General features: G+C 38.1%; 20 protein-coding genes and 4 long non-coding RNA genes across 38 annotated transcripts; 13 read left to right on the top strand and 11 right to left on the bottom strand.

Annotated features, from left to right (window-relative positions):
- Window positions 1-23899: 23899 nt before the first annotated feature.
- Window positions 23900-38981, bottom strand: LOC134673499 (nose resistant to fluoxetine protein 6-like). The gene is made up of 13 exons (XM_063531490.1): window positions 38640-38981; window positions 33703-33926; window positions 32983-33194; window positions 32564-32649; window positions 32089-32270; window positions 31453-31604; window positions 30546-30714; window positions 29951-30144; window positions 28777-28921; window positions 27981-28164; window positions 27101-27243; window positions 26072-26181; window positions 23900-25646 (listed from the first exon to the last, which is right to left on the bottom strand). The coding sequence occupies exons 1-13, from the start codon at window positions 38938-38940 to the stop codon at window positions 25505-25507; spliced, it is 2244 nt and encodes a 747-aa protein (XP_063387560.1). The 5' UTR covers window positions 38941-38981; the 3' UTR covers window positions 23900-25504.
- A 7319-nt stretch (window positions 38982-46300) lies between these two features.
- Window positions 46301-60689, bottom strand: LOC134673140 (MDS1 and EVI1 complex locus protein EVI1-A-like). 2 transcript variants are annotated; one of them, XM_063531081.1, is made up of 5 exons: window positions 60347-60689; window positions 50919-51638; window positions 50035-50229; window positions 47989-48234; window positions 46301-47287 (listed from the first exon to the last, which is right to left on the bottom strand). In XM_063531081.1, exons 2-5 carry the CDS (start codon window positions 51576-51578, stop codon window positions 47123-47125), a joined length of 1266 nt encoding a protein of 421 aa, XP_063387151.1. In that variant the 5' UTR covers window positions 51579-51638; window positions 60347-60689; the 3' UTR covers window positions 46301-47122. The 2 variants fall into 2 exon arrangements, with proteins under 2 accessions (XP_063387151.1, XP_063387152.1); XM_063531082.1 differs by having other exon boundaries at window positions 46301-47284.
- A 58968-nt stretch (window positions 60690-119657) lies between these two features.
- On the top strand, window positions 119658-130618 carry LOC134673139 (senecionine N-oxygenase-like). Of its 2 annotated transcripts, none has more exons than XM_063531079.1 (8): window positions 119658-119746; window positions 123879-124081; window positions 124983-125121; window positions 127024-127195; window positions 127756-128034; window positions 128173-128336; window positions 129332-129475; window positions 130382-130618. In XM_063531079.1, exons 1-8 carry the CDS (start codon window positions 119681-119683, stop codon window positions 130583-130585), a joined length of 1371 nt encoding a protein of 456 aa, XP_063387149.1. In that variant the 5' UTR covers window positions 119658-119680; the 3' UTR covers window positions 130586-130618. The 2 variants fall into 2 exon arrangements, with proteins under 2 accessions (XP_063387149.1, XP_063387150.1); XM_063531080.1 differs by lacking the exon at window positions 119658-119746 and adding an exon at window positions 121519-121659.
- A 1994-nt stretch (window positions 130619-132612) lies between these two features.
- On the top strand, window positions 132613-139263 carry LOC134673129 (uncharacterized). The gene is made up of 2 exons (XM_063531068.1): window positions 132613-132693; window positions 135323-139263. The coding sequence occupies exon 2, from the start codon at window positions 135331-135333 to the stop codon at window positions 138829-138831; it is 3501 nt and encodes a 1166-aa protein (XP_063387138.1). The 5' UTR covers window positions 132613-132693; window positions 135323-135330; the 3' UTR covers window positions 138832-139263.
- A 115-nt stretch (window positions 139264-139378) lies between these two features.
- LOC134673493 (senecionine N-oxygenase-like) lies at window positions 139379-166316 on the bottom strand. The gene is made up of 8 exons (XM_063531485.1): window positions 166126-166316; window positions 148487-148674; window positions 145009-145147; window positions 143091-143262; window positions 142080-142352; window positions 141351-141511; window positions 140992-141135; window positions 139379-140065 (listed from the first exon to the last, which is right to left on the bottom strand). The coding sequence occupies exons 1-8, from the start codon at window positions 166201-166203 to the stop codon at window positions 139865-139867; spliced, it is 1356 nt and encodes a 451-aa protein (XP_063387555.1). The 5' UTR covers window positions 166204-166316; the 3' UTR covers window positions 139379-139864.
- A 2668-nt stretch (window positions 166317-168984) lies between these two features.
- On the top strand, window positions 168985-188151 carry LOC134673471 (superkiller complex protein 2). Its single transcript, XM_063531465.1, has 22 exons — window positions 168985-169118; window positions 169211-169384; window positions 169872-170127; window positions 170664-170843; window positions 171372-171664; window positions 172543-172655; window positions 173163-173394; window positions 174179-174362; window positions 175007-175144; window positions 175546-175660; window positions 176357-176483; window positions 179150-179254; window positions 179865-180021; window positions 180424-180568; window positions 181765-182087; window positions 182453-182581; window positions 183077-183209; window positions 183698-183872; window positions 184930-185146; window positions 185719-185945; window positions 186658-186810; window positions 187945-188151. The coding sequence occupies exons 1-22, from the start codon at window positions 169080-169082 to the stop codon at window positions 188083-188085; spliced, it is 3756 nt and encodes a 1251-aa protein (XP_063387535.1). The 5' UTR covers window positions 168985-169079; the 3' UTR covers window positions 188086-188151.
- A 443-nt stretch (window positions 188152-188594) lies between these two features.
- Window positions 188595-254515, top strand: LOC134673127 (proteasome activator complex subunit 4B-like). Of its 3 annotated transcripts, XM_063531064.1 has the most exons (30): window positions 188595-189046; window positions 193427-193567; window positions 194800-194916; window positions 196746-196865; window positions 197925-197969; window positions 198387-198597; window positions 200296-200449; window positions 203826-204003; window positions 204533-205804; window positions 206272-206424; window positions 207021-207195; window positions 207783-207925; window positions 208461-208593; window positions 211139-211274; window positions 214162-214288; window positions 216014-216259; window positions 217001-217245; window positions 217933-218063; window positions 218686-218874; window positions 223344-223539; window positions 224457-224653; window positions 225564-225682; window positions 226479-226600; window positions 226955-227097; window positions 235265-235433; window positions 248565-248793; window positions 249144-249285; window positions 249591-249760; window positions 252332-252482; window positions 253101-254515. In XM_063531064.1, the coding sequence occupies exons 1-30, from the start codon at window positions 188817-188819 to the stop codon at window positions 253152-253154; spliced, it is 5838 nt and encodes a 1945-aa protein (XP_063387134.1). In that variant the 5' UTR covers window positions 188595-188816; the 3' UTR covers window positions 253155-254515. The 3 variants fall into 3 exon arrangements, with proteins under 3 accessions (XP_063387134.1, XP_063387135.1, XP_063387136.1); XM_063531065.1 differs by lacking the exon at window positions 196746-196865 and having other exon boundaries at window positions 188596-189046; XM_063531066.1 differs by lacking the exons at window positions 188595-189046; window positions 193427-193567; window positions 194800-194916; ... (1 more) ...; window positions 197925-197969; window positions 198387-198597 and adding an exon at window positions 198654-198787.
- A 1222-nt stretch (window positions 254516-255737) lies between these two features.
- On the bottom strand, window positions 255738-257729 carry LOC134673172 (transcription initiation factor IIA subunit 2-like). Its single transcript, XM_063531127.1, has 4 exons — window positions 257520-257729; window positions 257313-257440; window positions 257044-257150; window positions 255738-256202 (listed from the first exon to the last, which is right to left on the bottom strand). The coding sequence occupies exons 1-4, from the start codon at window positions 257589-257591 to the stop codon at window positions 256183-256185; spliced, it is 327 nt and encodes a 108-aa protein (XP_063387197.1). The 5' UTR covers window positions 257592-257729; the 3' UTR covers window positions 255738-256182.
- Window positions 257730-258438: 709 nt separating this feature from the next.
- LOC134673230 (transcription initiation factor IIA subunit 2) lies at window positions 258439-260850 on the bottom strand. The gene is made up of 4 exons (XM_063531182.1): window positions 260234-260850; window positions 260007-260134; window positions 259637-259743; window positions 258439-258875 (listed from the first exon to the last, which is right to left on the bottom strand). The coding sequence occupies exons 1-4, from the start codon at window positions 260303-260305 to the stop codon at window positions 258856-258858; spliced, it is 327 nt and encodes a 108-aa protein (XP_063387252.1). The 5' UTR covers window positions 260306-260850; the 3' UTR covers window positions 258439-258855.
- A 5878-nt stretch (window positions 260851-266728) lies between these two features.
- LOC134673622 (trichohyalin-like) lies at window positions 266729-269606 on the bottom strand. Its single transcript, XM_063531621.1, has 3 exons — window positions 269417-269606; window positions 267493-269375; window positions 266729-266881 (listed from the first exon to the last, which is right to left on the bottom strand). Exons 1-2 carry the CDS (start codon window positions 269604-269606, stop codon window positions 268150-268152), a joined length of 1416 nt encoding a protein of 471 aa, XP_063387691.1. The 3' UTR covers window positions 266729-266881; window positions 267493-268149.
- Window positions 269607-271931, top strand: LOC134673445 (uncharacterized). The gene is made up of 2 exons (XR_010099483.1): window positions 269607-270165; window positions 270208-271931. It is a non-coding gene; the product is annotated as an uncharacterized LOC134673445 (long non-coding RNA).
- Window positions 271932-278585: 6654 nt separating this feature from the next.
- On the bottom strand, window positions 278586-289505 carry LOC134673443 (uncharacterized). 4 transcript variants are annotated; one of them, XR_010099482.1, is made up of 6 exons: window positions 289340-289505; window positions 287347-288847; window positions 283551-286830; window positions 282924-283486; window positions 281688-282688; window positions 278589-278603 (listed from the first exon to the last, which is right to left on the bottom strand). It is a non-coding gene; the product is annotated as an uncharacterized LOC134673443 (long non-coding RNA). The 4 variants fall into 4 exon arrangements; XR_010099481.1 differs by having other exon boundaries at window positions 278586-278603; window positions 282591-282688; window positions 282924-286830; window positions 289340-289501; XR_010099479.1 differs by having other exon boundaries at window positions 282924-286830; window positions 289340-289504.
- Window positions 289506-303107: 13602 nt separating this feature from the next.
- Window positions 303108-336476, bottom strand: LOC134673621 (ubiquinone biosynthesis monooxygenase COQ6, mitochondrial). Its single transcript, XM_063531620.1, has 10 exons — window positions 336118-336476; window positions 335047-335237; window positions 334124-334372; window positions 315154-315261; window positions 308208-308378; window positions 307412-307614; window positions 304378-304493; window positions 303542-303763; window positions 303335-303462; window positions 303108-303299 (listed from the first exon to the last, which is right to left on the bottom strand). Exons 1-10 carry the CDS (start codon window positions 336302-336304, stop codon window positions 303108-303110), a joined length of 1767 nt encoding a protein of 588 aa, XP_063387690.1. The 5' UTR covers window positions 336305-336476.
- LOC134673436 (transient receptor potential channel pyrexia-like) lies at window positions 317065-333431 on the top strand. Its single transcript, XM_063531425.1, is given in 15 exon segments — window positions 317065-317359; window positions 322507-322669; window positions 323058-323271; window positions 323762-323918; window positions 324168-324302; window positions 324425-324653; window positions 324944-325189; window positions 325463-325692; window positions 328285-328423; window positions 328840-329033; window positions 331112-331268; window positions 331688-331983; window positions 332408-332608; window positions 333016-333279; window positions 333281-333431. Coding segments are annotated over 15 exon segments (2808 nt in total). The 5' UTR covers window positions 317065-317323; the 3' UTR covers window positions 333428-333431.
- Window positions 336477-337556: 1080 nt separating the features above from the next.
- On the top strand, window positions 337557-338169 carry LOC134673226 (uncharacterized). Its single transcript, XR_010099439.1, has 2 exons — window positions 337557-337614; window positions 337752-338169. It is a non-coding gene; the product is annotated as an uncharacterized LOC134673226 (long non-coding RNA).
- Window positions 338170-344995: 6826 nt separating this feature from the next.
- LOC134673391 (protein FAM161B) lies at window positions 344996-349369 on the top strand. Its single transcript, XM_063531362.1, has 6 exons — window positions 344996-345977; window positions 346275-346439; window positions 347366-347593; window positions 347915-348194; window positions 348431-348711; window positions 348961-349369. Exons 1-6 carry the CDS (start codon window positions 345091-345093, stop codon window positions 349328-349330), a joined length of 2211 nt encoding a protein of 736 aa, XP_063387432.1. The 5' UTR covers window positions 344996-345090; the 3' UTR covers window positions 349331-349369.
- On the bottom strand, window positions 349366-374746 carry LOC134673620 (uncharacterized). The gene is made up of 14 exons (XM_063531619.1): window positions 374594-374746; window positions 371499-371633; window positions 366409-366517; window positions 364223-364404; window positions 363688-363827; window positions 360875-361006; window positions 359670-359813; window positions 354504-354660; window positions 354109-354266; window positions 352935-353568; window positions 352562-352649; window positions 351652-351833; window positions 350684-350788; window positions 349366-350323 (listed from the first exon to the last, which is right to left on the bottom strand). The coding sequence occupies exons 1-14, from the start codon at window positions 374658-374660 to the stop codon at window positions 350007-350009; spliced, it is 2550 nt and encodes an 849-aa protein (XP_063387689.1). The 5' UTR covers window positions 374661-374746; the 3' UTR covers window positions 349366-350006.
- A 3611-nt stretch (window positions 374747-378357) lies between these two features.
- LOC134673137 (phenoloxidase-activating factor 3-like) lies at window positions 378358-390055 on the top strand. The gene is made up of 7 exons (XM_063531078.1): window positions 378358-378685; window positions 380370-380539; window positions 382323-382770; window positions 383721-383911; window positions 385079-385184; window positions 386315-386492; window positions 386991-390055. The coding sequence occupies exons 1-7, from the start codon at window positions 378628-378630 to the stop codon at window positions 387229-387231; spliced, it is 1392 nt and encodes a 463-aa protein (XP_063387148.1). The 5' UTR covers window positions 378358-378627; the 3' UTR covers window positions 387232-390055.
- A 3516-nt stretch (window positions 390056-393571) lies between these two features.
- On the top strand, window positions 393572-395661 carry LOC134673189 (uncharacterized). The gene is made up of 2 exons (XR_010099426.1): window positions 393572-393675; window positions 395467-395661. It is a non-coding gene; the product is annotated as an uncharacterized LOC134673189 (long non-coding RNA).
- Window positions 395662-397362: 1701 nt separating this feature from the next.
- Window positions 397363-409872, top strand: LOC134673145 (CLIP domain-containing serine protease HP8-like). The gene is made up of 8 exons (XM_063531088.1): window positions 397363-397667; window positions 398651-398790; window positions 400002-400173; window positions 400548-400607; window positions 401521-401626; window positions 401884-402071; window positions 407886-407987; window positions 409146-409872. Exons 1-8 carry the CDS (start codon window positions 397610-397612, stop codon window positions 409454-409456), a joined length of 1137 nt encoding a protein of 378 aa, XP_063387158.1. The 5' UTR covers window positions 397363-397609; the 3' UTR covers window positions 409457-409872.
- Window positions 409873-409922: 50 nt separating this feature from the next.
- On the bottom strand, window positions 409923-413765 carry LOC134673166 (uncharacterized protein C14orf119). Of its 4 annotated transcripts, none has more exons than XM_063531121.1 (4): window positions 413619-413765; window positions 412845-413065; window positions 410819-412403; window positions 409923-410650 (listed from the first exon to the last, which is right to left on the bottom strand). In XM_063531121.1, the coding sequence occupies exons 2-3, from the start codon at window positions 413037-413039 to the stop codon at window positions 412110-412112; spliced, it is 489 nt and encodes a 162-aa protein (XP_063387191.1). In that variant the 5' UTR covers window positions 413040-413065; window positions 413619-413765; the 3' UTR covers window positions 409923-410650; window positions 410819-412109. The 4 variants fall into 4 exon arrangements, with proteins under 4 accessions (XP_063387191.1, XP_063387190.1, XP_063387189.1 ...); XM_063531120.1 differs by having other exon boundaries at window positions 413626-413765; XM_063531119.1 differs by lacking the exon at window positions 413619-413765 and adding an exon at window positions 413322-413494.
- Window positions 413766-420381: 6616 nt separating this feature from the next.
- LOC134673146 (zinc transporter ZIP1-like) lies at window positions 420382-473074 on the bottom strand. Its single transcript, XM_063531089.1, has 6 exons — window positions 472639-473074; window positions 425668-425798; window positions 425293-425406; window positions 423946-424133; window positions 423106-423440; window positions 420382-422485 (listed from the first exon to the last, which is right to left on the bottom strand). Exons 1-6 carry the CDS (start codon window positions 472913-472915, stop codon window positions 422433-422435), a joined length of 1098 nt encoding a protein of 365 aa, XP_063387159.1. The 5' UTR covers window positions 472916-473074; the 3' UTR covers window positions 420382-422432.
- A 29140-nt stretch (window positions 473075-502214) lies between these two features.
- Window positions 502215-513736, top strand: LOC134673514 (synaptosomal-associated protein 25-like). Its single transcript, XM_063531506.1, has 8 exons — window positions 502215-502406; window positions 503180-503258; window positions 504588-504629; window positions 505393-505441; window positions 507228-507345; window positions 508191-508325; window positions 510849-510993; window positions 512308-513736. The coding sequence occupies exons 2-8, from the start codon at window positions 503181-503183 to the stop codon at window positions 512371-512373; spliced, it is 633 nt and encodes a 210-aa protein (XP_063387576.1). The 5' UTR covers window positions 502215-502406; window position 503180; the 3' UTR covers window positions 512374-513736.
- Window positions 513737-514700: 964 nt separating this feature from the next.
- LOC134673163 (synaptosomal-associated protein 25-like) lies at window positions 514701-568556 on the top strand. Of its 5 annotated transcripts, XM_063531113.1 has the most exons (9): window positions 514701-514832; window positions 514951-515115; window positions 543754-543847; window positions 552275-552316; window positions 557946-557994; window positions 558757-558874; window positions 561918-562046; window positions 564434-564578; window positions 568446-568556. In XM_063531113.1, the coding sequence occupies exons 3-9, from the start codon at window positions 543755-543757 to the stop codon at window positions 568506-568508; spliced, it is 639 nt and encodes a 212-aa protein (XP_063387183.1). In that variant the 5' UTR covers window positions 514701-514832; window positions 514951-515115; window position 543754; the 3' UTR covers window positions 568509-568556. The 5 variants fall into 5 exon arrangements, with proteins under 5 accessions (XP_063387183.1, XP_063387184.1, XP_063387180.1 ...); XM_063531114.1 differs by having other exon boundaries at window positions 514738-515115; XM_063531110.1 differs by lacking the exons at window positions 514701-514832; window positions 514951-515115 and adding an exon at window positions 516374-516408.
- Window positions 568557-576716: the final 8160 nt, after the last annotated feature.

Here is a 576716-nt window from a genome sequence, read left to right as displayed (position 1 = left end):
AATGGAATTCCTTCCCCATATTAATTATTTCTCACATTTTACTGTAATATCATTTCTTTAATAGTATAAGTACTCGTATTTTCATTTTATATAAATTGTATATGTTAGGACCTTATGACATCACACGATATAGATATTTTTTTTTTTTTTTCAATAACTAATATTTTGTATTGTTTGCAAGTTTGATTGTGATATTTGTAAGAATATTATTAATGTCCAAGTATGCACGCAGCATGTTATTATTTAGGTTAGGCATTACATTAAATTTGTACATCCGCATTTGTGGATAAACATAGTGATCGAAATGTATAAAAAGTACCACCTGTATTTATTACCTATGTTATACAAATAAATTTCTGATTCTGATTCTGATTCTGACACACATTGATTTAAAAGAGTTAATGCCGCGTGTATGAACATAATATGTTCTATATTATAGATGTGTTGATACCACATGCTGGATACCACTAAATATGTGATCAATCCGAACATAAGTTTTTCCTTTGCGATTTTTCATCATAACTTCGGCAACATAGTTAATCTGCATTGGACGTTTCGGTCGAAATACGAATTACGGTAGGTTTTGCTGTAGGTTGTCCGAAGGTTCAGGGATAATCCCAATATTGATAGATTATTATAAATCTTAACAACTGGCGAGAAGTGACCGTAACCGTGACAGGTAAAACTTTTAATATTATCGACCAATTGAGCTGGCAGACCCTGAGGCGCCTTTTAATAAAAAAAGTAACGAATTAACTACATACCCTGAAATCACTGAAATAATGTGATTGGCCCTTGCCCGTATTTATGTAGCGTTGGCGGATAATGCAGAACCGGTTCCGCTAAAGACTACGTTGACAAGAGCCTTGTATCTTCAGATATATCTTTGAAATCTCCGGACCAACATTTCTTTGGAAATGTTAAACGTCGTTTCCTATGGGAAGAACCTCGAAGAGCCATGATGTTATAAGTACAGCCTTAGGGAAACGTACAGACAAACGTACCCATTTAACAATGATTAGGTATAATGAATTCTTAAGGATTTAAATTCTACGGAACTACAACTTAAATATGGCGAAAAATACCTAGAAAGCGAAGCTGAAGAAATATGAACAATTTTGATCGCAATGTTTGGCAAAATCTCGGCAGTAACTACAACTAGCGATTAAGAAGCGGTACACGAAAGCGTCGGCTGGGATCACCCGATCACCTTGAACTGAGCGCTCGACATTTTTTGCCACTGCTCGATACAACAGGATACAGAGTGGGCCCTTAGTCGCTTTGTTGATGCCCTTGGCTTAGAAATTTGGGATGCCATCTCAGAATTCCTCAGTTTTAGGCCTTGAGAACTCTTTATGGCCTCGTCAAGTTGAAAAGGTAGGCGTGATAAAATTGTATCCACACTTTGCAAAGATGAAGCGATAAAGATCTTGTTAAGTAGATAGAACTAGAGCTATGTATATGAGAGAAGAAGAAAGATAAAGAGAGATTGACGACATTTACTTTATTAAGAAGATATCAAATACAATAAAAACTGAATTAATCAATAACTTTGAAATCTTTCTACAACAAGAATGGCAATGAAGTGGATAATTTGACATTTAAAGATGGAAAAGTTTTTTCAAATAAGCAGCATGCTATTTTTATAAAGTTTAAGTATGCGATCAATTGTCCGTGAATTGAATCGTAATGAGCTATTTACCCTACAACTCTGAAAGAAGTTATTCTTAGCTCACAGCCGTTTCTGTGAGCTGTTACTTATGGAATTGAGTTTCCTATTTGTTTCGTATCTATTAGCAATGATAAGAGAGCCTTGAGCTGAGTCACTTAGAGGACGGACACACACATAGGTATTGACTGTCTAATGTAAAATACAAATATGGCCGCAATAAACGTAGGTATAACATATAAGAAGGCCGATTTTTTTCCTTGATTCGTTAGATTAAATGAAAATGCAATTTTAACTAAAACACCTCGGTGTTATCTTATTACTGTACTGTTTATTGAACAAAATTGACCAGATAACCCCCCACATTGCAGAATAAATTACTAAGCTTCATTGGTAAGTGCGAAACGTTTAAAGAAATCACCCGAAAGGAATCAAACAGTTGTTGCTTACTTACCAAGACGGATGTTTGATATGAGGAAGTATTGCATAACAGCTGAAGCGTGGCTTGGCGCGGCGTCGCGGCAACGCACATACTGAACCGACATGTCAAATTCCAAACACACTGAACCAAGTTTTCGGGGTTTTAACAGGTGAGTTAGGGGAAAAGTGCGGCGTACGACGCGGTTCGTGAGGAACTGACGGCCGGTCGCGCCGAACGCCGGCCGCTCCTGCATTGCGGCCGTGCGGCGCGCAGCCGCAGTCGCGCGCGCATGACCTTGGCATTGAACTTGGCAATGGGCCGGCGCGGGGGCCGGGGGCCCGTTGCACCAGCTGCACCGCCCCTCTCCTTCCGCCAGCACGCGAGCGCCCCAAACCTGATCCCTACGAATTTTGCCGCTCGCCCAATGAGAAACGCTCTATGACTTCCCTTTTGGTGCTGACGGATTAACTTGATTTGCTTTGTGAGCCTTGCTTTTTCCTTTGTACAGTGGATTTGTTTTATGAGATTCAGTTTTGCTTTCCTGAGGCCTGAATCGGCCTGATAAGATTGATAAGTTTGTTGTATAAAGAAAAGATTTGGTTCACTAAGGCTTGTTTTCTTTCCTTATCCAAAATTAATCCAATCTTACTCTACTATACAATAGACATTTAGCAATAAGGCTGCTTAATATTTTTAGTGTTCCGTACAAAACTTTGTTCACGAAACACTTATTATTATTGTAGTTGGATAAGACTTATAACTTCTTAGTAATAAAATGGAGGCAGTCACATGTTACCGTTCGCGTGGCTGAGCTGATGTAACATTTGCGCACAAAAACTAGTCACCACATATACCTAGACTAGACTTAGGTCACTCAGCCATTTTGTTAAATTCCTGAACAAAACCGTAGCTGAAATTGATGGAATACCTAATCATATTCATGCCGTTACAAAATGAGTTATCCCGGTGATGTGACGTACACGTGTCGGGGATGAAGTGGGAGACGTAGGGGGGGATGACGAGGGCGGGGGGATGATTCGGAGATCGATGAGGCGCGCGCAGGCGGCCCCCAGTGCTTGCGTCGCTACGACTACTGATGCTATTCTCACGTCTTTCCAAGGTTTTAACTCAGGTTATCCAGTTTATCTGCGACCTAGAAATCTGTGCCTAATAGCAGAGCGCTTATACTGGTTTTCCCTGAAGCAAACGCTAGCCAACAGTCGGTATGTGCTGAAAATATATCGCGGGCCTGGGAGCGTTTCCGCCGAAATACAAGTAGGTACCTACTTACTTCGCGTGTACAGATTCCACCTTCACAGCTAGGTATAGATAGCCTTGTTTGTTATTTATTCCAGGCAGTCGTCAGGTGAAATAAACGAGGTAATTTTTCTGATAGCCAGAACAGTGAGCAACAATAATATCACGCTCAATACTCAAGCCTTATTACCATTGGAATAGAGTCACGTGCGGTGTGAATTACTTTCAGCGACTACTTATTACCTCCGCCGTTCGCTGTACATCAGTAACTGTGAATTTCGCCGAGATGAAAACGCGTGACTGGTCGGACCGGTTTTTTGTTAATCTCAGGTATTGTATCAGAGGTTACACTTTAACTTTATTGCGCAACTTCTGTATGAAAGTCTCGGGGATTGCGAGAGTTGGGGCATAAAATGACGGAAAAGTTTTGGGCGTTGAGTCGCCGTATATCAAAGGTCGGGGGTAATTGGCACAGGCCAAATTGGATTTGCCTCGAGGCCTAAGTTTCCGGGGAACTTTGGTAGTACGTTCGCTCAGATTAGGAAAACAACCGGATATTATCTAATGACGAATTACAATGGTTACCTGTTATGGCGTTCTTTGTATGTACATACATAATTAGTGCGGTCCTAACCTAACCTAACCTAACTTGACTAAGTAGATATATAGGTACATAATAAAAAATGTATCATTAAGTAAGTATTTATATATATTTTCAGTTGTTTAGTTTATACTAAGTAAATAAAATATTTTATTAAATTGACTTCTGAAGGATACAATAGATATAGCTAACTGTTGTATTTTTGTACTACCTATTTATTTTTATCTTAAGATTCTCCTTTTTTCTTACGTAACCTATACCGGGTGTGGCCTGTAACACGAGCAAATAATTAAAACATAGATTGTACTCCTCAAACGGTGACACTTTTGTTCAACAACTTTAAAAAATTATGAAGTATTTAGACTCTCTATTTTTCATACAAAATAAATATTATTTTCAATGGACGCCATCGCGACGCCATATCATTGTGATTGACGTTGCTTGTCACGCCTTAAACATAACAAAATTCGCAAAACATTGCGTCTTAGAATAAACTTTAAAGTGTATTAAAAATCAATTCACAAGTTATTTTTAAAAGTCGCTGAATAAATGATGGTCAGTATGAGGTGTACAGCCTACAGTTTAATTTTTTGCTCATATTACAGGCCACACCCGGTATACAAACTTACCACTTTGCAATCCTGACAATTTGTCTCCCCTGTATTTTCCTTTCCGGATTGTCACGTTATTGGATGATTTTATTGATTGTTAAGTAGTGACACATCAGCACGTCACAAACCAAATTTTCCATACGAAATTGATTACTTGAGAAAACACTAGCCCCCTTATTCATAAACGTTTACTGAAGTTGACAAGCCGATAATAATCGCTTGTCCTTTTCCATCATACCAATACGTCGGAAAGGGACAAACGATTATTATCGGCTTGTCAACTTTAGTAAACGTTTATGAATACGGGGGTAAAACTATTAAAGATGTTCTAAGTCAAAACGTGTTTTGGTACAAATAAAAATGCAAATCAGAAATTGGATATCCTAAAACAAGGTATTGTGTATTATTTAGATCAAGTACCGACATATCCATGTTTTGTAAGGTCAGGGTCAGGTTCACATTTATTTAACCCCGTCAGGTGGGACTGGGTCAAATGTCGGTCAACAGTTGTAAGAAAGGGCATTTAGAGGTGTAAAGTGTCATTCTATGGAACTTCCTAACATGTAAACAAAACGCCATATTGAAATTGTCAACGAATGATGAATTGTAGTTTCAATGTAGAGGCCCTAGCCCGATTCGGATTTTGATATAGACTTCTTTTAGACATCACCAAGATACGATAACAATATGTTTATGATCTAACCTGTCAAATTTGACATTTGCGCGATTCTGGGGATACTCTTGAACGATTTTCAAAGGATATGACTTAGAGATCCAATTCACATCTAATAGATATCTTACTCTATCTAACGTAAAAGTGACATTGGTTGCCCGAATTGCGCTGCAAAAGAGAACTAGTTGATATTTAAACTATAACGTATCTAACGTATCTAGTACGTGTCGTTTCTTGTGAATATCTTGAAGTTCGAATGCGGCAGGTAGTTTCAATTTTGACATTATATTTTAAATAGGTAGGTAGGTATTTCTCTGATAATAAATCAATTCCCAGTAGCACTTAGCAGCCTTTTGTAAGAAGCGCCTTCGGTAATAACATTCGGCAAATAGATACAGTCACCTGCAATAATATGTTACACAACGAAGGCCGCAAAAAATCTGACACGATCTTATTTGTAGAGCAATAAGAGCGTGTTACATATTTTTGCGGCCTTCGAAGAGTAACATATTATTGCAGGTGACTGTACCTATTATTAGTCTGCGAAAGAAAATGTTTTTCTCACATTTACCTAAACCTACAGTGTCGAATTGGTTTTTCTAAATTTAGCATAGGTACTCAGATTCCCACCAACCATCTCGGATTCCGTAATTGAGCATTTCACGAAATCGAAGATATTAAAGACAATATATGTTATACTTAGTTATATTTATTGATAAAAACAAAGAAAGAAATAAACAAACATAATAAAACTTACAAAACTATAGATTAAAAGATTAAAAAATTTGCCCCAGATCGCCGTCAACGGGCAAGGTGCCCAGAAGGCTGGCCGTATTTCCCCGCTGTATAGCGATGCTAAGTAATATGCTGGGCGAAATAGTGGCCAGCCCTCTGGTCACCAGAAGCCTCTATTAAGCGCGCCGGCATTCCGACAAGTCATATTTATATGTCTTATTTAGTGCTCTAGTATAGGTACCTATACAATGTATAAAATAATTACCTACCTACGTCATTTGATTATACTCGTACGTATTACGCATTCTAATGATAATACATACATATTACATAACAGCAAACTTCTCCAAAGGGCCTCTACGTGTTGGATCTGTATCCCTACGCACGCCTATCAAATGACCGGGAACCCGTGACTTTATAAGAGATACATACCTACCTATAGTTATTAATACTTAGCTATTAATTAATCTGTTGAAAACTTAATTGCTAACATAAATGTGAAAAAAGTGAGAAAATTCGCGTCGGAATGTATGTTTTATGTTATGCTATCACCTATCTCTTATTTTGCGAATTATATTTTATAATAAATGACTATACTTACCCAATCTAAGTATTCATAAATGATGTACGGCGCGATTCGGGAAATGAATTAGATATTAACTAGAAACGATATAGTAAAGATATGTGACGTCCCACGGATAAAGGTACCTTATGGCGGTTGGCGCTTACGCTATCTTTAACGCCGCTCCAATATTATTGCGGCGCTATGCGACGTAAGCGCCGGCCGCCATAGGGTACCTTTTTCTGTAGAACGTCACATATCTTCACTATTTCATATCTAGTGAATATCTTAATCATTTCCCGAATCGCGGCGCCAGTCGCCATAAGGTACCTTTTGCAGTGGAACGTCACATATCTTTACTGTTTCATATCTAGTGAGTCTCTAATTCATTTCCCGAATCGAGCCGATAATAACTTTCTATCAAATGCCATGAAAAATTAATTTCAGTTTCAGCCAAGGGCGGCACAAGGCCTTGCCGCGTAGACTGTCATGTCATGTAGGTACCTACACGTTTACGCTCCGTCGAGCAAATAGTGTGCTATACTTGGCTATTTACGTGAATCATATATTATTAGGTACCTACATGTTTAAAAAAACCGGGCAATTGCGAGTCGGACTCGCGCACGAAGGGTGCAAAAAAAGGCAAAAAAAAAAAAACGGTCATCACCCATCCAAGTACTGACCCCGCCCGACGTTGCTTAACTTCGGTCAAAAATCACGTTTGTTGTATGGGAGCCCCACTTAAAACTTTTTTTTTCTGTTTTTAGTATTAGTTGTTACAGCGGCAACAGAAATACATCATCTGTGAAAATTTCAACTGTCTAGCTATCACGGTTCGTGAGATACAGCCTGGTGACAGACGGACGGACGGACGGACGGACGGACGGATGGACGGACAGCAGAGTCTTAGTAATAGGGTCCCGGTTTACCCTTTGGGTACGGAACCCTAAAAACAAATAATCCATGAAGAATAATTAAGAATTTGCGGCACTTGTGGTTGAGGCGTTTGGGTCTTCGGAAATAAAAGAAAATGAAGAAATACCTATCCGTAAAAGTAGTTGGTGTGTCTGGCGTCAGAAGCGTACTACGCCTACGGCTGGGCAGCCAGGGGCCATACATGGACTCAAAACCTTTAAAGGGGCCCACTGATTAACAGTCCGCCGGACAGTATCGGCCTGTCAGTTGTTCGGAATTGTCAAAATGTTGTTAAACTGACAGGCCGATACCGTCCGGCGGACTGTTAATCAGTAGGCCCCTTTATATCAGCCTCCCTGTCAAACAGCCGTTTCTATAAAAAAAAACTGCTACACCATGTGTACTTATACAACAACCTACCCTAACGCATAACATTAGAAGATAAGATAAGATAATAATGCTATCATATCATATGTACACAGATTTTAAGATAAAAGCTGTCTGGCATGTGGACAATGGGGCGCTCTTCTCTTATTATGTTTTCCAAGACAATTATTAGGGTTCCGTACCTCAAAAGTAAAAAACGGAACCCTTATAGGATCACTCGTGCGTCATGGCTGTCCGTCTGTCAAAGCCTATTTTCTCCGAAACTACTGAACCATCAATTAAATTGAAATTTGGTATATGTAAGTCTGTGACGTGTGCGTGAGTCGGACTTAATTACATAATTTTAAATCCGACCCCGACTTTCACTCTCGTTTCATATAAAAAATACATTATTAAAATTGTGTAATGTACGGAACCCTAACCCTTGGAACGCGAGTCCGACTCGCGCTTGGCCGGTTTTTACATTTCCCACCAACTAAGTACCTCACTTGATTTTTGACAACCCTAAATAGCCGAAAGGGATAGTGCCATGTATTAGAAAGAGATATCATGATTCGACCCTGAACCGCTGTCAAACTTCGGGTTTTTAGGAAGTGTCGTTTCTGTACGTACTATTATTTCTTCTGTGCTTTTAGTTAATTAGTAACTCATAAAACTTAAGATATAATTTTGTTATTAAATATAGGTACTAAGTACTCACACCTGTAGGGCTGTCAAGTATTTTAATAAAAAATAAAGGTCAAAGCATCGGAATTACAAGACGGAGGGTACTTTGTATAATTATGTAGATGAGCTCGGTTTAGTCGGGTATTAATAAAAGGGCAAAATGTACAAAAAACTGTACAAATGTACGTTTCGTACGTGTCTATCTTATGGTATGTGTTTGAGAAGTCACATGAGAAGCTTTATTTATTTCTTAGGTATATGTATCCTCTAGCCGCCCAGAGACGTATAAAAAGGTCTCCTGTTCCATTCTGATTTGAACTTTGTGTTGACAAAATAAAATTTAATTTTGCTTGGCAAGGTTTGGCGTATGGGCGGCTAGAGGGCATACATAAGTACACTAGACTTCGCTTATAAATATAAGCACGTTACAAATATTATTCGTAGGTATGACAATTGTAAGCATTTCTAAATTTCAACGAGAACGTAAAATTTTCTAGAAAAAGAGGCCATAAACCATTTTCCTACATAACAATAACCAATACGAGTGTATATATATTGGTACCGTCAAAGAACCCACCTGTCTTATAATATAGGACAGTATGTCCTATCCAGTATAACTATGGTCCAAGATTTCAATATATATACATATACTTACATAGATATAAAATATATCAATATCAATGTTCTTTTTGTTTTCGCCAAGTTATTTTTTTTTTTAATATTAACCGTTTATAACGGTTAAAAATATATGACTACATTCAAATAATAGTCACACCTGAACAAAGATTTAGTTTTGGTATTACGTTATATACTTACTTCTACATATAATTAATTTTTTCAGTGTTCCACACCTACCAAACTATTGATACTCGGAAAATCATGGGATCAGGATCACTTCGTCGTTTGTTCGCCTGTTAGGTTTCTATTCTGACTAATGAATTTTATCTTTCAGGTCTTTTAATACCTAATTATTATTCCTATTTATTGCAATGCCAACATCTATAACTTTTCCGAGATAAATGAAAATGTGAGAATAGACGCTGGATAGTACCCCCCTCCTATGACGTCGACAAGAAACCAAACCTCCCCAGTCATATGATCACCCTCGCTAACACGTCCCTTAATCCACGCGAACCGTCCCTTTTCCCCCGCACTTGAAAGAGAGGGAGGCAGTTTCGGTTTTCCGATGACGTCCGCCCGGGCGTGGGTGGCCTTGGGCGGTGTTCTAAACGCTTACCGAGGCGCTGATTCAAGCGAACCAGTATATGTGGTACTTAGAGTTTTTATAGGGCTGGAGGTCAGAGGTTAGGTTGGTTGGTGGTTCTCTAGAGTTTTGTAGACTTTAGTAATGCTTGGCCTTGTGTGGTAGAATCGATAGGCGCGCGCTCAGCTGGGCCCGGCGGCGGCGAAGTACGCGTGGTAATGAATCGGTACTTTGTTTTGGAATTCCGATACCCGGGCAAGCGTGGGAGGTGCTATTTGTCTTGTTTCGGTGTGTTTTTACCCGACTATGGCAGAGTGGTGTCGCTTACGTATTTTATTGACAAAAACGATCTTTAAATGAGGTTTTTATTAGATAAAACGTAGTTGGGTTAAAGTAGAAGACATAATAGTGGCTGAAAAGCCAAAATCATCTTACACAATTTATTAAAAACAAAGTCCTTCAATGGTGGTCGGATTCGAATGCCTTCTTCAGATATTGCAGCTAACCCTGGCTCTGGACCTAGGCTACCCCGTCACACCGGTACCCGTCCCAAATTCTCGACTATATGCCATCTTAGAAAGATCAGGCGTCTTTAACCAACTCTAAGGGCGTACATGCAAGTACAAATTCAATTCGAGTTTAGAACTCACATAGAAAAAAAAAGTTCCAAATTCAAAAGCGCCAAAATTTCCCTAGGTCTTAAGAGGATAGGTACTAATCCACGTTATGAATTTATTCATTTTCTCCTTGTAACCAGCAGATTGTGATTGAAATTTCCCGAAATTTCTCCGTAACCACGTACGTTCTAAGACCAAGCATGTATTTGAAGCCGAGGATCTCTCGAGGACAAGACATGTCTATATTTAGACGGTTTTTATAGGCTGTTATAAAACAGAGCGACGCGACGTGTTGTAAAAAATGATGATAAAAAAGTAGGTATCTAAACCTTTGGATGCTAATTGAGATATACTTTGACAAATCAGAAATTGTTACTTATGAAACTTTACTGTCATATTTGGTAGATACATATCTATGATAAGGGACCTTATTGTCGAGGGCACTTACGCGCTTGTATTTATATCGGAGCATCGTGTAAGCGCCATCGACGATAAGGTCCCTTTTCATAGATAACGTCACATATAGTTTAGGTACTAGCTTCTGCACATGACTGAATTGCTCCGCGAATAAACTACCCCATATATCTCCCCGAGCCTGAAACTATCTCTATATCCATACCAAATTTCATCTAAATCAGTTAAGAAAAGATTAGTAGGTAGTATTTTTTCCATACAAACGTTCTCGGCATTTTCCGCTCTGGATTTTGGCCCTAGCTAGATGAATATTTTTTAATACCAGTACCTACCGAAATTTTTAAACTGAAACATACGCTGTTTAACTACTTGATAAGATGGCGTTTTAGGAAATGGACATGAAATATAATTAAAAAAACAATGATTAGCGGGTTTTTCCACGACATCAACATCCTATAGGTACGTATAATAGGTACCCAGCAAACATTTTAAGTATTTTTTCCTAGGCTCGAAGAAGATTTTTCTAATTTAAGTGAAAATGACGTCCCAAGTCACCAATTATTTTACGTATTGTACACTTTTACTTCCAAGTCAAAATATAGGGATAATAAAACGTAAATTTCACTTCATAAATACACCATGAAGTCAGGGACTTAGGGGTTGAAAATAAGGCAAAATATTAGGTAAAATTAACCTTAAACCCTGACCAATAGGTCAAATCTACTAATAAGGTATTTTAGGTGTATTTGCGACGTAATTATTACTTATACGGGGACTATGAAGTCACGGACTTAATGGTTGAAAATAAGTCCTATTACTAGGTAAAATTAACTTCATACCCTGACCAATAGGTCAAATATACTAATAAGGCCTTTTAGGTGTATATGCGACGTAATTATTTCTTATACGGAGACCATGAAGTCAGGGACTTTATGGTTGAAAATCTGTCGAAATATTAGGTAATATTAACTTCGAACCCTGACCAATAGGTCAAATGTACTAATAAGACATTTTAGGTGTATTTGCGACGTAATTATTTCTTATACGGAGACCTTTAGGTCGTCGATTTTATGTCGATTTAGCTACTAATTTTAGGTAAATGTTACTTAAAATAGATACCAAATTGCGACCATATAGTTAAAATCACTTGTAAAGTACTATCAATACCATAAGGTTGTGCCGCCATTTTCTTTCATTATAACGAGATGCTAAATATGAAATTGCATAACTTAAGTTGTTATATCTTGAATGGTGCCATCGCACGGTACTTCATTGTGCTAATATTCAAAATAAAACAATATTTTTGATCAAGTCAATACACTCACACACACAAATATTCAATTACAACACTCAATTACAAGCAAATATATGCATTTTGATTTTATAAAATGTTGAAAACTTAAATATTTCAAAAGCCCATCGATAGTTTTGTATGTAAACCTAACATACTGCACGAAAAATTTTTCTGTGCACTAGATTTCATCGTTCTTCATCAGCGTAATCGGCCTAAATTATTTTACATGACTTAGTGGCCGCCATTATCATTGCACAACTTAAAGTTGTTTTCTTGTTAGACATTTTGTTTCTGAGTGAAAAGAATATATAAGCGTAAAATGTTTGTGTCTCTTTTTCTCTTCATCGCGTCTCATCTAAATATTGCCTCGCAGAGTAATTATATGGATAAAAATATGTCGCCATCACGTCTAAAGGTGGTAAAGAATACCAAATTAGTACATTTTCACTACGCGGCACGTCGTGGCGACGTCGAATCCACATCGGAAACATGACCTAGTGTTGACCTAATGGTTGTAATCACTAATTTACCGTCAATAAATACGTCGCCGGCACGTGCGTTTTTTCCCCATTTATGTCGCCGGCACGTGCCCACGACGTCGATTCGACGTGCCTCATTTTGGTCTCCTAAATTGTGCGACCTAAAATAGGTGCCTTTTTCGGAATATCGACCAAAAATGTTTGCTGGGTATAGCATATCAATATCGCTAATATACCTATTAACATGTTACAATATAGTAACATAAGTAGGTAGTATGATGCCCAAATGAGCAAAGGTAAAAACATAATTTTTAAGAAAAAAAAACCGACTTCCATGGGGGCCGATGAAAGATTATTGTAGATGGTACACTATGTAGAAAAGGAGGTAAAACCACCCACTTTTCTACTAGCATTTCGCTTCTGTATAATGGCTCCTCTACAGGATGGGCCAACGCCGCCCACTCCAAAGGACGCAGCCATGCGGTAGAATGAGATAGCAATATCACTTGCTCCCTCTAACGCATAAATGCGTCCCTTGGAGTGGCCGGCGTTGGCCCATCGTGAAGAGGAGCCATGAGAGTCGTAGTTCTAGCCTAACCTAACCCACTCCTCAGATAGCAGTTCGGTTCTGTGCGGATCGCAGTTCGAACCTAATCAAACCCACTTTTCAAGTAGCATTTCATTTCTGTAAGGCTCGCAGTTCTAACCTAACCTAATCCTTGTTCGGTTCTGTGAGGATCGCAGTTCAAACCTAACCTAACCCACTTAATGGCGCATGCCGTGCGGTGTACGGGGATTTAAGCGGGAGGGGCTAGTAAGATTGGCATCATCGTACTTTATACCTACATTAATTTTATGGTAGGTAATCATAGTTGTTTATTTAGTTAAGGTATCATAGTGGTTTTCTGGGTCAAGGTCCGGGTCCGAGTCCGGGTCCGAGTCCGGGTCCGTGTCCGGGTCCGAGACCGGGTCCGAGTCCGGATCCGAGTTCGGGTCCGAGTCCGGATCCGAGTCCGGGTCCGAGTCCGGATCCGAGTCCGGGTCCAGATCCGGATCCGGATGCGAGTCCAGGTCCGGGTCCGAACCGGATCCGGGTATGAGTCCGAGTCCGGGTCCCAGTCCAAGTCAAAATCAAAATTCGTAATCACCAAACGTGTACCATGCTTCATTGAAGTTTTCTGTTCTGGTCATCATCAGCAGTTCCACTTCATTAAATGTGACAGTTTTTAATGTAAATGCTTGATTTTATGATGAAAATACAAAAAAATCTATACGTATGCCTTTAATATTTGAGGAGTTCCCTCGATTCCTTATGGATCCCATCATCAGAACTCGAGCTTGACAAAAATGTGGCTTAAAAACTTAACTTGCTTAGCGAACATAACGAAAAGGAAAAATCGCCAAACGTGAACTATGCGTCGTTTAAGAGTTCTGTTCTGATCATCATCAGCAGTTCCACTTCATCAAATGCAACAGTTTTTAATAAAAATGCTTGATTTTCTGATGTAAATACAAAAATCTCTATACGCATGCCTTTAAGATTTGAGGAGTTCCCTTGATTCCTCATGGATCCCATCATCAGAACTCGAGCTTGACAAAAATGTGGCTTAAAAACTTAACTTGCTTAACAAACATAACGAAGAGGACAAATCGCCAACCGTGAACTATGCGTCGTTAAAGAGTTCCGTTCTGATCATCATCAGCAGTTCCACTTCATCAAATGTCACTTTTTTGGATGTATATGCTTGATTTGTTGATAAAAACCCAAAAATCACTATATGTATGCCTTTAAGATTTGAAGAGTTCCCTCGATTCCTCATGGATCCCATCATCAGAACTGGGTTTTGACAAAAACGGGACCAATCTGTATGCAAAGCCAAGCTGTTGCGTCCGATTCGCACGTCGGAGCGAGGTCTGCAATAAAGATTTATTGGTTTTTATTTATTTATTCAGGGATAATTTTACAGCATTACAGCTAGGGGCGCCAATGGAGGCGCCAACGGCGCTCTGTAACATAAGTAAAATATGTAATAGTAAAAGCTATAGTAATAAAGTTATAATTAAGCTATAGTGATGATGTATTGTTATCAGTCCTAAGCAAGCAAGCAAGTAGTGACGTATTTAGCCTAAACGTGACGTCAGACTTGCGTCTTCACTTGACGCTTATTATGCAACCTGATAAAGGAATTTTAATCAAGTTGTTTAAAACGGTTGAATTTTTCTGGGTTATAACTTTTAAACTAATTGTCGGTCAAATTTACGAGATGTAGGCCCATATTTGTAATTTTATTGTATGTATTTTATTAATATTTTATCTGAATTATGTAGGTACCTATATATGTTTTTATTTAATTGTTTTTAATTATGTAATTAGTTTTAATCTGTTATGGAAATGCTTTTCTGGATTTTCATGATTCATTCATTCAAATTTAATCCAAATTAGATTCGACTTTTTTGCTTAAGTAAAAGAACAACCAGTTCCTTTAGAACAGCGAGCGGTCGGCATCGGCAATCTTATAGCAGCCAAGGGCCACATAGTAGTTAAAAAGTTGACGCGGGCCACACTTTGTTAATATTTATGACTTTGTCAGACATTGTCGTTTGTCAATATTACATACAAAATAGCCAGGGAGGCTCGCACTACTACTAGCTGCACTAGCGCCATCTTTTTGTTGTTGCTCATTCTGTATTTTTTTTTTTACATTTCTGATGAATAAATTCTTGTAGATGTGATATGTGGATGTTTACGGAAAAGGTACCACATTGTCGGTTGTCGATAAGGGAGAATATTTACGACGGTACGGACGGAGTCACGGATCGAGAATATTATGCTACGTAAACTTTGACCTCCAATCCGCATTGGGCTAGCGTGGGGACTATAGCCCAAGCCCTCTCGCGCATGAGAGGAGGCCTGTGCTCAGCAGTGGGACGTATATAGGCTGAAATGATGATGATGAAACTTTGACCTATAAAATACAAAGGGTGACTTATCGGTGTTAAATACAGCGTCATACGCACTATACGCAGGTTGCCTAAAGTCAAGGCGCTATGATATGAATATTGAATATAGAGTCTTAATAAGTTTGTTTCTATTATTATTATTTTTTCTTTATTGCAATCATGGTATTCATATCACAAATTGCTTATTAAAGTTACAGTATCTCATGGATTTTAAACGTGAAACTTCTATGAATTTATAACGTATAAATAAAACTTGCACTGCCTGGGCTATCAAATCCGCTGCAGACTTTTCTTGGTCCGACTCTAGTAGATTAGAAAAGGATTCAATTAAAAAAATATACGATATTATCAGGATCGAATTGACCTTGCTAGCTGCTATAAAAAATGCATGATGACATATATGATATACAGAACTTGCTAAAATATGTAATTTGCTATGTCCTAATCAGGGTCCATGAGATACTGTAACTTTAATAAACAATTTGTGATATCAATATCATGGTTGCAATAAAGAAAAAATAATAATAATAGAAACGAACTTATTAACAAACTAAAAAAAAATATTAGCAAACCGGAATCAAAGTACACAAGCTACGATACTATCTTCTATTATTTACATAAATAGCAACTAACTACGCCTATGTCAACAAAAAACGCAGGTAGGAAGCCATCATTACAACCCCTAACAAACAAATTTGTTCACTATCAAAAAACACCGTAAAACCCCCCGAAATAGTTCACACTTACGCCTATTTAATTTAACGTTTAGATTTTATCCGCCATTCTAATTTCAAAACGCCAACGTTCCTTTACGTTGCAACACAGTTACGCCCTTTTACAATACACAGTTTGTATGTGTGAGTGGGCGGTCGGTCGATAATGATAACACCCCTCGCAGATACCCCCACCCTCTCAGCATCCCATGACCTACATAGGGGGGCACACGCACATATAACGCGCACATAGAACTGTGTGTTTTGTGTGTGACATTACGTGCAATATGTTGCATAAATAAGTGCGTAAAATATTTTAGCCACAGGCTCTATAATTGCAGGTACACTGCCGTATTCGAACTTTAAGATATGTCAATTAATAGATCTAGAAACGATATGGATTAGATGTGTCAGTGTCAAAAGTGACGTATTTGTTTGAAGAAACGTCACATTTGACACTGACATATCTAATCCATATCGTTTCTAGATCTATTAATTGACTTATCTTAAAGTTAGAATCGGGCCGACAGTCTCAAACAATTCCGTCCATCCATCCGTCTGTCTGTCTGTCTGTATGTCACAGCCATCTTACTCGGAATCTTGGATACTATACGATTCCTATATTTTAACGATTTTTTTCTCTACAGTACAGTGCCTACATCATTTCATAGGTTAGGTAAGTATTGAACAAAACCTATTATTAACTTAAACTCTAAAAAACTCAACAATTAAAGACCGTGACCTCTATAAATTATTAAAGAAATTTGTTTTCTCGGGGTCCCGTACTAAAATTACTTTTCTTTATCTGAAGCCCAAAATAGTAGGGTAAAACACCCGTTGATTGGCATATTGATCTATTCTCTTTTTTTTTTGTAGAAAAAAGCGTAAAAGGGTTTTAGTCAAAAATTATCAGTAGAAACACGTAGAAGTGAGAATAAGTGCCTAATAGCCGAAATCGTTTAATTTTTTAATTAATTGTGTGAATTCATTTCTTAATTGAGGGATAATCCATATTAGATTTCTTGTTTTACACGCCACATTTAGACTCAGTGCGTAGGTATACCTACCTACTTAAGCCTACACATTCAATAGAAGTAGACTTCACCAAACTATTTTTTTTCCTGAATTTTACAAAAGGTATGCTCAACCTGAACGAAATATAGTATGTGTATTATGTCTGGGGATGTACTTAGGTACGATTCCAATTAGATATGAGTCACGATAGAGGGGACTGGTGTTTGTTTTTGTTCACTAATTATCAGCAGAAGCAGAAAAATGTCGTCGTTTGTGCGCAATTTTTTTTCACGGCATATTAAAACTATATGAATCTTATGCCCTGATACACAAGTACATTCATACAATATACAATAAAATTACTGGTCTGCCGAGTGTTGCAAAAAATGGTGGATTGCTCCGACGATCACCGTCCGCTTGACGCGATGACGCACACCATACACAGACACAGCTACGGCTCAAAGACGCCAAAATTATGTGCGTGGTGGACAGCCATTATAAAAAGAACTAAAAATGCTGTGTTTAAAGTACCAATGTTGGAAATAAACAAACAAAAGCGCATGTAAATAACGATCCATAAACTGCGTCTGCTAAATCTGACTCACATGACCTAAGTAAAGGTTAGACCTCCATTTTGACTAAAGCTGAGATGCCAATAATTTACCTGGGTAGGTACTAAACAGACTGGCCTGCAGATCAAACAAATGACGCTCTCAGCGCGCACATACAGAATGTTTAGCTAGCAAAACAGTCATCTGACGCAAAAAGATACACCTAGGTAGCTACGGACTGATTACAAACATTATACAACATCGATCGGACACAAATCGGCTTGAGTTTCTAAATTTGGCGGTATTAAAGTAAGATTACCTTTCTGCGTCCATAGTTAGTGGTTAAAGGTGCACTCGCGACGTTTTTTCGTGTTTTAGCCCTTTTGAAATTTCAAAATGGCGTTAGCTATACACCGGCCGGCGCGGCGGCGCGCGGCGGAATCGCGGCCTCGACCTTGGCCGCCAAACGCGCGCATGCGTCCCGCCGCGGCCCCCTCGCTCGCTCCCCGCCAATTATGTCATTATGTTAGGTTGTGATGAGAGCGCAGGCGCTGGCGTCTTTCGATTCACCAGGAAAACTTTGATCTTAGAGTACCTATTCTGGAGTGTCTAGATTAAGTAAAGATGAAACCTCATCCTTACGCAACCGTGACGGTCGTCAGGTAGGAGACACCGCTGTCTGTCAAAATTATAGTCATTTAAAGGTACCTAATGCGAGCTGCGGTTTTCGTAAAGATGAGTGCTTACGCCAAACCTTGACTCAGACTTCCTTTAGAATAAATTCATCCAAAAAAAACGCCATATGTACTTACGTTAAAAATCACTAAGAGTTAGGTATAAACAAAAGTCATTTACTGACCTTGAAAAGATTACCACCAGCTGACTGGTTGTGAATAGGTATAACAGGCTTAATGGCATCATGGTTTATAAGGGTTCATGTTGTCACTGTATTGCCAATCCCGCTGGGATACCTACTACTTTAGTTTTATCACGGTCCGTTTGTTGACTTTGCTGATTTAAGCGAGATAAGCCTAGATAAAAGCAATTATATATGACGATGCGGCTTTGGTCAAACGTTATTGTAGGCACCTATCCAAACAACAGTACTATAATGGTTTTCTGGAACTGAAATACTTATACCGTTACACGTGGGTATTATTTCTTCACGTGTGTAAGCACTAAGTGGACCGAGGAGGTCGATTTAAAAGAGTGCGTTCATTGGAACCTTGGCTCGTAGTTGAAATCGTGGATCTGAACTTGACAGGCTGACAAATGCTTTCTAGATCTCTCTTCTAAGTCGGTCCCTCACTGCTGAGGATCGTGACTCCGCTTGCTAATTTTTCCTATGGCAGCTCTCCACTTCTCCTTGTCGGTTGCTTTGTGGAAAGCGTTGCTTAGTGTGATGTCCACCTGGGCGGATTTGGTCCCACCATCTCGTTCGACTTGGAAATTTTCGGCACAAGTTTTTATCGCTGATGGAAATTTTCTTTCCACAGGCAACTAATACTCATCGAGACAATTCTAAAAACCAAATCAATTAGTTTGAGTTCCCATGGCCACCTCCTGTCTCCATTATCACATCAGCTCCATGTCATCATGAAAAAATGTATCACAAAGAACATTGGTGGTATTCATTTTCAATTAGGTAGGTATAAGTAGGTACATATTGAACTTGTGGAACATACTTAGTTATACAACTGGTTTGAAAACTGGATTATACATGCTCAGTGATTTGGCAGCAGTTGCAACTGGAGAAACTTTGTATTGGTGATAGAAACCACATGGCAACGAATTAATCGTCAAGTATGCAGCATAATACAGCCGTTAACTATTTTGGGCAGGATTTTGATTGAATCGCTCAGCGCTACTTGCAGCATTTACTAACCCTTGATGATGATGAAATATTGATGACAATCGTGCAAAAAATTAAGTGTCCATCAACGGGTCTTTTACCTTTGTCAAAAATTTGGATAGTATAATATGGGAAAAAAATACTGGTACAATTGTAGTATAGGTACTAATTTTTAGGGTTCCGTACCTCAAATGGAAAAAACGGAACCCTTATAGGATCAGTCGTGCGTCTGTCTGTCTGTCCGTCTGTCACAGCCTATTTTCTCGGAAACTACTGAACCAATTAAGTTGAAATTTGGTACACATATGTAAATTAGTGACCCAAAGGTGGACATGTTTTTTTTATAATTTTAAAATACATAGGCTTGAAGTTAATTAAGAAAATAGCCAAAAAATGACCATCCCCCCCCCTTCTTTATCTTCGAAACTACTGGGCCTAAAATTTAGAAAAAAATACACAAAATAGTTCTTTGCCTGTAGATGACAGGAAAACCTATAAGAAATGTGCAGTCAAGCGTGAGTCGGACTTACGTACTTACTTACGTTATGTACGGAACCCTAGAAACGCGAGACCGACTCGCACTTGGCCGGTATTTTTGTAGAATGTCTAGATTCTAAAATTCTTCAAAACGACGGGGGGCCGATTCGGAAAAATAGGTATTTATAAATTGTTTCTAAGTGTTTAGATACGATGATATTGGGATCCTAGAGAAGCTCTTCAAATATATGGCCACACCCTATAGTAAGTTGGATATTTTTGCTACATTTGTATGTAATACTTGTAGTAACTCATCTAGTACTTAGTACAACGCAAGACTCATTTAGCGTAAGTGCCTACTATACATATACTACATACAGCCGTATTCGAACAATGAGATACGTCAAATACTAGATATTGAAACGATATGGAATAGATATGTCAGTGTCAAACAAGTGTCAAAATTGACTTTTCTTCAAACAAAGACGTCACTTTTGACACTTGTTTGACACTGACATATCTATTCCATATCGTTTCAATATCTAGTATTTGACGTATCTCATTGTTCGAATATGGCTGATAGTTTCATTTGCAAGTGTGTCCGGCCGGCGCGGCGTAAGTAGGTATTAATAATAAGTATGTTGAAGATTATACGTTTTGTTTAATATATTTAATTACATTTTGTAAAAGACGTGTACTTAAAAAAGAATCCTTAATATTATTTGTGAACGTATTTCTGGTTTAAATTCGTTTATTTTTGGTTTGTTTAGTATTTTGGTAATAGTGTTACGTTTCTGGAAACGAGGCGCTATCAGTATACATACTTACCTACTACCTACACGTTGTCAGGCGTGTAATAATAGATTATTTGACTACTAGTCAAATCAATTTCTTTTTTCGAACTGTCAAAACGATTTTGCTTCTATGGAGTTTATATGAAACACTAACATGTGACGTCACAATCAAATTACCTATAGTTTTATACGGGTTTTAAAATAGAAATTGTGTCTAAAATAACTGCTGTCTACGTTTCTCTTTTAATCTTCTGATGCTTTATTTCATGCATGGTGTAAAATAATTTATTTTAAATACCGTCAAATAGCCTACTGTGCTTTTGTGAAGGTATAATTTACTTTTAAACCATCTAGTAATATCAAAGTGTAATGAATCGCATACCTTAGGTACATGAATGAGGTGGTTAGGTAACGTTATAAATATCATTTGCATGCCGAGTGCAGTGAGCTAAGCGCATCCTTTGTGCATCGGACGCTATAGAAGAGATAATAGCATTTTATATGAATGGCATTGCATTGTTGGTCTAGTATGGTACTTAGGCTACCTGTCTTGTCGTACGAATTCTAGATAGGTTCCTTGAATTGACAACATTTCAAAATGTAAAGTGGGTTAAATCGAAAACCATTTCGGTAAATACATATGCTTCCTGTATGTAATAAGTATTTTTTTTCTATTAATTTCTTAGAAAATCGAGAAAAAGTGTACTGGAAGTGTGATGTCATTACTATGGCTATATATAACATAAAATCTTTTAAATAATTTTAGGGTTTAGACTCACGACGCACAGTTTAAATTCGATAGAATATTTTAATTACAAAAAATTTATTGGTTGTTATTTTCAAAATATTATTAGTTTTTCAGCCGTAGTAATGATATCATACTACACTTGGGACCCTTTGGAATTCGCTACATTTAATTTAAATTTAAATTTTATATTTTTAATTAAAACTTGTTTTTTACGTGAATAAAAATGTACCTACACGGCACACCTACCTATTTACCTCAGAATTTAACCCCTTAACTGCATCTAATAAAAAAATATTTGTTTTAAAGGGTTACCTCAAAAGGAAAAAACGGAACCTATTTTCTCGGAAACTACTGAACCAATTAACTTGAAATTTGGTACACTTATGTAAATTAGTGACCCAAAGATGGACACATTTTTTTATAATTTGAAAATACATAGTTTCGAAGTTATTTATGAAAATAGCCAAAAAATTACCACTCCTCCCTCTTTATCTCCGAAACTACTGGGTCTAAAATTTTAAAGAAAATACACAATAAAGTTCTTTACCTATAGATGACAAGAAAACCTATTACAAATGTGCAGTCAAGCGTGAGTCGGACTTATGTACGGAACCCCAGAAACGCGAGTCCGACTCGCACTTGCCGGTTTTTTTTAATTAACACTTGTTTTTCACGTGAATAAAAACGTATATACACGGCACACCTACCTATTTACCTCAGAATTTAACCCCTTAACTGCATCTAATAAAAAATATTTGTTTTTTGAACTTTAATAACTATCAATAGAGTTCGTATCGTATAGAAATGGGTTAATTTTCTTTCGATAGATAATAAATAGCCCAATTATTGTGAATTGTTTGCTTTAAGCCTTATTTTCTCTTTAATTTGAGTTTGTATGTTTATTGTAATATATTTCCCATATGTCGCATATTGAGTGCCGTAGGCATGACTTTAAAATATAAGTAAGGTAATTATAGCGGTACTGATTAGGGTTTCTGGTTTCTCGACCTTTTTAATTTCTCGAGGCACGGGAATTCTCGACCAAGATTTCTCGAGTTTCTCGAGTATCTCGAGAAATTTTGAAAGCTCCGAAAAACACCATGTTATTTAATTTTTTTTGCTTTTTTACAAATCAGACTCGTAGGAATCGTAGGTGAGATCAATAATCATTAATCAAACATATGGTACATTTTTAGTCACCATAAATTGCACTTAATAATCAAAAATACAACAACAAAAAAAAAACTATAGGTGCAGGCGTGCGCACCGGCAATGTGTTATGCTATAGTGTATTTCTTTAGGTATTCAACAAAATGTAAACAAACTACAATATGGTATTTTATTAGGCAGCAATATTGAAGTCAATAAATTTAACTCGATGTGACAAAACTTACATAAGTATTACTACATAATATTAATTACTCGTACTTACTCAACGTAACAATAAAGCTGCTAAAATTGTAATATTTTGCTAATAGGAATATATTGGGATGATTTATCAATTAGTAATTTAGTTCGGTAATATTTGTTATTAAACTTATTACAAGGTTCTATAATTCGTTACAATTTTTTTTAAACCGTTTTTCAATAAAAAGACTCTACATGAATGTCATAAATCATGATAGTTCAAAAGTTTCAAAACATGATAATGGGTTAAAGCTTTCTAGGTAGGGATAGGGGACGGATCAAGGTAGTTTTTATTTGGTTGGTAATAAAGGTTTTAAGTAGGTTCCTACCTGAAATCCTAAAAAAAACATTGTTTATATTTATTTAACTACCTAAGGAAATACGTTATAGACACATCATGTGTTATACGCGTGTTATCTTTTTACTTATCACAAGAGATTTATTTCTCGAGTTCTCGAGGCATTGAATTTTTTTTTCCCGTCTCGACTTAGGACAAATTTCTCGAGATTTCTCGCCTCGGGAATTCTCGAGCAAAAACCCTAGTACTGATATTTCCGCTACCCGATGCTAGAGATGTCGACTGCAAAAATAATAGTCGTTTTGGTATCAAATTGATGTATGGAGTGCTATTCTTACTATATTTCTCTATGTTAATATGTAGAGTCTACGCAGAAAGAGTCGTGGAATGTAAGGGAACCCATACATTTTACGAGTGTTCTCTTTCCGCACAGACTCTATGTAGATAGATATTTTCCTATAAGCTCTATTTTTTTGTTCTAAAATTTTAAATAGATCTTTAGTTTGAAGACTAGAACCCATACTACCAATTATACCATAAGATTGGTATAAATAATGCTGCTGTATAAATAAGTAGGTATTCTCATATTACACAATTTATTTTCATGAGGCAGCCTAAGACTCATACAGTTTTAAGTTAGGTACTTAGTAGAATGGGCAGGTAGTGTTAAATCACATCTTGCCGTAGTTATTAGAAAAGGAGGTTAGTAGTGCCACCTAGTGTATAAGTCCCATACTATTGTATGTACAGGTGTATGGTCTTGCTGCAGTACGAGAAAAGGCACCGAGCGCTCGTAGTTTGCAGGGTTACTGACAGATGGCGTTATTCTCAGTTGTGCTTTTATTTATAATAAATATATATTTTTTTAATTTTTGTTATAGATGAATAATCTAAGATGATTATAGGCAGTTTGTTGGTTTGCGTCTTTTTCTATAAGTTGCATACATACGTTTCAAAAAAGTTATTAATTTGAAAATCACCTCAAAGGGTTAATAAAATCATTTTTCTAGATTTAACTTTATTTTAATTTTTGCACTATTTATATCCTACTTAATTTTACTGGTTTACGTATACTAAGCTTTAACATCATTGCCTTAAACATAAAAATATACGTTCAGATATAATGTCTGAAAGAGTAAAGGTAGGTATTAATGAGTGCTGTAGGTACGATTTGGTAGGCACGGTCACAAACTTTGGCCACCTCCTGTATCCATCATTAGATCACCTCGATGATAACATAATATTGCATTGTCGTCCAATTTACATATGAACTTATAGATCTTCAAGTAAAAACTGCACGGTAGTAGGCAGGTTGTCCCGAACTACTGCCAGGTGTAATGTTGGTGTTAGTACTGGTTTGTTGGGTGGCCGACTTTTCTTCTGCTTTAGGTTCTCTTGGGTGTTTTATTAGCTTGAAATTTACACTTTAGAGGAAAACTGCACGGTAGTAGGTAGGTTGTCCTGTAGATGTCCCGAACTACTGCCAGGTGTAATGTTGGTGTTGGTACTGGTTTGGGTGGCCGACTTTTCTTCTACTTTACGTTCTCTTAGGTGTTTTATTAGCTTGAAATTTACACTTTAGAGGAAAACTGCACGGTAGTAGGCAGGTTGTCCTGTAGATGTCCCGAACTACTGCCAAGTGTACTAGTTGTTGGTACTCGTTTGTTGGGTGACCGACGTTTCTTCTGCTCTACGTTCTCTTGTGTATTTCATTAGCTTGAAATTTACACTTTAGAGGAAAACTGCACGGTAGTAGGCAGGTTGTCTTACTGTAGATGTCCCGAACTACTGCCAGGTGTAATGTTGGTGTTGGTACTAGTTTGGGTGGCCGACTTTTCTTTTACTTTACGTTCTCTTGGGTGTTTTATTAGCTTGAAATTTACACTTTAGAGGAAAACTGCACGGTAGTAGGCCGGTTGTCCTGTAGATGTCCCGAACTACTGCCGGGTGTACTGTTGGTAGGTACTCGTTTGTTGGGTGACCGACGTTTCTTCTGCTCTACGTTCTCTTGGGTGTTTCATTGACTTGATATTTACACTTTAGAGGAAAACTGCACGGTAGTAGGCAGGTTGTCTTGTAGATGTCCCGAACTACTGCCAGGTGTAATGTTGGTGTTGGTACTAGTTTGGGTGGCCGACTTTTCTTCTACTTTATGTTCTCTTGGGTGTTTTATTAGCTTGAAATTTACACTTTAGAGGAAAACTGCACGGTAGTAGGCAGGTTGTCCTGTAGATGTCCCGAACTACTGCCAGGTGTACTGTCGGTACTCGTTTGTTGGGTGGCGGACTTTTCTTCTACTTTACGTTCTCTTGTGTGTTTCATTAGCCTGAAATTTAAAATGGAAATGTCTTTAATTTAATATGTTTTTATTAAGTGGTATGGGCAATAATATGGCACCGCCATCAATTGAAAATAAACATTTATCATCTGAAATTTCGTGAGCAGGGTCGATAATTTTATGAAATTTCTTGTCGATCTGGAATTTTTTTTTATTTAGGTTTGCGAGGTCTACAGTTTACGAAGCCACTAGTTCAGATGTTTATAATATCTTCTGATATGCCGTCAGAAAGTTCCGAAATTGCGAAATTTTCATATGGTGAAATTTCTGAAACCTCTAAAATTTTTGTATGGGTTATTTCTTTATTTCCTGTGATATTATCCTACAATTTCCTAGAATTGTCCCATATTTTAAGAAATTTTTCACAACTTGCACATTTGTGCTTATATCTCAAGAACAATAAATATACTTACACCCGTTTGACAAAGATGTCAAACAACCGGATGGCAGGCGCCTCAGCAATCAGCCAGATCAGAAAAGCTGCTATACAGCCCCAGAATATTACACCCGCTGCGGCAGTGAACTGAAAGTTACCGAAGTATTAAGTAAGATTATGTCCAGGCAGAAAACGAACTAAAGGACGTCAAACTCAAAGATGTCCTTTTGTTCTGCAGGAAAACAAGAAGATTTGAGGCGAATAGTGCGGGAATGCCGCTGAGATAGTAACCTGCAGCTCCAACTACAGGGAACTGGGATGAACGTGACACGTAATCGACAGCCCGCCTGCTTCCGGCCGGCGGCCGTCCCTACACTACATCTACATGTCCAGGCATGTATTATTATTTATAGAATTTATAGAAGTAAGTAGTATTTGGTTACATTTATCCAATCTTAATAGGTATATTAATTTAACAAAATATTATAAGTGCCTAATAATATTGAATCTACAATAAAATATCCGCCTCGCACGCTCAGTCAGATATAAAAATCAAATTTAATGAGCCACAATACAAGTTTTGTACGATATGAATACAAGTACCTATTAAGTAATACTTAAAAAATATACGTTGTACACATATTTTATTGCAGTTAGAATTTGTCTCTTTACCAACCACGGTTGGGCAAATCTTAATGCATTTTAACAGCTCGAGTCAATCCTCATTATGGTGATGGTTATGACGTTTTAATCCGAGCGATCGCGAATCGCGACCGTGTTCGTGACGATTATTAGTGCAATTAAAAACAATAGAAACAGTTTTACATTTACGTAAAACAAAGTTTAGTCTGCAACAACACAAGCTAAGACTATAAATAAATGACAAAAAACGTCACGAAAACGCCGAATATTCGCCTAGTTACTGCAGTATTAACTTTATATGTTGCATTTTATACTTCCCAACGGTATCTACCGCTAAAATTGATTTCTTCTTTTCTGCAGAGCCTATATCTGTCCAAGTCTTATTTCCTCAATAAATAAATCAGATAAAATAAAATAAACTTACTATGTCACCATAATCGTAGTGCTGAGAGTTTCGAGCGACGAAAACACTTCTCATGTAGATAAGGGTGTGGGTCAAATACAGGCCATACGACAACCTGCTCAGCGGCACCCAGACGTACCAACTTAAACCGGCTTTTATAAGAGCTGGAAGTAATCATAAATAAAAAAATAAATAAATATTATAGGACAATTTTACACAGATCAACCTAGTCCCACAGTAAGCTCAATAAGGCATGTGTACTTGTGTTGTGGGTACTAGACGACGATATATATAATATACACATATACATATAATACTTATATACATAGAAAACATCCATAACTCAGGAACAAATATTTGTGATAAACACACAAATAAATGCCCCTACCAGGATTTGAACCCGGGACCTCCTGCTTTGTAGGCAGGGTCACTACCGACTAGGCTAGGAGGCCGTTAAATCATAAATCATTGACTGCTGATAACATTAATTAATAATGTCAATAAACTTAAAATTAAGAACAAAATGATGTCAAAAAAGGTAAAACAATGGCCAGACATATGTATTAATGTCTTTAAACAATCTGCATAAACAGATATGCGTTAATATGATTTCAAAGTACCTATAGAAAGCACCTCTGTAGAGTTAAGTAACCCCCCCTGCATAGAAATTTGTTTGAAGAGAGAGGGGGGGGGAGTATCTTTATCTCTGCAGTACTTAATATTAACAATTGTAAATTATATTCCGTTGGGCGACAGTTCTGAGGAAGACATCTCTGTACCTAATTCAACCGACCGACGGTCCAAAGGGATCGATTGATCGCCTCGCACACAGCGCCCTCTATGAGGTGGTGCGCACGCAAATAGTAAATATTATTGTACGCTAGATGCAGGATTTACTTACGGACGTGTCCTAACGAGCAGCACAACACCAACATAGCAACGCCGACGGTCCAGAGGGGTCGATTGATGGCGGCATACACAGCGCCCTCTATGGGGTGGTACGAGCGCCATAGGAAAGTAGTCCCGCTTATGAGCACCGCTAGCATGATGACGATGCCTGATATAGAACCGAGGACGGCCCATTTCTGAAACCAAATATACATCTTCAGCTTCGTAGGTACTGGTAGTGAAGTACACACAAAGAACCTACCTAAGGGAAGTACACACAAAGAACCTACATACAACACAAAGAACCTACCTAAGGGAGGGATTCTATCCAATTGTCCAATATCTTTTTCCCATGTGTATTTGCGTCTCACATTTTGCTTAGTGAGAAAGACGTAATGCATATTAGACTAAGATATTGGACAGGTGAAATACCAACCGTAATAAATTCGTGGCCTAAGCGTCCAATAATTTTATTTATGCGAGAGTCACGGGTATCTCGATAATTTTATAAATCTATATATAATGGGCAATAACGTATAATTTTTCGGAATACTAGGCGGTCTATTGCCGCCGCTATCTGACTTTTCGTAGTTTCCGTACACTCCGATGCAAATAAAGCATAGGTACTTACCATCACGCTCCGCCTTTGTTACGTCATTTAGGATCCTAGCTAAATTGGTTGTTCAATACTTACGCTATTAGAATTTCCAATTTAGAAAGAACCCTAAATGGCATAACAATCCCGTTTAGCGACGGGATGTCCCGTGTATAACATTAACATTAACATTAGGATTATAACATTAAGTTACCCGTGATATCCTCATCGCATTTTCTCTCTTGTTCTTGATGAAAATGAACCCGCTGAAGAAGCCGACGATGTAGGAGGCTGCGCGGTGGTGGCTCTTGATATACATGTGGTGGAAGTCTGAGCTGCCCCGCGGGTTTGACACAAATCTGGATCAAATATAATAAGTTAGTGCATTTTTACAGGAGACACTTTTTGGTTCATAACCACCCAAAAGGAACACAACTACACACCCAGAAACAACGCGAATACCGATGGCGCCGAGTTTCTGACAACAAAACACATTACAGGGTGGAGGGGTTTATTCCGTAGGCGGCTGGGAGGAAAATGCATGCTGCCCGATACCGGACCGGCAGCATCCAATGAGGGTTAGCTCTACCTCTGACAAAAAAAAAACCAAAAGGAAGTGTCTGAGAATGATTACAATTATATATCAAAGACTTTTTGAAGAGACTCAAGAGACGCCATAGGACACCGAAGAGCTGGCAGCTTCCTCGCAACGTATCAGCCTAACAATCCAGCGAAAATATGCTGCCAGCATCTTCGGTTTTATGCTGCAGAGTCCAGTTTAGGATTTTTCAGTGGAAATACATATACAAGAATTGCTCGTTTAAAGGTAAATAGGCTTCGTTTAAAGTACGTGTCCAGTACATACTGTAACAGTTAAACGGCAATGAAAAAAAAAACAATGGAACCGGAAAATTACGCAATTTCACGATGCTGACCATCACTGACGCATGTACGGTAGAAGTCAATAAACAAGAATTTTCCACAGGGTTACTGAATGGATTAATTTGCGTGAGAAATAGCTTGAACAGCAAAGTAGGTTTGATAGATTAAGTAATTAGGGCTAATTATTCTATAATAATTCTGTAAGAGTACAACGGGTTGAAAATGTTCAGGCATTGAAGTTTTGATTCAAGATCCATATCTATGACTTTGTCCTGCCACAGGCTTATTTAGCCATCGCCAAAATACTATGAAAGCCGTTTTAAAATTTCCTTCTTGCCAATTTCATATTTTAGTATTCAGTAAAGTCTGAAATCGGTAAAGGTTTTTTTTAAGATATAAAACCAGACTAATCGAATAAAACGTTAGTAAAGTGTTCTTCAGTGAAATGTAGCCGATGAAATGAAAACTACGAAACACTAGCAGATAATAGAGAACATGTAACTTACTCGAAGGTAAACAGTTGTATGGGATTCCAGTTGTACTTGTAAGTCAGCACTCCAGGCAACAAAATCGAGGCGACTATGATGGCCCCTGCGCAGACCAGGCCGAGCTTTGGTTGGCGCGTGTACAGCCAGTACAGGAGAATGGCTACGCAGGAGAAATGGAAGTCGCAGGGAATGTACCAGGAGACCACGAGACACTGGAAATTAGATCACATTATATACTCCAGGGCAATAGTTTATGTGGGCAAAATATTTAGAATCAGGTAGCTGATGTTTGTATGTGAATGTGGAGATATGGCCTGTGTCAGATATTATATGAAAAGAAAGCTGGTGAAAGTGAGATGATGGGTGACGGACAAATATGGAAAATAAAACATACTGCGCTGACCCCAAGTGATGAGACACGGGCAAGCGATTGACGAGGCAGCTAAGCGCTTTCACCACTTAAACGCTACTTGCACTATCCCAATAACCCGGGGTTAACCGGTTAAACCTGAAGTTACCATGGTTATTGTACAATTCGACACTGTGTTAACGGTTAAACCGGTTAACTCCGGGTTAGTGGGTTGGTGCAAGTGGCGCTAAGCTATTTACTTACTATATGCTCACTGTCGATGTAGTTATTCAGCATGAGCAGACTGAGCCACCAATTCTTGCGACATGTGCCGGTTTCCGTCTCAACGAGCTTCGGCCACATCGGTCCGGAGCCAGTGTAGGGGTACACTGCGCTGATGAAGAATACCACTATTGCAAACGCTGGCACTAGCCTGGAATTGGAAAATAAACATGTTGTACTACTGCCCACACTGTTAACTGTCCATCGGTAAACCTTATTACAAAAGGCATAAGGTCCACCAATGGACAGTTAAAACTGTTGCTGTTTGGACGTTTTTAGTGGTCCGTATAAAACTTTGTTCACGGAATACTTAAGGGATAACTTTGGTCTTGCAAATCAGTTTAAGCCCGACTGTTTTTATAGAGTTAAGGCTGATTTAGACGGTGCGAGAACTCGCATGCGAGTTTCATTACATCGTGGTATGTGATTGGTCGGCTGAATTGGATGCAACCAATAGTCCTCAATGTAACTAAAATCGCACACGAGTTCACGCGCCGTCTAAATCAGCCCTTATAACTTAACAGAAACATCAGTAATGGACAAGAGGCAAATAATAAACAAAAATGAAATGTGATATGTACCTAGATGTTTTATATTTGTACACTTACTAATACATAATGAAAAAGAATGAGAAGATAATGAAAAATATCTATGTGAAGAGTTGTTGCAATGAAAATTAGTAATGAGCTAAAGAGGTCAGTGGATCTTGGCCTCCGATACTAGATTGCGCCATTCGTTCCTTTCCTGTGCGATCTGACGCCATTCAGCCACTCGCTGAATCGCTGCTGCCTCGCTGGGTCGCTGAGCCAGCGAGGTAGGTAGGTAGGTAAAGAGGTCAGTAGAAAATGGCACAATAATCGGATCAAAAATTATGAATAGTTAAACATACCTGATATATCTTTTTAAAATGGCGAATAGCGGGTTAGGGAACCTCTTCATCTGACTGAAGGCGGTCGCAGTCAGGAACCCGGAGAGGAGGAAAAACGTGTCGACGAACAGGTCGTCGTGGAGGGTGATCCAGCCGCCGGGACCGGGCATTGACTACGAACATTTCCAGTTGATTTTTTGATTTAGTTTTAATATTAGTATTCTTATACATAAAATTTTTTTTATACCTTAAATTAACACTAACAGACAGGCTATACATGTTAATTTTTTTTAATACGTACGCAATATCAATTGATATTTCGTACATAAGTTTCGAAAAACTCCAATGAGTTTTTCGAAATGATTTGATGAAAATCCGTTCAGTTATTTTTAAGTTTATCGCGAACATACGTACACACAAACAGAGCTAGACGCGGCGGGGAACTTTGTTTTATAAGGTGTAGTGATTCTATATAACATATGTATATTATAACCATATTATCGTAAAGTACCCTAGCATAGCCTCTAGCCGGCCACAAATGAAAACTTGCCAATATAAATGCAATTCTGAATTGTCAAAATTAAGATTAAAAATACAACAGAAAGGAAGGCCTTTTTATAGGTATCTGGGCGGCTAGCGGATAGAATAATAACTCACCTGATCGACTTGTTTTCCATTGCTCACGGCCCCTGCATTAAGTATGCCTAGTTGGTGCACAACGACAATGCCGCACAGACCCAGAAACCGAATCCCGTAGAACACTTCAATGCCGTCTTTATGCATTTTCAGCAGGTTGTTCGCGTTCTCTCTAATGCAGAATGCTTCTATGATGTCATCTTCTGTAAAGAGTTTAAGATTTTGTAATTAATTACCAACCAGTAATAGACGCAGGGCTAGTGGTCTAGTGGTAAAAGAACCGTAATTTTGTTTAATATTTTTTTCTTGAATTCTGCAATAATACCTACTTTGCGGGATGAAGTGTGCATAGATATTTATCTACCTCTACCATACAACACTTCACTAGCCCTTGTCTACCCATTTAATTAAAGCAGATAAATCATTGAAATAATAAAAACTACTGTTTGTGATTAATACTCATTTCAAATGTTATTTCTTACCAATGAGAACTTACTTAGTGTTGTCGGCTCACACTTGAATCTTCCGCTGTTAAGATAGGTGCAGACCAATGACGTAATAACTAGGACAGCCATAACAATTCTGAAAGGATAAATGACCTAATTTTGGTAAAAAAGATATAATTATATATGATCGATGTCTTGATATCTGTTCCACAAAAATGTGATGATGTGAAGGTTATTTTTGTAAGTCAAAGAAATTTTTAAAATTTTCTCGTACTAAATATTGTATTAGACATAAGTTTGGCGCACTTATAATATGTTTTTAACAAAAAACACGTCTTACGACGACGATTCTAAAACTATTGTTTCAATGAAATAAATTTTGATCTTAACAAACTTACAACTAACTAAGACAAATGTAGAAAGTGATGTATTTGCTAAGCCGTGACGTTAAAAACATTCGCAAACTCACATGAACGCCCAAAAGGCAGCATCGTACGGTCTCTCCTCTCCCTGCTTCTGGCAGCCCCCGGTGGTGATCCTCGGTCGTATGCCCGCTATTCCAAGATGGCTGCGCGCTAGCATGGTTCTCATCAGTCGCTCCACGGAGCCGGGACCGCAGGAGGCCGGGACGCAGACTCCCCAGGTCAACTCATTTAGGGGTCTCGTGTGAGGTGGGTGAACCTTATAGATGATGTTTAATGTACAGTCGCCATCAGATACATCGGAGTGGCTTAGGCACTCACAAATATCTGAACACGACTATTGTCACGGCATTAGAGTGAGTTCCTATTCCAGCATTACAACGGAATGTTGGAATAGGAACTATAGAAAATGCAAAAGACGTAAACCATGACTAGATACCTACGCCACACGCGTAACTCTTGTAAGGTTAATGTTAAAACATCATACATAATTCTGTAAGCATCAGGGGTGCAACATGGTTGAAAGGGCGTGAAATTAAATTACTGATCTGAAAAAATACTGTCAAGAGTGTCAAGTGTCCTCAAAATTTGTAGAGCTAAATAAACTTAGCCGTCTTAACCCATAATTAGGTATGTAGGTAAGTATTTTCATGATATTCATGATATTCAACAGTTGCTAAAGTATAGGGAAAGGAGACTAGTATCCGTTTCGTAGACATTCGTGTATGACCATTTTATAAAACATAATGTACGTAATCCTTGTTTACCTCTAGGTAGTCCAGTACTGACTGATCCGGATCCACTCCCATAATATACCGTTTCTTGACAGCATTATCCGTTCTTTCCAGTACTATATCTGCCAAGCAATACTGCGTTTTCAATTCTGGGCGGGACGGGATCCAAGGCGGGTTCAGGCATTCGTCAAAATTCCCTAGCTGGTAGCGGTTTCCGAAGAGCAGGCCTTGCGGCTCTGATGCTATAGAATCCCAATCTAAAAAGAAAATGTTAAGTTCACTGTAGGGAAGACCGTCCATAAGGAAAGACCGTCTAGAAGCTCTTTGTCATTTTTGACATTTGCGTTTATACCAATACTCCACTTACAGAAGGTAGGTGTGTTTGGTAGGTAAGGTTTGTATGTTTGTTCAAAACACAATGATATTCTATCAAGTATCAGTCCAATATTTTGGTCTAATGTCACTGCGTCTCACTTGCAAATTAAGCAAAATAAGTGTTCCGTGAACAAAGTTTTGTACGGAACACTAAAAATTGAACAGGTGGAATACCACCCTAGTATATGTTAGTTTTTCAGGGATATTTTTGCAAAGAAGCATTTAGTGTAATCTCATAGATATTTAAAGAAGAATAATTTTTAAGAAAAAAAAAACCGACTTCTTTGGGGCCCGGTGAAAGATTATGGTAGATGGTGCACTATGTAGAAAAGGAGGTAAAACCAGTACTTTCTAGTAGCATTTCGTTTCCGTAAGGGTCGTAGTTCTAGCCTAACTTAACCCACTTCTCTGATAGCAGTTCGGTTCTGTGAGGATCGCAGTTCGAACCTAATCAAACCCACTTTTCTAGTAGCATTTCGTTTCTGCAAGGCTCGCAGTTCTAACCAAACCTAACCCACTTTTGTTTGGTTCTGTGAGGATCGCAGTTCAAACCTAACCTAACCCACTTAACGGCGCACGCAGTGCGGTGTACGGGGGTTTGAGCGGGAGGAGTTTGGCATCATCACACTTTATATCTACATTTTATGGTAGGTAATCATAGCGGTTTATTTAGTTTAGGTATCATAGCGGTTCTCCGGGTCAAGGTCCAGGTCTCTAAGTCCGAGTCCGGGTCCGAGTCCCGGTCCGAGTCCGGGTCCGGGTCCGAGTCCGGGTCCAAGTCCGGGTCCGAGTCCGGATCCGAGTCCGGGTCCGGGTCCGAGTCCGAGTCCAGGTCCGGGTCCGAACCGGATCCGGGTACGAGTCCGGGTCCCAGTCCAAGTCAAAACCGAAATTCGAAATCACCAAACGTGTACTATGCGTCGTTGAAGAGTTCTGTTCTGATCTGATCATCATCAGCAGTTCCACTTCATCAAATGCGACAGTTTTTAATGTAAATGCTTGATTTTATGATGAAAATACAGAAAATTCTATACGTATGCCTTTAAGATTTGAGGAGTTCCCTCGATTCCTTATGGATCCCATCCCATCATCAGAACTCGAGCTTGACAGAAATGTGGCTTAAAAACTAAACTTGCTTAACAAACATAACGATGAGGACAAATCGCCAAACGTTAACTATGCGTCGTTGAAGAGTTCCGTTCTGATCATCATCAGCAGTTCCACATCATCAAATGCGACAGTTTTGAATGAAAATGCTTGATTTTCTGATGAAAATACAAAAATCTCTATACGCATGCCTTTAAAATTTGAGGAGTTCCCTCGATTTCTCATGGATCCCATCATCAGAACTCAAGCTTGACAAAAATGTGGCTTAAAAACTTAACTTGCTTAACAAACATAACGAAGAGGTCAAATCGCCAAGGGTGAACTATGCGTCGTTGAAGAGTTCCGTTCTGATAATCATCAGCAGTCCCACTTCATCAAATGTCACGTTTTTGAATGTATATGCTTGATTTGTTGATAAAAACACAAAAATCACTATATGTATGCCTTTAAGATTTGAGGAGTTCCGTCGATTCCTCATGGATCCCATCATCAGAACTGGATTTTGACAAAAACGGGACCAATCTGTATGCATATACATACAATCAAAAAATGAATTTTCAAAATCGGTCCAGTAATGACGGAGATATGGAGTAACAAACATAAAAAAAAAAACATACAACCGAATTGATAACCTCCTCCTTTGGGATTTGGAAGTCGGTTAAAAAGCACACGCAATCGACACTATCAAACTTAGTTATAAAACATTTTGAGATAAGTTCTCTCTACCTAGTACAATATTTATAATGAGTAGTACAGGGTGGACCATAAATCTTTTTACATTTCAAACTAAAATAAAATGAAAACTAATTAATTATATCAGATGAAAACCGTTTATTAATTATGAAAACACATGATTTTTTTTTAATTTTTAGGGTTCCGTACCCAAAGGGTAAAACGGGACCCTATTACTAAGACTTCGCTGTCCGTCCGTCCGTCCGTCCGTCCGTCCGTCCGTCCGTCTGTCACCAGGCTGTATCTCACGAACCGTGATAGCTAGACAGTTGAAACTTTCACAGATGATGTATTTCTGTTGCCGCTATAACAACAAATACTAAAAACAGAATAAAATAAAGATTTAAATGGGTCTCCCATACAACAAACGTGATTTTTGACCAAAGTTAAGCAACGTCCGGAGTGGTCAGTACTTGGATGGGTGACCGTTTTCTTTTTGTTTTTTTTTTGTTTTTTTTTTTGCATTATGGTACGGAACCCTTCGTGCGCGAGAGAGTTTATTTTTATTACATCATCCATATGTGATCCTTCATTATTTTGGCATTGCCGTAACCTGGAGCGAAAATGAGTGCAGTTCGAGAAATTTTAGGCCAAAAAGTCATATCCAAAAGAGGTGACATTAACTGCCTTAACTGGCCTCCTCGCAGCCCGGACCTGTCCCCAATGGATTTTTTTCTTTGGGGATACCTTAACAGTAAAGTTTTGGAGACCAACCCAGTGTCTGTTGAGGAATTGAAGCAACGTATTCGCGAGGAAATGCAAAACATTTCTCGGAACACTTGTCAGGCCGTCACTGAAAATTTTCGCTCCAGGTTACGGCAATGCCAAAATAATGAAGGATCACATATGGATGATGTAATTTTTAAATAATAAAATCCCTATTCACGTGTTTTCATAATTAATAAACGGTTTTCATCTGATATAATTAGTTTTCATTTTATTTTAGTTTGAAATATAAAAAGACTTATGGTCCACCCCGTACTTTGGGTTTAAGTACCTTACAGGAAATAAATATTCAAATATTCGTAATTCTTATTATGTTTGGCAGTTCATAACACGAGTTTTGTTTTACTTTAAAAAAAAACAATCTCTCTGAGATGAGATGACCAATAATACTACAACTTATTGCTCAATGAGGAGTAGATGGTAATAGTATCTAATTACGGCTTAATTTAATTACAGATCTGTAGTCATTAATAAACAAAAGCGTGACAGCAGACGATTCGGGTCAATGTGATTGATTGACATTTTACAGTTTTACATAATTACTGGACTTAAACCATAAGTACCTATTAGGTTAGGTAGGTAGATTCTTGCAAAATTAAAAAGATTCTTTTTATTATCGAAATGCCCCGAGTTGGTTGGCTTTCTACTGAATATACCAACGTGGGTTTTTTTTTTTTTTGATTTAATGCTTTTTGGTGAGGGTCAATCGGTCCTCGCTAGGAGTACGGGCGGCCGATTGCCTTTAAGTTCGTATTATTTATTAAATGATTTTAAATTATCTATTATGTATTTAGTATACCTTAAAAAAGAGTTGAGGGCTTCTTCTTTTTCCGTAAGTTTGTTTATATTCAGTGGGTCTATGTTGTACTTGGTGCATATGGTATCGTGGATGGTTGGTTCTTGCGTAAAGGAACCTTGGGCAAGTTTTAATAAGGTGATCAATTGTTTGCTGTGTGACGTCGTCACAGGGACACGCGTCATTGTCAATTTTGTGAAAACGTTTTAGATAGAATTTGGTATATCCGTGACCGGTTAGAATTTGTGTCAACTGAAATGTGATAGTTGTATGTTTGCGTAACAAGTATATATCGTCCAATGTGGGTAGCCAGTTTTTTACGTGTTTACCTGTTCTGCTCTCTATATATGTTTTATTATGGAGTGTGTGCAAATTTTTCTTCATTTGGGCTTTATGGTGCGAGAGTGGGAAATGAACATAATCCGGTTGCTTATGGAGTGCGGCCGCATGCTTGGCTGCGATATCCGCTCTCTCATTGCCAACCAACGTGGGGTTATTTAAGCAACGACACTATTTATCTCGGGGTACACATGAATTTATTATATTTGACAAATCTTATGACCGATTATCGCTAGGTCAACTTCCTAAATCTTATAGAAAGTTTTATTTGTAATTCAAACAAAATTCAAGTAAAACATAACAATACATTTTTAACAGAGCAAAATGAAGAACGGATAGATCTGTTTGTAATAACTATAATAAGCTATATAACGTATACCTACCCACTGATATAAAATTTCACTTTTTGAGTTCAACCGTCCAAGGGGCCGATTTTTTAATTTCGATTCTATTTTGTGTTTCGTTCAATAATATCTCCACTACGAGGCATATAATTTCTACTAATTAGAATTAAATTCGAGTGGTCAATATTCACTATACAACAATCACTAGTTTCCCAATTTCTGTCGCTCGTATTTCAAAAATTAGTATTGCGCCGTTTCCACCGATTTTCGAGTGACGAAATCGAGCGATCGAAATTCATTACTTTAAAAATACCTATAAGAAGTTGAGAGCTAAAGCCAATATAGACTAATTATACCATGGGTGAACTCTCTTTCACGAGTTGCGAAATGAATACAAGGAGCACTAGATTTTTTTTTTCAATTCTTATGTGCAAGTTGCAATTGCCCTGACTGATCTTACTACATATATTTGTCAATAGTTATTATTTTCAGTAAAAATAATCATTTATGTAAACGCGTGTCAAATTTTACAAATTTCCCTACTCACTTACCCCAAACTGCCCATAGCGTGAAATTCCGCAAATTCCGAATCAGCATCAAAGTCTGATTCAAACAAGCCTCTTCCTGTTTATTCCAATCTTGATTTTGCAACGCGAAAACCACATCTTCTAAATAAATATCCTTATCAAGTTTTTCAGAGAAATTCTTTTTCTTGTCTTTGAGTTCAATATTCTCCGTATCATTTTCAAGAATATCTGTTGTCACTTCCACGGTTTTTGGACGTGTTGTGACAAGACAAGTGGTGTTGCACAGTAGAGCTAGTCCAACGATAACTAGAAGAAAACACTTCATGATGTTTCAAAAGATCGCAAGAGACTGAATCATAGGGCAGGCAGCCTCATTGTAATACAATTACAAATACCAAGGCAATTATGTTAGATAATTAATCCTTATGGAAGGTTTATTGAGAAAAAAATTGTCCTATCATACATATAATTTCAATACAGTTTAGTTTATAAAGCTTGATTTATTTATGTATTTAGGTACCTCTTTTATTTCACGCTCTGTACCAGGGATGTTGCGGATATTCGCATTCGCATCCGCATTATTTTCAACATCCGCATCTGCATCCACATCCGCATAAAATCGATGCGAAGCATCCGCATGATGCGGATGACGACCAAGTCGGTACCTAACAGGAACGTATTAGCGGCGGCGCCGGCGGCGTAAGTGGTAGGTAATTTCGTCATTGTATATAACGAAATCGTCTAGATCCCGAAAAGTCGACCAAGTTACTGTTTATTAAATAAAACGCACCTGCATTCTTGCTTAAATATTAAACGTTTCGTTTTTTTTAAATAAAAAATGCTAAAAATATTTGACGTATTTTAAGTACCTACCAAATCTAACAACAACAAATCTGACATCCGCATCCGCATCCGCGGATGTGAGGCTTTAAATATCCGCATCCGCATCCGAGGATGTAAAAAAATCTGCATCCGCAACATCCCTGCTCTGTACAAGGAAAAATTAACTCATAATATAATGGCATACTCGTATCAGGGAATAACTATAAAATCATCATCATCATCATCATCATCATCATGAATAAAATATTACTTAGGTAATAATACATTTTTTACGATATTTTCAACCGCGATTATTGGCCATACGTGTCACTAAAAAAAGAAAGCCAAAACATTATGTTTAAAATTGTGTTTATTTCAACGAAGCCTCAAAATTTCCCTGCGTGGCGGGTAATAAAATTATAAATTTATACTTAGTATGATATTTTGTAACATTCTGGACCTTCGGGCGCGGCATCTAACACAACCTCATAAGGTTTACTCGGGTAATTCCGAATGTCGAAAACTGTCGGATAATTCCGAAAAGAGACTTTTATTATGATGGAATTAAGGGTGATTTTCATCTGAATTTCGGAATAATCAGACATTCGGTAATACCCGAATACACCTTACTTGATTTAGACGTAGCCATTTATTTTATTACCATCATGCCACCTATTTTTTTTTTATTTATATCCGAAATAAATTATCAATAAGTACGGTAATTAATTAATTATTCTTTTATTAAAATCATAGATAGAGAAACGAATGAATATATACTTGCTCAGTTTATTGGTCTTTATTTTCCTTTAGCGCCATCTATGTAAGTAGTACGGGTTTATCACGAGGGGTAACATTTTCACCCCTTGCTCTTTCCACCAACTACGTACCCTTGCAACTTTAGCAGTAAGTTACCTAGATGACGCCACTATTCACTTTTTGACATGAAACTAACTAGTATAACTACCATCTACCATCTATGCTTTTTGAGTTACATATGAATTAATCAGAACTAGAATTAAGTAGCAACGGACAGTTTTATTGCTCAAAAGCGATATCTTCAAGATAGCCTTTATAATATGTATCGTAGACATTTTATAGTTCTTGTTATTAGGGTTCCGTAGCCAAATGGCAAAAAACGGAACCCTTATAGATTCGTCATGTCTGTCTGTCTGTCTGTCCGCCCGTATGTCACAGCCACTTTTTTCCGAAACTATAAGAACTATACTGTTGAAACTTGGTAAGTAGATATATTTTGTGAACCGCATTAAGATTTTCACACAAAAATAGAAAAAACAATAAATTTTTGGGGGTATCCCATACTTAGAACTGAAACTTTAAAAATTTTTTTTCAATAAACCCATACGTGTGGAGTATCTATGGATAGGTCTTCAAAAATGATATTGAGGTTTCTAATATAATTTTTTTCTAAACTGAATAGTTTGCGCGAGAGACACTTCCAGGTGGTAAAATGTGTGTGTCCCCCCCCCCCCCCCCCGTAACTTCTAAAAAGAGAATGATAAAACTAAAAAAAACAAACATATGATGTACATTACCATGCAAACTTCCACCGAAAATTGGTTTGAACGAATTCTAGTAAGTAGTTTCTTTTTAATCGTCATAAATCGTAAACCGCAATTTTATTATGTTACTTGCTGCTACGGAACCCTTCATGGGCGAGTCCGACTCGCACTTGGCCGCTTTTCTTCATTACCTATATATTTACTTCACTATAGTTTACGCACATTTTTAATATTCATGACTTTATTAATATCCAGTGTTAGTCATGTTCTATGACAAATCAGTAGTTAGATAGGTACCTATATACAATTATCTATGTTAATGAGTGTGACTTGGCGTGTCAGTAGATTTTATAATCATTCAAATCCGGATTCATCCTGACGGTCGCGAAGTCTCGACACAGTGTGAATTATAATTATTTTGTGCTGAGCGTTCCGACTGAACATCTAGCGAAGAGTGTCAAGTTTCGGCGGTTCCGCGGCCGGCCGGCTCCCTGACACTGTGGGGCATAGACTAGGAATCCTCTAGACCGAGCTTAGAGCAATTATTTCATGCAACCGATGATGCCAAAAATGCGGGGGTGCGCGGAACGAGGTGAGCGAGATCCCGTGCCGTGATGGGTCCGTTCAAAGAAACGGACGTCACACAAAGACACTTTCGACTCGAACATGGAGTAAAATTACCGTATGCGTGGCAGAGGGGGTAGCGCGAGTATGCTCGAGGATTCCTAGTCTATGCTGTGGGGTTGCGTTGCCAAACGAACTGCATCGCTGCCAAAATTGTGTGTTTTTAGTTTTAAGAAATATTTTATAATAATATGTATGCTAGTTTTAAGATATTTATCTATGGGCCAATAGTTGTCTGAAAATAAATATTTTCATTTCATTTCATGGTGCCTACTCGTAAAGGCATCAAGCCAATTTTTTACCCATGTATAGAGGAGGGATATTGAAACAAACATTTTTCTAAGTACATGTAATTATTAATGTTTATTAGATTATTACATTGCAATAATACAGTAATCTAATAAATGTTTCCAAACATGTATTGTAATGTAACTGCGACTTACATAAACAAATTAATTTATTTTAAACCTAACAGTGCAAACTACTACTTAATGTGTGAATTAGTATAGATATGTTTTAACAATTATTAAATTGCAACATTGTATGTACAAATTAAATCTAAATAATGTAATGTATCTAATATTAGTTAAGTAATATTCTAGCTTTTGATAAATATTGGTAATTTATGCTACTTCCTATATATATGTATATAACTATATGTAACTTAAGTATCTTAATTACACTATGTAAAAACTAAAATAATAGGGGATCAGACTGTTATAAAGAATAGCTAAATATCAAATGAAAATCACAGATAAAAATAAATATGAGAAAATTAAACACATTAATACACACTCTAAAAAAAATCATTTAAGTATAAAAAAAGAAAAAGTGGCTAACTCAGTTCAATTTTCATAAAAATAAAAACTCACTTCGACCCTTACAAAAACGATAACATAATTTGGTAACCAGTCTAATCCCTTATTATTTTATTAAGTATTGCAATTTTTTACTTGCTCATTACTATTTAAAAGCTAAAAAAAAACTCACAAAAAAAACGGAAACTAAATTAAAACATACTATACTCACCATACTTAAGATAAGGCTTAGCGCAGATTGAACGAAATAAGGACCCCTATTCGACAAGCGACGTTTGACGTATCGTGTTGATCTCCCGTTGATGTGGGAAAAATCATAAGTTCTCGAATACGTACAATGTCAAAATTTGACATTAACAATCCACAGTTAGGGTGACAAGCAAACCAAACCGAACCACCCTTAGTGGAGTTTTGGTTGTACCAAATGATATTATCCACCGTTGATGGAATCATAACTCAGTATGCGATAAAATCAACTGTTGATTTGACGTGGATGCGAAATCTGACAGTTGTACGTTTCGAATTTGGCCCCAGATCGGAATGTCCACGGTCACAGAAAACCGTAAGTTTTTTTTTTATTTGATTGAAAGTGATCAGAGAGGACCATATCATTCCCATTTCAATTCCTTTGCATCTACACTGAGCTTACAGAAAATAAATTAGAGAGCTTGTAAATAATGCGGTTTACATTAAAATGTATTATTTATTTTCGAAAACGTTGTAAGTTTATCGGGACTACGTAAAAATTATTCAAATCGTGCTTTAATAATAATTGACATTTAAGTACTTTTGTATGTAATTTTTTACTGTGTTGTTTATTCAAAACAGATGAGACGAGAGAGACAGAGATGAGATCGGTTTGAAATCTTACTCAACTAAAAATTGGTAAAAATAAAAGTTATATAATATCACTCATATGTTACAAAGTATAAATAAATATAAAAGTAAATAGCGTTTTCTTATGTACAATCTTTGGAACGCGTTACACAAACAGAACACACTGACTAGAGCTTCACTCTTTAGAGATTTTTTTATAAATATTTATAAGCGTATATCTCTACCATGTAAATACTATATTTATTATTAAATAATATCTATATACTTTTTTTCTGAATTACGATAGTTTTTATATGTAGCCTAAATACATTTCATTATTTTTGCTTATATTAAAAGACTTAATGATACACAACTAAAATAAAAATACTGTATTTAAATTACGTTTTGGACACACGGACGCTAATCCGCGCGCCGCGGCGGTGTGCAAACGGGACTTCGCTATACATATAATATTCATAGCGCTATCTCGCTCACACAGCGGATCCATGTTCGGATCCGCGTCGGTGTGACTGAAGGCTTAGAGTGAAGTCGCTGAATTCGATCAAATGTTTGGCAATGATGACTTCAAATGCATATAGCTCTAGCCCCAAGAAAAAAAATTGGTTTAAATATATGTTATAGTAAAGCACATACTAGAAATTCATAACGTTTGAGTTATTTAATGAGGAATATGAAATAACTTTCTCCTTAGCAGCTCCGTCAATTGCTTTTGGATCATATTTACAATATTTTGTCACTTGAATTGACAATTCTATTTTCATTAGATGTATTCAATGTATGACTGGTTTTCGGTTATTTATTTAGACTTGAATTATATAATTTATGACTAGATTTATTTTTAAAAACATGAACGTAACTTGTTTTTATGCGTAAGGTGACTGACTAGACTAATATATTCCTCGGATTGATTAAATCTTCCAAAGAGACTAGAAATTATTACTTCATGCGACTTCCGATTATTTTTCACTAAGACAAATAAAATAAAATAAAAAAACACCCCCCTACTTAAAAATTAGGCTTTAAATACTAACATTGACTAGCAAAATTATTGAGAATAAATAATTAAGGTTTTATAATAAAGTTTTATTAATAAATCTGGAGATCTTTAAATGACTAGAATTCATAATACATTGAGATCTTTGTAATAAATCATAATTAAGTATGTTCTAAATTATAATAGACTAGACTGGCTACTTTGGTGTTCACTATACTATTATGTAATAATTAGAACAAAAAGGTTACTCACATATTCTTGACTTAGATTTTTGACTAGGTGTATACTTAGAATAATTAAATGACTAGAATTTAGTTTTTTGGTGATTTAACTTTTTAAAACATACACAAATGACTAGTTTGAATTTGGTTATATTTATTATATCAAAAACTATACTATACCGAATGTTGACTAGATTTTATATTTGGCTGAGATCGGTTTTGTGGGTAGGTACGGTTACATTTTTTTTGTGACCGTAGCAAATAATAACTAAATAAAACTAATTAAATTAAAATGACTAGTATGATTCTGCACTTGAGATCAATTATACAATATTTATTTTACGTATAAATAAAAGACTAGAATTGGTTTCAAAGTCATGTTTTTAGACTAGAATTAAACTGGTATTAATTATTCATTCATTTAATGGACAATAAAATGTTTATATTATTAAGGAGCTGCCAAGAAAAATGTAAGCTTATTTTTGGATCGCTAGAAATTCCGTATTTTTTTTTAATTGATCCATGCATTAAAAACTAGGTAAGGTAGAAGTACTAGTACTCGACGCTGCACTAGTATTCGACATGAGCACTTTATGTCAAAGTGACAAAGATTAATTTTCAATACAGAAAAATCTTCGCCGTTCAAATTTAACCTATATTACTTTGACATAAAGTGCCCATGTCGAATACTAGTGCAGCGTCGAGCACTAGAACTTCTACCTTACTGTTTTCTGTAAATTACATTATGCACACTTTTGTCGATTAAACCAGAAAGAATTGTAAACTAAACAAAGTGTAAACTACCTCAAAAAAAAAATGAAAAATGTACTTCCACTTATTTTTCAATAGCTAGAAGTTCCGTATTTTTTTTTAAGTTGAACCATGCACTTAAATAAAAACTGTACTATTCTGTGTAAATTATAATTATGCACACTTTTTTCGATCAAACCAAAAGGAATTGTATACTAAACAAAGTGACTCAATATTGTGACCCAGTTGCAAATAGACTCAATTCCGATGAACGTGAGCCGCTGAAAAAATTATTAGTTAGTAACGGGGTGCATCTAAAAATATGCCTACACGATCGATTGCGGCGACTTCCCTCTATGTAATTGGAAAACAATGCCAATTTACCTTTCATTGAACAAAGCAGTTGGAATGATTTTTTCAATGAAAATATACTCAAACACTTGGTATTTACGTTTGGTACAATACATAGTTATATTTTGAAAGTTATCGATTTCTCTCTTTACGGCCATCTTAAAAATTTAATACTTAATATGGATAACTTCTAAATAAAGCTATTAAAGCCTAAACTTGTAAATAAAAAAAAGGAAAACAGTAGGTTTGTGTCTAAGATACTAAAAGTGGATACATCTTACGTTATTTTCTAGAGTTAGTCTAACTAACGACACATAAAGAACGATACAAAACATATAGGTACTTAAATAAAAAAAATATTGTTGTTCAAATGCAAACGAAGAAGTATCCACTTCATATACAGGTGCTTCCTGTAACAGGAGCAATAAATTAAACTAAGCGTAAACTTTAAAGTGTAATAAAAATCAAAACATGAGTTATTTTCAAAAGTTGCTGAACAAATGTTGGTCAGTTTGAGGAGTACAGCCTCCAGTTTAATTTATTGATCCTGTTACAGAAAACACACTGTATAGTATATTTCGTTCAAAAAATTAAGAAAAAGCAAATCAATATGGAAATATGAATAGGTATTCTTTATTTCTGGATATATTACTATCATTATTCGTAATTTTAATTACGTGAGATCTATGGTTTATTAAATTATTGTTTGCAAATGCAATATTAATTATTAAAAAAGTACCTGATTTATCGTTCGGCGGCCTCGTTCGTATACTATTTGTTTGCTTAAGTTGTTCTATATTTTATCAATTCTTCTTAAGTCTAAAGATATGTATAATTCACGTGAATTGTTTAACATTTCACGCCATAATAATTTGGAATGTTGCTGTAGGAGATCTTAAATATTTACAATTAAACTATTTTTTTATGTATTAGACTAAAGTTACCTAAATCACACCGAACTACTATTTATGTACACCTAAAATACAAACTATATATTAGAGAATTTATTGTTATTAATATAAAAAATAAATAATTTTATAAAGTAATACTTATACCTATTTAAGCGTGCGAATACATTATAACGATCAATTAAGGACTGGTGAAATTTATGCAAAACTTAGTAAATGTTGAATGACATTTCCATATTGTGATGACTAATGATTTTGACTATAGGCTGTTGAATTAGAATAATTAGTATCTATACACATTGCATTTTTGAAATATATTTTTTTAGTTTAATATGGAACTAAGAACTAAGTACCACTTACTGGATGTATTTTTTATTCCGAGGCTTGTGAAGGAGTTTTCAAGTTTTAAAATGTCATCAACGCAATTTTCCAGAACCCATACGTACGTTGAAGTTGAAGCGATTGCCATCCACATTCATAATCACCGTTTGTTTACCGCAGAAACGCTTAACCGCGTGATGCCGCTCGGCATCATATAGGTATACTTGAACTTTCTCAAGTCCTTAAGAAAAGTACATCTGCGGATTATCATGCACATACTGATACGGGTACATGTTCGCAGTGTAGACGGGGAACCGCGGCACGGGCCGCAGCACTCGTCGTCAGCCGTCCCCGCCGCCGTCCTCATCCTCGGACCCCGTCACGTCCAGGCTTCGCGAGTCCTCGGACGAGCAGGAGGACGCGCAGCGACGCTCCCAATTGAAGTCCTGCGCTGGTGCGGGGATCTTGTTCCAGAAGGTGTTGAAGTTGTTATCGCGGGCTTCCTGCTGTGTGGAAAAAAGGTGATTAGGCGTCACATGATGACATTTGGAAGAATTTAGATAATTTCCTTCGACATATTAAATACGTAAGATCAATGTGGAGAAGACCATGGTTCAGGGAAGGCAATCTGTGGACGTTTGTACACATACTCCACTTTCAGTAGATCGGTAGAGCAGAAGAAGTATGGATTGTGTGAAAGAGGATATGAGAAAGAAAGGAGTGAGTGCTGAGGTAACGAAAGAGGAGAATGGAAGAGAAAAACATGTTGTGCCGACCCCACATAACGTGGGATAAGGACAGGGAAAAGAAGAGGTATATAGAGCAGAAGCAGCGAAGCTCTTTATTTCTGACTGTATCTGTGCGAAGTACGTATTCAAATACGAGTCCTTATCCTATGATGGACTTAAACATTGCGAGGAAACCGGATCAATCCCAATAAATCTTAGTTAGCTCTCTGGGTTGGAAGGTCAGATGGCAGTCGCTTTCGTAAAAACTATAGTGCCGACGCCAATTCCTGGGATTAGTTGCCAGCGGACCCCAGGCTTCCATGAGCCGCGGCAAAATGCCGGGACCAACGCGAGGAAGATGATGACGATGGTGCTATGATGGTCTTCTCAATCAATAATTTTATATTCTCCACATTAACCTTACTGGAAAAGAGGCCTATGCTCAGCTGAATAAGGTTCAAATTTAAAGTTAAACTTACCGGTTGATACGCCGCCGGGAACTCGGAGCGCACTTGCTTGAACGCCGACGGTTCTTTCTCCTCAGGCTGGTCATGCGCCAGCATATGCTTCCTGAGATACGCCTGTCGTCTGAACAGCTTGCCGCACTGTTGGCACGGGAACCGCCCAGGTTCTGACGTCGGCGGCTCGCGGCGTTTTGCCGCGCCGGGCACGCGCGGCTTGTGCCAGCGGCGGTGAGACGCCAGGTTTGCGGGGCAGTTGAACACCTAGACGAGGAATAGAGAAATATTTAAAATTTTGTTATTTATTTTTATGTTTATGAAAATGAGAAGTTGCTCATTGCTCACTTAGATTGAAAAATGGGTAGGTAAGTAACTAAATACTAAAACAGAACACATGATGAAATGTGGGGAAGTTCTACCGTAACGTAATTTTTAACGTATTTTATAAAGCTTGTACTTAAGAGAAACAATATTTATAAGTTAGTCTTCAATATTATATAAGTTAATTGTATAATTAACTTATAAAAAATTGTGCTGCTTTGGACGGCTTCGACGACCGGTCTGGCCTAGTGGCTAGTGACCCTGCCTATGAAGCCGATGGTCCCGGGTTCGAATCCTGGTAAGGGCATTTATTTGTATGATGATACAGATATTTGTTCCTGAGTCATGGCTGTATTCTATGTATTTAAGTATTTATACATTATATATATCGTTGTCTGGGTACCCACAACACAAGCCTTCTTGAGCTTACCGTGGGGCTTAGTCAATTTGTGTAAAAAAGTCCTGTAATATTTATTTATTTATTTATTTGGACAGAAATTTTATGGCTAAAGATGGGAAAGTTGCCTTTAGTTTCTATACATTGATAGGCCTAACAAAATAAATGTACACCTACTCTACAGACCAAACCCCCATATTACAAACCCAATATTATCATTTTTAACAGTTATTTGGTTTCAAAACACAAACAACGCCGCCATATAATTGCGTAGATACTTAATTAGGGTCAAAACGCAAAACGTTTCGCCATCTCCCCTTACACGAGCACAAACATAAATACTCTATGAATGGAAATTAAATAGCATCCCTATCGCAGGGATGCTCGATATTCTTCGGTCACGCATCACGAAACATATCAATTAGAGCACAAACATCCCCACATCCCTCCGAAGGGTCGTAACTTAGAACGACTGACTGCTAAAATACGCTCTTTTGTTTAAACGGGGCTAAAGTGCTCACCGCTTCCCATGGAAAAGTGCCAAGTGTTTACAATAGCCCCGGCACCTGAAACGTGTGGGATAATTTGTTCCCACGCAAAAGAGCGAATTTCTAGTTTAGATGAAATTGATGGAGCATGATGATGCATCGCGATGAGTTATCTGATTATAGTAATTGAAAAGGGGTAGTTGAATGGTAGACGGATAGTTTTTTAATTGATATGGAATGGTGAGAACAAATTGTTTTGGATGTTTTGAGTTTCCCACAGTTTAGTAGTAAAGCGCAATGGACGCAGTTTGTATTGATGGGTAAACATGTCAAAAATGTATTGTTACTTATGTTTATATCATAATAAATACTGACACTAATTCTGTGAATTTCACTGATTCTACTGATTCACAAAATTTTAAATATATTTAAAATGTTAAATAAGAAATCAATTTCAATACGTGCTATTATACCATAAAGCGGCAACTTGGTGTACCTACTTTTGAATCCACGTGATAATGAATTATTATGATTATGAAACCCTTTATCTTTCAACTATATTGCTTATCAGTTACACCTGACACGGTGAAACCCCATGGGCAGTATAAAGCTCGCAAACGGTATAGAAATAATAAACTAACCCAGGCGTGGCGTGGCTCACTCCACGATTTCGCGTCGCTTTGCTACAGGTAGCTGCAAGTACATCTGTTCCACACCAATTTTGGTGGCTAGCCGTAAGCCGCGCGTGGCGCTGTCGCCACCTAGCGGCCATATCTGTCCTGATCGTAACAGACGCGTTTTTTTAGAGAGTGAGTCTTTTGTTCCTAATACTATTATTTATTCTGTGACTAAACTAACCTTATCACACTCAGGGCACCGGTACTCGATATGCACGATCCTCGAGCATCGGTGCTGCGCCAACGCAAACGCATCCCCATACAGCCGTCGGCATAACCGGCAGATGTACCGGCCCAGGCGGTTGTCTATGCTCGCTATCAGCGCCTTGGCCTCATCCGTCACCTCCACCACGTTGAATGCGGGGTCTATGTCGCCCTGGAATGGTAATCTGTGGTTACAGGGTTCTTTCTACGCGGAGAAAGTTGCAGGTTGCAGCGCTAAACGAACTTTTAAACAAAAAATTTCGTTGAAGTTTAAATTAATTACGTACCTAATTATATAGCACAATTTAAATTACGTCCCTATCCCTAATAAGGTTTGCGAATTATCATATAACTTTACAGTATCGTAGTCGCTAGGTATGGGAACTATGGCCAACGCGTGTTAAATTTGCGACCAGTTTTTTTGTAGAAGGGCATTTTTATAACTGTATTTAACACCCCAATGTTTATTCTAATTGGCGTAAATACCCCTGACAGTTTATCGTGAACACCATTAACTATTATTTTTATTGCGTCAAAATTAAACGTTCGAGCGCACTATCTCAATTCAAAGAAAATGTATGAGTTGGAACAACGATTTATTCCGGATTTAATACCTCGCGACCCTCCCCCGGCCGCGGCTCGCGAGCTTAAGGCTGTTATTATCGCACAAACATAGAACAATATGCGATTTCATACCCCGCTTAATTGCTGGGGCGATAAGAAACTCGCTGCGACCCACGGTAATGCTACGGTGAGAACAGCTAATTAATAGTTCTTGACCAACACACCCTGTCTTCAATACAAAATTCCATTAAATCTAATTTGTTTCCAAACACGCACACATTTCACACCTTTATTTACCTTGCGGACGACTAAAGTCTCATCTTCGGCTAGATCTCTTATAATAGTTCCGGAGACGGGAGATGTCTTGTCTTCATCGAACATCAACCTTCGCACTGCTTTGCTCTTTTTTAATGGTTGCGTTGGTTTCCCGGATTTTTTCGGACGCTCTTCAACATCTTTGACTTCAACAACTTCCGGAGAACTTCTTTCGCTTTTTGTTGGTGTTTCGTTTTCAACCGGCAAACAAGTTTTAAGTTCTTCGAAAAATTGTTTGGTAAATTTAAGCTTTTTCGCCTCCGGACTATCGCTGTCGTTGGAGTTTTCTTCGAGAACTTTTCTTTTCTCTGATTTAGAATCAGTTTCCTCTTTGGTGTCATTGTCCTCAAAATGTCTGAATATTTTAGGTGATTTTGGGTGTTTGGTTTCATCTGGAGATTTTCTTTTTTGCGGTGGCGGAGGTGTGCAAGGAGGTGTAATAGGGATAGTAGATTTAAGGGATAGATCAAGCGGGACGAGAGGTTCATTGTAATAGGCTAAATATTGCTGTAGGAGGGTCGGATGCTGTTGTGGGATCAGGTCATGGAGATAGTTGGTGGATATACGGACTGGTGGCGCAGCATACTGTTGGTAAAATCTTGATGTCGACAACCGGTGAAAATTTGGTAACGTGGCTTCCATATTACTCAGAGGAAGTCTTTGCAAAAGCAGGAAACATTTTCCTCCATTTATATATTTTATCTGTAACAAAACAAAATAATGTTGTGACAATTTGACAAAGCAGCTAAATAAAGTGAAGTGCAATAATGTGAGAGGCAGCGAGGGTTGAACGCTGACGTTGATTCAACGACACTACAACGTTCATTTGTGTGATTGCGCCACACTTTTTTCTGGATTGGATTGGACTGATTTTATTGGATTGATAGTTGAACTAAAATGTCAGACTAAACCTTTTATTGCAGAGGAATTGAAGCATTATAAGTATTTCAGTTACTTAGCAAATCAGTAGTATCAGTACATTTAGCCTTATACTAGTACCTCGATTTTAATACGTCTTTTTGAGATAGTCTTGATATTACTATTAAACTATGTACCTATTACTCAAATCCTTCGAAATGATAACCTGTCCAAAAACATCGCCTTGGCGGCGAACTGTTTGTCTGGTTAATTAGTAAGTTTTGATTAGTTATTTTATTAAATAACTTAGTTCAGAATTAGCTTATTTAAGTTTTTTGGTTGGGGACTGAAAATCAGCGGGCTCGATGAGTTTCATCCATTTTACAACACACATATTTCTGAATTCTACCTGACTTTTGATTATTCATGCAATTCATTGTTTTTTTTGTAAAATGTAAAATAAATATCTTTTTTTTATAGAATGCAAACATTTTATCACAGTACCATTTCCGATTTGCGCAATAAGAACTACCTACCATTTGCGTTATTATGATTATTTTTTTAAAAGATTATAAAATTACTAACTAAAATTTTAAGTTTGCTATCCTAATACATATATTTCCTTTTGTTTCATTGTAAAAGAAAGGCAGCGTAAATCAAATCAAATCCGAAGCGGCAAACCGCAGCAGCATTCGGTCGACAAATCCGCATCACCGACAATGCGGGGGTAAATAGTTTACCCACGTACCTAATTACTGTCGTCGAGTCCCACGCTCTCCCTTCGAGGGAAGGAACCCTCTATTGTGTAATGAAATAGCATGAATTTTTATGAGACAAGATTTTGGTGTTTGCGAAATTTATTAAGTGTCTGGGGTATGGTTTTTGCTTGTTGAATTTACATTTAAGTTAGGTAGGTTATTTGATCTATTTTTCCATTCATATAGGAAAGCAGGAAAGTGACATTAGTGCTGAGAAGAGAGGGCCAAAACGGCAGTAAAGTTATAGATAAACGTATTTCGGCATAGCTATTTTTTTTCGAATGTATATAATCATTTATTTACCTATATAACAAATATAAAAAGTAATATTATAGAAATTTACAGATTAAGGTGGATAGGTACCCGGGTAAATGTGCCTAGCACGCTGCTGGCCTTGCCTCTTTGAACAGCCAGCGAAATATGCTGGAGCTGGACTAAATATGCGCCGGACCTGAGGTCGACGCATTTTTCTCGGAGGCGTTGACCTAACTTTATTAATTAATTAAAAACTTTCATATTGTTTGCTCAGAGCAAAAAAAGGTCAACCACGGCGTTGCATGAACAAGAGATTTCCTTTAGCAGGATTGGTCCTTAGGACCCAAGGATGGATTTAAGAAGTGGAGCCACCCAGATTTTTGATGCAGGTGGGGGGGGGGGTTAAGCATCTGCGACGTTTGAGGTTAATAATTCTTTAAGTTTAGGTTCTAAGTCAAGTTTAGTATCATTTTCAACTAAATCAAAGATGTAGAGATAGATTTCATCGAAATCGGTTCAGCGTTTATTGATTTCCCATACAATCCTACACCTTACCTTTCATTTTTAAGGTATTTTTTTGGAATAAAAACTATCCTATGTTCTTCCCTGGGACTCAAACGATCTCTATTCCAAATTTTATCTAAATCGGTTCAGCGGTTATTGAATCCCCATACAAATTTCCTCCTCCCTTTTCACACCCTTAAGGGATGATTATTGAGATTAAAAGTATGATATGTTATTACCTGGGACTCAAACTATCTCTGTACCAAATTTTAACTAAATTGGTTCAGCAGTTTAAGTATGAAGAGGAATTTTAAAAAAAAGTATGTTTTTCATATTTTATAATACTTCGGAATGGTGTCATTATGATATCAGAAATGAATTCGGCACCCCCGAACCAAACTTGACCTAGTAGCTTAAATGATACAGATATCAAGATCAAGTTGAGAGCCTAGCCCCCCCTAAAAATTTACATCAAAAATCTCGGTGGCTCCACTTCTTGAATCCATCCCTGGGTCCTAAGGACCAATTCTGCCAAAGGAAATCTCTTAGCTCCAGCTATATTAGCTCCAGCGCCATCCGCTAATAACAAACTGTGGAAACAAGGAATTCCTTGTCGAGCCCCAGGAAAAAAATATCTTGTCCGTCACAGCTAATTCTGTATCTACTTGGCAATGTATGGTCGCACCATACTTGACTTCGCACTAACGTAGTTTTATTGTATACTCCTATAACGTTATGAACTTATGATAACCGGTAGAGTTTACCAATAACATTTATTTTTTATGTACAAATACATTCAAAAGATTTAAAAAAAAAACGATAAATTATTTTTTTGGCAAAATTACCTAACCTCATATTACATTTTTTTACTTCTTTTGACCTCAGAAATGCGTGGTTAAAATTATTCCACCGTGTATAACGTAGATTAAATATTACTTAGTAGATACCTAATACATATAAATGTAACAAGCGTCTTGCGTCAAGCAGTCTTCAGCGGTAATATAAAATAAAAATAGCATTATTCATATTCAGTTTGAAATATCAAAATCAGTTTGGAGTGTTCCGAGGGCGGGACCGCTGGTCGAGGCGGAGCCAATTCGGTAGGTATAATTACAGGGGTAAGGCGCTATGCCCAAATTATACAGTCACGGCTATTTACTCAAATCCTGAGTGTCTTTGGTGTTTTGTCGCCTTTGGTCAGTGGGAGGCGTGAGTAAAAAAAAATAAGACGTTTTAAGGGTAGATTTTTTTTTCAGATGTTGATAAAATTTGGTAAGTTTGAAGAGCTCTTCATTCTGGGCGGATTAAACATGAAATATCAATAAGGAACAAAAAAAGTAGGGACATCTCGTGAAATTGTGCTAATATTGCATAGAAAAAGGAACAATCTATTCACCAAATTTTATCGAAATATGACCAAAAAAACGGCAAACAAATACTTTAATTTTTAAGCTCAAATGAAAAGTTTTAAAATCGGTGTAACGTGAGTTACGTGAGCAATGAACAGTTCGGCAGCTTTTTTTAAGCGGGCTGTTGAGTTACGATTCTTCTCACGTTTATATATGTCGGCGGCCGATCGTAAGATCAGGCAGATCGTAATGTTCCTGTGTAATGTTTTGACGATAGTCACATGAAACCAATATATAGGTAGGATAGGTTCGTTAGGTTGCTTCAGATGCCCGAAGGGCAAACTGCCCAGAAATAGGAGCCCCGCGTAGCGGGGCTCCGTCGACTTAGGGAATAGACATGTGTAAGTAATGCTCGTTATATCACAAATGAGATATCTCTCGAACACGTAATATGGCATTACGTATCTCTCCGCGAAATCAACCAGTACTCACACACACACACACAGTATCGCATCACGCGTGCCGCACCGAGCGCGCGAGCGCCAACGACCGGCCGAAGCGCGCGAAATGGATTCAATTCCAAATACATTGTCTCGCCGATATGAACGGTCAGTTCAAGTCTACGCACGGAGCGCGTAATGTGTAATGTCACTTGTGATAGTGTCATGTTTGTTCGCCATGCCATGCCATCATTGCTTTGTTATCTCGCTCGCACTCGCACTCAGTGCTCGCTCGCTCTCGCTCTGCGATGCTTTCGGCTATCTTCGGAACCATTCGGATAGGTCCGCTCGGCCGATCGCCGCGGTTTAAGTTGTCACTCACTAATATTTTTACGAATATGATTCTCTGCAATAGATTTAGAAATAGCTGAGATACGCGTCATACTCGTGAACGGGTGCTGTTTGTGGAGACTGGTCTGTTAAGCTAACACGAGCTATTATACTTAGTAACTTTTATTAATTAATTACAGTGAGACGCCTCATTCTGTTCTCGTATGTTTCTTTTCTTTTAATGAATGTATTAATTATACAGGATATTGACTCTTGGAGACCTTATACATCTCTAAGGATAACTTGATAAACTATATAATCTTATAGTTCTGACACCTAGAGACATTTACACCTCTAAATATTATAGATTTTTTTTTGTGTGTTTTTTTATCTGTATTTTGTATGTAATTCGACATTAAGAGACCATATACATCTCTTAGTAATTGTAATACGTTAGATTGAATTGTTAGTTTTATTTTATAAAATTGTTGATGTTATTATTTTTGCTTTTATGTAAATTCAATGTTGACGTGTAAAAGTGCCCTTGTGGCCTATTTGCTGAATAAATGTTGATGTTTGATGATGTTTGATGTTTAAAACTCGAATGCGTCCGCGTAGAGCTTAAAATGTTTTCTTATAATACAAGAAGGACGCGGTCAAATGGAGTAATTTATTTGCGATTTTGAATTTGACGAAAACCGTTTATTATCATTGTTGTGAAATGTTTGATAGTTTGCTTGACTTTCGCGGTTCGCGGCAAACTAAGTACGAGTTAATACTTGTTTATCCTTTAATTTAATTGTGAATTAGTGCATATCGAGACTGACTGTAGAAATTCGAGTTGTTTATAAACACTGATTGAACTAAATTGCAAATACGAGTATAGTTAAATTAAATTGTGAAAAGTATAAATAATAGTTTCGTTTGGCAATATTCTGATAATGTATTAGTGCTGATGAGTAATCGCTTTTTTACGGACTATTGGTGACTTTAACTTGATTGACCTATTTAAAAAAATGGCTATAAACGAACTACATACTTTACGGATACCGAACCAAAGCGAGCAAAATGTACGCATTGTTATAGAATACTCGCCATATCGGGAAGCTCCATAGGCAATTATCTACCTCCGAAACTTACATACATATTACATAATTACATTATTTTATAATTTATAAGAACTAACAAAAAATCTTTCACATAAAGGTGACAAAACGCAACGCGTAATAAATAGATCGATCGCCGATACGGATACGAGACGCCCTAGAATCACTAGAGTGCTGTATGCGCTGTAAGAGATAGCTGTAATGTGGCCGTCTCGCGCGCGCCCGAGCGCTGTTTCACGTTCGGGTCATGTTTCGAGTGATGAATGATGTGATATCTCAGTGTACCATTACTTGTTCGGAAAAGTGATGTGATATAGCATCACTTTTCGAAGCACTGTTTCGCGCATGTCTATTAGGGAACGAGTTAAAGATTTTCACGTTTCACGATATGCCTGATCTTACGATCGGCCGCTGACATATATAAAAATAAAAAATTAGCTACCTATATCGTAAGTGAAACTTGTCTCTATATTATTTTTGTACACCACGATCTACCTATAAATGTTTATGATATTTGAATTTAGATAAGCATGAAGTCATATTAGAAACGTATTTACCAAAAATATCTACAATATCGTCAAGTAATAACCACAACTCTCTAATTGCAACAACCAAATATAAAAAGATAAAGATCGCTTCATTATGGCTTTGAACTTGTAGTTAATATAGTAATTAGTGAATTTTTGTAGTCACCTGACGAAATTATCTTCCTAACATTGTATGATATTCTAGTCATTCTTATTTTAAATTAAATTCAGGGCAGAAATGTTATATAAACCAGTATTCTAACCAATTATTTAATTTTCTCGATACTACACTAACAATCATTTATTCAATAACGTCCACTTACATAACACTACCCGTTAACTAATAGAAAATTCAAAATCTATTGCGTAATACACTGTAATTGCCGCTGTTACCTATCCTTATGAATACTTTATGTAAATACCCTTAAAGTAGTATTTACTTTGTGCCAAGACCCTCAATTATGAAGAAGCAAGTGTTAAATGCGTTACCACGGGGCGTGCATTTTAAAATTCTTGGGCGTATTATTCTTAATCTTTTTAACACCAGTATAAAGTTGAGCTCCAATTATGCATAGGTATTATGGAATTTGGGATTACCCTTATACTGGTTTTCCTAAAGCGATATCCTCAGCAAGTGGTGAAAATATTTCTGATTGCGCTACTTTGCCGTCATTATGACCAGATTGAGGTGTGAATAATTTATTAAATGCTACGATTATCTATTATAATATTTGTAATTAGTAGACAATTTTGTTGGAGTGAAATGTGTTGTTAATTAAATTGTTATTTTTACTAAGCACACTAATAAAACTAAACTGCCACAGGATATTAATATTGACTTTTCTTATATGTATTCGACAGATTACTACTAAGACCTTCTGTGAAACCTTAGGTACACCTTTTTTAAAAGAAAATAGCCTCCGTTGGACATTTTTTTTTTAATACTAAAACCATATTATCGTCTAAGAACACATTCTTATCAATAGGTATAGTCTGTCCGCTTTTCTAAGTGCAAGTACTTACGCCACAGTAAAACTTAATCTTAAAAATCGGAAAGGAAAATATTTGTTTCATTAGTGTGTGTTTGTTAGCTCGTATGTTGAACTAACAAACGCGCGCTATTGCGACCTAGTTTTTAGTTAGTAGATTCTAAATAATCGACGATGTCACAACTCTCCTCTGTCACGACTCACCTCGGTCTCCCCTACAAAAATTAAGTGTTTTAATTAAGCTTGTTTTTTAAATAAAAAATATTTTGCTAAGAAAATAGCCTTCTAATTTTCTTACGAGTTGTCTGCCATGCCTGCATATCAAAAATAGTACTAAGAAACTCTGCAAGTAAAACTTCACAGTTCGTAAGGGATATCGTCGGATGCTGTGTGGGTAACGCGAGACAGCGGGCATCGTCCGGCTTCGAACTTGGTCCGACGGACTGAAGCATCACAAGTGACGTATGAGATGAGATAGACAAGCTAGACGTAGCTGCTACGTGGTACAGACAAACACGCGTATTCGGGAAACGAGATAATCACAAGATCTAGAGACGATATAGAGATCAACTAGATTTACATTAGATATCGACTAGATGTGACTTGGATATCTAAGTCATAACTTGTCGAAATCGTTCAAGAGGACCTCCAGAATCGCGGAAACGTCAAATTTGACATATCTATCTTACAAATATCTTTAAATTATCCATATCGTAAATTGTTGAGGTCTAGTAGAGATCTAATTCATTTCCCGAATCGAGCCGAGTAGGTATCATATGTAGCGGATCAGACTATGGATAGAATAGAATAGAATATAAGGTGCTTTATTCAAAAACGCTTAATTTAAAGTTAACTAATAACACTGACATAGATTGGTTATAAAGCGTTCCTGAAATGGTCTCCACTCAGATTCATGACAAGGAACCTTTGAGGTCTCCGACGCTGGTCGTCCGTGGAAACCCTTTCGAGAGAGCGCAGCTATAAGCTACCAATACCAATACAAATTAAATATAATTTTAGTTAAATTATTAAAACTATGACTACTAACTATAGAAATTACTTTAACTACGCGTCAAAAGTATAGTCTACAATTCTCCAATTCTGTAAATAGCTTAGTAATACGGTTGCGATTGCGCAGATCATTAATTTATAATAGCCATTTTTTTAAATATCATTCTAATAATATACCTACAGATAATATAGACAGGAATCCTAGTAACATTTTACTCGAAAGTAGTTTAATAGGTAACAAATAGCTCGTTTTTTTTCAATGTTTTAGTATTACCTATTATTTCAAACATAACAACATAAAGCGCGAATCAGTAAAAAGCGATTTTTTTTTTAAAGCTAATAAGTAGAAATCAGTCAGGTTATTTTAACAAACTAAGTAAGAAAATTTAGAACTGCCACAGTGGAGATTTATTTGAAATGCTAGACAGCGGAGTCACTCGCCTGTAATCTCAAACTTATGATAAATACATTGCGATGAGTATATTTTATAGAATTTGCGTTAAAAATGACTGCCGTTTACGATTTAACGAATTTTTTAAAGAATATTCATTTGTGTAATTATGATTTATAAACACACAGGCTTCCGAGGATAGGGTTACGTGGAAGAATAAGAGGGAGGCCCTTGCCCAACAGTGGGACAATATGGGCTCATAATAATAATAATAACTAGGTACCTAAGAGATTCTAAGGAACTTGATTCCCACCGGCTTCTCTATTTAAGAGTAATTTTCGGTGAACAAGCAAGTTAAAACAGCTATGTATTTATGCGCAATTATTTATATTATTATTGTGTGTTATGAATGTTATGATATCAAAACTTTTGACTATAACAACACATATATTATTCGTTTTGGTACCAGCAATAACCATTTAATATATTCTAATAAGAAATAAAATGTATTTATTATTTTCACTGTGTTGGTAGGTATACTAAAATATTGTTAATTAATTTAATTACTAACAAATTATCAAACAGAGGTACATGAGAAGTCAGGATATCTAAGTATGTACCTAATGGTAACATTCCATTTCTGACCGCAGCTGCACTACTGGTACTGAACGCGTCGGTGTTATTGTCAATTTCCATAGTAAAATCAACAGTAATGCAGCTGTCGTTGGAAATGGACTGTCACCTTAATTTATCTATCTCGAAAACCAATCGAATCAGGTCAAATGAATTATGATTATCCGTCGTTCTTAAATACTAAATTTAAAAACAAATCACGTCAGGGATGCGAATAATCCGCTTGCCGCTGGGGCGTTACTATGACAAACTGACTCACCTGTATCGCTCCTCGCTGACTCAGCCGGCGACACCCCTACACTTTTAAAAAGTTTATCAACTTTTTTAAATTTAAAGATTGAATTTAGAAAAGAATGTAGCTGGCTGTTTAAAATTTTTATCGACACTTTTTTAAATTATTTTTATTTTTAAAATAGGGTTGTGAAAAGTTTAGTTTCGTATTTTTTGGGCTAGGGGTGCGCGGTCCGCGCTGCAGGGCGGTCGGGAGTGGACTGACGGAGGGTGTGCGCCCTGGCTCGTGCCAAGCCGGCTGCCTCAACCCTCGTACAGGGTGTTCGTTTACTTTGAATAATAATAATAAAGGTGGATATGATTTTTGAGGCTTTTGTGTTTTTATTTTGATTAGTGTAGAGTAGTAATAGTTTTAAAACCGCCAGTAACATTTTATACATACTGTTTTCTCTCGTAGCGAAGTTGGTGACGAAGTCTTGTGGCGATATCAGCCTGTCGGTTAAACTCAAAATTTGACAGCACCGAACAACTGACAGGCTGATATCGTCCGGCGGACTGGTCGTGGGCCCCTGATACGCAAACGAAACAGAAATTATTTTGTGTTTATTTTAATTACTGCGTGGAATTCGGTTTGTGTCAGTAAGCTGCTAAATATAAATATAACTTCCTGCATGATAATATCTGATAAGAATTCTATCTTATTGTTTCATACTTTTTAAAGCGCGATTTGTAGTAGTCCGACTACACCCGACTCTTTTAGTATGAGAAAGTCGAAGTCACCTGACTTTGGACCGCATGCAGTGTGCCACGTACGTCGGGCTACGCCAGATTCTTTTAGTATGAGGGCGCCGAAGGCACCCGTCTTTGGAACGCGTACAGCGCGCACGTACGCCGGGTTAAGTCCGAAGGTTTGACTATGAGGGCGCCTCTTTGGTAAGCGTACATCGTGTTACGTACGTCGGGTTACGCCCGATGCTTTGAGTATGATCGCGCCGGAGGCGCCCGGCTTTGGAACGCGTACAGCGTGTCACGTATGTCGGTCTACGCCCGACACTTTTAGTATGAGCGCGCCGAAGGCGCCCGGCTTTGGAATGCGTCCAGCGCGCCACATACTCCCGACGCTTTGAGTATGAGGGTGCCTTCGGTGCGCCCGACTCCTTTAGTATGAGGGCGCCGAAGACGCCCAGCTTTGGAACGCGTACAGCACGCTACGTACGTTGGGATACGCCCGACACTTTGAGTATTAGGGCGCCGGAGGCGCCCGGCTTTGAAACGCGTACAGCGTGTCACGTACGTCGGTTTACGCCTGACTCTTAGTATAGGGCGCCGAAGCTTTGGAACGCGTACGCGCCACGTACGTCGGGCTACTCCCGACGCTTTGAGTACTCTTTGAGTATGAGGGCACCGGAGGCGTCCGGCTTTAAAACCCGTACAGCGTGTCACGTACGTCGGTCTACACCTGACTCTTTGAGTATTAGGGCGCCGAAGGCGCCCGGCTTTGGTAACCATACAGCGTGTCACGTACGTCTCTTTTAGTATGAGAAAGTCGAAGTCGCCTGGCTTTGGAACGCGTACAGCGCGCCACGTGCGTCGGGTTACGTCCGAAGGTATGACTATGAGGGCGCCTTCGGCGCCCGGTTTTGGTAAGCGTACAGCGTGTCACGTACGTCGGGCTACGCCCGACAGTTTTGTATGGGAAAGTCGAAGTCGCCTGTCTTTGGACCTCGTGCAGCGCGCCACATACGTACATACGTACGTCGAGCTACGCCTGACTCTTTTAGTATGAGGGCGCCGAAGGCGCCCGGCTTTGGAACGCGTACAGCGAGCCACGTACGTCGGTCTACGCCCGACTCTTTGAGTTTGGTATGAGGGCGACGAAGGCGCCCGGCTTTGGTAACCATACAGCGTGTCACTTACATCTCTTTTAGTATGAGAAAGTCGAAGTCGCCTGGCTTTGGACCGCGTGCAGCGCGTCACGTACATCGGGTCGGGTCTTCTTTGTATTTTAATAAGTATCCCATTCAATAATAATATTTGATTTAATGAGATTAGCTAGCTTCTCTTAACATTTTTTGTCAATTCGTACTTTCTCAAACTCAAATTTAAACCCACATGTTGGATAAATATATACATTATTTAATCGGCTTTCACAACCCTTCATTTTAGTACCCTACTCGATAGGTTTGCACGATATTTTTTCTAAAGGTTGCGTAATATGGCGTATTAAGTCCGTCATATTGGTTTGATAATGACGTCACATAGCCTATGTCACCCGGGATGACGTAAGGATTCTAATGATGTATCGTACGTCTAAATCGGTTAAGGCATTCAGAAGTTAAGATGGAATAAAGAAACTCACATAAATAAATATATACCTACATACAAACACGAACGCTGAAAACACAATACACTCTTTCTCGCTCTCTTTTTTTTTGGGCAGTTGTGAAAAAGATGGCACTGTGCAATGAGAGACAATTCATTTACTGTCGTTTAATTTTGTTGTATTATTAAATCAGCATGATTATTCAATTAAATTTGTTGATATCCGTACCCACTCATCTAAACCTAGAGTTGCCTAATTTGGCAAAATCCTTCCTCGGTGGCTTATTCATGTCACTACGTATTAAATTCAGCGCCATCTGTTAGTTTACCAGGGTACTCAATAGTGGTAGCACATATTTGAAAAAAGTTTGCCCCTCCTTCCTATGTAGCGCCATAAGATTCAGGGGCAAACTTAAATCAAGCGAGTGTTGTGGCTACCCCCCCCCCCCCTTTTAGGGGTTGAATTTTTATAGCCTATAACCTGGCCGGAAATTTTCTCGACAGATTACTAAAGTTTGCATCAAAATCCGTTCAGCCGTTTTCACGTGATGCGCGTCCAAATAAACAGACAAACAGATAAACAGATAAACAGACAAACAGACAAAAATTCTAAAAACTGTTGGAACGTGTTCTGTTATCGATTCTAAGTATCCCCAGCCAACTTTTTTTCAAATATCTTCCATGTACAGACTTTCGAGCCTCTACAGCTTTATTATATGTATAGATAGATATAGATAGATAGAAGATAGATAGATTCTTACCACGTACCACTCCTTCGGCTACAGAACGAAAGCTGTGTATAGTTTAAGACTCCCAGGGGTTTACTGTGATAGGCTTTATGCGTATTTATTATTATTGAAACTATTACTAAAAAGCCTAAAATTTTGAAAAATAAAGATTGTTTACCGATAGGGTTGATTGGTAGGTACATTATTTTTTTCGTTAGACCCAACTCAGACGTAGTCTTTTTATAATTGCAGGAAAACCTATCTAGAAGTCTAAGGTGATTGTGATTCAAACTTAACGAGGAAAAGAAAATCAATTGTTCAAAAATATGCGCAGTACGGAACCCTTAGGGCGCGGGTCCGATTCTGACTTGGCCGGTTTCTTTTTGTCACCTGTTTCACCATTACAATATACCTATAATCGGTAACCTTTAACAGTAAAGACTTATTTGCCATGATCACAGCAGCATCACCGGGATCCCGCCATTTTTTTTAATTGATTGTTTTCGTTAGATTTGAATTAAATTTGGATGGTTAGAAAAAGTAGTACGAATTTCCAATTTTTAAACCCAATAAGAAATTTTTATACAATAAATTATACCTCTACCTCAGAGAAAGATTTTTTAGAATGAAATCGACAGCCAAATTGAAATTCGGCCCATCAATTTTAAGATCAGCCTGTGCAAAATCCCGCCAAGCCGCGCGGTCTGCCTGCGTACAGTCCTACAATTTATAGCAGAGCCCCCATGCGCTACAAGTGTTCACTTTTTCAACCACACTCCCTGCAACCTTATCGCATTAACATCTTCGGTGAACACTTAAGGTGGTTCGCTTTCCATACAAAAAATAATTGCGTTATATTAAGTTTATACGCAGTATTACTACATAAATATGTCACTAAATCAAGCAAAAAAACGTTTTCTTTTTTATCAATGCAACACCAAAATAACGTTTTTTGCGTGATTTCTGTATAAAACAAAGTTTTACTATCAATTTAGCGCAAATAAACATTCGAAAGTAGACAGATGCCCACATATTTATGTAGTAATAGTGAGTAACTACATAATATAACGCAATTGTTTTTTGTATGGGAAGCGAACCACCTTAAACAACTCGACACACCACTCAATTCGACAAGGTACTTCAAGCTTCGCGCTACAGTTTCTGATAAGAGATAGAGCCCGCATCTTACTGGAATGTTAATGTAGTCACTTGTTTTTAGCTTTTTTTGTCCTTTTTGTTTTGTACGGGTTAGAGAGACGGGAGAATAGTAATGAACTTGTGAATTTCAAGGTTCAGGATGTTGTGTAATGATGTTTAGGTATTCTTTTTTATCTTTTAGTGTGGAAGTATTTTCAGTTTGATGTTTTAATTTATTTGTTCTTAAAATAGTCCGACCGCTGTTGTTTTGAAGTGCAATTTTTTTAACTTAGAATCTATGTAAAGTTGCAGAAAAATAAGTTGTATATTGTATCGGTTCACTAGGATTTAAATTAGTAATCAAATATGACGTTAACAAATTGTTAAATTAAATTATCGTTTTCGTTGTTTACATTAGGTACTTACCTATATCTTTACATGCATAAAACTATTTTATTTTGTCCTTTTTGATATTTTATCTCTATACATTAGCTACTTACTCCCTAATTTAGGTACAATTTACAAAAAAACTACTTACTACAGTACTATTTTGAGATATTTTAGCTCAGTGTTACATTATCATATACTTTTTCAAATTAATGTTTAAGCATGTTTAAAAAGCAATTTTAAGCTGTGTTGTGTGTTATTTGTTTAGACTGAATTAATTTTTGTTTCAATTGCTATCATCTCATAGCTCTCTATTAAAACATTACTAGTGTTAATTTCCAAAGTATTCCAATAATAAAACTCTGTGAAACTCCGTAGAGGTCTAAAGGAGACGGCGGCTGGGCGGGCCCGCGCCGCCCGCCCACCGGCCCGCCCAGCTGGCCCCGCCCTCCCAGCATCACAGTAATTGGGGTTAATTGCATCTCTATGTATTCAATTAGCGTAGATTCAGGCTATTGTTTCGTTTTATTTGCGCTGTTTCATTTTGACTATTGTTTGGGATAATACGACAAATTGTTATAAGATTTTGCTTGTCGAAGAAATTGGGATGCTTGTCTATCTATTCTTCTAGGTTTATACATACTAAAATACACTGGCGGCTACCTCGCACAACGTATCAGTATTGCGATACAGCGGGGAAATGCCGCCAGCATCCTTGGTACAATGCCTCAGGGGCCTATTTTAGATTTAAGCTAGTTATTCATTTCGTTTAGTTGTACCACTGTATATATATTGTATGTAAATAAATGATTTAAAAATCTTTAAAAAAAATACACTTATAGTATTTTTCAGTTTCGATGGTACGCTGACAAGGAGTCATTTCAATACAAGTTTGCGAGATTTAAATTGGCTTTTTAGGGTACGAATCATACCCTAAATGCTGTAACCCTCTATACAATTTACAGGGTTAGTTACAGCATTATTGCTTTCCAGCTACGAAATGGAGATGATACCTGTAACCCTATCCATCGAGTTAAAAGAATCATCGAGTTAATAATATCTACATTATTGTACTTATGGACCCCAACGACATTGTACCTACCCATGACAACAGGGATGGTGTTTAGCAAAAATGAGTCATCCCACATCCATTTTGCAATAAAATGTCAAGTTTAAGCGTAAATTTTTTGAGTTGAATTCTTATTGAAAAAATCATGTGGGTTGACACATTATTGCTTAACAGCATCCGGTTATGTTCTGACAAAATAAATAAAATAAAATTGTAACATCAAACGGGTTTCTAGAAAATATTACTTACACCTACGTAGGTGTTTGTTCACTAACGAGAACTATGATATTATATGTACCTAACTACATTATAATGTATCTTAAAATTGTACTTACCTATGATGAAACCGTAGGTAGTTATTAGATAATTTTCAAACTTTCTGACTAACGTTTACGTTACAGCAATTAACATTATAAAAATTATGTTTACTATATTGAATTACTATTGAGAAATCATTGCGCGAAACTCATATTTAAAGCCAAATGAAAATTTTAGGAAGGTATTTGTGTGATTGATACACATACCTACATATATTAAAATTGAGCTTTTACGAAAAGTATGAAATACCGCTTCAATACTGCCTAACATGAGTGTAATTATTGAAGTGAAAACTTCTTTAGCGGCGCTGTGCACTTTTTGTGATGGGAAAAAAATGTTAAACTCGCGAGAGCGTAAGACGTAAGACGCTTCGTAAGACGGACACGAGACCTGATCGAACTGTTACAATGTCATTGAGTTTTCACTTCTGCCGGCACTCCCGGAGTTCAACCCGTTGTTTTTTATCACTAGCTCTTGTGTTAATTAATTCACCTATTAAACAATGGTTCCAAGTGTTCCAACGCCCTGTCAAGGCTCGAGCCTACTTAAGTTAAATCCTGCTCGTCCGGCGCCCGCGCACCCGGTGACCCGACATGCCTGCGGCTTAGAGTCTACAGAGAACAGTGGTTTCATTTTAGTGTGATTTTTTTTATTTGTGCGTAGGTGTGGGTGACATAGTTACGTAAGGGCCCCACACTGATTAACAGTCCGCTGGATGCCAATCTGCCTGTCAGTTGTTCGGAACTGTCAACTTTTTGTTCTAACTGACAGGCCGCTTCCGTCCGGCGGACTGTTAATCAGTGGGCCCCTTTAGTAACATATTTTTTCTCACATGAAATGCCCAATGCCCTACTTTTTTATTACATCCCAAATAGGTATATTAGAGTCTCAAAAAGTCAGTTTTCGTCTTTAGTATTTTTGCACTCATTAAAACCGATAAGTATAGATAACAAAATCATGTAGGTATTATTGAAGGGAATGTGAAAAAATTACCGCGCCGGGCGAGACTCGCAACTGTGGAAGCCAACTGCTAATAGAGCGTGTAGGTATAACAGTGGAAGATATAGAGGAAATTGACGCAGTGAGTGAGGTAAATAGTAGTAGTATAGTATAGTATAGTATAGTATAGTATAGTATAGTATAGTATAGTATAGTATAGTATAGTATAGTATAGTATAGTATAGGTCTATTATATTTAGTGTGGCTTAAAAAGCCGCATGTGGCTGGCGACCCGCGATTGGCCGACCCATGGTAGGATCGAGTTCACAATCATCTTTAAAGTAACACTTGAGAGTTCTGAAAGAACTGTAAACCTCACCTGCGGCTCTTTGTGCTTCATAATTATTGCAGATTCATGCTGCGTTTGGGTCTTATTCTTAAAAGTTTGCCGACCCCCTAGAGTAAGCAATATAGGCATAGGCAGTGAGCCACTGTGTGGGTATGTGCGCTGCGCAGCGGAACCTGGAAGCCCCACTCGCGCACGCGCCGGAACTCCCGCGCACCCGGCGTTTCCCTGTAATTAGACCTACGGTATCGATTACCCAGTGCGAGTACAAGTAGGTGCAAGGCGGATATTGATTTAGGTATGTCGCAAGTACGATCCATTCTTTAACTGATTATTCGTAAGCCTTTACTTTACAAGTACAGTAAGTTGCAGAGAATTAACTGACCCCCCCTGCAAACGAGTTGTTATGTAGGTTAGGTACATACCTAAGGTCCACCAATAGTCTGAGGGCCTACCGGGACACACGAAAATTGAAATTTCCTCTCTATTGTTCGAATATGCAAGAGCGATGAGGCAGATACGAGTAACAATACTTCGATTTTCGTATTTCGCGGTCATCATTGGCCACAGCATCTTGACAGATGATTGTTGCAGCGACAGTTTATTAAGAAGGGGTCTGTGCGCCGTCGGAGATCGGAGGTGCGGCACACCTTTTCCTATGGCTGTAAAGTCCAATCGCAGCACGACACTTCCTGCCACAAAGATCGCAGGTGAAACGCGAATCCTTTGATGAAGTCTGTTTCGCGGTAGGCCCTCAGTTACTAGCCACGCAAACCTAGTCGCCGCCATACAATCGAAGTTTCGCTCTCAGTTTAAAACGACGTTTTAGTATGAGGCGAGTGCTTGTACAGTCAGCAACAAAGTAGCTAAGCAGATGAGATAATTGAAATAGTCACTATACGATTTTATTTTTAAGACAACAATATTGTGCTTGGATTATTTTTAACACATTGCCGCGCTGCCTCCCACTATGTCTTAACGACATATAGTTGTACGTCATGGCCTGTATATTAAAATGGAGGTATTCACATATAGGACACGTTACGATAGTGGCAACGCGGCTTTAGTTACTGCTGACTGTATCTAGTAGATACTAATCTGCAAAACGTAATTCAAGACCAAAAAAAGTGAGACAATGTTGCCATTGCAATAATTTGTTTCTAAAATTGTAAATTCCTTTTGATAAATAATCACGCTAAGATAATTTATTCATTAGTAATTTTACTCCTGCTACTTAAAAAGTACTTTTATTTATTTATTTGTACATAAATACAAGACGCGCTAGTTAAAAAGTGGCAACATTTCTTACTTTTTTTGGTCTTGAATTACGTTTTGCAGTATAGATACTATCTACGAGTATGTAACGTTGTTACAGGTTTCCTTCCTAGTAAACCTGTCGACATGTCCTTGTAGAAAAACAATAAACAGACTATACGTAAGCGATTTGCTAACGATTAGCGGCCAGATAATTGTTAATGAGCCATTGTGCTTCTTTTCCACGTTTTTATAGCTCGAGGTGCTGAGGTCAACACAGTTTAATCATTACAAATAGGTACCCTACATTGATTATATAGATACTGTGTTGAAACTAGTGTTATTTGATTAAAACAGATAATATAAGACACCGACTTTAACCATTTAGCTGATGTTGAATTTAGCCCATGCAGAAAGCTGAATAACAAAACAGTTATTTTATTTATACCCCCCTAAAAAAACAGCAACTACTAAAGTACATTTTCAAAATAGAAAAACCAGAGAAATAGCTAAAGATGATCTGACCAAAAACCTAATAACCACTTACTTAACATGTCTGCACCCTGTATATGTGAAGGCTGAAGACTGACACAAATATTGTGATCCCAATTATCATTTTAGTCTCACTCGTCGTTACAGGGCTTTAGCCTATATTACTTTACTATTGGTTACCTATAATAACATAAGGCAGATCCATCAAGCTGAATACCAAACAAGATATCGCGTAGGTAGTGCAAAAGCAACTGTTGACTTTCAAACCCGCGAGCTCCGTATTAAAATCATTTGTAAGTAGGTACCTACTTAAAGATTAGAAGAACATACCTACATAATATGGGTAAAACAGACAGCCCCTTTAGCCTTGTGCAGAGCGTGGAAGAAGAGAAGAAATGGAAGAAGAGGAAACAGCAAAACATATTCTCCTACACTGTAAACAGGTAGAAGTATACAGGACAGGAACACACATTCCGTGCACACTGAAGGAGGCAGTTAGCAAGAAGCCTGAAGACACTGCTAGGTTTCATGGAGGAGCTGGGGTGGCCAGAGTAGTGCTACCTCGTTTTTCACGCAAAATAGTCACAATGTTTGTCGATTTGCGGAAAATGCCCAGTATAACTAACTAACATACAGCTCTATAAAATACCATGGATGCAATGATTATGATTATAATTATGATTACGTACTTAACAACGCACCTATAGTTAAAGTAGCCAGCATCGTGGGAACGCCTAGCCATCGGAAGTGTCCTCGCACCTTTCCGACCGTTTCCCTTTTGTTTCCCTTTTGTCCCGCTCCTGATTGCATCCCTTTTGTTTCGTTAGTGTAACGAGCTCCCGATGAGTGCCGGTGTGTCGAGTGGCTTGTGGGAACGGGCAGTTTGTACAGCGTATAAAAAAAAAAAGTTTGATGTGTGGAAAATTTTACCTTCATTCTAGGTATCGACGTTTGCTTGATAAAGGAAATTTGTAAATTACCTCATAAAAGGATGAAATTAACTGTGTAAAAATGTTCAGTAAATACCTATGCATGAGTTTGTATCTATACTCGATTACTCGTACATAAAACTGCATTAAAATTAGCAAAAAAGAGTACGACATTTGCTAGACTACTTAGGTACTTGTAATAACTATTACAATATTTCCTGTTAGGTACCGCCACGGACTTTAATTGTTAAAACAAATGTCAGATATAGGTACCTATAGAGGTTTCCCCACGATGCTATGTTTCGTACACAAGTTCGGAGAAACTCATTGGTGTGAAGTCGGTTTGAAAGCCTCGTAGCCTTGCTATATACCTACTTAGAACAAAATAGAAAATAACGGAATGTTGGAACATTACTACAGGCTACTACCATCACACATTTCTCTACAAACAATAACGGCATTCGATATCGATCGGACAATACCGTGTAAATCAGTACGTTGGGGTGCGCGAGCGCCGCCCAATCACAAACGCGGATCAGGCAGATGCGCGGCCATTGTTGTGCTGCGTCAAATGATAAAGTCGTATCTACACACGGATTTAATAGTGACATACGCCCTTTTGAATGATAGTGTACTGGGACGGGGGTGAAGGCATAGCTCTAGGGAAATTGTAGTGGATCGGTATGATGTTGCTGACATATTTAAATGGACATACTACACTTGTGCAGGATCATACGACCAATTGACCATGCTAAAGTTTAAGTGGAAGGCGAGATGATAATGATGATGGACACAAATGCATAGAATATTTTTATACCGGGTGTGGCCTATAACACGAGCAAATAATTATAACATAGATTGTACTCCTCAAACGGTGACACTTTTGTTCAACAACTTTTAATAATTATGAATTATTTAGACTCCCTATTTTTCATACAAAATAAATATTATTTTCAATGGATGCCATCGCCACACCATATCATTGTGATTGACGTTGCTTGTCACGCCTTAAACATAACAAAATTCGCACAACATTGCGTCTTAGAATAAACTTTAAAGTGTATTAAAAATCAAACCACAAGTTATTTTTAAAAGTCGCTGAATAAATGTTGGTCAGTATGAGGAGTACAACCTACAGTTTATTTTTTTGCTCATATTACAGGCCACACCCGGTATAGGTAGTATTTTTTCAATTCTAAACCATATAACGTGTTTATACTTTACCCATGGACGTCTAAGGCAACATCACGTTTTACCGTCACGATAGTCCCTGCTTTGCCCTGCAATGCAACCTAATATTTAAGTTACATACTTCTTGTGAAGTTAGGTATATGTATATGCAGAAATTATATTTCGTTACTGTCCACGGTAAAGTATTAAAGTAAGTACTAAGTACAAGGGTAGATCACACTAAAGTACTTTTACTCTGGACCCCACCTTAAAATCGCAAAATACATATAAAAAAGTAGCTCATAATAGTCGTAATTAAACATTACTTCAGCATTGTCATTTGTAATAAAGTCATCAACTTCCCGACCTCGCTGAATATTCAATACTTAGATGACAATGTCAATCAATTGATGGACTGCTTAAACGCAAAGGGCTCTCTATTTATTTAATCTGTTTGTCTTCCATCGAATGCCTGTCCAATAGAGAATACTTAATGTCTGTTGACATGCTAATTTTACTAAGAAATCAATAGAATAACGTACCAGAATATAGAGCAAACTAAAAGATACCATTACTTGCTCGACATTGCACACTATCACAGATTATATATAATACTAGAGACCCGCCCCGAATCGCACGGGTTTAAATTATCCTAAAAAAGGACGACTCACGTTATACCGGGCCGTGCCCGGGCCGGAGCTTCCGGCGCATCATTTTCTATGGAAAGCATCATGTGGTCGCCTGTCATGTCATAGAAAAGTAAGCGATGGAAGCTCCGGCCCGGACACTCTAGGAGTATTGATAGGTGAAAAACGCATGAAAATCCGTTCAGTAGTTTTGGAGTTTATCGCGGACATACAAACACACAAACAGACAGACGCGGCGGTGGACTTTGTTTTATACGGTGTACCTAGTGATAGTTTCACACAATCAACATGCATGTTTGCATTGTTTACACAAAAAGTTGAAGACAAAAAAAACTGCTTACAAAAGTAAAATAGTTAATACTGGAGACTAATTTATGTTCGATTCCTAATCTTATTGCAACCAAAATCTATGTATATACTTACCTAAGTATATTTTGGGTTGATTAATATCCATATGCGGAAATCCATGGATTTCCGCAAAGTAACGCCTGATTTTACATAAGTATTTGATTATTTAAGTTTTTTTTTGCTTATTAAACAAGTATAAATTGTAGATAAATGAGACAATTAAACCCAGCGAGAAAGTCAGTGATGCAGTAAATACATCAAAATTAGAAAACTAAAGTAGAAAGAAGCATGTCGAGACGAGATATCACGTCGAAGTTTCAAGACCTGCAATGTCACTAGCGCCCATGAAAACAATGTTGGTCACCCCTGAATTCGCACGTTAAATTCAAAAATTGTTTATCAGAAAGCGTTGCCGGGCAACGCACCCTATTGCAGGTGTGCTTGGATTTAATCTGCTGATTGTGACTGACAGACGCACCTATACTGTAATAATAATGGGCAGGGGTCGATACGGGGGTTGAAAGTTGAGGTCGGTTTTGGACGATTTTTTTAAAGATGTGTCGGATAATAAGTAAACTGTGTTGTAAGAGTGTGAGGTAACGTACCTACCTATTTATGTACTATAAGAACTTAAGATTTTTTTAAACAGTGAATTAAAATTATAATCACTAGTGATAAGACTATAACATTTTATCTATATTTTTTGTCAGCTTCAAATAACCGTTATTTCTCTTAATTTACCGATTTTCAATAACTACCTATCAGATTTTTTAAATGTATTCTTATTTCTTATCTAACAGACAGAACGTTTTCCCAACATTTTTGTCTAAATATTAAGCATTGTGTTTCCTGATTGATATGATAACCAGTTATCGAACTTTGTTTTACGACGAGGAAAAATAAAACTAGTACCTAGATTTTATACATACCCGAATTACGGAATTACACGATGTACCTAACTGTAACTAAACCAAAGAAATATTTTATTTTGATGGGAAAATATATATATTTCATACATACCATACTCGTATTGCTAAAAACGAGATCGCAAACGATTTCTCATCATATTACGTAATATGCGCATAAAAAATCGCATAATGCACGAAATCCCCCCTCGACGCAACAATAGTGAAGTAATTTACGAGACATAGCCGCTTGGTCCAAAAAGAATAGGAATAAAAGCTTTCGTTGTAAAGGCTCGTTCAGCGTGACGCGGCGCGCGCGCCGCACGAGCAGGGCACGCGCCGCGCACCTTGCCACCGTTGGCAAAAAAATTAGAATAAATAGCTGTAATCTAAAATGTTAATAGACTCTGGTCACTTGACAGTTGAATTCATACTTCTTCTTCTTCTTCTTCCTCGCGGTATCCCCGCATTTTGCCACGGCTCGTGGGAGCCGTAGGGTCCGCATGACAACAAACCCATGATTTGACGTAGGCACTAGTTTTTACGAAAGCGACTGCCATCTAACCTTCCAACCCAGAGGGTAAACTAGGCCTTATTGGGATTAGTACGGTTTCCTCACGATGTTTTCCTTCACCGAAAAGCGACTGGTAAATATCAAATGATAATTCGTACAATAAGATCCGAAAAACTCATTGGTACGAGCCAGGGTTTGAACCCGCGACCTCCAGATTGCAAGTCGCACGCTCTTACCGCTAGGCCACCAGCGCTTTTCATACTTAACCTCGTAAAACTCACCATATAAAGTTTTTTTTTTTTTAATTTGTACCTTATTCTATAAGTAATTAGAACAAAATTCAAAAGCAATGAAACAAAAGAAATGCTACTTTATTAGGTTCATGCAAGGTTCAAATAAGATTGCACGAATACGTACATTGTAATGTACATTAACTCTCAGGACTCTCAGGAGGATAACATATCCCTATATTATATGCTCCACACTTCTCGTAGCACTTGGGAGGAAAACTTTCTGCCGTATTCGAACTTCAAGATATTCACAAGAGACGACACGTACTAGATCCATTCTAGATACGTTATAGTTTAGATATCAACTAGTTCTCTTTTGCAGCGCAATTCGGGCAACCAATGTCACTTTTACGTTAGATAGAGTATATCTATTAGATGTGAATTGGATCTCTAAGTCATATCCTGTGGAAATCGTTCAAGAGTATCTCCAGAATCGCGCAAATGTCAAATTTGACAGGTTAGATCTTAAACATATCATTATCGTATCTTGGTGATGTCTAAAAGATATCTAATAGATGTCTATTTCAAAATCCGAATCGGGTCCTTAGCGTCCGAAATATAGAGTAGAGAAATATCCCCCAGGGGTTGGCAAGAGTAGTGTCGTATACAACGAAATATGACGGCGATTACTGGAAAGCTGAAATAGATTATATTGAAACAAAGATTTGTTACATAAACTAAGATAATCACCTAAGTACCAGTGGCGGCGCGTCAAACATATCCATAGGCAAGACGGGGCTACTTTGGCTTGCATATTTCCTTTACAACTCTGCCCAGTCATTCAAAAACAGGCAAGCCGGTGGGAGTCGAGTTTGGACGCGCCGCCACTGCTAAGTACACTTAATAACAACGACAACAGTTGACTTTGAATGGAAATTTACATCATCATTAGCCTGTTTTGTTTGAGTAAGTATTTAATTATTGTTTTTTTTACAATCTCTTGTTTGTATCATGCAGACCGTACTGGTACTTGCATATCAACTGCATTATTTTATCGTTTTTTCGGCACACTCTCTTTAAAGGGGTGGATTCAGTCACCTATGCGAGCATATACCACTCACTGATTTAATTTACTTGCTTTATTTATTCTAGATATTTGAACCAACTAATAAAGATAAAATAAAACGAAATTGCCACTATAATGTACCATGTTAAATGACTATTTCCCAATTTTCACACCAGTTGGAAAAGGCTCTCTTTCTATCTTTATTCTATGGGCCCGATTCGGATTTTGAAATAGACATCTATTGACATCACCAAGATACGATAACGATATGTTTAAGATCTAACCTGTCAAATTTGACATTTGCGCGATTCTGGAGATACTCTTGATAGATTTCCACAGGATATGACTTACAGATCCAATTCACATCTAAAAAATATCTTACTCTATCTAACATAAAAGTGACATTACTTACCCGAATTGCGCTGCAAAAGAGAACTAGTTGATATCTAAACTATAAGGTATCTAGAATGGATCTAGTACGTGTCGTCTCTTGTGAATATCTTGAAGTTCGAATACGGCAGTATAACTCATGACTATTGAGCGGGTATCAGTAGTTTGTGTTGACTAACTTGACTTAATATCCTATGTCCCCTAGATGGGGCAGGGGGCATCCACAGTGCTACGCCATCCCGTTCAGTTTTGAGCTACGCGCTTCATTTCACTCCACGTCTTGCCAATGGTCGCCGCCTCTGCGATGATCGTCCGTCGCCAGGATTGCTTAGGACGGCCACGTTTCCGCTTTCCTTGGGGATTCCAGTCGACGTCTTGCCTCGGGATGTAATCGAAATCCCTTCGCAACGTGTGGCCGATCCAGTTCTACTTGCGGCGTTTGATCTGCTGGTCGATCGGAGTCTCACCACAGCGTTCCCACAGATCTACGTCGGAGATTTTCTCGGGCCAGTATACACCGAGAATACGGCGAAGACAGCGGTTGACGAAGACTTGGAGCCGACGTGAGATGTCGTTTGTGACCTTCCACGTCTCACATCCGTAGCAATACGGTTTTCACGTTGGACTGGAATATCTTGAGCTTAACTCTCCTAGTCAGTTTCCGCGATTACCATACAGGACGGAGCTGTGCGAAGGTCGCTTTTCCCTTGGCGATTCTCGAAGCGATATCCTCGTCGGTCCCTCCGGTTTCCGACACTACGCTACCGAGGTAGGTGGTAAACTTGTGGACCCTCTCCACACCCTTTGTGCCGATGAGCAACGGCAACGAGCTCGTCGCTCCGCACCTCATCTCCTGGGTCTTCCGGGTGTTAATTTTTAGTCCCGCCTCCAAAGCTTCTCGCCGTAGGTCGTCCAGTTTGGCTTGCATGTCTGTAGTTTGTGTTACAAGGGATCAAAGTGATAATATATACATATTTCCGTCAAGCGATGGATTCTAAAGTAGAAGAGCGAAATGAGGGATTCCAGTGCTAACGCCCAATACGAAATAATTTTGATACCGTGTGACACATACTGCTTTTCACATCAACTATGAGGAAATTGTTATGTTCCAAAAGATGTATTATTTGACCCAAAAAAAAAATAGTGTGCAAGAAAGAAAAAATCGTGTCCTAGAGCAGAAAAGTACAACTTTGATCCCTCCTAGCAGGGAAGAAAAGTGCCGCTTTGATCCGTCCTAGCGGGGAAGAAAAAGCCCTTTAATAGGTGATGTGAAAAGAAAGTCACGTTACCGGTTCCATAAGCACCCTCAGTCCGCATTCTAGATGTACTTACCTCATTGGCATTCACCCCTATGCAGAACTGGCCGGAGATAATGCTCGTTTGAGCAGCTGCGCGCGCGCCGTGATACGGGCAGGTGGACGCGTGCGCCGACTCGAGAGGTTGTATGCTCTACTTCATGAATGTCATTGTCATTGATGTCATTGGAAATTTTAGAAATTTTAGAAATTTTAGAAAGTATAAAAGTATAAAATAGTCTAAAGCTTGGACAGGAAAGAAACTAATTACCCAAAATCTACCAGTTCCTTATTTTAAAAATAGATAAATACCTAATTGCTGCTCTATTTAATTTTGTTTTGATATCATTATTGATATCAATTCGATAACAATAATAAAGCAAACGAGTTTATATAAAAATCATTCAGATACTTACTCGGTTTAATTAATTCAGTTTTAACTGTTTTGTTAAACTTATGCGAGCGTCATATGTGTGGTTAGACATGTTGTGAATAAAAACTTCATGACAACGGTCAATCCCTCCTCATATTCTGAAGTCTGCAAATTTCACATCATTTTCTTATACATTTATTGCGTCTTACCACCAACCAAACTCGTAAGCAGCGTTAAACAAATTATATTCGCCAGTAATCTAAAAATTTTCACGCCTCCTCGCCCTGTCAAAGGCAGTAATATATTCAATGTAGAGTATCTCACCATTCAAACGTAACCCATAGAACACGGGTCTAGCTACCAGTAGGTACTCAGACCCACTAGACCGAGCGAAATGCGGGCCCTTGCCATTATTCCCGCACCTTTTCATACCATTCATACTAAAGAAGCCAATACAGTTTTAATCAGATGCTCTTTTGATGTGAGCGCCTAGAATACGATGTAGAAATGTGGGTTAGTTGATATTGTCAAGGGTGCTTCAGAATATTTTAAATTGTAGGTACTTGGAAAGTAAGTAACCTTCGTAGGTCACATTGCTCCCCTCAAATAAAGTAGACTATCGCAACGGTCTTGTATTGTATGTATTATACAAATAAAATGAATTGGCTAAATAGTTGGTCCATTAATACTCAGTCAGCAATGACGCATGCGCATGCAATTTGGAAACTCGCATTTTTTAATCCCTATATTCTGTGTTCTCTGGCTTTTTTTAGGATCTTAGTCTTCAGATCGCAACTCTATATACTTACAAATACTACGTATTACTGCAGTACCTACACCTACTTACTGTTTTAGTTGATGCAACATTATTATAGTACACAATAGTCCTAGTATTTTCTCTGCGACAACTAAATGCCTTCATACACCCCTATACCGAGTGACATCATGTGGCCAGCCATTAGTATTTGGCATAATCCGTAACGGTATATCCTAGCCTTAATAACTTCAGTCACTCAAATTTGAACTTTATCATCTTTGGACTTTGTTAGAAAATGAAAATTGTTCACGAGACATTGTACCCCAGTAAAATTTTGACCGCTGTACTTTTAAAATGACTTAAAATACTTCAGGATTAATAGGCATTAAATGCATTCCTTTTTATATTTCGCGGTATAGTATTCCGTTGAAGAAACTTGATACTGCAGTGCATTCCCTACGATCATTACTGTCAAATTCAGAAAGTCCTTTCTTCTGATGCATTAATTCCCTTTTGTAAATAGCTATTGTTTAGGTTTGTGGTAGGACTCTGTTTGCACGAATGCTTTGCAAAAAAAAATAGTTAAAATTGTTTCTAAATAAATTACAGAAAAAATAAGTTTATTCGCTTTCGATGGCTTTTTTGATATAAAAGTACCTACCTATCTAATCTACAGTTGACCGGTCCCTCCTTGTTGATTATTTCATCTTCTACAAAACTAAATACCTACTAGACAAGAGTAACAGGTTTTATTTGAACGTGGCTCCAGCCTTTAGTACTTTTACTTAGGTAATCTAGTCTTTTCATTCTAAGTAGGCAGTACTTTAGTAAATAGTGTAACGATGGTGTAACGTGCTTTAAATTCCCTACGGTAAGTTTTTCTAGAACAGTTGAAAAAATTTTTTATAGTTACGGTAATTTTTTCTGCGCTACTTCGTACTTACCATGCTACCAGCCTCTGTACGCTACATCTCTTTAGCATTAGAAAGAACTCCACAGAAGCAAGCATGCAGTTTTTGTCAGGCTCTTTAATTGTTAATAATTATTGAATTATCTAATGTAGTATGGTGAATACATATAATTTACTTCAAATTATTACCGCTAAAAGTGCCGGATTTGGAACCACAAGCTTACTTCTGCGAATTTCTTTCTAATGCTAAAAGGAACGGACTATAGTTACCAGCTTTTATATTTATTGACAATCAGCCAAACTCCACAAATGTACATATACCTCTATATATTTTGAAACTAAGTAAGTACATCCAGTTCTTGAGCTACTTTCTACACGCAAAACAAAAAAGAAAGAAAACCATCCATAAAAACCTTTTAAAAAAGTCATTGAAATATTAACATAGCTATTAACAATCAAACAACAAGTTAAACATCTTGCCGGTGGCTCCCCTAATTCTTAAGGGTGTAGGCAACAGGTCTTGACCTGTTCTTGAGGGGTGCGTCTTGCCACTTGCTGTGCACCGTCGGAAAGGGGAGAACTCATTAACAGGTGGAAAAGATAATATTGTAAATTATGTTTGCGGCCATGCAAATTTACAGCTCGCTTTAACATGGGTTATTGTTTATTTTTCATATTAAATATTAAACATATTATTAACAACGCAATATTTTGTTAAATTTAATTTTTCAGTTTATCTGTAATCAAATCATAAAAGTTAAATTGTATTTGCTTTAACTTTCCGAAATAAGTAATTGAATATTATTAAAGACACCTACAATCTGGTCTAGTATTGGTCTTTAGGAACGATGTAAAATAAATCAAAGAAAAGTATTTACTTTTGTTTGTATTACCTAAAATGAATTCCTTGACAAAAATTAGGTAAGGTTTACTCGGGTAATTCCGAATGTCGAAAACTGTCGGATAATTCAGAAAAAAAACTTTTATTATGATGGATGGAATTAAGGGTGAATTTCATCTGAATTTCGGAATTATCCGACATTCGGTATTACCCGAATACACCTTAGTTTCAATAGTGATACATATTGTATCAAATTATTGTAATTTGCGTGGTCAACTGTTGAAAATAACACGCGTTTAGAAATCACGGATATTATTACAAGGCACATAATCCTGTCATAATATCTATACTTATCTAATTATTAATCATCATCATTCATCATCATCATTTCAGCCTTTATACGTCCCACTGCTGAGCACAGGCCTCCTCTCGAGCGCGAGAGGGCTTGGGCTATAGTCCCCACGCTAGCCCAATGCGGATTGGGGACTTCACATACACCTTTGAATTTGTTCGCAGATGTATGCAGGTTTCCTCACGATGTTTTCCTTCACCGAAAAGCGACTGGTAAATATCAAATGCTATTTCGTACATAAGTTCCGAAAAACTCATTGGTACGAGCCGGGGTTTGAACCCGCGACCTCCGGATTGCAAGTCGCACGCTCTTACCGCTAGGCCACCAGCGCCATTTAATCTATCTCTAATCATCTAATTATTAATACAATTATTTAATTTGAGCTTGTGCACTTTATAATTGTAAGCTTTTTGCGATACATTTCATATTTAATTGACACATGATGGTTAATGGTTCTTTCTCTACGACTAGAGGTTTAATTACCTATAAATAGGGACTAGTTAAAATGAATAAATTTACACCGTGCACTAGAAAATTATTAGAAAATCGTAAATGGATTAAAGTAATAAGTAAACTTACAACTTACGTAGTTTGTTCGAAAAATGGTTTTGGATTTACATAATATTTCAAAAATCAAACAAAACTAGTAATCTAGTGCTTTTGACAAATCGAACTTAATAAGCTGATTTTATTACTATTATTTGACCCTTGCATTTGCAGAGCAGTTGGTATGAAGATACCACAACTTATCTTATCACTATTTAGCGTTGTCAGCTCAACATTACCCTATTAGCCCATTACCATAATTTGGAACCAGCTGCCGTGCCCCACATGGCCCTTCTCTGTGAAATAAACTTTAATTTCCTTGTTATAAGACTCAATATTGTATAACAGATGCTTGTGCTATATTGTGTTAGTAGTAAATATGGTTTTACTCGTATAATGCGATTCGTAATGTTTTATGTTATGGCTTAGTATTTAGATGTTTTTATGAATTAAGTTATGGGTCTATCGGTTAACTGAGCCAGTTGATAGGAACTTATTATGGCCATGGAACATCTACTAACTATCTACATATAGCGCCATATCTTTTGTGATAGCTTGATCGTGAAACATGTAATATGTAGGTTACTGGGGGCAGTAACCTAAGTACAGTAATATTGTATACTCGTACCTAATAGTTTTCTTGTGGTCATGAGTTACATATACATGTAGGTAACATCATAATTCTCAAAATACCGGTAGTTAAAAAAATACAACAAAAAGAAACGTATAAATGTACTCAATATAAACGTCTATGCCAGATGTCAAATCATAATGGTAGCAAAAAAAACTCAAATAAAATTCGAGATTAACACAACATTTGTTCCGCTTTTATATCACTAAATCAAACTTATAAAAAAGCACTTTCTCGCAAAAAGTTACTTCCGACCCTAGTTGCCCCATTGAACATCTGACGAGGTGAATGAATCCGTATTTAAAAACGTGCGCGGACAAGGACGGGTTTATGTGGTTCCTATAGTTGTGTCCTTTTCTCTCGTTGAACTTTTGGGTCAAAATTTTAGGGGTGTCTCCGATTGGAAATGTTGGTGGGTTGCAAGCAAACAATTACATTCCGGCACATCTGTCGGCGTTTAGACAATCACGATACGTCACGCGATTTCGGACGGAGGGTGCACTGGTTTTGATACTTTTAATCGGTTACCCCATTTGGCCAAGTTTCATTTTTAGTAAAATAAAGATTAGGAATAAATTATATTATACCTACAAAAAGTATGTTTAAAATATGCAGTGGTTACTACTGTTACGTGTTTATTAAAGTAATAATAAACTAAAAATACTTTATGCTTATCGATTGCATGAAATGTATTGAGATTTTAAACAGTTAAAACTACAAGTAAAACAGCACGAATGCGCTTCTGCAGAGAACAAAATTGTTAAGTCAAAAGGGATGTACTTCAGCATATTACAAGAAATTTTAAAAACCCTACCCATTCATTTAAAATTTTGCATAAAATTTTATGTATTAATTAGTGTGCGTAAAGCCTTTTTGGTTTAATGGGTAATTTTTTCATGTATCAACCTCTCCATTGTTAAAAAATATTCCTGAAGCTATTTCCACCTATACTATTTTATTCATCCATCCATCCATCCATCCACAAAGGATGTTAAAGGGTGTTATGTTACAAAGGATAAAAAATGGTCTGATAATAATCATCGACATAAAAAATATGGTTGTCTATAAAGTTGGTTTACGGACGATAATTTTGCGTGGTAACGTCATACGAAAACATTACCATTACATTACGTGACGTTACCATGGAGATTTGTCCACAACTTTACCATGGAGATCCGTCCACTACGTGACACTTTGTCGTGCATGCTACCGGTGAACCGTCGTTCATCGATTTATAAGACGTTATCACGTCAAAACAGTGACATAAATTCTGATATACGTAACAAAATGCGTAACAGGGCAGCCGGTAAACGACCAAGAATACCAAGATCGTTTGTTCGGCGTATCCCCGCGACAGCTGCGGCGCGCACGCACCGCGCTGAGCCCGCCGTTTCATTACGCTGATAAATCTGCGCGCGCGCTACGCTCGTGCGCGCGCCTTATGGTTGGCCACAGTGTAAGAGTTGCAGGACACAGTATTTTAACCGGCCCGCTGTGACATTCCTTTATTGCTATACACATAGTTAGATTTAGAGTCTGGCTACTGAAATATTACCCAAAGTTTTGGCGGGAAATTCAAAAAATCTTGGGCTGGTCACACTGTGTGTAGTAGGAATTATAGTTTTGATACTAGAAAATATTTTTGATTTTCTGTGCACACGTAAGGTACCTAAGGAAATAAGTGAAATATACGTTGACGTGCACTCAAAGTCAGCTCACACAATTTCTACCACTATTTAAAGTACAGTCAACGACAAACACATAAGTTTACGTTCCAATATTTTGATTTTATTGATATTTTCCAGAACTTCTAGTTCATCCGTTTTTTTACACACTGGTCCTGTTTATGAGATTCAGGTATTAATAAATTCACGTACTTAAAATCAAAGTTATAGGGAAATGGTAGAACTATTACTTAAAGTATCAAAATATGAATAGAGCACCAACCTACTAAATTGTTTACGACTTGTAAACATTGCAGTTTTTCGTTATAAAACGCTTCACGTCGACTTCGCACATTGTCGTAATTATTTACGAGCCTAAATAATAGTTTGCGGACCACACTCGGTATAGTCATTGTTGATATAATTTAAGTATTATTTAAAATAAACGCCTTATAAACCGTGAACAATTTGAATGAATGACATAAATTGACAACAGACTTAACTTTTTCTAAAAGCATAGACAATTGGTGATACAACAAGGAAATATTTGTCAACAAAATTTGGCTAGCCAGACTCTAGTAGGTAAACTGATTTATGAAAAATCGATTTTTGTACTTTAAATTTTTAATTGTCCTCCTAGTCCTCAATAAAAGAACAACAATATAGAAATGTTACTTTTCTTGTTTTGTTTTGATTTTTGTACAATAACTACTACACTACAACAGAGAGAAAACAATTTCACGCACGCCTAAGTTTTAAAATCATAAAAAAAGAAATCATTATAATAATGTTATATTTTTATATAGAGCTAAATAAAATAAATATATATATATATATATATATATATATAAATATATTGATAACAATGCTAATCCATGTTTCAACTTCGAACATCCACTTTGAGTGTGTTGTTTCTTATGAACTTTAAAATACTGAGCGTAAGTTGCACTGTGGTGGATTATTTAGTAATTAATTACCTTTTTTAATGAAGCAATGTTTAGAGGTAAAGGCATGTGTTAATTAATGAAATTACCATACATATGGTATGATGACATTCCTTTTTTTAATAGGGTAAAAACTCCATACCTTCATTACATGAATTTACACACAAATTCCCAAGTGAGTTTCCAAACGCACTGAATTCAGTGATAAATCATGAAATACCAAAGCATTGCATGATAAAAATCAGGAAATTTTAATTACGAGCGTTTCATAACTCTCCAAACTCAACCCTCGCAAAAACATGTAATTACATCACAATTACACGCGATACAAAATACAAAATTAAATTGTTAGAAGCGGACCTAATTGCCTATAATGAGGGTAAATCAAAGCTGGCATTTCGGACCCGCAGTGCGACAGGGTACTATCTACATTCACTGCTATATGACGAGGAACTTTGTGAAATTAACTCTGGTATTTCATCAGATACTTTGAAAACGTCGTATGTTGCGTGGGATGTCCAGTCATATAAGACTTTGTGATAGTGAGTGGGTTCATTGAGGGTCCATTTCGGACACGTGCGCTAATTTCTGTGACATTCCAGTCTGCCACATAGCACCAGGTGATATTGTGGGAGGTATTCGTGAGATAGGTACGCTTTGTCAGATAGTTGGGCTTATTATTTGGTTTACTGTGTGATAGTAATATGCTTGTTAACAACTACATACTCGTATGTGCGTTGTGAAAATGGAATAAAAATAAGAGTGGTGCAAATGTGCACCATCCCTCCGACTCGATTCTGTACAGCTTCAAGTCCCATCGGTTTTATTACATTCAGGAACAATGTAAACGGGTGACCTTGTATCGATATTAAAATTTCTCCATAGTAATTAAAGCATCATTTTTTGATAGCGACAATCTTAATTGCCTCTCTGTTACCATTTATGTAAGTACCTATACGTTTTTTCTAAAATAAAAGGCGACCCCACAGACCACCTCAAGACCTCTTGACGATTTCCGTAATATGTGCGTAGTTTTGTGTGTAGAGTTAGACCAAGAAAAGTTTGCAGCGATTTTGATGATTGATGTTCCATGAAATTACGACGTACTAATAAAACTTGAACTGCGTGTGCTATCAAAATCGCTGCAGACTTTTTTTGGTCTGACTCTATTCAAAATTATGTCATGTCATTGAGATATAAAATTATCTGTTACATATTACCACTAATTAAAAAAAAAATCTGTATCATTGATATTTAAATAAACGTTCATTATAAACCTACAACAAAATATGTTACGTCCGCTACCCTTTCCAATAAAAGCACAAAAAGCTTATTCAACGAATTAATTCCTCCAAATGATATCAGCATAATTCCATAGACACAATTTCCCATTAATAACCGAAGCATCTGTTCGTAATGGACCTATCAAAATATTCGATTCCATCAATAGAGGGTGTAATGTTGATCAACTGATTGTTAAAACGCAGCTACTTTTTAATGCAGTTTTGTTCGTGCTTTTTAGGGTTCCGTACCTCAATAGAAAAAAACTGAACTATACGGTCACTTCCTTCACATTCGAACTTTAAGTTAAGATACGTCAATTAATAGATCTAGAAACGATATGGATTAGAAGTGACAGTGTCAAAAGTGACGTTTTTGTTTGAAGAACCGTCACATTTGACACTGATATATCTAATCCATATCTTTTCTAGATCTATTAATTGACGTATTTTAAAGTTCGAATCGGGCTGTCTGTTTATAGCCTGTCTGTCCCAACCAATTTGCATCGAAACTACTGGTACTGGTTTTTGTTGAGAGAAATTCTAACACAAAAAAATAAAAGTTATTATGGAAGTTAAAATTATCTAGTTTAACATCAAATACCGGATGTGGCCTGTAACACGAACAAATAATTAAAACATAGATTGTACTCCTCAAACGGTGACACTTTTATTCAACAACTTTTAAAAATTATGATGTACCATAAACCTTTGATCAATTTTAGAGTTTGGCACTATTTTTTGACAATCCTAATATACGTAAAAATATGAAATAAAAATATAATAATCGGTTTTTTCTCTTCTATCCGCCTGCCAAATAAATAAATAAATTATCAGACAGAGACTTATAATTTATCAGAAAAAAATAAAAACAACGCGATCAAAGTTATATTGAGAATGGGGTTACTTTGAAACCACTTATTTTTTTTGCTGACAATCTAAAGTAGACCCGCTAAAAAGCCCGTAAAAAATAAAAAAATAAAAATCGGTTAAGTACTTTGTAAGTTATTTATATTTTTAAGGTGTGGGGTTACTTTGATATCATACGAAATGATACAAATTAGAAAAATTAAGCGCTTATTTACTATAAATAACGAAGGAATTTAACTTATCATCGCAATTAACAATAGATTTTTGAATTGCAAACTTTTCCGTTTCAGTAAATTTGGTCTGTGCACCCGGATTTTTGATATGTTACCTTTATACTTATTGTATAAAGTTCTATAAAAAATATTGTGTGCTTTCGATGCGGCACGAATAGATTTTGTGCCAATGTTTGCGAATGCATCATCAAGTTGTTCTTCTTGGTATTTTTTGTAGTCTCGTTACCCGATATTTTTTTGTAATCTATGGCATTATTTCTATAAAAAACAATGCAAATTTATTTATTATTAAATTAATTCCATACGACAACGGTATGGAAGAAACGGGTAAAAGAATATTTATAATCAGATAAGCAGTTCCAGAGATCAACTCCTAGATACAAATTTATAATTCTACAACCTCTAACTCTTCCACTGACTCAAACGATGCCTATTTATTACATTACTATTGAAAAATATACATAAAAAAATCGTAAGCTGCCAAAATAATTCTTTAATCTTTTGATCAATTTCACCACGTATAAGTGATCAAAGACACCCCGACCCATGGATTCCCCGGCTACGTGCGCATATGGAGGTTGTCGAATTCAGGTATTTTTTTATAAACTCGCGAATCAACATTGATTAACGTAAGACACTATAAAATTACATGTATTAATTATTGACACAAATACAGACAAAGTTTTTCAACCATTAAAATCAGGAAGAAAAGCGTACCCGTCATTAATATTTTTTTTCTAGACGAAATAATAATATTACACTCGCATCCGCTTACTACGCGGTGAAACAACTATCAGTGTTGCCAATAAAGAAAAAAATGCTGCGAAATTTTTGTTCAACTCGTTAAAACAAGGACTTTAGTAGCGGAGAGAAGTTGCTATGAAAGTCGACCCGCAAATCAAAGTAACCCCGGTTTACGGTATTTAGATTCCTTATTTTTCATACAAAATAAATATTATCTTCAATGGACGCCATCGCCACGCCATATCATTGTGATTGACGTTGCTTGTCACGCCTTAAACATAACAAAATTCGCAATACATTGCGTCTTAGAATAAACTTTAAAGTGTATTAAAAATCAAACCACAAGTTATTTTTAAAAGTCGCTGAACAAATGTTGGTCAGTATGAGGAGTACAGCCTACAGTTTAATTATTTGCTTATGTTACAGGCCACACCCGGTATATCCAAAACATAACAATAGACTTTCCACTACAAAATCCATTAGGCTCCTACTTACCGGTCAAACGATTCCACCAAATCAAAACCAATAAGTACGTCTACGCCCACACAAAAATGCATGTCCAAACCTCGCGTGCACTCACGATCAAAGGTCCCATTCTTTAAATAAATATCATCAAAGCACTAAGATAAAACGACATGTCAAAAGCAACAAATGGATTTTAAGCTTTGCAAATTTAACAAAGCGTTTTTGTCACCGCAAAATGTGACTTAATCCTTAGCCATAAGATATATACAAAATGTAGAAATTGTTGTAAATCTGAGAGGCCCGATGACCGGCCAAGGAAACTATTAGAGTCCCTGGAGGATTCGATGGTGACTAAGATTTATTTTCATGAAAACCGTTTCTGCTCGCTTATGGAAACTTAAATGGTTCTTGCCAAGACGGCTCGGACGCAGGTACGATTGAGGTTACTGCAGTATAATAGGTTTATATGTCGGTACCCTGTATACTTCGTTTTTTTTAGCATTAGAAATAAGGTAAACAATCTTGATGTGTCTTTAAATTGAAAAACACATTTTAAAAATAAGTTACGGCAAATATGTAACAATTATTAATCTAATACTATCATTTATATTCTTCTGCTTTCATAAGTAATAGTTACTGATTTTTAAAAAGCGTGTTTCAATTAAAAGACATGTCAAGATCGCTTATCTTCTTTCAAGTTCTTTCTAATGCTAAAAAAATAACTATACAGTATAGAACATTACCTTAAAAAATACAAATTCTTTACATTGCAAGTATTCTAATTAGGTGTTTTTATTGCCATATTCGTATTTAAGTGTATTTTATGAAGACGTCTTCTTATAAATCACTAACGACCCGCCCATTCTTCGCACGGGTTAACAATTAATAATACCCCTAAACTTTCCTCGAGAATTCTTACTCTATTAACAGGTGAAAACCGCGTGAAAATCCGTTCAGTAGTTTTTGAGTTTATCGCGTACATACACACAAACAGACAGAAGCGGCGGGGGACTTTGTTTTATAAGGTGTAGTGATAAACTGAATCCAAATGTCTAACATTAAGGCTCATTAAATAAGAAATATTTTTAAACGTTATTAGAAAAAGAAAAGCGAGCTAGGTACTTGTATTAAATCTGAGCCGCGAGCAGAACAATTTAAAATTTTCTAGGTATTCAAATGAAATGAAATGAAAACATTTATTTTCAGGCAACTAATTGGCCCATAGATAATAAATACCTTAAAACTAGCACGCATATTATTACAAAATACAGGGTGGAAAGATAAGTCGGGCCCTGGGGGGAAACTACCTTAAATCCTTAAGTTGGCTCATTTTACTTAAAGGAGACATTCCTTTATTTTTTAAAAGAAACAAAACTGCATTCACAGTATTTTTATTTTTTTCTTCAATTTGGCTTGTCTAAAAAAATCTTAAGTACTAAATATTAGATTTTATGGATATTTTGTACGACAGACGAGTGTAAGACCTAATGTTTCTTGGAGAAATATTATCATTAACATTAACTGTATCGATTAGTAGAATAAAATTGCGAGTTTTTATTTTTTGGAATTTTTAGACGGTTCGAGTCCCGGGCGAGGCAAGCGAGTTTTTGAAAATCTTTGAATGCAGTTTTGTTTCTTTTTAAAAATAAAGGAATGTCTCCTTTAAGTAAAATGAGCCAGCTTAAGGATTTAAGGTAGTTTCCCTCCAGGGCCGGACTTATCTTTCCACCCTGAATATCTTAAAACTAAAAACACAATTATGGCTGCGATGCACTTCGCAACCCCGCAGTGTCAGTCAAATGGTTACCTATTAATTTATTTATCATACTAAATTACGATATTAAAACAAAAGTTTTTTTTTTCAAAATTATGTCAGAATCTATTTCACGGTTTTTGTCACGTTCCGCTTTTAAATAAAACCTCCCACCTCCAATCAGCGAGTTGCATGTCTACAATGTGTTCCTTGCACTTCACTGTATCATTAACAACACTATGGTTACCCTACAGCGGAAGTATGACTGCATCCGGTGTCCACTCGTGCCGACGTGTTGTCATCGCAGGCGTTTTGAGTTCTTGCGTCAACCAGCGGCTCTTAGGGCCACCCCACATCTAGCGTCTTTCGAGCGTCGGCGTCTACAACTCTATGGCCGCTGCTCGACGCAACGTCGAAGCAACTGCGCAGCGACGTCATTTTCCATAGCGCTGACCAGACGCCGACGCTCGAAAGACGCTAGATGTGGGGTGGCCCTTAACCTCGATACCTGTAAAGCCAGGAAAGAAGAAAACAAAAGATTAGGCGCGCCGCACGAAGCTTGCGACGGAAGATATGGCACTGGCGTGGGTTTTTATTTTACTTACCTTTTATGTCAATAACTCTGTTCCAAGTACTTAGTTTAACGTTTTGCTTGTCAGATTCCTCGGCTAGACTGCCGTATTCGAAGTTCAAGATATTCACAAGAAACGACACGTACTAGATCCATTCTAGATACGTTATAGTTTAGATATCAACTAGTTCTCTTTTGCAGCGCAATTCGGGCAATGTCACTTTTACGTTAGATAGAGTAAGATATCTATTAGATATGAATTGGATCTCTAAGTCATAGCCTGAGGAAATCGTTCAAGAGAATCTCCAGAATCGCGCAAATGTCGAATTTGACAGGTTAGATCTTAAACATATCGTTATCGTATATTGGTGATGTCTAAAAGATATCTAATAGATGTCTATTTCAAAATCCGAATCGGGCCCAGAGTCTGTGCGGAAAGAGAATAGTCGAGAAATGTATGGGGCCCAATACATTCCACGACTCTTCTCTTTCCGAAAAGACTATGTCTAACTATTTTATGGATACTAAAATGTAGATATTTGTTTCGTTTTTTTTTCTATCTATAGCCAACTATAACCATAAGGTTTTGGTTGGAGTGTGCTCTTGCAAATATAGTATATGTTGCGTGATTTTTTCTAGGCATGCCCTTGATTAAAACATATAAAAATTCAATATAAAAACTACAATTTCGTGGTAACCCCCTCTTAAAAGTTGTAGGTGCTTGAAGAGTTATTTTATACTGGTTGGATCAAGCAATCAATACCCTGTTCTCGGCAAGTGACTACAATGATACTCTAGTGCAGCGCTTATGACAACACCACAAAGTGTACTTGAACACGGATATTGACTCAAATGAAAAAGACAATAACTGAAGAGGTACAATGTTGGTATAGACGCAAAATTGAATTTGAGGGGCATTTCTCTCATTCCTATTAGTTAACTCTCCGGACAAGGAGAGTTAACTAATAGGAACTAATTGACTTTTGCGATTTCTATTAGTTCTTGCAATTTCTATTATCTGTTTGTTGAAATTATATTTGGGATTACTGAGCTGTTTGTAGAAATAAATAAACTTTACAGAAATAGTGAAACGTCCATAATTATTACTAAAACTTCATTTTTTCCCCCAGTACAGAACTGTTTTTTAATTCCTGGTGATGATTTTTCTCTCAGTGAATGCTCACAACATAGTCTGTCTCTGCGCCTCTTGCACTATCCCACTATCCCGGGGTTAAGCGGTTAAACCGTTAACCCTGTGTCAAACGGTACAGGTAACCATGGTAGCTCCAGGTTTAACCGGTTAACCTCGGGTTAGGGGAATGGTGAAAGTGGCGCTAAGGTTAGGAGCCGTAGATTAGAGAATTATGGGCTACTTTTAGCAGTTATTGGACCAGGGTTTTCAAGACCAACGCATATTGCGGTTAGTTTCATGACAGTAAGTTACATATTACACAGTTTATTTTGGTTCTTAACCGGTTAACTTCTGGTTGGTTAACCAAACGCCGTCTATAACCAAACTTTCAAACGCCTGACAATTTAAATATAAACTCATAGACTATCTGCTGTATTCGAACTTCAAGATATTCACATGAGACGACACGTACTAGAATCCATTCTAGATACGTTATAGTTTAGATATCAACTAGTTCTCTTTTGCAGCGCAATTCGGGCAACCAATGTCATATCCTGAGGAAATCGTCAAATTTGACACGTCAGATCTTAAACATATCGTTATCGTATATTGTTGATGTCTAAAAGATATCTAATAGAGGTCTATTTCAAAATCCGAATCGGGCCCTATAAGTCGATTAACTGCCGTGCTATCGGCATTCTACCAATGATTGGCACCACACTTCCCTATGTAACGTTGACATAATATTGCAGCGAACATCCCACGTTACCATCACCCAATACCTGGGAACCCTCAGGTGCCATAACGGACCGTTAATTTCCCTACAAACAAGTAAACACGCAAGGTGACAGTTCACACACTCCCGGAAGAGCAAGCTGCAAGCCTATAATGTACCATAATGTACCATCCGCTACCGTTACATCAATTAAAACAAGCCATTTTAACCCCTATATTAAAGTCATTAAGGATGAGGCGAAGTGTAAAATGGGTTGGTCTGATTTTGTCTACTGTAACATCATCTGAAATGAGTCATTTCAATCCATATGTGAACGTATTAAGGGTTAGGGAGGGTGTAAAATGCGTTGGTCTGGTTTCGTCTAGGGTGTCAGGGTGATGTCAGCGTTTTGGGAGTTCCGTTTTGTTACAATGTCTGGGAAATGTTTGACTGTTTGCATTGTTTTATGTGAGGAATATGTATGATGTTGCCAACCCTATAGATAGGTAACACATTTGATACATCTTGCTAAACTGCACGCTAGCAGCACATTATTCGTGCATATGTTGAGTAATCAAGTTTTAGACTGCACCTACGAGTAGTGCGTCTACGCCGTCTGTTTCGGATAAGACAGTGAGTTATAATATAAAACGCCAACTAGTGATTACAAATACATACGTAATTTCTACATAGCAACGGACTTTATTTTAAATTTTAATGGCGTAATATTAGTCTAACGTAAATACTAGACATTAGACTAATAATTGGCCGGTAGTTTGACTCATGTGGATCTCCTTTCTTGTATAGTTAGGGATATAGGGATATATAGGAATATATGTAGGATTCTAGTATTCCTTTGAAACATCAACAACATGGCTTATGTCCATGGGAAACGGTAACCGCTTCTTATTGAGTGGCTCGCTTGCTTGTTTGCTGACTATCACATAAAAAAACCGCTTCTCACGTGTAAAACGATACACGTGTTTTACGGCTCTCAATCTAATTGGAAACCGTTGCATTGGGGTGCCAGGGGTACTTTTCCAGCTCCACTAAACGCTGTAAGTGTGTATTGAATACTATGGCACTTACGTCCTTTTATGACAGAGCGAGTAACGGATTTATCGATCATGCGCGCGAGCATCTGCCGACGACGCCTACGTAATGAAGCCGTACATACCGTGTAAGTGCTTTTTAAATTATTCGTTTTAATGTTTTTATGGTCTAAGGTTCAATAGGATTTCAGAGTACGAATTTTTACAACTCACTAAACTGCTGTTGTTTAGAATTTATCAAGGATTTACACAATGATCGGTCGTTCGAGCCCACACTCTACATATAGGTACCTACATAGTTTTCTTTCGCACGAGGATACCTCTACAAAATACTTCAGCCAGTTCACATCCGACGGTGTGGCTTGGCCTTTAATTTGGCAATTCTCTGCTATGAGGACAACCTAAGTATCATGCAGATCTTCTTTTCCATCTTGACGTTTGAGAAAAACTCCGTTATGTAGTACCTATTGTCTAATGAATCATTTTTAAAGGGGCCCACTGATTAAAAGTCAGATAACATCCGGCGGCGGACTGTTAATCAGTGGGCCCCTTAAGAGCCATGCGAACCTACTAGGGAGTGCTCCCGGTACTGGTTTTCTATACAAATACAGTACCGGAACCGGGAATTCCCGGTTCTCGCCATATGAACTTAGTACCGGAAGCATTCCCTAGAACCTACATAGCCGTCGCTTTAAAATGAGAGCGTCAGTTCAATTGTATGGGAGCGGCTTTCTGACGGCGGGTTCATGTGACTCTTAACACGTTCGCGGACGCGGATTGCATAGCATCCGTTTTTGTACTCCTCCTGGTGACGCGCCTGCTATTGCATCCGTTATTCTTTTTAAATTTCTTCGTTGAAATGCTTATCAATCCGCTTAACCACAGTATAATATTATTCATCAACTTTTCCTCTACCAGTCACCAGAGTCAAATAATGCGTACTGCCATATTACATAGTTTTATCGAAGTTAAAAATTATCCTGTGACGTCTCCAAATTGGCCCCCCTTTCTGTGACGCGGATGCTATAGCATTCGTCTTTGTATGGCAGCTGCCTTAGTAGCCCGGCAGGTGCGTCTGGGAGTGGACACATGTAATTTGGGTCAATTTCGTGCGCGATAGCTATTTTGACGTATTTTTATAAAATCGTAATTAATGTTTTTCTTACAATTTCTTTAAGTTTTTCATTGTGTTTTAATAAACAAACGTGTTTACTTGCTGTTAATTACACTACAGTAAAATTTTGATAACGATTAATGTGAAAAAGTGAGGCATGAATGTGTATACCTATTATTGAAATAATTACGTTACTAGTCATAGTTTTGGTCATATAATTGTGAATTATAGCCTGTTGGCGCTCGATGATCACCTCCCACAAGGTAAGCACCTTATGACACGCATTTGTGGTATCATTCTGTGTATATTTCATGCCTTGTATTTGGTGCAGATGCATCCGAAAAAGAATATGAAGTTGGGTGAATCATCGCTTGGCAGGAAAAGTGGTGGACGCTTTACGTCCAGAACTTAACGCGGCGGTGCGTTACAGGGAACTGAAAAAGTGTAATGCGGTACATATTGACACTTTTGAGAAGTAGTGTTGGCGTAAAATGCTGCGTATACCTTGGACAGCTAGAAGAACAAACCTCTCATTTTAAGAGAGCTCAACATTGCAACTCGGCTCTCTACAACATGCTATGAGACCCATGGCTGGGCCTTTAGATTAGAGCCGGTCTCCAACGCATAATTTGTAGGTAGTATCACATAATTTGAGGTCGAATGAACAGCGAACGTGCTTGGCATGGGGCATGTATGACATGGACTCAATATTACAATGATAAGCAAAGAGGGAACAAAATTGTTTGAAGAGGTCAGCAAATGAGTCTTTAGAGCAAAAATCGCGCCGTTAGGAAGTCAGAAGTCTCAGCCATCAAGTCCATCGAGCACGATGTATGAATGCTATAACATGTGATGTCATATAAAATCCCATCTTGACTACGTCATGTGACAGACATGCTTATGCATCCGAATTGTATAGCATTTGTTGTCACATAGCGTATAAAAAAATATACTTCATATTGACGCGGATTGCATAGCATTCGCCTTGCATAGCATTACGCGTCATATACAAACCTAAAAGATATATTTGTAGTGACAGGAATGCTATAACAGTCCCAATATTTCCATACAAAATTTAGGTGTCCAACTGGTGTGACTGAGCGTCCGCGAACGTGTTAAGAAATTAGCACTGGAAATTAGCTAAAAAACACACAAATATGTCACTTTGATAACCTGGCACTTCCTTGTATGACCAACAGTTTTTGTAGCCATACGATTTAATAAATAAATACTTGTGTACCTATTACTTATTAATATTTCTATCTTAGTCCTCTTTATGTTATTAGTTAATTAGTATCTTAGTTACTTTCAAATTATACATATTAAGTAGATATAATTTGTGTTGGCTTTCTTCACATATGTATGTGGTTGTGATAGTGCGTAACCTTAGTATAAGCAAAAAGAATAGATAGTATAGAGGGGTCCTGTAATTGTAAATTTTGTAGTCTCAGTATATTTACTGCCATCTATCGACACACGACTAAAACTCAAAATGAAAACGTATAAAATTATCAAAAAAATGTATATATATGGATAAATGATTTTATTATTTTTATATCATTTTAATCCATGTTCATTCACTGATATCCATGTGTTAAAATTGTTAAATATGAAACGGTGTCGTCACGCCATCTAGGCGAGATAGGCTAAAGGTGTGTGCGGCATCTATCCGAGAATGACTTTTTCTTGATTTCCGAGGCACCTTTTTCCTTGGACTTTATTCATCTTCAGGGGTCGTACAAAAAGTGCGGATGACGTCAAACCACTTATAGGATAATTTCAAATAGTATTTTTGATTTTCATAAACAATTATCACTTATCATTTATCAACCTCTTTATTAAACGATATCGCCACTTGAAATGAGTAAGTACGTTTTTGACTGACACATTGTCAATCAGATGAACAATAAATTGACTTCGTTATTGTACAATAGCTATATTGTATCTTCACGATTATATTTAGCTAAAATTTATATTTACTAATGTATAAGAAAACGCTCTAAATATCATCTTTACTCGAATATTGTGGCAATTTTCCGTTTTTGGAGGTACGTGACACGGAAGTTTAAATACAAACTCAAACATCACCTGTGTGCAAGATTACGTCATTTTTACGTCATCCGCACTTTTTGTCCGACCCCTGTTCATCTTATACGAAGTTACATATGTATTTGGTATAAGTAGTACCTACCTGTTAGTTTGGTATTATGTCACTACTTGTAAATTCCTATAATTGGCTTCCTGTATCTAGTATCTATTACAATTTCTATGTTAGTGTCGTAGCTGTTGGATCTCCAAATGAATAAAAAAAAAACAATAAATCACAGATACCCTTTAAAATCTCACTAATCCTATACCATAAGGTTCACAAAATTATGTAAACCATTCTAACCCAATAAGTGCAAGGGAGCCCCGGGCCTGCATTATAGTGTCAAGTTTCATGCGTATAGATGCACCCGCCGCCGGCACTCGCTTCCCCACATTAAATATTACCTTATTTAGTTAGTTGTGTAATGGTCTTGGATTTCTTTATGATTCAATATGTTTTTTTTTTCGTAAATGGGCTTGAAATTTTTGTGGAAAAATCTCTTTTGAACACTTGATTGTTTTGCCAAACATTTAATGCGACTAATTAACAGATAACGTTAAATACCACATTTTGGTATAAAGTGTTCCGAGGCCTTGAGGGTATTTAAAAACATTTTAAAACGTATTTTTAAATTTTCTATTCTAAAATGTATTGATTCGTATTTCGTTTCAGTTGTTTTTAACATGTATATGAAACAAATATTATTAATTGTTGGTATTTCCTTCAATATTGTTTTCCTGTGTACGTAAATATATTTCCTTCCCGTAAAATAAAATGAAAATACCCACCTCCAACCTTCAACGTGCCAACAATGGAGCGGAGTGCGACGAATTCACAATAATATGCTGTATTATTTTTTATTTTCTATATTATGAAGTTAAGCAGATAGGCAATTTGTAAATATATGTTTACCTACCTATTTCACAAGTATTATTTTAGGCTATGTATAGAACTGAATGATATACATTGATGTTTAAATTTATTAACAACACTAATATGCTTTAAAGTAAACATAAAATAAATAAAGTAATTAATAATATAAGCTTTCTTAACTTAAACCAATGCCAATTAAAATGTTTCACAGACACAGATACGCTAAAGATTAGAAACATTGTTCGTCAGATTATCTTCAAGTACACTCGTAAAAGATTTACCATCAATAAATCTCTTAAACTTTCCAAAACAACCTACGAGTAAGGCTACTGAAGCGGTTTCAGGCACAATGTGAAAAATGCTCGAGTTAATTGCTCGAGTTTATTGGTTCCGCGTAATTGGCTCGATTATGCTCGGGCTCGTGCCGGCTCGTGCTCGTAATTATGACCGGCAAACTTCGACATTATCACCTTGGAGGAAAAATAGGGGAGGGAGCAGCATCGATATCGATAAACGTTTTTTATGGATTCAGATAGGTTCGTTAATTGTCGAGGTAAAAACAAAGGTACGGTAAGGTAGGTAGGTAGTTAAAAAATACTTATACAAATACCTACATAAAACTGGCGCATTATTACTGAAATGTCAAATTTTCATAGAAAACACGCGCCACTTCTCGTCGACCTACCTATCATAAATACAGCTTTATTTAATGTTCAATTTCAATGATTATACAATTATTATTCCATTCGGCAATCCGAATGGCCATTTCTTAGAGAAAAAAATCTATTTTGGAAACAGAAGTTCAAGCCAAATATTGTGAGTGTAGATATACAACTTTAAACAGTAGGTACGTTTAAGTAATCATTGCATTGTAAGGTAGGTAGTGATAAAAATAAAAATAATCTAGAAACCTAATTTTCTTTAGAAAAATCATATATACCTACTTCGATTTTCCGCGCGTGGACACTCTAGGGTGCGCATGGTATTTCTTTTTTCAGTCGTATTCATGAATCCTGTTACATAATTTTTATCGACAATCGACATCTTACTTACCCCATCCTTAAACAAAGCTTAATAAAAATATTAGCAGAGAGGGCGTCAAAAAAAAAGTTAATTTAATTACTTCGCCTTTAATATACCGGCCGAGATAGTCCAAATCAGCGTGCTTGTTACTTTATTACGACATTCTTTACTTTTTAATTGAAATATTTATTAATTTTGTTTCGTATTTGCAAGCGTGAACGCGCTGAGCTTGCGTGTCGTCGGTACAGCTAGGACTATATGTAGACTACACGCTTCGGTTTATTTTCCATTCGAAAAATTTCACTCTCATAATGGCGTATTTTGAAAAAAAAAATATTGAAGTGAAAACTTCTTTAGCGGCGCTGAGCACTTTTTGAGGTGGGGAAAAAAATGATGAACTCGATTCAGCGTAACGCTGACGTCATGTGTCACGGACAATGTTATTCACCAACTAAAGAACTTTAGTCATATCATGACGTATCATAATCATGTCAATTATTTAAAACTGGACTTTTATATTAAGCAATAAAGCTCAATGTTCTAATCTTGTACGGGCTGAAATACAAGGATCTCACAGTTACATTCTAACTTTATATCATCATCATCATCATCATCATCATCTCAGCCATAAGACGTCCACTGCTGAACATAGGCCTCCCCAACTTTATATCACTAAAATATAATTCATTAAAGCTACATCTTGATGAAATCGCTAATAAAAGTGAACTCTAGTACTGGTGAATAAAACTCAAAATATCATGACCAAATATATTTAGATGCGAGGTCTGCAAGGTAACTTTACAATTTCTATTAAAATTTTAAACAATTAACGCTACAAATTGAAGCTCACTGGCCAGCAATTTCGGAACTAAAGTTTTTCAATAGAAAGGAGGATGGGTCAATTAGACATAGTGCTGCAGACATTTTGGACTAGTCATTGAGTTTTCACTTCTGTCGGCACTCCCGGAGTGCAACCCGTTGTTTTTTTTTTTATTAATTTAAGTGGATGTCAGTTACAATATACGTGCTTTGACTCAATATAGTATGTACTTACGTACCTACTTATTTCGTTTGTTTTAGTTATGAAACCTTTTTGTATGCTGAAAATAAGGAATAATAGAAGATCAAGTGACAAAAATACTAACTAGAAAATATGCTTACACAAATAAAACCGATCATTTACTATTTAAAACCGACCGTTTAGAATAAAGGATGACTCACGTTAGACCGGGCCGTGTCCGGGCCGGAGCTTCCGGGGCATCGTTTTCTATGGAAAGCATCACGTGATCGCCTGTCATGTCATAGAAAAGTAAGCGTCGGAAGCTCCGGCCCGGACACGGCCCGGTCTAACGTGAGTTATCCTTAACGCGCCAAGCTCGAAATTTGTTCCAAAGTGGCAGATCTGTATAATGCCGGCTATCTACGTAACGATAAATCGTTGCGATAAAACTGTGCAGTCCGAACTGTGCAGTTTTTTCTGCCGTGTGTATGACAAATCGTTGTCGATTATCGTAACGATTTGTCATACACACGGCAGAAAAAACTGCGCAGTTCGGACTGCAGAGTTTTATCGCTACGATTTATCGTTACGTGTGTAGCCGGGGTAATAAATACGAATTTAGTTGCAAAGTTTCCTTACCGAGCAACCTTAAAAATAAACGCTCATATCAATAACGTTGCGGCAAAAACTAGCGTGTAGATCTAAATAACTAGGTCTTATAATGCGGTGAGTAATTATAAGTAGCACGAAAGTTTTCCATGTGGCGGCACTCACGCCATCTGTCGCAATCTGCCGGAAACACTGCTGTGTCGCCATCTATGAGTAACTACTGTAATTAATGGTAATTTGCTCAACAACGTACGCGCATGCAGGTAGTTGCAGTAGGTTTATTATGTTACAGTTTTTAAATTCAGTTTTATGTAATAGTAATAGCCTTACCGTGTAAAATAAATATGATGAGATTGTAAAGCTTGGTTGGGTCAAACAAAGAAAGGGTTGCCATACTCCAGGATTTCCCATAACATGTCAGGTTTTTAATCTTTTGTCAGGGTGGGGACTTCGCGGGTGTCAGGGTTTTTAGAAACCTCGACTAACATCCTTCTGACTGGAGTTGTAGCTACAGCATATGATGGATTATAGCTATAGCAGATTAAAAAAAAGTTCAAGATAGGAAGGCCCACAAAACAAAGAAGTAATAGAAGTGAAACGTATGTTTAGAGCGTGTGGCAAGATTATGGTTAGCTGCATACACTTTCAGTACAGACTATTGACAGTTCAGCATGGCGCTTTTGACATGTCAGATGTGAAAACGATTCCAGTAAAAATTAGAAATAATTACGAATATGCCGTGCTGCTCCATTTTGGAGTGTAAAAACACTAGCGGGACAAAAAATATTAGATATGGAGGCATTTCATATCATCGGTAAGTATTATTTTATGTAATAGTTCAATATTTTTTACATTTTCGGTTTCCGCAAGGATTTTTGGATTGTTTAGTACAAAAATCAGATTTATGTAAATGAGATAAGGTTGATATCTACTTAGCGTAAAAGTCATGTACGGGTACGCTATTCGCCCACAGTGCGAGGACCATATCAAAAAAGTTATCGATGTCGATGTTCGTATAAATATACACAGTTCGGTTTGTTTATATTCATACATGTTCTTAATAATTTATTTTTGTTTTGCCTCTGGATGATCATATCAAAAAAGTCGCCGCTTATGCACATTTTATATTATGTAGGTACAAAATATGTTCTTACTTATTTATTCCAATTCAATGGATTATTTGATTTTAAGTTTTTCTTATAGTATAGTATCTTGTATACATACATATTTGTCAATTTTCTCTATTAAATACGAGTAGGTAAGGTGTCAGTTTTAACCCTTATCTTGGCAAGGCTCAAAATATCTTAAATATAAACATTTTTTTAGTTTTTTGTCACCTATTGAGCATACTAGACTATTAAAAAATATGAAAAAAAATCCAGAATTTTCCAGTTTCGGAAAATCATATGTATCATATTTGATACAATGCCAATAACTCGACAAAATAGTTACCTACTTTTTAGAAGAAAAATGAAGATTTTAATAAAAATAAAACATTTAATGCAACAGGAATTAGCATTTACTGCTAATTAAACGCAGTCTAAAGCATAAGATGACTATTAAACCTGTAAAAATAAATTATATCTACGAATACCTGATCACATGGGCGGAAAATTAGATCCCGTAAAGTTTAAAAAAAGTCGTCAGCAAAAAGTTGAGTTAAATATGAAAAGTAAACAAATAATGAAAAGTAAAAAAATTATTTTTTTTTACTTTGGGTCCATTTTTTGCCATACACATATTTTTCCGTGCTACGGGCTACGGCGTAGCAATAATGCTACAGCGTACGAATATAGATTTAAATAACATCTAGTACTTAAAAAAATCAAAGTTTAATAACTAAATAATACGACAACTAATATTAAATAATTGAAGCATGTTTTGTAACCCCACAAAAATAAAAAAAATCATAAATCATGTGAAAATATTTTGACGATAACTTGGCAATGTATTAAATGTAATACAATCCTTTCGATATGTACATTTCTGAGTTCTTGGCAGTGTATCAAATATAATACATAACAGTTTCATGTAAGGTTCTGTGTATTAAATGATTTTAAATTCGAAGGCATTGTAAATATGTATGCACTAAGAGACAGTAAAGATATCAAAATGTAGATTATGGAAAATATATACTAACATAAGAAATAAATGCAAAACTTCCAATACGAACCGAAATCTATTGTTTCCGCGGCGCCATGTTGATTATTACTAATTAATTTACAATGACACTCGTGTCAATTATTTTTTTCTATAAGTAAGGAGGGTAGCTCGACATATTGATGGCAGAATTATTGTGTTAGGTAATAAAGTGAACCTGCTAAATTTTTTTAAGTTCCATGTATCACGGGTGTTACGATGCCAAGATAAGGGTTAAGCTGTCACATAATTTTACTGCCGGGTATTTGCTGGCCAGTCTAAAGCCCGCTCCACAAGCTTGCACAAATCTTGAAGCGTTCTTCACATTGGATGCGAGTACACACCATGCTCCGGTAAAAACGTGCATAGTGCTATCTCGCTCGTACATCAGAGCGGCATTTCTATCCGCATTATTGTGATAAGTTGATAACCATCTAAGTGCAAAAAATATTGTTAATATTTCCATTGTTTATAATTAGCATTTTTTAATAATTTTGCATACGAGCTTATATCGGAGATTCATATTGATGTATGACACAACATTATTGCTTTGTTTTGCCTTAAAATAATAACGTGCTAGCTAATTAGTATTGTGAACACTTATTAACTACACTTACACTTACTTGCGTATTTTTTACGCACGCATCTAGTGAGAATATTAATTGCAGGTAAAAATACGCATCTCGCATACGCACGCACACACGCATCGCGGTGGGAGGGTAAGAAATTTGATTTAATTAAAAAAAACTATAAGTACACAACGGGTTAGCACTAATTGGCTAGCAGGTTATTATTTCGCGTCATTACAAAGCAATATTGTTCTGGGGTGTGCTAAAGAGTAACAGTTTTTATTATATACCTACTCGCTTACAGTTATATGCGTGGTTGGTGGCGTGATTACTTTCAATACGAGATTTTTTTTATTAAAAAGTAAGTAGGTAAGTATCTAATCGTCGAAAATAAAGTAATACATATGTATAAAAAAACTGAATAGTTTACGTGTACATTGATAATTAATAAGCGTTTATCGATATCACACCGAATCATGCACATCCCTATCGCATGTGTCAACCTCATAGTCGAATATTTTATCCTATCGCATTCACTCTTGGAAAAACCATGCAAGTGTAAAAGGGATAGAGCATAAATGACAATTTGTCAATGATTTGTGTATTTTTACAAAAAATAAAAATCGTAGTGCAATTTTGACATAATTTTCTTGACTGTAAAGTTCAAATTACTGTAATAGGCAAGGGCTCATAATTCCTTTCGAAATAAGAAAATATGGCCAATTTTTGTGACAGCGTTTTGGCGACATAGGTTCTTATACTAATCCAGGCACATGCCGTTTCCCGTCAGAGCGCGGCGCGCTCATTCTTTCTTCCGTGGGAAGGCCTAATTAAAGAGACCCCAGTCGCGAGTTTCGAGAAATTAGCCCTCCAGGGTTTTGAGCTAATATGCCAATAGTTAACGCTCCGTACCATAGACTCTACGCTACGCCGTAGCGTAAGTAGGTAGTCATCTTTCTCTATCACTCAAGTTTTCATTTACAATGCACTTACCTACCTAAATAATGCATATTCAATTCAGTTGGTACACTTTATTGCACACCTCACACAATTTACTATGTACACACTCGTACATATACACGTTACACGGAAAGAAACATCATAAAGACACAAAGTAGGTACACAACAGATGATTTTATCAAACGGCGATTTCTCCCAGACAACTCTTTTAATATACTTTCTCCTAACATTAAAAAACCAAAGTGACTCGAGACGAGTCGAGGCAAAACACGGTCGCCAAATTGGAAGCTAAATGTGTGAATAAAGCTATTTGCCATGAATGCCTCCGGGCACAAATTTCAATTATTGACGCATCCGAATAGTTTTGTAGGGGCTGCAGTACGCTTCTGCGTGAAAACGAATGCCTCCTATTTTTTACCAGGCTACACTTTAGAGCAATAAAAACAGTATATTTGTAAGAAATTTGCGTATTAAAAGCAACACTGAAAGCTCTTAAAAGGCCACTTAGAGATAAAAAGTTTACATCGTAGGTACCTACCTACGATGTAAACTTTTTATCTCTAAGGTAGTTGTGCGGTTAATATACGCTAGCAAGCCAACTTTGTCAGTAGAAAAGGGCGCGCAATTCAGAATTTGTATGGAGATCGATCGCCTATTTTAAAAATTTGCTGCCTTTTTCTTCTAACAAAGCTGGATTGCCAATGCCAGAGTATAATAAAATTAAGTTAAAAAAGTTTTAAGTTAAACGGTTTTATCGGTTAACTAGAAGTGGCCGAAAAATCGATTGCAAGATTTGATGGTCTATATATATACAAAGATAGGTACCTATATACGGGGTCAAGCTAAATAAAACCCTTTAAAAACATATCAGACTGACAGAAACATATCAGCAGATTCTGACATCCCTCAGTAACAGAAAGAGTTAAAGCACGCATTAAAATAAATAGCAACGCCCTTTTCTATTCTAAAAGCTATCCGTTGACTCCTCATACACAGCAGGTTTATAGATACGTATATAGGTACATGAAATTTCACAGTTTTGTCCCAAAAGCAGTTTGGATGATAGACGATTTATGAAATAACGATCTACAAAATATATATAGTTCCGACTAGGAAGTATCTTAATTCTAATTATAATATCACTACACCTTTTAAAACAAACTCCCCGCCGTGTCTGTCTGTTTGTGTATTTGTATGTTTGTTCGCGATAAACTCAAAAACTATTGAACTGATTTTCATACGGTTTTCACCTATCGATAGAGTTGAAGGAAGCTTGGGGAACGTTTAGGTGTATAATTTGTTAACCCGTGCGAAGTCAAGGGTCGCTAGTACATGACAATGACGATAAGTTTACGATTTTAATAACTCTGTTATTTCTACTAAAATCTATTTGATTAAAAAAATATGACTTGAAAAAGTGAAATAGAACTCAATTACCGACTGAGGTATCGAAAATTATACATTTCTATTCGTTCAAGTGATTTTCCTTTTTTCTCCTATTCTAAATCTCACTTTACCCACCAATGACTTCGTCTGTACCTCAAAGTGGGCGTGTTAAAGTCATAAAGGGGTCATAATATTTTATTAGCCTTGCGATTTTAACTCCATAGCACCCTCGAAACGAGATTATAGCCCGAGGCGGCAGCGACAAATCACGTCTAGCGTTTAAACAGTCTCGCACTTGGCCGTTTTACTGGGGGATGTTATTCCATTTGGCTAAAGAACTGGCAAACTCAACAGGGTAAAAATTTGACTTTTGTGGAACTACATTTCCAATGTTTCCATACTATTGTACAGACAAGTGTAAAAATATGGGTGCACAAATCATCTCAAAAATATGTCCCATGGCTCTTATGTCAGCGAATGAAGAACTATGTGACATATTTTTGAGTAAGTTGTCCACACCCGTATTATTATACTTGAACGTACTAATGTAAATTGTTATTTCATTCATTTGACAATTAATATACCTGCTTATTTCAATACCGTAAACTGTCTAGGAAACCTACTTTCCTCCAATTGCATATAATAATTATGCTCCAACAGTTTTTATATATCAACACGTACCTTCCAGAATATAATAATTTTATAATTAAATTAAATATCGAATTTTGGAGCAAAGGAGGCACATTTTACGGTAACTATACTATAGCTGTGTAGTGTGTCCTCAAAACCGTTAGCACCTAAAGTGTCATTCTATGGAACTTGCTAACTATACTATAAACAAAAGTTACTAGTAAATTCATCATTCAGAGACATAGTCACATGTAACATTAAAATTTAATGTAAGTCTGATACATACGTCCATAACTTTCCATTTTTAAAATCCCTCTCGCCCCGCATTGTCCCTAAAAATATAAAATTCAAAAATATTGTAAACCAAATGTCAAGTACAAATCAATAATTACAGAGAGGTACAATCGCGTCGCGAACACGCGCTCTAATGACTACGGGTGTCGCTCCGCACAACAATGCTGCCACGAACAGCTTTTGCTAATGACTGTTGTTAGCCAGGATTCTATTTTAAACTGTGATTTTTACACTCGTTTAGTTCTGTTTGGTTAATTTTTAGGGTTCCGTACCCAAAGGGTAAAACGGGACCCTATTACTAAGACTTCGCTGTCCGTCCGTCCGTCCGTCCGTCCGTCCGTCTGTTGAAATTTTCACAGATGATGTATTTCTGTTGCCGCTATAACAACAAATACTAAAAACAGAATAAAATAAAGATTTAAGTGGGGCTCCCATACAGCAAATGTGATTTTTGACCAAAGTTAAGCAACGTCGGGCGTGGTCAGTACTTGGATGGGTGACCGTTTTCTTTTTGCATTTTTTCCGTTTTTTTTTTTGCTTTATGGTACGGAACCCTTCGTGCGGGAGTCCGACTCGCACTTGCCCGGTTTTTTTTTAATAAGATGGAAGCAAACGAGCTATGGATGCTATACATACCTACGAGTTGCAGATTTTTTTTTTAAACTTGTACTTAAATCTAAATATGTACACTCCTTTTTTAAAGAACCCCATACTGTAAGCTGAATTACTACAAATAACGATAGTAAAATTGAACTAAAAATATGCCTTATGCTGTTATGTGCTTTTATGAGTTTTAAGTTTCGTCACAAGTTTGGTACGGTCGAATTAAAGTCACTGTGCGTCATGGTCGAAGGCATCATGGTAACACCTAACCAGTGGCGTAACTAGGGGGGGGGTTGGAGGGGGCACGTGCCCCGGGCGCCGTCCAAGGGGGGGCGCCAAAATGGGCAAAAGACTACCTCTCCGCCTTGCCAAAAGGCAGCAGGGAAACTTTTGTCAGTCGTATTTACCACCACTGTGAAGTGTGAAATGCGGATGGTATTCTGGCCCACAGCGCAAAAGAGAAAGCCGATCTTTTAGGTACTCTTTTTGCCTCGAACTCGACCTTGAAAAACGACGGTAGCGCCCTACTGCCCACCATCCCGCAATGCGAATACTCTATGCCAAAAGCTTCTCTCATGCAGAGGGATATTCGGCGGGAGTTGCTATGCTTTCGTTCATAAGTTAAAATAAAGTTTTACTGAATATAGACTTCGATGTATTTAGTGATAGCATATCGGTAATAAGAAATAAATTAATTGCATTTTTTATGGGTGATACTTCTAGCGCGGGTTCGGGCTTGGCTTACTGAAGTTATACAAGTACTACATGGGTACACTTGTATTTATATATATATTTGTATTTTCTGTATTTCGGTTTTTTCTTGAAGTTTTGTGCAGTCGGCGGTGGAAGTGCATGGCCACTTTATGAATGTTTTCCATTCCTAATGTGCCTATGCAGTTTTGCAGCTAGTTGTACACAGGAACCTTGGCTTGTGCTGTTGCTTAACTTGTGTGTGTAACTGATTTGTGATTATATTTGTTCTTTATTTACCTACTTAATTTTTATAAGTGAGAACCTGTAATTGGCTCTGTGATACTATTTTAGTTTTTAGAAATGTTTATAGCTGTTGGTTTTCCATGTATGTAATAAAAATAAATAAATAAAATAAATAAATAAGGCGAGCGGGCCGAGTGCTTCAGTGTTGTGTCCCGTGTTAGCGCGTCTTTTCCGTTAGGGGTCCAAGAGACTACCTAATATGCAAATGGATCGTTAGCCCTTTATCCGGCAGGCGCATATGAGCCGTAGTAGATGGAACCTGGCCGCGTAGCCAAGATGCCAATCGCTTACGCTCTGTAGCGATCGAAACGCAATTGTCGCTGTCCTACTATAAGGAAGAGTGATAGAGAGACATAATGCTTTTCATTGTCGAAGCGATAGCGATTGTAACCTTGGCTAGGCCGGCTGCTCCAATAGCTGCTGCTGCTGCATATCTGTGACATGTTGTCTATCGACGATATTCATCGATATGCGGACGACAGTACTATACAGGGATGGCAAAAAAATAACTACATTCCCGTTGCCAGGGAGGTTTTGGGATTATACTGAGCAACTTTTACTACGGGACCAACCAAAAAAATAACCCTTTCGTTTCGTTAGTTCATTTCGTTGGGGGGGGGGGGGGCGCAAATTTGGTCTGCCCCGGGCGCCATATCCTCTAGCTACGCCACTGCACCTAACTACCTACTACTTTATGCATAATTTCGAAAATTTTGCAGCTACTATAATTAATTGAAATAGAACTTCACTGACCGATAAGTTCGTTTAATTTCCAATAATAAAACGAAAACCGGCCTTAGTATATCAAATGTTAGCTTTTTAAAGTCTTTCGCAAGCCTACATAGTTTTCTAGTCAGTAAACTAATCTCTAACGTACTTTTAAAGGAAATGTAAACATGTAACCGATAGCAACGCCTGTGTAGAATATTCTTGAATGGTATCGAATAAGCTCGACAGCGGAGAGGATTGCGCTGAGAGTATCAGCGGGCGCTCCGACGCACCTTGGGGATTCCACGTGATTCCGCCACACTACGCATAGCCAACAGTAGGCAGTTTTAAATCATGTGCCGATTCAAAAAATCTCATATCTGGCACTGCTACTCAAAGTTGATTGTCAAAAATCCCAGGTTTGTATTAGGGCTCCCGATATACGTGCTACACGCCAGCCCGTGCGTCCGTGTTCTTAGTCCCGGCGGTGCTAACCGTCCGAACTACACGAACCGTCCAAGTTCGTGCCCGTATAGTGCGTTAGGCTCCAGATTTACGTTTTGGTCCGGACCTAGTTGTTGTTGTTCTATTTTTTTTTTAGTTTTGCTTGTTATTGGTAATGTGTTATTCTTCGTTATAAGCTTTTCATTCTTCGCTCTTATAAAGAACGCGTCCGATCGTCACTATGCGTCGAGAACGGGCCGGATCTTTGTAAAATTTCCACACTTGTTAATAAATACGCCTTGCTTTTTCAGATCTATCGTTACTCTGTTCTCGTACTACCTTCTGATATACATAGAGCCTTCGAGCCGTACTTAAAACAAAGCTAGCTAGGTAGGGTAGTTTTATGCAGCCAAAACGCGGCCGATAAGAAATCAACCTACTGCATTGTTTCCACTACGATCGAATCTCATACTTGAAAAATCCAATGTGCCCAAAAGGCGGGACATTGAAATGACTGAGCGTATTATGGCAGGAAATGTGTGAGAACGACACAATGTTATACTGTCTGGAGATACTGTAATGGTTCTTCAGGCCTATCAATGTATGTATCGACTACAGCAAGCAATAATCAACCTAAAGTCAACGTGATAAAGTCTTTAATGTGTCGCAGATGAAATGGCGGCTCAGTAAATCAGGAGGACTTGACAAATGAGTAAAGACATTGCCGCCACACAAGAATTCAATGATGCACGTACCATGAGCATTTTTGTTTGGTATAGCTTTCTAAGCACTCAGACCAATTTTTACGCTTTTGAATTTGGAAATTTCTTTATTTCTAGAAGAGTTCAAAACTCGAACACAGGTTTTCAGCTCAGGCATCAAACTTTTAATAATGACGCAGACGTTGCTGCCGCATACCGTAAAACGGGGTGAGTAGGTTTCGCGGGGAGAGTTGGGTTATGAATGGGGAGAGAAGGTTTGAGAGGGGGGTGAGAAGAGATTTTAAGGCTACAAAAATAATGTATTCAAATTTAAAACGGGGCTATAGTAATACGCATAATAAAAAAAAATCGATCCAACAATCTTCCAAAATCACCTTTGTATGAAAAACCCTCTCACCCCAAATACGAGGCACTACGGGGTGAGGTGGGTTTTCCTCTTTATCGTCAAAGTTATGAAATGGAACTACCCAAAATAAAATACCAACTAAAATACAAACGTCCGAACCACTTATTATATACACCATTCAGTTTTCACATGTAAAAATAAAATTTTATCGAGGTTTGAAATTCAAATTTCACCCAACTCACCCCATTTTACGGTACCCAGATAAAAAGGGACATATGATTTTTCTATGCCCAGAAGAAACCGAAATTTGTGGTCGTATGTGGTATATCTGTACAAAAAATGCTTCTCAAATATAAGTAACTCCCGTTTTCGGCAGTCGGTTAAAAAATAAAGCAGCTAATAAAACCTATTACCCGCGCATATAAGAAAAACAATGGGGCCATGCAGAGAAGGGGCAATCTCTCGCAACCACATTTGCATAATACGCCAGAAAACAGCTTTTGAAAAACCTATAATGGCTTTATAAATAGATTTCGCAAAGTATTTTTCTATTAAATAAACTTCCGTTTCACGCCGAGCGTTTGTATGAATAAATCAGATCAAATAACTATCAGGGGATGAGTTCCCTGACGTCACAAGGGTTGCATTACCCGGCTTTTTGGATTATGATTTCTTAATAGTTGTGTATGAATTTGTTATGTCCTGGAAGATGTTAACGGGGTCGCGACAGGGATATTAATAAATGTACTTAGTGTTTTTTTTAAATGTCGGAGCATTTTTTTTCACTAAATATGTAGAATAAGTGTCTATTTCTATGTTAAAGTCGTAAAATGCAAAATTATATATAATAAATAAATAAATAATTTCTTTATTCTGACAAATACAGTCCACATTTGTTAATCTGCTAACTACTTATAAACTAGGTTAATTGTACATACATAGATATACTAAAATTATACAGGTATTTTATTTTATATAACGTCACAGCTAGGCATAGCCTAGTTGGCCACAGGACATCGATAATTGTTAATAAGTTTTTTCTTCTAAATAAATATTATTCTTATTCTTCTTCTAAGCTTTTACAGTTGAATCTAAGTCAAAGATGTAGGTACCTAAAGGCTTCAGTTAATCCGTGTGGGTGGAAATATCGAAACAAAGGACATACACATAATAATCTATTCACAGACTACCCACCAATCTGTTACTTTCGCTGTTAGGCCCGCTACACTCCAAAACCTGAAAAAATTATAAAATCTATCGCAGTGTCTTACGTACAACAAATATACTTTACACCTACTGTGCCGTAGAAAACATTCCAAAATTTCCACATGGCAAATTATCGGAAAATTTATATTAGTTTGTGGACCGAAATTTTCCATATCCAAAATGGAAACTTCCTTTATTTCCTATAAAATTTTCCTAAAATTTCCAAGAATTTTTACAACTTTTTGAAACATCCTGCATCATGCACATCTCGCCGGACGATATCAGCTTGTCAGTTAAACGCAAAATTTGACAGCTCCGAACAACTGACAGGCTGATATCGTCCGGCGAACTGGTAATCTTCGGTCAGATTTTTTGTGCGCTTTTATTACAGGTAGCTATATACCTCAATACTTCATGTGGGTAGTCCTTATACAGTAAAATAATACCTAAAGTCTTTTAATCCTCGCGGGAGCAGAGGTCGGATGGAACAAAGGACAGTGATCAAGTATTCACAGACCGCCCAGTAATCTGGGAGTGGAGGATCGCCGCCCCGCCCACCACCGCAAGCCGATTTGCTTCCATTCGGGGGTAATTATATATTTACCAGCCTTTTTGGCTTTACACGCCGCGGAATGGGTTTTGGGTGCGTTTATTTTAAATTCAGATATGTATGTTAATGCCCGCCATAGCTTAACGCATACGGTTGTTGCGCTTTGGTGTTTCCGTAGGTACCTAGTAGCTTTTTTCACTTGGGACTAAAAGATATAAGAAGGTTTTTCTTACCTACTCAATACAAAACCTTCATAGCCACCGTGGTTAAACTGGATAATTTATAACCAACTATTTGAGTTAAGGCTGCTTTTCACCGGAGGTTAACGGCAATGCTAATATGATTAGTACTTAAAAATCTGTCAAGTTAAAGCTACGAAGCTAAGTGTCTTGCACTTACTTATATGCAAACGTAGGGCCCAACTTAGTTATGATGAAATCAGCTTTAACGTTGCAACTTTATATGTACTTAGGTATTCGTTTTATTAGAAACACACTTTTATCCAACAAGTAATTTTTATTCGAAGCAATTATTTATGACGTTATCTGTCAAGTCGTAAATCCTTCAGCAGGAATAACATTCTCCTTTGGCATTTAATTTCTAAAACAAATAAGTTTTTCACTCTTTGTTGTTAGATGGTAAGTTGTTTATCTTTTCTGTGACAAATAATTAATCTTGGTGGCCAAAATTCCCAAGGTGGCCAAGACCAATTCTACAAGGCTACCCTACTAGTGAAAGAATCTTAGAACACATACTTACCTACTAACAACAACAATTAATTAAATATTAGTACGACGGCGCATATATTTAGTTTAATACTCCATCATGCTCTGACATTTCATATTAAATAATGTAAAATAAATGGCAACACATGTAAGCATAGCGTCAGCCACGGCAAACAACCGGCAAAGGCAGTGCTACCATTTAGTGGCATAGACAATCCGCTTACCGCCCCGAGCATTAAGCAAACATGAATTATGTAGCGCACTCAGCCTCCCTATTCGCTTTACAAGCCCTAGGTAAAACCAATCTAACTTCATCTCTGGATCCTTATAAGGTTGCCCGATTCGAGAGCATGCTTATACTGGTTGGCGGTAGCATTCGATTTGCATACGCTCGGCAGGCTAACTGAAGAACACCAGCATACGCTCCTCCCTACAACCTCATGTACCAAACGATATTAAATAGCACAACTCCCAAAACATACCCAGTGCTCTAACTGAAAGAAATAAGAGCGAATTTCAACTGTTTTCTTGTTATGAAACGTAAGAGTTAACGTTGTGCAAACATAAGTTGCCAGTATTCAGACTGAAAATTATTATTTCATGGTCTGAAGCATAGCGGTGGACGGTATTTTTGAATTTGTATATTTCATTTTTAAATTCTGTTTGTTCTTCCACTAAGTGCATGTCATACGTTTTAGCATTGTTCTACGGTTTCTCTATTTACCAAATGCAAGAAAAAATGTTCCTATATTTGTTTTCACATTATGCTAAAGAAAAACGTAGTCAGAATCAATCTAAATAGATTGTAAACCAATAATTATTAATTTAGAATCGACAACGCGTATTAAATTTAAATCCAATTTTACTTTCAATTTTCACGCTGGTTGTTAGACTCAAAATAAAAGACAGCTCCATGACATCAGACGTATTTTCCCATAAATAATAATTTCTGCAAATTGGCCGATACCTCCAAAGAATGCTCGTCTTTATTAGATTCCATAAGCTCTATTCACCGCTCCCCCGTATTAGGGAAACGCGATCGATTCGATCTCTCATAGGTATTAGCGTAATGTGCCCACTTATAATAGACATCGAGTATTAGCGATTATGCTGAATGCGATAGTCAAACTTTTTGCGAAGCGTAATTACTACATATTAATCCTACAGTCCGACGGAATACTTCTTCTCAGCGACACTTGCACCATCCCACTAACTCGGGGTTAAGCGCTTAAACTCAATATCAAATTGTACTGGTAAACTTAGTAACTCCATGTTTAACCGGTTAACCCTGGATTAGTGGAATGGTGCAGGTGGCGCTAAGACATTTTATTATTTATCGTCAATCATCATCGTCATTAAGTCAAGAAATGTTAAATAGGTTTTTGGTGAAAATGGTTTTGCATGTTTGTGCTTCAACTTGAATTTCTTCAGCTTTTTGAACACCTTCTCTAGACTATCTAGGTGCTGTACGAACGTTTCTGATAGGACGAGAATATCGCTGAGGTTTGCCTGTACCCTAAGGGTACTACCCTTATGAGCACAGTCTCACTTTGACTCGTGGCTGGTGCATGGTGCACTGCGTAGTACAAATGGCATCTTTTTGAGTTTAAATGGGTAATGGAGTAGTTTTTTCTTACCTATCTTATTATATCCTATTCTTTTCACTGTGTCATATGAGGGTATACACTATTTTAGAAATATCTTTCTTACTACCTATTTTTTCGGACATTAGGTATTGTTGCAAGTTTGAGAACATCATAATATCATAAAAATGTTTGCGCGCCCACCTGAATGATTCCATTAAGAATTACGCAGGACGGCAGGATTACATCTCAGTAATACCGCAAATTCTGTTATACTAGTTTGCCGAAAATCCGTTATTATCGATACGACTATTAGCTACAGGAATATGTCCTTTATGCCACCTAGCACTGGTGTCATTATTCGTATTTTACATGTAGAAATACTTCAAAATTCAATGTAAGCGCCTGTTAATTTAAAGTTTATTTTTGCATGGCTACATTTGCGTAAACCACGTTTCTGAAGTATCCCTAAATAAAAATACGGAGTAACCTTTTATGGCTAATCTGTTGGAAACCTCAAAGGGTGTATTACTCTAAATATAAGAACGTTGAAGTTGGAGTATGCAACAGATGAAGGGACGTGCCTTCGGTAATCTGTATTTCATTTTATTTTATTTAGTGATCCGAATTTTTACTTATTTTAACAACGACTACCTACTTAGCGTCACTGGCTCCATCCCACTAACCCGGGATTTACCTGTTAAACCGTTAACTCAATGTCAAATTGTACTGGTAACCATGGTAACTCCAGGTTTAACCGGTTAACCCCGGGTTAGTGAATGGTGCAATGCAAGTGTGGCCCTTAAAGATATAAATATTGTGTTGTGAAATGGTAAGGTGCAGCCGGTGCAGGTAAAGTATAGTGAATAGATTGTTGCATAGTTAGATCACGTCGGTACAACATGAGGTTATCAGAGGAGATAATTAATAGACTTTTCTATATTTGTAACATTATTTAACTGCAAATAACAAATAAATAATATAGTCCATGTTGTGACAAAGATGAAAATTTTATGTGATATTATTTACCTACTTACATTAATCATTATTATGAAACATATACTATATGTAAACCCAAGGCTTTGAGATGGTTGAATTATGTTTAGTGTTTGGTTTAATGAAGAAAAAGATACAAAAACGATGATATTTCCAATAGCTTATAATCAAATTATGTTATCTTTACGCCACCATACCTAAAAAAACATCAAACGCAACTTGTCAATCCACCCTTAAATAATTAGTCCCCTATTCCGAAGTCGTGGCGCAAAGTTAAGCCCTAAATATTGTAGTTCCTCCTAAGCCAGCCTTTGTGTCCGTAATCTTATAAGGAGGGGCTCATTCTGTCCTGACCACGACAGATTCGGTTTAGAGGGCTTTGTATGGGCATCTGTAATACCTCCATTGTCGTGAAAGTCGTGGAAATGTCGGATTTTTATTTATTTCCAAGTATTTTCAGTGCGCTGTCTGTTCTCGTACAAAGAAGAAGCAATAGTCGCTAGTTCCCCATAGTTTAGGATTTCGAAGACTTCGCTTTGTCAGGTAAGTTATTTACTTTTTAAAGGCCAAATAAAACCTTTATTTTCAAAATATCAGCATATCACTATCTAGTGTAAAATAAAATACCAATTACAGTGGTATTACTAAAAGAAATTAATACTTGAGGCATTGTACCAAGGAGGCTGGCGGCATTTCCTCGCTGTATCGCAATACTGATACCAATTTAGTTTCAATATTAGTTGCACTTGCACTCACAATCATACCAATATATTTCATATGTATCTCTCAGTTACTTAAAGGTTAGCTGAAAGAGATCCCTTAACGGGATAAGTTCGCCTTTGTACACATTTAATGTATTCTCTCTGTGTTAGGTACTTGTTTTGTGCAATAAAGTGTTTACTAACTAACTACTACCAATCATTTTCAGAGACAACATCCAATAGTAAGTATAGTATGCAAGCACCTTAAACAGAAGCCAATATTTTCACTCCAGGCTAAAACTTCTCCAATATTAGTTTGTGAATATCCGGAGCCGGCAGGGCCGACCGATTTCCATGGAATTTTTCCATTAGCTCAACAAATTGCTCCCGCCGACGCGCTCTCCAACACTTCGTATTTTGTCATTATTTATTACCTATGTACCGTTAGGTGTATGTAGTGTCTTTGTTTAGTACAATATTTATAATTTATGACAATATTGTGTTGGTACAATAGGTTTTAATTTAAGTTAATAATTTATTGTTCTGTTGTATTTGCTGTTATTTATGCGATTGCAGTCCGTTATAACAAAATATAGATCAGATAGGTAGACGTATGAGACTGATATTATAAATTATGAATGGGTTGAACCCATTGATTACATCGTTAATGACTATCATATCATCATCATTTCGAAACACATTAAATCTTTTAAGTGTATAAATATGATATGATATGACACATTTCGTTACTAATAATAAAAAAAACAACAAATCGCGGCCGTTCAAATATAATGTGGAACTAACTCAAACAAATCAAGCAAGTTTTCAGTAAAACCACAAACCAAACCTCATTTTCATATGCACTGCAATATTGCCAGCACCCTTTTACCAAAAACTTATTCGACCCGCAAACACAATTGTTTCAAAAGGCATTCTCATTCACACGTGAACAGTTCACATTTCACATTACACAAAGACCTACCCGTGTACGAGACTCGTAGTGACTTGAGCCCTTGTCTTACCAAAGGAGGAAGTTCTTCAATAACTGGGCAGTCCTTTGTACTCGTCCGCGTGGTCAGCCGAAGCAGTAACGAGGTGGTTTCCTTGCTGGCTCACGCTTGAATGTCATCATTTTAATGGTTTTGTTTTGCGTGAATTTCTCGGGGTGTCGGGTGGTGTCTGAAAATGTACTATGCAATTCGTTTTTATTGTGAGAAGACAAATGTTCATTAAAAAACACAGGACTGTAGAGTCAGACCGTGAAAAGTCTGCAGCGACTTTTCTGCAGACTTTTCTTGGTGCGACTCTGACTAGACCTGAGTACGAGTATATGGTTTTAATTACAACTCGATACCTCCACGTGTTCCCGATATAAAGGGTCTTGACAGACGGATGGACGAAGGGAGGGACAGCAAAGTAATTATACATATAAAGGTTCAGTTTTTTTTTTCATTTTGAGAACCCTAAAAACAATACTCGACTTTATAAAACTTTAAGTTATTATTTTAGATACAAGTCTAAACCGACAACACTGCCACTTATTATCATGGTTGGTCTCAATCTCTACCGTAAAAGTATACTTATACGTAACTTTGCCCTTTAACATAACTTTGCCCACCGCGTCACAGTTCGGTAAATGTGAAATAACTCAAAAGTAGTTACAAATTCACTTTCTGAAGAAAGGTACTTGTAAAATTTTAACTTGTAGCTTTATAAAATCGGCCATTGACATCGAGTCATGTTAACTTCATAAGTATAAACCTCGGGCGTTTTATTCATATTTTATTTCAGTTATTTAGATTACAATATTGATATAAGGCTAGCATGATAACATTGTTAAGATAACATGGGTACCTACTAGTATATAGTTATATATGTAATTAATTTAATCTCCATTATCTATATCGTCTGTTCCAATCGTCTATGTTTACTTATCTGCTGTAAGAATGTCATCCTATCAGTGTGGTTAACTGATAACGTTTTTGCAGAGTCATACTCTAAGATACTTACGTATGTATAAAACGAACGAGTAGGTACCAGAGCAGGTCATAGGCTATCAATTTAACTCAATGTGTGTTTATTAAAAATATAGGATATTCATAACTCACTAATTATATATCTTTCAAATTACTTACATAAAAATCGCTGAACACATAAACAGCTTATGAACGCGAATTTCTCTTCAACCCGGTTTATGGAATACCCGGTTTTTTTTTGCTAATAGTACAATAATATTAAGATAAACGCTCTAGAACTAACTAAACATTAATTTTAATTGTTTAACATGCTATGACAATAGTACCTATGTAATTTACTCAGCAGTTCTTTTTCGCAAATGATACTTGTCATCATCTCATTCATTCACAATGTGTTTTATTGTGCATACAACTGACGTAAACTTCATTATTACTCACTTAGTTTATTTATATTTAACAGAAAAGTTAAATATGTATAAGTAATATAGGTACGCTAAAATAACTTTAACACAATCCAAATCCAAAGACCGAACAATTCATATCTTCAGCGCCTAGTACTATTATTTATTCTGTGTCTTCAGTCCATATTAGCGTTGCCCCACGCCTGAACTGACGCGTGAAGCCAGTATGAACATTCAATTACACACGCCGCTGGTCAAGTATTTCTCAATTAATGAAAATTTAATACATGGTCACACTGTGTCTGGCATAATTTTCGCCTCAGTAAACCAGTATAATTATGACCTCTAGGTTCGTAGCAACTACATGTAATCGCAGATCTACTTTCTTCCGGAAAGCGGAGGCTCGGGGAGTAATTTAAACATGGTAGCGCGTCCACCCCGTATTTAATATGGGCATTCCGTACAAAGTAGGGCGTGAGTGGCCAACTTACCAAGTATAGACTGAAATACGTAAGTCCTTGTGTTTCTGTGTTACAGGCGTCATTTCGTCTACAGTCCTTGATTGTAGCTACACGGTGAGAAATTTACCTAACCTATTATGTATTTCGTAGAAATAGATGGGTCTGTATAAAATATACCTACATGATATGAAGCATTTTCTTATTTTAGCGACAAATTGCATTTAGCAGAATTTTGAAGATATAAAAAAAGTAGAGTAAATACAACATAATTACAAAATTGCAATGAGATTATTACAGAAAGTAAATAATTAAAATAAATATTTTTACTCTCCATTAGGAATACCTAGATAAACAACACAAGTAACTCAACTCTTTCTCTCTCATCCGCTTAAGTTGAGTTACAAGTTACAACCTAAGTAACTCAACTGAGCATGGTATAAAATGATTAAAAAACTAAACGTTGCTAGCATGAAGTTTCAATCTGGATGATTGAATAGGCGGTGATTCGTGTGACCCTTTAAATTCGTCGGGCTAATCTACTCGGAGGAGGGTAGTCCTCTACAGACAACGCACAATACGCAGATAATCTTACCTACATTTTATTTAATATAGACTGTCGGGTAATACCGACTTCTTCAAAATGTCGGCTACTTACAAAAAAACACTTATAATTCAGTCGTTTATTTTTGGAATTATCCGACATTGTGATCTTATCGGAATTACCCGACTCCATACATTTTTTTTTACTTTTATGTGAAAACATTATTTTGGCCCCAGTATCGTTGGAATTTTCAATCCTGACAGTTTTAACTAGTGTATATCGAAAAAATACACTAACTAAACATGTTACACATATATGACATTACACATAAGAATCCGAATCTGAATTGTTTTATTCAGTTGACATCTTAGTTTAAGATAGGTAACAGTAAACTGTAAAAATATGGGTGCACAAATCATCTCAAAAATATGTCCCCATTCAGGAACATAAAATATATTAAGTAGCAATTTTATGATGTTATGGAGCGTATTTACACGTGCGTGGCAACGCAATGACATTGATATCATACTCGCATTTAATAACGTTTCTAAATACGCAGTTTTGTGACGTAGGTAAGTAAGATTTATCTCAACAAAATCATACTATTTTCGGTGATATACTGTATCGGAGGACCGCGTCCTCTCACAAATTCTTTTCATGGTCAATTTAAAATATAATACAGTTGTCGGCGAATGGGCCCTGGCGAATCTAATTTTCGCCCGGAGGGCTTGCGCCCTGCGGCTTTCCCGGTGCACAATGCAATGAATTGCCGTGAAATTACACTTTTTTGCATAAAAGTGCTGTGAAACCCTCGACTTTGACAAGTGGGAAAATGTTAATAAACACTTGGAAGCTAATTCTAAATACACATAATTTACGCAATAGGTAGACGATTTTTAGGGTTTCGTATCCAAAGGGTAAAAACGGGACCCTACTAATGGTACGGAACCATTCGTGCGCGAGTCCACCTCCCACTTGGCCGGTTTTAAATTTTCTTTAAATATGCATGCAGGCGATGCTTAATGCGCGTTACAGTGCTGGGTTCGATGGTCCTGGGTTCGAATCCCGGTAAGGGCATTTATTTGTGTGATGAACACAAATATTTGTCATGTATTTATCTATATAAGTATGTATATCGTCGCCTAGCACCCATAGGTTTTGCTTAGTTTGGGCTAGGTAGAGTTCGGCACAGATCGTATATATAATTAATAATACTCTAGTGTAGCGGCAAGCAAGTTAACCATTCAGTTGTTTAATAGGTACTCGATTTAATTTGTTTGATGACTAGATAAATCATTATCAGCAAATAAAAGGTCAAAGTTACGTATAAGTGACACAGAACAAGAATAACTTTAGTATTTCTCCGGCGCGCGGCGGTTCAATAAGCATAGCGTGAAGATGTATAAACGTTTAGTGTTTTGTGGATTGTGTGTAGTTAACTATATTATGTGTCAAAACATTCAGGTAAGATGGACGGCAATCAATATTATGCTAGAGGTGTAGGTAGGTACTTAAATGTGACACCAAATGCGGTTATGTTGATAACGGACACACATTCATTATTATTATTTATGATTAAAATTATGTAATAAACAAGATACTTGAAAATTGTACATAATACATCACTTTTTGAACAATGCGCAGTAAATAATTGTGTTGCTTGTCTTTCATTAGTATATTTATTATTTAGTACCTATAGTAAAACGAAAGAGATGAAAAGCCGTATTAGCGAAAATAAGGCAAAACGACTAAGCCCGTTTACGTTATTAGGTTGATTATAAGTTATAAGTAACGTCAAAAACACTCAATCATTTATGTATCAAATAGGCCACAAGGGCACTTTTATACCTTAAGATGCAATTGACATATGTAATCGGGTACAAGATATAGAAATAAATAACCAACAATTATAAAACACCATTTCAAATTACAAAGCCTGTAAGTACCTATTTAATACAGGATGTTTTTCAACCTCTACCAATATTTTGACAGTCTGACCTATATACAGGGTGATTCAAGAGACGTGAGCAGGACTAACACTGCGCATTTCGGAAATTATAAGCAACTGTTTCCTATCAGTATTTAGTGAGGTTAACGTTAATTTTCTAGTGTTGAAAAAAAAGTTATTAATTTATTTACGACATGAATTGTCACCCTAACATTAGAATATACTAAACTACCGATATTCTGTGTCAAATTGAATGTCATCACTGTCATCACGGTCTGGTTACTTTTGAAAACTCGTATCTCACTCAGGTTTGAGCTTTTATTTTCTTCGTAAAAGAGGTTTTATGTTTATTAATTAGGTCTTATAGGATGACAATGATTGTAGAGAATTAAATTTGCCCTCACCAAAAAGTTGAAAAATAGGAAAAAGTGTGGTTGTTTCACCTAAATACGACGGTGATCGATCAATTATCAGTTACTGAGTGTGCAGAATTAGTCCTGCTCACGTCTCATGAATCACCCTGTATAGGTCATCCTGAGCAACTTCTACTATGGGACCAACCCCGAAATAACGAAAAATAAATTGGCTTCTTCATACATTTTGGATGGTCATATGTTGATGTTCTATAAGGGGGAGTGAATAATTCCGGGATTTCGAGGTTTAATAGGTACCTATAGGTACATAACACAAATCCAGGACACATCCAGCCGAAAAATACTAGGTAGGTACCTATTTATTCGTTGCTGGATACACGTGCCAGGCATCCATCTAAAACGCTTTAACAATAGCCAATTCATTTCGTATACGAAATACTTCCAAGCATCAATCGAGTGACAATAGGGATGTTGACATTTTTTTAGAATCGTTTTCATTTTATAGATAGACACGTAAGAATTACAAAAAAAATATGTAGAATTTGTATTCAATCATTTTAAATAAAAAAATAGAGTTTAATTAGAATAATTAGTTTAGTGTTTAAAGTTCGAGCCTAAACGCTCCAAGCTGTCACGTGATCTTGATGACGTCACGAAGTGATAAATAAACAAACTGCTGCCAAACTGTCAGTCCTAGCGTAGATCAAAAACTGCAGTATTTAATTTATCTCTCTTTCTAAAAGATAAATATTACGTAAATATATAAGCTAAGACCATAAAACAAGTATATGTTACATTCATGTCATATACTTGTTCGTACCGTCCTATCTCGTGTTTGGTACAACACTATTTACTTGTTGACATAATCTCGCCCCGATTCGTGACATGACTACTTCATAACATTTAGTCACCGACTCTCAGTGGTGGTGTACGCAAGCGCGGGCATTGTATAGTATTTTTTATCAGTCATGCATTGTGTGGTGATAACATGATAACAAATTGATAAATTTAAATGCAGTCGACATTATTGTATTACGTCACAAGGTTAAGTTATGGTGAGTTCCCTAGTTCCAGTAAACAAATACATAGAAACAATGTATGTTGCTATAAATAATTATTTTATTATTCATAATACTTACCTACGCAAATTTATAACTACGATTTTTTTGTGAATTGATTAAATCAAAGAAGAAAAGGTACTAGAAATCTACATCCATTCTACTGAAGATGACAAAGTAACTTCATTGTTTTTGTGTCCATTTCGTTAAGACGTTTTAACTACTTTTGAGGTAAGTAAAAAAAGTAAATTGTGACTAGGTATTTTACCAGTAGTAGCAGGTATTTATTTAAGTAGGTATACCTACCTAATTAAGGCACACATTGTTGTAAGTATATGTTTAACAGTTTATATGTATTAATAATTAACGTGTCGCACAGGGTGAATAAATATAAAATCATAATTTAAATTATTTTTTCACAAGCGTGTTTGTGTTATAAAAATGAGGAACGCCTTAGTCACCACATTCACGAAGTACGGAATCGGGTACATATAACTATTATATGTAGATACATATGAGCTATGTACCGTAAAATGGGTTTTTTATGTTGTCCGTATGTTAGGTGAAATTTGACATTCAAACCTCGATAAAATTTTATTTTTACATGTGAAAACTGAATGGTGTATACAGGGTGGAAAGATAAGTCGGGCCCTGGAGGGAAACTACCTTAAATCCTTAAGCTGGCTCATTTTACTTAAAGGAGACATTCTTTTATTTTTAAAAAGAAACAAAACTGCATTCTAAAACTAAATGATTAAATAGGATCAAAACTGAAAAGAGTTACAAGGAATACCATTCAAAATTTCTATAATCGTTAAAACACATATATAGTAACAGCACCCTGCACCAGTCATGGGACATTTAAGAGGAAATTTGGAGTATTTATGATATTTCCCGTATACATGTAAATGGTCTACCGCTTAGCGTGTTAAAAGATGAAAGTCCTATCCGTCTTTCATGTTTTAGGCGTGTTGTATCAAAGATACAGCAATTAGTTTCCTCATATTTAACAAATTAAAACTATGCTTTTTTTCTCCAGTCATGGACACCAAAGCTCCAGTAATGGGCCCCCGGTAATGGACGTGGATCCAGTAATGGGCCCCCTATAATGGTCATTGCTCTATCAGTATAAAATATTGAAATGGGGAATAAGTTACGGAAAAAAAATCAATTTTTGGTATAAGCTTTATTGCTGAATGTATTTTTCTTTCCACAGCCAATTATTATTGTGTTAAATCCATCGAGACAATTCTAATATACCCAAACACAATTAGTTAGGGTTTATTGCGATAAAGTTCCCATGGTCGCCTCCTGTCTCCATCATCAGATTAGGTCCATGTTATCATAATATTGCATTATCATCCGATTTACATACTTAATTACGTAGGTACTTACACAAAATTTCAACTGAATCGGAAATCGAAAAGTGGCTCAAATTCAGCTAGCAAGATTGGACCCAAACTAACTAACAGGGCAAGTTAAATAAAAGTTTGGAAAAACGATATTAATTTATCCGAAGTCCGAGAATACCTCCTGATTGACATATTTCGTAACTACATTTTACTTCTGTATTGTTTAAATATGATATTATGGCATGGTAAGCATCATTCTGTCAATTGTCAGCTCCTATAATGGGATTGGGCCAAATACCACTATTTTTTTACATCTGTGGAGTCACAACATAGTGTGTTGTATACCTTATCTCATGGTAAATGCAATTAACAAAACACATTCTAGTTTTCATCAAGTATTAATTAATTGAAATTTAATAAATTAACTCACCTCTCTTAGCGAAGTTGTTATATAAGAATTCGTAGTGGTATTTTTTTTCAGTGACACGACAACTTTTGGGTTGACGCCAATTTCTTAAAAAGCAACCAAATTTAATGAAACTTCGAACTAAAACAGCTCTAGGACTCTTATTTATGATAATATACAGCCAGTGTTTATAAACTACTTTTAGATACTTATTTTAGAGGAATTATGTATTTTTGTCCCATTACTGGTTCCACGTCCATTATAGGGTATACTTATACATATCTTTTACTAAGTAACTTTTAGTATGTTATTTAAGTTATGCGACAAAAGCTCGCGTATTTTTTTTCTTTTTTTTACCAATTGTTGAATTGCATAATATGATTTCAATCAGTTGTTTATTTATCCTACTTATCCTTGCGTGTGCGGCCAGGGTTAAACTTTTTTATTTTATTTTTCAGGAGAAAATAAGCAATCCACGAGTGTGCGTAATCGGAGCAGGTGTCGCCGGGTTATCTTCAGCCAGATATTTGAAGGAGGAAGGCATCAATTTCACCGTCCTAGAATGTACGAGATACGTCGGGGGTACCTGGCGGTTTGACCCCAGAGTGGGGACAGACGAGAATGGCCTGCCTCTGCATACGAGCATGTATAAGCATTTAAGGTAAATTAAAGTTTAGGGTTGATTTAGACGGCGCGCGAACTCGCATTCGAGTTTAGTTACATTGCGGACTGTTGGTTACGGTTACGTCCAATTCAACCGGCTGATCAAAAATCGCAATGTAATGAAACTCGCATGCGAGTTCTCGCATCGTCTAAAGGCGTATTGTAGTTTGCAGTCGTGCAGATTCCGGATGACAATGTTGTAATACGGAATACGTTTCATTTTGATGCAGTGTGTTTAATACAATTCTGCAATATTCGTAGTTGCTTTCATTTTGTCTGAAAAAAAGAATAGGCAACAAAGAATTATCCTGAATTCACGTAAAATTGGTTGGAAAACATCACGTGTTTTTAGGAATAATTTTACTTTCAACTGTGCGACTTTTTGGATAAAAGTATCTTTGTGGTATTCATGAAATACGAGACAGTCAAACTGATGTACCTAGGTAGATATGTTATCTAACCAAATAGATTTTTTAATTAAAGATATACAAACATAGACTAGGAATCCTCTAGACCGAGTTTAAAGCAATTATTTCATGCAACCGATGATGCCAAAAAAGCGGGGGTGCTCGGGACGAGGTGAGCGAAATCCCGTGCCGTGATTGGTCCGTTCAAAGACACGGACGTCACACAAAGACACTTTCGACTCGAACATGGAGTAAAACTACCGTATGCATGGCAGAGGGGGTAGCGCGACTATGCTCGGTTTGGAGGATGTTTTGTCTGTGTATACATACAATTTGGTTCTCCGTCTGACCACTGGCAATTACGTAGATGAGATATAATTATCTAGCTAGGTATTCTACGAACAATGGGACATTACTGAAAGAGGTTTCAATTTATGAACTCAATAGATGACAAACTAACATAAATAAATCATAAATGATCTCACGTTCCAGAACAAATCTGCCAAAGCCCACGATGGAACTAAACGGGTATCGGTTACCCGATGACACGCCTTCCTTTCCCGGATGGGAGCGCTACTACAAGTACCTGAGAGACATCGCCAAACATTTTGATATAGAAAAGCATATACAGGTAAGAACCAATACCGCGCTTCAAAGTACCTAATAAAATGAAATATCTCTATTTCAGACAACTAGTGGCATATAGATACATAAATAGCTTAAAACTAGCATATAAAATCTACAATAGGTACATGTTATGGCTGCGATGTAATACGCAAACTTTGGCTTAAAAGTCCTCCTTGGTGAAGGTCGCTAGTCGTTCAGTCGGAACGCTCACCAGAAGACAATTGAAATTCACACTGTGTCGAGATTCCAACTTTGCGACCCTCAGGACCATAGACTTAATAATATATAAAGCCGGTGTCTCAGCGAGCTGTCACTGTTGCCACTTTTGTTTAGTGTACGATTAACAATGAGGCCCACGTTGCTGTAGCCATGTCGATAAAGTCATATCGATAAACTATCGACATTTCTTGCAATTTTAATTTTACTTCAAAGGCTTAACGATACCTAAAATGACCAAAAACGCTTTTATTCTTTATTGTGGTTATCAGATTACAATTTTATAGTCACGCCCCAGCAGGGAACCAAGGGAAAGTTCAGATATTTAATTAAAATACATAAATACCTCCTAAAATAGGTGTTCCGCAATAATTGAATTATATTATTATATTATAATATATTAATTATCCATTAGCATTTCAATTATGTTTATATTTAACGAAGATATTGAAGCTTCAATTAATCGCTATTTCGTTCCGCTGTGTAGCGTTTATCGATATATAACATGATTAAAATCGACGTTTCACATCCCTAAAAGAGCACACATATACGCTTTTACGCACACATACACAGCCTGGGCGCATCAAGAAAGGCAACACTTGATTTGAAGTCCACCTTGTCAACAGTATGGTTGTCCTTTTTTGACAAACGGCATTTTAAAAGAGCGAGGAGAGAGAAATGATACTAGTTGCTGCGTCGTGAAAGAGAACAGAAAACGTTGGGCCCTTGCTCAGGACGAACCCGGACTTCACTCGTTGCAGTCGTAGCTCGTAGGTACTTACTTTACGATGGCGAACCATACTAGATGAGTATGCGCATTGAAGACACGAGTGTGTACACGTCAATTGTAAACTCATATAATTTTTTTTTTCTGAAAATGATTTCATTTGTTCGAATATATATACAGGGCGTCCCACGGCTATGCCACATGGAGGGAAAGTACCCTAAATATTGTAGATGGAACATTTTACTAAAAGAAGACATTATTTTAATTTAAAAAACAATTTAAACTGCATACATAGATTTTTAAATAATTACATGGTTGAACCGGGAATCGAACCCGCCACACGAGAAAAAAAAATCATCTGTAGCTTTATCATACCGATCGAAAGGCTTGATCATAAGGATTATTTTTTGCTAAAGAACATAGTGTCAGAAACAAAAGGAAGACCATGAATTTTAACATTTGATGTGAAATTTAGCGAAATAATCAAAAGAGTGCGGCTTTGTATTCAACAGAATGAGACTACATTTTGAGCATTTGATAAATTAAATTGATTAATTTTGAATTAAAAATGTTAAAATTCATGGGCTTCCTTTTATTTCCGACACTATGTTATTTAGCAAAAAATAATCCTTATGATCAAGCCTTTCGATCGGTATGATAAAGCTACAGAATGATTTTTTTTCTCGTGCGGCGGGTTCGATTCCCGGTTCAATCATGTAATTATTTAGAAATCTATGAATGCAGTTTAAATTGTTTTTTAAATTAAAATAATGTCTTCTTTCAGTAAAATATTCCATCTACAATATTTAGGGTACTTTCCCTCCATGTGGCATAGCCGTGGGACGCCCTGTATAGTACGAGTACGTCAATTGTAATTACAGAATTCAATGCAGCTGTTGATTTATATGACAGCAAATACGACACAGGTACTTTCGTAAATGATATAAGTTGTTCTGATTCCAGTTCCTACATCTAGTAGAATCAGTAAAGAGGACAGATAATGTGTGGAAAGTTAAACACAAACACGTAGTCACTGGAGAAGAGTTTGTAGAAGATTATGATTTCGTGATAATAGGAACAGGACATCACAGTAAACCCAACAGACCTATTTTAAATGGGGAAGAGAAATTTAAAGGTATACAAAACTTTACATTAAACACACAATATAAAATAAATTAAAATATAACTTAGTATTTGCTTTAAACATCGCTTAGTGATTCTTCTCTTTTACACTTTCTAAATGGATGTCTACCGATGTCGGTTCTAATGATCACAAGGTCGGGCTAAACAATTATATAAGTTACTTTAAAAAAAAGTGACATAATTTTACTGCTGACGTAATTCTTCTCATTTGCATGTGTATCAAGTACTACTCTAGACCTTTCTAATGAGCCTAAACTCGATGCGTTTGTATTTTTCCACCGAGATTTTCCGTTTGCTACCTTCTAACAGCATCATTAGATCAGCTCCATGTTAGCATTTTAGCATATTATTGCATTGTCATCGGAGTTAAAGAGGTACAGTACCTCAGGTACTCCAAATTTTTATTAAATCAGATACCAGGAAGTGGTTCAATCATATAATACATATGTATGTACATACAATGTAACCTAAATAGGTAAAAGTGTGTAAAAAATGGTCAGGCTGAAACTAAATAGGCTTCTTCAACAAATAAAAAAGTATCACTACTTCCAGGAACCGTCATCCACAGTCATGACTACAGAACACCGGAGCCCTACGCCCATCGCCGAGTCCTCATCATCGGCGCCGGGCCTTCGGGCATGGAGATCAGCTTAATCGTAGCTGAAGTCGCCAGCCGGCTAATTCATAGCCACCACTCACCTGCCAAGTTCGATACCACCCACTTCCCAAGCCATTATGTGAAGAGACCTGATGTGAAGGAATTGAATGAGACGGGAGTGGTTTTCGTTGATGGCAGTTTTGAAGAAGTTGATGATGTCATTTTGTGCACAGGTAAGAACCTATAACCTAATATAAATCACTGACATGTGTAGAACAATATGCCTGTAAAACCCTCGCTACCTTCTAATCAGTACCAACATCCATTTGTATTAAAAATATCTTCTTAAAATCTCGCGTCACTTCTTCCAGGTTACGAATACGACTACCCCTTCCTCGACATCAGTAGCGGCCTGACGTTGACGCCGAGGAGCGTGGTCCCTCTCTACAAGTACATGGTCAACATACATGAGCCTTCCATGGTCTTCATGGGGCTTGTGGTCCGCGCGTGTCTTGTTGTGGCTATTGACGCTCAAGTAAGTGTAAACTGAGCGGCTACCGCGAAACCCGAAATTCGTAAATTGCGGGGATCTTTCTCTTTTACTCCAATGAAGGCGTAATTAGAGTGACAGAGAAAAATCCCCGCAATTTGCGAACTTCAATTTTTGCGATTATAGCCCTGCCCGTGTTACCTATGGCGATTTTTATAGCACGTGATCGTCCATACAGAATGAGAAAACGTTTTTCCACTTCTAAATATTTGTTTTTTTTTTAAACTAGGTTCATAAGTTTTCCTTTTTAGGGTTCCGTACCTCAAAAGGAAAAAACGGAACCCTTATAGGATCACTCGTGCGTCTGTCTGTCTGTCTGTTACAGCCTATTTTCTTTGCTTAAAGCCTCCCCTTGCAAATTTAATCTAGATTACGCATAAACTTTTTTATTGGATTTGCCTTTCTAGAAACGTGTTACAATTCAAAATAATACGCACTGTGTCCCATTTCTTGAAGAAAATAGATCATTGAGGACAATCGTAGGAGATGTCGCAATGCTTTCCGTTTTATATAAGTGCCTAATTATATTTGTACCGTAAAACGGGGTGAGTAGGTTCCGCGGTGAGAGTTGGGTTATGAATGGGGAGAGAAGGTTTGAGAGGGGGGTGAGAAGGGATTTTAAGGCTACTGCTACAAAAATAATGTATTCCAATTTAAAATGGGGCTATAGTAATACGCATAATAAAAAAAATCAATCCAACAATCTTCCAAAATCACCTTTGTATGAAAAACCCTCTCACCCCAAATACGAGGCACTGGCACTACGAGGTGAGGTGGGTTTTCCTCTTTATCGTCAAAGTTATGAAATGGAACTACCCAAAATAAAATACTAACTAAATTACAAACGTCCGAACCACTTATTATATACTTACACCATTCAGTTTTCACATGTAAAAATAAAATTTTATCGAGGTTTGAAAGTCAAATTTCACCCAACTCACCACATTTTACGGTAGTGAAAACGCTTTTTTCGACTTCAGGCACGTTACACCACAGCGCTAATAAAGGGAAACTTCACTCTGCCATCTAAGAAAGCAATGATGGCGGAATGGCAAGCACGTTCAGATCTACTTCACGCCAAGGGTCGTCCGCTAAGCGACATACATCTGTTAGCAGATAAAGAGGTATTCAGTTAAGCAACATGAAATTTACCTCACTTCTTTTAACTTTTCTCATAGACCTCAGTACATGGCGCTGTTCTTTTACACATAAATACATACATATTATCACGCCTATTTCGCGGAGGGGTAGGCAGAGATCACGGATTTCTACTTGCTACGATCCTGACATACCTCTTTCGCTTCCTTCACTTTCATAACATTCCTCATACACGCTCGCCGGTTTAGGGTGCTCTTGACCTGGCCTTTCTTCAGTATTTCCCCAATCTGATCAGAGGAAGTCCGCCGAGGTCTACCCCTTACAACTCCCACTTCCACTTCTCCCATATACTCTCTTTGTTAGCCTTCTTTCACTCATTCTTCATTGCTGTTCTTTCATTTCGCCTATTTCAAACAGTGTTGCCAACTTGGCATAAATGATGCCAGATCTGGCATATTTTCACTCGCTTTGGCACCAATATTTTCCATTTAGCATCTGGCATATTTTTTAGCATAATTTAGTCCAAGCCAAGTTTGCACCAACTTGGCAGCAATAATATGCGCGATCGCCTTATGTGGTTCATATTTTCATATGAAGTTTGGCTTTTGTGGACGGATGGACGTCGACGGTCTATATAAAGTTGGTCAAGCAGATCTTGTCAGTAGAAAAAGGCGGCAATTTTGAAAAATGTATGTGGTTTAAGTGTCTAATTTCAAGTGACATTTTACATCAAAAATCTTTGGCATAATTTTGGCATAATCTAGACATTAGTCTAGCATTTTTTCAAAATCCGAGTTGGCAACACTGATTTCAAAAACGTCCTATTTTAAACCCCGTACCTCTCCTACTCTAGTAGGTAGTCTTTATTAGCTTCTATTATTATTCTTCCATTTTCTTTCTTATTTTTTAATTGCATACTTTCATATACCCAGGACGCCTACTACGAAGAGCTGACAAGAGAATCCGGTATCGCTCGAGTACCGCCAGTCCTGTACAAGATCCGTGACATGGACACGAAGGCCAAACTGCAAAACTTGTACACATACCGAAATTACGTATACACTGTGCTTGACAATGAAACGTTCACGCGACGCCTGGAGGACGAATCTACCACATCAAATAACACTGTTATGTAAACTCGAGTGAAGCATTAAAATAATCTTTATAATGTAAATAATTGTTAATAAAATTAATTTTATTATATTGTTGTATACCTATAGAAAACAACATCCAAAATTGCGTGCTTTATATGTAAAGGCTCCAGTACACAGTGGTCAAGGATGGTCCATGCCAAGCCATGCTTTGCAATGCGCAACAGTACTTATAGGCCTATATCACGTAGGTGTTCACACAATGGTGCAACAAAAAAAAAACAAAATTGCAGACTCTGATTGATATAAATCTATAATAAACTGATAAGTCTCTTCATTGCTCCACAATAATGACATTTTGGGCTATTAACATTTAATCAAGCGGTCAAAAATTCAAGAAACTAAACAAACAATGGCGACTGTGTGAACACCACAAGCCACGGTACGCCACGATTCCTTTGAAGTGTGCCAAAAAACCGACAACTCCCCGATTGCTCACCACGGCCACAGAATAAATAATAGTACTACCGTACAGAAAGGAAACTTCCTACAAAACCGAAGTTTGACAGCGGTTCAGGGTCGAATCATGCTATCCCTTTCTAATATATGACACTATCCCTTTCGGCTATTTAGGGTTGACAAAATTCAAGTGATTATCTTATCTGTGGTCGTGCACGCAGAAGGAAGTCAAGTGGTGCCAACCCTAATAATTGCTCGGAGCAATGCTGAGCCGAGCGGAGCCGAGTTTGACCGATCCATAGACATAATATATATATAGACGGTGTCTCAGCGAGCTGTCACTGTTGCCACTTTTGTTTAGTGTACGATTAACAATGTGGCCCACGTTGCTGTAGCCATGTCGATAAAGTCATATCGATAACCTATCGACATTTCTTGCAATTTTAATTTTACTTCAAAGGCTTAACGATACCTAAAATGACCAAAAACGCTTTTATTCTTTATTGTGGTTATCAGATCACAATTTTATAGTCACGCCCCAGCAGGGAACCAAGGGAAAGTTCAGATATTTAATTAAAATACATAAATACCTCCTAAAATAGGTGTTCCGCAATAATTGAATTATATTATTATATTATAATATATTCATTATCCATTAGCATTTCAATTATGTTTATGTTTAACGAAGATATTGAAGCTTCAATTAATCGCTATTTCGTTCCGCTGTGTAGCGTTTATCGATATATAACATGATTAAAATCGACTTTTCACATCCCTAAAAGAGCACACATATACGCTTTTACGCACACATACACAGCCTGGGCGCATCAAGAAAGGCAACACTTGATTTGAAGTCCACCTTGTCAACAGTATGGTTGTCCTTTTTTGACAAACGGCATTTTAAAAGAGCGAGGAGAGAGAAATGATACTAGTTGCTGCGTCGTGAAAGAGAACAGAAAAGGTTGGGCCCTTGGACCGATCTCAGGAGTTTCGCACCCCTGCCACGGCTGACAACTGACGGCAGTCGTCCGCCATTGCATACCATAGCCCCCTGTACACAATGGCCAGGGCGTACCATGGCCCATCCTTCACCACCGTGTACTGGGGCCTTTATAAATATAATAATTTAGCAAAATGATGACCAGTACCAAACCAGTACGCAGTACTTAACCGACAGGGCTACCCCAAACCACAACTCATAATCGCGCCATCAACTAGTCGTCAACCATATAGCACGTATAAAATAAATAAATATTATAGGCTATTATTACACTTTTGCGTGCTAGTGCTAATACTAGCATAAGATAAAGACAGCATGATTGTTTGTCTATGTTTGATTGAAATGAGACAGTTCTGGTTTGGTTCTGGACCTAATTATAGTATTAAAGGTAGAGTTACTTCTATACTTCATGAACTATATAGGCCAAGATGAACCCAAGTTTTTTCGTAGAGTTGGAAGCATTAAAAAAGTCGATATTAGGTAATTACCGGTTTTAGTCCATCCTTAACCCAGAATAATTTCTGAACGAACGATTCGCCTTCGTGTCACTTCTAGCGCAGTCTGTGGCCTTTGTACGTATACATTTTATTTATTTTCTTTTTATTCCATTAGTCAGCCAGTGAGCCGGAGGCCGGGTAACTTTAGCGTTTTCTCGATTATTGCGTATTAGTACGAGTTCAGCAGTAATATTTCTGTAAGTACATTTCTTTACATCTTTTAGGTTTTTAGTAATATAAATATGTATTTATATTGTAACAAGTAGGGTAAGCAAGCCTAAAAAGTAGATCTATGTACAATACAAGTATAATATGTAGGTAATAGGAGTGACTAACAAATAATTTCTACTAATGGTGCAAGAATTTGTCATCTGTTTTTCCTGTTACACGAAAATAGCTTCCCTGAACACGAATTCTAAAATTCTGACCTGGTAACTAATTGATACATACATACATTATACAAATCCGGTTAAACTACACTATGTATTACAAAAACATAGTGTAGTTTCAAAAACAATCTGTATATAATAATTATAATATTTTATGTTTAATCGATTAGGAGTCCACATATTGTAAAAATTATACATACATACTTACCTATAATGTACCTATACCTTGTGAGTACCTACATATGTTAATACAAAATTATTTAGGTATTAATAAATCTGCACTCTATAGACTTCATTTCAGAAAAAAATTTACTTAATTAATTTTCACTGGTTACACTATAGGCATGATTTTCTGTGTAGCTCACATCCTGTAAATAACAATCGTATACATTATATAACATAGGTACAATGCCTAACAAATAATATGACATATCTAAAAGTATACTTACACCTGTGGCCACGGTGTTATGATCATCTCAGCCCAGCCATAAGACGTCCATTGCTGAACATAGGCCTCCCCCATACCTACCTACCTATTTAAAAAACTTGTTTTGGATTATTGGTCCTAATTATTGGCCGTATTTTAATGAGATAGCTCATCACCATCAGGTAGGTAAGTAGTTAAAAACTTTCTACGGCACTGAGCAGATTAGATAAGATATATTTTAATGAAATTTGTAACATAGGTGTTTTTGTGAGCCCACTACTTATTTTGAGGTTCATCTCACACTGAGCGTAATCGTGAGTGAGATGGCTGTGCGTACCAGAGATCGCGAATATCATGTTTTAGAATATTAATTTTAAGTTTTAACAAAAGAAACACCAACAATTATCAAAAATAATACCGCATTTTTAGAAGCAGTTTTCATATTTTTAGCATTTGTGCAAAAATTTCATCAAATTTTTTAAGCGTTTTAGACCTATTCGTGATTTTTTTTTAAAGTCAATAAATCTGGTTTCAAATTGATGAAGTTACTAGTTACTTTTTATTTTTAGCAACCGTATTTGTGATCTTAAAAAAGTGCTACGATTTTTCAAAAGCTGCTGGCTGAACCTACTAGTTGCACCTTTAAGGGTTTTTTCAATGTTTTTTAATACCACGATGAAGGTATAAGCGCCCAGCCCGTTTGCCGGCGTATTATGGATGGCTTTATCCATCTTTATCCACGTGATAAAATAACTGTCTCCTTTTAACACCGTGGGATAGAAAGTGACTGACACCGTTTTATCAAATAGTGAATAGAACCGCTGTAACGTAGACAAGAACGACCATCATATCGTACGATGTTAAGGATGACTCACATTAGACCGGGCCGTGTCGCCCGTGTCCGACCCGGGGCTTCCGGCGCATCGTTTTCTACGGAAAGTATCACGTGATCGCCTGTCACGTCATAGAAAAGTAAGCACCGGAAGCTCCGGCCCGGACACGGCCCGGTCTTGAGTCATCCTTTTAAGCAGCTACCGGAACCTGTAAGCGATTGCACGCGTTGGTACTGACATACTATTAAAACATTTTGCTTTAAGTATTTTGTCGAATGACAAGGCCAATATAATCATTCTTCAAGTATTATATTTTCAATAACTTAGTAATTCTACTTACACTTCAATTATGGAACGCTATTGATTAGATAAAATAACAATGTAAAGTTTTACAGATATCAGTATCAATTAATTGGAGACTTATTGGGTTAAAATCCAAACCTTGTTCATCTACCTGTAGTTGCTTTTATACATTATTACTTTTTATCTTGTTGTAATAATTTATTTGGTCTTGATTATACCAAAAACAGTTTAACGAGTGTAGGTAGGGGTTATTGTTGAAATGTTGAGTGTGGGGGCGTAAAAAAATGAGCTCATCCTTGACGAGGGTCAACCCGGCCAATCACATCGTGCTTTGGCAAAATATTAACGAATAACGACAGATTATAACAGTATGTAGGTATAGGAAAGATTCAGAAACTTCTCACGTTTTTGTATGGGGATTGAAAGATTCCGAAACATAAAATGGGAATTTCTAATATTAATGTGAAATATACAAGAAATTTATGAGAATATTTCCAACTTTTTGGAAACTTTCCGTAACTTACACATCTGTAGATAGGTAGTTTACTCGTAAATCTAGTTTAGTTTAAGTCTAATATCTTATCAATGGTTTTCAATTAATTAATTAAATTAATTTATCCAATTGTTAATACCAATTGATTTCTTTAAGCTGCATCTTTTACTGAGGTGTGCCAATAAAGTTTTCTATTCTATACCATTTTCAAAAACTTATTCCAAGACGAGAACCATGTATTGTTCTTAATAATTGATAAACTTTGAAATATGCCGTGTAACTGTAAAATACAGGGTGACTGCTCAACTGCTCACATCTTCTGAATAACTCTGTATAATAAACACGACTTTATTATAATCAGAAATCTTTTATCATTTACAGAATCCATCATGGCGCCGTTAGTGCTTGAAGGCGCCACATTGGGTAAGCGACATCAGCATTACAATCAACTTTTGAAGGATGTCGCTCCCACCAATGATAAACCAGCTAAAATCGACTACAACAAGACTGACATCGAAAATCTGTTCAACATTGATCTTGCCAGCAAAATACGGGATTTGGAGTACATCCTCGACGTCCTAAAAGGCGAAGATATGCTGTACGTGTCAAGAGCCATAAAACGGTCGAACTGGTTATATACTGATGCTCAGTACGCGCATATAATCGATCCTGAGTACCTGCATTCTGAACTGTTCCCTCAGATGATGCCGAAAGCAAGTAGTAAATTCCTACTTCACATTAGGCTTACCTTAAAAAACGAAACGATGGTTGAAAAGTTTTTCCAATATTTCAAAGAAAAAAATCTAAAAACCGCCATCAAATGGTTACCAAACTGTCCAATGAACACAGTAGAAGAAGCTGTAAAAAAACACAACGTGGAAATATCGCCTGATATATTTGGACGACTGTGCAGACGGTCGCCTACAATACTTGAAATATTTTTCAAGTCTACAGATAACCATCACTACAGAACTGATCATCTAAAAGCTGTGATGTTCCTTTTGACTACCCATACAAATTTATATCTAGATGCTTTAGAAAAAAATGACACATATAATATGCCCACTATGACAAAAAAGCATACCGAAATCGTTATGAAAAAATGTTATCAAAGAATTATTGACAATTTTGCAAAATACCTTTACTGTATCAACATCGATACTTTTGCGAAAAGTCTGAAGAAAGAAGATATAAAACCTTTCATACGTACTCAACTTCAAAACAAAGAATTAAAGCGGTGGTTTGATCAAGACAGACTTGGCAACTTCATCAAATACATGCCGAAAGAGGAGAAATCTGAATTTATGAAGCAATGCATTGACAGGACAGTGGCTGAGATCAGTGATGATGAGTGTATAATACGATATAATTGTACAGAAGTGGAAATGAGTTGCCGTGGCGGTGGTGGTATTGGTGGCGCCAGCACGTATCGCTGGTACAAATATGCTCCATTTGATGTCGCATTCCCCGAATTGAAAAAGCTGATACGCGCTGAATCTAACCCTGATGAGAGAAACGCCATGTTGATGATTTTGGTAGAAAATGCTAGGAAAAATTTAACGCACATTCAAAATTTACTACAGTACTATCGGGAGAGGCACATTAACGAGCCCTTCCGGTTCAAAGTCCAGTTCGTCAATGAATTACTGCATAAAACACATCCTCACCTTTACAATGAAAACATTTGGAGCATCCTTGATGAACTCTTTCGCAGTATGGAAGTATACATTGAGTCTGAAAATAATGTCCAAACGTGCATTAAGGCCATAATAGCATACAAAGTCACTCACGATCAGGAAGTACCTGCAATTATAGAACAAAAATTCACCTTCGACCTATTAAGAAGTTACGAAAATAAATTAAAAGGTGTTCTGAGAGAGAAAGTCTTCAATTACCTGTTTAATTTGTTTTTAACTAAATTAGACAAACATGTGATTTCCCACCAAACAGAGTTTGGAGAGTATGTCAACTTATTAAAACAAGGTCTTGATCTATTAAATGCATGGAAAAAAGACCTCAGTGATTACCCATTACTGATAAACAAAATTAAAGATTGTGTTAAGATTAAGAAAGAAAAAGGATGGACTACATCCTTGATGCCTTTGTATGATATTAAAAAGTCTTGGAAGAGGTACATCTTTGAGTACTCCCTTGCTATATCTCCATCTGAAGTTGTATGCATTAACGCATTAAAACATGATCCCGAAATGTTTATAAGACACAAGGATGAACTAGACAAGCTGCGTTATAATGATTCCACTTCTATAGAAAAAGTGTTACGGAAATTACGGATCTACTGGCCGCAGACCATGGCCAGTGAATGGACGGCAGCTTACCGCGACCGACTTGACAAACCCGGAGGACACAAAGCGCTTATTCGTGGCCTCTACTGCTTGCTTAATCAGCAGCAAGTATTGGAATTTCTGAAAAAATACGAACCTCAGGAAACTAAAATAAATTGGGCTGATGCAGACGAGCTCCAGATGAGTTTGCGCAAGAACATCGCACAAAGTATGCATATTGCTCGGCCTCAGGTCTCACCTGATGCGATTTTGTGGTATGCAAAAGGTGACTATGTGCAATTCACTCAGCCTGCTTTAAGTTCCATCCTGTACAACTTGCGATCCAGTCACAGCCGCGATGTCGTGCTGAAGCTTCTAAATGGTATAGTAACATTACAGAAACATGGTATACGTCTGGCGTTTGCTAAATTATCAACACCTGAAATGAAAAAGATATTTGAAGACGTTTGGAAAACAACAAAAAATACTTCTGTTCGCGCAGTTCTCTTCCAAACTACCAATGAGATGTTATGTAAGGAACATGACGTAACATTGATTGCAGAAGTGTGGGAACTGATGCAAACCTTTATCGATAGCTTGTCAGCAGAGGAAGACAAGACTACATATAACTCTTTCGGCAAAGTAGCTAATATACATAGTAGCATTAAAGCTGCCTATTGCAAGAAAAGTTACAAGGTCCTGAAATCTCTTCCATCCAAAATTGATTGTCAAAGCACATTGCAAAAAATAAAAGAAGAGATAAGTAATATTATTGAAGAACTAGATTCTGAATTCATAGCGAATATATTAGAAGAATTCGCAAATAATATTCTTACTAAGAGAAGTTATGGATATCAACACAGGCATGACATGAACGTATTGACAAAATATTTATTATGTGCTGTCGATGAAAGCGATCAAACTGCGAGATTTAATAAGGTGGTTGTACCTTTAATAGAAAAGTCACTGGCTTCATGGAATAAAGTTGACGATCGTCAATTAATTGTGAAACTAAACTTTGAGCAAATAGTTGTACATTTACTTCGATCGATAGACTATCCATTCTTGAAGAGCAAAGCAAACCCGAGTCCATTGTGTCGTAATATACTGAAAAAACTAGAGAGCACACTACCAGCTACTCAGAACATCATCTTATTCCGGGAGTTGAAATTATCGGCGGCATTTCTAGATATATTATATAAAAACAAGCCTGATTCAATGACTGAGAAATCCCAACTATATGATCTATATTCAGCAAGCACAGATGATATTACAAAAATAATAATTGAATATCTGAAGGAAGATGTTGCTAAATATGATACATTAATCTACCGCCCATTCGCTAAAGCCTTAGGATATGTGTTTGACTTTTTCGAAGTAAATGTATTGACAAAGCTAAAAATCTTAATACGCATGATGGCTGAAAAGGATTTTGTTCCGGTTTATTTGATAACTATCAAGATGCTTCCGACTTACTTCGAGGATGACGAGAAAGCGCTTTTGAAAGAAATTCGAGACTTATTTACTTCGCATCCATCTCCACTAGTACAAATAAATTACTTCATGAAATTTAGCACGTATCCGTTGCCTGTGCCTGAAGAAAAATAATTTCACAAGTTTTCACTGCGCATTTAGTGTTAGTACACAAGTGTAGTTAGCACTGGTAATAGCATTTTACTGCGCATTTTTCTTTTCTTGTTTTTTAGAGCAAGTGCCTACATTTTGACTCTTACATCAAAAATTTGCATCAAATGTGGGTTTGATACTGCCATTCAATACTCACGGCTTGTTATATTTACGCATGCACGGTAAAAATGTTTATAATATATATACGAGGTTAAACCTAACGTCTATCACAAATAATTAACTTGTTATTTTACTGTTCCTTTAATTTAAAACTAAGTCATCGTGCCTCATATATATAGGTTTCAGATACAGTATTTTTTTTTTATCTACTTCTTTTATAACTTTAACTAGTCTCTAAGTATATGTACCTATATTTTAAGCTTGAAGCTTGCAAATAAAGTTTTTATTCACTTACAGGTTGTTTTTGTAAGAATTATCTACCTGCTACATGATGTCAGTTATAATAGAGTTATACTTGGATAGCTACGTTTTATTTGCTCATCTTTATGGAAAAAAATTAAACGCAAAGTCAATGTTACATCTTATATATTTGTACTTATACAAAACTATCTACAATAGGTAACTATCGTTATAATCCAAATTAAAGCGTAATGCACATATTAGTGCATAATTCTAGTTTTTGTTCTTTAGCATGGATAATGGATAATTATTATAAACTGCCAATCACCACAGGTCGCCTGATGCCTGGGAATTATTACAGGTGCTAGGAAATAAGGCGGTCTTCACATGAAGCCCCAGTCAGTCCCGCTCGCGACAACTTCAGATCAGGGTACGTAGCCAAGATGACAATTGTAAGATCGAAGTTTGTCTAACTCCATCTACATCACGAAATTTTGCTGTAGGTAGTTGTGATATGCAATTCAAGATACATATCAAGGCACTACTTGCAATCCTAGAGCAAACAGCAGCCGTGTTAGAAAGTGACTAACTGCCACAGGGCTTCAGAGAGCTGATCTATTCCTATTCTATTTTACCTACTATACAAAATTACTAATCAGGCTAAAATATTACAGGTCTCATTCCTCGGGTTGTAGAATCTGTCGTAGTTGTGATCATCTAGTACTTTGTAGTCATAGTCCCTGTAGTTGAGTAAGTCTTCGAGGCGGTTTTTGGCGTTGAAGTCCCTTATTGTGGTTAGTACAGGGGCCACTCGCGTGATGCCGGCTTCAGCGGTGAGGTTGGCGAAGTACTGGTCCTAGAAAATGGAATGAAATCGGATGTAGGCATAATATTTTGATACAGTCGAGTCGTCAGTTTTTGGGAGAAAGCATTGGGGTTTTGATAAATACTTTAGATAAAATACTAGGGTTAAAGGTGCGTGGTCAGTGTAAACTAAAGGATGGCCGAATCTGAAATTAATTCTGTGGGCTTTGAGTATGATGCTATTGATGCTGGCTATACGTTTTCATTTTACTGCTCTCTCCTCCAGAAAGCATAAATGCAAACTTATGATTTGGTGTGTAAGCTGCACTATTTCGTTTTATTATTTATTGCCTGAGACCGGAGAAAGATTTTTCAATCGGGCGCAAACCAAAGGTATCTACAAGAGAAGGCTCCTAAAAGAAGGTGATCCGACAATATGGTCAAGATCACTGGTATCCGTTGCATCCGATGAACATCAGTAGAGGTTCAGAAAGGTGGTGGACAGAGTTATTGATTGTAATAGAGAGGAAAATTCTAAGAGGTAAACGTGCCCTCTAGTTTTTAGGGTTCCGTACCCAAAGGGTAAAACGGGACCCTATTACTAAGACTTCGCTGTCCGTCCGTCCGTCCGTCCGTCTGTCACCAGGCTGTATCTCACGAACCGTGATAGCTAGACAGTTTAAATTTTCACAGATGATGTATTTCTGTTGCCGCTATAACAACAAATACTAAAAACAGAATAAAATAAAGACTTAATTGGGGCTCCCTTACAACAAACGTGATATGTGACCAAAGTTAAGCAACGTCAGGAGTCGTCAGTACTTGGATGGGTGACCGTTTTTTTTGCTTTTTTTTTTGTTTTTTTTTTGCATTATGGTACGGAACCCTTCGTGCGCGAGCCCGACTCTCACTTGCCCGGTTTTTGTTATAAAGGGATCTCGCAATTTCAAGTTTGAATGCAATCAGAAGCTGTCTTACCTGCTGGTCGGCCAAGAAGTTAACATCGACAATCTTCTTGCCCCTGGTCTGTAGAGAATACACGTGTTGCAGCCATGACTTGAGCATTGTCTCTTGTGAGGGCAGCTCGAATTTACCCGCTGCCAACGACGCTGCGTAATCCGCCTGCAATTAGAAAAAGAACAATGTTAGCTGGCGTGAGGATCAGGTTATTTTTGACAGGAATTATGTACATATTTCCATGAAATAGTGCAAAGTTTGGTACCTACTATGATTCAGATTTTGATCAAATTATCTTGAAAATGAAAAGTTTGCAAAAAATTTAACACGGGAACGCCCCTAGATCTCATTGAAGCCGTAGTTAATCAAAGAAGTGTGACCTGAACATCAATAGCCCGGGTGATGATCGGCTTAGGCAGCGCCAGCAGCACCATGCTGGGTCTCCGGATGTTCACCATGTGCTGGTAGACCGGCAGCACGAACTTGCTGGAGACTGTCAGCCCGCAGCTCTCGTGTAGAATGCTGAAGTCGAACTCGTATCCTGGAATTAACGTGGATTTATTTAACCAAAGAATCACTTTTAATAAGACGACTGATTCTTACAAATTTTCCGGCCGGCTAAAGTTGGAAAATTTGTTTTGGTTGGAAAAGCTTTTTATCGGTTCAAAAACATGCATGCAATATTCAATACATTGCTCACTACAGAGTACAATTAACAGTCGATCGACCAAATACCGCAATGTAACAAAAATCGCATGCAAATTCTTTAACCATCTAAATGAGGCTCTTTAGATCCAAAGTCCAAATATTTAAGCCATACTTTAAAGTCCTAATGAGGTTAAGAACGGTCTGGGTTGAAAGGTCAGGCAGCAGTCGCTTTCGTAAACCTAGTCCTTGATTCAATTCTTGCTATTAGGTTGCTAACCAGACCTCAACAGGCTATTGGCAGACAAATGCCAGCTGGCAGACCGTATAGGTAGTAGTCACTCTCGTAAGCTGAACTTGAAATCTCAAATGATTTTTGATCTAGGAACCATTAGGGAATAGAGAATCAGAAGGAGCAAAGTATAAGGAAAATTAAAAATGGTTAATGAAAAAAGGGACATTACCTGTGCAAAGTATCACATCGTCAATCTCTTCAAAGCTGTCATCCTCAAACACCACACCATTACTCGTGAACATCTTCACATCAGGTTTCTTTACATAATTTTCCCCGAAATACGGCTGGTTGTACTTCAAATGATGGCTGTGGACCAACCGAGCGCTCTGATTGGTCAAATGCGTAGCTAAGTCCAGACCTGAAGGGCCGGCGCCGATCAGGAGGATTCGTCGGTTTCTGAAGGGCTCGGGGTCTTTGTACTTTTGGACGTGGATTATTTTGCCTATAAAGAAAAACTGTAAATTAGACAATTAAAAGTTTGGCATTTGAATGTAATACAATTTATTGTCATTGTATCTAATTTTATGTTTAGTGATAATCACAAATCTAGCCTCCTCACTTGCATCAAGAACTACTCGTTTTAATGTCATAGTGCAAAATCCCTTAGGTTAGGTATGAGGCGGTATCTTACCTACCAATGTGGTGTCACTCACAACATCTATGTATACAAGGACAACTATCTAACAATCTTCACAATTACTTATAAAAATGGAATATGTATCTGACAATCAGTCTGATCTATATGTATCTCAGCGTCGGTCTACTGCACTATTTATACATTATACTACCCCAATTTCGCGTTAGACCATGTGCAAAGATCTCACGAGGTCAGTCGGGGTGGTACCCACATGGGGTCGCTACGTAGGCCCAATTAAAAAAAAGTGTAGTTGACTACACAAAGTAGACGAGCATCTAACCCTTACTTATACAGACACTTACACTTACATCGCTTCTAGTGTTGCGGGTGTCCATTGGCGACGGTAGTGGCTTACTATCAGGCGATTCGTCTGCTCGTTTATCATAAAAAAATACAAGTACGGTGTATAGTCTTTCGATCTGTAACTGGCCCCGAGCCGAGCCGCTAATCATTTGTCTATTGTTAAGTAAAACCGGGGTCAGCTACAACTCGACAGACTATTAAAGTACTGTTAACGATATGAATGAAGACCCCAAATCTAACCTTTAAAACTATCCTGGCCTTCAAACTTAGGTATCTTTGGCTTCCCCAGATGTCCGGTGGCGAGGATCACGAAACCACACGTCGCCGTTGCGTTCTCTTTGGTGTCTGTCTTCGTGTATGAGATCTCCCATTGGGTGCCCGCCCATTTCACTGACGTCACTAAAGAGCGGAACTGAAAATAGGGTTTTAATTGTTATTTAGGTTTAGTTCATCATACGTAATATAAAGATTTTAATAGGATGTATTAACTGTAAGAATTTTGCCGGAAATAGTATTAAAAATAAATCAGATGAGAGAAATAGTCTTATAGGTATATGAGCTACGAAAGCTGTGTAATGTAGTTTCCAAGATTCTTATCACTTTTACCATTGAGAATTTACTGCCTAGGTCAAAAGTCGGCAAACCGCAGCTCACGAGCCGTATGCGGCTCATTGGACCTACAATTTCAGCTCTTCAAGACATCAAAAAAAATTTCATTTAACTTGTTTTTAATACTTAGTTGTAAGTTTGCATGCACTATGTACTTATCTGATTTTTCAAGCCGTTGTTACTTGGTTAATTTCCGCATGTAGCTAACTTTCACGACACAGGCATAGCCTAGTGTGGAAGTCGTCTATAATTGCATATTATATTTAAAAACAATTCTTCTTGGTTAATATATAATTTTACTTTTAATTTTTTTTACTTCGACTAGTCAAACTAAACATTTTGGTACTTTTTGTTTGACTGTTTTAAAAAGTTTGTCGACTAAACAGACATTGTATCTATATGTGTTGTTTCGTTTAGTAAGTCATATTGCTTCTATAGGTAACCAACTAAAATAAGTTAAGTTAGTTAATTAAGTTATCACTGGCTTGACTGTTTATACTTTTAAATATAAAAGGAAGTTGCTCGTTTTTTGTTTATGTAAACAAAAACACAATACAACTGTATAAAAACCTACCTACCTTTTATTTATACAAAAAACTCCTATTCGAAGAACCAGCGTGTAGGTAAGTATATAAGTTTTTTGTAGCAGAAAACATGTCATACCTAACTGAAGGAGAATACTGCATAGCAATAAACAGGTTTCCTTTACGTACAAGAGTAATGTGATTAACTAGAATCATAGCAATTACGTCTTTGTATCGATCGTTATTTACATCGATTTTATGGCATTAAAAACAGGATCTATTGTGAGATGATGACAACAACTCACATTAAGACACGACAAGAAAATATAGATGGTATTAATTATGTACAAAAATACCTACGTATACCTACCTACTTACCTATCGTTACGCGTGATATACCCACTTATGAGATTCAGAATATGTGTTAAAAATAATAATGAATGAATGTATTAATAACCAGATTTTAGAGATAATTGACTTATCTTACTTTGATCATATGGTTTTCCAGCTACACTCGCAAAAAAGAATAAAGAAAACCTAGATGATTCTAATTTCAATTTGTCGGGAATCCCACCCAACGTCATATGATGACTAATCCTTACCTAGACGTTTTGACTAACAATAAGTTGTTACCTACCAGTCAACTAAAAATATGACACAGTAGGTACAACCCCATTTATTCCAACTGACTAATTGGTGAAATTGGCGGCTATAATAGTTTTACTTACTTACACCTTTTAGTAGTCTTTCTACTTTTTTGCACTACTTGGGGGTTGTGCACAAATCACGCGAGGTGTTTTCGGCTACTTTTTGACCCCTCCCTCCTGCTTGGTGATATTTGGTAAGGTTTTTGGGTACCCCCATAACCTCTCCACATAACCTCACGTGTATTTTTTTGATTTTTTTCTATCCGACCGGTCAAGGCCACGCGCTCCAAAATTTCGTACCTCGCATGATTTGTGCACAAGCCCTTCCATGAACTGTAGCGGTATGTCCGTCGTAAAACGTTTAAAGTTTCAACGTACCTCTATATGTTTCTCGAGATCGAACTCTTTGGTGAAGTTTTTCAGGTATTTGTAGAAGCAGGGACCACTGGGATACGTCGGTGTGGAGTCAGGGAAGTACCAGTTGGCGAACTCCATGGTCTGCCGCGGTGTATTTGTTCTGGAACAACGTATTTGACATTAATGGCCTGTGCACACTGGCTGTGTGTGCGTGACGTGCACGGCGTTTTAGTATATAGATCCTTATGAGAGACGGCACACCGCTTGCGTGACGTGTGCGTGTGCGGCTCCAACATTTTAGCACACGTCACGCACACGCAAGCCGGTGTGCACAGGCCTTAATAACTCCGTTTAAGCACAGAATAAATAATAGTACTACCGTACAGAAAGGAAACTTCCTACAAAACCGAAGTTTGACAGCGGTTCAGGGTCGAATCATGATATCCCTTTCTAATATATGGCACTATCCCTTTCGGCTATTTAGGGTTGTCAAAATTCAAGTGATTATCTTATCTGTGGTCGTGCATGCCAAAGGAAGTCAAGTGGTGCCAACCCTAATAATTGCTCGGAGCAATGCTGAGCCGAGCGGAGCCGAGTTTGGCCGATCTCAGGAGTTTCGCACCCCTGGTTTAAGCACACATGTAAACAGGCACACGTCTGTACGGATTTGATAGTCGTTTTTGTTTACGTGATAGCGTGATAAAACGGTGTCCGTCACATTCTATCTCGCGGAGTTAAAAAGTGACAGTTATTTTATGTAAACATTGAAAACTTGATGGACTCGGTCGGTTGGGTCTTGATCCCACAACGATATTCCTAATTGGGACTACGATCGACCTATGTAAAATATAAAAAAATATGGAAAAACCATGTCATGTTTTCACTGTTAGTTTCACTATATAATTTCACTAGACTTAATCCATACCATCCATTATGTCTTTATCCATTATGTAACTGCGTCGATATATCGGGAGCTCGAAAATAAAACCATGTCGGAATTAAATTGACAAAATCTTGAATGAGAAAAATCTAGTTGCATTCGAATTTGTCTAAGCATTTGAAAATTAAGTCCGCCTTTTATACCTGTCTATGTGCAATAAAGTTTTTAAAAAAACTAGAATTTCAGGTAGATACTTAGTCTCAAACATGAATGACTCTAATGTATTACCAAATATCAATATTTCTAATTAATTTACAAAATTTATTAACAGTAAGCAGCTTAGATTAAACCAACTGGACTAGTCCCCGTGGTCTCGTTCCAACCGGTTGGATTACCTAACATCCGTGGTTTCTCCAGTAATGTACTTTACATTTGGTATTGTTAATGCGGACTCATTTCTTGCTCAATGGAGAGATACGAGGAAAACCGGCGAGAACTTTAATCTTAAAACAGAGATATTTATGTAGATCACCCAAAAGTAGGTCTTGTTACTGATCTTCATTTGTTGCATCCAAAAAAGACAGACTGGAATGCAGTACCTACACCCAGCCGCAACACAACAAATGCATGCGTGGGAATCCTAAAAGATTGCTGAATTAGATATAGGTACCTAGATCAATCATATTTATGCAAAATTACATGGGCACATTCATTCGTAAGTATCCATGCATTTTGCAGCTAGGTGTACGCTCGTTATAAAATGCGGCCTCTCCCTATCGGATAAGTCTATCACTAACAGTTTTGAATGATTCATTGTTAGTTTCACTATATAATTAGTTAGTACTTACTCCATACCATCCATTATGTAACTGCGTCGATATATCGGGAGCTCGAAAACAATACAAAAGGTAATCAATCACGGTTCATATCCCGGTCGATATAAGTCTAATGAAGTCTGTCACTAAAAAAACCATTGAACAAGAAGCGGTTTGGGTCTATGACGTACTTAATTAATTATCGGTGACAAAACAAATACACGTTCTGCCGGTACTACGCTTGGTTGCACTTGCCAAATATTTGGGATGCGGCCTTTACTTTGTTCCACACGACGAAGAAACGAAGAACTTTGTCTTTTCTACTTCTATGTTAGATTTTTGTCTTCTGTAAAAGGTAAAACCATACTACCTACATGCGCTCTCTACATATGTTGTATATGTCTGTTACATTAAGCCAGTTGAGCAAGAAGCGGTTCGGGTCTCTGACGTAAGTACCTAATTGATTATCGGCGACAAAATACATACTCGTTCACAGGTACTACGCCTGGCTGCACTTGCCAAATATTTGTGATGTGCCTATTAGAGTCTAATAAATAAATATTTGTGATACGGCTCTTTACTTTGAAGCCAATATTTGTGATGTGTCTCTTTTCTTCGAAGTTCAAGCCGTATGAAAAAACGATGGATGAATCGTAAGATTGTCTAGTCTACTTCAACGTTTAATTGTTTTTTCTGTATCTTTCATTAAGGTGTGCATTAATTAACCTATCAATCCAATATGACACCTGAGGGGCCTTCCGCGAACCACGTTCGACTTTTTGCCTCCCCGTCACACTTACGTACGAATTTACAACTTTACAAGTGCGACAAAGAGGCAACGCGGCGAACGTGGTTCGCGGTAGGCCTTCAGGGACACCACACCATAAGTATAGGTCCGCTGTACGAAGTAGGTACATGTACCCATTGTCAATATAACTGCAATCATGCTAAAACAATATCGCGATACTGGGTTATTCACGCAGCCAATAGTGAATGACCCTCCGTTCATGTGGTCACTGCAGCTGATGCAACTGACCTTATTTTGGCCGGCTTACGAGATGCATCTCGTAAACAAACTGGAAACTACAAGGTCATGACACAGTGAAAAACTTAAGATGTACCTTACGACGTAAAGAGAAATGTTAAAAGGCAAACGAAGTCTGAAATCAGAAATCAGAAATCGTTTATTGCGAACCATGGTACAATATTGTTACAGTAAAATCATAGAATCACATCACATATGGCTATAAAAAGGTAGAACTAATTTGTATAGTAGGTACATAGTATAATATAATATACCTACCCATTGTATTGAAGTTATCTTAACACACCTGAACACTGTATCTAAAGTTTTCACCAGTACTTACTTACTTACTTGGTTGGCGCGGTGACCCAAAATGAGTCTTGGCCTCCAACACAAGAGCACGCCACTTTGCTCGGTCCTGAGTGGTATCCCGCCAGCTTTCGCCGACGCCGAGCTCACGGAGATCTGCCTCCACTCTATCTGCCCAATGGTATTTAGGACGACCAACAGGACGGTGCCCAGCAGAACGTAAGGTGTTAGGGAAGATTCTGGGACCCGTCAAAAGAGACGATGGCAGTTGGAGGATCGAAAAGAATGCCGAAATAGAACACCTGATAGCCGAGCCGAATATAATAGGTGAGACCAAAGCGCATCGTCTCCGCTGGCTTGGCCATCTCGAAAGGATGGGTGAAGATCGGGCAGCCAAAAGGGCCTACTTGAGTCGACCAACTAGGCACCGTCCTGTTTACCAGTAGACCAGGTATTCTAAAGTTAACTTACCTTAGTTGTTTATAAATCCCCGTGAACTCTGGCAGACCATCCTCCTCTAAATCAGTCTGGAATCTCCAGTTCCCGCCAAGGCTCCGTTGCGCCTCAAACACGGTGAATTCGACGCCATACTGTTTGAGGTACCGCGCAGACGCAAGTCCGCCGTACCCAGCGCCAATCACGCACGTTCGTCGGGATGGCTGAAAAAACATTAACGGAATTATTTTAGGTTAAATATTGGGTTTAGTTAAAAATATTGTTTACCCAAAACCTTCTATTTTAAATTTTATAAGTACGCCTTAGCCCTAATACGCCATCAAATCCTATACCTACGGGTCATCTACATCGACAAAATTCAGAGACGTGCCATCGACTCGAACTGTAACATTAATGAATTAGCAAACGAGATTTGACTTAAGTAGCTTAAAATGCACACAAAACTAGAGGTTAGGATTGTGTGTTTTAGAACAATACATTTTTTGTAGACATAAAATAAACCACATCCTTCCTGCATCCTTTCCGAACGTAGGTAACGAAATGAAACGAAACGCACTGTCTGCTATAAGTAATTAATAAATCCCCGCTGTAATTAGAGCACTCCTAAGCAATAAAATGAGGTAACCTTACATTAACTTACATTGGGATTCTATATTTCTTAGTAAATGTGTGGTAAATGTGAATGATCCCCCATTTGCATGGATAATATATACCTATTAATATTTCTGGAGATTGCCAACCATAACTCCCGTAGATAATCATCGGACGCCGGACACCATACGTAGTAGATCACTTTATATTCTATTGATACGAGTCATTGATGATAAATATTTATTAGCTAAGCTTAGTTAACACGTGCTTTGGCAACCGCATCACACCTAGTGAGGTAATTTATGAGAAAGTGTAAGTTAATCCCTCATTTTTCAATCAGTGAAAGGAATTCAGATAGGTTCAGGTTGACCAATGACTAATAGATTAAATTTATAGTAGGAGTATATCTGAGTTGGCTCAAAAAAACCTTATATTGATAACGCTTGATGACTTCCAAAGAAATGCTAACAACTTAAACTTACCAGGACAATTCGAGTTGTAGATGTAGTTATTCGATCTGTTCCAATTTGATATTGATCTGTTAGTGTCAAAAGTGACGTTTTTGATTCAAAATGTTACTTTTGACTCTGACAGATCAGTAATCAGTATCATATTAGAAACGGATCGGATTAACTAAAACTCGAACTGTAGGTACCTAAAAATTCACTGTCAAATTCATAATAAAATAATTCGGTACTAAGTTTTCCGAAACAGCTTTATTTATTAAATTATATATTTAACAACATTAAGTAAACAACTTACAAAACAAACAATTAGACTTGATTAGACTTAAGTAGAATTAATTCTCGTAAAGTTACTTTTCTAATTTGTTCGATCTAGATATATTTTATTTAAAATATGTGTTTCTATTGAGCATTGTGTGTTATCTTTTAACCGATTTATTTAATTACAATATAGAAATCCGGTTAAGTATGAATATACACAGCTTAAATAAGTTTAATTGTTTAAGCAATTAATACATACCTAATAGATATCGTAAATCAATCAATCAAATAAGGTCAAGGGGTCTATTTAATTATTTTTTACACATCCTAATTTAAATTATTATTTTTCTTTATTCATCATTTTTCTTAGGCTAGGGTTTTTATAATATGAATATAAAAGTAAAATATAAAAACACTTACAAAACAATAAAAAATACATATAAACACATTATAAAAAACCTAACCTAGGGTGCCGCCAGCAGCGGGGCACGGCCCAAGCTACACGGTCAGGGCTGCAGAGAGAGGAACCGACGTACTATCCGCGCCGTGTCCAAGATCACCGCCTTCTGCATCTGTCCCTTGATCCAACCACCTAGCGAGAGTCTCTCGAGATGTTAATCGAGACTCTTCGCTATTAAACCGTTCACTGAAACGACTATCGGGACAATGATCGTCGAATCAACATCCCACATGGCGGTTATCTCGTGAGCCAAGTCTAGGTACTTACTTAATTATTATTATTATTTTAATTATTTAATTATAGTCCGCAACATTCATCGTAACAGGGTTAAAGTTAATTCATAGAACTTATAAATAATAACGATGATGATATGATTCTATAGAATAGATAATATGTAAAAATATTTCCGAAATCATTCTACTTAAGTATATAATTAACGAAATTAAATTGCGTCACCAAATGACAAAACATGACATTTAATTTAACAACCCATGCGCCGTAACGTAAAACAACATGTTTCTTCACACTCATTAATTCCCGCTCAAGTACGGATAATACCTTAATCGTTTAATTTACTTTTTAACAATGCATGCTGGCCACTGGCCATTAACTGGCCGTGTCATGGACAAGTAATTATATGGTGGGGACATTTTGGGGATCTGCAAAAACGATGTGTCCGGTTGTTTATAAAAAAAAAATTAAGATACATACCCAGGGCCGGATTTCCGCCTAGGCCCACAAGGCCCGGGCCCTGTAATGTAACACAAATACTTAACCTAGCAATCAATAGTTTTGAGATGGAGAAGGGGGCTCCCCTAAATTGTAAGTGCCATACCGAGTGCCAAGGGACCCTAGGCTTAAAACAAAATATCGGTAATTATTTACAAAACAGCTGTCTATATATACCTTCTTATTATAAAATAATGGAAGAATCGCGCCCATCATATCGATCGTAAGTTACTGTAGGCCAAGCACATGACTGGCGCGACAGTATCTCGCCGCGAGATAGACTACCCGTATTTTTTTTACTGTATAGTGTATTAATTAAAGAGGGACGGGTAGTCTATCTCGCGGCGAGATACTGTCGCGCCAATCATGTGCTAGCCCGGCTGGAATGTCTTTAGACAACGTAGGTATAGGTACATACCTACTTACCTATATACCTAAGTACATACGAGTATTAACTTATAACTTTTATAAGTGACACAGGTTACACAACATTTAAAACCCGGTTGGGCATATTCGCTATCGTCAAACAATCATTGTTTCTGCTGAACCCGTTTTGTGGATATGTTTTAGCCTCGAAAACTGGTCATTAAGGTCACATGTCGCGCATCAGGTCATACGCATACCCTTGACTGCATTATGTATTGTCTAGAGGAAAAACCATTATCATATCCACTATACTTGAGGCCTGTGCAAACCGGATGCGTGTGCGTAGACATTCACGTTGTAATATACAGTTCTTTATGAGAGACGACACACCGCTTGCGTGACGTGTGCGTGCGCGGCTTTAACATTTTAGCGCACGCGCACGTGCACATCTACGCACACGCGGCCGGTGTGAACTGGCCTTTAACAACAACCTGCGAAAAAGACGCGCTCACTGTGCCGTCAGATCAAAATAGGCGTTAATAGCGATTACATGTATTTTATTTATACATCGAGCCATAGTCGTTGCAGTCTGATTTAAATATAAGTCATCAATAAAGTGCATGAGCTGTACCCTCCCGTACTTTGTTCAATTCGATACAAAGTTAGCTTATACGGAATCTAGGTATGTGTAGGTTACCTAGTTTAGTCGTGAAATGCAAATATCTCGGAAACAAGAAACAAATCACTGCACAAGGCTAACAACTCTGGAGATGCAGAACAAGATTTAAATAATGTAGATATAGTTGGTATTTATAATACATCCGAGACTAGGCATAGGCAGGCGCCTATGCCTAGTCTCGGATGTATTATAAATACCAAAATTTTATTTTAAACATGACAGACATATGCATATTGAACAATTTATGAATACTGCCCTGGGTTTTACATAAAACTGGACTGTACTTAGGTAGGTATAGAATCTACTTCCCATCCTAATAAAATATGGGTAACGAAATCTGTACGTCGCATGAATGGTACAGGCTGCGTTTTTCCAATAAAGCGGAGATGAACGGAGATTTCATTGATTCCGTATTTGTGATTGTTTTTTGTCATTTTGATTACTAAGTAAGCAATAAATGCTTGTAAAAATTATACATGTAAAAGTGCCCCTGTGCGTGGTCTATTTGCTCAATAAATGTCTGATTGATTGATTGACGAGATCAACCAATAGCATTGGTTGTAATCCACATTACTTCTCCGCCCTGCTGGATTACGTCCGTGGATAGGCATAAGGCAGCTTTAACAACAGATATACAGGGTGATTTCTGGGTCGTGATCCAGAACCACTTTTTCTGACTCAGTAAATGATCCACATTATCATATGGTAGTATTTGATTAAAAGATAATTACTTTAATTATTCTTATTTTTCAAGTAAAATTTATGTTATACTAAGTAAGTATGGTCACCCTCTGACTTTTGACATACGCTGTATGGAAAGCGACAAGACGTCACATTGAGTAGGGTCACCAAATTGTATGCAAAAATGTTTTTTCCTACTTGTCATCTGGAAAATAATCATCATTATTGGTGTTAAACAATAATTAACAACATCATTAGGCTCATCTTTGGATTCTGTATGATGTCTAGCTCTCTTGCTCCACGACCCCGAAATCACCCTGTATATTCAATACGTTTAGATTAGTGCATCATTAGCACTGATACATTATATATAAGCACGCGAATTCGTTCCAAATTATAAATTACGATTTAATAACACGTAATAATAAATACCCTAGCCTAAGAAAAATGATGAATAAAAAATACCTAAAAACTCTATATCGGCATACATCAGTAAAGCGACCTACTGTATTAGTTTATTATGTATTTTATTCTAAGCATGTAACAAATACGAGTAGTTAGTTTGAGTATCTCATTATTCAGGATTTCCAATACTTGAGCGTCAATAAATTAAAATTAGCTGTATACTTAATTATTCACCCTGCATGTAACTAATACCGCATAACATAAGGCAAAAATCGTATCGTCCGTGACACACTGCATATGATTATCCAATAGTAGCTACATACGAAAAATTACAGCACCGATTATCTAATATTACGTGATACGGTAATCATCCGAGCGGATTTGAATTATTTATGCTGTTTCTGGCACATTGTGCATGATGATTCGATGATGATATAGTGCAATTTTCAATGAATAGAATTACCGGAAAGTGTATAGAATGAATTAATGTTACGCGGCCTACATACGAGGTTATATTTAATTTTTAATTCCTATATACAGGTTATTATCTACTGAAGAAACAGCCGAAGAAATCTACATCTCTTATCGGGAAAATAAAGAGAGTTGTAGATTCAATATTTAAGGTGGAAAGTTCGCGCTTCGATCGCACTTGGTAGGTCGCTCATAATGTAGCAATTTAAATATCTTTGACGGGTCTCTATTGTTTCCCAAATAGTTTTAAGTCATAATGTATTGTTTGTCCGAATTTTCGTTAGTCATAATTGATTTTTCTCAGAAACGCGTAACTTTTCAGGATTTCCATAATACAACCTATAACCTAACCTAACCTATCTATAGAATATCCTTACGAAAATCCTGAAAAGTTAACGGTTTCAGTTTTATGACTAACGATAATATGACAAACAATACATTATGATTTATGACTTAAAACTTTATGGGAAACAAAGGGACCTCATCTTTGACACGTAAACGGCTTTAGTAATTTAATATCCATCTTGCCTGGTACCAATACAGACCACAAACTACCAACAATCATATCAGATTCCAGCAAAGGTCGATGACCTATTTTACATGTAATGAATTTGCCTTAAAAATAAACTACGTCCGGCATCAGTAAAAAACCGGATCTTAGGTGTAGTGCCTTATGTCCAAAATACTCGATGTATTAAAAAAAACAATATGTATTTTTCATCACACTTGCGCAGTAAGCGTGCTATTTCACGCAAGTGCAACGGAAGCTGAAGTCTATTTTACCAAAATAATATAAAATAAATAAATAATAACTTTTAATCAATAACTTTTAATAGCTTTTTAATATATTATAAAGTACCTAGCTATTTTTGCATTTCAGCATTAGACACCTATTATTTAATAGTATTGTTGTAGATACTATAAACAGAGGAATGAATTATAGGCTCTACAAACCACATAGATATCTCATGCGTTTTTAATTGCATTGTGGCATTTAATCGATCAATTGAATTCTTTGCACCTCTGTCGTGAAAATAGTGTCGCAAATCGCATCCAATTATCGGTGACGTCTGCAGAGCCAATTAAATAAGAGTAAGAATAAAAACGTAGAGAGCCGGTTGCAAAATACTTCCCGTTTTACGTGCATTTTCTGACCAAAGTGCGAGTACTTAATGTAACCTATTCAACATTCACCGTTCTCAGCCTATCAACGAGTCCTTGGACTTATTGTGAAGCTTGCTTACTTGAAGTTAATCCTAGATAACATGTTTAAACTGAATGCAAGAGGAACGGCGCCACCTACACTACATTTGATTATCACTTTATTTAGACACAAAAAAATACAGTCGGTCTTTTTTGCAATTCAGTACCTACATAAGGAGGGAAAGACGCATATTTAGATTTGAAGGATATGATAACAATTTTTGAACAATCTCAATACGTCGTGCTTGCATGCACTGATGCATCTGTAGAAGTGAAAATGAAAAGTTTGAATATGCCATAATAGGATTGGCAAATTATTATAGGTACGTATTTCACATAGGTAGGTATTAGATGCTTCGGTACCCTAAACAGGTAGGTATTTAATTTTCTCTAATTTTTGCAAAAAGTCCCGATCGCTACACCTTATAAAACAATTAGATCCCCCGTCGCGCCTGACTGTATAGGTATATATGTATTGTTCGCTATAAACTCAAACTGAACTTTCATACGGTTTTCACCTACCTAAGCTACCAATAGAGTGATTCTTGAGGAAGGTTTATGTGTATAATTTGTTAAGGTTTTGTGTAACCCGTGGAAAGCCGGGGCGGGTCGCTAGTTTTTTTACAAACCACACAAATGTCGTCTATGATCTTACTATGCGGTTTCCGCAGTATTGTACACTAGCAGCAACTCTACCGAAATGGGGAAAGTTAACAAAAACAAAAGACGATTGTTTAGTGTTAACATTAAATACTGCATGTCTATCCGTATGTCACGACCAATTACCTATTGTTTAACGACGAAAGCGCATTAGGTAATTAGTTATTTACTTTACTTCTTGCCCACGCGTGCGTGTTTGTGTAGTTAATTAGTTACTTTTTAGTTACATTTTAATTTAAAGTTCATTAAAGAGTGTTTACTGTTCTGTTAAGGCCTCTACTCACCTGGCAACAAATCGCATGTGATTTACATACATTGCCGGCTAAGTAGGTTCAACGAATTCAATTGATCGAACAAAAGCTGCAATGTATCAAAAATTCCATATGATTATCGGTACGGTAAGTAGAGGCCCTGCTGAAAATTAAAAATTATAACGTTTTTGCAAAAACACCAACAGCCATTTTAAGACGCTATACCTAATATTATTAATATTATAGTAAAAATTAATTAACATGCGTATCTTAACGATAAATATGTTTAACTTGCATCTCTAAACGATAAATTTAAGCTTAAGTCTTGTAACTTGTTAGGGAATTTGTAGACCAGCGGTGGAACAAAAATGGGTTTTGATAACATTAAAGTTTTTTCTTTTTTGATATGTTATTGTAAGCATGTTAAATAACATTCATGTAAAAAGTTAGAAAATTTTAGGTGGAGCGTTCGGCCATATTTAAATTTTCAATTTTTGCTAAATAACTATGTAAATATAAAATTAAAGTTACAAAAAACTTTCACATATTCAATAACACTTTAATTTATTCACAATATTCGGTTTTTAGAAATCTGGAACAGCTGCTTTCTGGTGAACGTAAAAACAGGAATTATTATGTAAATACAGAATTAGAATAGCTGATATTGCAAAATTACGATATTATCTATCAACTTAGTATACATGTAAAAAGTTAGAAATGTAGACAATGTGCTTGTCTAGATATTGATTTCTCGTTAAGCAGTATAGCCAATATTGAATTAAAGTTTGTAGAGTTAATATTACACGGTCATAATAAAGATCTTACTTCTCACACAAAAGATTAGAAATATAAAATCACGGCGACACTAAATACTGATACGTAAGTATGCATTCCGAGCTTATATTAAGTTACATTTCAAACGCGCGGCGTTTGCGCGCGCCGCGCTGTGCGCCGTGGCAGGAGGCAGCGATCGACGGTCGCGGGCTAGCGGTTAGCGCGGTGCCCTTAAAAATACGCAAAGCGTTTATAAAATTATTATCAATGGTAAATAGTTATTTTACACAGTACATTAATGGAAACTTACCTTCCCTTATTTATTTCTATATGTACTAGGGATTGCCGGCGGTTTCGTTTACGTAGAATTCGTTATCGTGTTAAGTATAGAAATAATAGATACATTTGAAAATTATTTTAGGTGCATTGTCATACAGATAACTACCCTTGTTAAAGTATTCTTCAAATTCAATACACAGGTGTCATTTTAATATAATTTTGCGTAATTTGGCGCTTTTAGGTTATAAATGACTAGCGACATACATTTTATAAGAGCGATCATCTCCGATAATATTTACTTTATCATAAAATCAATTTCAAACTAACGTTATTCAATATTTATCATTTTAAAGTCAATATTACCAACCAACTGATCCAATTTACCTACGGTAACAACTCAAAATTTGCATCAAATTAAATGCCACTTTTCTTATCCGTTTCGATAAATCAAGAGGGCCTTTACGAGCTGATGTGGTGAAAATTTTATTTAACCTTCGTCCCTTGAAACCTTCACTACGCTCAAGGTTCAACTTTACGAACCACTCGCTCCGCTCGTGGTTCAATTTTAGAATGTTTGAATTTGTGAATGTGCTTTCTGCCTCGCACAGCCAAACTGTGGAATGAACTGTCCGATACGACCTTCAAACCTTCAAAGACCCCCATCTTAAAGGTCGGCAACGTGCTTGCAACCCTTCTGGTGTTGCGGGTGTCCATGGGCGGCGGTAATCGCTAACCACCAGGTGATCCGTCTGCTCGTTTGCCTCCTATTTAATAAAAAAAATTGTTTCGCTTGTTTGGGTATCAATATTAGCACGAGCGGTTAATCAACAATTTTTCCCCTTGTAAAACAAATAAATAAGGTAGGTGAGGTGCAGGCATATGAGGCCCGGCGGGTAACAAGGCCCAGCATTCAAAAATAGCAGTTGCTCCCTATTATTCCCAATTATTCTGAATTTGTACTTGTTGCTAAGAAGGCCCACTGTCAGTGCAGGTAAAAAGGTCTAGTCCCGGGCCTTATTGAACGTATGAGATGAAATATTAGATTAAAATATTTTAAGATAATTTTCAATATTTTTAATCTCTTATTAATAAGGTCGATTTGAAGAAACTTCTATGAAATTATGACTTATAAATAACACTTGCACTGTGTGGGCTGTCAAAATTGCTGCAGACTTTTCTTGGTCTAACTCTAATATTTTTTCACTTGCTTTATTGACCTAAAGACGTTTTAAAGAATCAAAAAGTCTAATAACATTGAGGCACTTATACTTTTTAAAGGCAGTAACTAATTACAAGTGACTTTTTTTTGTTAATACATAGGTCGGTGGAATTTCCATGTTTGGCGGTCCTCCGCCTTCTCTTTGACAGCCCGATACGACACGACGTTGATCTTTTCCTTTATTTGAGCCATGTACGCTCTCCTTGGTCTTCCCCTCTTCCTGTTTGCTTCAACTTTCCCTTCTATGATATTTTTGATAAATTCGTTGTGTCGTATCAGGTGCCCAAGCATCCTTCCTCTTCTATTGTCTATAGTTCTTAACAAACTCCCCCTCTCTCCTACTACATAGGCCACACTGAATGTTTTGCACTATTGGCCACTGGTAAACATTTAAATTATGAATTGTATATTTTAAAAAAATAAAGGCTTTTGATTATGGAATGTGACAAATGTTGGCGACAAATCGATCGTCTTTTGTTTTTAATGGCTTGTCAAAGTAAGTCAGTGCGTTGAACGTGGCTTTAACGCGAAAATATTTTTAGAGCTATGATTTTGTTATGATTTTAAAAGTTCGCTTACTCCGCAAGAGTGTAGTGCTTGCCTTCAAAATGCTTTTGGGATTGAAGCACCACATCTAAGCATCGTGAGGCGTTGGTATGGTGAATTTAGTAGAGACAGTATTATTCTAGGTAATGATTTTCGTGATGGTCGACCGTCCACGGCGATCATTCAAGGAAACGTGGCTACTGTGAGATGACTCATTGAAGAAAACCCACGAATCACCTATGACGAAATTTGAGGACAATTAGGGATAGGTTCAGACAAATACAAAAGATTTTACAAGAATATTTAAAAGTCAGGAAGCCTTGTTGTCTTTGGATTCCTCACGAATTAACTTCAGTCCAAAAACAGGTACTTTTTGACTGGTGCCGAGAAATGCTGCGTAAGTATATGCAAGGAAGTTCAAATGCTGTATATAACATCGTTACAGGAGATGAAACCTGGATTTACTGCTACGATCCGGAAAAAAGGCATTAGTCCAGTCAATGGGTCTTTCGAAGGTGACAGGAGGCCCATACAAGTTCAACAAGCCAAAAGCGTTGCCAAACATTTTGATCGTCTGTTTTTTTAAACGCGACATTTTTGTACCGTACTTTTAAATAATAAAAGAACGTTAAATACTGAGCAGTACACTACCATTTGTGTGCTCGCAGTCATTGAAAAAGACCGCGAGAGACGACCGAGAAGCCGCATCCTCCTGCGTCATAATAATGCGTCCACCGATACCGCAATAAAGGCAAAAACATTTTTTAATTACGAAAACGTGGAAAATGTCTCTTATACGGATTATAATCCAGACATTGCACCCTGTGACTTCTATCTATTTCCCAAAATTAAGGATTTAATTTGGGGTTTGACATTTAAGACCCCGGATAAGGCAGTTACTACGTTTCATCACCACGTCGAAAAATTGCAGTAAAGTGATTGGGCCTCATGCTTCCAAAAATGGTCCGAGCGAGTGAATATATGTGCATAGAATGTAAAGGGAAACATTTTGAGAAGCAATAAATGTATTATTATGGTTATAAATGGTTTTATTCAAATGTTACGCAAAACTTTCAGTATGCGTAAAACCTCTTCGTTAGTTTTCTTTTCTTTTACGATAGAATTGCGAAAAATCGATATTTTGCAACAAGTGACGAATTTTAAAACACGGTCAAAGGGAGTGTTTTAACGTGCTTATTACAGCACCGGTGTCGTAATGTAGCACCAGATGTACTGTAAAAATTATGTTAAAAGATAATACTTACTGTTACGAATAAATATTTATACTGTAAAAAAATATCCCACCAAACACATTTTCATGTAAATTTTGTTGCCAAGACGAAACCATAAGACTAGCACTGTCAAAAAGTTGTCAGATCTCTTGTCGAGCCAAGCTTCAAACTCTACAAGCCCTAACTTCACTAACTCTACACCTTAGTCAAAATATGTGGCTTGACTGTTTCGCTACCGCCACATGGGCATAAGGTGAAAAATTTATTAAATTCATTATTTTTAGGGTTCCGTACCTCAAAAGGAAAAATACTGAACCCTTATAGGATCACTCGTGTGTCTGGCTGTCCGTCAGTCACAGCCTATTTGCTCCGCAACTACTGCACCAATAAGTTGAAATTTGGTATACACATGTAAGTCTATAGCCCAAGGACATACATGTAAAGTAAATAATAGAAATTCAAAAATATATATATATATATCAAATGAAGGGGCTCATTGTAAGAATGTCAGATATATTTATTCATAATTTTAAAATAAATAGTTTAGAAGTTATTTAAGATAATTTTTAAGAAAAAAAAACCGACTTCCATGGGGGCCGATGAAAGATTATTGTAGATGGTACACTATGTAGAAAAGGAGGTAAAACCACCCACTTTTTTACTAGCATTTCGCTTGTGTATAATTGCTCTACAGGATGGGCCAACGCCGGCCACTCCAAGGGACGCAGCCATGCACTATCACTTGCTCCCTCTAACTCGAACTCGAGCTTGACAAAAATGTGGCTTAAAAACTTAACTTGCTTAACGAACATAACGAAAAGGAAAAATCGCCAAACGTGAACTATGCGTCGTTTAAGAGTTCTGTACTGATCATCATCAGCAGTTCCACTTCATCAAATGCAACAGTTTTTAATGAAAATGCTTGATTTTCTGATGTAAATACAAAAATCTCTATGCGCATGCCTTTAAGATTTGAGGAGTTCCCTTGATTCCTCATGGATCCCATCATCAGAACTCAAGCTTGACAAAAATGTGGCTTAAAAACTTATCTTGCTTAACAAACATAACGACGACGACAAATCGCCAACCGTGAACTATGCGTCGTTGAAGAGTTCTGTTCTGATCATCATCAGCAGTTCCACTTCATCAAATGCAACAGTTTTTAATGAAAATGCTTGATTTTCTGATGTAAATACAAAAATCTCTATACGCATGCCTTTAAGATTTGAGGAGTTCCCTTGATTCCTCGTGGATCCCATCATCAGAACTCGAGCTTGACAAAAATGTGGCTTAAAAATTTAACTTGCTTAACAAACATAACGAAGAGGACAAATCGCCTACCGTGAACTATGCGTCGTTGAAGAGTTCCGTTCTGATCATCATCAGCAGTTCCACTTCATCAAATGTCACTTTTTTGGATGTATATGCTTTATTCGTTGATAAAAAACCAAAAATCACTATGTGTATGCCTTTAAGATTTGAGGAGTTCCCTCGATTCCTCATGGATCCCATCATCAGAACTGGATTTTGACAAAAACGGGACCAATCTGTACGCATATACATTCAATCAAAAAAAGAATTTTCAAAATCGGTCCAGTAATGACGGAGTTATGGAGTAACAAACATAAAAAAAAATAAAAAAAAAATAAAAAAAATAAAAAAAAACATACAACCGAATTGATAACCTCCTTCTTTGAGATTTGGAAGTCGGTTAAAAATACGCAAAAAATGACAATTCCGCCCCCCCCCCCTTATCTCCGAATCTACTGGGTCTAAAATTATGAAAAAAATACACATATTAGCTCTTTTCCTATAGATGACAGGAAAACCTATTAGAAATGTGCAGTCAAGCGTGAGTCGGACTTAAGTACCTAGTTTTCCGATCCCTACGGGTTTTTTAAAGACATTTTACTCACTTTTCTCTAAAAAAAATATATTGTTAAAAATTGTGTAATGTACAGAACCCTTGGAACGCGAGTGCGACTCGCATTTGGGCGGTTTTTGTATTATACTTACATACAATAGTTCTTGTAGAAACGAAACGGCCAAACCACTCACTTTTGGTGTAGAGCTAGTAAAGTTAGAGGGCTTGTAGAGTTAGAAGCTTAGCAAGAGATCTGATAACTTTTTGACAGTGCGAGCCTTATGGTTTCGTTTGGGCAACATTTTACATCAAAATGTTTTTGATGGGATTTCACTTCTTTTTGTAAGTTGTTTATGACAATCTTCCATCCCCTAATTTAAAGGGTTGGGGGTGATTTAATATTAAAAATCCTGAAATAAGTATCTGGGGGCATCTGTTACACAATGTACTTCTTACTGATTCCCCATATAAACCCTTCACCCCGTAAGGGTAAACTTTGGGGTTGAAATCTGCCTTCACCCCGTAATGGTAAACTTTGAGGTTGAAATCTATTCTATATCCTTCCCCATAACAATACCTATCTACATACCAAATTTCAACTAAATCGGTTCAGTGATTATTGATTTCCCATACAAAATTAAACCCCATCTTCATCCCCTTAGGGATAAATTTTTTTTGAATTTATTTGTTGTTTGTGTACTAAAACTATCTTACATACCAAATTTCAGCTTCTTAGAGGACTTCAGGAAGTACCCGGTATTGATGATCATCAAGTGAGTGAGTCAGTGACGAAATCGAAGTTTTTAGATATGAATAAAATCTAAAGTATAAGAGCTATGCAATTGATATGCTTAATAAGTCCGAGAACTTTGTTTATCTGGTATAATCCAACCCCAAGTTATGAGGGTTCCAAAAAACGACAAAGCGCTTCGAGAAAAGGTAGATAGTGCCCTTGCGCTTTTCTCGTCTTGGCGGGGGCACTGCCGTGCCCCCAGATGTTAAAGGATGAGACTACTGTAACTAATAAAGATTTATGTTTAGTTACCTACTATTTTCGCGTAAAATAGACAATTTTTATATCTTTAGTTATTAAGACCCAAAATAATTATTTTCACTTATTATAAATAAATCCTCCTGTTATGAAGTATCAAATATTGTTATTTGTATATGTATAACTCTTAAGTTAAAAACAATAAAATCTGTTATTACCTACTGTCAAAATGATTATTTTTTGCGGGATTAAGTAATACTCTGGTAGTGTTCAATAAGGCCCATAATAGGACTTTTATAAAAGGTATATTTTCCAAGAGTATCGTAATATTTTTATAACTATTTTGGTATAATGAAGAAACTTAAATAAATGAGAAACCTATTTGAGTGAGTTTTTCATACTTCATGTCCTGTTTATTAAAAAAAAAACCATTTTAATTTAAGGTGAGGCATACGTATTCCGTGTGGGCCGTATAGGCATATACGGCCCACACGGAATATACAATAAGGTAAGTGATCACTTACCTTATTGTATATTCAGGATGTATACCGTGTAATATTGAGCAGTTGGTTTATAATATACATATTATGATATTGACGTTGAATAGGACAGGACATGACAATAGGAACCAGAAATAGGAAATAGGTATATAGTAACAGCACCAGTCATGGGACATTTAAGAGGGAATTTGGAGTATTTGTGATATTTCCCTAACACATGTGAATGGTCTACCGCTTAGCGTATTGAAAGATGAAAGTCCTACCCGTCTTTCATGTTTCAGGCGTGTTGTATCAAAGATACTGCAATGAGTTTCCACATACTTAACAAATTAAAACTATGCTATTTTTCTCCAGTCATGGACACCAAAGCTCCAGTAATGGGCCCCCCAGTAATGGACACTGCTCTATCAGTATAAAATAGTGAAATAGGTCATCAGATCTGGTCCATGTTATCATAATATTACATTATCATCCGATTTGCATATTTAATTACGAATACAAAATTTCAATTCAATCGGAAAACGGGAAAGTGGCTCAAACTCGGCTACCAAGATTTGACCCACACTAAAAAACGATATTAATTTATCCGAAGTCCGAGCATACCTCCTGGTTGACATATTTCGTAACTAAATTTACTTCTGTATTGTTTAAACATGAAATGATGGCATGGCAAGCATCATTATGTAAATTGTCCCATTATAGGAGGCATGCAGTTTTACAGCTCCTATAATGGGATTGGGGCAAATACCACAATTTTTTTTACATCTGTGGAGTCACAACATAGTATGTTGTATACCTTATCTCATGGTAAATGCAATTAACAAAAGACATTCTAGTTTTCATCAAGTATTAATTAATTAAAATTTAATAAATTAACTCACCTCTCTTAGCGAAGTTGTTAAGAATTCGTAGTGGTATTTTTTTTCAGTGACACGACAACTTTTGGGTTGACGCCAATTTCTTAAAAAACAACCAAATTTAATAAAAATTCAAACTGAAACAGCTCTAGGACTCTTATTTATGATAATATACAGGCAATGTTTATAAACTACTTTTAGACACTTATTTTACAGGATTTGTGGTTTTTTATCCCATTACTGGTTCCACGCCCATCATAGGGTACACTACTATAGTTGGTCAAACCAATTTGTCAGTAAATAAAAACAAAAAACTATATTCATCCTTTTCTTTTGGGTGCTAGTACTAGTGTAAGTCAAAGATAGTATGATGATTCTCCCTGTCTATGTTTGAAATGAGACAGTCCTTTGACAAACTATGTATAGTTTTATCATTTATCAAACATTACGCAGATACCACAGACTAATAGCCCCTACAATCACATTTGGCAACAAACGCATAGCTCACTACCCCGTACCTCGCTGTAATAGTGCATGGTCTAAAAGGCATTTTTCATTTTTGGCACCATACTTATATAACAAAGCACACAAAACCCTTAATATAAACAACATTAGTAATTTTCAATTAAAAAACAAAATTAAGATTTGGTTAAAATCATTAAGTTATACTGAAGCAGAAGAGCTATTACGATGCGTGTTCTAGTACATACATTCTAAAATAACCAGACACACACGCGCGTAAACACACAGAAACACACACATATTCTAAAAATCAGACACAGAATACTCACACACGCGCGCGTACACACACATCACAGTTTCATCTTTCTTTAAAATTAATTTTAATATTGTTAATATGTCATATAAAATGTCTAACATTGTAACATTACCTACGCTTGTAATTGGGAAGGAACTGGCTCTTGAGACACAGGGAAACCTACTTTGAGAGCCAGGAACCAATGTTATGTAACAACTCAAAGTTGCAATAAAGATTATTTTATTTTATTTTATAGTAAAAAATAGTTGTAAATATCTTGTACATTTTTATTACAATATTAGTCAAGATAATGAAATATAGCTGGTCAAGCAAATCTTGTCACTAAAAAAAGGCGCGAAATTCAAATTTTCTATGGAACGATATCCCTTCGCGCCTACATTTTTAAATTTGCCGCATCTTTCTACTGACAAGATCCGATTGACCAGCTGTAGGTATTTTTACTTAATAAGATATTTTAATTTCACGTAATGTCCGCATATAATTTATATATGTGCACGGTAAACAAACAAATGAATGATAAGAAAAGACAGACAGTGTTACTGAGCGGGAGGTGGGGCGAGGGGCGAGGTATAGGTAGGCTATGATAGGCTCTCGAGCGCCGCGCCGGCGACGGACGGACCAGCGCGGCGTATCTATGAATTTCGCGCCTTTTTAACTAGATTTTACTATTACAATGCAAGCTACACACAGAAATTTCTTACTTTCCATATATACGCTGCATATATTATTTTATAGTAATAGACTTATTTTTACAGACTCTAATTCAATATTAGATCTTATAGAACAAAAAACGCATATTAATTCTAAAGCATATATCTTATTCTTCTAGCTTTTTAGCTTGCCTATTAACTTATAAATTTAGATATGTTGTTGTGGATTTATTAAACTTTAATTCAATATCGACAAAATAATAAGCTAATTGTAGTTTGACAAAGAAGCACGTTAAAAAAATTTCTAATAATTTTACATTATAAAGCGTCATACATATTATAAACAATGGAACTTAAACATTGCACTTTAATTCAATATTAAAAAATCATTACTAAAAATATATAAATACCTAATTTATATCTAACGCTCGTTCTAACTTTTCATCATATATAGCATATATGCTTAAAAATATGTCCTATATCAGATAAGTATCACTTTTTCAACTTTAGAATTATCAAAACTTTTCGTGCAAAAATCCGGTCCCACTATTGAGCTAACCTAGTAGAAGATATGACCACCATCGCTTGAAATATTCGTAAATAAATTAACAAAATATAAGTCATACAAATTCGTTAACGTTACCAATCCGAATTTCGCTCATAAGAACACGTCATATTTTTTGCCATGACAAATGAAATATCTCCTGAAAATGGTCGTTAAATTTAAAAATTTGAACACGTACCACCGCAAGCCCATCCGTTGCTTCCAAAATCAAATTAACAAAACACAAAACAGTCACATGTAGCATAAAACTAGCCATTTTCACTAATTATTTGTTTAAACACTTTTTAATTTATAACTCATTTACGCGCATGCGTCGGCCCGGTTGCGCGCGAGTCACAAACAAAAGACTGGTGTAGGTTGACTGACTACTTGGTGGTGGGATCTCAGGCCTTGACCGTCAAGCCAAACATTCTTTAATAATAAAATCGATTAGTGATTTGATAATGTTGTCATAAAAAGCGAAGCGCGATATCTGGCGCTATGTTGTCGCCCTTAGGTAGCCCAAAAAAGTTACATTGTTGTAGAAACATCGTGTGTGTAATCTAATAATAAACCAGTATAATTTTATTTTAGTTATACTTATTAGGTAAGCTTTTATTTAGTTTCACTTGTCTGTTGTCTATCTATTGTCTGTAAAAACGTTAGTGAACTAAACCCATTTCCAAAACTAATTTTTGCAACGCTGGTTTCAAAATATGGCAAAAAATAAATAAAGCTTCCTCAAATAAGGCTTAATTGTTTTGGACCATTACATAGACCTATCCTATCATAAGAAGGAAAGCTCAACCAATCATGTCCAATAATATAATAGGACATGATTGGTTGAGCTTCTAAGCGCCGCAAAAATTAAAGCTTTTTAGATTACGGTATTTTGTTGGTTGTTTTTCTAGTGTCGTATGAAGACATGGAACTCTGGTGAGGCTGGTGACCACTACCAGACAGTGGTCTAGTTCATTATACACTTTTTAAGTCACGGCGCGAGCAAGAAATCCATACTATCCATACTAATATTATAAATACGAAAGTGTGTATGTCTGCCTGCATGTCTGTCTGTTACCGCTTCACGTTTAAGCCGCTGAACTCAGTTTTTAATTCAAATTTGGTATAGAGATAGATTTAGTCCCGGGCAAGGACATAGGATAGTTTTTATTTCGGAAATAATCCCTTAAGAGCGGGATGGAAGTGAGATAATTCATGCATGAGATAATATATATTTCTGATTACAATAAATATTTCTGATTTCTGATATGTCCACAAATTAAATCATTGCCATTATTTTTATCTAGGCGTTGTAATCGTCACTCAAATCAATAAAAACGGAATAAAAAAAAAGCTACCCAATTACGACGAAGTCGCGGGCAGAAGCTAGTATGATTCCATCGCATGCTAGCATACCGAAGTCTTGAGAACATAAATAATTATACAATTAGCACTTTTTGTGGCAAACTACACAATTGTGTTTAGGTTCAAGCTCATTATTCCGGTGATATTTTTAGCTTTGGAACTAATTGGGTTGCACGGAGATTTGTAGTATTTACAAACAAAGGTCCCTGCCTGCCACAAACAATTATAGGTACCTACTAAAAAGATACTAGTCCCTGAAGATTACATGCGATCCACCTTGTTGAGGACCTTCCCATGTTGCACCTTGCGCTGCTCAGTGATCAGTATGTAAACGAAAAATACTGACAATCTAAGTAATATCCAGTTCTCGTATTAATGTTGTGTAGCTCGTTCAACACAAGATCAACTCAACTTCTCAACGTTTAATATATTTGCATTTTAACTTCATCAGTAACCGAAAATTTATTTAAAATATTTTATTCGCTGTACATTTAAATAACAATTTTTTAAAACGATAATCGATTTTATTCGTTTAATTTTCGTTCCTAAGCAGTTTTAGGTTATAAAATTACTAATATTTATATCGTCAAAAATATTTTGATAAAATATTAATAATACTTAGGTAGGTACTTACTTAATTCGATTTGGCGATTTCGTAGAAAAAATGTGACGTCACACTAGGGGGGAGGGGTTTGCCAAATGTGACCAAGTGTGACAAGGAGGGGGGAGGGGTCAAAAAACCTAGAAATTCGTGTGACGTAATTAATGGATGACCCCTTATTTGTAATTTACAATTTAATAAATTTAAGTCTACATACATAATTCAAATCTTTTAAATTTTGTGACTCCCGCCCAAATTTCCCGCCATTTTTGTATTTTTTTTTTCTCTGACTCGTTTAGTACACTTTGACAGTTAGGGTTTGTCAAAGCTCAAAGAACTGTCTCATTTCAAACATAGACAGAGAGACTTATATATACTATCTTTGTCTTACACTAGTACTAGCACCCAAAAGAAAAGGATCAGTATAGTTTTTTTGTCCTTATTTACTAACAAATTTTGGTTTGACCAACCATAGTATTATATTCATAATACTACAGTTCTTCTATTGTATATAAGATATATAGATGGTCAAGCAGATGATCTTGTCAGTAGAAAAAGGCGGCAGATTTGCAAAAAAATATAGGCGCGCAGGCATATCATGTCATAGAAAATTTGAATTTCGCGCCTTTTTCTACTGACAAGATCTGCTTGACCGAGTATACCATTGTAATAATTTAATAATTTAAAAAAAACTTATTCAATAACTTTGGACAACATAAATAATTCAATGCATTATAATTTGCAATATACGTTTATTACCGGTTACGTACAACACTAAGCGTCACGTTGACAGTTTGATGGTTTGTCGCATGTTTGTCGATGGTTTGTCGTTTGCATGACAGATGTAAAAAAACGTTCAGATATGGTTCAGATAGAGAAAAATTCTGCCTAAAGAGGTAGAATAATAAAATTAGTTTATTACTTATCGATTTTGCAAGTTGGAAAGTAAAAATAAATAAGATTTTAATAATTATAGTAAAGTTTTACAGGTCATGAATATAAAATACTTGTTTTAAAATGGGTGTCGAATTAACACCAAACTCCTTCATGACTAAATTTCTGTAATAAGAGAGTATTTAAACGTTACCCAATTCGTCTTCTACCGTGTGTGGACAAAAATATTTTTATGCCGAATATCTCATTTTTAAACTTTGTTTTTCACTGCGATTATTCCACTCTAAAGGAAAATGCCGTCAGATACGGAAGAGGAGTTTTCAGACCTCAAGGTATAATATTTTTGTGTATAGTCTACTTTCAAAAATTTCTAACACTATCCTACTTTAGTGTACTAGCTTTCTTTACTTTCAATATGTTTCAGCCTCCGCCGATTTTCGAGGATCTGAACGAACGTGTTAAAGACTATTTATTGAAACCGGAAAGATTGTCAATCCATCAATGGGAGAAGTCACAGACTCACTGGCACCGAGCAACAGATATAGATTCATTATTTAAAATAGATGATGAAGAGATAGACCCTTACACCACATTAGAGGTAATGTTTATTATTTAATACACGCGCTATTAATTCGTATCACACCCTATACCTATGTGTAAAAGTATGTGTTACTAGAAACAATTAAGTATACAAGGTGAGAAAAGTACTGATTCAAACATTAAATTCAAGATTTGTTTAGGACAAAAAAATGAAGCCGCTGTTTGCTCGAGGTGAATGCTTAGCTCAATAATCGGCATATGAAAAAGTGCACATTGAATAATTAGGTTGTGCAGTAACCATCGTAACTGGGCTCATTGCTTGCTCTTCACATACATGTGCAAAGCATCAGCTTGTAAAATAAAACTTTGTACCTAACATTGTTATTTTTCTTTTTTAATTAATTCCTGGGATATATAACAGTTCTCTATTTTGACTGGGAAACAGATTTTCAATTCTCAAATCATTTAGCTAAAGTGAACATGTTTTACTTTCAATAATTGCAATGCTCATAAAACTGCATACCCATCTTTCCTTTTTCATTCAGGTAGTCCGAGACCCTATAACTGGCGAAATAACAGGCATTGAAGAAGTAAGCCTACCAATCGAGGATGATGAAGAACTTCAGTCGATGTCCCGAGCACCGCTGCCTCCGAGCTTGTCTACCCGCGGGGCCACAACCCAAAGCCCGTTCTTGCCAGCCGGCTTTGAAGACGAACTGGCCAAGATGCTGGAGGCAGCGCAGCATGGGGATGTTAATGTAGATATAGAGAATGAGGAAGTGGGGAAGTTTTTGGGGGAAGGTAAGTTAATCAAATTTATACCTACATGTAACTCCGCCATTTAATAAATAAAAATAAAAATTAAATTAAACTGGTCCAATAATTATTCCAAGAATTAAGTTATAAGAATCCTGTTATCAAGGGAATAAATCCTATCTGTCTGTTTAACTGAGGTCTAAAAAATTGGCTCTTAGTATACCTTATTGTAAACCATAGACTAAAGAACTACAATAGACTAGTGACCCGTCCTGGCTTCGCATGTAATTTACATAAAACCTTCCTCAAGAATCACTATTGATATATGAAAACCGTATGAAAATTCGTTCAGTAGTTTTTGAGTTTATCTCGAACATACAGACTGACAGTATAGATAAGAATTAGAATTTATAGTGATCCATGCAGTACCATCTGCTTGAGATAACAATTATACCAAGGTGCAAGGTGCCTTAAGTTGCCAGGAATTATGCAAAATTGAACCCTACCACTTTGAAATAAAGTTCAAAATCAGGTGGAAAATATATTCCCTTATAAAGGCTTAAGATATAATCTCTTTTCAGAACTCTTAACCATACCGCCCGGGTGCAAGGAAGGAGTACTATTTGCCGAAGATGGCTTCACCATGCTAAATGGTCCGGAACAGGTTAAGACAGAAGGTGAAAAGGTGGAGAACAATGATATTGATATTAAGGCTAATATTGATTTGGAAGAAGTTATTGATAGCAATACACATTTAGTGGGTAAGTCTTTTACAATAAATATCACAAGATACGAAACATGCTTTTGAATGTTCATTTTGGATAGCCCTGAGTATAAGTGTTATTTTGAACGTCAAACTTCTGTGAAAGTAATATGACGTATAAATAACACTTGCACAGTCTGTGCTGTCAAAATCGTTGCAGAGTTATCTTGGTCTAACTCTAACATATGAACATTTAAAAGCATTTTGCGTATCTTGGTTTAACTCTAACCAACTAATCTAATTTTGAGCTTAAAAAAAAATCTAATTTTGAGAATAGGAAAAGTATCAGACCACAGTATTAAAATAATTTTTAATTCTGACACATTTACTTAATAAGAATATAATCAAAAAAAGACTGAAAAGACTAAGAAAGAGCCATTTAAATAAAAGTAATTTTAAGTCATAAAAACTATAAGATGTATACCCATACTTAACTGTTTAAGTTTGGGCTGAAATCACCCAATCTTAAATGAAACTCACTCAAAATAGATATCTCGTTGAAATTCATGTATTAATATTATTACAGGTCTTTGGAAAGACGAGGACGAACCTCGACCCAAAACAAAACAGAATCAACAACAGCCAGAGACTGATTCAACGGACAATGACAACTTCTTAGAAAGCACCATAATACAACCACCGGTAGAACTACCAGAGATACCAATATTGAACATCACTAGTTCCTCAGTAAGGACCGGGGTGACTAGTACAGAATGGGCAGAGATGATAGACGTGTCCTTACCAGTGCCAGATTTTAGAGAGAAAATTAAAGATATGGCACACTCTTATCCGTTTGAGTTGGATAACTTTCAGAAACAGGTATGTGGCTGAACTAGTACAGGTGTATAACACTTTAAACTCTCGCGTTTTGTACAAATATTTAATATTTGTGGTCTTTCCGTGACCACAGCTGGTGCAACTCAGCTGAAACGTCGGAATTAAAGGTAAAAACAATGAAATTACATCGCGGTAGACCTGTTTGTGTAATTAAGTATGTGTAAGGTGTAGTGCATAATAATTTTCCTTCGTATTTTTACCGAAACGTACGAACGCGTCTTGCTATTACAGTCAGTCACGGTACAAAAAGTTCAGAGGTTGACTGAAGCAGCGTGACAAATACGAACTTTTCCGAGAAAATACGATGAAACACATAATTGCACTACATCTGTATGTGTTGGTGTAGTTCAGAAGTAACCGTTACGCATTAGCATTTAGTATGAGTGTGAACTATGCCTATGGTATAGAGATAATCAGTGGTGAAACCAGGGGTGCGAAACTCCTGACTTCGGTCAAACTCGGCTCCGCTCGGCTCAGCATTGCTCTGAGCAATTATTAGGGTTGGCACCACTTGACTTCCTTTTACGTGCACGACCACAGATAAGATAATCACTTGATTTTTGACAACCCTAAATAGCCGAAAGGGATAGTGCCATATATTGGAAAGAGACAGCATGATTCGACCCTGAACCGCTGTCAAACTTCGGTTTTGTAGGAAGTTTCCTTTCTGTACGTCAGTACTATTAATTATTCTGTGGTGAAACTAGGCGTGGGCGAATGGCCTTCGCCCACGGTTTCGCCAAGCCTTTCTTTTTATTACCTTGGGACATTGTAAAGGGCCTCGCAGATCACGCTACGCCACTGGATCTCAAAGTTAAATGCAGTGAGCCTATACCTGCATATGTTGTATTTGATTGCAGGCTATTTTAAAGCTAGAAGAGGGTCACCACGTCTTCGTCGCTGCGCACACGTCAGCCGGCAAGACAGTTGTCGCCGAATACGCCATAGCTATGTCTAGGAGAAATTGTACTAGGTAACTTTACTTGATTACATCCTAGAGCCTAAAGTTAGCTTTTTGGCGGCCTCTGCACCTTTGCAAAAGAGCAACTGGATCATTAATTATGTTCGATACAAAAAAGTCTGCGAACGATTGTTATTATTATTGTTTGTTTAAGAAGTTTAACACTGTTACGCTAGATGTCGTTAGGGCCTCCCTAAGGCCAAAGAGAATTTGAAATAGAGGAATATTGTCAAAGTAAATTATGTAGTCAATACATTTACTGCCATTTTTCGACAGAAATGATTACAATTTTTAGAACGCCATTTCACTTTGCTCCTTATTCTTTCACTTAACTTACTTCACTTAGTTAAATTTGTTAAATGTCAAAAAGTATCGCCATCTACTCAACAGTAGGCCAAAGGTACGGCGCCATCGCTCAAAAAGACTTATCGAGAACATACATACATACATACATACATATATATAGACAGATGAACGGGGGACTTTATTTTATAACTTGTATACAATTAATATTTTCAGAGCAATATACACATCACCAATCAAAGCTTTATCCAACCAGAAGTACAACGACTTCAACAAGATGTTCGGTGAAGTGGGACTTCTCACCGGGGACCTTCAAATCAATGCCACGGCGCCCTGCCTGGTTATGACCACGGAGATTCTAAGGTCTATGCTGTATTGTGGGTCTGATGTTACTAGGGACTTGGAGTTTGTGATATTTGATGAGGTGCATTATATCAATAATGCTGAGGTATGTATTCTAATTGAGCCTTATTATCTAGGCGATAAGGTTCAGAGTATTATCAGAAATGGATTTGGCCGCTATAAGCTTCGCTGTAAAAATATGGGAGTAGCGAACTTATTCAAAAATATGTCCCATAGTTCTTAATCCGCTGACATAAGAGCTATGGGACATATTTTTGAGAAGATTTGTGCACCCATATTTTTACAGTTGACTGTATGAAACCGAAAAGTATAAATTGTGCGAGTCTGGAGCTACGATCAATATTCTTCTGTATAATCCCTCGCTACGCTTAGAATACTATTCTGCAAATTCTTGACAACGGTAAGCAGATGTATGATTATGATATTAGTGGGGGGCATTTCCACACAATATAATTGACAGACCTCCATAAGTCACCACTAACGGCCTGGCCACAACATTGCGCGACTGGCTTCGGCTAGGGCGAAAACCATAGTTGGGAAGTCCGATTGCTGTCTCGCTACAACCTATGGTTGTCGTCTTAGCGAGCCTAAATATCGTGGCCAGACCGAAAGTATTCATTTTTAGGGTTCCGTACCCAAAAGGTAAAACGGGACCCTATTACTAAGACTCTACTGTCCGTCCGTCCCTCTTGTCACCAGGCTGTATCTCACGAACCGTGATAGCTAGACAGCTGAAATTTTCACAGATGAAGTATTTCTGTTGCCGCTATAACAACAAATACTAAAAAGTACGGAATCCTCGGTGGGCGAGTCCGACTTGCACTTGTCCGGTTTTTAGTGTAAAATTCAAGATTTTGTAATTGTTTTAGCGCGGACACGTATGGGAGGAGGTGCTAATTTTGCTCCCAGCTCACGTGAGCATAGTTATGTTGAGTGCAACTGTACCGAACACACTACAGTTCGCCGATTGGGTCGGACGGACCAAGAAACGGCGGGTCTATGTCGTCTCTACACCGAAGCGACCCGTCCCTCTGTGCCACTATCTGTACACAGGTACGTGAAAGTTTAACTGGCCGTTATTTTAAGTAACAGAATAAACTATACTTGACTAATCGAATTTAAACTGTTGTGAGACATACTAACATACCTACCTACCTACATACTGACCTAGGCTCTCCGAAACATGTCGCGCGAGTGACTAAAAACAAGTGAGTCTGAACCGTAAAATTATTCAATATACTTGACTATATGTATAGATTCTGGCAGCATTCAAAACATTTAATAATCCTTGTAACTTTAAAAGAAGCATCTTTGTAATAAAATAAGTTTTAAAAAAATAAATTGCTTGTATTAAAAGTTACAAACTTTCACAAATCAGCCCTAGCATTGCAAAAATGCGCGTAGCTACTCCTCAAATTCCACAACTTCAAATAAGTTTACTTCGATAACTATTCTCATAAATAGGCATATTCTTATACTTTTAAACGAGCAATTCTTGTGTATTTATTATTTATATGTACATATATATATTATCTAACGATTTCGATGAAATTTGCTATATGAGGGTTTTCGGGGGCGATAAATCGATCTAGTTTTTATATTTTTTCCGAGCAAAGCTCGGTCTCCCAGATATTGATTATTAAGGCAAGAAATATACCTCTACTATTAAATATTTGACCACATGTATGTTATTGTAGGTTCTGGTGGCAAATCGAAGAATGAAAGGTTCATGGTACTAGACCAGGAGGGTAACTTCAGACTCCGAGGATACAATGATGCAGTGGCAGCTAAAAAGGCCAGGGAGAACGACTTTAAGAAAAACTTTGGCCCTAAGGGTAATGCGATTTTTTAATGATTTATTGTAGGTATTATTTAGTAGTAATTATCGTTTCTTACATTTATTTTAATTCTATTATTTATCTTATTTGGAAGAAACTCGAAGAGACAGCGCAGGATCGACAACAGTGGAGAACCCTTCTGAGAGCCCTATGTCCCTGATGAGGGATAACAGGATACCATCATCATCATCATTTATCTTATCTCTTATGTACATCAAATAAATGTTTTCCTAAAAGTACCTAGTAAGCCACACTTATTTATCAAGCCTTTGATAATGATGGTGGCATGTGAGTGAAATTTTAGGATATAAATACGTTGTCGATGAAAACTTTTTTGCACGAAGTGGAATCCGATTAAAATTAAACGATAAATAAATTATTGATTATGTTGTGTTCAGGTGGAAAACAATTCATGAATCCTAAAGCGGAACAGACCATGTGGGTGGCGTTTATCGACCATTTGAGACAGAACGACAAGCTACCGGTTGTCGCCTTCACTTTATCTCGAAACAGGTTAGTTTTTTTTGCATTTTTGTCATAATCATAATCATAATTCTTTATTTGTCAGAATACAGTAACATAAGGTCTTAAATTATTATAAACAATCCTTGTATTCAGCATGCAAGCAAACATACAAATTTTAATTAAATTTAACCGAAAACAATAAATAACCTAATTACTAATAGAAATATGTTACATGTCAAAATAATCGCATAAAATTATCAGGCCATCGGTTCCTTAAAATTTAAATAATCCTTTACGGTATAAAAACATTAGGTTGGTTAAGATGGGGGATCTATTTGACTCTTCAGGACAGGATGCGTAGCCAACATACCATTGTAAACGCTCCGTAGCGAACGAAACGCAACTGTCAGTGTCGCACTAATATAAATAGTTAGAGAGACACAAAGCGTTTCGTTATCGTAGCGCAAGCAAGCGACCTTGGCTAGGCACCCAGCAAACAGGGGGTCCTATGCTGCCTCATACAGGCTCCGTTACGCATTGGACTGTCTGCCACCTTGGGGCCTAGATCGGAATAAATAAACCTAACATTGATACTTTACAGTTTACAACTTTACACTAATTAAACCAAAGGTCTTCTGTGCCCCTTTACTGTTAAAGCAAGCACATTGATATAATTAATGAATACGAATCACTAATATCTTTTGCATTCAAAATATTAAATTATATATATTTTGTATGTTACAGATGCGATCAGAACGCGGAAAATCTGATGTCAGTAGACCTAACGACGGCACATGAGAAGGGACACATACGGAACTTCTTTCAAAGGTGTCTGCAGAGACTTAAGGAACCTGATAGAAGGCTGCCCCAGGTTTGTATGTCGGAAATAAATAAATAATTAAATTCAATTATTCATTTATATCGACAAATCTCAATGGTTTGCATAGATGGCGCCATCATAGCTTGCCCCTTTTTCTATGAGATTTGGCTTAAAGAGCTGACATTCAAAGCATTAAAAAAAAATTGACACAATTCTAGGGATTGACGGGGCAAACTATGATGGCGCCATCTGCTTAATACTTTGACCGGCCAATCCCATTGACACATGACACAATTGACACATTATAATTTTTAAGAAAAAAAAACCGACTTCTATGGGGCCCGGTGAAAGATTATGGTAGATGGTGCACTATGTAGAAAAGGAGGTAAAAACAGTACTTTCTAGTAGCATTTCGTGTCCGTAAGGGTCGTAGTTCTAGCCTAACCTAACCCACTTCTCTGATAGCAGTTCGGTTCTGTGAGGATCGCAGTTCGAGCCTAATCAAACCCATTTTTCTAGTAGCATTTCGTTTCTGTAAGGCTCGCAGTTCTAACCAAACCTAACCCACTTTTGTTCGGTTCTGTGAGGATCGCAGTTCAAACCTAACCTAACCCACTTAACGGCGCATGCGGTGCGGTGTACGGGGGTTTGAGCGGGAGGGGTTTGGCATCATCATACTTTATACCTACATTTTATGGTAGGTAATCATAGCGGTTTATTTAGTTTAGGTATCATAGGGGTTTTCCGGGTCAAGGTCCGGGTCTCTGAGTCAGAGTCCGGGTCCGAGTCCCGGTCCAAGTCCGGGTCCGGGTCCGAGTCCGGGTCCGAGTCCGGGTCCGAGTCCGGGTCCGAGTCCGGGTCCGAGTCCGAGTCCGAGTCCGGGTCCGAACCGGATCCGGGTATGAGTCCGGGTCCCAGTCCAAGTCAAAATCGAAATTCGAAATCACCAAACATGTACTATGCGTCGTTGAAGAGTTCAGTTCTGATCATCATCAGCAGTTCCACTTCATCAAATGCGACAGTTTTTAATGTAAATGCTTGATTTTATGATGAAAATACAAAAAATTCTATACGTATGCCTTTAAGATTTGAGGAGTTCCCTCGATTCCTTATGGATCCCATCATCAGAACTCGAGCTTGACAGAAATGTGGCTTAAAAACTAAACTTGCTTAACAAACATAACGAAGAGGACAAATCGCCAAACGTGAACTATGCGTCGTTGAAGAGTTCCGTTCTGATCATCATCAGCAGTTCCACTTCATCAAATGCGACAGTTTTTAATGAAAATGCTTGATTTTCTGATGAAAATACAAAAATCTCTATACGCATGCCTTTAAAATTTGAGGAGTTCCCTCGATTTCTCATGGATCCCATCATCAGAACTCAAGCTTGATAAAATTGTGGCTTAAAAACTTAACTTGCTTAACAAACATAACGAAGAGGACAAATCGCCAAAGGTGAACTATGCGTCGTTGAAGAGTTCCGTTCTGATCATCATCAGCAGTTCCACTTCATCAAATGTCACGTTTTTGAATGTATATGCTTGATTTGTTGATAAAAACACAAAAATCACCATATGTATGCCTTTAAGATTTGAGGAGTTCCGTCGATTCCTCATGGATCCCATCATCAGAACTGGATTTTGACAAAAACGGGACCAATCTGTATGCATATACATACAATCAAAAAAATAATTTTCAAAATCGGTCTAGTAATGACGGAGATATGGAGTAACAAACATAAAAAAAAAAAAAAAAAAAAAACATACAACCGAATTGATAACCTCCTCCTTTGGGATTTGGAAGTCGGTTAAAAAATAGAAAATAACACAACACAAGTCTGTGCGGAAAGAGAAGAGTCGTGGAATGTAAGGGGCCAAATACATTCTTCTCTTTCCGCACAGGCTACAATAAATAATAAAATAAATAAATCTAAATTATCTAGATGCATCATTTCTCAACATCTTTTGCTGCCACATGTAGACCGTTCCAGTGCTTGAGTAATGGTGCATCCATATTACCTGCCAATAACACCCATTTTCCCAGATTATAGCATTACCTACGTACCTATTCTAGGTGTGTAGTTTAGTTATACTAAAATAAAACATTACATACTAAAGTGTCATTCTATGGAACTTGCTAACTATGTAAACAAAAGTCACTAGTGTGATATTTCATAAGATTTCAAGAATAAATTATAATTATTTTATGTGAGTTATGTTAAACTTATGGCATTCAGTGGGTAGTGATTAGAAATGTGATTTGTGTTTACCCGAATATTTGTTAATTAATCTGTTGGTAGTCGCGAAAATGACCCTTCTCTCCTACCCGCCAATTCAAATGATGAAAAAGTATAATTGTAACTTACCATGGGATGGAAGGGGCATTCTCGCTTTGGCGCTTGAACCGGTAACATTGAGTAGGAAGGCTTACTGCGTGTTAAGTTAAGAATGTCGAAAGTGTTGAAGTAAGAACTTGGAGCAGAATAAATGTAATTAATTGTACCCAGGACTTTGATTCATCACACTAGTAAATTAATCATTCAGAGACAATTTGAATATGGTGGTTTGTTTACATAGCTAGCAAGTTCCATAGAATGACACTTTAATGTCATGAGGGTCATGAAACCTGGCCGCTGAGCTGGTTCTAGGACCACAGAAGATATTTTTGTAAACTCAACTCTTGATTTTAATAAAATTTTATCAATAAAATTACAGGTTCTACGCTTGCAAAGGGTACTAGTAAATGGCATTGGGGTGCATCACAGCGGGATCCTACCGCTTCTCAAAGAAATCGTTGAGATGTTGTTCCAATCAGGGCATGTAAGTGATTTCGTGTTTTATATTGATTTTTGTAATATGTTTATCCCAATACAAATGTGAAGAAAACATTTTGATGAATATGGGCATATACCCTAAGAAAGCTCCCTGAGACAAAAAAGACAGTCCTAATTAGGGTCGGACTAAGATAATTCTTTTTTTTAATTAAATTTATTTATCATAAAGTTTACAACAGTTTTGTAACAAATGATATTACTCGCCAAACTGCGATTGCAGTTTGTTGGCGAGATCGCGCTCATTTTTACGTTTTAAACCACACAACAAAGCCATAAATCTGCATACAAAATTGTGGTCATGTCATCTTTCTAAATCTTTTCTAGGTCTTTTGTCAAAATATGGCATGATGACAAAATAGGACACTCCCTGACTTTATTCTGTTCAAGTCAATGTCGATACAAACTTACAAAGTTACCTATGATGGGGTTTACTAACTATTCTACCCTGTCATTCTAGTATATAGTCACACCAATTTTGTAGTATTTTTTTTTTCATTTCACTGACCTTTTTTTTAGTATCTTAGATATAAAAACTGTTTTTATAATATAGCTCTCTACTTTAAATAATATATTTCATTACCTGTATCTGTAAACAGGTTAAGATCCTATTCGCAACGGAGACATTCGCTATGGGAGTGAACATGCCTGCGCGCACAGTGGTGTTCGATGAAATCACCAAATTCGACGGCTTAGAGCGCAGAATCTTGGCGCCCGCCGAATATATACAGATGGCGGGTCGCGCGGGCCGTCGAGGTTAGTAGATCGTCGAAAATAATAGTAGTAATTTAGTAAACTCATTATTATTAGTATTAAACATCAAGCGGAGTAAACTCCACTTATATCCTAAAAAAATTTAATTTTTGGATATGAATGGAGTGCATAGCGTGGGGTAGAAATCAGGTATAGTCAGCAATCAGGTATCAGGGAAACTCAAAACATTGACAACGTGCATGTACTCGTACTATCTTACGCAAATAAATAAATTATGAACGATCAGTCTGTCATACTTGACTTCCGTTTTTTCTAGTGCGTTTGTATCGTATAGACATTTGATTCTCAAAACCATGAAAATATTGTCAGATTATCACAAAGCCAATTCGTTCAGAGCGTTGCAACAGCTGCTGTGTAGCGTAAAATGTATAATTTGTTCTCCAGGCCTCGATGACACGGGAACAGTCATCATCCTCTGCAAAGACGGTGTTCCCGACCAGGTGAAGCTGAAGGGCATGATGATGGGAATACCTCAGAAGCTGTCATCACAATTCAGACTGACATACGCTATGATACTTAGCCTGTTGAGGTAAATATGATAGATCTTCTTCTCTGTCGCATCGCTCTTGACAGAGCGGTCATGGTCACGTTGAGGCGTCCGCATCGGTAGTAGAGGAGGACACAGCTCTTCGCCGGATCTCCCGCCATCTCTCCTTGTTGGCAGACTGTCTGGCACAGTCAGATACGCGGTTTCCCACTGAGGATTTTATCTGGTCAGTCCAGCGCATAGGTAGATAATAATATGATATATAGCTAAATGCAAATTAATTTTTGTCAGGTCAGTTATCTCTGCTTAATATTACCGTCACAGAACTTACAAACATGTCAAACGCCTATGTTTCGGCGTAAAACTCAGTGGCGTAGCTAGAGGATATGGCGCCCGGGGCAGGCACCAAATTTGCCGGAGGGCCAGATTACCATCCGCATTTCACACTTCACAGTGGTGGTAAATACGACTGACGAAAGTATCCCTGCTGTGCCTTTGGCAAGGCGGAGAGGTAGTCTTTTGCCCATTTTGGCGCCCCCCCTTGGACGGCGCCCGGGGCACGTGCCCCCTCCAACCCCCCCCCCCCCCCTAGTTACGCCACGTAAAACTGACAGTTACGTGTAGTTGAAATGAAATGAAATAAATATAATAATAATTCAGCCTATATACGTACCACTGCTGGGCACAGGCCTCCTCTCATGCGCGAGAGGGCTTGGGCTATAGTCCCCACGCTAGCCCAATGCGAATTGGGGACTTCACATATACTTACCTTAGAATTTCTTCCCAGATGTATGCAGGTTTCCTCGCGATGTTTTCCTTCACCGAAAAGCTAGTGCTAAATATCAAATTATATTTCGTACATAAGTTCCGAAATACTCATTGGTACGAGCCAGGATTTGAACCCGCGTCCTCCGGATTGAAGTCGGACGTCATATCCACTCGGCTACCACCGCTCTTCTGAAATGAAATAAAAATCTTAAATAAACTTGTGTTATCACAACTTAAGATTTGTCTCGCTATTTGTTATCAGCATGTATGTAAGAAATAAAAGAGAAGGATAAGTACTAAAAAGTTGGCATCTTGTGCTGGTTTTAAAATAATCTTGTATCTAAGTTGTAAAATATATGTATATAATTATCAATGACAGGAAATAATAATTAAAAAACCAAAACCGCTTTTAGTAAAGTGTCATAACACGTAACTTTGCCTCGTTCCAAAATATGTCCTTTATTTTTCAGAGTAGCAACAGTCTCCGTCGAAGGCATGATGCAACGTTCCTTCCGCGAGTTCGACCAAATCCTCCAATCAGACAACAATAAGAAACAACTGCAAATCGCCGAAAAGGAATACTCAGAGAAATGCAGTACACCGCTGCCTCCCCACTTAGCCCCGCTGGCTACCTTCTATGATACAGCGGCAATGTACATCGATGTGTTGAATGATATCATGCCGATTTTGTTGAACCAGCCTAAGGTTTTGAAGGAATTTGTGCCGGGGAAGATTTTGATATTTTCAGCGGGGCCTTATATTAATCAGCTTGGGATTTATTTGAATACGACAGGTAATTTTCAGGGTCATTTTGCTGCTATTTTATATTTAAAATCTTGTACCATCCTTGTACCCACTGTCCTGTAATTAGCTTCTAAAGAGTTAGTAACGAATTCGGGCCAATCGTGCAGTCTAACGCCTAAAACGCGATTGGTTGATGAGTTCACATCACGCGCGCGATTGGTCGCAACTAGTTGCGTTAGACTGCACGATTGGCCCGAATTCGTGAGTGACACCGCTGCATTAACACCATCCTTAGTGCCCGCAAAGAGAATTTAGACTAGAGGAATATTGTCAAAGTAAATTATGTAGTCAGTACATTTACTGCCATCTTTAAATGATTAAATGGAAATAAAGGTCTATTTTTATACTTTTCAGGACCTCGACAAACCCCGTACAAGATTTTAGCACTGAACACGGCAGTCCAAGACACGGCTAGGTATAACTTCGATATCGATGAAAGTTGGTATAGAATGCTGAGCTTCTCCGCTCTCTACAATGGAATAGGTAATTAAAATTTACATAATTATAATAATAATTCAGCCTATATACTTCCCACTGACGGGCACAGGCCTCCTCTCATGAAAGAGAGGGCTTGGGCTATAATCACCACGCTAGCCTAGCCCAATGCGGATTGGGGACTTCATATACACCTTTGAATTTACATACTTTTACACAATGTATAAATGACGTAATACATTGGATACCAAGTGACAAGATCTCTTTCTCTTTTATTTAAATGATCTACACCGAAAACAGGTAAAAATACGAAATCAATTCAAAATTTCAATATCGTAATTATATTTAATTTCTACCTAAGTATACCTACCTTCTAGGGGACGGACTGAAGTGACTGCGTAGGCAATTTGTAATTAAATGACCGACGCAGCGTATGCTAAGCCCGTTCTTTTTTGCCGCCAATTTTTTTTTAATTTTGTTATATTTTTTAACCCGTCTGTTTTTTGTGTGGCAATCAATGGTTTCTTATTCTTATTCGTCTAGGTACTGAGGAAAGTACGATGGATCACACAATACTCTGCATAGCACCAAAAAACGTTATGGCCGTAACTAAAATGACCCTGAAAATTGATGCCTCCATCATTATACAAGATTGGGAGAAACGGCAAATGCCAAGGTCAGTTGTGACACCTATAATTTTATACCTATTGCTGGTTATTTATTAATTTACAAATTGAAAATTATTTTATATAGTGCTTCTTGGAGCTAAGAAAAAAAAAACCGACCAAGTGCGACTCGGACTCGCGCACGAAGGATTCCGTACCCAAAAAACGGCAAAAAAGTCACGTTTGGTTGTATGGGCCCCTTTTAAATATTTATTTTATCCTGTTTTTAGTATTTGTTGTTATAGCAGCAACAGAAATATATCATCTGTGAAAATTTCAACTGTCTAACTATCACGGTTCATGAGATACAGCCTGGTGGCAGACAGACGGACAGAGGAGTCTTAGTAATAGGGTCCCGTTTCTACCCTTCGGGTACGGAACCCCAAAAAGCATTCCGATTGTCACCATACACCCTAACAAACCCCTAGAAATAGTGCTCAATACTATTAAAATATGAAAGTAAACTTTATTATCTAAAACATAAAACACAAAATTGCAGGTTCAAAGACGCCCCAGTAGGCTCAAGCTGCGCCACAGCCATACAGGAGCTATCTAGAATATCACACGCGGTCAAAACTGGGGCAACCAAACTGGAGCAAATCAATCTGACGCAGTCGCTGGCTGTGTCTACAGGGGAGATATTAGATCTGCTTGATAGTATGGCTAGATTGCAGGTATGGCAATTTTGATATATTACGTTTTTGACCGAAGCGTTAGCGAAGGTCTCCGTTTCAGATTAAGCAGAACTGCTTTGGTATGTATCATAGAGTAATATAAGTAAAGAAAGAGTGGTACTTAACTCCATATATCAGTTTTCTTATTAAAACGTGTGTTATTTCGTAGTAGACATCTAACGTCAAGTAGTGGAACTATCAGTGCCGCTACTTGACACCAGATGGCACAAGTGTCGCTACTGACGAAAAATGTACTACTAAAACAATTTACAACTAATATTAGAAGCAGATGGAGTTTTAAATAGAGTTTCGAGTAATCCGGTTATAATATTAGCTGAAAATGGTTGTGCATTAGAGTTTTTGTTCGCCGCGACATCTATTGTCGAGTAGCAGTACTGATATATTCCGCTACTTGACGCTAGATGTCGACTACAAAATAACGCGCGTTTTGGTAAGAAAACCGATTTATGGAGTTACCACTTTTTCTTTACTTATATGTCTATACTCTATGGTATGTACTCGTATCGTTGTTCGACTCTACAGGTCGTAATTCTCAACCGATTCTCGAAAAATTTTGTGAGCCGGTCCGATGAATGTTTTTTTTTTGTTGATTCAGTTTTTTGGAATTCATGACAAAATGGCGAAGCCATGGGGCTTCGCGAGGTCTACAGCTCACAGAGCCACTAGTCGTAAGTGGGTTCGAAAGAGATGACGCTATAAAGTAGAGTGAGAGTGTTTGTTCACTTACCCTAAAATATTAAGTTCTTTAGAATTATAGGTAGGTGCCCATTTTGAATATCAATGTGGCTGCAGAAAAGTTTCTAAAAGGTAGGCGCGAAATTTCGATCTCACAAAGAAATTTCGTATTTCGCGCCTAACTTTACTGAATATTTTATTTGTGTATTGAAAGCAGCGCGTTTTGACAGTATTTATTCAGAATTATTCAGACATCAGACATCAAATGAAAACAAAACTGCGTTTATTATAAAAGTGACTATATCATGTTAATGTTAAATACCTCTTTTTGACGGCTAATCAATATTTAACCTCATTTCAGAAAGAACTAGGAGACCTAGAAAAATCTACAGACATAGCGAACTTCAAGTCCGAATTCGCTATAGTATACGAACGCAAGCAAACGGAACGCAAACGTGACAAATACAGGCGGTTGCTGTCGTTCGAAAACCTCGCTCTGTACCCGGACTACCAACGGCGGCTTATGGTGTTGAGAGAACTGAATTATATAGATGAACATGACAGTGTTATATTAAAAGGTAATTTTAAACCGCGAATAGTATAAAAACCGGCCAAGTGTGAGTTGGACTCGCGCACCAGGAGCTCCGTACCATTACGCAAAAAAAAAGCGAAAACCACGTTTGTTGTATGGGAGCCCCACTTAAATATTTATTATATTCTGTTTTTAGTATTTGTTGTTATAACGGCAACAGAAATACACATCATCTGTGAAAATTTCAACTGCCTAGCTATTCGGTTCATGAGATACAGCCTGGTGACAGACAGACAGACAGACGGACTGACAGCGGAGTCTTAGTAATAGGGTCCCGTTTTTACCCTTTAGTATGGAGTGAAGACAAAAGTTCGTTCCCTAATAATTTCTAAGCGTACTCAAGACCGTTTCTTCGCCGGCTCTTGCGATCAACTCGCCATAAACTTAAAATCGCACTACGCGTTCTGAGATTAATTATTGTAGGACAACATGAGCATAACACTATTTTCAATTCATAGTGAACGTTTGAAATGTCAATTTAAGAGTCTAATACATTCTACGACTCTTCTCTTTCCGCACAGACTACAGTAACAGATTTCAATTTTCCTTTTTTCACAGGCCGCGTCGCTTGCGGAATGGGCACCAACGAGCTAATCATAGCGGAACTAGTGTTCCGCAACGTATTCACGGATAAAACGCCGGCAGAGATCGCGGCGTTACTCAGCTGTTTCGTGTTCCAAGCGCGAACTGCCGTCGAGCCAGTTCTAACGGATAGGCTGGCTGAAGCCGTGAAAGTTATCGATCAGATCGATCAGGAGTTGTCTTCCGTTGAGTCGAAATACTTGGTGAGTTTTAATACTTGGAGAGTTAATTAGATAAAATGGGGCATTAGCTATGAAAAGGGACCTTATTGTCGATGGCGCTTACGCTGCACAGCGTCGCGCGGCATTGTAGTTATATCGGAGCATCGTTAATAATGGCGCGAGCGCCATCGACAATAAGGTCCCTTTCCATAGATAACGTCCGTCCGACCAAATAAATTCGTCATTTATGGTTATCGGTAGCGGCGAAAAGTGACCATAGGTGAAAGCTAACAACTATTTACGCTCCAGCTTTTGTCCGATGTCGTAACTGATCAACGTAGAGTTTTCGAGTCAGGATAGCCGTGTCGGACATATAAACGAACCTCCTTTACCGGCTCGGCTTGAAAGCAATCAATCAGAAATACGAAATACGCTTCAGCTTTTCGCTCCTATCTATAATAAGATAAGAGTACAGATGTAGTGCATAATCCTTTACCATCGTATTTTATCGGAAACGTTCGTATTTGTCATGCTACTTCAGTCAACCTGATGAACAATGAGACTGACACGTGCACTAACTACATCTGTAGTAGTAGAAGTAAAACACCTTTATTGCACAAAACAAGAATAAAGAGAGAATACAATGAATGATTACAAAGGAGAACTTATCCCTTTAAGATAATTAGGTCTGTCTCTCGAATCAGGATGGCCGTGTTGGACATATAATATAACTTGCAACGTTTCATTTTCTCAGGTGGGTCAATTCGAAGGCCAACAAGAGAGGCTGAACTTCGGTCTAGTCAAGGTGGTGTACGAATGGGCGCTGGAGAAGCCTTTCGCCGAGATCATGGACCTCACGGATGTACAGGAAGGCATCATTGTGAGGTGCATCCAGCAATTGCATGAGGTATTATATCGATGAATGTTCTTGTTGTTTAGAGTCAGACCAGCGAGTCGTGTCACAAAAAAAACGCGGGAATTTCAATAAAAACCGCGCCTGGCAATAAAATTATTCATCATCATCATCTCAGCCCACGTACGTCCCACTGCTGGGCACAGGCCTCCTCTCGAGCGCGAGAGGGCTTGGGCTATAGTCCCCACGCTAGCCCAATGCGGATTGGGGACTTCAATAAAATTATTATGAAATTAAATGACAGCTTGAAACTGACAGCTTAATTATTTGATAGGAAAAAAAGTTGCCATATAAAGAAAGAATTTAAAATAAATAGCTTGTGACACGACTCGCTGGTTAGACTCCAGTTATTAGTTTTGTTAGTTCTATTTTCGTCTCTCTGCCCGTATCTCATAACGAATCATATGATTATTTCTTTTTATTGTGGCTATTTAAACATTTTCTTTATTGCCAAATCGAAATTAGTCCAGGACAGAATGAAAAAAAGAAGGTAAATTGCAACCATCTTCATGTTTGGCATGGTTGTAGAATTTCTCAGGCCTTTACTAGAACCACTAGCACACTATCCCACCGTACCGCGACCTTGGTGCGTCGCACCCATAGGTGAGAGCGAGAAACAGATATCTCTTTCTCGCTCTCTATAGGTAGGTTCCTCGGTCTCTATAGACTTCGTATGCTGTAGCAAAGACATATATAACTTCGTATAAGATGAATAAAGTGTAAGAAAAAAACGTGCCTCGGAAATCAAGAAAAAGTCATTCTCGGATAGATGGCGCACACACCTTTGGCCTATGCTCGGCTAGATGCCGTGAGGACACCGTTTCATATTTAACAATTTTAACACATAGATATCAGGGAATGAACATGGGTCAAAATTATATAAAAATAATAAAATAATTTATCCACATATACAGATTTTTTTGATAATTTTATACGTCTATATTTTGAGTTTTAGTCGTGTGTCGATAGATGGCAGTAATTTTACAGTGACTACAAAATTTACTATGACAGGACCCCTCTATATCTATTCTCTTTGGCTGTAGTGATAATCATCACATTTGCCCCAAGCCAAAACCTATTTGCGAAACGACTTATGTTATTTGTATCACATATTAATTTTATTTACAGCTCCTAATAGACGTGAAAGACGCCGCCGTGGTCATCGGAGACCCCAAGCTGCAAGCTAAGATGGTGGAGGCTTCTTCAGCCATCAAGCGAGACATCGTATTCGCGGCCAGTCTCTACACCACGCAGAAGGAAACTGTCTAGATAGTTGTTTAAATTGTATTACTTATTATATTTTATACGAGAATAAAATAATAAAAATCTTGAAAATATGTTTTTCTGTTATTTAACCATCAGATTCTGCTTGCTACTTGGTGTGCATAGAATAATGCTTTCCTCAAAAACTACCCTATAACCTTTCCGGGACTATCTTTGATGTTTAAGCGTGACGTAACAGACACATAAGGATTTATTATTATCATTAGTAGAGAACGTGTTTCTTTTTTATCAAAATAAATATTGTTGAAAACCAAGTGACCAAGCAGTGGTTAGCATTCTTTCTTTCTCTTCCGATGTTGTACACCGTTGTATTAGGATAGCGTTATATATTATAACATATTTAATTAATTTTTCGTTTTCACAATACAAAATTTTCAATAAAATTAAAAACTGAGAAGACCAACCAACCATTTAGCAGCCTCAATTTGAAATTTCTGAACGATTGCTTTTACTTGCGTGGAACGAAACGTAATAAAAACGTCATCAATATTTGTCAAATTTTAGTGAAAAGGAACGTCTCATTGGACTGGTTTTCTCATAAATATCTCTCTTCAATGACTTGTGTAAATTCATTGTTGTTGAATTTTTAATGACGGAACTACGGTGGTGATTGCGCGGAAACGTAGTGCATAAACGTGTGCGTGATAGCTCGTGTCGGTCGGAGTAGAAGGACATACGCTGATGACACGCTAACTTTAAAGTGATTATAAATCAAAATGATTCAAGACGAAGAGTATGAGCTGCTGGTGACGACCCCAGAGCGTATAGCGGCTCTGGGGTTCAAGCCGCAGAAGGAGGTTCTGACGAACCATGTGTTGCCTTATGCGGGAGAGCTGGATGAGGAGTCTACGCGGTTTCTGCAGCAGGTGAAAACGAATCTGGCGAAGGCTGTGATGTTGCGAGAGATGAAACCGGCCTGCGGGGTCTGGTCGTCCAGGCTAATGAAGTAAGCTTACTATTTTATTCATTTGATCAAGCAACAACAATTTTTACATTTTTAATAGAACAAAATTAAATCATCTCTATTTACTATTAGGTACCAACACCAACTTTATAAATACATATTTTTTAGTACTCTTAAAGTTTTAAAGGCAAAATGTTAATGTCCTTGATTTGATAATTAATATTTTATTATCATTTTCCTGTTAGTTTTAACCAAAAAATGTATATTTCCTAGAAAAAAAGTTATAAATGTCTAAAGAGTCATGAAATGTATTAGGCTACATACATTCCACAACTCTTCTCTTTCCGCACAGACTCTAGTGTAAATAAACAAAAAAAATGGTACAAATGAAGAATAATACTTTATGTGCATACCTATACTTTATTTTTTAATGGTAATAGCCTGGACATGCCTCATTAGAGATATAGCTAAATGCCAAGGAATGGCGCAAAATACCCCAATAAAAAATCTCATAAGTTATCATCGGAGCCTCTGCTGAGTGAAATAAAAAGGTTGCAAACCCCTGATTAATTTCAACACTACCATTGAAAACTATTCTTCCTACTACTAAAATTAATTTGTAGTTATTCATTATTTCATTCAACCTTTGGCAGTGTCTATGTCTGAAATGTTCTGGCGGGTGCCCAAGCTTCCTGAACTGAACAATACACCTGTTTACAGCATAGACTATATGAAATAATAATGCTGCAATTATGTATTATGCAGTTATCCTGACAGGGCCTGTAACTATTTTGCATTTGACGCAACTTGTGACCCTACATGCAATTTAGACAATGCCTTTTTTAATTGTTATGTTATTGAATGCAACTATTTATGTATAAGTGTGTGCGAGATGCACTGAGCATAATGTTAAATCTACCTATATCCAATCATGATTTTAAAGTTTGTATGCTTCTTATGGGTACTTATATATGAGACTTGCTATTCAAAATCTCATTCCTTCAAGTTAACACATGGGATATTAATTTGTATGGAAGTGAAATAAAGATCGGTGCAGAGAAAGCTGCAGGCATAAACTGTTAATTTTACACATGCTATCTTTTGATTGATGGTTTGTTAAATCCTTTTAATTTTCTTAAAATCTAATTTTGGCCTTAGTTAAAAAATTACTTTTTTTGACCAACATAAATACTAACAAATATTGATATTGTAAAAAAAATATGATGCACTCATAACTTTTCGTTATGAGATTTTTTTCCTACATTGCAACACCTACATATCTGTTTTCCTTATATATCATGATCACATATATCCCACAATGTATGAGTTTGTTCATTTTGTGTACAAATCTGGAATCTATAAATATGACTTTAATGAACAAAGACTCGCATGTGTGCGGTTTGGCAACACATCCTTTTGTTTCACAAGCATCTTTGTTACAAATACCTAAGGACTTGTTTGAGTGGAAACTTGAAACTTTCAAAACATAATGCAATATGATAGTAACTTTATTTGTTTATTTTAAACTTTATTGCTCATAACAATACTTAGTAATACTTAAGTCTCTAGGCAATCTCTACTACCACGCTGTTCTACAATATTGACTTGAACAGAACAATATAGTAGACTAATCTTTGTCTGTTTCTAGGCTCAACAAATAAGCTATTTGTCCATATATTTAAATTAATTGTTTGTTCGTTGTGTGGGATTGTGTTGTACTATAATAATGAGGTTGAATAATAGTGACAGAAAAAATTATCATCATCTTCCTAGCATTGCCATGGCTCATGGAAGGCTGGGGTTGGGGTCAGCTTGACAACAATTCGCAAGAATTGGTGAAGGCACTAGTTTTTACGAAATTAATTTATTTAGATTAGGGGTCATCCATTAATTACGTCACACCAATTTCTAGGTTTTTTGACCCCTCCCCCCCCTTGTCACAGTTGGTCACATTTGGCAAACCCCTCCCCCCCTAGTGTGACGTCACATTTTTTCTACGAAATCGCCAAATCGAATTAAGTAAGTACCTAAGTACAGTGAAACCTGGATAAGTGAGATCTCAAGGGACGAGCAAATTTGTCTCACTTAAAGAGGTTTTCCACTTACCCAGGCTCCCAGTTAGCCAGGTACAGATAAATTTCTGTCTCATTTACAGAGGTTTCCATTAATAGAGGTGAGAATAGAGTATATTTCAGTTATAGAGGTGGTTAATAAGGTATTTAGTAATTAATATATTTAAAACTAAATAAGGTAAAATAATCCTTGTCCCAAAATATATTTCTTTGAATTTATTTTGAATGATTCTCCAATGGATAGATATATCAAAATTAAATTAAATTTGATACGGACTTCAGTGCGTATTAGAAATTTAATAAATGAAAATTAATTCTTTCTTGTTACTTATCAAAATTTCAGCTTTCGTTTCGGTAGTTTTAGCTACTTAGATAAATTAACTAAATCAAAGTTTGAAGTTGTTTAGACACAATTAGGCAAATGCGGAATTTGTGGATAGACTAAAAGTTAGTAAGAATACGGAAATCGTTCAATGAAGTGCAAGTTAGAGAGGTCATAGATTGACGTTACCTCAGATACAGAAGTCAATTCCCTATAAAATTCTAAAAAATAATTAGGAAAATGTAATCTTATAAATATAGTCTCAGTAAAAGAGGTAAAATACACTCTCCGTCTCACTTATAGAGGTAAATGTGACTATAAAATCACAACAACGAATCCCAGTTATAGAGGTTCGTTTTTTCTCAGTAACAGAGGTAATTCAGTGATAAAGTGTCGGGACCGCACCACGAGTCCCAGCTATAGAGGTTTCTCACTTATCCAGGTCCCACTTAACCAGGTTTCACTGTATTATTAATATTTTATCAAAATATTTTTGACGATATAAATATTAGTAATTTTATAACCCAAAACTGCTTAGGAAAGAAAATTAAACGATTAAAAACTATTTTCGTTTTAAAAACTTCTTATTTAAATGTACAGCGAACTAAATAATTTAAATAAATTTTCGGTTACTGATGAAGTTAAAGTGACGTCACAAAGTTTGTGTCTCCCCCCTCCCCCATGTCACAATATGTCACATTTTCTTGACCCCCTCCCTCCCCCTAAACGTGTGACGTAATTAATGGATGACCCCTTAGTCTGGTTACCTCAAGATGTTTTCATTCACCAAAAATCGACTGGTAAATGTCAAATGATGATATTCATAAGTTCCGAAAAATTCAAGTTGGTATGTGTCAGGGTTTGTATCCGCAACCTACGGGTTGAAAGTCACACTCCCTTACCACTAGGCCAGCGGTCGGCAACCTTTTAGCAGCCAAGGGCCACATAGTATATAGTTACCGAAGTTGACGCGGGCCGCACTTTGTTGATATTTATGAGTCAATGATTTACATTGTCGTTTGTCATTACATACACAATAGCCAGGGAGGCTTGCGGGTCGCAAGTGAGAGGTTCACGGACCACATGCGTCCCGCGGGCCGCCTGTTGCCGACCGCTGCACCAGGGCAGGCCTATGGAACTCTCCGCGCGAGCTCGGATTTATGCCTACGAATCTGCTCCCGTTCACGGTAGAAAAGCAAGCCAGTTGGTTGGCACACGCGCTCACGTACGCACGTCACCGCGCGCCGCACTGTCAATTTTTACGATAGCTACAAGCTACGTAGTAGGTACCTACCTACTTTTTTTTTGTCTATTCAAATTTTTACTGAATACCTACTATTGAATCTTTAATTGAACATGTAAGTAATGTTTATTATGTATGACAAATATATAATTATAGATATCTATCTATTTGAAATAGGTAGCAAATTTTAAATTTATTTTGGTATATGAATATTTTAACGACAGTAAGTTAACTTTACACCGGAAAGTGCCTACTCATTTTTGCTTTGGTTAACTTATAATTAATTACCTGTATTCATGGGGTTTCTATTATTTTTCTTTATTGTGTAACATTAATCTCTATCTGGTTTTAAATTACACGAAGTTTTAAAACTAATTCTTGCTGGGATTATTGCGCGGTTTATAAAACGGCGTAAACACTGCGGTTACTGCAGAGACATATGACCTTTTAAAATGACTATTTCGCAAACACTAACGCATAACTGGAATATTAGGTATAATTTAAGATTTAGCTTTCCTTTTATTTCACTCCGCTGTTTAAGTAGGTATTTATTTATCATTTCTAAGCGTCAGCAACCCTAGCGTTGTGCCGGTGCGCGCGGTGCGGGGAGCGGCGCGTTGAAGGTCACTCCATTGTATTTTTGTGTAGGTATCAAAACGGTAGGTATTTGCGTTTTGTTTGAGAGATAAGTATCTGTTCGTAAGAACTATTATATAATCTGTGACCAGGGTATCAATACTTTTAATACTAAAATGACATGAACCCATATAATTTTCTACTTTCAGATACCTAAGGATCTATGGCCTCAAATTCGGGAAGGAAGACCACATTGCTCTCATAAAATTGGCATATGAGTTGGTGCTTATACCTGATTTGGAGCCCTGCAAAATACACAAGTTTGCCACCCTGTTCATCATGCTTACAAAGTAAGGATATAATATTTAAAACTTTCGCGTTTTGAACACATATTAACTCACATTTATAGACGGGTCTAACGCGAAAAGTAAGGAACGCGGAAAGGAATACCTAATGGCTCCTCTACACGATGGGCCAGCCGGCCACTCCAAGGACGCATTTATGCGTTAGAGGGAGCAAGTGATATTGCTATCTCATTCTACCGCATGGCTGCGTCCCTTGGAGTGGCCGGCGTTGGCCCATCGTGTAGAGGAGCCATAATAGGTACTACATCTGTAATAATTACAGATGTAGTGCATAATTATTTTCCATCGTATTTTCACGGAAACGTACGAACGTGTCTTGCTATTTCAGTCAGTCTCGGTACAAAAAGTACTAAGCTTGACTGAAGTAGCATGACAAATACGAATGTTTCCGAGAAAATACAATGGAAAACAATTATGCACTACATCTGTACATAGAATTATTAAACATGTTTTATCTATTAAATACTACAGCAAGGTCTAATTATCAAAAAATTGTTTTAAACTACGTAAATATAGAAATATAAAAGTTCAATAACGTAAAAATCGCCCTTGGTCTTTCGAGGTTGTACCAACTTGGTGGCAAACAAGCTTTAAGCCAGCCTGAAGGAAGATACATAGGAGCATTCCATGAAATAGTCTACCGTTTGTCCCGTACAAACGCGTATTTTCTGAAGATTTTCAGGTATAAGAGTTTCCTTTTCAATGACAAATGGTCAAAAATATGGGCAGAAAAATAATCGCCTGCTTTAAATGCCCAAAAAAAGTCGCAACACAGGAAATAGAATGCGTTTGTACGGGACAGTCCGTGGAATGCTCCCATAGCTTATAGACGCTTCCTAATCCAGTTCCAAACTTCCATAATCGAACACATCATGTTGCTTTCAGTCTGCTACAAACATTTTATAAACAGTAGCCAAGTTTAAGTATCTATGGGATATCCAGGGTATCCAATTGTATCTATGGGCCTTAGTTGCCTGAAAATAAATGCTTTCATTTGATTTTATTTAAATCAATTTTAATTTTCCCGTTAATCTACAACATATTACACAAAGTACACAGGTTATTTACTTAAGCTCCGCACAGAGACCTATAAAAAGGTCTCCTGTTCCATTCTAATTTGAACTTTGTGTTGAAAAAATAAAATCATTTTGCTTGGCAAGGTTTGACGTATGAGCGGATAGAGGTTAAATCCAACTCTTAAATCTGTCTTATTTTAGGAAGAAGCACTTGGTGTCTCCCGAGGAACTGACCCTCCAATGGCGCCCCCTCTACGATGTGGGCAAGAAGATTTTCGCCAAAAACGCCACTAGCATTGGCCTCTACCATTACCTCACGTAAGTATAGGCTTGTAAATCTAGTACCTTTTTATTTGCGAGACTGATCGTAAATGTTCATACTTACAACTCTGAAATAAATACTTATACTTGGTGATTACTGGGACATGACCCTTTAAAGACAGTCAGTAAATAATCAGTAATATTTTATCATATCTGCCTCTCGGTGGAAAAACTAGAATTTCGTTTTGTAATTATTTCAACAACTGGCGTCCTATACATAAAGTAGTTCTCAACCACTTTTACCTTAACCACAGAATAATTAATAGTACTACCGTACAGAAAGGAAACTTCCTACAAAAACGAAATTTGACAGCGGTTCGAATCATGCTGGCCCTTTCTAATATATGACACTATCCCTTCGGCTATTTAGGGTTGTCAAAAATCAAGTGATTATCTTATCTGTGGTCGTGCACGCAAAAGGAAGTAAAGTGGTGCCAACCCTAATAATTGCTCGGAGCAATGCTGAGCCGAGCGGAGCCGAGTTTGACCGAAGTCAGGAGTTTCGCACCCCTGCCTTAACCCCTTTGATGAATAAATTTTTTTACGATCGTATTTATTGGTAAAGGATTATCTTTACTGGTAAAGTCCCCTCTCTTCATACTTGCTCTTTCGCTACGCTCCTTCACCGGCTTCTATTACTGTATGGTAGTAAGTAATAAAAATAAGGTGAGATGGGATAAGACGGACACCGGGTCAAGAATAAAAGAAAGTAAAAAGAACACTTTATGTAATCGTTATAGTGTTTATCTTGCCTGTAGCAAAATAAACTATGTTATTCTTACCCTAATTCACCGTAGTACATTTTAAAGTCGTTTAATTTTAAAGTCATTTACGTCACAGTTTGGCGAGGATTTCTGTAAACTGTTTAATTTTAAGTTGTTTTTATGAATAATAAATTATTAATAAATACGAATTTACTGAGAATACTGATTGCATCCAAAACTGGTAACGTAAATTGGATCAGCAGCTAAGCCATTATATCAAATTAGTTATATCATGAGTATCATGACATGACACAAATACCTACCGACTATGTATGACTAATGGTCTAACCTAACGTAATTGAGAAATCAATTTATTCGTGACTCCATTGTTGCCTACGCAAGATGCAGTGATTATTCAAAATTTGTACCGCTTTTAATTTTATAGCTTGCTTATCTAACTTTAGCCACTGATTTCGTTCGCGTCCTATAAAATCTTCGTTTGCGGAATTATTTCCAAGATAAAAATTATGATTTTTCCTTCTCTGTGACTCAAATTAATTCTTACCAGTTCAACGGATTACAAAACAGATTGACTATAAACTTTGACGTTTATAATATAAGACTAAGTATGACCTGCCAAAGGTTACATATTTAACGAATAATTATGCTCAAAGGTACCTAAAGTCTTTAATGAACATTCTTGTCGTTATAAAATGTACATATTTAGATGTTATCCTCTTACATTGTATCGTTTAAAAGCCCATAATCGAATTGTTCTTAATTAAAAATCTACCGTCTATCGTAGCAAAACTGTTTCGAATAAGTACCTCAATATCTGCCTAAATGTGCGTTCAGATCTGTCAGAAAGCGTCGCAAGGAAGCCATTCGCGTATCGCTCACGCATTGCATATGCAAGGTCTCTAATGATTAGCCAATTCAACCTTATTTTAAAGCGGCACTAGTGACTTCTAACAAAAATGGGAGCATTTAAAAGGCTATTCATTGGATAGTTTACTATGAAATGTACGCGAGCAGTTAGCAATCATATCGCAAATGGTTCGCGAACGGCTAGCGCACATTCGCCAGATCTGGACGTGCCTAAGTATCTTCATCTGTATCTAGGCCTAACCGTGGCACTGGCGGCGGTATGCTCGATATGATACGCAAATTCATATCAGGAAACGGGCTGGACGACGCCCTTAATATGTTCGGAATGGCCCGGCCAGGAGATGAGCTGCCGACGTAATGATCACATTGATTCGCTTTTGTCATTCTTGGTGGCAGCAGGGCATCATTCATTTGGTCGGCAGTCATTGGTATACATTATCGTCTACACTGAGGTGTATCTAGATAATTTGGAACTGACAGATTGATATGCTCGATATGCATATTAAATATAATAATCGTAATGCCTTTAATAAAAGATTTATAATTTTTTTATCTCTGTTTTATATTTGTGTTCAAGTCGAAAATCAAGAGTATTAAATCCATCTGTCAATCCCACATTAAAAGTTATCTATGTATTACATGGTCTTTGTCGCCGGACTAAGCCTGGATTCTGTCCTGATTTTCTGTTGCCGAGTTTTATGATACAGAGAGATGAATGAACCTTGTGTGTCTAAAAAAATGAAAAGTATACAGATGCGTCCAGATTTGACCACTTGCTTGTCGAAGAATGGCTCGCAAACGATGCACAGCGCTCGTGCAGTGCAAAGTCGAAGCATGTATGAATCATGATAGGTGGACGCACCTTTATGTAGACGTGAATTTTGAACGGAGCTATGCCAAGAAAAAAGTGAATGCTATATGAATGGGATGGAAGTGAATGACAAGAAAAAAACCTAATGAATGTTTGAATGGAGTTACCGTTATGGTCGGATCCAGTCTATGCAAAGCAGTTTAACGACGGTGTATGGAAATCTTCTGTCGCGAGGAAGATTTTTAATTCAGTTGTTAAATTGTAATGCTCGCGGCAAAGGTCTTTAGTGTTGACGATATCCGATGTCTATGGTAAAAATACCTGTGCATTTATCTCATCTAAAATATATCCAATTTAATTAATTTATACTCTGGAAAGACAACTTTTTCAATAGAAAAATGCGGCAAATAAGAAGAATGTACCTAGACGCGAAGGACCGGTCTTCCGTACTTTTGAATTTCGCGCAAAGTTGGCTTGCCAGAGTTCATCATCATTTCTTCGAGACGATGTGGTGGCAGTGGTAACTGGTACCAGTGGTGGTAGAATGCATGTGTTTTTTATTATTATTGCAAAATGAATACGAAATTGTGCTTTCATTTCAGATCTCTGGAAGGATCTTACATGTCCATGGTGAAATGCGCAAGACCGTAAGTATCCTACATATAAATAACGTAAACGTAAGTAAATGTTATGTAGGTAATAGTAGTATTTTTAGTTGACGTATTATTGGGCCACCTTGTATATCGTTGTATTGGTTTATATTCTTTGAAAATGAACGTTTTAAGACGTTCCCGTGCCTACCCATGCTTACTCTGAATATCGCGTAAACACCCAAAGAACGTCAACAAAAACTAATCCCTTTTTATTAGAATTATTAGGCAATCGGTCGAAAAATAAGCATTTTAAAAATAGATTAAATTGAAAAAGCTCTCACTCGCTCACCGCTTGTTTGACAAATCAAGTCGCTTTATATTTATTAAAATTAACGAAATATATTTAAGAGTGTAGCCACTTATGGCATAAAAAAATCTACTGCCATAATTATAACGAACCAAACATTCCAGGTACTTCGAACTAAGCGCCACCAAAGAAATGCTCGAAGAGTTCCTACCTCAAATCCAGCCGTGGTCCACGGATACCCACATGATGGGCCAAATGACTGGGTTCTTGCCAGTGGGACTCTACCCTAAAGATGCGGCGCATGAGCACGAGCTATGGTTCGATAATCTCATGGCGTTGTGGGATGTTTGCTACAACTCGCCGTGTGGAATCTCGGTAAGTGAAAGTTCTAAACATGTCAACGTACAACACTAAGCGATCACATAATACCCACATGATGGGCCAAATGACTGGGTTCCTGCCAGTGGGACTCTACCCTAAGAATTTGGCGTATGGGAACGAGCTGTGGGTCGACAATCTCATGGCATTATGGGATACTTGCTATAACTCGCCGTGTGGTATTTCAGTGAGTAAATGGTCAACCTATACTTATTATTATTAGCGATCGTACAAAATAGATAGAGTCCATATTTCTAGTCCTATATGATAATTTTCAGTTTGTTATGTTGACAAGGAACTAAACAAAAAAATACATTCCTATATTTAGCGAACGGTATTGTATTCACATCTGCCAAAACGCAACTTATGGCTCGAATCCAATAAGCAATATGATACCGGCGTATTGTATTGAAAGGCCACTGACTGATATACCTATCTATAGTATCTAAAGTGTCATAATATGGAACTTGCTAACTATGTAAACAAACCGCCATTTTGAAATTGTCTCTGAATAATGAATTTACTAGTGACTACATATCTTAGTTATCAATACACTACACTACAATACACTTTATACAACTATGCATTTTCTCAGTCTTGTCCGGACTAATTAATAGTTATACAAGCAAACTAACTGTAAACATGTCAACCTGCTGTGCTGGTATTGAATCTTGAGCGTAATGAGGGATTTCTAGGTGACATAATAAGTTTTTGGCAAAAATTTAATTTTTGGTGTTATCACTGACTGTACTTTTCTTTCCACAGGCAACTAATGCTCATCGAGACAATTCTAAAAACCCCAAACACAATTAGGTTTCGTTGTTTTATCACATAGTTCCTATGGCCACCTCCAGTCTCCATCATCAGATCAGCTCGATGGTACCATAATATTGCATTGTCATCCGATTTTTACATGCATGCACAATTTCAGCTCAATCGGAAACCGGGAAGTGGATCAAATTTAACTTGCATGATTTGATTACAGACAGACAGACAACGGTCAGGTGAAAGTAAATAAAAGCTTGTAAAATTCCTGCTATGGAAATTTTAGTTGAATCTCTCGAATCGCATAGATGTTTTGACTTTTCATTCATTTTATATTATGATAATCGTGTGTGCGATATTGATGTGTTCAAGTGACTTGGGGTGGTATTCCATCTGCCCAATATCTTCGTCGATGAGTGTTTGCGTCTCACATTTTTATTAATGAAAGAGCGAGACGCAATGCACATTCGACAAAGAAATTGGACAGGTGGAATACCTTAGAGCTAACTTCTCTGCCGACATGACATCCTGTCCGCGAGACTCGAAGAATTAAAATGACGTCTAATACCGACAACAGACATAGTAGTTAGTGTTACAAGGGATCAAAATGATATATTTCCGTCAAGGGCGTACATTGAATCCTGAATGAAGCGATGGATTCTAAAGTAGAATCCTGAGCGTAATGAGGGATTCAAGTGTTAACTCCCAAGAGGAAATAATTTTGACACCGTGTGACACAATTATGATGCTTAAACAGATTATTTAAGCTAAAAAAATAATGTACAAAAAAAATTAAAAATAGTGTGCTAGAACAGAAAAGTGTTACTTTGATCCCTCCTAGCAGGAAAGAAAAGTGTCTCTTTGATCCCTCCTAACAGGGAAGAAAAAGCCCTTTTCCGAATAGGTGATGTGAAAAAATATTTGTTTCAGGATCTAATGACCCTATTCTCCGGGCTAGCCAAAAAGAACCCCGGCACAGTGGACTGGAACCCCTACGTGCCCAAGATGTTCACCAGATTCCTCCACGCCCTCAACCTGCCCGTCAACTATAAAGACATGCAGTATTCCAAGAACCATTCTCTTGGTAAGTTGGTACAGAATTACCCCCTTATTCATAAACGTTTACTAAAGTTGACAAGCCGATAATTATCGTTTGTCCCATTCCATCATACCGATACGTTGGAAAGGGACAAACGATTATTATCGGCTTGCCAACTTTAGTAAACGGTTATGAATAAGGGGGTTACAGAATACAGGCCCCGTAGACAAGATGCCAATCACTATAGACCGACCGCTTAAATGAGTCCCCGCTTGCGCGGTACGGGGGCGACGGGGTAGGGCGACTAAGGGTGGCGGGGAAGGTGACCCCGTGACCCGCAGGCGAGGACTCATTTAAGCGGTCGGTCTATAACGCTCCGTAGCGAACGAAACGCAACTGTCACTGTCACACTAATACGGAAGAGTGATAGGGAGACAGAGACACAAAGCGATTCGATGGCGAAGCGCAAGCGATTGTCACCTTGGCTAGGCCGCCAGATGTAATGATTAGTGTTACGACATCGTGTTTTGTTGGTTGGGTTCGTATTTATATTGCTTTCTCAATCTTGGCGTTGCGTTAATTGATATCAAATACTTTTGGGAGGAAATTGAATGGCAAATTATTATTTACCTACCAACATTTCACAATGCATATGTCACCGTAAAATTGTAAACACTCGTCAGTTTATAATATGGCTAGTTAAATTATAAACTGACGGTAGGGAGATTACAATCTAACCTAAGCTTTTTTTTTATTGGGAGGAAAATCCGTTATGGATACCGCAGGGACAGCGCGAAGGTTATGTCGGACTTTCACCGACTAAAAACCTCCCAGTTGTCCTCCTCGGCGCATTTCGGACGGCTCTGGGATCTCCAATGAACGCGCCAGTGCCGTCCTAGCGCTATGCCCCTTTGTGGGTCCCCTCTTTTTTCAGTCGCAGTCCCTAGCTGCGACCGTCTCCGACCCCGTGGACCCCTTTTAGTCGCCTTTTACGACAGGCAGGGGATACCGTAGCCGTATTCTTACGCCCGGCCTAACCTAACCTACGTTAGATTGTAAACTAACGGGTGCACAATCTCAATATACTCTCAAAACGTTTCTATACTCTTAGGTCCAGCCCACACTTATACTTCGTTTTTTTTTTAGCATTAGAAATAAGGTAAACAATCTTGATGTGTCTTTTAATTGAAAAACACATTTTAAAAATGAGTTACGGCAAATATGTAACAATTACGAATCTAATACAATAATTTATATTCTTCTGCTTTCATAAGTAATAATTTTTGATTTTCAAATAGCGTTTTTCAATTAAAAGACATGTCAAGATCGCTTACCTTCTTGCAAGTTCTTTCTAATGCTAAAAAAAACGAACTATAGAGTATCCCGAGCGTCGGCGTCTAATCAACTCTATGGCTGCTGCTCGACACAACGTTGCCTCAACTGCGCAGCTACGCCATTTTCCATACCGCTGACTAGACGCCGATGCTCAAAAGACGCTAGCGTGAGGTGGTCCTGAGTCTACAACTGAGTGTTTAATTATTTCTCATAAGCACCATTCCTTAACTGACTTTGTTAACTAACTAACGTCGAACCACAAGTGTGAGACTTATTCTTAAGTTTATAAACCTACCCTGGCTGGACTGTGAATGTGTTTCGATTTCATTACAATTATAATAATTCTACTATAATTAAGTTATATCACATAACAGTATCCTGTTATGCATCTGTATCATTCTTCGTAGATCATATGTCCATAAGCCTGGAGGAGGACGATCTGATTCAAATACTTCTGCTATTTATATCACCTTATTCAGGTATATACTACCAGCATGGAACCGTTGAAGGGCCCAAGGGATAGGAAATATACTAGTCTATGTAGTACTTTTTGAAGACAATCTTAAGTCACTAGGTTTAGTAGCTTGTACAAATAGATTACAACACAAAGGGTTTATTTTAGCAGTTTACTACAGCTAGTCTATCGTTATATCTGTTTGTGTGTCCTCATGGTCCTAGCCTAGCAAGTTAATCTCAGTATGACGGTAAAACTAGGCTAGACCACATTAAAAAACTTGATATTTTTTGCTACTTCGGAGCATAATCTCTAAATTTTTTATGTAATTACTTATGTTCAAGACTTTACTTTGCGTAGTGGCGTGAACTAATCTATTAGCCGTGGGCGAAATCGCATCTGCGAGGCCCTTTTGTTTTACTGTGCCCGAAGGGGCCCCGAGCGAGGCCCCCCTTGGGGCGCAAGGCTGTGGGCGACTGCCCACTTCGCCCATGCCTAGCTACGCCACTGCTTTGCGACTATCATTACTTTATGTTCTCATTCATATTAAATTGGTATCGTCTTGGGTCGTCCCATTCGTTTTTCGTCAAGTTCTTAAATTAGTCCTATTCTGCCTTCGTCACTCATTCTAGATTCGTCACAATCGTCGGTGGCTTTCAATGTAGAATGAGTGACGAAAGCAGAATAGGACTAATTAAAGAACTTCACGCAGAACGAATGGGACGACCCAAGACGATACCATTAAATTAAACTGCTGTACATAGCTGATTTCTGTTTGTGTCCACTTGACGAAGCCTCCGTCGCTGGTCACACATAATGTAATAATGATTCCAATAAAATATTAATTTCTTAAGAAATAAAAAATGTCTAAAGTTGAATAATTTCCATGGGCCTTTCAACCGTTGCTTGTTCATTATACATGTAACCTCATTGCTAGCTGCATATGCACTGTGGTCAAAATACTAATAAGATGTATCCATACCATGCTTTCCCAGTCGATTTTTGAAGTAGTCAGTCCACCGTGGATAATTTTATAATTAAATCGTGGACTAACACGCTATGTACAGTCGCCATCAGATATATCAGAGCTATCAAGGCGCTCACAAATATCTGAACACGCCTCTATAGTCAGGGCGTTAGAGTGCGTGTTTAGATATTGTGAACATCTTGGCCGCTCCGATATATCTGATGGCGACTGTACCTATATACCTACTGCCAACTTAGCGAGGCTGTCAAGTCTCTGGTCCAATATTACAGGGTTCCATGTTTCACTTTTATTTTACTGAAATTTGAACGTTGTCATAGTGACATTAAGTCGAATTTCATCTATCTTGAAAATGTAACATAGAACCCTGTAATATTGGGCCAGCGAAGTGGCTTTGTCTAAATCAGCAATAAAAGTCGAATCGCAAATTGGACACACTTTGACGAATTTAAAAGTGCAATTATCGTTCGTCAGTTAACTTTCGTATTAATGGTTTTTTGATCAAATTCTGTAAAGGATCCATTTATACAGAGTATATAAAAGTCTCAATGAATCATATATTTCTCCAGAAATCGACAAGCACTCCGCCTAAATCCCTAAATGTTGTCACATCTCAAGGAAAATCACTAACCTTACCCTCCTTTCAGATACCAAAGACATGGCGTCATGGATCGTATGGACCATCAACCCGGATGGGCTGACGCTGAAGCACCTGCGTTGCTTCGTGGGCGCGGTCGAGAGTTATTTGCACAGCGCCAATGCAGGTCGCTGGTCGTATCGTCTTAGAGATCTGCTTAGGAAACTCGCTAGGGAGTTTTTGAACAGGTAACTTTGAATTTGGAGAAAAAATTAGCAATAATAAGGATAATAGCCTTTGAGGAACATTTTAACAAGATTTCTTCTTAATATGTCTTGTACTGAATGTATTATATTATAAATTAATACCTTTGACCATTTTTACAAGCTTCTATTTAACTTGCAATGTACCTATGAAAGTATGTAGTTATGTAACTATGTTTGTACGGGTCCAATCTTGCAAATTTAATTTGACCCACTTCCCGACTTCCAATGAAGCTGAAAATTTGCATGCATATGTAAGTCGGGTGACAATGCAATATTATGGTACCATCGAGCTGATGTGATGATGGAGACAGGAGGTGGCCATAGGAAGTCTGTGATAAAACAACGCATCCTAATTGCGTTTGGGGTTGTTAGAATTGTCCGGATGAGTATTAGTTGCCTGTGGAAACGTACAGTCAGCAATAAAAGCTTGTACCAAAAATTTTATTTGTGCCACATAATGATATTTTGCGTAAAGCTACGTGTTATGTTATATTTTATCTTTCTGTACCAGGGTGCGTCGTGAACGCGAAAAGCGCTACCGAAACAGCTGGGAGAACAAAACGCCGGAAGCGTACAAACTCCGCGACGAAGACATCACAGAATTCGTCAACATCGCCCTAGAGCCGACCCTCCAAGCCGTCTACAGCCGCTCCGGCTCTTTAGACATCTCCATCGCTTTACAAAACCTCGCTACGCTGCGACCAGCTATCGTAGTCCCGCCTTTACTTGAGAGGCTAAGGACATCTCTAACTTCCTTGACAGAACCTCATAGGGTCACCGCTGCCATGTCAGCGGTGGCGGCCGTCGCCAGACCCATGCTCCAAGGCGCTCATGGGGACTATCCTGAAGGACCTACACATGTCGTCCCTCTGTTACTAGCCGTCCTACCAGGCTTAGATCCTAATGATATCAAAAAGACATTAGTTACCCTGCACTTTATACTGATCTTCAGTTGGATGGTGCCGTATATCGACTGCAGCTCAGCCCATGAGCATTATCCAGATTTAACAGAGGAAGAATTATTGACCTGTCAATCTACAGCCCAATTCGAGGATTTCGTGTTAGTGTTCCTCGATAGATTGTTCACGATCATAGAATCCAGTGTCATGGAGCATGTGCGTTTAGATACAAAGGAATCGGACTGCGTTCGCAGTAAAACTGATGCGGTTATGGAAACCGCTATCTCATCAGCCGCCACCGCTGTATTGATGCAATGCTCGCCTAAAATATTCAAGGAAGCTTTGAAGAAGTTTAAAGCATTCGCTAATGAGTCTACATATGAAACAAACGTGTCAGGTAGCATGATTGGAGTGTTACTAAAAGTTTTCGCTCGCATCGACTCCGAATCGACTCTAGCTGCGTTCGTACCCGACCTATGCGAAGAGCTAAACGAATTATTATCAACAGAAGAAGCTATTCGAGATGAGAACCCTCAAAGAGACTTGTCCTACAGTTTGGTGTTGCTCATGAACGTTGTAGAATGCGATGGAGTGGTACTACTGAAATACATTCCTCAGATAATTCCAGTATTGGATAAAGCGCTCAAACTCCACGCTAAGTACTCTCTGATCCGTGCTTGTGAGATCTTAAGCCACATGTTTACTTCGTTATGTTATGTGGACTTGAAGGAGTGGCGGAGTTCTCCTAAGGACTATGGGTCGGCGCCGCAGACTTGGTTGCCTATTAGGGAGTGGGGGAGGGGGTGTCTGTTGAAGGAGGCGGACTTTAAGTGGCACGTGCCGTGTGAGGAGGAGGCGGCGTGTGCGCAGATGCTGGTTGACAGGTATGTTAAGGATATAAATTGTTGTATAAACTTTTACTACCTATTTAAAAAGACTATCACCACATATATTAAGACAAAAGATCTATCCATGCCATGTGAGCGATAAAACACCAGTCGTTTAGCATGAGCTCTGATGATGCGACCAGAGATTAGCTGGAAATATTTTATACTTTTTGATGTTTAAAACGTCATCTGTTCAAGTCAATTCAGCGTCGATATATACTAATGACAATTCCGTTTTTGGATCAATATTGGTATAAAACCAAATGATTGGATATTAGATTGGACGATCGAACTATCATTTCACTATCTGGCATATAAAAACAAGGTATACTCTATTAGTCCATATGGAACCGTCTCCGTCCGTCCGTCATATTTTTTAACGTCTATTTAATATTACGCATTGAAAATCCTAAAGGGGTATTATAAAAACGTATCAATGTAATAATATAAACATCTTCCACCAGGTATCTAAAACCAGAACTAGCGCGTCTACGTCAATGGCTGTCCAACGAGAGAGATATGTGCCGCGAGCGAAGACTGCGTTGTTTCTACGTTATCAACGCCGTGTTATCCTGCAGCACCTTTCTACCGCCGCCTAATGAAGAGCCTGTGACCCTGTGAGTCTTCAATTCAATATCTTTAATGTCAAAACACATGTCAAAATATACAATAGGTACACAATAAAATTAGACATACATAACCCACGCAAATTAAAAAGGAATATATGCAAATGTCAAAAGTATATAATATATACAGATGTAAATAATATTAAAGAATCATTTTACATTAAATTTACAATAAAATTCTTTTACCGTGAAAAATGCCTGCCTGCCTGCCTGCCTTCAATTTCAGTCTTTCGTTTGGCTTTTCACGGAATTGTCTATCATGTGTCTCGTTCAATTTAATATAGAGCTCAGTCTTATGATTAGAAATTACATATTGCTCTAAATATGTCGTCGTTGCTTTTGGAAACACTAGATGTTTATATTATGAACAAAAAGGAAACTTTGTTACTAACTATTTATAAGACGCGTACAGAGTTACTGCGTTTTAATTTAAAGAGTATGTGATACCAGATTTCTTTTTTATATAAATATCTGAGTTTGAATTTTCAGCAAATAAATAAGCGCATTTGACGTTCATAAGCGCATTGTAATATGCCCGCGTGAATAAACTACTTTTATCTTTATCTTTCAATACTCCATTCTTTCAGCATGGAATCCCTCGTGCCAGCCACCAGTCTTCCATTCACGAACGGCGTGAAGCACACAGTCACTCTAGACGGCGAAAACCTGCGCGTAGCTCTAACAAGGCTACTGTTGGAGGTGCAAGCGCGCATGCTGGATGACAAGACTGACGACACGCGCGGGTTGGAGATGCTTATACAGGTAATAACAAATTATGCTAGGACTAGGCGGTTTAGAAGCTCAAATTTTGGCATAGAGACATATCAGTAGTAAAAGTAGCCTAAAAAATTACAAGTCAAGCACACATTAAGAATTAGACGGTGAGAATTTGCGGGTAGCGCTCACACGACTACTGATGCAGGTCCAAGCATGCATGCTCGCTGACAAGAATGATGAAAAATATGCAATAATATTATCGTAGTTCAGTTAATTGTTAATTAATGTCCACGAATGTAGAGGTGGAGACATGGTGAGGTCGTGGATGAAGTAAGTTAATGACACTCGTAGTCCAATTCATGCACGTATAATAATTAAACTTTGGTGATACATAGGTTTTATAATATCACTGATAGCGGACGGGCACGACCGTCCATCGCAAGGTTGCTGAGAGAATGGCCGCTGTCGGCCCCACTACTCCGCGCCCCGCACCATGCATTGCGTCGTCGACGGCTCCCGAAGATTCCCGAACAAAGACGAGGCGTTAACAATTCATAGTCCCCAAATTATTTATATCTGTTTCAAAACTAGTCCCGCTGGATACCCAGGCATACAATTCGGATTTTCGTCAGGTTTGGGAGCGAGCGGTGGTGATGAAGGGGCTACGCTCAGGCTCGGGGCTCGAGGCTCGCCTTCGTTCATACGGGGCGTTGGAACGCGCGCTGGACGGCCGTGGTGGCGTGGCGGGTGACGCTCATGGTGCCGCCAAATTAAGGTACCTATAAATTTTATATTAGTACCTAATTTAAAATTATTATTATTAAAATTATTGTCATTCAATAAAAGCGCTCCACCAATTTCACCATATGTACAAGTTTTTATCTGTATACAAATTCTTTTCTGGTTAGAAGTACTCTGCTAGTGCAGCACAAAGTCGTACTGGCAGGGTCGCCATGTGATGTAAGGTGTTAAGAAAATTTTGTCTGAGTAAACTGTATTCTGAACTGTCATCAATAACGCGTATAATCAGGACGGGTGAGGTGAATAATTATAGACACTGATTGCAAAAAAGACGTTTGTGAACGAATGAGTGAATGTGCTTATAGTGCACAATATTTTTAAGCCAAATTCTTTGAAGAAATGCTGGTTTCAAAATCCCGCTATCATTAGTATTATTGGCTACGTGACATGTTTTTGCGTGATCTCAGATGTGGTGCCCAATCCATGCCTATACAAGATATAATATACTATGATTATCCATATGTTAGAGTGCTTCACACATTGACTACTTACAACTTTCTTTTCCACAGAACGCTGGTGGCAGATGGGGCCAGACTACAAGACGAGGCTCGACTAGACCTCGTATGCGACGCGGGGATAACACCATCCGCACTGCAAGCACTCAACGCGTTGTATGAACTGTCCATCAATACTTACAGCTCGGTAAATATTACTCTCGGTCTCGGTAAACCTAGATAAAGTGACCAACCAAACCATCCAGTAGCCGAAGGCGGATTGTAACCAACTGCAAATTACGCGGCTAACGCATAAGCCATTGCCCACCCGCTCACGGTGGCTTCCGTCTTTTTATTTTATTTTATTGGGAAACAAACAGCTTACATTAATACAGAATATAGATATTATATGATACGCCGAGCTCTGCAGAATCTTGACGTGAATAAGGCCAATGGACCAGACGGTATACCTGCACGTGTACTAAAGCAGTGTGCGCCTGAGTTGTCTCCTGTACTGACACGCCTGTACCGCCTCTCTCTCCAAACAAGAACGGTGCCGAAATCCTGGAAGCTTGCAAACGTGCAGCCAGTACCCAAGAAGGGTAGTCGTGCTGATCCCTGCAATTACCGACCAATCGCCATTACCTCCATGCTCTGTAAAGTCATGGAAAGGGTACTTAACGGCAAGCTGCTGGCATACCTCGAAGCAAATGATCTGCTCAGTGACCGTCAGTATGGCTTTCGCCGAGGTCGGTCTACTGGGGATCTTTTAGCGTATGTCACGCACTGCTGCGGCGAGGCCATCGAGAGGAACGGTGAAGCGCTTGCTGTTTCACTGGACATCTCGAAGGCCTTTGACAGGGTTTGGCACGCAAGTCTCCTTAGCAAGCTTCCTGCATACGGCATCCCTGCTGACTTTTGTAGCTGGCTATCTGATTTCTTGAGTGAACGGTCGATCAGAGTAGTTATTGATGGCTGCTCTTCGGACCTCATGGCCATTGACGCTGGTGTTCCTCAGGGGTCTGTTCTCTCCGCAACCCTTTTCCTGCTCCACATTAACGACATGCTGCAACCCAGCATTGTAGGTTATGCAGATGACAGTACGGTTGTTGAAAGATATTTGGCTAGTGCAGGGGACAGCAGGGAGGATATACGTTCACAGAGAGAGGCCATGGTTGAGCGAATGAACTTGACCCTTAGTCTCGTTTCCCAGTGGGGTGATGACAATCTGGTCACGTTCAATGCCTCCAAAACGCAGACGTGTCTATTTTCCGCAAAACGGAGTCCATTCGACCTGACTCCTTCTTTCCGGGGTGCATCTGTACCTATTGCCGACAGTCTGGAACTCCTCGGCATGGAGCTGAGTTCAGTCCTCAGCTTCGGCAGCTTCATTGAGTCTAAAGCTCAAACTGCGGCCAGAAAGCTGGGCGTCCTAAATAAGGTGAAGCGATACTTCACACCTGGACAGCTTCTAACACTTTACAAAGCTCAAGTCCGGTCGTGTATGGAGTATTGCAGCCACCTGTGGGATGGCTCAGCTAAATACCAACTCGCCGCTTTGGACTCAGTGGAGCGCAGAGCCAGGAGGATGATTGGCGACAAGAAGCTAACGGCTAAGCTTCAGTCTTTGGCCCATCGGCGGAAAGTCGCCAGCCTGTCGGTATTCTACAGGCTGCACTTCGGGGAGTGTGCCCAAGAGCTACACGAGCTTATACCACCGTCCCCATTCTACCATCGGACTTTTAGACGCACGGCCGGTTTCCATCCTTACATGGTAAATATTCCACCAATTCGCACGAAGCGCTTTGCTTCTACTTTCCTTATGCGAACTGCCAAGGAATGGAATTCCCTGCCGGCGTCTATATTTCCGTGTTCTTATAACCCGGCAACCTTCAAATCAAGAGTGAACAGGCACCTTCTGGGCGAGCTCGCTCCATCGTAGGCCACGTCTACGCCTCGGCTAGTCTGTGGCCATGAGTAAGCCCATTCATAATAAAAAAAAAAAAAAAAATATGACTAATACATGAGCAAAAACAGTTTCCACTGATGGAATAAAACAGAATCGCTCAAAAGGAACTGAAGACACATTATTATATATAATTTGAATCAGTCTAGAAAACAGAGAGATAACATAAAAAAAAGAGTACATCATGCGAACACAATTTCCCGAATATACACGGTGTAACATGAGTATACCGAATAATTCCAACAGCGTATTCCTGATCATATTTAGAGACAAAAATGTCCTATAAACTTTTTTGAAATTCGCCTAGTTTCAGAGATATTATTAATTTAAAAAAAAAAAACAAGTTTTTATTGTTACATAGTGTCAAAGGCCTTTTTGATGGTGATGTTGATGCTATCCTTATTGATAGATGTCAAAAAGTGACAAGTAACACTTTGCAAAAAGTAGGGTCTACGAAAAAAAATGTAAAAATCAATTTTAAGTGACAAGTTTACCAATAACATTTATTTTTTATGTACAAATACATTCAAAAAATTGAAAAACCAAAACAAAAAAAAATTTTTTTTGGCAAAATTGACCTAAACTCATATTACATTTTTTACTTCTCTTGACCTCAGAAATGCGTGGTTAAAATTATTCGGTCCTCATGTTACACCGTGTATGCAATTTTAAAAGGATAGGTGCCAAAGTGTTTAAAAAAATGTTAAGTTTCTAATTTAGATTTAGTACACGAGGTGGCAGATACTTCACTCTTGCAATGTGTCAAAACATAGTGATATTGTTGCAGGTGCGAATGCTCGCTCAACTCCGCCTGTCGTGGATGTTATCCCACTACCCGTACTCGTACCGCGCTCTGGTACCGAAACTGGCCGAGCTGCTTCACCAAGGCGGCGAGGGCGACGAGTGGCATGCGAGGCACAAAGGTACATAGCATACCTATACATCGTGTTCCAAAATTCAACGATAAGCTGGCACCAGAAGATGGACCTGCTCATGCCTACTTGAGGAAAAAAAAAAGCAAAATTGTCGACATGGTCGTTAAAAATACCACTAGGGATGTTGATTTTTTTTTTTGTAATGCCATAATAAGTTGAGATATATTTTTTATCTTTTTTTTCCTCGAGTAGTCATGAGCAGATCCATCTTCTGGTGCCAGCTTATCGTAAAATTTTGGTATATCACCATTTAATAAATAAATAAAATAAAATAAAAATAAAAAGCCTTTTATTTCCCGCTAAATTGTTACAGGTTTATAGTGTTAAATATTTCTTACTTTATGGTTAGTAATCAATTTTTATTTTATGCTTAATAAATAGGTATAGTTTAGAATTGTTAGTTTGCTTATAAATATTTACTAAATAATTTTTACGTAACAGGAACCCCTCTCAGGTGAAGGCCTCTTCCAAAGTTTGCCATTTTGTTCGGTCTAATGCTGTTTGGTGCCAGTTTGGTCCAGCTATTTTTATAATGTCCTCGTCCCAGCGTGAGTGTGGTCTTCCACTGCGTCGCTTGCCTGGAGGGCCTTTCCATAGAGTGACAATTTTCGTCCATCTGCGGTCTTTAAGTCGTGCCACATGTCCGGCCCATCGCCATTTCAACTTTTCAGCTTGGTTGAGTGCATCTATAGTTTTAATCGCTGTTCTTATCTTCGTGTGTCGTACCTTTTGAATTTTTTTCAAGTTTAACAGGCTACGTTCCATACCTCTCTGGCACGTTATTATTAAATTCTGGATTTATTTGGTGAATTTCCAAGTTTGACTTGCATATATTAAACATGGAATTATACATGTGTTCATAACTTTCTTTTTCAGCTTTATTGGCAATTTACTTTTAAACACTTCCTTTAGACTCCAGTACTTATTCCATGTAATTTTCACTCTCCGCTCTACTTCTAGTTCATTGCTATTTCTGTTGAATCCAATTTGTTTGCCTAAATATATATATTGTTCCACATATTGTAATAATTGATTGTCTAGTGTGATGTTCGATTTTTTATAATTTGACATGATTTTTGTTTTAGAAATATTCATTTCAAGACCTATTTGCCGACTAGCTTTATGTAGAGTTTCGATCATGTATTGCAGATTTGGTGCTGATTCCGCCAGTAGTACTAAATCGTCTGCAAATCTGAGGTGACTTAAGGTTTTTCTTTGTATCAGTAAGCCCTGTTTTTGCCAATCTAGTTTGCTAATAATGTTTTCTAAAATAGCAATAAAAATTCTTGGAGACAGGGGATCCCCTTGCCTTACTCCTCTTTTTACTTGAAAGCTCGGACCAATCGTTTCCAGTTTTACTCGGCTCGTACTCTTATTGTATATAGATTTTAGAATATCTATGTATTTTGTCTCTACCTGTTGAGCTTTTAGTGTTGTCCATATACTTTCGTGGGATACAGTGTCGAAAGCTTTCTGATAATCGATAAAAGCTACGTACAATGGTCGGTTTTGTTCCTGAAACTTCTCTATTATTAACTCCAAGGTATGGATATGGTCCATCGTAGAAAAACCTTTTCTAAAGCCGGCTTGTTCGATGGGTTGTTTTTGTTCTAGTGATACATTTATTCTCTGGTTTATAATGGTTGAAAAAAGTTTATATATGGATGGCAGAAGGCTTATCGGTCTGTAATTGCTGATATTTTCAGGGTCTCCTTTTTTATAAAGCAAAATAATATTAGATTCAGACCATTGTGTTGGTGTTTCAGTGGTTTCTAAAATATGATTGAATAAATTTGCTAGTGGCCTGGCTAGTATATCTTGACCGATTTTTATAGCGTCGTTCGTAATGTGATCCGAGCCTGGACTTTTGTCTGATTTTAGCTTTCGTACTGTCTCTATAATTTCTTCACAGTCTATAGGCTCTATGACATATCTTGATATTTCATTTGACACCTGAGGTTTCGGTGAATAGTTATCTATTGGATCTCTATGTGTTGTTGTGGCGCTATATAAGTTACTGTAAAAGTCTGTTGCAACCTTTATGATTTCCGCACGGCTATTTTTCGTTTCTTCCTTCTTTTTTAAGCTTTTGATCCATGTCTTGTTTGTTCGTAATTCTTTATCAACATTTACAATTATATAATAAAGCAGCGGTCGGCAACCAGCGGCCCGCGAACCTCTCACTTGCAGCCCGCGAGCCTCCCTGGCTATTTTGTATGTAATATTGACAAATGACAATGTCTGATAAAGTCATAAATATTAACAAAGTGCGGCCCGCGTCCACTTCGTTAACTGCTATGTGGCCCTTGGCTGCTAAAAGGTTGCCGACCGCTGTAGTAAAGAATCTGGCCTATAATCGATAGGTATTTAACAGATTCTGACAAATCGAAAAACACCCCTAATATGGAAATTCCGATTCCAATACCGTCAATAAATAATGTATCGCTGATGCATATCCACAGCCTACGATGTGATTCCGATAAAAATTGTATTGGGCCTTCTCAATGCCATTTTTCTCCGAGCCCGTTTGAAGCCGATTTCTAATATTAACTCGAGGTCTCCTGCCCACTCGCTGTATTCCCACATTGGTTAAACCGTCAACCCAGTGTCAAATTGTACTGGAAATCATATTAACTCCTAAGGGCCGCTTGCACCAGTCACAAACCCGGGGTTAACTGGTAAATCCTGTATTTGCCATGGTTACCAGTACAATTTGACACTGGGTTAACAGTTTAACCGGTTAACCCCGGGTTAGTGGAATGGTGCAAGTGAAGCTAATTTAACCAGTTAACCCGGGTTAGTGAATGTTGCAAGTCGCCCTTATAGGGGTACATATATTATATTTTGCCAAAAAAACACATTTATTTGTCCCCAGGAGCTCTGTTCATAATGCTGGGACCGCGCACTGGCCCACTGACGGCCAAACAAGACTGGGAGGTGGTCAAGACGCTCTGGCCGGCTATACTCAAAGCGCCGCTCAGTGAAAAACCTAGCATACTACGGTAAGACTTTACACCTAGTCACAGAATAAATAATAGTACTAGGTACAGAAGACTCACTCTCTAACAAAACGCGTCTGTCACGATCAGCACAGATATGGCCGCTAGGTGGCGACAGCGCCACGCGCGGCTTATGGCACACCCCAAAATTGGGGTCGAACGGATGAAGTTTTAGCTACGTGTAGCAAAGTGACGAAATCGCGGAGTGAGCCACGCCTGACCTAGTCTGAACTTCAGAAAACTCATCTCTCTCGTGAATTATTTTAGTCTCAAAAACCGGCAGATTTGTTGCACAAGATGTACAGATGGTGAATTTAATGCCTAATGATAATTAATGACATTCGCTACGAGTCAAATTAGCGGAAGCAGTTATAAAGTTGACCCAAAAATTTTTTATTAAGCTATGAGCTTCATCACATATGTTCCTTGAGTAATTCTAAGCATTTCAAGCCTGGGAGGCAATAAGAAATGTGTGTCTACTCGGATTTGTAATGGATTCAAACTTTCAACCCCTTTTTAACCCTGTTAGGGGATGAATTTTACAAAACGCTGAAATTACTTTTCCTGTCTTTTAATAATATCCCCAAATACAAAGATTCAAGTCCCGCGTTCGAAAATTTTTTTGATATCCATACAAACTTTCAACTCCTTTTTCACCACCTTAGGGGATGAATTTTCAAAAACGCTGAAATTAGTTTTCTTGTATTTTAATAATATATCGTTTTACGAAGTTTCAAATTCCTAGCTTAAAATAAAACTTGAACCCCATACAAACTTTCATCCCCTTTTTAACCCCCTTAGGGGTTGAATTTCTCAAAATCGCTTCTTATCTCTTGTACACTTTATAAATGTAATCTAGTGTGCAAATTTCAACTTTCTATCTTTTGTAGTTTCGGCTCCGCGTAGCAAAAATCTCCAACCAAATTTTTCACCTTTTTACGTTTTTCTTGTAAAATTACTATGAAATTGAAAAAACAAATATCAGCAATGAATTCTACGTCTTTGGTTTATACGAAAATGATACCAAACTTGCCCTAGTACCCACCAGGATCAGAGTAGATTTTTTTTAAAGATGACGGATGGCGGCCGTCTTTGTACCCCACCCTCCCCCCCACTTCAGGCTAGAAATGCTTAGAATTACTCAAATATCAGATGTGATGAAGCTCATAGCTTAATAACATTTTTTTGGGTCATGTATGGCAGCGTTACATAACTGACTCCAGTAAAATGGACCTAAACGGAAACAAAAACTATTTAAAAAATGTACCTGCACACAAATAAAAAATACTTTATATTTAGGTTGTTTAGCGACTATATCTTATTGATTTTATATCTTAACTAGCGAACCGCCCCGGATTCGCACAAGTTAACAAATTATACATCTAAACCTTCCTCAAGAATCACTCTCTTGATAGGTGAAAAGTTTTCACCTATCAATAAACAGCATGAAAATCCGTTTAGTAGTTTGTGAGTTTATCGTTCGCGAACAAACAAACAGACAGATGCGGCGGGGGACGGGGGACTTAGTTTAATAAGGGCCACTTGCACCATCCCAACTAACCCGGGCTAACCGGTTAAACCTGGTGTTACCATGGTTAGCAGTACAATTTGCCACTGGGTTAACGGTTTAACCGGTGTTAACCATGTGGTGCAAGTGGGACTTAGGTGTAGTGATGGGTTAATAAAGAGCACATCTACGGTATGACTATGAAACTTTTCCTTTTCCAGATTGGAGCAAGCGTTCAGCGAGACCCTCCACCGCCACTTCCCCACAGTAAACACCCGTCTGGTCATCTCCCAGTCCGCCATAGAAGCAGCCAAGCGATTCTTCACCGAAGCTGAGCTCTCTGAAGCAAAGCTGGCGGAATTATTGGCCAATGCCGAGGCTAGGGAGCTAGCGCATTCGGATAAGATCGAGAAAATCTACACGGCGTTGGTTGATGAGTTGGTTGACGTTGCTGAGACTCCTAATATGTAAGTACTATAGCATTTGTTCAACTGTAGAAGTGACGCACGTATCCTAATAAAACAACTTATACTTAGACAACGCTATGTACTCCATAATTGTCGTATTGTATCAGGTGAAGTACTTTGGCTCTATTGTAATGCAACATATGTAATACATACGATGTGGTTGTACTTAATAAATAAAATAAAACGCCGACGTTCCGATTATGTGCTTAAGTACCTATATAATTTGTTCAGAATGACAAACAACGAGCTGCAAAAGTCCATTCCCACTTTATGAGTGGAATTCATTTCTAATTGGGTATGCACTTTTGCAGCTGGGTGTACAATACGGCTCACACACGTGAACGTGTTTTTTCTTTTTCCGAAAGTAAGATTTCTGGTTGTAATTTTTTACATCTGAATTGTGAACATTTAATTCACCCATTGACTTAATTTACTTCTTTTTCTTAACTTTAGAATACAGAAAATATTGTGTGTAGCGCTCAGGGCCGTCTTAAACTATGGTGGGGCCCTTGGGCACATAATACTTTTGGGGCCTTTTGGAAAGTAAAGAAAGAAAAATTGAACTAACATTTTTCTACTCTGACCTATTTATTATGGGTAATCAAATATACTGTTACTGTCTGATCTCGGGGCCCCCTGAGGATGGGGGCCCTGGGCACGAGCCCCATGTGCCGTAAGGGTAAAGACAGTACTGGCAGCGCTTAATGTTGATACATGATAATATTACCTTTTTTATTTCAGTCAGTGGCGCCGTCTCGAGCTAGCCATGCAAATGCTGACCTACTGTCCATCAGTCCAAACCCCCTACACGGCCCGCGCAGTCCGCCTCGCGTTACACTCTTTACTACACGACGACATAGCAGTACGCAGAACAGCACAGAGGTTCACGCACTTCGCGCTGCAGCAGAGAAAGAGGGAGCTTAAGAAGATTAAGGTGGACCCGTATGAGATAGCGGGGGTGAAGAAACCGGAAAAGTTTGAGCCAGGTAGGTAGCTTAGCTACTATCAGGAAATAATAATAAAAAATCCAAGCGTCGGCTAGAGCTATGCAAATGCTGACCTACTACCCATCAGAGTATTTTCATATTGTCCGAAAGTAAAATTCTGTATTATATAAAAGTCTTACCAATAAAGATAAAGTTAGTTTATTATTCAAGTAGACATATTACAATGCGGTTATGAACGTCAAATAAAGCTATACCGGCTCCAACACTACACGTCTGCCTCGAGAAGATTTAACCTCGTGCTGCCCACCATACAAAATTATAGGCAAGGAAGTTAGAATCTTGTTGTATTTTCAATTAGGTTGAATTTCATTTGTTCAAAAATTTTACGAGACAAGTGAAATGCTACCTACTTTGTTTTTAATTAAGGTTGATATTCCATCAAAACTGAGTGCACATGTGCTGATGTACATTGGGCGGCACGAGATTAAGTGCCAGTTGCACCAACCACATTTGACAGACTGATCATCGTCAGCCGGCGCGCCCCGCGCCTTTACTATGAAACTTTCCATACATAAAAATTTAGCGAACTCTTTAACGTTCGTAACAGTTTGGTGCAACCGACCCTAAGTCCGTCAATTGGAGGAGGGTATCCCAATTGGGACCGGCAACAAACTCAGCGGGACACCAACTCTACATAAATAATTGTGTGATTTTTATTCGTTTTAGGTTACAGAAAAGACTTAGAATGGGCTATGTGGTCCGAAGACAAGAAAGTGCCTGAGACTGATGAAGAGTGGGACCGGCCGTGGCTAAGGAACCCCAATTATGGCTTCTACTGCTGGCCCCAAGAACTTGAGGTACCTACATATTGTTTTTTTTTTATTAGCCTACTTTGGTATCCCACCGCTGGGCAAAGGCCTTCCCTCGTTTTCTGCACTGTCCTTGTACTGAATAAGACCTAATTTGACATTAAGAAGTTTAAACAAACATTTTTCTACCTATACTAACAGAATTCTTCAAACTAAACTCTCTATCTTTAGGTACTTAAATAAGAGTAAACAAAGAATTTGTACGGGTAGCATTTATTGGTTAACCTACCAATTACAAAACCGCCAGGATCTGTCACTGAGCGACCTGACTTTAACCTACATTATTTGATCGTGTAATGTTGTCAATTGTCATCTTTCTCAACAGGCTTAACCAGTCATTAGAGTAGCCATTCTCAAAGTGTGTTCCGCGGAACCCTAGGGACCTAGGAACTTGTAATAATAAGAAGAAAAAAACCAGCTCTTGTATAGGTATATCTGGTCGACAGTGACGAACGAAAATATTTAATTTGGGGCTCCGTCAAATATTTCGCTTTCCAAAAGGGTTCCGTCACCAAAAACGTTTGAGAACCGCTGCATCAGAGGGTAGATTTTGTTTACTCTTTTTTTAATACCTAAAGATACAGACTATAATCCCTCTATAAATCCTCAGGTAGCCGCTCCAGCATCGCAACAAGTATTCTCCAGCGACGTCCCCCCCGCAGAGATGGAGGAGGGCGAGCGTCACATCCACGACTTCTTCTCCGATGACGCCAACGTGGACAAGCTGGTGTCCTTCTTGACGGTGGAAGAGAAGAAGGGCAAGGACAAGTTCAGTGGCGTGCGGTTCTCCATGTTCAAGGTTAGTTGATGTTATTGCAGTTGTTTCCTACTGAGGATAGATGTCGCAGCGATATTATAAAAAGAAGGTTGGGGAGCCATATACACGAGTTGAGTCTTATGACGCCAACGTGGACAAGCTGCTGTCATTCTTGACGGTGGAAGAGAAGAAGGGCAAGGACAAGTTCAGTGGAGTGCGATTCTCCATGTTCAAGGTTACTTACTTACTACTTGGTTGGCGCGGTGACCCAAAATGAGTCTTGGCCTACAACACAAGAGCACGCCACTTTGATCGGTCCAGAGCGGTATCCCGCCAGCTTTCGCCGACGCCGAGCTCACGGAGATCTGCCTCCACTCTATCTGCCCAACGGTATTTAGGATGACCAACAGGACGGGGCCCAATTGGTCGACCCAAGTAGGCCCTTTTGGCTGCCCGATCTTCACCCATCCTTCCATGTTCAAGGTTAGTTGATGTATTGCAATTGTTTTCTATTACAATCCTACTACGGATAGATGTCATAGAGATATTCTGCCCTGCTAAGCCGAGTGGCGCTATCTCAAAAGAAAATGCATTGCTAATTTATACTTTAGTTTCTATAACTGAGAATTCTATTTTCAAAATCATTTGTTTTTGAGATAGCGCTTTTCGGCTTAAAAGCCAGGAGGGCAGTATTATAGTACGAGTAGAAGGTTTGGGAGCCATATACACGAGTTCTCCGATGACGCCAACTTGGTCAAGCTGGTGTCATTCCTGACGGTGGAAGAGAAGAAGGGGATGGACAAGTTAGTGGAGTGCGGTTCTCCATGTTCAAGATTACTTACTTACTACTTGGTTGGCGCGGTGACCCAAAATGAGTCTTGGCCTACAACACAAGAGCACGCCACTTTGATCGGTCCAGAGCGGTATCCCGCCAGCTTTCGCCGACGCCGAGCTCACGGAGATCTGCCTCCACTCTATCTGCCCAACGGTATTTAGGATGACCAACAAGACGGCGTCCAGTTGGTCGACCCAAGTAGGCCCTTTTGGCTGCCCGATCTTCACCCATCCTTCCATGTTCAAGGTTAGTTGATGTATTGCAATTGTTCTCTATTACAATCTTACTGAGGATAGATGTCACAGTGATATTATAGAAAGAAGGTTGGGGAGCCATATACACGAGTTCTCCGATGACGCCAACGTGGACAAGCTGGTGTCATTCCTGACGGTGGAAGAAAAGAAGGGCAAGGGCAAGTTCAGTTGAGTGCGGTTCTCCATGTTCAAGGTTAGTTGATGTATTGCTTCTATTTTAATCCTACTGAGGATAGATGTGGCAGTGATATTATAGAAAGAAGGTTTGGGAGCCATATACACGAGTTCTCCGATGGCGCCAACGTGGACAAGCCGGTGTCCTTGACGGTGGAAGAAAAGAAGGGCAAGGACAAGTTCAGTGGAGTGCGGTTCTCCATGTTCAAGGTCAGTTGATGTATTGCAGTTGTTTTCTATTACAATCCTACTGAGGATAGATGTCACAGTGATTTAGAAAGAAGGTTGGGGAGCCATTGGTTCTCCATGTTCAAGGTTAGTTGATATATGAGTTGTATTAAAATCCCAGTTAGTCTTCCTTAGCTTTTTATTGCGTCAGGTTACATTTGCTCGTGAAGAATCTGTTACCCACCTAGTCTGACTATTGCATATTGAACAAATAACTATTGTAATATTATAAACTGAAATGTGACGTCCCACGGTCAAAGGTACCTTATGGCGGGTATGGAGTTATGCATACCCCAGTAATCTACAATAAATAAGCTATCGATAACACAAAAGATCAACCTCCTAAGTTGCGTAGTTACAGAGATATGATTTTTTGAAAATAATGTTGTGAATTGAGCAACTTTACGATAGAGAAGTTTTAAGTTTAGCCGCCTAAAAAACTATGTTCCTGAAGTAAGTTACATAGTTGACTACAAATAATAATACCTTATATATCTGAGATTAAAAAAATGTTGCGACTTGTTCTGTAATGCAAATAGAAACCTTTGATATCGACTGATTTATATGTATACTAACCAATCTCTTGAAAATAAAGTTTTATTTCATTTTCACGATTGATTGCAATGAGCTCTCAAGATTTAAATTTTATCTATTAGAAAACGACACTGAGAGACAGTTTAAGCAAAAAACAATACCGATTTAGAGGTAAAAATTTATTTTTTAACTTATTCATATAAAATCAGAAAATTGAATATTTTTACTTTTAATGTAACACACAATCAATTTTTCTGAGCACATATGAAAGAAATTCTGTCATTCAAATGAAATAAATCCTAAAACCCCAACTAAATACTATATTTAACACCTTATGCCACTTTAAACTTACATAACAATAACAGTATTTGCTCCATACATTTACGAAAAGGTACCTTATGGAAATAAATCTCATAATACATCACTACAAAACATCAATCACATTGAAGTTTATCTTTTATGAATAGAAAATATTAATTTACATTAAACTGCCACAAATTTAATTAGTTCTTCGTCATAATAATCTTAAAAAAGACCAATAATTTGTATGTAATGAAAAGGTACCTTGTGGTTAAGTTACATGATGAGGCATGATGATGATGGAACAGTTAGGATAAACTTATAATATTTTGGGGTAAAGATGGTATAAATCGTCTATTTCTTATCAATAATATATTTTGGTGGCCATTGAAGACAAGCGGCATTGAGGTTCAATGACCTCAGATATTCCATAAGGTAATGCGTCGGGTATTGGCATTTTTCAGCAAACCAATGGCTGATTTATTGCATGCGACCAAACCAAATGAAGATTATTCTAGTTAAGAAAGACTTGACGAGAGTAACTTTGGTATAATAGCAGGCTACTTGGATTTGTAATGTCGGTCGATGTACGGTTATAATATTTGCTAGGCGCCCCAACCAGAACTGAAATTATCAAATTAGTTTTGCGGAATGCTAATACAGTTCTCTACCAAACTTCTTTTCCCGTATTGACTAGTTTTTTTGGTAATTTTCAACCTTTTTTCCATAAGGTACCTTTTGTACTAAACTCTGAGACGACATTACTAGGCTTATAATTAACTTATAACAAAAATAAAAACAGGTAAACAATCGTTACGCATTAAGGTTTCAGATCACACAATAAAAAAAATTTGAGCATTTTTTCACCTCTTTACAAAACATTTCATATCTCCGAAACTAGAAACCCTCATAAGGTACCTTTTCCCGTGGAACGTCACAAATTATGGCATATACTAAGAAAAAGTGACCACGGCCTCCAGTGCCCCAGGCTGGAATCGAACTTAGTTGAAACTTTTACTTGAAATAAAAACAAATTAAAAATAATTTAATTTGTTCTAATCTTCTAATCTTCGAGCAACACGGAAGGGAGGCGGCATTCGCACTGTTTCCCCTCTGCCGAGGTACAAGATTAGCGCGTCAATCTAATCTAGCGCGGGTAATAAAACTAGTTGCACTTGGATTTTTCACTAGACCGAGTCCAGACGCGCGCGTGAACACTGCTGCACAAAAATGCCTGTTTGCTCGGTTTTTTGCTATAAAAAGAGGTCGGGGACATCAAATTTACAAAAAGAAAGTGTTACATTTCACATGTAATAATTTTTTTTTACATATCATACGTTTAATTACATTTAAATACAATTATTATATTTTAGTCTCAAGTAATTGTTGGATTTATCGATTTTGCTTGCTCAGTACAAATTGCGGATCGGTCGAGCGACAAATCTGACTTCTCATCTCTCAGAATACAATGACATACTTCAACGAAAATGTGTTAGTGTGCGTGTTGTGACACTAGTCACTCGTCCGTACACAAAAAGAGATCGAGGTTTGCAAGATTTGTCTTTGACGTGTGTCATTTTCTATGTATTTGTGTCGTCATTACAGAGGGCCTACCGCGAACCACGTTTGACGTGTTGCCTCCCTGTCACACTTACGTATGAATTTACAAGTGCCATAGAGAGGCAACACGTCGAACGTGGTTCGCGGTAGGGCCTCTGATTGGATTTTGTATGTAAGTGTGTGAGAAGTGCGACTGTGTGCACCTTCCCCCCGCGAAAAATGGCAGAAAGATTTGTACGGTGAGATATCGCTTGGGCCCCTCCCTTCCGACGTGTCGGAAGCCGGTGTTGCTCGAAGCTTCTAATAGTCTTGTAATATTGTTGCAAAATTGCCATTCTGAAAAAAACAAAATTAAAGGGGTCTATAATGCCTCGACAAAGAAAAAACGTTCTGAGTAGTCGTTGATTCTCGTGGCCTTCTTGTATGTACAGTCAGCAGCAGAAGTTGCTAAGCGGACGAAGTGTTCAAAATTACCTTGACACTGTCAAGGTAATTTTAATAAGAGAGCGTGTGAGGTTGACACGCTCTTATTCTCATAACAATAAAGTCGCGTCAAGATAATTTTGAACACCTCGCCCGCTTAGCAACTTCTGCTGCTGACTGTATCAGCTATTTTTTGTTCACAGTCCCTGTTCGCCCAATTCGGTCCAGTCATCACGGAGAAGTTTCTCATCCACGCGCGGCGCTGCGCCGCCGATTCACAGGAAGCGCCTCAACGTTTCGCGTCCGAAGTGGCCGCGTCTGCACTGCGGGCGCCGCGGTACTGGCGCCGGCAGGACGCGTTGAGCATTTATGACTGTGTACTTGAAGTTTACAGCGCCGGTATGTTAACTTTTGTACAATATTTTTGGATTTTTTTGTCTTAGGGTATAAACCTATGTGGCGAGCTTCTAGTAGAGCATCTGGCCAGTTGGGTAGCGTGGGGTCAAGCGTCAAAAGGATCTGAGAAACTTGCATTAATAATTGCCTTTTTATGAACCCCGTACGTCCTATACGCGAGCAGCCGCGATACCTTCATACTCGTACGCGCCCCGGCCGCCGCGGCCCGGCGGGCTGGTCAACGACACCTTCTCGTAACTCGTGAGGGCCTGGTACTTGCTCCGCGCTAAATTAAATTTTTAGACAGTTTTTTCTCGATTTTGGCCACCGTAGCCTATGGAAACTAACAAGCACGCTAAATGGTTTTCGTAGTCTATCTATATATGTTGATATATTAAGGGTGTCACATGCGCGTTTCTAACTATTGATGAAATTGTTTCTACTATACAACCTAACATAAAATAATGTTGGTTGATTTATTGATTTTAGACACAATTTTTATTTCAAAACTCGTATGAAACTATAAAGAGTAGGTAATTTGATTGTGACATTTGTGACGTCACATGCTAGTGTTTCTGAATGGGGTTGGCAACTGTCAAAGGTTTGCATAGATGGCGCCATCATAGCTTGCCCCTTTTTCTATGAGATTTGGCTTAAAGGGCTGGCATCCAGGGTATTAAAAAAAACAAAAATTTGACATAATTCTAGGGATTGACGGGGCAAGCTATGATGGCGCCATCTGCTAAAAACTTTCACCAGCCAACCCCATTCCATAGTATTGTTACTCTGTTAATCGTTTTGACAATTCGAAAAAAGAAACTCATTTGACTAGTAATCAAATACCCTATTCAACAATTACAGTCGACGAGTAGAATAAATCAGTTTAGGCCGATAGATTTGAACTGTGTTCCCTTTCCCAGGGTTAACGTCGGTGATCCCGGAGACGATGGAGGACTGGGGCACGTCGCTGGCGTCGGGCGTGGTGAAGCTGGAGCCGGCGCGCGGCGGCGGCGTGCTGCGCGCGCTGCTGCAGCTGTGCGCGCCGCCCGCCAGCAGCGCGCAGGACCCCGACCAGCACACCTCCTTCGTCGTGTGCGCGAGGCTTTACGCGCTGCAGGTGCGTCTATCTGTGTATCAGCCACATGGGTCAATTAAACGGGTGTCATTCTGAATCCCTAACAACGTTTGTCCTAAAGTCACTTGCCCTAACTGGTTTGTCCTAATGGGCACATGCCCTAACAATCAAATGTCATAACGATTAATTTCCATAATGTAAGGTTCTGATAAATGGTTAGGTTTTAGAACTTGCTGCCACAAAAGTTAGGTTAGGGTTAGAACTGCGACCCTCGCAAAAAAGAAAATATGCTTAATAACATTAGGATAAGTAATCAATAATTAGGGAAACCAAATTAGGGTTTTTAGTGTTAGGACAACTGATAATTATGACAAACAATATTAGGGAATGCAAAGATAGGAGAAAAGACTTTAGGGATTCAGATATAGATCCAATTAAACATAACCCCATAAGCTATGACGGCGCCATTTATGCAAACCCTTGACAGTTACCAACCCCATTGCTCCAGTATGGTCCGACTCAGGCCTAAAAGGTAGGGTCTATATAAACCCACTCAGAATCACACGTGCAATGGCGAGGGCTGCTTGATGGACAGATTATAACATTCGCAGAAGTACTAATACCGACTCTAACCGGCAAAGATGGTTGTCAAAGTGATTCTGAAAATGGTTTTTGGCACCATCTGGGCAAAGGATTTATTATGACTTACAATTTTACATGCCTACATTAATCAGATTAACATGGGCTTAAGTCTTGACCAACGAAGGAAGACTTCTAGCTTAGTATTGTTTGTAAGACTGTAACTTTAAGCTATTATTATAAAATAGAATCTAGGGGTCCAAAATCTAAACTGCGAGCCCTTGACACTTCTGAAACTTAAAGATATTGGGCTTTTTCATTAATCAGACGATAATGGCGGTCAGAACGCTAATGCGCGCATTTTTTTTCACAGGGTGCTCTAGGCTCTCTTCGGTGGCAGACGGCTCTTCTCGGCTTTGAGCTTCTAGCGAGGCTTGAAGCGGCCAACTTCATGCAACACCCCTACCAGAATGTCAGAGAAACAGTTGGCAGGTGTGTTTATTCTTTATGTAACTAATAAGTGTATGTATAGTATTTCCTTTCACGGTTAATTTGTACGCCATATTATGTTAATGATTATGTTGGATAACGTTGTGTTTTGTATAACTGGTACATCATTTTTAAACCTGGTTATGTTACGCTGCATAAAATAGAAGAAGAAGAAGAAAGACATTTATTCCATAAAACACACATACACAGGACAATAATATGAAAGAAATAAGATAATTAGAACAACAAAACAAAGAAATTATGTACACATTAAAAAAACAAAACGGAAAAAAAAAAATACACACTTGGGTCCAGCAATGTGTGGCGTAGGGAAAAGGCCCTGTCTCAGCATATTGTTGCAATTTGCAAACGAGGCAAATTCCAACGCTGTTATTCTGCCAAGGCCTTAGGGAGTGACATTAAATATTAGTAATATATAAAAAAATGATATAATATATATATACAGAAAAATAAAAACCATAATAATAAAGTAAGTGAAAAAATAAATTAATAGTTATTTTGAGTTTAAAAGCAGCATAAAAGAAAAAAGTGGCATAAAGAAAAAAAATATGAAAGCGGCATAAAAATAAAGAATTAAAATGTTTGTGATTTATTTACCGATATTTTGATAATGTGCAGCGGGTCCAGATTCAATTTGAGTGTTAATAAGTATTTCACGCAGTTTCCGTAAATACATTTTAGTGTTGGAAAACCTTTGACACATCAATTTGAACTGAAGTATTAATTATACAACGATTTAGACAAGCATAATATTCATTATACTACTCTATTATACTAGCTTGCTGATGACGATTTTCGACACGGAGTTGGTGTTCTCCGGTGGCGCGCCGCGCTTCGCCGCTTTCCTCGCCTCCGTGCGTCCAAGACTGGAACCCCTTTATGACGAGAATGGGGACATCGGTAAGGCTCGGCCCCGTTATTCATAAGACCAAAAAGGTCTCTTCGATTTTGTGTCTCTCAAAACAAATTTCAAAGTATTATTTAATCGTATGGCATTATATTATATTTACAGATACAGAGATATCATAAATTTAACTCCAGAGAATTAATCCACTTGATAGCTTCAGTTTTATCAGAAGTTTTAAATAAATAAATAATATCAAAGTGGCAAATTATTTTCAACGTCATTTTCATGAATCACGCCAATCTAAATTATTTTTCTTAGGCGCTCAGATAACCGAGGCGACAAGTGATTTTTAACACGACTGGCGCAATTTGATCGCGTTCATCCATTGATTTATCACTGTGTTGTAGTGATAAAGACGGCAGCTTCCATGGCACAAATGGCGGGTGTGAGCAGCTCGTCGCGCGCTCCCGAACCAGAGCCCGAGCGCTGCGCGCCCCGTGTGGACGTGCCCGTGGCCAGCGCCCGGCTCGACCCCGTGGACGACACACAGGTATCCACTAGAGGCAGCCTCTGTAAAGATCGGTTTTCCTAGGATAGCGGTGCCGTCATATAGCGGCCGTCTCGATACTAAATAATACGGCTAAATATGGATGTCGCAGTATTTGTATGGAGATGGCCGCTATATGACGGCACCACTGTCCTAGGAAACTAGAGCATAAGCGCAATACCGGCAAACAAATAACCAGATGGGAAGATGACATCCGGCTTACTCTAGGACCCCACTGGATCAGAGTTGCCCTGGATGGACAGCATTGGAGAGAGTTGGAAGAGGCCTATGCTGACAGACACACCACACTAAGAGACATTCTATAACATAAACAACGTACATCCACAAACTAAATACCTAATCTGTATTTACAAGTGTCTCTTATATGGATGAAAGGCTTATTTAATTATAATTAAGAGGCAGCCTCGGGTTGAGAGGCTGCCGCGCGAGTGGAGACCCTGTCTCAACCTGAGGCATGCCGCGACATGAGGCAAATCGTCGCCATATTTTGTCGGTTTTTTCGCCATGTTCAAGGGAGCCTCATTCCGCGCCGTGCATTTGATGGAGACGGGCTCGCACTCGTATTGCCTCGACCCTATGCTTTATAGCCAGTTTGTGTTACCATTTACAGAGTGTAGATGGGAATTTTCATTTTAACTTGTACTTTAAAATGGCGAGTTTAAGTCACGTCTAAGGGTGGCATTCAACCTGTCCAATTTGTTTGTCCAATGTGTGTTGCGTCTCACATTTTGCTTAAGAAGAAAGAAATTGGATAGGTGGAAAACCACCCCTATCTCTCACTTTCCTAACAAAATTTAGGTATGGCATTTTACACTCACCTTCAGTTTTGTGACGATGGCTAATTGACAATTGCTGATCGGCCGTAAATGGCTCACAGTTAAGTGAAGACGCTCTGATAGAAGGTAAATAAATTGATACATCATATCATCAGCATTGTTCATACATATACTCGTATATTCAAATTAGAAGGAAAATTAAATAGAAAGTATCGTAATTATACGAAAATGTATATCATGGTATAATAAAAATTCCTTCTTTCATAACAACAATATATTTCTTGATCACAATATTCCGTTACAGTTCAATCTCCAATCACCTTACTTCACAATCGTCCTCCCTTCACCTCTGCCCGTAACCGAATGCCCGCTAACCGCCATGCCAGTCGTCTTTTATTCTTTCTTCCAACTACCTTCTATTTACAAAGGTCAACTATCAATCACGATACTTTTAAATTTATTAAATTATAGATTACCAATGATTATTCAACTCTTTATTTCATTAAATCTGTTTCTAATAATTAGTAATTTTAATGAATCTTACACTCGCCCATCCTGACATTGTGCATGTCCTCATGCACAGTCATACTAATCGCGTCTGTCATCTAATCTTACACTCGGCATGTCAAATCATCGGGCATTCAGTAAGAAAATTATTAATACTTCATTACCCATTTAATACAATTTCTTTGTCTGTCTATATACATTTTTTTTTAATTATTTATTGAATTCATCTAGGTATATCTTCACATTATTATTTCAAATCCAATAAATATATCCATCTAGATATATAAGTTTTTATTAATGTTACACATACTACTACATAATATAAAGTACTTACTTTTTTTTTTTTAAACAAATCATCACTACATATAAAGTACATTACTTAACATATTAGGTTGCTTTTTTTTTTCATCATTTCTCTTGTTTTTTTCTGTTTTTTTTTTATCACTCTCATGACACAAACGTGTCTCACAACATATCATTTTTTTAATCAAATTTTATATGTAGCACATTATTCCTCTTGTTTTTTGATTCCATATTTTCTCCATTCCATTCCATTTTTCATTCCATTTTTTTTGTGCTACTTACTGAATCACTCTCATGACACAAACGTGTCTCACAACATAACATCCTCTATTTCAGTCTTTTTTTTTCATCGTTACCATATATCCGTTCCTCCATCCATAGCAAATTACCAATTCAATAATCCAATAATCCAAAAATCCAAAATCCAAAATCCAATAATCCAAAATTCAAAATCCAATAATCCAAAATCCAATAATCCAAAATCCAATAATCCAAAATCCAATAATCCAATAATCCAAAATCCAATAATCCAAAATCCAATAATCCAAAATCCAATAATCCAAAATCCAATAATCCAAAATCCAATAATCCAAAATCCAATAATCCAATAATCCAAAATCCAATAATCCAAAATCCAATAATCCAAAATCCAATAATCCAAAATCCAATAATCCAAAATCCAATAATCCAAAATCCAATAATCCAAAATCCAATAATCCAATAATCCAAAATCCAATAATCCAATAATCCAAAATCCAATAATCCAAAATCCAATAATCCAAAATCCAATAATCCAAAATCCAATAATCCAAAATCCAATAATCCAAAATCCAATAATCCAAAATCCAATAATCCAAAATCCAATAATCCAAAATCCAATAATCCAAAATCCAATAATCCAAAATCCAATAATCCAAAATCCAATAATCCAAAATCCAATAATCCAAAATCCAATAATCCAAAATCCAATAATCCAAAATCCAATAATCCAAAATCCAATAATCCAAAATCCAATGATCCAAAATCCAATAATCCAAAATCCAATAATCCAAAATCCAATAATCCAAAATCCAATAATCCAAAATCCAATATCCAAAATCCAAAATCCAAAATCCAATAATCCAAAATCCAATAATCCAATAATCCAATAATCCAATAATCCAATAACCCAATAACCCAATAATCCAATAATCCAATAACTCAATAACTCAATAATCCAATAACTCAATAATCCAATAACTCAATAATCCAATAACTCAATAATCCAATAACTCAATAATCCAATAACTCAATAATCCAATAACTCAATAATCCAATAACTCAATAATCCAATAACTCAATAATCCAATAACTCAATAATCCAATAACTCAATAATCCAATAACTCAATAATCCAATAACTCAATAATCCAATAACTCAATAATCCAATAACTCAATAATCCAATAACTCAATAATCCAATAACTCAATAATCCAATAACTCAATAATCCAATAACTCAATAATCCAATAACTCAATAATCCAATAACTCAATAATCCAATAACTCAATAATCCAATAACTCAATAATCCAATAACTCAATAATCCAATAACTCAATAATCCAATAACTCAATAATCCAATAACTCAACTCAATAATCCAATATCTCAACTCAATAATCCAATAACTTAACTCAATAACCCAATAACTCAACTCAACAATCCAATAGCTCGATAATCCAATAACTCAATATTCCAATAACTCAATATTCCAATAACTGAACCCAATAATCAAATAACTCAACTCAATAATCCAATAACTCAACTCAATAATCCAATAATTCAACTCAATAATCCAATAACTCAACTAAATAATCCAATAACTCAACTCAATAATCCAATCCAATAACTCAACTCAATAATCCAATAACTCAACTCAATAATCCAATAACTCAACTCAATAATCCAATAACTCAACTCAATAATCCAATAACTCAACTCAATAATCCAATAACTCAACTCAATAATCCAATAACTCAACTCAATAATCCAATAACTCAGCTCAATAATCCAATAACTCAGCTCAATAATCCAATAACTCAACTCAATAATCCAATAACTCAACTCAATAATCCAATAACTCAACTCAATAATCCAATAACTCAACTCAATAATCCAATAACTCAACTCAATAATCCAATAACTCAACTCAATAATCCAATAACTCAACTCAATAATCCAATAACTCAACTCAATAATCCAATAACTCAACTCAATAATCCAATAACTCAACTCAATAATCCAATAACTCAACTCAATAATCCAATAACTCAACTCAATAATCCAATAACTCAACTCAATAATCCAATAACTCAACTCAATAATCCAATAACTCAACTCAATAATCCAATAACTTAACTCAATAACCCAATAACTCAACTCAATAATCCAATAACTCAACTCAATAATCCAATAACTCAACTCAATAATCCAATAACTCAACTCAATAATCCAATAACTCAACTCAATAATCCAATAACTCAACTCAATAATCCAATAACTTAACTCAATAACCCAATAACTCAACTCAATAATCCAATAGCTCGATAATCCAATAACTCGATAATCCAATAATGCGATAATCCAATAACGCGATTATCCAATAACTTGATAATCCAATAACTCTATAATCCACTAACTCTATAATCCATTAACTCTATAATCCATTAACTCTATAATCCATTAACTCTATAATCCATTAACTCTATAATCCAATAACTCGTTAATCCAATAACTCATTAATCCAATAACTGCTTAATCCAGTAATCCAGTCCCTGATCAATCCAGTAACTGATCAATCCAGTAACTGATTAATCCAGTAACTCATTAATCCAATAACTCACTAATCCAGTAACTCATTAATCCGTAACTCAGCAATCCGTAACTCATTAATCTGTAACTCACTAATCCGTAGGTCATTAATGCGTAACTCTTTATCCGTAACTCATTAATCCGTAACTCGTTTACTGTAACTCATTAATCCAATAACTCATTAATCCCGTAACTCATTAATCTCGTAACTCATTAATCCCGTAACTCATTAATCCGTAACTCATTAGTCCGTAACTCATTAATCCGTAACTCATTAATCAGTAACTCATTAATCCGTAACTCATTAATTAAAATAATCCAGAATTTTTATTTAATTCGATAATATTATACTTATCATCATATGTAGGTATTTTCATCATATCGTTATATTACTTGCCACTTAAGCGTCAGTTCCACCAACCACAATTGACGAATTGATCAACAGCAATCAGCAGAGCTTTGCTTGCTACAATAACCAAGCTAAAATATTTAAAATGCAACGAACTTCTTAAAACCAAGGATACTGAAAGCGAATCAATACACGGTTATAACGAATACTTTACTAGTGTAGGCCCAACCTTGGTTATTCAATCAACACCAGCCAAAATGATCCCGCCAACCCTATAAGATTTATAAGATTGAAAAAAAAATTCCCGTCAGTTTGTTTCTCTTATTATTCTAGTAATAATTAGAAAATTGTAGATTTCCCGGATACGCGGAACTGTCCTGTCGGGCCGCACACATGTGTTAGGGTTAAAGAACAAGTCGGTAATTTTAAACAAACAACTTTACATATACTTGGATTAACTTTGTTTCTAATCTACATTAACGACTTGACTTTCTTGGATCTGACCAATGCAGACGTTGTGCTACGCTGATGACACGGCAATACTATTTCACGGTGCTTCCTGAGATGCAGTAAGCGCCTTCACAGAAAGCGATCTAGCTTTGGTGACGAACTGGCTTCAATACAATTTGTAACTCTAAAAGCAGACTAAACGAGATATGTGTGCGTGTATAAAACAGCTGCTTCCGCCTCGTGGTCTCTTAAATGTGTCAAAAGTTTATTCATATTTAATATTAGGTTAGGTACCACTGGTACCTACCACACGTCATGTAATTGTAAAACAATAGAAAAACTTGGTCTATAAAGTACCTAGGTGTTATTCTGGATGAGCAGACTGACAACCGACAGAGGAAGATGAGAAACTCAACTTTACAGCGTACATTCAAACCACAGCTAAATAGTGTCAGGAAATAACCTAACACTCATTTAAATATCTTCGAAATGTCATGGATATACCACAGCGCAAATCAACCTATATTGCCCTACTTAGCTCAACCCATTATTACGTAGGTAGGTACTAATATCGGTGTATAGCGTATAGCGCATCGATCGTTATTGTTTTTTTTTTTTCTTTTTATATACCTACTAAATTATGAACAAATACTGAAGAAACGTAACTTAGTCTTTCCTTTACCAGCGTTAACGTCATATTTTGCCAAAAGAGGAAACAACCAAGATCAAAACTTATGAATTAGGCTAACGAGCCCCATACAACTAACTTGAGCGAACTACAGGACACCACAGCATTGCCTGGACAACGATTCCACCCCCATAATCTGTGAACCCGTACCTCGAGACAACTTTCGTCAATACAAATAACTTTAAGGTACTGTACCAAAATATTCGCAGTTTAAGCAATAAACGACATCTATTAAAATCTACAACTGAAGACGACAAAGATATACAAGCCATCCGTTCCTGTCCTGTGTGGCTTCCACGTGAAAGCGATCCTGGCCGTTGTCCTTCCGTGTTGATCTTCGAAGCCATCTCTCATTGCCTCGGCCGTGTCTGCCGCTGCTGCGGCTTCGACGGTTGCGACTCCGCCTGTTGTTCCCCGGGGACTGGCGGCGGTTGCGACTTCGGCTTCGACGTTCTTGTCCATCATCAGATTCCGATTTTCGGCCACGCCCAGGAGTTTTCAAGCGCCGCCTGGATGTTTTTTTTCCTCATGGTCCATAGTCTGGAACTCGAAAACAACACCAGCAATGGAAGAGTTCTAAATCTTTGGATTGTTAATAATAGACAAATATAAATTGTTCTTATTAAGCTAAATTCGACTGTTTTATTTATTTATTTAATTTATGTTACTGCTTCCGGGGTAGAATGCGGGACGTTTAAAACAGATCTTAAATCCAAAACAGATCCGTATCCCGGTACGGATCCGGAACACAGGCTTTTCGAAACGGGAAAATTCTAGAACTGGTACAGAAACGGAATCTAGAACAAATTCGGGGTCCGGCACTGATCCGATACCAATCCGGCACGCATCCGGTTCAGATCCGGCACGAATCCGGCAAATGATATACATGCGGTATTAATCCGGCACAGATCCGGTACCAATCCGGCACAGTTCCGGCACGGATCCGGCACCAGTCTGGGACGGATCCGGTACGAATCCAGCATGGATCCGGAACTCATCCGGCACAAATCAGGTATGCACCCGGCACGGTTCCAGTATCCGGCACGGACCCAAATCCAGAAACGGGATCCGGAATACGAAACGGGCCGCGTAGCCAAGATGCCAATCGCTTACGCTCCGTAGCGATCGGAATGCAACTGTCACTGTCGCGCTAATATGGAAGAGTGATATAGAGACATAATGCTTTTCGTTGTCGAAGCGACAGCGATTGTAACCCCGGCCAGGTCGGCGGGTCGGTAACTACCAGTAAAAGTATCATTCCTACTTATTTACAGTCCGAGTAGTTTATAATTTCGAAAATACTTAACCCCGCTATATAATACTGACGTATTGATAAGTAATATATTGAAAATATAGTAAAAGTTGTAACCAAATAAGCGGTACATACATAGACTAAAAGAATTCGATCTACACCTGTAAATAATCATAAAGGTATCCGAACTATTCAAAATAAAACGGTGTTCCAAAGGTTTCACGCTACCCGCGATGTAATGAATGCTTTAATTATATTATGGATAGGCATTACAGCAAACACTAAAAAAAACCTAACTGTTGGTCTTGAAGAGAAAACTTGCAGTATAATTATAATAATTTTACACCACTGTTACTATTGTAACAAATTAATTGGGTAATTAAGATTTAACTCGATCAGTTCTAATATTAATACCTACATAATATAATACATTCAGGAATACCATAGTGACTTGTAGGTACATCCCACTTCTGATGTATAATAAAAATTCCTTCTTTCATAACAACAATATATTTCTTGATCACAATATTCCGTTACAGTTCAATCTCCAATCACCTTACTTCACAATCGTCCTCCCTTCACCTCTGCCCGTAACCGAATGCCCGTTAACCGCCATGCCAGTCGTCTTTTATTCTTTCTTCCAACTACCTTCTATTTACAAAGGTCAACTATCAATCACGATACTTTTAAATTTATTAAATTATAGATTACCAATGATTATTCAACTCTTTATTTCATTAAATCTGTTTCTAATAATTAGTAATTTTAATGAATCTTACACTGGGATTATTCACTTAATCTTAGACTTTCTTTCATTTTCATGTTTCTACTCTTCTTCATAATTATTTTATACGAGGAAATAATAGATGTTGAACTAACTGTAAATAACATAATGACAGTTTATTATTTGTATACTATTTAGGAAACCACAAGTAAACAATGACGCATATTTATTTAATATCTATTTATTTATTAGCCGGAACATGAGAACGCCAACGAACCAGGAGAATCCTCAGAGAACGCCAGAGGCGAGCGACTCGACAAAAATCTGTCGACACATCTCGACACGGCGCTTCGACTCGGCGGCGACACTGTGGCGACTGATCTGCGCGACCACGCACGGGCTATTAACCTGCTTACCACAGGTAATATTACTTCGATCTTACGTAGTTCTTCTATATTATTATCAGGTAAATAAAACCTCCAACAAACTAAGAGAATCATTAGATAACGCCATAGGCGAGCGACTTGACAAAAACCCGTCGACACATCTCTCTCGACACCGCGATGCGACTCGGCGGCGACGATGTATCGACTGATCACGCTCGGACCATCAATCCCACTTCTGATGTCGGGAATTGTGGGCGTATCATAGTATCGGCAGCACATCGGAACCTTCAATCGTGGATGACGAGGGCCTTCAATGAGATACAATGTTCGACTCACAATCTTTACTGCACAAGACTCATTACAAATCACAACACGAGATACGTTTCTTATCTTAAGCAAACCGGTGTACTTTCGTTTCGGCCAAATACATTTCGCCAAATTTCACTTCCCAACAAACTTATCGCAATAGTTTCATTTCCCAAAGGAACCTTTAGCAAAGTTACACTTCGCATATAATTTATTTGGTCAAATTATCATTTGGCATGATTTTACTTTGTCAAATGTTATTAGGACAAAAACTTATTTAGCAAACGTTTTTTATTGTCTAATATTATATTCCAAAAAGATGTTTGGTCAAAATTGTCACTTCGCATATTTGACAAATAGGCATCTCTATTTAAAGTACTTTTTGTTATGTTATAATAGGTACGTTAAATTCTACGTAATTTGGGTGGGTTGGGTTAGGTTTGAACTGCGATCCTCACAAAACGGAACCGCTATCAGAAAAGTGGGTTAGGTTAGGTTAGAACTGTCACCCTCACATATATATACTAATAATAATATGACATGGCAAACTGCAACTTATGTTAAGGGCCGCATGAGACAGAGACCACCGCGAGTTGCAGTCACGGGCACCGGACCTGAAGACTGCGAACTAAAAACCACCGAGCGCGTAAGAAAAATACATGCGTGTTTCTTCAAGTCCGACACCACTCCAGAAGCCATTCTGTCATATATCTCTAAAAAGACTGGTAGGACCGACTGTACAGTCGATAGGTTGCAACTAAAACACCAATACTATGCATCATTTGCGTTAACAGTCCCACAGAGTAGTTTTGAAAAGCTCATGTCCGCCGAAAACTGGCCGTCCGGTATAGAGGTAAGCGAGTGGTTTCGCGGAGGCGCCGGGCGTGCCGGGCGCGCTCACCCTACGCGCCGCCGCTCCCGGTCAGCACGCCAGGGCTCCGCCGGGACCGTCGACGACCTACGATCAACACGGAGCAGCCACACAAGCTACTCTGATAGCTTGTCATCAAAACATTAGGGGCTTAAATGGAAAAACTAGGCATTTAGAAGTATTGTTGTGTGACGAACTAACTTGTGATGTACTAATTCTCACCGAGCACTTTCTTCATAATAACGAAATACAATCTGTAACACTAAATAACTACGACCTTATGTCTTACTACTGTAGACCCACAATTGAACGCGGTGGTAGCTGCATTTACGTAAAGTCAAACATCAGGGCTATAAGCAGACCGGATTACTGCGACCTATCTCGCGAACAAATATTTGACACCTGCGCAATATACCTGGTAGATGATGATATCCTCGTCATAGGAATTTATCACTCAAACCTCACTAGTAATTCAGAGTACTTAAAACTGTTCGAAGGCCTATTGACAAAAATAAATAACGACAACATGACAGCAATTATAATGGGAGATATTAATATCGACCTCTGCACTAACACTTCTATAAAACGGCAGTTGCTAGACATCTTATCCGCACATGGTTTCACTCAGTACATCCAGGACATCACCAGGCGGGATGGCGAAAGTGCGACTCTGCTAGATCATGCGTACTCCAACATTCGTCACGGGCGAGTGTCCGCGGTCTGTGTAAACACTAATCTAAGCGACCACACGGCGCAGCGCATCTCTGCGCCCCGCTCCCCTCGCCACCAGCCACCTGTACTGATAAGGAAACGAGTATTTAGCAACAAAAACACAGCGTCTTTTGTCAATGCGCTTGAATCGATAGACTGGTATGAGATAGCTAATGAATACCACGGCGACTGTAAACTATTCGCAACTAAAGTTATTAATATAATGAGCTATTTGCTTGATATACACATCCCTATTAAAAACATAACCCTACACGCAAAAAGTTGTCCGTGGATAGATTCCGAAATTATAGATCTAAAACTATTAGCATTCGATTTTATAAATCTTTCAAATAAATACCCCACTAATCTTTCCTTAAACGATTCTACAAATAAAATTTTTAATTTATACAACCTTAAACTCAAAGCTAAACGGACAGATTACTTTAACAACTTAATTAGCAATAACACAAACAAAAGCAAAGCAATGTGGAACGCTATTAACACCGAGCTGGGACGGAACCCCCGTGAGCGAGTTGACTACACGGACCTGCTGGTGGACTGCGCCGGCAACCCGTACGCCACGAAACAGCTCGCGGTGGACGCGCTCAACCGCGAGTTCGTGACGGCCGCCACCGTGTGCGGCGCGCCCTCCGCCGACCGCGCCATCTCCATCACCACCTTATCACACGAGCGCGCCGCCACCGACTGCTCAATAAGGCTCAAACCCTTCACACCAGACGAAGTCGTTCAGATCTTTAGAACATCTATAGCACCAAAAAACAGTACTGACGTGTACGGCTTATCCGCCAATCTCCTCAGGCAAGCCAGCCCAGCGATCTCGTATGCTTTGTCTCAGCTATTTAACTGCTGCATGAGAGTAGGTGTGTACCCGGAGAGCTTTAAGAAGGTCAAGATAAGCCCACTGTATAAAGGTAAAGGCCAGAAGTCAGCTATTAAATCTTACCGTCCCATATCCTTGGTCCCATGCCCAAGTAAGTGTCTCGAAGTAGGATTAAATAAAAGACTACTTGATTTCTGGTCACCTAGGAATGTATTCACTGACAGTCAATATGCATACCGCCAGGGTCGATCTACCACCGACCTGGTGCGAGACGTGGTGCGCTGCGTTATGCTGGATCGCGAGGCAGGACGCAGCGTGGCGGTAATCTGCTGCGACCTGTCCCGCGCTTTCGACACGGCGGATCACGCCCTCGTTGCCGACAAACTCGCCCACTATGGCATACGGGGACCGGCCTCCCGACTATTATTGTCATTCATGAACGAGAGAGCCCAAATCGTTGTCGGTGATGGCGGGAAAATCAAGTCCTCAGAATTACAAAATCTAATGGGTGTCCCGCAGGGGTCGTGCCTCTCCAACACATTGTTCAGTGTTCTGCTAAACGACTTGCCGAAAACCATAAAAGGCGCTCAAATTTTTATGTACGCCGACGACGTAACGGCGGTAGTAAGCACGACATCTGGACGGGGGCTGGAGAGAGCGCTAAATGACGTAATGGACCAGCTGTACGAGTGGTTCCGAACAAACGGTTTGGCACTTAATAAGGAAAAGACGTCCTTCATGACGATCAAACTGAACGGCCACGCCAGCTCACCCTTGAGAGTGTGTGCGGGCGGTGCCCCTATACAGCAGGTGACCTGCACACGTCTCCTCGGGTTTCAGCTGGACAACGCTTTAACATGGGAAGCGCATATCGACGAGCTGTGCGGCAAGCTGGGGCGTGCGTGCTTCGCGCTGCGGAGGCTTACGCACACCGCCGGAAGACCTGCGGTACGAGAGTGCTACTTTGCCACAGTGCACTCGCTTCTGACATACGGCGTGGAACTGTGGGGCCGCGCAGCTGACTGGAAACGCGTGTTTGCCATGCAAAAAAGAGCTGTCCGTGCTATGGCCGGCAAGGCAGCGGATGCCCCCGCACGTGACCTCTTTCGGGATATTAAGATCCTTCCCCTCCCTTGTCTTTACATACAGCAGATAGCGATGTTCACGCGAGAAAATATTGCCAGGTTCAAATGTAAAGGTACTAACGACAGGTACAGCCTCCGCAGTAACACACATAAAAATAGGCTGGTAGTCGAAACACACCGACTCGCCAAATCAGCAAAATTGACGCATATTTCGGGACCTAGCGTTTACAATCGCTTGCCCGATAGTATTCGAAAAGCAGCTACCACCGCGAGTTTTAAGAATAAATTAAAAATGTGGCTCGCGATTCACTTATTTTATAGCTATGAAGAGTTTTTTAGCCTACCTATTTTAATATAAGTCAGTGTTGCGAACGTATATTCAATAAATGTATGTATAATACCAAAAACGGTACCTATTTGACATGTAACTATTGTTATTAATAAATTATTTCATTTCATTTCATTTCATTTCATTTCATTTCATTTCATTTCATTTCATTTCATTTCATTTCACAGAATCGAAATGCTATTAGAAAAGTGGGTTAGGTTAGGTTAGAACTGCGGTCCTTACAGAAACGAAATTCTATGTACTAAAAAAATCATCGAAGTGGATTAATTAATTTAATAGAATAACGAGATGTAAAAAAATTGCATGACATTTTAAACTAAAATGTGGTTTGAATATTGGTGGTTATTTACTATTTTTGGGTTACAATGATTACTTTGGTGTTATTTGCTTTAATAGTATAGCAAGATGTAACAAATTTGGTTGTCATTTTACATTAAAATGGAGTTTTAATTTTAGTGATCATTTACTACATATTTTTGGCAGTAAGAATGTTTTTTTTTGACGTTACATTTTACTATGTATATGTAATGATCAGTTAAATACTAGACAAATAAAATTCTGCAGCCTCCACTTTATTGGTATGTAAATTGTATGCCATGCAATATTTTGGGACATGTAAGTTATGCTTAATGATACATTTGACTAAATAATATTTGGTAAAATGAATCTTGTCCAAGTAATTATTTGCTAAACAATAACTTGCCAATAAAGACTATTGCTAACTGAAAATTTGCGATAAGTTGTTTTGCCAAACATTTTTTTGGGAAATGATAATTTGGGAAACATAGTTTGGGATGTGATACTTTGGGAAACGATTTTGGCCCATTCGTTAGTAAACCAAGCAAACCAGTGGATTAGACCCAGCAATCGCCACAGACGTCGTCTTCTCCCATCCGTTCTCATCGTTCCCCTTCTGAAGATTCATTGACAGCAATTGTTCAATTTATTAACTTCAATTGTTCTGGACTTCAATTGTTTTAACAGCGCACTCTATGGCGTCTTGGCAGAACTGCGTCGAACGCCACTCAGGTGTACGTAACACGCTAGTTTGCTCTATTTGTCAAGGTTTGCATGATAAAACGCCTCTTGAAGGCGACAGATGGCACATTTCTGCCATTCCCCGACATACTATAAATAAAACTACTACTCGTCATACTCCTAATAATAATAAATAATAGACCAGTATTGAGTATACTGTTGACTTTTTCTACAATAGTCCCAATGCCTGCTGAGACCGGTTCAAGGGTGTCTATTTTTGGACCTGCGAATGGGTTCCAGCTAGGGATTGCAATCCGGTCCGGCGGATCCGGTAATCCGGCCGGATCCGGCTCATTTTTCATGATACCGGATCCGGCAAAATTCACCGGATTCGGTCCCGGATCCGGTAAAGTGAAATAAAGCGCTAAAATATAAAATAACAGCTTAAAACACTGCTAAAATTTAAAAGTTCTCGCCAGTATTCGAATATTCTCGCTCGCAAACAGCAACACAACAACTTGTTTGTTAGTTGACGCCAGTCTTCTAGCCGACGAAATATGTGTCGTGAGATTTCCGTGCACCGTAAGTACTGGATTGGTTTATATTCAATTTATTGTGTTGTTACATTGTAATTTAATGTACATGTTCTTTCGTTTTATTTTGTACTTATAATAAGTGTTACCTGCATTTAAAATATAATGAATAAATATTTAAAAAATTAAAGAAATATATGTTGACTTTTGACGACCGGTCTGACCTAGCCAGGTAGTGATCCTGCCTGTGGAGCCGCGATCCTGGGTTTTCGAATCCCGGTAAGGACAATTATTTGTGTGATGAGCACAGATATTTGTTCCTGAGTCATGGTTGCTTTCTATGTATTTAATTTTAAGTATTTGTATATTATATATCGTTGTCTGAGTACCAACAACACAAGCTTTCTTGAGCTTACCGTGGGGCTTAGTCAATTTGTGTAAAAATGTCCTATAATATTTATTTATTATTATTATTTATATGTTATTTTGTATGTCTTTTCCATATCTCGGGACCATGGGACCTTTGGGAGGCGTACGTGGGGCCGAAGCCAACAGCGCAGAGGCCCTTTAAGACATTAAAGTGTCTCTAAAAGCAAGGGATACACGTGGCGGATACCATCCCCGAACGCACAATGTGATACATCCGGAGATGGTCCCCGCCAGGTGCAAAGACTATTGCAGTGCAGCACTTTTGTGCTGCGTTGGGAACTAAGGTCATGGACTATAGATTTGAAAGTTGGATGGACTGGATAATGGGCTATGGATAATGGGCGGACACCTGCCGTGACAATCAGTCTCAAAATTGTATCAGACAGGTGGTGACTCGCCAACTCATTGAGTGGGCCCCGCAATGGCCGCACGCACAGTGCGACAACAGGGCAACACTTTGGAGTGGCTGTGAGGTTGTCGAGAGGTGAGTCTGCGGTAGCCAGATCCCGGTAATCCGTTCAGCAGGCCGCCGGCGTTATGACATTTTACACTTCCAACCTGGAGCATAGGTCCCGCTCTTGCGACTCCACTCTGGCCGGCCAATCAAGGCAAGCACAGAGGCGAGGGCCAGATGACAGGGCCCTCTGGAATAGGGGTCCGCGGTGTCGCCACTCACCGTCAGCTCGCCACAAGCTTATTATTATGCTACTAAATGTACTTGTATAGGTATACACGTTTATTGATTTTGTTTACTAAAACTAAAATGGTTGAATTGAGAGCACCTTTTTGTTGGAAATGTGGGTTGGGCTATAGATATTTTAAGAGAAAAAGAAGATTTTATTTGTGGTTAAGTAATGAAAACTTTGATTCTTGAAACTTAAAACAGCCGTCATCGAATTAAACTGTTGTGAGACATACTAACATTGAATAATTTACGGTTTAGACTCACTTGTTTTTAGTCACTCGCGCGACATGTTTCGGAGAGCCTAGGTCTCCTGTTAAGACACCCGTTTTATTAATCCATTAAAAAATATCCTTAACTTCGCATATAACGCTAAAAACATGATAAAATACGTGACTTGATGAATTTTTTATCCGCAATACCAATCCGGTCGGATCCGGCCGGATTCAAAACCAGTCCGGATTGCAATCCCTAGTTCCAGCAGGCGTTCTACATGACATTAAAGCTCTCTAAGGGCCTCTACGTGTTGGATCTATATCCCCACGCAAGCCTATCAAAAGACCGGGATTTATAGGCCCGTGAAATCCAAAACGAAGCAACAAAATAAAAAAAAACGGGTTGCACTCGGGAGTGCCGGCAGAAGTGAAAACTTAATGACATTGTAACAGTTTTTCGACCAGGTCACGTGTCCGTCTTACGCTATTTTTTCCCCATCACAAAAAGTGCACAGCGCCGCTAAAGAAGTTTTCACTTCAATAATAATAAGAAAATGTAAACGCCAATGAGCCAGCCGAGTCTTTAGAGGACGCCAGAGCTAGAGAGACTCTGCAAAAAAATTTCGACACATATTGACACGGCTCTGTAACTCGAACACGATAACTGAGCAGTATACTAAGCAAAAAAAAATTAAACTCCAAGTAGAATTCCTTAAGTGAGATGGACGGTAGACCAAAATATCGGGGCCAATGATGGAGATAAGGGTGGTATTTCACCTATCCAATTTCTTTGTCCAATGTGTATTGCGTCTCACATTTTGCTTTAATGGGAGTGTGAGACGCACTGACATTGGACAGGAAAAATTGGACAGGTGGAATACCACCCTACGATAAGTTGCCTTGTTTACGCATACATAAACCTTTTGAACGCCAAACGGCTATCTATTTGCTGTGCCACTGACGCCGCGGGGGTAAAATTTAGTTTTGGGAATAAATAATGCCAACCTAAAAGTGGGGTGTTTTCAGTAGATTTTCATGAAAAAAAACTGATCAAGTGCAAGTCGGACACGCGTTTCAAGGGTTCCGTACATCACACAATTTTCTAAATTTTTTTTGTTCGTGAAACGTGACGTGAGTGAAACGTCTTGAAAAACCCGAATGGGTCAATCAAAAACCAGATGTAACATGAAGTTTTCTGGCGTGGTGGCATATCTCTACATCTCTGAAGATTAAATGCTGAACAATAGTACAAGTGTCCAAATGCGTAGAGCTGAAAACTCGAGCGTCCGTCGGGTCGCGCTTCTTACAACTTCCGAAAGTGTTTTAAAAGCAAAGGCCGAAGAGAGATAATACCTACAGAATGACCAAAAAATAAGTGTATTCCCGTAGCCAGGGAGGTTTTGGGATTATACTGAGCAACTTTTAGTATGGGACCAACCCCGAAATCGCGAAAAAGGAAGTATCCTCCCATAGAAAACGGAGCAGCCAAAATGTATGAACAGCCAAATTTTTCTTCGCGATTTCGGAGTTGCACGTTGGCAACGGGAATACACTTAGTTTATTTTTTAGCTTAGCAACTTCTGCTGTTGACTGTACTACAAGTACCATTGCGACTATGTGCCAGATACAGCCTAGTCGCCTCTTTGGGGACCTTCGGGCCTTCGGCCTTATGCGGATATCAGCCTAGGGCCTTCGCAATAGCTGTCTACATCACGTTTCACTTAAACCATTGCGGCTGTGTCCCTAAAAAAACGTTAACCGCATTTTTGTTCTTAAATCCGAATCACGCTTGACTCTAGATTTCTGATAGGTTTTCCTGTCATCTTTAGGCAAAGGACTATTTTGTGTATTTTTTTTTCAGAATTTTAGACCCAGTAGTTTCGGAGGTAGAGGGGGGGGAATGGTCATTTTTTGTCTATTTTCTTGAATAACTTCTAAACATTTTATCAAAAATTTATAAGAAAAATATATTTGAGATTCTCAAAATGAGCTCTTTCGTTTGATATGTAACACGATATAGTTTTCAAAACTTTGTTTTTTAATTTTATCGTTTACCCCCCAAAAGTAGCCCCTATGTTTAATAGTACATTATTGCAGAGGCCGGGAAAGGGCAATTCGTGGATGAGTTTCGATTTTGTCGGACTCCGCTTCGCGTCGTCCGACAAAGAAGACGAATCCACGAATTGCTATTCCTGCCGAGGCATATATAGTGCTTTTCTCCAAACATGCGAGGAAATAAGCTAAAATAATTATTATTTAAGCATCAAGCATCACTCAAATCAAACCTTCACATCCAAAATGTCAAAAACAATTTCCCTCTTTAATTAATTTTTAAAAGTTAAAGGCACAAACTTATTCTGCCATTCAGTACCATTCAATATTCGTTCATTCAATATAATTGCGCAATATAGTTTGTCAAACTAACTTTTCAGTCAGTAAGAACCAGGAAAACTACACCCATCCTTTTCTTTTGGGTGCTAGTACTAGTGTAAGACAAAGATAGTATGATTCTCTTTGTCTATGTTTGAAATGAGAAAGTCCTTTGACAAACTATGTAAACTTTATGAACACGGATGAGATTTAAAAAAATAATAATAATAATCTTTGATTTTATTAAGCAGTATTCGCACGATCATACACGTGAAATGATAGCTGATCGGGTCGTGTAGAAGCGGCTCGCGGCAATAATAATTGGCTGTTTGCGTTTTTAGTGTTCCGTACAAAACTTTGTTTACGGAACACTTATGGGATCACTTCGGTCTTGCAAATCAGTTAAATACGTTTTTCTCAGTGACCGTTTGACATAGATACCTAAAATTTGGAACAGTTATAGCAATTACCACCACTCATATTGTAAATAAGTCAAAACTGCTTATTTCTTATTAAAGGGGGAAATTTAGGGGGTTGAGAGGGGTAGGCTGAAACTTTTTTCATTTGTAAGAATCGTGTGGGGTACCATTAGAAAGCTTGCAAAAAATTGAGTCGATGGACTGATTTTGACTTCATTTTAGACTGCAATAGTTTCGTCAAAAAATGCATTTAAAGTTGCAAGTTTTCATACAAAAATTTTCACCTCTGTCTTGGCGATTTTCGCGAAAACTATAGCTAACAGGCAGCTGACCAGTCAATACCCAACTTAAAGAAGCATGGAGACGGCGGGAAAATTATCAGCTTGACTTTATCTTTACTAGTTTTTCAACTGCAGCTTGACCTTTGGTTGCTTAGGGCTAGCTAACTGATGCTTACACTGGTCAATTCATATTAGGCGAGAAACATCCTTAGTTAAAACTTTGGCATTGAAATTTATGACTTATGTCTTTGACACAAAGTTTAATTCTGCTTGCTTATTTTTGTGGGATATTTAATTTTATCCCAATAGCCTACTATAAGTATGAGAGAGATCTACAAAATACGACCTTATTATATTGCAAATAAGTTTCAATTTCGAACGGGCTTTCCAACCAATGGACTAGGCATCTCAAAAATCTGAAAATTTCAAATTAAGAATTCCGTTCTTGACTGTCGTTGTGTTTTTTTTTCCACAATAGGACACATAGAGTTAGTAAGGCGTATAGAGATAATAAAGTCATTTAATATTTATGAACAGCTTTGGCCTCATGTATAGATTTTATTGAGAGTATCTGATTCGTCGAAACAATATACACAATATTCCTTTTCATTAAGTAACATTCCATTTCTGTATTAATTGTATAATTATAATATCTATTAATTATATTCAGTTCTTATGTATATTTTTGAACGGATCGGTGAGCAACAAGATTCAGGGCTATAACCGCGAAAATAGAAGTTCTCAAATTGCGAGCATTTTTCTCTGTCACTCTAATTACGCCTTCATTGGAGTAAAAGAGAAAATCCCCGCAAATTGCGAATTTCGGTTTTCGCGGTAGCCCCTCAGTCCGGTTACGAGAAAATAATTTTGGAAGACATTAATAGTATATGACAGTTAAATATCACAGTTTTTAGAAACAAAGGTAAAATTGACGAAATATTTAAAGTAAGCCGATCTTGTTTTTTAGCAGTTCTAAATAATATTAAAGTCTATATATATGGCATAGAACTAGAAACAAAATCAAATAAAAAATAATAATGAGTTCTAAATTCAAATTGAAGGAGTATACATTTAAGGTATTATAGGCCAAGCGCGCACCACGATATAAATTTTTGCGACACGATCGCGCTGTAATATATCGCAGAAAATTCACTGCGCGCACTGCGATGAAAAAGTCGACGATTTGTTCATTCTCAATATGGATTTCGTACCAGTCGCTTGTCATGAAACGTGTCTTTAATATGCGATTGCTGTATGACTTTGAGCATTTATAACATAAAGGTGATCCCCGTCTATTTCCATAATTAAATGGTCAACATCTAGCGTCTCATTTTGAGACTCCATTGGAGATGCAGGTGCCGAGATGTTGGGGTTTGGAGAGCGAAATGTCGACTGAGGTCCGGCCGGGGTGCGATTTTATTATCATAGTGCGTGCGGGGCCATACAACTCCGCATGCTGCAATTCACTTTGCTGCGTCGCGAACAATCGCGGAAAAATGTGACAAATCACAATTTTAAAATCGCTGCGATTTTTTTGTCGCATATGCGCGCACTAACATATAAACACATACGTTGCATTTCTGCGACAAAATTATCGCAGGACAAAAAATCGTGGAGCGCGCTTGGCCTTACTCTAAATTATTATAATACATCAAGTATTCGCGAGATGCTCGACTTCGGTATTCAAACACAAAGCAATAGTACAAGAATCTAACTAAATGCAAAGGCCGAAGGAGCGATTCGAAGATCCGAAGCGTCCGACAGACGCGCGCCTCTCGTAACTTTTCCAAGTATTTTTAAGTACAAGTGTCTAAATAGCAAGATCCAAAGGCTGAAGTCGCATTGGGCCGAAAGCCCGAAGCATCCAGGAGGTCAGTTCTAAACACAGGTAATTAATACAAGTGTCTAAATGCGAAGGCCGGAGGCCGAGCTCCGCGTAGGGCCGAAGGCCCGAAGCCTGCAAGATGTCAGTGGTTAAACACAGAACTGACAGCCTGGACACTTCGGGCCTTCGGCCCTACGCGGAGCTCGGCCTTCGGCCTTCGCATTTAGATACTTATACTATTGTTCTGTGTTTAAGTACTAACATCCTGGACGCTTCGGGCCTTCGGCCCTACGCGGAGCTCGGCTTTCGGCTTTCGCATTTAGACACTTGTACTATTGTTCTGTGTTAAAGCACTGACATCCTGGACGCTTCGGGCCTTCGGGCTACGCGGAGGTCGGCCTTTGGCCTTCACATTTAGACACTTGTACTATTGCTCTGTGCTAAAGCAATGACATTTTGCTAAAGCTCGGCCTTCGGCCTTCGCACTGAGACACTTTGTACTATTGTTCTGTGTGTGTAGTTGAATACGGTATCCTAAAAACAGGCAAACAACCTCTGTAAAATGTAACGATGCGAGCGGTACGGCTACCATCAGTTTGGCATTGACATAAACGCTACCGTGGGCGTGAACGTAATTTACTTTCTATGCATCTCGCTCGTACTGACATATTAGTGCGAAAGAGATATACCTATAGGAAGTAAATTACGTTCACGATATCGTTTATGTCAATGCCAAACTGATGGTAGCCGTACGGAACACTAAATGCCTCGAGCGATCTCGGACTTGGCCAAATTATTTATTATTAAAAAGTAAAAAACACTACAGTAATAAGTTATTACTGTAGTGTTTTTTTACTTCCCGTCCGCTAGAACAGGACAGCGATAGTTTGATGTTTTTTTAGTTAGAGTTTGACATTAACGAAGAACTTCCCGTACTATTTTTGCTACAGTAAGGTGTACATTTCCGAGCATATTGGAGAAAAATTCATTTGTTGACGTTACATATCCGTCTTTGGGTCACAGACTTACATATGTGTACCAAATTTCAACTTAATTGGTCCGGTAGTTTCGGAGCAAATTGGCTGTGACAGACGGACAGACAGACGCACGAGTGATCCTATAAGGGTTCCGTTTTTTTCCTTTTGAGGTACGGAACCCTAAAAACGATCGACGTCAATGCCGTCTCTCGGCGTCGTTGTCACGATTTTGCGTTGACGTCAATTGCCGTCTATGGCGTTCAAAAGGTTAACACCTATATGTATTTGTTGCAGTCCTCCGCGGCTGCATGGGCATGATAGTCCGCGGCGTGCACGGCGCCATCACGACGCAGTACACGCTGGTGGGCACGGCGTGCGCCCTGGCGGCCCGCGGGCCCTCCGTGCCGCACGACGAGCTGGCGCGCGCCGCCGACGGCTTCCTGGCGTCCGTGGCGCTCGCCGCCAACGACGCCGTGGCGTTCCAGCAGGCGCTGCGGACTATGGAGACTGTGGCTGCCGGGAGGTAACTATACACACGCAGTAGACGCTATAGTTACTGCGTGTGACGAGATAGATCACTCAAGTCAATAGCAAAATGTTTGGAATGTTTTTAAACAGATCTCAAACAATCTCGGCTTGTGCATTATCGCAACTTTAAAAAATAATTAGGTAAATGGTACAAAATGATTAAAGAAGGAATAAAATTCATTAGGATCTGTAACTTATTAACATCATATTTATGATTGGGAGCTCATTATTTTCAGACCGTGCATTTGTTTGGATATATCCCCATTGGTATATTTCTCCCAAATGCGACTCGTTTTGCTTTTGTTCCTTAATAAAAAATGTCACAAGTTTGATATTTTCCACCAGATCGTGGTGGGCGCGCCTGGCCTGCCTGGACTTCGCGCAACCGCTGCTGTTCTACGGTCTGCCCCTACTGTGCGACCAGCCGGAGTTAGCTGTGAGAGCCGAGAACTTCACGCTCAAACTCATGAGGGACCCGCGACTTGAGGTAATCTATTGAATTTGCCATTAAACGTTAACTCCTCAAGTTGTCAAAACATTCGTACGCCGTCGTAAAAATAGAACGAAGGCACAGTTGCTTCTTCTAAGGGCTGATGGTTATACAAAATCTGTCTGTCTTTGTCACTAGAGTTTGGAAAGAGACACACAGACTATATACTTGAAATAAATATGCTTGTTTTAAATGGTTAACAATTCTCAACGGGATGACAGCTCGCCCCGCCATTTTTTGCAGGGATCTGTTCGTCAACTATCACAATAAGATTGCAACAAGAGTTTTACGGATGTATTCAGGTGCGGCAAGCGGCCGGCAAGCTCCTGACGGGGCTGATGCACTGCGGCGCGCTGCCGGACGAGGAGCGCACGCTGCGCGCGCTGACGCGCTCGTGCCGCAGCGCGGCGCCGCTGGAGCGCCACGCCGGCGTGCTCGGCCTCTGCGCCTACCTCGCCTCCCGCCCCTACAGGTACATACCAATCACAAGGCAATTTGAATTAACCTTTTGACCGCCAAAGACATCAACTGACGCGCGCGGCTACAGCCCAATATCAACCTTCGTGCATTCCAGCAAGGTTCACAATGACCCGGCGCGCGCGATAAGCGTGCCGTTCAAGGAAGATCGAACAGGAATCAGATTCAAGATCTCCACAGCAGTTCATGTGCCCTCCTAATAGGGTATTTGACTGTATTTAAAATAAATTATTTTATACCGTGCATGAAATAAAGCACCAGAAGATTAATAGAAAAACGTGGACAGCTGTTTTTTAGACACAATTTATATTTTTAAACCCGTATAGAACTATAAAGAGTAGATAATTTAATTGTGACGTCACATGCTAGTGTTTCATATAAATTCCATCGTAGCAAAATTGTTTTAACCCTTAAATGCATAGTGTTGCCAAAATGTCTACAAAGCATTAGATAGCTCACAGTTTTAAAATTAAAAGGCGTACGTTCTTGAACGCACCTTTATAGCAAACGTCAATTAATAGGGTGATGATTTAAGGGTTAAATTTACGCAATATTTTTAATTTATAAAAATTACATTCGTTTTAAGACGACAAGTCGGCAAGCTTGGAAAAATCCACAAGTTGATAATTTTTAGTATGTGATTTTGAACGGTTTTTTCGGGGTATGTAATTATTTTATATTTAAAAACTTTATCATAGGTATATCACAAATAGTGTACCTTTCTAATGGTAGTTAAGAATTTCATATATCTATTACTGAAAATTACATAGGGGTCATCCATTAATTACGTCACACGTTTAGGGGGAGGGAGGGGGTCAAGAAAATGTGACATATTGTGACATGGGGGAGGGGGGAGACACAAACTTTGTGACGTCACTTTAACTTCATCAGTAACCGAAAATTTATTTAAATTATTTAGTTCGCTGTACATTTAAATAACAAGTTTTTAAAACGAAAATAGTTAATCGTTTAATTTTCTTTCCTAAGCAGTTTTGGGTTATAAAATTACTAATATTTATATCGTCAAAAATATTAATAATACTTAGGTATTTACTTAATTCGATTTGGCGATTTCGTAGAAAAAATGTGACGTCACACTAGGGGGGGAGGGATTTGCCAAATGTGACCAAGTGTGACAAGGGGGGGGGGGGAGGGGTCAAAAAACCTAGAAATTGGTGTGACGTAATTAATGGATGACCCCATATTTATATAAATATGATTTTGCCAATTCAACTTCTAACACTGATTTCGCAGTGAAAATCGAAGTTATATATTTTTTTACTATGTTTCCTAGAATCGGCAAACAATTATGTGATACATATATTAATTACGGACAAAAAAACAATCAGGCATTTAAGGGTTAACAGTTGGAAAAAAGAAACTGATTTGACTAGTAGTCAAATACCCTATTGAGCTATGGACTATGAAATTGAAGGTTGCGGACGCGAAAGGGTGCGCGCTGAGATCGGTTAAGCCACGGACTGGACGCACGAGGCGCCTTAGTTTCGCCATGTCCGTCTGTCTGTCTAAGGCTTTGCTCCGTGATCGTTAGTAATAATAGAAACTTGAAATTTGACATGGATATATAAATCAATCAATCCGAGAAAGTGGTAAAATAAAATCTTTAAAAAAATTTTTAGTTAGGTACACGTAGTATAGTGCGTCAAGCAAATTTTGTCAGTAGCAATGTAAAGCAAACTAAAGTAGGGCACCTCTCAAAGAGTAGTATTGCGCTAAGAAAAGCAGCAATGTACAATGTACATCGAAACAAAACTTTTTTTTCCGCTGAGCGCGCCTTGTCACGTACGTCAATTCAAATTGTCACTCGCGGATTCTCTATTGAAAATGTTTGAAATTGTTATTAATACGTATGGACGGACAATTTAAAAGCAGTGTGTGATGTTGATAAAAATGATTAACTAATTTGAAGATCTCAAAATAAAATTGTAAGTGGACTATGCCGTTAAACAAGAATGTATGAATAAAATCATTGCTTCAGCAGGTAGATGTCATACTGGATTTTCATATTTTATTAGATTTCTCAGTTGGCACTGTAGGCATTGTAGGCACCTTAGCTTTAATTAAGCACAGTCTTATTTAATATATTGGTATTTAATGGTGACACAGCAGAAATATCTCTTGAAATAGAATCGATTCAGAATGTAAACATTGTAAACCATTTGTAAACAAACAAGATGATGGCTGTCATTCGCGATCCACATTCCACAGATAAAACACAGATGACACGCGATTTTCGAATTATTCGAACACAGTGTTGCTAACCCGCGATTTTTCAAATTTGCCGCCGTTTGCTACTGACAAGATTTGCTTGACCCAGATTAGATATGCAATTTTTTTTCGCTTCAACCCTATGATATGGGATCTCATTGGATAGGTCTTTCAAAACGAATAAGGGACTTCAACTAACATATTTTGATAAAGTGATTAATTTCGGGAATCGCTCCGAAAGAAAAAAAATGTTACCGACATACTTACGCTTGACCGGTTTTTCTTTTTTTTTATAAAACCTTATGGTCTACTTCTAATTGTCAATGTATATCCACAGCCTGGGTCCCCTGCTGGGCCGTGTGCTGGCGGAGCTGGCGCGGCACACGTCGGCGCCGGACCCGGTGCCGGCCGCCATCCGCGCCGCGCTGGCCGACTTCCGCCGCACGCACCAGGACGACTGGCCCCGCCACCGCGACCAGCTCACACAGGTAACGAGCACCCCCTCGAGGCAGAAGAGAGATGCCCCGAATAGTGGTTTTGGCCGAATACCGAATATTCAGCCCCTCTCTCGGCCGAAGCGCCGAATATTCGGCGACCCAATATTAGACTTGACATGCGAATATTTTGATTCACAATTATTATTAGAACAATTCGACAACAAAGCACAACGTTTGGTAACGTGTATGTTTAGTTGAACAGAAATAATGAATGTAGTTAGACTAGTTAGAGTCAATCGAATGAGACCCATGATAAAAATAAAATATTTTGTAATCAAAAAATGCTCAAAGAAGGCGTTTAGATTACGAGTAACAACTGTCCAATAATACATTTTAAATATAGGCTAGTTTTTAGATATTTTTACTGTGTAATTTGTCTTTTTAGGTTAGTGCAACAGGTATTCGGTCATATAGTAGGCGACATTTTCGGCCGAATACCGAATATACTGCAAAATGGCTGAATACCGAATAGTTACCGAATATTCGTGGCATCTCTAGGCAGAACACATTGTTTAGGCTAAATTAATTTTGCATCAAGCAGAAAACTCTGCGAACGATGCTATTAAGCTTAAAGATTTTACCAGAAATTAAATGTGTGTCATCTTACAGGAGGAGCTCGACCTGCTAGCCGACCTCACGTCCCCGCCCTCATACTGCGCCTAGCGTTCACACTCGTGGACCGATGACTCCAGAGGGGCTGCCGCGAAAACGAAAATTCGCAAATTGCGGGGATCTTTCTCTTTTACTCCAATGAAGGCGTAATTAGAGTGACAGAGAAAAATGCCCTCAATTTGCGAACTTCGATTTTCGCGGTTATAGTCCAGACACTCGTCGTACATTTACAGAGTTGACGGGGCGTGAAAACTTCTCACGACACCCCTATTCTATCGAAAGAACATTAACCTTTTGAACGCCAAACGGCGCATCTATTTGCTGTGCCACTGACGCCACGGGGGTAAAATTTAGTTTGTGAATAAATAATGCCAACCTAAAAGTTGGGTGTTTTTCAGTAGATTTTCATCAAAAAACGATCGACGTCAAATGCCGTCTTCGGCGTCGTTGTCACGATTTTGCGTTGACGTCAATTGCCGTCGTTCAAAAGGTTAACGTCACGTAGGCCATTCTACTTTTCGTTGTACATCATTTTTTGGCACTCGTGAAATGCATATTTCAAAATACTTGGCCATTACTTTCTTTTTCTGTTCTGTGACGGAGAATGAGACTTAATTAGGCTTTTAATTCCGATAGCTTTGTTCAATAAACAATTTGTTTCCTACAAATTAAATTTAAAAATAATAATCCTTTCTAATAAAAATCTTACTATGTTATCAATGCATAAAAACTAGTGTTGGGAGTGAGATGTGTGTACGATAGGCATGCTCTCTTACTTTATGTAAGACAAAAATATCATTACACAAATGTATAATTTTATTCAGTCAAGTTTGGTGAGTTTACTCCTTAAAATTAAGTGCCCGTGCCCTAGATCTTTGTATAAGAATCTTAAAATATTCAAATATTTCTTCAACAACCTAAGAACGAATAGTATATTAAAGCAAAAGTAAAAAAAACCTCAATAACTAAAATATATACTGAACGTAATACAAAGACCAAGGACACTATTTATTTTTTTAGCTTTAATACATCTTGTATGCTGTGATGGTGTTGGTTTTGTAAGTTGGGTTGCGGATTCATTCCTTCAAGCTCAAGAGACCACATTCTGATTAACTATTCATTTATTTTTCATACATTATGTTAATTAATTATAATGAGGTTAGGCTATTCAATTTATTTTTGTAACAATGACATACATAAGTTTATTTTTCGGTTCTTTTTGGTTAGTGATAATTTGATAAATATACGTGAATATTTTTGTGTTACCAATAATTATAATCCGATGTTTAGCTAATTTGTAACAGGGTGTTCCTTGAAGATCTGTTGAGAAGTTAGGAGATTTGTAAATAATATGTATAAATATTGCATAAATGTTTATTTAGATAATAAATAAAATATATTTTGAATGGTTACATTGTTTTATTATTTCCAATCCGTTTGCAGAATCAATGTCCCAAGCTTGTCGTTTATTATTATTAGTGTCAATCTATGGAACTTGCTAACTATGTCAGGCGTGGCTCACTCCACAATTTCGTCGCTTTGCTACAGGTAGCTAAAAGTACATCCGTTCCACCCCAAGTTTGGGGAAAGCCATAGGTAAGCCGCGCATGGCGCTGTCGCCACCTACCGGCCATATCTGTGCTGATCGTAACAGACGCGTTTTGTTAGAGTCTTCTGTACCTAGTACTATTATTTGTTCTGTGAATATGTAAACAAGTCACTAAAATTCATAATTCCGTCTGTCACAGCCCATTTTCTCCAAAAGTACTGGACCAATTAAGTTGAAATTTGGTACACATATGTAAATTCGTGACCCAAAGACGAACATCTTACGTAAATAAACAAATGAATTTTAAACATGGAGGCCACTTTTGGGGGGTAAATGAGAAAATAAAAAAATATGTTTATTTAACTATATCCTGTTACATATCAAATGAAAGAGCTCATTTTGAGAATCTCAAACATATTTTTTTTGTAATTTTAAAATAAATAGTTTAAAACTAATTTAAGAAAATGACTATTCCTCCCCCCCTTTTTCTCAAAAAATATACTAAATAGTTCTTTACCTATGGATGACAAGAAAACCTATTACAAATATGCAGTCAAGCATGAGTCATTAGTCCAACTCATGCTTTGTTTTTTATCTGACCCCTACAGGCTTTTTAAACATCCATACATTGTTAAAAATTGGGTAATGTACGGAACCCTTGGAACGCGAGTCTGACTCGCACTTGGCCGGTTTTTTCTTATTTATATGATTTGGCCAAACTAGATATACCTAAATTCCAAAAATGATCAATGACATTTTGGGACAGATCATAAACGGCTACTCATTGATGGATTGCTTGAAGAAAAAAATTATACACCAGTATACCATTTATTACCGGACCAGCGTTGGACCAAAAATGTGACGTCATGGAAAGGGCCACTAGGAAAACGGGGTATAGGAAAACCTGTGACTAGATGGGAAGACGAAATAAAAAATATCGCTGGTCAAAACTGGATGCAAATAGCTCAAGATAGAGATGAGTGGAAAACTCTGGAGGAGGCCTTCACCTGCGAAGACGGGGTTCTTGCTAAATATTAACTTTAAAAACTATTCTAAAATGTCAAATTGCAAGAAATAAAAGGCTATTTTATTTTATTTTATTTATTTATTATACCATTTATTTAATTTAAGCATAATACATAATATGATATGGACTAAATATAGAACCAGAATTTTTCATGAAATATTTCAATGTCTTTCATACAATCACAAACAAAACTTCTGACATAATAATTTAAGAATATGTGTGAATATCAATAAAATCTAATAAAGTATTTGCTTTACAACCTTGATGGATGAAATGAAGCAATGGAAATTCATATCCATTGTTATGGTAATATTGGTATTGACACTACTATACACAATCGTGTCAAGAGAACAGATCAAACTGTAATAATGACAATAGACGCTCAAAGTAATTAGGCTCTGAGTGATACTTCATGCATACTTGAATCCATTTCCAAAACTACAGCCTTATAAAAACATATTGATATAATGATTGGAATTGACACTGTAGCAGCACCCTTAATGTTATTTTCTTTCCTCCACATCTGAAAGAAAAAATGAATTTAATTATTATAATTAATATACTTTTTTCTGCAATAATTAGTTGTGTGAAAATTGACTTCTGCTTTGGTTTTCTACTATAGTACAAGGTGTACCATAAATCATTGATGTATATATCTCAGAACAGGCATTACGAGCGCTAATAATGGTACTAGTTCAGCGGTGTCACTCACAAATTCGAATCATGCAGTCTAACGCAACTAGTTGCGACCAATCGCGCGCGTGATGCGAACTAATCAACCAATCGCGCGCGTGATGCGAACTAATCAACCAATCGCGCGCGTGATGCGAACTAATCAACCAATCGCATTGTAGCGGTGTCACACCGCTGTACTGGCCCCATTCTTAAGGCCCGTAAGGCCAGCCCTGAGATATTATATGTCAATCAATTTTTAGGGTTCCGTACCCAAAGGGTAAAACGGGATCCTATTACTAAGACTTCTCTGTCCGTCCGTCCGTCTATCCGTCTGTCTTTCACCAGGCTGTATCTCACGAACCGTGATAGCTAGACAGTTGAAATTTTCACAGATGATGTATTTCTGTTGCCGCTATAACAACAAATACTAAAAACAGAATAAAATAAAGATTTAAGTGGGGCTCCCATACAGCAAACGTGATTTTTGACCAAAGTTAAGCAAAGTCGGGCGTGGTCAGTACTTGGATGGGTGACCGTTTTCTTTTTGCATTTTTTTCCGTTTTTTTTTTGCTTTATGGTACGGAACCCTTTGTGCGCGAGTCCGACTCGCACTTGCCCGGTTTTATTTAAACAAACTGAGTCACTGCCCTAGATGAAAATGAGAATGTATAATAAGAAAAGGTACTTACTTTTACCATCACAAGCTACAATTTTGATTTTGTCTACTTTAGCAACTTCCTGCACTTCTCGGAACTCCACATCATTCAACATAAAGGTCCACACATTGTCACAAAACCTGAAAATAAATAATTTAAAAAATATAAAACAAGCAACAAATTGATGGGTTACATTTACATTATACCTGGTGCAATGTAAGTACATAATATAATAATTATAATATTCATAACACATTTTTAATAAATTATTATTACTTAGAAATAGTATAACAATTGCATACCTGTAAGTATTTAATTTTCCGGCTTTAAAGGTTAATCTAGATTTCACCCTGTTGGATAAAGCTGTATTTATAGATTTGTCAAATTGCAATAGCACTCTTACTGCTAAAGCCGGTGTTATCTGCCCATACTGAAATAAACTTAATTTTAGCAACTCTAGAATGATAAAATTCGAAATTTCAAAACAGGAAAAGTATACAAATAAACACCTGGATCAGTTCGTCAAGGCTTTCTTGTAATGTGTTTCCGATCGTAGTATTTCTGTACAGTTGATATGACATTATAAATTTGTGTAATTTAAATTTTAATAAGTACACAAAACAAACGCAGTTCTTTCTATAAAATGCTTGATTTTATTACTGCGAACTGCGAGTTAACACACAATGAAGTAACACAATAGTAGACACTGACAGAAATCAGAAATGACAGAATAGACAGATCACACAACAGGTAGAACAAGCGAGATCCATACTGTCAAAAAACTCAGTAATTAAAATGGACTCTGTTCATATTGGGTTAAAGCTTAATTTCACTTGGTAAGGAAGAAAACTTGCCAAACAAGAGCCATGAGGGAGACCTCTGTCCCTTTCTAAATGTTGCCATTCAGAAAAAAAATTAAGATCTCCCATTAGTCCCATTCAAGTGCTATGCAAACCTATTATAGTTGCACCATACAAAGTCTGCAATGGATTTCATAGCCCACGCAGTGTAAGTGTTATGTATACGTCATAATTTCATAGAAGTTTGACGTTTAAAATGACACTTGCACAGCGTGGGCTATCAAAATCGCTGCAGACTTTTTACGGTCTTTTAGTGTCCATTTTTCCACTTTGAGGAAACCAGTCTTACCGCAATAAGACCATCCTGTCTAGCTCAGTGGTCTAGCTTCGAAAATCAGATGACAGTCATCTTTTGTGTAAATTAATAGTTCCTGTGCTATTATTTATACTCTGGCAAACCCACTGTCAGAAAAAGGCGCGGAATTCAATTTTTGTGTGGGAGGACAACGCGTACAGCACCTAATTTTTTTAAACTTCTACTGATAGAAATGGCTTGCCAAACTACAAACGGTCAAACAACTATGCCAGTAGAAAAATCGGCAGCATTTACTTAATTCAAAACCACAAATACACCAGTATATAATTTATTTATTTTAAAAATACACACATAACATGATATGAATGAAATACAATCAGAATTTTAAATGAAACATTTCAATTTATTCCATACAATTACGAAAAATCTTAATAAAGTAAGTACCTATACCTATTTTGTCTTGAATTGTAGCAATGGAAATGCTTGTCCCTTGCTTTGGTATTAACACTACACTACACAACACAACACAACACCAATGTCAAAAGTCTTATAACCTCATAATTATAAATCACAACAAGCCAAACTGGAATATTAACAAAAGGCCCTCAATGCAATTAGGCCCTGAGTATTTATACTGATGCACACCTGAATCCATTTTCATAACTAGAGCCTTGCAAAAATATTTTGAGATAATTATTGGAATTAGACATGATACCAGCACCACAAAAATTATCTCCTTTCCTCAACATCTGGAACAAAAAATATATTTTCATCACACTCTCTCAGTAAATGTGGAATTGCACGCAGGTTTAGCGGGAGTTATAGAAAAATCATTCTCCCTAGGGAGTTATGAAGTTTCTAGTGCCTTACTTAATTTTTGTATCTTATACTTAATTTTTGTATTGCAAGTGTGATAAAAAACATTGTGTGTAACTCGGGGCGTAATAATACTAAAGCAGCAAGCCGTTGCGATTTAACTTACTCTCGTTTGCAATATTCAACTTACGCCCCATGTTGCACAATGTAATACTGATTAGTGCTTTGCAATAACTAAATATAAGAATTGACTCAGGACTCAGCCAACCCATATGCAAAATTGTGCATGTATATATAACTAAAAAAGATTGATACTTCTGAATTGCTAGAACTGAAAATTGTGCCTCTAATATAAAGATATTAAAGAGACATCATAATAGATCACGGCATATTGTAGTATCACAAAGTCATAAAACTGGGACAAGATAGGGAAAGCTGGAAGATACTCCAGCAACAAGAGTAAATAACTCTTAACACATTCAGCAGCCAAGAACCTGACTGTGTAGCACTTAGTGGCAGTGTTGATGAAATATGTTGTGCAGTACCTATTAGGTTGATTGAGGCCAGAAATTTAGTTAATAATATTGCCCAAATAGGGTTCTTTATATATTATTCTGCATTTTGGTTTGCTACTGTGGTGCAGCCTATGTCAATTATTTTTAAGAAATACAACCAAGTGAGCTGTAGTACTTACTTTTACCATCACAAGCTACAATTTTGACTTTGTCTACTTTAGCAACTTCCTGTACTTCTCGGAATTCCACATCATTCAACATAAAGGTCCACACATTGTCACAAAACCTGGAAATATTTATTTATTTATTTATTAGTCAAATAAGTAACACAGCATTACAGTAAAACCAAGGCACTGTGAAACTACAAAATAAAATACAATATTTAAGTACAAAGAAACTACAAATAAAAACCAAAGACAAATAAAATTAAACATTAGATTTAATGATAACAACAAGTTGGATGGCTGGTTGGTGGGATGATTACATTACAACATTATACCTGATTACATTGTACATAATTTAATTAAAATAGAATAACAATTTTGATACCTGTAAGTATTTAATTTCCCGGCTTTAAAGGTTAATCTAGATTTCACCCTGTTGGATAATGCTGTATTTATAGATTTGTCAAATTGTAATAGTACTTTCACTGCTAAAGCCGGTGTTATCTGCCCATACTGAAATAAAAATAAAATTTCATTTTAGCGATTCTAGAATGTTAAGATTGTTAAGAAACGAAATTTCTAAACAGGAAAAGTATACAAATAAACATCGACCTGGATCAGTTCGTCAAGACTTTCTTGTAATGTGTTTCCGATCGTAGTATTTCTGTACAGTTGATATGACATTATAGATTGTGTAATATAAACTTAAATACACAAAACAAACGCACTATTTCAAACAATTTTCAACGGGGTAATCTGAATTTCAATGCCACTATCAAAGAGAATCATAAAGAGAATATAATCACTACGTTTTAAGAGACGCGACTTTCATTTGATCAGTCTGTGTGTATGTTTGTTTCTCCTGGTTTCTCCAATCATTACCAACATGTAAGCGCCCTCCAGACTATGTGCGTGAATCGCGGCAAGACGTCGCGGAGCGAACATATCGCGAAGTTGACGTATGACTCCACACTCGCACACTTCACGGCGATTTCGCAGTTTGGTTTGCGGCAATATGGCGGAAAAGCATCAGCTGATCGAGTTTAACTGTTAGTTATCTATGGCATCATACGTGATTTAGTTGTTTTCCCATTTTGTTTTATTGTAAAACCGTAAAATATAGCTGCTTAGTATAATATAATCATAATATAATTCATATTTATCTTGCCACAGAGGAGCCAAAATATTGTGTAATGTGGAGTCTTGCAAGTTCGCGCTTCGCGTCTCCTTTGACGCGGGCCGAAATACCGACAAAAAACGGAGAACAAGGCGCGAAGGCGTGAACAATCTGCGAAATCTACGCCACACTTGCGTTCGCGGCTTCGCCCGCGATTCACGCGCATAGTCTGGAGGGGGCTTCAACTCTGTCAAAGACATAGACTTATAATATATAGAGACGGTGTCTCAGCGAGCTGTCACTGTTGCCACTTTTGTTTAGTGTACGATTAACAATGAGGCCCACGTTGCTGTACTACAGTCGTCATGTCGATAAAGTCATATCGATAAACTATCGACATTTCTTGCAATTTTAATTTTACTTCAAAGGCTTAACGATACCTAAAATGACCAAAAACGCTTTTATTCTTTATTGTGGTTATCAGATCACAATTTTATAGTCACGCCCCAGCAGGGAACCAAGGGAAAGTTCAGATATTTAATTAAAATACATAAATACCTCCTAAAATACGTGTTCCGCAATAATTGAATTATATTATTATCTATACATATAATAAAGCTGAAGACGGTCGAAAGTCTGTACTTGGAAGATATTTGAAAAAAAGTTGGCTGGGGATACTTAGAATCGATAACAGAACACGTTCCAACAGTTTTTAGAATTTTTGTCTGTTTATCTGTTTATCTGTTCGTCTGTTTATCTGTTTGTCTGTTTATTTGAACGCGCATCACGTGAAAACGGCTGAACGGATTTTGATGAAAACTTTACTAATCAGTCGAGAAAATCTCCGGCCAGGTTATAGGCTATAAAAATTCAACCCCTAAAAGGGGGGGTAGCCACAACACTCGATTGACTTAAGTTTGCCCCTGAATCTTATGGCGCTACTTAGGAAAGAGGGGCAAACTCTTTTCAACTATTGCTCAATAGTTGTGCTACAACTATTGAGTAACCTGGTAAACTAACAGATGGCGCTGAATTTAATACATTGTGACATGAATAAGCCACCGAGGAAAGATTTTGCCAAATTAACTCTAAGTTTAGAAAGGGGGTACGGATATATCAACAAAAATAATGGAATAATTATGTTGATTTAATAAATTAATAATACAACAAAATTAAACGACAGTAAATTAATTGCCCCTCATTGCACAGTGCCATCTTTTGGGGAACTGAGTAAACATTAAGTAATCAAGAAAACTAAAAATGAGTTTACATAGTTACGTAGAGGTAAAATAAACACACATATCAACACGCGTATAATTGCATAGTTATTTAAAATTATTAATTTTCTCTATCATGAATTATACCTAATCGTAATTATTGCACCCATATCAAATCTATATTCATACGTATCGCCTACTTTAAGCACTTAATAATAATGACCACGAAGGTGGGTACTTTGAAAAAAAAACATTGACCTCTGTCATTTGCAGTGCCGGATTAACCCTTTTAAGCAAAATAAGCACTTGCTTATGGCACCAAAACCGTAGGCAAAAAAAAAGCGCAGGCTGCATTAGCACTGCAGTCGTCGTGGAGTAGGTAGAATACCTACATGAAACTTTTATACGTGTACATACAAGTACCCATCTAATAACGAAGGGCCGTATATAGGGATCAAGTGAGAGAGTGAGGGTACGTAAGAACATCTCCAACGTAGGCTTTCGATTTGACCTTACGCGGAGGCCCTTAAAGTCATGGAAAAAAATCTTGCTTTCGGGCTTGCTGCCAGCCGAGTTTTTCGACATAGGTTACCGATTTTATAGCGAATTTTGCTCTCTTGCACGCCAGATTTGTCGGCCAAGCCGAGTTGCTCCTTAGCCGCGATCCTGAGACGTAACTATCAAAGGGGCCCCGTGAAAGCCGAAAACTAAAAGCATCCTATGAAGTAGCGCTTTCGAGTGAAGCCAAAGAGCGAGCAGTAGAAGAGTCGTGATTACATGCATAGATTCGATTTCAAGCCACTCCTTTGCAGTTCGGCGTAAGGTCTCACGCGAGGTCTTCTGCCTTATGGCAAAGTTGATCTTCTCCCTTAATTACACTTGGGCGTGGATCCAAATCCAAGCTTTCCTCTTTCGCAGCTGGGCCTTCTGCCTTGCTCACACTTCGCCAATTCAATTCACTTGGCCAATTCAAAGCTCTGCTTTCTTGCATCTTTTCTGTATGAAAACAACCTCGCTGAGACCCTTAAATGTCGAGCCCTATGCGAAGCTAGGCTGATAGAAAACTGTCCCGTCCCTTCTCTGTATGAAATCCTGGATTCGCGCCTGGTTGGGACTAAAAGTAAAAAATAATGTATAACTGTCTATCAAATTGCGTTTTTTATATCGATACATTTTCGCGCTCGCTTCGCTCGCGTTTACAATAACATTATAAGTTACGATAAAAGTGACATTCGGGTGCCGACTGCAGCAGCATTAAAGTGACATTCCATTTCCAACTGCAGCTGCAATACTGTTCATTTTCTATGGCAATTGACAATGACAGCGACGCGTTTCCATAGTAAAATTAACAGTATTGCAGCTGCAGTTGGAAATGGAATGTCACTCTCACTCTGTTAAACGTTACTGCTTTAGCACTGTCGATTTTCGTGATAAAATGATGTGACTGATTTCCATACTAAAAGTAAAAATGCACAACTATCTATCAAATTGCGTTTTTATATCGAAAAATTTTCGCGCTCGCTTCGCTCGCGGTTTCAATCACTTTCTAATGTATGGCGACTACAACAGCATTACTCTGTTGCAACGTTACTGCTGCAGCACTGTCAATTTTCGTGATAAAATGATGTGACCGATTTTCATACTAAAAGTAAAAACGTACAACTGTCTATCAAATTGCGTTATTATATCAAAAAATTTTCGCGCTCGCTTCCCTCGCGTTTTCAATAACTTTCTAATGTATGGCGACTACAACAGCATTACTCTGTTGCAACGTTACTACTGTAGCACTGTCGATTTTCGTGATAAAATGATGTGACCGATTTCCATACTACACGTAAAAATATACAACTGTCTATCAAATTGCGTTTTTATATCGAAAAATTTTCGCGCTCGCTTCGCTCGCGTCACAGAATAAATAATTGTACTAAGTACTTCAAGACTCACTCTCTAACAAAACGGGTCTGTTACGATCAGCACAGATATGGCCGCTAGGTGGCGACAGCGCCACGCGCGGCTTATGGCAAACCCCAAAATTGGGGCCGAACGGATGTACTTTTAGCTACCTGTAGCAAAGCGACGAAATCGCGGAGTGAGACACGCCTGCTCGCGTTTTCAACAACTTTCTGATGTGTGGCGACTGCAGCAGCATTACTCTATTGCAACGTTACTGCTGCAGCACTGTCAATTTTCGAGATAAAATGATGTGACCGATTTCCATACTAAAAGTAAAAATTTACAACTATCTATCAAATTGCGTTTCTATATCGAACAATTTTCGCGCTCCCTTCGCTCGCGTTTTTAATGACTTTATAATTATGGCGACTGCGGCAGCATTACTCTGTTGCAACGTTACTGCTGTAGTACTGTTGATTTTCGTGATAAAATGATGTGACTGATTTCCATACTAAAAGTAAAAATGTACAAATGTCTACCAAATTGCGTTTTTATATCGATTTTTTTTATATCGCAAAACTATTGATTTTCGATTGTAGTTTTATTTTGTGGTACCTAATTGTAAAATATTGTATCTGGACTGCAGTCCTCTAGCATATCCATCTGTCAACTATACTTCAAGTTCCGCCTCCAGGGGAGAGGGAGAGAAATTAGGATTAGAAATTAGCCGCTTACTGACACAGATCGAATTCCACGCGGGCGGAGCCGCGGGCACAGCTAGTATTATAATATATTCATTATCCATTAGCATTTCAATTATGTTTATGTTTAACGAAGATATTGAAGTTTCAATTAATCGCTATTTCGTTCCGCTGTGTAGCGTTTATCGATATATAACATGATTAAAATCGACTTTTTACATCCCTAAAAGAGCACACATATACGCTTTTACGCACACATACACAGCCTGGGCGCATCAAGAAAGGCAACACTTGATTTGAAGTCCACCTTGTCAACAGTATGGTTGTCCTTTTTTGACAAACGGCATTTTAAAAGAGCGAGGAGAGAGAAATGATACTAGTTGCTGCGTCGTGAAAGAGAACAGAAAAGTTGGGCCCTTGATGTCAACAGTATGGTTGTTCTTTTTTGACAAACGGCATTTTTAAAAGAGCGAGGAGTGAGAAATGATACAAGTTGCTGCGCCGTGAAAGAGAACAGAAAACGTTGGGCCCTTGGTAAGCCCCCATTCGCTCCGGAGCTTTTTCAGCGTTAAAAAAGCGCTTGAATCTGTCCGCACCCTAAATTCGATTTAACGACCAAGGCTTAAAGTCGAAAATCCAATAACGCTTGATAAAATCGCCACCGCTGTCGTGTGAATAAAAGGCTTGCTACACGGTCGCCGACAAGCCTTCTAACCGTCTGACCTTGGTCAGTTTTGGTCAAATTTTGTTGGTAACAACTGTCTACACGGTCCGGGACCGGCCAAGGCCACGCGGTCTGGGGGCTTGTCGGCGACCGTGTAGCAAGCCTTTAAATATACATGTAGAGTCTGTGCGGAAAGAGAAGAGTTGTGGAATGTATGGGGCCCCATACATTCCACAACTCTTCTCTTTCCGCACAGACTCTATCCTTTTGTGTCATTCAAACGCTTTTTTAACGCGCGTTGTAAAAGCGCCCGTGGGAATGGGGGCTAAGCGTTTTATAATATGTAAAAGCGGCGCTCCTCGCCCTGAAAACGCGCCTGTGTGACGAAACCTTAATAGTTGTTTGTTTTATAAGGGGGCAAAGTTGTTGTTTAACCACTCGTGCTTCGTGCTAATATTGATACCCGAGAAAGCGAAAAATTCCACAATTGAACCATGAGCGAGAGTTTCAAAGCACGGGGGTTAAACAAAAATTGCCTCGGAGCATCCCCCGATTGAAACACAACATTTTTCACCACACTAACCCGAAGCAAATATTAAGTGTAAAATATCAAACAAAATCAAATGAATGTTATTAAATATTTATCATACAAAATCATCATTTAAAAATCAATTTAATTCTACCAGCAAACAAAAGAAAACAACTCAAAATTTGCATTTGATTACTTTGCCTCACATGTGAATAAAATGCAACTTTGCTATCAGTTTTTGAAGTGCAAAGTAAGCCTTTACGAGCTGGTGTGGTGAAAATAAATTTTATTGACAGTTTTGACTGCACTGCTTATTAACTACAAATTTTTCACTACACCAGCTGGAACTGCTGGAAGGCTCTTTTGATTGTTCAAAATCAAAAACGAATGAGAAAGTTGCATTTTATTCACATGTGTGGCAAAGCAGATTTGACTTTTAAATGATGATTTATTTTTGAATGATACATATTTATAACATTCATTTCGAATGAATTTGGTTTGATATTTTCCTTGCGTGGTATGGTGAAAGAATTTGTTTATCACTCGGGGTCAAAAGTTGTTTAACCGTCGTGCCTTGAAACCCTCACAACGCTCAAGATTCCACTTTTCGAACCACTCGCTACGTTCACGGTTCAATTTTGTAGTGTTCGCTTGCTCGGGTATCATTATCAATATTAACAACTTTGCCCTGTTGTAATACCTATTTTGGATGTTAGGACGACTGAATGAAGTAAGGTGTGCTCGGGTAATTAGCAGACATCCACGACCTGTCCTGTCCCATTGAAATTAATTATCTGAAATATTGTATGCATTTCCGTGTGTTTGGAACTAAGAACCAGATGATGATTTTCGTTGCGAATTCAGACTGCATCAGTCTGTGAGGAAACAGAAGAGTCGTAGAATGTATTGGGTCTTCACGACTCTTCTCTTTCCGCACAGACTACAGTTAAGGCCATTTTGAGTAGGAAATTAATAGAAAATACTAGTAACCTGATAAATTAACTTTATTATTGAATCTTTACAATCGTATAGGTAGTCTTGCGAGTCTTCGTATTTAGGGGCACGGGCGGTCTTCATGAACTGGTAGGGGTCGTCTTCACGTAGGTACTCTTTGACTGAACCACTGCTTACACGTGGCGCTGTGAAAGAAAAAAAAAACGATTATTTTTTTATGACAAGTCCTTAATAACCCTTTTCCGGACATAATACAATTTATCGACCACATACGCGCTAATAGAATTTGAACTTTAGCACTTCGATTTAAGGTTTAAATTAGATTGCACTTTGATATTTTAAGCTCGTTACTTTACAATATGGGGAGCAAATCGAATAGGTGGCCTTCATTCTTTGGAAAATTCGAATTCCCAGAGGTCGGTCGCTGAAATATCAATTAAAAGATTGAATCCAATTTTGACGTGATGGCTCCTCTACACGATGGGCCAACTCCGGCCACTCCAAGGGACGCAGCCATGCGGTAGAATGAGATAGCAATATCACTTGCTCCCTCTAACGCATAAATGCGTCCCTTGGAGTGGCCGGCGTTGGTCCATCGTGTAGAGGAGCCATGAGAGTTCCACATCCATATTCACGAGCTTTGGTCCCCAAGTCACACACTTTCAATTTAACAAAAAAATATAATAATGATTTAATTACTAACCTTGAATTTTATTTTATACATTGTTTACTTTAATATAATTGTAAAAAAATAAAAGTATTAACAAAAAAATATAATAATGATTTAATTACTAACCTTGAATTTGTATTTGTTCTGCCGATGAATATCGCATTTGCATCAGTGTCGACTTTTCTTTTTCTGGTCCGGTCTGGTCTGGTGGTTTTTTTTCTGGTCCTGGAAGCTTTCTTTGTTTTCTCTCTGCCGTCTTCTTCAATTTTGTTTTTCTTCTGTTTATTAGCTATTGGTAACTACATTTCAGCATATCTCGAATTTCTTTCTTCTCTTTGGATTCTATTTTCTTGTCAGATGTCCGATAAGATTCCTTTCTTGTCTACTTTCTTTTTCTACCTTCATTTGCCCTCTTGAGTCTTCGTTCTTGTGATCTTGAGTCTTCGTTCTTGCAATCTTGAGTCATCGTTCTTGCGATCTTGAGTCATCGTTCTTGCGATCTTGAGTCATCGTTCTTGCGATCTTGAGTCATCGTTCTTGCGATCTTGAGTCTTCGTTCTTGCGATCTTGAGTCATCGTTCTTGCGATCTTGAGTCATCGTTCTTGCCCTCTTGAGTCTTATTTCTTTTTGCCGTCTCGGGTCTTCTTGAGTATTGGTCTTGCCCTTCTTAGGTCTTCTCTCTTCATGCCTTCTTCAGTTTTTCTTCTTGTTGCCTTCTTGCATTTGTATAATTGTAGTCTTGAGTCTTCTTACTTCATGTCCTCTAGTGATTGTCTTAATTCTTACAGTCTTAGGTTTTTGTTCTCGATGCCCTCTCGGGTATTCGTTCTAAGCCTCTCGAGTATTCGTTCTTGCCCCTTAAGAGTCTTTGTTCTTAGGTCGAGTCTGTTCTGCCAGTCTAGTCTTTGTCCTTCCAGTCGAGTCTTTGTTCTTGCAGTTGGATCTTTGTTCTTCCTGTTGAGTCTTTGTTTTTCCAGTCGAGTCTTGATTTTCCAGTCGAGTCTTTGTTCTTCCAGTCGAGTCTTTGTTCTTGCAGTTGAGTCTTCGCTCTTCATGCTCTCTTGAGTCTTCTTTCTTGAAAATTTACCCTTCGTTCTTGAGACTTCTTTCTTACCCTCTTGAGTCTTGTTTCTTGCCCTCTTGAGCCTTCGTTCTTGCAGTCTTGAGTCTTTCTGTGTATTTATTGATGACCTCTTGAGTCTTCGTTCTTGCCCTCTTGAGTCTTCTTTCTTGCCCAATTTGAGTCTTCTTTCTTGCCCAATTTGAGTCTTCTTTCGTGCCCTCTTGAGTCTTCTTTCTTGCAATCTTGAGTCTTCTTTCTTGCCCTCTTGAGTATTCTTTCTTGCCCTCTGGAGTTTTCTTTCTTGCCATCTTGAGTCTTCTTTCTTGCCCTCTTGAGTCTTCTTTCTTGCCCTCTTGAGTCTTCTTTCTTGCCCTCGTGAGTCTTCTTTCTTGCCCTCGGGAGTCTTCTTTCTTGCCCTCTTGAGCCTTCTTTCTTGCCCTCTTGAGTCTTCTTTCTTGCCCTTTTGAGTCTTCTTTCTTGCCCTCTTAGGCTTCTTTCTTGCCCTTTTGAGTCTTCTTTCTTGCCCTCTTGAGTCTTCTTTATTGCCCTCTTGAGTCTTCTTTCTTGCCCTCTTGAGTCTTCTTTCTTGCCCTTTTGAGTCTTCTTTCTTGCAATCTTGAGTCTTCTTTCTTGCCCTCTTGAGTAATCTTTCTTGCAATATTGAGTCATCTTTATTGCAATCTTGAGTATTCTTTCTTGCAATCTTGAGTCTTCGCTGTTGCCCTCTTGAGTTTTCGTTCTTGCAGTCTTGAGTCTTCTTTCTTGCCCTCTTGAATCTTCTTTCTTGAAATCTTGAGTCTTCTTTCTTGCCCTCTTGAATCTTCTTTCTTGAAATCTTGAGTCTTCTTTCTTGCCCTCTTGAGTCTTCTTTCTTGCCCTCTTGAGTCTTCTTTCTTGCCCTCTTGAGTCTTCTTTCTTGCCCTCTTGAGTCTTCTTTCTTGCAATCTTAAGTCTTCTGTCTTGCAATCTTGAGTCTTCTTTCTTGCAATTTTGAGTCTTCTTTTTTGCAATCTTGAGTATTCTTTCTTGCAATCTTGAGTCTTCTTTCTTGCTCACTTGAGTCTTCGCTCTTGCCCTCTTGAGTTTCGTTCTTGCAGTCTTGAGTATTCTTTCTTGGCCTCTTGAGCCTTCGTTCTCGAGTCTTCTTTCTTGCAGTTTTGAGTCTTCATTCTTCATGCAATATCGAGTCTTCGTTCTTGCATTCTTGGTCTTCTTTCTTGCCCTCTTTTGACTCTTTTTTATCTTGATCTTGAATATTCCTTCTTTAAGCTCTCTTCTTATGAGTTCTTCTCGTCATCTTGAGTCTTCTTCATTCATACAGTTTTCGAGTCAATTAAATTTTTAGTACATTTTAAATTTTTTTACTATCGTGACTATCATAAATGTCACTTGTCCAGTCTTCTTTCTCCATGCGATTTTGGGTCTCGCTTCTTCATGTGTTCTCGAGTCATCATTCTTTAAGTCCTTTGTAGTTTTCTTTCTTCATGCCTTCTTGAATATTCTTTCTTCGTGCCCTCTTCAATTTTCTTTCTTCGTGCCCTCTTCAATCTTCTTTCATCACGCCCTCTTCAGTTTTCTTACGCTGTCCGTTCTTTTTTACTATAGTTTTGCTTAAGATGTTAATAATAATTGAAATGCGCACTGTCCGATGTTCCTTCTTCATATTATTGTCTTCTACCTCCACGACGAAGGTTTTTCTTTTCGTTATTTTCATACTTCGCGAATTATTTTCCTTGTTGACATACTTCATAGATTGTTTATTTTTACGATTTATTAGTATATGTCTTTATTTTCCTTGCTTTTACGAGAACTTGAAAGCTTAAGTGACCTGTTTTTAATTTCTTGTGTATTGAACTCGTTATGGATCATACAAATTTGTTGCTATAGTTCGATTGCTTGCAATTTTATTTACATATATTTTTTCAATATGTTTAATCTTGCTCATTTTGATACCCTTAGCTTGAGATCTGAAACAAGCTTTATTAAGGAACTTACCAATACCTCCGTGTGTCCGAATTTTGCCAATAACATTAGTTAATATCAACGATTTGTAGAGTCGATAGACAACGTCGCTTATTATACCAAAGATGTAGTGTATCTTGTTTTCATCAATAGATGTTTATATCTCTTTAATCAATTTATGGTTTAGTATTTCAAGTCTACCAGAAATTCATTCTATGTCAAGAATTCACTTGTGTCCTTGTTTTCATGTCTGTTAATAACGTCTGTAAATAAACCCTCATTAATTCATACTTACTTACTCTAACTTCGGATGGCTATATTGCTTCTTTAATTTTCAAATTTGTAGTTATTTTCTTTCGCTTAGTACTTAGTCTCACATTAACAGCTGTTGGAAATTCCTCGCTGGTCCGGTCACAATGTCAACTTTGTTTATAATTCTTTAAAATTTCATACCGTTTGACATTCCATGGGAGTCTGAAATCATTGAGTAAGGCGAACCGGTGTTCCATCTAAAAATCATGAATTTTACATACCTAATCCACGTTTTAAGAACCAACCTCGCATCTTCATACTTGGCTATGGATAGACACTATTTTTTTATGGTGTAATTTAATTCAGTATACCTTCATTATTTCCGAGTTCAGTTCCAATGGTGTGGTAGTTTGAAGTAGTCTCTAGGAGAACAGTAAAGTTGTTCGACGTATCTTGAAGCTAATAAGCTTACATACCAAACGTGTTCGAGTTGATGACTATGTTCTCTGTCTCAGTTTCCTCGTTCTGTCTTGTGCCATTTATGTTTCACTTTTTCTTCGAGTAGGTCTAAGAATCGATGTTAGATCTTGAATCATCTTACGTACCCAACTTTTTCTAGCTTGTGTACCACGTACCTACTTATTTTGGACCACGTTCTAATCTCGTACTGTTCTGGTTAAACAAAATTTTGAGAATTCATACCTTCATAGTGTTTAATTCACATCCAATATTGCTCTATAGGCCAATCTGAAATTATCGAGTAAGTATGTACTCCCAATTAAGTCATCTGAAAAAAAACTAACGTACTTACGTACCCAATGTCTCGTACTTTCATTGTCTTGGCTCAACCGATAGGTATTCTTTATATAAACCTGTATTGGAAATATGTTTCATCTAGGCTCGAGTCGGTTACGTACCAAGTGTAAATGTGTTGATATTATGTATTCAAGTAGTAATTGCGATTTTCCCATCTCAATTGCTTCAGATTCTTTTTTCCTTCTTCAGTCATACTTTTAAAGCTCGTTTGAATTTTCATCTAAAAATCTTGAATTAGCTTACGTACCACATTCCTATGCTGCATTTAAATTCATACCTTCGCATTTGTTATTCATCAATTAATTTCTGGAAAAAGCATTTCCAACTCCGAATGGCAAGTTTCATTTCCGATCCAATAAAAAAAAATCGAATTTGCTTACCCCCTGTATCCGTTTGCATCTATCATTCTAATACGGCTAAGTGCACCACTCAAGTTATCGTCGAAGGTAGTTTTATTCCATGCCGTTAATGCATAACAATTTAATGTAACTTCGTATGTAGATTGTCTTCCTGTCAGCCTGAAATGGTTGTATTAGCGTACGTACCATGTTCCTAGTTTCGTCTTCTCTGTATTTTTATATTTAAGTATATCAAGCAGACAATTCAAGCTTTAATCGTAGTATCGTAGTTTGAGTTTCGTGTTACCAATCTACTTTATTGTAGTGCACTCCGTTAATCACCAAAGTCTATAACATAGTTTTAACACAACCGAAACGATATACAGATACACTTCAAGTACATAATCAACCAAAAAGCAATGCACAAACAGCACATTCACAAAAGATTTCTCGGCTGCAGTAATCAATAATCTTCGCCCATGTTAGTTTTGCACACATCCCAGGTTACGCTCTGTACAATTTATAGAAACTAAAATATCTTCAGGATTTCAGGTTTCGCTAATACTTGCAAGCTGTTGCAATGTTCGTTTTCCATAACCATGCCGTGCCAAGCAGCCGTTAATCTATGTTGCAGTATCTAAATCTATAAAAAAAACATAGAAGACACACATCGAACACGAGTGGTAAGGTAAAGCAGATAAAATCATATTGGATCAAGCATTGAACACCAACTTAAAACTAAGTAGACAATGTTACACGATACGTACGCACATAAACAACTGGATTAGGAGTAAAAATATTAAAAGTACCAATACCTATTATGCACATTTCACCTGCGAACATACAAAGTTTTTCCACACTTCTACCCGTCTAATAAAGGTCAAGAAACAGGTTACTACATTAACATTTCTTATATAAGTAAAAAAAAACTGCTATACCTTCTATAGTCTTGCAATATGAAGGTGCAACTTCATGCCGATATTAGAGATGTAGTACATTTCTAGTTTTGGGTGAAGAGTAATAAGCGTCCCATGCGGCCATATTCCAGTCATTGCTCGTGCAAGCTAGTTTGCGTTAGTATGTAATCCAATATCCAAAAGAAACTTAACAATTCCAGACAACTAGTCCTAAACAAAGCAAGACTTTCGCTCTTGAGTACCCAATCTGTGCTATACATTAGGTTTGTGGATTTAGTGCTATTGAGATGACTAGGCTAAAACAGATTTAAACACACACATTTCGACACGACAGTCAAAACACATAAAATACCAATGCACAGATAGGTATGCAAATATCAATATTACATAATTATATTAGTGACATACCAATAATAATATTCTTGAAGTTAACTATGGAAAAAACATTATTAAGCATAACAAGTCCAGAAAAAGCGATAAAAAAGTGATATAAAAATGCTCACGTGATATTAATTATTATTGTCTGCAACAAAATCATTAGACACACGGTTTTTTGTGCTTGGGTATATTTTTGGACGTTTAGATCTATCATAAATTAAGAAATATAAGTAAGTTGTCTGGATGGGTTGTTTGATGTAGGAGACAAGCTGTCCAGTCATACAAGATACATTTTCTGGTTGTTGCTTCTCTTCAGTACCTAAATGCTGATAGTTTTTGTTGCGCAGTAACAGTTGATGACACCATCTGCGGAGCAAAAAAGGCTTACGCTTTGACGCTCTAGCGGTAGTTGCGGTATAACTGAAGCCAGCCTTCTCTTTCTTTCTTCTCAGAGGTCCGTTGCGTTCTTGTACCTATGTGCTTCTGGTTTCTAGTTCCAATGTCGGCTATTTTCTTTTTGCTCCTTGGTTGAATATTTCTTGATCTGTGAAATAAAGAATTCTTACGTGTGGGCGCTGTGTGTCGAGTCTAGTAGTATTAGAAGCAGAGGTACAATACGCTTGTAGGGCGGGTAGTCAGTAGCCAGTGTTGTGGTGAATGAAACATGAAGACAAGTGATTGTGAAGCACGAAGAATGTCGACCGCAAGGCGCGAAGTCTGAAGAGCAGGGCACGAAGAGAGAGGCGCGGAAGATTTCCTAAAATAGGTATGGTAAGTGTGGATGTAGAGCTGAATATTGCTCGAAGGACGAAAACTGAGCACGTAGCCGTGGAGGTGCTTGCTATCGACGGCAGATGTCATCGCTATATAAGAAGGTAAGTATACACTCACAAGCGCTTGAAGGTTGTCGAATCCACACTTCGAAGTACGTCGAACCCGCAGTTAGATGACCGACGAATGATCTAGATCAGACCAACATATTATTCATGCATTTCTAAGACAGATGAACCCGCAGCTCGAAGACCGAAGAAAAGTTTACACGCAAACCGACGAACAGTAAACACGTTGACCTAGTAGATCGATGACAACCTGACGAACTTGCCGTTTGAAGACGGACGAACACGTAGACAAAAACACGTTGAACTCGCAGTTTGCAACCCGACTAACTTACTGTTCGAAGAACGACGACAACCTGACGATCTTGCTGTTCGGAGATCGACGAACACGAAGTTAAAAAACCGACGAACGCGCAGTTCTAAAACCGATGAACTTACTGTTCGAAGACCGACGAACACGAAGTTCGTAGACCGACGAACACGCAGTTCGCAGACTGACGAACACGAAGTTCGAAGACCGACGAACACGCAGTTCGCAGACCGTCGAACACGCAGTTCGAAGACCGACGAACACGAAGTTCGAAAACCGACGAACACGCAGTTCGAAGACCGACGAACACGAAGTTCGAAGACCGACGAACACGCAGTTCGCAGACCGTCGAACACGCAGTTCGTAGACCGACGAACACGGAGTTCGAAAACCGACGAACACGCAGTTCGAAGACCGACGAACACGAAGTTCGTAGACCGACGAACACGCAGTTCGAAGACCGACGAACACGCAGTTCGCAGACCGACGAACACGCAGTTCGCAGACCGACGAACACGCAGTTCGCAGACCGACGAACACGAAGTTCGAAGACCGACGAACACGAAGTTCGAAGACCGACGAACACGAAGTTCGTAGACCGACGAACACGAAGTTCGAAGACCGACGAACACGCAGTTCGAAGACCGACGAACACGCAGTTCGAAGACCGACGAACACGCAGTTCGAAGACCGACGAACACGCAGTTCGAAGACCGACGAACACGAAGATCTAAGAAACGACAAACTCGAAGATCTGAAGAATGATGACTCCGCAACCCGCAGATCGATGAACTTATACTAAGACAAAAATTTACAAAAAGAGACTCACAATCCAAAGTAAAAAACGACGGCTCGGCGAAGACTTCGCAGCAGTAAGATTGGAGTTTTTAGATCTTGTTTCGATGACGGGATGGTCGAATATTTGTACAAATACAACCTGGGCAAGGCTTGAACGAAGACTGATGGAGAGAACAGGAAACTGTCAAATATGGGCGCCGATTTTGTAGGAGGTATGGTGGTATGAGTGGCTTGGCGTGTAAATCGTACCTCAAAGAAAATTATAATCGTGAATGAATATATCGAACCTTCGGATGATGAAGCAGGAGAGCACCACTCTGGCAGGCAGTGACGACGGACTTTGGTGGCCGGACCGGCCATCGTGTAATATTGGGCTTCTGTGCTCACGCCGCTTTGGATGGTGTACACACACGCTTTCGACAATGATGGGCAAAACTTGCAACTTCATGGCGAGCTGGATTCTCTGCGCGTGTTCTATTAGCGGTGCATGGGCCGGCGGCTCTGTTAAGAATAAATGAATTAGGCACGCACCGCCGCTCCAGCGGGTAGATACTGCAGTTTCAATAAAGATGGCAGAAGTCGTCGAAAATCCGTTACGGTGAGAGGTTCTTTATTGAGTGATGATGGCAGAAACAGGTTTATACCTCTTCTTATCTTTCTTGGCTAACGTTGACTCGGACCAGGCTGGCAGGATCAGTCGCGTAAATAAGTCTCGCTTTGTTGACTACGGCAAGTTCACAATGACCATGGTTGACGCACCCGTTCTCGCGTAGGTATAGGACTTGGCTGGCTCAACAAAGTTGACTCCTCTTCGGTGTATCTATGTTGACTCGAATCCCTCTGGCAGCAGAACCAGCAGACCTGATCAACTTTTTAGGTATACCTATTCTGAAGAGCCTATTCTCGATTGGTATTAGCATCAGCCGAAGTCAGGTTCCGGTTACAGGTGGAAGGCTCTAAGCTCAGATACGTGTGCCAACTCTGTAAACAATAGCTTAATTATGAAGAGCACCCACCACTCCGATGGTATCTGGACGGGGCAGGCAGGATATCTGAAGACTGTCGGTGTCTGGTGTCAGGCTCTATCGCGCTGAGATGCGAACTGGTTCTGTTAACAATAGGGGTTACGGTTGCACGCACCACGCCTTGTGAAAATTTGTGACCTCCGAAGACGGATCCTTTCTGGCACGCTGTCTTTCTTTTTACGGATATGAGTATGACGGCTGGATTTGGTTAAACAGACATCGGATCATTCAGAGCACTCGGAGGACGGCAGGACTCGCGCACAATTGCAGATACAAGTAAGGGCCAGTTGCACCAACCACATTTGACAGACTGATCAACGTCAGCCAGCGCCCCCCGGCGCTTTACTATGAAACTTTCCATACATAAAAATTTAGCGAACTCTTTAACGATACGAACAGTTTGGTGCAACCGATCCTAAGTCTGATTCTTTCAACAATAACTAGATTGAATGGATACCGCTTTTTACTCTGTGACTAGAGAAGGAATCCGCAGCTGAAGAGGCTTGCTTCTGGGCGACTAGTTTGGCCCAAGTTTGCATCTTTCTGGTGTAATATCAGGTGTAGTTGACAATTTGGCTAGATTCACTCACTGCGCAGTCGTGAAGACTCGTCTCAGTCTGTTAACAATAAGTGGATGACGGATTCACGCACCGCAATAGCAGGCGGACTAGTCAAGTTCTGTAATCTAATCAAGGTGGCTTGGGGTCAAAGTCATGCTTACTTCTGGTAGCTTACATGCTTACACATGGATGACTCCAACTGAACCTCAAACTTGCATTTTTCTTGACTGGTGAAGACTGATGTTCACAGACTGACATCAGGTCAGGCAGACTCTCAGTGGGTGGCTGGTATCAAGCTCAATCGCGGAAACACGCCTAGCTCTGTTGACAATAGTGAGATTATGGTCTCGCGGTCATACCTTGCTTCGACGAGCCCAATGCTGAATCCGGCGCCGGGGGTGCTTGTATTTTACTCCGATATCTACGACTAGACTTTCCTCCTGGCGGACAACAGCTTGTACGTCTTGGCTAGCTATGTCAGACACTGTTGACAAAGAGTGGATTACAGATGCACAGGCGGGGAGACTTGTCAAGTTCGGCGGTGTGACATTAGAGGTTTCTGGCTAACTGGTACAAGTCCGTCTTCGAACACAACCGGAACCCCCAGGCTTGGATGCTTGGATAGCGCTGCCTGGCTCTGTTGACAAATTCAATGAAACATATACCGCTATGGCGGTAGAAATTATGCTTTATTGACAGGGGCAAAATCAGACACGCACCCTTAGGCAGCCTTGCCAGACTCTGAACAGGTCTCACTGGGCTGCAGTGGCAGTCTAGCTTCATGGCGGGCGGACTGGACTCTACGTAGGGGCACGACATGTTTGGTTCTGTTGACAATGTCTAGATTAGGCACGCCCGCGGTGGCGGGTTATGTCAGTCAGTAGCACTAACGGCCGAAAGAGAAAGGCACCTAGCGGTTATAAGCGTAACGTATCCGTCGCTATATCGTGCACGAATTTGATCAAGAGGAAACAGGTCTCGTTGACCAATTATGGCTGCATTGCATCTGGTAGAGTTCTGGGGGCAAATGAATCAAGCCCGCAGCGCGTGGAGAACGGAGCTCTTGCTCTAAGCAGGCAGACTTGCCATGCGGAGACGGGATACCCTGGTAAACTGGCACTACAGGCGGCAGACTAGATACGATCCTGCTATTTCGACTGGTAGACTGACTGGATTCAAACCTCTTCATCAGGTAGACCGGATCGCGTTCGCACCGTTCAAACAGGCAGATAATTGTTTTGTTCTGCAAAGATGGAAAATAATTTTCGGATTCCGCAATGTTTTTTTGATGTGTGCTTCAGCTGTATTTTGAAGGAAAATTGCGTGAGTAATAATTCTTACCAATTCTATTAGGCACCATAGGACCGAGCTGACATCACTGCGCAGGACATACTGGACCGGGCAGCACTGCGCTGGCGGGCAGATTGGACTAGGCCGCTCCGGCTGGCACCACAAACGCGCAGACTGCACCGGGATGGCACCACTGGCGCGCAGACTGGACTTTGCTTGTACAACTTCGACTGGTGTCTTCGGTTAATTCAGGCTCGAACCTCTTCGGTATTTGCGCAGGCTGGACTGGTCTCGTACTACTTCAGAAGGGAAGACAGGATCGTGTTCGCTTTCTTGTAGGCTGCAATGTTATTAAGATTTTTGCATGTTTCAAAGTATGTAATTTACCCGTGCAAATGTCTGCTCAGATAGTTTCAGCGCAGTGTTCTGTAGACATTTAGTAAACGTTTAAGCAATACACAAGTTATCCGTACCTATTTACGGTTGAGGATGACACACTCCGAAGTCCCCTTGAGCGCAGTCTGGACCGGGGTGGCGCCACTGGCGCGCAGACTGGACCGGGCTGGCACCACAGGCACGCAGGATGGGCCGGGCAGGCGCCATTAGCACGCGACTGGACTGAGCAGGTTCCCTGGAGTGCAGACTGGACCGGGCTGGCACCACTGGCGCGCAGATTGGACCGGGCTGGCGTCTCTGGCGCGCAGACTAGACCGGGCTGGTACCACTGGCGTGCAGACTGGACCGAGCAGGCGCCATTGGCACGCGACTGGACTGAGCAGGTTCCCTGGAGTGCAGACTGGATCGGGCTGGCGTCACTGGCGGCAGACTGGACCGGGCTGGCACCACTTGCACGCAGACTGGATCAGGCAGGCGGCACTGGTGCGCAGACTGGGCTGGTAGCCTGCGGCGCAGACTGGCCCGGGCTGCCACCATTGGCGCGTAGACTGGATCAATCTGGCACCATTGGCGCGCAGATTGGATCAATCTGGCACCACTGGCGCGCAGACTAGACCCCTGGAGCGCAGACTAGACCGGGCTGGACGCCTGGCGCGCAGACTGGACCGGGCTGGCACTACTGGCGCGCAGACTGGACCGGGCTGGACCCCTGGAGCGCAGACTGGACCGGGCTGGCACCACTGGCGCGCAGACTGGACCGGGCTTCGCCCCTGGAGCGCAGACTGGACCGGGCTGGACCCCTGGCGCGCAGACCGGACCGGGCTGGACCCCTGGCGCGCAGACTGGATCAGGCAGGCAGCACTGGTGCGCAGACTGGACCAGGCTGGCGCCACCAGCGCGCAGACTTGACCAGGCTGGCGCCACTAGCGCGCCGACTGGACCGGGCTGGCACCACTAGCGCACAGACTAGACTGGGCTTGCACCACTGGCGCGCAGACTGGACCGGGCTGGACCCCTGGAGCGCAGACTGGACCGGGCTGGCACCACTGGCGCGCAGACTGGACCGGGCTGGCACCACTAGCGCACACACTGGACCGGGCTGGAACCCTGAAGCGGAGACTGGACCAGGCTGGCGCCACTAGCGCGCAGACTTGACCAGGCTGGTGCCACTAGCGCGCAGACTGGACCGGGCTGGCACCACTAGCGCACAGACTGGACCGGGCTGGCATCACTGGCACGCAGACTGGACCGGGCTGGACGCCTGAAGCGCAGACTGGACCGGGCTGGCACCACTGGCACGCAGACTGGACCGGGCTGGACCCCTGGAGCGCAGACTGGACCGGGCTGGCACCACTGGCACGCAGACTGGACCGGGCTGGACCCCTGGAGCGCAGACTGGACCGGGCTGGCACCACTGGCACGCAGACTGGACCGGGCTGGATCCCTGGAGCGCAGACTGGACCGGGCTGGCACCACTGGCGCGCAGACTGGACCGGGCTGGATCCCTGGAGCGCAGACTGGACCAGGCTGACACCACAGGCGCGCAGACTGGACCGGGCTGGACCCCTGGAGCGAAGACTGGACCGGGTCGGCACCACTGGCGCGCAGACTGGACCGGGCTGGCACTACTGGCGAGCAGACTAGATCAGGCAGGCAGCACTGGTGCGCAGACTGGACCAGGCTGGCGCCACTAGCGCGCAGACTAGACTGGGCTGGCACCACTAGCGCACAGACTGGACCGGGCTTGCACCACTGGCGCGCAGACTGGACCGGGCTGGACCCCTGGAGCGCAGACTGGACCGGGCTGGCACCACTGGCGCGCAAACTGGACCGGGCTGGCACCACTAGCGCACAGACTGGACCGGGCTGGAACCCTGGAGCGCAGACTGGACCGGGCTGGAACCCTGGAGCGCAGACTGGACCGGTCTGGCACCACTAGCGCACAGACTGGACCGGGCTGGCATCACTGGCACGCAGACTGGACCGGGTTGGACGCCTGGAGCGCAGACTGGACCGGGCTGACACCACAGGCGCGCAGACTGGACCGGGATGGAACCCTGGAGCGCAGACTGGACCGGGTTGGCACCACTGGCGCGCAGACTGGACCGGGCTTGCACCACTGGCGCGCAGACTGGACCGGGCTGGACCCCTGGAGCCCAGACTGGACAGGGCTGGCACCACTGGCACGTTGACTGGACCGGGCTGGACCCCTGGAGCGCAGACTGGACCGGTCTGGCACCACTGGCACGTTGACTGGACCGGGCTGGACCCCTGGAGCGCAGACTGGACAGGGCTGGCACCACTGGCACGTTGACTGGACCGGGCTGGACCCCTGGAGCGCAGACTGGACCGGTCTGGCACCACTGGCGCGCAGACTGGGACCGGGATAGCACCACTAGCGCCATTGCTCGTAACTTCAGCTAATTTAGGCTCGAACCTCTTCGGTATTTGCGCAAGCTGGACTGGTCTCGTACCACTTCAGAAGGGAAGACAGGATCGTGTATGGTCCGTTGCAGCAAGCTCCACGTCGGCCTGAGGCTGCAAAGTAGATATATGCAAATTTCAAAATTATTTACCCGTGTCACGGTCCGTGCTGTGCTCTAATGGTGATGATGGTCTCAGGTCAGTAACGTGTTCTATAGGAATTAAATGTCGTAGCAATAAAAAAGTAATTTGTACCTATTAAGTTTGACACAGACTGGAGCGGGTTGGCACCACTGGCACGTAGACTGGAACGAGCTGGCTGACACCACTGGCCTGCAGACAGGACCGGACTGGCATCACGCTGACCGGAACACTGGTGTCTTCGGCTGATTCAGACTCGAACCTCTTCAGCAGACGTAGGCAGGCAGACCTCACAACGTTTTTGCAGACTGCAAAGTTATTAAAACATTTTGGCTATTTTCAAAATATTTACTCGTACAGTTGCTTTGATGCATGCTCTCAGTGCGTCTCGTAGGCATTTATATCACCAACAAATAAAAATAAATGTAAGATTATTTGTACCGATTAGGTTTGAAATCGTATCATTCCGCTATCGGCTGAATGAACTGGCGCGCAGACTGGACCGGGCTGGCACCACTGGCGCGCAGACTGGACCGGGCTGGACACCTGGCGCGCAGACTGGACCGGGCTGGACCCCAGGCGCGCAGACTGGACCGGGCTGGATCCATGGCACGCAGACTGGAACTGGCTGGACCCTTGGTGCGCAGACCGGACCGGGCTGGACTCCCGGCGCGCAGACTGGACCGGGCTGGACCCCTGATGCGCAGACTGGACCGGGCTGGATCCCTGGCGCGCAGACTGGACCGGGCTGGATCCCTGGCGCGCAGACTGGACCGGGCTGGATCCCTGGCGCGCAGACTGGACCGGGCTGGACCCCTGGCGCGGAGACGGGAACTGGCTGGCACCATAGGAGCGCAGACTGGACCGGGCTGGCACTATAGGAGCGCAGACTGGAATGAGCTGGCTGACACCATTAGCCTGCAGACTGGACCGGACTGGCATCACGCTGACCGGAACACTGGTGTCTTCGGCTGATTCAGACTCGAACCTCTTCAGCATAGGTAGGCAGGCAGACTTCACAACGTTGTTGCAGACTGCAAAGTTATTAAAACATTTTGGCTATTTTCAAAATATTTACCATTGCTTTGATGCCTGCTCTCAGTGCGTCTCGTAGGCATTTATATCACCAACAAATAAAAATAAATGTAAGATTATTCGTACCCTGGCACCACTGGCGCGCAGACTGGATCGGGCTGGCACCACTGGCGCTCAGACTGGACCGGGCTGGCACCACTGGCGCGCAGACTGGACCGGGCTGGCACCACTGGCGCGCAGACTGGACCGGGCTGGCACCACTGGCGCGCAGACTAGACCGGGCTGGCACCACTGGCGCGCAGACTGGACCGGGCTGGCATCACTGGCGCGCAGACTGGGCCGGGCTGGCACCACTGGCGCGCAGACTGGAACGGGCTGACACCACTGGCGCGCAGGCTGGAACGGGCTGGCACCACTGGCGCGCAGACTGGACCGGGCTGGCACCACTGGCGCGCAGACTAGACCGGGCTGGCACCACTGGCGCGCAGACTGGACCGGGCTGGCATCACTGGCGCGCAGACTGGGCCGTGCTGGCACCACTGGCGCGCAGACTGGACCGGGCTGGCACCACTGGCGCGCAGACTGGGCCGGGCTGGCACCACTGGCGCGCAGACTGGTGTCGCTGGAGGCAGACTGGGCCGGGCTGGCACCGCGCTGCGGGCAGACTGGACCGGGCTGGCACCGCGCTGCGGGCAGACTGGACCGAAAAGCACCACGTAGGCACTGAAGCAGGATGACTTGCGCCCAAGAAGTAGCTCAGCAATCTTGGCTCGAGTTTGGCTGGGAAAATACAATAACTTTGCGCCTGTGTTCTTTCGGAACGAGAGCCCTACCGTGATTGATCGTTCGCTACGTGTAGGCAGGCATAATATTTGCATTTCTTCCTTGGCATTCGACTTGCATATTTTAAGTAAATCAAAAACTCTAGTTAATTTACCTTTCGCAAAGCTTTTTTGTTTCGGATTTTTTACTTATTCAATGTATTTCTTATATTTCTCAGTATTTGGATTCTTACCATCATTCTAATACGGGAAAGGTGTATCTCGAAGGTTGCTGGCCTGGTGACTTTCTGCGAAGCGTTGTCCATTGCGTTCCATTCCGTAGAGGAAAATTTGCATGGCTGGCTCGAGGATTCTTCCAGGCTACCAGGTTGAATTGGTGATAAGAGGTAGTCTATGGACAATGCTGCACGTAGCAGCGTTAACACCTAGGCGTGCTGTGGTTTATCCGCAGCATTCAGTTTAAACCATTGTCTTTATCATATAAGCTCTGGCATGGTGCTATTTGTTCTCAGCAAATAAATTATAAGACTTGTCATACGTCTCACCGCGACATGTTACTTAACAGCGGTCACTCCTGTGGACGGTGGACACTCGGCGGTCAATATACACGTAGACAAAGCAGCAGCAGCAATTGTCGGTTCTGTGACAAAGCAGCAGAAATAAAAAAACAAACCGACTGTGCCGTGGCAGCAGCGGTAAAAGACAATGTGGTAGACAGCAGTGGTCAGACGCTGTGCAAGGCAGCAGCGATCTTGAAGGGCGACTCTGTGACGAGGCAGCAGTAGTCTTTATGACCCTGTGCAGGGCAGCAGTGGTCTTGAAAGGCGACTCTGTGACGAGGCAGCAGTAGTCTTTTAGACCCTGTGCAAGGCAGCAGCGGTCTTGAAGGGCGACTCTGTGACGAGGCAGCAGTAGTCTTTTAGACCCTGTGCAGGGCAGCAGCGGTCTTGAAGGGCGACTCTGTGACGAGGCAGCAGTAGTCTTTATGACCCTGTGCAGGGCAGCAGCGGTCTTGAAGAGTAACTCAGTGACAAGGCAGCAGTAGTATTTTAGACCCTGTGCAGGGCAGCAGCGGTCTCGAAGGGGGACTCTGTGACACGGCAGCAGTAGTCTTTATGACCCCGTGCAAGGCAGCAGCGGTCTGGAAAGGCGACTCTGTGACAAGGCAGCAGTAGTCTATAGATCCTGTGCAGGGCAGCAGCGATCATGATAATGGACTCTGTGACAAAGCAGCAGCAGTCAAAGGCAATAGTTAATGGCGCTGTGCGGGGCAGCAGCGATAGTAGTAGTCAAACGTAGACACTGTGCAAGACAGCAGCCGTCTTGATGAGCGAGGCGACTATGTGACAAGGCAGTAGTAGTCTATAGACCCTGTGCAGGGCAGCAGCGGTCTGTGACAAGGCAGCAAAAGTTTTTAGATGCCGTGCCCGGCAGCAGCAGCGATCTTGATGATGGACTCTGTGACATGGCAGCAGTAGTCAAACGTAGAAACTGGCAGCAGCAGTAGTTTTAGGCATTCTGTGACAAGGCACTGGTTAAAAATAAAAAGCTGTCGCATGACAGCAGCGCTCATGTATATCATAGGGTTACAGGGAAAAGGAACCTGGATAGACAAGTCTAGTGAACCACTTCAATATACTTAGGTTTGACAGCGCCACGTATAGAGTGGCTTGATTCGAAAGCAGAGGCCAGGAATGGGATCGTCGTAGATGTAGCAGCAGTCAGCAGCGGAGCATCATTGCAGCACTCGTACACGCAGTGAAGTCTCATTGCAGCACTCGTACACGCAGTGAAGTCTCATTGCAGCTATCTCTCGTACAAGCAGCGGATAATGGCAGCAGTAGCTAAGCATACCCGTTGAGCTCTAAAAAGTAAATTCCTAACGGCCTGGCTACGCGCCAGGGTTATATTCCTACCTACTTAATCGCAATAGATACATGTGTTTTTATTAATATTTAATAGCATGACTGATATAAAAAGTTTCATAGTTATGTACTTATACTGTTCCTGCAGGCTTAGATATTTATTCAGAAATGTTATATTTTAGATATAGGTAATTAACTACAACTACAACATAGCTACGTTGATACTAGTTTTAATTGTAACGGTCAATAAAATTATTTTACCTGAATGGTTCAGTTCAAGCTGACGACCACCCGTTGATTGAAAAAACGTCGTGCAGTAAAATATTTGTAGCCGTCATTCATACAGTCCGCATTTTTGCAGTGGTGCAAGTGATAGATGATCATGGTGAAGGGGGATGAGTGAAGAAAGCCGCTAGTCAAGAATATTTTCTCCGGCTTGGAACGAGGAATTATATTCATCTTCGGTGTAAATAGACTGCCACTTCCGTGGCAGCTTGGTGGCGTGGATGCTTCAGCATCTAAGCTAAACAAACTCGGGGAAAGGACATAGCAAAATATTATCTTGCACATACATACATACTATTGCAGCCCTCAGGTGCTCGTAGTTCTTATTAGCGTTACAATAAAAGATAGGTAAAATAGAGGTCATACCGTTTGTCCGTGCTACTTTCTCCGGCACATTCAGAGGGGCGAAACCTCAACTAACATTCATATTCTTTAGACATTCCTCAGTTTACTTGCCAGTTATAAAATATCATAATTATGGCTGGATATAACAATTGAATCCATTAACAGCTGCTCCTCCAAATAATTACACATTTTGAAGTCGAACAGCCTCAGCAAAACATTTCTATTGCGAATTGGGACGTAACCCTTATTTTCCAGTTTTATTAAATGTCTCATATAGACCTCTTGCTGGCAGTTTGAAAGATGTTTTAGCCCTGGCTTATTTATTCAGCATACAGGAAGGCTCAATGGTTGTCAGTTCACTACGTGGGCGTTGGATCTTATCCATTACAAGCTCGTAGTTGCCATTAGATACCTTTCAACAGAAAAAAAAAACAAAACAGGTATGCAATTTCATGACCATTTCACCTCGATTGAAATCAAACGAAACTATTTCATTCAAAAATAAAACTGGCTTGCAAATTTGGTTGCTTTGGTACAGTTTCCTCTTAGCATTGGTTTCAAGTGTCATTTTGTCTCGTACTTGTCGTTGTCAGTGGGTGGGTAAATTAGTTGCCTGCCTAAAACAAAACAAGACATCGAAACAAAAAAATTAGGGGGTTAGTGGCCAAGAGCATGTTACCGCTTTTCAGGTCAATAGTAATCCATAAGGATATAGAGTAAACAAGTCTTTCATATTTTTATTCCCACGGCTCCTCCAATCTTCTAGATTTTCCAACTAATTTAGTAGTTGTAGTTTGCAGTAGTTTTATTTGCATCCTCAGTCTAGTGTAGTTATTTGGTAAGAACCCTACCCGGTCGGACTCATACCTGCAGATGTAAAAAAACACACACAATGGTAAAGGGAAGGGATTACTAGTCCAATGCCCAGTTTCGAAGTCTCGTTTCATATTTCGCTCCCGTATTAAGGTTTTATTTTATTATATATGGTTATTAGATTCAGTCACACGACATTTCTTATATACTTTTCAACATCTAATAATTATGTTGCAATACATTCGTTTCCTGTTTCATAGCTAAATTAGATAGGCGCTAAGTTATGTGTCCATTATTATAATTTGTATTATATGAAAAATCTGTAGGTACTGTATTTTATAGTTCCTCGAATAGAGATATTAGCATAGTATGCAACTTTACAGGATCTGAAAAAATGAAATGTATGGTTAAGTGACGTACCTACCTACTAACGATACGTCCATTAATCATTTTGTATACTTAGGTAGAGGTAACCATCAACCATCATTTCATTTTTTCTTGTATAGGTAGTAAAAAACCGTTGCCTAAACTCACCTTAGCATTAGAAGTTTACATCATGCTGTCATTATCAATTTTAGAATGATACCGAAGCATATCTGTCTTACTTGGTCACGCACTTCAGCCCTTGGTAGGTTCATTATCTAACAGTGATTTGGGGTAGAGAGAGAGAGATTAGGACCGGCATTGACTTATCTGTGGAGGCCGACGGTCCACTTGTTATAGGGGCCGGGCTAGCCTTCGCGGAGAAGGGCTTCACCTCGCTTTGTTTACGTTTGGTTGGTTGACTCGGTCACGCACAACCTTGACCACCAGCCACGGTCCCGGTGTATAGCTGTGAAGTAGGTACGGAAATCAGTTCATGCATTCATATTCTGACGTGTGAATATATTTGGAAATCATAGAAAAGTAGCAGCGCTATTATTTTCAATGCTTATTCTGTGCCAGCCTGCATTCGTCTCAGCGAACAAGCCAAGTCTGATTTCAGAATCCGGTCTATAGTCACGGACCTAGAAGTCATACTTATACTAGTCTGTCTGAGGCGAATACTCGCATGCCCTAAATAAGCAATGAAAATTACTGGGTCAGATCTAGGAAATAAGCGTTTATTAGCGGCACACGCAAACCAGAACTTACTACGGAGTTTGTTAACTAAATGGTTTGTGTCGCTCAATAAACGCTGTAAAATATTTATCAAAAAAAAGGTTAAAAGTGCAGATAAGGTAACTTACAAATTAATCAAGTCTGCTGTAAGTACAAGTCGGTTAAAATTCGGAACTAAAATTAATTTGTATGAAAATAACTGCAACAATTAACCTAGAAAGAGTTCAGAGATTTCATAGTAACTTACCGCATTCTAACAAGTCCTTGCTTCATATTCCTATTCTTAATTTGTATGCAATCGTTTATCAGTGTGTAGCCTATGTCGCGATTTTGGTTCAGAATGGTCCCGGAAATGATCAGCCCACGCCACGTTTCCTCAATTTAATATTTCCAACTCAGTGCATGTGTAATTTTCATATACTAAACTGGAGACTGCTCACTCGAAGTGTAGATATAGCTGCTGTTAAGATGTTTATGCATGCATCCACACAAATAACGTGACCTCTGGTTACCTAATATAGAAAGCGCCGCGAAGATTTGCTAGGTCACGGATAGGATACTTCATGGTCTCGGTAGCAGTCTCCGAAAACTCCTTCAAGTCACCTCGAGAAGGCCTCCCGATCGTTCTAGTATGTTCCTAAATTATGTCATTATACCCTGTTTGGAGAAAAGTTATTTCATAGACATGACCTAAGTGAGATGACTCACTGATTCAGTACAGTAATCAGGCATGTTTTTATGTCAACATTGGAAAATTTTCTTAGCAATAGCAGTGACTTGTCCAAATTGCAAGGAAAGTTGCTTTATTTTTGGTAATATTAAGAGAAAATGTCACTCACGATAATGTTCATTATTATGATCATCAATAAAATACCAAAATGTCTGTTTTTATATTTCAAAATAAGACCAATCTCAGTAACAAGTGACTCACCGACATTGTCAACATAGGTACTTCCTTACGGGAAGATAATTCTAGTGTTCAGTGTTCCGGGTAGCGCCATCACGTGACCGTGACGCGTCGAGGCCGTGCGCACGATGAACAATGCGATTGCGACAACCCGCCACGACTAGGTCTGCAGCTGCACGGTAACCGCAACGCTCTGGGGTCTAAACACAACGTTACACGCAGGGGGCCCGCATGCGGGCACGGGCAGACATTGTTATGGAATATAAGATATTATTACACCAGTCGTATGAGGAATTCGGAGGCCTAACGTTTACCTAGTGGGCTGATAACCGGGACGTATTTGAGCGTGCGCCGTTTGGCACAGTGGAGCCGTGGGCTGAACGCAGGGAACCTTAACGCCGCGGCGGCGACGGCTCGGCGGCAGACCGCAGGCTGCTCGGCCGAGTCTGGAGCTCGATCTCGTTCGCACTCGCCACTTTCTCCACGAAGCGAAGTGACGATGATGACTCATGGAATAACACATTTCGGGTGAAATCACAGTAACAAAATAGGAGAAATACAACTTTCCATTGAAAATAATCTTTTTATTTTTCATACTTAAACATATGTTACAATTTATCTTATTCAATATGAATAATAACCAAATTCCAATTTTACTATCGAGAAATAGATTGAAATTGAAATATTTAACTTTTTACATTTGGATCACAAAATTAACTAAACTAAAATAAATGCACGATACCGTTACAAACCCATTGTTGTGTAAGCAGCGACCGCGCCCCAGCGACGGCCAAGATGGCGGCCATCGGATGGATGCAGACCCACGCGAAACGCAATGGGACTGTAATTTAAAAAACATCCTACTTATATCACAGATTCAAAGATAATTTACATTACCTAGTAATTGGAAATGTCCTAGTGTACTCTTGCTATAGGTTTTACACTGTCTAATTCTTTGAAAAAACTATCTAGTCCGCTGAGATCATTCTTCCATAAGTTATCGATTTTTTCTCGTTGTTCTCTGGCGTCATCTTCTTCTTTATTGCATAAGCCTAGATCAGCTTGCATCTGGGCCCACCGTCTGGCTCGTTCTCGTTGTTTCGTAACCAACTCGCTTTCAGCACGAGTAAGGGAGTTGCTCAAAATGGCGATTATTCTTAGGTCACGCTTTCTCTTTGTCTTGGCATTAAGAGATTTACTTTTAACTTGACGGACCCAGTTAGAGAGGGATTCTGCTTTACTTTCACAAAAATCAACGACAGATTTTTCGTTTGATTTGTAGCCCATGATGAAAAAATTAGGCAGAAAATATGGCGGCGGGACAAGTACACACCTGAATCCAACCCAGGCAAATTCACTTGAAGATCTTGTCACAACACTTTCACGACCACTGCGCACCACGATGAGATTTTAAATGTCGGGCGCTGACGTCACCGCAGCCTTTTATAGGCGAGGGCAATGTGGCCCCGCTGCGCACAAAATGGCGCCGCTCCAACGACGGAATCACACGAAGTCGACCGAGTACATACGATCGATACTAAGTCGTGTTCGGATACATGTAACAAGATTTTGGCTTCAATGGGCGAAATTACAAACGGCTATTATATAATAAACTAGTGGCACTGTGAGCTGTAAACAATCTGTCTATGCATAGCTGAAACTTAATAAATGTAGGCAGAGCTTCGCTTGTTTCAATAAGATTCTAAAATCTAAATCGACAAAAAAAACAAATATCTTAATTTATTTACATGTATAGGTAATTATCGGTAAAATTTGACAAGAACCAGTTGAAAAATGTATGGTTTTGTGACTATTATCAACAAGATTAAAAAGCTTAACTTTATTTTATTTTAGTTATTATATTTCAAATGTAATTGTAGGTATATGGAATTTTTTGTTCTGAAATAAATTATTTGAATTTAAATTTAACTCCTTTTTTACTTTAGTCACACCAATCTTACCACCGCTTTAGGAACGAAGTCATTTTTAAAACGAAACGCTGAAATACCATGAAATTTGGCATGAATATTCAAGTAACATATAATATAGAAAGCGGTTTTATACACAAAAAAATTTACTGTTTTACTTTCTCTTTCTTCTTTCATTTTTAATTCTCGGACATTATTAGGTTTTTACAATAATATGCATATAAAAATACATAGAAAACAATAGGCACACATATAAACAAATTCTAAAAAACCTAACCCAGGGTGCCGCTGGCAGCGGGGTAAGGCCCAAGACGCCGGAGGTCAGGGCTGCAGGTGCAGAGAGAGGAACCGGCGGACTATCAGCGCCTTTTTAGATTATTATGACGATATTTATTTATTATTTATTTATTTATTTAGATATTTAATTCAGGCAACAAGGCCCATATTACAAATACCTTACAGACTAACATACATATGTATTTTATAAACTTAAAACTAAACACTATTTAGACGACAAAACGGCGTATATAACGGGGGATATATGTGACGATCTTTTTGTGAATGCACTTTATTTTGACATGTAAAATACATGTCATGTACATTTTCAATAAGAAATAAATGAATCTGATCTAATCTTAATATCTGGTATTAGTTATCGTTGCCAGAAATTGTAAAACAAAGAAAATTGAGCGTGTACAAGTTTTACATACAAAACTTCTAGTCGCTGTTTTTCTTTTGTATGAGGTATATTTTTAGCTATAATGTCTAATATCAAATATATATGTTGCTTAAATTTCATGTTATTTCAGCACATCGTTTGTAAATGAGAAAATCCTAGACAAATTTTTGAATTTGTGAGGCTTGAACTTACGATTTTTTTGACAAGAATAGGAAATAGTCATTGTTAACCCTTTCAGCACCTGAAAAACTCTTTCATTTAGCTAAATTACAATAACATCAAACTCTTTCGTATTTTTAAGTTTACTTTTTAACTTCGTATTTGAGATGGGTACCTACTAAAAAAAGTTTAATGCAGGTGCACAAAACAAAACGGGCACACGAAAACAAAGAGTAGTTATAACAGTCTTGAGAAAATACAACTACCTATAAACAAGAAGATACAAAAAAATGGTACATCTTAGTCATTTTACGAGAATATTCCATACAATTTTATTTGGCTACAGATTGCCAGGTACGCGAGTATCCGAACGCGCTTGACGCATGTTTTCGCAAGCAATGCGGGCCAGCGGAGTGGGCATGAGAGGGGAGAGGGGAAGGAAGATGAAATGAATGTCGGACGGTCGATGATCGCCTTGGCAGAGGGGGAAGGAGGGACGACGGGGCCTCAAAGTCCTAGGTACCTATCTAGATCCTAACCTAATGCTTTTACAAAGTCTAGAAAAACTTTACAGTTACTATGTAATTAGGTACTCTTGATGTAGACGTGCGCGCCGCCGCGGCGCGCCGCCGCCATAAGGAGTCAGCGCGCCGCCGCCGCCGCCGGTAGTTTAAAATTCGCGCCGAGACAAAGCCCGCTAGAGTAAAAATTTAAAATCAATGGACATAAAGCGCGTGCGACGTGCCTAGCTTTAGCGTTCCGTCTGTTCCGTTTTTTTTTTAATTCATTGCTTGATTTATTTTAACCCTTAAATCGATAACGTCCACTATAATGGACATCCCAAGAAAAAAATTCTGCACCAAATATTAAAGCATAACGTTACTTTCTTCTGGTAACGTACTTACACTACCAGGAAACTACTACTAGAGTCTGTGCGGAAAGAGAAGAGTCGTGGGATTTGAGGGCGCGCCAGTGCTATTTTATGGTTTTTGCTATGCTGACAACACTGGTCACGTGATTATAGTACGACACTAAAGGTCATGATACTTGAATCCCTTTTGTTCCGGTTTTTTACCACGGCTTACTAAACGGAGCCTGGTGGTGGTGTCGGTTCGTTAACTCAATCCTCTGATTTAGCGCAGGCACTAGTTTTCTTTTTAAAACACACTTTGTTTTTATATCTCAGATACTAAAAAGTGACTGCGATTGACAAAACTGCTAAAACTATTTAAGAATCTGCCCAATACAACTGTAATTTTATCTGGGATATATTTCACCCATTGTAAACTTGACTTGTAATGTATGTGTAAATTATTAATAATAAATATGAATATGAATAAAAATAGTGCATATGTAGGTAGGCCTTATTGGGATATGTCCGCTTCTCTCATCTCACGATATTTTACTTCGCCGAAAAGTCACTGCTAAATATGAAATATAATTTCGTAACTAACAGAACCTACAAATAGAGAAATATTTTAATACAAAAAGTTTTATTCTTTGTAATCGAAGTCTGAATTAAAATATTAAATGTCACTTATGTTTGAGCTAGCTTCAAAACAACCAGGGACACTCATAGAACTATCTTCATCTGAACTGGATGTGCTTGAATCCGGCACGTAGATTACGAATTCTTGCATATCACCTACTTAGCGGTCTTTTATTCGAGATACCGTAGGTACTTTTACACAATCCTGAAAAAGAAATTACATATAAATATGCATAAAATGGCAAGTATCAAGACTATTTGTCAGTTATTTTAAAGATCATGAATGATCTGCATATTTATGAAAATTTATATATTTTGAATGAATATACTTACCGATTATGTACCGGAGACAAGTTACTTAGGGGGCTTATTAAATAGGTAATTATTTAATATTAAATACAACATCAATACCCGCGAACAGCGGAAACACGTTCCGCGACTTTTTGTAAGTCGATAGTCGGCTTTTAGCCGTTTTCTTCCCGCTGACAAAACCGAACAATGTTAAATATAATTTTCCTTGTGGTTTTATCGTGTTTTGAAAATATTTTATGCATAAAACTTGCGGTTTTTGTTAATAAAAATATACATTGACAGAAATTTGTTTACTTTTTACAAGACAGGTGTCAAAGGTTTAATTGCCATATAAAATTTAAAATGTTAGTTCCCGTTTCTGCCACGACTCTTCTCTTTCCGCACAGACTCTACTACTAATACTACTTGAATGATAAATATGTTATTTTTGAGTATAAGAAAATATTGGGAACCAGTGTGAACATAATCTTTCTGTCAAAGTCCTACAAAACGCAGAACTTGCAAGGAGCATCCTACACACTAATATTTTACCCATATTTAATATTTATTTATATGACAGTATTAAGCAGCGTTAAAATAAAACGTCTAATAGGTTACTGACTGGTCTGTTTATTACGTGGCAATATGATTTACATAAAAATGTTTTTTGTTTATGGGTAAAACAAGTGTAAAAAGTGTAATATCCAGTATTTTGCCCATTGTAATCGACAACACGGCACTTTTGCTAAGTCCAATATGTTAGACGTTGCCTAGTATGCGAAGAGTAAAATTATTAAAATTTCTGGTAGTTTTTGTGGTAAATAAATTAAATAGAGGGATGTTAGATGTTTCAAAACATTTTAAAAAGTCATTACTTGCCGTATTACATAATGTACCAAATAGATAAAAATAGTTATTTACGATACAAGTGCGGAAAAGAGGAAATTCGAAACGAGTGGCGACGCGATAAATTAAAACACGACCGAGTGTTTTAAATCGACACGAGTTGCGAATTACCTATTCGCACGTGTATCGTACAACGTTTTACAGTACATATGGCCCTTTAAACTTTTGACATCGCACGAAAAGTGCTATTTTACGCACTAGTGCGGGAAAATAGGACCATATGTACTGTAAAAATATTTTTATGGATTTGTTTTCATCAAGAGACAGACCCGATTTCATTTGAGAAATTTGTAAGGAAAATTTTGATAAAAGTGCATGCATTATTGTAAAAACCATTGCTTAGATGTTACTGCTTCCTAGGATAACCCGCTGTTTGATTTAATGTTAAATAAATGACGTCAATGACTGGTAAAATTCTACCACCTACGAGCTATAAAGTTATTCCAAAAATATGAAAATAATAGGTTTTACTTCAATTCATTACGTAAGTTGACATTATCAGTAAGAGTATTTCTAATTAAAAAATGCAATTATTCTATATTTATTTTAAAAAACATGAATTGGACTAAAAAAAACCTTATGCACATAAAGTAGGTAGTCTATAGGTACTCGGCAACGTCCAAAATACTGGACGTCTTTTCATTACGCGCCGTATCTTTTTATTTACACCGATCCTGGCAACGTTCAACATACATACAACATACATACAACATACATACTTTTTCATGATATTTCTACAATAAACCAAAAAAACGATATAACATAGTTTTTTTGCGATTTTCCCCGTGTTGATTTAAGATTTCATCTTGGTTTCTCATTACACGTATATTGAAAAGTTGAAAATCCCACGCCGCCGGCGTTACGCCGCCGCCGTGGGTTTTTTCGTGGCGCGCCGCCGCCCGATTTTTTTCGACCGGCGCGCACCTCTATCTTGATGTACCTAACTACCAAGGAAAATGCCAGAACCTACATGAATAACATGATGAAATTATTATTGATTAGTCATTGTTTAGCTAGGTACCAGAACATGTTGAGACAAGTAAGTAGATAGGTAATTATACCTACCTATTTAAGTAAGTATAAAACGTAAAATCTCAAAGGAATGTCAAACGGGTTTCTCGGGACACCCCTCAGGTAAATGGACCCCTCAAGTTGAAATACAATAGAACCAAAATAATAATATCAAACAATTCCACCATGGAAAACGTGGGAATAAAAAACGGTTCAGAACCGAAATTTTGCCAACGGACATTTTGCATTCATGTAGGCTACCTACGTATATAAGAAGTTTCTTGAAAAATAGTTCAGATTGAAATTATTATTTAGCAAGAATTAGCTTTCAAATCATTAGTATTTTCTTTATAAACTGCATTGACGCAGTTACAAATCGAAGTGGAATTTTATTGAGTCACGTTTATGATCACGTTAGTCATGCGTCATTCGATAACACGACACGAAGTTTGTACGAATTGATCCTTAATACTACACGAATACGGTCTAGAATTGCCTGTAAGTTATAAATATGGCATGCGCGCGCCGATCTACCGCGAACTGCGTACGCAGTTTTGCCTCTCTGTCCCATTTACGTACGAAATTACACGTGCGACAGAGAGATAAAACTTGATTCGCGGTTCACGGTATAAATAGGCCCGCTGAACACTGAACATCTGGATGACGTCAGCTGTTTGCGTGCTTTGTCGAATGTCTAGAAGAAAAAGAGACTAAACGTATTTGAAGCTAATACATTGTTAGTCTATTTGTGTTTGAGGTTCCATGCAGGCAGCTGTTCTCAACGGACTGGGGTCTTTGCAGGTTGCATGACGTACTCGTAGGAAACAAAACAAAGGGAACCCTCATAACTACGTTAATTAAGAGAATATTATTATACTTACATATTTAGGTAGGAAGCTAAATAGATAGCAAAGGACATAAGTATGTACTTATTAATTTTGTTGAAGTAAATAGACATGAGACGAATAAGTATTTGGCAAGCTGTCCAAACCTGAGACGATTGAACTGCCGCCAAATATGTATAAATAGGCTAGATAGGTACCTAATACACTACGAAACGAACCTAAGAATAAATCCAAATCAACGATAGACTAATTTAAATGAATAAGTACCTAATATACCTATAATGACTATCATAAGGTGATAATTTTAATTTTCCACACTACTATTGAGAATATTGACTAATTAAGTCAAGAACATAATAACAAGCTACGTATATCTATACGAACTACGAAACAGCTACAAAACCAACTGGAAGTTGCATACCTGACTAGTCACTAACGCATAGTATTAGATAGATAGATAGTAGTACATTGTGCAACATGGGGCGTAAGTTGAATATTGCAAACGAGAGTAAGTTAAATCGCGACGGCTTGCCGGAGCGATTTATAGACTCGAGTTTGCAATATTATTACGCGAGTGACACACAATGTTTTTTTATCACATTTGCGATACAAAAATTAAGTATTAAAGACAAAAAACTGCAAATTATGGCACTAGAAACTTCATAACTCCCTAGGGAGAACGCTTTTTCTATAACTCCCGCTAAACCTGCGTGCCATTCCACATTTATTGAGCGAGTGTGATGAAAAACATTGTGTGTAACTCAGGGCGTAACAATATTGCAAACTCGAGTCTATAAATCGCTCCGGCAAGCCGTCGTGATTTAACTTATTCTCGTTTGCAATATTCAACTTACGCCCCATGTTGCCCAATGTACTATTATTCAACCACAACTTACATGCTTTGTGACACAAACAATAACAAGAGGCAAAAAGACAGCTGAAAAGAGACAAAAATGAAAAGGCAACATACAATTTGACACTACTTAATAGATATAGGTAGATAGGATTCAATGTATGTATATCAAATACATGTCATTTTGCTCCTTTGTGACACAATCTACTATGGTCGTGCGGGGGTGCTAATGCTAAGCTAAGTTTTTCTGACTGTAATATTACTATATATATTACTGACTGTACATGGTTCTCTCAAAACGCGTATTTAGCATTTGTGTCGTCTACCTACTTCGATAATATGAGGACAGTGAAATGTAAACAACATGCTGTGTTCATATTATTCAGTGAAAAACAAAAGAATTCCAATGATAAAAATATAATTGTGATAATAACTCATAATGAGACCATTGTAATACGCAGAACAATCGCTGAACTCGTAAACAAGCATATTGCGCACTACCTACATTATAATACCACGTATTTTCGTGAGTTTCGCGTTCCTCAAGTAACAACCAGTGTTGCCAACTCGGATTTTGAAAAAATGCTAGACTAATGTCTAGATTATGCCAACATTATGCCAAAGAATTTCGAAACACCTATGCTAAAAAAAATGCTAAAATATCACTTGAAATTAGACACTTAAAGCTAATACTTTTTTCAAATTTACCGCCTCTTTCTACTGACAAGATCTGCTTGACCAACTTTATATAGTCCGTTGACGTCCATCCGTCCACAAAAGTCAAAATTCATATGAAAATATGAACCACATAAGGCGATGGCGCCAAGTTGGTGCAAACTTGGCTTAGACTAAATTATGCTAAAAAATATGCCAGATGCTAAATGGAAAATGTTGGTGCCAAAGCGATTGAAAATATGCCAGATTTGGCATCTTTTATGCCAAGTTGGGAACACTGGTAACAACTTTTTTTTAGTTTTATACCTACACTGTCTTACATCCTCGATACAGGTAATACGATTAAATGTCCCTAATAGGGTATTTAGATAAAGATAGGAGTAATGAATGAGTGAAATTGTGAAAACATTGTTTGAATTATCAGTCACAATTAGGTTTTGGATAGTCATTTAAAATAACCACGCAAATGGCATTAGTTAATTTAGTTTAGTAGCTAGGTATTATCGATAAACACATTTAGAGACCTTTAGGATTGTAAATTAACTCTGATTAATTAGACAATGTCATTGTTTAATTAGGTATTGGCGTCACAATATCTTTGTCAGTCATCCATCGCAACTATACTTCGTTTTTTTTAGCATTAGAAAGAACTTGAAAGAAGGTAAGCGATCTTGGCATGTCTTTTAATTGAAAAACGCTTTTTAAAAATCAATAACTATTACTTATGAAAGCAGAAGAAAATAAATGATCGTATTAGATTCATAATTGTTACATATTTGCAGTAACTTATTTTTAAAATGTGTTTTTCAATTAAAAGACACATCAAGATTGTTTACCTAATTTCTAATGCTAAAAAAAACGAAGTATATATTTCAGTGTAGTAAATCAATGTACTTAGTGCATTCGTCTTTGCTATCGTATTTTCATTTTCTCGGAAACGTTCTTATTTGTCATGCCAGTTCAGTCAACCTCAGTACTTTTTGTATTGAGACTGACTGATATAATATAATACGTTCGTGCGTTTAAGTGAAAATACGATGGTAAAGGATTATGTAATGTCTACAATAGGCTAGGGCTGTCACGTGGTAGTAGGGTTGCCAGATGGTCGGGATTTTGCGGGATTCTACCGATTTTTAGCATGTGTTCCCGATTCCCGACAATGTGTAAACTGTCCCGAAAAACAGCTTCATGTTATAAAACAATAATTTCAAGTTCCGAACTGTCGTCGAGCGAGCGAGCTGACGTATATACAGTTCGTTTTTTTTAGCATTAGAAAGAACTTCAAAGAAGGTAAGCGATCTTGACATGTCTTTTAATTGAAAAAAGCTTTTTAAAAATCAGTAACTATTACTTATGAAAGCAGAAGAATATAAATGATCGTATTAGATTCATAATTGTTATATATTAGCCATAACTTATTTTTAAAATGTATTTTTCAATTAAAAGACATAAAGATTGTTTACCTTATTTCTAATGCTAAAAAAAACGAACTATAGTGCCAATAATGTAAAATATCGTTTTTTTAATACAATTACTTTAATTTGAATGTATTTTTTTCCCGACTTAAGTCCCATAATCCCGAAAAATTTATATTGTTTCCCGATAATAGCGCCTTTCGATCTGGCAACCCTACGTGGTAGCCAGATTCGTAAAAGCCGTAACACGTACATCACCGCACCGCACCGCGAATTTATGACTAACGTTATTAGACTTTAGGGTGGTAAGTATTCCACCTTCATGACCATTTGACATTGGACAGATGGCACACAGTCAGCGGCAGAAGTTGCTAAGCGGGCGAGATGTTCAAAATAACCTTGGGGTCATCCATTAATTACGTCACACGAATTTCTAGGTTTTATGACCCCTCCCCCCTCCTTGTCACACTTGGTCACATTTGGCAAACCCCTCCCCCCTAGTGTGACGTCACATTTTTTCTACGAAATCGCTACATCGAATTAAGTAAGTACCTAAGTATTATTAATATTTTATCAAAATATTTTTGACGATATAAATATTAGTAATTTTATAACCCAAAACTGCTTAGGATAGAAAATTAAACGAATAAAAACGATTATCGTTTTAAAAACTTGTTATTTAAACGTACAGCGAATAAAATAATTTAAATAAATTTTCGGTTACTGATGAAGTTAGTGACGTCACAAAGTTTGTGTCTCCCCCCTCCCCCATGTCACAATATGTCACATTTTCTTGACCCCCTCCCTCCCCCTAAACGTGTGATGTAATTAATGGATGACCCCTTGACACGCTCTAATTCTCTTAACAATAAAGTCGCGTCATTATCATTTTGAACACCTCGCCCGCTTAGCAACTTCTGCTGCTGACTGTACCACCCTTATATATACCTACGCCGTACAAATCATACAATCAATGCGCCGTACAAATCAAAATTCAGCGGAAGGTCTACAAAAAATAATGTCAAGTCTTCATGATACTTGCACTACATTTGGTCTTAAAATAAATGTCAAAAAGACGGAAGTCATGGCCAACGTCCCTGACAACGGACCAAATGTGAGTGTGTGTATCGGTGACGAGACGTTGAAGCGGGTGGGGAGGTTCAGGTATCTTGGTAGCACGATTACAGCAAAGTACGACCTAGATGCTGAAATAAATGCTTTGGTGCTGCAGCTGTGGCGTTCGGGAAACTCCGGCCAAAGGTATTTCGCTCCCATGACCTGAAGCTCTCCACTAAAATTAGTGTATACATGGCAGCAGTGCTGCCGAACCTGCTGTACTCATCTGAGACATGGGTCCTTTATCGTAAGCATATACGTACACTTGACAGATTCCACCAATGCCTCCGAGACATTATGAATATCAAATGGACGGACCGGGTCAGAAACACAGATGTGTTGAGGCGTGCAAATGTCGGAGGCATTGAGGTGTATCTGATGAGGCGGCAGCTGCGGTGGTGTGGACACGTGTCTCGGATGTCAGAAGACAGAGTGGCGAAGCGTATCTTCTTTTCAGAACTCCAGAATGGTAAGCGTAAAAGCGGAGGCCAGTACTTACGGTATAAGGATGTTCTGAAAAGACATATGAAGAGATGCAAACTAGAGCCCTCTGACTGGGAGCGAAAGGCAGCGCAGCGGCCCGAATGGCGGCGCATCATTCGTGATCGAGTTAGCGTTTTTGAGGCTGACCGCCGCAGTGAGCTCGACAAAAAACGAGATGAGCTTAAAGCCCGGCCGCCAGCCTCAATTTCCATTATTTAGGTGGTGTGCTGACGTGCCCAAAATGCGCTCGAGTATTTAGCAAGAAGATAGGGTACGTGAGCCACTTAAGGGCGCACCAGAGAGTGGATCAGCTACACTCTAATAACACGAGTTAAAAATTGCCTACTCCAGAGCACACAGTCGCTGTGGCCGAAATCGGTCAGGAGAGCATCATCATCACAATCAATGTATCTTGGGTTCAAATGAGTTCAAACGAATAAGGTATCTAAGGTAGGTAAGGTTATTGCGCCTGCCAACTTTGTTCACGAAGCAATTTTGGAATCATGAAATTCGGTAATTTGGATAAATTAAACTATTGTCAAGATTTCAAAAGATTTTATTTTCCACCAACACGCTAATACATTACAATCGAGAATTGCTAATTAGATTTCATCAAAATTATAATATTCAACAACAAAATGAGACCTTTACTTTTAGGAAACTAAATTATGGAAATATTCTCTGACAAATTTGTTACTTTAAAACGCTAACACTGACACACTTACTTTTATTATATTAGTATTACAATGACCTTTTTTAAGTTTTATCAAAACATGAAATGAATGTGAAGGAAGCGAAAGAGGTATGTCAGGATCGTAGCAAGTGGAAATCCGTGGTCTCTGCCTACCCCTCCGGGAAATAGGCGTGATTATATGTATGTATGTATGTATTATCAAAACATATTCATTCAAAATATATTCGTATTCCAGTCCACTATGGAAAAATTTACGGATTCTAACATTGCACACATCCACTTAAGGTACAAATTCTTAACCATAATATACTTGTATTTTAGCCTACTAAACCATAATTTATTTAACCCTTAATCATATTTATCAGCCTTTTCTGCCGTGCACCGTTTGAGATACTCTTTTCTTTGGTAGCTTACGTTGTAGCATGTGACATGATCATTTTCTGAAAGTAAAAAAAAAACATTAAATGGGATGATACGCAGATGGGGCTACATTTGTATAGGTTCTAATGAGCGAGTTCGAACAGGTCTAGGGAATATTACGTAAAACTCTGCGTAGAGGGCGCTACTAGCACAAACTGAGGGCCTACCGCGAAACACGATAATCGAAATTTCGTTATCTGCCTATCACTATCATTCTGGAACTCTAGAGACAGATAACAACATTTTTGATTTTCGCGTTTCGCGGTAGACTTTGTAAGTGTGTAAACAAGCCGCCTTGATGCATGGTTTACAATATGTACCAGTGCTGCACTCTGGGGGCAGAACATTGCAGTAATACCCCCTACTCCAGGTTTTCAATCAAAAGCAATACAATTTTGAATTTTGACAACCCTAAATAGCCGAAAGGGACAGTGCCATAAGTTAGAAACAGCATGGTTCGATCCTGAACCGCTGTCAAACTTCGGTTTTGTAGGAAGTGTCCTTTTTGTACGGTAGTACTATTTACTTACAGCTGATTTAGACGGCGCGCGAACTCGCATGCGATTTTAGTGGTTTACTAACGAATGGGCCAAAATCGTTTCCCAAAGTATCACATCCCAAACTATGTTTCCCAAATTATCATTTCCCAAAAAAATGTTTGGCAAAACAACTTATCGCAAATTTTCAGTTAGCAATAGTCTTTTTTGGCAAGTTATTGTTTAGCAAATAATTACTTGGACAAGTTTCATTTTACCAAATATTATTTAGTCAAATGTATCATTAAGCAAAATTTACATGTCCCAAAATATTGCATGGCATACAATTTACATACCAATAAAGTGGAGGCTGCAGAATTTTATTTGTCTAGTATTTAACTGATCATTACATATACATAGTAAAATGTAACGTCAAAAAAAAACATTCTTACTGCCATAAATATGTAGTAAATGATCACTAAAATTAAAACTCCATTTTAATGTAAAATGACAACGAAATTTGTTACATCTTGCTATTCTATTAAAACAAATAACACCAAAGTAATCATTGTAACCCAAAAATAGTAAATAACCACCAATATTCAAACCACATTTTAGTTTAAAATGTCATGCAATTTTTTTACATCTCGTTATTCTATTAAATTAATTAATCCACTTCGATGACCTTTTTTTAGTACATAGAATTTCGTTTCTGTAAGGACCGCAGTTCTAACCTAACCTAACCCACTTTTCTAATAGCATTTCGATTCTGTGAGGGTGACAGTTCTAACCTAACCTAACCCACTTTTCTGATAGCGGTTCCGTTTTGTGAGGATCGCAGTTCAAACCTAACCCAACCCACCCAAATTACGTAGAATTTAACGTACCTATTATAACATAACAAAAAGTACTTTAAATAGAGATGCCTATTTGTCAAATTTGCGAAGTGACAATTTTGACCAAACATCTTTTTGGAATATAATATTAGACAATAAAAAACGTTTGCTAAATAAGTTTTTGTCCTAATAACATTTGACAAAGTAAAATCATGCCAAATGATAATTTGACCAAATAAATTATATGCGAAGTGTAACTTTGCTAAAGGTTCCTTTGGGAAATGAAACTATTGCGATAAGTTTGTTGGGAAGTGAAATTTGGCGAAATGTATTTGGCCGAAACGAAAGTACACCGATTTTAGTTACATTGCGGACTGTTGGTTACGTCCAATTCAACCGACCAATCAAAAACCGCAATGTAATGAAACTCGCATGTGAGTTATCGCATCGTCTAAATGAGCCCTTATTCTGTGGTAGAGTGTGAAGAGGCAGGTGTGGTGTGTGATGCAGTCAGCAGCAATAGTTGCTAAGCGGGCCAGGTGTCCAAAATGATCTTGACGCTACTTTATTGTTAAGAGAATAAGAGCGCGTCAAGGTAATTTTGAACACCTCGCCTGCTTAGCAACTTCTGCTGCTGACTTTACCTTGACGGGGCGCAGCGCGTTAGTGAGCTGCAGGCCGAGACTCCGCGCTAGGAGCAGCGGCGGCAGCTCCGCGCTGTACAGGCGGTGCAGCGCGTCCACTGCCAGCTGTGTCGGCACGTTGTGGTAGAGCGTACCTTGACGGGGCGCAGCGCGTTAGTGAGCTGCAGGCCGAGACTCCGCGCTAGGAGCAGCGGCGGCAGCTCCGCGCTGTACAGGCGGTGCAGCGCGTCCACTGCCAGCTGTGTCGGCACGTTGTGGTAGAGCGTACCTTGACGGGGCGCAGCGCGTTAGTGAGCTGCAGGCCGAGACTCCGCGCTAGGAGCAGCGGCGGCAGCTCCGCGCTGTACAGGCGGTGCAGCGCGTCCACTGCCAGCTGTGTCGGCACGTTGTGGTAGAGCGTACCTTGACGGGGCGCAGCGCGTTAGTGAGCTGCAGGCCGAGACTCCGCGCTAGGACCAGCGGCGGCAGCTCCGCGCTGTACAGGCGGTGCAGCGCGTCCACTGCCAGCTGTGTCGGCACGTTGTGGTAGAGCGTACCTTGACGGGGCGCAGCGCGTTAGTGAGCTGCAGGCCGAGACTCCGCGCTAGGAGCAGCGGCGGCAGCTCCGCGCTGTACAGGCGGTGCAGCGCGTCCACTGCCAGCTGTGTTGGCACGTTGTGGTAGAGCGTACCTTGACGGGGCGCAGCGCGTTAGTGAGCTGCAGGCCGAGACTCCGCGCTAGGACCAGCGGCGGCAGCTCCGCGCTGTACAGGCGGTGCAGCGCGTCCACTGCCAGCTGTGTCGGCACGTTGTGACGCTGACGGGACGTCTCGTACTTCTCTAGCCAGGAGTTGTCACCTGGGGGAATACGGAGTGTTAGAATTACCCCCTTATTCATAAAACTTTACGGGCCTGATTTAGTTAAATTATGTTTAATCCTTTTCTTACAAATAAATTAGTCAAAATGACAGATAAAGACAAACAATTATGAGCTAATTGAGGTTTGTAGCGCGTTTATGAATAAGGGGGTTAGAAGTACTAAGTAGAGTTATTGAGTGTACAATTCTAAAAAACTATGCGCGTTGGAAGAGCTTTGTTACTAGCTGAATCGAAAACATTTTTTTATTTATTTATTTAGGAAACAAACAGTCACATACAAATATGTTTAAGCTTGTAGATATACAAAAAGACCTATAGTTCCATTAAATATAACATATAGATATGGTAATAAGTAGAAACAGGGCTAGTTCGGTTCTGCCTATAGACAGGAAGATACACAGAAGTAACAATTGGATACACAACTCACAAAGTACCAAGTATCGATCATGCTTACAAACGTACATACGTACATGACAGTTCAAATACTTCAAATGATGTATTTCTTTTGCCGCTATAACAGCAAAAAAGTACGGAACCCTCGGTGCTCGAGTCCGACTCGGACTTGGCCGGTTTTTTTTATTCATTCAGCTTACATAAATCAAGTCCAGTGTAGATGGCGTCGGAGAGATGCGCCGCGAGATCGCGCACGTCGCCGAAGCCGAGGTTGACGCCCTGCCCCGCCAGCGGGTGCACGCGGTGCGCCGCGTCTCTGCAAACATTCACCAATTAAATAAATAAATCTTACTTATATTATAAAGCTTAGAATAAATTTAAAAGTGGAATAAATTACTGTCTTGGGTCTAGTACTATTATATGTGTCTTGGGTAAGACTTGTCTTAAGTAAGTTCTTAAGAGCCAAAAGGAGTGGTAATTTCTCCATACAAACGTACTCGACTGTTTCCTCCGTGGGTTTTGATGCTAGAAAAATATTTTTTTCTCAAACATGCAATGAAATATTGATGTTATGTTCCTTATAATAGGCTGCGAAGTATGACGTTTCAGGTGCGGCTAGGACAAAAGGTCGTTAATGGAATTTCATACACATCTTGCAGGCCTAGGCCGGCAAAGTCCTCTTTTTTAATTTTCATTTCACAGATATTTGTGACACAGCATCGTGGCATTCATCCATTAAAAAAAACTAGAGGCAGTATTTGCTTTATGGTTCGTAATGACACTCTGCCACTACGACTATAAAAAAAAAACAAAAAACAATGTTTGCTATAATTTGCAGTTTTATTTGTATAAAATCAACATGAACTTAATAAATAATACATTCTATAATTTTATAATTTTAAATTATAAATTTAACTACACAAATAAAAACATTTAAAATATTTCATCTAAACGTTAGCGGTAAAAAGGTCTACTCAAACACGCGTAGTTATATTTTTTAAATTGTTATGGAGGTAAAGTTAAAAAATATTCATTCTGTTTTATTGGATTTATGGTGCGTTGTGGATTTTTTGACTTTAATATGAGTTCCGAGGAAATAATGAAATTAATATTAATTGTAATCGTAGGTGTTGGAATTGGCAGCGTAAGCAGAATTGATTTTAAATAACTTGCTGCCTCTGCCGCCAAGTCAAAGACGAACTATGTATATGGTTGCTTATGGCAATTTTATTATTTGAGAAACTAAGAAAAATGGCTTACAGTTTATTAGAAACAGTTTTGTGGCATATTTTAAATGAATGTAACTACAAATTCGTCAACACTGTGGAAATTATACTTATTTACTCCATGCATACAGCAACGATGTATGTGAAACATGATATCAACATGAAAGACTATGTAAACTTATGTGATGAAAACGACAGTTAGACGGATACAAGGCGAAAAAATCAAAGATACATGAAAATATACGGGTAGTAAAAATACACGACTCGTGTAAAACATACGCGTGATAATGATATAGGTACGTGTTGCTTATATTTTGGGTGTAGTTTACTTTTAGTTTTTTCTATAAATAAAACTTGGGTTTCGTGGATTTTTTATTTTATTTATTTCATTGCATGTTTGAGAAAAGCACTATACATACCTCGGCGGGAAATGGGGTTGCCCGCGCTCAGACCTATCCGGCCTCGCTTCGCTCGGCCGTCTATATGTCTTCGGCCGGCAACCCCTTTCGTCCCGGCCTCTGTAGTAATGTACTATTTCAACACAGATTAATATTGTCAATATCTGTGTCGGACCGTTTTGCTTTTTTAAATATTTTTGTTTTTTAAGGCGCTAGAGCCCTTAAAAATGGCCAAAATGGCCTCATTGACTATGCCGCAATGAGAGGCGTAGTATTCAAAACTGATATCAATTAGCCAAGAAAGCAAAACGGCCCGACACAGATAATTTTATAATCATTTAGATTTCCAAATTTGGATACGATTGGTTAAGTTTTGGAGGAGGAAACAGTCGAGTACTAAACCTCGATTTTGAGATTTTTACGCAGGATTTTTCGCCTTGTCCTTATCGCACTAGTTTTAGGAGCCGTTTCCGTTAGCGAGACGGGTATATTTACCTAAAATATTTAAAACTCAGCTCCTGTTTCGTCTTAAGTCGTGGTATTAAGGTAGATGTCGCTAGGGTCCCCTTGACCCGCAATATGGTGGAAAGATTTGCTGGCTATGGATGAGGTCTTGGAGGCTCAGATGGCAGAGCGCTGGAGTATCGATCCAGCCGTGAGTTCAAGTCTCACCCAAGACAGTAATTTTTCCACTTTTAAATTTATTCTAAGCTTAGTAGCATCGTTAGCAGACGTTCCTGCTTGTTAAAAATAAAAATAAAATATTATAAATATGAATAATACGATGTTTTATTTTATTTTATTTTATTTATTAGGAAAACTTACAGCTTGAGTAACTAGTTAGGTATGTTTTAATTATTGTTCTTCAACCACGAACCTATTCGGCTGAAATCTAGCATACAAATAGCTTAAAAATAATTGGGCCACAGGATACTATTTACCTTGAATGATTATTCCTAAAGGAAAATAAAAGGGGAATGACGTTTGTAAGCTTAGCGCTGCGACTTATCCGCGAAGTATACTATCCGTCCCTCTCTAATGAATATAGTAAGAAAAATGAATCCAGACATTTTACCCACGATGTCATACTGACTTAGTGTAGAATGTCGTCCTTGCAAGTACTTGCCCTATAAGTGCGACACCGGGAGCAATGTACTGAGGGTTAACTTGTGCAGTTAACAGCGCCATCTGTATGACCCTTTATACACTTTATCGAACCCTAGACGGCTTATCGATAATCGATACGCATCCAATAAGGGTACATAGTTCCCTATTCAGTCCATAGGTGGAGCTGTAATCAATAGTAATAGATATAGGCTAGTGAATTTAGATGTAATTGTTTTATTTTCCCAATATACTCCATAAGAAACACGTAGTTTGTCTCTGACTCCCCAAAGATCCTCCAACCTCCGCCCACGTGCCAACCGAGTTATATGCCCAAACCCTAGATGAAAGGCGGCTCGCGATGTCGCCGCGATCTGATAGATTGGAGGCGGTAATTGCCGCGCCGTACCGTTTAGGAAAACTTAGTTTCTTCAAGCATCAGCTTCATGACGTCATAGTGTCTATAGTATCTTAGGATGGTACCTATAATGGCTAGTATCACTTACCCTATTAGCGCGACGCCCGGAGCGATGTACCGAGTGCTATGTCCAAACCCTAGAGGAAAGGCTGCTCGTGATTTCGGCGCGATCTCCCGGACTGAAGGGGGCAACTGCCGGGCTGTGCCGTCCGGGAGACCTAGGTTCTTCAGGCACGAGCTCAGCCAGGATGTCATGGTGTCTACGGTGCCGCTGCGGGGGTATTGCTTCCACTGGGAATAAAATGGATATTGTTATTGTACAGTCGCCATCAGATATATCGGAGCGGCCAAGGTGTTCACAATATCTGAACACGCACTCTAGCGCCCTGACAATAGAGGCGTGTTCAGATATTTGTCAGCGCCTTGACCGCTCTGACATATCTGATGGTGACTGCAAGCCTCGACTTAGAAATAATTTAAAGGAAATTCCTATGACAGTGTCATCGAACTGTAAAGGGGCCCACAAATTACCCGTTCGCCGAACGATACCAGGCTGTCAGTTGTACGGAGCTGTCAAATTTTGCGTTTAACAGACAGGCTGATATCGTCCGGCGAACTGGTAATCAGTGGGCGCTAATCACATGATCGGGATAATCATAAGGTCATATTCTATAGAAAAATATGTGATGCTTTTTTGCCAATAAAAGCGACCATTATAGGCAAAACTAGCGATCAATTTTATTAGAAAATTATTAATAGTTCCCAGTGAGAACATGTAACTCGTTGAAATCTGACTTGACCTATTGTGGAACACACGAGCAGGCTTTGTCTGGGCTTGAGGGGTAAAGCCACGGGATCAGTTGTTGAATTGGTAAAGTATTTACCAAGGCATCGTTCAGCGCATCGACGAACTGTTCCTCGGGCAGCTGCAGCAACTGCTTGGCGTGTTCCACGTTGGTGGACCACACTAGCGAGCTCTGTCTGGAGTTGAGGGGCAATAACGCTACGGGACCAGTGGGGAGGAACCGCTGCCATGCTGTTGTGTTTTCAGTTTCCTGGAATTTGATAAACAGTTTGTTAACAGGTTATAGTAATAGCCGTCACAATATCTTTACACAGTGTGAAAAAGAAACGACTGGACTTAACGATAACCGTAGATTAGTTAGTTAAGACTGCATCGAGCAAAATCAGCGAAAAAGGCAGTCACCGTTTAGTCGCTAGCGTTCACATCTCTTGATAAAAAAAATTATAATAAATGTCATTAATATCCCAAAGAGTGTGTTTACAACGAATCACCCTTGAAAATCTGAAATGTTTTACAATATAATAAATACACTTATGCAAAGTTGTACCTAAAACGTGATGAACGAGTGTCAGCGTTTAGTAAAATTTGTATAAAAAAATCGATGCTCATGCTATAAAATCGAGTGATTTCGAAAGCCAGATAACTGGACTACAACGAATCAGGCTTTTCCTATTTTTCCTCTTAAAGGCTACAGTGAAATTCAATCGTAAACGTAAACTTTCGTATAATTTCCATACATCCGCCATATCTGTCAAATTCTCCTTCTCCTCAGATGCCCGTGGATGCCCGCTGTGGGCCGTTGGAAGCGGACGCGTACTTCTTTTTTCCAAGTTGACAGTTCGATTTGGCATATATATTGACAGAAATTCATGTCCGTATACGAATGATGATACCAGTGAAAAACTGTGTTCAAAATTAATAGGGTAAATAAATAACGTCACACGGAGATCTAGAGTCATTAAAATTTCGATTTATTTTTATTCACGAGTCATAATACTTAAAAAATATGACAAATTATTTAATAAAATATATTAATACAACCAAATCAGTATAATTAGCTTCTTCCTAATTCACTTAAAATGAAAAAAGTTTGAAGATTTGTTATTTCTTATTGGAATAAATTTTCATTGTGCTGGTATTCATATTACGTCATTTTAAAAACATATATGACATAATGTCAATATACTAGATAAACAATTTATCAACAAAATTCTTCACATTTTAGCCTAAACAATATAAACTATTAAAATTTTATTTATGAAGACGAAGCAATGTTGTTCACATAATTTCAGCAATAAAATTCTTAGTTTCAACCAGTTTTGTTGCTATTCTAAGATCTATCATGTGCTTTGAAAGTTAATGCAATGATATATCATCAAGAAATTGAAATCAAGACTCGACCTGCAGTTTCAGCGGGTTTTTGTGGCTATATCATCAGTTGAAAGAACGATATTTAAAGCCAGTGGCATCGCAGTGGTCTGGTTTACGAGTACCTATATTGGTTTCATGTGACGATGTTTATATAAATGTATCTATCAAACAACAACGTGCTTTTATTTCATTGATATTCGGTGCAAAACGATAACTCAGTAACGAAATAAAATTATCAGAAATGAATTTGGGTTTTTTCAGTGAACGTTTATATTTATGAAGTCGTTTATGAGGTCTTATGTCTTATCGGCGTGGCTTTGGCCTTTGGACATTTTTGTAATGCTTTGTAATAAGGTAGGTGAGGTATCTAAATCCCTAATTGTAATAGCTTTTTTGAATGAATTACAATTTAATTATTTAAATAAAAAAGTGGTCCACAAACATACACATCCGCTTGGTCCGCTAAAATAATTTAAGTGCCCTACATAATAGGTATATTTAAGATTAACAATCAGTAAACATCATTAATTACGCTCAAATGCTTATGTTTCAGTACAAATTGGGTGAAATATTTCCGACATAAAACCTAAAGGTAAAAGTACAATTTGCTAAGTAAACTGTCAATCTAGATTAATTATAATAGAAAGTCTTATAAGTTAGCTTACTGAAGATTTTGAACAACAAATAGGTACTAAATAAAATACAATTTGTTTTTCCATGACTCATGTAGGCCGTATTTTACTATAGACCATTTTAAATCTAAGATGAAATTAATTCATGATAAAAGCTAATAAGGCCCGGTAGTATTTTCTGTTATTCTTGAACTTGTACTATGACTAATTGTAAGAAGGCCCACTGTCAGTGCCAGTAACAAGGCCCGGTTCCGAACCAACATGGTATGTTTTTTTTATAAAATGGATTTTTCAAAAGCTGTATTAAGAAACATGAACTAACTAACTAACTATTTTGGCTCAGCGATCCAAAGAGAGTCTTGGCCTCCGAAACGAGAGCGTGCCACCTGTCCCGCTCCTGCGCAACTTCCTGCCAGTTACTGACGCGAAGCTGAAGTAGATCCGCCGCCACACTGTCTTCCCAGCGATACCTGGGCTGACCCACCGGACGGCTACCAGTCGGACGTCCCAAGAACGCCTTCTTGACAGCCCGATCCTCTCCCATTCAGAGTAGGTGACCGAACCAGCGAAGTCTGTGCGCTTTCGTTTCGCCGATGATATTGGGTTCGGCCACTAACTCCTCGATCTCGGCATTTTTCCAGATCCTCCAGGTGCCGTTATCTCTCTGAATAGGTCCCAGGATCTTGCGATAAACTTTTCTCTCTGCTACCAGGAGCTGACCTTCTTCTTTTAGTGTTAGGGACCAGGCCTCACAGCCATACATTAGGATAGGCCGTATAACGGTTTTATATATCCGTAACTTTGTATGTTTGCTGAGAAGCCCGGACACCAACACTTTGTGGAGGGCTGCACTGCACCGCAGGGCGTTTTGGATGCGTATTTTGATCTCCTCCTCTCTGGTGTTTGTGTCGGTAACAGTAACAGCAACAGTAGCAGTGTAAGAAACATGAACAAATGAGAAATATATATTGAATTGGTTTGGTCATAATATCCTGATTATTAATAAAACTATTTCAGTTAATATAAAGGTGGGCCTTATATGCCTCACCTGACCTTATTCGTTCACATTTAGATCCTATAACTATATTTGGTCACTTTGGCCGTCACTATCTATTTGATGCCGATTGTACTAACAATTAAAAGTACAGCTCATATGTACTTTTACCTGTACTGAAACTTAAGCATTTGAGCGTAATTAATAATGTTCACTGATTATTAACATTACGTGTTAAAGAACTGTGTCCCGATTTGGGCCATGGTGCGTCCATTAATGAATCGCATACTAACGGATAGAGGTTTACGAGTACATTCACAGAAAAATGATTATAGGCAACCCAATACTAGTGGCTTAGTTGCCGTTTAATGATTCTGAATCTGAAGATTCTTCTTGGATACTGTCAAATCTTATAAAATATGTCACCCATTTCTGTTCATGGAGGTTTTATTAGTTGTGTTAGATGCCTTGCATACCGTTATTACCAAATAATGGGCTGATAAGGCCCGGTAGCAACGAGATCGTACCGTATACCAAAAATAAGGGAAGAGGGGAAATGGTCGGCTCCCCGGTCCAATCTATGCTATATTTCTTCATGCTCTTAGCAACTAGGGCAAGTTATATATCATTTTTGTATAATCTAGGGACGAGGAATTCAGTTTTTAAATAATCGTTATAGGTATGTATAACGATTCATACAAATAAACTGATTTTTGCACAATAAATGAATATTATATGTATTTTTTTACAATCACAGTGTGGTGATTTGTACTAAATAAAAAAATTGTTAAATTTTGCTCATTTATTCTCCATTCTAAAAAGTATCACTATAAAATAGGCACTCATATATTTTTTCTGAATAATAATTGTGGCACCGCACGTGGCAAGTCAAACATTAAATATTGAAATAAAATTAAATAAAATAATCATCTGGCATTTGAAAAGTGTGAATACAATGTTTTTATATTTTACAGATAAATTACAGGTGATAATTTTACAAATGAAATGAGTTTCTGCCACCAGTGCCACCCTATTATAAAGCCTTAGAGGATATAACCAACGGAGACGCCATGTCTAAAATTTTCGGTACAAAATAGTCTGCCGTTTTTTGCGGGGGAGGGGCACATCAAATGTATAGGTACGTCAAGTCAGCCAAACGTCAGTCCATACATATGGTTGACATGTGGTTGACCATTGGCCGCCTATTTTCGACAGAGGGGAACGCCTGTTAATGGCGGCTCCATTGTTAATTACTCCGAGTATAAAGCAGTAGACTTTTTTAATAATAAGGTATGCCCACCAAATACGCTCATAAGAACGATATATTCTATCGATATAGGCTATGAACTATCTAATGATATACAGGGTGTAATCGTTAAGTGTAGTCAGGCTATAATTCCGTAAATATAACAGATATCAGAAAATTTCGAATTGATATAGAGAGCGCGTAATCCAATGAGTAAAATACATTAATATTTTTATTCATAAAAGCAGAAATATCCCAAACATTAACTTTAAACCCTCCCTAACTCCTAAATATTTAGTACGATGACTCACCCCTCAAAGAACGTTGGTGTCGTAAGAGATAAAACTGCTTGAGATTATTATTTAATAAACGGTAGTTTTATTATTCTATTACAGTTTACTATCGCAAATAATGAATCTCAAGCAGTTTTGTCTCTTAGGACACCGACGTTCTTTGAGGGGTGAGTCGTCGTACTAAATGTATGGGAGGGTTTGAAGTTAATGTTTGAGATATTTCTACTTTTATTTAAAAAAAGTTATAAATGTAATTTTACTCATTGGGTAACGCACTTTTGATATCAATTTGAAGTTTTCTGATATCTGTTATATTTACGGAATTATAGCCTGGCTACACTTAACGATTACACACTGTATAAGTTACTTCAGGACGCGCCATGGACCAGAACCCATACTATCCGGGACACAGTTCTTTAATATTATGTAGGGCTAAAAAGGCCCTCTGTCAGTGCGGGTGACAAGGCCCGGTCCTGGGCCTTATTGAACGTATGAGATGAAATCATCATCATCATTTCGGCCTATATACGTCCCACTGCTGAGCACAGGCCTCGTCTCATGCGCGAGAGGGCTTGGGCTATAGTCCCCACGCTAGCCCAATGCGGATTGGGATGAAATGAGATGAAATAGTACATTTATATATTTTAATATAGGTAATTATGAGTTATTTGATTTCCCAATAAGTTTTAAGTAAGCATCACTTACTGACTTACAAAAGTATAAGTGTAGTACCTGAATTTTATTAGATGTTTTTAAAGCTTTATTATTAACAGAGCTTTAAAAATTAAGTTATAAGTGAAATTAAATAAGCGTCTTTAGTTGTAAAAAAATATGTTACAAGACCTATAAGTAATAAAGGGATAATTTTAGATATAGTCCACTTTTTTCGAGTAGATAGATGAGATGATTTCTTATATTTTTAATAATAAAACTCCTAGGTTTAATTCGGTCTGTCTACAAACCGCATACCTACCATTGCCCACCACCACACTGTTAACTGACAGTCCGCAAACCTTATTACAAAAGGCATAAGGTCCACCGATGGACAGTTAAGAGCGTCGCCGTTTTGAACCTATCTTAATACAAAAGTCAACAACGAAAATAATTAATTACCTAATACGTCACATACCTATGACATGACATGAACAAACAAGGAAAGCTATATATAAAAAAGTGTTTTTTCTCTGTCTTCTCACAAAGGAAAGCTGTGACAGTTTGAATTCCTCAAAGAAGGTTAGTAGTTAACACTAAACTCGAAGCAGCACCTTTAAAAAAACATTAGGGGTCACTGACCTGTCCCAGTAAATTGAGGTAGTGTGCGTGAGCTGCGTTTGTGTGTGAAATGGGGTAATTTGACAGAATCTGAAAATTTACCCTCCTCTACGCCCTCTTAAGTACACTGGAGAGGAAATGTCGTACCATCATGGCCCACACTCTAAACTGTCCGTTGGTGGACCTTATGCCTTTTGTAATAAGGTCCACCGTTGGACAGTTAAGAGTCTTGCTGTCTGTACTAGTGATGTACGGAGTTGAATAATTCTAATTACATAGGTACCTACCGATCAGAATTGCCCCCAAAATACGAATATTAATCTTTTACGAGTAAAATAGCTGCGTGGTGGAAGAATATTCCACAAAAATGTAGATTACAAACGATTACGAAACAATAATGCAAATATTTCAAAGACAAAATCTTGAATTAGTTAAAATTCGGGTAGTTTCCCTTAGCCAACTCTAAAGTGGCAACGACGCCCATCTGGTCGGACTTCCATCACAAGTATTGCAGTCCTATAGCCTCGCGCATAGGGGATGTAAATTGAGGCCAGCATGCCTGTCATTTTTGGAGCACATAATGTTCGACTGTCAGTAGATTACCTCAGCTAGCTCCAATGTGAACGACGCCCATCTGGTCGTAGCTCCACGATAAGTATTGCACGCCCATAGCCTCGCGCATAGGGGATGTAAATTGTGGCTAGCATGCCTGTCAGTTTAGGAGCACATAATGTTCGACTGTCGGTAGATTGCCTCAGCTAGCTCCGATGTGGCAACGACGCCCATCTGGTCTATGAAAGCTCTACGAAAAGTATTGCACGCCCATAGCCTCGCGCATAGGGGATGTAAATTGTGGCTAGCATGCCTGTCATTTTAGGAGCACACAATGTTCGACTGTCAGTAGATTACCTCAGCTAGCTCCAAAGTGGCAACGACGCCCATCTGGTCGTAGCTCTACGAAAAGTATTGCACGCCCATAACCTCGCGCATAGGGGATGTAAATTGTGGCTAGCATGCCTGTCAGTTTAGGAGCACATAATGTTCGACTGTCGGTAGATTACCTCAGCTAGCTCCAATGTGGCAACGACGCCCATCTGGTCTATGAAAGCTCTACGAAAAGTATTGCACGCCCATAGCCTCGCGCATAGGGGACGTAAATTGAGGCCAGCATCCCTGTCATTTTAGGAGCACATAATGTTCGACTGTCAGTAGATTACCTCAGCTAACTCCAATGTGGCAACGACGCCCATCTGGTCGTAGCTCCACGATAAGTATTGCACCCCCATAGCCTCTCGCACGGCAGACTTGGCCCCGTCCGCGCCAATCTGTAAACGTCAACAACATCAGTCAGAGCTTGTCTCGCAGGCCGTGATATGATAGAGCGCTCGAGTTTTACTAATGGCAGAAATTGACGGTGTATTATGTCACGTCAATGCGCGATAAACACAACCACGACTGCAACAACTTTAAAGTGATAAAAATATCAAACTTGTACAACACTATAAGATAATAGTAGTTTATGTGACTGCTACATAATGAGAGGCATTAAAATACGAGTGTGGGTTTAAGAAACGAACGTTAGTGAGTTTCTTAATAGGATCACACGAGTGTTTTAATGCCTAATTATGTACAGTTACATACACTACTTTATCTAAACACATACTTAAAACTAACTAAAAGATAAACTGTACGTCAAATGGTGGTGAATGAAAACTTTTTTCACGCATGTCACACATCCTTAGTTTTTTTAAATTTTAGACAAAAGAATGAAGTCCCTATTCTCATGTCACTCGAGATCAAATGTCGTGCGGTTTATATTTAAAAAACATACTAAATTGACGTTTCGTATCGATAACTGTTTTAATATCTATGGATACTAGAATAGAGACCTACTTGAGTTTTGACTGCTGTTCCAAATTTAAACTCATAACCTACAAAAATCTATAACGTTATGTACATTAAAGTACAAATTTTCCTACTACCACAGTTAAGAAAGTTCTCATAGTAAAATTGATTGTAATAAAGTTTGTCATTTCCTACGGTTTCTGAACGTATTATAGAGCACTAATGACATGTGTGTAGATAAAAATAATTAGTGGTTAACCTTAGGTGTTCGGTCATTATTTTAGGCGTTTCTCTCGCCTGAGTCATGTTCCGGCGGGTACTCCTACTAATTTACGAGTACTGACAGTACTGTACTGTAAGCAAATTCGGCCGTAAGTCGGTGTATGTCATCGCGCAGTTATCCAATGTACACATCTTGTTTACGTTCAAAAGCATACTTATCATATTGCACAACGGGTGCAAGAGTAGCTAAACTCGCTTACAATGGTCGATAATTACATATACTATACTAATATTATAAATGAGAATGTGTGTCTGTCAGTGGCGGCGCGTCAAAGCGCGCAAGCCGGGGCTAATTTGGCTTACATATTTCCTTTACAACTCTGCTTAAAAGTCCAAAAACAGGCAAGCCGGTAGGAATCGGCTTTTATGGACGCGCCGCCACTGGTGTCTATCTGTTACCTCTTCACGCTTAAACTGCTGGACCGATTGGGACAAAATTTTGTATGGAGATAGTTTGGGCCCCGAGAATGGACATAGGGTAGTTTTTATCAAACATTATCATCATTCCACACAGACGAAGTTACGAGCAGAATCTAGCTTAGAATATTTACAAAAGGAGCAACTACATCTAGGCGGATAAGTAACATAGAAGGGTATTATACTTAAATCTAGGCACTATTTGTTAAGATTTGTTGTTTAACTAAGTATGAATAATTAAATTTCCCTAAAAGGGAAATATCTCTCGTCTAAACGGTAATCGGCTAATCGTGGGGAATCACGGAACCAGTAACCAGTATTTCAATTTCACAAAACATGTGCAATTCATCTGATGTCGACCATTATTTCTGCAAAGTTTATTTGTTTTGAATTGGAGTAAGATTAGAGAACCCGCTGCAGTAGCGCGGGAGAGCTCTTTGGGAACGGTGTTCGATCGATACATCGATACGCACTTTCAAACGGTTCGCTTCAAATTTATAAATCGAACGGCTAATAACTAAACTTTTTTTTTAATTGGTAAAACAACTGGCCAGTATTTTAAGACGCTTCTTGCGGTTTTTTATAGGAGCAAAACGCATAAAATACTTGAACGGGTGTGCGTGTTATTGTTTTGGTTGCCTCACGTCAAGTGTAAGAGTTCTAAGAAAAATCTGGCTAATTTGTTACCGTTCGACAATATCCGGCCACTTGGCCCCGATCTGGGACGTGGATAAATTAGGCCAATGAAGATTTACCGCGGACATTCAAAAGTTGCCGGGAGATTTTTGAAAGACTCTATCTTTATACGTGCGAGTGTGTTATGATTGAAGTCAAACATAAATCATGCTGTCCGAGACAGTTTTGGATAACATACAGCCAGTAAGTAGAATTTGAGGTAATAACTCCATCTTGAAAATATAATGAACTGTAGAATTATGGACATAGATTATGGAGTAATACAGCTTAAAAATACCTAAGGCTAATAACTTGATCACAACTGCTGAAAACAGCACCTATAAGTCATATATGTCCATTGTCTGCGCAGTTAAGTAATTAAATTAATACCACTTATTCAGCTAAATTTCTATTATATTTGTTTCTATACTCCAATGCTTGCCAATGCCATCCATGAAACGCTTCTGCCCAACAGTGGCATTTATATCCAGGTACAAACGGCAACACTCTTAACTGTCCATCGGTGGGCCTTATGCCTTTTATTATAAGGTTTACGAACTGTTCAGTTAACAGTGTGGGCGATGGTACATGATGATGATGATGTCATTTATTTCTAACACTTCAAAGGCAACTGGGCATACTTGTAAAGGCTGGTCTACATAGCCGGCGCAATAGTAGCATTTTATGTAGGTATTAATAATAAGAAATATAAGAATGTATTTAGAGAATTCTATGCATTACTCGCTGCTCTGCCGAGTTAACCCCTTACCGCATACGAAGCCATATATGGCGGATATGATATTTAACTTTATTGACAGCTATTAAAGTTCAAATTTCAACAAATATTTTTTATTATATGCAGTAAGGGGGGGGGGGGGGGTAATGAAGGCTTGTGCCTCGGAAGAGAAAGAATTTAAGAATAATTTTCAGAACTCTGAGAAACTAGGAGTAAATGCTTGATGTTTACATTTATAATCCAGTACTTTATTTATGATCGAGAACACTATCAAGTTAAACGCCATGAGTACCATGATGATATTACAAAGATATAATATACACTAAAGACTACAAAGACTACACTACACTATATATATTTTATAAAGATATGGCTGAGATGATGATGATGATGATGATAATATACACAATGGTAATACAATTGAGGCCCACACTTCCAACTGTACACAAATATACCTACTTGATATCGATGGATCGATGGTCGACTGGTTGAGAATGCCATTAGGCATTTAAATAAATAAATATCGTTATGTTGGTGGAGTGGCCAGGCCTTTATAGTGAGAAGGGAACTCCACTCACGAGCCGCGTCAGTCGGACGTGTGTCTAAACAATTGCTAAAATAGACGTTACCTTTCTTAACATAAACACTTCGATACTAACAGCAACCACTCTCAACTGATCATTGGTCGACCTTAATTCGTTGCAATACGATTCATGAATGATCTGTTACTTTACTGTGTTGGCGATGCTCTTCTTCTTGGTCGTGACCTCATGTCTGAGGAGCGTGACTCCTATGGCGTATTCTTCCTATCACTGCTCTCCAGACCCCTCGATCTTCGGCCATCTGCATCGTTGCCTAGCAAAGTAATAGTTAGTAGCGAAGTCTGGTGCACGCCCTCTACTCCTTCGTTGGCGATGGTACTGGTATGTACTAGTAAATGGGTGTATATGGGGCTCTATCACCATCTTTAGAACACCAGTATCGTTCCAACCGAAATTCGACTTTCCTCTTCAGATGAGAGAGCAGTAGATATTGGTAATTCTGTTAAATTATCAACTCAACCGTTAGGCATATGACATATATACTTTACCGGCATGAGGTTTCACATAGACGAACAGGAATAGGATTGGAGACTGAATCCTTTGGCACAGTATACGGTGATTCCTTAACAAGCAAGTGGTATATTTGAAATTATTTTCCATATAATTCCGAGTATCGAGGACTGTCTAATTAAATCTAATGGACAACGTATTATTGTCAATACAGTTAACTGATTATTCATCTACCTTATTGCGACGACTTAAGGTATACCTGTGGTCAATTAGATTGTTGCTTTTATACTATCCGCAAACTGACGTCGGGGTCGTAAAGTTTCTCATTCACACTTGCACAGTCGAAGCAAGAGTAAAAGAGATGGTAATAGGATTAGTCGTATTACAGTAGTGTGACGAAGTTGTAAAGCTGTCAATGTAGATATTCGAGGACGGTATATTTGTTAATGTATAAATTCTGAGTTACTAGACTTTGAAGTAGTATAAGTGGCAGTATTGCGAGACTTAAACAAAGTCCCGATTTAACATTTCCAAGGAAAATCAAACATAACTTCAGAGAATGGATGTGATTGAGTCAGTTTGTTGGCTAGACTTGTGAGAAAACTGATGTGTAGTTACAATCCTGTGTCACTGTCGACACATTCATGTGTTTCTACGAAAATCACACAGTTTCAAGACTCAGTTTTCTTAGGATACCCACATATCTACATATTTGGAACTAGCGACCCGCCTCGGCTTCGCACCGGTTAACAAATTATACACAAACCATCTTCAAGAATCACTATCGATAGGTGGAAACCGCATGAAAGTCCGTTCAGTAGTTTTTGAGTTTATCGGGAACACATAAAACAGACAGACACGGCGGGGGACTTTGTTTTATAAGGTGTAGTGTTTATTCGGATGGTTCTCGAAGTGCACGCTGTAACTAGAAAAGGAAGAGGGAAGCTTTCTAGCAATATAAGATGTACCTACTTTGCATCATTGGTGTATGCACTTTAGTATAAACTCTGTCAATCTGTCTTTTCTTCCATTCCTATAATTTTCGGGACATTTTAGACTTTTTAAAGTATTTGTTAATAGGTAGCACTGTCAATCTGTCTTTTCTTCCATTCCTATAATTTTCGGGACATTTTAGACTTTTTAGAGTATTTGTTATTGGTAGCATTATTGTGAGTTAATGTTGGTTCGTATGGTGGATGTTAAAAGCGACAAAGTTTTTGCGGTACTAAATTAGAGGCTCCAATTTAGTATTGCAAAGCGACGCATGGACCTATGTAATATGCCGATTGCTATTTTAGCTGTTGAATAAGCTGTAAATTTAGCTGGAATTTGATAGCTTCCACCATTGCAGTTTGAATTCAGCCATGCAACATTCTAGCTTGCATTGTTTACTTTATAGCCTATTATAATGCAAGGTGAGAGATAGATGGGATGGTAATGTTTATGTTATCGATCCAAGAATAAGGAGCAGATTATGACTCTTTTGTTTTAGCATCATCTTTTTTTATAGTCGGTCGGGCGAACAACGCACATACCTATGCCCATAGGGTAAGTCCGAGATGATTTGATTTTGTTTATATTTAAGACCTGTAGGTTACCTACTATTTATTACATACGATGCTAGGGACTAAATGTCTTTCACAGACTCTTTCTGTTGATATGCTACCATTTTCACGGATCGACGGACGGACTAATCTACATACTTATATGTATAGACTTTACATAAGAGATTAAAACATTTCAAACTCCTAAGCTTAATATCTAATACCTTTCGAACTTTAGTTAAAACCACCGAGATCTTATGTTTAGTGTTTAAAATTTAAAACACTTCTTTGGTTTCGGTTTAAAAATGGAAAGCCATTCTTAAGATCATGTTAAAATATTTCCTCACGAATTATAAAATGATTGCAAACTTTACGCACTCACGCTGCTTAGCGTTCCAGATTGTTTCCTTAGATTAATGGGTTACCTCATACTCATAACCATCATTCCACATTTATTTATAGAAAGATGAGATTTAACACATATTATTGGAACGGCTTAAGAAATCTTATCGAATATTGCCTAACCGAATGTTATACATATACACGGTGGCTAAAAAATAATGCATTACCGTTGCCAGGGAGGTTTTGGGATTATACTGAGCAACTTTTACTATGGGACCAACCACGAAAATCGCGAATAAAAAAATTAGCCTCCCATAGAAAATGGACCAGCCAAAATGTATGAAACACTTGAAACAATTATTTTTTCTCGATTTCGGGGTTGGTCCCATAGTAAAAGTTGCTCATTATAATCCCAAAAGCTGTTATTTTTTAGCCACCCGGTATAATTTACACGATTATAGTCGTGGTTGTCGCCAACTTTACAACATCGAATAAATTGTGAAAACTGTCGAAACAGTCAAAAAATATTGGGGACTCTTGCATTATATTAGGCGCCATCAAGTATGTAAGGAATTTGATATAAATAGTATCACGGGCAGACGATAGCGAGACATGTGACATTCAATAAAAACATTTAGCGATTTGTTGCTACTACTAAAAACTAATAAAGTGAATTTTATTACTTTTTAAATGGTTTCATTGTAGGGTTAGCTATTTTAGACTTCCTGATAGACCATTAAAAATGTCAGTTCTAGACAGTTGAAAGCATTACGTTTTTTCTAGGATCGGTTCTAGGTTGATTTTAAGAAAAGACAATAATCAGAAGTAGGTCTCTCCCGAAATATGATTAAATTGGTTCGGCATGCGCGAGAGAAGCTTCAGTATTAACGCAGGCGCGCTCTGACCAGTAGCGAGATCGAGATGACGTCCAGAAACGCGCCAAAGAAAAAAAGAAAGTCGTTTAAAGATAAGGTTGGATTTTGTCACGTGTTCATAACTTGTCGTTGTATATTAATCCAAGCATAGTGTGAGTAGTGTCATGTGACAGTTGTGTGACGATGGCGACTAAAGTGGGACTTTAACCATGTCGATTTTTAGAGCAGGATAATTGAAGCGCCAAAAAATCCAGTTATCTGAAGGCTGGCCTACATGCAAAATAAATTGTTCTTTTTTACACTTTATAAAACAAAGTCCCCCGCGTGTCCGTCTGTCTGTGTGTTGGCGATGAACTTCATAAACTCAAAACTACTGAAAGAATTTTCAAGCGGTTTTCACCTATCAATAGAGTGATTCTTGAAGATAGTTTAGGTGTAATTTGTTAAGGTTTGTGTAAACCTTGCGAAGCCAAGGCGGGTCGTTATAGTTTTATATAAAATGTTATTCTATTTTTTGACGTGATGTGATGTGATGAGTGATCCCATTTGCCTAATCCAAAACATGATGTTTCTACCTTTAACTTTTAACGTAAAGTTTTCTCTTTTGTAAAATAAATATTAATATTAAATAAACAAGAAGCTTTCTAGGTGTTTACACTCTACAGTATCTTATTTTATTTTTTCATACAAACGTACAGCTGCCTTGTTTGCCTCTATACTATGTTTTTGATTGGTTGACAGGAAATCACTAATAACTTTTAGGATTAGGTAGACTGATGTAATAAGGACTTCTTTTAATCAGGTATTCCGCCAAGGCAGTGCGCGATGGTGCGTGGGCGTGGACCAGGTGACAGAGGACTCAGACGACCTGGAGGCTGGCTATATCTCCAGCGACGAGTCAGCGAGGGGCATAGACCTGGGCGAGAGGATCAGGGTTAAACCCAGTAGGGACATCTGGCCTATAGGTAAACATTGGATAACTATATCTTTATCTTGAGGCGTTACTTCAATGTTTACGATACTGGGTCGGCATGGACGAGGTGATAGAAGACTCGATTGGCCTGGAATCGGGCTGTATCTCGAGCAACGAGTTTGCCAGAAGACTTGGGCAAAAGGATATAGGCCTAACCAAGTAGATGGTACCCATTTGGTAGATGGATGCCTACGTAATCTTGGATCGGAGGTAAACTTCTTTGTTCTAATAATGCAGCACCTCGATGGCTGATTGAAGATGATCTTCCGCTCCCAGTATTGTGTTAAAATCAATATGACCAAACTTTTGATTGGTAAGTAAGTATGTAAGTAGTTTTTTCTATTTCTTGCAAACTTATCGTTACTATATTTATATTTCAGAGAGAATACAGTATGTGTTACGCCAACTCCCACATGCTGACACATTATACGCTCTCATTGAAGTAGGGCAGTACGAACAAGTGTTGGAATTAGCATCGCAGCCAGAGGAGAGGAAGACGGCCGCGTTGTGGACGTGCTGGCTGGGACGGAGCTCCTTGCTGGCTAGGTTGCTGAAGGTCGGGGTCGATCCGAACTGGGCTGATGATGATGGCAGGTAAGTCAAGACACTACACTTTCATTGAAGTAGGGTAGTACGAGCAAGTATTGGAACTAGGGTCGCAGCCAGAAGAGGAAGACGGACGCTTTGTGGACGTGCTGGCTGGGACAGAGTTCCTTGTTGGCGAGATTCCATAAGGTCGGGATCGACCTGAACTGGGCTCTGGACGACGGCAGGGAGATCCATATAAAAGATGGTTAATTTTTCACGATAAGGAGTTGTTAGACGAGAAGAGAAGACTCACGGTAGATCCCAGACATTAAAATAAACTTTGCCAATCAATTGGCATATACCTATTCATTTGATCTCGATACGATGCTTTTTGGAAACCAGGACCACCCAGAACAGTTAAATATCCTAGAAAATCCTAATCCAACGATACAATTCTAGGATAATACCTAAATAATAATAAAGATCAGTTCAATTAAAAACCTCCTATTCATCCTTTCGTTTGGATGTTTGTTGAAAAAAACCACAAACTTTTCAGGACCTGTCTACATTTGAGCTGTTTAGTGGCCAGTGAAGAATGTGTCAAACTGTTACTGGAACATCACGCAGACCCTAACAGATGGGACTGTTATGACGATGGAAAAGCTACACCACTACATTGTGCTGCGAGTGCGAAAAGTTTGGCTTGTGTTAAGGTGAATGTTATTGCAAATTATCATGACTGTGATGGCTAAGAATAGTTTAGAATACGGTCCATCCAGTTTTGTGACAAATGTGCCCCTACGTAGACCATTTGCTGGCGAATTTTGATTGCGAATAGTTCCGATCTTTTTGAGTTATCGCAAATTCTTACAGTACATGCGACGTAAACGTTTTTTACTATCTATGCTAAAATTTATAAGTGTTTTTGTCTTCCCTATCAGAGTCCTATATTTTTTTTACAGATATTACTGGAAAACGGTGCCGACGTAAATGCGGGCTTGAGTGATCGATCGCCACTGCACTACGCAGTACTGAGTGACGCACCGGACGTGGTCGGCTTGTTGTTGGAAGCCGGCGCCTGTCCTGATACTCCGCAGGTAGGTCTGGATAATCGTGTATATGTAAACAGGACTGTCTGGTGTTAAACGAATGTGTCATGTTTTTAGTTTTATTCCCCCGTAAGTGTACTTTAATCGGGCTTTTAAATATTATTTTCCAGGTATTCACAGAAACGCCACTCCACGTAGCAGCCTCCCTAGGCTCGGCCAAATGCATGAAGCTACTCCTAGACGCAGGAGCCGACGTGAGAGCAGCGTTTGGACAGATGAGGTCTACAGCTTTACACCTCGCAGCGGAAGACGGGCATGCAGAGTGCGCTAGGTTACTGCTGGATCACAATGCGAGGATTGACTGCCCTAATTATAGAGAGCAGACACCGCTTCATTTAGGTATGTTTTGATTGAAGTGTGACATCTTTCGTAGGCAGTATGAAGCGACTTAATCCGACGTGAGAACAGCTTTTCCAGCAATGAGTTACGGGTGGGCTTAAAGATGGTTGCCTTGCTGAATGGTTTCTTTTCTGGGTTTGCCATAAATTATAAAACGACGAATGTAATACATGACTGAAGGACATTGCATAATCGTGTTGAGATTAATCATTGGCATTTAGACTGTAAGTTAAACCCCTGGGAAGTGGATGAGCACTTCTGTCATTAAATAACTATGAATTTTGTTTCAGCTGCCTTAGCTCAATCCGTAGAGGTGGTGGAGCTCCTAGTCGGTCGGCGGGCCGACGTCCACGCCAAAGATGTTGACGGCCGAACGCCCCTCCACGGCTCCATCGTCAGAGGGGCCCGGGCGTGCGACGTGGCGAGGATATTACTCACCTTCGGTGCGGACCCTAACGCGCCGGACGAGTTTGGATACACGCCGCTGCATATAGCTGCGTTGAATGAGTTTTCGGCGTGCGTGTTGTTGTTATTAGGTAGGTAAATATTTTTTCTAATTTCTTCTAGTCGAAAGATGTTCATTACGCAATGCAGTAGATATGCATCCAACAAATATCGCCAGAATAATCGAATCGGTTCATTGCGATCCTCATCTAACAGACATCAGTAGCCTTTAATAAATGGCGATCACTTGTCGACTTTGTCTGACGCTACTGCTTCAAACATTTCTGAATAAATATTATAGAACGGCTCAACTTATGACATCACAAAAATCATCATTGTATAGACAATTTCTGTTCCTGTTTCAGACTACGGAGGTGACCTAACCCTTCGCACAAACGGCGGCGTATCCGCCCTATCCTTCGTCGTCCGCCGCGTCCCGGACGTGGTACCCCGCTACCTGTGCAAGTTCGACGACGCGGTCCATATGAGCGAGCACGAATTAGGAGATGTCGACTGCGAGCTCACTATTGACTTTAGGCCTCTTGTGCCGAATTTGAGCCGCGGGGAGGCCGAGTTGCTGCTGGCGTTTATTGAGGTAGATAGCCCAGCCCACTTAAGCGAGCCACAGAAGCCTAATAACACGAATTTATTGAGAGGGGACAGTAGCTTTTAACAGTTTCAACTGTGTGCTGGTTTAGCCAATCGTACCTTAAGCTTTTGAGTTCCAGATATTTTTAGCTTTTCCACGTGCTCAATTCACTCTACCCTGAATCAATCGCGGAATCTTTCTTTGAGTGGATATTTTAGTCACATTGTACCAATGTTAGGGTCCTACTGGGACGTAGAAATAAAAACGCGGACTGTATCAAAATAGGCTGGTTTATTCCGCCTTAAGGTGGTTCGCCTAGGTTACTCAAAACTTAACTCTCGCTAGATGGCACCACTTTTGCAAAATTTCAGATTTTATTTTTTTGTGAAATGGTCTTGGTATTTGTATACTTAAAAGTATGTTTCGCGCACTTTTTAAGTAAATATTGAACTATTAGAATAAACATTGAATACTTCATTGTGCAAAAACCACCTTTTTAATTCGACGGAGTGTTGCTGTCACGCTTTTTCCTACTATTACTCACACATGCAAACAGTGTTTCCGTGATCCTTGTAGTAGACAATTTCACACAACGTAAGTATGTTGCAATAGCGTAACGGTATGTTCGTGGAAATACGTGCAAGAGGATTGGGGTTCAAGACTGGTGCGAGTAGGTAATTTCTTTTCGTTTCTCCTTTGTGTTATCTTACCTTTAAACGAGCAATTATTATATATATAATTATTTATTTATATACATATTTGGATGGTATCAGAAACGGCTCTAACGATTTCGATGAAATTTGCTATAAGGGGTTTGATCTCTTAGCTAGGTCTATGAGAAAACGCGCATTTTTGAGTTTTTATGTTTTCTAAGCTTTGGTCGGTCTCCCAGATATTCAATCTCCGCTTGGCAACTAATCCCAGAATTGGCATGCGCACTAGTTTTTACGAAAGCGACTGCCCTGACCTTCCAACCCAGAGAGTAAACTTATTTGGATTAGTCCGGTTTCCTCACATTGTTTTCTTTCACCGAAAAATAGGTATCGGTGTGTAAATAGGTAGGTATCAAATGCTATTTCGTACAAAAGTTCGAAAAATCATTGGTACGAACCGGGGTTAGAACCCGTGACCTCCGAATTGCTTTCGGCTAGGCCAGCAGCGCTTCCCCCACATACTCAGTGTTATCAGGTTTTTTAAAAATCAAAAACGATTACTTATGAAAGCAGAAGAATATAAATGATCGTATTAGATTTATAATTGTTACATATTTGCCGTAACTAATTTTTAAAATGTGTTTTTCAATTAAAATACACGTCAAGATTGTTTACCTTATTTCTAATGCTAAAAAAAACAAACTATAGTAATAATTGTGTTTTTCATTCATAGACAAAATCCATTATTTTTAACCACAGGAAATTTTATACACTACTTTTTAGGGTTCCGTACCCAAAGGGTAAAACGGGACCCTATTACTAAGACTTCGCTGTCCGTCCGTCCGTCCGTCCGTCCGTCCGTCCGTCCGTCTGTCACCAGGCTGTATCTCACGAACCGTAATAGTCCGTAATAGACAGTTGAAATTTTCACAGATGATGTATTTCTGTTGCCGCTATAACAACAAATACTAAAAACAGAATAAAATAAAGATTTGAATGGGGCTCCCATACAACAAACGTGATTTTTGACCAAAGTTAAGCAACGTCGGGAGTGGTCAGTACTTGGATGGGTGACCGTTTTTTTTTTGCTTTTTTTTGTTTTTTTTTTTTTGCATTATGGCACGGAACCTTTCGTGCGCGAGTCCGACTCGCACTTGCCCGGTTTTTATTGCAGTGAAGATGTCCTGATTGTAAAAATCAGAGAGATTAGGTAGAGTATAATTACTAATTATCTTTGTAAAAATAAAACAATACGTGTAGCCCATACTTAATAATCGATTTATGATAATAAGAAAACTTAAATAAAAATAAAAAAACAATACGAAATTTAGGTGTAACAAAAATACAAAAAGTTATGTTCCAGCATACAATGACTGGGGATCGAACCGGGAATCTTCCGTTTGCAAGCAAAAAAGCGACTGTTTGCATAACACGCCATGATAGTTCTTAGCTAAGCTGACGAACTTCTCGCTTAGGTCAATTAACTACCTGTCAAATATCAGTGTCAACAAAATTGCACTAAACATGACGGCACTCCAAATTCGAGCCGTGGTCAGCCCGGCAACGTCGGAAATGGAATGGCAACGTCGCAAATGTATCTGTACACGACATTTGTGACACACACATACGTAAAATTGATGAAAAGTTAACTATGATTTTTGCATGATTTCTGTATGAAACATTGTTTTCCTGTTAATTTCGCGCAAACGAATATTCGAAAGAAGATAAATGCGAAAATATTTGTGTACTAATAGTGTGTAGTTACTTAATGAGCTTTGATTGAATTTTGTATGAAAAGCGAACCACCTTAATAACAACGAGAAATTCCGGTCAAACAATTATAAGAGTAAATTCGGTATTCGTCCGTTGCCGGTGACGTAGGTAAAGCCAATATTTATAGATTAAGAGGCGTAAGAAAAATATTTATAGATTGAATGAATTTCAGGTGGGCCGTAAAGATGTCCTCAAACATCCGGTAGCCGAGACGTTCCTGTTTCTCAAATGGAGGCGGATAAGAAAGTTTTTCGTTCTAAGTTTCCTCTGTCATGCCTTGTTCATCACTATGTACAGCGTTTATATACTTCGTAAGTCCAATTTAACGTCGTGTTGGTAAATAAATATAGGTATTTATGCCCGTCTGTATGTACTATTGCCAAGGGATTGCCGACTAACAGAGGGTTTCGAGGGACAAATGTAAAAACCCTAATCGAAACAAGCATAATAATATGATGCAAAACATGGGACAGTAAAACAGTACCATTTTTCCAGCATGTACCGACTGATTATTTGACACAAACAAATATAACAGATTAACAGATCCAAACCGAGCTATGATGAATTAGATAATTGATACCATTTTTTGTCAAAGAATTATAATATTTACATACATACATATAATCACGCCTATTTCTCGGAGGGGTAGGCAAAGACCACGGAATTCCACTTGCTACGATCCTGACATACCTCTTCTTTTTTTAATCAATAAAAAATCCTGTTTCAGAAATTTACCTCTGTGAAGAAGTGACTTGCGACGTATCATCGTCTCTCAGCCCGCTACAATACCTAATAATATTACTAAACATAGGTTTCCTATGCAAGGAGATCTTCCAAGCGTGCCTGGATTGGAACGCGTATATTCGCCAATGGGAGAACTGGTTGCAATCTACCATCGTGTTGGGAGTTTTCTTAAGCACTGTAAGTTATGTTATGAAACAGGTCTTATTAATTAAACTGTTTAAAAATTATAATTTTATTTATTTATCGTATGGCATTAACATTACACTGTTCATTCATTACATAGCTAATTTATAATCTAAATCTACATTTTTCCAAGTAGGTGATGGCTGCACTCGTTATGGTCTTAAAATCTTCCACTGGGCCGTCGTACTTTGTGAGTGGGCACTCCAAAACAATATGCCGAACAGTTTGCTTTGGGCAACCGCATTCGCAGCATTCTTGGTCGCTCCATCCCCATTTTTTCCGGAGGTAGGCACAGTGGCCAATTCCTGTTCTCAGGCGGTTGAGCATGCACCAGGTACGGCGTGATTCATTGAAACCAGGCGCGTGGCTCCGCGGGTTTAGTTCAAAGAGATCAGATGGAACGTCTGCCTGCGACCATTCTTCGGACCAGGCGTCGTTCAGGTTCCACTGGGAGCGTGGTTGGTGGATAAGGAGAGCCGGTGGGTTTCTGGACTTCAGCCTTGTGCACCTGAACGTAGCCAAGTCTCTATTCAGGGGTAGTTCCGGGCGTTCAAGGGCTTTGTCGGCTTCTCTGAGCAGGTGGTGTTTGCGGCGGAGGTGAGGAGGCGCAATTCCACTTAGAGCTGGGAGCCAGTGCACAGGGGTGGGCTTCATGCATCCCGTGATGAGGCGCATCGTAGCATTTAGCTGCGTATCAATGGCGCTCGTGTGGGCACTGTTGAGCCATGCGGGGGCGCAGTATTCAGCTGTTGAGTATACAAGAGCCAAGGCCGATGTTCGTAGGCAGCTAGCCGAGGCTCCCCACGTTGTCCCCGTTAGTTTTTGTAGAATGTTATTCCTGGTCCTAAGTTTTGCTGCGGTGTTGGTGAGGTGGGAGCTGTAAGTCAAACTTCGGTCCAGAGTAACACCTAGGTATTTGGGAGACGGGTTGTGATTGAGCACGGAGCCCCTGAACGAGATGCTGAGTTTCTTGGTAGCTAGTCGGTTGTTCAGATGGAAGCAACACACTTCAGTTTTCGCGGCGTTGGGACATAGGCGCCAGCGAGTAAAGTACTCGTCCATGACAGCAAGGTCGTGTTCTAAGCGGTTTTCAGTGGTGCTTATATTGCGATCCTGCGCGACTAACGCTATATCGTCAGCGTAAGCGAATTTCCTCGATTGAGTCTCTGGCATGTCGTAGATGTACAAATTAAAAAGAGTGGGAGCCAAGACTGATCCCTAATAATTATAATATACATAAAAAATCCGAAGAAAACACAAACATTAGGTAATAACACGACGATAAATTAGTAGATTATGTGCCTCAGTGTTCCAGGGTAGGTAATATCAACGTTTTTTGTAATATTTTTCCTGACTTTGCTCACCAATGGCGTCTTCCTACCCTAAAAACTATATATTTCTTTTTTCGAAAGAATCGAAGAACTTTTAGTGGTTGCACAATTTGAAAAGGTAGAGTGAGAACCCCATACATTGCGTGAAAATGAACTATGTTCTAAAATTACAAAATATAATGAACCGATACTAAAATCGAATGAGAAAACTAAATTTTGCGTCTAAAACACGATAAAAACACTTTTCCCCTGGAAACAGGTGGAAAAACTGGAAAATCTTAACTAGAACATTTATCGAGTGACCAAAATCCAAGTTTACTACTAATTTTAAAATGTATTTATATGTGGAAGGTTCGGTATCACACTACTCTCCGCTTTGATGGTAGCCGCTTAAACCATTTTCTACCCTCCGCTGTAGAGTCGTTGGTTACTTGAACAATCTTTGTTGATGATGTACAACCTCTAAATGTTGCCCGAATTTATAATTTATTTAATGTATAGTATTTTTTATCAGTTAGAACAAGAATTCGAGCGAAGTCAGATGAAAATTAAAAATTCGGAAAAATAAAAACCCTAATGTCTGTGTATAATATAGGATCCTGAGTAATCCTGACCGAATTTTAGCCACTCTGCATTTTTTCGAGAACGATTTTATAGCGCAACTGCTGATCGGTTGATTGAATTCACGATTATTGACCAACACACACATATGAAAGGTTAAAATTGATGAATTAATTCCAGATACCCATATGGGAGAAAACGGAGACAACGCAACTCCACACGTCGGACTGGCAGCATGACGTAGCCGCCGTCACGATATTCTTCTGTTGGTTGGAGTTAATGATGATCATTGGCCGATTCCCAACTTTCGGCCTTTATGTCCAGATGTTTACGACCGGTAAGTAGTACGTAAATATTGAAGATGAGCTAATAATGAAGACTTTTAATGTCCATGGTTGTGCTTCTCCGGAAAAAAGTTGATCTTGATGAAGAGACGTATCAATTCTGTACATTTTCTATATGGAGCCAAGAGAATAAAAAACCGCATCAAAATCATCGTTCGTTTTGGTAATCGCACAAAAAAAACACACAAACTCTGAATAAACAACACACATTAACGATCGTATACATATACCGACTCCTATAGGGAACTCTCAAAGTTACCTAGATCTAAATATTACTAACTGACGCTTTCTAGACGAATTGTTTTTGTTCGAATCAACATAAATTGGAGAAGAATTCTATAATATTTACTCGTCTCTGCCCTAATTATAATTGTAATTTATGACAGCAAACTAAAATTTCTCTTTATTTCAGTGACCGTAAACTTCGCAATGTTCTTAATGGCGTATAGCTGTCTCTTAATCGCCTTCGGTCTGGCCTTCAGCGTGCTATTCAGCAACTACCCAGCCTTCCAACTACCAGCAGGCTTAGTAAAGACCGTCATGATGATGTCAGGAGAGCTGGAATATGAGGATATATTCTATAATAACTGTACGAACTCGCAGATACAGTATCCGCTGACGGCGCATGGGATGTTTCTGATATTTGTGCTGCTTGTGACCGTTATTTTGACTAATTTGTTGGTCGGTTTGGCGGTCAGTGATATACAGGTAAGATAATTAAGCATAATAAACATTTTCTATACAAGTTTTTATGGCAGACTGTACTTTTGTTAACACAGTCATCTACTGCTCATCAACCCGATCAAAAACGACATCAAACTTAGTATATTGTTGATTGAGGTATCTATCGATTCTTTAGCCCCTGAATATGTAAATAGAAGGTTATTATTATAATATAGGCTAGATTATGTTTCTATATTTTTGTGAAGTCGATAATGGTATTAACAGAAAAATAACGTGTGTACAATACGTTGTGCACACCGGAAAAGGCGGTAAACGCTTCGAATACACGAAGTTACTTTGACCATTACTTTCTTGTTTTTAGTAGGTACAAAATTAATAAGTCATCCATTTTTTATCTTGATTCTTTACTTATCTTATCTTATAACTATCCTCTTAAATTTTATTTCAGGCTTTACAAGTATCCGCCGGTTTAGACCGACTGGTGCGCACGACGCAGCTGGTGGGCTACCTCGAGAGTATGCTATTCAGTTCCTTGCTATCATGGGCGCCCAAGCAATTAATACTGCTGTTGCGATTTGGGGCCTTACTCACGGCGTCGCAGTATACAAGGACGTTGAATATAAGGCCTAACGATCCAAGGGAGAATAGAGTAAGTTTATTTAATATTCTAAAAGAAATAATCGTGGTGTACCTACTCCTGTGAAGATCATGCATGTCCTGCAAGAGAGGCATGCAGATATCTGCTGGACGAAGAAAGTTAATACAAATTCAACAGTTGAAATGAAAATTTAACAACTGAGTGCAAAAATGAAGAATGCAGTACACACAAACGCGGCGATCTCATTGATGCGGATCTTTACGCTACTTCGGTGCGTGAGCGAGAGAGCGCTATGCTCGTTTGTAGCTCACACATCGTAGAGGCGTGCGAATCCGCATCCTACGTGAAGACCGCCTAAACCGTACCTACATTAGCATAAAGATGCACTGTCGTATAACCGCGAATGTCATTTAAAATCTAAACAAAGCATTCATTAATATTCATTAATTCTCTTTCAGATTCCAAAGGAACTAATATCATCAATTTACAAAATGGTCGCCAGCCGTAAAGTCACCAAGCGCAGCATACGAAAAAACAACAACTACGAATGCCGAATAGAATGCAAAGAGGAGGTGGAAACAGAGAAACCTCAGCAGTTCAACAAAAGAAAAAGTAACCTCTATGACAGATATTCGTCAGAGGGACAGAACGTAGAAAGAAGAAAAAGAACAACTTCTAGTTCGGACAATAGAAATAGGCCTGGATCAATGAATATAGGTGCTAGGTGCTATACAGGAAATATGTATGGTTGATATAAAAACTCAGCTGGCTGAGCTGACTAAGAAAATTAATAAGTTGGTTGAGACTACAGATTCCAGATTATGTACAATTGAGAGGAGATTAGATGATAGGGATTATTCAACACCCTAAAAAAATGTTTTTTTTTTTTAATATAATGTTTAATTATTTGGTATCATGTGTGTGATATTCATAGAGAACTATAGACTATCTAGTCATAAACTCAGATAACTGTGGAATAAGGACAGCACATGAATTGTCATTGTGGTATAGGTATACATAGGGGCTATTCATAAATTACGTCATTTCAAATTAGGGGGGGGGGGGGGGTCTGGACATCGGGTGATGGTAGCATGACGTAGGAGGAAACAGGGTCATTCGAAGCATAATTTTTGGATGATTTTAGGGGGGGGGGGTTAAAAATCGTCAAACATCGATGACGTAATTTATGGACAGCCCCATAGTAAACTGTATACCTACATTCTTCTCTTGGAATAAAAAAAAATATTTATTATTTGCGTTAAGTTAGTTAATTTCATAATTGTCATTGATATTTCATACATCTTATTTGAATAAACTTTACTTTTTTTAAGGCATGGTATGAAGTTTTATTTTCTAACTAAAAATATAATCAGTATGTATATGATGGTTGCCTATTGTCTATGTGACAGTATGACAATTGACAATGAGTGTCTGTGTATTTCAATTGTGCATTTAAAAAACGACCCTGTGGATAATGGAATCCATTAAGACCTTTTTATAGATCTCTGAGCGGCTAGAGGGCAAAGTACTGTACGCTAAGTACTAAAAATTACTTGAAAAACTTACCAATAATTTGCAGGAATAACAATCTCCATTCTCCATAGTCACCAAGCTATCCATTTTATTGTTCTTCGCTAACTCATACCCGGAGATTTTGGCCCCATATACTATGTCCACATTCTTTACTTCTGGAGAAGCCAATTCAGTGTTCACAGCATGTTGTAACACATCATTTTCTACTATGTATGCCACATCGTCATCTAAGATCTCAGAACTGCTGAATGTAATGAGGGCATCAGAACAGGCATCCCACACCTAAAACAAATGAAAATTTTTGTTAAATCTGCAGGAAATTGGGAGTTACAAAAATTGTTTTCTTGTTTTCTTATTATATATATATAACTCAACCTTTTTCTTATTTGCTTAACCTTTTCTTTTTGACATAATTATTGGCTGTGGCAATTAGCTTAACTGCTTAGTTAACCATACTTGTTAAATAACCCCCAAATCACAGTTAATATCTTTAAAAAAAACCGGGCAAGTGCGAGTCGGACTCGCGCACGAAGGGTTCCGTACCATAATGCAAAAAAAAAACAAAAAAAAGAAACGGTCACCCATCCAAGTACTGACCACTCCCGACGTTGCTTAACTTTGGTAAAAAATCACGTTTGTTGTATGGGAGCCCCATTTATCTTTATTTTATTCTGTTTTTAGTATTTGTTGTTATAGCAGCAACAGAAATACATCAACTGTCTAGCTATCACGGTTCGTGAGATACAGCCTGGTGACAGACAGACGGACGGTCGGACGGACGGACGGACAGCGAAGTCTTAGTAATAGGGTCCCGTTTTACCCTTTGGGTACGGAACCCTAAAAAATTACTAAACAAAGCCCTCTAGGCGGACTGCCTTCTCAGATAAAATTTTAGGGCTTTTAAGACAACCTGTTTCAGAAAATCTTTATGATAATGCAGTAAATTTCTGACTTACTTGCATGTGGCGTACAGGTTGCAGACGCATATCCTCAACATGTCTCCAGGCCTTAAGAGAGGTCATCAAAGTCTTTGTGTTCTGACTCAACGCCACTACCCGATTGCTATATTCAGGCTTTAGATTAAACCTCGGACTGGGACTGCCCTCCAGTAAAAGCACTTTTAAATTAGAAAGTATTGAGTTCTTTCCTGAAATTAAATTATTATTACTGCAACTGGGATTGGCTGATTGCTAAAATTAGTAAGAAATTATAAGGTGGGAAACATTTTAAGGACCCTTCATGTGTCGACAATGAAATTAAAATGTGGATATGAAGACACTAAGGGCCCCCCCACATCTGGCGTTTTTCGAGCTTCGGCGTCTGTCGGCGTCGGTCCAGCACTATGGAAAATGACGTCGCTGCGCAGTTGCGTCGACGTCGGCCATAGAATTGTAGACGCCGACGCTCGAAAGACGCCAGATGTGAGGGGGCCCTAAAGCTCAAATAAACTCTCATGCTATGAGCAGGGGCGTATTTTGAAATTTGGCGCCCCAGGCCAATACGTTTCGCCGCCCCAGAAGTCAAGGAAGAAAAACAAAATGCAATCCGCCAGGGGCGGGATACGCTACCCCTGGTGGTTGGCACCCTGGATCATGGCCCGGAAGGCCCTAAGGTAAATACGCCCCTGGCTATGAAAGGAGGCCTGTAGCCAGCCGTGAGGTAACTTAGCAATGAAATGAAAGAAGCAGTAGAAAAGTTGTTCAAATTTTAACTTATTTCCATGATATGGATAGGAACTGATCAGTAGATTTAGTAAAGGTTAGATGGGGTAAGACAAACACCGGGGCCAGAAAAACACTTGTAGGGAATCCTCATACTGTTACTCTTGCCCCAAGCAAAATAAACTGTTTGTCTTACTGTACTGCACTGACTGCACATGTCCTTAATGAATATGATGATAGCCATGATTAATTATAACTTATAACTAATATTGGAAGTTTAGGGGGGAGGCCTTTGCCCCGCAGTGGAAAACTATATAGGCTCTTAAAAAAAGTAATATTATTTATCTATGAAAAAGTTCTACTTACCTAAAGCGCAAGCCATAGTGCATCCAACCATACCACCGCCGGCAACGATTACATCGTATTTGTCTTTGATATTATGTTGCTCATTCGATTCTGTATTTAAATTACGGCTACAAACTATCAATCTGGAACTTTTGCTCATTTTTATAGGCAGAATAAAATTCCGGTGAATGTTCTTTGGAAGCAACATTTTTTGTCTGTTTTGGACTATACACTCAAATAGGATACTGATTCCACTTCGTAGAGTTATTAATTTATCAGTGTTATACAGTACGTAAAATTTATTTAATTACGAACTCAATTACGCGGAACAATATTTATCATAAATTTAGGTTATTATTTATTTTTAATTTTTGACAGTTAACAATGGCATTATGACATTGACATTGCTTTTAAGTTGCCATAATATGTATATCCAAAATAAAAGCAATAACAGACAGAGGTACCGGACCTCCGGACCGCGACCTTAATCCGATAATTATGTCTCTTTCTCGCTTACACATGTACAGCTTGGCAAAAAAGAGTATAAATTAAAAAGTGGCAACGCTCTAGTGTCGTCCCTTTCTAACCAATTCATATAAGAAAACGGGACGACACTGTATTGCCACTTTTTAATTTCTACTCTTTTTGCCAAGCTGTAACTGTATAACCCCCTCCAGACTATGTGCGTGAATCGCGGGCGAAGCCGCGAACGCGAGTGTGGAGTCGATTTCGCTGTCTGCGAAAATCGACGCCACACTTGCGTTCGCGGCTTCGCGCCGCGATTCGCGCACGAGTGTGGAGGGGGCTTATCACAAAGAGTAAAGTATAGACGGTCAAGCAAATCTTGTCAGTAGAAAAAGGTGCGAAATTCAAATTTTCTATGAGACGATAACCCTTCGCGCCTACATTTTTCAAATTTGCCGCCTTTTTCTACTGTCAAGATCTGCTTGACCAAATTATAAGTATAAATATATTAGGTATTATCAAAGAATATAATACTCAGGTAGTATCGTCTGCATCCTTAACAGTATCGTATCATCAATCATCATATTTAGAATCTAAGTATGCGGAAAGAGATTTCATTTCATAGGTACTATATTCTGGCCACCCCACTTTGTCAGTAGAAAAAGGCGCGAAACCAGGCGTGGCTCACTCCGCGATTTCGTCGCTTTGCTACAGGTAGCTAAAAGTAAATTCGTTCCACACCAATTTTGGTGGCTAGCCATAAGCCGCGCATGGCGCTGTCGCCACCTAGCGGACATATCTGTCCTGGGCCCGTAGCCAAATTACATTCGCTCCGTATCGATTCGATCTCTACGTTCGCGAGCGACTGGTCGATAATGTTTATAATAACCTAGCCAAGAGGCAATCTTTTTAGTTATCGCATATACGACGGGCCAAGTCGATAAAAATTAATTTTAGTCTGTGGTTCTCGTTCAAAACTGTCAAGAAACGTCAGCTGTCAAGAGTGTCAAGTGAACAGCGAATCTAATTTTGGAGAAAATAATTGTTTTATCGGTAAGCAAATGAAATATTTTGGCATTTGTTTAACTTAGTTAATTACAATTTCGTGATAAAATAACTCTATATAGTGTAATAGTTGAAGAGTGCGTTGTTAATTGCATATAATTTTGACCTAAGTTTAACAATTTCAGACAGCCGTCGTCACCGCAGCCCCAATCAAGGCGGCGGCGCAGCCAGAGCGGGCAAGAGCGGGCTCCGCGGGCTCTTCTTCCACGCTGAGAAGTCCTCGCCAAGTTGGCACGAACAGTCAAAGCTGCCGCTGCAATGACGCCTTCATGGCAGTTACCAGTGCTAAGGACGTGCACTGCTGGCTTACTTGACCAGAAGAGACAATACTTTAAGTGTTAGTAATGATTCAAACCGTGAAGTGAAATTGTGAACAGGTTTGCCCGAATCAGTGTAACCTCAGTGAACTCATTTACTTCATAGACTTCAAACATTTTCGAAATTAACAAAAGTCAAGCGAACATTGAATACATAGATGTTATGCATTAGATAAGATAAAAGCTGCCTGTGAAACCAAAACCAATAAATCATATTATTACTTAATATTATTTTTTAATTACCTACCATCTTTGCTTTGAATGGAAATTTGGGAAGGGAATCTCACCCGCTAAGCTACTGGCTATTCATATTTAACCTTTTGTATGCTCCTGTCAACAATTTGTAATTTATATATCAATCATAATTAAATAAAATAAAATAAATAAATAAATATTGGGGACATCTTACACAGATCAACCTAGCCCCAAACTAAGCAAAGCTTGTACTATGGGTGCTAGGCAACGACACATACTTATATAGATAAATACATACTTATATACATAGAAAACACCCATGACTCAGGAACAAATATTAGTGTTCACCACACAAATAAATGCCCTTACTGGGATTCGAACCTAGGACCATCGGCTTAGCAGGCAGGGTCACTACCCACTAGGTCAGACCGGTCGTCAAAATTAATGCATTTTTTAAAGTTGAATATAGGTAAGTACATGGGAGCAGATCTGCTCCTAAGCATACCAAAGGTTAAGGTGGTAACCACCATAAATAAATGAATGAAACAATGATTGGGTTAAAAGTTAATTTATTTTATTGGAAATCTATTAATGAAAGATACAGCAGGTATTTTTTGCCGGCAGCATAAAATCAGTAGCCAAGCATTCTTTTCTTGTTTGCACATATATTATGTAGTGTTTTAAAATAGTAAAACAACACTCAATATATTTTTGTGGTTGTACATGTGTCATAGTTTCTTCCCTTGACCCTGGCTTTGGAGCACCATAAATATGTCAAGGCTGCAATGAATATCCAAGTCACCTGAAACAAAATGAATGCTTAGTTTTTCAAAAAACTCTGTAACATTTGGTTATAATATTTATCTATTCTCTACCAGTCATATGACAAAAAAAAACTAAATGTTTTGTGTAAGTCATCATTGGCCTGTCACATCAATAAGATGATGGTTTAAACAGCGTCTATATTAAGAGTGCGGCACTTCCGCAAATGACTATTAAGCCCAATGCGAGAGCGGCAGCCGCGACCGCATAGCTGGCAGGAGAATGCCGTGCCCGGTGACGAAGTTTGTGTAAGTACATATATTTTTATATAGTGTGTAGGTACAGTCAGCTGCAGAGAAAAGGTACCACCGCTACATAGAAGTTTGTATGCAGGAGTGGTACCATTTCTCTGCAGCTGACTGTACCTGCGCCTGCCAAAAGAAGTCATATACAATATGTTTCATAATATGAAAAGTTTCATTAATATGGTTGATAATTTATATGCATAACAACAGCCGGTCTGGCCTAGTGGGTAGTGACTAGTGACCCTGCCGGTTAATCTGATATTAATCCTGAGTTTGAATCCCCGGTAAGGAAATTTGTTTGTGTAATGAGCACAGATATTTTGTACCTGAGTCATGGGTGTTGTCTATGTATTTAAGTATAGTTTGTCAAAGGACTGTCTCATTTCAAACAAAGACAGAGAGAATCATACTAGCTTTGTCATATACTAGTACAGTGAAACCTGGTTAAGTGGGACCTGGATAAGTGAGAAACCTCTATAGCTGGGACTCATGGTGCGGTCCCGACACTTTAGCACTGAATTACCTCTGTTACTGAGAAAAAACGAACCTCTATAACTGGGATTCGTTGTTGTGATTTTATAGTCACATTTACCTCTATAAGTGAGATGGAGAGTGTATTTTACCTCTTTTACTGAGACTATATTTATAAGATTACATTTTCCTAATTATTTTTTAGAATTTTATAGGGAATTGACTTCTGTATCTGAGATAACGTCAATCTATGACCTCTCTAACTTGGACTTCATTGAACGATTTCCGTATTCTTACTAACTTTTAGTCTATCCACAAATTCCGCATTTGCCTAATTGTGTCTAAACAACTTCAAACTTTGATTTAGTTAATTTATCTAAGTAGCTAAAACTACCGAAACGAAAGCTGAAATTTTGATAAGTAACAAGAAAAAATTTATTTTCATTTATTAAATTTCTAATACGCAATGAAGTCCGTATCAAATTTAATTTAATTTTGATATATCTATCCATTGGAGAATCATTCAAAATAAATTCAAAGAAATATTTAAACAGGCTTAAAACATATTTTGGGACAAGGATTATTTTACCTTATTTAGTTTTAAAGATATTAATTACTAAATACCTTATTAACCACCTCTATAACTGAAAAATACTCTATTCTCACCTCTATTCATGGAAACCTCTGTAAATGAGACAGAAATTTATCTGTACCTGGCTAACTGGGAGCCTGGGTAAGTGGAAAACCTCTTTAAGTGAGACAAATTTGCTTGTCCCTTGAGATCTCACTTATCCAGGTTTCACTGTACTAGCACCCAAAAGTATGAGTATAGTTTTCCTGGTTCTTACTGAGTGACAAATTGGTTTGACCATCTATATATAGTTATCTAAGTACCCTAAGTACCCACAACACAAGTCTTCTTGAGCTTACTGTACAGTTCGACAAGAAATTGTAGAAATCAAAAAGTAGCAACACTGTAGTCTCGTCTCTTTCAAATCAATTTAAGAAAATGGGATGACACTACAATATTGCTAGTCGTTAGTGACCTTGCCTATGAAGGTTATGGTTTTGCTTCCCGGGAAGGGCATTTATTTGTGTGAAGAACATTTGTTCCCGAGTCTTTATCTATATTTGTAAAGCCTTTACCTATATACCTTTGCCTTTACACAATCAATTCACTTTCCTATTGAGAAACAAGTGCTTGCCTGTGTGCATATGGGTACCAAATTTAATCTACACCATTCATCGGTTTATATTTGAAGACGTAACAGGAACACATAAGAAGTTATTTTAGCATCAATTACATATTTTATATACTTATTAGGTATGTGGGGATAAGTTATTGGCTCACTCTTACCTTTGCAGGGACGTTGTTTCGTGTTGCATTTGTGGGTGCATAATCCATTTTTCCATGACACTGTCAATATAGATAGGTAGATATTCAGCGCCTCGGTCACATTGGATCCTTTGGGTGAAATGCTGCGTACGGCCCACTATCCTTTGATCTGACCCCGTAGCATAAAGCCACCAGCCACCAGCTAAGGGCAGTCCTTTCCTAAGCAGTTCCAATAGGCGATTTTTCAGACGGCGCCTGCGTCTAAGCGAGACTTCCGCGTTGTTCGCCGCCCACAATAATGTTAAAGTATGCTTTTTACTACAAATTCTAATTTACAAACACTATTATACGGCATTTTCTTGTGCTTCGATAAGTTATCTGCAAGGGGATAGCTCTCGCTACGTATCGACACCTAGGAGGCGATAACGATTCGATTTCGCATGTCAAAAGTGTCACTCGGCTAGGCAATGTATGACAGATATCGAATTCCAGTAACGAAAGTTTTGCGTTTCGTTACAACATTGCAACTTGGCTAACATTTTTGTATTCGTTAATATTTTTCGACAAACTCATCTACGGTACCTGTCATTCCCATACATTTTTTATCGATTCGTTAGCGATATCTTTTTTCGAAATGCGTTTTGGCTAGGCCCCTCGTAAAAGACGCCCTTTGTTAGAGAGTGAGTCTTCTGTACCTAGTACTATTATTTATTCTGTAGCGAAACTAAAATTTTCTATAGTTCGTTTTTTTAGCATTAGAAAGAACTTGCAAGAAGGTAAGCGATCTTGACATATCTTTTAATTGAAGAACGCTTTTTAAAAATCAAGAAAAATATAAATGATCGAATTAGATTCGTAATTGTTACATATTTGCCGTAACTTATTTTTAAAATGTGTTTTTCAATTAAAAGACACATCAAGATTGTTTACCTTATTTCTAATGCTAAAAAAAAACGAACTATATAGGAGGACAATCCTTCGGACCGGTCTACTTATTTTTGTAATTTGTTATTTGCCACCTTTTCCTACTGACGGAAATGGCTTGCCAAACTATATTATTTTTATCATTTTTGAATCTTGATCTTAACAGCATATTATATTCTTTGATCTTAAACACTTAATCTTCTTGGGAACACTGATAATACAAACTTTTTCGGCCAAATATATATACCGGATAAGCAACTAAAAAAAAAAGTTTTGCAAGCAATTTCCGTTAGTAGAAAAAGGCGGCAACCTTGAAAAATAATGCTCGAAGGCCCGACCCTTCGAGCATTATTTTTCATACAAAATTTAGTTACATACAAAATTGTAATTTCGCGCTTTTTAAATTATTGTTACTTTTTATACCACAAGCGTTTAAATTTATTACAATTATTACGACACCTACCAATTGTCTTCTTCCATACAGCACGTCTCGGAGATCATAAAAACAAAAGACTTAAATTTAAAGTAATCATAATAATATAAGATGCCACTGGGTAGAAAGCGGCGCACACCTCTCGACACCCCTGAGCCGCTCACACCGGTGTTGCCTCTGGTCGTCTTTACGACGGCAGTTTCAGGGGCCCATCTAGTAAGCGGCGAGTCACCAGGACGTGTGAGAGAACAGCTGGGGGATGCTGTGGTACAGCGGTAGATGGAGCCTGCTCTGTGGTTGCCATGGTTACCGCGCAGTCGTATCGGCATCTTCAATCAATGTTAGACGAGGAAGGAAGTAAAATCCGAACATTGATTGTTAGGCAAATGCAAATAGAGAAGGAATATTTATTCATTTGGTTGATAGAGTAAAAGTATAATCGAGAATATCGAGATAAATAAATTATACAAATCGTTATGCGGTGGTAATATATTTATTTTATAAAATAAAATATGAAACAATATTTTATTTATGTAACAATTTACAAAGCAGATTAAACGTAAGCAACATAAAACTTTAACATCATATCAGGCATAATATTCAGTTAACAAAACAGTGTTTTCTTTTTATTACAAAAATATAATCTCACGTTCCTACTCTCTACCTATCGAAAGGAAACATAATATAATACGGCTCGAAGGACCAATAAGATAAAACTTTTTAAACAAAAGTAATGTACATAATTTAACTTAAATGATTTTGTCTTTTCTCGTTTTACATAAAGCACTGTGGTATATAATTTCCTACGTTTAGCTAGTACGTATTAATTATTAATTTAGCAAAGACCATGAAATTAATTATAATTTGTCTTAACTATGTTCCGTTCCGAGTTCGTTTTATGTCATTCGGTCTCGTTTTCACGCACACATTATCAAAAGAGCCATTAGCTGGAGTGTAAAAAAGTTTAGATTCTATATAATTCTTTTTTTTTTTCTTACATGCACGCAAACGAGGGCTTGAAGACTTGGTCTCCCATAAAATGCGACGCTGTACACAACATATACGTACAGCGACAACGGGGAAACCACATGCAGCCTTTGTTTTAACGTTCAGGTGTTCAAGACCAAGCCCAAGCTCCATGTGCCGGCGGCGTCCACGTGGGCGCGGGCCAGGCCCAGGGCGCCCAGGAGGGCTGCAGCGCGGCCGCGGCGGCAGAGGCGGCGTGGTGTGCTGCCCCGGCGGCGCCGGCGGCCCCAGAGCTTGACAGCACCGACAGCTTCACTGATTCTAAGTCTGAAATCATTTCACTTTTTTAATCATTTAGTCGACGTAGGGCCAATTGCACCAACAGGCCGGACTAATCATTATCAACGTCACAAAGCAGTGAATTATGAGACTTCCCATACAAAAACTACTCCATTGGACAAAAGCCATAGAGTCTGTGGTGGTCCTCTCTGGACGCCGTCCTGGTCCATTGTTATGGCAGGTGTCCGGACCTCTCAGCAATAGCCCAATCTTTTGACCAGCCAAAATTCATCACCATAACCAGCACTTTTCTCCACTACATTTACAATAGCCCCTGCCTGTTGGGACCGATTGACGGGTATCTATTTGTACCCGTGAATGGGTTCTAGCAGGTGTATTACATAACAGCAAACTTCTCCAAAGGGCCTCTACGTGTTGGATCTGTATCCCCACGCACGCCTATCAAATGACCGGGATGTATATACCCGTGAGTTTTTAAGATGCCAAAATAAATGCGTGATTTATGTGCGGGAGGCCCGTAGCCCTGACTATTAGAAGAAAATTATAATATTGAACAGGGGAAGTCCCTTCATCTTGCAAAATATCATAAAATGCAAGTTCCCCGCATGTCTCCAGTTTTCCACAGCCACAATATTTGAATTGGTAGATTATAATTTTTCACTTACCTATAAATTTTTAAATATCCGTAAGTACTTAATCCGTCTGTTGTAGTCGTAAAAGTGATTTGTTAGGAATCAATTAGGTAATTTAGCTATAAATGTAGTTTGGGCAGTTTCCAATGGAAACTAAATAACAAGCCGATTAACTAGAACAACTGCAATCCAGTTTCAGAATCTTAATTTATGTAAGTACCTATTGTTAAAGGCTAAAATACTTAACACGATACGACACGACACGAAGATAGTGTAAACTAAGTAATTAGACGAAGAAAAGTGCGAAACGGTGAAAGAAAAGATCAACCAAGGGATCGATTTTTTTTAAACGTCCATGCTCGAAGTCGCAAAAAAAGATGGATTAGAATGCAATTTCGACAGCTTCTCCAATAGTATATTTAAGGTAAGGTAAAAAGGTAAATTTGGCATCTAAAGTGTGTGAATAATGTGCGTGATACAGGATGCATACTGGTACAATTAGAATACTGATACGAGTACAAAAAAATGTTACCTAAGGTTGTGATAATAATAAATGTCTATCCATTCAACGAATACCTAACAATGCCCTAAAAGCATAATTATAGGTGATATTTTTTTCTGTCTAAATGGTTCTATGAATAATGTATTTAGACGTAATTAGGGTCATTAGGTATTTGGAATTTTCTATTGCTATGCGCAAAGTACATGCGCGGACAGCCATGGCAACGATTGCTACAACAATTTGTCCGCTAAGTGAGCAATACCACACCGGTGTAACTTAGATAGTTTTTTACTTAGTAGTAAATAATACTGTAACATAGATATGAACCACAGGTGTAGTGTATTTGCAAATTCTTGCCTTAAACTTCCAGTGGATCCTGTTAGTAAAATGCCTAAACCCGACTATGAGAGAAAAGACAAGTTTGTAACCGCACAGAACTCTATTGATTCTTCTTCGACTTGTTCTGTGAACATTGTAAATGTAAATACGGAGAAAATAAAAGATTTCTATCGCTCCATTCCTGATTATAATGAAATAAATCATCTGCCGACTGAAGAATTCTATTCCACGTTAAGATCTTTAAGACAGAAGAAAAAAGTTATGCTAGAATATGCTGTTGATTTAATAGATGATTGCAATGGGGATAATTTGCAAGTAAAAGAGGAAGTTTACACGAGTGAGACTAAAATAACTGATAAGCCTGTTAAATCTCATTATGGCGGTACACTGAGGCGTAAATACAGTGCAGAGAAAAAAGATAAAACCTCAGAGTTCAATGGAGCTGCAAGGATGAATAGAAGACGTGTTTCTGATTGTTCTAATAAGAACCCGACTGTTTCTTCTATGAAACAACCGAGTAAAAAGTTGACTGTTACAAATATCGAAGTTAAAATAGATGACGATCCTAAAATGAATCCGGTTAAATGTAGTTCCATGAAAGAAAATACGTCGAAACCAAAAAGAAACCATTCGGCATGTTCCATATCCTGGAACGATGACAAAATCGAAAGGAAGAATGAAGTCGACCAGAAGTTTGACAAGTTTTTTGACGGAGCGGAATATTCAAGGCTGAAGAAAGGTAATATGGATGACGATGAGTTTAAAACTCAAAGTATGCCTTCTAGTCCGTTGAGAGCTAAGCGATTTGGGTCTCCCCAGAGGAGACGTAAGAGTATAACTGTGCCGAAGCCGTTTAAAATGACGGAAAGGTAAGATAAAATGAGATAGATACTTCTTATTAAGTCAGAAATTTTGACTCAGTAGGTAATTAGTAATTACTGAACACATGCCTCCTCTCACAAGAGGCTTTGAGAGTCTTCAATCTAGCCAAGCTCAATGTCGAATGTGGACTATTACACCCACCTTTGAATTTTTTCACAAATGCATGTAGGTACCTACTTATAGTTAATAGGTACGTTTGCCAAAGAGTAATTGGTACTCTGATATTAGTGCTTTGTGTAATGTAGGTAACAGGTATCCTGCAAGATATTTTTCCCTATTTGTAGAGATGAAGAAGTAAGGGCAGTGAACGAGCTCCGTAGCCTGCAAAAGTCGTTTTCCGAAGATATGCTTCACAGGAAATGCGACCGCCAGCAATTCCGGACCAAACCTGTCCCCATAGAGTCCCGGATACCTCTCTACGACAAAATTCTTGAGGATCAAGCGATGAGGTTCCGAATTTCCATTGTCTGAGCAATTGTTATATGTTCTGATTCTAACGCTATGGGCTATAAAGTAAATGCATTTAATCGTGCGACCAAAAGCAATCAAGACACAATTTTATTATTACACACAAGGGCAAAGGACTGACGGGTGACTTTGTATAGATTTTTTTGAAAACAGTGCCCAGGTGCCATTGCTAATGTGTCTTGTCTTGTCTTGTCTTGCCTCTTTGGTTTGATGGCTTGCCAAATAGTTATCAGTGTTATCACTTAAGGATACATTCGTTAGCAATTTTACTTTATAACCAATACCACAAATTAATTGCTTTGTTTCTGTTACATTCTATCTAGTTAGTCACTAGAAAAGCTATGTTTTTCGAAATGCACAAATTTTAGTTTACCTACGTTATGTTTACAGGTTCATTTCCAGGCCCGCACTATGAACACGAAAAAGCCTAGGTATTTTTATTTAATTTGCAAAAATAGAATGACCACGTAATATATTATTTATGTAGCTATATTAAATGCTTAGACGACAAGCTTCTGAACCTATAGTTCGTTTTTTTAGCATTAGAAAGAACTTGCAAGAAGGTAAGCGATCTTGACATGTCTTTTAATTGAAATACGATTTTTAAAAATCAGTAACTATTAGGTACTTATGAAAGCAGAAGAATATAAATGATCGTACTTATTAGATTCATAATTGTTACATATTTGCCGTGTCTTATTTTATAAACGTGTTTTTCACTAAAAAGACACATCAAGATTGTTTACCTTATTACTAATGCTAAAAAACGAAGTATATCTATGGAATTCTTATGTTTAATAAGTTTCATTTTGCGCATGGTACTTTTAGTAATCGGTATTCATTATGTATGAGTTAATGATTTTAAATGTTTACAAAACGAGTCTAAATCTACATGTACCCATTATAGGAGAGCGATAACGAAAATCAACAGCGAAGCAGAGCTCCGCGCTAAAATGAAGCCTTTCAGTTTTACAAAAAGGGAAGAAGGTGGATTAGAAGCAGGGAAAGCCTGTGAACGAGCGATCCATGCCCTTCCGAAGCCCAAGAGAAAGAAAAGATTCCGCGCGAGGCCGGTGCCTAAGAATTTGTTTTCAAACTATTTTTATGATAAAATAAAGGAGGATGAGTTTTTTAGGTGAGTTTCTATGGGGGAATAACTATGGGAATAACTACCTATAGATCCTTTCTATATCTAAAATTTGAAGGTATCCTAATCCTAATCCTAACCTAACCGAATCACGTTTCAAAAGCTAAAATAAACATTCAATCGAATTTATAACCTCCTCCTTTTGGATTTGGAAGTCGGTTAAAAAATGAAGACTCACATGTTTAGTGTAGGTAATTGTCGTTTTGAAGACAATGAGATAGACAGAGATTACTACGACTACCTTACGTATCGTTTTCATTGTAACGGTTCTCTTGATGTCGCCTAGGATTGTAATGTTTATAAACACAGGTCAATGAACCGGCGAATCAGATCAGAAGAAATGCTCCGAAGCGCCAACCTCCCCGGCTCCATGGCCATGCGAGATCGCAGCCGGCTATCCACGCCAGCAGCCCACAGCGATCTGCCCATCGATCCGTCTCCTGGCATTCCGTCTGTCAGTTCTTCTGACAGACTGAGGAGTAGGAGTCCAGAGAAAAGGAACAGATACGAGAAAACGGCGAAGGAAGACTTTATTACGACTAGTCCGAAGCCGTTTAGGTTCAACACGGCTGACAGAGCGGCTAAGAAGGTTAGTATATGAGAAAAACACCCAGAATGTGTTTGAGCATCAGTGGCATGTTTCTACCAGTAACCTGTCAGATAAAAAAATTAAGAAGTTTATTAAAGCAGCCAGTAGGTACACATACCTATGGAAAATATCGCATTATAAACCAACGCAAAGGTTCTTACTTAAACCATCTACAAGTTGGTACTTTTCTTGAGATTTGGGACAAATAAGTATGATTCCCTTCCTGGTCTTTTCAGATGCAAGACGTAGCAAAGAAAATGTCCCATGAAAGCAAAAGCACCGAAAGCCTCGGTACCAGCGGCGACGTCGGAGTTATGCGAGGGTTCTCCGCCCTGGAGCTCCGAGCTGCAGCTTCTGGCCGATCGAACCTGGCGGCTCTGCTGAGGGCCGAGGCGGTCCGCCGACGGTTTGAGATGGACGCGGCTAGTAGAATGGCAGAGCAGCGGAGAATACGCGAGATGCGTCACAGAGATCGCTTGCTGAGATCTAATCCTGCGTGGACCCTTGTTAAAAATAAGTAAGTTCTTGTTCTTCATCAGAATGTGTCTCAAACTAAAAAAGTCCCGATATACATACATGCATGCTATCGTGGTCGAATTCTGTGTGCTTTGTTGAAGATAAGCCGAGCTACGCCTGTAGAGATTAGTGAAACGCGTCATAAAGATTGCATGCATGGATTCTGTATTGCGATACCTACCCTTTTTGTTATTATATATGTATGTATTATATAATGAAACGATGCAAAGATATTTACATGTTATTTCAGTGCTGAAGAAGATATCGCCATGCGTCTACAAACCCGACGCGACGAGGAGCGAATGAGGCGAGAGGAATTCCTCCACGAAATGGAACTTATGTATGGAAGAGTCCAACAACAACCTCTGCTCTTTGAGAGATATTACGCACCTCGCTCCCACTCCGCACCTGTCGACTACATTCAACTTTCCCCGAGAAAAACCAAGAAAAGGAGCTCAAGGAAATGTAAAACATACCATTTTAATACTCCTAGCGTATCGCGAAAAGATTCCCTGAATGACTACAATGGCAACATGATGGAATATTTAAATAGAATAGAAAACGACGAAAAATCTTACTCTAATTCGGATGATGCCATTGATAGTCTTGATGGTAAGTGAATGTTTTATGTAGCTTTGAAAATAAAAATGGTAAAAATCTTTAAATTATTTTATTTCATATCTCATTGAATTATTGTACAGTCAGCAGCAGAAGTTGCTAAGCGGGCGAGGTGTTCAAAATTACCTTATTCTCTTAACAATAAAGTCGCGTCAATATAATTTTGAACATCCCGCCCGTTACACGCTGACTATACGCTTACAATCTGAACGATTAATTCAGCATGTTTACTGTACTAGGTTGTCTAGGTTTCACAATAATCTCATTACTTCATTAGTTACAAGTACGAGTATTTCTTTAACCCTTTGAATGCTAAGGACGTCTCACCTTCGTGCATTCCGTCAACCGCACACGACAAAAGGTATATTTATTACATCGGCATTGAACTTACTCCAACGTAGTGGTTGTATGGCAAAATTACTTACATCTACATCCATACATGCGTACAGTCAACAGCAGAAGTTGCTAAGCGGGCGAGGTGTTCAAAATTACCTTGACACGCTCTTATTATCTTAACAATAAAGTCGCGTCAAAATCATTTTTAACGGGTGTGCCGGGTGGCCCGCTTAGCAACTTCTGCTGCTGACTGTACTTACGTGGTTTACATACGCACTTATGCGTTTTCACAAACTTTCCGTTCATACTTTACGTATTAAATATGTATTAATCTATTCTCTGTTACAATGCAAGAATGCTCAGAATCCAATCCATATAATACGTTACTCGCGAATAGATGCCCGGTATTCCTTCAGAGCCGCATCTACTCGATCCGAAACTGGTTACCCCAAAGAGGAACCAGTTCAAACGGCGGTTCTCACTGGCCAGCCGGACGAGGGAGCTGCCAGAGTCTCCGGAGCAGCTATCCTCGCCCTTTCTCCCACCAGCGCAGATGGCGCTGGCGGCAAGCTGGTCAGACATCTGTCGCAGGGCCGCCCTGCAGGTTGGCATTGGTACAGCCGTTAGTCTGATTTTTCTTTTAACTACGGCCCTCGTTTCTGAAACAGGAACAACTTGGTGATTATTTTACGTTAGGATATGTTTTTGATGTTATATCAGTCTAATGGCTCCTCTACACGATGGGCCAGCGCCGGTCACTCCAAGGGACGCAGCCATGCGGTAGAATGAGATAGCAATATTACTTGCTCCCTCTAACGCATATACGGGTCCCTTGGAGTGGCCGTCGTTGGCCCATCGTGTATATAGAGGCGCCATAACCATAAGGACAAAATCGCAGGATGAAGATCTGCTACAAGCTTTAAAAGAGCTACTAAAATCAAATACAAGGGCTCTAATACACAAAATTAAGAGGACTAGGTAGGTACCTAGGTATTACTGATCAATACTTTCAGACTTACCAAACTCTGTTTTACCCCAGCCACCAGTTAAATATTCATTATCGGGATCGTAATCTATTCGTGCTATGTATTCTGTATTCGGTAAGCAGACTGGCCGGATAAACTCTGAAAAAAAAACCAAGGTAGGTAGAGTCGGACCTATAAAAGTCTGCAGCGGATTTGATAGCCCACGCAGTGCATGTGTTATTTATACGTCATAATTTCATAGAAGTTTGACGTTTAAAATAACACTTGCACTGCGTGGGCTATCAAATCCGCTGCAGACTTTTCTTGGTCCGACCTTATATGTTATATCATACACTTTTTTCTGAAAATGCCTAGGTAGCCAAGATGACAATCGTTGGATAGGAAACGCCAGTCGAAAATCAAATAGGTAACGAAAATAGCAATGTGACTTCGTAGCGTTTCTAGGTGACTACGAAACCCTATTTAAAAAGGTATTGCATGACAGATACGTATCTGTCATGCAATACCCTCATAGTTTCGCCGTGTGTCTGTCTGTCCGAGGCTTTGCTCCGAAAGAAATAATCACTCCGAAAGAAAAAAAATGTGTCCCCCCTCCAACTTTTGAACCATGGGTCCAAAAAATATGAAATAAATCGTGAAACAAAAGTTTAATAAATAAATACTTTCAATGAAAACTATAGCGAACATGATCGGTCCAGTCGTTTTAGAGGTATTGCAAAAATCTTCTTTTCTTAATAAAAAGATGTACAAAGCGCTGTAAAGGAGTACCTTTACCTCACCTTATGTTTTTAATGTACTTACATGATACTTACTAATGCCCCCGTTTGGCCTATTTTAACAGAATGGAAACTACGAAACCCTACACTGAGCATGGCCCGACATGCTCTTGGCCGATTTTTTTTTCGTTTGGCGTTTGTCGATGCACGATTGTCATCTTGTCTAGGCCATCAGATACGCGAAAGGCACTTAACAGATTTCTCGCTCAAAATAAATTGTATTACCTGTAAAATTAACCGGACGTGCTAGCCGCAATAAAGCTATGTCACCAACTAGTGTTCGTCTATTATACGAAGGGTGTACGAAGGTTGCATCGATTTTAACATCCACAGGCGGATCGTTGCAGTCATCCTGAATGCAGTCAATTTCTGTCTCAGCGTCCCAGTCACCCAGACGAACGTCTATTCTGAAGAAAAGGTACACGTATGAAGAAATTTCTAAAATCTTTGGTTTAGTGGAAAACGCCTACATCGAACTATTAATTTTAGGTACAAATGGTCGTGATTGGCAACCGGCGCTCACTCAACCAAGTAATTATCCGCGTATGTTTTGTATAGAAGAGCAATAAGTTAGTAATTAGTCTATGCCGATTTCGAGCCGAGGTAGGCAGAACTTGGACTCGAACTCTGCTTTGTAATATTAGGACTATGATTGATGTTAGTTATTTCAACATAATATGTCAACATAGTAACAAAACGAAATGCACAATGGCTTGGAAAGTGCATGAATTGCACGATACGATCCAACGTAAATAATTTTACCTTATGAATTTTGATGTTCTTTCCTTCATAACACATTTGATTCATTATTTGATTAAATTGACTATTGTGAATTATAAAACTATTAGAGTTGCAAAAAGTGTTCGTAACGACTTTTGGTTGGGTAGCGTTTGAAAAAAAAAATTGGTGTTCGTAAAAATAACGATACCTAATGAGAGGAATGAGGCAGATGGATCATTTTATGTTTAAGTACCTACATCAAATTAGACGATTAAATAGTTAAGTAAGCATAAAAAATTAAAATGTAGGTAGGTAGGTCGGGATTAATGTCAAGATATTCATTGAAAATTACAATAAATATAGTTAAGTTATTTAAATGCTAGGTTCTGGACATTATGTAGAAGTGGAAACTCACATTTGCTGGTTGACTACACAGTGCGCAGCAGTGATTAAGAAACGTTCTGTAATCAGGGACGCATGGCACGCGTAGATCTCTTTCGACTCTGTAAAATACAATGAAGAGACGGTTTCATTGATTCTGCTAAACAAGAACGTTTTTCACTGGGAAGAACATAATATATAATGACTTAGAATAAAATTGAAAATTGGAAAAATTACTGTCTTGGGTCAGACTTGAACTCACGACGTCTGAATAGCATCGTTCGCAGACGTTTCTACTTGTTAAAAATTAAAATAATATTTGACATAATCTTCAAGGGTTTTTGCACAAAGTAGGTAAGATATATTCATATTTATGTTGGTTGATAATAAAATACGAAACAACTTACTCATCTGATATTTGATGCGAGCCAGCCATGGCAGCTCGTCAAGTCCTGTTATTTGCCCACCGAAAATTTTGTCGGATGTTTCAAGTCCACACTCATTCCGACTTGGCAGTTTGACGGGACGCTGCAATACAGGGAAACGATCCATTTGCTCTGTTACATCACCAGAAACTTCTGGTAGCCAGCTTTGGTCTGGTTCTTCGACTGGAAATCTGGATGGGATGTTTGTATCGATTCCTAGCGGATTGTCAAATGTTGGGTTGGTTTCACTAGCTGTTTCAATGGAAGGTTGTTCTTGTGGCCGTAGAACGGGTGGTGGTCGCGTGGGTATCACTGGTGGACGGAAAGTGAAAGCTGAAGATGGTGGTAGTGTTGGCACATCAAATTCATTGTTATGATGGGGCGCATTTGTTTTCTTCTGTTTATGTGTTGTTGTTGGAACGAATGTAGTCGAGTAAACTAGTTTAGTTGTATGTGATTCTGTTGGTACCGGAGTGGTGGGAGGGAAGGTAGCTACCGGATCTGGAGGTACTTTATGAGTATTAGATATACCGCCTTCAGGTCTACTGGTGGCGGTATCTTTAGTCGTGTTGAAGGTGATAGATATTCCGTCGGTTTTGTTCGTAACGCAGCATACCTGTCGATAAAGAAATTGTGATCAGACCGAATGATTCTGCTCGAAAACCAAACGTTAATTTTGGATGTGGTTCATTATACATTGTTTATTATATCAATATACCTATAGTTAATAAAACAACACTGCTTCCTCTAATACCGACCCAATGTTTTAGCCCATTAGAAAATGACAATTGATGACACCTAATGGCTTAATGCTCTAATGCACTAATAAATAAATAAATAATAAATAATTTCTTTATTCAGACAAATACAGTCCACATTAGTTAGTCTGTTGCTTATAAACTAGGTTAATTGTACTAATGCTGTTGTGCTAAAATAAACATAAGTAGTTTTTTAAAATGCATAATGAAGATATGTTTCTTACATTATTCTCCCTACTATTGTGTGATTTTTAAATAATTATATATACCTATCGGTATTATGTCATATTTGTTGTCGAGCTAAACTCCATCTTAGCCTTTCCACTTTACGGTATAAAATCGTTTGACGAAAAAATTACTTAGTACCATCATTCACACGAGTTAATTATCATATTTACCTTTGCATCCAGCTTGTCATATCCACAAGTGAGATTCCTTAAAGATTTAATGTCATTTAACTTAAGCAAATCCAATGCTCGAGGACATTTTTGTAGCAAAATACACTCTCCTTCTATGTCGTCACTTATCTTGCATGTTTTGGATCCTTGAACGTTCTCTGGAAACAAGATTATCGGTTAAATCTACACGAAATCCCGTAAATATTCTCATGCCGCGCATTATAATATCTCCACTTTAGCAGTAGGTATCTGCTAATGTCATACGTCTGACGAACACGAATCTATGTAAATAACAAAAAAATAAGGAAAATCCAAACCAGTCACAAGAAATAATGTACCTGACTATAACTATTGGCTTTGGACTAGTGAAATAACTAGATATTTTAAGTACTTACGTGTCTTCGCCGATTCGAGGACGGCAAGAAGTAAGCAAGTTCGGGTTATAAATGATATAAACATATTGTTTGTTATTGAAGTGGTCTGACGCGGGCGGTCGGCTCGCCAAACCTCGGACACTGCACTGCTCGCTGGCGGTACGTCGGACTCGTTTGACTGTATTTATCAGAGTTGGAGCTTGCGGCCGGCGCTTAGTCACGGCGCCACGGCTGGACCACGGCGGATCCCTAAACCGAGCTTCAGGGTTTTCCCAATACTATAATTAAAGATTTGAGTATTTTAACCCATGGTGTGACGTAGGGCTTACCCCGTTTTGGGAGACATCCGTGCCGTAGCTCACGTACCTAGAATTTAACTTATTTAGTCAAAATTAGTTAATACATTGAAAACAAATGAAATGTAGGATGACATTTTCTCTAATAAATTGAGAAGCTAATTAAAGTAATTAATATGCAAGTGATTATTATGACGATTATTTACACAAGTAAAGATGTAGGAAAAAGCTAAGTAACTAGGAATTCAACAAATAAGTTCAAGTTACATCATATGATGTTGTAGAGCTCCACTAAAAAAGGAAGTGTTTGAAATTCAACCTCTAAGGGGGGGGGGGGGCGACTTCTACACATTCTGAGACGCGCGCGGAGGTAGGTACGTTAATAGTAACGTCTATACTCTGTATCATTAGGTATTTAAATAAAAGTAAACACAATCTTTCATCTACCCTCAACTGGCTTAAGGAGCCATTTGAGGGTAGATGAAAACATTACATGATCAAATAATGTAGGTTTAAAGTCAGGTCGTTCAGTGACTGATCCAGGAGGTTTTGTATTTGGTCGGTTAACTAATAAATGTTATAACTACCCGAAAATTTTAAAAATATTTGTTTACTTTCATTTAAATACCTAAGATACAGACTATAGCCAGGGCAATCGTAAAATAAAATAAAATAGCCTTTTCTTGCAATTTTTTACAATGCTTGCAATGACAGTCGTAATTGAAATAGAAATAGAAAATATTTATTTGGCGTAAAATAACATACATTTGGTAGGTACAACATAAAGATTATAAAAGAAACATACACCAAATAGGATGCCGCTCAGCATATGCAGTGTCTGTAAGATACTGCGCTGGTTTTCAGGGCACGCAAAATTAAAAACTAAAACTTAAAACTAATAAACAGGAACAGAACACGTGTAAGAAAGAAAGAGAGAGCGAGAGAGAGAGAGAGAGAGAGAGAGAGAGAGATCACAAATATTTCTTATAGTTGACGAATATGCAAGTATATATCTCTTTTGGAATTTATGTCTGCTTAGTTAATTTATGTCTGCTTGGTGGCCCGCGCGGGCCGCGCGAATGTTCCTGAGGCACAATATGGCCCTCAGGTAAAAAGTTTGGAGACCCCTGCTGTAATCTAATCTTCGGAGGATATATTGAGGACAACTGGAACGGTTAGGGGGAGGTTTGCTGCAGTTGTTTTTATAGTATTTTTATTTATTAGCCTACTTTGGTGTCCCACTGCTGGGGAAAGGCCTCCCTTAGTTTTCTCCACTCGACCCTGTTTCCCACCATTTGGGGTAGAATGGGTCCAAGTCGTCCCGCCATCTCCTTTTCGGTCTGCCTGGCTGCACCGTCTATTGCGTTGGCACAATATTATAGTAGGGTTAGCTAAGGAACACAAATGTATGGAAGTGCATGCACTTTAGTCTCAGGCGATGCCGCTTGGCATGATTGTTCCTTAGGTTAAACAAAGTTGATCTGGCCCGGTAGCCAGGAGATCGTACCATGCAGACCCCCCAAAAAGGGTTTGGTGAAAGGGTCGGCTCCCCAGGTCCAATCTATGCTATATTCCTTCCTTGTCTTAGCAACTAGGGCAAGTTATATATCATTTTCGTATAAATTAGGGACGAGGAATTCATTTTTGAAATAATTATTATGCCCTTCCATACAAAAAAAAATATTTTTGTACAAAACATGAAAATGTTATGTAATTATTTGTGAGAATTTTGGATGTTACAATCACAGTGTGGCGATTTGCACTAGATAAAAAATTGGACGATGTAGCCCATGTTTTCTTTATTTTGGAAAATATCACTTTAAAGTAGGCATTCATACATTTTTTTGTAATAAAACAGTAAATTATAGCGCGTGGTGGTAACGATTTCCATACAAATGGAACTATGCCCAAAATCAAAGATTAAAAATGTTTACTAAAACACTGAATTTGACATTTTAAAAGTTTATATATAATGTTTTAATAATTTTTCCATGCGTTTTTGCCCTTTTTTGGTACAAATTTGTTGTTTATATTTTTCTTCCATACAAACTTTCTCCCCCCTATTTGCCCCCGCGCTATAAATTAGTTTTTTACTACAAAAAAATGAATGAATGCCTACTTTAAAGTGATATTTTCCAGAATAAAGAATATATGGGCTACATCGTCCAATTTTTTATTTAGTGCAAATCGTCACACTGTGATTACTGTACCATCCATAATTGTCACAAAAAATTACATAACATTTTCATGTTCTATACGAAAACCATTCTTTTTGTATGGAAAGGCATAATAATTCTTTCAAAAATGAATTCCTCGTCCCTAATTTATACGAAAATGGTATATAACTTGCCCTAATTGCTAACACTAGGAAGGAATATAGCATAGATTGGACCTGGGGAGCCGACCCTTTCACCCCCCCTTTTTGGGGGATCTGCATGGTACGATCTCCTGGCTACCGGGCCAGATCAACTTTGTTTGACCTAAGGAACAATCGTGCCAAGCGGCATCGCCTGAGACTAAAGTGTATGCTAAATTACCTTACTGACCCTACTAATTATAGTGTTTAATAAATAATTTCTCTAGACATCTAAAAATCTCCGTCAGCCCTATAATCTTATCTGTAGCAAAAATAGGATCGTGATGCTGAAAAGACAAGCAAAACAGATGGTGTGATTAAATTATAAGGTATATGTGAAACCCGTTGCGGTCAGGCTGGCGTAAAAACCCAGATTAAGTATGTACCTACCGACATAGGGGAAGAGCACACAGCATGGCTATAATACCGATATTTTTATGTTACGTGGCAATGCCACCAGCCAGTTTTTTTTAACGACATGTTGACAATTCGGCAGTATCGTACCCACGGTCACCTTCTGCAACTTTCTCGAGTCGAATCGGTCCCCTGTCATCCCCAGTGGTACTCACTACACTACACTGCTTAGAAACTTTTGTTAGAAACTGCACCTATTAAAGGACTAAGTTACATTGGGATAACTTCGTTAGTTAGGTAATTAATTAAGTACCAACGACTATATAAGGTGCAGCGGGACAATTTCGACTGCGGGATAATTTCAATTAATCGAAATATTTTCCATATTTTACATTATTAACTAGAAGCACACACAACACATCTTTTTCGCTATCTGGGCAGATATGGCACTGTAGTTAATAATGTAAAACATGGAAGTCGAAATTGCCTCGCTGCACCTTACTAAACTAGAAGTAGTTTCTACAACACTTCCTGTTATAAATACAGTGACCAGTAAAAAATTAAGTGTTTTTTTTTTCTTTCTTAATTTACTGTAACAGTATTCTGAGCCTGCACCAACTAGATCTTTCGGTTTAGCCCATGGTTGACTGGTAGAGAATGCCTTCTAGCATTAAGTCCGCCATTTGTACTCTTCATTTATTGTGCAATAAAGTTTAAATAAATAAATAAAAAGCTAGGTATATTATATTTATCTACATTCTACAGTAATTACTAAGTAACCTATATAAGCGTCACGAATTTTCAGCCAGTGTGTATCGGCCCTAGGATCATGTTCGAGCGTTTTAATTTAAAGCACATCTTGTTTACAAGCACTTTCACATGCTCGCTTTCTTTTTGTTCGTTGGTCAATTTAATGAATACTGAATACTCTAATTATTGCATCAATCAAAAAGAAAAACTGAGTAACTGATAAACTGACCTTAAAATAGAGGTAGAGGGTGTGAGACTAGTGTAGGTATTTATTTGCCTTTGTTTCACTTAAGTAGGTACTTCGCATCAGTGGAAAGGGAATTTGGTTACGGGACAGTTCCTCACCATCACCATCTGCCCCGTCTTTAACTCACATTTCAAATGTCACAGACAGTGGCGATGGTAGCGTGAAGATTAGCCGTGGGCGATTGCATCTGCGAGGCCCTTTTCTTTCACTGTGCCCGAAGGGGCCTCGCACGAGGCCCCTCTTGGGGCGCGAGGCCGTGGGCGACGGCCCACTTCTCCCACGCCTAGCTACGCCACTGGTCACAGAGATAACTCCGTCATAATAATATTATTGTGATTATTATTCGCGATTTTATTTGATTTATGCAAACTTCGAATCTTCGACTTCTTTGACTTCCCGTGGCCAGAAATAAGGGTTTAGGGTTAGGGGGGTGAGTTGATTCAGTTAGGAGGTCAAACCATGGGCGTACGCAGCATTTTTTAAGGGGTGGGGCAGAAGTAGGGGAGGCTGGGTACGTTGTAACAGAGTGTAACAGGGTACGGTTGAAATAGAAATTCTTAGTTTATGGTCAGAGACCAGGGTGGGGCAACTGCCCCACCTGGCCCCACCGTGCGTACGCCTATGGGTCAAACCATTACTATTCTGCCTTAGGGATGGAAAGGGGGCGCCATAAACCCGCAGGAAATTGCATGTATATATGTACTTAACATAAAAAGCGATCCATGGCGCCGTGACCTGGGCCGAGGGGCTTAGGCACCTGCCGCGATAGCATAGAATAAGTAATAGTACTACCGTACAGGACACTTCCTACAAAACCGAAGTTTGACAGCGATTCAGGGACGAATCATGATATCCCATTCTCACTTATGTTATGACACTATATATCCCTTTCGGCTATTTAGGGTTGTCAATATTCCAGTAATTATCATATCTGTGGTCGTGCACGCAAAGGGACGTCAAGTTGTGTCAACCCCAATAATTGCTCGGAGCAATGCTGAGTCGGAGCCGAGTTTTCCCGAAGTCAGGAGTTTCTCCCCACGGAAGAGACGCGATAGAGAGGGTAGCGGAGATAGATTCCAGCCCTGGGACTGGAGGACCTTGTCAAGTTCGTAATATTTATGTTAGAAATAAAGGAGAACTTTGAAAAACTACTGTGAATAATAATAACATTATAAATATATTCAAGTCGCCATTATGTTGTCTAAAATCCATCTGAGATATTCCACTGACGATGAGTAGACGCCTGGTTTCTTGATGCCGCAAATCGTCGGTCCGAAGGATACCACTCCGATGAGATAATTCTTAGGTCCCTCGTCATTGTCAAACACCTGAAATAAAATACGTAAATGAATAAACCGAGGCTAATACAGCACTGATATACAGGATGTAACTAAAATATGTAGTAGGGACCCGTTTAAGGGCAAATTCGGTATCGTGTTATTCGTGTTTTGAGTAGGAAAAATTAAACAAAAAATTACATTATTATATTTGATAGAAAAAGAAACCTATTTTTTTGTCGTCCAAGTTGATCTAGGGGCTATTCATAAATTACGTCATTTCAAATTAGGGGGGGAGGGTCTGGACATCGGATGATGGTAGCATGACGTAGGAGGAAACGGGGTCATTCGAAGCATGATTTTTGGATGATTTTAGGTGGGGTCAAAAATCTTCAAAAATAGATGACGTAATTTATGGACAGCCCCCTACCATCCATACAAAGGTCAAAAATGTTTTCTACTGTTCCACAGAATAAAGGGTTGTGCTGTGTGAAATTTTCCCAAATTCGGAAACTGCTCATATTTTGTATAGGAATCGATATAGGTAAATCATTTCTCAAAATGAAAGTTTAGTTTAGTACTGGAATTTTCGAGATCTTTTTCATCTCTTTGGTTTGGAGACTTTCCGTAACTTGCAGTTGAACTTTGGAACTGTTTCTAACAAAACTTATTTGCTCCAATAACGCGGCTATCTATACCTTATAAAAGTGGTATACGAGTACGCGTGCCTCCGTGAGGGACAAAACATACGCAATGCGACACTATGATTGGTCGAATTTATTTGTTGCCCACCATAATACATACTAAATTTACGGTGGGAGATAAAAAATTTAAGGGCTCCTCTACACGATGGGCCAACACCGGCCACTCCAAGGGACGCAGCCATGCGGTAGAATGAGACAGCAATATCACTTGCTCCCTCTAACGCATAAATGCGTCCCTTGGAGTGGCCGGCGTTGGCCCATCGTGTAGAGGAGCCAATAAGACTGTAACAAGGACAAACAATAATAGCGTTTTCGCTGCTACTCCTACTGAGAGATACACAAGACTATCCCATTCGGTCATTTCCCCCCACCCCTGATCCAGTTATATACTAGATTCATGGGCTGTACCTTCATGACGGGTCCTCCGGAGTCGCCTCCGCATGCGTCCTTATTATGTATGGCACCTGCACAAATCTGCATCGCGGTCATCTTGAACGTCTTCCCGAATAGGTTGCATGCTGACTTTTCCACTACTGGAATCTGCAAGTTTTGATAAATCTATTTGGTTGTTTGTTCTGAATCTTGAATGGGTTCCGTGAACACAGTTTCGTTAAGATGGCAGTAGATTTTGTGGGCATTTCCAGTCGGTAGAAGGATGGACTAGTACTTCTATTGGAAATGCTAGTCAACAACAATTTACACTCTCTACTCCCTTATAAATAACATAATAGAAGGAAAGATTGAAGGCAACAAGAGAGGAAGAGGAAGGCCGAGGATAAGCTACATAACACAAATAAAAGAAAATGTAGCTGTAATGTCGTATAAGTAGGTGTCGGCCCTGGATATAGGTAGAGTCAAATGGAGAGAGCTACACCGACAAGAGTCTAACTCTTAAATTTACGACGACGACTCCCTTAGGCGATTTCTAGGATTATGAAGTTAAAAATTATCTGCTGAACCAAATTGTGTAAACCCATTTTTTGAGAAACAGTTGTTTTACTTACTGACATAGATAAATAAATACCTACTCTCATATTTTCAGTTTTCAGAAAGTTTCACAATACATTGGTACAGTATCATGACATACAAATGCATACTTGGTCATCCGCGGTACAGCTCTAGCCTAGTGCGGGGACCCCTGGAAATTCGGCTCTATTTAACCCATGCTATGCACCATGCACCCACCCGATGTCACAACAATCTATATATTGTACCTACTGCCTGTTTTGTGTGCAATAAACTTATTTTTATCTTTTAGTATAAAACACTCTGAAGACATTCTGATGGAACCACCACATACACAGACAGTGATGGGAACACCGTAAAACAAAACAATACTTATTCTTTATTCACACACACCTCACATACTCGTAGGTACACATTTTACAATAAATGTACAGTAACATAAACAAAGACAATAGAGTTAACAACAGGCGGTCTATTCGCTATAAAAAAGACAAAAAACGTATCTTAAACGGGAAAATGTATTAACCGAGAAAATACATGTAATACAAACAAGTTGGCGGGACTTACGAAATCGCGTATGAGAGAAATGCGCTGGTCTTACTGTTTAATACACCTCCATATATCAGAGTAAGTAGATACAGCGAGACTGTACTGAAGAGTTGACATTCTTTTTGATTAATTGATAGGTACCTGATTTTTATTTCTCTTACGGCCAGTTGCACCGACCACATTTGACAGACTGATCAACGTCAGCCGGCGCGCCCCGGCGCTTTACTATGAAACTTTCCATACATAAAAATTTAGCGAACTCTTTAACGATACGAACAGTTTGGTGCAACCGACCCTTAAAGATAAGTAAGTAGGTACCTACCCCTTTCTAATTTGCCGCTTACAGTTAAAGACAAATGTACTGTACGGTACGAATCATTCAGGAAAAGGCCAATTTTTCTTGGAAAATCAAGGGGTATTTTTGTATGAGTTATTGAATATACTTACAACTGGAAACAAACTTATTGATTAGGTTTATTAGGTACGTAATGACGACAAAGGCAAACCAAATTAGCAAAAGAAATCAAAACAAGGAAGGATAATCAATTCAAAAAATTAGTAAATTTTACAACGTAATTGTGACGTAGTCAAACAAGGATTCCCAGCCTATAGGTACATACCAGGAACATATTGTAGATTGTTTTTATAAACGTAGAATGATATCTGGAAGTGTACAAGGTGGAACTACACTTACTTAGTGACTATAGTTACCTTTGAGAGCATAATTGGTGTTGTATTATGAAATTATGATTATTCGTCGCAAACGCCTCGTCTACACAAAAAAAAAACAGATCCAAAATATCCAAATCACGATGGTTTGTAACATCTTGTATAATTGCCTGTAAAAATGTAGTGCATAATTGTTTTCCATCGTATTTTCTCGGAAACGTTCGTATTTGTCATGCTACTTCAGTCAACCTCAGTAATTTTTGTACCGAGACTGACTGAAATAGCAAGACTCGTTCGTACGTTTCCGTGAAAATACGATGGAAAATAATTATGCACCACAACTGTATACACTCTAACATACCTGAACATATTGCAGAATCTTTGCCCGTTCTTCCGTGGTCATGTTCATCTTGCCCCAGCCGGCAACTGTCAACATTTCACCCAGGGGCAACGGCACTAGTTGCTCGTCGTTGTATGGCAGGCAAGTTGGCGCTACGTACTTAATATGTATTAATGTGCAACCAACATATACCTGAACGTATGAATTGTAAGATCTTTGCCCGCTCGTCAGTAGTCATGTTCATCTTGTCCCAGCCGGCAACCGTCAGCATTTCACCCAGGCGCAACGGCACTAGTTCCCTGTCGCTGTATGGCAGGCAGGTTGGCGTTACGTAATATGTATAAATGTGCAACCAACACATACCTGAACGTATTGTAAGATCTTTGCCCGCTCCTCCGTGGTGATGTTCATCTTGCCCCAGCCGGCAACTGTCAACATTTCACCCAGGGGCAACGGCACTAGTTCCCTGTCGCTGTATGGCAGGCAGGTTGGCGTTACGTAATATGTATAAATGTGCAACCAACACATACCTGAACGTATTATAAGATTTTTGCCCGCTCCTCCGTGGTCATGTTCATCTGGCCCCAGCCGACAACTGTCAACATTTCACCCAGGGGCAACGGCACTAGTTCCCTGTCGCTGTATGGCAGGCAGGTTGGCGTTACGTAATATGTATAAATGTGCAACCAACACATACCTGAACGTATTGTAAGATCTTTGCCCGCTCCTCCGTGGTCATGTTCATCTTGCCCCAGCCGGCAACTGTCAACATTTCACCCAGGGGCAACGGCACTAGTTGCTCGTCGCTGTATGGCAGGCAGATTGGCGCCACGTAATCTAAAAGTCGTGACAATGTCTTAACAAAGTCTTTAATAAAAGAGATACAAGTGCATGTACCCTTATCGTATGCCTCGTTTATTAGAATAGGTTACTTCTAGGTAGTTAAATATATCCAAAACAAATAAGAGCAAACTTGTCCGCACTACTTTAGGAACACCTTAGGCGCACTTGCACCATTCCACTTTCCACCAAGGACTTTCCACCAACTTCGTTGGAAGTTGGAAGTAAAGACCGAGCAACGACGAATAAAGTCAATGGTTGTTTAATAAAGTCGTGGACCACTTCAGGTGCTGCCATTGTGACCACCAGTGGTCCGTGAATTACCGTTTAAGATCCACCGATTTAAATGAACAGTGCATACCTATAACAGACATTTTGCACCACATATTTACCATGCAATTGCACAGGACTATCCAAAGTGATGATAGCGATGTCGTTCTGGAAGGCCGGGTTGTTGAAGTTGGCATGAGGTGTAATGACCTTAGGCTTCCGATCCTGGACCTTCGGCGCGCAGACGTGCAGCTGACAGTCGGGGTCTGTCTCCGTGTTGTGTTCGCCCAAGCGGACGAAGGACCTCAAGAAGAAAAAATTGTGTCGTAAGTAGATACACTATTATGTTTCTTAGTTTAAAATTAAATGTCTAAGGGTGGTATTCCATCTGTCCGATACATTTGTCCAATGTGTATTGCGTCTCACATTTTGCTTAATGAGAGAGCGAGATGCAATGACATTGGACAAAGAAATTGGACAGGTGGAATACTACCTAAAGGAATACCTACTCATATTTCTAATTGTCCTCATAATGTCCTTTGCGAGACTATATTTCATTCACCTCAAAACCTGATTCAGAGGGTTCTCCATAGCTCAATTAGGATGTAAGTGGCTTCTATTCGAGGTGTGTTGTTGTTAATAATTATTACGTAGGTAATAACGATAAGAATAATTTATTGAGAAAGCCTATGAGTTGCATATTCGAGAGGAGAAAATTCGATTTTCGTTCGTGATAGTGCATCAGAATTATCTACGCGAACTTCAGTTTTAAATACCTAAAAAAAATACTGATAATTTTATTAGTCATTTTTTTATGTGAAAAAGGATTAACACACGATTTGAAAGTCACACCATGAAGGAATTTTCCTGCCGGCAATAAAATAATATATACAATTATAAGTACATAACCACCAATAATAAAGCATCCCAAGAATATTCATCGTCACTTAACAAGGAAAGAGAAATACATACGCACTGAATTTAATTTAAATACGTAAAGTGACTGTACCATACCTAGGCTAGCTACTTCCTTTGAATGTTTATTTAAGCAGTATATTGCACTATTTTTACTGGGAAATGGTACCTAGTTCAATGACAAATTCACGTTATTTCTGACTCGGAATATATTAATTTTCCCGGATCCCGGAACCCGGAACTAATATATGAGCAAATGCGCACTATATATTTGCGTATGTCCAATATCCGGCTACCATTCAGGTGAGGAATACTAACATTTCTAAGTCCGAATGTTTAATGTTAAAAGTAGACTAAACTAAAATGGAACTGGTAATCGAAGGCAGACTGAGAAGAAGGTATCGACTTGGGTCGTCCCATTCGTTTTTCGTCAAGTTCTTAAATTAGTCCTATTCTGCTTTCGTCACTCATTCTACATTGAAAGCCACCGACGATTGTGACGAATGTAGAATGAGTGACGAAAGCAGAATAGGACTAATTTAAGAACTTGACGAAAAACGAATGGGACGACCCAAGACGATACCGAGAAGAAGGTAGGTACTGCGGGACGCTTTCGTTCCATCGGGATTGGATTTTTAGTACATAAGTAGTAGGTAAATAGTGGAACCGGAGTCGAGAAGTCGTTGCTCACCAATACATTAAAAAAGGCCAAAAATCTGGAATAGGCAACATCTAGGCATGAGCGTTTATGAAATATGAACGTAGACAACTACGTTGTACCAGGCGTGGCTCACTTCGCGATTTCGTCGCTTTGCTACAGGTAGCTAAAAGTACATCCGTTCCACCCCAATTTTGGGGAAAGCCATAAGCCGCGCGTGGCGCTGTCGCCACTTAGCGGCCATATCTGTGCTGATCGTAACAGACGCGTTTTGTTAGAGAGTGAGTCTTCTGTACCTAGTACTATTATTTATTCTGTGGTTGTACTTACTAACTTTTAGTCAAAACTTAGCTTGGCGACAAATATTTAGAGCCAATTCTGCGAACTTAGATACCTTGATAGATAAATTGAAGGTGAACTAGTCTTGTAGTGTTAAACTATGTATAGGTACACGTATAAATTTGGCGATTGCGCCGCTTATGCGTCTTAAGTCTTAAGAAATCCACAAGAACAGTCAGCGATCCTGATGCAAATGGTCACCGGATTGCACGTCAGCGTCATATTCGCCTGATCTTTTTTTTTATTATGAATGGGCTTACTCATGGCCACAGACTAGCCGAGGCGTAGACGTGGCCTACGATGGAGCGAGCTCGCCCAGAAGGTGCCTGTTCACTCTTGACTTGAAGGTTGACGAACGATCTAGACGAACCTTAGTATGCACAATGTCCTACTTACAATTTGTACCCTGTATCCTCATCTGTGATGCAGTGAGCGGCGGTCACCACGTGCCGGTTGGTGATGAGCACGGCGCCGCACATCCAATCTATCTCTGGCTCGTCTTCGCCTGTTATCAAAAATAATTAAATAATACATAGAATAATATATATTTTAAAAGAACCTCGTTGACAAATAACAATAGGTATCCTGTGGCCCAACACTAGGCTAAGATTGTGACGTGACAGCCGAAATACCACCAGATTTCAAATATGTGTCGGAACAATCACAGTGGCGAACAGTCAAGTTTGCTCTTAGTTAGAAACAATCGCAATAGGTACCTACCATTAAATTATTAACAACTTACAAGTAAATATCGTGAGGGATCCTTCATCGTTTTGGTCATACATAAAGCGACAGCGTAAATGTAACCTTCCAGCAACATTCAGCAACATGTCAGCACAAGAGGTCGCGGACTCCTTTGCCGACTTCTTCAAAAGCGTATTCTTACAGAATGTCCCCAAACTCGATGCGTTTGCGGCCTCAGAGGCTGCCTCAGCCGAATCACCAATGTCCAGCACCCGACACGTCACAATTGATGACATTAGTGACGTGGATATCCGAACGGCCATAAACCGCTTGCGACCCAAGCATACTCAAGGTCCAGATGGAATACCACAATTCATTATTAAGGACTGTCGTGAAGCACTTATCCAACCACTGAAATATATATTTAACCTAGCATTGAAAAATAGAACATACCCCACGGTTTGGAAAACAACTAAAGTTCTTCCAATACATAAATCAGGATCCAAATCCGATGTCCGCAACTATAGGCCGATTGCCGTGCTATCGGTCTTCGGGAAAGTATTCGAAGCCATAATTTACGCCAAAGTCTATAAGCAGCTGAATGGGTGGTTCTGTGACGAGCAGCATGGATTTCTACCGAAGCGCTCAACTACATCAAATCTTCTTAATATCGTTTCCATCATATCGAATAACCTTGACCAACGGAGGCAAGTAGACACAGCTTACTTTGACTTCCAGAAAGCTTTTGATAAAGTTGATAACGATGTGTTGCTAAAAAAGCTATCTGCTGCAGGTTTTGGTACTTACCCAACTAGCAAAAAAGTCTCAGATTGCGCACTATATAAGAGTAGTGCGCTTATAGCGCTCTTATTTTTGTTTTGAACTTATCATCGCTCTTATATTAGTCTTAGACAAGCTAATACGCACTTTAGTAAGTTTAGTCTTATTACCTAGTCTTATATATGTATATAAGAGCATTTTATAATACCATTATAAGCCTCTCGCTCTTACAATAACATTTACTAAGTCTCATTGAACTTGAGAGTACCTGGTCTTATATCCACATTCTCTAAGTTCATTTGATCTTATAATAGACTTTCTAAATGCTATTATAAGAATGTAAGACTAATATCAACATGGCATAATACTATTATGAGCCTCTCGCTCTTACAATAACATTTACTAAGTCTCATTGAACTTGAGAGTACTTGGTCTTATATCCACATTCTCTAAGTTCATTTGATCTTATATTAGACTTTCTAAATGCTATTATAAGAATGTAAGGCTAATATCAACATAGCATAATACTATTATAAGCCTCTTGCTCTTACAACAACATTTACGAAGTCTCATTGAACTTGAGAGTACGTGGTCTTATATCCACATTCTCTAAGTTCATTTGATCTTATATTAGACTTTCTAAATGCTATTATAAGAATGTAAGGCTAATATCAACATAGCATAATACTATTATAAGCCTCTTGTTCTTACAACAACATTTACGAAGTCTCATTGAACTTGAGAGTACGTGGTCTTATATCCACATTCTCTAAGTTCATTTGATCTTATATTAGACTTTATAAATGCTATTATAAGAATGTAAGACTAATATCAATATAGCATAATACTATTATAAGCCTCTTGCTCTTACAACAACATTTACGAAGTCTCATTGAACTTGAGAGTACCTGGTCTTATATCCACATTCTCATAGTTCATTTGATCTTATATTAGACTTTCTAAATGCTATTATAAGAATGTAAGACTAATATCAACATAGTATAATACTATTATAAGCCTCTTGCTCTTACAACAACATTTACGAAGTCTCATTGAACTTGAGAGTACTTGGTCTTATATCCTCATTCTCTTAGTTCATTTGATTTTATATTAGATTTCTAAATGCTATTGTAAGAATGTAAGACTAATATTAACATAGCATAAGAACACTGTAAGTACGTACTTTTCTGATCTTACTAAAGCTATAATAAGATCAACAGCAGCACTTTAGTAAGATATTAGAGTGATATAAGATCAAGACACTTATATCACAAAAGAGAAGATCAATATAAGATGGTTTGATCTTAAATCGTTTTTGGGAACACTATTGTTAGTATAAGTAAAGCAAGGAACCGTAATTTATTCAACATGGCCACATCATTTGTATTCAGAATGCTTAAAATACTCTAATAGTGCGCTTGAAAAATGCACCTACATCAATGGCTGACTATCAATACAAAATAAAGAAATAAAATAATTATAAAAATATTCAAATACCATATTTGAGTAGGCGCATGAAGTTTGAAGTGTAAAACAGGGTCTACTTTACAATAAATAATATTTTCCCATGTGAATACTTACCCTGAAACATAAAAAGACGATGATAAACAGCACGTTATTATATTTAAACATAATTCATAAAAAGTTTGATAAACACTTACACTAATATGTTTTTGTCACGTTGCAGTTAATTTCACCCGTATATTTATACTTCACAAATAGAATGTTTCAAACCAAAATAAGCTTATTTAGGCTTACAAGATTCTAACGTTCGACCAATATAAGCCTATGTAGGCTTACAAGATACTTACGTTCGACCAATATAAGCCTATGTAGGCTTACAAGATACTTACGTTCGACCAATATAAGCCTATGTAGGCTTACAAGATACTTACGTAAAAGCGATATTAGCCTAAAGCAGCTTAATATAGTTTTGAAAAAGATTACTGTGAATGCAAACAACATTCAATTAGACTGATATTAGAACGATATTAAAATAAATACGCTTATGCTTTGTGCCCAAACCCGGGCTTATACGATGATATAAAATCAATATAAGAGCGACAAAATTGTAGTCTAGAGACTGTTGTTAGCGTGATTTTGCTAGTTGGGTATCTACTTGAGTTCGTAGCTAGTTACCTCTCGGAACGACAGCAATATGTTCAGTATGAAGGCGCGCGATCTACTCCGTTTTTGGTAACATCGGGGATCGGGCAGGGAAGTAGTCTCGGGCCCCTTCTGTTTTTAATTCTCCTGAACGACCTACCGGCAGCACTAAGTCATTCATCGTGCCTCTTATTCGCGGACGACCTAAAATTGGCTATGCCAATTAACAGCAATCGAGACTTTTCCCTACTGCAACTTGACATAGACAAAGTTTGTACCTGGGCGCGTGACAATGGCTTATTCCTTAACAATGACAAATGCTCGGTTATCACATACACGCGAGCTCGACTCCCTATAACCCATCCTTACGTCATAGAGGGCAAGCCTTTGAAACGCGTCAATGAAATTAAAGACTTAGGAACGTGGTTTGATCCTCAGCTCACATTTAATAACCACATTACAATAACCTGTAACGAAGCCCGCAGATGCCTGGGATTCGTCATACGTCAAGCGAAGCTATTTAATAATAAGCTTGCTATGACTGTACTCTATAACGCCTTCGTTCGAAGTAAACTCGAAACAAACGCAGTTATTTGGAGTCCCCATGAAAAACAGTACACGGTTCTAATAGAAAAAGTCCAAAAATCATTCATAAGGTTCCTCTATAAGAAGTTATATGGCTTTTATCCCCTTCTTTATCCCACCCTATTCGTTTTAGGTATGGTAGATTATATATCCTTAGAGTCACGTAGAAATATATACCTAATAAAATATTTTTTTCAATTAATTCGGGGACAAGTAACAAACCCACCATTATTACAACAAATAAGCCTGCGGGTTCCCCGTCTCTCCGCGAAACAGCTACGGCCCCGTAGCCGTGGTCTCTTTGCTGTACCTCCAGGTCGGACGCGCCTGCTTGCTACGTCCCCTCTTCACCAGGCTTTAACTTTGCTTAACGACATCTTGGACAGCGACAATGACCTAGATATTTTTTTCACGACGGAGTCTAAATTTCTAGGCGCATCAAATCGGTACATCGAATCAATCGTTACCACTAGCTCCATTACCTAATATGCTATAATAATTATTCGCTGGAAATATTTGACATTGCTTATGTACGACTGACTTAATTTTAATAAATTGCCCATATTGTACTCATCTGCTTGACTTTACCCGAATTTGTATTTTTATGACTTTGTACTATAATTGTAATTCCTCGATTCATTTTTATCCATGACATTTAATTAATTATTGCAATTCCTTGATTTATTTATATACATGACATTTAATTAATTATTGCAATCCCACAGTTTAATTATCCTTCAATGACATTTAATCAATTATTTTACTCCCTTGATCTCTTTTATGTAATAACGTCATACTCCTAATGTAATGTCAGTAATGTGTTATAGATTTAAATCGAATGTAGTTACTTATAATATATTCACTCACTTATTTATTCGAATAATGCATGTTGCTAGCTATTAAGTAATGTAATTCCAATTAGCACGTAAGGTTGAACTGTAAGTGTTAATTGTATGCAACAAATAAACAATAAACAATAAACAATAAAAATATGTTTTTTTCATAACTTTGCATCTAGGTGAATTTCAGAAAAGTTTGTTTAAATCTTTCGGGCGCCTTGTGAGCGCCGTTTATAAATTAGGGAATGCTCCCGGTACTTACCGGTACCGGAGTTTGTTTGGCGAGAACCGGGAAATGTCCGGTACTGTATCTGTATAGAAAACCAGTACCAGGGGGGCTACCGCGAAAACCGAAATTCGCAAATTGCGGGGATCTTTCTCTTTTACTCCAATGAAGGCGTAATAAGTGTGACAGAGAAAAATGCCCGCAATTTGCGAACTTCGATTTTCGCGGTTATAGCCCAGGAGCAGTACAAACATTCAATTACTAACTTGTGTACCCGAGGCGAGCTATCCATGGAAACTGGCCGAGTCCGGCGTTGAACCCGCCAATGATCCGGTCCGCCGCACTGTCGCCACATTCGAACTGCTGTAGCAACTTCCACGCGGGATGAGCCCTTATATTATCTGAGAAAACCATCGTTGTTATTACTCTCTTTATTTATTTTTCGTCTTAAGTTAGGTTATTTATGGTGTCGCTTTCATGGTATGGTTTTCAATGTAGAATGAGTGACTGTACATTGAAAACCACCGACGATTGTGACGAATGTAGAATAGGGTGGGCCGTTTGAGTAAATATTGGAAATAAGCAATGTAATACCACCTAAAAGATGCGTAATTTTATGTAGATAACGAGAAAAATAACGAGAAAAATATAATAATATTTTTTGTTTGAAGAAAGCAATGCCTTAAGCATCCGACATGATTTTAACGTTCGTCAATTACACTCCTAAACATTTTTTTCTGAAGTCGAAAAAGTACTCGTAAATTGCGTTTTTCGGAAATAGTACATTTCGATCCTAGTGCGGAAGGTATGTCATTACTTCACGAGTAACGAGATATCTTGCCACGAGCCGCAGGCGAGTGGCAAGACTCGGGACGAGTGAAGAATGACATTTCTGCACGTGTATCGAACGACGTTTTTTAATACAGTTGCGAAAAAATAAGAAAAACATTGTTAATCGTACACTAAACAAAAGTGGTAACAGTGACAGCTTGGTTAGACGTCGTCTTTAAGTATATTATATCTATGGGCGTTTGGCAGCTATTCCGTTCCATTCAGTCAACTTATTAAGAACGGAATTTTCAATATTGAATATTAAAAAATAAACGTGTTATGATGATGAAGAGGTAAGTAATTAAATATGAAATATGTAATATTTTTCGTATTCTTACATTAACGGTAGGTTTTTATGCTGATTACGACGTTTAAAGGAAACTAATATTAACACTCATCAATAAGTAGTCGTGAATTGGAACAAGTATAAATTTAAAAAAAATTGGAAAAGTAAAAAGCACTAGTTCGAGATAACCAACTTTCCGCACGCTAAACAGCTACGTAAAGTAGCACTTTTTGAGCAACTGTATTAAAAAAACTTTTACAGTACATATGGTCCTATTTTCCCGCACTAGTGCGTAAAATAGTACTTTTCGTACGATGTTAAAAGTTTAAAGGACCATACGTACTGTAAAACATTGTACGATACACGTGCGAATAAATAATTCGCAACTCGTGTCGATTTAAAACACTCCCTTCGGTCGTGTTTTAATTTATCGCCACTCGTTTCGAATTTCCTCTTTTTCGCACTTGTATCGTAAATAACTATTTAATATATGGCAGACGCCCAAATTTGTATTTGAATCCTATTCTAGGCCCATTAGTGAACAATAAAATAAAATAGATCATAAAAATTTATACTGTTTATAGCAAACCAATTAGAAAAAGCACATCGTAATATGCCTGAATTGGCATAAAACGCAACTTTTACCTAAGTTTACAAAAATAGGAATAATTGTAAAAATGCATAATAAAAATGCCAAAAACTGTTTTTATCATATTTAAGCAGTTCTACTTTCATATTCAATATAAACTAAAAATTTATTGTATATATTAACGACCCTTCTCATATTTCATGCGATAAAGTGATAATTGTATTTTATATGAACTGTTGGGGTGTTATATTATATGATTTTAGTGAAAATTAAGAGCTAAATACTACTGAATTAGGTTAGTTAATGGTCTATTTATGTTATATTATAATAATTTTAATAAATAAGAGCCATCCAATTTTTTATTTTATTTTGCCCTATTTTTTTTTCTTCGTCGGCTGGTAGAGGGCTAAAAATAATACCTATTTTGATTATTTTTGCTAGAACTGTAATCTACGCATTATTACGCAACTTTTGATACCTATTATGTTATGAGTTTTGAATATTTATTTTCTTCCATACAAAATCGGCCCACCCTAATGTAGAATGGGTGACGAAAGCAGAATAGGACTAATTTAAGAAATTGACGAAAAACGAGTGGGACGACCCAAGACGATACCTTATTTATAATATGAATATAAAAGTAAAATATAAAAACACTTACAAAACAATAAAAAATACATATAAACACATTATAAAAAACCTAATCTTTTTTTCAGGTCAGTCGACCCATATTCTGTTAGTATACACGGTGCTTAAGATATGTTAGTTGAGTACATAAATGGTAAAATCAATAAATTAAATTAAAGTTAAATTACATTAAAAATGATTAATGCCGATTACACTGAACTCAGTCATTGTAGTTTGATAAATTTAGCGTACCTAGTACTAGCGACCCTCCCCGACTGCGCACGGGTTAACAGATTATATACAAAGCTTCCTCAAGAATCACTTTATCGATAGGTGAAAACCGCATAAAATCCGTTCAGTAGTTTTTAAGTTTATCGTGAACATACAAACACACAAACAGATAGATACGGCGAGGGACTTTGTTTTATAAGGTGTAGTGATGAAGTTTGACAGTTCGTTAAATTTAACGTTGATTATGCGTGCAGTGTAACCTGCCAACAACAGTTGCTATGATGATGAAATATAGTCAAATGAAGTATGAAAATACTTTATTTTACCGGGGCATGGAAAACAGTGAGAAAATTCCATATCTATAATAAGTGTTTCATTTTCCCTATTATACTGTTGCTTGACCGGAATTTTTGGGTCGAGAATGATTTAAGTGGCGATCACAGTTTAGTAAACACACGGTTGGTAAAACCTACCCTAGCAGCGACATTATTACTGTAATTTGCTTAAAAAATGCGAGGAAATTCGATCTAAATACTAAACAATACATTAACATTAAAACTTGTCATAATGTATGTCGCGACACGTGACCCTCGCCCAAAACGGCTACTTTACAGGCAAATAGATGTGCCTGAACGTGATGATTCTAACACAAGGAACATTATGTTAATATTCCCTAGCACAGTATGCTTTAGGAAAATTAGAACACGGTCACCAATTTCGAACGATCGATTATATACCTACAGACATTACCTACTTTTAAAAAGTGCGTAGGCACTGGTAAGCAATAAGAAACTTACCATTGTTACCAGCTAAAGTATATACAAACTCTATAACTACAATTAAAACTACAGTGCACTTAATCATGACTATAGCCGAGTTATTTAAAATCTAAACATTGTTCGCGACCGCACGGTTTTACCAAACTCCCATTACTACATGTCGAGCGAAATAATGGCGGTACTGTGGCTAACCAATCCGACCCGCCGATAAAATAGGGCTTTAATCGAAAGAAATGAGTTAACAAATCGTAAAACTAAATCGTCTGTGTTTGTACAAATTAGTTTTTACAATATCGATCGAGCAATAGCAACGTAGGGTTTAAAATAAAGAAGGAATTGAAGCTTGCAGCGAAGTGCAGGCGTATCTAATGTCAGTAACTGGAGCGGAATTCAACCGTTAAAAAATATCAACATAATCAATTTAATATTTCTCTTATGTTCCGGTTCTAGGTGCATTAAAAGTAATATGTAGGTAATCAATAAAATACATAAAACAAAAGAGAGATGTGGGCGCGCTGAGTGCTGGCCGCGTAGCCAAGATGCCAATCGCTAACGCTCCGTAGCGATCGAAACGCAACTGTCACTGTCACACCAATGTGGAAGAGTGATAGAGATACATAATGCTTTTCGTTGTCGAAGCGATAGCGATTGTAACCTTGGCTAGGCGGCCAGGCCGCGTAGCCAAGATGCCGATCGCTTACGCTCCGTAGCGATCGAAACGCAACTGTCACTGTCGCACTTATATGGAAGAGTGATAGAGAGACATAATGCTTTTCGTTGTCGAAGCGATAGCGATTGTAACCTTGGCTAGGCCGGCAGATTAGTTTTCGACCACTCTTAGGTAAAGACTACTATCCCCTATTCATAAAACTTTACTGGCGATTTAGTTAAATTATGTTTCATCCCTTTCTTACAAATACATAAGTTAAAATGAAAGATAAAGCATATAGTCTGTTCGAGATCCTGATAACGGTGAAAAATAGAGATAAGTACTACTCCTAAAAATACGTGTGATACCTCATTAGATACGTCATGACGTCTAGAAAAATGTCTCCGAAGCGTGTATTAGCACACAAAAAATATCAAAAGTTATAAACAAAAAAAAAGGGGGGGAAATGTAGTTATTTTTTATTCCCGCAATATCTCAAAAAGTATTAAAGAAACCAAAATTAATATTAATAAAGAGGAGGATTTAATTTGTATGTTTAATCTGTTTTATTCTAAAGGTTTTTAATAAAAAAACTATAACTTACTAAAAAAAAGAGGAGGATATTTCCAATAAAACATTCCATACTTGCAGAACTGTATCTCCATTATTTATACTTTTTATTCAATGCTGAATACAGCCCTCCGCGCCTCATTTTCGGGAAACGCGCGTGGCGTGAAAAAGCGATTACATAACATTAAATATAATTTTAAAGGTATTAAATATTCATTGAAAAATTAAAAAAAACTATGGTGTATTAAAAACAAGTCAACAAATACTAGAGTAGTACTACAAATACTACTTGTAGAAATTTATCTTAAAGTAATTTTTTCAACATGATAGGCAATTATTAATTAACACAATTTTCCCGAACTTCCTTCTTTATAGAAAACGAAAAAAAAATGTATAAATAAAAATTGCGACACGAAAGGTCTGAAAGTTGATACTTATAGCGAGTAGCGACTCCTTGTTTAAATAATAGGTAAATCTAAAATACATAAATACTCGACGTTGCTCAACGACTATGAGTTTGCGGCGCTCGCGGTGGTCAGCCGACATGAAAATTATCATGGGAGCACTATCGGCGCGTCTGGTTGACACCACAGGGGACCCCAGGGCTGATGCGTACCTCTCTCAACGTATTTCCCTTGCGATACAGAGAGGTAACGCCGCCAGTGTCATGGGGTCCATGCCGCAGTCCGACCTGTTGGACGGGGTGTTCTTTTTATAATTGGTTTGGTTTTTTTAGGTAAGTAAGTATATTTTATAGTTTGTATTTTTATTATATTTCTAGTTTTAACTTTAGTTTTAATATTGTATCCTGACAGTCTTTCATAAAAAAAAACATTGTAGGTACCTACCTACTGTAAAAAAAAAAGATATTAGAATGGATTTCAGGTAGATCCAACAAAAAGACCGAGGTTGTAGATATTATGCACTGTTTCCATAATTACTACATTCTTCTAATTTACGATGTTTAGAGCATTTATGGGTTGTCCATAGCTAATGGGTAGCGCGCATAGTGACGTGCGAAACTAACATTCATTAATTAACTCCGTAGGGATCGGCGCTGCGTAGGTAATAAACTAGTACTATTTTATAACGTTAGCAAATACCAAGCATATTGAATTAGTTATGCTCTAGCATTTTTTATTTAGATTTACTTTTAACAAAATAAATTGCCAAAGATATTAGCGGTGATGATGGTGGTGTGAAATCCCTACTAATATTATAAATGCGAAAGTGTGTCTGTCTGTCTGTTACCTCTTCACGCTTAAACCGCTGCACCGATTTAGTTGAAATTTGGTATAGAGATAGTTTGAGTCCAGGGGAAGGACATGGGGTAGTTTTTATCCCAAAAATCTCCCTTAAGGTTGGGTAAAAATAAGCTACCCAAATTACTAACTCCACGCAGACGAAGTCGCGGGCAAAAGCTAGTACCTAATAAATGTGTGGGCGCGATACTTAGAAATCAATTTTGTCATATCTCTTAAACATAGTCATCGTCCCAAAAATCCCCTGATCCAACGTCAATTAAAGATCGTAAACTGATCTACAAACTGCCCGATTCGAACTTTAAGATACGACAATTAATAGATCTAGGAACGATATGGATTAGATGTGTCAGTGTGACGCTGAAGTGACGTTTTTGTTTGAAACGAAATCTACCCTCAAATGGCTCCTTAAGTCAGTTGAGGGTAGATGAAAACATTATGTCACCGTAAAATTTGTAAACACTCGTCAGTTTATAATATCGCTAGTTAGATTATAAACTGACGGTACGGAGATAACAATCCAACCTAACCTACGTTAGATTGTAAACTAACGCGGGTTCACAATCTTACGGTGTCAATTATACATGATCAAATAATGTAGGTTAAAGTCAGGCCCCTATTTCACCACGGTGACAGGTGCGACGATTCGACAAATGTCACTGTAGCTGACCTCACAGGCATCCATAGGCTATGGTTACTGCTAACCTCGGGCGGGATGTATTCCTGTTTGCCACCATCATTGTATTATTTAAAAAAAACTTTTTTATATCGGCAAAAACAGGTATTTCTCTTGAGAAGTTTATAATGATGATGACAATTGTCAGATTTAAAAGAATTTTCGGTAATTCTTGACAGGAAATGAGTTCTGTGTCGGAATTTCGTGACAATTGTCATTAGCTTCGCAAAATAAGAACTTATTTATTGGCGATATAATAGTTTTTTCATAAATTAAAATGTAGGTGGCAAACAAGCACACCGCCCGTCTGATGGTAAGCGGTTACCGTAGTCTATGGAGGCCTGTGACGTCAGTAACAGTGATGTCGAAAATTGTCGCACCTGTCACCGTGGTGAAATAGGGGCCAGGTCGTTCAGTGACAGATCCAGGCGGTTTTGTATTTGGTTGGTTAACCAATAAATGTTATAACTACCCGAAAATATACAGATTATTTGTTTACTTTTATTTAAATACCTAAAGATACAGAGTATACATAGATCTATTAACTGACGTATCTTTAAGTCCGAATCGGGCAGCTAGTCTCCTAACAAGTCCAAGTTGCTGATTCACGCCCGATCACCTGCCCGACCAGTATGATAACAACCGTCAACAGGCCACGACCGCCGCTCCAAACGAGATCACACGAGCTAAATAAAATAACCGTAATACAGCTGGTCGTGTCAAACATCGTGTTATCTCAAAATATAACCTAAAAGTTAATTAAACCCGTAATTAACTATAGACTTTAGTCACACGTTGTCGGAGGCGGAACGCGTTTCGCTACGCGATTGTGTTTTGCTTTTTGAAACGTCACGCGAGAGATGCGGACTATTAATTAGAGCGAGACGAAAGCAAAATGTCCCAGTGGTTGTGTGTGACGTCTGTGTTTGTGTTGCTCCTGAGGGCGGAATGCAGTAAGTACCCGATTTTGGCGGATTATTTTATTTATTTAACCCTTAACCAGGCTGACATTTTATAAATGACAATCGAATGTCAGTTTTACTCATCAAAAATAGAACACATATTTGAAGTGCCATATGTGGGAAATATATATCCCTTAGCCTGGTGAAGGGTTAAAAACATTTTAAATCAGGCAACAAGGTTCATCTTTCAGTAGGTACGTAACATATGTATGCATTTTTATTAACTTAAAAAAAAACTAAACACTAATTAGGCGATAACTTAACTTTAATAAATAACTTTCTGTCAAAAGTCATTAAATTCTTGAGGATGCATTATTTTCGCTAAGTCCTTGTGACATAGTTTACTTATTGAAAAAGAAAGGTTGTCAGTAAGGCTTTCTTTTACTTGCATTAAAAAATAAATGCCTTTTATGTAGGTATTAAAACATTCAATAAAACTATCGAGTGATAATACTTTAAGATTTCTTAGTTAAAGGTGTCAGAATATTATAAACTTTTTTTTTCATATCGCATGCCTCGCATGGTCTATTTATGTTGAAAATGTAGGATGTAGGTCCCATTGTAGGTCCACAGTCCCTACCTTCCCTGAACCGTTTAAGAAAATACTCAACAAGGAAAAGAGGTATCGTCTTGGGTCGTCCCATTCGTTTTGCGTCAAGTTCTTAAATTAGTCCTATTCTGCTTTCGTCACTCATTCTACATTGAAAGCCACCGACGATTGTGACGATTGTAGAATGGGTGACGAAAGCAGAATAGAACTAATTTAAGAACTTGACGAAAAACGAATGGAATGACTCAAGACGATACCGGAAAAGACTCGAGACAGATTTTGGGGAAATTTATGCAAAAAAACCGATATACGTCGTTGTCGTCATCATACTTATAACATTAATTACGTGCTAATCTTCCTTAGTTGACCCTCTGATAGAGATAAAGATCAGAGGCCACTTTTTACGTATGTTTAGTATTAGTAGTCATAATTAGAGTTAAGTGCTTTTTTACAAATTGACCGATGACCCTAGTCTCACTTCATAGAAATTAATCAGAATTGCCTATTCATTTTTGCCTTGAATCTAGGCACGTCACGATAAGTCACAAAAACACTGTGGTTTTTTAAAACACACTTTTTTTGCTGACTGAACTTCTTCTCATTTGTATATCTATCACTTTTCGAGACCTTTATAGTTAATGAGTCTAAATTCGGTGTCTTTGCCATAAGTAGGTAGGCATATAGGCACGTCGACCGGGACATTTGTTTTTCACTGCATCAGTCAGATCAGCTCAATGTTAGCATAATATTATTGAATTGTCCTCGGAATGACTCCAAATTTCAACCGAATCAATACGAGGTCTACTAGGACAAATATCATGAAGGTATACATTTGTATACCTAGGTTTTACCTATACAAAGTGAAGCTAAATAAAATGTGTAAAAATTGGTCGCCAATTTGGTCATTTTTCAACTTGTAACACCTATAAAGGGTAAAAAAATGGGTTAGTTTTTATAGAGTTCTCTATACAGTGTACTATTTGTGCTCATAGGTCAAACCAGTGAACTTATACCGAGCAGTTTAATTAGAGTAGCTTCTTCTTGAAGGCAGAAACTTCGTATCGACTGAAACGAATCGACGAATCGAAAAAGAAACTACTTTTTTATCTTTGTTTTTTTTTTCAGGATTCGTCGGCGACAAATGCCAAGCTGAAGGAAGACCGGGCATGTGCAGACTCCTCGATGACTGCCAGCCACTTCTCGCAGAGATCAAGAGGTGCGGGACCCCCATGCCGGCGCACATTAGGAGGAAACTGCAAACGCTTATGTGCGGCTTTGACACGGATAAGCCTATCGTAAGTAGCTTTAGTTGTTCCTATACTGTAAGAATTGAATAAATTGCATCGTCAGCTTCGGAGTTAGTTATAAGGGCAGAGGAGTGCCAACCTGAAGTAAAACCGGGCATGTGGAAACTCCTCGATGACTGCTAGCCCCTTCTCGCAGAAATCTAGATGTGCGGGGACCCCTATGCCGGCGCACATTTAGGAGGAAGCTGCAGACTGTTAGAATTTCCTAATTCGCATCATCAGCTTCGGAGTACGAAGTCTCGAGGGCAGACATTAAGTCAAAGCATGGTTACGGATTATGCACTAAAAAATGTGAATCATCCAGTGGCAGCATTCAGCAACCAAGGTTCGTTTTTCTGCGAGCAACGCTTCGTATAACTGACTATAGCTACCCACTTCCCAGCGCTCGAGATTCCTTTATGGAATCATTCACTTCGTACAGGGTTCAGTGTACGCGCTCAGTGTAAACAATTAATTATACCCCATTGTAACAGATTTTATTATCATTTCGAACCAATGAAAGGTCAAAGGACTAATATCCATTAAGTACATAGGTACTTACCTAGAGCTATAATGGCCTATATGACAGTATGAGAATGCCACAAAAATATCGCCAGCGTATGAACAGCGAGCTACTAAATTGCATAGACAATTTATTCTTAAAGTGGACATACACTTTTGCAGCTGGGTGTACTTATATTCAACTATAGTAGGCATAAGCTTCCTTGTATTGTACAAGAGGGATTTGACTATAATTTAGCATTTACCCTATGCAAATTAAAGTAGATACATTTCACAACTAATTTAAGCAAGAATATAATACCCTCCTAAGGCCCAGCCATACAAATGAAAAACCCATAATTTGCCACAACTATTTGAACCTTTAGTGCAGGAAATAGAGTTGGTTTTGGTTTTGTTTGAAATTTGAACGAAAAAAAAACAAATGCGACTCCGTTCCAATTGAATATGATTTAAATTTCATCGAACTGAATAAGTACTTTAGGTAGGACCTTGGGCCTTAAGAGGTTATAATACTCAGCATGTACAACTTGTGAATATCATGACTAATAATCTGATGACAATAAAATAGCCGGTTGTTATCGTTAGTTAAATAAATACATTTAAATAATTAGTAGCTAACATCACAAGAGGATAAGTATAAAATTATACTGTTACAAAATGCCATCGTAATACCTATAGCTATTTTCCTCAATGCATTCATGTTCGAATATGAAACGTATGGTTTTTACCATAGAGCTCAAATATATCTGGCTCTTCAACTCATTATAGTCGTTTAAATTCATACACGGGGACACATTTACGTGGTTAGTGTCGCATGTAGATATTTGTGTTGTTTACTTGATTTAAATACGAGGCAAATTTGTTGATATTCATTAATTAAGATTCTGTAACCTCTGGGCAGCTTAATTATTCATTTTGTTCAGGAAATGTACGGCTATTATTTTAGTAGCTCTAATTGTACTTATGACTAACCTGGTTGTTATTATGGGATTCCGATATTGTTTACTTGTGTATTTTCAGCATTTATCGATGAAGATTCATAAATAAACGTTTCCTAAATTCTCCAAGAGCATAAAACTTCTCCATTTTACTTTATGTCATCTCCATGTCAGACATGTTATGTCATGTCTAACTGACAGTTTTCTTTTTTACAACATATCAGGGTCTAAGCTCTAAGAATATTACATCTAAAAAATAATGTTTGTTTGATTTTAAATACCCAAATTATTAAACAACTAGTAATATTCATCCAAATATTTCTTCTTCACAGGTATGTTGTCAATCAGAATCGCAGACGACTGAACGACCAACCCCCCTCTTCACAGTACCCCACGGACTAGGAGTCCCCTTCAACAACAATTGGGAGGACTCCTCACAAAACTGGGGCTCATTTACTACATCTAGTACTAGAAGACCATCCTGGAACAGTGATACACCTACCAGGAGACCATCTTGGAACAGTGATACACCTACCAGAAGACCATCTTGGAACAGTGATACAACGACAACTAAAAGACCATCTTGGGGCAGTGATAATACTGATAACGATACAACGAATAACAAGAATGGAAAAGAAGAAGCGGTAGATGTGAGAAATCATAGGAACTTTAGGCTGTTGCCAACGGATTGTGGAGTTATAGAAGATGATAAGATTTGGGGGGGCAATAGAACGAGACTGTTTGAAATGCCGTGGATGGTGCTCATCTCCTACAATTCAGGTAAATAATTACGAAACGTATTGAATATTTTTTAATAAAAACGAGGAATATTCCGGATGAGACAATAATTTACAATGTGTATGCAAGTCTCTTAATGCATCAGGATTTTACCTTATGATCATTACACTCATTACCAACAAGCGATAGTTTATCTTATAAACAATTAACACATGAATTACCTGAAGCCCCATTTAAGTTTTTCGAAGCCAAATAGAACTTAAGCTTTAAATCTGATTAAATATTTATGCAAGTCTCGCATCACAGGCGGTTTTACGTAGGATATTATACGTAAACAATCATAATAGTTTAAAATAGTACGTTACCCAACTACCCACTTAACTATAAGTGCCTTATGTCATCGATTTTAAATTGACAATGAATAAAAAGCCAAGGCTATCTTTAATACATATTGATTGGTCGTAATCATTCTGTTGGTCCTTTATGCATCATTATTTCATGGCGCTACTGATGTTATAGGAACATCATCAGGATAGGTATTGGAATTCTTTCCATCGTTTACCTTAAATATTACTCTGCAGTAATTAATACTTGTGTTATTATTATCAAATATCCATAATGTTTATTACCAAAGAGTAGGTAATTGCTATCTAATTTTAAGAGTTTACGAATTTATTCTACTTAAGTACTGTTCATAATTATAGTCATGTGACTAATGTGCTTAAATTAAATACATCTTTACGCGTCTCTCTCCCATGTTTTAAGTAATTTTGAAGTAGAAAGACTATACTTTTTTAGCTTCCTAGACAACACGGTTCTCTATTGTCTCTCAAAAAGAAAAAGGTATAAAGTGCAAAAAAAAATAATGCGCGGGAATGACGTGTTAGTCTGTCTCTCCTTGCTTGCATGGCGTTATGATTATGATATAGCGCTAGCGGCGGATTTAGATGCTAGGTCTGGACATATTTTGATTAAAGCTTGGAATATTCCAGCAAGAGGTACCAAGCTAAGCTGCGGAGGTACCCTCATCCACGAGCGCTACGTATTGACGGCGGCGCACTGCGTGTCCTTCCTGGGAGAGCGTTTGAAACTGTCCGGGGTGGTGCTGGGAGAGTATGACACCAGAACCGACCCGGACTGCGAGTGGGACGAGGGGGAGAGGATGTGCGCTCCTAGTACACGGGTTAGTATTGTTGTTAGACTTTTGGAGTTCCATTGCTGTCAGTCCGAGGCACGAATATGAGGAGTGTGAGGAGGTATCTAGTGTTAATGGCGGCGCACTGCGTGTCGTTTCTGGGCGAGCGTTTGGAACTGTGAGGAGTCGTGCGGGGAGAGTACGACACCAGCCGGCCTAGCCAAGGTTACAATCGCTATCGCTTCGACAACGAAAAACTTTATGTCTCTCTATCACTCTTTCATATTAGTGCGACAGTGACAGTTGCGTTTCGATCGCTATGGAGCGTAAGCGATTGGCATCTTGGCTACGCCGCCAGAACCGACCCGAACTACGAGTGGGACGAAGGGGAGAGGATGTGCGTCCTGGGGCCAAATTCGACATGTACAACTGTCAGATTTCGCATCCACGTCAAATCAACAGTTGATTTTATTGCGTACTGAGTGTTGATTCCATCAACGGTGGATAATATCATTTGGTACAACAAAAACTCAACTCTAAACTAAGGGTGGTTCGGTTTGGTTTGCTTGTCACCCTAACTGTGGATTGTTAATGTAAAATTTTGACATTGTACGTATTCGAGAACTTATGATTTTTCCCACATCAACGGGAGATCAACACGATACGTCAAACGTCGAATAGGGGTCCTGGGTTAGTATTGTTTTTAGACTTTTGGAGTGCCATTGCTGAGTCAGTACCTACGAGGCGGAAAGCTGAGGAGAGTGAAGAGGTATCTATGAGTGCTGAGTGTTTATTGCACTGAGTGTCGTTTCTGGGCGAGCGTTTGAAATTTTCCGAAGTCGTGCAGGGATAGTATATGACATGACATGACACGAGAACTGATACAGAATGTGAGTGGGACGAGGGCTCGAAGGGGAGAGGATGTGTGTTCCTATACCCGGCTACTTATTCTTCTTCTTGAGTCGTTATACTTTGCGAAGTATCGTGGTTAATTTGCAGTGTCAGATGTTGCTTGCTTTATAGTATAATTTTCCGCAATTTATCATGAAAGCAATTTTTTTATTGCATCTTCACCTTAATTAAGGTTTTCGTTAAAAATATTAATTTTAATCGATTTTTATGTACCTATGCGGTTGATCCAGGGGAATAATGTATTTTGTTTGTCTTGCCTAAAAGGAAATTCGTTAACAAAGTAATATTTCTGTGACTTTTCAGAACGTGACCGTGGATACCATTATCCCACACCCCGGCTACAGTCCGCAGAACTTATTTGATGACATCGCGCTTCTAAGGCTCTCGGAGCCGGCGGATTTTTCGCAAGGTTAGTTGAACTTTTGATAGTTTGCCTTGCAGTGTTAGTACTTACAGTTATCGCTGCACAGATAACGCTCTTATCGATATTATGTCTCCCGCAAGTAAGTAATTGCGGCTGTAGTACACACTTGTCGAGAGACCCCGAGACAGGTCGAGAACGAATGTGCATATATTTATTTATTTAAACTTTATTCCCAAAATATATACAACAATGTACAAATGGAGGACTTATTGCCAAATGGCATATACTGCTCCCTTCTCGTTGAGCTAATCACGTCTGGCCGTTCTTCGATTGGGTCGGATTTTTGCGATATGCTCTCGACGTGTGTGTACCTACAGCCGTACGCTGACGCTAAACAAAAAATGTGTCTGGTTTGTGTTAATATAAGTTTAAGTAACAATATTGCACTAAATTTACTGTGAGGAGAAACCTAGTTTAGCTTTCACCTTACTCACCATTTAAAACAATTTTGAATTTGAACTTGTAAAAACTCGTCGATTATGATACGGTACTTTCCATAGTAGGTATACATATACTACATCAAAGGATACGCTTTGTTTGATTGTCTATGCCTCAGGTTCTCACGCATCAAGCGCGACTGCGGCTTAGGCAATTAAACAATAGCTGATCAATATCTATGTGGATGGAAATAGCCGCTTGGTCCACATAGTCGTATCTATACACTTGAATAGTTGAATGTTTAACCTGTATCCTGCTATTCCCGCTACTTTATATTCGCATTTTCATTAAAGCTTTTGAAATGTACTTACCTACTAAATACCAATCTATATCTATATACATCTATAGATCAATCAAGTGAAACTAAAGGTCTTGTCATAGTACAAATTCTACACGATCGTCTATCGTAAGAGATGCATTGAACAGAACTCGGGTGGATCCTTTACTCACCTCTTAAACTTCAACACTTTTCAGAACGCAAACAATATAATGTTAGAAAAAACTTTAAAAGTATCCCCCTTATTCATAAACGTCTACTAAAGTTGACACGCCGATAATAATCGTTTGTCCCTTTCCGACATATTAGTATGATGGAAAGGGACAAACTATTATTATCGGCTTGTCAACTTTAGTAGACGTTTATGAATAGGGGGTATATTATTTTCTTCGTGTTTCAGATAACATGAAACCAGTGTGTCTACCATCGACGCCAGAGCTGCAAGCGGACAGCATGGTGGGGCAGCAGGTGGTGGTCACGGGGTGGGGCGCTACGGAGGACGGGCTGCAGTCGCCCGTGCTGCTCAGTGTGGCGCTGCCGGTAGTCTCCAATTCGGAATGCCAGGATGCTTACAACGGGTTAGTACCAAGCCTCAACAAATCATTTTGACGAACCAGCGTACTTCTCACGGCTTGGGCACGACATTAGCGGCGACAACTTGGAGCGAGACACAGCGATCACATATTATGGTTGCCGCCGCCGCCGGTCGCCCAAAGTCGTGGCCGGGCCGTTAAAGTTAGCAAGCTAAAGCAACAGCGACCGAGACAAGCGAGTATCGCAAAAGAAACTCGGCTTTTCGAAGTAGCTTCTTGACTGGCGCTTTCATCATCCTCCTAGCGTTGTCTCGTCATTTTGCCCCGGCTCACTTGAGAAGCTTGTGTAAAATGTATAATCGGCAACCTAACTCTTCTTGCCTTCTTGTGGATTCTTGGCTGGCGCTTTTGACGATATTTTAAATAGTCAGTATGTCATACTTTAACTCCCGTCCCATAAGGCATCATCTTTCGACAGTCGGGTAACAAAATACATATGGTTAGAAGGGACATAGACATTTTAATTGAAATATTTCTTTTCAGTTCCCCTCGCATCTACAACCGTCAGATGTGCGCTGGCGGCGTCCCAGACAAAGACTCCTGCGGCGGCGATTCCGGAGGCCCTCTCCTCCATCCAGGGGTCGTGGGTCGAGTAGGGCTCCGCTACGTGCAGCGTGGAATAGTGTCCTACGGCTCTAAGCGATGTGGAGTTGGAGGCTTCCCTGGTGTCTATACCAGAGTGGGGCACTATATGGACTGGATTTTAGACAATATGAGGCCTTGATTCTTATAGTGTTATTCCGGAGGCACCTAACACTCAAGAGTCGTAGGTCCTACGGTTCTAAGCGATGTGGGATTGGATGCTTTCCTGGGCTATATGGAGTGGATACTGGATAATGTATGCGGCCTTGATTCTTCAGGAGGCCTCTTTCAGTCTGAGGCCGCACGGATCTCTGGTGTATGTAGCGTTGTACATGGTTACCTATACTTATCGTGTACTTCGTTTGAATAAAGATTCTTTATAGTCCCTGGTGTTCACTTAATTATACGGCAAATGATGATGATGGAATTTTCTTTTGCAGAGTTGCTCCTTTTGACTCACAGATTGATTTACGAAGGGGCCAATCGAATTTATGATGCAAGACTTAAGGGGGGTGCCCCCCGAAATTTGTAAAAAATAAAGTTTTGCTATGTGGTCAAGTTTGGTGGTGAATTGAATTGAATTGAATTGAATTGGTATCTATGAAACCGATAAATTAAATATCAGAAACGAATTTAGCATCCTTGAGTTACCCGAAGATGATATATCAAACTTGCGCACATAGCCAAACAATATTTTTTACAAATTTTGGGGGGCACCCTTTCTTAAGGCAAAATTTTGCATCAAAAATCCGGTTGGCTTCCCTTTCTAAATCAATCTGTGAGTCAAAAGGAGCAACTCTGCAAAAGGAAATTTCATCATCATCATTGTATATCACACTTTTTTGTCGTGAGCGCCACGGACTATTAGGTGTATTGCCACATCAAATGCCACAGTATTCGATTTGTCAAAATCCCTTAAGTACTTAAGCCACGAAAATTCAAAATCTTACGTAAATGCAATGTAGGATTGTATTAATTTAATTTAAAACTATGACAATGTTATAAGTATATGTCGGCGGCCGATCGTAAGATCAAGCAGATCGTAATGTTCCTGTGTAATGTTTTAACGTTTGTCACATTGATCCAATATATTAGGTAATTTTTTTTTTTTTTAATTTATTGAACAATAAGCTAAATAACGTACATTATTATTACAAGACCCATCGTGGGCAAAACCTTGAGGAGGTTTGTATGCCGATGGGGAGTTCGAGAAAATAACATGACAATATACATATCTATCTTATACTAATTAAAATTCTTAATATATGTAACTAAAGTCGTTAGATTGTAACAAGTGCGTCTTAATTACTTTTTTTCTATTTTTCCCGTTTACATATTTTAATCTAGTATCTTCTGGCAAATCATTTAATATTTTAGGCAATATATATGTATACAGTCTAGTGCCATAAATGTTCTTATATTTGGGTAGGATAATAGGATAGGTTCGTTAGGTTGCTTCAGATGCCCGAAGGGCAAACTGTCCAGAAATAGGAGCCTCGCGTAGCGGGGCTCCGTCGACTCAGGGAACGAGTCAAAGATTTCACGTTTCACGATATGCCTAGGAATTTCACGATATGCCTGATTTTACGATTATATAATACTTCTACCTACGCGCTAACCTTTATTAGAGTTATTAGTGCGCTAAAATTAAATACTCATTATTATGTGCTGTATGTAAATAACGAATAAGTTTAAGTTATGTAAGCTTCGTAAATATTTATAAGGTTTCCGTTATACCTGCCCTAATCCCTCACTTGCGCCATCCACGGTTAGCCACTAGAGTTAGACCAAGAAAAGTCTGCAGCGATTTTGGTAGCCGACGCAGTGCAAGTGTTATTTATACGTCATATAATTTCATAGAAGACATTGTTTGATCATGTGATGTTTTCATGTAACCTCAACTGGCTTAAGAAGCCATTGGAGGGTGGATTTTGTTTACTCTTTTTTAAATACCTTTTTTTTACGTTGAGGAAATGCGTTTACGCATGCCACCTGGTCCGGGGGAACCAGGGGGGGGGGGAGGACGGACTAACCATTGAAGGACTACCGTCTAACACCACCAACGAGTGCTACAGATAGGGTGCCGCAGGGTCGCTATCAGCATTCGACCGCGAAAGATACAGACTACACGGTGTAACATGAGGAAACCGAATAATTTTAACCACGCATTTCTGAGGTCAAAAGAAGGAAAAATTTAATATGAGTTTAGGTTAAAGTCGCCAAAATAATTTTTTTTTGTTTTGTTTTTTCAATTTTTGAATGTATTTGTACATAAAATTTAAATATTATCGGTAAACTTGTTACTTAAAATTGATTTTTACATTTTTTTTCGTAAAACCTACTTTTTGCAAAGTGTTACTTGTCACTTTTTGACATCTATCAATAAGGATATTTAGACTACGTCCCATAGCAGCAACATCTCCATCAAAAAGGCCTTTTACACTGTAACAATAAAAACTTGTTTTTATTTTTAAATTAATATTATCTCTGAAACTAGGCGAATTTGGAAAAAGTTCAGAGGACATTTTTGTCTCTAAATATGATCAGGAATACGCTGTTAAAATTATTCGGTTTACTCATGTTACACCGTGTGTGACCGTGTATAGTTGAAGAAGCAACTTAAAGTTTGCGTCATACTATTTTGCACTCTTGTAGGTAAGATCCTTGTTCAAATATTTTCAAGGAATAAAAATAGCTTTTCCGCGCGGGTATTGTGAAAAGGTGATTTGATAAAATACCTATTGCACGAAGTATGCAAAAATATATGACATAATATTATTTGTAGAACCAAAGAGCATGTCATATATTGTTGCTCACTTCGTTGTGCCAGATTTTAAACTAATTTATGATAGAAGTGTATAGGTATGTGCCGAATTAACTAGTCTCTATGAATATGTGCTATAGTATTTTATATGAGTAGGTAAGTACTATTTTAGTATATATGAATAAACAATAATGATTATTAATCATATTAGTTTCCTTACTTATTATTAACCTAAACCTTTCATATGTGTACATAATACGGTGATCAAAAATCGCGGGTTCACCTTGGTTGTGCTGATAAGAGCATAAAAAAATGATTTCGAAAAAAATTCAAAAAGATTAATAAAAATCCGATGATCCTTATTATAGTTATCATACACAGACAAGATGTTAAAGTTATCAACCGCGCGAGGTCCTAGGGTGAGGTCTCTTGTTGGCTCAGTGTGCGACGTTTGGCTTCGAGACCCTTGCCGCGCATTTACCCTGTTCAAGGTGTTCAGTAAAATGATAGTAGATGTCTATTGTCTAGCCAAGATGACAATTCTTTTCTTTGCGCGCTAGCGAACGGAACGGTAATCTCTTCTCTCTCTAACACTCTTTCACATAAATGCGACTGAGACATTAGCGTTTCGTTCGCTACGGCTTAAGTAAGTACGGCGACCGTAGAGCTGGCAGGTTTCTCTCTCAACTTGAATTAAACGATGAGGAGCTACTGCTTACTACTGCGACACAGCGGGAAAATGCTGCCAGCATCTACGGTACAGTCACCTGCAATAATATGTTGTCACATATTTTTGCGGCCTTCGAAGCGTATAACATATTGTTGCAGGTGACTGTACCATAATATACCGCAGGAGGATGTTGTAAGTACTTACTCGTGGATTTAAAATTTGCTGTCGCATTGTTGTTATCGTAAATAAAGTACCTATAATGTGTTTGGTCACTAAAATGGAATATTGGTCATAATTCGGTAGGTATGGCATTACGTAGATTTCAGGAACAATAAATGACGTTATCTCTTTCACAAAACAGGACAAACCACGAACCAATCTAGGTGGTTTTGATTCATTTAATAGTTTCCGACATGTTTGTTATTTTGTAAGTATTCTGTTATGTCTTTTAGTAGGAAAAATAATTTGCATCAAGATATCTGGCGTTCCTAGATACAATATCTTTAAATGGACTTACCATCCAACGAATCTGAATTAAATAATTTAGTAGAGGTATGTTGTGTTTCAACCTATGAAATGTTGCATTAATACGGCACTAAGAGTGTGTAGTTATACTATACAGGGTAATTCAGGAGACGTAAGCAGGAACAACCCTGCGCATTTATAGTCGCACCAATAAAAGCCTGCAGCGGATTTCATAGCCCACGCAGTGTAAGTTTTATGTTAACGTCATTATTTCGTACAAGTTTGACGTTTAAAATGACACTTGCACTGCGTGGGCTATCAAAATCGCTGCAGACTTTTTACGGTCTAACTATAGCAAATTATAAGCAAATTTTTCTTAGCAGTGAGAGTAAATCAGCTGAAAGTATACTTTTTATCTCTGCCTTAAGTTGCCATTTTATATATTGTAAATATTGTAATTGATAATTAGCGACTCTGTAAATGCCATACGAATAAATAAATGTAAGTATAAAATATATATTATGTATATTGTATATTTATTTGTGTATTCGGTTTTGTTGTAATAGTTGTATAAGTAGTATGTAATATGTGTGTTTGTGTTTAATAGTCTCCATATTTCACTCCGTGCACTACCTGTTGACTTTTGTTTGAGTTACACATTTCCTGCTACCCAAAGGTTGTCTGGAAGAGATCGCTTTTTAGCGATAAGACCGCCTGTTGTTACCGGGTTCTATTGTAACACTAAAATTTCTTTGTAATTTTACATGTATGTAAGATGTATGGTTATTGGTGCAATAAAGAATATTTACTTACTTACTTACTTACATATTATTAGTGTGATTACCGTTTTTTTACTATGTAGTGTATAAAAAAATGAAATTTATTTACGTTACGACATATATACTAGAATAGAATTCCGGTAAATACTTACGGCTTGTAGCGCGTTTACCGGGTTATTATGTTTATTACTTACTTATTAAACTCGCCTCTTTGCTTCTGATAATTTTATGAGCACCTTTGATCAGCACCCAAACTTGTAAAGAAGACAAAGTTCTATGTGTTTGTATCTAAAGTAGAGTCTGTTCGGAAAGAGAAGAGTCGTGGAAATTGGAATGTATCTTTTCACCACACCAGCTCGGAAAGGCTTACTTTGTACTTTAAAAACGAATAGCAAAGTTGCATTTTATTCACATGTGAGGCAAAGTAATCAAATGCAAATTTTGAGTTGTTTTCTTATGTTTTCTGGTTGAATTGACTTTTAAGTGTTCATTTTGGATGATAAATATTTAATAACATTCATTTGGATTTGATTTGGTTTGATTTTGTTTGATATTTTACATTTAATATTTGCTTCGGGTTGGTTTGGTGAAAAATTTTGTGTTTCACTCGGGAGCAAACTTTGTTTAACCTCGCAACGCTCAAGATTCCACTTTTCGAACCACCCGCTACGCTCGTGGTTCAATTTTGGAATCTTTCGCTTGCTCGGGTATCAATATTAGCACGAGCGGTTAAACAACAACTTTGCCCCCTTGTAAAACAAATAACTAATTATATAGGCCGCTTACATTCCACCACTTTTCTCTTTCCGCTTTACTCTTTGGCACATACTCTAGAAATATTGAGCAGGTATCACTGTCAATATTGTCAGTTAGTCTGTCAAAAAGAATATGTCTGTCATGGCTTATCGATAAAAACCAAATAAAAGCGCTTAAAAACGATTACAATTTAACTATCATTCTAAATTACTACGTATAAATACAATTTTGATTAAACAATCACAATGTAAATTTATTTTGACCACTTTCGAGAACGCGCGAAATAAATTTCTAGTGGAAAGTGGAAATTTATGAAGAAGAAACGCGCGTTCTCGATCTCTGTTCGTCCATCTACAGATTTACTTCGGTAAATTCCTACCACAATAGTATTTATTAGGTATAGGTTGTTAAGCCTTGGCCTAGCGAGTCTTCAATTTTCGAGATTTCTAAACTCAAGGCTAAGCTTTGCAGTGAGTACTTTGTGAGAAGGTTAATTTCTTCGAGTCTGTCAAGAATTAAAAGAGCTTTTTCATGTTATCGGATGTCATTTAACGACCTTATAGAAGGTAAATGTAGAAAAGTGCCTTTATAGAGTTTAGAGTGTAGTGTATCCGACATCCGACAATCTGAAAACGCTCTTTTTCTTGCACTTACTTTGCATAAATACCTATGAATATGATTTTCAAAGCATCAGCTCCCTCTATACACGGTCAGGGGGCCTAGCCAACGTAACGCAACGAAACGAAACGAAAATTTCTATACATTATTTACGATTATCTTAGCGTCTCGTTTCGTTTTCTGCAAACGATTGTCATCTTGGCTAGGCCCCCAGTTAACCCAATTGTTGTAGGTATCCATACCTACCTATTGAAAATAGTCTGATATTAACAGACGGAATACGCAATGGCCAACTGCGGGCTACGCGGGTGCCGTTCAGCCGTAAGCGACAAGAGCCAAGGCGACAAGAGCCAAGGCGACAGTAGATTCAAAGGGCCCTGCGGTCTCCCAGACTGCCAAAACGACGCATCAGCGTGGGCAGGAGGCTCGAGGTCGGGGCGGAGAGAATCGCCCTGTGGCCTCCCATGGTGTACGGACTCAACAGCTTGCAGGGAAAGCGATGAGTCCTGCTTGACCGGAAGGCGCGTTACTTCGGTAAGGCTTTATCTTTGGTTTAATATTTATTATTTCTATTGATGAATGAATGAATGAAATAATGAAAATCTTTATTTCAGGCAACTAGTGGCCCATACATAAATACCTTAACACTAGCATACATATTAAACCCACACATAACCCAACCCATAGATTATATTAGCATACATATTATAATGACTAGCCGGCTCCACACAGAGCGAGATTACGCGCGGGGCAATTTCCTCGCGTACAAAACGCTGCGGCTGCGGAGGCTGTGCTTGGTGCAGTGAAAAGCGCCGAAGAAGATGCACGATGCACTGCCGACGGTGGCTCGGTGTGACCATGACGAAGCACGTCTACACTGGCCGGTTTTGTGCGCGAGTAAATTACCTCGCACGTATGTTCGCTCTGTGTGGACCCGGCTATTGAGGGACAGAAAAGACAGCTTAAGACCACACATGCTGTTTCTCCCACACACATAACAAGATGTAGACTTGTTGAGGCTCCAAAGCACAGAAAACCGCCGGGGTTGGTCTGTGATCCAAAGTTAATTTGGCTTTCATGGGTGGTGAGTATAAAATCTTCTTCGGCGCTTTTCACTGCTCAAAGCAGCGCGAAGTTGAGGTGATACTAAGAAGAGGAGATCTGTGTAAGATGTCCCCAATATTTATTTATTTATTCTTACTGAGGTCATGATGTTTCTTCCACTTTAATAGCACGGTCTCATCCGGCTCTGAGGACTAGTCCAAGATAGGGACAATGTGAAAACGCCAATATCTCAACAATTTTATGCTTACTTTCTCTTAATTATTCGCATCCTTTACACATTCATGTTTTATAAACATGATCACCTGATACGTGTATTGACCTGGAGGCTGATTCTAATATAATAATTAGATTGGTCAGCAGTGTTGGCCGAAAGTTAATGCGAATTGAAAATGTTGGCCATTAACCACTATAAATTGAACCTTAAACCGTAACGGACTATTACAGTTTACGATTCAATTTATAATGGTTAATGGCCAGCATTTTCAATTTGCATTAACTTAAGGCCAACACTGGGTCAGCCCTTGACGATCGTCTTGGTGATTGGAGCGCTTCTTACGCACATATTTCACTTAATTTCGTATGCACCAATCAGCGCGAGCGAACTTACAAGGTCGTATCAAAACCATGACAAATTGTTACATTTGAATAGGGCTTTTGCAACTAGGCGTACGATTACGATGGGACCGGTTTTAAGGCAGACACTTCGAGCAAGGTGTACGTCCTTTATTCTCGAATAAACTTGTTGTTGCACTATTAATGTAAAATGATTTATTGTAATTGCTAGAGGTCATCACATTTAAAAAATAAATGATCATGGCTGACCAAGTATTGTGACGTAGGTAGTTTAAATTCTTTGTTTTCCAAGAATACACTATTTATTAAAATTCGAAGAAACACATGTTTAAAGACGTTTTTGAACTGACTTACAAAAGGAAGGATTATGATTTTTATTTTGGTATACTTACTGATTTGAGTGTGCGTTCCAATCATCTTGTCACAATGTCCAAAATCTACGACGCAACGAATTTGATCGATCGACTAATTGCCGCAATGTCAGATCTTGATGCTACTTTATTGCTAAGGGAATAAGAGCGTGTCAAGGTAATTTTGAACACCTCGCCCGCTTAGCAACTTCTGCTGCTGACTGTACTGCAAATCGCGTGCGATTGTCGGTATCGTTTGGAGAGGCCGTTAGAAAATTTAGAAATCCTCATATAGGGACAAATTTGCTAAGTAACTATAGGCAAAGTTTTGTTACAGGTATTCCGCTGGCTCAGTGACACATCCCAATTATTATGGGCCAAAATCCGGGACGACCCATACTACTGGTCTCTCTTCAAGGCCAGTGTTTACTTCTTATTGGGGCTGAAGCTGTTCGGAGACCTGGCTGCCGAGTTCAGTTTAAGACGTAAATGCGTGCCGAGACCATAATGTTTGGATAAAATATTTTCCTTATTTTGTTTTCGAAAAATACCTATTGCTTGCTGAATAACGTTTAATTGTAGTCATAAAATTTTGCCTTTTACTTTTCATCACATTCGTAAGTACCTGATATTTTCCTGTCCAGCGTCCTAACTAACCTATGACGAATTTAAAACGGCCTCCTAGAGCCTATAGTTGGTACTGACTGACCATGCCTACGAAGCAGGAGATCCCGGACATGAATCCTGGTATAATGGCTGGTATAAATGCCCCTATTTGTGTGTTCATCACAAATATTTGTTCTTGAGTTATGGATGTTTTCTATGTATATAAGTATTTATTACTATTTATATACATATATATGTATATAAATAGTAATAAATACTCCCCCCCGTATCCCCGATCAGGCTCCTATCTAGTCCAACAGATATCGCTTGCCATCCAGCGCGGTAATGCCGCTAGCATCTTTGGCACTTTTGGGCTGGGTGGGGGTCGGAATGGGGCTGATAGTGTAAGTAGGATAGTATATTAGTAATATGTTTAGATTTTAAGTTAGGAAATTGCATGTAAATTATAAAAAAAAAAAATTAAGGTTAATATTAACGTAAATAAAGCTAATTAATCATATATATGTATAAGTGTATATTATATCTATATATATGTATATTATATATATCGTCGTCTAGTACCCACAACACAAGCCTTATTGAGATATACTATGGGACTAGGTCGATCTGTGTAAAATTGTCCTATAATATTTTTTTTAACCTGGAACTTGTAGTTCTGGTTACAGTTCTGTCAGAGCTGGAGACAACACTGTGGAGTTGCAGGCGGCTATAGGCTACGGTGACTGCTTACTATCAGGCGGGTCGTATAAAAGTGAGATGGTACCACTCATATTTTATTGCTTTCTCACTTTGGCAGATAGGTACCTAATTTTAATTTTGAACAAGCAGAAACGTCTGCGAACGATGCTATTAAGCTTAGAATAAATTTAAAAGTGGAAAAAAAAAGAGAGTGGATATGGTGGAAAGATTTGCTGGCTGGGGATGAGGTCTTGGTGGCTCAGATGGCAGAGCGCTGGAGTATCGATCCAGAGGCCGTGAGTTCAAGTCTCACCCAAGACAGTAATTTTTCCACTTTTAAATTTATTCCAAGCTTAATAGCATCGTTCGCAGACGTTTCTGCTTGTTCAAAATTAAAATTAGTATGGGTAGCACATCGTAACTGGTGAATTTCCAATATGACTTGGAACTCCGGTAGCCGTTTAAGAAGTGTAACACTCTTACGGTAGATGTCGCTAAGGGTCCCCTTGACCTATAATATGGTGGAAAGATTTGCTGGCAGGGGATGAGGTGTTGGTGGCTCAGATGGCAGAGCGCTGGAGTATCGATCCAGAGGCCGTGAGTTCATGTCTCACCCAAGACAGTAATTTTTCCACTTTTAAATTTATTCTAAGCTTAGATAGGTACCTATCTGCGACCTAACCTGCTCTTAGACTGCACGGATGGAGTGCAAACTAGTTTGTCGACGAGTAACCAGTTAGCCAAACCTATTTTAAACTTCATTTTAATCGATATGTCATATCAATAAAAGTTTCTACTAAACATATAGACAAGAAAGAAGAAAATGTATCTACCTATGTCATGCCTAGATCTTGAAGACGCTTAGTCACTAACAGAGACACGTTATGTGACCATTTGTAGACCTTTTTTATATTGACATAAAGTCCACAAATGGTTAGCTAACTTGCAATTGAAACAAGGAAAACACGCAACTCAGACCAAGATGAGCAGTGTTAACTTAATCACTTGCTACACAACATCTGTCTTCAAAAAAAATATTTATTTGTTGTCCATGTTGATAACCTTTGGGTGATCGTCCGAGCTCGCCGCTTAAACACCAGTCGGTCGCGGTCTGCCTTGTTGTGCAGATCTCGGTAATTAAATTAATTTCTAGTGTACTTAACAATTAACCTGTGATGTTACATAAAATCCTGTGTTTTGTTGCGCTGGCCATAGCCGTGACTGCTCAAGACCGTAAGTAACCGGTTTTGACTATTATTGTGTGAACTTGTCCGATTACTCGATTCTTTCAATTCGCGAATATCAGTTTTGATGTTTAGTTAAATGTTGATAACTTAATAACAACAGTCAATAAAGATATAGGTAATAAGTCGCCGTTTCTTACGTAGTATTTATTAAACAGAGGGTGAAACATCATTTTTTTTAAATGGAAATATGGAAAATAATTCAAAAACAATTTTAGATAATGACTAGACCGTTTTGTGATTACAAATGTTCATGTAACTGTTAAAGAATCAATTAACTAAGTAATATGCATTAACATAATTGACTTGCTAGTTGCTGCGGTATTTCCCCTCATCAGAATAAAGGAAAAACGAATGACAAAAACGGGGAAACTGGAATTGTAAAAAAGAAGATATCTTAAAGATCAAAGTTCACACCTGATACGATCGTGTATAGAACATGTTTAATTTGTTTATCCTCGTTATGCTGAATATTTTCCAAAGGTAAGTTTCATAAACTAAAATAGATAATTAGATATATATATAATACACTAAAGAAAAATACATTTTTGGCCAAAAGTACCTACCTAATACTGAACTTGAATAAAACCAGAATCGTAAAATATTATAAGACGCGATAACTCGAGTGAATTGCAAATTACTACCATATAGTTTGGAAAATTGAATGGAGTTTTATCCAAAACTAAGAGCTCATTTAGACGATGCTGAAAGGGATAAGTTCGCCTATGTACTAATGATGTGTGTTCTTTCATGTTTTATGTTTCTTTTTGTACAATAAAGTATTTTACTACTACTACTACTACGATGCGAGAACTCGCATGCGAGTTTCATTACATTGCAGTTTTTGATCGGTCGGTTGAATTGGACTTGACCAACAGTCCGCAATGTAGCTAAAATCGCATACGACTTCGCGCGCCGTCTAAATCAGCCCTAATTTCAGGTCTATTCATTTCGGGTGTTTTTTAATGTCAGGGAAATGCAACAACGGCGTGGCGTGCATTCCGCTCGTGCAGTGCTCAGGGCTCAACAGCCAGCTTCAGAACGGCAGGACTGATGACCTGGTCGCTCTGCTGAGAAAACTGCATTGCGGCTTCGACCACGAAGACCCTAAGGTACTTACAATTAGTATACTGCCCTCCTAAGCCGAATAGCCCTATCTCGAAAATAAATTATTTTTAAAATGGAATTCTCAGTTAAAGAAACTAAAGTATAAGTTAGCATTGAATTTTCTTTTGAGATAGCGCTATTTGGCTTAGCATTAGCAGGGCAGTATAACTTTATATTATAGGGTCCCCAAACTTGCCTGGGGGCCATATTGAGCCTCAGAACGTTCGCGCGGGCCACCGTCGGTTTTTGCGCCGACGGAGGTTGTCTGCTTGGTGTTGTTAGGAAGAGTTCCACTCTTAATTAATGCTGAACCCCTGGAGCCTGGCTCGCGCAGGCCGGAAAGTGGGTTTGGAGACCTCTGCAGTTTATAACATTCGACTTAAGCAACGAGGCTTCCGGCCACTGCGACATTGGTAGTTTCTTACCTACTCAGTGGGAAATTCTTGGCAACCAAATTGTATTTCTACTTGGATAATTTCCGAAGCTTGGTTGCCAGCCGTCTAGTCCGGTTTAAAAAAGGGGAGTCTAAAAAGGAAGAGGTACGAAATTCGTCAGGAATTTCGCCAGCATTTTTTGAGTAATTTGCGATTTCTAAGCGTCATTTGGTGTAATAGAACTGGTGATGATCATGAATAGGTAGTTTCCTATCGTTCGATAATCCACCCAACCCAACTGAATACAATTCATAATATTTATATATTGTTTGAACAGGAATCATCTAGTAGCATCGTCAATGCCAAACATAATCATTCTACCGATAACCCTAAAGGCAAAGTACCTATACTGGAATTATTTCATCGTATAAGCTGTCAGTCTGCATGTAATTCTAAAAACCCCTCTTATTACTTATTTTAAAGTTGAGATATAAGTACACACGGCGATGGTACACATAGAGTCTATAGAGTTAGACGAACTTTACAATATTATATGCTTCAAGACGAAAAACCTAACGACCGAGAAACGAACGAAATAAAATGTAATTTCTGGATACTTAATTTTTTTGTGAGCTTTCTCGAAAAAGTGTACCTGTGGATACATGGCCTATTTTACGGGAATAAGCGACTATTACCCAAATAGAATGTACCCCGATCATGTCCTTAAATAACCGATACTACTTATTTAATTGTTACATATATCTACAGGGTATACCTACTTGAATCTAATTAGTGCTATAGTAGGTACTTAAGTACTTAAACTCTCCTTAATATTTTTCCAGGTATGCTGTCCCCCCGAGTTCCAAACGGAGAGCCAGCCAAACAGAATAGGCGTCGGTTTCACTGGCTCAGCGGCAGCTGGTAGCTTCTCTGCCCCGGCTTCTAGCGGCGAGTCTGACAGCTTGCTGCCCAGTAACAAATTGTGCGGTATACAAACTAACGACAGGATTGTAGGTAGGTGTTTATTTGTAATGTTTATTGCACAAAAAGAAAGCAGAGTTCCAAACGGAGAGCCGGCCGACCAGATTAAGGCGTCGTCGGTTCCGCGGCAGCCGGCAGAGTCTGTACCGACTGTATCCCAGCTTTTAACGACGCTTCTGACAGCTTGCTGCCCAGTAACAGAGTGTGCGGCTTACAAACAGACGACAGGATTGTAGGCAGGTGTTTGTTTATAAGTATCTTAACTGGGACACGACAGGAGAGGTTACACAAAGGAAATATTTCTCAGTATCAACTACCTAGGGCCGATTGCATAATAACTTGTAACTAACTAATAGCATTAGCGAAAGTCAAATAACAATTAATTAAATGTTCCATTCTTTTTATAGGCGGAGAGCAGACGGAATTAGATGAGCACCCATGGACGGCGTTGCTTCGATACGACAAACGTAAGTTTTTTGGTACAAAACTAGAACCAAACACAGACATAACATGTCCGCCATAATTTTCCTATTGCCTTGCCTTGCCTTGCTATAGTTCTTTAATCAATAAACGCGTCTTTAACTTACCAATTCCAGAAGTCCGTTCCGCCTTTGGGAAACATTTTGGGGAAAGAGTCAGAGTAACTACTTACAACGCTTTGCTTAAACACTGCAACCTTAAAGATTGTACCAACGTAGAAGCTAAAATACTCTTATTTAAATTTTTACATTCACTTACTTATGCCGAGACAGAAGATATTATAGTTAAAATACTTTAAGTTTAGTTTCCATGCCTTGCAATAAGACTGTATTTTTTTTTCTCTCACTTGTATTTAAGTGTCTTTCTTTAAATTTGTTACTTGTAAATGTAACTTTATTATGTAACTAATTCAATAATTTTAATTGTAACTGGTTCCCCGCGATACAGGCGTAGCCTAGTGCGGAGACCCCTGCAACATTCTGTTATGTGTTTTTATTGATAATAAAATTTATTCTTATTCTTTATTCTTATTCTTATTCATAATTGTTTTGAATTTTTGCTACGGCTCGCTTGGAGAACTTAGATCCCAAGTTTGACAGCCATAAATCCCTAGAATTGGCGCAGACACTCGTTTTCAAAAACCTACAAGGCTATAACCTTTTCAAAATTTTCCAACGTCGAGTAAAAACTAAGGCCTTAGGTTCGTACCAATAGGTGCGAACTGAGGTTTGTTACTACGTCCAATTTGGTAACCGCACGCCTGACTGTTAGAACAGAGTTTTTTAACCTGAGGGTCGCGACCCCCTAAGGGGTCGTAAAGCCTCCACCAGCCGTAAGGCAATACGTAAGCGAAACATTTTGTTACGAATAGAGCCTTAACATACATTTTATATCCCACAGCCCGAGGATGGGGCTTCTACTGCGGCGGTGTGTTGATATCCGCTCGGTACGTCATGACTGCCGCGCACTGCGTGAAAGGCGCGGATCTGCCACACAATTGGAGATTGTAAGTGTATGCACGTAATATAAGAAATAACTACCTAATACCTATTAGAAATTAGTCTAACTATGTATATTAAATTAATTCCTTCGCAGCATTTATAGGTAAAACCTACAATGGCGCCATTTGTAAAATACTTCGACCGACCAACCCCTATGAGTAGACAGTTACTATACTAGATACCTCCTTACAAATACTTATTCTCTGCCTAAAGTTAAAATTATAAAGTCAAAATAAGTAAAACATTATTTAAAAATTGTTAGGTCTCAAGTCCGACTCGGAGAATGGAACACGTCGAGCACAACAGACTGCTACGGCGGCGAGTGTCACTCCGGCATCCAGGACGTGCCGGTGGAGCAGGTGATCGCCCACGAGAACTACGACCCGAACAACACCAACCAGCACAACGACATCGCCCTGCTCAGGCTGGCGAGGAAAGTGCAATTTACAGGTAGGTACGAGACATTTTTAGGTCTCAAGCCCGTCTCGTAGAATGCAATTTACAGGTACGAGACATTTTGATAGTTCTGGTTCTAGAACTGGGGACCTACCGCGAACCACGTTCGACGTGTTACCTCCCTGTCACGCTTACGTACTAATTTAAAAGTACGACAGAGAGGGGCAACACGTCGAACGTGGTTCGCGATAGGCCCTCCGAACTTCCTAATATGTACAATTATTTTCTACATACGATGCGCGCACTAGCAACACTCATTTCCCCATTTACCCTTTGGACGCCACGCCCATCGTGAACCCTATCGCGATGCACAAAGGTTGATTATTGGGCAGTAACCGCGCGCGTCAGTTGACTTCTTTGGCGGTCAAACTGGTCAACGTGTTGGCCACAGACAATGGACACATTGTCTGTGGTGATAGCTGACTTTTATACCGGCTACACACGTAACTATAAATCGTAGCGATTAATCTGTGCAGTCCGATTTGCGCAGTTTTATCTACCGTGTGTATGACAAATCGTTGTCGATTATCGTAACGATTTAATCGTTACGACTTATAGTTAACGTGTGTAGCCAGGGTTAGTAGAGGTCTCTGATCGTCTACACGTCAATTTTTTTTATTTTGTTTTTGTTCGGAATATAAGGAGCACACGGGAAGCAGACGAGGGATTAGCCGAGATTACGAATGAGCAACACCAAGTTATGATATGAGTCTGTATTAATCGTAGTAAATTAACACACAACTATATCTAGTTTTATATGATCGAAAACATTACATTAAATTAAGAGAGGTTTGTAAAAGTTATAAAGGCTGAGTAAAACATAAAATAATTAAAATAAATGGGACGACACAATCTTACAACCGCATTGGGCTGAGGGCAGCGACAAAGAGGAAACCACAGATACAAAATCTTTTTACACCTAATGTACGGCATAGATTACACAATCTTTAACACGCCTCTCCTTATGCTGTACATTGGATAATCTTACAACATGATAGAATATTGAACAAGTATACTGAACAACATGAAATCTAACTAGTACTGTGACTCTAAAACATAACAAGTAACAACAGCTATGGATGCGAGTTTTCAGTTATACATTTTAGTTTCAAACCTTTTACAAATTTTAGATGCTTTTGCGCACACAATGGTTTTGTAAGCACATCGGCTATCATTTCATCAGTACACAAGTATTTAACACTAATATTCCCTTCATGTATCAAATCTTTAACAAAATGGTACCGCAAGTCTATATGTTTAGTTTTTCTATGGGAATACTCCTTGACTAACAACAATTTCTGCGCACTTTGATTGTCATTGAATACATTGACATTAAATTGTTTATCAATAATTTCCGACAAGAAATTCTTAATAAAACATATGTCCTTGCAAACATCAGAAATACAAAGAAACTCACTTTCTGTACTAGAAAGAGCGACACATCGCTGTTTTCTGGCTTCCCAGTTGATGACACAATTACCAAGTTTAACTACAAAACCAGTATACGACTTGCGGTCAGTTATGTCATTAGCCCAATCAGCGTCCGCAAAAGCGTTTATTTCAAAGTTCTTATCTTTTTCGAAATAAAGGCCATAATTGATAGTACCGGCTAAGTACCTTAATACCCGCTTTGCAGTCCGCCAATGGCTTTCATCAAAACATGTACTGAATTGACTTAACTGGCTACACGCGTATGAAATGTCTGGGCGAGTACAAACGGACAAAAACATAAGCGAGCCTAGTAGTTGCCTATACTGATAAACATTGTCATCTAAATGCTTGTTGGACTTTTCTAATTTATAATTTACAGGTAATGGAGTTGACACTGGTTTACACTCAGACATGTTGTAGCGCTCAAGCAGCCTCTTAATATAATCATGCTGATCTAGAACAGTTACATTATTGTACTTAGTAACATTCATGCCTAAACAATTTTTTAAAGTACCAAGATGGCGTATTTCAAAGTGCTGTTTTAGCAATGATGTAACTGTCTCGATACAATTATTGTGAAAAACATAAAAATCATCTACAAATAAGGCTATAATTATGTACTCAGTCTCATTTTTCTTAACATACACACATGGTTCGCATTTACTTTGCAAGAATCCGTTTTTAGCAAGCAATGTGTGTATTTTAATGTTCCACATCCGGCTTGCTTGTTTCAAGCCATATATACATTTTTTAAGCAAACATACTTTATTATTATTAGATTGGAAACCAGTTGGCTGCTCCATGTAGATTTTTTCAGTTAACTCACCATTTAGAAAAGCTGTGGTGACGTCAATATGGTCCATGCACAGATCCAACTGATTTGCAATTGCAAATAAAATTCTTAGGGTGGAATGCCTAACCACAGGCGAATAAGTATCCGAGTAATCTATTCCTTCTTTTTGCCCACCCACACCCACATGCAACAAGTCTTGCTTTATACCTATTTAAATTACCTGTGGAGTCGTATTTTTTCTTAAAAACCCATTTGTTTTTCACAATATTAACATTCTTTGGACGATCTACCAACTCCCACACATTATTTTTGACCATCGAGCCCAACTCAACCTCCATGGCACCATACCACTCGTCTTTTTCAGGTGAATTCATGGCGTCGCGGAAAGTAAGTGGCTCTTGCGATGAACTTGCTGTAGCCATCAGAGAATCAATATGGAAATCATTATACCTTTCAGGAAATATACCTCGCGTACTCCGCACTGGCCTAGAGTTGGTTGGAACAGCAGACTCTTCTACTTCCGCCAACATTGGCTCGTAATCTGAAGATGCAGAGGGTTGCAGTGGTGAGGTGACAGGGCTAGACAGCACCACAGCCTCGCCGCTATCCTCAGTGGCGTCTTCAGTTGTGCGATACAGCTCAGACAGGGGTGATTGCACTGGTGTGCTTGCCGCCTTCTCTGAAACAGTTATAGAGTCCCGATTAGGTGAATTATAATTTACATGATCCTCATGGCTGTTTAGAGGGTTAAGATTATTATCACAATCATTATTACCTACACTAATATCACAGTTATTGTTTAAAATATTATTGCAGCAAGTATTATTCCCTCTATTATCATTTTTTAAATTATCATTAATTAAATTATCAAAAATAATAAAATTTGCTCTTTTCGCCTCAGCATTTGCATGTAATAGATTGTTTCCTATAAATTTGTCCTCAAGGAACACAACACTTCTAGAATAAATAACCCTTTTAGGGTTAACTGGATCTATTAAGCGATATCCCTTGCACGTTTCACCATATCCTACAAAAATATGCTGTTTTGCCTTAGCATCCAGCTTGCGTCTCTTTTGATTAGGCACATGAGAGTATGCTACACAGCCAAAAACACGTAAATGACTAAGATCTAACTTATCAGATCCGGTCCATTCGCATTCAGGAATTCCACCCGATAATGCACTGGTAGGCGACCTATTTTTTAAATAAATGGCCGTCATAACAGCCTCGCCCCAGTAGCGATCAGGTAACTGAGAATCCTGTAACATAGCTCGAGCTTTTTCAAAAATCGTACGATTTGCTCTCTCACTGACACCATTTTGAGAAGGAGAATAAGGACAAGTAGTTTGGTGAATTATTCCTGCCTTTTTAACCCTTTGACCGCCGTTGTCCGGTATAGAAGACAACGATAGAACGATACGCTGGCGCCGTCGTCTTGTATACAAGACACAAATTCAACCACTGAGTTAATGTGAAAATAATAACAATTGCAATTTCATTTACACTCGTGTTCATATTTAAGGTCTTTGTTTTTTCATTTATTTGCATTTTAAGCCGCTATATAAATCCCTTCTTTTAAGGCATTTAAAAAAATTGCTCCAATTTTCAACATTTTTCATGTTCCTCGTCGCCGTTGTCTTGTATAAAAGACAGCTAGGGATGGGAATGTTAACTCGATATGGGAATTTTTAAAGTAAATATAAAGTCAGAAATATGTTTTTATCTAAGTATTTGAACACTTGTTAATCGCCAATTTTTTTCAACGAATAGTAGGTATAACTACTTACTAGAATACGTAGAACGAGAGTCAGACAGGCATAACTATATTTAAAGTTCAGGCAGCTTCTTTAGTTCTATAAACTAGAGTCAGACAAGTAAATTTGCCCTTGTAGATTGTGGACTATTTAATTGCAGAAGAGATAAATAAAAAAAATAATTGATGTTATTTTATAGCTTAGTGGGAAGGGATACACCGCAGCGACCGCTTCGCAGTCTTCGCACAAGAGTGGTACAGGGACATACCTGTTTATCAGACTTTCGTTTTTTGTTATAACATTGAAGTTAATGTGTAATTTTTTTATAACAAGTCGTTGAACGTTTTTTTGATAAGAGTTTACCTATATTAATGTAAACCAAACTGAAATTATAATGATAGATTCTAATTCCGGATAGATTTTAATGAGTGAAGATATTAATCTTCACTCATTAAAAATTCAACCCACGTGTAATTTTCACTAAAACAGTTCCGGTATATTGACTTTATCGACACATGATGCGCAGCTTTAACGTTACGCCAATAAAGTTTACGTACCGACAAGCGCTTACGCCGTTGACCTAGAGACTATTATTACTTGATCCGCGCGGAAACAGTCCTTGTCGATCTGCACTGCGGGCAGTCCATGCGCGCCGTTGTCTTGTATAAAAGACTTTTCGTACAGCCTAGTGCGGCGATATCACGTCTTGAATCGACATTGTTTAGTGGTTGTTTTTTATGTTAAATCCCTATATTTTAAACATTTTCGGGTGTAAAACATATGTTTAATTTTGGCAATTTGGAATTAAATTAAAACAGGATAAGAACAAAGCTAAGTTAAAAAGATTTTTACCATAAATTGTAAATATCGATATCACTATTTGCAATCCCTAAACTTTTTATTAGTTGTTTACTTAAAATTTGCTCTGGCGTGTGAGTGAACGTCTTTGCGGACTAGGTCCGGCGGCCAAAAGGTTAAGGTAATCGGACAAAGTTTTATTGCAATATTCAGTACCCTGGTCAGTACGTAATACTTTAATACGCAATCCAGTTTGATTTTCTACTAAGGTTTTAAAATTAACAAAATGAGAACTCACCTCAGACTTGTTCTTCAGTAGATAGCCAAAGGTGCGTCTTGACTTGTCGTCGGTGAATGTCAGCAAATACCGAGCTCCGCCCCAGCTGGGCCCATAACCTGTTCGGAATATCTCAACGCCTTTTAGCTTTTCTGCAGCTTTTGTGCCTGGGCCCATAACCTGTTCGGAATATAAGGAGCACACGGGAAGCAGACGAGGGATTAGCCGAGATTACGAATGAGCAACACCAAGTTATGATATGAGTCTGTATTAATCGTAGTAAATTAACACACAACTATATCTAGTTTTATATGATCGAAAACATTACATTAAATTAAGAGAGGTTTGTAAAAGTTATAAAGGCTGAGTAAAACATAAAATAATTAAAATAAATGGGACGACACAATCTTACAACCGCATTGGGCTGAGGGCAGCGACAAAGAGGAAACCACAGATACAAAATCTTTTTACACCTAATGTACGGCATAGATTACACAATCTTTAACAGTTTTAATTTGTCTCAGTACCTACCGATTGAATTAGCACGAGTGAAAGGGAAATTTATTTCCAGGATCCAACGAAGTGGTTCACAGATAACCCTTACCTACGACTTTCGAATAAAATTTACGGATTCTCAGTGAATAGAATTTGTGATGAACAGTTCTTATTATTGATGGAAGTCGACCACCGAGCCAAAAATAAAGCTAATTGATTCAGTACCTAGTCGTAAGCAACATTTTGAATTTGCATTACAGACTTCGTCAAGCCAATTTGCCTGCCGTCGACGGATGCCCTGAGAACCAGCACTTTCGAAGACTACGACATGGAGGTCGCGGGCTGGGGTAAAACTGAGACACGTAAGATCAGCCTTTTTTATGTTATTGTCAAAGTTAGAATTTATCGTAATAATCTTTTTTTTAAATCTGAAGTTGAAACTCGGTAGGCACATACCTATAGGTATGTGTTACCTACTTTTATGTAGGTATAAGCAAAAAGAATTCCTTTGTCTATGATATAAGATAGTTAAATTTGTCTCTTAATTATATCCACACAAAATGTATGGTGCCGTATCAGCGGCGCCATAGAGTAATATATACTCTATGGCAGCACCTAGTGAAGGTGGTATTAATGGCACCATTAATTTATTTATTCGATAAGGTCCATCGTAAAGAAACTAGGAAAAACCTAAAAACTTCACTAGATGGCGCAGGAACGACCAATAAGGCCCCTACGCTTTCTGTTCTCTTTGACGGCGCAGCAACTAGTATAATTTCTCTCTCCTCGCTATTTTAAAAATGCCATTTGTCAAAAAAGGACAACCATACTGTTGACAAGGTGAACTTCAAATCAAGTGTTGCCTTTTTTGATGCATCCAGGCTGTGTATGTGTGCAAAACGTGTATGTGTGTTCTTTTAGGGATGTGAAAAGTCGATTTTAATCACGTTATATATCGATAAACGCTACACAGCGGAACGAAATAGCTATTAATTGAAGCTTCAATATCTTCGTTAAACATATACATAATTGAAATGCTAATGAATAATAAATATATTAGAATATAATAAAATATTTCAATTATTGCGGAACACATATCTTAGTAGGTATTTATGTATTTTAATTAAATATCTGAACTTCCCCTTGGTTCCCTGCTGGGGCGTGACGATAAAATTGTGATCTGATAACCACAATAAAGAATAAAAGCGTATTTGTTCATTTTAGATATCGTCAAACCTTTGAAGTAAAATTAAAATTGTAAGAAATGTCGATAGTTTATCGATATGACTTTATCGACATGGCTACAGCAAGGTGGTGTTAAATTGTTAATCGTACACTAAACAAAAGTGGCAACAGTGACAGCTCGCTGAGACCCCGTCTCTATATATTATAAGTCTATGGGAACGACAACTGTATGGACTTGATTGTTACATGTTACGATCAACTAGGATCATCTAGTGCTGCGAAGTGCCTGCCTCATTTGTCTTTACACTTTGTTTATTTTTATTTTATGCTTCCAGGTTCCGAATCGGACGTGAAACTAAAAGTCCGCGTGCCAGTGGTCACCTTATCGGAATGCTCGCAAGTGTTCCGACCCGTGGGCCGGCGCATCATCAACAAGCAGATCTGCGCGGGCGGCGTCGCCGGCCGCGACTCCTGCCGCGGGGACTCCGGCGGCGCGCTCATGGGCCGAGTGCCCACCGTAGATAACTGGATAGCTGTGGGGGTTGTCTCCTACGGACCCTCGCCTTGTGGTACCGCTGGCTGGCCGGGCGTGTACACTCGTGTGGGCGCGTATTTTGACTGGATCGTGGACAAACTGAGGCCTTGAGACTGATGTTAGATGTTAGGTCAGAGATCTCCAAACTTTCTAGCTATGGCCAGCTTCCTGCGGGCCAAAATTTGGAGACCCCTGTTTTAGGTTACGTAGTAAGAGTATACTCATTGCGGTTGTGCCATTTGAAACCGACGTAGGTTTTTCTGGTCATGTTTGCCTAGTGCTTACAATTACATATTTATTGTAGAAGAAAACATGGCTTTTACTAATAAAATACTTAAAGAAATGTTTAGGCACCTAGGCAATACCTATAAGTACATACTTGTTAAAAAAACAATACAGACAATTGAACCTAAAGCAGTATCAACGCATTTTCAGATTTTTATATTTTACATTAAATTACAAGAATTGCTTATAATTAAGTTAAAAGTTAAGGTTAAAAAACGAATAAATAATACTATATAATTCCATTTGATTTTTTATTTATTTAAATAAGTTACTAATGTAAATAATATATGATTTTATGGCCTTCACTAATCACAACTCCTCTTGTTAGCCAGCACCTTGCGACTCACAATCCAAAATATTTACTTTTACAAAATGTTCATCGAACAATATAACTAGGAATGATTCAATAACTAAGACACTACAATTATAATTATGGCCTTCGACAAATAGTTCGATTTACATACTTCTTTAACATGAATGATTTAGGTATCGTAATTTAAGACGAGGCGAATAAAATAAATGATAATTAGGTAGGGTCATTGCGTCAGTTTACCATCCAGTGCCTGTTTCCGTCCACTTGGCAAAGAATTGCGTATCATTTATCTAATTCAAATTATACGTATCATTTGAATATACAGGTACCTAATTCAAATTATACGCAATTCGTACAACAGGCACTGGACTTACTGACGCAATTACCCTATATTATCAGGAAAAAAATTAAGCTACACTTAAAAGTATGTATTAGTAATTGACACATAACTGTGTACGAAGGTCAAGGCAAAGTAACCGTAGAAATCTAAATTAATGTAAATCGACGACGACAGTTTTGCCTCTTCTTAAAATGCAATACCATATTTGAAGGTGAAGACTATTTACGAAACACTTAAATAGTAGCACTGCACTGTATATAATATATTTTAAATACTGATAAACCCTTGGCACATTAATAAATGTTTGTACTACACGAATAGAAATTGGCCTCAAGAACTTTGTCCCACGCGTTATAACAAAAGTTAACTTACCTACAATCAGTGTTGGCCGAAACGTTAATGCAATTGAAAATGTTGGCCATAGCCATAACCATTATAAATTGAACCTTAAACCGTAACGTACGATTACAGTTTACGATTCAATTTATAATGGTTAATGGCCAACATTTTCAATTGCATTAACGTTTCGGCCAACACTGCCTACAATATATTTTTAGTGAATGTTTATTACAAATATATTATAGGCAAGTTGCCGTCAATAAAGCTTACAAATACATTCATAAATATTGTAAAAAAAGAAAGCGAAAATATAAAGTAATAAAATGTTGAGATTCATAGTAACTTTCATACTTAAATTTAAATGGAATGCAATCCAATGGAATGTAGAAATACTTGAAAAGGAAATATGGTTTACATATTATATGTAGTATATAAATCAAGACATTATTAGGATAATGTGAAAAAAAATCCTATTAAATATATTATGATATTTATGATAGAACATAATTAGTGTCTACTAAAATATTATAAGTCAAAAAGCAGAGGTAAGTATAACAAAACTAATCTATTCTAGCTGCATGAAGAGATTCACTTGAATAATATTGTCCAACAGATTACTAAAAAACTCAATATGTTTAAATATTTCACTGCAGTTAGCCCAAGAAAAGTCTGCAGCGATTTTGATAGCCCACACAGTGCAATTGTTATTTATACGTCATAATTTCATACAAGTTTGACGTTTAAAATAACACTTGTACTGCGTGGCTATCAAAATCGCTGCAGACTTTTCTTGGTCTAACTCTAATAGACATTTGAGACAAACGCCGACTTTAATTAGTAGGTGATGTATAACAGCCGTAAGCCTTTATAAAGCAGAGGGTATATATTTCCCCACCTGATTATGAATTTTATTTTAAACTGATAGGGTTCAATTTTGCATAATTCCTGACACCCTTATGCCTTGAGAATATATTGTTGACATAACCTCTAGCAGCCCACGATACAAGAAAAATTGACAAGTCATAGAGGTACAATAATATAGAGGAAACGGGGGAGGGGCCAAATGACGAGATACACTTATAAAAATTTCAGTAGAAGTAGAAGAGAAACCGGTATTATTGCTTGTCCTTGTCACAGTCTCACTTTTTGTTTCTTCCCCACCATAAATTTAGTATGGTTTATGGTGGGCAACAAGTAACCCGACCAAATTACATAGATTGTTTTTGGTATATTGTCAGGAATTTTGAAACGTATTTTTAATATTGTCGCATTGCATATGATTTGCCCCTCACGGAGGCATGCGTATACCACTTCTATAGGATGTTTTAAAATCGAATTGACACAAAAGCAACTCTGTTCCATTTAATAATGGTTTAAATTTCATTGAAGGTAATTTGTTGTACCCACTACCTTGGGTTGCTAGAGAGCAAAAAATTTGTTATTTGACCTTTACTCATCTACCAGTATCATGATTCTTCATTTTTTTGTTAAGAGGCAGCCGCTATCTCCAAACCAATATTAGCATCCTGTGGGATAGCTGGCTCCTCGTTCTCAATAACTTCCTCACAATCCCCAGCTTCTTCGTTCTGTACTTCAACTTTCTCTTCAGTCGGAGAATGTACTTCATTCGTTCCGTTGAGATCACCATTCATCTTAGGTCCGTTAGTTAGAAATTCCTGAAGCTTCTTACCAAAGTCTGGGTCCATTTCTGTGACTCCGGAAAGTAGTCTGTCTTTTTCTTCACCGGTCCAAGTGGGATACCATTCGTTGAATAACTTTATCTGTAAAAGAATGGTAATGAATGTTATTTTGATTGCATAATAATTAAGTTAGTGTAACATAAAAAGAGAAAACTTTTTATTGGATAACATAATCGATTTTATAATAAAACTGTTTATTAGCCAAATATTAGTGTTAGAATTGATTATCTCAGTAAGAATGTTTTTATTGCAAAGTAGAGCCTAAAACCAATACATACAATTGAAGTTACACTCTCATGTTGATTTACATTAAATTTGGCATGGACATTCATTCAAGCTACTCACATTTAGTAGTATTTATTCAAAAAGGTGTTTGATAAAATTTTTAAAAAGTTTGATATTAAGCTCTACAAACAATTTTAAAAAATATGGGTAATATACAAGATTTTAATATTATGGTCACAGGAATCTCTTTCAAATGTGGTCAATTTATACAATTATAGCACAGAGTAATCAACTTACTCTGCATTGAAACAAGCTGACTGGCTTATCCTCACACGACAAGGCTGCAAGTGTGGCAGCCAGCTGGTCCGCCTTGCCTCCTGACGCTGCAGCCAGCACCGGCAGGAAGTCCTCACGCTGCAGCTCACTGAACTCTCCAAACCACTGCAGAAGGTACCGCAACTGGGCCTCCGATGTTAAACCCGGAGCTGACATCCTTCTTGCCAATGGTCTATGCTCACCTGAAGTTTTTAAAATTACTTTAGGTTTTTCAGCCATTCTTTTTTTAAACATAGACAATAAAAAAAGTAATTATGTGATTGCTGTGTCAAGGTAAACTTGACTGTGGGTTGTTTCCATGAACAATTAAATAACGCAATAGAAAACGAGTCTAGACCGTGATTAGTAGTAATTAAAGCATAAGACAAATGAGTCATAACAAGAATGTGATAAACATTATTCTAATGATGATTGCCAAAACTTGTATAAACGTCTTACAGTCCGGCATCACAGACAAGCACACTGCTGAGTTGACAATAAAGCTCATGGTTTTTTTTTCACTTTAACACGAGCACTGAGATGAGAATCTAAAGCGAAACTGAAATTAAACTTTCTATGATCACTGCGCCTACTCGACTGCATCCAAGCAAGGTTAACCACCTAGCATTTAATTTCACCTTTCAACTCGGTTATATCACACGCATCACTTTCTAACCATTGATTAAAATTACCATATTTCACCAAAGATTACGAGATGAAACTGTGTTTTTATGTAATATGTGTAACCGTTTGTACCTGTTACGTTCACCGTTCACCGGACTACAAGTATCACAACAAATGTTAAAAACAAAACTTAAAACGAAAAATATGAATCGCGTCACTGCTATTCAGTATAATTAACAATAGTTTTTGGAAAGTAAACAACGGAGTAGATTCTCTTGTGTTGAAAGTTGTATATTGTATTCACGTAGTGATTATATGCTCTTTGATTGTATTGTAATGTTTTTTTTTCTTTATTTCAATCCCGTCCGTCACCGTCACTTTGTCTTGATACGAGTTAGTGTTGTGCTAACCGTGCTAACTATCAAGGTCTCATACGTATCGATAATTTCTCATTCGGAATAGGTAATAACTAATAATATGAGGTAGAGTCTGTGCGGAAAGAGAAGAGTCGTGGGATTTGAGGGCGCGCCAGTGCAATTTTATGGTTTTTGCTATGCTGACAACACTGGTCACGTGATTATAGTACGACACTAAAGGTCATGATACTTGAATCCCTTTTGTTCCGGTTTTTTTACCACGGCTTACTAAACGGATCCTGGTTGTGGTGTCGGCTCGTCAACTCAATCCTCTGATTTAGCGCAGGCACTAGTTTTCTTTTTAAAACACACTCTTGTTTTTATGTCTCAGATACTAAAAAGTGACAGTGCGATTGACAAAAACTGCTAAAACTAGTTAAGAATCTGCCCAATACCTAATACCAAACTAGATAGAGTCTCATTTATGTACTGCCTAATCTGTGCAGTCCAACAGTTATTTTAATACAAAACGGTAGATTGGGTAGAAATTGGGCAATAGAACTGGAATTTTACTATCTGGGATATATTTCACCCATCGTAAACTTGACTTGTAATGTATGTGTACATTATTAATAATAAATATGAATATGTATAAAAATAGTGCATAAGTAGATAGGCCTTATTGGGATACGAGTATGTCCGGTTCTCTCATCTCAAGATATTTTACTTCGCCGAAAAGTCACTGCTAAATATGAAATATAATTTTGTATAACAGAACCTAGTAAACGAACTTACAAATAAAGAAATATTTTATTAGCAAAACTTTTATTCAAAACCTAGTAAACAAACTTACTAATAAAGAAATATTTTATTAGCAAAAGTTTTATTCTTTGTAATCGAGGTCCGAATTAAAATATTCAATGTCACTTATGTTTGAGCTAGCTTCAGAATAACCAGACACTCATAGAACTATCTTCATCTGAACTGGATGTGCTTGAATCCAGCACGTAGATTACGAATTCTTGCATAGCACCTAGGTACTTAGCGGTCTTTTATTCGAGATACCGTAGGTACTTTTACACAATCCTGAAAAAAAAATTACATATAAATATGCATAAAATGGCAAGTATCAAGCCTATTTGTCAGTTATTTTAAAGATCATGAATGACCTGCATATTTATGAAAATTAATATATTTTGAATGAATATACTTACCGATTATGTACCGGAGACAAGTTACTTAGGGGGTTTATCAAATAGTTAATTATTTAATATTAAATACAACATCAATACCCGTGAATAGCGGAAACACGTTCCGCGACTTTTTGTCAGTCGATAGCCGTTTTCTTCCCGCTGACAAAACCGAACAATGTTAAATATAATTGTGTATTGTATTGTAGCTCGGGCGATTTTCCGCAACTCGACGTCTTGCTCCTATTTTGCGTGATAGGGGGTGGGCTAGTCTTGCCAGCCCAGCTCCTCGAGGAATCCTATCAAACCTTTGATGTTGAGTAGGACCTCGGGGAGGTCACTCGGGGATCCGAGATGTTTTGCCCTGTATGGGGCCAATCCGCTGCATTCCAACAGCACGTGAGAGGCTGTTTCTTCTTCCTCCATGCATCCACGGCATAGGGGACTGTCTGTGACACCTGTTATAAAAAGATGTTTGTTAAAAAGTCCATGACCTGTTATGACACTGGTTACCATACTCAGTCGAACCTTTCCTAGTTGAAGGAGCGCCCTTGTGAGCTTACCGTTCATGCTAGGCATGGCCTGCTTGGCCTGTCTGCATCCAGTTTGGTTTAGCCAGTGTTCTGTGTGTAGTTTCCCTGTACGTGCCAGCAGCATTGAGCGTACCTTACTAAACGGTATCGGGAGGATCGGTTCCGGGCCTATCGCCCCCGCACCCGATCCTTGTCTGGCGAGCTCGTCCGCGGCGTCGTTACCTCGGGATCCACTGTGTCCTTTGATCCATTGTAAGGTGATCTTATTGTTCTGACATACCTCCATTAGTCGTTCGTGGCATTCGTGTATAAGTTTGGATGTGACTATATGGCTTTTTAGGGCCATTAAGACTGCTCTGCTGTCGGAGAGTATGCGGATGGAGGATCCTACTACCTTCCTTGCAGTGATGGCAGCCGCCGCGTTAATGATGCCCATGCACTCAGCCTGGAATACCGAGTTATGGGCTCCTAGCGGAGTGGTGATTGACATGTTCAGGTCTTCTGAAAAGGTTCCAGAGCCTGATCCGCTGTCTGTTTTGGACCCATCAGTGAAGATTCTCAGCTCCCGGGGATTGAGTCCTTCGTAGTTGTCGTCCTCAAATAATTGTATTTTGTACCTTTTGTCAAAGATGGCTTGTTTGTGAATTCGATCCGTGCCCGCCATGAGCACTGGAAATTCGCTGTATACTTTTTCCAGGCATGCTATGTGAAGAGCTCCTGTGGTGTTAGACCATATATTGAGGGTTCGTAACCTTACCGCTGAGAGACTGGCCTCTTGTTGTATGTGTAGGTGCAGCGGTGAAAGGTTTAGCATGACCTCCATGGCTGCAGTCGGAGTGGACCTCGTGCAGCCAGTGGTGGCCGCGCATGCGAGCCTCTGGAGTCTTTGTAGCTTGTCTCGTACGTTGCCTAGGTTTGTTCTTGGCCACCAAACCAGAGCACCGTAGCAGAGTAGGGGGCGGATTATAGTCTTATAGAGCCAAAGGGTAATTTTCGGGTTGAGTCCCCACCTCTTACCAATCATCCTTCTGCACTGCCAGAAGACTACTCCCGCCTTGTCTATGCGTTTGTTGATGTGATTGTTCCAGTTGAGTTTACTGTCGAGCGTTAGCCCTAAGTACTTAACTTCGTCGGTCAGCTGTAGCTCAGTCTGGAAGAGTGTTGGTCTGGTAAAGTTGCCAAGTGCCCTTTATTGGTGAACATTACCATTTCTGTTTTGGTGGGGTTAACTGATAGGTCAAAATTTCTACACCAGCGTTCTACGATCCGAAGAGCTGCCTGGGTGAGGTCGCATACTGTACTGGCAAATTTACCTGATATTAATATTGCCAGATCATCAGCGTAGCCTATTGTGTAGAAGTGTTCCTCGTTCAGTTTGGTTATGAGGTTGTTGACTACTAGGTTCCACAACAGAGGTGAGAGAACTCCCCCTTGAGGGCATCCCCGCACCGCCGCTACGGCCTGCGGTTCACCTACATACCTTATTGTCCTTTGATTTAGCATGTTCATGATCCACTTTATTAGTCCAGGTTCAGCGCCGTGGCTTTCCAAGGCGTTCCCTATACTGGAAAAGTGAGTCTTGTCAAAAGCGCCCTCTATGTCAATGAAAGTGCCGAGGCACATTTCTTTGCCGTGGATGGCTCTCTCAATGCGGCTTACAACCATGTGAAGAGCCGACTCCGTAGATTTACCTGAGCTGTACGCGTGCTGGTTGTTGTGCATCGGTATGTTCTTTAGCGCCCGGTCCCTCAGGTCCCTGTCGCACAGTTTTTCCAAAGTTTTCAGCAGGAATGATGTGAGACTGATGGGCCTAAAGGATTTGGCAGCTGTGTAGTCGTTCTTACCTGGTTTAGGTATGAATACCACATTCACATCTCTCCATCTCCTGGGCACGTACCCCCAGGCTAGGCAGGCTGCCATGATGTCGGTCAGGGTTTCCTGGATGAGTCCTAGACCCCACTGTAGGAGAGCGGGGAAGATCCCATCCGGACCAGCCGCCTTGAAGGGATGGAAGCTGTCTATGGCCCACCTGAGTTTCTCAGCCGTGACGACTCTGTGCGCCATTTGCCAGTTGTTGTCCGTTGTACTGTATTCCTCGTCCTGCTGATCTGCATCGGCGAGACTTACGCATCCTGGAAAGTGAGTTACCAGGAGAAGGCGTTGGGTCTCTGCAGGGCTAGATGTGTATGTGCCATCGGGTTTACGCAGTGAGCCCAATTGTGATGTGGGCTTGTGCGCTAAGGTTTTCCTCACCCGGTTGGCGTGGTCAAGTGTTTCAATGCTGCTGCAGAAGTTCCTCCATGACAGGGATCTCCAGTACCGCAATCTCTTTTTGTACCTGGCCTTGGCTTCGTAGTAGTTTTCCCAGTCCACCTCAGCCGTTGTGTTCATGGCCCTGTTGAAGAGTCTTCTTGTTTTCCCCCGGAGTCTCTCCAGTTCTGGGCCCCACCACTGGTGACCCTTTATGGCAGTCTTTGCCGGTGGTTTTAAGGGGCACGCCTTGTGGTAGCTGTCTACGAGGGTATCAGTTAAGATATTTACCTGCTGTTCTATCTGAGCCGGTTCCCGAAGGTCATCCCTCGGTGGAAGCCGGTCAAGGCTATAATTTTCAATATAATTTTCCTTGTGGTTTTATGTACGGTTTTATCGTGTTTTGAAAATATTATATACATAAGACTTGCGGTTTTTTTAATAAAAATATACAATGACAGAAGTTTGTTTACTTTTTACAAGACAGGTGTCACAAGGTTTGATTGCCATATAAAATTTTAAATGTTAGTTCCCGTTTCTGCCACGACTCTTCTCTTTCCGCACAGACTCTAGTAAATTAAATAGTGAACAAAGAACTTGTAATATGTATGTATAATAATATAGTTTTTAATGTTAAATAAGGTTTATTAACATATTTCTGTAACTCCCGTTAATAGTCCTTAATGGTTTCACGGTGACTCAAATAGCTCTAGGTTTCATGTATTGTGAAGGGCAGAGATATTATATCAAATTATTATATTTATGTACTTAGAGTCAGAGATAACTTTGTAGCGATTTTCATAGCACACACTGTGCAAGTGTTATTTTAAACGTCATACTTAATACTAAGTTTATTCAAGTACCTATTTTACTTATTTATTTAAACTTTATTGCACGATAACAAAATGTACAAATGGCGGACTTAATGCCTTGAGGTATTCTCTACCAGTCAACCATTGGGTCAATCAGAAAACTACTATTTTGCTATTATAATGAATTTTGTTTGTAAATTATCTGCAAGAAATAACTAAAAGGCTTTTTTTAGTTTTATTTATTATTGGCAGTTAAGTATAAGCAGTGGTGGCCGAGTGGATATGACGTCTGACTTTCAATCCGGAGGTCGCGGGTTCAAATCCTGGCTCGTACTAATGAGTTTTTCGGAACTAATGTACGAAATATCATTCGATATTTACCACTAGCTTTTCGGTGAAGGAAAACATCGTGAGGAAACCTGCTTACATCTGCGAAGAAGTTCAAAGGTGTATGTGAAGTCCCCAATCCGCATTGGGCTAACGTGGAGACTATAGCCCAAGCCCTCTCGAGCATGAGAGGAGGCCTGTGCTCAGCAGTGGGACGTATATAGGCTGAAATAATGATGATGATGAAGTATAAGCTTCGGTGATCGCCATCAAGCAGACCGTGTGCTTGTTTGCCACCGACGTTTTATTAAAGAAATACATATAATTATGTACTTAATCTGTATGTCTATTTTCTGTATGAAGTATAAAATAACCTTAGATACCTTAATTTCAATAAGTAAGAGTGGCAACCATTTCGTTTGTTCTTTTTGTTTAGGGTGGCGCAAATTTAGTGCCTGCCAGGTGCCATTTCCTCTAGCTACGCACCTACTGGGTAGGTAAAGGTTGACAAAATGTGATGCATTTTAAGGGTACCACATTATGCTAGTGGCTCTGTGAGCTGTAGACCTCGCGAGCAAGGGGATCGAACCCAGACCTTCCGTGCAAACAAAAAAAACGAACGTTTGCAAAATACACCATGATAGTTCTTACATGAGGTGACGAAATTTAGCTACTCATGCTCAAGTAAAAACTAAATATCTTAATACCTCCAAAACCAGCGAAATAAAATTTCTGAATTTTTGGCCATTTAATCTGTAAACATGTCTTAAAAAGAATACACTCTTATGATACCGATACAACTATTTGTTTAAGCGCGAGCTATCACAACTTTTCCATTTTGAAAAATTTTCAAAAAATATCTCGACAAAAAAGTTTTATCGGTTCATAGAATTCGGTTACAAAATTTCACGAGAATCGGTTAAGTATTGCGACCTTTAGAGGAGAACATCCGGACATACAAAAGCAAAACGCCCGAGTCAAAACGTAGACCTTCGCTTCGCTTCGGTCAATAATAAAACGGGTCTTATGTGAATTAATACATATAAAAGCTACTTACCCCTACCTACCATATTGTCGATCGTCGGGTATGGCTGTGGGGAATTCCAACAGGGTGGTTAAGGGTGAAACTCCTTTACAGTCAGTTATAATATTATTCAACCACTGCTTCAAATCTATAATGAACCTAATATTATAATATAATACAATCAAGGTGTGAAGATCCAGCTTATTATGAGGCAATAGCACGCATTCGGGAATTCAGGTTTTTTACGAATAATTGTAAATGTTGTAATCTTTGTGTTAATTTATCGAGATGCATTTAATTTACCTACTGTAAACTACTACACTACCACTGCTAGTACTTTGTGTACTTTAAATAAAGTTATTTCCATTGTAATAAAAAATGTAATAAATATGAAACAAACACATGTTTTCACAATGATTTAATTAAGTAATAGAAGACAATAAAAAAAAAATGTTTCACATTAACCTCCTGCGTCCTACACGTAGCACGAAGACCACAATAACTTTCAACTCTTTGTCGGTTTGACCGAGTTAAATGTAAACTAGCAGAAATTGATATCCAGACACCAGGAGGATTGCTGAAATAACTTAGTAGCCTATCTTCATTCAGACATACAATATGATTATCTTCGGGCCAAAACAGCACAATCTCCAAAACACGAAACACACAAAACACGAAATATAACAGATTTGTGTCATAATAAAATAACTTTTAAATCGTAAAAAAATATTTATTTAGTATTGTTCGGGCTTAATGTGTGAATATAGTATTTGTGTATAAAAATATTTCATATTATATTGGAGTCTTAAAAATGTGTAGGTAAATCCACTTTTGCGATATTGCAATCTTGCCTAGATTCTCTTAAATTACTTTATATTAACAAAACAACTAAATTACTTTAAATACAACATCACAAAATCTGTAGTGCTTTTGTATTATTCACTGTGTCCATTTTATTTTGTACCGATATTTACGTCGAATTGCAAAAAAATCTTTAAAATCGTCATTTAAGTTCATCTTGAGCTACCCAAATAATTTAATATCACAGTCTGATAATGCTTTTCACATAAAGAAAATAATGAAGGTCTAGTTAATACTTCAAATATGATTACTATTGGCAAAGAGCGTGGTGGAGGAACTAAAAGCGATAACTACGTCTTCCGTATTGTAGGAAAAGCTCCTAAGTTACATTCGGATACCTACACTAACAAGGCAAAAACCGTATTTGTTTTAATTTTATAGTAGGTAAAAATAAAGTTAAATTAGTAAATTTCAATTACATACATACGATATCACTGTGTTTCTTACCACTCACGCATTTGTTACCAATTAAAACATATTTTTTCAAAATAATATTTGTACAATCTAGCATGAATATCTCGAGTAACTACTTACTCTTGATCATAGTTGGTTACAAATAAAGTGTTGTCAACATATTTAAAATAAATACCTAACACCGACCCGGTTTAGCTCAAATGAAACCTGTCTACTACGTATCAATTAATTCCAAGAATCGTCTATCGTTCAACACAATAACTGGGCATTAGGTGGATCAATATATCTGATCATATATAGATTATATAACACATATAAAACATAATATACAGGACTTAAATATAAAATAAATCGATGACTAGATTTATGTTCATCGTCTCTGCATCAAAAACTGTTCAAATATTGAGCCAATTTTCCTCGTAGCGGTATTAAAATCATAACTATAAATAATAACATTAATTATTGAATAATACAAACTCATTGCCTATCTAATATTAATTAAGACGTACCACGGAACAAAACAGCGCTACAGTTTAAAACATTTTTTTATCACATAACAATATTTATGTTTTCCTTTGTTAACCTTTATTTACAACGAGTATATACTATAGCAGGCATTTAATTCCTATTTTAAAAGATGGTTACATATTTACAGCCTACAAATGACAAGGTTTAACTAAGATATCGGTGCAACTTATTTCGCAAAACTTTGTAGGCGTACAGCCGGCCTAGCCGAGGTTACAATCGCTATCGCTTCGACAACGAAAAGCATTATGTCTCTCTGTCACTCTTCCATATTAGCGCGACAGTGACAGTTGCGTTTTGATCGCTACGGAGCGTAAGCGATTGGCATTTTGGCTACGCGGCCAGGACCTTAATGTTATGGCACTAAGGTCGATCACAAATATAATATTGTATATGCACAATTTGTCGCATCGATATCTTAGAACTTAAACGTACCGTTGCTACAGCAAACTATATAGTCATAAAATACATTCAGCTCACGACACCCCAGCGACATGGGTAACATTTGAAATATATTATAATAAGTAGGTAAGTATTAGATGAATTGATGAGTTATACAACATTACGACATCTAGATAACTTTATCCACTAGGGATAGTATTTTCATTTAAACTCAACGTGGCAATTCCTGGTAGCAGTTAAATCCCTTCATCTTCACTTTCTGTCGTGAGTATGACCGTCGCCGCCATGGGAGTGAGTATGAGGTGCTGTAAAAAGAAAAATAATGAATTGTAACAAACATGGTTAATTTACGTGTAATTACCTAAATTATTTCTACTTTAAACAAAATGTGTATATTATCGATACATGAAATCGATAGTTTTCAATCACTACTTACGGCCCCTGTACACAATGGGCCAGCGCCGGCCAGTCCAAGGGCACAGATTAATAAATAGTTACCAAGGGACGCAGCCATGCGGTAGAATGAGATAGCAATATCACTTCTCCCTCTAACGCATAAATGCGTCGCTCCGACTGGCCTACGCTGGCCCATTGTGTACAGGGGCCTTTATTGGTCATATTGGACCAAGATCTCGTGATTGTGTATGGATTGAACCATATAGACTGCACCCTGTATTGGCTGTATTCACAGTAGATGAATGCATGTAAGTCAGGTAGATTCATTAGGTATAATGACTCATTATTGTTAATAGCCAGCTATGTTAGTAGATAGCTTATTCAAAATTTGTATGCAAAATCGATTCTCTGCGGCTACAATTATTCAACAGATTTGCCGAAGTATATGTAGGTACTTATTCTATGGAGATTTAGGCTGGTAAAACTAAAAACTATAGATTCTATATACTATAAAAAGGTAGGTACTTACTAAGTAACTGTAGTCCAAACATCAGCGCGAATCCAACAAGGGCAGAGATATATTGCAACGCGCCCGATCTGTCGCCCTTCCAAATCTCAAAGAATATGACGTAAAGCAGCGTTCCCGAAGCCAGGCCTTGCAGGACCACGGAGTAAACACCAGCGGCAGTCGCTCCCTGCCCGCCGACCAATAATAGGCCGATGCCGATGCCCATTGGCGACACGATGGCGAAGGTTGTGATGTAGATAATGGCCAGCCAAGTCTTGGTGCGGGTTGCGATTAGCTCTACGCCGATGCAGAAGGCGATGACCAGTTTGTGGGCTGAGATTGCTCCTAACATGTACCTGGAAAGGTAAGTAAGGTTTATGAATATGATGTAGATCGAACCATTTTGTTACATTGGTAATGTTAAAAACCGGACAAGTGCGAGTCGGACTCGCCCACCGAGGGTTCCGTACTTTTTAGTATTTATATAGCGGCAACAGAAAAACATCATCCGTGAAAATATCACGGTTCATGAGATACAGCCTGGTGACAAACAGACGGACAGATGGATGGAGTGGAGAGTTATAGGGTCCCGTTTTTACCCGTTAGGCACGGGATCCTAAAAAAACTGTCGACTGTCTGTCATGCCTGATTGAATAAAGATATTAAACCGGATTGATTTTTTGTTCAAACTTGATACAATAAATATAAAAGTCAATTTAATAAAAACAAAATCCACGCCATCTATTGACTACGTATAAACTAAATTGCACATTCAAAAGCTCATTCTAATAAACATAGACATAATACAATATTATAGTTCCGCTACTCGTCACAAGATGGCGCACAAAGTCACAAACTTACCACACGTTCGAAGCGCTTGATTCTAATCCAACAGCCAGACCTTCGAAGAGTTCGTGGATGGAAAGGGCGAGCACAATGAGAAGCCCTCGTAGTGCTGCGGTGACGTCATCGCCGCCAGTGTTCACGGGCATATGGCTGTGGGTGTGGGCGTGATGCGAGTGGCCGTGGTGGTTCACTTCCACGTCGTTCTGGGAATTAATTATTTCTTTTTATGATAAAATTGCATTTAATTATAATCCTATGACACAGAAAATAATGCCTAAGAACAGAACCATAATTAGCATAAATACTGCCCTGGAGTTGCGTTACCATAGTTTCAGATATATTATTACATATAGGTAAATAACTAGTTGAGTATTAGTATCGAATGAAGTTGGTAATTGGCAAAGGTGGTGCTAGCATAGGATTTACGTGTCTCTAGTTTTGTTTTATGAGATTTGGCTGAAAAGCCATTTGTACCTACTTCGACCGGCCAATCCTATTTAGTCAGGACTGGATTATCTTCTAATAATTAACAAGATTCGGACTAGACTTTGATACCGGATGTCCAATAACAATTAAACATACGTACCTCTACCCAATAGAAAGTAATTTTCGTTACGCAATAATATGTTGCAATGTTTATCACCGTTTCTAAGGAAGCGATTATTGTATGATATCACACTCTTAGCCACTAACGAACCCATTAAGATAAGCTGTAATTGTCCACACATTTGTATGTTTTACCTTTCTAGAGATTGTCTGTATCTTTAGGTATTTAAATAAAAGTAAACAAAATCTACCCTCAAATGGCTCCTTAAGCTTGTTGAGGGTAGATGAAAACATTACACGATCAAATAACGTAGGTTAAAGTCAGGTCGTTCATTGACAGATCCCGCGGTTCTGAATTTGGTTGGTTAACCAATAAATATTAAAACTACCCGAAAATTTACAAATTGTTTGTTGACATTGATTTAAATACATACAGTTACAGAGTATAGGTATAGTATCCTACAATTTAAGAGGGATTTAAATCTTCTCGGGTCAGAGTTGTAGAGAGCCGGCGTAGCTTTATTTGACGTTCATACGAGAATATAATATGCCTAGGTACTTGAAAAATAAACTATCCACCTAACCTAACCAGCCTAACGAACAGGACGGCGTCCATTTTTGGTCGATCCAAGTAGGCCCTTTTGGCAGCCCGATCTTCACCTATAGAGTGGAGGCAGATCTCCGTGAGCTCAGCGTCGGCGAAAGCTAGCGGGATACCGCTCTGGACCGATCAAAGTGGCGAGCTCTTGTGTTAGAGGCCAAGACTCATTTTCGGCCAACCAAGTAGGTAAGCAAGTAATTTTATAATTTATTTACCTTGGCTTTTTCTGGCTCGATGAGGTCCGCAGTGGAGTTGGTGACACTTTCCCCCGCTGTGTCCGGGCTGGATCGGCTCTTGCGCACGCTTAAGTTTCGGACGAGCGGCATGGCCTGAAAGAAAAATATAAATATAAATCTACAAATTTTATACCACGAGGAGGGTACCAAGAACGGTAGCTACTAAGCGTTGAAGATGTCCGCATATTTTTGAAACAAAAATATAATTCATTCACACGTTTATGTGCGTAGTTAGGTACTCGTGTCGATTTAAAACACTCCCTTTAGTTGTGTTTTAATTTATCGCCACTCGTTGGAAATTTTCTAATTTTGCACTTGTATCTTAAATAACCATAACTGCACAGCCTCGTTTACCTTAGCATTCCGTCGCTCCCGTCGATGTATGTACAGATGCACCAGCTCCTCCACCAGGTACATGATGAAGAAACCGCAGCACATCAGCAGGTGCGCCAGCGAGAACTCGAAACTGCTGATCTGGTTGGTCGCTGAAATAAAATGAAAAATCTTTAATTTTATTAACTACTTCAACTGAAAACTGCAGTTCCTGACTAATAGCTGTTTGAGGTGATGATATATTGTATTGGTTAAGTCAGAGGATGGCCTCAAAAAGCATCCGGGCCACGGCTCTCGCTATGTTTAGGCAAGTCGTTTTTGGAGTTCCTCCTTCCTTATCCACGGGACGGGACGGGGCGCTGGCTAGGTGCGGCCTGCGTATCGAAGTTTTTAGTAAGTCTGGACTAGAGCATAAACAATATTTTATGATCTACCAAAAATCACCCCTGTACCTATTGTGAAAAAAGATTTGAACTGTCTCTTTGGATCTGAAGGTGACAAGGAAGGTGAAAAGACAGTTTTGTAAAATTAGGTGCTTATGTAAATCTTTAAATTGGGTTACCAAGCGGACCCCCTTTAGCATGCAACCGGGAAAGCAATGACACGAGGAGTATAGTAAGCTACTGTCTGAAAACTTTCAACATGATTGCAGAACAATTAAAAGTAAGCTAATGTTAATAGCTCAAGTAGGTATTTCAAGTATTTGCAAGCAAGAAGATAAGTTACGCAAACGTTTGTACGTTGCCGCATAACCATACAGGGTGGCGAAGTATTCACCTTATGGCGGCAATTTCAAATCAATAGTGTTAAATTAAAAAAAAACTAGAAGTCACTGCCACTGACTGACTGTTGACAGGTAGACATAGTTACTATTTAAAATTACATAGGTAATGAATGAAAAATACTTATATAAAATCGCGTTATCATAATCACCTTCCGTTCAAATTACTTTTATTTTCATGACCCTATTCCTGATTCCTATATACCTACATATCGTCGACAAAGTACCTACATCACAAGCCTTATTGAGCTTACTCTGGGGCTAACAGGCCTATTCGGATTTCGAGATAATCACAAGATCTATAGTTCGTTTTTTTTAGCATTAGAAATTAGGTAAACAATCTTGATGTGTCTTTTAATTGAAAAACACATTTTAAAAATAAGTTACGACAAATACGTAACAATTATGAATCTAATACGATCATTTATATTCTCCTGCTTTCATCAGTAATAGTTATTGATTTTTAAAAAGCGTTTTTCAATTAAAAGACATGCCAAGATCGCTTACCTTCTTTGAAGTTCTTTCTAATGCTAAAAAAAACGAACTATAGAGACGATTTAGAGATCAACTAGATCTACATTAGATATCGACTAGATGTGACTTGGATATCTAAGTCATAACTTGTCGAAATCGTTCAAGAGGACCTCCAGAATCGCGGAAACGTCAAATTTGACATATCTACCTTCCTAATATCTTTAAATTATCCATATCGTAACTTGTTGAAGTCTAGTAGAAATCTAATTCATTTTCCGAATCGAGCCGTAAGTCAATTTGTTTTTTTTTTTTTTTTTATTATTATGCATGGGTTTACTCATGGCCACAGACTAGCCGAGGCGTAGACGTGGCCTACGATGGAGCGAGCTCGCCCAGAAGGTGCCTGTTCACTCTTGATTTGAAGGTTGCCGGGTTATAAGAGCACGGAAATATAGACGCCGGCAAGGAATTCCATTCCTTGGCAGTGCGCATAAGGAAAGTAGAAGCAAAGCGCTTAGTGCGAATTGGCGGAATATCTGGGTCAATTTTTGAAGAGGGTGTTTTTTCGACATTTGTATGGCAATTTTTTATTTTTAAAAAATCTGATTTATAATCATCGTTTTAGGAAGGGTTCTTAACAACAAAAAATATACTGTAGGAGGCACCTCTGTACTTTTTATAGTTAGCTAGATATGGACGTTTAAAGATCGACATTTGTATGACACTATTTAGCCATTTGTAAGGCGCTTTTGACATGTATAAGGCATTTTTTCGACATTATATGGCAGTATCAACATGTATATGCCACTATTTATTATTTTTGTTGCATTTATAAGACCCTGACGACATTTGTATAACACCTTCTCGACATCTGTATGGCACTATGTCGACATTTGTATGCCACAATCGACATTTATACGGTCAAAATAGCCGTATAAATGTCGCCATACAAATGTCGCGACATGTCGCCAATAATATTTTTTTGCGATATTTCCTACACAATACAACCGATTCACTTATTTATTTTACTATATATTTTAACACTATATTTGCAACTATTATTATAAAATAAACATTTTTATTCCAACTATGTACCAACGTATTAAGCGTCCATACAAATGTCATTGTAGTCGTACCAAAATATATCGAAAGAGATTTTTATCTGTTTTTAAATAAATTAAACTGTTTCCGGGTCTACATTTGATGTCAATCGATGCCCAACTAACCGCACTATTGCGTTGTAAATTTAATCTAACCTTTATTCAATAGACAAAGAAGATTATAGGGGGTAAATTTAAGTCATAACAAAATAGGTGCCGCGCGGGACAGCGATAAAAAGGCTTCCCTTGTTTTATTAAATAACGCATTAATTTATCAATATGATTAAATCAATTCTCTAGAAAATGCTCTTTATAGAAATACAAAGTTGTTTATAGTACGTTGCCTACATCCAAAGTTATGATTTTTTTTATTGCGCGATGCCTCCACTGGGACACGCGAAAAACGGCAAATTTCGCCGTTTTTGGAACTTCAAATGCGATTTTGTCAGGAACAAATAATATTTTAGGTACAGTTGTGTATGATTTTTAAAGCTTATAATACACTGAATGAAAATTTATATACATACCCAGTCTTTTAGTCCTATGGACTTCGAGTTTTAGCCGTGGGACAGCAAAAAATGCCTATTTGAAAATTGACCCATCTACCAAGTAAGGATGGAAACCGGCCGTGCGTCTAAAAGTCCGATGGTAGAATGGGGACGGTGGAATGAGCTCGTGTAGCTCTTGGGCACACTCCCCGAAGTGCAACCTGTAGAATACCGACAGGCTGGCGACTTTCCGCCGATGGGCCAAAGTCTGAAGCTTAGCCGTTAGCTTCTTGTCGCCAATCATCCTCCTGGCTCTGGTGTAATATATATTGTCCTATTATAATATAAATGAATTATTTATTTATTCAAGTTTGCGTTTCTTACTCAATGGTGAATTGGTGATTGATTTAAAACATCGTGCACCGTAGATAGGGAATTATTTTTATGTAAAAATAGTTTTTGGCTGACTTAATTAATAATTATTTTATTTTTGGTAGTTAGAAGTTTCACATCATCTTTATGTTTTCCTCAACGTGCTTGTTGTATTGGTATTTCTGATCACGTATTATTAGTTACCCTGTATTTGCAGTGTGACATATGACATGTGATAAATATGCTTGTGTACCGGACCTACACGTAATCGTAAGAAATATGAGTGTTTTGTTTATGTAATGACAAGTAGGTACTGTGAACTATGATCTAATACCACTTCACAAGAGTGTACCTTTGAAATTACAACTAAATAATATATGATAAAATAAAGCGAATGCGGAAAGAACAACATGATAAAGTATTTGACGTGATTTTAACGTCTTATAAATCGATGAACACCGGTAGCATGCACGAAAAAGTGTCGCGTTGTGGACAGATCTCCATGGTAACGTTACGCACACGTTTTCTTATGACGTTATCACGCAAAATTATCGTCCGTAAACCGACTTTACAGACAACCATATTTTTTTGTCAGTTAATCATACCAAAATTAATAATTGAGAGTCCTCATGGAAGATAACAGGGGTTTCTAAACTAAACTAATTTTTCGCGATAATAGGACATTACGATACGCGATAAGGAAATTCGCAACGAGTGGTGATAAATTGAAACCCGAAGGGAGTGTTTTAAGTCAACACGTGTTGCGAATTACCTTTTCGCACGTGTATTGTACAGCGTTTCACAGTACATATGGCCCTTTAAATTTTTGTCATAGGCACGTATTGTCCTTAATCCCGCCCTAGGGCGGTAGACTAGCAACACATGTGCTATAAAAGTGTATTAACATTAGATTGCATCTGCAATTACATAGTAACCACATCAGCAAGTCTAATGAGGTCGGAAATATGAAAGAAGAGGAAAAGCATTAAGGAAAACCCGCTTTCTAACGTTGCTTATCTTAGTCATACTGGGCTTGTTACGTTGCTTATTAGTCAGGGATAAATTAGATTATGTTGGTTCAGGTAATAGAGTATAATTGATTAAAAAATAATAAAAAACCTCTACGCAAAAAACGGATAAACCGATTTTGATAAAACATGTGATAGAACCACCGCTAGAAAACTTGTTTTCATATCGGTACATCCGTTTAAGAGCTACGGTCAAACTTATATCGCCCCGTTTTTGCGTCGGGGGTTAAAACACCAATTTTTTGAGTGATACCCAAAAAAGTACCCATTGGCGCATTTTTAATGCCTTATAAGAGTAGAAAAGTAATTAAAGTTCTCAGAGCTTATACATAATTATATTCATAATTCTTTACAGTCCGCATGTTAATCACGCTTTAATTTAATAGGTACCGTAAAATGGGGTGAGTTGGGTGAAATTTGACATTCAAACCTCGATAAAATTTTATTTTTACATGTGAAAACTGAATGGTGTGTTTGGTGGTTCGGACGTTTGTATTTTAGTTTGTATTTTATTTTGGGTAGTTCCATTTCATAACTTTGACGATAAAGAGGAAAACCCACCTCACCCCGTCGTGCCTCGTATTTGGGGTGAGACTGGTGAGAGGCTTTTTCATACAAAGGTGATTTCGGAAGATTGTTGGATATAGCCCCATTTTAAATTGGAATACATTATTTTTGTAGCAGTAGCCTTAAAATCCCTTCTCACCCCCCTCTCAAACCTTCTCTCCCCATTTATAACCCAACTCTCCCCGCGAAACCTACTCACCCCGTTTTACGGTACTATATGAATTAAAGTGAAATAATTGACTTAGTAAAGTGGTTCAACCATCTGAGTTTTCTCTTAAATCTACAGTAAACCGCACTTACCACAAATTAGGGAAAGCAAATCAGTTTAAAAATTAACAACTTTATTTTTAGTGTGCAATTTGTTTAAAGTTCGTGACAAAAAAGATATACCTACTACAGTTGGTCAAGCAAATGTAGTCAGTAAAAAATGGCGGCAAATTTAAAAATTGTAGGTGCGAAGGGTTATCGTCCCATAGAAAATTTGAATATCGCGCCTTTTTCTGCTGACAAGATTTGCTTGACCAAGTATAATAATAAGGTGGTGGTACTAGTGCTCGACATACTAATGCCCAATAGATGACACCCTGCTGTCACCCTGTTTCAAAATGACATGTACTGGGATCGCGTCGAGCATCAGTACCACCACCTTATGAGTTATTCAAAACATGTTTTTTTTGCTTTTTAAATAATAATAATAAAGACTACCTAGTTGTGTTGTTACCCACGTAAGTACTAACCTCACCTAACTAATTACCACTAACACGAAAATGAAAGGTATACTTTTAATAATAGAAGATTTACTTTGCGTAGGGTTCCATAGGGCTGGCAGGCATGTTTTAACTTCTTGGTGTTTAATTCGAAAAAAAAAAACAAAATTACTAAAACACCTGTTAATAACTAATTTGTCAAATATGTAACACGAAAAAAGGCGAAAGGCGGGCGACCTCGCAAGTAGCAGTTAAGGATATTCAGATTGCTTTTCATATTGGACATTGGAGACACACACTGGCCTTAATTGCATTTACATTTTCATTCTCTTATTATTTTTAACAAAGAGAGATGATATGAAACGAACGCAAGTGAATGATGAAATGACGGGCGACAGAGAGGTGTGGAAGAGAAAGACATGCTGCGCCGACCCCAAGTGAATGAACAAACATTGGGTTGAACCCTTTTTTTCAGTCCTTCGATATTCATAATCAGACCAGCTTGATGGAACCATTGTATTGTCATTTAAGTTATGTATTTACGTAGTGCTTTTAAGCTCAATAGGAAATTTGAAATCTTTTACGCTACGTCTTACGTAGGCGAACAACGCGCGAACGCGGCGCGGCGCGGCGCGGCGAAAGCGGCCGCCGCCGCGCCGCGCCGCGCCGCGCCGCCTGACATTCGCGTGCAAATCGCGCCGCACCGCGTTCGCAACGAGATCGCTTACGTAGGACACTTCTATGGGCATCAAAGGATTGATTTCGCCGCGCCGCGCCGCGCCGCGTTCGCGCGTTGTTCGCCTACGTAAGACGTAGCGTTATAATGCGAAAAATGGTTCCTAATTGTATTGTCTATGCCACATGTGTTTGCACCGCCTACAACTTATCTGCTTTGCCTAAAGGTTGACGGTAGAGAATGTCTTATGGGATTAAGTTCGCCTTTTGTACCTACAGTGTATTTCCTTATGTGCAATAAAGATTAAATAAATAAAATGAAAAAAAAAAATACAAAGCAGCTAGTATATGAACGTGAAACAAAATAAATCTTGTAATGTAGGTACACGAGCACAGAGCGAGTGTGACGACCCGTTTCAAGCTCGGCGTTTGGCAGCCAACTAATGTGCGCAGGCCAAATGGGTCACAATCTATGTGCTTACTGCCTACCCACTTATAGGGTCATTCGTTAAAAATCGGCAAGTGGCTTTACAGTAAGAATTAAGTTACTTTAATCTTTTTTGGCACAAGGGATGACTGCTTAATAATGTATCTTTTTAGGGTAGAAAATCTACATCCAGCTGTAAAAGCGTATGGACATTTTATGAATGATTTCATAATGTGTCCATGTAATTTTAATAACAAAATTTCCGTGAGACACAGACATATTAAATATATTAAGAACGGGGCACTCACGTATTTCAACCGAAAAACGCTCGACGCGTTCTTAATGTGTCCAATTGTCCATGCAATTTTGCCGGTCGCTGTACAATTGAATTTGTACCTCCTTCAAGAGTAAGAGATGCGTCACTCTGGTGTCAGTTAATAAAAACAAAACAATAGAATTATTTGTAATAGCAAGTAATACTTATGACAAACAAAATTGAAAGCTATGAAAAATTATCTTTCCTACCCATTGTGAGAAATTAAATTACTGTTGTTGGAATTACAGTGTAATAACATTTGTCTTATTCGTTATTTATTATTATTACAGAAAACACGTGGTTTTCTATCGCGTACTTTATTAACCGGTAGATTGTTTTTTCTTGTAATAAATTATCATGAATCTAAACAATTGTTCAAGCAATGACGTTCAACCATTATTATTGGCGTAATGATAATTAATTTCATGCATTTATTGTTGAAGAAACTTTACGGTTCACGTCAACAAAGAACGCCATAATTGGAAGTACAACAACCTTAGATGTTAAAACACCTGTTTAAATGTATTTCGGAAATGTTCGCTTGAGTTTGTTTTTGAAACGGGGCCAACTATCGAAGCTACAAGTACAAGTAGAATAGAGGAATAAATAAATACCAACTTAGTGAGCGTCGAGAGCTTGATTGGATAAAGTTTATTAATTCAGTTTATTTGGTAAATTAGGACGAGATTAGTACGGAATTTGGGCTTAGTTTTGAGAGCTAAGGCCACAGAATAACTAACGTAAGGCCTAATTGAATAAAGTAGTTTATTAATTGATTTTATCCGATGAATTGGGATGGAATGGGATCCGGGTTGTTTTAGTTAAAATTGAATAAATGTGCTAGGATAAAAGCCTTAATGTTCACATTAATAAATATAAATAATACCTATAGTCTGTCAAACAACTTTGTCAGTAGAAAAAGCTTAAAATTCGCGATCTTAGGGACATTAACCCTTCGCGCCTACATTTTTTAAATTTGCCGCTTTTTCCTACTGCCGGAAATAGCTTCACAGACAGACAGACTATACCGACATATATATATGGAACCCCTTTTTGGGTAGCCGGTGACGGCAAGTAATAAAAAAAAACAACAGAAGTGACTGTGACTTTATTCTACCCGCCTTATTTTAAACTTAGTCCAAGTCGAACGAAGATAATAAAATAAGCAAAAATACGAGGCACTTATTTCAATGGCTCTTAAAATCGGGAAACACTTTACAGCTCGTGCAACCTTTAAGGAAAGGTTACGGAAACCATCTTGCAAACCGGTCGGGCAGGGCCGGCCCTGGGCCTGGGGCAAACCCACTGGGCCACTGCACTCGTAATCACCGTGAAAAGCTGCATCCGAGATACTCGTAGTGAGATAATCTGCCTATACTTATGTGATTCATTTTACATTTAGTATTCAGTGTGTAGGGGTTTAGGTTACCTAACTATATTAGGTAATTTTGAATACAACTTTATGTCATAGCGTAGAGTTAGACCAAGAAAAGTCTGCAACGATTTTGGTAGCATACGCAGTGCAAGTGTTATTTTAACTGTCAAACTATGAAATTATGTCGTATAAATAACAAATCGTTGCAGAGTTTTCTAGGTCTAACTCTAGCGGTAATAGCAAGATTGAATAGGCAAAGGAAACGCTGCTTAAAATACTTTTCAGGCTGACATATCAAAATCACCGACAAATAAAAGATTATCAACCGATTGTTAGAAAAATAAATAGTTACGTTATCAACGGCTTGTTAGAAAAACTTAAATAGTAATGTTATGGAAACGCCATTAGAACTTTATTAAGGTAATGCATTATTATTTTATAGTGTCATATCAGACCTTTGAAAGTCGACATTTGTAGGTTTAACTATATAACGGTATGTGTTCTAAATAAAATAAAAACAAAAAAATAAAATAACACAATTCACCCCATTACTAATTGCTGCCGTCAGAACCGATGCGTCATTTTGTATGAAAAATAATTCCAATAGGTAATTAAGTACCTATTAAATACATCAGAAAATATACATTTCACCTGTCACTATTATTAACAATAGACATTATGTATCACTACGGGGACATACGTAATCATGATAATTCTAAAAGAAATAAATTAGTTAAAAATTAGCATACGTAAGTACAGGGTACAAGGGACTCATAAATATATGTAATAAATATAACTGATTATTTCCATCATTTGGAACAATTCTACATTCATCATGAATACTACCTATTGCCTCATATCATATACCTGTCATCTTTTTATGCGATCGGTAATACGTAACTATGAGAAAGTACCTATAAATATGTACATATAAATTATAAATATACATACCTAGAAAAAAGCAGCTGTATAACTTTTTCAAGCATTGTTTCAAATATTTACTTGGCGCTAATAATAACAACGATTACCATTCAGATTTTTACACCTACCCCCTATTCGTAAAACTTTACAAGCCCTAATTCGTTTATTTATGTGTTATTCCAAAGAAAATAGATAGTATAGAGGGCTATTGCCAAAGTAAATTTTGTAGTCACGGTACATTTACTGCCATCTATCGACACACGATTAAAACTTAAAATAAAATTGAATATGTATAAATTAATCAAAATATGTTTACGGATAAATGATTTATAATTTTTATTGTTCCATACTGACCCATGTTCTTTCACTGATATGTGTTAAAATTGTTAAATATCAAACGGTGTCGTCAACGCCATCTAGCCGAGAATAGGCCAAAGGTGTGTGCGCCATCTATTCGAGAATGACTTTTTCTTGATTTCCGATGCACGTTTTTTTCTTAGACTTTATTTATCTTATACGGAGTTATAGGTATATATCTCTGGTTATTCTTTTCTTTCTACATAAGTCATAATGACAGACTAACGATTAAAAGTTAATTGAGGCTAGTAGCGCGTTTATGAAAAAGCCACTAGAGTAGGTATAGATTAAAGTTAGCGTGCGTGTATTACTCGGAGTAATTAACAATGGAGCCGCCATTAACAGGCGTTCCCCTCTGTCGAAAATAGGCGGCCAGTGGTCAACCACATATCAACCATATGTATGGACTGACGTTTATCTGACATGACGTACCAATACATTTGATGTGCCCCTCCCCCGCAAAAAACGGCAGACTATTTTGTACCGAAAATTTTAGACATGGCGTCTCCGTTGGTTATATCCTCTAAGGTGTATTATATGAGATCACCGCTTTATGATATATCGTTGTTAATCATAAAGGTAATATTTCTGTTTCACAAACGCTTATCGTTGGCAGTTGAAAAAACCTGTTTGTCTTTATCTACGGTATATATTCGTATTCAGTGACTTATTTTATGGTAAATAAAAGTAACCAGTAAATGCATAAAAAATTTGTGGGCGTAACCGTAACCACTTAAGAATGACTTTAATAATGGCAAAGAGAATTTGAAAAAGAGGATTACTTTCAAAGTAAATTATGTAGTCAGTAGGAAAAAGGTATTCGCTCGAAAAGATGGCACCATACCTTTGGCGTATCTTTAAGTAGATGGCGTTACTTTTTGACATTTAACAAATTTAACACATATCAGTGAAAAAGTAAGGCTCAACGTCAAATGGCGTTCTAAAAGTGTTAATCATTTGTGTCGAAAGATGTCAGTAAATGTAATAACTACATACAGTCGCACCAAACAAAGTCTGCAGCGGATTTGATAGCCCACGCAGTGTAAGTGTTATGTATAGTTGTATACGTGATAATTTCATAGAAGTTTAACGTTTAAAATGACACTTGCACTGCGTGGGCTATCAAAATCGCTGCAGACTTTTTTACGGTCTGACTATAATTGAGTTTGACAAAAATACATGTATACCTCACCGTGGGGTAGAGGAGCGCGTGGGCTCCTTAAGGAGCTAGGTAAGCGGTTAAGGGAGGCAACAGGGGACTCTCGCGCGGGCAGCTTTCTCGCGCAAAGAATTGCTATCGCTATACAGCGCGGGAATGCTGCCTGCGCGATGGGCACCTTGCCGAGGGGCCTAGGCTTAGAAGGTAGGTTTTAGGGATTTTTATTTTTTTGTTAGGTTTAGTTTTAGTTAATTTATTTTTTAGGCACTTGTTAGTGTTAGGAAGTTTGTTATATAATTATGATAATAAATATATCTGTATACCTCTAGAGTAAATTCTCTTTGATAATGGCATTAGATATGTCAGTGCCGTAGCTAAACAACATCCGTCCATAGTTTTTTTTGCTGACAATAGCCTGTTAAAGTTACCCGTCTTGTTACTCACGTTTTTTCTTTGTAATTACATATACTGATTTATTTATAATAGCAAGTTGCGAAGGACTTGTTTTACTTGACTTTGGATTTTATTATAATTGTGGTCGGTCTTATTTTTTTGTTTTAAGAAATGTTGGTAAAGCGTTGTAAATATCTGATGATCATGAAAGACTGGAAGTCATGCCATACTTATCTACTTAAGTATATTCGATTTAAAATGTTAAAACCACATAGTAGTTTTCGAATTATAAGTAAAATTTATGCTTTTATACTCGACAATACTCGTATACTGAAAATACGCGACGCCATTGTTTTCACTCTATTTCAGCCATTCTACGTAGGTAGTTCCTAGGTCGGCTAGGCCGCCCGCGCTAGGCCATTGAATTAAATTTTAAAAATGGTCAATAGGTACTATAGTTAATTATTATTTTAAAATAGTATAATGACTAAATTATTACAAGGCGTTATAACTGGGTGAAATACATTTTTTTCTCAAAATCTTCGCCGAAACATGTATTTTTTGAACTATGACATAGTAAAGGCCTAACATTTTGTTATGTTTAGGTACCACACACTCGCACATTGAGCCGGCTAGGCAACAAGCACTTCATATGCATAGGCACGACGGCATTGTCTCAGCTCGAACTTCCAAGAACGCTATATTTATTATAAGGAAACTTGATTTCTAAGTTGATATGAATATTATATTAAATCGACTGTTACTCCCGGATTTAACACTTAGAACGATATGGATGCTAAATCATTTGAGTCGCTTAACTTCAAACTCAGGTAAATCCATCTGTCAGATTATGCGATTTTGGTGTTCAGAAAAGGTAATAGGGTAGATATTTCCTAAGAGGGTCGAACGGATTTAGCCGAGTTTTACGTTAAGCGACACATTTGTACTTGTAAGGGAGTCTGCTAAAGGAAATTATAATTTTTTAAATAAAAAAATGTATAACATTCAGGCGAGACTCGATGTCACAGCTCTGGGGAAAGGGCCGGGTGGACCGTTGTCTTAGAGTTGCGAGTTTCAATCTCGCTTGTTCTATTTTTCCTTTATTTCATAAAAAAATAATTTAAATTATGTAACAGACTTCAGTCGTGCAAGAATTAAATAAGCTCATCCATACTCAGAAATATAATTTCATATTTAATATCACGTTATTCCTTTGCCAACATTCCGAAATCTATTTTAGCGAGCAGACAGCTAAACTTCTCCATAATTTATACTTCTACTCGGCTTCCGGCGAGGAAGAGCAATTCGAGATCTGGTTCCACAGATTTTGAGTCTTATTTCAAAGAGACAAGGAATGAAATGTATTAGTATCGAGAGATTTATGAGACGTGACTGCAGGATTTCTGGGACGTGTGATGACCCCTGGTTTGAAATATTGCTAGGTATGTATTGGTACATGTTGTAGGTATTGCTATAGCTATATATTTCGCTTAGATTTAGAAAATATAAATATATCTTGTCTGCTTCATTGTCGCGATAAATGCTAAAAATTAATTAATAAACTCATATTATTAAGAGGTATAAATTGAATATGTTTTAATAAATAATTCGTCCTCAAATAGCATTCTGCAACATTTTGCTTTGTGTGCCTTGAGAAACCACAATTTGTAATATTTTTTTAAATATGTATATTAATACTAAAGTATGTACTAATTTATAACCGGAGTTGATTCCAAAATATTAATATTGATCATTGTTTATTCATTCAATACTTGTTTCATAATTAGTAACAGAAAATAAGTGTTACTAGTTTTTCACAGATAGGTAGCCCTGCAGCGATATCAGCATGGTCGTGTTTTTATCACCCGTCATGTTATGCGTCACTTTCGCACTTACATACTTGTTAAAACGTGACAGCTATGGTGATAAATGATAAAGAGCCGGCCATCTTAACCCTTCTGGAGTGTTCTCAATTTTTGATGCGCTCCTGTTTAAATTAGCAGTTTTTTTATTGTCCATAAATGCAGTCTCCACAGCCAAGATTAATTACTCTGTTTTGTTCAATTTAAAGCATAGCAAGTACATAAAATGTCCATTGTCACTTGGTTAAAACATTTGAAGGCCTAGCGTGTCAGGCCGACTGACGGCGGCCGCGGGCCGGCGCGCAGAATGAGTGCGCGTGAGTGCATTGCGCCAGGCGGCCTTGAGCCGAGATGCCTGCGCGCAGCCTCCGCTACATCTCGGGTTTTATTTAGGTGCGTACGCGATCGCTGCTAAAAGAGAGTATCTCAATGATGGTCTCATTTTTAAGTTTCATTTCATTTTTCAGTTGGTCAAATTTGTCTACCTAATAAATATTAATAAAAAAAAATACAATCTCCCAACCCCCTGAAATATAGCTAAGAATTCGTTTGGGAGCTGTCATCAAACACAGAGAGATAGATACCTATACAGATGTACATTTACTTATATGACCCCTGACCCAGGGCACCGATTTAAGGAAGTCACATCATAGAAACTCAAATCATGCAGTTGTTATTACATGTGTGTGACATTAAGAGAGTTAAATATAGTCAGTGTCCTATGAGATTTGTTTACATTACACAATAGAACCTGTTTGGACTGCATATACGCGAATTACAAGTGTCACTTTTCTACGACGGCATATCCTGAAACCCCACTTGCGATGCCGTCCACGTGGTTGCACTAGAAACATTTGAATACTCTTTGTTTACTTGCCAAGTTACATCACACGCCCGATATTCTCATAGCGACACACATGTCTATGAACCCGTGAAGCTAAATAAATATTTATAAATCTTGTAATAAATGGCCAACACACGGTGTAGCTTGAGAGACGAATGAGGTTTCTTCTGTTTGTTAAACATCATATTACAAAATGCCTACATCATGCTAAAGCATGACTAACACTAGAACGGTCCGGGTTCGAGCCGAGGCGTCCGAAACTTCAGTTTTTTATAAAAAGTATCACGTGGTCACCGATCACCCGACATATAATACAAAGTGTCAGAAGCCTCCTCCGTCCGGACACATACCGTTCTAGCGTGAGTTATCCTTAAAGTTCCTAACCCCAAAATAATTTTTAATACTGCCAACAAAAACTCAAAAGAGTAACGTGGTCAAACTGGTCGACTTGTCTTTTATACTCTTACGTGCGTGAGAAAGTACGTGATTTAATGAATCAGTCACTGAATACCGAAACCAATCTAATCTCTTTAGGAATCTTAATCTGTTGTAGATGTATAGGTAGGTAAGCAAGATGTTCATCGCGTCATAAGACGTTTTCGTAAGATATGGAGCCAGATTCAGAATTTACGATTTGTTATGGTTTGAACTGGTTTTGATACGACTCTGAAGATCGCTCACGCTGATTGGTGCATGCGAAATGAAGTGCGTGAGTCCAATCACCTAGAGCAGGGGTCTCCAAACTTTTTTACCTGAGGGCCATATTGCGCCTCAGTAATTTACGCGCGGGCCACCGTCGTTTGCTGATGTTAGGACTGAACCCCTGGAGCCTGTGGCTCCTCGCTTTGGGTGTCGGCGGGCCGATTTGGAACGCGGGCCGGGGTTTGGAGACCCCTGGCCTAGATAACCTAGACGATCGCCAAGCTCGTATCAAAACCAGTTCAGAACTATAACACGTGTTAAATCAGAATTTACCTCCTGTATACGATGAGAATAGTAAATTTACGCTCGTCTCACGGTCTACACGATTCTTTGAGAAAAGAGTGAGAGGCGTGCGTCATCATCTCGGCGGAAGTAGAACGGACTCAATTCGATTACTTAATCGGTTACCGAGAACCGAAAATCGATTACGGGAACGAATTTTGTTATGTTTATATTCGACAGAAAGCAGGTTTTCAGGGTGTGGGTTAAATATGTAGGTCATATTGAAATAAGAGCAATCTTTTCGGCCTGCAAAAATTGTATTGTACCCGTATAAAAACATCCCAAGTATGGATGTAAGAAATTTTTGAAATTCGACCACTCGATTTCGTGTATTTCGTTAAATGATATCTCCACTACTAGGTGTTTAAATGCTACTAATATAATTGAAATCGAGTGGTTAATACCACTAGATTCCAAATTTCGATCGCTCGTATTTCAAAAATTAGCATTTCGCCGTTTTCCACCGATTTTCGAGTGACGAAATCGAGCGACCGAATTTCAAAAATCGGCCCCTAGAACAGATTAATCAAAAAACCATAGGTGAAAACGGATGGTTTAAATTGGTGCAGATGATAGATTGAAATATCTATAAGTTTCTCGGATGAAAATGAAATGAAATTGAAATTGAATAATGAAATTTCATATTTACCACTAGCTTTTTGATTAAGGAAAACAACTTAATGAATCCTGTCCAGGCTTTATTTGCGTTGTGGGTTGAAAGGTCAGATGGTGGTCACTTTAGTAAAATATAGCCTATAGCTGGTCAACTAAATCTTGTCAGTAAAAAAGGCGCGAAATTCAAATTTTCTATGGGACGATATCCCTTCGCGCCTACATTTTTCAAATTTGCCGCCTTATTCTACTGACAAGATCTGCTTGACCAGCTATAGTAATTATTTTTTGCGAGCCGAAAGCCGAGTGGACCCTGGAAAGCAGCTGCCCCAGACGTCATTAATTGGGCGCGATCCTTTGACCCTTTGAACGCCACGCCTATCGTGTGCGGCGCGTCATCCTGAACTTTATTGAAATGCACGAAGGTTGATATTGGGTTGTAGCTGCACTCGTCAATTGACGTCTTTGACGGTAAAATGGTTAAAGAGATGGAGTTAGATTATAAAAGGCCTTTCGCACTGTAATTCAAAGGAAACCGTAATAGCCAGTGCCGCCCAATGCTTTGTTTCTACTCAACATTTAGATTGTCTACGAATCTCTTTGTTTGGCAAGATGACACAAACATTTTACTACCGTGAGAATACCGGCCAATTGGAGACGTGTATGCTAACACAATTTTTTGCAAACTATCGATGGCGATTAGTTCAATAGTGGGAATTTATAATCTTTGCGGCAACATGCGATGTACAACCTTGGCATGTACCTAACATATGTACCTACCTACGACTTATTTAGGTACCTACAGAGTTACATATATCACTGTGTGTAAATATAAGCAAAATACGCACAGTAACGTAAAGGTTTGTATATTTTCTAGTAGGCAGTACTAAATCAACCAACCGATCAATCAAATTTCAAGTTTTCAGCTTTATGATCCATTCTCATGCCGGTTGCAATCAGCAAACAAAGGACAGACTTATGCGACAGATAGAGATGCATATATGTTGCATGGCGTAGGTACTTAGTGTGTAAAACAATTGCACGCGCCTTGACATTTTATTAAAAGTCAATTCGAAGTTGTAAATATCCGATTGCTTTTTCGCAACACTGACATCATCAGATGGATGTCGTGGTATTTTTACTGGGATAAACTAAGGACCAATGTACAAGTAATATTTATTAGGTACTTAGTTTTTATCCAATAGCAAATAAAGTCACCCAAAAACTTAGTCGAGTACTTGCATTCAAGATGCCATTATTCTCTATAGTCCATAGACCTCTGGTTGCCCTCCTGCGTCCCATGACACTGAATAAGATGGCATCCACGCGTTGTAATAGATATTAACCCTTAAATTATCGAGAGAACTTCTACACGATATTGAGGTCGGCTCCGCGAACACCTCCGAAATGTCCGAAACACCGTCTACGGGAAAAACCACAGATGGAGTGTGCAAAAGGGAAGCCATCACGAACATGTCATGAGTGTGAAGAGGCAGGCTACAAATGAAGGGAAACGGAATGTACAAAACGTAAGGTTAGCAGACTGGAAAATACGAAAAGCTACATTAAATTAAGACGACACGACGGGTGGTTATACCTTGAAATATACTGTTACAAAAGCAGACTATTGCGCAATCACATTTTATTAATTTTGGATACAATATTTCCAACAACACTTGACATCATTCTGATTATGGCCACGTTCTTTATTTTTGACAGGCTATCTTGTATACTTATCCTAGACCTGTGGAAAAGATATACGTATGTATATGTATATACGACATAGAAGACAGCATATAAGTAAAACTGTACTTCGTCTGACCTTAAAGTCCTGAAAATCCTGAGATGCGTCAGTACGGCGCCTAACTATCGATTCCTTGCATCGGTCATTACGTATCGGTCAGTGACACTATTATCTCCTGCCACTTTCCCCATCTTCTAAGCATTTTGAACCTTTGACGAACCAACCTTAATGGTTATTTGGTAGGTAACTGTGATGAGTCGACCATGTGCAAATGCGCAGTTAATTCGAGTTAGCCTAACCAGTAGATTAATAAAATAGATGGAATTGATACGTCGAGACTCTCAAAGACTGATGCAAATATGATTCAGTGTTTCTTTGAATTCTTAAAATAAGTAGGTAGGTATATTTCAGATTTTCCTCAATAAATACTGCAAAAATAGTGCCTATCAGAGTTTACGAAATCGGGTTTTTTAAATACCTATAGTAACAGCACCAGTCATGGGACATTTAAGAGGAAATTTGGAGTATTTATGATATTTCCCTTATACATGTAAATGGTCTACCGCTTAGCGTGTTAAAAGATGAAAGTCCTATCCGTCTTTCATGTTTTAGGCGTGTTGTATCAAAGATACTGCAATTAGTTTCCACATATTTAACAAATTAAAACTATGCTTTTTTTCTCCAGTCATGGACACCAAAGTTCCAGTAATGGGCCCCCGGTAATGGACGTGGATCCAGTAATGGGCCCCCTATAATGGACATTGTTCTATCAGTATAAAATATTGAAATGGGGAATAAATTACGGCAAAATAAAACAATTTTTGGTATAAGCTTTTATCGCTGAATGTATTTTTCTTTCCACAGCCAATTATTATTGTATTAGATCCATCGAGACAATTCTAATATACCCTAACACAATTAGTTAGGGTTTAATGCGATAAAGTTCCCATGGCCACCTCCTGTCTCCATCATCAGATCAGGCCCATGTTATCATAATATTGCATTATCATCCGATTTGCATACTTAATTACGTACTTACACAAAATTTCAACTGAATCGGAAATCGAAAAGTGGCTCAAATTCAGCTACCAAGATTGGACCCACACTAACTAACAGGGCAAGTTAAATAAAAGTTTGGGAAAACGATATTAATTTATCCGAAGTCTGAGAATACCTCCTGATTGACATATTTCTTAACTACATTTTATTTCTGTATTGTTTAAACATGAAATTATGGCATAGCAAGCATCATTCTGTCATTTGTCCCATCATAGGAGGTACGCAGTTTTACAGCTCCTATAATGGGATTGGGCCAAATACCACTATTTTTTTACATCTGTGGAGTCACAACATAGTGTGTTGTTATACCTTATCTCATGGTAAATGCAATTAACAAAACACATTCTAGTTTTCATCAAGTATTAATTAATTAAAATTTTATAAATTAACTCACCTCTCTTAGCGAAGTTGTTAAGAATTCGTAGTGGTATTTTTTTTCAGTGACACGACAACTTTTAGGTTGACGCCAATTTCTTAAAAAACAACCAAATTTAATAAAACTTCAAAATGAAACAGCTCTAGGACTCTTATTTATGATAATATACAGCCAGTGTTTATAAACTACTTTTAGAAACTTATTTTAGAGGAATTATGTTTTTTTGTCCCATTACTGGTTCCACGTCCATTATAGGGTCCACTACTATACTAGGAGAATAAGAAATTTGCGACGTAGAAATATAAAAATAAAATACGCAAACAAACCCAATAACTACTACCTAACACTTTCTACCTCTAACAGACGAGTGACAAAATAAATAAACAGAAATTAGCTGCTTTAAGTATAGTACAGTTTTTAAAGGAAAGAGGGCGCGACAGCTAAGTGACTACTCGAAGTGTATAGCTTGTTTACATTATTCGACCCATAAGACGTCAACCCAATATATAACTCAATGTCCCCGTGTTCACGACTTGTTTGTTGACAGAATTGGGCCTTCGTACGGATGCAATGCCACAGTCCACGTGACTTTCCAATTTAGTTTACGATTGGAATTTACAAGTGAATATCAAGTTGAACTGATTTTGATATCACTCGTCCGTGCATTTCCCTCGTACTTAATGCAATGTAATGTAATCCACATCTCTTCTCCGTTCAACTGGATAACAACCAATGCTATAGATGGATTCCCACACGTCTTCATCTTCGCTTTAGGAAAGGCAGCCTAACTACGAAATGCACGCACGGATAACGCAATCTATACTTTTCTTCATATCTGACCTAGATTTTCTACAAAGATATGCCCCTTAACTTTCACAAGACAGGGCATTAATGTTTTCATTCTCTTTTATATGCTGCCAAGAATACATGACATCAGTTTACGTGCGTTGTATTAGAATATCTAAATCGGTTACACTCCTACCGATTATACTCCTAATTTCCAGAAGCATATGAACCAGAATAGCATTTACTTGTCACTCTCTCATGTACAGTCGCCATCAAATATATCGGAGCAGCCATGGTGCTCACAAATATCTGAACACGTATCTATTGTCATGGCGTTAGAGTGCGTGTTCAGATGTTTTTTTGAGCGCCTCTGCCGATCCGATATCTCTGATGGCGATTGAACAAGTCACCAATGCAAATCGTAGGCGTCTTTAATAGCACCACAAGACCTAACGCGGCAAGAAAGTTATAATAAGTGCTCACGTCGTCGAGTGCATTGCCTTGCACTGACTTACTTAGTGTTAATGATGACTTAAATATAGTCATTACTGTCACTAGCCAGGAACTGTGTCGTTGCTGGCGTAATGAGGGGTTTGTGAAAAATTAAGCACAGCTGATTTGTAATTTGCGGAGTTGAACGGTCGGATAAATGGATGTTGTAGGAAAGCATGATTATAATAATACAGCAACTATACAGGGTGGGTAAAAATAAGTGCATTTCCGTTGCCAAGGAGGTTTTGGGATTATACTAAGCAACTTTGACTATGGGAGCAACCCTGAAATCGCGAGAAAAGAAATTAACCTCCCATAGAAGACGGACCAGCCAAAATGTATGAAACAGCCAAATTTCTTTTTCATAAATTTCGTAAAAATTGATCATTATAGTCCTAAAACCTCGCTAGCAACAGGAATACACTTGTTTTTTTAGCAACCCTGTATATTTACTGAAATAAATGTCATTGTTCTATTTATCCCGTTTATACACACGCAAAGTTTTGTTATATTTACACATAAGTAAAAAAACAGTACACAGAAAGAAACGGTCAATTTAAAAAAGCAAGCAACTTATGGCTAAAATTGATACTCAGGCACCTAAATATCCTCAGGTAACGAATCTGTCCATTTCAAAAATTCTGTCCATTTTAAAACAAAAATGTTATTTTTGTTAAACATAAGTTTATTTGACGAAAACCCGTGGCTTGGATCTCAAAATATAAGAATGGCGAGTAATATAAATAGGTCTTAATATTTTGATTTAGTACCTATTATGAGTAGGAAAAAGTTGGAGACAGTTCGTAACACGTTTCTTTGTATGAGGCAGGCCGTTAAAATATTCAGGTCGCCCTCGGAATCTGAACATTTTTGCACGTTTAGATTTAGATTAGATTTAGTTTTATTTATTTCACAACAAGGGGAGGCTTATGCCAAGGGGGAGGTCTATGTTCAGCAGTGGACGTCTTATAGCTGAGATGATGATGATCATGATGATTTCACAACATATGATTACAGTACAAATTACATTCATTCTTTTGCGTCGCGCGGAAAGGAAGTATTTGCATTATGGCTGGTAGTTATTTATTGTGACACGTCTTCACGAGTAGCGCCCATTTCTATCTGGCTAGACATAATTAAAGCGTGTCGTCACGCAGCCTTGGCAGCGTTTCACCCGCTTAATGGTTTCTCTGACGACCATGAGTATTGCGTATGCACAGGGTGGTTGTTGCGAAAAACGAAATAAACTATCCCCATAGTTAAATAAGTATAGCAGTAGATAATTATAGGGATAGGCGACACGTGCTTAGCTGAAGTAACATAATTTTACAGTACATATGGTCCTATTTTCCCGCACTAGTGCGTAAAATAGCACTTTTCGTGCGATGTCAAAAGTTTAAAGGGCCATATGTACTGTAAAACGTTGTACGATACACGTGCGAATAGGTAATTCGCAACTCGTGTCGATTTAAAACACTCCTTTCGGTCGTGTTTTAATTTATCGCCACTCGTTTCGAATTTCCTATTTTTCGCACTTGTATCGTAAATAACTATTAGAAGTTTGACTTAGTACAGTCCCGTATCTAGAATTTCTTGTTCGCTTTAATGCGTTCGAGATCACCAGAGGTTCTCTAATATCGAATTTTCGTTATCTGCCTCTTCTATCACTCCAGGCGGCCTAGCCAAGCTGACAATCGCTATCGCTTCGACAACGAAACGCTTTGTGTCTCTCTATTACTCTTCTATATTAGTGTGACAGTGACAGTTGTGTTTCGTTCGCTACGGAGCGATAGAAAGGCAGATAACGAAATTTCGATGTTCGCGGTAGACCCTCTGGCTTCGAAATGCCTACATCAACAACACAAGCGAAATAAGGTATGAATCGGAATGTCATAAGTACAATTTTGGAGTTAAGTCAGGCTTAACGGAAACCCTTTCTAAGTTCCTAATTTAGGGTTAATGTCAACTTTATTATAGTTTATTTAAGGGCCAGAAACAATCTTGAATTTCAGATAGATTGTAGGTAAAATTCATAAATATCTTGGTGACTTACTGACTTATGAAGGCAGTAACTACTAAGTAGGTATCTTAATAAGAAAGTGCCGTTAAGCGTTCCAATGCGAAACGTACCTCAACATTTCACGCCATAAAAACAAAAGAACATCGTATTAATATTCAATCGTTGCTAGTTTAGTCACACTCACCCATATTCAGTTAAATCTATATTTATTTATTTTAATTTTTTTATTTAAACTTTATTTATTTATTTAACACAGTACATAAAAATAATGCACAAATGGCGGACTTAATGCCTAATGGCATTCTCTACCAGTCAACCATCGGGTCAAACAGAGACATATGTAGAAATGGTGCAAGGAGAACAGATGAATTTATTAGAACGATGGAAAACAACTGAACAACTAATAATTCTGAAAAAATACATATAGAATACACAAATAAATACATAATTATATCACGATTTTAATTAAATGCATTATGTTGGTTAGGTTTGTCTACCTGACAAAAGCCACACTAATTTTAAGTGGCTACACCTTGGAGGATATAACCAACGGAGACGCCATGTTTAAAATTTTCGGTACAAAATAGTCTGCCGTTTTTTGCGGGGGAGGGGCACATCAAATGTATAGGTACGTCATGTCAGATAAACGTCAGTCCATACATATGGTTGACATGAGGTTGACCATTGGCCGCCTATTTTCGACAGAACAGGGGAACGCCTGTTAATGGCGGCTCCATTGTTAATTACTCCGAGGGCTACACGGAAGTATTTTGGCGCATTCAACTTCTATTTCGGGAACGCGATTTGATTCTTAAACTCATGGTCAACTGTCTAAATGAGATTGAAATATCTGTACATATTAAGTATCGATTTACATTTATTAGAATCAGATTTGAGCTGATTTTGCATCTCTATTAGAATATCTGCAAGCTGTTAAAAAAATTGTTTTCCTCATGGTTACATTGCACTTCATTATTTAGGTACATAGGTAATACAATTAAAACTGCCTACTATACTACGAGTATTATATAAATCATTTGGCCAAAATATTAAAGTTTGGGAAACGTAGAGCCATCAGCTGTTTGAAACATGTTGGCAGGTATAAATAAAATTATGTACTAGGTCTGTGTATAGCACGTGTTTATGGGCACTGAGATAGATTAAGAATGATCTTATGGTTAAATTTGTATTTTTTTAAATATTTGTTTATTTTATATATGTCGGTAGCTTTAACTGCATTACTTTCTTCAATTCCAAGAGACCACGACCTACCACTAATGAATTTGTAGGTACTGGTATCTAGAACTTATACTAAAAGGCTTTAACCGTCCACCTTGCCGTTACTTTACAAGTGCCAACTCTGACGCAGACAAAGATGCTAAGTAACGAATTCCGTACAATTTGCGCATACGATCACGTCTGCAGACAACGAGAATACCATTCTTAACTCTAATGATAAATAGAACGTGCACCGCGAACTGAGCAGTTTATAATTTACTTTTGACTTGCCGTCCCTTTGTCTGAGGCCTGATTAAGCGCAAAAAAGTAAAAAATAACCTTAAAGAAAAAATAATACCACCAGAGTTGACCCAGGATTAGACGCTTCTGCCGACGCCATATAAGGAGAGCCGACCCCAAGTAAATGGGTTAAGACTAGAAAGAAGAAGAAGAATAATTTAATAAAACTTCGGCAGGGAGTTCATTCTACAGCTGGTTAGACCGCGGACTGTAGGCTCCCTTAGTATAAGTCGCAAAATGATTATAATGAGTAATTATTGGTCTAGCCGCGCTACGTATACCTCTCGGTTACGGTTTACGGCATACGCTTGATCGTTCAAAGAATACCTCGTCTACTCAAAATGACATGCGGGTTGGAATGGAACGTCATTCATTAATTGTGTGAGACAATGGATGACACAATGGGAGACATGGCTTTTTCATGCGTAAGCTGGCAGCGGAAAAGTTAATGGATTCGATGAATGCACCCGTAACTCGGCTTGTATACCTGTGTTTACTTGGTAAATCAATCTTGGTAAGTATATCTATTAATTTATAAATGATTATAATGAGAAATTTATAGGCGATCCCCGTTCAGGCTCCTATCTAGTCCAACAGATATCGCTTGCCATCCAGCGCGGTAATGCCGCTAGCATCTTTGGCACTTTTGGGCTGGGTGGGGGTCGGAATGGGGCTGATAGTGTAAGTAGGATAGTATATTAGTAATATGTTTAGATTTTAAGTTAGGACATTATATGTAAATTATTTAAGTTATTTTATTAAGATTACTAAGATAGTTTAACAATGCAATATTTATATTTACCTACTGGTTGTTGTATTTATAAATGTTGCTATGTAGACATTTTTCACTGTGTAAACGGCCCACGTTATCCTTATTTTATACAAGGTGGCTAAAAAATAACTGCATTCCTGTTGCCGTCGTGAAAAAAATTTACCCTCCCATAGAAAATGGACCAGCCAAAATGTATGAAACAGCCAAATTTTTTTCGCGACTTCAGGGTTGGTCCCTTTGTTAAAGTTGCTCAGTATAATCCCAAAACCTCCCTGGTAACGGGAATGCAGTTATTTTTTAGCCACCTTGTATGGTAAGGGTTGAGGGGTCTTTAATATTTACCTATCTTTGATAGGTGTATGTTAGGTCACAGCCAATACTGTCATATTGGACATGTGATCTAACTTTACGTTACGCAATACGAGATTGTATTATCTTACGTGAAGTTGTATTCAGGTTTTAAAAATAAAACAACTTGATAACTACGTATATTACGTCTTGCGTCTCTCTGGGACTCCCGGATCATCGATATGCGCGGGGTTTCTCAAAGTGGGATACGCGAACTGCTAGGTTTGCCAGCCGAAAAATTCCCAGCGAAGGGTACCCGACATTACAACGCCAACTTAGTCTGTAAGGTACCTATGTATCTATGGCGTTTGTTGCCTGTTTTTTTTTTCTTTTTTTACGACTGGCCACGAGTCTCTGGAATAGCTAATACAGTCACCTGCATTAATATGTTACTCTTCGGAGGCCGCAAAAATATCTGACACGATCTTATTTGTAGATCCTATTTTTGCAGCCTTCGAAGGGTAACATAATTATTGCAGGTGACTGCATTTACGATAAAAAATGACGATTGAAAAACTTGCATGAAAAAGGGTTTTGCAATCATCTAGGAAATTTATTAGCGATAATAAGTTTGAGAAACCCTGAATCAACGTGAACGAGACTCATTAGAGATAATTATTAAATTGGTATTATATTTTTTGTATCTAAATGTGCTTCCTTATCGTTATCGGTATCTGAAGTGAAATCAGCGACCTTTCAGTGTCATTGAACCCAAGAAAGTGACTTTTTGTTTCAATTGGTTCGTGAAACAAGCTTTGCTTAATTTGCATTTATTGTCCATTTGCTAGAAGGTCGATTAACATTTTGGGGATTACATTTTGTACGGATTTTATCATGCCTTTCTAATATGGGCCAATTTTATTTAAAGGTGTACTAACACTATTTTTATTTATTTCCAGAAAACTTTTGAAAACATGAAAAAAAATTACAAAAATGATTTATTTAGGTGTATTAAAAATTGCAACTTATTAGAGTATAGAGTATTATACTGAATGTTAAAAGTATTCTTCTTCTTCGTCGGTATCACTCTTGACAGAGTGGTCGTGGTCATCACTTCAGGTGTTGGTGGCAAGCTTCACAACACGTCGCCACTCTTCTCTGATAGCCGCCTTCCTCGTGCATTCATGTAGTGATGATGAGCCATTTACTGCCGCCTTTATCTGGTCAGTCCACCTCATAGGCAAGTATTAAGTACATATATTGTTTTTTCAAAGGACATTGAACATTACGCTAAAAAGACGATCTTATAAACAATATAAATATGCATCACATAATTTATTGAGATTACTTTAGGTATTACAGCAGTAAATAGAGCTTAATAATCCAACTATTGAGCAATTAACAGCACGAAATGCTCCTTGAGGTCATATCTGATGTTTTGCTTTGAAACATATACATAATAGATCTATAGTCTATACCAACTCCAATAACTATATAAGTTATTCATCATCGTATCAATAACAATACAATACCTTATTTTCATTAAGCGTTTTTAGAGTTTGACCAAGATAAGTCTGCAACGATTATGATAGCCCACGCAGTGCAAGAGTCATTTTAAACGTCAAACTTCTATGAAATTATGACGTATAAATAACACTTACACTACGTGGGCTATCAAATCCGCTGCAGACTTTTATTGGTGCGACTATATTTTAACGTCATAAATTTTCGTGTAGGTAAATAACACTTACCCAGCGTGTGCTATCAAAATCGTTGCAGACTTATATTCGTCTAACTCTAAGCGACTTCAATGTCCGCCCTTTCTAAATGTCCAATTTCAAGTTCAAGTAGCAGACAGACAAACATACAGTTTTAAGTAAACATATTTAAGACTTGCAAGAACACAGGTTATGTCACATGATCTAGAAGCATTAAGACGTATAATACTTTAATGACATAATAAGACAATTAAGCGTCTACAATCAGTTTAACCACTTGATTAGCACCCATGTTCAATGGTACTTAAATCACTGACCTTGGCAATGGCGATATACACACATACAAATAGATATACCGTTAAATGGGGTGAGTAGGGTCAAAGCTGAAATTCAAGTGTCGATAACATTTTATTTTTACGTATGAAAACTGAATGGTGTATATAATAAGTGTTTGTATTTTAGTTTTTATTTTATTTTGGGTAGTTCCATTTCATAACTTTGACGATAAAGAAGAAAACCCACCTCACACCGTAGTGCCTCGTATTTGGGGTGAGACTGGTGATGAGAGGCTTTTTCATACAAAGGTGATTTTGGAAGATTGTTAGATCGATTTTTTTTTATTATGCATATTACTATAGCTTCATTTTTAATTGGAATACGTTATTTTTGTAGCAGTAGCCTTAAAATTCCTTCTCCCCCCTCTCAAACCTTCTCTCCCCATTCATAACCCACCTCTCCCCGCGAAACCTACTCACCCCGTTTTACGGTAGGTGAATTTAAACACACAAGCTGCATGGAGCGGCAATCGAAATTTGTAAATTGAAATTTCTTTGACATGTTTCTTATATGTTTCGCACGCATCAAAATATTGATATAAAACAAATGAATACGTACACGGTTGCTATTGGGAAAAAATCATGTAGGTACAAAATCTATAAAACCATGAAGCATTCAAGTTTCAGGCAGAGTAGGTGCGGAAAGAAAAGAGTCGTGATGTGTATGGGTTCCAATACATTCTAACGACTCTTCTCTTTTCGCGCAGACTCTACATATATCACAATCTGTGTAAGCATTTGTTCGATACTCAGCAAAAAAAAATGCACTAGAAGATCAGTAAACAAATATTCGCTCTCTTTCACGTATGTACTAAAAAAATCATGCTGAAACAGGACAGCAATATCAACGATGGAATTCTACCATAAACCATAATCTTGCAACAGCTGTCCTCAATGTTCCGCTAAGAAATATACGCAACGATAATGAGCTCAATAAACTTGACCATAGAGATGATTTTCGAAGGAATACGGTATGAACTCCGGCATACAAGTATCAATAAAGTTACACAATACCGGATCGAGGAAATTGTCGTGAAACTGGCCCCGTATCCGGCGAAACCATTTTCATCTCCGTTTGAACTAAAGTACCTAAGTCCAGTCTTTACGAAGTAATATTATTAAAAAAAAATTGTAAATAATATTTTCATTATAAAAAATATTATTATTTGTCTTTGTACCTACCTACATAAAGCTTTTGTAACTTTAACAGCGAAATTGACTCAATTATTAGACACTAAACCTTAGGCATAATAATGTGTAGGTACTACTGCTTACATTACATCCAATTCAACAAAGCCCATAAAATCTTGTAAAAAATATTACACATTATTTCTATACTATGACTTATGCTAATCGTAAAATTATGCTAAAATCATTAAGTCAGTATTACAACTATGTCTAGTAATGTATGTAAATGTGTTAATTATACTACCAAAGGTTTTTTATAACTTACCGAGCATTTATAGGAAATTTTGGTTTAAGTTGTTCGGTTGTAATCCCAACTTTTGTTCTAGATTTGAATTTTTATTTTTTAAGAGAAAAAGTGAACAAGGTACTATATAATCCGCCAGATCGTGAAATTACTAGGCTACCATGAAACGCTGTCATTTATTACAGTAATTAGGTATTTATTGTATTATTAATTTTTTATTCTTCACTAATAATACTGGTTTTCATCCTCGTTCCGGTATTCGGCGAGCCATTGGAATGATCGCTGGCCGTGACTCCGTGTGAACCCGGCCGTATAAGGAACATACTGTACATATAATAGTGATAGAATTCGCGTATATTATTCAAATTATATGTTATTCGGTTTTACGCGTGAACTGAGAGAGCCGTATAAGGATCACGCCGCTGTATAAAGGTGAGAGAATACTCATATATTATGCAATTATTTGACGGTAACGGTAAGGTTACTAACGGCTCGATTCGGAAAATGAATTAGATCTCTACTAGACCTTAACAAGTTACGATATGGATAATTTAAAGATATTCGTAAGATAGATGTCAAATTTGACGTTTCCGCGATTCTGGAGGTCCTCTTGAACGATTTCGACAAGTTATGACTTAGATATCCAAGTCACATCTAGTCGATATCTAATGTAGATCTAGTTGATCTCTATATCGTCTCTAGATCTTGTGATTATCTCGAAATCCGAATAGGCCTGTAAGGCTTGTTGTAGAGATGTCTGGTTTTATCAAGTTGGTACGGTTAAGAAATATATAAGATAAAATACTCACATTTTAAGGTAAGCTAGTGTGTTTGTTATTAATTGATCATGTCAATAGCTATTTGTATTTCCATAATTGTGTACAATAACTAATAGTTAAAGTCAATATAAATCCGGTCGACTTGGTTGGATTGAGTGGTTTTATAACGATCTAATAAATGTAAGTTGTACGGTGTGTACCTGATATTTAAATATTAATTGATTTTTTTTAGGTGCTTCTAGGTTTCTAACCGAAATCACGTAGTTCTAATATGACTATAAAAGCAAAAAACATACATACATACATACATACATACATACAAACATACGGGTCAAACTGAGAACCTTCTTTTTTTTTGAAGGAGGTTAATAAGTAATTAAGTACTTAGTGTTTAATAATTGTTAATCACAATAAAAAGGAGATGGCGGGACGACTTGGATGCATTCTACGCATTCTATGGTGGGAAAATGCCAACGACAGGGTGGAGAAAAAGAGGGGAGGCCTTTGCCCAGCAGTGGGACACAAAATTGCTAATAAACGAAAAAACAGGATAAAATAAATTGAATAGTTGCGTCAAAAAATAGCTCCAAAAATGTTGATTTAAATAGGTTTACGTATTTTTAGTTATCTGTAATTTTAATAAAAGCACACGCCCACAAAATAAGTTTAAGCGTGCCTGATTGTTTCCGTCTTGGGTGGTTAAAATAAGGAAAGTAATCGGCGGAAGGCATAAAATATAAATGGTGCACTTAAATAAATTACGTACTAAAACAATACACTTAACTGAAAATTGGTCGATTTTACCTCGTTACAATAAGGTTTACTTTCGATCAGTTAGTAAAATTGTGGCCAAATGTACTTACGTGCAGTGCTCTGTGTGTTCGCGCACGTACTTAGTTTGTGAACAAAGAAAGTTATTCCTTGTTTTCTCCTTAACTCGGGTCAGAATGGCATTTTATGGCGTCAATAAACGCTTTAATGTTAAAGATTTTTTCGATTAAAGTACCTCTACTGCTACTACTCGTACTAAATAAACAAGAAAGTGTAAAAACAAGATTAAGGAAGTAGGTATGTTAGTATCTAAAAGGTAAAGGGAAAGCTTGATGACTTGGAAAAACGTCAGACTGAGGCATTTTTATCTCGATTTTCTGTGTGGGTACTACATACATATATACGTATGTACCTATGCTACTCTTGTTTGCTTATTTCTCTCATCGCTCTATACAAATGTATAGCATACACTTCAAAAATAACACTAGAAAATAAGCACTGAGACAGACAGAAATAAAAGTAAAAAAACTAAACACCGCATCGTACGAATGTAAACAAAACAAACTATATACCTTTCGGCCTTCACACCTCAGCCTTCGGCGCAGTATCAAAACAAAGCCTATTATACATCTAAACCAGTATATTGTTGCCTAATCCCTTGACACTTGACCTAGGTATAGGCTATCTAATATCTATACCTATGTAGGTACCTACTTTAAAGGTATTTCCCACGGCACGCTTGGCTTCCTCGTCACGAACAAGCATGACGCATCCATTAGTATTACGTTGCATTTATTATGTACTTATTTATTTGTACCTGATCCTGATATCACTAGTTGTGTGATTTAGTGTATCGTTAAAATTAATGTGTATCGTTAAACGTAGCTATTAAGCTGTGGTTTAACAAAAAATACAGTAAAGCAATTAAGTTAATAGAGCTTAAAGTCAAAAGAAACGTATAATTTTTATTTGTTTATCACGTCTAACTTACGGGATTTACTTTGGCATAGAGTTGACTGGTATATAATGAAATATGGTACAGAAACAAGTACGCCTCATACCTATGTAAAGGAGCCTACTGATTTACAGTCCGCCGGACGGTATCGGCCTGTCAGTTGTTCGGAACTGTCAAAATTTTGATCTAACAGGCCGATACCGTCCGGCGGACTGTTAATCAGTGGGCTCCATAAAGGTTACTTCATAAAAAGGTACACTTAAAAAGAATCAGTGCGAATCGGACTATATGACACCGATGGTTATCTTAATGAACCACAAAACATAATGCTTATGTGTATTAATTAACAACTGTGTGTCAAACAAGATTAATTAATTAATGACATCAAAATTGCATTGATATTTGATCGGTATCGAGGCTAATCCAGAAAAACTTAACAAGAGTATCATAAAAGTGAAATACCCATGTGAAACTACATATCGTAAGATCAACATTCCGGCACTCATTTGTGGCACTGGAAAAATTAATTAGAATAATGCCGAGCACAATAGAGCTTAAAAACTTGGCTCCCAGCCATTTTACATATCTAGCGCATATCTGGCCATTGTTTTGAGCAATGAACAGACATACAGGTAAATAAAAGGACTGTCAACCTCTACCTAGTCTACCTATACTAAATCACACGCGCTACGCAACGAGATCTCAGCTTTTATTTTGTATAGAGTATGGAGCTTAGAACACCAACAGTTCCGCAAGCCACAATTTAGTAAACTATCTTACAAAGAAAAATAGATCTTGATGCGTTTAACCTCTAGCCGCCCATACGTCAAACCTTGCCAAGCAAAATAAAATTTATTTTGTCACCACAAAGTTCAAATTAGAATGGAACAGGAGACCTTTTTATAGGTATCTGGGCGGCTAGAGGTTAAGACTAAGCAACCAAAATAATGATTCCATCAACAATTAACAACACTGTGAAACGCATCACAGTTGTTGTTCTTGATGGCATCTTGGTATGGAGTCAACAGTATTTTTCATTTACATGTCTCTGGTACATACGTCAATCGCAATGTTTCCTTGTTTGATAAAGACAAAAAGAACCCGAGTTATTAAATCAGATAAGAATGGTCTATTTCTGCATTGCAGTAACGACGTTATCTGACGTTACTAGATAAACAGTTGAAGTATGATATGAAAGGAAAAGTGAAGTAGGTACCTGACAATTAGTGACGCGATTATGAAAGAAAAGTATCGATAACAGGGGCTACGCAGGATAGCGATCATATATCGACAAATGCCTTTCGAAACAGACCACGTAGCCAAGATGCCAATCGCTTACGCTCCGTAGCGATCGAAACGCAACTGTCACTGTCGCACTAATATGGAAGAGTGATAGAGAGACATAAAGCTTTTCGTTGTCGAAGCGATAGCGATTGTAACCTTGGCTAGGCCGGTAGATTTATTATAGCAGAGATCGGACAGGGTGAGCCTACCTTATAAATTTGACATGCCTTACGTCATATTTACGTCTTAGCTCACACTTTCCGACCTTTGTTTATTAGGCAGCGTGCGTAATTAATAGAGGTCAGTGTTTCGAAAAGTAATAATTTATCGGGATGGCAGATGTATGTAATAAAAGTGTGATCATTTCCATACATTATATATTTAAGTTTGGTTTGACATTTTTTTATTAACGGTTGTAACTTTAGCTAAGCCCCCAGCGAGAGACCTGATTCTCATGGTAGTTTATGCTGTATAAATATAGGTAGATAGCATACGGGCCAATTCGAGTTTTATTAATGACTAAGTATACGTAGTTTAGTTAATAACTCCAATTAAGCCACAGAACAGGTCTAAACGAACCAACAAATCCATTCTCAACCAACTCAGGATCAAATCCAGACTGTCCACAATCTGTTACCAACGAGTCCTGGGCTATTTTGGACATATTGCTCGAAGGCAGCCAGATAACCTGGAGAAACTGGTTGTTTGTGGAAAAGTGGATGGCAAGAGGCCGAGAGGACGGTCACCCACCCGTTGGTCCGATCAAGTAAGGAACATTACAGGACTTACTGTCACTACTGCCCTTAGACAAGCCGAAGACAGGGTGAAATGGAAGCAGCTCGTCGAGGCCTCGGTGAAGGCATTTCAAGACAGGCACGACCTTCAGTAATGAAGAATACGAAGAAGAAGAAGAAGCCACAGAGCGGCATGTTTTATCTCTGCTGATTTATTTACCTCTTAAAAAAGGAGTCAAGTCAGTTATGTTATATAGTAACAGCACCAGTCATGGGACATTTAAGAGGAAATTCGGAGTATTTATGATATTTCCCTTATACATGTAAATGGTCTACCGCTTAGCGTGTTAAAAGATGAAAGTCCTATCCGTCATTCATGTTTTAGGCGTGTTGTATCAAAGATATTGCAATTAGTTTCCACATATTTAACAAATTATAACTATGCTTTTTTTCTCCAGTCATGGACACCAAAGCTCCAGTAATGGGCCCCCAGTAATGGACGTGGATCCAGTAATGGGCCCCCTATAATGGACATTGCTCTATCAGTATAAAATATTGAAATGGGGAATAAGTTACGGCAAAAAAACCAATTTTTGGTATAAGCTTTTATCGCTGAATGTATTTTTCTTTCGAGAGCCAATTATTATTGTATTAGATCCATCGAGACAATTCTAATATACCCAAACACAATTAGTTAGGGTATGTAGGGTATGTAATGCGATAAAGTTCCTATGGCCACCTCCTGTCTCCATAATCAGATCAGGTCCATGTTATCATAATATTGCATTATCATCCGATTTACCTACTTAATTACGTACTTACACAAAATTTCAACTGAATCGGAAATCGAAAAGTGGCTCAAATTCAGCTACCAAGATTGGACCCACACTAACTAACAGTGCAAGTTAAATAAAAGTTTGGAAAAACGATATTAATTTATCCGAAGTCCGAGAATACCTCCTGATTGACATATTTCGTAACTACATTTTACTTCTGTATTGTTTGAACATGAAATTATGGCGTGGCAAGCATCATTCTGTCAATTGTCCCATCATAGGAGGTACGCAGTTTTACAGCTCCTATAATGGGATTGGGCCAAATACCACTATTTTTTTACATCTGTGGAGTCACAACATAGTGTGTTGTATACCTTATCTCATGGTAGATGCAATTAACAAAACACATTCTAGTTTTCATCAAGTATTAATTAATTAAAATTTTATAAATTAACTCGCCTCTCTTAGCGAAGTTGTTAAGAATTCGTAGTGGTATTTTTTTTCAGTGACACGGCAACTTTTGGGTTGACGCCAATTTCTTAAAAAACAACCAAAGTTGATGGGACTTCAAACTGAAACAGCTCTAGGACTCTTATTTACGATAATATACAGCCAGTGTTTATAAACTACTTTTAGATAGTTATTTTAGAGGAATTATATTTTTTTGTCCCATTACTGGTTCCACGTCCATTATAGGGTATACTACTATAATTGTTTTCTATGGGTTCTGCCATCTTGTGGCCTGAATCGGAAACATATATGTACATGTACATTGCCAAAGCAAGTGCTACCATTTACCATTCTCGTTGGTACGTTTCCTTGTGCATAGTAAGTTCTGTCATCTTATGGGCTACATCGAAAGCATAAACGAAACATCGCCACCCCGAAAATTTACGCCTCGCGCCAAAAATTTGACGGCTCCTATGCTGCCCCCTATATCATGCACGGAGCCTATAAAACAAGGCGACTCTCCTCTCCCATCTCCGATTTGTGATTCATCTCATATTTCTACTAGTTACTTATATCTGACGCATGCATAGCACTCCATCGGTAAACGCAGTGAACGCACCCTACCTGATCCTTAAGACCCCTTCCTCATGACTCATAAAGGCTGTGAGGGGATAGAATGGCTACGTTGCGTAAGCTGCCGGGAGCTGTATTCAAATGGTACGAATATTGTATTGTTTGCCGTTGAAACTTGCATTTAGAATACATATGTTCAATATTTGATCCCTTTTTCGAGAATGATAACAGATTTTTTATTTATTCGTAATAATGGCTTCTCTGCCACCAGGGCACTTTGCCAATGTCAAGTAGGTATATTAGATATATATAACAGTATACAGTATGTGTCTGACCATGGGGCTTTAATTCCAGGGCTTGATTTTACTCGCTAAACTGAGCTACTTTTACTATGGGACCAACCCTAAAATCGGGGAAATTTTTTTGGCTTTTCCATAGAAAACGTCCACATCTGATCAGCCAAAATGTATGAAAAAGTAAAAAAATTGTTGACTTTTTGTTTGACTGTATAAGTCGTTGATATTCAGTCATCCGTCGAGGCCTTCAAGATGCACTGGAGGATAGCTGGAGCAGCTGAAGCAAACATTGTAGACAAGGTACAAAGCATAATGGCGGGCGGCCGAGACCACCTACCGCCGAATTATGTCTAAATTAGAATTCGCATTTCCAAAAGAATTCTTCATTAACTGCACCCATTGCGCTTGCCATTCACTACATACAAAAAGTATAGATAGTATAGAGGAGTCCTGTCATAGTAAATGTTGTAAATTTACTGCCATCTATCGACACACGACTATAACTCAAAATAAACACGTATAAAATTATAAAATTATCAAAAAATAAATATATATGGATAAATGATTTTATTATTTTTATATCATTTTGACCCATGTTCATTCACTGATATCTATGTGTTAAAACTACTTACTTTGAAATAAAATTGAAAATTTATCAAATCGTTTTAATTCAAGAAGTAGCAATAATGGAGGGTACGGGCGGGAAAATAATGAATGAATGAATGAAATAAAAAAAAACCATATCTATGGTTCACTTATTTGTCAGAGATGACATTTAAAATAAGGTTGGCAACACTGTATTTCATTAAATAATATATTTTTTAAGTGGTCATTACACGAAGTATCGTAAAATCGCCAAAAAGATACGGCGTGTATGCACAAATTCTTTATTGGGGAAAAGACTAAACACTTGTCTTGACAACTATAAGGTAGGGTTTTAAAGGTGTGCGCACGACCCTTTAAATAACAAATAAAAGTACAGGAGTAGAAAAAAATAAATAAAAATGTCTGGAGCAGATCCGCCATGTTCCATGGATCATGATCGAAGTGAAAGTCAATGATCAAAGTTCGTCAATTGCGAGCATTTTTCTCTATCACTCTAATACGTCTTAAATGAGAGTAAAAGAGAAAGATCCCCGCAATTTGGCGTTATTCATAAACATATGACATTTAAAAAACAGATGTTGCTCAGTTGTATGTACCTACGGGTACTATTTTCTTTCCTCTGATATAACCTAGCTCCTCCCGCTTGCCGCTAAGTCTCGCATTTTCCGAGAGAGCGCAGAGAAAGTCCAGTGTGTAGTCTGTGTACGAGAAACTACGACGATCACAGCAACGAGTACACTTGCGTATGCGTATTTCGCTCATGCGTCGTTCACAATAATAATGTTAGATCATGTCAAAAAAAAAGGCGGCAAATTTGAAAAATGTAGGCGCAAAGGGATATCGTCTCATAGAAAATTTGAATTTCTCGCCTTTTTCTACTGACAAGATTTGCTTAACCATCTATATGATGGAAGCTATGGATATTTGCATCATGTGTTGCCTGTAAAAGCTCAGTGGCGCCCTCGATAAATTTATACAATGGGGTTGGCTGGTCGAAGCATTTAGATATATGGCGCCAGCATAGCTTGCCCTGTCAATCCCTAGAGTTGTATCAAATTCTTGTTGTTTTATATAATTTTATGCCCTAGATGCCAAGCTATTTAGCTTCACAGAACTCAATAAGAGAAAGGGGCAAGCTATGATGGCGTCATCTAAGTATGCAAACCTTTGACAGTTGCCAACACCATTTCTTATCCATGCCGCTCCGATTCTTAAGCCGTCGATGAGTAACAACACACTGTGAGGTTGAACTTCGGCTCGGCTCGTATTTTCCTTCGTGACTCATGGACGGAGTCTGGTGACAAACTCTGTCTGTGCAGAGTGCGGAGTTCAATATTACTTTTTCAGTATGTTTTCATTAACTTTTATTAAATACAGTGTGGAAAGATAAGTCGGGCCCTGGAGGGGAACTACCTTAAATCCTTAAGCTGGCTCATTTTACTTAAAGGAGACATTCCTTTTATTTTTAAAAAGAAAGGGCCCGACTTATCTTTCCACACTGTATATATGTCCACAAAAATTTTCTTTTTCTAAAATGTGTTTGACCCATTGGTGGTATGAATTTTTGGAGTTTCATCTTTTTGGTGAGTCTTAGTTTTTCAAACATTCAAGAGATTCGATTTTTAAATCAATTTCAGAATCAAAAGAGTTCAATATGCGCAATACAACATGCATGTCTATCACCTTCGGTCTCGAATGCTAACATGCATTTTGTCATGCATGTACCTTTTAGGTGACATTGCAGTTTAATTGTCAGTCAGTTCAATACCATCTGTACACAATGCAGCAGAGTAACCTACACGACCGAGAGTGACATCATCGGACGGTCACTCAGTTTGGGCCTACCGCGAAACACGTTCCAAGTGTGGCCTCCCTGTCACACTTACGTACGAATTTACAAGTGCGACAGAGAGGCAACACGTCGAACGTGGCTCGCGGTAGGCCCTCTGAGCTAATGTTTTCAACGATTATGGACCGTATAAATAAGATCTCTGGCACAGCCACTTTGTTAGTAAAAAAGGCGGCAAATTTTAAAAATGTACGGGCGAAGAGTTGATTTCCCATTGAAAATTTGAATTTAATGCCTTTTTCTACTGACAGGTTAGGTGTGTTTGAGTATAGGTACGTATTTGCTGTTGGACGATACGAGCGTAGCGAGTGATTCAAAAAATTGAATCTTGAGCATTATGAGGGTTTCAATGCACAGGCAGACAAGGCAGTTCATGTTAGTATGTCGAAATAACCTTATGAATGTAGGCCATCCATAGCCTACAATGACCGCTTACCATCAAGCGGTCAGTATACTTGTTTTGCGATCGTGATAGCATGAAAAACAAATAAATCAATTGCCCACCTCGTAAATATTCCTCCAGAAGACAAAATCATAGAGACATATTTATCTTCCTGGCGTTATCCCGGCATTTTGCCACGGCTCATGGGAGCCTGGGGTCCGCTTGACAACTAATCCCATGATTTGACGTAGGCACTAGTTTTTACGAAAGCGACTGCCATCTGACCTTCCAACCCAGAGGGGAAACTAGGCCTTATTGGGATTAGTCCGGTTTCCTCGCGATGTTTTCCTTCACCGAAAAGCGACTGGCAAATATCAAATGATATTTCGTACATAAGTTCCGAAAAACTCATTGGTACGAGCCGGGGTTTGAACCCGCGACCTCCGGATTGAAAGTCGCACGCTCTTACCGCTAGGCCACCAGCGCTTCCATAGAGACATATTTATACCTACTTAAATACCTAGTCCTGAAAAGTAGGTAAACACGCTGCAAGTCAATTAATTTTAATGGCTTTAATGAAAACATTAGATACCGATAAATCAAAGCTACGAGTGATATAATTAGAAAAGCAAATTAAAAATAGTGAGCATGCCATACAGCTAAAAAAATCGGCCAAGTGCGAGTCGGACTCGCGCACAAAGGGTTCCGTACCAGTACGCAAAAACCGGCAAAAAAAATACGTTTGTTGTATGGGAGCCCCACTTAAATATTTATTATATTCTGTTTTTAGTATTTGTTGTCCTAGCGGCAACATCAGAAATACTTACATCATCTGTCAAAATTTCAACTGCCTAGCTATCATGGTTCATGAGATACAGCCTGGTGACAGACAGACCTACAGCGGAGTCTTAATCCCACTTGCACCATCCCACTAACCCGGGGTTAAGTGGTTAAATAGTTAACCCAGTGTCAAATAGTAATGGTAACCATGGTAACTCCAGGTTTAACCGGCTAACCCCGGGTTAGTGGAATGGTGCAAGTGGGCCTTAGCTTAGTAATACTTAGTTGGTAATAGGGTCCCATTTTTACCCTTTGGGTACGGAATCCTAAACACTACAGCGGCAGTAAAAGAGGATTCAATGGAATGCGGAAAAGTTGTGTTTTCATTATCTAAGAATTATTTATTACAGCAAATTAAAGTAAAGATGAGGAACTTAAAGAGTATTAAAAATTCAACCTTTTCGCAGATTTCAGGTTTAAACAATGCAAGGACTATTTATATGTTTATTCATTCCAATCTAACGCGGCAACTCAGCGAGCGTAATGGGCACCTTGGCGACGGGGGCAGCCCGGGACGGGTTTCAGTAGATAGGTACGTACTTAGGTAGTTTATTTTATACTTTTATTTAGTTTATGTTTATATTTAAGTTTAGTTTTTAATTCGTTTTATGTTTATTTAAAAAAAACCGGCCAAGTGCGAGTCGGGCTCGCGTTAAAAGTATGGGGAAGTATAGGGTTAAAAGTAGGTACCTATGTATGTTAAATATGTAGGTATACCTAGGTAAACATCAATTGATATCGAACACATAAGTTCCGATAAACTCATAAGTTGGTGCCAGGGTCCGAAACTACGACTGTTAAATACTGAAATCATAAATCTAAATAATCATACCTTAACCCCTATTATATTGTTTTTACAGCCAAAGGCCACAGTCCTAATATCAATGAGTTTTTCAGGAACAATGTGCCCTGAAAATGACTTCCAGCGTAGCCTTGGCGCGCCCCCGCTTCCGGTTGCCGCCGCCTGGCCACTTCCGGGAAACCTCGCTAGGATTTCCAATAATTACTGACACAAAATAATTAACTAGTTCGAGATCTAGATTTTCTTTCGTTTTATGTAGGTACCTACATGATATAGGTATATCATACGTATTAATTACCTATTTGATTAAAAGAGAGAGTAGGTACATAGCTATGTAATCGTATTGGATCTAGATTATAAAGTAAATACAAACTGAAATAAATGTCATATACCTACCAAGAAAAAGTGACCCAGTGGAATGGAATATTTCCTGAAAATAATTTAATTTTTGTTCTAATACTTCTAATAGTATAAAGTAAGTACCCACCTTACACTTATACTTTTGTATGATTTACAGCTTTTTTGATTTCTCTGAGATAAATATATATATATACATATTTTTTACACAAAACTTTCGTGTGAACAAATGTCAAAGGAAGATATGTATTTACATTTATTTTTTAGTGTACACAAATAAACATCGACAAATGCCAAACAAAACGAAAAAATGTATTGGGATGGTACGAAAAGTGCCATAAGTACATTATTTAACCCTCCTTTGCATGGTGATGGAAATTTCCGTCATAACATTGTCCTATGAAATAAAGGTGCTTTCGGAGGTGATTGACATTTAGGACATTCTTACACAGATTCTTACACAGATTGACTAAGTCCCACAGTAAGCTCAAGAAGGCTTGTGTTGTGATTTATTTTTAAGACTTTCAGCACTAATCCATTTTCTGATTTTTTACGTAAATTTATGCAGTATTTTAATTTATAAAAAATACATTTGTCATAGACGAAATGTCGGAAAACTTGGAAATACCCAGTACTTGATGATTTTTAATATGTGATTTTGGGCCTTTTTTTCGGGGTTTGTAATTCTTTTATATTTAATAACTTTATCATAGTTATATCACAAATAGTGTACCTTTCTAATGGTAGTAAAATTGTTCATATATCTATTACTGAAAATTACATACTTATTTACACAAATATGATTTAGCCTATTCAACTTCTAACACTGATTTCGCAGTGAAAATCGATGTTATAATTTTTTTACCATTTTTCCCATAGTCCGCAAACAGTTACGTAATACGTGTATATTAATTTCGGGCAAAAATAAAAAATCATGCAAAGAAGGGTCAAGTTTCATTTGCCGTTTTCTATCAACAATTGTCATCTTGACTAGATCTCTTGATATCCTCAAGTACATATATCCTGAAATTTTGGTGAAATCGGCCAAATATCTATAAACTATGGTTGCTTCTTATAAATAGCCTAACCTGAATACCCTGGTCACGCGGCAGACGCCAAACCGTACAATGTACATTCCCATCGATTCGAGCGCGTTGCTTTGATAGAACCATCATAAAAGTGACCTCGAATCCATAAAAACTATGCGAAATTAGAGTTCAAGCTTATAGTTATATTTAAAAGGGTTGTCGAAGAGACTCAGAGAGGCCGTAGGAGACCGAAGAGCTGGCTGTCTAGTTAACAGTCCAAGAAAGAATTTCTGTGTTTATAAGAATGTAATTCTGCCTGTTGCAGAAAGTCCCAAGACTCCCAAAGCAATCGGAAAAGTCCTCGGGTGAAAATTTAAAAAATAATTAAATATGTTTCCATATTAGAAATATAAAATGTTTCCTATACTTGAGAAGTTACAGGCTAATTTCTTATTGGAAATAAATCGTAATTTTGGAAACTTTCTGACGGCACATCAGTCTATCTATTCTTCTTCTTATACCAACTTCATGCAAAATAGGAGCCAATCGTCGAGGTGCGGAAAATCGCCCAACTTACAATACCTACAATACAATACCTAAGGCTAAGCATCTTCGGTACATTCAGTTTGTTTTAATTTTAGATTTTATTAGATACTTATATAGTAACAGCACCAGTCATGGGACATTTAAGAGGAAATTTGGAGTATTTATGATATTTCCCTTATACATGTAAATGGTCTACCGCTTAGCGTGTTAAAAGATGAAAGTCCTATCCGTCTTTCATGTTTTAGGCGTATTGTATCAAAGATACTGCAATTAGTTTCCACATATTTAACAAATTAAAACTATGCTTTTTTTCTCCAGTCATGGACACCAAAGTTCCAGTAATGGGCCCCCGGTAATGGACGTGGATCCAGTAATGGGCCCCCTATGATGGACATTGTTCTATCAGTATAAAATATTGAAATGGGGAATAAATTACGGCAAAATAAAACAATTTTTGGTATAAGCTTTTATCGCTGAATGTATTTTTCTTTCCACAGCCAATTATTATTGTATTAGATCCATCGAGACAATTCTAATATACCCTAACACAATTAGTTAGGGTTTAATGCGATAAAGTTCCCATGGCCACCTCCTGTCTCCATCATCAGATCAGGTCCATGTTATCATAATATTGCATTATCATCTGATTTGCATACTTAATTACGTACTTATACAAAATTTCAACTGAATCGGAAATCGAAAAGTGGCTCAAATTCAGCTACAAAGATTGGACCCACACTAACTAACAGGGCAAGTTAAATAAAAGTTTGGAAAAACGATATTAATTTATCCGAAGTCCGAGAATACCTTCTGATTGACATATTTCTTAACTACATTTTATTTCTGTATTGTTTAAACATGAAATTATGGCATAGCAAGCATCATTCTGTCATTTGTCCCATCATAGGAGGTACGCAGTTTTACAGCTCCTATAATGGGATTGGGCCAAATACCACTATTTTTTTACATCTGTGGAGTCACAACATAGTGTGTTGTATACCTTATCTCATGGTAAATGCAATTAACAAAACACATTCTAGTTTACATCAAGTATTAATTAATTAAAATTTAATAAATTAACTCACCTCTCTTAGCGAAGTTGTTAAGAATTCGTAGTGGTATTTTTTTTCAGTGACACGACTACTTTTAGTTTGACGCCAATTTCTTAAAAAACAACCAAATTTAATAAAACTTCAAACTGAAACAGCTCTAAGACTCTTATTTATGATAATATACAGCCAGTGTTTATAAACTACTTTTAGATACTTATTTTAGAGGAATTATGTTTTTTTGTCCCATTACTGGTTCCACGTCCATTATAGGGTCCACTACTATATATAGTATAGTCACGGATAAACCAAAATGATAAATACTGTAGGTACAAAAACACACGTCATCACATGAAGTACATCATCTCAAACAAGTATAATTACTAATCTTAAGTATACCTAGTACCTAATATGAAAATTGTTACGGATTGACGTTTAACTTATTACGTTTATATTCTAGCCTTCTAAGCACCTAGTCTAGATCAAAAATATCGATGCAACCGACTGTCAAACTAAATATAGATTTTGCCACTTTATCCATTTATTTTTCTTTTTTGACCTTGACTTGACTGCAAGTAAGAAGTAATTTATCAGTCATTAATGATTTCGTGGCTAGCGGCGTGCCGGGGAAGCCTCCAGCCGTATTCGAACTTCAATATATTCACAAGAGACGACACGTACTAGATCCATTCTAGATAGGTACGTTATAGTTTAGATATCAACTAGTTCTCTTTTGCAGCGCGTTAGATAGAGTAAGATATCTGTTATAGATGTGAATTGGATCTCTAAGTCATATCCTGTGGAAATCGTTCAAGAGTATCTGCAGAATCGCGCAAATGTCAAATTTGACAGGTTAGATCTTAAACATATCGTTATCGTATCTTGCTGATATCTAATAGATATCTATTTTAAAATCCGAATCGGGCCCCTCGTCTATTTTTGTTTGTTTTAGATTGTGCATAATTGCATTGCAATTTGCAAAGCAATTTGTTTCCTTGTTAAGTTTGTTTTCCTCAAGTAATGTTCTGTTTGATTACTTTGACTAGTAGTAGGTAGGTAGAGATAGAAGCCTTAACAAAGCAATTTTATTTTTTACACTCGCTATCAGATATATCGTAGCGACCGAGATGATCCATAATATCTGAACACGCACTCTAAAGCCTTGACAATAGAGACATGTTCAAATATTTGTGGGCACCTTGGCCACTCGGATATATCTGATGGTGAGTGTACTTAGTACATTAAATAAACTATGTATTATTTAAATGAAAAGCACATTGTTGTATAAGCGTCACTGCTTACACGGATGGTACGAGTAGGCCGATATTATGTACTATTTTACGACTCAGTGGAGTCTAATGTCTAATCATAACTCTCTATTATCTGTATTACCTAGCCTGCAAAATATACCTCAGACATACATATATGTCAACTACTTACAAGCGTACATATGTTAACTATCATCGATAAAATAATTATCGAATTTGCACATCATAATAATGTCAAGATATCACTCATACATAATTCCACACAACGATACGAACGGCGCAATAACGAATAACGACCGACACGTGATGACCGCGATTCCACTAATTATTATAAATATTTTATAATTAAAACTAACACGTGAGGCAGGATCTTGACTTGTATTGGTAGTTTCGGTTGACAGGTGGCCAGAACTCGCTTGACTGTTAAGGGCTTGGATATTTAAATTGTAGAACTCGATTAACATAATAGTTCGATAACTTATAGAGGGTCATATGTTTACATCATCTGACACCAAAAATTGTGGTACATGACTGTGATATTACCTTTAATTTCTTGGCAAGTCAAGGTAGACGTGGCTTTATCCATTTATTGAGGAATATAGGCACAATGAGGCGCAAGATATGCTCGATATCACATTTTTTTATTTGTCAATATAAGGTTTAAACTTAAACACCACTTTGAACTGGAAAACATAACAGATTGCTGGTAACATCACTATCGCCTTTTCTCTCGGTTCTGCCGACCGTTATACCGAATGAACTTAAAATTTTCATGGCATTTCCATTTATTTGGCTGGTTCTAAGAAATAACAGTACAGTACAAGTAACATTGTCATTAAAACAACTCGAATTATTGTCTGAATTAACATACGATAATAGGACGATTATCGTAAACAGGTAACTGGCAAACTGGTATCGGCTACCTGAGAATCACCATTGCGTTGCGGATAGAATTTTCGGGCGCCGATGTAACGTTATCTCGAGATCCTCAACAAATTTCGCTCGTAATAGAGTTTCTTTTATTTTTTGCCATTTTTATATAAGTATTGTGACCTTTTTTGCCACTTTTGTGTTATTTCTAGTCAGGATCGAAATTTTATTCTCCTATAAGGATGAAAAGAGCTCTTTTCATCCTTATAGGAGAATAAAATTTCCATACATTTTTCAAACTTTCCTTTTTCTTACCGCCATACAAAGTATATGGGGAAATAGTAACACAGTAGGAAAAAACACTGGGGCATTTTTTTATCCCATTAGGATCGAAAGCTCGTGACTCTGAGTAGAAATAACACAAAAGTGGCAAAAAAGGTCACAATATATAAAAATGGCAAAAAATAAAAGAAACTCTCGATAAGAGATTTTAAGCTGGTTAGATTGAGCCTTAAACTAAGTAAGTAGTTGGAATAACACGCCTCATCTTACGGCTGTGTCGGACAGTGGCCCAGTGACTCTGGTTGCGTAAGAGTTAGATAATGACCGCACATTCTAATGAGCCGTCAAATCAATTGAAACCGACGAAAACTTCATTGATGCGGCAATTGTTCTATTGGGGCTATTGACATAATTTACGGTTATGAAATTGGTAAAAACTTGTTTTAAAGGCCTGAGTTTTATAATGGATATAAATTATAATTATAAGAACATTCTGAATTCGATTGTTCCTGTAGAAAACTCCGTTATACTGTAGGAATATATTGAAAATACTACTAATACTAGGCTCGACATAACAGGCAAAAATCGTAGAATAGTAAAATAAAACCGGTTCTCAATCAACATTCTTAATGAATTATCAGTTATTAATGGTTCTTCCTCAAAAAATGTGATGTGGCTATTACAATCTGTGGCAGTGGTCATATCAACCTGTATCGTCATAGGTCTACTGAAGGTTAAAAAAGTATTTTCATGTAAACATTGTTTACAGTTTATTTACGGCAGTGTTGCTCAATGGGCCTGGGGATTAAGTAGATAATAAACTGATAGTTAACTATTTCCGAACCAAAATAGTAAACAGTGGAATAGTACATTGCATTGAGGTAAAAAGAGATACCTAAGTTTACTTGGCTGTAGGTGTGCTTACATTGTTAACGTTAACGTCTTATACCCAAGTATTTCATAAATAGATTCTTTTTAACCTGTACTTTTTCAAAAATTATAATATTTTGGGCTAATAGGTAACAAACGAAAATAGTATCTCCGATTTTTATACAAAAAGTATGAATCAGTTTTGTGACGGTCTAATGTATCTAATAAGCGTCACCATACTGATCTCTTTTTAGGTCTGCCTGCACCTGCAGTCTGCACCGTCTATACGGTGTTCCGTGGGTCCCACTCAGTAACCATTTTGGCCCACCACACCGGGTAATAATTTATATAATATTGTTTTGGAAAAAGATGCGTTTTTTTTAACTAGCCGCTTTAATTAATTAGATAAATTTAAATTATTAAATTTATCGATTAAACAAGTTTAAGAAACCAACAACATTTACCTCCAAAAGACTTGTCATTTAAATAAATTACAGGTAATGTATTCCAACAATGCAAGGCTGTTGATAGTATTAATGAAGTGTCTACGCTAATTCACGGTTGCCCTTGATCGACCTGATGCTCATGCTCTAATGCGTAATGTAATAATGTTATTTCGTATGAGTTTCATAACAACACTTTTAGTAGTTAGCCTAACTAATTTAGTAGATATCATCGCACGTAATTTATTTTAAAGAAGAGGTTAAATTCCAATTTAAATATACGGACTAATGTAGCTACGAACGATTTTTGTAACCTATAGCCGAAAGAATTATATACCTACAACCAAAACTTATAGTTTGAGATTCGTTTATTTTTTTATTGTTTATTTATACCGCTCTATTGTTTTCGTGCGAACACATCACTTAAATATAATTAAATTTACATAATATTGTTGTAACTGTTTTACAACATCAATCGTAGCGGATGAAAAAAATATTATAATAATTATTAAATTAATTTAAATTAAAAATTATACCTAGCCCTACAATCCAGGTATATTATAGTATCTGTCGCAGTGTAATTGCTCTACATATAACCAATCATGGATAAAATTAGAGGAACGCAAAAAATTATTACATTATGCTGTAACTGTACTTAATCCATTATTATGTTAACCCTTTTTTGGGTTGCTCTAAATTTGTCCATGAATATATTTCTATTAGAGAATGGCAGATACTTTTGACGAGTTGTCTGATCCCCTACATTTGATGCTGAGTGTGTAAGGGTTATAATCTGAGCTAATTTAAAAAGCCAGGTGCTGGTATCAGCTATCACCCAAAATATACATATATGTTTGGCATTCGGATCGTCTCCCTATAATAATAAAATACAGTAACTACCTAAGCGAAACGTGTAGAGCAGAAGTAGCCCTACAGTCATTATTCAGAAATAGAAAGAGTAAGATTTACAGCTGTTAGAAGACATGACTCGTGATTTATGAAATTATTTGTAAATTATCATTTGTAGTAAGTAAGAAGTATAGAACCATGAAAATAAAAGTAACTTTATTTGATAATAAGTATGAAATCCGTACCGCAATTGTACCTGTATTAATTAAGGAAGAACTATACCACCGCATTGATTATAATTTCAACTCGCATAAAAAAAACTATATCAACGAAACATAACAAAAAACTCACCTTCCAAATACTCCACATTATGGTCCACTTCAGGAATCAGATGCATGAAGGTGGTCGACAGGAGCACACCACCCCCAAAAGACAGCAATGTCATCACTATTCTATTCGTAGACTTCAGGTTGCTGGCCTCTCCAGCCGAGACCCAGTGGAACTTCTTCGCCAGCAGCAGAGGAGCGATTCCGCAGACCATGGAAGCACAGAAAAGGACAACCATGGACACCCCTTTAGCCAGAATAACTCCCTCGCCATCATCATCTTCATCGTGACGGAAGTGCATTTTGGAGTTTGATGTGCTGCCCGGTTTGAAGTGAACTGTGTGGTACCAAGGGCGCGCGCCCTTTTATACAATATCGGTATCGGTATCTGGTGCTGGTATCACATGCGCGCGCGTCGTCCGAGAGCCGAGTGGGTACTAGATGCGGCGTCGGCGCCGGCGGCGGTCGGACCGTCCACTCCCGCGCTCTACAAAAACCTTAAGGCTCTTGCAACATCAATTTGGAGTGCACTTTACTTTCGTCACTCAAGGAGGATTTAACTCGGGGCTACGACTATATGGCATGAACATGACTGTGATGCATTAGAACATAATCATATCTTAGGCAAATTTTTTGGCGTTTTTAATTTTGTCGGATTTCGATTAAATTTGGTGGATAGATAGAGTCCCTCTTCTGTACAATGTAAGTGCAATTTTAATGTATGTCCTAAAAATCGTCCTCTGATTTACGAAAATGTATTGCAATTTTGGAAAATTACATACGTATTTTTTTAGACAAATACCTAGTGATTTCGTATTTATTTCGCCTTTTAGAAAGAGGAGGTTTCAAGCCGACAAAATAAAAATCTGCCCACATACCTATTTTTTCCGACCATCGAGTATCGAGGGTAACGTAAGGTAATTAAAAATATGTTTGTATAACTATATGTTAGGCACGCGCTGCGGTCTGTACGCCTTGACTGATCTTATATTCTTTAGATTCGTCTCAGCTATTAAAATCATAAAATCAGACGCATTTAAATTTATTTCTACTAATTCTACACGTAGGTACAGCCAGCTGCAAAATTGTATGGACACGTTATGAATGAATTTATAATCTTTACAGTACCTATGGTGCTATTTTACCGCATACGTGCCCATGTCAAAAATTTAAAATAATATATACCTACTGTAAAACATTGTACAATACACGTGCGAAAAGGTAATACGCAACTCGTGTCGATTTAAAACACTCCCTTCGGTCGTGTTTCAATTTATCGCCACTAATTGCAAATTTCCTACTTTTCGCACTTGTATCGTAATTTCCAAAAATATATATTTTCACGAAATATACATAGGTTTCTTCCCTGTCCTAGGAATCCTAAAATAGAAGAAAGTGTCCTATATAATGAAAGGGTAGATTGACTGTAGGAGAGACTGCGATTTTCAGGGCGTTAAGTATATTCCAACTACCTATTCCATGTCTGTTTTATACTACCTATAATTTCTGAGTGTATTTAGATGTTACAATATACAGGTGGGTACATTTTAAAATATACAAAGACCTTTTGTTTCAATGATACCAATATCCTTGCTATTTTGGCAAGGAAAATGTATTATAATTTCTCCTTTCCGGTTGAAATCCTCGCCACTCTCGCTAGTAACATTATTCACAGGATACAGGTATCTAGGTAATCTACTACCATAGACAAAGCTACTACCGAATATCTACCGATATCTTTTTGTCTATACATATTATCTATACCTAGCTACTATTATTATATTCAAGGAACTACAAATCTAAGAGATGAATCTATGGAGGTGATAATAGTAATGCAGAATATGATCCTTCTTAGTTCACACATTATTATTTATTATAACGGGACGTAATCTCATATATACTACTACCTTTAAAATTAGGTACCTTCGACGTTACGAGGACATCTTCTCTTCTTTTTGATATGTTCCGAGTTTTTTCTTGCATTTATGAAAACATTTTGCCTTAGAACTGCAACTGTTCATTCATTATCAATTTATCATCACTAAACAATGATAAAGAATTTAATTTGAACCATGATTGGGAAAATTTTGACTAATAGTTGGGCGATATTATGGCACTAAGTTCTTGCCATAATTTGTTAGATTCTATACAAATACCTCTTACTATATGTACCTATAGTCTATTGTACCGGTAATTAGATTTAAAAAAACAGAAGCATTTATTTTTGTCTAAGCATTTATTTTCAGTGTTAAAATATCAAGAAATTTTTCCATTTCATTTATTACGCTTGCTTTAACGATAACGTCACTCTTACTTATTTCAGTTTCTAAAGAATTTTGTCAAAACAAACATCATAATATATTTAAATGGACACTGATTGGCATGAATAATGCTCAACAAATGTATATTCAGGTGGCTTTTAAATAAAATGAAAAGCAATGAGAGCGAGTATTAATTTTTAATACATTTTCACAAAATTAAACAAAAGCCTTTTTAATATTATTCAAATACTGCCCCAAGATGTACAGCCATGGAAAATCTTATACAATGTTTACTTACTTAGATAAGTATAATATCGACGCTACCGTCTATAATAAACAATATAAGTTACGTGTCGGTTTTACCTAATGTCTGTTTAAAGTGTTTAAGTGCATGATTGATATGCATCATTTATCGTAGAATGCTGAAGTAGGACGGAAAAATACCTAATTTCTTAATACATATAAAGTCACACGTGCCGAAATATCAAATGTGTGCATTATAATTGCCAAAATTTTTCGTTTCGGGCATTCGACATTCGTTCTAAGCTACGTAGCCGCCCAGAGTCGGTAACTTGCTCCGCGGTGTCACATGAAATCTGCGCCTGCGGCACCACTTTTTGAGGTTATTCATTGCTTTTTGCTTAATAAAGTAAAAATTAATAAAATAAAGCCGCAAGTAGATACGTGTATAAGTTCCCTTGTTTGTTTCATAATAGGCAGGAAATTATTCACTCTAATGACGTAGGAACTAAATACCCATGGCATAAATGGATAAATATATTATAAAAATGTACTAGACTTAGAGACGATTACGTTTTACAGTAGTTACCTACCTACAGATTTCACACACGTACCTACGTAATCGCGTAGAAAATATGTTTGTGATTGTGATTACTTAGTGCTTGAACAAACGCCTCCAGTTACAAGATTTTGACCTAACAAAATGCTTGGAATTGAAGGTTTAAGTCCCTACGTATAGTTTATGGTCGAATATTTGTATTCCGTTCAAGAAGCATAACGGTTATGCGCTAACCCAATTCTTTACTCTCTTGGACCATCGTGCATGTTTCAAAGTAGAATCAATCACCAATGTCAATCTGTTTGCTTGCTGTTCGATTTTAAACGCTATAATTATTGGATTAGTGTTTATATGTGTTCATATGTGTTGTCCTCGATACGACGTTAAACTGTCGCACACCTTTTTGACATGGTGTGTAACGCCAACTAGGGCATGCAAGGGCCTAGTTGGGCAGTCAATATTAAAGCAGGATATTGACTTAGAGCGGCGGCGGAAGAATGGATTTAGTCCATCAACGGCGGCGCCCACGAGCCGAGTTAGTAGGCTCACTGCTTACCTGCCAACACGCATTGGACAAGCGCGGCAGGTTAATTGTCTAAACCCCCCCTCTAATATTATGGATACACAAATAAAGAAATGGCCCCTAGGGCCCGGCGGTTCGGATAACTCCGCTGATGACGGTAGGCGGAAATTGTCCAGAACTCGGGGTGCGAAGAATCTCCGGGCGTCACGATCACATTCCCGTCAAACGACTTCGGCAAAAGCACCCAAGGACTCCGAAAACAAATTAAACATTTTAACATACAATACTAGAACACTGCGTACAGAAGAGAGACTAATAGAGTTGGAAAATTCCCTTCAAGATATCAACTGGGATATAGTTGGCCTCTCTGAGGTACGTAGGGAGGGCGAAGAAGCTGTGGAACGAGAGAACACTATCTTATTCTACTGTGGAAACTCGGGAGGTCGAAATGGGGTCGGCTTCTTAGTGAATAAGAAATGGAAAGATAATATAATTGAATTCATCGCATACTCAGACAGGATAGCAGTTTTGAAATTCCTGATTACTGAAAAACATAACCTTAGTATATTTCAAATTTATGCACCAACAAGTACACATTCAGACGAAGAAGTTGAAATTTTCTACGACTTGCTAAACAAAGCTTGCGACGAGCACCGTACCACGTACAACCTAGTTCTTGGCGACTTCAATGCCAAGATCGAGAAAAGGCAGAACCAAAATGAAGCCAAAACTATAGGTCCTCATGGTCTAGGAGACCGGAATGACAGAGGATCACGTCTCATCCAGTTTGCCTTTGGGCAAAATATGCAAGTCGCAAGCACTTATTTCTTTAAAAAGCCCCACCGCCGTTGGACCTGGATATCGCCTAACACCCGAACTAAGAACGAAATAGATTACATAATAACCTCGAATAAACATATTATTAGAAATGTAGAAACAATCAACAGCATAAAATTTAGCTCCGATCATAGACCCCTTCGCGCCAAATTAATATTCAATAATAAAATATATCGCCAACAGCTAATTTCAAAAAGTAAAATACGTAAACATGACAAGGATACCCTCATCGTTCACAAACAAGCAACTACTTTAATATTTTGGACAAATACAACGAAGAAAATGTAGATACCCAATACAACCATTTAATAACCAGTATCAGAAGAGCCAGTAATAAAATAAAAACAACTAAAAATAGGCACAAAAAGTTGACTGAAAGCACCCTGAAACTCATAGAAGAAAGGCAGGCGTTAAGCCTTGCTAAAAACAGTGAAGAATATAGAGCAAAAGATAAACAGGTCAAACGAAGTATTCGCACAGACATCAGGAATTATAAAACAAGACTTGTAAAGATAGCGTTAATAAACCATAAATCTCTTAAGGCTGCTAAGGAAGGAGCATCACAAGGGCAAAGTTGGATAACTATAAGGGATGACTCAGGTATTAAACAGAGAAGCCGAACAAAAGTTTTACACATAGCCACAAAATATTATATAACTCTATACTCTGACCCTTTTCGGACTCGCGAGAAACCAACCAGAGATGCAAGCTTTAACGCCATCCCAACCATCACTGAAGACGAAGTACACCTAGCACTTAAGACTGCATCGAGCAAAATCAGCGAAAAAGGCAGTCACCGTTTAGTGGCTAGCGTCCACATCTCTTGATAATTTTTTTTATAATAAATATCATTATTATCCCAAAGAGTGTGTTTACAACGAATCACCCTTGAAAATTTGAAATCATTTACAATATAATAAATACACTCATGCAAAGTTGTACCTAAAACGAGATGAACGAGTGTCAGCGTTTAGTAAAATTTGTATAAAAATTTCGATGCTCAAGCTATAAAATCGAGTGATTTCGAAAGCCAGATAACTGGACTACAACGAATCAGGCTTTTCCTATTTTTCCTCTTAAAGACAACAGAGAAACTCAATCGTAAACGTAAACTTTCGTAAAATTTCCATACATCCGCCATATCTGTCAAATTCTCCTTTGAATCAGATGCCCGCTGTGGGCCGTCCGGAGCGGACGCGTACTTAAAATCTCCCATTTTGACAGTTCATTTATGACATAAATTCATGTCCGTATACGAATGATGATACCAGTGAAAAACTGTGTTCAAAATAAATAGGGTAAATGAATAATGTCACACGGAGATCAAGAGTCATTAAAATTTTGATTTGTTTTTATTCATAAGTCATAATACTTTAAAAATATAACAAATTATATAAAAAATATACGAACACAACCAAATCAGTGTAATTAGTTTCTTCCTAATTCACTAAAAATGAAAAAAGTTTGAAGATTTGTTTTATCTTATTGGAATAAATTTTCATTGTGCTGGCATTCATATTACGTCATTTTAAAAACATATATGACATAATGTCAATATACTAGATAGACAATTTATCAACAAATTTCTTCACATTTTAACGTAAACAATATAAATTATTAAAATTTTATTTATGAAGACGAAGCAATGTTGTTCACATAATATCAGCAATAAAATTCTTAGTTTCAACCAGTTTTGTTGCTATTCTGAGAGCTATCACGTGCTTTGAAAGTTAATTCAATGATATATCATCAAGAAATTGAAATCAAGACTCGACCTGCAGTCTCAGCGAGTTTTTGTGGCTATATTATCAGTTGAAAGAACGATATTTAAAGCCAATACCGCAGTGGTCTGGTTTACGAGTACCTATATTGGTTCCATGTGACGATTTTTATATAAATGTATCTATCAAATTAACGTTCTTTTATTTCATTGATATTCGGTGCAAAACGATAACTCAGTAACGAAAAATAATTACTTATCAGAAATGCCTTAGGGTTTTCTTCAGTGAACGTTTATTTATAGGTATTTATGAGGTCTTATGTCTTATCAGTGTGGCTTTGGCCTTTGGACATTTTTGTAATGCTTTGTAATAAGGTAGGTGAGGTATCTATATCCCTAATTGTAGTAACCTTTTTTTGAATGAATTACAATTTAATTATTTAAATAAAAAAGTGGTCTACAAACATACATATCCGCTCGGTCCGCTAAAATAATTTAAGTGCCCTACATAATAGGTATATTTAAGATTAACAATCAGTAAACATCATTAATTACGCTCAAATGCTTGTTTCAAAGGTATAAAAGTACAATTTGCTAAGTAAACTGTCAATCTACATTAATTATAATAGATAGACTCCTAGAAGTCAGCTTACTGAAGATTATGAACAACATATATTATAAGTACTTTCTAAATAAAATACAATTTGTTTTTCCATGACTCATGTAGGCCGTATTTTACTATAGACCATTTTAAATTGAACATGAAATTAATTCATGATAAAAGCTAATAAGGCCCGGTAATATTTTCTATTATTCTTGAACTTATGTTCAAGTCAGTGTTCAACTGTCAGTGCAAGTAACAAGGCCCGGTTCCGAACCAACATGGTATGGTTTTTTTATAAAACGTGTATTTTTCAAAAGCGCCGGAATATTTTTATAACTATTTTGGTATATATGAAGAAACATTGATTTGGTCATAATATCCTGATTATTAATATAACTATTTCAGTTAAAATAAAGGTGGGCCTTATATGCTTCACCTGACCTTATTCGTCCACATTTAGATCCTATAGCTATATTTGGTCACTTTGGCCGTCACTCTCCATTTGATGCCGATTGTACTAACCATTAAAAGTACAGTTCATATGTACTTTTACCTGTACTGAAACTTAAGCATTTGAGCGTAATTAAAGATGTTCACTGATTATTAACATTACGTGTTAAAGAACCGTGTCCCGATTTGGGCCATGGTGCGTCCATTAATGAATCGCATACTAACGGATGGAGGTTTACGAGTACATTCAAAGAAAAATAATTATAGGCAACCCAATACTAGTGGCTTAGTATACCAAAAATAAGGGAAGAGGGGAAATGGTCGGCTCCAATCTATGAAGTCCAATCTATGCTATATTTCATGCTTTCTTCATGCTTTTAGCAACTAGGGCAAGTTATATATCATTTTTGTATAATTTAGGGACGAGGAATTCAGTTTTTAAATAATCGTATATAGGTATAACGATTCATACAAATAAACTGATTTTTGCACAATAAATGATAATGATATGTAATTTTAGGACAATTTTGGCCTTTACAATCACAGTGTGGTGATTTGTACTAAATAAAAAATTGCAAAATCTAGGCCTAGCAACAAGCTCTTATGAATCGTAATTAATCTTAATCTAATTATCAGAACAATTTATTGATGTTAATATTATTCCATAATAAAATTGGATTATTATACATATCAAATTTAACACTAAGAATTTCACAGAAGGATCGTCAAACATTAAAAAGATTGTATAAAAAATACTAGTCTATAATTTCTAGAATAAAATCTAAATGTCAAAAAAATAAAAATAGGCACTCATATATTTTTTCTGAATATTAATTAGTAGCGCGTGGCGGTGATGATTTCTATTCAAATTGAATTATGGCCAAAGTCAAACATTTAAAAAAAAAACTGAATCTGGCATTTGAAAAGTGTGAATACAATGTTTTAATATTTTACAGATAAATTACAGGTGATAATTTTGTAGATGTGGAAGGTAGAGTTGTGCTAGGCGTGGTAAGCGGGTGCAGATGCAGGAGCAAATAATAGGCACCAAGCGTTCGTTTTCGCACACCGATTTATTGTCCGTTACGACACACAATACACACATCTATCTATCTTTATACAAACAGAAGGAGAAAGAGCGAAAGCCAAATAATAATTACAAAACACAAATTTAACGGGAAAAAGCAACTTAGTATGACAGCCTCGATAACAACGTTCGTATCTAGCTCTCTGCGCCTGCGGGAAGCGGGCACAATACATCGCTGTCAGCGCTGCAGCCGAGGGCGGATCGTTAGACCGTCAAACACGGCGCGCAGCGCTTACAGCTGCTCTAGGATTACTTACACAGAACAGAGCTCATACATGTGAAAATTATCTAATAATAAAATCGGTCGCTCTGTCCGCGGGTAATTTAATATATTTGGGATTTACAATAAACTATACATTCATCCCTACAATTTTACAAATGAAATGGGTTTCTGCCACCATTGCCACCCTATTATAAAGCAGTAGGCTTTTTTACTAATAAGGGATGCCCACCAAATACGCTCATAAGAACGATTTATTCTATAGATATAGGCTATGAATTATCTAATGATATACAGGGTGTAATCGTTAAGTGTAGCCGGGCTATAAATCCGTAAATATAACAGATATCAGAAAATTTCAAATTGATATCGAAAGTGCGTTATCCAATGAGTAAAATTACATTAATATATTTTTTTAATAAAAGCAGAAATATCCCAAACATTAACTTCAAACCCACCCATACATTTAGTACGACGACTCACCCCTCAAAGAACGTTGGTGTTGTAAGAGATAAATCTGCTTGAGATTCATTATTTGCGATAATAAACTGTAATAAAATAATAAAACTACCGTTTATGAAATAATAAATCTAACATTTATTTTTTAATCACGCCGCAAAGTTAATTTAGAAATATTTAAGGGGGCCCGTCAATGTATCGCACAAGAAGGGCGTCATTTCGAGAAACTACTGTAAACAAAAAATGTACTTCCTTAAAAAATAAGTGTTAGATTTATTATTCCATAAACGGTAGTTTTATTATTTTATTACAGTTTATTATCGCAAATAATGAATCTCAAGCAGTTTTGTCTCTTACAACACCGACGTTCTTTGAGGGTTGAGTCGTCGTACTAAATGTATGGGAGGGTTTGATTGGAAGTTAATGTTTGGGATATTTCTGCATTTATTTAAAAAAAGTTATTAATGTAATTTTACTCATTAGGTAACGCACTTTCGATATCAATTTGAAGTTTTCTGATATCTGTTATATTTACGGAATTGTAGCCTGGCCACACTTAACAATTACACCCTGTATAAGTTAATTCAGGACGCGTCATGGACCAGAACCCATACTATCCGGGACACAGTTCTTTAATATTATGTAGGACTAAAAAGGCCCTCTGTCGGTGCGGGTGACAAGGCCCAGTCCCGGGCCTTATTGAACGTATGAGATGAATTAGTAAATTTAAATATTTTAATATAGGTAGTTATGAGTTATTTGATTTCCCGATAAGTTTTAAGTAAGCATCACTTACTGACTTACAAAAGTATAAGTGTAGTACCTGAATTTTATTAGATGTTTTTAAAGCCTTATTATCAACAGAGCTTTAAAAATTAAGTTATAAGTGAAATATAATAAGCGTCTATAGTTGTAAAAAATGTTACAAGACCTATAACTAATGAAGGGATAATTTTAGATAGAGTCCACTTTTTTCGAGTAGGTAAAGTAGACGATTTCTTATATCTTTAATAATAAAACTCCTAGGTTTAATTTGGTCTATGTCTACAAACCGCATACCTACCATCGCACACCACCACACTGTTAACTGACAGTCCATAAACCTTATTACAAAAGGCATAAGGTCTACCGATGGACAGTTAAGAGCGTCGCCGTTTTGTACCTATCTTAATACAAAAGTCAACAACGAAAATAATTAATTACCTAATACGTCACATACCTATGACATGACATGAACAAACAAGGAAAGCTATATATAAAAAGTGTTTTTTCTCTGTCTTCTCACAAAGGAAAGCTTTGACAGTTTAAATTCCTCAAAGAAGGTCAGTAGTTAACACTAAACTCGAAACAGCACCTTTAAAAAAACATTAGGGGTCACTGACCTGTCCCAGTAAATTGAGGTAGTGTGCGTGAGCTGCGTTTGTGTGTGAAATGGGGTAATTTGACAGAATCTTTAAATTTACCCTCCTCGACGCCCTCTTAAGAAAATGAAGTACAGCAAGAGCGCGGGTGAGGATGGCGTCACTACAGAAGCTTTGAGAGTTGGAGAGCAATCACTCATCCCCTATATACATACACTTTTTAATAATATTATAAAAACCTACACATTTCCTAAAGAAATGTGTCATTCAAATATAATATTGCTTCATAAAAAGGGAGATAAGGCTGATATAGGCAACTACCGCCCTATCAGCCTTGTATCCCATCTCTACAAAATTTTCATTAAAATCATAGAGAACCGCATCTACGGACAGCTTGACCTCCACCAACCCCCCGAGCAAGCTGGATTCCGCCCCGGCTTGTCTACCACTGACCATCTGCATGCACTAAATCAAGTGATCGAAAAATGCACAGAGCACAATCTCCCCCTGTACCTCGCCTTCGTCGATTACTCGAAGGCATTCGATAGTATATCACACCATTCCATATTCGAAGCTCTACAATACCAAGAAATAGCACCAAACTATATAAAACTCCTACAAACCATATATTCCAATAGCACAGCCGCCATAAAACTTCAATCTTCTGGCCCCCCCTTCCATGTACAAAGAGGAGTTAAACAGAGAGATCCGCTATCGCCGAAGCTCTTCACCAGCACTTTAGAGCACGTGTTCCAAAAACTTGCACCGCGTTGGGGAGAGAAGGGCTTGATTGTCGGGGAGAGGAGGCTGACCAACCTTCGCTTCGCCGATGATATAGTCTTGTTTTCCTCAACTTCATCCGAGTTACGTCATATGCTAGAAGACCTTAGCAACGCAAGCCTCGAGGTTGGACTGAAGATGAATATGTCAAAGACCAAGGTCATGACAAACAGCACAAAACGTAGGATCGAGATAAACGGAGAACACATCGCATATGTCCAAGAATACCTTTATCTTGGCCAAATAGTCTCTTTCCAGGCGCGACAGGAGAAAGAAGTCCAAAGACGCACCGAAAACGCCTGGAAGAGCTATTGGTCAATGAAACACCTGATGAAGGGAGACCTACCTCTATCACTCAAGCGTAGGCTCATGGACATGTGCGTACTTCCAGTTCTCACCTACGGTGCTCAGACCTGGTCATTGACGGAAGCTCAGAAGTCCAAACTCGGGGTTTGCCAGAGAGCTATGGAGCGCAGCATATTAGGTGTAAAATTAAGGGATCGAGTCCTAAACACCACGCTGCGCTCTAAAACTCGAATAATAGACGTAGCTCGGAAAGCGGCCAAGTTAAAATGGGACTGGGCTGGTCATGTCTGCCGAATGCCGGACGACTTGTGGGCCAAGTTAACCACAGAGTGGGAGCCCCACGAGTCTAACCGGGGAGCCGGCAGGCCTCGTCGGCGATGGCGGGATAACTTGGACTCCTTCTTGAGAGGCTGGCCAGATATTGCACTAAATAGAGACGAGTGGAGAAAGAGGGGGGAGGCCTTTGCCCAGCAGTGGGACACAGTGGGCTCTGAATAATAATTATATTTGTAATAAATTTCCGCTACAATTGGCTCAGACAATCCTAAATCGGGATCGCGACCGGTCTTCATAGTCAGAGGGGCTACCGCGAAAAACGAATTTCGTAAATTGCGGGGATCTTTCTCTTTTACTCCAATGAAGGCGTAATTAGAGTGACAGAGAAAGATGCCCGCAATTTGTGAACTTCGATTTTCGCGGTTATAGCCCAGCTTCGTGGTTTAGAAGGACAGAAGCTGCGTGCCGACACAGAATAAATAATAGTACTAGGTACAGAAGACTCACTCTCTAGAACAAAACGCGTCTGTCACGATCAGCACAGATATGGCCGCTAGGGGGCGACAGCGCTATGCGCGGCTTATGGCAAACCCCAAAATTGGGGTCGAACGGATGTACTTTTAGCTACCTGTAGCAAAGCGACGAAATCGCGGAGTGAGCCACGCCTGGTGCCGATTAGATGCAATGGAGCATGGAGCATTAGGGATGACTCACGTTAGAAAGGTCCGGGTCTGGGCCGAGGCTTCCGACACTTCGTTTTCTATACCATCATCCACAAATAAATTCCATCAAATCTAGCACTGTGTTGCCATGATGACGGCAGATCGGTGATCACGTGATGATTTAATTCTTTAGAAAACTGAAGTATAGGAAACCTCGGCCCTGAGCGGCTACCGCGAAAACCGACATTCGCAAATTGCGGGGATCTTTCTCTTTTACTCCAATGAAGGCGTAATTAGAGTGACAGAGAAAAATCCCCGCAATTTGCGAACTTCGATTTTCGCGGTTATAGCCCTGATCCAGACCTTTCTACCGTGAGATATCCTTTAAACATTAAACTGTTTTCAGTTGGACTTGGTGAGAGGAGTACTTATTGGTTTTTACTTACTGACGAATCGAAAAGAGCCCCAAAATTCAAAAGTTAGCGGCTGGACTTATTTTTTTGTTAATAATATTTGGCATGTCTAATTGTTTAAATATTCTGGTTTACTTGAGATGCAATATGCTATGTTTTGCAGTGGGCGATTATAATTTTTTTAGTAGGTAGCTACTTAAGAGTACTATGTAACTTAACCTTAAAGGAGTTAAGTTTATGTGAGTATATAGTTACCAAATATAAATATTCTCCAAATAAGAAGTATAAGGGGAAGAAAGAGGCTCCTGCTCTAAGGTACCCTGATAAAATAGCTTTTTACTTTGATATAAGTACCTACATACACATTGGGTGTGGCGTGGCTAAGCAAAAATTCTCCATCTCTTTCTACACAATTCGCCAGAACGAGACAATGCTGTCGTGTTTCAAACTAGCGTAAAACTAGCGTGTTCGCGCGAACTGTACATTTTTCTCTCCTGTGGGCAATAGTTAACAGCTTGTGGGCATGTAAGTAATGATTTTATCATAGTTCTCTAAATAAAAGGAGGGCCTTTTCACGTGGATAAGGGTTAAATAAGAAAATTAACCTTTATAGTCCTTAACTCTTGTGTATGTCTACAGGAAAGACGCGAACACAGTTTTGTTTTTGACCCAAATACTCGCCCAGCTTGTTTTTGTTGAAGGTTGCAGTCATTTTGACTCGCCGATTCCGTGGTAACGATGGTCGTGATCGGGTCGGTCCTTTTTGTCGATTATTTTTTTGGATTTTTTTGTAGAACGCAATGCCATGGATGTTCGCAAGGTCTACGTTCACAGAACCACTAGCTTTAGTGGCTCTGTGATAAATAAAATAATAAATAATTTAGCCTATATACGTCCCACTGCTGGGCCTCCTCTCAAGTCCTAGAGGGTTAGGGCTATTGTCCCCATGCTAGCCCAATGCGGGTTGGGGACTTCACATACACCTTTGAATTTCTTCGCAGATGTATGCAGGTTTCCTCACGATGTTTTCCTTCACCGAAAAGCTAGTGGTAAATATCAAATTATATCCCGTACCTACATAAGTTCCGAAAAACTCATTGGTACGAGCCAGGATTTGAACCCGCGACCTCCGGATTGAAAGTCGGACGTCAGATCCACTCGGCCACCACCGCTTGGCTTCGCATGGTGGCTCTGCTCTGCGATAATAAAAATAAATAAGGCACGGAATCCTCGGTGCACGAGTCCAATTCGCCAGGGCCGGATTTATCACCACGAACTACTTCCGCTTTCCGCTTTAGTAATAATAACAAATTAGTGAAACCGTAGCAAAAGTTTACGCAAAGCATGAAAAACTCCGGCGAAATACTTCCTAAGGTCGTTGCTCTATTGATCCAGTGTTTTCAAGGTTCATTTAAATATCTAAACGTGATTTTCTATACATGTATTAAAAATAAGTCTCCTGCCTTTATCACCTATCAATAGAGTGATACTTGAGGAAGGTTTAGGTATAAGTATAATTTGTTAAGGTTTATTCGTGTCCGGACTCGAGACCAGAGGGTACAATTATTTGAAGCTGGGGGCTATAAAGAAATTGATGTTGGGGTTTTCAGTCGATTTTGGCGGAACCCCTGTCTAAAACTGCAATATTAGTGTACCATTTCTTTGATAACTAGTACCTATAACATTTATTGAAACTCATATAATGTAGAGGCCCAACGGAGCCGACATGTCCCGTTTGATAAAGATTCCTTTTAAAATACGCAGATAAAAAAAAAAGGCTTCGCACGGGGCGAAGCCGGGGCGAGTCCGTAGTAGAATATAAAATATAATTTTTAAGAAAAAAAACCGACTTCTATGGGGCCCGGTGAAAGATTATGGTAGATGGTGCACTATGTAGAAAAGGAGGTAAAACCAGTACTTTCTAGTAGCATTTCGTTTCCGTAAGGGTCGTAGTTCTAGCCTAACCTAACCCACGCTCTGATAGCAGTTCGGTTCTGTGAAGATCGCAGTTCGAACCTAATCAAACCCACTTTTCTAGTAGCATTTCGTTTCTGTAAGACTCGCAGTTCTAACCAAACCTAACCCACTTTTGTTCGGTTCTGTGAGGATCGCAGTTCAAACCTAACCTAACCCACTTAACGGCGCATGCGGTGCGGTGTACGGGGGTTTGAGCGGGAGGGGTTTGGCATCATCATACCCACATTTTATGGTAGGTAATCATAGTGGTTTATTTAGTTTAGGTATCATAGTGGTTTTCCGGGTCAAGGTCCGGGTCTCTGAGTCAGAGTCCGGGTCCGAGTCCCGGTCCGAGTACGGGTCCGAGATCTCTATACGCATGCCTTTAAAATTTGAGGAGTACCCTCGATTTCTCATGGATCCCATCATCAGAACTCAAGCTTGATAAAATTGTGGCTTAAAAACTTAACTTGCTTAACAAACATAACGAAGAGGACAAATCGCCAAACGTGAACTATGCGTCGTTGAAGAGTTCCGTTCTGATCATCATCAGCAGTTCCACTTCATCAAATGTTACGTTTTTGAATGTATATGCTTGATTTGTTGATAAAAACACAAAAATCACCATATGTATGCCTTTAAGATTTGAGGAGTTCCGTCGATTCCTCATGGATCCCATCATCAGAACTGGATTTTGACAAAAACGGGACCAATCTGTATGCATATACATACAATCAAAAAAATAATTTTCAAAATCGGTCCAGTAATGACGGAGATATGGAGTAACAAACATAAAAAATAAAAAAAATAAAAATAAAAAACATACAACCGAATTGATAACCTCCTCCTTTGGGATTTGGAAGTCGGTTAAAAATAGAAAAATTGTATTCAAATGGGTATTTGGATTCAAATGGGCTGTTGAAGCGGTAATATTTTTTAATGTGCAGTATAGTACATTACACATCCAGGGCGCGGGCGGTGAATTCGTGAATGCCCCAGATCGCTGTGTTTGTTCGGTGTTGTTCGATGTCCATATTTTTATGGCTCCTCTACACGATGGTCCAACGCCGGCCACTCCAAGGGACGCATTTATGCGTTAGAGGGAGCAAGTGATATTGCTATCTCATTCTACTGCATGGCTGCGTCCCTTGGAGTGGCCGGCGTTGTATCATCGTGTAGAGGAGCCATTATCTTGCCTTGGCCAGGAAGTGAGATTTTCTCCTCGCGTAGCGGGCAAAAAATCCCACTTACGGCCTAGGGTGACGCAAAGTAACAAAAGTCCTTACAGGTAATTACCTAAAGTGAGGCATCTTGGGTAATCGGACTAGTAAGTCTATTTGATCAAGTCGTCACAATTTATTCATACATTATAACCTGCCAGGGAATCCCTGTAGCACCGTAAATTTTACTTTGTATTGCGGGGTAGCATTTGTTGTTGAATTAATAAAAATGTAACCACATTTGAATGAATTAATAAAAATGTAACCAACCGCTTAATCATTTTGTACTTAGTTGAGTTTGAGTGTGTGAGTAGGGTGAGTAGTGAAGTTACCTTTCAAGAAAAAACTAGATCAAAGGTGAAACCGTTCGGGCGCTACACTGCTACGTTTGGGCACTGTTAGTGCCACTTGCAGACAGACATAGATAATTAGACAGGTAGAACCCTTTTGTTTGTATCGGGAATTAAAAAGTAACACCTACTACATAGCTACATACTAAGTACTATAATGGCTATACTAGGGGCTCTGTGAATTGTAGCGATATTGTATCGATTTAGAAATGCGACAACAGCTGGCATATAAAAACATTTTTTCCCAAGAAAAGACCTTCACTCTCGCTGGATCAACAGAAATACTACCACGCATGCTTAATAAATAGGTCTCATTCAATCCCACCTGTGGACCTACCGCGAACCACGTTCGACGTGTTGCCTTCCTGTCACACTTATGTACGAATTTACCAGTGCAACAGAGAGGCAACACGTCTAACGTGATTCGCGATAGGCCCTCTGTACGTGACTCGTAGTTCGTTAGGTTTTCCTGTCACAGCGCATACGAAATGAGGCGGCGTCACGACCGTGCCAGCGCTGAGGGAATTCCCACCTTGAGCGTGTGAAAGGCAGGGAGCAGACGTGCTGTGTTTACTAGAGATGCACCGGATATCCGGTTACTATACGGTATCCGGCCTATTTTACTATACGGTCGGATACCGGATAGTGACCTACTATCCGGCCGGATACCGCGGATAGTAACATTGCTTGATTTCGGAGTAAACAAATTGGATTTAAGAAACAGACACGGTCATAATCGTACTTGTTTAATTATTTTATTTCACTGACTTGCACGCGCTATCATTTCGAACTTAGAAATGAGTCCGCGCGTACGTTTACTAGGAAACAGGTCAAATTTAACCTGCAGAATGCGCCTGAAAAACCGAAATGTACGTATACCTAGTTCTGCTGGCCGAATATTCGGCGGCCGGATACCAGATGGATTGGCCGAATATCCGGTATCCGGTATCCGGCCAAACAACTATCCGTTGCATCTCTAGTGTTTACTTACCTACGTGTACATTGTATTTATTTTTGTGTTTTTCATTCGTAAATGTTGTCATTCAGCAGTTATGGCTGACTCACGCTAGACCGGGCCAAGGCGTCCGACATGTCATTTTCTATGACGGCTGATCGGTGATCACGTGGTGCTTTCCATAGAAAACGATGCGCAGGAACCTCCGCCCCGGCCCCGGCACAGTCTAGCGCTAGCGTGAGTCATCCTTTAGTCTGACTATATACCCAAAATTCTTCATTTTAGGTACGTAATTCTAAAATCTGTGTAAAAAATTAGAGATGCACCGGATATCCGGTTATTTTCCGGTATCCGGCCTATTCGCCATTAATTTACTATCCGGCCGGATACCGGATAGTGACCTACTATCCGGCCGGATACCGGATAGTAACATTGCTTGATTTCGGGGTAAACAAATTGGATTTATGAAACAGACACGATCATAATCGTACTTGTTTATTATATTAAACCAATTTAATAATTCCATTGACTTGCATTTCGAACCTAGAAATGAGTCCACGCGAACGTTCACTAGGAAACAGGTCAAACCTGCAGAATGCGCACCTGAAAAACCGAAATGTAGGTATAGTTCCGCTGGCCGAATATCGGGCGGCCGGATACCGGATATTCGGCTAATGGTCAGGCCGAATATCCGGTATCCGGTATCCGGCGAAACAACTATCCGTTGCATCTCTATAAAAAATGTAAGAAACACGTGCGTTTTTTTATGGTCGACAGACCATATCGTGAATATTGATAGTTTTAGATTCTATATTTCTTAACCACAATTCTACACCGTAACGAAGCGGGTGATAAAAATTAAATAAAAACTTCGTTTTTTATAATTAATTTTGGTATAAACTATAAATTATTCATTTATTCACATTATAAATACATTTACGTTACATAGGTCTATCCAATACCGAAAATAAAATGCCATTCGAAAACTGACAAAAATCTTTGCATTTTAAACTACATATACATATGTACTCGTACATTTATTATTACAGACATCGTCAATTTTATATCATTTTTGGTGCAGCGGAGTGGTGTCAACGGAATTGATATAGATAATTCCAACTGAAATGGTAAATTAAGGTTAATATTAACGTAATTAACCCTAATTAATCATTAGGGTTGAAATTGCTTATACCAATTCCGCTAACACCACTCCGCAGCACCGAAAATGCTATAAAATTTACGAACTCTGATTATTAAAAAGAAACTGAAAATACACATACCTATATATACTTAAATAAAACTACCTAACGACCTAACCCGTTCTGTGTCATGGCAAGCAAAGTCCCCATCACACTTGCAGCGTTTCCGCGCTGTGTAGGGATGGAGACCTGTTGGACCAGCCAAGACCCAGAGCGGCTACCGCGAAAACCGAAATTCGCAAATTGCGGGGATCTTTCCCTTTTACTCCAACGAAGGCGTAATTAGAGTGACAGAGAAAAATCCCCGCAATTTGCGAACTTCGATATTCGCGGTTATAGCCCAGAACGGGGGTCGTTAGCCCTCTCCCTCAGCCGTCGACCCAGTTCCCTGAGCTTCGCTGGCCTCGCTGCACCAGGGTCCGATTGTTTCGATAGCATCGGGCACCAAATCGTAAGTCATATTTGGTATGAGTATCTTATGTATACCTAGTTAATTATGGTAGCCATTGTAGTGGGATAACGTGACATTAAGCGCACCATTCCACTAACCCGGGATTAACCTGTTAAACCTGGAGTAATTATGGTTGCCAGTACAATTTGACACTGGATTAACGGTTTAAACATTTAACCCCGGGTATGTGGACCCTAAGTGTACCTTCAACCTTCAAATTTGTACATACTAGTTTCATCACTTTTATAAACCTTTAAAGAAATAGATTCTTAAGTTAAATAAGTTACCTATTTCTTATTTATAGGACAGCATCTCCGACGTTATCACAAATCCGTCTGTACCACTTATCGCCACATCAAAGCAATAACCTTCAAATTTTAATAGCTAATCTTCAAATTTAATATTCGTAACGACAATCAATCAATAAATACTTACCTTTGTTCTAAGGCTAACGGCAGATACAGATAATCTGATAAGAATATTTTGCGATAAACGAAACGCTAAGTCAATACCGAACTATACCGCAAGTACCGCAACGATACGATAACAAGTATAAATCCCATCGCTCAGCGAGTCGATCACTCGGACAGTATATTCGATTACGCGTAGTTTTTACACGACTGCCCAAACAAAAAGAGTGTATTGTTTTCAGCGTTCATATTTGTATATGTATATATTTATTTATAACTGATGTCAACTATTCTTACTGGAGTCAGTTATGTAACGCTGCCATACATGACCCAAAAATTTTTTATTAAGCTATGAGCTTCATCACATCTGATATTTGAGTAATTCTAAGCATTTCTAGCCTGAAGTGGGGGGGAGGGTGGGGTACAAAGACGGCCGCCATCCGTCATCTTTAAAAAAAATCTACTCTGATCCTGGTGGGTACTAGGGCAAGTTTGGTATCATTTTCGTATAAACCAATGACGTAGAATTCATTGCTGATATTTGTTTTTTCAATTTCATAGTAATTTTACAAGAAAAACGTAAAAAGGTGAAAAATTTGGTTGGAGATTTTTGCTACGCGGAGCCGAAACTACAAAAGATAGAAAGTTGAAATTTGCACACTAGATTACATTTATAAAGTGTACAAGAGATAAGAAGCGATTTTGAGAAATTCAACCCCTAAGGGGGTTAAAAAGGGGATGAAAGTTTGTATGGGGTTCAAGTTTTATTTTAAGCTAGGAATTTGAAACTTCGTAAAACGATATATTATTAAAATACAAGAAAAGTGATTTCAGCGTTTTTGAAAATTCATCCCCTAAGGTGGTGAAAAAGGAGTTGTAAGTTTGTATGGATATCAAAAAAATTTTCGAACGCGGGACTTGAATCTTTGTATTTGGGGATATTATTATAAGACAGGAAAAGTAATTTCAGCGTTTTGTAAAATTCATCCCCTAACAGGGTTAAAAAGGGGTTGAAAGTTTGAATCCATTACAAATCCGAGTAGACACACATTTCTTATTGGCTCCCAGGCTTGAAATGCTTAGAATTACTCAAGGAACATATGTGATGAAGCTCATAGCTTAATAAAAAATTTTTGGGTCAACTTTATAACTGCTTCCGCTATTCTATACGGCTGCCACCAACTTTGACGTTGACATAACGCTCAGCGCTCACGTCTATGTAATTTACTTCGGTCAATGTGCCTGGTCTATTGGAGCCGACCGGCATATTGAGAAGTGACGGCAAGAGACCTGACGGGATGTCCTTGATTCCGTGGAGTATGGGGCGGGTGCTAGTGTGGGACGCAACCTGCGTATAGACACGCTGGCCCAGTCACATCTCCACGGAACCTCTGCGAGGGCGGCAGCTGCTGCGGAGGCGGCCGAAAACGCAAAGGTTGGGAAGTATCGCGGTCTCGGCGCCGAATACATTTTCGTTCCTTTCGGCGTCGAGACCCTGGGTCCGTGGGGTCCTGGCGCCCTGAGTCTCTTTGGAGACCTTTCAAAGAGACTCAGGGACGGAACTGGGGACCCGAGAACTGGCAGTTACCTCGCTCAACGCTTCAGTCTGGCAGTTCAGCGGGGTAACGCAGCCAGCATCTTGGGGACCTTGCCGCAGGGGCCTTTTTTAGATTTAGTTTAGATTAGTTTTATTTTATTTTAGAATAGTTTGTATTTAGTTTAATTTTAAGTTATTTTTATTTATTGTTTTGACTAATTTTTGTACCATATATATGAATAAAAACTAGTTTTCAATAAAATATACATAATTTACTTTCTGTACATCTCGCTTGCTACGAGCGGTCGGGTTGAGATGGAGCGAGGCCAGAGGGGTCGCTGAAGATAGGAAGGCGTGGCGCGAGCTTATGAAGGCCCTTTGCCTCTGGGGTGCCATAGGACAACAACAACAACAACATCTCGCTTGCACTAATATGCCTGTACGAGCGAGATGCAAAGAAAGTAAGTTACGTGGACGTGAGCGAATATGTCAATGTCAAAACTGATGGTAGCCGTACTTACCACGACTGCTGTATGATATTCGCCAATGTGTGCGTAACTTACCTACCTACTTTCTAAGCATCTCGCGTGTTCTAGCACACGCTAGCGAATATGTCAGTGTCAAAGTGGTGGTAGCCAGGGCTGCCAGTACATAAATCTTGATTATACGATCCTGTGCCCGCAATTATACGAAATTCGATTGCATTATACGAGTACAAAAAAAACGATTATTTTAAATCGATTTTTTAATAACTGGTGAATTTCGGTTTTCGCGGTAAGCCCCCAAATTGCGGGGATCTTTCTCTTTTACTCCAATGACAGCGTAATAAGAGTGACAGAGAAAGATGCCCGCAATTTGTGAACTTGAATTTTAGCGGTTATAGCCCACTAAGCCCACGTTGACGTGTATTTAAGTAGTTGCCGTTCCATTAAATCGTATAACAGTATTGGCACCACAGAATAAATAATAGTACTAGGTACAGCCGGCCTAGCCAAGGTTACAATCGCTATCGCTTCGATAACGAAAAGCATTATGTCTCTCTATCACTCTTCCATATTAGTGTGACAGTGACAGTTGCGTTTCGATCGCTACGGAGCGTAAGCGATTGGCATCTTGGCTACGCGGCCAGAAGACTCACTCTCTAACAAAATGCGTTTGTTACGATCAGAGCAAAGCGACGAAATCGCAGAGTGAGCCACGCCTGATTGGCACACTGTTTTTTGAAGTATTGACAGTAGTTTGACATCGGTGTTTTTGTTCGTATCCAATTATACCGATTGACCACATACACACATACGACACGACACGATTGATACGACATGTATACGAAAATAATTTCATTATACGAGTTTCGTAGCCTAGTATACGATCTGGCAGCCCTGGGTAGCCCTATACTATAGGTCACGTTATACTGGAAAACCCATCTCGGTTGCGCCCGCGCAGGTAGTGAAAACAATCATACGGCAAGGTGACCATGAGATTTCAGACGGATTCGTTACTACGGCTGAATTTGCGTCATAATGTCCGCCAAGTTTGTAGAGCAGATAGGTCGATTTTTCGAACCAATTTAGGCCATTTCATTTTTCAGACATAAAATTCTAAACATCGTTTTTTCCACTGTTTGATTCACTGCCTGCTTGATTAATAAACATTTCCAGGTGGTGGAGAAAGTTAAATAAATAGGCTATGGGCGGTATTAACAAAACAACTAAAGTCCATTCCAATAGAACTTGCTAACTTTGTAAACAAAGGACGTAACTTTGTTTTGTCACTGTTTCTCCTTGAATTTTCACATCATCTCATCAAACACCGTTGAAACACATAGACTATACACTATTAAAGCGGTCGTTACTGTAAAATACAACAATATATAACTGTATCTTGGATATTTCATTAAAAGTTTAAAATGGTTTCATAAGTTAGGTTATTAGGCCCTGATGTAATGACGTTTTTGTTTCTTTTACATTCTACAATTGTCTATGATGGGTAGTGTTGTGACTAAAGTTGGTGATATACTCGTAAAGCCGCTACACACTACGCGACTCACGGTCTGTACCTGCCAACGCGGGTATATACACTACGCGGTACCTAGTTTGACAATTTTTTTTCCTCTGATCGTGAAGAATCGTGATTAAACAAATTAAAAATAAGTATCTACTTGTTTTTTACTTTCGGTATTTAATTATTCGATATGGTTTGACATAAAAACCGGGCAAGTGCGACTCGGACTCGCGCACGAAGGGTTCCGCACCATAAAGTAAAAAAAATGCAAAAAGAAAACGGTCACCCATCCAAGTACTGACCACGCGCGACGTTGCTTAACTTTGGTCAAAAATCACGTTTGCTGAATGGGAGCCCCACTTAAATCTTTATTTTATTCTGTTTATAGTATTTGTTGTTATAGCGGCAACAGAAATACATCATCTGTGAAAATTTCAACTGTCTAGCTATCACGGTTCGTGAGATACAGCCTGGTGACAGACAGACGGACGGATGGACGGAAAGCGAAGTCTTAGTAATAGGGTCCCGTTTTACCCTTTGGGTACGGAACCCTAAAAATGGTAACACACTATCGCACCGCACCACGACCTTGGTGCGTCGCACCCATAAGTGATATATAGTTCGTTTTTTTAGCATTAAAAATAAGGTAAACAATCTTTATGTCTTTGTTTTTGATTGAAAAACACATTCAAAAAATAAGTTACGGCAAATATGTAACAATAATGAATCCAATACGATCATTTATATTCTTCTGCTTTCATAAGTAATAGTTACTGATTTTTAATAAGCGTTTTTCAATTAAAAGACATGTCAAGATCGCTTACCTTCTTTCAAGTTCTTTTTAATGCAAAAAAAAACGAACTATGGATGCGACGCACCAAGTTCGTGATGCAGTGCGATAGTGTGTTACGGCCTTAAGTAAAGGACTAAGTAAGACTCTTGCCCATCACTAGCAAATTCATCATTCAGAGACAATTTCAATATGGCGGTTTGTTTACATAGTTTGCAAGTTCTATTGAAATGGACTTTACCTGCCTAAGTATATGTATAGTAGTAATACGACAGTAAGTAGATCACTACATAAACTACATTGCAACCTTGCAGTAGAGTTAGACCAAGAAAAGTCTGCAACGATCTTGACAGAACACGCAGTACAATTGTTATTTTAAACGTCATACTTATATGAAATTATGACGTATAAATAACACTTGCACTGCGTGTGCTATCAAAATCGTTGCAGACTTTACTACTACTGTATATAGTGAAAAAATAACTTGGCTCACTTTACACATATTTTTTGGGTTAGATAGATAATAGATAACTGAGGACAAGATAGGTACTTACAATATCTGATCTCTCTCTGTATGATACTGATGATAGTGATGATACGATGCTGCTGTCAGATAAGGGTTCGCAGAAGAACATTTTGTTTTTTTTTTTAAACATTCCGATTTGCGTGAAGATTAACATAAGCAGGCGACAACCAAAAATCACCAATTGTAAAAAAACAAACAAAAATCAACATTGGTTTGGCACTAGTACGGTTGATTATTTGATTAAGGCCCTGGGAGCCGATTGATGGAAATCGGCTAAATGCCAATTTTTGAAATACGAGAGATCGAAATTTGGAATTTGGTATTGACCACTCGATTTCAATTCTATTAGTAGAATTTAAAAGCCTAGTAGTGGAGATGTTATTTACCGAAATACACGAAATCGAGTGGTCGAAATTGTAAAATCAGCCCCCAAAACCATTGGTAGAATTAGTAAGTTTTAGTTGTCATCTGATAATATAGGTATTAAATTAACAGATATCAGTTCATTAGTAGTTTATAACATGATTAATTAAATAAAATTAATAAAAAATAAATTAATTATAAATAAATAAATTAATTAATTATTATTAAATTAATCATGAATATTTAATAAAGAGAGGTTAATTTTTAAATTAAATAAACGTTTAATATACCCCCCGATTGTTAAAAACCATCACAGGCAAATAACGGTGGCTATTACTTAATAGAGTAATTTATGTCATAAGCAATGATCGTACATAACATAATCCAGCATTTTTGGTGCAGCAGAGTGGTGTTAACGGAATTGGTATAGATAATTTCAACTGAAATGATAAATTAAGGTTAATATTAACGTAATTAACGCTAATTAATCATTAGGGTTGAAATTATTTATACCAATTCCGTTAACACCACTCCGCTGCACCAAAAATGCTGGAAAATGTACGGTCACTGGTCAAAAGTCCCCCCCCCCCCTGTATAATTAGATGTGATCAATTATAAAATATGAAAACTGAAAAATCTATAATATTTGATTTTTGTCATATAAATAATCCATATCTAAATAGGTATTAGCCACTTGATCTGTTGCATTACTTGCATTAGTTTTGTAAGGCTATAAATTCACTAATATTTTAGATACGTATTTTATCAGTATAATAAAATTGACGTCAATCTAGTTCCAAGGCCTTATCCGATTGCCAACACAATAAGGTTCAGAATGGTTTGGTCGTCATTCTGATATCAGTTCGGTAGGATTAGGAATAATTCCCATTGATTAGACATCATAAATTCGCAAACTTCGTAACTCCATTTCCAGCACATAGGGATTTGCTACCTTAGCCAACAATACCTAAAGTTGCAAATCTCTTAACTCCTCCGGAGGAGTTACGAGGTTTGCGAGTTTAACCGACGCTATGTAGATTGAGCTCATACTTTATAATAATTATGCGTACAGGGAGGTCATATGCTACCGTTTCCTCGGTAAGCCATATGAATATCAAGTTATCGCTAATATCGCTATGCCTAACGCATAGCGATAGTGATAACGATAACGACGTTCGTGTAACGGCCGTTACCCGGTTTATATAACAGCGTGGCTGCTTATCAACTATGTGATATCAACTATGTATTATATCAGCTATGTATTATCAACAACAATATATTATGTACCTACTATAAATATACATATTATTTGATCTAACGCGAGGATAAGATAATGCGTTTTAGGTTACCTAATATGGGCGAAGTGGTGGGGGAAAAAAAAACTAAAATAATGCTATTTAAAACATGAACATTGGTGAGAATATCATATATGTTTTTTTTTACTTTAGCTCTCTTATTTGTAGATTAAATAAGTGCTAGTGAGATTGAAATCAACTTCATAAGAAACGTGGCGCGCGGGGTCCCGGGGCCGTGTTCTTAGGATTCTAACATCAGTGTTCTTACTATGGCTCCTCTACACAATGACCCGGCTCTGGACCAGCGAGATGCGATGTTTAAGAGCAACACTATGGAATGGCCCACCATCGCTGGCCCACTAGCTGGCCACTAGACGAAAAGCCCACACCGTGGCTATCCCATCACCATCCCACCGCGGCCGCGTCATAATCCTTCCGACTCCACTATTTAATTATTCTCTCTGCACGCTGGCCCATCGTGTAGAGGAGCCATTCGTACCTACACTGGCCAAATATCTATATCTACAATTAATTATTTGCTTTCATTTTATTTGTAATTTTAGGTGTTTGCTGCTGCCTTAGAAAAATATTGTGTGCAACGGCACATAATTAGGTCTTAAAATTCTCGGGCCTATCTTTACAAAACTCAACTTCGTTTCGTTTTGTAACTTCTGCAGCAGTAGCGTAGCTAGGCGTGGGCCTAGCAGCCCCTGATGGCCCACGGCCTTGCGCTTAAAGATGGCCCAGCGGGAGCCAACTTTTTTTTATTATCTACCTTGGAAATATACATTGAAAGAAAAGGGCCTCGCAGATGCCACTTCGAAGGCTAGATTATAATTATAAATGATTATATAATAATTATTATGGTTCACGCTCGCCACTGCGCTGCGGTGATTAAGATCATTTTAGACACCTCTATTTACTACTGCTGTGCACGTAAACATGTACACATTTGTATTTCCATTAATATGACACTGATTTTTATTAGATACGCCTGTGTTTTTCTCTGTCTTTATGAGACGTGCGAGCCCCCTTAGAGTAGCGTGATTTTATAAAAGAATTCTCATCTTGTATTTGCAGCACGTTCCCCAGCGCGACAGTCGTCTAAAAGCAAGAATAAAATCATACCACCCACGATAGGTAACTTCTTTCTCACGAGTCACTAAGACATGCTTAATTATTTATCTGTCTGTAATTTAAGTTTAATACTTGTCTGTCTGTAATTTAAGTTTAATACTTATATATTGTAATCCTGATATACAGTGTGGAAAAACATTATGGGCCCGGCCCTAGAGGGAAAGTGCCTTAACACCTTAAATTAGCTCATTTTACTAAAAGGAAACATTCTTTTATTTTTAAAAAGAAACAAAACTGCATTAAATGTTTTTTCTTTTTTTTTTAATTTAGGTTCATCTTTGAATTCTGTTGTCTTGTTCTCTTGCTCCACTTAAATTACCCTGTATAGTCTGTCAAATAACTTTGTCAGTAGAAAAAGGAAATTCATATTTTCGATGGGACGATAACCCTTCGCCGCGACTGACGAAATGGCTTGACAGACAGACTACTTGTATTAAGTCAATGAATTTATCAAGGAAATTGATAATCATTAATCACACCGCCCATGACAACGAGCAGCAACTATGTTGCAATCTTCAACCGAATGTCACCTTATTTCGAATCAATTTAATTGCGGTATTGACATACTTATAGACACCTCAGCCTCAGTCACGTTTTTAGGGTTCCGTACCCAAAGGGTAAAACGGGACCCTATTACTAAGACTTCGCTGTCCATCCGTCCGTCCGTCCGTCCATCTGTCTGTCACCAGGCTGTATCTCACGAAACGTGATAGCTAGACAGTTGAAATTTTCACAGATGATGTATTTCTGTTGCCGCTATAACAACAAATACTAAAAACAGAATAAAATAAAGATTTAAATGGGGCTCCCATACAACAAAAATGATTTTTGACCAAAGTTAAGCAACGTCGGGAGTGGTCAGTACTTGGATGGGTGACCGTTTTTTTTTTGCTTTTTTTTTGTTTTTTTTTGCATTATGTTACGGAACCCTTCGTGTGCGAGTCCGACTCGCACTTGCCCGGTTTTTTGTTTGATGCAATTTGCTGCAATTCCGCGTATACACAGACACACACAGCAACACTCTTAACTATCCATCGGTGGATCTTATGCCTTCTGTAATAAGGTTTACGAACTGCCAGTTAACAGTTCAGTGGTTATCTAAAGGATACTGTGTTTGGGTTTCCCTAATCATTGGTAAGTAGTTATATTTAGAGAAAATAAAAAGTCATTGAGGAAAACCGGCCAAGGCTACGTACTTTTATATTTTACTGATTTCTTGGGTGCAACCAATTGAGTGATACTTATATCGAGAAAGCTGGTTAAAGGATGACTCACGTTAGACCGGGCCGTGTCCGGGCCGGAGCTTCCAACGCATCGTTTCGTGAAAAGCATCACGTGATCGCCTGTCATGTCGTAGAAAAGAAAGCGCCGGAAGCCCCGGCCCGGCCCGGTCTAACGTGAGTCAAAAGAGCCGTAAGCTCCGAGGCTACCGCCAATACCGAAAATCGTCAATTGCGGGGATTTTTCTCTGTCACTCTAATTACGCCTTCATTGGAGTAAAAGAGAAAGATCCCCGCAATTTGCGAATTTCGGTTTTCGCGGTAGCCGCCCAGACACGGCCCGGTTTATCGTATAACGTGGGTCATCCTCAATTCGGTACTCAATATTTTATTTTCTCAAAAAGAATAACAGTATTTCGCTTACATGAGAACCGTGCAATTATAGATATAAACTTAAGTATAGACTTAACTAGTGAGCGCAGTGATAAATTTGTATTTAAACTTAACTATTTATAAGTTAACTAAACTAGTTATATATATATATATATATATATATATATATATATATATATATATTATAATTATATGTTTAATGTTTTCTTCTCTTCTGTTAGATACCTAATAGATTATAACATTGTTCCCCGTAGCTTTGTTCCGGTTGCACCCGGTCGATATAACTAATCCTTTCAATTAGTATAAACACTATCTTACCCGTCATAATTACCTATATTACACGAGGAAAAACCTTGCATACAATTTAATTTAATTTTGATTGATAAGGTACCTATATACCTACTTACTTATCAAGATAATGCGTTAATCGATATTGCAATAAATCGATAGTCCGTTTAACGACTTAACGATGTAGATAAATCGCTAATCATAATTTATTAATAGCCGTTATTGCCAATATATTAAATTATATAATTATTAACTATAACTGTACCTACTTTACTTACTTTACTTGGTTGGCGCGATGACCCAAAATGAGTCTTGGCCTCCAACACAAGAGCACGCCACTTGGCTCGGTCCTGAGCGGTATCCCGCCAGCTTTCGCCGACGCCGAGCTCACGGAGATCTGCCTCCACTCTATCGGCCCAACGGTATCTAGGATGACCAACAGGACGGCGTTCAGTTGATCGACCCAAGTAGGCCGTTTTAGCTGTTTACCTATAACAATTATTATTAATTAAATAATTTTATTTATCGGTAAGGTAAGTAAGGGTTAGTAACAATTGATAAAGTCCAAAAGGGAGTATTGTGTCTCCCTTTGTATATTCTGCATTGCTAAAATATATATATATGTAGGTATGACAAAAAAATAAGAACATATATTTATGTAAATAGTTCTTAGAAAATTTCCACTGTCCAGTCCAATACATCAAATGTATGACCGCGCATGGTTTTTCAGGGCTCGTTTACACTGCGCATGCTCCGTTCAGTTCCATCCGTAGCGGGTAGCTAGTCGACTGCGCCGTACTGCGGTAAAACAGTCCTGTCACTAAGTTCATTGTTGTTCTGCGTATTAGTGCAACTATTCATTTACTAAGGATATCTGTGATCTATTAAACCAACTGACTCGTCACCATCTACCCCGATCTATCCCGAACCTACACATAAAACAAGTAAGTCTTAAGTCATAAAAATATCACTTAAAAGCGTTGCGCAAATAGAGTCATTAAAACCATTTGAAACGTTTGCAGTTTTATAATAACACTTAATAATCGATTTTTATATATTAACTTATTCATAAGGATTCATAATCGGCATAGATAAAGAAATAGTTCAAGTTAGATCGATACATGCCCCACTTGAGTTTTCGTGTTAGTTCTACCTTGACCTTTTAGGCCCATGGTGCTCATTTGCATACCCTACCTATAGCTAGTTCATATATCTAGTACACAACTCTTTGTAGTTCGTTCATAGCTAGAACTGACGCTATTAAATACTGAACTTTTAAATGGTATAACAGATTTTTTTGATGGTAGATATGTACTTTCGACGTCAAAGATGTTTACACTTTTGCACCTTACTCCTTTGTAATAAGGCGAAAAGTGTAAACATATTTTTAACGTCGACTGTAAGTACCTACATAATGTTAATTTGCGTCATAAAATTTTCAATTATAGATGGTCAAGCAAAACTTGTCAGTAGAAAAAGGCGCGAAATTCAAATTTTCTATGAGACGCTATCCCTTCGCACCTACATTTTTCAAATTTGCCGCCTTTTTCTACTGACAAGATCTGCTTGACCAAGTATACCTACTTAACACAGACAATTTAAAATAATAACTGGCATACAATAATTTTCTTTCGCTACCCAACTGTACGTACTCATTTGTTTTTTTTTTTCAAGTGACAAGCGTGCAAACACGCCTTTACATAGTTTTGTTTTTCAGAATGGCAGCCGTGGAAGGCGTAGGACAGGGCACCGAGCTCGAGCAAGTACAAGCCAAATCCAGAGATGTCGCCAACAAGGTCAGACGGTTACTGGAGGTCAATTCGGACCTACATTTTGATAATCTAAATGGTGTTATTTAGCCTGTGGGCTCGATTCGGATTTTGAAATAGACATCTATTAGATATCTTTTAGACATCACCAAGATACGATAACGATATGTTTAAGATCTAACCTGTCAAATTTGACATTGGCGCGATTTTGGAGATACCTACTCTTGAACGATTTCCACAGGATATGACTTAGAGATCCTACTCACATCTAATAGGTCTCTTACTCTATCTAACGTAAAAGTGACATTGGTTGCCCGAATTGCGCTGCAAAAGAGAACTAGTTGATATCTAAACTATAACGTATCTAGAACGGATCTAGTACGTGTCGTCTCTTGTGAATATCTTGAAGTTCGAATACGGCAGTGTTTGTCTCGCTGGCTTCAATACATGTTCGTACAAGTACAAGTGAATGATAACAAAACGACATCATTTAGATATGAAAAGGTACGTTCGAATTGGCCCCCTGGACGCATGTGCAGCGACCTTGCGGCACTGCGCATAACAAACAAAGTAAACAAGTGTCATGTCCACTCAAAAATCATTAAAAGACAATTATCTTTCCTATGCAACCATGAAATTGATTTTTGACAGAAACTTTTGTATCTACGTAGTGCGATTTTCCAATGCTTGGCAGGTAGGTATTTGTATTTGGACGCGCGCCAAGTTAGGAAAGTGTAATGATACTTAGGTATAAATGTTTTCACAACTAGATGAAAGGTATTTTGCGTTCTTTGATTTAGATAGATTAGTTGTACCTTACATACTACACTCAGATTTAGATGGTGGCTATGAAGTTCAAACTTTAATATGAAATTCGGAATTCGCAAGTTCTGAGGAGTAAGTTATGCGTCGCAGTTAAAATAACTAGGTTTTTTTACTGCCCCTTGTGGAAAAGGCTTTAGTTTAGAGTGAACTTCTTACAAAGATTTCTTTGAGTTCTTACAAAGAGCATATTTATGCACTATTTTTTGTTTTTTTGAACAAATGTCGATTAGATTATTAATATGACTTAAATTTTATCGGGATTGCTGATCTGAAACCTGAAGCTGAAATCTGTTAGATACCGTAGTAACTACCCAACTACTTATAGCCACAAATACATCTATGGCCCACAACCTCAATAGGTATAGGAGTTTTACTCTAAAACTACAAATTTCAAATAATAGACACGCCTTGAAGAGCTGGACTAAAGTTGGGTGTTCTACGGTTCTGTTTTTCTCATTTACCCCTCTTGTTATTAGTACTAAGTATTTAATTGTCTTATTTCTTATTTACTTGCACGCTCTACTGTTTCAGTCGTTGGAAACCACCCGCCGCCTGTTGGCGCTCACCGAAGAGGTAACTCTACACACTTTTTCAACCCTCTACTTTGACTCTACATAATAAACAAACATCCCCTCAAGTACGCTCTGCATTCTTCACGGGATTGCGATGGGAATTGACCGAGGAGAATTAAATTTTGTTATTTTAATCTGTGCTTACTTTTGAGGTTGACTCTTTACTAAAAAAAATATTATAAATAACGAAAAAGATAAAAAATTAACGGGTATAAAACCATAGGTGACAAGAAAAGCACATATATCTCAGCATTCTCAGTATTTCACACTAGATGCACAAATATATCTATTAGGCCCACTTGCACCATCCCACTAACCCGGGATTAGGCGGTTAAACCGTGAACCTAGTGTCAAATTGTCTTGGTTACCATAGCAACTCCAGGTTTAACCGGTTAACTCCGCGTTAGTGGAATGGTGCAAGTGGGCCTTAGTGAGTTTAGAATGGTTTAGACATGAATGCATTATACGAGTATAAAGTACAGACTCTACTAGAGTTAGACCGAGAAAAATCTGCAGCAATTTTGATAGCCCACGCAGTGTAAGTGTTATTTTAAACGTCAAACTTCTATGAAATTATGACGTAAAAATAACACTTTCACTCCGTTGGCTATCAAAATCACTGCAGACTTTTCTTTTCTCTAAGAATCAGTGTACTCGTTCAATTAACCCCGGGCAGTCGCGGGAATGCACAGCCATCTAACATGACATAAATACGTTACCACAATTACCAAAACCTAACACTTACCTTCTTTTAACGCTGCCAGAGTAAGGAAGCTGGCATAAAATGCCTTGTCGCTCTCGACGACCAGGGAGGTAAGAACCAATCATGCATATTACCTTTGTAATGTTAATGTTATTCATTTAATGATAAACTTAAATTAACCGCCTGTTAAAACGTCGTAGGGTTAGCTGACAAAGAGGCATGAGGAAGACTAAAAGGGTACTGCATTCTGCATTTAAATCCGTTAGTTTCAATCCTTACAAAGATGTTGGCATCCTTGTGTCGCTGGTGCGTTTGCCAATTCTGTTTTGTGTAATTTTTTTGAAAAGTATATAGGAAAAATATATGCAAATAGTCAGACGGATAGGTAAAAAGATACTCGTAATTAGTAAATTAAATAACAGTACAAAAAGCATGCAATATACTAAATAAAACAACCGCCAAAAATATTTCCAGACAAAAGTTTTACGGATTTATATATTCCAAAATTCTTATACCCTTATAATCTGTGTGGTTTAAACCGAAAACTTTATTTAAAATATTTTATTTATTTACTTTCACTCCACGGTAGCTTAAACTTACCAAAAATCTCAGCACGTAAATTATCAATTCCATTTTTAAAAGCTAGAGTTTCAGTTTTCAATGCACGTGATTTCTTTTGCTATCTAAACGGCTTTATTCACAGTTCCCATTTCATGACAATCAAACTTAGCACAAATCAGATTTGGCAAGCGCACCGACGGTATGCTCTTTACTTTTCCGATATATGTGTGTCCGTGTATGAATGGCTTACATCTTTGGACAATCCCTGAGTTTCTTAGCTTACTATGCAACTGGCACATGATTGGAGTATGTAGAACGTTGGCATGAATCACCCGCCGCCGCTCCTTGAACTGATTTGGCACATAGGGCCGGATTAAGCCAAATAGATTCCTCCAATTCGAGGCTCGAAAGCCCTCTACCGTTAGGTAGTTAGCCTGCAGGGCCCATAGGCAGCGCTGAACATATCCATAGGCCTTTATGGATAACCTGCTCTACTGATCCGGGGTAACCGATGGACGAAAACGTAGCGCAAACTTGATCAAACAAAAATGGTCATTGCAATAAACGCCTGTGACAGACGTACAGACAGACGCCAAGGTGATTCCATTTGTGATCCATTATGCCATTAACATCTGAGTTAGCAAAAAATATAGTGTCTCCTGTCCCCATCTAAACTTGGGCTGCCGTATACAGACCCTGTAATTAATCTGGAGTTCAAAATCCAAAACAACTCTTGCTCATTTCTTTTCACAGACCACGTTGTAAATTTGTATTTGAAAGGGAATGAATACTTGATCGTAGCTTGGATTTTCGGCTTCAGATCGAACCCGGACCATATTTGACTGCGACATATGTGTCAGACGTAGCCTTCTTCTTCTCTTCTTGTACCTAGCGCGATCTCCCAGCAGGTGCTAGGGCCGCTTCACTCAATCTTCGCATCTTCCAGAGGGCAAAGAACCAAGACGCCTATAAATTATAATAAAACAGTCCGCAAAAATATCTTTATTGACTGTTGCGTCTTGGATTTCTGCACTTGACTGCACTACTGACTGAGCTAGTGCACTTTGTTTTGCTGCCCTGTGCATGCGATGTTACTGTCGATCGATGTGTCGTATCGTATATATCTGTTATAAAACTTATAAATGTGTACTTGTGTAGATTCGGAATGAATGTGTAACCAACTTATTTGTCCGTGTCATTTATGTATCTCTGAATCGAAATTTTATGCCTTGTCTTCCTAAACTTGAATATTTGCCACCGGCAAATAAAAGTGGGTCTGGCTGTTTTTGAAGACTGACTTTTAATAGTTGTAATTATTGTATTTTTGACTCACAGAGCAACTGGATAACATCGAGAAGGGGATGAACACCGTGCATACCGACATGCACCAAGCTGAGAAGAGTCTCAAGGAGATGGAAAAGTGGTGCGGGCTCTGCACACTTCCCTGGAAAAAGTACGTTTAAGCATAGCAAATCTCATTGAATAATTTTACGGTTTAGACTCACTTATTTTTAGTTACTCGCGCTACATGATTCGGAAAGCCTAGGTCTCCTATTATTCAATGTTAGTATGTCTCACAACAGTTTATATTCGATTATAGCAAATCTCTTTTAATATTTTAAATATTCGACAATTCGAAAAATAAGTACTTATGTAAATTATTATATCATTGTAAAACTTACTTAACATAACGTTAAAAAAATCTTTCTTTCATCTACATTTCTACAGGTTCACTTATACGTGTTTTTATTTTTGTGTTATTTAAAGTATATGATTTTTAAAAGGAAAAAACTAGGTAAAGCAGAAGCAAATGAACATCAAAGTTTCTATCATTGTATTATTGTAGGAAGCATTGATCAATATAATATATGATCGTAAATAATATTAAGTTAATTAATTTGTTTTAAATCAAACACAATATTAACACTGAATGACAACTGTCAGAAGACATTGTTGCGAGATAATACTTGTCGAACGCTATCGAGGTTTATTTACCTAGTTAAATTAAAAAGGTGGTGTCGATAGTTTTACATTTTGTGTGGAGTGGCGGCAGAGTGGCGGGAGTGTGCATTAGACAGAGCCAAGTGGCGGGAAAGAGGAGAGGCCTTTGCCCAGTGGGACAGTATTATATTATTTGAGTGGGACACACTAATTGGCTAAAAAAAGGTGCTGGAGGTCCTTCCCAATTGTTTTGTGAAAATTATGCTGTTTCTTAAATACAAACATCTCCTCTACTTCATCTTCCTAAAGAGAAATACCCGATGGAAACCGCAACTAAACATTTCAATCGTATTACAGAGGTCCTGCTAAAAAGAAGACGGACAACGACGTATGGACGGGCAAGAACGAAAGCAAGGTGGTCAATAACCAGCCGCAGCGAGTGATGACCGACGAGCGGAATGGCTGTGGGCCTATGACCGGATACATTGGCAGGTTAGTTATCAATCATCATACCGGGTGTGGCCTGTAACATGAACAAATAAATAAAACATAGATTGTACTCCTCAAACGGTGACACTTTTGTTCAACAAGTTTTAAAAATTATGAAGTATTTAGACTCCCTATTTTTCATACAAAATAAATATTATCTTCAATGGACGCCATCGCCACGCCATATCATTGTGATTGACGTTGCTTGTCACGCCTTAAACATAACAAAATTCGCAATACATTGCGTCTTAGAATAAACTTTAAAGTGTATTAAAAATCAAACCACAAGTTATTTTTAAAAGTTGCTGAACAAATGTTGGTCAGTATGAGGAGTACAGCCTACAGTTAAATTTTTTGCTCGTATTACAGGCCACACCCGGTATATTCTTTATAAAAAAGACATACTTGAATTATCTTGCTACTGACGGCCTCCGTAGCCTAGTCGGTAGTGACCTTGCCTACGAAGCTGAGGTCCCGGGTTCGAATCCCGGTAATAGCACTTATTTCTATGATCACCACAAATATTTGCAGCTGAGTTAAGGATGATGATGATTTATCATCATCGTTGATGATGTTTTATATGTATTTAAGTTATAAGGGTGGCCAAAAAATAAGTGCAACTGGCAACGGGAATGTACTTAATTCTTGGCCACCCTGTATAAAACATAGGGTTGCTTGAATTTTTCTACTTGTTGAAATCTAGTCGCTGACCTTTCAGATAATAGCTGCTTCTTGGCACGTAGACATTTGCTTACGAGTACCCACCGTTTGAGCCAATGAAAATTTACCGGGGTGATATTTATCATTATCATCAGATGGTCTTCGAGACAGAGATTGACTTTGGTGTGCTTTTCTGTTAAAATTGATTCCTAAGACTAGGTATTTCTAACCTCCTCAGTAAGGTAAATCTTTACCAATACATTCCACGACTATTCTCTTTCCGAACCAGTGTTGCCAGGGCTCTGGAGTCCTAAGTTACGTTTCCCTAAAAGTCACGTTTTTGCTGCTTAAGTCACATTTTTATATTATTGTATTGTATGGGTAGGTATAGCTGGTCAAGCAAATCTTGTCAGTACAAAAAGCCGCGAAATTCAAATTTTCTATGAGACGATATCCCTTTGCTCCTACATTTTTCAAATTTGACGCCTTTTTCTACTGACAAGATCTGCTTGACCAACTTTAAATCGATTTTCAGATTCAGAAAATAATATATTTCACAAAAAATCTACTAACTTTATATGATTTTTCTTTTTGAAACACACATTTTCATACTTAATGCTATTTGTGATCGATTTCATGAATTTTAAGGCGTATCCAGACTAGTCAATTTTTCGCCAATCTGATTAAATTGCCCGATCGAATCAGGACGTGCGGACGCAAACGCCAATTTGGCTCGCCGAATCAAATCGCCGATTATGACCGATATTACCGATAAAACGGAGTAAGGGCGCAAGAATACCAATTTGTGACGCCAGTATTTTCGTTTTGGGGCATTTTTTCAATTTAGGGGTACTAATATAATATCACCATAAATCTATTGATATTTTTGTTCCTGAAAATAATCAATTCTACCAGCAAAATTTGCACTTGATTACTTTGCCTCACATGTGGATAAAATGCAACTTTCTTATCAGTTTTTGAACAATCACGAGAGCCTTTAAGCGGTATCCAGACGGGATGAACAAATCGACTGATTTGATCAGAAATAAAATTGGCGTCAATCTCCGATTTAAGGCGTATTCAGATTAGTCAAATTTTCGCCAATCTGATTAAACTGCCCGATCGAATCAGAGGCCGCCAGAGGCGTATAGATAACTACTAGGTATACTATCAAACTAAATAACACCGTCATGTCAAGGTAACAAGTCTCATTTTGCCACGACTATTATAATAAACGTGATGGTGGATGTAACGTCAAAGTGCCAGTGCAAGTGTCAACTTGGGTGCGTTCACTGCGTTCCTAAATAATACGAATTGCAGAATTAAACTTGTCCATAATTCAACTAGCTTAAAAAGTCACAAAAATTGCCTCATGATCGAAAGTCACGCACATGTCACACGAGAAGGCCAAAATTCACGAAAAATGTGACTTTTGTGACCATCTGGCAACACTGTTCCGAACAGACTAATAATTGGATCTTGATGATAAGCAATACCTAAAGTGTGTCAGCCTACATTTATTTTGCAATAAGATGTCAACTCAAAAAATTGACGCTTAAAGTTAACATTTTATTGAAAAATTTATATGGGTTGACATATTTTTGCTAAACAGCATCCAATTACAGCACCTCCGCTCTTCAAATATTGACTCCTAATAATGTATGAGTTAATGAGGTGATGGTTTGTTATATGTATTTATTTGCGTATTTATTTTTGCGGTGGTAGGGTGGGAACATTGATTGCATGTAAAAATACGCAAGTAAGTATAACCGGTTAGCACTGATTGACTAGCACGTAATCGTTTCGCGAATTAGCGAAGTAAAATTTTGGTTTTAATTCCTAAATGAGTGTTATCAATTATTCCAGGATAACAAACGACGCGCTGGAAGATGAGATGGAGGAGTGCATGGTACAGGTGAACACCAACATCGGCAATCTGAGGAACATGGCTCTCGACATCGGCTCCGAGCTCTCCAACCAGAATAACCAGATTGAGCGCATCCAGCGTAAGGTAAGACATACATACACACATACATACATACATACATATCATCATCATCATCATATCAGCCAGAGGACGTCCACTGCTGGACATAGGCCTCCCCCAAAGAGTGCGACAATGACCGGTCTTGCGCCACCCGCATCCAGCGGACTCCCGCGACCTTCACCAGGTCATCAGTCCACCTTGTGGGGGGTCTACCCACGGTGCGCCTTCCGGTACGTACTTCCGTACTGTACGTACCGTATTACATACATATAATCACGCCTATTTCCTGGAGGGGTAGGCAGAGACCACGTATTTCCACTTGCTACGATCCTGACATACCTCTTTCGCTTCCTTCACATTCATAACATTCCTCATACAGACATCAATTTTAAGTCCTATCATCTTAATAAGAGTTTCCTTTTTAGGGTTCCGTACCCAAAGGGTAAAACGGGACCCTATGATAGCTAGACAGTTGAAATTTTCACAGATGATGTATTTCTGTTGCCACTATAACAACAAATACTAAAAAGTACGGAACCCTCGGTGGGCGAGTCCGACTCGCACTTGTCCGGGTTTTCAAGATATTTTTTCTGCTGAGGATAGATGTTACTTTGTCCCTCTTGTCTCTATCCCAGCAGCACAATAGCTGATAATGACAATAAAACTCACAGCTTATAACATCAACCTGAGATCTGGGCCATAGTAACAATACGAGCAGAAGAATCATAAAGCAAAGCCATCGATAGCTTAAAGAGTTGCCAACGTTCCTCGTAAAAGTTAACCACTAATAGAGTAGCTCAGATTTGTATGTCTAGTAGAAAAGTCTTTACATCTTTACTTTACACTCTACTGCAGAAGAGACATGTTATTGTGGCGGTTCTTTATATTGAAATTGTATTTGGGATAGCAAAAGCACAAAGACAGCCGTACGAACCTCCTTTTCTCGAAGTCTTAAACTTTATTTTCACATCATCTATTCGGAAAAGGGATTTTTCTTCCCTGCTAGGAGGGATCAAAGTGGTATGGCACTTTTTTGTACTAGGACAATATTTTTTTTGCATAGTGTATTTTAGTTTAAATTATATTTTGAAACATAATAATTTCCTCACAGGTGGTATGAAAAGCAGTATGTGGATATTTACACATGGTAGGAAAATTATTTCCACCTTGGGCGTTAACACTTGAATACCTCACTATGTTCGGGATTCTATTAAGAAATCCTGCGCTTCGTTCAATTTACGCCCTCGCCGTAAATATGTCATTTTGCACCCTTGTGACACAATTTACTATTATAGAAATAAAATTCGATATTGACTAATAATTATATTTTTTCCCCAGGCCGATTCGAACGTGGACACTCTGAAGGATGCCAACGAACGAGCGCACAAACTGATGAAGAGTTAAACACTATATCTATCGACAATAATTTCTTTATAGATAGGGTCGTATATTACCCTACATGTAGAAAACTAGCTATAATCGGAGTGCTGTGATGCATTATACGAATCTGGATACATACAAAGAAATTGATACATCCTTTGTAACCATAGACAAATCAACTATTGAATGAAATGTGGGGGTGAACGGGTGAACGTTAGATAATGAGAATTTTTGGCTAGATGGCGCTGCACGGTGAATTGCATCATTGCATCAAGCAGACTAAGTACATTGTCAAATATAATTACAGTAGTATCCGCTTATAATGACATCGAAGGGTACTGACAAACACGTCATACTAAGCGGATGTCATATAAAACATAGTTGTACAACTGCTTATTTTTGTTATGTTTAATCTCAAACTCCTTTGTGAGAAATGAGTTTTATTAAACTTGTAACAAATATCAACTTGTCACTGAGAATCAAAACTAAAATACCTACCTTACACGCCACGAACGCACCAAACGTCCTCGCAGGAAAAGACGTCGTGACGGCCACGAAAACCAGCGAATGTGTCAGTATAACCGGACATAATTTCATGGAAATAGGATTTTTAGGTCATAGTAAGCGATTTGTCACTATAAGCGAAGTCATCTTATCCGAATTCATCACAAAGAATTTTATATGAAAACCAAACTTCGCACAGTAATTACGTCATAGTAAGCGGTTGGTCAGTATAAGCGGAGTCATAATAAACGGATTCTACTGTAATTGTCATTCTAACTAGTTAGTGCAAAATGCTATGAAATATTGTTCAACTGTGTACGTCTATAATTATAGTTGATTTGTCTATGGAATATGGCGTTTAGTTTTGCATCGGCTATCCTATTTGATATATCAGAATGGCTAGAAACATTCGCCATCAGATATATGGGAGCGGCCAAGATCCTCAAGAATATCTGAACGTGCATTTTAACTTCTTGATAAAAGAGGCTTTTAAAACCTCGACCGCTCCGATATATCTGATGGCGACTGTAGCTTCTTGGAGCGAGCGGCTCTAGCACAACTAACTAACGCGCGCGCATAGGAGTTAACTACCCTCCTATTTCTAATAAACGTGGAGACGTTAACTGTAGCGTGTGAATGAGTTGTGGTAGAAAGAGACAAAATAAATAGAGTCTAAGCTTCTTCTTCCTTGGTAGTTGTCGTTACTATATTATATTTTGCCTTAATAGACGGCTAGCTCTAACTTCCATTAAATGCGAGCTCATAAATATATCACATCTGTTATATTTAATGAATGCTTGTTACGCATGTAAGAATTGGCTTTAAGGACTCGCATCCAGGCCATAATTGTTTAAAAAACCTTTTGAGTCGCACTTTTATGAAATGATTATGGTTTGATTAACGCCGTTCTCAAAATGCGCTGTTCCAATTTTAGAAAATGACTGTTTTATTTTTCAGTTTAAAAATGAAAATATTGTACTGAACTTTGAAAATAGTATCTTAGTAGGTACTTGATCAATAATTAGCATGAATGAACTAAATTTGTTAAAAAAAACATAATCATATACCTACAGTGTGTGTATCTAGATTTTGAAAGCTCATTTTTATTGAGTCTAAGATAATATTTAGGTAACCCTCTCGAGCTGGTAAAAATGAAAATATGGAGAAATACACTTTCTTGCATGTGGCCGTTGTTACATAAAAAATAATAGAAATGGCTCTAATAACATAAAGGCTGTGGAACGAACGGGCGCAGGGCTCGCGGGTACCAATTAACGCATGTGGTACCTGCACTCTATGTATTCCATGTTTATCTACATTCTTAACGAAATTAAATAATTTTTCAATATTTGCCTCAACCAGTTATCTATTTAAAACTTGTTCTTTAAAGTTTTCATAGTTTATAACAAATCTAATAGATTAGCATAGCTAGTTATAGAAGCAATAATTATATAAACTGTTTGTGAGTTAATTAATAAAACTGTAATTTAATAATTGATGAATCGAATAAGTAGGTAGGCTATCATTATATTATATATTATTAAACCAAAATAAGTACTTTTATTTATAACCCCTTCAAATAATGCAACTTTAATTTTTACTTTAGCGCCATCTAGCGTCGAGTAGCAGAACCACTAGGACAACCTCAATTAGAAAAATATATTGCTAGATGGCGCTGTTATTAAAAATTAAAACCAATTTTTTATAAGCAGCATTACATAGTTATTTGTAAATATATATAACTAGTATTTTTTTACATTTTCAAGCAATTAATTGACATAAACAGTGGATTTATAAAATTACAAAAAAAAAATTGTAAATATACCTATTTTGACAGGCTTCAACTGTCAAATCGCTTTGACAAATGACACTTGGTGCACAAATTGCTAATATTTAGCAACAGGGGCCAAGTTCCCAAAACGAAAGAGCGTTAATTCTCACAAGATCTTCACAGACTTACCTTTGTTTATTACTTCAAGGTACAGTTGATGCACTTTTGCATTCACTTTTGATAATTCACGCGCATGACAGTTATAACAAAGGTCAATGCGCAGTCGAAAAACATTGCGCATTTCGTTTTCTTGACTAACCTTACAGAGTTGGGTTGAGTGTCGATCGACCACCAGCGAACGCTCGCAGCAGCCGCCAGCCCGTGCTAGAGGGCGAAAGCCTTTCCAACCATCCTTGTGCTGTTTTGGTGCCTAGTGGGTGTAAAGTGTCAACAACCCCTTTTTGTTGTGCCGTGCTAGAATAAACCCACAAGTAAGTGAATTTATTTTTAGTTTTACTTTTTATTAAGTTGTATTTTGATATAATAAGTTGAGTTGCGAAGACGGATTTGCATACAAGATAAGAGATAACTGTTTTGATTAGTGGAATTTTAAGAGGATGCTAAACGTTTTGCATGAATGATGTCATGGGCGGGATTTGCCGAGTTTCACGTCGTGGCAATGATAGATCATCAATCTTGTTGGATATGCTAAATCATCTATTAAGAATAGGCTTGGCAACAAGTCAAAGATAAATTATATCTTATAGAAACTTAAATTCACTTTGTTGAATAATTACTTTTATGACCAGGTATTGTAGGTACTTATGTTAGATTTTGTATGCTAAATTCATGTTCTGGCACCTGTTGTCATGAGTTGTAATTAAAACTAACATATTTTTTGTGGTGACTCACTTCCTGGCTGTACCATATATATATTATCAGTTCCATTCATGTTTTTATCTCATTTGAAGCTGAACTAAATTCCTTTAAAATTAAGTATTTAAAAGTTTGGTAAAGTTAGATTAATATTAAATACAATTTTACATGCTCAAGTTATCTGAATAAGTTCAAATTGTTAATATTTAAAAAAATTGCTGGGAAAGTCCTCAACTTATATGCTTTTATTGTTTATTGTTCTGTTATATTTTTTTATTAACTTTAAATTATTAACAGCACTATTATTTATTTGAGTGTTACTTTAAACAGAAGAAAAATCCATTAAAAAAAGGACAGGAAGGATGAGACTTAGTATACAGTCAGGTTGACTCTTATAAATAATGTATATTATTTAAAAAAAAATACTTATATGTAATTTATAATTTCATCTTGTTTAATTTGTTTTGGTGGCTTCAACTAACATTAATAGCATTCATTTTGTACATAGGGTCATTGCGTCCGTTTACCGTCCAGTGCCTGTTTCCATCCACTTGGCATAGTTGCTACAGAAGTGCATATAATTACTTGCTAACAAGAGACAAAATTTAATCATTTCGTAGTCTAAGCCTATAGGCTTTCTATAGAAAGTTAGAAACATAGATTAATATTGTTATAATTATCAATACGAGGAAAACTGTTTTTCAAACATAGACAAACTTCAAAACTGTATTTCAGTACAGTTTGATGTTATGTTTTTTATCTTATCTTTTCCACTTATCTACTCATTAGTGTTGTTTCAGCCGTGCAATGTGTAATATGTGTTTCAATGAACGGAATAAGTTCCTAAATCATTACTAACAGTTACAACTTACGAGTAACTTGATCAATATGAGGGAGCTTGAAAAATTGTAAGTAGTTTCTTGATGTTTTATGCGAATTGCCGACCAATAAATGGTAACTAATCTCCTACTAAAAAATACTGGCATTTGAGTTGCTTCATATATCCAATATTAGGGATTAATACACAAAATAACCCAGCAGATGTCATTCACTATAGTTGTCATACTAGATATCTATGCTAGGCCTTTTTAGGCCACCAATTAAGCCAGACAACCATCTATCAAACAGAAGTGGAACTCTTGCAAGCTAAGAAACAATATGCGACATGGAGGACCATTTGTTACCATTACCTGTTATGTCAACAATTGGTTACTTATGACTGGATTTTCTGTATGAGTATGAACCCCAGTGAATAAGATCTCACCCTAGTCTGGGTAGTTTATTACTTTTATTAGTGTTGTATGAAGATTTATTTTCATACAAATAAATGTACCTAATAATTACCAGTATTTAACCTGCTGGTGTTCTTGCGCACGGCCCCTTAAGACTTCCCTGGTAGCAGTCCCCTAAGGCCTCTCTAAACCTATATTTAGATCACGGTTTATCCAATATTTTGATCTAAACTAAACATGTAAAAATAAATAAATAAATGTGATAATTTATTCACTCTGGACTAACTTTGCATCAGCAGGACTCGTTGTACAATATCTATTACCTATTAAATTGTATCTATAACTATAACACTATCACATAGGGTTTGCAATCTGGATCCGAAATGTATGAAATTATCCGGATCTGGATCCGAATCCGTCGTGCAAACCCTACTTTCACATCATCCAATGTAGTCCATAAGGGAAATGTTATCTAATAAGGACCAATGTCCATAAAAGCCGTAATTCGACCATATTAAATGGTTATCATACCGAGCATGAATAGGTATCGTAAAACTTAATTCCCATATGAGTTCATCCACATATTACGTCACAGCAACAGGGATGGGGGAGGGGGGTGTTATTGCCAAGTATGACAGTATACGTATTAAGCTCGGGCCTCACTTATCCCACGTACGCATCGTATGCAATGCATTATGCCATCTGAACCCTCAAAATTTGTACGCTTAGAAGCATACTTGTCATACGCAACGCAACGCATGACAAGTATGTTTCTAAGCATACAACTTTCAGGGTTCAGATTGTCCTAATGCATTGCATACGTACGTACGTGGGATAAGTGTGTCCCTGCCTTTAACGACCTATCTTTTTTCTATGAAAAAGTTTGACAAGGGGGGAGTAGGGGTCTAAAAAATCGAAAGTTAATTAATGGATGACCCGTGTCACATTCGGTATGGATGGATCAAACGAAATTTAAAGATAGAGGACCTTAAAAGCTACCCCATGTATGTTTAGCGAAAATTAAGACGAAACAGGAGCTGAGTTTTAAATATTTTAGGTAAATATACCCGTCTCGCTAACGGAAGCGGCTCCTAAAACTAGTGCGATAAGGACAAGGCGAAAAATCCTGCGTAAAAAACTCAGAATTCGAGGTTTCGTACTCGACTGTTTCCTCCTCCAAAACTTAACCAACAGTGTTGCCAACTTGGATTTTGAAAAAATGCTAGACTAATGTCTAGATTATGCCAAAATTATGCCAAAGTTTTTTGAAATATGCTAAAAAAATGCTAATATGTCAACTTGAAATTAGATACTTAAAACACATACATTTTTTAAATTTGCCGCCTTTTACACTGACAAGATCTGCTTGACCAACTTTATATACTTATATAGTCTGTCGACGTCCATCCGTTCACAAAAGTCAAAATTCATATGAAAATATGAACCACATAAGCAGAGATGTGACTTATTTGAAATACTTGTATTTAAAATGCAAATACAAAATGCAAAATACCTATTTAGTATTTTGTATTTAAATACCTTTTGAAGAAAACCATTTTGTATTTTATTTGAAATAGTTTTTGGGACCTATTTTCTATTTTCAAAATAAAAAATACTTTAAAGTAGGTAGGTAGGTGGGTAGGTAGGTAGGTAGGAGTTACAATCTCTTCTGATGTTACAATCCTGGCAACTCTCTCATTCTTTTAACATGGAACTGTTGAATCTGTTTAGTAACGTCGCACATGACCACAAGCGTAGCGAGTGGTTAAAAAAGTGGAATCTTGAGTGTTGCGAGGGTTTCAAGGCACGAGAGGAGGACAAATTTTTCTGCCCTGCTGAAACACAAACGAGACGTTTTCATCACACTAACGAGAGGCATTATACAAGCTGTAAAACATTACAAATTAATGCTTTAAAAGTTGGCCGTTAAAAACCATCATCCATACATCCTACCGGTTAAAAACAACTAGAAATTTGCACTTTATAGATTTGATTGATGAAGAAGAGGATTGGTTTCAAACAATAACGAGTCTTTTCAACTCAGAAATTCCGAGTAATACTTTTTAATTCAGACTAGGTATTCACTATTCAGAGTATCTTTTATCGCAAAGTATTTGTATTTTTAAAAAGCATTTTGAAAATACCTATTTGGTATTTTGTATTTAAATACAAATTCAAAAACTATTTTGTATTTTGCATTTGAAATAGTAATATCAAGGAAGTATTTGTATTTTGTATTTAAATACTTTTTATAAAGTATTTTTCGCATCTCTGCACATAAGGCGATGGCGCATATTGTTGCTGCCAAGTTGGTGCAAACTTGGCTTAGACTAAATTATGCTAAAAAATATGCCAGATGCTAAATGGAAAATTTTGGTGCCAAAGCAAGTGAAAATATGCCAGATCTGGGGTCAATTATGCCAAGTTGGCAACACTGTTAACCAATCGTAACCAAATTGGGAAATCTAAATGATTATGAAATTATCTGTGTCGGACCGTTTTGCTTTTTTGGCTAATTGATATCAGTTTTGAATACTACCCCTCTCATTGCAGCATAGTCAATGAGGCCATTTTGGCAATTTTTGAAGGGCTCTAGCGCCTTCAAAAACAAAAATATCAAAAAAAGCAAAACGGTCCGACACAGATATTAACAATATTAATTTGTGTTGAAAAAATCGTTGCTCTAGCATTAAAACCCACGGAGGAAACAGTCGAGTACATTTGTATGGAGAAATGACCACTCCTGTTGGCTCTTTTAACGATTTCTCCGAAACCATCCTAGTAATCGGCAGCTCTTAACCCTTTGATCGCAAACACCAATCTTCTTGCATTCCAACAAGGTTCAAGATGGCGCACCGTGATTATAGGCGTGGCGTTCATAGGGTTAAAGCTCCCTATTTAACATTGGCCTTCGTTTGGTCTATAATAAACGTGACACCCTGTATTTAATTTACCCATTATTTCCTAAAATACGCCGGGTTTCTCCGGCTTTCAATTAGATATCACGCAGATATGTTTGACGTCATATCTCCACTTTCCACCTACTCGTACGGGGTGACAGTTGAAGTACGAATGTGATAAATGCTTCTCGTCCCACGCCGAAAGGGTGACATATTGCGCGCGAATATGATAATACCATCACATTTATATATGTATGTTCTTCTGTCTCAAACTGAGACATTCAGTAAAGTGTAAAGCAATGCTTTCACTTAAATACCTTTACATTGTCGTAAACTCGTGACAAGTCTGTCTAAACTGGTGAAGGAAATGAAGTTCAGCGGGCTTCGCAACGCATAAAGGAAGTTCTTACAAGTCTCTTCAAAAGTAAAAAAAAAGTCAAAAGCATTTATTTCTCCAACATAGGTATATACATAAGTATAGGTCCCATATATGTCATCATTGTATCACTATGTTGCACCATAAGGCGTACAATTTTTTATTCAAATCAACAATATTTATGTTATATCCGATGTACCTGTATTCCTCTTCCGTACAATAAAGTGTTACTTTGCTTTACAAATCTGTTATTCTACAGGAAGACAGCCATACCAACCTAAAAGCTTTTCAAAGGCATAAAAGCAATACGTAAATGGCCGATATTGTATTTCAATAACATTAAAGATCTCACTTCAGTCATCTAATAAAAGGTCAAAATACCGGACAAATCGAACAATACCGGCCCGGGGTGTGTCGGATGACCCATTCGGCCGGACCTAATTACGTAACGTCAGATAGACGTGTACTATATCACAACTGACTATTAGTACAATCATTATAGATTTTGACCCGTGAATAATTAGTTCTTGGATTTTTTTTTCGTAGGTCCCTCGGGGGGATCACTGGGAGTGTAAATTCAAAAAGTAGGCTGAATCAGGCTCCTGCGTATATTCGAAAAATGGTTTTTTTTCCAAAAAAAACGGTTTTTCTTCAATAACTCAACCATTTTTGATTTTACAGTAAAACCGTAAGGACAAAAATTGTAGGAAATTTGATTCTCTACAAGTTAGTCCAGTCATTATATCCAAAAAACCGACCCTTCCCGTGAATAATCAGTTCTTGGATTTTTTTTCGTACGTCCCTCGGGGGAATCACTGGGAGTGTAAATTCAAAAAGTAGACTGAATCAGGGTCCTGTGTATATTCGTAAAAAAGGTTTTTCTTGAATAACTCGGTCATTTTTGATTTTACAGTAAAACCGTGAGGACAAAAATTTTAGAAAATTTGATTCTCTACAAGTTTATTTCTCTTCATTTATGCCGTAAAGTTGAACATAAACGAGATAATGATAATATTTCGAATTTGTCGCGTTTTTAGGTCCAATTCAAAAAATATCGTATTGGTGCAAAAAAAAGTTCGAACAAAAATTGTTCAGAATTTGATTCTCTACAACTTTGTTTCCCTTCATTTATGCCGTAAAGCGTGGAACATAGGAGATAATGATAATATTTTGAATTCGTCGCGTTTTTCAGGTTTAATTTCTAAAATATCGATTTTGGGGGAAAAAAGGTGGGAACCAAAATTGTTCAGAATTTGATTCTCTACAAGTTTAGTCCTCTTCATTTATGTCGTAAAGTTGAAAATAAACGAGATGTTGAAAATATTTTGAATTTGTCGCTTTTTTCAAATTTTATTTCCAAACTATCAATCCTAGAAGAAAAATTGTGAGGACCAAATTTGTAGAGAATCAAATTTTTTAAAATTTTTGCCCTTACGGTTTTACTGTAAAATCAAAAATGACTGAGTTATTCAAGAAAAACTGTTTTTCGAATATACACAGGACCCTGATTCAGTCTACTTTTTGAATTTACACTCCCAGTGATTCCCCCGAGGGACGTACGAAAAAAAAATCCAAGAACTGATTATTCACGGGAAGGGTCGGTTTTTTGGATATAATGATTGGACTAACTTGTAGAGAATCAAATTTCCTACAATTTTTTTCCTTACGGTTTTACTGTAAAATCAAAAATGGCCGAGTTATTGAAGAAAAACCGTTTTTTTTGGAAAAATATCATTTTTCGAATATACGCAGGAGCCTGATTCAGCCTACTTTTTGAATTTACACTCCCAGTGACCCCCCCCCGAGGGACCTACGAAAAAAAAATCCAAGAACTAATTATTCACGGGTAGGGTCGGTTTTTTGGATATAATGACTGTACTATATCGGGCGGATCCGGACGACCTTATGTCTTTGAAATATGGTTCACGATTAATAACGAGGGTACTGCCTAGTCAGCCTGTAGGCTCGATTTATGGGTTGGTCAGCCAGTCGTGACAGTTACATAGTTGGATGTACACGTATATACAGTTACTACAATTAGTCAACTGCGTTCGTGTTGTATATTTGCTGACCGCCTAAAATTTAGTGTCCTATCGTATCCGGATTTTGTCGGATAACGGAAGCATTTTTATGCCGTAACCAAAAGTTCGGTCGGTTACTACAAAAATTACCTCTTTAAAATAGTTTTATAGCTTAGCCTTTATTACATTACATTAGATATGGTCATTTTTTGCTTATTTTCTTGAATTACTTCTAAACTGTTTATCCTAAAATTATAAAAAAATATATATTAGTGATTCTTACAATGAGCTCTTTCATTTGATATGTAACACGATATAGTTTGAAAAACTTTATTTTTTAATTTTATAATTAACCCGGCTAAAGTGGCCTCCATATTTAAAATTCATTTGTTTACGTTACATGGCAGTCTTTGGGTCACAAACTTACATATGTGTACGTGTTCGTGAGATACAGCCTGGTGACAGACGGACGGACGGACGGACAGCGAAGTCTTAGTAATTAGGGTCCCGTTTTACCCATTGGGTACGAAATCCTAAAAACGGCATCTCCCCATATTACACCATTAATGATCTTCAATAGACGAATGACCAATGACGGTGGTCGGTAGGCACGCTGCTTTTAATTTGGGGTTTACTTTGAGCCTCAGCCTCAAAAAGAGGACTACATTTTAGTGACAAGTGTAGAATAAGGGTCATCATCATCACAGGCATTTCCGTCTATTGCAGACGATTTATGCATTGTTGTTTAGACAACGGGTAGGGTAGTATCCTAATTACAATTTTTTCCGAGGCATTTTTTAAAAACGTCAATAGTATGCCGTGATAACATGTTAAACTTAAAACTATTAAGTTATTTAGTTCGTTCAAGAACTAAAAAGAAAATTTAGTCTACACCTTTATCAAGAGTGAACAGGCACCTTCTGGGCGAGCTCGCTCCATCGTAGGCCACGTCTACGCCTCGGCTAGTCTGTGGCCATGAGTAAGCCCATTCATAATAATAAAAAAAAAACACACTCCACTGAAAGTCATTTTGAATCTTGGTGCCATATATGTCGCAGTAAGATAGATATAGCCGTTATATAGTTATAACCCTAGGGATATACATAATTATATGACGTAACGTAACATAGTTATACGAAAGCGATTCATTACTATCTTACTAGGTATATAACTATAATACGGCTTTAGTTTAGTGATATAGTTATATTACTGGATTAAGTTTAGTGAAATAATTGTAAGTAGGAGTGCAGCGGTGCGGCGGAGGTATAGTTATATCCCTAGGGATATAGTTATATGCCGTATAGTACGTAACAACGTATTATAATCATATTCCTAGTAAGATAGTAATTGTAGGTATTAGGAGTGCGGCAGTGCGGCGGAGGTTTAGTTATATCCCTTAGGGATATAGTTATATGTATATGCCGTATTATAATCATATTCCTAGTAAGATAACTATTATATATATTTTTATGCTGCTATTTTTAAGGCTTTATGAGACATTGCGATCGATTCACGATAGCTGGCGCGAGATTTGACAGAATTTCAATGAAAATAGCTGTCACTCAGTAGAAATCTCGCGCCAGCTTTCGTGAATCGACCTGTACTTTTACTTAATATTGCTAAAAAGTATTATACGGCATATAACTATATCCCTAGGGATATAACTATACCTCCGCCGCACCGCTGCACTCCTACCTACAATTATTTCACTAAACTTAATCCAGTAATATAACTATATCACTAAACTAAAGCCGTATTATAGTTATATACCTAGTAAGATAGTAATGAAACGCTTTCATATAACTATGTTACGTCATATAATTATATCCCTAGGGTTATAACTATATAACGGCTTTATCTATCTTACTGCGACATATACATATAATTCCCCCCCGTTACTGATTAACTTGGATTGTTTACTCGCATTTTGTCTACTGCTTAGTCAGTCCGCAAAGCCTCTGGCGTGAGATCACCAAGAACAATGACTCATCTAACTATGGGATTCCGCCGGTTAGCCTTGCTCATAATATTTGTAATTGGATCAAGATAAGTTTGAGTCTATCCTCTTGCCGCCCACCATACAAAATTATAGCCAAGGAATTTAGAATCTTGTTGTATTTTCAATTGGGTTGAATTTCATTTGTTCGAAAATTTTACGAGATAAATGAAATGCTACCTACTTTGTTTTTAATTAAGGTTGACATTCCATCGAAACTGAGTGTACATCCTAATGTACATTGGGCGGCACGAGGCTATATACCGTCTGAGTCGGGCCTGGAAATTCGGAGTTTTTTTTGTATATAGTCCCAGTACAATAGATGCATGAGATTTGAGCTTGTGACTAACGTCGGCTTGTTGCACACTATAGGCTTTTGAGCACTGCGGGCCTACCGCGAAGCACGTTCGACGTGTAGCCTCCCTGTCGCACTCGCGTACGATTTTACAAGTGCGACAGAGAGGCAACACGTCGAACATGGTTCGCGGAAGGCCCTCTGCATCGGGCTAGCAGGCGTTCCGACCTGGCCCGGACTGGTAAAAGTGACAGAAACTCAACTTGACTCTCTTTCTATTGAGGCCGGGGTCGTTTTCACCCGCCGCCCGCGGCCGACACCGCGTGCGGCGTCCCCCCGAAAACGACCACTCCCGAGCATTCCCGAACAAACCATTCGACGCCGCGGGCGGCGGGCCGCTGTCGGCCGCGGGCGGCGGGTGAAAACGACCCCGGCCTTACTTACGTCGATCAAAAGTAAATTTAAGTCCACTTGTGCTGTTATTATTTTTAAATAGAAAACTTTAGTCAGACTCGTAATTATATTATATTAACGTGTTAACTATGTCAAATCGGGCCTTCCCATTCCCACTACCAATTCCATTTGATTTTTTGGGGGTAATTCCCGTATCGGAAATTATCCGTAATTTCGAAGTATTCGGAATCACGTAAATATATCTCATTGTGCTTTCATTAGGGCTCCTAAAACCTATCAATCTATCTAGACCTGAATTAGCGTCTGATAGGGGTTTTTATTGCAATGTGCTTTTCTTAGGGCTTCTAAAACCTATCAATCTATTTAGACCTAAATGCTTAGCGTCAGATGGTTTTTATTGCTCCATCACGCCTAGACTTTGATGAATGACGTCACCAGGCTATCGAGGTTGACTCTTAGGGTTGACTCATTTGATCTTGAGATGCTAGGGGACGTTTTTTTCTGGTAAATATTTATGAACAGTTAACGGCTTTCATAATATGACGTGAATGGCAGCCGTTTTTTTATTGTTAAACAAAATATTCTCCCGACTACGAGTGTTTTTATGAAAACAACCTCCTCAAGTCGGTTAAAATTTTAACCTACGTCATCTGCGTGGTAAAAACGAATATACTGACAGCCCATTTCCCAAAATCGGCTCAGTAGTTTTGACGCTACTGTGGAACGCCGGTGCAAACATGTATCTATTTACTTACGTATTATATAACTTCAAAAACAAACAAAACAAATTAAACTTGAAAGCATTGTCGTGTTACGAGGTTTAGAATAGACTGAGCAGTCAGATTTAAACAGATAAGTCTTATTGAAATGGGTTTTGTGAAAAAAGTTACTGACACAGATACTGGAATAAACAGTACTTATAAATATTGAAATTGGCTAAAGCTGTGGTAAAGTGTATCATGCATTTTAAATCCTGTATTTCACTGAACACCTTCAGGTTAAACTACTTATAAAACATTTTGTAAAGTTAAGATGAGGTTTGCCAAGGCAAGATATGTATATTAAATTAAATAAATATTAGAGGATTTAGGGATCAACCTAGCCCCAAACTAAGCAAAGCTGTAACGTAAAAAAAACCGGGCAAGTGCGAGTCGGACTCGCTCACGTCACGAAGGGTTCCGTACCATAATGCAAAAAAAAAACAAAAAAAAGCAAAAAAAAACGGTCACCCATCCAAGTACTGACCACTCCCGACGTTGCTTAACTTTGGTCAAAAATCACATTTGTTGTATGGGAGCCTCGTTTAAATATTTATTTAATTATGTTTTTAGTATTTGTTGTTATAGCGGCAACAGTAATACATCATCTGTGAAAATTTCAACTGTCTAGCTATCACGGTTCGTGAGATACAGCCTGGTGACAGACGGACGGACGGACGGACGGACAGCGAAGTCTTAGTAATAGGGTCCCGTTTTACCCTTTGGGTACGGAACCCTAAAAAAAGAAAGCGATCAATAAGTATCAGTGACGTTGTTGGCGTCTTGCATAATACTTACATCCAAACATTATGGATTAGGTACCCTTGTCTATACAACGACCACAAAAATAGTTATTTGTACAACAAGAAAGATTGATTATTCTTCGAGTGCTTATTTTGAGTCCCGTGCAAGCGAAAGATTCTATAATAGAATTATATAATAGCAAAATACGATTTTGCTCACTGTTTTTAAGTAGCAAAGTACCCTTGTTCGAGGTGCACGTTAATGTTGCATTCTCAAGAATCCCGGCGTTCTCAAGTTACTTAATAAATCTGACATTAATGAAATTATCTTGTCAGAGTTTCTTTTACAACCTCGTTATGAAAATGTAACAGCCGATGTCGGAAATTTTCAATTGCCCACTTGACCCTCATTAAACTTGATGCTTATTGGTTGGAAGGCATCGTCCACTTGCAATTTGGAAGAATTGAGTTACTTTTGCCAAAAAAAACGAAGTACATTATGACATCATCCCAAATACATGAATCGCTCATCTTAATGAGGCTAAAAAGCCATAGATATGGCATTGTTCTAACTGTTAGGAACCTAAAGAAAACCCTTATTCTTGAAACTGTTAAATTTTGACTCTTTCGAATAACACAAATGTCAAAATGACAGATAGGGACAAACGATTATCAACGGCTTGTTAGAGTAGACAGACATTTATGAAATACGCTAGAGCCACACCAAGAATAGTCTGCAGTGGATTTGATAGCCCACGCAGTGAAAGTGTTATTTTAAACGGGAAACTTCTATGAAATTATGACGTATAAATGACACTTGCACTGCGTGAGCTATCAAATCCGCTGCAGACTTTATTTGTTCCGACATGCAAATCTGTGGTTTGTCTTCTATTATTTGGCAAATTGATACGTTTTTAAGCTTTGTGCGTTTGTCCTCATTTTAATAAGCTTAATCCTTAAAGTAAAATGCACATACTAATTAAAATGAGACTACTAAATATCATTAAAGAGCGAATGGTATAATCTGAATATGAACAGTGAATAATTTTTCATGGTTGGCTTGTGAAAGTGTGCAATTGTGCATAACAAATTAGCAGAGTCCCAGCCTCGTTTATACTGAACGTTAACAGCAATTAACTGACCATCGGTGGACATTATTGTTATAGCAATAAGGTTTACGAATTGTAAGTTAACTATGTGGACGATTATACTAAGCAGTTCCAAGTTACGGTATTACGACCGACCTCCCGCGCCATGTATTAACTATTATACAAGTTTGTATAATATATGTGACGTTCCACGGTAAAAGGTACCTTATGGCAGCTGGCACTAACGTCACATAGCGCCGCAATAATATTGGAGCGGCGTTAATAATAGCGTAAGCGCCAACCGCCATAAGACACCCTTACCCGTTGGACGTCACATATCTACTGACATGTTACGTTTTCAGACAGAAAACACCACATTTCTGGTTGTGGATAAAGTTGGTTTTTTATATCCGGATATTTATTTTTAGATTGGATTAAACGTAACGCATAGCCCTCTGTATTTTTTAAAATATAAGGGGCCCACCGATTACCAGTTTGCCGGACGATATCAGCCTGTCAGTTATTCGCAAAAGGTGACAGTTCCAAACAACTGCCAGGCTGATATCGTCCGGCAAACTGGTAATCCGTGGGCCCTTAATTCAAAGAGCCAATAACCGCTTTGTGGGGTCACCTGTCGTACCGCTTAACCAAACCCAAATTGTTTATCCAACAAAACCTTTTTAAAAGCCCTCTGAAAAGCTAGCCCTTTGTATTTTTAAAAATGTAAGGGGCCCACCGATTACCAGTTTGCCGGACGATATCAGCCTGTCAGTTATTCGCAAAAGGTGACAGTTCCAAACAACCGACACCGACAGGCTGATATCGTCCGGCAAACTGGTAATCCGTGGGCCCTTAATTCCAAGAGCCAATAACCGCTTTGTGGGGTCACCTGTCGTACCGCTTAACCAAACCCAAATTGTTTATCCAACACAACCTTTTTAAAAGCCCTCTGAAAAGTTATTTCCGCGGAAAAATTTCATTTCCGGTACCTACGTTTTATTAATAACTTCCGTAAAGAGAGAGAATAATAATAATGTTTCATGAAAAAATAAGGAATAGAAGGCATTGGAATAACTTTTGACGTAAGTACATCCTTATATAATCCCTACTCAAAGTCCGCAAGTTTCGGCCGTAATGTATCAAGGAAGTTAATTTTGACTATACCTTGATAGTCTCACTTAAATTATCTAATATGTTAAGATTTTCGGAGGCTTTGAGGCACTCCACTAGTAAAAAATTTCAAGCATGGAATTTACGGCCTAAACCTAGTTACAGATCAGGTCCTAATAGCATTATTCGTGAACTTTATGTGTTAAATATAGGTTAGGTTACGCAATAGGTACCTAACCAATGATTATTTTCATTAGTCTACTGCAGTGGTCCACAAAGTTGACTGCTGGGCTCTGACCCACCTAATAAAAACTGCCAAATTCGAGATCCACCTTTTGGCCCTCTTAAAAAGGGGGTATGAAATATTATTAGTGACTCTCAGATACCCTAAACAGTTTGAGGGTCCACTCAATATTCGCTCGCAACGTGCTCGTAACCCACCAATGGGTCGCGCCCATAGTTTGGGCAATGCTGGTCTATCTATAGTTCCTATCCAGTGACTTCCAAAGTTAAAGATATAAATAAAAATGCAGTCGCCACAAAAAAAAAGACTTAACGAGATGATCCTGCTGAATGGATTCTCTTGTAATCCCATTCAAGAGCTTCGTCATTTTAAATCTCCGCAGCGCCTAAACAATATTCCCTTTGCAAACCGAACCGAATACCTGCCTCAGATAAATTTTCTTATCTGCCTCTATATCGCTCGAATATGCATAGAGCTTTCGATTTTCGATGTTCGCGGTAGGCCTTCTCTGTGTACAGTCAGCATCAATAACAGTTGATAAAACAATACGCCAAAAGTATCTGCCACCCTGGAATATTTTCCAAATAGAGTTATATAATATCTTCAGAAGTATTTATTTAGTAAGTACTCTGTTCAGGCGGCACCAGGTTTGACCTTCCTCCGAAAATCTGGTGCCGCCTGAACGGGCTGAGAACCGGGCATGGCCTCTGCAATTCAGCCGCTCACAAATAGGGATGGACGGCTTCCCCACTTTGCAATTGCAAATGCGGAGAGGAAGAGCAGACCACTGAACATATCTTCCAACGCTGACCTGAACACCGTGACACCTGACTTGATTGCTTAGCTTGGCAACCTCAAGGCTACACTCTGAATACCCTCAATATATATATAATTTCTATGCGATTAAAAAAAGCGGCCAAGTGCGAGTCGGACTCGCCCATGAAGGGTTCCGTACCAGTGAGTAACATAATAAAATTGCGGTTTACGATTTATGACGTATTAAAAAAAACTACTTACCAGATCTCGCTCAAACCAATTTTCGGTGGAAATTTGCATGGTAATGTACATCATATATATTTTTTAGATTTATCATTCTCTTATTTTAGATGTTACAGGGGGGGGGGGGGAGGACACACATTTTACCACTTTGGAAGTGTCTCTCGCGCAAACTATTCAGTTTAGAAAAAAATGATAGTAGTAACCTCAATATCATTTTTGAAAACCTATCCATAGACACCCCACACGTATGGGTTTGATGAAAAATATTTTTTGAGTTTCAGTTCTAAGTATGGGAAACCCCCAAAATTTGTTGTTTTTTTTTCTATTTTTGTGTGAAAATCTTAAATATGAAATATAGTTTCGGAAAAAAGTGGCTGTGACATACACGGACAGACGGACAGACAGACAGACGGACAGACATGACGAATCTATAAGGGTTCCGTTTTTTGCCATTTGGCTACGGAACCCTAAAAAAGACTCTTGTAACACGTAATTGTGAGCTTTACGATGCTACTCTGGTACTTTTGACACCTACGATCGGTAAGCTACAGAATCCGCAGCGCTGTAGGTGTAGCTCAGCTCAACCTTTTCAACGTGTAAGCGCTTAATTAATCTTATAGCTCTCAGGACCGCTTCACTTCGAGTAGATTTTAAGTAAAGGGATAATGGGAGGGAGCTCTTAGGCCCAGACCCGGACCAATTATTTGTATGTACCTAATTTACAGAAATTGTTGTGTTGGTAGGAACTCCAGTCTTTTGAGTCTACATTTTAAAAACTACTCTTTTGTACTAGACTTTTCTTCCTCGCGTTATCCCGGCATTTTTGCCACGGCTCATGGCCAACTTGCTGCTGCATGGGCTTGACAACTAATCCCAAGAATTGACGTAGGCACTAGTTTTTACGAAAGCGACTGCCATCTGACCTTCCAACCCAAAGGGGAAACAAGGCCTTATTGGGATTGGTTCGGTTTCCTCACGATGTTTTCCTTCACCGAAAAGCAACTGGTAAATATCAAATGATATTTCGTAAATAAGTTACGAAAAACTCATTGGTACGAGCCGGAGTTTGAACACGCGACCTCCGAATTGAAAGTCGCACGCTCTTACCGCTAGGCCACCAGCGCTTTTTACGAGACTGCGCTACATTAATTTTTATTTATTTATTTATTACTATTTGGAGATCTAACAGCTGTTAACATGTCTATATGTCATATAAATGTTATACAAAAAGCCAATTACAGGTTGAGAAAAAACATATAATACATAAATTCAAATAATACAAAAATAATCCTTAAACTATTTTTTTAAATTGAGGAAGAGATGTATAATATGCCTAAAATCCGCATGTATTAGTGAAAAATACTTTATCTCTAGTAAAATATATGTTAAGAACAACTAATATGTTACGAAGGTATTCTAAATCACAGTGCCAAAGGTAACCTTAATGATTTCTTAATAGAACTTGTCTAAAACAAACCTACCATTAGACTAAGATAGTCACGTAAGTTGGAAGCTCGTTTGCTCCTAATGATCCGTTTCAAGTGTTTACATATATGTATGTATGTGCATGTATTGCGCATACAAATGATGACACTTAAGTTGATTATTAATATTTTATACCTTATTGCAATTAGCATAAGGTCTACACATAGTCGTGCATTTGATTTCCATTTAATTACATATCAATACGATGGTGGTGTTTACCGCGCGTATTTGTATTATCTATGTAGATTTAAGACCAAGCAAATGGACGCGGAGTTATTAAATTTGACAATTTAGATAAGTGCACACTTTAATTATACCGACAATTACGCTTGTTAATTTTGATAGTATGTAGTTCACAGTTTTCAGTCGGTACAAATACACACACATGACATGATATAATATAACATATCATGTCGGGTTTTACAGTTCAAGTAAATATGAAAATTGGAAATATTAAATTATGGATTGGAGTGATTTACATTTTGATGCTATGACTATCATATTATATCAGAATTAAGATTAAAAGTATCTAGACACGCGGCAGCGTGTCAAGCCAAGTTCAAGCAAAGGAACTGGCTAGCCAGCGCCGAGTGTAATATTACACGAACCACTTGGTGCCACTTTTGACCCTTCTATAACTCAAAACATCTTTGACGTAAACACATAAAACTACGTGTGTTTAATTATATCCATAAGGATATCTAGAAGCCCAAATTTCATGAAGCTAGCTCAAACGGTTATAAAGGTATGAAGGTCAAAAAGTCGTAAATTTTAAGACTGACTTATGACTTATAGTACCTAAACCTAACCTACTTCCAGATGACCTAGAAGGATGAAATTTGGAATCCAGCTTGGTTATTGTGTGTAACCGTAGGAAAAAATCTAAAAATAAAATAAAGTTAAAAAATAGGGGGGGGTCCCCATACAAAAAAACCACTTTTTATTGGGTCTGACATATAAGTACCTAAACCTAACCTACTTCCAGATGACCTAGAAGGATGAAATTTGGAATCCAGCTCGGTTATTGTGTGTAACCGTAGGAAAAAATCTAAAAATAAAATAAAGTTTAAAAATAGGGGGGGTCCCCATACAAAAAAACCATTTTTTATTGGGACTGACATATAAGTACCTAAACTTAACCTACTTCCAGATGACCTAGAAGGATGAAATTTGGAATCCAGCTCGGTTATTGTGTGTAAGCGTAGGAAATAATCTAAAAATAAAAAAAAGTTAAAAAATAGGGGGGATCCCCATACAAAAAAATATTTTTTTATTGTAGCGTTGGAACCGTTACAAGCAGATATTTGAAACTACCCCAATATATGTATTATTATATTTGCTATATTAAAATAAAGTTTAGTCAAAAAATAAGTGGTGTCCCCATACAAAAAACTTGTAATACGCTCTAAACAACCGACCAACGGTGTGTCGTCGGCGGCGCGCGGCACCACAATAATTATACAAAGAACAGAAGTAAAAACCATACAGCGGAAACACAAGAAAAAACATTAAATCTCAATACCTGCCTAGTTTTCTTTACAAAAAGTATTGATATCCCACCAAAAACATAAATGTAAAAAAGGAGAGCCAAGTTCAATACAAAAATTATGCTTGGCTGTGGGGCTCGCCGCAAAAAGAATGGAGATCTAAATGAGTGCCACTGCCAAGTTCTATGCAAAATCCAAATATGTATTTATAGGAACAAAATAACATTATAACAAGTATTAAACTCTATTTCTTTGCTTTATTGGATACCTATAACAATTGCTGTTATTTAAAAAAATGTGAGATCTTAAAGTAGGTTAGATTTGGCTTGGCCAGGTTTTATCAGAATTACAATATATATAAAATGATTGATATAATGAAAACTGGCCAAGTCAAATCTAACCTACTTTAAGATCTCACATTTTTTTAAATAACAGCAATTGTTATAGGTATCCAATAAAGCAAAGAAATAGAGTTTAATACTTGTTATAATGTTATTTTGTTCCTATAAATACATATTTGGATTTTGCATAGAACTTGGCAGTGGCACTCATTTAGATCTCCATTCTTTTTGCGGCGAGCCCCACAGCCAAGCATAATTTTTGTATTGAACTTGGCTCTCCTTTTTTACATTTATGTTTTTGGTGGGATCTTTTCTTACAAAAAACAATTTTTTTTTCACAAGTAAAAGAATTAGTTAAAGCGTTCATGTTTTGTTTGTTACATTTTCTGTTACAGTATAAACTCATGTATAATTTTACATCTGCTTAAGTTAGACCCTCTTTACTTTACGGCCTCCATGTTTTTCAAAGAAACCTTTTATTTCTATAGTCTCCTTAGAAAAGGTCATATCTAAGGTCGTAAAGTTCACAACGTAAAGGAAAATTAGGAGTAAATATAAAAATACGTAGGATATGATCATTAAAATTGTAATTTATTATGAAATAAATCTAAACCTAAAATACTGTTTTTCATAGACGAGAGTTGCAGTTCCCACGCCATATGTTACAGGCAGCATCCCATAGACTTAATTGTGAAGCATCTGAAACTAAACAAGTTAAAGTTTCAACGCGGGCGGGGCCGTGGTGGGGCCTTGCGCGCGCCGATCGATCCCCAGCCCGGCCCGTCAGGGGCAAATCCCAACATCAGATAGCTTAGCGATGTTTCGCCACCAAAAACCTAACGACTCTCTTCGTTAACTTGTTGGCTTTCGATCTAAAGCCCGATTATAATGTAATATGATTTATTACAGTTACAGAATTTATTTATAATTTAGGAGCATAACAAAAAGTTACAAGATTTATGAACTTGCGTTTCATTCAGGGTTTCCATTCATCATGTGTTAGGCGTTGAGCTTATGGCACGCTGCCGTTAACGGCAGTAAATTATGGTGTAACAAAGTTGCGCTGTTTTTCTTTCAAATCGTTTTAACCCTCCAATCGTGAATGTTATGAAAGAAAACCGCAAAAGCTCGGAGGTTCTGAGTAAATCGAATCGAAAATTTTGTTAAAAGATAACAAAATTAAATCTCTTTAACCTTAGCAAAATCATGAAACGACTGAAAAGTTGTAAATTCGGTAATTCGTTTCAATGTCTAAAACTTTGTAACTTCGTTTATATCCCTAACACAGTAAAATACCAACTTATCTCTCTGGTGAATATAACTTTAACAAAAATTAATTTTCTATTATTTTTAGTAAGTGGAAATAGTTGTAGGTCTCTATTATAAAAGAAAACTTGACAATCACATCAAACGCAGCAAAATCAAACAAACTTAGAAATCCCCAGTTGAAACCTTTTTAAACAGTTCAGTCTCCAGACGTCCACAAAATGGTACTGCATTGGAGATAAAGAATAGCGGCTGCACACACTGGTGGACTAACTTTTGCAAAAAGGAAAACAAATATGAAACTTAGGAAACTAAAAAGGAAACAAAGTAAATTGCAACTCAAGACGTAGTAAGTTCTGGTATAGTGGAGTTTGGTGCAGTGAAGTATCTTTATTTTGCTATTCAGCAGGTCATCTCAGAAATCCCCGAACTTTTTAACAACCAAAAGTAAAGATAGGAAACCAGCCCGTAGTCTCCTGATTGCTACCTAATGGCCATCTATAGAATACCTTATTTTTTATTTGCGTGAAGAAATATCAACTCTTTAAGTAGCTAATATATTCTCCTATAAATAAAGGCAAAGGCTAACGACAGTAAATAAAGCTGGAGACCTGTAGAGCCTCTCTTGAAGCCTTTATCAAATACTTGAGCCCCAGACGCCAGAAGATGGCACTCCACTCAATGGCCGCCCGGCTAGACTTATTTTGGAGTCTTGGCATTTCTTAAGAATTTAAAAGCAACAAACGTTAACAATGACAATATGTATGGACAATAGTTATTTGTTTTACAAGTTGTTGTTTAACCGCTCGTGCTAATATTGATACCCTAGCAAGCGAAAGATAAAAATTGAATCACGAGCGTAGCGAGTGGTTCGAAAAATGGAATCTTGAGCGTAGCGAGGGTTTCAAAGCACGAGGGTTAAACAAAATTTGCCCCCGAATGAAACACAAATTTTTTCACCACACCAACCCGAAGCAAATATTAAATGTAAAATATCAAACAAAATCAAACCAAATCAATTCCAAATGAATGTTATTAAATATTTATCATCCAAAATCATTATTTAAAAGTCAATTCTACCAGCAAACATAAGAAAACAACTCAAAATTTGCATTTCATTACTTTGCCTCACATGTAGATAAAATGCAACTTTGCTATTCGTTTTTGAAGTGCAAAGTAATTCTTTCCGAGCTGGTGTGGTGAAAATAAATATAAAATTCGAAAGTTCAGACATAGCGCTCGGGGAAGTTAGTAGAGAGAGTCATTCTTAATACATATTCAATCCTCTGTAATATTGATAATCCTTAATTTCTTTATGTAAAAAAATAAGCAGATTCTTATTGCGTTCTGCAGGTTCTATTGATTAGGTACTACCAAAAAGAATAGATAGTAAAGAGGGGTCCTGTCAAAGTAAATTTTGTAGTCACGGTACATTTACTGCCATCTATCGACACACGATTAAAACTTAAAATAAAATTGAAAATGTATAAATGAATTAAAATATGTTTACGGATATATGATTATTAATTTTTATTGTTCCACAATGACCCATGTTCTTTCACTGATACGTGTTAAAATTGTTAAATATCAAACAGTGTCGCCAACGCCATCTAAACGACAATAGGCCAAAGGTATATGGCGCCATCTATTCGACAGTGACTTTTGCTTGACATCCGAGGCACGTTTTTTTCTTAGACTTTATTTATCTTATACGGAGTTATATATATCTCTGGTACTACATACTACTACTGGACAAATCATGTATTAAAAACGCTTTTTCTTTTTAGCTCCGCGAAATCATGATATAATCTCCTTAGTTCGCGTAACGCGGTGATATTATTTAAAAAAATCTATTTTGGAAGTACCTAACATAAAATATTGCTCCCTGTACATGAGTGACTCGCATTTTATCAGCAAAATTGATGTAAGCAAACATCAAAAATTGGCGTTAAAAAAGACGAGTTGCATGCCTAACTAACATTTGCAACCTCTGCCATAGACTAAAAGTGACTACAACCTGCATAAATATTCAAAAGGCCGTGCCGTGTAGCCATGCCATTGCATGTTACATTATCTCTGTAAACTGACCATTTGGAAACCTTATTGCAACGACATAAGAACTATCACTGGTCAATTAGACTTATTTCAGGTCTAACCCTTGTTTTGGTTTTCAGTTGTTTTCTTTATGCATTCTCCCTTTCTAAAGCCTTGGCTCGTAGCTCGTAAGGTAATTTTATTTCATTTTTAATAACGTTTTCATATTTGCCATGTTAAAGAGGGCTTAACGAATTGGAACGGAATAACAGTTTAGTTGGATTTCCTTTTTCGTATAAAATACGAAAATAAGGCTGATACGGCTAATAAATCGGCCTTTGCAAATGTTAGGAATCTTTTTTTCCTTTTATTTATTTTTACCGTTCACTGAATGTTGGAGTATTTTCTCTTCGTTTGATCTTTTTGTAAATCAAGATCTGTAATAGTAAGAGGCCGAGTTAAGGATTACCAATTTCTTTTACTGATCAAAAGTCGAGGTAGACTTTTTACTGTATGATTTTTTTAAATACCTATATTTGGAGTTTTCTTCGTCGTATCTTGATAATAAGTGAATACAACACGTCTTTACATAGTTCCAATTACGTATTTGCTTTTATGGATTGATTGAAATTATTCGTAAGGAGTAGAATATTTAATTGGGGTAAAATCAGTTTCCCTAATTTTCTGAAACCAAAACTTAGCAACCGAAATATCGTGGATACAAACCTCGGTTTAGAGCAGAAAAAGTCATTCTAAAGAAAAATTATAAGGTAAGGATCCATGTTATAGTTGTCAATTATTAATATGTATTATTATTATACACAGACAAGAGGAGTCGGGCCTGATGAGCGGTTGACTTATAAATATTTCGTTATAATGTCAAATCGAGTTAATAACTATTAGTGTTAAATTTATTTATCAAATTAAGGCATATCATATCCCGAATACAATCTAAAACCGCCTACTTTCACGCGAAGCATTTTCTTTAACAATTCCCACGTTACCATAAAGAACTTTATCGGGTTTTATCAACATCGTTATTAATAAACGTTAATATTTTTTATCGTGTAGCCGTTGCGTTTTTAATCATAACAGTGGGGCCGATTCTGTTTTACGAATTTTATATGGTTTCTTGTTTTAATATGACCCTGAGTCGTCTTAAACATGCCAAAAGAGACTAGACATAGGGGGTCTAGCCAAGATGTCATGATGACATGGACAAACGCCAAACGAAAACAAAAAATGTTTCTGGACGACAGATGATACGAAGAGTCACATGACAATTTCCTAAAGTTTCGATTGGCGTTGTCTTTCAACGATTGTCATCTCGATTAGCCTCTCTGATTGCATTTCGCTAGCACCAGTCAGCGTTAGCGACTCACGCTAAACGGATTTGGTATCTCGTTCGAAGTTGGTGCGCGTGGTCAAGGTTGTATCAGAACAAGATGAACGCCTTATCAAATTGTTGATACAGAATCTGCCTCAGTATGCGAGCAGAGCCGTGGGAACGAGTGAAAAAGCCTTCGTGGCAAATAAAGCCGTAAATACACGACACGACAGCTTATTTGTAGCGACAACAAAAGGTTTCGGTTTCCGATTTAGCGCCAAGGAGTGGATTCGAACTTGTATATTTTGGACATATAACATTTCTATTAATGTTGATTATGATATATTGTTTGGGTATATTGGGTAATGCGGTTCAGCAGTAGACATCTTATGGCTGAGATGACGATGATGATGATGATCATGGTTTTTGTTATTCATTGCGTATTGTTTTAGTTAAAATGTTTTACTAGGCCGTTTGGTTAATAGTCCACCCTAAAACTATATCAACAATGTATTGGCTGCGTGCGGTGCGAGCGCAACATCAGAATATTCACATCATAATGACTTGCTATATTTTTATTTCTGAACGCTGCCTCAACTTTCAAGTTCGCTTTAACATTCTCCTTTGTTTTAACGGCCATGCTCGTTTCCTTTATAGTTGGCTAAACAATGTTCACAACGAGGCCCGTTAGCGCTCGCGATTACCTAATATGCTTTAATATACTAACACTTAGCTGACCATTGGTCGACCTTATGGCGTTGAAAAAAGGTTCATGATTGTCTGTTCCTAGTTTTAGCTCGAAATTCAAGTGGAATAGGCGGGTAATATAGAGGACTCTGTTTTGTTGTCATTTGCGGAAGCGGATTATGTTGGCATGAATACCAGAATGGTCATTAGGTCCTAACGCTCTGTTAAATGTACGATGTACTAAAATGGCGTAGATGAAAAATATGTATTAATTAATAGGTTCGTTTATGGTCACAATTGAGCCTTTGTAAGGATGGATGTCCTTATGGGACTACTACTGAGCAATAATAAAAGATAGAGAGTCTAACTTTCTTCAAGATGCTACAAATGCTTGATATAAATATACTAGATAACTACGCACACGGTAACCTCACGCCCCGTGATAAACAGTAACGTAGTTAGAGTTAGACCAAGAAAAGTCTACAGCGATTTTGATAGCCCACGCAGTGCAAATGTTTAAAATAAAACGTCAATCTTCTGTTACGTCAATTATGACGTATAAATAACACTTGCACTGTGTGGGCAATATAAATCGCTGCAGACTTCTCTTGGTTTAACTCTACGCTCTTATGCCTTTTGAAATAAGATTGTGTCAGAAATTTTGAGGGCTGCATTGGTGCCAGATTTCTATAGGACAATTTATTATTCATTCCAATCGCATCGCTTTTACGTATATACCTTACGGTCATTCGAAATCTCTTCAATTATCCCCGTGCCGAGTTGCGAAATGGCTTTTCCTAAATAAGTACTTAAACCTCAAAAACCATTAGTATACTTATCCGGCCTTTAGGATCGAGACAAACACTGAATTATGTAGAGCGGACCGACATCACTTAACCCGGGTAACTTTAAATAATTTATTAGAACTTCTAAGCGCAACTAGGTCACGCTGACATAGATAGCGCTGTGATTGGGACCTCTGCCTCGCTCCTGAGCCATGCTCGCTAAATATTCATATGAACAAAAATGGACACGGTAATCAATAAACGGCAGGTTGACGACGACTGGTACCTGTTTTGTGTGAATTAGGCTAGCCCAACTTCTCAAGGAATCCTTTCAAACCTTTGATGTGAAGTAGAACCTCGGGAAGAGATTTTAATAGGGCATTATATATACTTACTGTATTAAAAAGAAATTATTTTACACCATGCATTAAATAAAGCACCAGATAATTATTAGAAAAACACAGATAGGAGTTATTTTTAAACACAAGTTCTATTTAATAAATCGAATAGAAATATAAAAAGTAGGTGAGTTGACCGCGACGTCACGATGTAATGTTTTATATAAATTCCATATTAGCAAATCGTTTTGACAGTTCTAGAAAAGTAACTGATTTGACTAGTAGGAAACTACCCTATTAACCCTTGTATCATTTAATAGTTTATAGAACTAACACTCGTCCATCCTGATGGCATGCACGTCCTCATATACACTTTTCTAAAAATATTTTTGTTTTAAATCGTCTTCTAAGCGTTTGTTTAGGAAGCAACCGGGAACACTATAAAATTAAAGAAAATATTTGGAATTAACCCTCGTATCTTTGAATAGTTTATTAGAAGTGTGGAGAGCGTAACTAGGTTACCGGGTAGCGCTGTGATTGGGACCTCTGCCAACTTCGTTATCCAAGGATATTTACTACCGAACCAAGAGCTTGTACAAATTGGTACCGGTACTTAGAAGCTCCACGTATTGATTTAATGTTCTTAAATCAATACGTGGAGCCTTTCTTTATTCTTCATTATCGCCCCAATGTTTTTCCGAACAGTTATGGGAACAGGTAATGGAAAACTGAATAAGTAATGAGATGATATTCATATTATGGGAGTTTCCTTGTCAACGCGGTATCGGAAATGGATTTTTCTGTTTTTATAATATTTCTTATAAATTGATTGATGATTTTATCACCCATCATCACTAAAAACATATATGCTAGGGATATATTATTATTATTAGTGAGTAACTTCCTTAAATGTATCGATTGTAGTCTATAAAAGTAAACTACGCACAGATTTTTACATTCAACTAGCTCGCGGATCCGCTTGCCGCCTGCTAGTGTATTGAGCATAGTCTAATAAAACATGGTCTTCTCTTCCCAGAGTGACACAAGCCTACGTCACAATAACATGGCCGCTATATATAGCGCTATCGCATATTATCATAGCGCTGTCGCACGATGACGTAGGCTTGTGTCAGTCAGGTGACCCAGAAAAGACGGGAAGACGGTATATTATAACCAGGCGGTATATTATTATACCATGGTATTGAGTGATTATACTCGAAACATTTGTATAGCTCACTAACAATACTTCACTCCTCATTTTGTATTGGAAATGGACCGCTAGGCACTGAAAGTGTTCAAAGGAAAACTACTGCTAGGGAAAAATCTCTAATAAATAATAATGTACCTACTAAAAGGGTTTCCATTCAGTTGACTCATCAAATTAAGGACGAGGTAACTGACCTTCTCTTTAAATATACATACGGTATTAGGCTAAATAAAACGCTACCCCACTGTTACTTGTCGTCAAATTGTCACTTGGAAATTACAGATGTAAGGTTATTATGTTGCCCCTACCCCTAACCGCACGCGATGTCCTTCATACATTAATTACATGACGATATTTACTGCCCGATTCGGACTTTAAGATACGTCAATTAATAGATCTAGAAACGATATGGATTAGATGTGTCAATGTCAAAAGTGACGTTTTTATTTAAAGAAACGTCACATTTGACATCGTGAATATATCTAATCCATATCGTTTCTAGATCTATTAATTGACGTATCTTAAAGTTCGAATCGGGCTATTAGAAATTATTTTAAGATAGGTATGTGCTTTTAATTACTTACTTCATTTCTATGCCTAGATTTTCAGACAGATAATTACCGAGAGAAAATAATTTTTACAATAAGTTTTTTTTTCCGCATTAAAAAATCGTAATAGTTCATATGCTTACTGAAAAAACAATGAACAAAAATTCTCGAATATAAAGATAACGGCGTGTTAGAATGACATTTTCCTACCTCTGCAGCTCTGTATTGAAGTTGTTACCTTACCGCGCCTCGTGATCTGAAAAACAAGAATACACAAAGCTCTAAGAGGGAAAAGTGGATGGGTGTTCCATAACGTTTCTATGCCTAGTTTTTGATACAATACACTTAAGTGTTTCATATTGTTTCGCTTTTTTGTGCTAAGCTTTAAAGTTCAACAATATGATTCTTAATAAAAACGTTAGACAAAATTTTTACAAATATCAGGTCTTTAGCAAAAGGTTTTGTGTTTAATCTCAGTCGTCGTAAAATTGTAAATTTCACGAGTATAAAGGTATAAGGGATGAGATTTTCCTACTCAGTCATTAGGTACCTTACTGCACGCGATGTCTGTCTCTCGTGAATTATACTAGGCTACCTACTATAATTATTATATGAAAGAAAAGTGTATTTTTGAGATACAATGTTCAAAGTTAGTCTTTTTAGGGTTCCGTACCCAAAGGGTAAAACGGGACCCTATTACTAAGACTTCGCTGTCCGTCCGTCCGTCCGTCCGTCCGTCCGTCCGTCCGTCCGTCCGTCCGTCTGTCACCAGGCTGTATCTCACGAACCGTGATAGCTAGAGAGTTGAAATTTTCACAGATGATGTATTTCTGTTGCCGCTATAACAACAAATACTAAAAACAGAATAAAATAAAGATTTAAATGGGGCTCTCATACAACAAACGTGATTTTTGACCAAAGTTAAGCAACGTCAGGAGTGGTCAGTACTTGGATGGGTGACCGTTTTTTTTGCTTTTTTTTTTGTTTTTTTTTTGCATTATGGTACGGAACCCTTCGTGCGCGAGTCCGACTCGCACTTGCCCGGTTTTTTCGGTATAGCGAGCAAGTACTGGAAAATTTCTAGTTTTCGCAAAACTTATATTATATGAACAAAGCTGTTGGAAAATAATGGGCCTTTTTGCAAATTTCTTTTTTGTTCAAGTCTTTACACGTATTATTATGAGATAAGGTTATTATTATCCCGTACTGCACGCGATGTCTTGTCTGCGAGAATATTGGATGGAAAAGTTGGAAGGGGAGGACGTCAGCGAACGTTCTTCGACCGAGAAATGAAAAAGGTCAGGTCAAGAGTGCTTTTAGCTAAAGATTATGGCTGAAGAAAGAAAGCATCGTTGTAATATAAAAATAATACTAACCCTCATCGGTATTCTTTTTCTTTTATATTCGCGTGGAAACTGGGTTGCCGGTGTCTCGGTTCTTTTTATTTGTGTATTAATGCTGGCTTCAGGGAATCTTTAGTCGCTTTATCGGCGACTTGTGCCCGGGTAATGGTGTGTAACATTTATGAAAGGTTGTTGACAATAACCTTTTCAAGCCTTTGTACGTTATCAATCGTGAATCTTATTTATACGGAGAATATGAAAATAGTAACGATTTTCAAGGAATAAACGAGTATGAGAAACTATACCTTTTGAAAGGTCAAACACAGGGTAGGTCTGTATAACCCGGCCGACTGTAACAGTAGATTCTGATCCCCAATTAAATTGGAAATGGATTAGATTGATGAAATTTCTAAGCAAACCTGTCGTAATCATAATAAATTTCGCAGATAACGCTATTCGCTGTCAATAAACAAAATTGATGAACATATTACCCTATTAACTTATGTAGTGACGTAGACTTATAAAGTGTAGGGCGGTTTAAAGTAATTACGGGTAGGTAATACTGACAAAAATACATGGTTATAATCGGCCTGATAATTGGGGTTTCTGACAACCATAGAAGAGTTCTAGACATAGACAAATACGCAGATTTTAGAAGCACATCTTACCTTACCTTCTAACTAAAGTGAACAGAACATCTAATTGTTTCATATTTCTAAAAACTTCTGTTACAAAAATAGTTCTGTTATCTCTAAATATCGTAGTTGAACAGCCTCAGCCCGCTATATAATTGCAAATCATCAGTTTAATCTCTTGACATTGTCGGTAGATATGCGAGCACATATATTTTTATTCGTATGGAGGACAGTTTAATTACTTATACGACGATATTAGTTTAATTACGTACGCGGACAAACTCGTATACAGAGGATTAAATATTTCAAAGTTGTGTTCTATTTAGACCCGGGTATGTCCTTAAACGTCCAAGACCACGGGTGGACGGGCAGCAGCGTCCCTCAAATTCGGTGTACTGCTGGGTGTACTCGACTGCGATCGCCAACCCGCCTGCCAAGCGTGGCGAGTATGGCATTCACCCCCCATAAGAGGGAGGCCTATGTTCAGCAGTGGACGTCTTATGGCTGAGATGATGATGATGTGTTCTATTTAATCGATTACGGTTTATATTTTATATATTTCAATGTGATAACACTGGTATTCGCTTGTTACAGGATGCCTGCCCCCGCGCCGCCCACCGAGCCGAATGGCGCGCCGCGCAGCGAGCTCGAGCAGCTCCAAATGCGCCAGGGACAAGTCACCGATGATGTCAGTACCTATAGCTATTCATTATCCCTTAATTTCGATTATACCAATTTACCAAAATTCCTAGATCTAGATCTGCAACGCTCACCTTCGGCAGGATGTTCATCCTCAATTTAAGTGAATGGCATTTCTCTTGTGTGTGGTTGTGGTCTCCAATGTGGGTTGGATCCTTTTCCCTAAATTGCGTCCAAAAATTTTTTACTTTACTAAAAAGGTTTTTCCTAAATTCAACACCTAAGGGGGTGAAAATGGGGTTCAAAGTTTTAACGACTTCTACTCGGATGAAATTGCGAAAGTTAAAGATAAAGATAAAAAATAGTTTATTCAAGTAGGCATATTACAATGCGCTTATGAACGTCAAATAAAGCTACACCGGTTGAAGACTGTATGGAGATAAAATGGAAATATATTCACCTGCAAATACATCATGCAGTTAAATTAAAAGCGGTGATAATAGCTAATTCGATAAACAAGTAAGTGTTAATGAACCTCTGTCAATAAATATCCTGAGTTTCCAACTCACTGAATTAATACGATCAGATAAATTGACTGCCGGTCGTTGAATTGATAATAACATTAATAAGATAATTTGGTGTTCGTTGAAAATTACAGCAACTCGCAACTTTGAAATTAATTTCTAACGATTATTAATTTTCCCTTAAATTTACACCTAGTTCAATGAATTTTCAACCTGTTCTGCATAATATTGAGTGATTTTTTAAGCGACTCAGTTATGAGACTACAAAATATTTTTAACTAGCACGTACGCTTAATTATACATTAAACATAGAACACAGACTCATTTTTATTTTCATTTGCAGATTTTATGGTTTAAGTGCGGGCACAATTCCTCCTCCTTTAAAACGTGCTAAAATCATAGCTATCTTAAAGCCCGGGAAATCGGACGATAAAGTAGAAAGCTATCGACCAATAGCACTCCTTAGTGTCATTTACAAACTCCTGGAACGCATTATATACAACCGTATCTCTAGTGTCATTAATAACTACATACCACAGGAGCAAGCTGGTTTCCGCCCCCAAAGAAACTGCACGGACCAGGTTCTGGCACTTACAACGCACATTGAGAAGGGTTTCGATCGTAACATGAAGGCATCTGCAGTGTTCATCGACCTCACTGCAGCATATGACACCGTCTGGCGCCAGGGACTGTTACTAAAGCTGCTGAAAATAGTGCCCTGCATAAAAATCTACAGGCTGCTCGAAAGTGCACTTAGTAACAGGCCGTACCGCGTACACCTTGGTGAGTGTGCTAGCCAAGTAAGGGTCCTAAATAATGGCCTTCCCCAAGGGTCGGTCCTCGCACCACTGCTCTTCAATTTATACGTCCACGATATGCCCGAAACAACCAGTCGGAAGTTTGGATACGCGGACGATCTGGCCTTGGTCACACTAGACTCAAACATGCAGGCTGCCGAACTAACGCTAACAAGGGATCTCTCTACCATGGACAACTTCTTCACGAACTGGCGCCTGTGTCCTAACCCTTCGAAAACGGAAGTAGCTTGCTTTCACTTAAACAACAAAATGGCCAAAAAAGAGCTGAAAGTCAAGTTTAGGAACACCACTCTGAAACATAATTTCCACCCTAAATACCTGGGAGTCACTCTTGACAGAAGCCTGAACTTCAAACAGCATCTTGGGAATGTGTCTGCAAAGCTGAAAACCCGCAACAGCATCATCCAAAAGCTAACAGGAACTACCTGGGGTGGTAATGCAGCCACACTCCGGACCTCAGCACTGTCGCTGGTATTCTCGACAGCCGAATATAGCTCAGCCGTTTGGCTTAACAGCGCTCACACTTCCCTGGTTGACGTCCAACTCCACCACACGATGCGTCCCATCTCTGGATGCCTCAAGCCCACACCGATTTATTGGCTACCAGTCCTATCCCACATACTGCCACCTCATATGCGGAGAGAAAAATGCCTTGGCCTCGAAATACAAAAGATCCGGGCATCCCCAAACCTACCTGTCCATGAAGACCTTCATGATTTTAAAAAGACACGACTTAAGTCTCGTCATCCTCCAGTGCTGAGATTCCATGATCCAGCACCAATGTGTAACCTACGGGACTCCTGGGAATCTGAATGGGAATCAAGATTTCTCCCCGGCGACGTCTTCAAGCCTAATAACAAGATACGTCCTGCTGGCTTTGAGGAGCCCCGACGCGCTTGGTGCATGCTAAATCGAATAAGGACGGGAGTTGGCAACTGTGCTTATTTGTGGCACAAATGGAACTGGTGCGAATCACCAGCATGTCGGTGTGGAGCAGCCGAGCAGACCGTACACCACATGGTATTTGACTGTCCTCTAACCAAATACCGTGGGCAAGTGGAGGATTTTACCACCTTAACCACAGAAGCGGTACAGTACTTAAAAACTGTAAATCTCTGAAGTAGAGTAACAGAAACAAGCCATACGAAAAAAAAAAATGGTTTAAGTTCAAAACTTATAACAATAAAAATTTAAACGCAGATTTTCGTCCTCTCGAACCGGTATCGACAAAGTACAAAACGTGCCAGAATTAAAATCGATCGACGTCGCCTAACCGGGGTATTATCAAACACTTGCCACAACAGTCCCGCAGATTTATCACGGTTATACAACCTTTCTATCTTTTCCTTTGATTTCAATCGGCCGGAAAAAGTTCGGTCGACCCTTATCGGAGGTAATGAACTTTGCGACCTGCGGGTGTCACTGGGGTATTTGACGATATTTTAATTGAAACCAATGGGGTTGGCAACTATCAAAGGTTTTTATAGATGGCGCCAGCATTGGTTCTGTGGTCAACTAATTAGGATTGTTCATTTTTTTTAGACCCCCATTTTTATTTTATTTTCTGAAAATATAGGTTAATTTAAGATACCAATTTGAATGATTTAGTAATTCGTGGCTCGGTTGAATATTTATAATTTATTGAAAATATGAGATACGACTTCTCGTAAATTACATGTCGTCGGCTGATTAGGATAATGCACAAGCAACAACAAGCATTAAAAAAATAGTTGTCATTGTCAATTGATTGTAATGTCACCTGTCGACAATGTCAGTGTCACGTGTTTCTATAAATAACAATCGTCTGGAATGGAAAACTCGTTTATTTTGAATCATTAATTTCAAAATACCTACGCTATAAATTTGAGAAAGCTGATTCCAGAAATCTGCCTAAGTTATATAATATAACTTAGTTTTATTGGAGTATGTATCCATATAGCATCCAACTCCAACCATAACTTGGCTGAAATCAAGGGAGCAAAAATACAAATGTAAGTTACCTACATCATATATATTTTAACTGATTCGATTTGTAAGAAGATTGGATTCATAAAATCGTTACAAGCGTCCATTGCTAAAGGTAGCTTAGCACCCAGTGGGTGCTTTCTACCGGCTTGTCACCATTGTTTGGATATTGTACTACATACTTATACTACTATATTAGGAACATGCCAATTTTGCTAATTAACTATATCCTATTATTTCAGGTCATCGTGATTCCTATTTAGATACAGCTGTGAGATATGTAACTGCACTTGGGCCCAGAACAAAGTTGAGCATTTTGTATTGAAACGAACGTCATATTAATTATTAATCGTCGTAATAGGTACATTACGACCGTAAATAATGCCTGGGAACAGAGTAAATAACAAACCATACACTTCTCTTCTGGATGGTCAACAAGAAGCCATCATTGTCAGATGCTCGTGCAGAACATGATAAACATACATTTAATGTAAAGTTACTATTTTTTTTTAAACATATATAACATATTTCCCAAGTTAATAAAAAAGTAGGTAAACAAAAACATGTTTTATTATTCACAACTCTTTATTAAGTCTTGTCCACCATGATATCAGCAGCTTGAACTGCAACATGTACCTGGAAATTAGAAATTATATCTTTTTAAAGCAGTTTCAGGCTGAATTTTGAGTATGGCTATGTATTCTTGTATATTCCTTCTTTCTAGTAGGCACCATCTCTGTTTAACGGTTTGCCTTTAGATACTCTGGCTACATTACCACAGAAAATAAATAGATACCACGACCCTACCAATAAAGTGAGCTTTTAAATACTTAATTGTAGTAAATTAATATTAATTTTATACTTACATCGACGTGATTCTCACAGCAATACTGTGTGTAACACGTGAAAGTGAAGTAGGTAGGTATTCCAAGTTTAATTCACGGCACCATCTTTCACGTCGTAGGTCTTCGTGGATTCGAACTATTATTTTTGTGAATCATTCCCACACATAGGAACAAGGTTTTTGATATATTATTAAGCAATGAAATCTACTGTTTAGGTATTAATTATAAATCAAATTGTAACAAACAAGCGCAGCGGTTTAACTGAACAATTTTGTTATGACAATCGATGACAATGATAACTTTGACAATACGTGAGTGACGGATTTATTTACTATGGTTCGATAACTTTTATTATGCAATGACTTTACATCAACTTTACATTCAGCCCAGGAGAAGGTCAAACTAAGGTCATAAGGATATTTGTTGAAATATCTTCAATCCTCAATTATTATATCGCAGCAAATGTCGGAAACTGTTTAAAAACCTTATATCTCGAAATGGTTTTCGAAATAGAACATTTGAAAAAAAATGAACAATCCTATTGATTAATAAAATTATGTGGTAATGCATCCCACCGTGTGACGCTGTATGTCGTCGTATGCCGTCGAAGGGCTCATTTAGACGATGCGAGAACTCGCATGCGAGTTTCATTACATTGCGGGTTTTGGTCGGTCGGTTGAATTGGACGTAACCAACAGTCCGCAATGTAACTAAAATCGCATGCGAGTTCGCGCCGTCTAAATCAGCCCGAATACTCAGAAGCTTCAGTGCACTACGTCCAGTAAGGAACTATAGTAGGCAACCTTACTTGGACGTAATTTAGGCAAAAATATCCAATTCACAAAAATCTTTCAATAAAATTTAAACTCTCTGTCAAAAGGGCAAATCAATTATATGACAAATCGTCCTCAAAAGAGTCATTTAAAACCGTGATATTAAAATATGTCACTATCTTAAATAAATTTTGCACTCATTCGTGTAATTACATTAATTACTGAAACATTTACTAAAATAAAGTGACGCAATGATAAATTGTATTATTTGTATTAGTCTAGTCTAGACTCACGACGTAAATTATGAATGTTGTTATTAAATTAATTATAGTTTTATATTTCCAGTATGAAATGATAATTGTGGCAGACTTTTTTACAACTTAATCCATATTAGCTTTCTTCTCTAAATTGTAGCTCTAAACTTACATAGACTTTAGAATTACCAACAGATAATACATCTTACATGTTCTTAAATCTATATAACAATCATGACTGATGCTTATCTAATTATAGTGCCATGCCTTATGGGAAACGGTCGCAGAGATAGTTCAGAGCCGGAAACCGCTACCAACTTTTAGTATGTTGTTGGGCATGGCATTGGATCTCCAAAACTGCCGGGAGACGGCGGCGCCGGCCATCTACTTCAGCGGAATGACGTCATCAAAATGACTCCCGCTTCGTTGCGAATATTGCATACTGCACCCAAACTATCCATAGCACATACACGTGTGGGGTATTAAATGAAAGCCAATTAAATAAACTTTATTTTATTTATACAAAGTGTACCAAAATATGCAACAGTTTAAGAGAAATTTACAAATAAATAAAAATTACGTAAAAAAATATTCGATTATTTGGGTTTTACAACCAAACCAAAAGTCATACGATAAAGCAATGTACTACAACATTAAAGATGACGTCTCAAGCCATACACTGATATCAATAAAATCAAAAATGGACCAAATATGTGGAAATTATGCATCAAAATGTAGATATTTGCCCATACAAATGCATAAAAGTTAAAAAAATCCAAATTGGTCATTTTCAGGATAATCCGCATAAGCTTCTAGTATGTTATTAGCAATATGACCTGGATTCTAAAACTGCCGGGAGACCATCTCTGTTGTTCCTCAGTTACAAATAATGACGTCATATAAATAATCACTGCCGAATTTCGCAAAATGTAAATTATAGCTATACCACGAGTCTCACATACACATGTGTTACATGTAATGAAAGGTTATTAAATGTATTATGATTCACCTAAACATTGTTTGTAAAAAAAATGTACGGTTTCAGAGCTAGAAACAACGAAATACCACTTTTTATGGAAAAAGTAGATATGTATCAATTTTATAGCTAAACTAAAATCCTCAATAAAATGTTGCGTATAATATTTAAAAAACCAGTAATTCAACTATATATCACAATTTAAATTTTACATTTCCGACAAAAACTGTGGAAGTTCTGGAAAAAAAACTAAAGCGCCCCAACAATTCTACCTTAATGCGCTCATATTATGCAAAGAATAGTTCTAATTATCGAGTATTAAATGGATGAACATTACATAAAATACATGAAAACGACATTTTCGAATAGAACCATAGTTAAAAAAATAATTATTTACTAGATAAGTAAGCAAAATACTGTTTCTTTAAGTACCTAATCTCCTCCTTTCAAAGTCGGTTAAAATGTAGCTTTTGTGACCTGGGCTACAAAGACAAATAAATTGACACCTAATTTATCAAAATCAGTTCAGTACTTTCATGCAAACGGTACCTACACATGCACGCATAGATAGCAAATTCTGCCGTAGTCGGACAAAAAATTAAAATTCAATAATTAGACCTTTACTATTATGGCCTGGCGTGGCTTGGCATCTAACGTTGAAACCCTCAGGCCGTAGATGTTAGCAGACCAGAGGGGTGACCTGTATTTCGGAGGATCAGAGGGAAAATTCTGCCAGCCTTCTCAGCTCAGCCTTGAAACCCTTGCACCACTCAAGATTCCACTTTTATAAGAATACCCAACTGGCGCGAAGTGGCGCAGAATAGGGCAGAGTGACGCTCTTTTGTGTCAGAGGTCAAGATCCTCTTTGGGTCACTGAGCCAGTGATGTATGTATGTATGTATGTATAAGGCTAATCGAGGCTTAAATGTATAATTATGTATTTTTTACATGAAACAACTGAACTGATTTTGATAAATGAGGTGTCAATTTATTTGTCTTTGTAGCCCAGGTCACAAAAGCCACATTTTAACCGACTTTGAAAGGAGGAGATTAGGTACTTAAAGAAACAGTATTTTGCTTACTTATCAAGTAAATTATTATTTTTTTAATCATGGTTCCATTCGAAAATGTCGTTTTCATGTATTTTATGTAACGTTCATTCATTTAATACTCGATGATTAGAACTATTCTTTGCATAATATGAGCGCATTAAGGTAGAATTGTTGGGGCGCTTTAGTTTTTTTTCCAGAACTTCCAGTTTTTGTCGGAAATGTAAAATTTAAATTGTGATAACTGGTTGAATAACTGGTTTTTTAAATATTATACGCAACATTTTATTGAGGATTTTAGTTTAGCTATAAAATTGATACATATCCACTTTTTCCATAAAAAGTGGTATTTCGTTGTTTCTAGCTCTGAAACCGTACATTTTTTTTACAAACAATGTTTAGGTGAATCATAATACATTTAATAACCTTTCATTACATGTAACACATGTGTATGTGAGACTCGTGGTATAGCTATAATTTACATTTTGCGAAATTCGGCAGTGATTATTTATATGACGTCATTATTTGTAACTGAGGAACAACAGAGATGGTCTCCCGGCAGTTTAAGAATCCAGGTCATATTGCTAATAACATACTAGAAGCTTATGCGGATTATCCTGAAAATGACCAATTTGGATTTTTTTAACTTTTATGCATTTGTATGGGCAAATATCTACATTTTGATGCATAATTTCCACATATTTGGTCCATTTATGATTTTATTGATATCAGTGTATGGCTTGAGACGTCATCTTTAATGTTGTAGTACATTGCTTTATCGTATGACTTTTGGTTTGGTTGTAAAACCCAGATAATCGAATACTTTTTTACGTAATTTTTATTTATTTGTAAATTTCTCTTAAACTGTTGCATATTTTGGTACACTTTGTATAAATAAAATAAAGTTTATTTAATTGGCTTTCATTTAATACCCCACACGTGTATGTGCTATGGATAGTTTGGGTGCAGTATGCAATATTCGCAACGAAGCGGGAGTCATTTTGATGACGTCATTCCGCTGAAGTAGATGGCCGGCGCCGCCGTCTCCCGGCAGTTTTGGAGACCAATGCCATGCCCAACAACATACTAAAAGTTGGTAGCGGTTTCCGGCTCTGAACTATATTCCCATAAGGCATATGACTATTATAGGTAATCTATTATGTTGGTACATTTAAGGTACCAACTGTTTGTTTATAATAAGGGCTCTAGTGATGTACAAATACCAATAGCCGAGTTTTATAATGTTTAATAATTATTATTGATTGATTTCAGTCATTGGAGTCCACCCGGCGTATGATGCAACTATGCGAGGAGGTAAGATGTCGCTACAATACTTCACTTAACTGTAACGATACGAAAATACTTGAAACTGCCATAAATAATATGCTGAACTAAAGCCCTATTTAGACTGTTCAAGATCTTGCATGCAATATTCGATACATTGTAATGAATTCAGTCGATCGATCAAATACAGGGTGTTAATTTATTAATAACGAACAAAACGGAAAAAAAACTAAACATTAAAATTTAAACTAAACTAACATATACAGTATGTAACTGAACGAAAAGCAATTACTCAAACCCGTTAATGTTAAGGTAATACTAAGCAATTTTTAATATGGAACCAACCCCGAAAACGCGGAAAATAAATTGAATGTTTCATACATTTTGCTGGTCTGATGTTGAAATTTCCTATGGGAGAGTCAATTTTTTTTTGCGTTTTCGGGGTCGGTCCAATAGTAAAAGTTGCTTAGTATAAGCTAAACATTAACGGATTTGAGTAATTGCTTTTCGTTCAGTTACATACTTATCTAAAACTAAACTTATAAATACCACAATCCGCAATGTAACGAAAATTGCATGGAGTTCTTGAACTGTCTAAATAGGGCTTAAATCTGTAGCTCGTGGAAAAGTCAGATAATAGTACATTATTGTCGAGGCTCGGAAGTAGCTACTTGCAGGCTGAGGATTCGTTTTAAACGGACGACCTTGGGAGTCCGTTTAATTGAATCCGAAGCCAGCAAGTAGCCTTCCAGCCGAGTCATATATAGTGCTTTTCTCAAAAATGGTGCAAGAAATATAAATATCATAGAAATATTTTACAAAAGCAACGTTCTTACGTATTTATTTTCACAGAAAAAAGCCCTTGCCTCCTTTTTATTTTTTTAATAAAAAAATAGGAGTGTATTTTTCTGCCGAAAATACGCCAACCTATTTGAGACAGCTAAATAGTCGCGGTACTATCATCTATTTGGCTGTTTAATGGGCCTGTGCCTTCATTTGATATGGCCATTTCAACTTTTAAAAAGTTTGGAACACGACAAATAATGGAATTTGTATGCAACATTGCAGTCCCAAAATCGAGACTGCAATGTTTTTAACTTTTTAATTTTTGACTGACCATAAACTATGCGCTTCGCGACCTATTTTTTAGACGGCAAAGTCGACTTTGCCGTCCATTTTTGAGAAAATTCTTTATAGATATTGATCTGGGCTATAAATATTCCATTCCGTATAGGTCACTGCATTTGTCGTTGCGACATATAACTGACGTTTGACCTATCACCTGTATCTATTCTTGTTATTTTACAATAGATGAACCATTTTTAAACTGCGCGTACAAAGCACCTATGCTATGCTCACATGTAATCTTATATGTAGATGCACACACACAAACACAACAAAAGTTGCTTTTGCCGTGTGTCGTGTGTATAAAAGATTACTTTAGATGTGTGCGTAAATAGGTGATCTGGGGAAGCACAGTTTATAAATCGTTTTTATGAATACGCGTTTATGGCAGTTTTAAAAAACGAAAGTAATATTTTGAAATTGAATTATGATAAAAATGTACTGATTTGAAAGGGAGAGACATGATTGAAAATGTCGAGAATACCTCCCAAAATCACTTCATCTTAACGTTTGAGTTCTGATGGTGCTCTCTTTCTGTTCCCGTTGATGTATCTTTACTTGTCAAGAATTTGATATCAAAAACGGACTTGAATATTGAACATTTAGTTTTCCGACGACAAGGCGAGGATGAAACTGAAATTACGGTCGCTACCGACCGATAATACGAAAATGTTTTTTCGCTCCGCCGATGAATACGCATTATGAACTATTACTTGAAATAATATTCGGGGTCCCGTCGTTTTTATATCAATTTCGAGCCAACTAATCTGTGTATCCTATTTACCAATGTGTATTAATATTTTCTAAATTGCAAGCGAGCGTGAACTCGACCAGAGTTCCCCATAGAGTAACGATTGAAACAACGAACTGTGCGGATTTGTATTATTAGACGCGTACTTTTTGTTTCCCCTCATCCCATAGTTTTAAGTGTTTAAGTTGAGTTGTTCAGTTCGTTATGTGATTATTTGTGATCATCTGTGAGAGAGGTGTTCTCGATGCGAGGGAGTGAGGGGTATAGCGGAAGTGTCCTGGTCAGCCCCAAGCTCGGTTTGGTCTCCGACGCCCGACCCACCCCGTAGGGCGCAGCCTCTGCTATTCCTGGCTGTTGTGTATCGATGTCGCTACATTACGTTATATATTTAATGTATGTGTATATATTTATTGTAGATGTCCGATTATATATCCTTTTTTTTTGTTCATATGTCCTATGCGGAATATATTATATATATGTATATTGGACAAACATGATTACCATGCATAAATTATTGGGTGTTGCATGTTCCGTGCCTTGATGTGTCCAAAAATGTTAGATACCTCTATAGCCCTTTGTGTTGTTAGTAGTTTTGTATATTTTATGTCAAGTTTAACCCCACGGGCTCACCGCCCCGGTGCTGATAGTTAATTAACGAAGATTATTTCTCAATGTTACGCTTTGTAATTTGAATTAATAAAGAAACAAGATGAACACAGGACAAGGCTTAACCGTCAGCTCCTAACTGTTAAAGCTCGTAACTGCGATGTTGTTCCCAAGCATGAAGTCCACACCCCTTTGATGTCTGAAGCATACCCCAAATAGATCAAGATACTTCTGAGATGTTAGATCCCCTTTAGTGTAACCCCCATTATGTGCGCTTCCCCATCCAAAGAGTACCTGAACGTTGTGCTTGGGCTTGCTTCGACCCCTTGCGAAACTTGGACTGTAACCTTTACCATTTCTCTCGTACCTATCTCTAGCGACCTCTATCTTCATTCAAGACTGTTTCCACTAATGCGAATATGAGAACACGTTCGCCACTTGCTCCGACTATTACCTACTTCCCAGCACTCACTGCTCAGATCAGGAGGGATCTTGCTCAGTGTCTATATTCGTTCTATCCTCTTTTAGTTGAACTTGTATCGTAGGTCTCTGTGTAGTGGCTGCTCTCTGTTGTTGACTGTTAATCTATTATGTTGTTTTCATGCCTTCTCGAACATTCACAATACTACCAATGTGGGCGTGAGCACACCCCCATACCTGCCACTGGACTCCAACAATTATATATCGAGCTACACCTATCCAACTCTCACACCAAATACAGACCAGATTGATATCCGTATTTACATTCTTCAGTTTTGTATTTGTTTATTTTTTATGTATCGATTAGGGAAATTGCCTCAGTTCAATAATTTTCAAATACTGTATATTCTTTAAGTAAGTTTTCAGTATGTTATTTGACATTTCTTTTATACGATACAAATTTGTAACTACGCCATGATATTGTCTGTGCCGTTAAATATGTATGTTCACGCAATACAGCATTGAAGACACCGTACAGACTCTTCATGACTCTAAACAACACAGTTCAAGACGCCAAGGAGGATCTTCACTTCTTAAGCTGCCGTTCCCACCTTGGGCGCTTTAAACAAAAGTGTACATATTGAAGCAAGGAAGGTGAATGTCCTCCTTGAGCGGCACTATATATATATGTATAACGCATTTGATACGCTCATGGACTCGGCACACGAACTCACGCGCAGCGCCGAGCGGAGCGGCGCGCACACTCCACTGTACCCCTCACAACTAACAATGCTCTGTGACTTTTTGTTTCTGCGGCTGGTTTAGAGCAAGGAGGCCGGCATTCGAACTCTGGTCGCTCTAGACGACCAGGGAGGTGAGTGATCTGCAACATTTGCAACACTACTTTACAATTATCTATTTTGCCTTTTTCGCTAACCTTGTTCAAGCGTCGTAGGGCTTTCAGCTGACCCGATGGGCTCGTCGTAGAAGACTCGAAGGGGGTATCTCAATGACTAAGTATTTAAAATTTCGTCACTGCTAAATACAAAGGTGCGGGCCTTCTCAATCCTGATTAACATGTATTAATACTACTTACTTCATACCCAGACTAACCATGGAATACCCACATCTTTGTATACTTTATTGGTTCCGTAGTTATTTTACACCACTTGCACAACTCGACATCGAGTGCTGTTTAACTTCCACGAAGGCTAGCAGATCGAGCGAATTAACATACAAACTATAATCTGATGTTACTGACATCCTGCATTTCAGATGTTCGTACTTGACTCTAAAATTTACAACTGTACCTAAATCACATGCAACGATCGTAATAAACGAGCGAAGTAAATTCGAAACGCTTCTCCTCAACGCACGACTCTTAACATCACACAAAATAATCATGATTCATATGAAACTGAGCACAAATGAAACTTTATCTGGTTTTACTTGCAAGCTTCACTGCATGCATGTCGTTGTTGATCGAGTAGTGTGTGTTAGGCCCGCGGCGGCCGGCGGCGTGCGGCGCGCGCGAGGCGCCGCCCGCCGCCGCCCGCCGCTCGCGCACGCTCGCTGCCTCGCCACGCTCGCAGCCGCGCACGCTGCCGCCACGCACGGCTCCCGCGCGGGCCACCCCCTTACGGCGCACCGCACCCCGCCACCCACACACCCGATACTCTCTCTCCTACGATATATTATTTTGATTTGTATTTTATGTATAGAGCGAGGACGCCGGGGGGCAAGCGCTTCATATGTTGAGTCACCAGGGCGGTAAGAGTTAAACTGACACGTGGGTAGTCATACCGTGAGAACGTCTGTGTTGAATGTGCAGTTAAAACAGTAATCTCTTTGTTTTTCTTTGACGTTTCTCTTGACTAACGACTTATCTGAGATCGATGTTGCGTGTGTTTCTTTGTTTCGATGGGGATGATTTTGAAAACATAGTGTAAATAGATAAGCCCGATGGCCGTTCGTTGCTAATTGTCGCCAAAAACTGTAACTCTATTTGCTGAAGATTTAATTTGAATGAGCTGCGCAATCTGTTTAGTTCTTCCGTTGATATGTATCTATCGGAACGCTTTTTATAGGTATATTTATTTCTCTTTCCGAATCTACTGTTCTCTTCTCTGATGTATACAGCGGTAACTGAAATGAATGCGCGTTTACCGAGTGTGTCTGTACCGTATAGATTAAATGGTATACGCCTCACGTCCATGGCTAGCAGCGTACTGTTAATGGTTAATGTTAGCGTGTACAGTAGGTAACTGTTAGCTGGCGACGGGCGGGACCGCAGGCGCCGGTCCTCGTCGCTCGCTCCTCGCCACATTACATATTAGATTGTTCATTTCTCTTCTTCAACTAAGTCAATTACTGTTTTGCTAAAATCACTTATCATTTAGGAATGGCTTTATGGACGCTCATTTGCTAAATTGATTTATTTTACCATCATCGAAGGAGCGGCCGCCCGACTCGCCGAGCGCGCCATGTTCGTTCATGTCATGTATTTTCTGTTTTGTTTTTAGTTCTGTTTGATTGTGTTGAGTTGAGTTGTCCCGCCGCGTTGCGCCCTCGCACGCGATGCCGCGCCCGCGGCGCCCGCGCACGCCGCGCCGCGCTGGTCGCTCGGGCGCGCTGCGCTAGCGCCGCTAGCAGCTAGCGCGCCCGCCCGACTAGCTCGCGCTAGAGCTCCCACCGTGCGCGCGCGCCGCTCCCTGCATTCGTTTGGCGAGCTATAGTGACATCATTATTGTGTTGTAGAGTCACGAGGTGGGCATGAAAACCCTGGTCATGCTGGATGAACAGGGCGGTAAGCATCCAGTAGTACTATTTTACATCACACCTTAGTCGAGCTTTTGTCTGACATGCCAGTTCAGATTTTAAAAATTTTATTGAATGGCGATGATCTTTTGACATTAAATAACGATTCGAAATGCTAACGTGTAATTTTCTAATGGATAAAAATGAAGGTAAATTTATCATGACCATAAGTAGATTAAATTATTAATGAAATCTCCGGTCCCATATTTTCCTCGTGAATTGGGACGCGGAGTTTAAATAGAAACAGAGTATGTTAAAAGTGCCGTTTCTTTTCTTTAGTTTTTTCTCACGCATCTAGCTATGCACGTTCTTCTATCTCGCTGTTAATTGCATGATTTTTAGTATTTGATAAGATTCTAAATGTTAGACACTACGAGTATTAGTAATTAAATGTTATCACATAGTCTCAGCACATACATCATGAAGGTAATGTTCAATTTAGTTATTTCCAGATCAAGTGTAAGACATAAAAGTAATAATCCAATACTAAAGAATACTATAGCTGCTTACACATAGCATTAATAAGTTTAATAACAGTAGTTCAAATATAAAAAACGCTGCATGAGACTAACTAGTAATAATTAAAATACATGATACATCTGTCTTACACTTAGTTCTGGATTGTCGAGAGCGTTGAGAATTTACAAAAAGTCGGATTTAAAAATCGCGTTAGTTTGGTTAGGCGCTTGACACACTTGCGCGTGGTCTGGCAGGGCGGTTCTAAAACGTTTGTGTGTGTGTGTGTGGACAGAGCAATTGGACAGGATCGAGGAGGGAATGGACCAGATCAACGCGGACATGCGAGAGGCGGAGAAGAATCTGTCAGGCATGGAGAAGTGCTGCGGGATCTGCGTGCTGCCCTGCAACAAGTAAGTACCTACCTACAGACAGTTTCTTATTCTTTTTTTTTTTCAATTTTTAAACAATAAATATATAGAGTGATTTTGTTATGTCTGATACCATAGCTCACTCCGCGATTTCGTCGCTTTGTAACAGGTAGCTATAAGCAAGTACATCCGTCCCACACCAATTTTGGTGGCTAGCCATAAGCCGCGCGTGGCGCTGTCGCCGCCTATTATTACTATTCTACTTACTATTATTATTTATTCTATTACTACTATTATTTATTCTGTGACCAGAGTAGGTTTTTTGTTATTAGGTTCGATTTTTTATTATTATAAAAAGCGAAAAACTAATTTCATACAAACTTTTAAAAGCTCCTAACTCTTATAATAATCAAAAAATCGAAACAAAACAAACGAAGGGGCATAGCTGTGATTAATACACATCAGATTGTGGAAAATATTATCTATAAAGTTAATAACCAGAGAGGAAATGAGGACTACGTTTGTACGGAGAAGCGTTCACGTGACGTCGTCCCTTTAATCTATAAGATTGAACCCTAATGTTACAGGTATTAGAGCTTTCCAGATAAAGCTACCCTTATTATGATAATTTCTTTTCAAACACATTTGCGATGCGGAATAAAGTTCGCAAGACGCATTTCAATTTGTTATCGGAAGATATATTGGTTAAAAGTTCTAATCCGCGAGCGATTACGTTGTTTCCAACACATTGACTCACAAATGTACCAACTTGGCAAGTCTTGAATAAAACATAACCTAAAAATTCAAGGAGCGTTCAGATTTTCACAGTTATGAATGGCCTGGAAAGTACCAGATGAATGAAGTCAAGGGGCGTTTGGCAGGCTGCCCGCATACCGTGGGGCGTTGACTTATTTCCAAAGGTCAACTATGGTTCCGTGCGTACACGAACATACAGACCTGTTGGATGTAAACACTAAACAGTTGAAACTCTGCTAATAGGCTTAAGCTGTTAAAGTGTGCTGAAAGCGTTTGAAAATGTGCTTTACTGCGTGAGAATAGGGTTGTAACTCGTATTAAATGAGTTTACAAATGCAGTGTAAAAGCAAAGCTCAGAACTAGTTAGTTAACTAAATTGCATAGTTGAAACAACACTTAAAATAACTTTTTAAGCTAGTTGTTATACAGGCGTATGAATACTTAATCCGAGTAAAATTTTACAGAAGTTGTATTGGTGATAAAAATTCCTGTGTGGTTTTTATTTGTATCATAATTGGAATTAAGAAACATCTCATTAGTATATTGAATAAAGCATTGTAATCTAACTTTTTTTTTAATGATAGCATGTGTCTGTCACGATGTAATGATGTCATTAGGCTATACAGGTTGTCCCAGAAATCGACGTCAAGCCGTAAACGGATGATAGACCAAGTCATAACAGTTATCATAAAAATACAAAAAAAAATCCAACTCATGTTTTTTAAAAATTATGGTCACTTTAAAAATTCACAAAAAAATCCACACCCTGTAATGGTTCTTTAACTCTTGTTACTACAAATTCCATAATTTATTCTAATTTTTTTATTATTGTGTAATCTTGAATAATTACAGGGTGTGGATTTTTTAGTGAATTTTTAAAGTGACCATAATTTTTAAAGAACATGCTGAGTTGGATTTTTTTTGTATTTTTATGATAACTGTTATGACTTGGTCTATCATCCATTTACGGCTTGACGTCGAATTCTGGGACACCCTGTATTATGGATAGTGATATCGCGAAAATGCGAATAGAATTTTGGACTTAACTTGTACAGTCAACGTCAAATAGATGCTTAGATAGTGACTATGACTAACAAAGTGGTCAAATATATCGGAACACTTCCGTATTTCAAGGATGGCACTTGGCCACTTAATCCGTCACTATGACTGTATTTGATGCTCTTTCTGCGAGCACAGAAGAAATAATAGTACTACCGTACAGAAAGGACACTTCCTACAAACCCGAAGTTTGACAGCGATTCAGGGTCGACTCATGCTGTCCCTTTCTAATATATAGCACTATCCCTTTCGGCTATTTAGGGTTGTCAAAATTCAAGTGATTATCTTATCTGTGGTCGTGCACGCACAAGGAAGTCAAATGGTGCCAACCCTAATAATTGCTCGGAGCAATGCTGAGCCGAACGGAGCCGAGTTCGACCGAAGTCAAGAGTGTCTCCCCATTGCTACGAGGGTGAATGTAAAATATGCAATGCTTTATTATCACGCATATTCGGAATCGTGTTACGGAAAAAATATATATCGCGTGACTTGGAATGTTAATCTAATCCCAGCTGTCGGCTCGGAATGTTATTACAACCTATTATTATAATAGTAATAGCACACAAATAAAGGTCGAGTGTACCTGTTTCCGTTTGAGTGGCGTTGAGCCTAAACTAACATTGAAAGGCAATGTTTATCAACATTGCAAAGGTTTACTATTAATGCTATAGAAACGGTGGGGATACTATTTGTAAGTGTAAATCGTCAGGTGGCAACCAAATCTCACTAATTATCAACACAAGCTCATAGTAACAGTGAACTGTATTAATACCAAAATAAGGTGATTTGACACACCTGACGAAATGTTCACATTGATTTTAGTACTTAATAATAAATATATAACGCGATGACGGTAGCGAAGAAGTGCTACGAAGATGTAGCTGCAATACTAGCGTGTAGACGGATTAGGAAACGCGTAGCAAATATTTTCCATAATTGCTACGCGCTATAGTAGAATTCACCCCCCAAAAAAGGGGGAGGCCTATGTTCAGCAGTGGACGTCTTATGGCTGAGATGATGATGATGATGATAGTAAAATCATATTTCCCTGCTATTCCATGGAAGTATGGGTCACATTTATATTTCGGACGAAACTGAGATGGTATATACAATTATACATATATGTTAGAGTAAGATGCTATTTATAATGTTCCCAATTATCTCCAAAACTGAATTATAACAATGATTCTTTAATAGGTTTTGACTTGTCAAAGGCACTCTTATAATTTTTTGGGGGATTTTAAATTTGATCCAAAAATAATGTTTGCAGGGGAGCGTCGTTCAAGGAGGACGACGGCACGTGGAAGGGCAACGACGACGGCAAGGTGGTGAACAACCAGCCGCAACGGGTCATGGACGAGCGCAACGGCATAGGCCCGCAGGCCGGCTACATAGGCAGGTCGGTACATGACATGACATGTCCTCCACACATGGCAGAGGGGCTTCAACGACGGCAAGGTGGGGTGAACAACCAGCCGCAGCGGGTCATGGACGAGGCATATATAGGCCCGCAGGCCGGCTACATAGGCAGGTCGGTACATGACATGACAAGTCCTCCACACATGGCAGAGGAGCTTCGACGACGGCAAGGTGGTGAACAACCAGCCGCAACATTTCCACTTTCTCATTTAATTTATTTATTTATAATGGCATTTACAGAGTTTACTTTCTCATACATTAACTAGCGACCCGCCCTGGCTTCGCACGAGTTAACAAATTATACACCTAAACCTTCCTCAAGAATCACTCTATTGATAGGTGAAAAATGCGTGAAAATCCGTTTAGTAGTTTTTGAATTTATCGGGAACAAACATACAAACACACAGACAGACAGACGCGGCGGGGGACTTTGTTAAAGGTGTAGTGATACATTAGAACACATTTATTAATATTTTATTTAAAACCAACCATAATGATTACCGTAAAATGTGCTTACTTTGCTCCAAGTTTCGGAATTTTAAAACTTTAATATTGTGGTAGGTATTTTAATAAGTACATATATATTCCGATTTAAATAGACCATCACTACGATTACTATCAAGTTGTAACACGTAACTGTGGATATAGTTTTCATGTATAAAAAATGATGGAGCACAATTACCCACTTATCCAGTGAAAGCAAAGTAGGCACATTTTGGTAACCAAATTGATTTAGTTCTCAGGCGTAACACCCGAAAAAAGGACGTATCGAACAAAAAATGCCTTAGCTAAAATTCACTACTCGTAATAAAATTGGCACAGTCTCATAAAATTCATAGTAACTCTGCGACCACGCCCTCCCATTCACGTTCCATAATACGAGGTCTCTACGGGAGAATGCAACCCAGATGTTGCTGACTCATCATTTTCACTGGCAGCTCTCCAAAATTTCACTTACTAAGTCATTGACTGTCTAGACGCCCAAAAATGCCTGTACGAATGAGTGGGTGTGGCGGGGTTGGAACATGAATCATGTTGTCTGGTATCCATGTTTGCAGTACACACGCTACTGCATTCGTTTGTACAACCTTTGTTGTGGTTATAGCTTTGTAGTTGTCAAGATTACATTCATTCTTCTTTTGAATTTAAAGTGTATTTACAATGCACGCGACAGCGACAGCTATTTAAAAACAATGAGGATGAATTATTACATTGGCTTTTATTAATATCTATAAAATGTAAATCATTCAGATTCATAATTGTTACATATTTGCCGTGTGTGCCTAAAAATGTGTTTTTCAATTAAAAGACACTTCAAGATTGTTTACCTTATTTCTAATGCTAAAAAAAAACGAACTATAGGTCACTGAGCAAGCTTCGTGGCCTAAACACGGTACCCGACTGAAAAGCTTGAATAGGATATTATACTGTATTTAAAATAAATTATTTTACACCATGCATGAAATAAAGCACCAGATAATTACTAGAAAAACACTGATAGGAGTTATTTAACACAATTTCTATTTAATAAATCGGATAGAAATATAAAAACTACAGCTTATCAAAAAAGAGTAGAAATTAAAAAGTGGCAGCATTGTAGTGTCGTCCCGTTTTCTTATATGCATTGGTTTGAAAGGGACGACACTACAGTGTTGCCACTTTTTAAAATCTTCTCTTTTTTGCCAAGCTGTAGGTGAGTTGACCGTGACGTCACGATGTAATGTTTCATATAAATTCCATATTAGCAAATCGTATTGAAAATTCTAAAAAAGTAACTGATTTGACTAGTAGGAAAATACCCTGTTTGAAGTCTTGACGTCCAGAAGTCAGTCGCAAGTCAGATCCACTCAGCAGTAGGCCAAGCACATGATTGGCGCGACAGTATCTCGCCGCGAGATAGACTACCCGTCTTTTTAGGGTTCCGTACCCAAAGGGTAAAACGGGACCCTATTACTAAGACTTCGCTGTCCGTCCGTCCGTCCGTCTGTCTGTCACCAGGCTGTATCTCACGAACCGTGATAGCTAGACCGTTGAAATTTTCACAGATGATGTATTTCTGTTGCCGCTATAACAACAAATACTAAAAACAGAATAAAATAAAGATTTAAATGAGGCTCCCATACAACAAACGTGATTTTTGACCAAAGTTAAGCAACGTCGGGAGTGGTCAGTACTTGGATGGGTGAGCGATTTCTTTTTTGCTTTTTTTTGTTTTTTTTTGCATTATGGTACGGAACCCTTCGTGCGTGAGTCCGACTCGCACTTGCCCGGTTTTTTTAACTGTATTAATTAAAGAGGGACGGATAGTCATGTGCTAGCCAATCATGTGCTAGCCCGGCTGATGCTATGCCATATTTCAATTTCCAGGATAACAAACGACGCTCGAGAAGACGAGATGGAAGAGAACATGGGCCAGGTGAACACGATGATCGGTAACCTCCGCAACATGGCGCTGGACATGGGCTCCGAGCTGGAGAACCAGAACCGCCAGGTCGACCGCATCAACCGCAAGGTACGGGGGGATGGGTGGGGGGGATGGTGGACGCGATTTCGTGGGGGTTAGAGGATGAAGTAGGAGTTGAGTAGGCACTGAGATCCAAAAGCTTTGCCACACTACACGATAGTCTTGGAGAATATGGCTATGGAGAATGGCGTCGCTCCGCAGTTGCGCCAACGCTGTGTCGAGCAGCAACCATAGAGTTGACTAGATGCCGACAATCGGGAGACGCTAGTGTGGAATATGTATACCTATCCTTTATAGAGATATAAATGATAGGTATACATATTAAATTGTAAGGTTCGACTGTATGATTTTTAACGTTAGTTTGAAACAAGGAGAGAAGCTATCTCTGTCACCTCTCGTGTACTCTAGTTCCAAATGTGTGTGTGTTCTAAATGACGAATAATCCAGTTGTCTATTTTCTTCACTCTTCAGCATAGATCGCAATTTTTGCACCATGTTTTATGACCACCGGCTCGGTAATATTACTCTGTGGATGATACAGTCGCCATTAGATATATCGGTGCGCCTATGGTGATCCACAATATCTGAACACGCTTTCTAACGCCTTGATAATAGAGGCGTGATCAGATATTTGTGAGCGCCTTGGCTGCTTCGATATATCTGATGGCGACTGGACGGTGGCCAAAGAAATGGCAATATTTTATTGATCGTGCCATTCAGAAACATGACATGACAATCTTAGGCGCATGTAAATTATGTAACAAAAGCATGAGGCACACAAATTCGCAATTGAAAATTTGAAAGATTTCTACAAATATATAAGTGAAGATAATGATTATTTGCCAATATAGAAATAAAATGCCTAGGAACCAGGAAAGACGAAATCGCGTACACCAAATGCAAAACTAATGTCATTTTAATCTGTGTCGTGAATTTTATGTTTTCAGTCGGTCTTTTTGTTGGGGCGATTTCTATTTCCTTACTCCGCTTTGATGACATTGATATAAAACGTATGCATCAAAGTGTTGTAAATCTTGAAGCTTTTCTTTTAATATCTTCAAATGTTGATATTTGATCGCAACAGTAAAAAGGTTAAAGTACGTGGCTCCTGTTTTTAACCCGGATAACCCTAAAACTATACAATTTTACCCCGGGATTTTTTAATGGTTTTTTGATATACTTACTGTCAATTAGCTACTACAAAAAAAACCAAAAAAAAACGCGGTGTTATAAAGGTTGGTAGTGACAAGTGAGTTTATAATGATAAATAAACAAAAATAAATGTCATATACTCAGAAAAAGTGACCAAGGCCTCCAGTGCCCCAGGCTGGAATCGAACCAGCGTCCTCTGCTATCGCGGCAGGTGCCTGAACCACTCGGCCACCGGGCCACAGCGGCATTAGTCAAATTTTTCCAAGTATATGACATTTATTTCAGTTTATAATTTATATAGTAGTGTTTCTACTTGATAAAAACAAATTAAAATATTTTCTGAAAATAATTTAATTTGTTCAAATACTTCATGATAAATAAACACTTGTAACGATAATGAAAGTTTTAAAGAAAGCTTAAAGGTTGCCTACTTTTACCTTTTTACCGTGTTACGAAATTTGAATGCAAAGCGTTACAGTCATTGACATTTTCACCGTGTGATTGTTGCCTGTCACTAGCAGTGGAAGTATGAATAGAATCCTTGACTTGCAGTCTCCCTGTCATCTATCTTTAGCTTGACGCCCTTCGAAACTGCAGTTTCGCTTTCCTGGCAAACTTCATCGTAAATTTCTCGAGCATGTGTTCATAGCAGCTCACATATTTGGACAGACAAAGTACATATTTTATAAAAGAAAATCGATATTGATAATAAACAACGCCTACTAATAGTGTGGCACTATAATTTTTGAACCGTATATGAACGAAATATTTTTTATTCAAATGTTTGTTGCCATTATATCATGTTATAAATGTCTTTCCCTTATTAAATTATCATTTAATTACTTAAAATAATAAATAATAAGTACAAAAATTTGGCCGCAAAAGATAGAGAGCGAAACGCAACGCCATTACTCGAAACGCCACGCGACGTCACTCGTTTAAACAAATTGTTAAGACCAGCCAGGAGTGAAAGAGATGGCATTATGACCTGACTCGCCACTAAGTCGCAAACGTCAGTTGCGTTCACACCGAGTGACGTCATCAGTTCTGTCGAAAACGCGCCAAATATTATGAGCTTTTAAACCGCTCAAAATTTTTCAACATTTTAAATATTTTTTTACAATATTATGGGAAGGTTTATTAAGGTATTTTTTCCGGTCTTCAAACGATATAAATAATTATTTTATAAAAATAAAAAAGTCATGCATGAGGCTAATTGGGAGCTTTTTGACTATAGTTGGGCGTTTTTACGTTAGCGACAAGTCAAGAAAGGTCGAAGAAAAATAAATTGAACTTTGTCTGTGCTCATATGTCAGACGCTGTACTGTACAAGTAGTGTTAGAAACGATTGGGTGTTGTAACTGTGTTGTGTCCATACTGTCCACCGACGGAACATAACAACATCTGTCCACACTGTCATTGTGTACCGAGTGTTAGAATCACATCCATGACTAACATACCACAAGACTTTCAAGTCCCCATAGATGGCACTAGGGTCCCTTCAAATTTAATTATGCATTGACCGTTGAGCAAAATCAACTACCGCCAAAAAAAATGTAGTAAAATGATCGCGCAGTTGACTATTCCGAGTAAAAAATTGCATTTTGATACCTGTAATCTCAATATTTTATAATCTATAAATATTAATATCTTATTATAAAAATGTTTTAAAATAGGAGTACCTACATTGACTTCTTTACTTGTGTATCAAAGTGAAATTTAAAATGCGTCATTTTGATACAAATACTCGGGAAATTAATTGGTATTTTTCGTGTGTAAGGTCATTGCATTTTTGTCATTAACATATCCTGAGTCAGAATCATTGATAACACTATCATTCACTATAACATAACATGTGTACTTCGTTTCAAAAACAGCGACTGTACACTTACAATGCAATAAATACATGAATGTGTGTAAGAACAACTTTATAATCTAAGTTAAGCTGTTGTGAGACATACTACCATTGAATAATTTTACGGTTTAGACTCACTTGTTTTTAGTCACTCGCGCGACATGTTTCGGAGAGCCTAGGTCTCCTTTCTCAAGCACTAACAGTGCGAGCAGCGTTCACGACGGCCGTGTCTCGCGTACTGCGGCTCGCCGCGTCGCACGCTCTCCAGCTAGCTAGGCTCTCCGAAACATGTCGCGCGAGTGACTAAAAACAAGTGAGTCTAAACCGTAAAATTATTCAACAACTTTATAGTTGGGTTCAGTTACACCAAAGATAATTTGAAATAGAGGAATATTGTCAAATATATTAATAAATTATATAGTCAGTACATTTACTGCCATCTTTCGACACAAATGATTAACACTTTTAGAACGCCATTTGACTTTGATTCTTAATTTTCACTAATACGTGTTAAATTTGTTAAATGTCAAAAAGTATTGCCATCTACTCGACAGTAAGCCAAAGGTATGGTGCCATCGCTCGAAAAGATGGCACCATACCTTTTGCCTATCCTCGAACCGATATTTTATAAATATTGATTAGTTACTAATATTTTCTGGTGATTTGGTCCGTGTCCAAAGCCTTTGAACTGATAAAACAGCTCTAATTAAATTGTTTGGTATACCTACATTACAGATCATTTTCGTGTTTCAATTTTCCTTTTATATCAAATTGATTTGAGATATAAATTTAATAGAATTTGGCCAGTAAGATAAATAAAAATAAAAAGTTTTTCTCACACACACTCACCAAATACGCACAGTCGCTGTGCATTGAACATGAAAACAACCGCGTATTCTGTTACGTAGGGCGAATCGAACGAAACGAGGATAACGCTGGCCAACCAGCGCGCGCACGAGCTTCTCAAGTAGACGGCGGCAGCACACCACACAACACACACGCGTCTCGTGGTCGGGAACTTGTATTAATAGCCAAATGTGTAAACAAAACTAATTTAGACTAAGGGCTGCAGCACGGATGCAACCGAGGCGGGTAATTTCGACTTTGTGGAAACACCGTCGCGGTTGCTTCCGCAAGTGTGTACGTAACCTAAGGGCTGATTTAGACGGCGCGCGAACTTGCATGCGATTTTATTTACATTGCGAACTGTGGATTACGTCCAATTCAACCGACCAATCAAAACCCGCAATGGTATGAAACACGCATCGTCTAAATCAGCCCTTAGGGTTCATTTAGTCGATGCGAGAACTCGCATGCGAGTTTCATTACATTGCGGTTTTGATCGGTCGGTTGAATTGGACGTAACCAACAGTCCACAATGTAACTAAAATCGCATGCGACTTCGCGCGCCGTCTAAACCAGCCCTTTACGTACACACTTGCGGAAGCAACCGCGACGGTGATCCCACAAAGTCGAAATTACCCGCCTCGGTTGCATCCGTGCTGGATATATTTCCAGTTCGAATCCTTCTAGGTCATTTAATTATTAATTTGTATTCGATTTTGATAATGGAAATTAAACTGACACATACCCAACCTTAAAATAGGCCATAAAAAAACAAGAACTGGCGAGAAATGTGTACTAATCTGTCAATGTTTTCGAAGACTGCAAGATTATGAAGAAGAATTACACCTTTGGCTATTTCTATTGACATAATATACTTAACGCGAGCTAAGTTCATGTTGCGAATAGGCGTAAACGTTATTTTACACATTATAATACTTTCCATCGACTACACTAGTCAAGAACTCGTATCAAAGTCAAATATATAGTCTAAATCGTCACCTACGATTAGTTAAAACGTGGTGTCACTCGTATCGTATCCCGTCTTTCAAGATATTTCAGAAATATATTCCAAAGAGGCATTCCACAAAAAGGTTACCTGTTCGGGGACTTGACGCGTATGGCAGCTACCTTACTAACCTGCAGAAGTCTGTATATGCCGTTAAATTTAAAGCTAAGGTATCAAGCCTTGTCATGCCAAATATCGTCTTCTTAGCTTTATCAGAAATGTTGGAAAAAATACCGTCACGTACCCGACTCTTTCCTGGAGCGCCCCAAAACTACTGATAGCGTGTTTTAACCCTTGTACCTACTGAAGATTCTAGAAATGGCTTAAATTGGGACTGACGATACGCGTGTCTAACACCGAAAAAAGTATCTAAATCGTATGATAAGTACTTTGAACAGCTGTTGCACAGTGCAGGCGATAGAAAGACACTAGAAATATAAAAAACAGCCAATTCGTGACACAAGACGCTCGCTTAGCCGTTGTCACTTTACACAAATCCTACAGATTAGATTTTACAAAGCGGCCAATACAAGTCATGCTTAGTTCCACTATTTTGATACATTATTTGGCTGTAGTGTCATTGTTGTGAGGCTATTTAAGTGTGGAATTGGAACTGAATGTGACTTGATTTGTGTGAGGTGATAACGCGGTAGTCGCTTTCTGTCCACCGGTTGCGGGTACTGTAACACTGATATTTTGTATAATAGATATTCTCAAAGCACAAAAGATGTCATTATTAGTCTTGTAAACGTGTACCATTATTACATAGTAATATTGAATCTTACGCAATTGAGGTTCTAGCAGTGATCTCACTATGAAGGCCTTATTTTGGTGGTTTTTTTTTGTCAGATTACGATAAAATTTGATATTCTGTACATAATAAGCGCAATTTCTAAATGTGTCCTAAAAACGTTCTACTAAGTTAAGAAAACGTATGGTATTTTCGGGAATCAACGGAAAATTACATACTTTTTTTGTCCCAAATTGGGATTTTGTATAATTTATATTCCACCCAGAATGAGCTCTTCAACTAGCCAAATTGTTTCCAAATCTAATAAATAAAATCACCAACAAATTAAAAATCGGCCCAGAATGTTAACATAGTTTCTGTCGCCATATCAATAACATTAATAATCTTAATCTTTCAAACTGACAGTAGCGGACTAAATGACAGATACAATATGTGGTAGAGAACCTCCATTGTTTTAACTTAGTCTTCGCATTTAAATAAGTGGTGCTTTATTTTATTTTACATTTTACCTATAGTTTAATAAAATTTGCCTATGTACTACCGAACAGTCCCGCAACCGGTCCTAGATATAAGTGATATAACTTCGATATTTATAATAGTATCTATAAATGTGGATACTTACTTACATTTACCCAAATGTAAAATTGTTAAGATCTAAATATGTGTACTACAATGCTTGGGCATTCTACTGTGTTAAGTGAACACTGTATTTTAACTCTCATTTTTATACGTTTAGTTTTCTATCTCTGTACTTCTATCGCTCAAGAACTATCTTACATATCCTAAAAACTTTCTTTTCTACTCTCTGACATGTACTAACTTTTTGAATCTTGATTTTGATACTTCAAAAAACATATACAACATTTGAATCGTATGATAATGATCTTTGGTGCTCATTTTATACAGTAGATCTGTGTGCTGAAAGAGAATTATCATATATATTCATAAATATAATATTAATCTCGTATAACAATTACAACATATAATGTACCTACTTAGTAAGAGGCGTTGAAAGTTATTATTTTGAGATAATGCATTTACCTGTTGTTAACAAATATCATATCGCTAATGTTACTTGTTAGGAATTCGCTCGACGCTTACAATTGAAGTGTTTTCAATCACTACTTTTTTAAATTATTTCTGTAATACAGAACTATTGTTACTTTTGACACTGTTTAATGGAAACTCGATATATTTTCTTGTTAGAAGGGGACGTGTAAATGGCAATAATGTATGGAAGGCTTGGTTTGATATGTGATAATAGGTTGAATTAAGGAATCAGTATTTAGCCACGTTTCTTATAAACTTTTATGGATCTGATACGTATCAGATGTTTTTATAATTTCATAGGAGCATTTATGTAATTTTAAAATATTTTAGACCCATCTATTTTTCGTAGTATCAGTATACATAAAACCAGCTATCTGTCAGTTGAAGCTTAATGGACATATCCTTGTGAGATGACATATCTGCTTCTATGAAATTCGGCCAGTCAGTCGATGTACTAAATCTAATATTAGCCAACTATTATAACTACGTAGTAAATTACTCTACTAATTATTTTCTATTTATTTTATGATTAAATAAAAACATTTTAATTTATAAAATGATTTTGTAATTTTATTTACAATTATTCTTTAAGATCTTACTGTCCTATTGGTAGGCGGGGAGTCAGAAGTAAAAGGGATATGGATATCGCAATATACTTTAAGTACTTACTGTCAAATATAAGTTATTTTTAAGAAAAGCAGCAGAACAATTAAGTTTAATATCGCTCTTAAGATTTCGAATGAAATGTATTTAGTCAATTTTTAACTTCTAAGAATAATTCAATGTATAGCCACGTTTTGAAGTGCATACAAATGCGAATAACACGCGGCAAACTTATTTCCCTCAAAATAATGTTGGCTACATTTATTTCAACAAAGTAAGGACCAACAAAAGTGAAGTTTGACACGACGTGACGGTATGAGGAAGCCCGCTTATGACTTGGCAGTACGACATCAGTATTCTTACTTGAGTGTGGATCCATGGATTCGTCCCGCTTTCGTACATGAGCGCCAATCGGGAAGAAATGCGTACATTACTAATGCCATACCGCCAAAATCAGGAGAGAGCATTGTATTGTCATACATTTTGCTGCGTATTCGGTGCGTCAAGGTTTCGCCAACTGTTCCGCAGTTTAGCGAAATTTCAAAGCTGTAAATTTGTTTAGTGTGTATGTTAGAACTAAATAAAAAAAAAGTATTACATGTTTTCTCGTACACGTTATACCGCGCCTCAAAGTTTACAGACAATTTTAAATGCGTTCTATAACCACGAGACGCCAACACATGAACACACACATGCAAACACAACATCGACACGTCGGTGCTGACTGTGAGTATATTTTATAAATCACCCTTATTAAAAAGCAAAGCACTGCCTAACCTTTGAGCTATTTGACAGCACAATTGGTATTTATTTTTATTACTACAGATTTTCTATTTGTGAAATCGCTGACTGTTAGTCGGAGGCGCTTTCAAAGTTAGGTATTAGCTAAAGCTGCTTATCTATCGTTTTTGTTTTGAATTCTTCTCTTCTGTTCTGTTTTTTTTTGTTTTTTCTATTCTTTTGTTTTGTTCTCGTCTTGTTTCCTCTATTATTGTTTCTTCCTTATCCTTTTATTGGATTATATTTCTGACATTTCATGAAGGCCTTCTGGCTCGTAGTGCGCACTAATTAAGGCTGCTTTTTCGATTTTCCATTTCTTTTTGCAAAATAAACTGTGTACTTAAATACCTATAATAATTACTAAATTAATTGTGTTCAAATATTATAATATTACAACTAAAATATCAATTATATTGACTGCTAAATTTAAGATCAAATATTACATCAACAACTACATTATATTTTTGACCGGTTATTTTATAAAGTGTTATTTTGAATAATAAATATACGACTATTTAACAGTCACTATATGAACTTTTTATATTATTTAACCGCAGTATTATAATCCTTATTTCAATCTGATTTACTAATAAATATCAAAAGGTGTTTTTTGTGACGCCTTCCTCCTAAGAGTCGCTTTTTCGAGGGGAGTTTAAGACGTCTCAACGAGACAAATATCCAGTAATATTTTTGAGAAGTAGATTGAAATGGGTTATACGACTGCTATTTAGCCTTTTTGTAAGACTTTTGACCGTTATAGGGCGAGAGCAACGAAACGCGCATAGCGGTCGCGAACCAGCGGGCGAACAAGCTCCTCAAATCTTAAACGGCGTAAGGAATCCCGTAAAATGACGCTTCGACAACTGTAGATGTAAGTATATGTCATTATAAATCCGAAACAATGTGCCTGAAGGAATGTAATCGTTTGGACAGATTGATAAATGCTCAGACGAAATGTGTTTGTTCCCTAAGTATTTTCTAGAATTGAATTGCATAAATAAACTTTGATGAGTCAGATTTTGTTATGTTTAATCGTTTAGTAATTAAGAAACAACTTATTGCAATATATCTGGTAAATATTTGGGGAACAAAGAATTTGTGTAAATAACTTGCAATATAAAAGTTAAAATGTAATAAGTGGACTAAGTTTAATATGATCCATCTACATATTTGCATTTTATTAATATTAATGAGAAGATGGATACGGAACGTAAATAAGTTGTTAACTAGATGTGGGTTGTGCAAACTGATTTAGTCATAACTATGCGATAAGATTGTTAAAAGGGTATCCAACTAATATACTAATGTTGCATTGTAATAAGCATCTGGGTAAAGGATAATGAAATGAAATGCTCGAAGGAAATAATTATTACTTTAATTAGAATTGAAGTATGACTCTGAAATGTATAGCTGGATTGTAGATATAATCAATATCAAGGGTATTATCCTCATGCAATAAAAAACACCAATTTCAATATCTTCCCGCAAAGTTGTTCGAAGCGTCATTTTAATGCTCTACGAAAATTAACTACTTATATTTTATCATTAAACGCGAAGTCGATTCGTATTCGTATAATTACTGCAATGCAATAATTTTTCGTAATAACTTTAGTAGGAAATTTACAGTACAATGCCATTTGACTGCTGGATAATCGTTCCTAGTCTCCGCCTAGTCGGATGTTAGGTGTTCCCACTTGCTTACCTTAGTGACAATTACCTACTCCATATATGCATATACAGATTTTGGAGATGTTCCAATGATTCTATGGTCTAAAATAACATTTTCAATACATCAATCAAAGATTTCCTTTTAGTATAAGGGGAGACGCAGTGACAAAAGATTGCTACAGAACTTGTAGCGACATTTGTTAGCTAAGTTTTAAAATTGTAATGTTTTTTATTATAACTTTTATCACTTTTGAACATTTGCCCGACTGTCAAATTAATCTGTTATGTTTATCATCGTTTTTCCACTAAAATACTAGGTAATTCGATTGACGCCATAACATGAATTGGCAGGATTTAACACCTTATAAATCACGCCTAGGGTTAGACTGTATTTATTAATATCAATGTAAATTTGGGCAAACCATACAGAACATATTTAGACCTGTATTATTTATCATTTGCCATATCATGATATACCTACCTATACTACAATAATGTGCCAAAATATCACGTTAATTTACTTACCAAACTTCAACTTCTGACAAAAATCAGCAGTAAAAGTGCAAAGAAGATTACGATCATAAACAATATTTTTAGAAAGTTATTTTTACGCACTTCATCGTTATGTGCACAATGGTAACATTAATACCTTTTTATAATATGCTCCTTCTTTAAACGTAAAAATGGCAACTCAAGCGGTGTATTCTACCATTTTGTAAGACTTTATATTTTGATGGCATAAATGTTTTTCAATTGAATGGTACATAATTCAACACATGATTTCGTGTAGGTATCTTATATAATATGTACATCCAGAGCTGCTTTAGAGACTCTTGAGAGAGTTTGAGAGAAGTGCATGGCCACTTTAAAAATTAATTCCATGCATATTGTGTCCATGCAATTTTGCAGCTCACTGTAGTACCTACATTTAACGCGTTCACTGCCAGCAACCCGCCAGGCGGGCGCTCAGTCCATAGTCGCTTTTCGCTACATACGAGTTTCACATGTTATCGACTACGATCGTAGCGCGTTGCAATCGCTGGCACTGAATGTGGTAAATTGGTATCAGTGCAGAACAAAATATTTGAATAAAATAGATCGAACTCCCTCTATAGGCATCTTTCCTTGGGAATTGACGCAATTCTAAGTTCGTATGAAACCTACGTGATATATTTAGTCTTTCGGTATAGATTTGCTAGCTAGTGCCTGTGCAAGTGTGCATTTATTAATTGTTTATGTAATCGATACCCAGCTTTTCCCTCATAAAGGTAACCCAATTGTTTATTAGATTAAGATAACGGTGCCTGTATTAATTGTTTATTTATTATTATTGTAGTCATTTGTTTAGATATTATTAAAATAAGATCCTATCCCACATCGAAACTTTTTTTTTTCATTCTACCAAGTAGGTATAATTTTAATGCCAGTTGTGGACCTATATTCTAGGGAAGGATGGACGGGTGGATAATCATTGTTGTTCATTGCTTCCTTTACTAATGCCTACAGTATTTATCGCACAAACGATCAATGAAGCCTCGAATTCAATAGGGTGGGTAATGGATAATCCTTTGCCATCGTATTTTCACGGAAACGTTCGTATTTATCATGCTACTTCAGTTAACCTCATTACTTTTTGTGCTGAGACTGGCTGACTGATATAGCATAACACGTTCGTGAGATTCCGTGAAAAGACGATGGTAAAGGATTATGCGCTACATCTATACAAATGTTCTACGAAATATGTCAAAAGTAAGTTAGGTGACGTTATCGGTAACGCATCATTCTTTGGCGATGTATTGTGCGACGTTGCCAGGGCTACCGCGAATACCGAAATTCGTAAATTGCGGGAATCTTTTTCTTTTACTCCAATGAAGGTTTAAATAGAGTGACAAAGAAAGATGCACGCAATTTGCGAACTTCAATTTTCGCGGTTATAGCACAGGCATGTCAAGCTAATCGAGCTTTTGACAATTTGAGGTTAGGACTTTTGTCCCCTAAAAAATTCACAGTTTCATAATATCAACTATCCGTATCGTTTTAAAGTTGTAATGTGATTAAAACATACAAATAGTCTACGAATAGTTGAACATTTAAAACTTTATTAATTATTACTTAAAGTATATTGTTATAACTATAACGTGTACCGGCCTTAGGAGATAGTGTATCATAGGTATGTTAAAGGCAAGGCTTGACAAATTATACTCGTGTACCAGATAGCGATAAGAGTTTTCGAAATTTTCTCTATGTCTTTTTCTCTCAATAATGTTAGTCATAAGTGTACTTCGTCCGGCCGTGTGGCCGTCTTCTATCCGATTACTTTAAACTATTTCAAAATGGCGTCTTAAAATCTTCGCATAACTTATTCGCATGGAGGCTTCCAAACTAAGACCGCCTTTCCAGTGTGGTGAAGATGAGCAGAGATGAGAGAAGGCAATGCTGCCAACAATGCTATTGATTAATTCCCGCACCTTTCCT

This window comes from Cydia fagiglandana, chromosome 18, assembly GCF_963556715.1.
Source record: "Cydia fagiglandana chromosome 18, ilCydFagi1.1, whole genome shotgun sequence".
In the NCBI taxonomy this organism is placed as follows: domain Eukaryota; kingdom Metazoa; phylum Arthropoda; class Insecta; order Lepidoptera; family Tortricidae; genus Cydia; species Cydia fagiglandana.
This window is presented reverse-complemented; position numbering and strand designations above follow the sequence as displayed.

Bases quoted from the DNA above. Each gene is read 5' to 3' on its own strand.
- LOC134673146 (XM_063531089.1), bottom strand. From the start codon at position 472,915: ATGCACTTCCGTCACGATGAAGATGATGATGGCGAGGGAGTTATTCTG. The intron at 425,799-472,638 runs GTGAGTTTTTTG...ATTTTATTTCAG, and splicing joins TAATGTGGAGTATTTGGAAG to CGACCAACCAGATCAGCAGT. The intron at 424,134-425,292 runs GTAAATAAATTA...ATTAATTCCCAG, and splicing joins TCGAGCCAGAAAAAGCCAAG to AACGACGTGGAAGTGAACCA.
- LOC134673129 (XM_063531068.1), top strand. From the start codon at position 135,331: ATGGCGCCGTTAGTGCTTGAAGGCGCCACATTGGGTAAGCGACATCAG.
- LOC134673622 (XM_063531621.1), bottom strand. From the start codon at position 269,606: ATGAAGAATGAAGACTCAAAACTGCAAGAAAGAAGACTCGAGAACGAA. The intron at 269,376-269,416 runs GCAAGAAAGAAG...AGAAGACTTAAG, and splicing joins AAAAAAGAAGACTCAAAATT to ATTGCAAGAAAGAAGACTCA.
- LOC134673172 (XM_063531127.1), bottom strand. From the start codon at position 257,591: ATGTCATATCAACTGTACAGAAATACTACGATCGGAAACACATTACAA. The intron at 257,441-257,519 runs GTGTTTATTTGT...AGTTTATTTCAG, and splicing joins GCCTTGACGAACTGATCCAG to TATGGGCAGATAACACCGGC. The intron at 256,203-257,043 runs GTAAGTACCTTT...TTTTTCTTTCAG, and splicing joins TGTAGCTTGTGATGGTAAAA to ATGTGGAGGAAAGAAAATAA.
- LOC134673471 (XM_063531465.1), top strand. From the start codon at position 169,080: ATGCCGTCAGATACGGAAGAGGAGTTTTCAGACCTCAAG. The intron at 173,395-174,178 runs GTATGTATTCTA...TAATTGTTTTAG, and splicing joins ATTATATCAATAATGCTGAG to CGCGGACACGTATGGGAGGA. The intron at 185,147-185,718 runs GTAATTTTAAAC...CTTTTTTCACAG, and splicing joins TGACAGTGTTATATTAAAAG to GCCGCGTCGCTTGCGGAATG.
- LOC134673621 (XM_063531620.1), bottom strand. From the start codon at position 336,304: ATGTTGCTTCCAAAGAACATTCACCGGAATTTTATTCTGCCTATAAAA. The intron at 303,764-304,377 runs GTAAGCTGAATG...GTATTCCCCCAG, and splicing joins CTACACTGGACTTGATTTAT to GTGACAACTCCTGGCTAGAG. The intron at 303,300-303,334 runs GTCAAGGTACGC...GTGCCGACACAG, and splicing joins TCACTAACGCGCTGCGCCCC to CTGGCAGTGGACGCGCTGCA.
- LOC134673166 (XM_063531117.1), bottom strand. From the start codon at position 413,117: ATGTTTAAAAAAAGAATGGCTGAAAAACCTAAAGTAATTTTAAAAACT. The intron at 412,404-412,844 runs GTAAGTTGATTA...ATTCTTTTACAG, and splicing joins TCAGCTTGTTTCAATGCAGA to ATAAAGTTATTCAACGAATG.
- LOC134673139 (XM_063531079.1), top strand. From the start codon at position 119,681: ATGTATAAACGTTTAGTGTTTTGTGGATTGTGTGTAGTTAACTATATT. The intron at 119,747-123,878 runs GTAAGATGGACG...TTTATTTTTCAG, and splicing joins TTATGTGTCAAAACATTCAG to GAGAAAATAAGCAATCCACG. The intron at 127,196-127,755 runs GTATACAAAACT...CACTACTTCCAG, and splicing joins TGGGGAAGAGAAATTTAAAG to GAACCGTCATCCACAGTCAT.
- LOC134673140 (XM_063531081.1), bottom strand. From the start codon at position 51,578: ATGGAAGCCACGTTACCAAATTTTCACCGGTTGTCGACATCAAGATTT. The intron at 50,230-50,918 runs GTAAATAAAGGT...TTACCATTCCAG, and splicing joins AGACTTTAGTCGTCCGCAAG to GGCGACATAGACCCCGCATT. The intron at 47,288-47,988 runs GTAAGTTTAACT...TTTTCCACACAG, and splicing joins TCCCGGCGGCGTATCAACCG to CAGGAAGCCCGCGATAACAA.
- LOC134673514 (XM_063531506.1), top strand. From the start codon at position 503,181: ATGGCAGCCGTGGAAGGCGTAGGACAGGGCACCGAGCTCGAGCAAGTA. The intron at 504,630-505,392 runs GTAACTCTACAC...TAACGCTGCCAG, and splicing joins TGTTGGCGCTCACCGAAGAG to AGTAAGGAAGCTGGCATAAA. The intron at 507,346-508,190 runs GTACGTTTAAGC...ATCGTATTACAG, and splicing joins TGCACACTTCCCTGGAAAAA to AGGTCCTGCTAAAAAGAAGA.
- LOC134673127 (XM_063531064.1), top strand. From the start codon at position 188,817: ATGATTCAAGACGAAGAGTATGAGCTGCTGGTGACGACCCCAGAGCGT. The intron at 207,196-207,782 runs GTAATAACAAAT...GATTTTCGTCAG, and splicing joins GGTTGGAGATGCTTATACAG to GTTTGGGAGCGAGCGGTGGT. The intron at 211,275-214,161 runs GTACATAGCATA...ATTTGTCCCCAG, and splicing joins GTGGCATGCGAGGCACAAAG to GAGCTCTGTTCATAATGCTG.
- LOC134673145 (XM_063531088.1), top strand. From the start codon at position 397,610: ATGTTACATAAAATCCTGTGTTTTGTTGCGCTGGCCATAGCCGTGACT. The intron at 400,174-400,547 runs GTAGGTGTTTAT...TTCTTTTTATAG, and splicing joins AACTAACGACAGGATTGTAG to GCGGAGAGCAGACGGAATTA. The intron at 400,608-401,520 runs GTAAGTTTTTTG...TATATCCCACAG, and splicing joins GTTGCTTCGATACGACAAAC to CCCGAGGATGGGGCTTCTAC.
- LOC134673230 (XM_063531182.1), bottom strand. From the start codon at position 260,305: ATGTCATATCAACTGTACAGAAATACTACGATCGGAAACACATTACAA. The intron at 259,744-260,006 runs GTATCAAAATTG...AAATATTTCCAG, and splicing joins GGGAAATTAAATACTTACAG to GTTTTGTGACAATGTGTGGA. The intron at 258,876-259,636 runs GTAAGTACTACA...TTTTTGTTCCAG, and splicing joins TGTAGCTTGTGATGGTAAAA to ATGTTGAGGAAAGGAGATAA.
- LOC134673493 (XM_063531485.1), bottom strand. From the start codon at position 166,203: ATGGCTAGTTTTATGCTACATGTGACTGTTTTGTGTTTTGTTAATTTG. The intron at 148,675-166,125 runs GTACGTGTTCAA...ATGTTTTTTCAG, and splicing joins CAACGGATGGGCTTGCGGTG to CCATCCCGACGAACGTGCGT. The intron at 140,066-140,991 runs GTAAGACAGCTT...TCCATTTTCTAG, and splicing joins ACTTCTTGGCCGACCAGCAG to GACCAGTACTTCGCCAACCT.
- LOC134673620 (XM_063531619.1), bottom strand. From the start codon at position 374,660: ATGATTAAGTGCACTGTAGTTTTAATTGTAGTTATAGAGTTTGTATAT. The intron at 353,569-354,108 runs GTAAATATGATA...CTTTATCGACAG, and splicing joins ATGACAAGCTGGATGCAAAG to GTATGCTGCGTTACGAACAA. The intron at 352,650-352,934 runs GTAAGTTGTTTC...TGTATTTTACAG, and splicing joins TCGCATCAAATATCAGATGA to AGTCGAAAGAGATCTACGCG.
- LOC134673391 (XM_063531362.1), top strand. From the start codon at position 345,091: ATGAACCACAGGTGTAGTGTATTTGCAAATTCTTGCCTTAAACTTCCA. The intron at 345,978-346,274 runs GTAAGATAAAAT...CCCTATTTGTAG, and splicing joins CCGTTTAAAATGACGGAAAG to AGATGAAGAAGTAAGGGCAG. The intron at 346,440-347,365 runs GTTCCGAATTTC...TACCCATTATAG, and splicing joins CTTGAGGATCAAGCGATGAG to GAGAGCGATAACGAAAATCA.
- LOC134673163 (XM_063531110.1), top strand. From the start codon at position 516,389: ATGAGGGAGCTTGAAAAATT. The intron at 516,409-543,753 runs GTAAGTAGTTTC...CGCTTGTTACAG, and splicing joins ATGAGGGAGCTTGAAAAATT to GATGCCTGCCCCCGCGCCGC. The intron at 558,875-561,917 runs GTAAGTACCTAC...TAATGTTTGCAG, and splicing joins TGCGTGCTGCCCTGCAACAA to GGGAGCGTCGTTCAAGGAGG.
- LOC134673137 (XM_063531078.1), top strand. From the start codon at position 378,628: ATGTCCCAGTGGTTGTGTGTGACGTCTGTGTTTGTGTTGCTCCTGAGG. The intron at 378,686-380,369 runs GTAAGTACCCGA...TTTTTTTTTCAG, and splicing joins GCTCCTGAGGGCGGAATGCA to GATTCGTCGGCGACAAATGC. The intron at 385,185-386,314 runs GTTAGTTGAACT...TTCGTGTTTCAG, and splicing joins GCCGGCGGATTTTTCGCAAG to ATAACATGAAACCAGTGTGT.
- LOC134673499 (XM_063531490.1), bottom strand. From the start codon at position 38,940: ATGAAGTGTTTTCTTCTAGTTATCGTTGGACTAGCTCTACTGTGCAAC. The intron at 31,605-32,088 runs GTGAGTTATTAT...AAATGTTCGTAG, and splicing joins ATGGAAAACAAGTCGATCAG to TCAATGCCCGGTCCCGGCGG. The intron at 30,145-30,545 runs GTAAGTAAATAG...TCTAATTTCCAG, and splicing joins ACATCGACAGTGAGCATATA to TGTCTCGTGGTCTCCTGGTA.